Source organism: Gopherus flavomarginatus, chromosome 10 (assembly GCF_025201925.1).
Source record: "Gopherus flavomarginatus isolate rGopFla2 chromosome 10, rGopFla2.mat.asm, whole genome shotgun sequence".
Lineage (NCBI taxonomy): Eukaryota > Metazoa > Chordata > Testudines > Testudinidae > Gopherus > Gopherus flavomarginatus.
This window is the reverse complement of record NC_066626.1, coordinates 16,828,887-17,282,478: the sequence shown is the minus strand read 5'-3', so window position 1 is coordinate 17,282,478 and position 453,592 is coordinate 16,828,887. Positions and strand designations below refer to the sequence as shown.

Below are 453,592 nucleotides of genomic sequence, written 5' to 3'. Positions count from 1 at the left end.
CAAACCAGTGCCACTAGGAGCTAGCCAAGCTGTGATGAACTCCATTTCTGACTCTCCCTACCTATTCCTCCTTTTTGTCTCCCCCCAGGTCCAGGCTTCTGAGTCCCTCAAAAGAGGCCACCCTTCTTCTGGTTACCTGACTGACACCTTGTTCTTCTGCTCAGTTCCCGAGTCCTACCCTACTGGGGTTTCCTGCTGTTCATTGCTCAGTCACTGGGATGTCTTTGTCATTCTGAACCCTCTGTTGGATTGAGATAGTTCTTTAATGAACTTGTTAATTCCTTACAGACAGACAGACACACACCCCTCCTGCACTGTTCCAAGAACAACATTAATCCTTTTGCACCTATATGGCAGCAATGCAATGTACAGAGGAAAACTGAGGCATGACTAGGATTCATAAAAATATATTTTTAAAAACTCCTTCTTGGTCACAGATCAACTGGGCTCCTTGGTAAGGTGAGCGAATGCAAGGACTACACCAGGCTTAAATCTCATCAAAACTATTGGCAATCTCTGACACCTAGGGGGCAGGGCACCTTATGTAGGTCATAGAGCATAAGCTACTTGTATTGTTTATCACAAGCCTGAACTTATCATGATCCTGCGGGTAGCTTGTGGCCTCTTTTCTTGGTGTACCCTTCCTGGGAGTTGTGAGCTCTAGGCTTCTCTGAAAATCAGGCCATTTTTATTTCAGTCCCCCAGCTTTGAGAACTGTAGTCTATATTACCTTGCACTTCTAGAGCACCTTTCAACTGTAGGCTTTGAATCTCTTTATATATTTAGCCTCCCAAATGCTCTATGAAGTAGCAGATATGGATAGGCTTGGCCAAAGGAAAGTTTTTACAAAACTAGTGCCATTACAATGAAGGAGGCAGGGTGCCTCGTTAGCCGCTGCAGCAGAGCCAGCAAAAAGACACTGCACGGAAATATTGCAGAACACACATCATTTCATGACAGCATCCCATGCAGCTGTAGAACCCAGCATCTCTTACAGTAAGTAGGAATCTTTCCTGAGGCCTCTCAGCACATCAGAAAATAAAAACCTACGGACAACAGAGGTAGTTTGGATTTCAAGAATCTGACCCCCTTGTACAAGTTGGAGTATGGAAACTCTCATAGCAAACAGGGCTGCTACTAGTTTCTCTGCCCCCATCTTGCCTGAGTCCCTAGAGAGTACTTGATCCATGACTCAGAGACTATCTTCTTCTGAGGGGAATCTACCATCCTCATTAAAATATGGACTAGCCTTACCAAAAGTAAAGAAAAAATCATTCTTTGCTGGAGTCCTTGCAAGCAGCCGCCCACTGTAATCTTCCTCCCCCAAGCAAACTAAACTTAGAAGCTCCCAGAACACTCTTTAGCAGCCAGTCTCCTGGCTCCCTCTGTTAGAAAAGGGTTGTGGCATGGTGCATGACACCCTCCTGTCCAAAGACAAGGGCATAAAGTCATATACATCCTGCTGGATGTCTGGCATTTGGTATTGTTGGTCACCAAATTTCTGCAGTCCTATCTCCAAGAAAATGCATGAATGAATGGTTTGGGTCCAAACCACGATACGTTACAGGCAACTATTCTCCACCTTCGATGTCCTTGCCTGCAAAGTCCCACAAGGCTAAATCTTCTCCTTTACCACATTCAGCATATACATAGAACAAGTGTGTCAGTTAGTGAGGCAGAACAGGCTGAAGTGCCAGCGTTACACAGCTGGCACACACATGTATATCTCCTTCATATCAAGTACAAATAGCAACCATATTTCCCACCCTGCCAGGAATGGTGGGGCTCAGGCTTCAGCCCTGGGGTGGTGGGTAGCAGACTTAAGCCATGCAGCAGCAGGCTCCATCCCCTAGCTGTCATGTTTTGGCCTGCGGCCCAAAGCTCACCACCCCATCCAGGCCTCGGCTGCCTCTCCTGCCCCTTCCCCAACACCAGCCCCTGCTGTTTCCCTACCCATGTCCCCATCCAACACTTAATTTGTCCGCTGGCTTGCCAGAGCCAAGTCAGGCTGTTGTGAAAAGTGATGTTTGTGAATATCACTTTTCACTTCTATTATTTTTTAAAAACTGTACCTAAATAAATTACAATGATTTGGACATGGGGATAGGCATATTTCAGTTAATTGAGTATTTTAGAAAAAACTGTCAGACCCGCCGCCAGCAGGAGCTGGTGGCCGCAATCAGAGACCACCAAAAAACTTCTTGTGAGACCCTCCGCCTTAAAGCACCATCATAAGGGAACAGGTAAGTGACTCATTCCCTCCTCCTCCTGCCCTACAAACAACCAAGGGCCTATAGAACAAGGCTCGCCCTTTTTCAGGCCCTGCTGCACCACAAACTTGAGCCCCCACCCGTCTGTTCTTGCCACCGACGGATGTCCCGCAGGGTGAGGACCCCTCTCCGGCACCTTTTTTGGCAGTTACCCAGCGGGCGCCTCGGAGGGGGCTGCACAGGGTTATTCCTCGCAGGGGCAGAGACCTGCAGGGATGGGGGCGGAGCGGGACGCTCTTTGGGAGAGACTGGACGGGACGCCTCAGCCGCGCTCCCGCCCTGGGCGGGCTGGGGACGGTTGCACCCGCCACAGGTGGTGCTTAGCCCAGCCGCGGGTGAGGGCCCGGGGGCGGCTGGCGGCAGCAGCCCTGGCGCTGTAGGCGAGCGCTGCCTTCCCTGGGGCCCCGCTGGGTGGGTGGCGCCCGGCTCCCCGCCGCGGGCTGGCGCTGGGCGCTGTCCGCCGAGGGAGGTGCTGAAGGCCGGGAGGAGGCGGACACCGTCGCTCGCTCCCGCCCCCGCGTCCCTGCCTGCTGCAGCCATCTTGCGCGGCGGGGGAAGCGGGGCGGCCGCCGCGGGGGCCGCGGGCTGGCGCGGGCCGGGCCGCCGCCGCTGCCATGGTGAAGAGGAAAAGCTCCCAGGGCCCGGAGCAGGAAGGCGGCCGCGGCGTCCCTCTGGCCATCCAGACCTTCCTGTGGCGGCAAACCAGGTGCGAGCGGGGCTGGGGCTGCGGGGGGTCCCCGGCGCGGCCCCCCGTCCAGCTTGGCAGGCAGGCCTCGGGGGGCCCCTCAGCGCTGCTCCCGCCGGCAGGGCTGGTCCTGCCTGGCGCTCTGCCCAAGTCGGAGCGCCCCTAGTCGCACGGGCTCCCCGGTCAGCGCGGGGCTGCAGGGGTCTGCTGGAGGAGTGGGATGCTGGATGAATACTGGGGGGGGGGGAAATGTAGGCGAATAGTATTTTTACACCCTCCGCCCCACCAAACAAACAAACAAACAAAACCAAAAAACCTCTGGTTGTCAACCTGTTAGTGCGATGTTTGTTTTTGTAGGGTCTCTAGTGTGTGTGTGTGTGTGTGTGTGTGTGTGTGTGTGTGTGTGTGTGTGTGTTGTTTAGCCCAGTGGTAGACTGCTAAGGCAAGCTTCCAGCTGAGGCCTGAGTTTGAGCAAATACTGTAGGATGAGGGTCCTAAATGGCCTCATCAACATCAAGGTCAGAAGGGACCATCATGATCATCTAATCTGACCTCCTGCACGGCCACAACCTCACCCACCCACTCCTGTAACAGACCTATAACCTCTGGCTGAGTTACTGAAGTCCTCATGTCTAACTACTTGTTGTGGGGTGGGTGGGTTTTCTGGTTAAAGCTTGTGAGGAAATAGAAGCCCCTAAGCAATTCAAATAGTTGTGTATTAGAGGAAAAGAATCATTAACACAATCTATTAGCAAACCACAGCTATTCAACTCATAATGTCTGTAATACTTAATATATTCTTACTCTCCTAAATACTTTGATAAACGGTAAATGTGACTACTAAAAAATACATCATTTGGATGAGTTAAAATGGCTGAATTCTTTTTACCTTTAAGGGAAGAAAATCATATTTTAAAAATGTCTTGCTTTCATATTGGTATTTGCATGGTATTTGTGAAAACCTTCTGTTTATGGAAAAGGTAATAACATTCTGTACAGTGCTTTCAACAGGTATCTGAGTTTCTCATGGCTTCGTTACTGTTTGTTACATGGGCTTATCTAGCCACTTAAGTAACATTGTTACACTGACAAAATAATTTAATTAAAATGACTCAATAAAAACATGCTTAATATGCATACCTATAACTACTGTTATGAAAACTAACTCTCTTGTTTTTGTTGTTTGTTGGATTTTTAGTGCATTTTTGAGGCCCAAACTTGGAAAACAGTATGAAGCTTCCTGCGTGGTATGTGGCTTTTTTTTCCTTAAACTCATCGTAGTTTACTGGTTTTATGCAGCATTGGCTAAATATGGAAACTTGATAAAAGCTTGAACTCAAAGGCCAAATAATCTCTGGTGTAAATCCACCTACATCAGTTGTTACCCCAGAGGTGGAAAACTGTTCCAAATACCTATGCAAAAAAAGTCAAACCAGACATGTAGCCCAAAATGCAATTAAAAGCATATCAGCTGAGAAATCTGTCATGTTCAAAGATCATTGTAAAGATCATTAGGCAGACAGCTTCAGTGAATTATCCACTGGAAACCCCATCTCTTTCTGCAAAGGATCATGCAAATTTAGAGCTTACTAGTGTGCAGAAGAAGGCTAGTGTCATATTCTCTGTAAACGTACACTTTTAAACTGCACATGCTAAATTTCATTTTCTATCATGCTGCCAAACTGTGTACTGTTTTAACTGGATCTGCCTTTTTCTGTGGTCCTCCATACATTTTGATAAATGAAACAATTCTGCTGACATTGACAAATATGGTCCATTTACTGTTACCTTCTTCCTCCAAATCAACAGGCTACATAACATGATCCTCCTCTAGTGCCCCCTGCCTTTTTTCACATCAGTCTGAGGAACATCAGCACCCTCTAACTCTGAGGGTATGTCTACACTGCAATTAAAAACCCGCAGCTGGCCTATGTCAGCTGGCTAAAGCTCAGACTAAAGGGCTGTCTATCTGCAATGTAGACATTTGGGCTTGGGCTAGAGCCCAGGCTCTAGGACCTTGCAAGGTGGGAGGGTCCCAGAACTTGGGCTGAAGTCTGAGCCTGAATTTCTACACCACAGTTAAACAGCCCCTTATCCTGAGCCCATGTCAGCTGCAGTCTAATTGCTGTGTAGACATACCCTTGATTTGTAAACAGGAAACTTAAGTTTTTCCCAAAACAACCTCTGAACAAACTCACCAAAGCTTTCTCTGCTATTGAATATAATGAAGACTGAGCACTAAATAATACTTTAAGCTTTTATGCTACCTTCCTGCTTGAGAGTGTGGTTTTTTGTTTTTAAATGTCACAATACTTTTCTGTAGAACTATAATCCTTTTTTGAGGTGGTGGAGATGGTGGTGGTGGAATGGAAGCGTGGAGAGTGGAGTGTCTTGTCTGTGGTCCCTTACCTTAGTAAATCAGTAGCAGAGGTAAAGTAGAATGCAGATCTCCTGATCTCTAATCCTGTACTTCAAACCACTAGGCCATGCTCCATCTCCACAGCATTAAACAGAGGTAGTTGTTTGTTTTTTTTTAAGTACTCCCAAGTACCAGGAACCTCACATCTTGTGGAATAGCATGAACATGCTGCTGAAGATGAGTATGAAATCACAACATTCTTGCATGTGATTTGAGTAGGGGGCTGTAAACAGTGTTTTAAGCACCTGAGAAGCACAGTTAGATGAGATAGGGTATCTCAGGCTAGTGTAAATGGGGCAAATACAGCATTATATGTGAGCAGGCTGTAAGCAGAGGGCATAAGGCCCTAAAGAGATGTCATGCTAAAAACCAGTCTTAAGCAAAACACATTTTGTACTCAGTGCCTCTTTGGATGGGGTGAAGGAGGGGCTTCAGGGACCTGAGCAGGGTGGATTGATTTAAATCACCAATTTTAATCTCTGTTTACATCAGCAAGCAGGAAATCTTGATTTATTTTTTAATCAATTTCAATCGTGTCTCTGTATTTGTAGTTTCTTAGTTCTCTTCCCAAAGAAAGGCTAATTCTCACTGGCTGATCAACATTTTAATGGTGATTGGCAACTAAATATAGTCTTTTTGCTGACCAGGAGAACACTCTATTGATATACATTTGTTTAAGCAATTATATAGCTTAATTTACATTTAGTTTTGCATTTAAAACTAACAGTTTCTGATAACTACTTCCTTGTTTAATTAAACAGTTTAGTATCGGTAGTTAGTTCAATTCATTATGTTCTTCAGGATTTTAGAACTAGCAGATATCCTCTCACATATAGTTTTTAGTGATAGATTGGAAGAGGGACACCAAACGTTGCAGCTTGTTCAATTTGATTCTTTAACTTTTGAGGGAAGTAGTCATTCCAATGAACTAGCTGAATAAACTGACATAAAGAAAATGTTCTCTCTGAAATTGCAGAAGAGGCTACTGCTGTCGAAAGCTAGTTCAGCACTTCACCAGACTCTGGTTCCAGGTGCCTAGCCAATGACCTCCAGCTGTTCAGTGGCTTGGCTTTCTTGAAAACTTGGCTACAAACATGTACCATTAATTTTTGTTTGTATTTATCTTAAATGACTTTAGAATATAATAAATCAGGCCTCATCAAAGATCGTCAGTTTCAAATGTAATTAGGTTTATTTTTTAAATAAACAAACCTGTTTAACAAATGTTTCTTTCAGTCCACACTGCCCCTGAGGTCCTGGCTCAGCTACTCCTACCCCTTGTTACTGGTGGCAGCTGAGTCTCTTCCTCCAGAAGGGTGCTGGGGACTTCCTAAAGAACCCTTCCATTGGAGGACCCCTGGACACTTGGTAATCCAGAGAGGTAGGATTGCTGGGGGTCACATGCCCCCAAAGTCCTGGCTGTGCAGTGGTTGAGGTTGGGGCTTAGCCAGCACTATGCCTGCTTGTGCTATTGGCAGCAGGTAATTATTATCTCTCTTTCACTCAGACATGAAAGATCATGTGACTTGAGTAATGTTATACAGGAAGCCTGTGGCAAAGCCAGTCCCAAAAGCACCTGTATCATCCCATCTGGTATTGTAGCCCTGTGATTAGCCTTGCTCTGACAGAATGTGTGTAAACTTCAGGTGTAAGGAGCTAGCTGGTCCCTATAAGAAAGTGCCTAAGGAGATGCAAAATACTGCGGAGGAAAATAACCACCAGACCAGAAGGTCACTAGGGAACAGGGTGAAGATAGAACAGTGATGGTATGAACAAACTCAGAACAGGTTGTTGGCACATAATAGATGGCCTCAAAAGGAAAGTCATAATGTAAGTGACCGTGAGGGAGCAGAGCATTCACCAGGAACAGACTCAACATTGCCTACAATTCTGCAGTCGCTATAATCAGTTCATAATATAAGCTTTCAATACAGTTTTCCAGATTGCCAACTCTGCGAATGTTCCTTTCCTTTCTGTAATTCAGGTAACAGTGAAGCCCTTAAAATGTGTCAGTCTGCTGAGAATAGTTGGTCAGGCTACCTTTTGAAATTTCTTACTAAGGCAAAGTTACAATAAAATATTCACATACTACATCATACATCAGTTTTATAACTTTTTCTGGATCTGGTTAATATTCAAAGAACCTGACTGCAGAATCTGACAGGTGAGCCACCCTCCTGTGTGTTTATTGAAAAGGGTGATAACATTTCTAAATACCTGTCTTCTTGTTGGCACTTCTCTTGTGTACATAATTGGTATGAAAACTTTTCTATTACAAAGATAGTCCATATCTTAATACATCACAGTTCCATAGGAGGAAGAGTTACATTTTTCCAGTAATATAAAATACAATGTTGAGCTACTAACAATAAAGAAGAAATTAATTGGTTCTGTTTAATATGTAGATCCTCTCCTGGAGCATTAAGGAAGTCAAGGGGGCTCTAGGATACTGGCATTTTGTCATAAAATGAATCTCTTTAATAACTTCTTCCCCAGACCATCTAATTCCTGGACTTAACCTCCATGTGTGCAAGTATGTACTATTTTCCTTGCAGTGCCTCCAACTGAGCAACTCCCTGGTAGCAAAAATGTGCCAGATCTTAACTAGACTCAAATGCTATCTATACAGCAATTTATAAATATTTCCTTTATGAGCTACACATATTGAAGATGTATATCCTGTTTCCCATATAGAGACCCACTCCTCTATATCAGGTTTTTTTTTCCAATTCCCTGTCTCATCTTTTCATCTAGGTCGTCTTTTTATCAACATCTTTTTCAGTCAAAATTGATATGTATCTTAAAAATCAAACCTTTTTTTTTAGCTTGCTCCTGGTTGATTGAACTCCTTTAATGAGGTTAAATGTCTAGAGAGAGCTGCCTTGTATCCAGATTTCACAATAAAATGTTTGCCTTGTTAAACACAAGATCTTTATATAATTTTAGTATGTCATTATTACATATCTTTTGGTATGATTTCAAATCAGGATCCAGGAACAACTGTTTGATTGGAGCAACCTTGGCTTTTACCCACAACTAGTAGCTTTGATATTTTCTAGAGATAAATTCCTGTTTATTAATGAAAGTAGCTAAGAGAAAGGGCCTCTCTGACAGCAGTTTTTTAGAAAAATAGTGCAAAGCTGCTGAGGTGGTCTGAATGAATGGGTTATTTTTTTTCTATATTTAATAACCTGGATTTCTTTTTAGCCCAGCAATTAGTATGAATATTTGGGCTCCAATCTTGATTGAGTTTTACCTAGTGTGTGTATGGTCAGTTAACCTAATTAATTACATTTTAATTGTGATGGATTATAATAATAATAAGGCAAATTAGGGAAAGTTAGTCTACCCCACCTTCGAATGTTCGAACACACCCTTTCTCTTTTTATGGTTTTATCATGAATTTTAATAATGCATCCTGCTATATTTTTAATGTCTTATCAGGGATGTGCTGAAACAAAAGTAGTATTTTTGGAAGGACATTCATCTTCACTGAGGCTACCCTACCTAGCCAAAAAACTTCATATTTGTTCCATTCCTTCAAATCTTTTATTATTTTATTCCACATTGGAAGGTAATTTACCTTAAAAAGATTTTCTCCACAGTAATTATTCCTAAATATTGTAAAGACTTCTTTATCCATTTAAATTGATGCAGCTGACAGTTTGATTTGGCCCTTTCTAGAATATTAATTTCTAAAATTTCAGATTTATAGTGGTTTATTTTGAAGCCTGCTACATGCCCAAATTCCAAAGTCAATTATTTTATAATTTTTAACAAGGCTTCTGGATCGTGCAAATGTAATGAGACATTGTCAGCATCCAAAGCTAGTTTGTGTTCTAATCCAGAAAGCATTTTGATGCCCTTTATCAAAGGGCTGTTTCTCACATTTATTGCAAATGGCTCCAGAAGGAATATATAGGGCTTATATACACTTTTTAAACTGATTTCCAAAACCAAACCTTATCAAAATATGTCTAAAGTAGTCCCACTACTGCTGGTCAAAGAATTTCTCAGCATCTAATGAAAGCAGCACACAGGAAATTAATATTTTTAGATCAAATTTGGAGTACTTCTGATACCAGATAGATGTCTGTTGTCCAACAATCCAGATCGGTGTGGGTGAACACATTTGAGCCAGGCGACACTCAATCTGTTTGCTAGCAGCTTAGCATAAATTTTAGCATCTACATTAATTAAAGAAACTTGTCTGTATGAAGTATCAGAAGAGTAGCCTTGTTAGTCTGGATCTGTAAAAAGCAACAATGAGTCCTGTGGCATCTTAAAGACTAACAGATGTATTGGAGCATGAGCTTTCATGCGTGAATACACACTTGGTCAGACACATGTAATGGAAATTTCCAGAGGATAGATTTCCATTCCATACGGCTAAATTCAATGTGTTGCATGATGTCAAGTATCAGAGGGGTAATTGTGTTAGTCTGGATCTATTAGTCTTTAAGGTGCCATATATTCCTAAAAAAAAGCGATCTTTTTACAAAAAAAAATAAAATCTTGTTTTTGATTGGGAGCCTATATATTGGCTGTGTGAGAAGTCTACCTTTCAAAGAGCCATTATTTAAAATCTGCCCTCTGTATCTGTGAGTTGTGCTGAAATAAAAAAAGGGAAGTGTTTACCAAACAGTATTGTCAACATTCTTCTATTAGTTTGACCTGAGGAGACAAATGGTAGCTGTGTCCAAGAAGTATTCAAGTATTTATCATTTTTTCTTCAGGTGTGTGTTTCCTGTAAATTGATTATACTTGGAAAATCCTTTTTCAGTGAGCAGAATACCCTTTTACTTTTTGTGGCATTGTTCATCCCTTTCGCATTAACAGTTATAACACTAATAAATTCACCCATCAGCACCAACTCTGCTGTTGCTCAGTATAGCAGTGAGACTCGCCAGCCAAGTGCCAGGTCTCCATTACATTTATATCTCTTCTTTAAATATGACATTTTAAAGTTCTCCTCATGCATAATAATTTTAAAACTCCAACATACATTGCTTTTTTGTTTATTTCTCTCCTTTTTTAACACCAATATTGGTGTACCCTGATCCTGAGGCTGATTTACCATAATTTGTTTGAATTCTGAGCCCTAAAACTCTGTTGTTATATTTTTTTCTACTAAAACATATAACAATATTTAACTTGTTTATATTCTCTTGTTCCCTTTTTCTCTCTCATCTCCCTCCCTATGTATTTTCCACTGTTGCCTGGTCTTCTCTAGTTGTGAGAGCCCAGGCTACCCTTACTTTCTCTGTCGGTGTGTAAATTCCCTGCAACATGGAACTATTTTTATATATTCTTAAGAACCAAGTCTTATCTTATCAAACATCTTTATAACGTTGGGCACTATGAGATTATTATACCATCTTTGACTTAACTTATTCTGACATTTTCCGCCATAGATGACCCTTCTCCAATTAATATACAGTTTGGGATGTTTGTGATAACTCAAGTCAAACTTACCTCATTAGGGGAGATCTGCATTAATAACTTAGTTTATAATGTGATTTATATTACCTTTAATGTTATACACATTAAGTGTACTGTATCCACATAGAGTAAACTATCCAAGGTGCTATATACCCCAGCTACCATTTAACTATATCCCTTTGTCATTATAACCACATGGATACAATATCCATTATTTATTACACTCACTTAGCCTATGTACTAATCCTGTTCTTATCTAACTGCTTCCATAGTTGGTTTGGTGGAGGGGGAGATTTTGTTTTTGGGGGAAGGAGGGATGGACAGATCTTTGTCGTGAAGGATTTCTTTCCTTTCCTACACACCTAGATCTTCTGGTCTTTCCTCCTGGCTTGATGCGCCTCTTTCAAGATGGCCATTGCCACCACACTCCCCCTTTGGTTTGTCCTTTCCAGAATCGCCACTGCCACATTTCCTCCCCCAGCCACAATAGTTCAACTTTATTTTTATTTTATCTCATTGCACTCACTAACTCCTTACAGCAGGGGTGGCCAACCTGTGATGCCGGAGCTGCATGTGGCTCTTCATAGGTTAATATGCGGCTCCTTGCATAGGCACTGACTCCAGGGCTGGAGCTATAGATGCCAACTTTCCAGTGTGACAGGGAGTGCACAGTTCTCAACCTCCTGCTCTGCCCCAGGCTCTGCCCCCACTCCATCCCTTCCCCCGAGCCTGCCATGCCTTCGCTCTTCCCCCCCTCCCCACTAGAGCCTCCTGTGCACTGCGTAACAGCTGATCATGGTGAGTAGGAGGCATGGGGAGGGAGCGGGAGGCACTGATTGCTGGGGCTGCCGGTGGGCAGGAGGCACTGCAGGTTGAAGTGGGGGGAGCTGCTGATATATTAGTGTGGCTCTTTGGCAATGTACCTTGGTAAATTCTGGCTCCTTCTGAGGCTCAAGTTGGTGGCCCCTGCCTTACAGGAGAAGGAGGTTCCAGTTCAACATCTTTGAGCTTTCCAAGTCAATTTTAATATGTTCTTTCAAGCTGATGGCACTGGATTCTGTGGCTGGATTTCCTTCCTCCCGAGGCAGCTCTCTGTTACGGGCATCTGCCAGCTCTCTTTAGCCTTCCCCCCTTCCCCTTCTCCACCCCCCAAATCTGGCTCCATGGTTGGCTATTCATTTTTAGGGCACAAATCTGTGGATTCAGGTTGGCCTGGTTCTTTTTATCTTCTTATATTGCTTTAATTTATTCCCTGTATTGATGAGATCTGGATTAGGTCACCACTATGTTTGCTAGCTTAGCCATGCCTCTGTCAGGCTGGCATTTTGGTTTTTTTAGCCTAATACAGCCAAACCCTTTGATTTCAGCTACATTTATAGCTCCCCAGGATCCCTCTTCTATTTTACACATTTCAGCACTGTTCTCCTGCCAAGGGTATATGTAGTTTCTAGTGAATGGAGGGTAAAAAGTGGGCTGTTCATCTTGATTTTGCATCATTTTCAGGCAAGAATAAAGTAAATGGAGTCACTGCACACCTGCGTTGCTGCAGCTGAGAGCAGAGTCTGACCCCAGAGCGCCATATCTTGCACTTAGTGTGCAGGGAAAACATCAGCTGAACTTGCAGGGAGCTGTGCTTGCATAAATAAGGTAGGGCAAGGCCATGAGGAAGTTGAGGGAAGGATCCAAATTTTGCTGTCACTTGTGCTAGTGTAAGCCAGAGCGGGGACTGACACTGTAACCATAAGGCCTGGTTCTCCTAATCAGTAATCATTAGCTTGCTCTAAAGTTTGCTTAACGGGCCATTGGAGAATCCCTCATACACAAATGAATCATCTGGCAAACCTACATTAGCATCATGGCTCATTGGCCATCTCCCTTCAACCCAATGGCATAAGTCCTCTTAGCTCAATTTATTCCTAGCCGTTGCAAAAGCCCCTGCAACCTGTGGGCAGCTGGCGTAGGTTAGAGCAGTCTGAAAGAGTCTCCAATCTGACAACCTTCCCAGACCCAGATGCCCTAAAGATTGGAGGAACGTGAAAGTGGTTTAAAGCCACCTTTGCACACTCCTGAATTGTACTGAGTGCTCAGAATCTGGGCTGTGTTTTTTTGAAAGAAGCTGTTCTGTAGCCTCTAGGACCCTATGCCCTTGGGATCTTTTGAAGATGAGGACAGGAACTTGAATTGGATCCAGTGCTGGATGAGAAGCCAGTATATTATGCAGAGCAACAGAATAGCCCCACATCTGCCTCCCACGCACATAGACATCAGCATAGAATTGCTGCTTTGTGATTTTTTTTTCTCCCTTCCCTTATAAATTTGATATACTCTGGCAATTTACGCAAGAAGGTGGGCCTCTGTTATTTTGTTCCTTTGTTAGGATGATCCATTAACAAATCAAATTTAATGTTAAATAATGGTAGATAAATGCCTTGTTTATTCTAGATTGTGCACAGAAAGGTGTATGTATGAGCAGTCCCTTTCATACTTCTGTGTGGGACAAATTGTATTGGCCTTACTCGCAGTTAGCAGTCTCTTATTTCTTAAATAGGCCCACTAATGTGAATGGAGTTAGTGGCTGAGTTAGTTACTACTCACTCTGAATGAGGGAAGCAGAATCTAGTCTGTTATGTGTAGCTGCTGTTCTGTTGCCTGAATGAAGTCTCTGCGAAGAGAACAGTCACGTTGACAGATAACGGGGTTTGACAAATGGTGATTAAAATCCTATCTTCCTATTCTGCACCATATCCATTACAACCACTTTTTCTAGATGGAAAAACATAGTGTTGCCTCTTCTGGCCCAAGCAGTTAGCTAATATTCAGGTGCCTGATGGACTGTTTACATTAGAAGGTGAGATAAATTATATGAGTCAGATATATCTTTGATGCAAGTCCTGTTTCCCTGAATACAATAGGAATGAATAACAGGAAGCAATTTTCTTGTTCAGGAATCCAAGCCTGCCTCTACTCAGTTCTGTGCCCAAAAGATGCTTTCTCTTTTGGCTACCTCTCAGCATCATGCTACCAGTGCCATCTTATTCCATAAAGGAGCTTCATTGCTTCTCAGTTTAGCCAGAATGAGGGGCAGCTAGCACTCCATCAGCATCAGTGAGATTTTTGACTGCCCTTAGATCAGATATGCTTGCTGACAGCTATAAACATCCTTTAGCATAACAGTACATTTCTTGCCAACGTTTGACTATTATTTCTAGCACCTGATTCATTATCGTCATATTAAGTCCTGCATATCCACCAGTATGTCTGTCCATGAGCTGACTCTGTATAATAGTCTCACCGTCCATTTTCACTGCCCTGAACTCTGCCTATAGTCAGCACTGTTAGGATGTTTCTGTCTTATAGAACAAACATATGCAAAGACTACTTTCCTGCCCTGGGTGTATGTAAAGGAATATTACACAGCCTGTTTTACAGGTCTGGTTGGTACTGCACACTTTGAATGGTGGCTGAGTTTTGATGCCAGATTTCAAGTCACATTTCTTTTGCTTTACTCCTTTGTGATTAAGCTTATTCCTGATAAATATAGCTTTTTTACCAAGAAGGGATTTTTGTGCCTCTTGCTGAGGGATGAATTTTATGACTCTGGTGTGATGGCATTTGAAGCATCCTTTAGGTCATGTACATTCACTGTTACTTATCTCTATGAGCATGGTAAAATTGGCTAAACAACTTGTGAATGAGTGGATTGCCAGAAGGCTACGTTGGTTTGTGGCAAGGGCCTGTGAAATCACTAATACAGTCCTTGACTACAGTAACTTCAGAGGAACATAATTGCTTCAGTGACCATATAAGGAGGTCTTTGGCAATATGTGAAAGAATGGACTGTAGAAATAGCTTGACTGTCTAATAATAAGCTTCCATAAGGGTTTTTTCCCTCTCTATAAACAGATGTGCTGGCCCCCAAATCTTATGCTACTTGAGGCAACCATAATCAACACAGTCAAGCCAACAACCCCAACTGTTTGCAAAAATACTACATAATGTCCTGACAAAGGATTTTACACACTGATTAACTTTTGTGACAGGGTGTGAAAATATTTCCTAAGGCGTATGTGCTTTTAGCAGGCTGCTCTTTATGCTACATAAAACCTTCAAAGAGAGTGTCAAATCCTGCTCTCAATCACACTGGTGTAAATCTGGAGCAGCCCCGTTGACTTCAACAGAATTACTACAGATTTACACCAGCATAACTGTATGCCAGGTTTCGCCCAGAGTACTTATGTTTATATGGCGTTTGATACTCATTTCTTTAATTCTTTTGACTAAGGAAAGTGTATTAAATGAACCATGCTATTTCTGAATTCTTCTGAGTTCTGTCTCCTGATTAACTGTCCATCTAGTGAGCTTTGGCAATAGTCTTTCTTTTTCAGGAAAATATTTTAAGGAATAATTTTACTGAAAGGAACTGTAAGTTATATTTTGTGAAAAATAATATGTGACAGCAGGAGCTTTAGAAGAGAATACACAGTCTTGCAAAGCGTGTGCTAAGATAATATCTTTTCTCCTTTTTTTGCTTAGTCTTTTGAACGAGTTTTAGTAGAGAACAAGCTGCATGGTCTTTCTCCAGCCCTCTCTGAAGCCATCCAGAGCATTTCTCGTTGGGAATTGGTTCAAGCTGCCCTACCACATGTACTCCATTGCACAGCGACTTTGCTTTCTAACCGAAACAAGCTAGGTTGGTACTTGCATTAGTTTGCTTTTTACTGTTACCTAGTCTTCCATTAAAATATCATGACGTTTTGCTCAACATGACATACACCATACTCTCCGAAAGCCCAGGCTCCAGCCTGAGCCCAAACGTCTACACTGCAATTTTATCGCCCTGCAGCCTGAGCCCAGTGAGCCTCAGTCAGCTGACACGGGCCAGCCATGGGTGTTATATTGTAGTGTAGACATACCCATTTTCTCCAAGGTATAGGACCAAGTCCTGCAAATCCATGTTCACAGAGCAGTCCTTACTCAAGCAAATAGTTTCCATTTAAGTCTGTGGGCCTACTAGTGTTAGTAAGGATTATTCACATACATAAACTTAGCAAGATAGGTTCCCTTATTCCTCCTGTTTATTGTATTTCAACCTCAAAAATATGATGGGAACCCAATCCTTGATGGCTTTATTCTTGTGGATAGAATTCTCTCACGTGATTAGTCACATTAATTATAATAGCATTGCTCCTGTATGTAAGGGTTTGTGTAATCTTGCTCTTGGTTACTATGCAGGCAGATGTAGTAATAAGACTATGCTATATGTAAAATTCAGCAGCTAAAATAATGCAAAGAATTATCAACCTCTTGCAAAAAAAACCCCAACCCTGTAGAACTGGATATTAGATTGTATTGAGGTAGATGCAAAAAGAAATTAAAATAAATATTTTCTCCAATTTGGAGTTGTGCCATAAAAGCTTGATATAACACCAAAGCTTTCTCTGTTTTTAAAGGAAATTTTAACACTAGATCAAAATTGGGGGTGGGGAACCCAAGCAGAAGACTAGCGCTACAAAAATATATTCCTCATAAAATATTAGCTCATTTTTTTTTCTACCTTTTCTTTGTCACTGAAGAGATTTGTATTTTCTATAAACACTTACCCAAATAAAACTGCATGAGTCCCCCTCTGTTTCATGCTGCAGTTAAATCTTGGTCCCACAGTTTGGTGATGTCACAGATACATCGTTCTGACTTCACAGCTGGATAATGAAAAGTGAGAAGAAAGGTCATACATGATGAAATCCTTCTTTAAGCATGAAAGGATCAAATCTGTCCTAGGATTGTAGGGTGTCATCTGAACAAATGAGAGACTTCTTGGAAATTGTTGTCAAGAGGGAGTCACAATCTTGAGAGTTAAATTAGTTCAATACAGTTTTCCAAGAGGAACTGGAATGGATTTCAGTGGTAGCCTTGCTACCTAACTGTAATAAGCTTCTTCAAGGGATATTTATTTTCTGCAAGACATATGCCATAGTAGTCAGATTTTGAAGGCACTGAAAGTGATGTCATTTGTTGTTGTCGTTGCTGTCGTCATCATCATGGCCAATCTCAAAAAGATGTGGCCTCTTTGCAGATCAGGCTTCGCTCAGGTTGATTTTGGCTGGGTCCTTAGGGTGGTCTGGTTGGATATTCAGTTTATGTCTGAAAGTTCTGTATTTCACATGTAAGTAATTGTTGGCCTTGGTCCAATCCCGAATGGGTAAGTAGCCACATTACAAAATCTGCCACCGCAACTGACACTAATTAGTTCACAGATTAACAGTCTTAACTAAAAAAAAACCAACCAATGAATTCATGAGCATAGGACCTGATCCAAAGCCCACTATCATCAATAACAGTCTTTCCACTGATGTCAGTCGGCTTTGCACTATGCTCCCCAAGATCAAACTACTTTCTCATCTGGCCTGGTTCCTCCAGAGCTGAAACATACTGGTGGGGATGGGTAGCAGAGCACAGTCTAGGAAAGCTTGCAGTACTGCAGCTTGGGGATCCATAGAAGTGTTTCAAGATCCAGGGCTGTCAAGTTAGCACCTTTTATGAGTACTTGTATTTTCAGACATGCGGACACACGCTGAGTGGCACTTCAGGGAGCTGGCAAGGGGATTGTGCAGGGGAATGTAACATTCTGAATCAAGTGATTTTAACCAAGACATACTAGGAACAACTAGATACTTTTAATTGCAGGGGTGAGTTTTTCAAAGCTACATAGAGAATTTGGGTGCCCAATTCCCTATGCACCTTTGAAAATCTCTGCTGTACTGATCCTGTGTGAACAGAGACACCCATTATGCTGAATTTTTCCTTTCAGGACATCAGGACAAGCTTGGAGTAGCAGAGACTAAGCTTCTACACACCCTCCATTGGATGCTATTGGAGGCTCCTCAAGATTGCAGCAATGACCGGTTTGGAGGAGAGAGAGGCTCCAGCTGGGGAGGGAGCAGTAGCGCCTTTATTCATCAGGTTGAAAACCAGGGATCTCCAGGACACCCTCGGCGTGGCAGCACTAATGAAGAGGAAGAGAATAACCGAAGGAAGTTCTTTCAGAATTCCATGGCAACAGTGGAGCTCTTTGTGTTCCTGTTTGCTCCTCTGGTCCACAGGATTAAAGTAAGTGGAAGAACAGTCAGGAGTGGTAATGTAGTGATGCCACTGTGAGCAGACTGCAATTCTGCCGTGGTTGCAAATAGTCATAATAGTGACTAATTTAATTTATCACGCAGTGCAGAATAAAGGCCCAGCCCTGTTGCCCTTACACAGGAGGGCAGTACCTTGGACATAATAGAATTATAGAACTGTAGGGCTGAAATGGACCTCGAGAGGTCATCTAGTCCAACTCGCTGCGCTGAGACGGGAACAAGTAAACCTAGACTGTTCCTGACAGGGGTTTATCTAGGCTGTGTTTGTTCTTAAAAGCCTCCAATGATTGGGATTCCACAACCTTTGATGGAAGCCTGTTTCAGTGCTTTATAGTTAGAAAGTTTTCCTAATATCTAACCTGAATCTCCCTTGCTTCCGATTAAGCCGATTTCTTCTTGGCCTACTGTCAGTAGGCATGGAGAACAATTGATTACCACCCTCTTTGTAACAGCCCTTAACACATTTAAAGATGGTTATCGGGTTCTCCTTCAGTCTTCTTTTCTCAAGACTAAACATGCACAGTTTTTTTAACCTTTCTTCATAGTCAAGTTTTCTAATATTTTTATCATTTTTGTTGCTTTCTGCTGGACTGCCTCTTCTTCATCCACATCTTTTTAAAATTGTAGTGCCCAAGCTGGGCACAGTATTCCCATTGAGTCCTCATTAGTGCCAAGTAGAGAGGGACAGTTACCTCCCAGCTCTTGCAGAGGACACTCCTGTTAATACACCTCAGAATATTAGTCTTTTTCACAATTGCATCACGTTGTTGATTATGCATTTGTGATCCTCTGTAACCCCCAGATCATTTTCAGCAATACTACTACCTAGCCAGTTAGTCCTCATTTTGCATTTATGTATTTGATTTTTTCCTTCCTGTATGTAGTACTTTGCATTTGTCTTTATTGAATTGCATCTTGTTGATTTCAAATTCTCCAATTTGTCAAAGGCATTTTGTATTCTAATCCTGTCCTCCAAAGCGTTTACAACCCTTTCCAGATTGGTGTTATCTACAAATTTTATGACCATACTCGCCACTTCATTAACCAAGTCATTATTGGAAATTTTGAATAGTACTGGATCCAGGACAGACCTCTGCAGGATCCCACTAGAATCATCACCCCAGATTGACAGTGAACTGTTGATTACTACTATTCGAGTACAGTGTTTCAACCAGTTGTGCACCCATCTTTTACTAAAACTATAGTATTTGGAATTACTTTTGATACTTTTACTCTAAAGATATGAGTAAGGGTTGTAGCACTGGGCAGACACTAAGACAAGAATATCCAAAGTGAAGCACCTGCATCTATATTTAGCACCTACATAAGTGGCCTGATTATCAGAGGTGTTGCGTATCTGCAGCTCTCATTGAAATCAGTGAGTCCTGAGGACATGAGTCCCTCACTGGTTCAGAGCTGGAGCAAGGATTGTGGAATTTAGCTCAGTCTGGTTGACTCTCATTCATGGTTAAGAAGTGCCTTTCTGTCTGCTCAGTAATTCCAGAAGCAGGGTTGTCACTGATTTGTTATTGTTATTACTAATAGCTTTGATACTAATTAATTAATAGGATCTGTGATAGTTTTAGTGGCACGCGCAAATTAAGGACTTCTTTGTTCTGATGCTAGAAGTAAGCTGCAGGCTTCTTGTCAGCTGAAGTCTTTCTCTTTATTTTATGATGTATAAGCCAGCTTTGCAGAACTATGTAATCACGAGTTATCTCACTGCACATTGTGATTTCTGCCACTTGTCCTTAGCTTCACTGGAGGTCTACCTTTCCACCTTAATGTTTTAAGGCTAGCCTTTTAAGTGAAATTGGCTTTTCTCAATCAGTCATTCCTAGAAAGTAAGTTATTAGAAAATGGCTATGTTTAACCATATAGCTGCTAAATAAAGCTCACCACCCATTTCTCATCCCCTACTTGAATCTGAACTCTCTCAGCACATGTTGTAACTAATTATCCTGACCCTAAAGTGCCTGCACAGAGGAGTAAGATTTGGCCAGCCCTCTGGCATGGCCTTTCTGAATTTTGACTCAGGTGTTGTGAAGATGTGTGCCTGGTACTCACCACTCCCTTACCAAGCAGGTGGGGAGTGGATGGAGCATCAGCTACTTATGAACACATGCATGCACCAGTCAGCAGAACTGAGCCAGCACCTGAGTCTAAAGTTACTGATACCTGGTAAAGGAGTGGCACAAATTTCTTCTGGCTGCTAATCTTTGAGTCCCAGTTTTTCCCAAAGCTCTTCCAGGGCTGATACAGCGACATTTCACCTCTGTCTCAGAGTGAACTGCAAAGACAAAATGTAATCCCAATACAACATCATTAACTTTGTGTTCATAATTATATAACTACAATGTAGTGGGACCAGTGCAGCACCAAAAACTTAACAGAGCACAGGGAAAAGCAATGTCTTGCTTATGCTTATTTCTACAACACCTTACAGCGTTGCTGGGTGCTCTGTCATACAAATACAAAAGGCATGATAGCTGCCCCCAAAGAGGTCACAAACTCATTTTAGATGTGATGGGAGGGAATAACAAAAAGTAGGGAAGGGAAAAGGTGAGGAAGGACAATATTTCCAGCAGTCAAATCATGGGGCCACTTAGTTTATGTACATGCATGCTTGGGCCCTGGTCCTGCAAAGATTTACCTGCATGTGTAACTTTACTCATGTTGATAGTTCCATTGACATCAATAGGGCTATTCATATGAGTAAAATTACACACATGCATAAATCTTTGCAGCATAACGATTTTGGTGTTTAAATTAAAAATGAATAGTAGTAATAGGACTATTATATGTTGGCACATGTATAATTTGTAAAAATGTTCATATTTCCTAAATAAATATTTTTATAATTATTATTATTTTGAACTCATTTTGTGCAGGCATGTGTTGTAGGAAAAGGGAGCCTAAAGGAAAGATTTACATACTAAATGATCTAAAGCAATAAGCAGAATTATGAGTACAAAGGATTTTGCTGCAATGGTGCATAGGTTTTTCAGTAGTAGCAGAGATCCTGGAAAAACAGGTTTTGATCAGTGTAACTATGGTTTGCGCACAAAGGCCCTTTACTTAGCTTTGTACTGAGAATTCCATGTTGCTTTATTACTTGGGTAGGTATTGACCTTTTGACTTATTTCACAGAAGCAGCATGTGATCATTGTTGTTGCTTTCAAGGTCCATGTTGCAGTAGAAGGGACAGTCAGCACACACTGAAAACGATGCTCTTCTGTGTCAGCCTGACTAATCCATGTATGGTATGATGATCCCATTGTGTCTTTCTAGGAGTCTGACCTGACTTTTCGGCTGGCTAGTGGCCTTGTTATTTGGCAGCCCATGTGGGAGCACAGGCAGCCTGAGGTTTCTGCTTTCACCGCTCTGGTAAAGCCAATCAGGAACATTATTACAGGTGCGTGACTTTGCTGTGTAGTCACAGATGTTAAGCATCGGAAAGTCTCTTCTTTGCGGTACGGTTATCTGAGCCCCATTAGCCATGTGTGCAGGATCTGTGTATAGTCCTGTGTTTTTGTTTTTATTTTTGTGCCTTACCAAAATAAACCCCTCTTCATGGCCAAGTCTACGTGCAGAAATGGCACCGATTTTAACTAAATTTAACCTGTTTAGTTAAACTGGTACAACTGCTGAATGTAGAGAAACCCTCAGTACAATTCCCATTAAAACTAATGAGCCAAAATCATCCTGACATAATAAGATGAGTCTCCCATTAACCTCAATGGGAGCTGCACCATTTACACCAGGATCAAAATCAATTCAATCAGATTCATTGCTATGGTTACCCAATTTTTAATCTCTCTACTCTTAGTCCTGGTCTACCCATACAAGTTGCACCAGTTTAACTAAAGGCGCAATTTTAATCCATCTTGATTAAATCAATGCAGCTTTGTGTGTGGACACTCTTACATTGGTTTAAATTTGTTTTATATACATTTAACCTGCATTTGTTTAACTAAATCAGTTTAACATCACATCTTTATTTAAACTGGTACAATTTCTGTGTGTAGACAAGCCTTTGGAAGTAAATGTGTATGATAGAAGTGCCAAACCTGTATTGATACTACTTCTCATGTACTGCTATGTATCTACTGTAATGCCAGCTGACTTAATCTCAGATGCCTAATCATACAGGCTTCCTATATATGAGAGAAAAAGAAAAAAAGTCTCATATTAGATCCTAAACTGGTGTAAATTGTATTTCTGTTTACTTTAGCGGAGCTACACCAGCTGAGGAATTGAACCATACATTTTAAATTGCCCTTAGATTAAAATAAATCCTTTAATATTTCCTGTAGAATTTATCTCTGTGGAATATGCTAAAATTACAGGAATAATTTGAACCCTTGGACAATATTTTAAGACTCTTTCCCTCAATGCCATCAATATTTGCATACATTTAGAAGGAAGCTAGATCATTTCCTGTCAATTTCACACGTCTATTTCCACGTACACATTTCTAAGAAGAAGTAGAGACAGTGTTTGGCAACAGCTTGATGCTGATGAGGAAAATACAGAGGCTAGCAGCCACATACTATTGGTAGCAAAGGGATAGTCAGTGATACAGATGCTCTTCCTAACCCAAATCCTGATTTTGTAGTATTATAATAACACGGGATTATTTCAAAAGGCCTGGCCAAGATGACGACGTAGGATCTTGATCGGATCTTGCATGCTTCAGTGCAGTTGCTCCTTATTTACATCTGCCTAAATAAGATACAAATCAGCTCCTTATGGTTCCCCAAGTCCTTGTATGTCTTATGAGCCCAGATCCTCAGAAGTACATAAGCTCGTAACTCCAACTGATTTCAGGGTATATGTAGGGTATATGCAGGTATTGAAATAAATTGAAGTTAAGAGCCTAAATACCTTATAAGATCTGGGCCTTTGTCCTCACTTATATCCTGTTAAGTTTTTTTTCATCCTGGAGGTGCAACACAAACTCTCAGCTCAGTATCTTCCTCAAAGGGTCTGATCCAAAGTCCACTGAGATCAATGAGAGTCTGTTTCCACTGATTTCAGGGTATATGTAGGGTATATGCAGGTATTGAAATAAATTGAAGTTAAGAGCCTAAATACCTTATAAGATCTGGGCCTTTGTCCTCACTTATATCCTGTTAAGTTTTTTTTCATCCTGGAGGTGCAACACAAAATCTCAGCTCAGTATCTTCCTCAAAGGGTCTGATCCAAAGTCCACTGAGATCAATGAGAGTCTGTTTCCACTGATTTCAGTGGGCTTTGGTTCAGGCCCTAACATGACTTCAGTGGTTAATTCTGACATATAAAATGTTACATTTTGAAAACATTCCCTATGGAGTTGAGCAAACGCTGGATTTCTTTTTTTTAATCCCATGGAAAATTGCAACTTGTTGACAGTTGTTTTCATCCTGAATTGGGATGAACAGTAAAAATACTGAAATTTTTCATGAAGTCAAAAATTCTAATTTGGAAATGTCAAAACATTTCATATTGAGTCAGTCTGACATTAAGTTGTATCTGCCATGGTTCCTCATGGGAGCGGTAGTTAAGAGGCTTCATGCCCCCATTCTTATCTATGGGCTGCACTTCCTGGCACGACTGCCTCTCTCAAGATACAACATAAACTCTCATGCATCATGTGGCTCCATCAGAGAGGAGACCGAAGTGCATCCTGGTAGTAGTAGTCTGGCCAACGAGCCCAACCCAGGAGAGTACCTGAACTACACTGCCCTTGAGTCACTGTGGCACACTAGACAGATGCAATTTAATGTCAAACTATCTTGGAGTGATATGTTTCAGTTCAGCTCCACAAACCAAAATTATTTTGCAAGAGACAGCAGTTCCCCCAGGAGATTTTGATTGTGTGGTAACTGCGCTTCCTGTGCCACGCCTCCCCCCCCCCCAAAAAAAAACAGAAAATTGCCAACTAGCTATAATTTCCAGCAGGTGTAGCTAACGTCTAGTAATGTTACAGTGAGGGGGATGCCATTTTTTATAATAAAACAAATTTAAGCTATTTGCTATTAATACAACATGAGCATTACATTTTTAAAATTTCTCTCTTTATTTTTATCCCAGCCAAGAGAAGTTCTCCTACTAGCAATCAGAGCCTGGCTTGTGAATCCCGTAATCTGGACACTGGACACACAGAGGTGGGCCTGTGGCTAGACAAGCAAGAGTGGGGAGGTGTGGGGAGATTTTTTTTTTTTAAATCGATGGGGTGGAGAAGGAGTCTTTTGAAAGGAATTTTGGAATGACAGTTGCAATTACTATGCAGGTCTCCAAAGCCTCTTAATGCTTTTATTGAATTGTGTGTTTTATAATTGGTTTTATCATTTCCAAGGCCTACCCCCTGCAAAGAACTAGCTTGGGGCCCAGGGCAAAGGACAATATAAAGCTTACAGAACCTATATATAAGGAGAAAACAAGCCATCATCAATATTGTAAAGACACAAGGCAGAGCTAAGAAGAGAGGGCCAGTGTCCTCCATTTTCATTTAAATAAACGCACCTTTTTGGATGATTTGGAGCCATCAAGGTGTGCACTATCCAGCCTAAATTACTGCATGTTCAAATTGCTGTTATCCTCTGCCCTCTCTTCCCCCATATTATTAATATTATTAATAATAATTAACAACAACATATCATCACTTGTGATATGTTATCTTGCATTAGGCCCTTGAAAGCAACAAATAACTTTCCATTGAAGTAAATGGAACTCCATGCAGGTTTAAGGGTCTGCCCAGGTGGAATAGTTTATAGGACTGGGGCCTTAGCTTGTACACTGTCTGGAATGAAAACCATGTGTTTTCACAGTGTCTAGGACATTGGAGCCCCAATCCTAATTGAGTCCCCTCAATGCTATCTTAGTATAAATAATACTATTATATAAGTACTGATCATAGTAAGAATGCTAATGTGGAAGATCCAAATCCTTTTTTAAACTTATTTCTCTATACTGAAAATATCCTAAGGGACTTCAGGTGGTGTGTGAAACAACCCAGCCAGATGCTGTGCCTCCCAGGGCCACTGTTTCAGGCTGTCATCGGGGAAACTCCTTTGATGGAAGTGTGTCATCCCAAACATCCCAAGACAGAGGACCTCCGCTTTCCAGGTACAGAAGCCTGTGGAAAGCTATGTTGGTATAACTTCCTGGGGAATGTGTGTTACAGGTCCCCTCTGCCCAATCCCCAAAGGATGTAAGTCTTACAGTCCCAACTAAAGAGCCTTGTCTCTTCAGCTCAAACTCTAACAGCTCATGCTTTTTGCTCCAGAAGTCCTCCGTTCAGTTGCCGTTGTGTCATCTGAGATGGTGTTTGTCACCCTGACTTTATTCCATCTAATTTACAGGACTGCCCAGCTGGCCTGTTAGGATAGCAACTATAGAGCAATGGGGACAGAGCAGAGGACAAGACCCTTTTGTATGATGGAGTTTAATGATTTAAAAAAAAAACACAAATCTTTAGGTTCATTGCTCCTTGGTTGGGCACGTCCTCTGGGGCTTGATTTGTCTTGGCTGCCCTTTGGGCAATTCTCTTTCCCTGTGTGGCAGAGTATTTCTGTACCTCTTCTCTCTTTTAGTGCTGCTTGGCCACTACCTCTATTTCCCCTTCTTCACATACAGCTGTTCAGTTCACTTACTGCAGGCTGGCTGGCAGGGAGGCAAAAGAACAATTACTCAAATCTCTTCTCAGCCAGCCTTGAAGGGCTTAGGCAAAGATTTTAAAATGCAGGAGCTAGATTTAACCTCCTTAATTTGTATCTGGGGGAGACAAAGGTACAGCCAGATTTTCAGAAGGGCTGAGCACACATCAGCTCCCATTAGGGTTTGTGAATACTCAGCACTTTTGAAAATCTGACTATATTTTTCTTAGGCTCCTATTTTTAAAAATGTTGGCCCTCATGTTCAGTTGCACTGGAAAATTTCAAACAAAAGCACTCGTTTCAGAATTTGCTTCACTACTGTAACGTTTTATCTCTGTTCCAAAATTTCTCTGATTCCAAAAACAACTACCAACTATTTTCTCAAAATACGTGTTATTGATATATTTTGTCACCTGCTTCAATGGGTAAAAACATTCTTTATGAACCGGATCTAGTTGGGAGTCTTTCTGTTAACATCAGTGGGTTTTGTGTCAGGTCCTGTATAAATTCTGGGGTTTTATTTCATTGTATTAATGTTACCTGGGAAAACTAAGTCACCTGTTACTTCGGAGTATTGTCATACTAATGTAAACTGTTCCTCGTGTACGCCATTGTTCAGTGTGCATATATGCACCCATAAAAAGTAAGGGAGCAGGCAACCTTTTAGAAGACTGAATCAGGTGATCAGTTCATCCAGCTCAGTCTGGTGGTTGCTGTGGAGATGAAGCTTTCGACAGGCTTTGTAGAGAGCGTCACTAATGTCTCCTCATTTGAAGAACTCATTGATCAATTAAAACTGAACAGGGAGTTTTGGTTGCCAAGCAACAGACAATTCAGAAACAAATGTTATTTACTCCTGTTATCAACAGCCACAGTATTCCTTTGTCCTTGGGTCCATGACTGGACAAAATATGCCACCCACTTACCCTGCAATTACTGTATCAGTCAAGAAGTACCTGATTAAATGGCCACAGGGTTTAATTCAAAGCAAAGGAAACGATTTTAAATTCTGTTTTCTTGGTAACTCATTCAGCAAGCCTCAGTCCTGGATAAATATCCCCGCTCCATTCAGTGAAGTTCTTCATTTCAGTGGAACTGTTGCAGTAGTAAAACCCCAGCCATTTATCTCTGCCTTGGAAATAGACTTTGCTAGCAGGGCTTGAATGGTAAATATTTCGGAAGAACAAACCTTCTTTTGGGCTAGATTGTGAACTGGAGTTCATGCTCATATAAGGGAATATGAGAGAATATAGATCCCCCTTACATTCCAGTAGGGGCTCCCCAGACCTGGGGTCTGATTGCGGAGGAATAAGCAGAGAAAGATGCATAACCTTATTGCTTTCTACAAGGGGGTGGATATAGGCAGAGTCCTGGCTTAATCCTTTGTGCTTGCTGGTCAGTGCAGTTGAGCTGGTCTGTGAGATATTGGCAGGCAGATTTTATTTTTCTTTGGGATAATTCTTTTTCTGGCATGCTGCTGGAGTGGTGCAGCAACCCTTTGGCCAGGCTGTCCTTCTGATCCAGTCTTGGTCCTTTTGTTTTCTCCGCATACGCATTTCACTCCTTTCTCTCTTTGTAATCTTTGGAGAAGGATATATGATGGGAGCCCTGATGCCAGCCTGTGGGAAAAGTGTTTTTAAATTATCATGGTTTTCTTTTTGTTCTTTTATTTAAGGTCTTTTTAAAATCACCCCACATTTTATCTTGACTACAGCATTAGTGGAAACATTTTAACTGTAGACTGAATATAGCAATATATGCCAATACTTAAGGTCTAGTTTTCAAAAGTCAGTGCCTTTAAAAAAGGCCTAGAGGAAGTCTATGGTGTCCTCCATTGACAGAGGCTGGCAGCAAACCATCTCTTGCAGATTTGCTTGGACATTTTGAGTTCTGAATGAACACATTTCTCTGAGATGAATCCTTCCCAGCCACCCCATCTGTAAATGTGTCCCAGAAAGAAACTGCCAACCTACCCTGATTGCAGGTGGCGTCAGCATTGCAAACCTTTTGCCCAACCCTACTTAACTAGGTATCCAAAAACCTGCATTTGAATGCTCAAATTGGCTTATATTATTTTTATTATTATTTGTATTATGATAGAGCCTTGGCACCCCAGTCATGGACTAGGACCCTGTTGTGCTAGGTGCTGTACAAACAGAACAAAAAGACACTGCCTGTCCCAAACAGCTTACAATCTAAGGGCTTGTCTACATGAATATTTAGTTTGCAGCAAGGTTGGCTTTGAATCTATCCTGCACTAGCCTGCCACAGACAGACCATCTCTGTGGATCCTGCTGATGCACATTAACAGTTCTAGTCCTGGACTAGATCAAAGTGCATTAACAAACTGTTAATACGCATCAGCAGAGCCTTCATGGGCAGCTAGTCTGCAGCAGGCTAGTGTGGGATAGAGTCACACCCCATCTTGCAGTGAACTAACTGTTAATTTAGACAAACTCTGCTATAAGACAAGAGACAACAGATGGATACAGACAGACTGCATAGGGAGTACAAGGAAACAATGAGACAATATTGGTCAGCCTGATAGGCTGACCAACACACCAGCAACACACCAGCAACCTAACTCTGTCACGTGTCTTATATCCAATTAGGCTGTAATCCAGCAAAGCACTGAAGTGTGTATGTAACTTTAAGCACTAGCACAGTCCCACTGAAGTCAGTGGATTGTGGCTGCTCAATATTAGGCTAGGTGTTGAGAAGATAGCAACAATATAATTTAATACTTTCTGATGGTTTTACTGAAAAAAGAACCTTGCATGTGTGTGAGTGAGAATTCATGGATAACAGCAACTTGGTGGAAGAACCAGGGCTTGTCCTTTGAGACTCAATAGTTCATTCTTTTCTCTCTGTCCAGTACATTCAAGTCTGGAAACAAAAATACCAGGGAGGTTTCACACTAAAAACTATATCAAAAGAACCTTCAGGAAGTGACACCACCAAAAGCAGCCAGGAAACTTATAGGGGAAGGTGAAATACTATATTTTCTAGTACCCAGGGGCAAAAAGAAAGGTCATCTTATATAGCAGTAGCACTTACTCACATGGGAGCCACCAGATCCATTTCAATTAGTTTAAGTGATTATTTTACTGGGTATCCCCAGCATGGTGCCATTTCTTTTAGTAACACCTGACTGTGTAACCTGCTCCTTCACATTTTACATGTCCTCCCACTAGAGCCTGACCAGCAGGGGTTTGAGTCTGTTACTGATTCCTGCTCGAGGATTTAGTCATTGATCACAAGTGGTAGAGACCTGTGATTTTAGGCCCTGATTTAGGAACGAATCTCTATTCAAGAAGACATCTAAGCACATGCTTAACTAAACATGTGCTTGAGTTTCACTGGGGACTTAAAGTTAAGCACATGCTTAAGTGCTTTCTTGAGCAAGGATGCTTTCCTGAACCAGTGCTTTATCCCTGGATTCAAACCTCTCTGTCAGCCCAAACAGAATCAGTTACTTAAGCATCCTGGTAGCTGGAGAGTAGCTTTGAGTTCTGAAGATGTGAGGAGAGTGGAAGAGGCCTTAAGACTCTGTCTTTAATGAGCTGGTGGATTTGAAGCCTGTCAGTTGTTGTTAGTGCAATTGAGTCTCTGTGGAGAGTGACAACTTCTGTCTCTTTCTCAGTCTATAACCATTTCTTAGTGGCCATTAATGGAGCATCATTAGTGTTGGTCTCTGGGGTGACTTCTGTTCACCAAACTAGAGGGTAGCACAGCAATAGTTTCCGTCTACAAGAGGAAGACTAATTAAGTGGTGCCCTAGAGTGGATGATGAAAAAGCAAACATCCAGGTTAGGTCTACGCAGCAATAAAAGAGCCACAGCTGGCGTGGGTCAGCTGACTCAGTCTTGCAGGGCTTGGGCTGTGGGACTATAAAATTCAACTGAAGTGTTGACATTTGGGCTTGGGCTGGAGCCTGGGCCCTGTAACCTGGCAAGTGGGGGATGCTCCAGCCTGAGCCTGAACATCTGCCCTGCAATTTTTAGTCCTGTGAGCCCAAGTCAGCTGACCTGGGCTCTGAGACTCTGTTCCATGGGCTTTTTATTGCAGCATAGACCTGCCATAAGTGTCTTTCTGGAAGGAACCTTTAGGCAGAGCTCTGCACCTCCAGGGGAAGTATTAGCCCTAGCTGATTTCTAATGCTTCTCCTTTTATTATTTGGAACAGGGTATCATTGGTGATCCCACCTTGCCAAAAGTCTCGCTATGCCACCTATTTTGATGTGGCAGTACTGCGCTGCCTGCTGCAGGCACACTGGTCTGAGGAGGGTACACAGTGGTCTCTGATGTATTATCTACAAAGACTGAGACATATGCTGGAGGAGAAGCCAGAGAAACCACCTGAGCCGGAGACCATGCACCTGCCCAGGCCCCGCAGCAGTTCCATGATAGCAGCAGCACCCTCTCTGGTGAACACCCACAAAACTCAGGTAAGAGACCATCATTTAAAAGTAAGCTTGGTAACTCTTTACAGTCATGGCAGGATTAGTAGTGATTCAGCACTTTTGATTTTAATTATGTCATGAACTGTGGGGAAGTCACTTGTAACATCGGAAATGTCCATATGTGGATTGCATAGACAGTCTTATTGCACTGGAATTCAGCATTCAGGCCTGATTTAACTATCTACCATACAAATCCAGACTAACACGGCTACCCCTCTGATACTATATACCATATTGTTATCCCAAGAGAAACCAAAAGAATACATATCACAGTCTCAGTACAAACAAAAAACAAGACTCAAGACACAAGACCACCTTCTTTAAAACATTGCAGCAAACAGCACACAGTGCAGTTGGAGCACAGCAACGTACAGACTTTTCAGAGTGTCCATCAAACATCATAATAGATTGGGACCTGTTACTGTTTCTGTGGTTTCATATTTACACTGCCCCCCTTGCAGCTGCTTAAAATAACCACTTGCTGTTGTGCTTGTAATTTTCCGAATACTAGTGCAATAATAAAGTTGTTGTTCAAAGGTTCTCAGCACAGCAGCAGTGTGGATGGATGTGTTATTTGATAGACATCACACTGAAGGTCTGGAATCAGTATTTCTGTACGTAACGGGAGATCCCCTGGCAATGTAGCAAGATCCGCCTCTCCCAGCTTCACATTCTCAGGTCCTACCTGGTTTATAAGTACTTTTTCTCCTTCAGGAGAGCCCTTTACTCTGTTGTTCTTTATTACCATCTTTGTTAAATCCATATGGTTATTCACAGTTAAATGTAAATGTATTTTGCTTTGCTGATTGGTTGTTTTTTGGGGGTGGGAGTATGTTGGAGGGAGTGTCTTTTGGTCATTGATGTGAGGGTTCCATCCAGAACAGCAGTTTTTTTTCAAGATTAGACTAGATTGCTAAAGGGGACTTTTTCTCATCAGAGTTTCATACATTTTGTCATGCTACATGGAATCGGAGTCCCTCTTAAAATGAAAGTGTTTAATAAACAAAGCAGCTACAACTTCCACACAGCTGAAGTTTCAGCTTTGTCTCCCTTATTCACCAGGGACCACGCCCTATCTGGAGCTCTATACAGCAGTGGTTTTCAACCTTTTTTTCATTTGTGGACCCCTAAAACATTTCAAATGGAGGTGCAGACCCTTTGGAAATCTTAGACATAGTCTGCGGACCCCCAGGGTCTGCGGACTGGAGGTTGAAAACCACTACTATACAGCACATAGCGACATCTAGTGGCTGATTAATATTCCCCAAGTAAACATATTATGCATGAGTATGTTAGTAATTGAGGCAGTAGTGATGGGTTTAGGCTTTTGAAGCACAGAGATGGAAGAAGTTATGTTCTTCTCTGTTTTTCTGCCTACTTGACATTTCTTTCTCTCTCAGGAAGAGTCTGTGGGCTAAGAAATCATTAACTAGTGAGTGAGTCATGGTGCTAAGCTGAAAAAGCAGGCCAGCAGTATATTTCTTACGTTTATAGCGGGAGCCCTATCAAGTTACATTCTTCCTCTGCTTTTACTTAACTCAAGTTATTCTTTTCCAATAGAAGATCAGGATTTCAGAATAAAGTGTTGGGCATCCATGCTCGACAGTGCAAATTCACAATGTCTCCCCTAAATTGGTTCTGAGTTCATGGCCTCTCATTAGGGCTTCTTGCTGCAATATAGGGGAGACCCACACTTTTAAAGTGAGAGCACTGGGTTTTATGGTACGTTGGTCTTCTTCTCTATCATCTGGCCCTTTTGTTATCATTAACTGATGTTAGACATGGCAAAAGAAAGAACTGCACAGAAATCAGCTCAGGAACAGGCAAGTAAGTAGGTTTAGTGATGAAGTGCAGATTGTATAGAAAAGATGTGGATTTGCCATGTAACCTCTTCCACCTTCCTAAGTCTTAACATATCTGTCACACAGACCATTTGCGTGTGAAATACTATTTAAAATATAATTCTGGTGCATATCACAGCAAACTAGTTCTGATCAAATGGTTATGTTGTTGTTTATCTAGAGAGAGAATCTCAGTTCAGACTTTAGCGAACTGAAGGATATATTTAATATTCCATGTAGCAAGCAGTGAATGACATACCCTGTTCCCTGTTGCAAAGCAGAATGCCAAATGAATGAAGGCGTATGAATAAAACAAATACCTTCTCCCTGCTCTAGTAGGTGGTGTAATCAACATGTATTTCAATGTAAGGAAAAATCTGCAGTGCACCTGTATGCAGTGAATCTAGCATAGGGATGGAATTAGGAAATGAAAACCTTGAGGGCTTTCAAAATTGTACAGCTTTGCAATAACGCTACAGAAGCTACGAGCAAAAACTTAAACCTAAAAACAGCAAAACTGCAATGACCAGATGTAATGGTAATTTAAACCCAAGAGTTTCAAGTGTAATACTCAGAAGCTGATAGAAATACTAATGAATTGGTAGCTAAACTACCTGGCCGATGCAGGGCAATAGGAGAAAAGATATATAGGAAGAGCCTCTAAACAATTTTATGGGTTTTCTTATTAGCCACATCTTGATCGAATGATCTGCTATGATGGTAACCACATTTTTAACTAGTCTTCAGCCAGAACATTAAACTAATTTCTTAAAATAGGCCATATCCCATACTATATAGTAAAGCTGACTGTGTAACTCAATTCACATAGAGTGGTTTGTTTGAATAGGTGATTGTGAGCTCTTCAGCGCAGCGCCCATGACTGTGTATTTTTACAGTGCCTAGCACAGTAGGGACCTGATTTTTGATGGGTCCTTTTTGCTACCGCAATACAAATAATACAGTGATTTCATCACTAACGCACAGTGATGATAACCCTGAGTTAAATTTGTGTAGTGCCTTCCATCCACAAGGTTCCCTAAGCACTTTGTAATTCAAGAGCCTGATCCTGGGAACTGCTGATTGCCCTGAGCTGCTACTGATGTTAATAGGAGTTGAGTGCCCAGCACCAGAACCAAGCCCTGATTACCTTTTTATTGGATCTGTCATGTGCCACTTGTAGTCTGCAGTCAATTTTGCAGATGGTTTTAAGAGCTCATGCAAAACTCCATGTGTCCAATTTGGCCAAATGTCAGTAGTACTCTCTCCCTGAAAAAGAGCTCTCTCCTTAGGCGACTCCCTCGAACCTGCATTAACACATGAGCTCTACAGAGCAAGGCTTTGGAGCTGTGCTCCGGCTCCGCTCCAGCTCCAGGCAAAAACTTGCAGCTCCACTGCTCCGGAACTGCTCCGTGCTCCAGCTCCAGGCTCCGCTGCAAAGTCCTGCTACAAAGTGCTCTGGTTTTTATCACATGGGGGTGTGGGGAGTGAGTTACTCAGTGGAAGGCTGGCAAGTGAGAATGCCCTACTGTGGGCATAAAACTGTAGGGGTTACAGGGATCTTTAAAGCTGGAAAACAATATGAAGAGAAAAGGATCTCAAGGGCCCAGTCCTGCAAACACTTAAACACACGCGTGACTCTACTAATGTGAGTAGTTCCACTGACTTCAGTGGGATCAATCACATGAGTAAAGTTACACACATGCTTATGTGTGTGTAGGACTGGGCCTAAAGTAGCCAGGACCTGAACCTGTTCCTGTATAGAAATCACTTCATCCCTGACTGAAGTGCAGCCACCTCTGGAGTGACCAGCAGGATTTCTTTTAACATCATACAGCAGCATTACACACTCGTTCTGGTGGGGGAATGAAAAGAGTAGCCTCTCCAGTGGAAACAATAGGGTGATATGTAGGCAGGCAGAATGGAATTACCCGCATGGGCTTTGATTATGTCACAGGAGCTAACAGCCCTGCTCCTGTGACAAGTGCAAAACAATCTTTATTGACCTCAAGTGGACAGGACCAGGCTTTATGTTTCCCTTGAAGGATGCCACCTCCTGCACCTCCTTCTTTACCATCATATAGCTAAAGCAGCTCAGGCTCAAGGGAGGAACCTGCTGAGTTTCCAGTCCACCAAGGGGTTTGGATACCTAGAGATAAGTGGATGCCTAGGATGTTTTGAGGCCTGAGGCTTTTAAAAAAATAAAGGGGGTAGCAGTAAGTAAAGATACACAAGTAAAGATATCCCAGAGCACCATTGCTGGAAATTAAGGATGCTCATGGCAAACATCAGCTTTGTTTTTTATTCATTTAAATAAGCCTGAGCCTACAAAAAACATTTAATAAAATGATAAAAATGTATATATTCGTACAAACCAAGTAATTCTTAACGTTATTTAGAAGGAGAGGATGGTGACAATGCTGCTCATCACAATCCACATGCTAACTTGGAAACATTAATGCAGTGATTCTCAAACTTTTGTACTGGTGACTCCTTTCACATAGAAAGCTTCTGAGTGCGACCCCCTCTTATAAATTAAAAACACTTTTTTATATATTTGACACCATTATAAATGTTAGATGCAAAGCGGGGTTTGGGGTAGAGGCCCATATAATAACCCCCCATATAATAAACTTATGACCCGCTGAAAGTGTCCTATCCCCCAGTTTGAGAACCCTTGCATTAATGTATTTTGGATGTTATTGGTATATTTCATGAAATTAACACTCGCTTCTTATACAGCGTTTTTTAGTCATAGATTTCAAAGCACTTTATAAGAGAAGATAATTATAATTATCCACAGCTGTATACTGGTGAAACAACCAGCCCAAGCTCATACACTATGCTAGTGTCCTAGCTAGGAGTAGACTGCATGTCTCCTGACTCCCAGTCCAGTGCACTGCTTCCTGCCATTGATGTTTTCTGTGGTGGCAAAATGTTTTCATTTTAAATGATAAACTATTTGAACTAATAATCCATCTCTGAATGTCTAAATATATTTAACCCTAAAATGTGAGAGTGGAGTTTTGTCTGATGGAATTAAGGGTATGGCTACACTTACATTTGTGCAGTGCTGGGAGTTACAGCTGTGTTCGTACAGCTGTGTAGGGCCAGCGCTGCAGTGTGGCCACACTGACAGCTACCAGCGCTGCAGTGTGGCCACATTTGCAGTATTTGCAGCCCTGTTGGGAGTGGTGCATTGTGGGCAGCTATCCCACAGAGCACCTCCTCCCATTTTGACGCTGTGGGTTGTGGGAAGGGGACGGAAGGGTGCGGGTTTTTCCGCTTCCTGTTCCAACACCCTGTGGTGCTTTGCTACACATTCCAAGCAGTTTGGCGTCATTGTGAGTCTGCAGAGCGAATTCTGTTACAAATGGAGCCCGAGCTGCTGAGGACCTTGCTGCTGATGAATGTTGCCAGCACATCACGTTTGGCAGTGGAGCTATTCCTTCAGCTCCAAAGTGACAGTGAGGAGTCAGATGATGATATTGATTCGCCTGACGCGCAAGACACTAAATTGCTTGTGGCAGTAACGGACGTGCTCAGCACCGTGGAACGCCGCCTTTGGGCTCGGGAAACGAGCACTGAGTGGTGGGATCACATCGTCCTGCAAGCCTGGGATGACGAGAAGTGGCTGCAGAACTTTCGGATGAGAAAAGCCACTTTCATGGGACTGTGTGCTGAGCTCGCCCCTACCCTGCGGCGAAGGGACACGAGATTGAGAGCTGCCCTGCCAGTGGAGAAGCGGGTGGCTATTGCAATCTGGAAGCTGGCAACTCCAGACAGCTACCGATCGGTGGCGAACAAGTTTGGAGTGGGAAAGTCGACCGTTGGAATAGTGTTGATGCAAGTTTGCACGGCCATTAATCGCACCCTGCTAAGAAGAACCATGACTCTGGGGAACGTGCAGGACATTGTGGATGGCTTTGCACAAATGGGTTTCCCTAACTGTGGAGGGGCAATAGATGGGACGCATATTCCTATTCTGGCACCACCCCACCTGGCATCCGAGTACATTAATCGCAAGGAGTATTTCTCTGTGGTTCTCCAAGCGCTTGTGGATCACCGTGGGCGTTTCACTGACATTTACTCAGGATGGCCTGGAAAGGTGCATGATGCACGCATCTTTCGGAACAGTGCCCTGTTCAGGAAGCTGCTGGCCGGGACTTTTTTCCCAGACCGCAAGATCACAGTAGGGGACGTTGAAATGCCCATTGTGATTCTTGGAGACCCCACTTACCCCTTAATGCCATGGCTTATGAAACCGTATACAGGGAAACTTGACAGGAGCAAGGACCGGTTCAACTACAGGCTGAGCCAGTGCAGAATGACTGTGGAGTGAGCTTTTGGCCGTTTAAAGGGTCGCTGGAGGTGTCTCTATGGGAAGCTAGATATGGGGGAAAGCAGCATCTCCACTGTTATATCCGCGTGCTGTACCCTCCATAATATTTGTGAAGGGAAGGGTGAAACATTCAGTGAGGAATGAACCTCCGAGGTTCGACGCCTAGAGGCTGAATTTGCACAGCCAGAGAGCAGGGCTACTAGAGAGGCCCAGCAAAGGGCTTCAAGGATTAGGGATGCCTTAAGGGAGCAATTTGAGGCTGAAAACCAACAGTAATGTTTGGTGCCTTTGCTGTGCCCGTTTTTCCCTTGGGGTACTGTATTTCTCACTTTCTGCAATAAGAAAAAATGTTTTAAAAGCCAAGAAATCATTTATTCAAAATACAGTACATAAAAGGGCAGGGGGGTAGGGTGGTGGACTGTACATTCAGAGGTTTGAATATGTCCTGCTTGGATTGCTGTTCAATGCCTGCTGCACTTCAGGATTAATATGCTGCATTGTGATGGGGGTTGAGTGCATAGGGTAAGGGTTGTAGTTCTCAGGGCTGGTAGGTGAACGTACAGGTGTTGGGGGCAGCTGGTGGTGGTAAGAACCAGGCTGCTGGAGAAAGGTGTTTTGTGCAAACACTGGGGAACAAGGGAGAGAGCTTTGGGAGGGTTGGGGGTTACCACGGTACTGATCTGCCTGCATGGCTACGAGAGACTGCATACAGTCCGTTTGGTGAGCCAAGAGGTTTATCAGCTGCTTTGTGCTTTTCTTGGTAGCCAATTCCTTTCTCCTGCTTCGTGTTTGCCTCCACTCATGCATTTTCTCTCTCCAGTCCGGCAGCCTCTTACTGTCTCTGGTGTACTGATTCATAACTGCTTTGATCAAATCTTCTTTTGATTTTCTAGGATTTTTCCTCAAGTTCTGTAGTCTTCGCGCAGGCGGTGATAGGGCTGGAGTATTCAAGGACACTTAAAGTAACAGAAATAGAAACATTTAATACAGAGGCTATATTGTTTATTATCACAGTGAAGGAGTTTGTAGACTATTTGTAGCATCATTTACACATACCAAACATAGCACAGAGAGGCCACGGCAGCAAAGGCATGGCGAGCAATGGGGTGAGTGTTTCTGCCGTGACTTCACCTGGGAAGGGGAACTGCCTGAGGGCTCACTGGGGTTTCTGTGCATTGGGGAAAGCAGAGAGCAGCTACTTGGGGACCTGCACTGAACACCACCCCCCCAATTGCCACAGCAGTTACTCTTCTGGGAAGGGGAACTGCCTGAGGGCTCACTGGGGTTTCTGTGCATTGGGGAAAGCAGAGAGCAGCTACTTGGGGACCTGCACTGAACACTATCCCTGCATTTTCAACAGGATTTTCTACTGCCAGATATATCACTGCTGCGTGTTACCTGGGAAGAGAGGGAGGGTCTTCTACAGCAATGTGGATTCCGCCCTGGTCCCTATGCAGCTTGCCTGTGTGCAGCATGGTCCCCCCACCCCTTGCGGCACAGTGGCGCTGACGAGTTAGCCTGACTGGGACAAGGACTACAGTGGCTCTCCCTATAAACTTGCGCAAGCACATTGCCCACGCTCTGGCTGCAACTTTTGAAGAGATTGCCGAGGCTGATTACAGAGATGTGATAGACCAAATCAATGGGCTATTCCACATTTAGGCATGCATGCAGGCAGTCATAACCCCCACCCTCCTCTCCCAAAACATTTCCATCCTAAAAATAAAATCTGCTTACCGGGAACACGCTCCTCTGCTGCTTCTTCACCAACAAGTTCCAGCTGCTGCGACTGGCTAGCCTCCTCCTGGCTTGAGAAGAGCTCCTGGCTGCATGCCTCCTGGGACTCCGGGGTGTCTCCCTCCACCCCAGTAGCCTCACTCTCGGCTTCCTCTACACCCTCCCCCACTTCTCCCTGCTCTGAACTCTCCATCGTGCTCCTCGGATTGGCAGTGGGGTCACACCCAAGTATGGCATCCAGCTCCTTGTAAAAACGGCAGGTCATGGGGGCAGCTCCTGAGCAGCGGTTTCCCTCACGGGCTTTGCAATAGGCTCTGCACAGCTCCTTTACTTTTACCCTGCACTGCAACGCGTCCCGTTCATGGCCCCTTAGCAGCAAAGACTTTGATATCTGCCCATAGGTATCATAATTTCTATGGCTGGAGCGCAGCTGTGATTGCACAGCTTCCTCACCCCAAACACTGATGAGGTCCTGCAGCTCGGAAGTGTTCCATGCTGGGGCTCGTTTGGGGCGTGGAGGCATGGTCACTGATTGATTGATTGCACTCCACACCTGGCTGAGCAAACAGGAAGGGGATTTTTAAAATTGCCGGGGCATTTAAAGGGCGAGTCACCTGAGCCCAGGGCAGTGGAGTGTGAAACGATGAGCAGAGTGGCTGAAAAGGTATGCTGAGATACCTCCTAATACCCTGGAGGCCAATAAAAGCGCTTTTGGTGTCCACACTTGATGATCAGCACTGCATCACTAGTGCTGGAATCGCTACACCCCAGGCAGACCAAGTGTACAGCCAGCGCTGCAACTAGGGAGTTGCAGCGCTGGCCGTGCTTTGCAAGTGTGGACACAGAGTGAGTTGCAGCGCTGTAACCCCATCACCAGCGCTGCAACTCTCCAGTATAGCCATGCCCTATGATTCTTCTCCTTTGGAGCTGTCCTTGGATGGGACTGAAATAGATGATTTAGTTCAGGGGTGGCCAACCTGTGGCTCTGGAGCCACATGCGGCTCTTCAGAAGTTAATATACGGCTCCTTGTATAGGCACCAACTCCAGGGCTGGAGCTACATGTGCCAACTTTCCAATGTGCTGGAGGGTGCTCACTGCTCAACCCCTGGCTCTGCCATAGATCCTGCTCCCACTCTACCCCTTCCCGCCCCCTCCCCTGAGCCTACCATGCCCTCACTCCTCCCCCTGTCCCCCAGAGCCTCCTGCATGCCACACAACAGCTGATTGGGAGGTGTGGGGAGGGAGGGGAAGGCGCTGATTGGCAGAGCTGCCGGTGGGTGGGAGGCGCTGGGAGTGGGGGGGAAGCTGATGGGGGAGCTGCTGATGTATTACTGTGGCTCTTTGGCAATTAACATTGGTAAATTCTGGCTCCTTCCAGGGGCGGCTCCAGGCACCAGCACGCCAAGCACGTGCTTGGGGCAGCAAGCCACGAGGGGCACTCTGCTGGTCGCCGCGAGGGTGGCAGGAAGGCTGCCTTTGGCGGCTTGCCTGCTGAGGGTCCACTGGTCCTGCACAGGACCCTCCGCAGGCAAGCTGCGGAAGGCAGTCTGCCTGCCGTGCTTGGGGCTGCAAAATGCCTAGAGCTGCCCCTGGCTCCTTCTCAGGCTCAGGTTGCCACCCCTGATTTAGTTGCTTACTTGCTATTTCTATTTGTGCATGTTTTTCTTCTTTTGGGGAGTGAAGGATCTCACAATGAAGTGCAATGAGGAGGAAAAATCACTAAGCACTGAGGCCTTTGCTAAGGTGTCACTCACCAACCTGCGCAGGCTAGCCGTGCCAGATCTCTCCACAGACCTGGGAATGAACATTTTTAAGAAGGTGAGTAGCACAGTAATGTGTTTTTGCTTTACCTACAATCCAATGCCAAAACGCATACCATATATACAACTGTTAAAAGCTTACACTGAGTCTATATTTAGGTTGAACCTGAGGCGCACGTTTGTTTTTTTTCTGATAGACATGTTATGTATCCATGTATAGTAGATACATGTATGTATTAATATTTACTCTATGGGCCCCGTGCTGTAATCTGTACTCAAATCAAGCATTATTGAAATCAATGGGAGTTTTCCCTAAGTGGTGGTAGTTTGCAACCAGATCCTCAAATTACATTAATCAGAGGAGCTCCATCCGTTTCAATAGATCTGTGCTGGATCTGAGTCTAAATCTGTAAAGCACTCTCCCAGGAAGGCCCTTACCATGGTGTTGAAGGTTATACAAACAAATTAAGATTCATAATATAAAAAATTAAACAGATTAATCAAACAAGGGGATCCAGTGGAAAAAAAAAAAAGGGAGAGAAATGGGAAAAGAAAAAGAAAAAAAAAGGTCCAACAACAGTAATAATGAAATCTTTGACATTATAAAACTGGAGAGATGGGTTGAGACAGATGTCAAGGGAAATAAGTCACCACTGTAGCATTTCCCATAGCAAAATGTGGTTGCCCTCCCACAGGGCCGGCTCTAGCTTTTTTGCTGCCCCAAGCAAAAAAAAAAAAAAAAAAAAAAAAGGCGGCTAGACTGCCGCGCCCGAACTGCTGAAGCAGGAAAAAAACAAACAAAAAAACCGATTGGACTGCCGCCGCCCGAACTGCCAAAGCAGGAAAGAAAAAGCCACCTGGATGCTGCCATCCCTTAGCATGTGCCGGTCCTGCCCTCCCAACATGTGGTGCACTGGTGCGGTCTTAAATGTGGGTGGTGCTGAAGTGTAGATACCTATCATGAACAAAGGGCTAGAGTGGGGGAATGTAGAATTGGGCTCTGCATGCTTGTCCTTCATCTGTTTGTGTCCTTCCCCTCTAACTGTAGCGAAATCCCTGTAGCCTCTGCCTGGCTCTAACCCTCCTCCTGTTCTTTCTGCAGTTTAAGAGTCGCAAAGAGGATCGAGAGCGTGAGCGCAAGGGTTCTATTCCTTTCCACCACACTGGAAAAAAACGGCAGCGAAGGATGGGGGTGCCCTTTCTGCTCCATGAGGATCATTTGGATGTGTCACCCACTCGCAGCACATTCTCCTTTGGCAGCTTTTCTGGAATTGGAGAGGACCGGCGCAGCATTGAGAGAGGAGGATGGCAAACTGCCATACTAGGTGACTGATGGGAAAGGATTAATATTGCAACTCTGTATTCTGATCAATTGTTCTGCTCCAAAATGTTCCAAGAATAGCAGAGTGGAAATGGAGGCTTTTTATTATCACTCTGGCACTGGAAAACAGCCCTTCCTCTTGATGGCTGTTATATCCTTTGCCCTGATGTGTAGATTGCCACACCTGTTGTAGAAATGGCGTAGTCTTTCTGCTAGCTTCTAAGGTGAATCTCATTGTTGTACTGACTACTGATCTTGCATGACTATGTTTAGACCAGTTTGTTTCTAATAATTAAATAGGACTTGGGCAAAACATATTTCCAGTCAGTCCCAGGAGACTGACCCTCTCCTTTCCCACCTTACTCCTGGCATTAGTGAGAGTTTTGCTTGATGTACACTCAGGCTATGTCTACGCTATGGACCTTACAGCTTCACAGCTGTACCACCACAGGAGAGAGCTTTCCCATCATCAGCATAATTAAACCACCCCCAATGAGCGGCACTAGCTTTGTCAGCAGGAGAGCGTCTCCTGTTGACATAGCGCTGTCCACACCAGTACTTTTGTCAGGGAAACTTGTGTCGATCGGGGGCTGCGGGGAGGCAGGGTTCACATCCTTGACCGATTAAAGTGCGAGAGTAGACAAAGCCTAAATAAGGATTTTCCACTTTGACTCAAGTGAGATCTGGACTTCTGCTAATCTCAATGATCCCCATTCCCACACCTCAACTTCTAACCCTCACACGTTCCTTATACTTGCAAACTAAATTTCTATTTTGTGTGTTCATCGTAGGGAAGTTCACCAGACGTGGGAGCTCTGACACCGCTACGGAGCTGGAGAGCCTGAGTGCTAGACATTCTCATTCTCATCACACCCTGGTCACTGACTTGCCTGACCATTCAAACAGCCACGCAGAGAATACAGTCAAAGAAGGTATGTCAAATATAGCGATGAGCAAATACCGCATTGGAGTGTGAACGTCAGGAGGCTGAGATAGTTTTATTTTTTAAATTTATTAATATCTGATTAATCCCCTCTTTCCCTTTCTGCTTTTTCTGTATATCTCATTGTTTCTTCTTTTTGTCCTATTTAGGATTATTATTATAATCTCTTACAAAGGACATGCCTCCACTTCTAGGGTGGGACACAGCACCTTTTTAACAATGTACAGGAACACTGCACAGAAGTTTAGGGCAGGAAATCAATCTTACTAACTCTTGTGGTTTCATTGTGTGTCTTGCAATATTTGGTGGCTTTCTGAAAGACCCAGCTGCTGGAATCAAAAGATTGCATGAAAATCTCAGCTTTTACCTTATTTTTAAAAAGTTCATTTCTAACCCACCTGATTTCAGGGAAAGGCTTGAAAAGAATGAAGCAAGTGAAACTCTAAAGGCCCAAGAAATAGAAGGCAAGGAAAAAGAATGCAGAATTTGGCTTAAAAATCATGAAAGTTTTTTAACAATAATCTCATGATTGTTTTTGGACTTGACTGATGATTTTTGAGCACTTGGGGTTGGCAGTTCTGGAAAGTTGATAAAAGGGCTGTATCCATTTAAAATGGCAAAAGCCATAAAGATAGGAAGATTGTAATTGCTCCTATCAGCATATGGCCACCCCATCAGAGCTAAGACCCCCTACTCTTACAATAACAGAACTAGCTACCAATAGAACAAGAGCATTTCCTTATAGCAGGGCTGCTAAAATTATACAAGGCACCTCAGTCTTAACAGGCTGGCACTCTTACTAATGAGAAGCTTTCCTGCCTTAGGGTGGGGAGGACAGGAATCAAATATAGACAGCTGCTGCCTCCCTTTTAGCTAGATGCAGAAAACATTTAAGCCTTCCATCGGTCATTGGTACAGTAGAACCCCAGAGTTATGAACTGGCCAGTCACCCAAACACCTAATTTAGAACTGGAAATATGCAATCGGGCAGCAGCAGAGACAAAAACAAAAAAAGTAAATACAGTACAGTACTGTGTTAAATGTCAACAACTAAAAAAAATAAAGGGAGAGCAGTATTTTCTTCTGCATAGTAAAGTTTCAAAGCTGTATTAAGTCAATGTTCAGTTGTAAACCTTTGAAAGAACAACCATACTGTTTTGTTCTGAGTTATGAACAACCTCCATTCCTGAGGTGTGTTTAACCCTGAGGTTCTGCTGTACTCAGATGGCCCCCATCACTGCAGTATCTGAGAACCTCTCCATTTTTATCCACAGAACACCTCTGTGAGGCAGAAAGTGCTGTTATCTTTATTGATGGAGACTTGAGCAAAGAGAGGCTATGTGACTTGTCCAAGGTCACACAGGAAGTCAGTAGCAGCACTGAAAAATGAATCCAGGTTGCCCAAATTCTAGGCTAATGCCCTAACCACTGGATCATCCTTCCTCTTCCATTGGCATTTGAACATCTTCTTCCTATAAAACGTAAAATATAAAATCCATTAATCCTGGAAAGGAAAGGGGCTCTGTTCCCATACAGATAATTAACTCAGTGGCAATCCACTGTCACTAATATTGGTGGTGCATTGTCCACCTCTGCGTAGAAATTTGTCCAGTTACTGAAGCTCTGTGTTTTATTTGTTCTGACTTGACTAGATAATATTTTTATTTTGGTGCAGCCACAGTCCAAGGTACTAGTGAGCTTTGAAGATTTTTAGCAAGGAGAGAAACAGAGCTAACCAAAAAGTTTCAAATTTGAAATTGCAGTGCAATTTTTCATTCAAAATTTTGATGTACAAAAGAAAAAAAGAGGAGGATATAGTTTTTGTGAAAATGTCCTCCAAATGTTGACCCACTCTTCACCCAGCCCTGCACTAAAAGCATGTTTTAAAGGAATAAAGGGAAACAATGCAGCTTTTAGCCATAGAACTGAGTGCTTGAGTCATTCTGCTCCAGACAGGGCTCAGGGAGGGTTTGCAACACAACACTTCTCACTAGATAACGTCCTGACCACTGCTGCAACGTGGGATTCCGGACATAGCCCCAAGGGAAGAACCTGAGTAGCGAAAAGCAGCTGTGTGCCTTCAGTCTAAGTGCCTGATATAATTTCTGCCACTGCTTCCACCTGTTTTGCCCACAGTCATCACTTCTCTGGGTCGCCCTGCAGCCAGTCTCATTCAGATGCTGAATACATTGCTCAGCTGGGTTCATAAAGATGGAGGTGTAGAGTAGGTTGTCACCAACATCCTGAAGGCACCATATGCTGAGCCTCCTAATGGCTTGATATGCCACTGAACCGGAGGGGGCCCTGCAGTACCCACTAAGCTTCTGGGGTAGACCCAATGCAGATCTCAGACTCAATGGAATTCTTTTCTTCGTTTAGTTCATATGAGCCCCCAGATTCCAACTGGAGGCCTGGCACAAAATGGTTTGGTATTAGTTTTAAACATGGCAGGCTAGCTAGTAGCTTGGAGCCACAGCCCTTCTTGGGGAGCGGATTGAAGTGCCTCCAGGATCAGGCTGGGAGCACAGCTGCTGCTGCACCCTTTGGAAAGATGAAGTATGCAGTTATTGGATCCAGCTCTGCTGGCTACTGCGGGGGTGGGTTGAGAGGGCAGAGCCTCGCTCCCCCTGTCTCCTTTGAGAGGCTCTTATGCTTCTTAGTGCTTGTGGTGTTGCGCCTGCCTGCTGCTCCCTGCACAGAAGCACCGTCTTTTACCTTACACTCCCATGCTGAATAGGGCCCTATCTATCGATGAATGAGCTACCAGGCCACACAGCTAGTAGAGGAAGATGTATTTGGGTGGCGTGAAGTGAGCATTTGGGATTCATTCTCCGAAGTCACTCTCTGAACAATTCTGAATAGCCTCAGAAAGGCTGGATTTGTGTCGGTTCAAATCCAGTGTAGGCATGTCTCCCTCATCTCTGGTGCTTACACATCTCAGTCAAAGCTCTCCTCTCCAGGCTGCTCTGCAGATTCCTCATGTCTGAGCTGCATGCATTCTGGGAGCGTTTTGCCATGCACTAGGTCAGCTCCGTATCTGAATGGCTTACTGAAAGCTGGAGAGCTGTGATGCTCACATTTCTAATTGATCCCTAAGATACTTATATGCTGACATATTTAGAAATAAAAAAACAAATTGCACTATTGCCTGTGGCCAGGAGCGGCGCCAGGGTTTCTGACTCCCTAGGCGAACGGCCATTTCGCCGCCCCCCGCGGGTTTGGTGGACCTACCGCAGTCATGCCAGCGGATGGTCCGCTGCTCCAAAGGCTCCGGTGGACCTGCCGCAGGCATGACTGCGGTAGGTCCAACGGAGCCTTTAGACCAGCGCACCGTCCGCCAAAATGTCTGCGGCAGCTCGACTGGAGCATTTCCAGCAGCGGACTGTCCGCCGGCATGACTGCGGTAGGTCCACCGGACCCGTGTGCCGCCCCCCCGGCAAAATAGTGCCCCCCAAAAATTCTGGCGCCCTAGGCCATTGCCTAGGTCGCCTAAATGGTAGCACCGGCCCTGCCTGTGGCACTAATTACAGTAATCAGCAAGCCTGAATGGGTAATTTTGTCACTAAAATGGAAAAGCCAAGATACTTGTTTTCTGTCTTACAGTGCGATCCCAGATTTCTACCATCACTGTGGCCACCTTCAACACCACACTGGCCTCATTCAACGTGGGCTACGCGGACTTCTTCAGTGAGCACATGCGGAAGCTGTGCAACCAGGTGCCCATTCCAGAGATGCCCCATGAGCCGCTGGCCTGCGCCAATCTCCCACGGAGTTTGACTGACTCCTGCATCAATTACAGCTGCCTGGAGGACACGGATCACATTGATGGCACCAACAACTTCGTCCACAAGAACGGCATGCTGGATCTTTCGGTAATTGGCAAAGGAACAAGAAAAGCCTCAGCCGTCTTCTGTCAATGCGGCTGTGCCATTGAGCTAACCTGAGGTTTTTTTTCCATAATCTCTTTATATACTTATCCATTCCAGCACTGCAGAAAGGTCTTTCAAGACCAGTAGGGTACATTTGAAAAATACTCAAGGGTGTAGTCTTTCAGGTAATGCAACTTCTATTCTTCTTAACGAGAGTAATACATGTGCACCAAGGGAGAATACACCCATAAAGTTCTGACTGAAAACTAGGAAAGCAAAAAAATTATAACAGAATGTTTCCTTCTCTTTCTTCTCATTTATGATCCTTCCTCTGGCATGCTAAAAGGCTTGTCAATTGTTCGGAAGCAGAGAATTCCTCAAGTAACCATCTCTCCTCTCACTGCATCTGCCTTACAGATCCTTGCAGTTGGTTCTAATGAAAAGAGAGATCATTTCAGTGTACTTGCTGAAATGAATCCTTCACATTTAGCAGGATTTAGTAAGAATTAAAATTAACAGAAGTAGTCAAGCACATAGGCATCTGCCTTGCAGATCCTAACATACTCAGTGATACAAACACATAGTAAGAGATGTTCCCTGTCAGTTGGGAGGGAAAGTGACTTGCCCATGTTTACACAGTAAGTCAGTGGCAGAACAGGATTAGAACCCAAGTCTCCTGACCTGCATTCCTGTGCCCTACCCAGTAGACCATGAGTCATTTCCTAGTGCTAACACAGAGGTTTCTGACATTGGACCAGCAAATAAGATCTTCATGAGGGACATAGACTCCCTTGAAGGGAGAGAAATTCATCCATGTCAAAATTTCAGTAAAGCCCACCACCATCCTGGCTCTGGCAGATCATTACCTTCTTCTTCTGTAGAATGAGTTAGTGAATCCAAACTCTCACATTATCCAAGGGAGAAGAAGATATTCAAAATCAAACCCTTGCATTTAAAATATTCACTGTTTCTTGGAATGTTGTCCTCCTTTGGCCTCTGTGACTGACCTCTCCTGGTTTTCATTCCCTCCTCTCTAATTGCTCCTTCAGCATGTCCTTAGGACGATCCTCCTCATCCTCCCCACCAGCTTTCTGGGGAGGTTCCACAGGGCTCTGTCCTGGGTCCCCTTCTCTTCTACCTCCATATCTTGCCTCTGGGCAATCTCATTTGCAAACACAAATTCAACTGCCTTCTCTATGCTAATGACTGACAGATCTACCTTTCCACTCCAGACCTCCTCTCCTTCTGCCCAAACTAAAATTTCAGCCTGTCTCACAGATGTGGCCTTGTGGATGTCTAGGCATTAGCTCAAGCTCAACATGGCTAAAACTGAGCTTTTAATCTTTCCACCCCCACAAGAACTTCCCCCTCTGCCTTCTCAACCACTGTGAACAACCCCAACATCCTGCCTGTTGCTCATGCCCATAACCTGGGTGTCATCTTTGACTCATATCTCTCTGAGGGTCTTCACATCCAGGCATAGCTAAACCTTGTGAATTCTTTCTGAATGACATCTCTGTGATATAGCCTTCACTTTCCATCACACAGCTGAAATTCTTGTCCAGGCTGTCAGAGTCTGGCATCTCAGTGACTGCAATGTCCATCTCTCAGCCCTTGGTAAATGCAATCTTGCCCTGCTCATATCCATTCAGAATCCTTCTGCAAATATTGTTTTCCAAGCCCATTGCTTTAACCGTGTCTCCCCTCTCTTTGCATCCCTCCACTGGCTCCTCCTCCTCTATCACATTGAACATAAAGCTGCTTGTCTTCAATTTCAAGGCCCTTCATAGCCTATTCGTACCCTCTCTATCCTTTCTCATTCACCATCGAGGTGTTTGTTGACTTCAGCCTCCAGTTGGCCTGTAACACCATCCTCCATCAACCACTTGTTAAATTCCTGCTTTTTCCCATGCTGCCTATTACATTTGGGAGGAACTCTTCATAAACACCCGCAAAACAAATGCATTATCCTCCTTCAAAACTCCCTTTTGCTGGGATGCCTACCAAAAACTTGATGACGGTTAGGCCGTTGGTGTGCTGAAACCACTGCCTACCATATGACCAATATTGTCTCATTGTTTCCTTGTGCTCCCCAATTGTGTGTCAGTATCAACCTCTTGTCTCTTGACTTACATTTAGATTGTAAGCTGTCCATGACTAAGGCTCCTATGCGCCATGGTAATACAAATATGAAATGATGATAATACAGAAAACAAGTCTGACCAAAACACGTTGTTTCCTCTTTCTCTAGGTGGTTCTGAAGGCTGTTTACTTGGTCCTGAACCATGACATCAGCTCCCGGATCTGTGATGTCGCGTTGAACATCGTCGAGTGCCTGCTGCAGCTTGGCGTGGTGCCGTGCGTGGAGAAAGTCAGAAGGAAGAGCGAGAACAAGGAAAATGAATCAGCAGAAAAGAGACCGAGTGAGGGATCCTTCCAGCTCAAGGGGGCTGCTTCGGGCGGCCCAGCCTGTGGATTCGGGGCCCCCCCAGTCAGTGGAACTGGAGATGGGGGAGGCGAAGAAGGTGGAGGGGGAGGAAGTGGTGGAGGAGGAGGTGGCGGAGCTGATGGAGGTGGCGGAGGAGGAGGTGGAGGACCTTATGAAAAGAATGATAAAAATCAAGAAAAGGTATGTTTGGGTACCATGTAATATAGAGAACACATGCATGTGACATTAGTTATGTCAAGTGTGTGTGTGTGTGTGTGTGTGTGTGTGTGTGTGTGTGTGTGTGTATTTGTATGTATATGTGGGTGAGTAATTATCATTTCTTTTTTCCTCTCTGTTTTTGGGAAACTGCTAGGTTTTCTTTTCTTTAAGCACCACTCAGACATATTCATTTGTGTCACTGTAGTACCCACTTCAAACCCAGTGCATGCATCACCATGGAGAATTCAGCGCCCTTTGCTGTGCCTACTCAAGCAAAGCAACTCTGCTAAGCAGCCCTAATTGGCCTAGCGTGGCTGCATTTTTGATATAAAACAAGTATTCCTGATGCCCTGAATAGGTGCTATTTTACATACTGCACAACTGCTGTTTTAAAACAGGAAAAATTATTGCTGATTTTTTCTACTTTTTATTATTTATTTTATGGTAGCACATAGATGCTCCCACATTTGAGGCACTGTGCAAACAAATATCAAGAGATGGACAGTACCCTAAGGAGACTACAATCTAATGAGACAAGACAGAGTCATACAGCAGATCCATGGCAGAGCTAGGAATAGAACCCAGATCTCATGACTCTACATCCCAGGCCTTATCCACTAGATGACAACACAGACTTCATTTTGTTACTTGACTTGATGCAAAGGGTTCTGATCCCTGAGTTCCTTAGGACTTGGTCCTGCCCCACTTACTCATGTCGGTAGTCCTTTATGAGTGGTCCCATGGATTTCAATGGGACTACTTTCAGTAAAGTAGTACTCACTGATCCCTGAGTTCCTTAGGACTTGGTCCTGCCCCACTTACTCATGTCGGTAGTCCTTTATGAGTGGTCCCATGGATTTCAATGGGACTACTTTCAGTAAAGTAGTACTCACTGATCCCTGAGTTCCTTAGGACTTGGTCCTGCCCCACTTACTCATGTCGGTAGTCCTTTATGAGTGGTCCCATGGATTTCAATGGGACTACTTTCAGTAAAGTAGTACTCACTATCAGTCCAGGTAGCACAATCTGACCCTTGCTGCCTGGCAGATAGCTGAATACTAGGAGTACCTGAATTGACATCAGTGCTCATTGTAGTCAGAATTGCACTTGATAACAAGTTTTTGAAGGATTAGGCCCTGAGCTAGAATAGATAAGTCAGTAGGATTTTCAAGAGTTACTTAGCTCTTCAGACTAATATTGGACTGTTTGCAAGCAAGAATGTGCAGCAGTATGTTATGAGCAAATGTTAAAGGTATGCCAGTTACCTGACCTCAGTGTCACGTGGTGTCGTTTCCCCTCTGTGGCTCTTAGGATGAAAGCATTCCAATAAGCACCCACAGGCTGGCACTGACGATGCTGATCAAAATAGTGAAATCCCTGGGCTGTGCTTATGGCTGCGGAGAAGGACACCGAGGGCTCTCTGGAGATCGTCTGAGACACCAGGTATTCCAGGAGAATGTAAGAGAACTAAAGCAGATTCCAGTTCTCCCCAGCCCCTTCTTTCTGAAATGAGTCTGCTGATGTTGAGAAGCCCCCACTCTCCCCCTCCACACAGCTTCCTTTATATTCGTCATTAAATGCTGGCCCCCGTCTCAGCTGCACCTACTGAGCGCTGCAGCTGAACCAAAGGGAGACAGTGGCCGCTTAAGCCACCTTTATCCCTTTTAAATTCCTGGCCCTGCTAGGGGCGTGTCTCGGGCCCAACAAGACAGTTTAGAGCAGCCCCAGAGGCTTCTCTGCCATGCATACTTTACTAGCAAGAGTCACTTTTGTACACTGGTGCAGCATAGCTACACTGAGGAGGTTCACAGTGGTGACTATATCAGTTTGGTCCCATGGATACAAAAATCCATAAGTGTAGACAAGCCCTGCGTTACCTTCTGGTGGCCTTGAATGTCTGCTTATGGGCTGCTCCAGCAAACCTGAATAGCCAGGGTGCACTGTGCTCCAAGCATGCTCCCATGCTGCAGTCTGTGCAGGAGGGCAGCAAAAGACCCCCCTTCTCTATCGTGAGGTAGTTTTACCTAGTTTTCTGGCCCTTTGTTACCATGCAAGCAGCATAAAGAGCCCAGAATTGCTCAGTTACTGCTGTAATTGCATCCCAGAGAATTAAAACCCAGGTACAGGGGGTTTCAATGGGAACACAGGGCCCAGTGTCCTGCCAAACAGGTGCATTTTAAAGGCCCAGTCTCACAAACACTTTTTACTGGCCATCATGCATGCTACAATGAGCATTCCCATTGGCTTCGTTAGCAAGTGTAGACTGTGCCTGCGAAAATGGAGGTGGATGTGGGATTGAGACCTGGCTAAAAATAACGCCTAGAGTGGTGGATTTTATATGATCACCCTCTTCCCCCCTTACTGTCTCAGTTAGTTAAAAAATTGACAGTAGGCATGCATGCAGCATGTTGTATTTTGATACTGAGCCTTGAATTCAAAGCATTTAGCTGTAGATCCTGAACCTCAGAGTGATATGAGCTCAAGGCTAGAGCTGAGCGAATAATTGATTTTTTGGATTGGTGGCCAAACCGAAAAATGTGAAAAAAAGATCTGTTTGTTTCAAACCAAAATTGATTTTTTTTTTCTTGCCAAAATGAAAAGCTGAAAATTTTTATTTGGGTTGAATGAAACATTTCAAATATCAAATCAAAATGACATTTTCAAAATTGTTTCAACATTTCCAAAATAATTTTGTCAGCTGAAACAGTTTGCCAAATTCGTGAATAGTTTTAGAACCTCCCAAAATGCATTTTCCAGTAAATTTTATATTTGCTGCAAAAAATAAAAATAAAAAAATAAAAAAATTGCGCAGCTCTAGTCAAGATCAGGATCAGTTAAACTTCTCAAAGTGTTTGATTACACTGCTCTACAGCCAGAATGCTTCTGAAATAAATGTAGTCCAACTTTACTAATTCTGGGTCACTGAGAACGAAAATGATGCTTAAAATTGTTGATTGGCTCTAGTTTTCAAGATATGCTATTGGGTCAGTATATACGACCCTTGACTTGGGAATGGCGGAGAATAAGTGAGTTATAAAGGGAATGGATCTCAATTTAAACCAGAAATGACTAAAATACATCTTTGACTGGATCTATGAATAAATCTATGACTGGGTTTGGACAGTACTTGCTTTTTAGGCAAAACAATGAATGATGCAATCTGAAGCTGGTATTGCATCATACATGATATGAATTGCTTCATGTTATTCCTAGAAGTCATGGATGATGCAATCATAACGTAGCTTACATCACTCTGCTGAACAAATTGCCCTATATCACCTCTAGAAATCATACAGTGTCGTGCTCACTTATTTGTCAGTGTTTGATTTTGCAAAGGGACGCATTTCTGTTTAGCCAAAGTGAGCAGAGATGCCTCGTACTTGTGTGAACAGTGCAGGTAACTTCTGCTATGTTTGTGGTGAAGTGACTTTTGCATCACAAAAGCGCAGTATAACCACTGTGGTTAAGAAAGCCTATCACCTTTCTTTTGGCTGCAAAATTGGAGATCAGGACATGTGGGTCCCACACATATGCTGCAACACTTGTGCAACAAATCTTCGCCAGTGATTGAACAGGAAAAGAAAATCTATGCCTTTTGCAGTGCCAATGATTTGGAGAGAGCCAACAGATCATACCAGCAGTTGTTACCTCTGCATAGTGCCTCCAGTTGGGAAAGGTGTGTCAAAGAAGAAAAAGTGGACTGTGCATTATCCAAACATTCCATCAGCTATACGCCCAGTACCCCACGGAGAAGGACTGCCGGTTCCTGATGCACCAGAATCATTCTCACTTGAGTCAGACGAGGAAGAGGAAGAGGATGAAACTTCTGGTCCTGAACCATCAATGTCACAGGACCCACATTTTCTCCCATCCTCCTCCTCTGAACCACACCTCATAACACAGGGTGAACTGAATGACCTTGTCAGGGATTTGGAACTACCCAAGAGTAAGGCAGAGCTGTTGGGCTCCAGACTACAGCAGTGGAATCTCCTGGCAGGCTATCAGGGCAAATGGAGCCCGTCAGTGCTTGCAGACTATTGCTGGACAGTGACAAGAGATGCTCCATTTAATGAATACAAGAGACAAGCCAAGAAGCGCCGAGTAGACATTGAATAGGACTATTCTATGTGGACATTGAATAGGACTAAACTATGTGGATAATAGTTTTTTGCCTTTTGTTTCATAATAAATTTTATTTATATAACCCTTTTGCTGATTTTTAAAGTGTTACATAAACAGGACAGAAATATTATCATGTAAAGCAACCATAAACACATGAAAAGACCTAGGTTTACAATTTATGATTAAAACTCTACTATCTACGCAATATACATAGACATAAAATGTAAAAACTTAAATATCTTAGAAACAGTAGCCAATCAGTTGTTTTAATTGTCATATTTGAACTCAGCACATCAAAATACATAATAAATATCACATTTTATCTCTGAAGCAGACGACTTCTCAAAAATTGTAGACCAGTGTTACATTATAAAATGCAGATGTGTTTCTTTTTCCTTCAGTTTACTTTGCAGATTGTTTGCATGCTTTTGGTTCTGATGAATGTTTCCTTGCCGTTTACTAAGCATTTTTACCAGTTCTGAGAGACTGATCCACACTGTAAAACTCAAGAATAAGGGTTAGAACTTTAAAAGATAGGACTCCTGAAGGTACTGGTTGCTGATTCTTATCCTGGCTTTTGTCAGCGTGTTGGATGAGACCTTCCTATCTAAGTACCTGTCTGACCTCATCACCATAGAAGCTGTGCACTTCATAGTCCTCGCAACTCCCATGAGGCAGGGAAGTATTGCCCCTATTTAACAAACACGCAAAGACTAAGGTCCAGATTTGTAAAGGTATTTAGGCATTGCTGCGCTCAGGGTTGCAACGCTTAAGTCTCCTTTTCAAAAGCGATTTAGGCACTTAAGAACCTAAATCCCTTTGGAAAATAAGCTTTAGTCTCCTAAATAAGTTAAGCATTGCAACACTGAGCAAAGCAATGCCTAAAGACATTTTAAAAATTGAGGCCTACCTGATGCCCAGTTTTACATGGGAAGTCTGTGGCTGAGCCAGGGATGGAACACGGAGCACCTAAGTAGCAGGTCATGAGTTTAAAATTCTCCTTTGCATTCCCCTGATTCCAAAGCTGCTCTGTGCAGGCTGCTGTCACTGCTCTGGTTTGGGCACTTAAAAATTTGTTTTAATTTATGCTGGGCTGTAATGGCCACAAGAAGCCGAAGACACAAGTGAGGATTGATGTGGCATAGGCAGGGGTGGCTCAATGTTTTTTGCCACCGCAAGCATGGCAGTCAGGTGGCCTTTGGCGGCATTTCTGCAGGTGATCTGCTGGTCTGAAGGTGATCTGCCAAAGCTGCGAGACCGGCAGACCTCCCACAGGCATGCCGCCGAAGTCTGCCTGACTGCCGCCCTCGCGGCAACCGGCACATCGCCGCCCCAGGCAAGGTTGGCTCTAGCTTTTTTGCCGCCCCAAGCTTGGCAGTCAGGCAGCCTTTGGAAGCTTGCCTGCGAGAGGTCCCCGGTCCCGTGGATTCGGCAGTGCGCCTGCGGGAGATCTGCCGGTCCTGCAGCTTCAGTGTACCCACTGCCGAATTGCTGCCGAATCCACAGGACCGGGGACTTCCTGCAGGCAAGTCGCCGAAGGCTGCCTGACTGCCGCCCTCACAGGGACCGGCAGTGCCCCTCGCAGCTTGCTGCCCCAGGCACATGCTTGGAGCGCTGGTGCCTGGAGCCGCCACTGGCCCCAGGCACACCTTTGCTGCGCTGGTGCCTGGAGCTGCCCCTGGGCATAGGGACATCTTAGCAGTGCTTCCTTGTCCAAACTATACTAGCAGCAGGAACGAGGAGTTATGTCAGAGTCCCTAAAACAGATCTGCACTGCTTTGCAGTAGTGTGATCCTCAGATTGGCTTCTACAGCTTTAAATTCAGATTATGCTGACAGTGCAATGCAAAGCAGCTGCACCACATTAAAGGATCCAGCTGTTTTCCTGGAGATAAAAATTATAATTAATTTTGTTTTAAACTGAAAGCACAAAATAGTCATCAGGCAATTCCAAATGTCTGTGTGCTGAGGGTTTTTTTTTTTTCTTCCCCTTTTTAAATCCTAATTTCACCAGTTCTCCTGTTTCACTGTAATTTGCACCACCCTTTTCCTGTCTATATAAACATCCAGAGTCAGGGATGTGAAACTAAGAAAAAAGTAGAAAATAATTTATTTTCATATAGTGCCTTTCTGCACAAGCTTCCTCAAAATCCTTTCTAAAGCAGTGAGGAAGATACTAGTCATGACTGTGTAGACAAACATAACATCCATGATGCAGTCAGCAATACTTCACAGTATACTCTAGAGCATTAGAGGCCTGATCTAAAGACTATTAACGTTAATGGGAGCCTTTCCCTTGGGCTGATCAGTTTGTTTCAGGGGGAATTGGATCAGGCCTTAGGGCTGTCAAACTCACTCTTTGGAGAGGGCCAAATTCTGTTTGCCATTATGGTACCAGAGAGACAGGACTACGATGCTAGTGTCATGTGCAGCCATCACTGGGTGGCAGAGAACCCAGTGATGGTAACGGGAGGTTTGCACAAAGAGCAAGGGTCCAGAATGGCCTGGTATGTAACAACCAAGTTATTACTTAGTAAAATTACCATTAAGTTTTGCATCGTTTAGGCCCTGATCCAGCAAAACGCTTAGGAACATGCTTGAATTTAAGCATGTGAAGAGTCCCGTTAGCCTCAGTGGGACATGCTTAATGTTAAGCGTGTGCCTAAGTGCCTTGCTGATCTGGGGTCTTTATGGAAAGAGATTTGTAGTGCATTTTGGGGATGACTGCTATTTCCGCTGTTTGTTTATTTGGCCAGGCTATTTTGAATGCACCACTGTGGTAACTGCATGCACAATTGTGCATCTAAGTTATTAGAAAATCACAGTATTACCATTGGGCTTCAGAACCAACACCACCCTGTGAGGAAACAGACAATTCACCCATCTCTTGGAGCTGATACTTCAGGCTTTTTAATACCTCACTGCATTGGGTCACACCTAAATAGTTAACTTTGCAATAAAGAGTCAACACTGAATTATTTTTGTAAATAAAAGTTTGCATTTGCACCATCTGAATTGGTTACTGGAGTCAGATAAATACATGAACAGGGTTGGATCTGGGCTATAGGTTCAAAATCTGACATCCCTACACCACAGTCTGTTTTATCAACGTTTATACTGTAAGTGTTGGCCGAGGTAATTGGGCTCCTACTCATTTCACCAGCAGTGAAATTTTAACTTCCATTTGGAGGACTGCAAGAGGAGGGCAGAAGTGACCTTGATTTAACATCTTCTCCAAAAGATAATGTGGTGTAATGGCTCCTATTACTGAATTGCATGATTGGCATTAGCTGAGAGCCCATATCTTGTTATGGTATTTGAACGTTTTGATTAGTAGGTGAGATTACTTATAACAGCGCAGCACTGGTGAAACAAGAGCAGAAATGCACCGAAGGACCCAACAACTGTCACCAAAATTCAAGCAGATACTTCTCATTTTTGTAATATCTTCACAGGCTCAGAATTGCCTTACAAAGCTGTACAAGCTGGATAAAATGCAGTTCCGGCAGACCATGAGGGACTATGTGAACAGGGATTCCCTCAATAATGTTGTGGATTTCCTTCACGCTTTGCTAGGATTCTGCATGGAGCCAGTCACTGACAGTAAGTACAGCTGGCATCACAACCCCAGTCATATTTTCATCGATGACACTACCATAGGGGATGCTGGCTGCCATTTTCAAAAAGTCGTAGTGAATTTCTAAAGGCAAAATGTAGCCCTGTAAATTCTTTTATTTCCAGTACAATTGGAATTAGAGAAGCATATGTGCTCTCTCTTTTAATGCATCCTACCTGTTTGTTTATGGCTTCATGAAAGAAAATTTTCTCTCAGCTATGCCTCAGGCATGAGGCTTTCTGTTTAATAACATGAACAAATGCCAGCTGGAGTGGACTGTGCATTCTATGTTTATTCTGAATGGAGATATAATTGAGCATTAAATCTCTCTGCAGAGCCTAAGGTGAGGCAGCAAATAGCTAAACAGATCATGTAAACAAGTATAGGAGCATTCAGATTTATGTGCATACAGCATAAGTCCATTTTTTTTAAGTTAGGCAAACAGTTCTATGTACTATTATGATGATGGTACGTGTACATTGGTCACTGCATGCATAAGTAGCTAATTGTGGGCATTTGGAATATAGGAATTGCCATGTCAAAACACACAAGTAGTTTATCTCTTTGTCTATGATTCCAGTCACTTCAGAGAAAGGTGCAAGAAACACCATAGTGGGCAACTGTGAAATAACCAGCCCACAGAGCAAGTTTACTCTTAACACCCATCAGATACACATTGGCTTATCCCTTCAAGGGATAGGCCCTCTCTTGTGAATGTTGTTGCCCTGTCTAAAGAACTGTGGATGTTTTCGTTATCTATATAAATGTTTAATCTGTTGTTTGAATTATTCTGAGATCTTGGCCTCCATTGTACCTTGTGAGAGCAGTTTCATTGGTTAAAAAGAATTTCCTTTCATCAGTTTTAAATTGCTTTTCAATTTAGTTGAATGACCCCTTGTTCTTTGTTATCTGAGTGGGGAGACAGGGATGCCTGAATTGCCTTTCCTGTTCCATTTGTTATTTTGTATGCCCCTGTTTTAGGGAGAGGATAAACAGTTTTGATCATTTCAATCTCTCTTCAAATGGCAGATTTTTCTATCCCTCTTCTTATTTGTGCCACTTATATCTGCTGTGTTGTTTATGAGGTAGGGTCACAAAAATTGAACATATGATTTTGGGTGATTTATGTCTTTTAATACATTTAAAAAGTAATTATGTATTTAATCTGTAATTTGTTAACACATCTCAGCCGAGCTGTGTGGTTTATTGTGCTTGCATTTTGCAGACAAGGCTGGATTTGGAAATAACTTCACCACAGTGGACAACAAGTCTACAGCGCAAAGTGTGGAAGGTATTATTGTCGGCGCCATGTTCAAGTCACTGATCACTCGCTGCGCTTCCACCACGCATGAACTGCATAGCCCTGAAAACCTGGTGAGGATTTAGGTGCAGGTTTTACGAGTTGAATTTCCTCTCCCTCATAAAGCAGCTGGGCTTGAAAATCAGGGCTCGATTCAATGAGACTTTATTGGCATAGCTAGCTAGACAAGTTTAAGAAAAAGACTTACTCTTCAGGTGTTCGTCAGGGGCAAATCTGACCCAGCCAGCGTAGAGTCATACACTGTGTTTGGTCTTTGACTCCCTGTGTTTTCAAATGGGGACTCCATTTGTGTAATTGTGAATTTGATTAATGGAAAGACTAGTAGCACTAAACTGGAGCTAGGAATAATGGGCTAGATCCCCACCTGGGGTAAAGCAGAGTAGTTCCATTGCCTTCAGTGGAGATATGCCGGTTTACATGAGCTGGATGTGACCCCGTTCTGGTAGGTGCTGTGCAAGCTTCCTGAGTACAGTCCTACTAAGGTAACTCAAGCCTAATCTGCAGTACCTCTGTATTTCTCTCTTGGAACTCTCTTAGCAAAGGCTGCCAATCGTACTGAACTAATGTTTAGCTTTGGGAAGAGGGCAGACATCTTCTAGGGGCTCAATTAGGATCAACGGCTATACTTTTTGCTTGAGAAGATGTATGCCTTTCCAGAGGTGAAGAGGTAGGTAGTTGAGATCCCAATTCAGAAAGGTACATAAGCACATGCCTAACTTCAAACATGTGAGTAGACTGCATAGTGCCCACTACACACTCTGTAAAGATGGTGGGCTGATGTGACAAGGCTACGTCTGGGATTTTCCTATTATGGGACGACTTGCATACGTAAAGATGGGTATGTGCGTCAGTATCTTGTGGAATCAGGACCTCAGTCAGAGCACCAGCTAGTCTGTCAATTAATCTGGTGTTTGTAGAGTACTGGCCATAGTTCCACAGCTGGGATTTTCAGAATAGACTGAGGGCTCTCAAGAAAGCTCCTGAAACAGATGTTGGGTCCTTTGGAAGGTTCTCTCCCTCAGAACTAGGGCTGCCCTTTCCATACCAACTCCTCCCAGGGGCTACAGTTATGCACGCAAATGTACTGAAATAAAAAACAAAATCTAATTGTGGGAGTTAGACTGGTGAATGTATGAGTCATTCCTCTCCATTGTCATGGTGTAATCCATTCAAATAATTAAGAAAAAATCTGAGATGCTGCATTTTTTCAATAGGATTTTTCATGCCTTTTAAGATTATGGGTTAGATGAATGGGTAAAAAAGGCTTCAAATCATCTTCACAGCTCCCAGATCCTCTGATCCAGAAGCCCTGGCATAATTTAAAACAGCCTTTGTCCAGTACAGTATATGCATCGATGTGAGGGTCAGCTGCAAACTTGCCTTAGTTAAATTATTTCTTCACAGCCCCCTGCTCCACCTTTAATAATGATGTTAATTTAAAAACTAGTCATATGCACCATCAAGCAGATCAGTAACTCATAGATTACATTATCAAAAGAGTTTGCCACAGATGGTTACAGAGTCTCTTAGCTGGCTCCTGGATTGACTTTCCTTTTACAAAGAGAAACATTTGACCTTAATGAGAAAACATAAACCTGTAAGTAAAGAGCTGCTCAGACAACAGCTGGCACAATTATTGAGGTATGCAGTTCTTTGTGATCTAGTGCATCACCCTGGCTGTGTACAAAAGGAATATATCTTTCCCTCCCTGCTTGTATGCAAACTGAGTAACACAGCTCTCTCTCTCCTTTGTTATTCAGGGATTGTACTGTGACATCCGGCAATTGGTCCAATTTATCAAGGAGGCTCATGGGAATGTTTTTAGAAGGGTGGCACTGAGCGCCCTTTTGGACAGTGCTGAAAAGTTAATCCCAGGGAAGAAAACAGATGAAACAACCGAGCAGGATCTGAAGCCCCTGGGGAGCAAAAAGTTTGTGTCTGGGAGAGATTTGTGTCTGAATGATTTATATACTGTTGTATAATTTATTATGCTGAACACTGTAGTAAGAGGGCCTGAAACATAGGGCCTTGTATCAGAGGCCTGGTATGAGGCCTGAGGCCTGGGTTAAAGTAATGGTCAGAACTTTGCTTTATATTACCAAGTTAAGTTGTGAGCAAGAGGCAGGCCCTGCTCACAGAATTTGGCAAGCATAGTGTTGATATTGTAAAAACACACATTCCTAAGAGGTGCTGGGCAAAAAACACTCACGCAAGCACATTCCAGAAGGGAGGTACCAGAACATCCTGATAAACAAATTCCCCAAAGATAACAGGAACATGTTGACCCATTTTAAGGATTAGGTCAGGATGATAGCATGATGAATCGAGATGTTTTGATGGAACCTACAAGGCCAGTATGTCAGAGGGTGGCACCCTGGTAAGTCAAGAGTGATACGTAACTTGTGTTTTGGTGTATAAAGATGTATCTCAGAGGCAATATCTTTGTCTGGCCTAGGGGATAGTGGAAAGTCTCAACACTAACTGAGACGGTCCATTGTCACGAGCATACAAATGTTAGTGTATCTGTAACCATTGAGCCGGGGCATTAGCACCATGCTTTGTTGGCAATAAACCTGACCAAGTGCCTTTGCACCTTAATGAATTTTGTGGTCAGTGGGCGGTTTGCTCGAGTTCTACTGTGCCAGCTGTCTGCTCAGAGCTGGGACAGCACACATGGAGAACACACGCACGCAGCAAACATTTGACGACAAACACAGATGTAGGAAAGTACAAGGGGTTGTTTGTTTTCATCTTGTTAGCACATGTCCGCTCCTGATGTATAGGACTTGAGTGTGGCAGTGACAGAAGCCACACTTAAATTTTAATAAAGTGAGGCAGCTATGGAAGTAGCCATGAAAAAGGTGGATCAGAAATAACTGGAACAAAGGAAATAAAATAGCAAAGCAGCGGAAATTCAGGGGGAAGGAAGAGTAGAGAAACAGGAGAAAGAAAGAGGAGGGATGGAGGTTAAGTGTGAAGGGATAATTGGAACCCCTACCCCCAACATCATGTGGACATGGCTTAGTATTAGCATCAGTACCTTGAGGTGCTGAGAGCTATTGGTCTGAATGCCTATACTCAGGTGTGGGGAGCATGATACTAAAGAAACCTAGGTTGCTTTATTAATTTAATTTGCTGTCTTGGGATGTGTTGCATTTAAGTGTGAGACAAAAGAATAAGTATGGATCAAAAATGGAGCTTCAAACGGAACTAAATGAATTAGTCTCATGTAAACTGGCAGCATCAGATTTGTTGCATGATTTTCTTGGCCTCAGAGACACGCAGACGACACTGGCCAAGATTGCCAAAAGTATGTGGTCAATACTTTCTGATAATCTGCCTTCTTTAAGGCACCTCAGATTGAGCACCCACAAAATGAGGCTCCCAACATTGCTAGCAGCTTTTGAAAATGTTGGCTAGAGCCCTGTGTGTGATTAGCATAGAGCCCTGCAGCGGAACTGGAATCCCGCAGGTTCTGCTGAACCCACTGCCATAACAGCAGGAGTGGGGGTTTTTAAAAAGTCCTGTGCAAGTCTCTCTAATCTTGGCCTTAGTTCCCCATCCCAATACATTTTTGATGACGATATGTGCATAGGCAGGCCAGTTGCTGTAATGGGGGCACACATTTAAATTTGTTTTTCAGAAGTGCTGGATTCAGTGATCAGGGAACAATGCTGATTATATGAGAAGCAAGATATGCCATCTGTTAACTTTATTTGACTGTCTGTATTGTCTGCATAGATCCGAGGTGGGAAGTGTTGTTATTGATAAAGGCCAGGCATCATCTGCCCCTGATGAATGTCGTAGTTACATCTCCAGCCGTCCTCAGCAGACCCCAGAGCAGTAAGTAAATATTTAGTAGTTTGAATGTGTTGTACCAGAGAATTCCCCACTGTGGTAGTAGCAATTAGCTGTTCGTTTAGGGTTCTTCTCTGCCGGCAATACAAGAAATGTACTGAGCATTTGTTTAGCTGCTGCTGAACTTACAGGTTATGTCCAACAAATGCCCACCTTCTGTACCACCAAAAGAATAACAGGGCATAAACTTGATTTCAGAGGAAGATAAATTAAAGCTGGCACCACAGTCCATCACAGAATGGGGCAGCACAAAATGAAATTGCAACAAAATTTGCCAATGCATTTTTAACAATGACAGAGCAATAAATAGAACATTTTATTCTCATCATCAGAGCAATTCCCTGTTCGTGCGTCCATGCTCCAAACATGAGGCCAGGTAGCTCTCAACATTCTACGCTGTTGCTCCCACAGGAAATGTGAAAACTACACTGGTGGGCTAACTACATGCCCCTTAATTCATCCAGTGGTTGGTTCATTTCTCACCCACGGGACCCTGGGGTTGTTGCACTTGCCTTATGAGCAGAGCTGCACCTCCAGCTTTCTGATTATTATTTTTGTATTTGTATTGGGACAATGCCTAGAGGCCCCAGTTCTAGACTGGGGACCCATTGTGTTAGGTGCTGTATGCATACAGAATGGAAAGATGATCTCTTCCCAAGGAACTTACAGACTAAAAATAAGTAACAATTCTCAAAAAACCCCTCCAGCTTTAGCATCTTCCTCTGCTTTGTTTTTCCCTTTTTTGAGTCAGACTGATTTTTTTCTTTTGTCCCCCTAAATGAACTGAATATTCATAGAAATGGAGGGCTGGAAGGGACATATAGTACATCCCCTTGCCAAGTAACCTAGGCCATCCCTGACAGGTGTTTGTCTAACTTGTTCTTAAAAACCTCCAGTGACAGGCATGCCACAATCTCGCTTGGAAGGCTGTGTCACTACTTAGCTATCCTTACAATTAGAAAGTTTTTCCTTGTATTTAACCTAAATCTCCCTTGCTACAGATCTTCTCTAACCTTAAATGGACATAGAGATGAATTGATCACAGTTCTCTTTATAACAGCCTTAACATAGTCAAAGACTGTTATTAATTCTGTAATTAAATTAAATTTAGTTATTTACTGCTGCCTCTTGCATTATCTGTCATATTTTTCCAGTTTTCTTTTTTTGGTGGAAACTTCCTTGGCTCTTTTAGTCATCAGTAGTGAAGATGGGTGTCTTTAGAGAAGACAGCAGTAGTTCCCTGTATCTGTTCTTCTTTGAAGACCTAACAGATCTTCTGATCTCAGTGGAAGCTGTTCATATCCTGTGGTGGGACAGTAGGCCCCAGCTCGGGTATTTCTCTCTCTCTCTCAATCTTTCCTCCTCATCCTGATCTACTTGAATCTGCAGAAAATAATCTCTTTTGCCATGGAAATAATTGTATAATCGCAAATGCAACATTATGACTTCATTGCAAGATCAAGTGGGAGAAGATGGATTGTGAAGGAGCCCAGCCCTGACTTAAGGGGAAATAACATTTTCTAATTAGCAAACATGGTCAGAGTAGTTAAGCAAAGCAAATGAATGGTGAATTGATTTATATTTTGGTCTGATATATTTGGAGGTTTTGCCCAATCCAAAGATCTGTATATGGTAAGCAAAATCAGGTCTCTTGAAAATCTCACGTTGATAGACCAGTGTCCCAACTGATTAAATCTTTCTTCAGTTCTTGTTTTGCTCTTTACTCTTAGAAACCTGTAATACAAGACTAATATGTGGCTCAGAGAGGGTTTTCTTTAGGCATTGCTTTCCCATTCATGGTTAAATCATCATGTCCTAGGAGAGTGGTAACCCACGTCTTTGAATGATGTGCCAGTAATGAAATAAAGCCTGTTTCTAACATTCAAAATAGTGGATTGGGAAAGGTTAAAGACTGTGGGCCAAGAGACACCACAGATGGTGCAAGGCGGTGCAAATGACGTTGCCTTGCACCGGGATGCAATGCTGTACTCTGGGGGTGGATTTACCCCAGGGTTTATGTCAGGTGCAGCGTAGCTTTAGTCCATAGAAGCTGTGCCAGTAGATGCAGTGAATCAACTTACCCTGATAAACTTAGCCACATCCTTTCCCAGGCTAACACTGCCCAGTTTTTGGTACATTCTGGGCTCAAATGGGTCTTCCTACAGATGGGTTTTTTTGTCATTTTATGCCACGGCAGCTTTCTCACTGCTGAACATTCCACTCTGAGGGTCCCGGTGGCCTGGTTTATGCTGGTGGGCAAGAACAAAAGGAGATAACTCTCCTACATCCATAAGGTCTTTAATATCATTGATATAAGTACAGCTAGAATATAGGATTCAGCAATAGATGAGTCCTTCAGTACTGTAAGCGGAGGTGGGTTAAGAGCAGTATACTGAATCTAGATTTTGGAACAAGGATTATGCCTTGGGCCCATTTCTAAACACTCACTGAATTTCTGACTTGATCAGAGGTGCACAAGGAAGCTTCTGTATATTTTGTGCAATAGATTTGCAACTTTGGTTGTATGTGTGGAGGTCATTATTTCAATATTACTCATGCTCTCAGACAATGGAAAGATACCTGCAGCTATACAGAAGGTCACCCTTAGAAACATTTCAGTTGCCTTAAGGCTTGCCTACACAGAGACGTCCAGGAAAATTAATCCGAATTAACTAAAAGTGAATTTGAAGTGGATTGCATTAAATCCCTGTGTGGATGCTGCTGTTCAGAATTAAAATTACTTTCATTTGATTTAGCTAAATTCACTTTGGCAGTGATGCGGATTAACTTTCCTGGAAGTTCCAGTTTAGACAAGCCTTTTAGAAAGCTGTATAATTTTTCTTCAATATTTGCAGTATTCCCTATATCAAGTGTAGGGAAGTGTAGGGAATACTGCAAATGAGGGCACAATCTAGTTATTTTAAGTCAAAAATAGACAGTGTTTAAGGATGATTATTATATGTGTGCTGCTCTGTTAAATGTTCCAGGGTCATCCTTTAGTCCAGAAGTTACTCATACTTTCTGTAGCAGAAGAAGATTTGTTGAGATAAAGGCTAAACCCTAAACTTATGAAAAAGAGGTTGGCTTTGAAATCTGAATGTTGTAGTTAGCTCTTTTGCTCAGCCTTTTTATGTCTTTCAAATCTGTATCTCTTCAAGTGGAGATAGATTTTCCCTTTAAAATCCAGAATATGGAAAAGAGGAAAGTCCAGAAAGGCTTGTTTTATGCTGAACTGAATATGAAACTTCCTGAAACTTTCCTCTGATGATGCGATTGTAAAGAGAACAGAAAATTTGAATCTCCTGAGAAAAATTAGAATTAGCCATTCTGCTCACAGTCTTGCCGCAGAACTTTGAGGTCTCAGGTATGCAGCAGAATATGGTGTCGCTATTCTAAAAGATCACTAAGAATTGTGATTTCATATAGCTACACACAGAATTGAAATGATTCTTTTGATATACAAACACTTTGTAAAGGACACAGCCTTGAAAAGCATTGGTCCGGTACATTAGTGGTCACTTTGACCAGATAGAGGATGATTCTTTAGCACAGCGGTTCTCAGACTTTAGCAACCCAAAGACCCCATTATGATTTAAAATTTTACGCTGACCCCCAGCTCAGCCCCAGACCCTGCGCCTACTCCATCCCTTCCCTCAAGGCCCCGCCCCCACTCTACCCCTGCCCCTCCTCTTCCCCACCTCTTTCCGTCCCTCCCCTGAGAGCACCCCATCCCCGCTCATCCCCCTCCTTCCCAGTGCCTCCTGCATGCTGCTGAACAGCTGTTCCCCGGCATGCCGGAGGCACTGGGAGGGAGGGAGGGGAGTTGATCAGCGGGGCCAGTGGCCCTGGGCATGACTCGCGGACTCCCTGGAGTACCAGATCCACAGACCCTAGTATGAGAAACGCTGCTTTAGCATAATGACAGAAAAACAGAATGACTTTTTAGACTGTAAACTCTCCAGGGTAACATTTGTCTTCATTGTGCAATATTGAGAACGCTGTCTAGCTTAACAAATTACATCAAGAAGAATAAGTTTACATTCTTAGAGTAACATATGCCAAGGAACAAAGAGAGGTTAGAAGAGGGGAAACTTGTTCGAATGTACTTAGCAGCATACAAACCACAGTGAGATATTATTAACCCTGTGTTGTGTTCTCTCGCAGCGATGAGCAAATGCAAGGGGCGGTTCTGGGACGCAAAGACTTCTGGCGAAAGATGTTCAAGTCGCAGAGTGCAGCAAGTGATACCAGCAGCCAGTCAGAGCAGGACACATCAGAGTGCACCACTGCTCACTCTGGAACGACCACTGATAGGCGCTCTCGCTCCCGCTCCCGACGGATCTCGCTCCGAAAGAAACTCAAACTCCCCATAGGTAAATGTATGTCCCTTTATATTATATATACGTACTGCATGTGCAGATAGAATAGATCTGTTCTGTGCATGTGTTGGATACTGTATAGCAAAGACACGTAGTGTCTGAGTGCCTTACAATCTTTAATATATTTATTCTCACAATACCCCTTGTGAGGTAGGGAAGTGCTATTTTCTCCATTTTACAGATGGGGAAGTGAGACAGAGAGAGAGACTAAGTGATTTGCCCAAGTTCACACAGAAAGTCTATTGCAGAGGAGGGACTTTAACCTGGGGTTCCCAAGTCCTAGACTGAAGCCCTCATCATTGGACCATCCTTCCTTTCTCTCTGAGAAGCTTTCCAAGCAGACTTCAATAAGAAAGGAAGAATAACTATTATTTATCCTTTCTCACCGACCCATGTTGATTTTCAACTTTTACAATCCTAAAACTCAGCCTCACATGTTATTAATTCATCTATGATCTTTGATGCATGTAGCATGAACACGCCTCATCCTTCACCCTTTTCTCATGTCATGGTATGACTGTTTCAGTGCTATAGAGAAATATGCCTGTATTGCTGATGTATTCAGCTTGGAGCAATTGCAGAATTGTCCTGACTGGCTTTATCTGCATCAGGGAACTGGCTGAAACGCTCTTCCCTCTCTGGGCTGGCCGATGGGGTGGAAGACCTTCTGGATATCAGCTCTGTAGACCGTCTGTCTTTCATCAGGCAAAGTTCCAAGGTAAATGTGTCATTTCAGCTTAGTAGGAAGGATAAAGGAATAGGGTCTGGCTACTTCATAGATCACTTCTAGCTCCCAGAGAAAATACTATGATCAGCAAGGATATTGCAGCTTATGGGACCCAGGGACAAAACCCTCAGGAGCTGGGGATTTCGGTAGAGTGCCCACAGTGGTACAACTCCTCACCTGCAAAGGCTAGGAGGAGTCTGTCTTTCCGTATTGGGGAGCATATACTTCCCAGCATCCAGCATAACACCTTGACTGGAGGAGGTCTGCAGGAAGGTGCGGATGGGGAGTGGGGGAAAGAGAAATCCTTCCTCTTGCCCATGAAATTGTAGCACAGCTGCTCCTTGGAAGCTGTTCCAGGCAAAAGTCAGGAGTAGTCTCTTTGGTCCTAGCATTCCCCCGCTCCAGCCCTCACAGAAGTGAAAGGCCAGAGAGTCCATTCAGTGGTGGGTCTGTTACCCACGCTTCTCCCTGCCCTGCATGCTTTCATGCAAAGAGATCCAGTGGAACTGCACTTGCACACCCCTGTGCAGACCTCTCAAATCCTGCTACTCCCCAAAGTCCAGCATAACCACACCATGAGGGAGGCAGCAGGATTTGTCCCTTGAGCATAGTGTAAGACAGGTCCTCCCTCAAGGAAAGAGGTTGAAAATGGCAGGTGACTTTTTCCCTTCCCTTGAGAGGAGGGAGGAGCAGAGTGGAGATGGTCCATAAATGGACAGAAATGATTCTCCTTCTGTATTTTTCTGAGCAGCACCCAGTGCTGTAGTATGGGACACACTAGAAATACACTGGAGAAGAGCTTTGGAAGCAGTCAGTCTTTGGAAAGATTAGGGAACAGCTGAAAGACACAGTTTTGTGAGGATGCATGTGATTTGAGAGGCTGAGAGGTAAACAATGAGTGATGAGGCAGTGATGAGGTAATACAATAAGGATGACAGCAAAATGATGTTATCATAGCAGTGAGGGGAGGGGATGTGCGTCTAAGCAATAGAACAGAAAAGAAGAGTGTAATAACTGGTTTCTAGCAGCATCTCAAGACTTCCTTCTGGGGAAGTGAAGAAAATGGGTTTAAATATGCTCCATGTTTCATTCTTGTTATACGCTGTCTACAGATTTGTCATTGTGCTGCCTTTGGTCCTCCATATGAATAGTGTCACAGGAATGAAGTGTCAGTGTAATTAACATTTAATTTCTCCTGCTCATTCTTTTCACTCAGGGAGTTATCTGGGTCCTCTGAATATACTTAATGTACTTTACTAGCTGATCATGCTGCTTTTCCCTTACTTCTATCTGTATGAATCCCTGTGAAAGAAGGGGAATGGCTACCTTGCCAAATTACAGAATACTTAATATCCTCTCCTGGTGCATATGGACACAGTTCCTGTTCTGTTGCTATAGTAAGGTACCACACTACTGCCTGTTCTTAGGTGCTGCATTGCTGTGGCAAAGTTGGTAGAGAAATCATAACACATCAGAACATGAGTCTTGTCTCCTCATTTGTTCAGGTCAAATTCACTAGTGCTGTGAAGCTGTCCGAAGGTGGACCAGGAGGTGGCCTGGAGAATGGGCGAGATGAAGAGGAGAATTTCTTCAAGCGTCTTGGTAAATGGCGCATCTGCCGAAGATACCCACCCAAGCTTCATCACACAGAAGAAAAAGATGGTTAGAAATCAGGGTTTTCTTTTTCTTTCTTTCTTTCTTTTATCCGTTCCCCACTCCATACTTTCTCCATGGTTTTTGTATCCATTCTCTTCTTCTCCAACTTTTCATTCTTTTTAACCATTTTCTTTCTCTTCCTTCTTTCTTTCATTTTGATTTAAAAAAAAAACCTCTAGCAAATGTGGAAATAAAAAAAACAACCAAATTTGTCGAAATAAATTAAGCTAATGTAACATTTGGACTTTCAAAAACAACATCAAATTAAATCAAATCCGCACACTTGAAAAATTTATATTTACTTCAAAACAATGATTCAGTCTAAAAGATGCTCCATCAGTTATTTTTCCAATTAGTGACCATATGACAGTTTTTTAGAAAAATTCAGCACCGATGAAATGGAAAACCCTGTACAAACCTTGTTTTAATTATCTCTTTTCTTCTGTGTTTGCATGTCTAATGTCTGCATACCATTTGTTAAAGAGAAGCTGTCCTTTTTCTCAACAAAAGACATAATTATAATAATATTTGATTGTAATGCCATATTTTTAAAAGCAGTGATGTTTGTTTGAAAAGTGCCTTTATTAAGAGGATATTATATTTTCAAGTATCATACAGCCATCCAGACTCAGCTCAGAAACCTGATACTTGTTACCAAGGAGACACTGGATCTTGACATTCTATTATTTTTGTTTTAAAAAAACACGTAGTTTTATCCTGTCCCCCCATTGTTTCTGCTATTTTTATAGTATATTACATTCCCTGACATTACATTTTACATGATCTGACATTACACCATGGCTGTATATGCTCATTTTGCCATCATATGACACATGCTTGCACAGGAATCACATGGTCGGGGACAGCAATAGCAGCCAAGTATTAGTGTGCTTCCCAATGTTAGCTTCATACAGAAAGTGATAAGGCCCGATTTTAGATCTCACTAACACAACTGAAGTGTCCCTGATTTACAGGGAGCTACCATGCTCCTAATTTATACTAGTGTAAATAAGATCAGAATCAGGCCCATAGTCTTGTCATCAAAGATGTCACACTTGATATGAATAATATCTATGCATCTCCACTGAAAAGATAAGTCGTTAAGAAAGTATCGATGTTCAAACAGGCCACATTCTAAGGATGATCAGCCATGGGCCAGAACTTCAGCTGATGTAAACTGATGTAGCTCCCTTGAACTGGCATTCCCCTAGCTAAAGATTCAGATCATGTGAGGGCACAGTTCCCAGTTACACCAATGGGTGTCACACAACCAGCAGAAGAGGTGTAAATAGCCTGTTTTTACATACATTTCAAAATGTGGGCTGTCAGTGGTAGAGTGGAGTCCCTTTTGATCAACTGTTTCTAGTACATGTTGACTGATTTCTCATACAGCATGACTTTTATCAACATACCACATGCCTCAGTATTGTCGTGGCTTTTCTTTTCAGAACTGATAGATGCACCCTCATATGAGTTATCAGATCATAATCCTGTGTGCCATGTTCTTATGTATTATGGGGGTGTATAAATGGGGTTGTTTTTGTAGTGCATGTGCAGTTGCATTAACTGGGTATATATACACTCTAGGCCAGACAAAGGCCCCTGATGCAGCTGCCCTGCCCAGTTCTCCAGTACACAAAGGCTTCAGTGCCAGCCCAATTTGTAACCTCAGCATTGCACCCTCATGGGAAATACTCTGGCATGCTCAGGCTGGTGTGGTGGCTTCTCTGTCACCCTCACCTTGGCCCCCAGGGCTGGGGGCATGACCAAAGAAAAGAGCCTGGATGAAGAGCTGCTTCATTCAGCTCATCTCTGGCTGCCATGATGACACAACATGGAGCAGCCCTGAGACGACACTGAATTGTACTTTGGGACTGACCAGGGCCGGTGCAAGGATATTTTGCGCCCTAGGCGAAAATTCCATCTTGCACCCCCCTCCAAATGCCAGCTCAGAGGGGCTGGGCTCAGAGCTGGCCATCAGGGCTGTTGGGGGGATGGGGTCAGGGGGTTTCCAGCTCAGAGGGACTGGGCTCGGAGCTGGGGGTCAGGGCTGTGGGGGGGATGAGGTCGAGGGGGTTTCCAGCTCAGAAGGACTAGGCTCGGAGCTGGGGGTCAGGGCTGTGGGGGGGATGGGGACAGGGGGGTGCCTGGGGGCACTGGGGCAGCTCAGCTCTGCAGGCTGCTGTTCTCTCCAGCTGTCCAGGCACAAGGGGAGCAGGAGCAGGGACCAGCTAAGGACCAAGGGGGCAGGAGCACAGGCACCTGAGGCTGACCCATGGGGAGGCACTTGCTTACCTTGCCCAATGCATGAGCGCTAGGGTCCTCTTTCTTCCTCCGCTCCACCAGACCACTGCTGAGGCTTTTTTCTTCTCCGTGCCCCTCGCTGGGGCTGACGTGGAGGCTGAGCCAGGAGGCAGCCGCGGCTTTCCTCCAGAAGAGAAGCCTTGGTGTTGCGCCCCTGTCGCAGGGCCCCTGCCACGTGCCCTAAGCAGAGCTGCGCAGCTCTGCTCAGCCGCCGGCGCCTCTGCCGGGCAACGAGAAAAATTGCATAGGCTGGAGCCCCTGCTCTGGGAGGGAGAGGGATTCTGAGCCTCTGCTTGCAGCTCAGGGATTCCCCTGGGTCAGCGCAGCCACCGTCAGCTCAAACCTCTGTGCTGCCGCGGCAGCGCACTGACCCCAAGGGTGCCCTGGGCTGCTGGGCTGCCGCAGTGGCTCCCTGACCCCGGGGGCGCCCTGGGCTGCCGGGCTGCCGTGCCGTCGCCCTGACCCGGGGGGCGCCCTGGGCAGCCGGGCTGCCACCCTGACCCTGGGGGCGCCCTGGGCTGCAGCGGCTGCGTCTTGACCCCGGGGGTGCTCTGGGCTGCCGCGCGGCGGCGCACTGATCCCGGGGGCGCCCTGGGCTGCCACAGCGGCGCGCTGATCCCGGGGGTGCCCTGGGCTGCCGCGGCTGCGTCCTGACCCCGGGGGGCGCCCTGGGCTGTCGCGGCTGCGTCCTGACCCCCGGGGGGTGCCTTGGGCTGCCACGGCTGCATCCTGACCCCGGGGGCGCCCCGGGCTGCCGCGGCTGCGTCCTGACCTGGGGGGCGCCCCGGGCTGCCGGGCTGCCACCCTGACCCCGGGGGCACCCCTGGCTGCCGCGGCTGCGTCCTGACCTGGGGGGCGCCCCGGGCTGCCGCGGCGGCGCACTGATCCCGGGGGCGTCCCGGGCTGCTGCGGCGGCGCGCTGATCTCGGGGGCGCCTTGGGCTGCCGCGGCTGCGTCCTGACCCCGGGAGGCGCCCTGGGCTGCCGGGCTGCCACTCTGACCCCGGGGGGCGCCCTGGGCTGCCGCGGCTGCGTCCTGACCCCCGGGGGGCGCCCTGGGCTGCCGCGGCTGCATCCTGACCCCGGGGGCGCCCCGGGCTGCCGCGGGTGCGTCCTGACCCGGGGGGCGCCCCAGGCTGCCGGGCTGCCACCCTGACCCCGGGAGCGCCCCGGGCTGCCGCGGGTGCGTCCTGACCCGGGGGGCGCCCCGGGCTGCCGGGCTGCCACCCTGACCCCGGGGGCACCCCTGGCTGCCGCGGCTGCGTCCTGACCTGGGGGGCGCCCCGGGCTGCCGCGGCGGCGCACTGATCCCGGGGGCGTCCCGGGCTGCTGCGGCGGCGCGCTGATCTCGGGGGCGCCTTGGGCTGCCGCGGCTGCGTCCTGACCCCGGGAGGCGCCCTGGGCTGCCGGGCTGCGTCCTGACCCCCGGGGGGCGCCCTGGGCTGCCGCGGCTGCGTCCTGACCCCCGGGGGGCGCCCTGGGCTGCCGCGGCTGCATCCTGACCCCGGGGGCGCCCCGGGCTGCCGCGGGTGCGTCCTGACCCGGGGGGCGCCCCGGGCTGCCGGGCTGCCACCCTGACCCCGGGGGCACCCCGGGCTGCCGCGGCGGCGCACTGATCCCGGGGGCGTCCCGGGCTGCCGCAGCGGTGCACTGATCCCGGGGGCGCCTTGGGCTGCTGCGGTGGAGCGCTGATCCCGGGGGTGCCCTGGGCTGCCAGGCTGCAGCGGCTGCGCGCTGGGCCCGGGGGCGCCCTGGGCTGCCCGCTGCAGGCAGTCAGACTGCCTCTCCAGCAGCAGCGGCTGCAACCATTTAAAAAATTTTTTGAGGGCGCTGCTTTTTGGCGCCCTCAAATCTTGGCGCCCTAGGCAACCGCCTAGTTCGCCTAAATGGTTGCACCGGCCCTGGGACTGACCCAGCACCCACAGCCCTAGGATTGGGAGGGGGCATGTAAAGGTGGTTCACAGCTGTCTTTGTACCCACTTAATCACAAACTGCACTGTCACTAAAAAAGTCGTCCCTATAGAATCTGGCCCGAAGAGCCTCAGGACCAGTCCTTTGCCCAAAGCTCAGATGCAGCTGTACCCATCTGCAAAATAACATACCACCCATCGCTTACATTTCACTAGCATATTTTTGTCTTGTTTGCTTTTATCTATACTTGCAGCTTTTCAACACCTACCTCTTCCCAGCTATTAACCTCAGATAGGCTTGTCTGAGCAAAATCTGGCCAAAAAATTTCCAGGAAGAGGCTAAGCCAGCATGATGTTCTCCACATTTATCATAAAATGCAAAGAACTTTTCTTTATTCTCAGCTTGGAGTGACAGCCAGAGAGCTCCCGTGTTACTCTTTCGTGCTATTAATTTGATACTGCAAAGTAAGGGCATAAAGCTAGGAGCTAGAGGTATGAATGCAATTAACTATTCAACATCTAATGCTTCTCACAAATGTCCAGACTGGAATTCTAAGCCTGATCTTGCACTTCCAAAATTCCCATTGAATTTAAGTCTCCAACATTTCATGCACACAATGTTAAGTATGGATGCAAGTCAGAATAAACAAACTCTATTTTTATGTTACGTTATATAATAGTGTATGCTACGTGTAACATATCTTATGCATTTGTTCTGCTAGGATATCACACTGGTTATTACCTATGTGAACTTTGAACTATCTAAAGTATTTCAGCACTTTGTGATTAATATGTTATGTTATGTAACTACTTTTATTTTGAAAAATCAGGACATCTATTTCACCTGCCCAAGAGCAAAGTATGTTCATATTTATTTGTCTGTATGTAAGTGGAGTTAAGTGGGCCATGCCTGGCTTTTAAACACGTCTACATTAGAAATGCATAATAACTGAAAGGGCATGAGAGTTAAGAAAAGGTCCTTTATGAAAAAAAACCAAACAGGTAAATCAACCAGTGATGTTCGTGAGTGTAGTTCATCACCTGTGAGTTTCTGAAAATCAAGGGAGCTTAAATACTTTTTTTAAAATCTCTTGAAAGGTAAATTGTGAAAGTCAAGGGAGCATGTAATCATATCAGAAAGAAATTTTTATACACGAGATGTAGCTTAGCAAAATGTTGTGTGTGTGTGTGTAAATATATATATAATTTGTACATATATGTGTGTGTGTTATATAAAATTACCCCCGTCTTGCAAGTTACTGTGCATGGGCAGACCTACTGCAACCATATGCAATACCTTACAGCATCAAGGCCTTTGTGAGTGTATATAATATGCGTGTAGACCCATATATAATAATACTGTATAGTGCACACATGACATAGTATATTTTGTGCTTCAGATGTCAATTTCTGAATTCATGATTTCATTTGAACATGAGGTTGAATTATCATGACATTTATCAGGTCTGAGTTAATCATATTCTATGCAAGGCCTTTTGGGGCATGAGTGTTAATAAACATCAAAAAAGTAATAGAAAGATCAAAATATATACAGGGATGAAAACTTTCCTTTGCATTCATAATTTCCATTGAGATCAATAGAAGTTATATTTTTAAGAGGGGAGAACAAAAGGCCTGTTAGACTGGATAGATGCTATTAAATCATGAAGAACCTGATGGCTGGGTGAATCTGGGACCGTGTTTTTGGTCAATGTTGCTGTCCTCTCTCCTTTTCAGCATTCTTGATGCTGTGCTGTGACATCATTCTGCTCACGCTTTCTCCATGTAGTGCCTCTTTCTGTCTTTGTTTTAAAAATATGATAACTGAGTAAAACCAGGACAGAAAAACAAACACGCATTACAGTGAACAGAAACAAAAAATCTATTAAACCGGGAGTCATTCTGTCAAGTTGTTTACAAGCTGTTGCTTTCTTCATCATTTGTCATCTAGGTCATTGGGAGTTCTATGTATTTCAAATACATGTATGCATTATACAGTTCATCATTTATTTAAAAGGGCTTTTACCTATTATCAGAATACAGCTAAACAGGCAAGCAGCAATTCAAGAAGGTTGTTAATAAATTGGAGAGAGCTCAGAGAAGAGCCATGAGAATGATTAAAGGATTAGAAAACTTGCGTTGTGATGACAGATTCAAGGAGCTCTATCTATTTAGTTTAACAAAGAGAAGGTTAAGGGGTGACTTGATTACAGTCTATAAGTACCTGCATGAGGAACAAATATTTAATAATGGATTCTTCAGTCTAACAGAGAAAGTATAACATGATCCAATGACTGGAAGTTGAAGCTAAACAAATTCAGACTGGAAATAAGATGTAAATTTTTAATGGTGAGAGTAATTAACTATTGAAACAACTTATCAAGTGTTGTGGTAGGTTCTCCATCACTGATGGTTTTTAAAATTAAGATTGGATGTTTTTCTAAAATGTGCTCTAGGAATTATTTTGGGGAAGTTCTATGGCCTGTGTCACATTAGATGATCACAGTGGTCCATTCTAGCCTTAGAGTCTGTGAATATCTTTCATTCAATGCAAAGTTTACAATATTCTTCAATTTATAAAACATAGAACAACAACAAAAAAAATGTGCATAGCACCTACCAGGCCTGCACAGAGAAGAGATCTTGCGTACATCCAGCAAATGGGAATGAAAAATATAGAACTCCCTAAATAGATGAAGCTCTCTCATTAGGATAGGCAATGATTTCCATTAACTGAGCCAGATCCTCAGCTAGTGTAAATCAAAGTAACTCCATTGAAGCCAACGGAGAAAAGCCCATTTACAACACCTGCCCCATTGGCTATTGCTATCTTGTCCTCCATTGATAGTGGAGAGGAACCAGTTTCTGGATTATTAACAACAAGTACTGGTCATGCTCTCATTTAAGTGAATGATAAAATTCCCGTTCACTTCAGTGGGAGAGGATCCAGCCCCAGAACAGTATGTTACATGATCAGGAATATATGAAGAACCAAAAACAGAACCGTGGCTCGTGCCTCCCTCCTTTTCTTTCTCTTTTTTTCCTTCCTATGATATATCAGAATGCAGCCCATAGTTAAGACTGCAGGCCCAAAAGTCAAGGACGGGATCCTCACCACACCCTGGCCCCTTTATGCCAGAAGGACATAAAGAAGGACCCTCAAAGCCCTGTTTGTGTCGGGTGGGGAGGGGGATTTCTCCTTGTGCTGGCCATGAGCTAGTCATAAGGTTGTCTCTCCAGGACCTCCTCACAAACCTCAGAAAAGGGGCAGGGCTGGGGATGGAAGGCACAAGACAGGGACGGGACCACAATATGCAGAACATTGTAGATTCCGTTCATCATTGCCACCCATACAGAAAAGCAGGGTGGACACAACAATTGAGACAGGACCCCAGAGGTATCTAAATTATGCTGGTGACTGTGGCCTAGCCCCAAAGTAGGACGGCACAGATGTGGCTTAAAGCATCCTTGGCTGTGCCCTCCACCAGGGCAGTGAGTTTCTGTGCTGTGCATCTTATAGGTGCAGCACAGATTCTGACACCGAGAGATTGGTTAGACATGTTTAAGGGAAAACAGTATTTGTCTATAGCTGGGGTGACCAGATGTCCTTTTTTAAAGGGACAGTCGTATTTTTTTGGCGCTTTTTCTTATATAGGTGCCTATTACCCTCCACCATCTGTCCCGTTTTTTCACAGTTGCTATCTGGTCATCCTATTTATAGTCCAAACAAGATATTGTGACAAAGTGGCCATTAATTGTATCAGGTGAAATATACCAGGTAGTTAGGAAACAAAGGCACCGGAAGAAAAGGCAGTAATGTCTATTCAGCTAACACAAGTGTCCTTGTTCCTTTTTTCATTTGGACTAAATCTGTCCTGGGATAGAAATGTTTTGCTTTTGGGCACTACGTAGCTTAGCTGGATATAGGACAGCCATGTACTTTCATTCTTACAAGAAGATTTTTTAAAACTTAATTCATCATTGTTTGCATGATTAGGATTAATAGTTTGGAAAAGATTTTCCATCTATCTGTTCTGGGGTTGTCATTTTACTATGTAAGTGCTTCCCAGGTAAATCTTCATGTTAAGGTCCCTTAGTGGACTTGGAGTTTTCTGCTTTTGTCCTCTCCCTAGGTAAAGAAAGTCCTTCAAAAGTGGTGCCCTGTCTTTGTCTGTTACATCCATGTTAGAAACAACTAGAGTCCCTAGCCCAAAGTTCTTAGTTGCTCTATTATTGAGCATTCTGTAAGATTCCTCAATGATGAGAGGTTCTTCCTTATGACCGTAAACCAAGGAAGTTGGGATAGTTTTTGTGGGCAAAGCAGGAAAGCCCATGATCTGGAGATTCTTGACTTTGTCTTGATTCTGCATTTGCTTCTGCAGAGGGAGGTGGAGCGTTTATACTTTTGATTGTGATGAATGATAATCATCTTAGACTTGAAACTACTTTTCAGATCCATCCTCTGAGTCCTGTCTGGTCCTCCATCAGCTCTAGTGAGGTACTCAGGTTTTCTAGCTTTGTTTCCTTAGAGGTGATAGAAGTGTTCATATCATTTATTATGTAGATATTCTGTCAAAGCTTTCAGAAGAGCTTTCCTTTGAGAAGGCAAAAATGGCAGCTGAGCCATGTGCAATGTTGAGGTCATGTGGGTGAAGAAATCCAATTGATCTCCCTTGTTTTTGCCTTTGGGAGGGTGTCCAGCTGAAACAAAAGCTCTTGGATACTCCCCAGTTGTGCTTTAGTTAGAATATTTTTAGTTTCATTGTGTTTTCCCAACTAATTAATATTTATTTCATGTACCTTCCACAAGCCACACCAACTCTGTCACTTGTTAGGCTTTGCCTACCTACTTACCTTCCTCAGGGGAACCTTGGTTCCAGTCTGCATTGTGGGACTAGTTGACCTGTCCCATACAAGTAACATGTTATTGTGTTCAAAGGAGGCTTTATGGCAGGCCTGCACAACCGCATGCGGCCCACAGAGGCTCACTGTGCAGCCTGCGGCTGGATTCAAAAGGCTCTGAGCTGCCCACAGCGGCGGGGAGCTCAGAGCTCTTTAAATCTCAGCCGCGGCCGGGATTCAAAAGGCTCTGGGCTGCCCGCAGCGGTGGGGAGCCCAGAGCCATTTAAATCTCAGCCGCAGCCGGGATTCATAGGGCTCTGGGCTGCCCGCAGCGGCTGGGAGCCCAAAGCCCTTTAAATCTCAGCCACGGCCGGGATTCAAAAGGCTCTGAGCTGCCCGCAGCGGCGGGGAGCCCAGAGCCATTTAAATCTCAGACGTGGCTGGGATTCATAGGGCTCTAGGCTGCCCGCAGCGGCGGGGAGCCCAGAACCCTTTAAATCTCAACCGCGGCCAGGATTCAAAAGGCTCTGTGCTTCCGGCAGCGGTGGGCAGCCCAGAGCCCTTTAAATCTCAACCGCGGCCAGGGTTCAAAAGGCTCTGAGCTGCCCGCAACGGTGGGCAGCCTAGAGCCCTTTAAATCTCAGCTGCGGCCAGGATTCAAAAGGCTCTGAGCTGCCTGCAGCCACGGGGAGTCCAGAGCCCTTTAAATCCCAGCCGTGGCCACGATTCAAAAGGTTCTGAGCTGCAGGCAGCCGCGAGCTCAGAGCTCTTTAAATCTCAGCCGGGATTCAAAGGGCTCTGGGCTGCCCGCTGCCGCAGAGAGCCCAGAACCCTTTTAAATCTCAGCTGCCAGGGCTGGCTTTAGGCCAATTCAACCAATTCCCCTGAATCAGCCCGCCCCTAAGAGGGCCACATGCCCAAGCCCCAGTACGGTGTACTGGCAAAAACCAGTGCGCTGTAGTGGGGTGGCCCAGCTTCCCCAGGGGGCGATTTAAAAGGCCTGTGGCACTGGGAAAGGAGGGTTTGTTTCTGCAGGGCTGGACGGTGCTGGGGCGGAGTGTTTCCGCTGGGCCAGGGGGCGGGGCGTTTCCGCGGGGCCGGCCCTCAGCTGTTTTCTTTGGAGTAATATGGCCCTCGCCGCTTTACAAGTTGTGCAGACCTGCTTTATGGGCTTCATTTTCAAAAGTGGCTAGTCATTCTGGGTGCCTCCATTTTTAGGTGCACTGCATATCAGACATCTTAAAGGATTTATAGAAGGTGAGTGCTGAGCACTTTCTGAAAATCAGGCCTTGACAAAAGGTGTCCCAAGGTGCGCTCCCCAAAATAACTAGTCACTTCTGAAGATTTAAGCATACATAAATAACAGCTGATCCTGGACTTGCTCTTTTGGAAGAATTATTACTCGTGTGTCCTGCTCAAAATATAATATATCATTTGTTAAATTAATAGATAAGGATAAATGTGTATTCTTTCTTAGGGAAGATGATAAGCTAAGATAGAGACCGATAAATGAAAATAATCTAAATAGACTGACCAGACAGTGCAGAGAGGGAGAGAGCCTAAGAGCCCAAACAGGCAGGAGACTTGATACTGTATTTACGTATTTGAAAAACAGCCATGGACCAACCATATTCTGATCTAATTTACACTGGATTAAATCTAGAGCACCTCTATCCAAGTCCAGGGAACCACTTTGGGCTTACATCAGCATAGCCATGTTCAGAATCAGGCTCACAGTTTTCAGTCACTTGTTGCCATGGAAATTGTCACAAATCTGCTCAGATCATGTATCAAGTTGAGGGAAGGGTACTGGGTCAGGATCATGCACACCAGGATTCCTGTACAACTCATTTTTTTTATTTGTGAGGTATTGTGTCCCCCTTCTCTTTCCTGCTTCTCATCTCCCGCCCCCCACTCTGGACCCCCTTTGTATTCTCTCCCTTCTCAGGTTGCCACAGTTTTGATGATCACTTGACCTCCAACCAGGAAGGTGGGAAATCCAAGAATGTAGTGAACCTGGGAGCAATCAGACAAGGCATGAAACGCTTTCAGTTTCTCTTAAACTGCTGTGAGCCAGGCACTATCCCCGATGCCTCCATCCTGGCAGCTGCCCTCGATCTTGTAAGTCATTGCGCAAGCATTCATTAACATAGTTCTTACCTGCTGAGCACAATGTACATAATGTATTGAGATGCTGCTGTCATTAGTTAATATTTATAAAGCACTTTGAATAGGTAAAGCAGTATATAAATATGAAGTGTTTTTAATATTAGCTGAAGTTTTAATGTGTGTGACTATGTAAATATGCACAGAAAATGGGTCTCCATTATTATACCAATCCTCTTAATAAGATTATTGCCAACATGAAGTTTTTATATTCATGCTGCAAATTGCACGAACAGCCAGAAGCTGTCCCTTTGCAAACTGCTTATAACAATACCAAGATACACGATATAGAGTAAAGGGTGGGTAACTGCCAGAGCTGGGGCTGTAATTCCACTGAGAGTTTCTGGTGGTCTCATAAGTAAAGTGAGGCATGGCTGTTAGTCATCAGAGACACTCAGTGGAAAAAACTTCAAGGCTCAACACTTGGCTGTTTTTAATGTATATACTAATAACTCAGGGGTCCAAGTCCCAGACAATCCAAGTCCACTGTTTCATCCTTGCTCCTGCTTGTACTGTCAGCTCCTCAACTCCCCCCCTCTGTTGCTGTCCTTGTCCCCTTTCTTCCCTTTGTGCTGCTCTCTCTTTTCCCACCCCAGTCTCTGAGGACATATTCAGCTGCTGACTTCCCACACCCTTCTTTTCTCTGGGACTGTTGCTGGATCTGTGTTCATTTGCAGCCTTCACACCTTCCTCTTGGCTACTTTCCAGATTTAGATCATTAGGATTGGAAGGGACCTAAAGAGATCATCTAGTCCAACCCACTGCTCAAAGCAGGACCAATCCCCAAATGGCCCCTTCAAGGATTGAACTCACAACCCTATATTTAGCAGACCAATGCTCAAGCCACTGAGCTATTCCTCCTCCAAAATCTGAAGTAGGGAGCAAAACCCATTGCCTTCTCTGAGGCTTGAACTCAAGCCCTTCAAATTATGAGACTGACACGCTGCCAACTGCGCTAAGAAGTGGCTGGTCTACCCAGGCTAGCTTTCTGTCCCGGCAGTGTTGGTTGGTTAAATCTCATAATTCATGGGTTGAATATCACACCAGTGAATCACAACACACTTTTTTTTTACATAGGTTGTATTGTTTTTAACACTGTAAACCACAGTCTACCACCCGCTATGCTGCAGGTTCAAATCCAATCTAGACCAGTATTGGCCAAAAGTTGCTGTTGCCATCTGATGGCTGTTCAGTTTTCTACCTGCAGTTAGAGAGGTGGGTCTCTGTCCATTTCCCAGTGGACAGGTGTGTGCTTCACTAAAATCCACCATCCTGGCTGGCACTAATTGGCACCTGGGCTGGCTGAAGTGCTAGCAGAGATGGGGAATGCTGAATCATCCAGGAGGTTGAACTACCTTTTTGCCCTCAGTCATGGGGTCCATGCCAGTCAGGGTTGAGGCAGGCTTGCAGGGCTGGATGGAAGGCACTCACTCCAAGTGCCTGTGCTATAGCAAGAGGACTTCTTTCTCCAAGACTGTCAAGCTTCTACCCATCACAAGCACTAGATTAACAAACACAAAATGTAAAAAAAACCCTTTCACTGCAGCCCCATAGATGCTGCACTGTGTCTCGTTAATCTGTATGGCATGTACTGTAACAAATTATACTGCCTCCAGGAGCTTTGGAAGAGAGAAACATGCAATGTGGCATCAATCTGGCAAGTGACAATGTCCTTCCTTATTCTTAAACCACAGGACCACTCTCTGCATTCTCACTTATTAAGATAAGTGCAAATGTACCAACAGTACAGGACAATGATGTGTTTATACTATGTATGACTTGGGGAATGCTAGGAGCTGGCTTGCCAAGCTGAGTTTTACTCTCATTCCTTTCCCATTAGATGGGTAGAAGCCTTTGGTTCGAGTATGGAATGGGGTTGCCTGACGAGAAAGAATGATATAAGAATATCCTGATAAATTCTCTGTGCTGGAAACTTAACTCAGTTGCAGTGCTTGTAAATCCAGAGTGTAACTGAGATTACAATGTTAAAAATAGTATTGATTTTGCTGTAATCTCCACAAAAGGGTATGCTGGATTTAGTATATTTTGTATTGCGTAATCACATACTATTTTTTCCACGAAAGCCCTGCCTCATTCATTGCCCAGGATGGACCTACTCTGAGGATGAATCAGATTTGTGTAGTAAAGGAGACTGTTGCTATAGGTCCCCTGCTGGATTTGTTGCAGAAGTTGGCAGGTGTCTAGTGAATGAGGCAGGGGATTGCAGGAAGCAAAAGGTTGGTCTTGTGAGTAAGACAATTGAATGTCACACAGGAGAATTGTATCAGAAGGGTAGCCATGTTAGTCTGGCTCTGTAAAAGCAGCAAAGAGTCCTGTGGCACCTTATACACTAACAGACACAGTAGAATTGGATTTTATCCCTGTCTCAGCCACAAAGTTCCTATGTGATGCTGGGCAAGTCACTTAAACTTTTCACACGTGGTCACTAGTTATCTGTTCCCCATTTTCTAGGTGCCTAACTTGAGACCCTGGATCCTGATTAACAGAAGTGCTGAGCCCTCACTGCTGCGACTGAAGCCAGTGAGAGCTCTTTTTTGCACATATAAAGTGTTATATAATACTAAATGATCTGGAGAATCAGGCCCTGGGTGTCTCAAATTGGGCACCCAAAATTTTTGAATACTTTTGACCTTAATCTCTTTATGCTTCAGACCCCCATCAGTAAAATGAGGGATCATACCATCCCTTCACTTCACAAGGGTGATGTGAAGATAAATTAATTTATGTCTGTGAAGGATTCAGTTAGTGTAGCAATAAGCACTACAGAAAAGCCCATGAGGAAATTAATTGTGTTTTCTGAGCAGGGTTTGAATAGAGTTCAATAAATAAGGCCTTGGAGCCATGCACTGAACAATGAGAAAGAAAAAATTGAATAGCTTCTCATTAAGTGCACTGAATGAGGCAGGGGGCCTGTGGAAAAAATGCTATGTGATCATATAATTACAGACTGTATCAGAATGCATGTGCACACAGGGGCTGAATTAAGGTTGCATAAGCAACCTTAATTCTGGCATTTTCTAACTTTTGAATGCTTGACTTTGCAACCTTAATAATGTTCTTTTTGCATAGTTTGTGTGTGTGTAATACATATGTAGAAAGAGACATTCAGCAGCTGCTAAGCAACTACAACTCTCACTGATTTAAGCAGAAACTCAGCAACTCACAGGATTTGTTCAGTCATTTCAAATGAAAAGAAAACAGACAAACACTTGGAATGAAAACTGTTTTTCAGCAAATTTAATCTCTCAGAAATAAGACAGTACAATACAGTTTTTCAATCTAGGTTTTGAGTATTTGATTGGAGCATAGAACTTTTGTTATTTCTCCTTCTGTGTTGGACATCTGGAAAAGGTCTGAGGACTGGTTTTAAAAATGAAGATATTAAGCTGTAGTTCACAAGCCTAGAAAGATCAAATTTCCTGGTCATAAGGACTGGCAGTGAAGGAAATCTGAGGAAAAGGTAGCTCTGAATAATTTCCAGTGCTGCACTTAGTTTAGCAGCCACTGATCCTCTTGTTTGAGAAGCTACATTGCACCTAAGATCCTGATAGCACTACTCCTTCTCTCTGGTTTTGAGAAGGAGAACATTGAGCGAAGGGAGGAGGAAATCAATCAAAGAGTTTTATGTGAGGTTTCTGGTGCCCAGTGGGGCACTGAAGGGTTGGAAGCCCTTGAGCTGATGGCCAAAAGTAAAGTACCCCCTAAACTGATCAAAGAGCTCTATTAAAGGGTTCCAATGTGAGTCAACAGATTGTTCATGACAGAGTGTGTCTGCAGGAAGGTGGGAGGGATATCAGAACTAAAAGTGATGGGAATCCTTAGCTATTACTGAGAACTGTGTATGGCTATGAAGTCATTATTATTACAAGAACGTTGAACTAATAAGGGAATTTCAGTGAATTAGCTCTTTCAGTGTCTTACTAGCTAGCTGAGAGTCTGGAAACAGGAGGCAGAGGAGAAAAAATATTAAAGCTTCCTGAGGTATTTTCTTTTCTTTGTTTTCTAGACATTCCTGTTGTGTCTGTCTTTTCTGTAGTCTCAAAGAGGATGGCTACTTTTGGCACAGAGCACAGAATTATATTTATGATCTGGTCACTGAGCTTGAAGTCCTTGTAATCCAACAGATGGAAGCCAGATATGCACAGTATGCGCTGGGATGAGTAACTTGCCCCATTTTGGGGAAGTTGGGGCAGGAATCTAGTGCTGCAGAAAGAAAATTCACAACACATGTCAAAATCAATATTGTTTTCACTTCACCCTCTTTTATTTTCCCTTCAGATTTATATTTGCCCTAGCTTTTTCTTAGGACACTAGCAATGGCAGTCAGTCAGTCCTGAGTTATTGCATTGGGCTCTCTCCACTAACATTTTGGCAGTTCGTTTCTGATCTGTGTAGCCTGCCATAAGCAGATGATTATCTTTTGGGAAGCTGTAGGCATGAGCTGTGTCCAGTTTGACTCAAATATGTCACCAAAACCAAGATTTCTAAATTGTTTAATCTGCAAGAATGGAGTAATCCTTACTGTATTCCATTTGCTTTGTATCAATTCTACAGAGTCAGTGACATGTTTTAACTTTAAGATGTCATATTCACTGTGCATTTGAAAAGCTATCAGTATGTTATTTTACTGTATTGACCACAGGCAAATGACAATATTATGAAAAAATGCTTTCAACTTCTTTAAAGCAAAGAAAAACACAGTTTAATACAAAGTGTATTTTTAAAACAATGTTTCCAAGCTTTTCAAACATTTGTGTGATTTAGATTTGATGCAAATTAAAGGCTCCTTATTTTAAATGATTTCCCCTAGCCATGTTGCTATGACAACTGTTAAAAATTAGAGGCAATCGGCTCCAATTTCAGTCTAGTTCAACCTTCATCAGCATGTTTTTCATGCAGACTTTCACAAGTAATTCCATTCTTAAAGTGATCAAAGGATCTTTGATTAGCACAGATAGTTTAGACATATTTGCCACTGCAACTTAGAGAAAGTAGAGCAGTGGAACAAAAGCCAGAGGTATTAAAAGGTAGTGATTTATTATATACATTGCACCACAGGGCTGCCTTGAAAACTAGAAGCTACTTAGTAACATATTATCCAAGAAGTGACATCCATCCCGGGTTCGGTTTACCAAGTGTTTAATGAGAATTAATAATTGGTTACAGGTCATTTTACCCTTTTGTCTCCAGCTGAAATTCAGTCTGGGTTGATAGTAAATTAAATCTGTTACCTCCTGAAGATAAGTTCAAGGTCTAAGTGGAATGGGTTTGATATGCCACTCTGGTTTCTTGTGGATACATTCCCATATCAGAGGACTAGGATCAAAGGTGTGTTGTTAGAATATTTTAGCCAGCGCATTCTAATGAGTATGTTTAAAAAGTCTAGTGTAGAGGGGGGCCACTGTCTTTAACATGCTAAATTGATTGAGTTAAGGCCTAGGGGCACAATACTCTTTACCATGACCTGCTTAGTGCATGTTAAAGTCAATACTGCTTTGTCCACAATGGACTTCTAGAAAGTATTAATCAGCATGTATTAGCTTAATATGTTCTAATACCATATTTTTATCCTAGTCGAGGCCAGCCCTGACTGATGCAAATGGCAATACTTGACACCAAGTACTGACAGAAAGCCCAAGTGCTTAAAGGCAGAGAAACTGATTTAACCATTTATTCCTGGAGCAATTGCTCCCAATTCAGGGTTCCATGCCCAGTGATGAGTTGGAATGCATACATTTGCTCAGCTGCCACCCACAATGTACTTGCCTTATGGCTAGAGAGAGACGAGCTGTCAGTCTGACATCTTTCACAAGCAACTAACAGTTTATTTTAAAAATAGCTATTTTTTTTCTCAGAAGAGAGAATAGGGGAATAGGGAATAAATTCATTTGAACTGCCGTGGTGAGGAAAGGGGTGGCCACAAGAAAGTTACCGTCAGTAGGTAATATTAGTCTTACAAAATTGCTTGACAATTGAAGGAGACAAGAGTGGAATTGGAGACTCTCTGGTCACAAACCTCTACAGGATCAGCTTAACACCGGCAGTAGCATGATATTATCTCATTTTGATTCCATCTTAAGCCACCTGTTCATCCAGATCAGCCTTGCATTTTATAGCATGTGTTGAACAGACTTCTGAGGAGTACCTATGGGAATCTGTAAAATATGAATTAAGAAAAATGTGTGTTCTTATTCAGGTTGATTTATACAGTACAAAAAAGGAGTTATGGGAATTCTAATGTAAAAAGGTGGAGATTTTACTTTGATGACTTGTAAACAAAATTCCATAGGAAGTGGCAATGCTGCTTGGGATTTTGCTGCCGTGTTGAGTTTTGACGGTAACCATGGTAACTTGTGGTTCTTTTCAGCTACGCATCGCCTGCCCGATTCATTTCTCTCCATTTGTGATGTGTTTCTCTGTGATGTGAATCCATCCCTGTCCATTCTGTCACATCTTCATCTTTCTTTTGCTGCTGCTTCCGATTGCTCTGGGCTCCAGGTAAGCTATCGCAGGGAGTCTGTGCAGTGCCACATTTAGCAGGGTTGTTCTCTCTGTGAGTGACCCACTTCATGTTTTAAATTTGGAACATCTGAGCAGGACTCTGCAAAACAAGGGGCTCAATCCCCAGGCCTTACTTGGGAGGGAAATCCTTCCCCAAACATGCATGGCCACTGAGACTGTTTGCATGAGTAAGGATTTCACAAGTGAAGAAGGGTTTGCTGAATTAGGCCCAAGAGATCCCTGTCACTTGGGTGTTTGTGATTATCAGAAAGTTACTGTCTTTGAGAGCAGTGACCACAGAGCACTATCCAGTAAATCAGTTTAAGAGCTTTATTGTGCCTACTATGCAGAACCCTACTAGTAGGGGGTGCAGAGCCACACAGGACTGGGAGGAGCTCCCCGGGTATGCGGGCAGCTCATCTGTCCATCCATGGTTCTTTTGTGAACCCCATCACTGCCGTATCTGAGCACCTCACAACCTTTAATTAATTTATTCTTGCACCACTCCTGTGAGGAGAGGAAGTGTTATTATCCTCATGTTACTGATATTCTCTGTGTCCCTCAGTTCTGCAAATTATTTGCCCAAGGTCACACAGGAAGTCTCTGGTAGAGCAGGGAGTTGAACCCAGGATCCCTAGTTCCAGCACTTCAGCTACTGGACCATTCTTCGTCTTTCATCCCTTGTTATTCCCGCACCCACCGTCTTTAATTGCCTCAGTCTCATTTTCCCTTGAAAGACCTAGGCCAGATCTACACTACAGAGCTATGTCAGTATAACAGCATCGCTCAGGGGTGTGAAAAATCCATACCCCTGAGCAACATTGTTATACCAACCTAACCCCCATGAAGACAGCACTATGTAGATGGGAGAGCTTTTGCCTTCGACATAGCTACTGCCTCTCAGGGAGGTGGATTAACTATGCCAACAGGAGAAGCTCTCCCATGGGCATAGGGGCATCTTCATTAAGGTGCTACAGCAGCACAGCTGCACCTCCATAGCGCTGTATGTGAAAACAAGCCCCTAGATAATAAAAGATTAATTCTCTGCTTGGGACCATCATTTTGATTCATTTCCTTGTACCCTAGTGGATATATAAACCTAGGTGAAACACCATAATTGCAGCGCCATGTACCTGAGAACTACATCATGGGTGCAATCTTCCTGGTGCTGATAAGTCTGCAGACAAAGTTAATGTTACGCCCTTTTGGGATACGTTGATCCTCACCTACTCCTTGTTCCATGTATCTTGGATACATACCTAGGACACCATAATGCATGCTGGGTGTCCTAGGCAGCTAACAGTCCGTACAAGACTTGGATATAATCCCACCCCTTTGGTGTCACTGAATCCCTGACTTTCAGCTGCTAACCCAAATAGTCATGCATCATTTCAGAACCTTTAACATGATGCATATTCCCATTATTTCACAGGAATCCTAACAGATAAATATTTTCTGCCCTCATTTGAGTTAAAATGAAAGGCAAACTACAACAGAATGTCACACTAAGAGGCATTTACCCCTCTCTCTCCCCGAAATGTTTCTCTTCTTTAATCTAGCCAGAAGATGTCTCTTTTTTGTCTTTTTGCCAGTCTTCCAAGAGGTCCCACATTTTTCAATTTTATTCATAACCTTTTGTGACTGTAATTGAATCAATGATGTATGGTTCTTTAGATGCAGATCTTCACCTGCTTAAGGATCTCTTAAGTGCTGTTGTCTTAATACCTAAATACATTTTACACACGCATTTGTGCACCATGAAACCAATATATTATGGATACAGACAGAATTATCATCTCAACTCTTTAACCATCACCTATTCACTAGCGCCTACTAATGAGCTGTGGACATTTAAAAAGATGTGGAGCGTTTGCTAAATTGTTTTTTGCCTGTACAAATTGCAGGAAATAGCGGGGTGGGAAAATAAAGTAAAAGTGAGAAAAACAATTTTATTTTATTATTTGCAGTGTTGTTGAAGCGGTGTGAATCCCAGGATATTAGAGAGACAAGATGAGTGAAGTAATATCTTTTATTGGATCAACTTCTGTTGGTGAAAGAGGCAAGCTTTCAAGCTACACAAAGCTCTTCTTCAGGTCTGGGAAAGGTACTCAGAGGGTACGTCTTCGCTACCGGCCATATCGGCGGGTAGCAATCGATTTCTCAGGGATCGATATATCGTGTCTCATCTAGACGTGATATATCGATCCCCGAACGCGCTCCTGTCGACTCCAGAACTCCACCAACGTGAACAGCGGTAGTGGAGTCGACAGGAGGAGCCGTGGACGTCGATCCTGTGCCGTGAGGATGGTAGGTAACTCGATCTAAGATACTTCGACTTCAGCTACGCTATTCATGTAGCTGAAGTTGCGTATCTTAGATCGATCCCCTCCCCTAGTGTAGACCAGCCCAGAGTCTCCCAGCTAAATACAAGGTGGAACAGATTGTTTAGCATAAGTAGTTAGCATGTATTCTAAGGGACCATTCAAGGGGAAGTGGCCCATTAACATTCCTGTAGTCCTTGGGTAAAAGTGGGGGGTTAGTGGGTTTCAGATTGTTGTAATAAGCCATAAATTCAGTGTCTTTATTAACACTGTGATTTCAGTATCTAGAAAAGTTGTGAATTTAGGCTCCCAGCCTCATCTCTTGAAGATGTTGTGCAGGTTGCCTTTGAGGATGATTACTGAGAGGTCAGAGTAATCATTCTCACACTGGAACCCATCCATATATGGTATCATTAAACAATTACAATCATACTCTATAGGGACCACATCCTGAAATAAATCTTTCCCAAACCCCTTCTTCTGGCCTTCAAACAACCTCCCAGTCTCGCCATGCTCCTCATCAGAAGCAAGCTCCCCATAGACCAGGACACTCCAACTTAAAATGGTACCAGACCCTCCCAGAACATCAAATGCAAAATCTGCAGACATATCTCCACTGTTGCAATGACCAATACTCCTCCCCCACAACATACCTTTCAAGATCCCTTGGTCCTTCACATGCCTATCGCAAAATGTGGTGTGCTTCAGCCAGTGCACTAAATGCCACGCTAACAGCTACGTGAGTTAAACCAGATAATCACTATTCTCTTGAATGAACTCTCTCAGAAAAATAATAAAAGACAAAAACACCTTATCGCCCATGTGTGAACACTTCACAAAACGAGCACTCCATATCTGACCTCTCAGTCTTCGCCCTCAAAGGAAACCTGCACAATACCTTCAAAAGATGAGTCTGGGAGCTTGAATTCATAACTTTGATAGACTCTAAAATTCATGGTCATAATAAAGACACTGGATTTGTCACATATTACAACAACTTGTAACCCACTAACCCCTCCCCCTTTTTTGGCCTATGACTCTAGGGATGTTAATGGGCCACTTCACCTTAAATATTCTGTTCCACCTTATATTTAGCTGTGGCACTATGAGTGCTTTTCCCAGGCCTGAAGAAAAGCTCTGTTTAGCATGAAAACTTGTCTCTTTCACTAACAGAAGCTGGTCCAATAAAAGATATTACTTCACCCACCTTGTCTCTCTATCCCAAGCGGTAAGAACATTATTTATTTTGACAGTGATGTAAACTGGGTGGGGAAGGAGACTTCTAATTTCAAAGTTACAAATTACAGTTTGTTTTTAAACGCTTTGGCTAGAATTTTCAGAAGCCCCAAACTGGTCTAACTCTCTAACCAATCATAAAAGTCCCATTGAATCTAATGGGAGAAGAGTTAGGCCAATGCTGAGTGCTTTTGAAATCCTACCTCTTAAATATGCACACAGAAAAAAAGAAGGATTAATTGTTAAACAAAAAACAGACAGGCAGTGTAAAAAAATCACTTAGTAATGCCCAATCTTGCCAGGAGTCCTATCTGTTTTGAGGCCACCTTGTGTAATTTATTCACAATTCACTGGAAATTTTTGGTGTTTGGTTGTTCACCTTATTTGTACTGTTTACACTTCAATATGTTATTCACTTTCTATACTAATATTTAGAACTAAGCATAAAGCAAGCCCAAAAATAGGGGGCTGGGATAGCTCAGTGGTTTGAGCATTGGCCTGTTAAACCCAGGGTTGTGAGTTCAATCCTTGAGGGGGTCACTTAGGGATCTGGGGCAAAAAAAAGTACTTCATCCTGCTGGTGAAGGTAGGGAGCTGGACTCAATGACCTTTTAAGGTCCCTTCCAGTTCTAGGAGATAGGTATATCTCTAATTATTATATTAAATTGGGAAAATACATAAAATAACACTGAAAAGACTGTGTTATTGCCAAATAAACCCTCAACATATTCATGAGGGAAAGCACAGTGTTGCTTAAAATGGGGCACTTTAAATCAAATTCAGCTAAAATAGATATTTCTCCCTGTTATGAAAAACAAATTTTCAGTATGTTGGGACACATATGAACAAATTTTGCTTGAAAAAATTAAAGCAAAATTTTTCAAACTTGGATACCTAATGTTAGGGCTTCAGGTCAAATTCTCTGCTGGTATTAATTGGCATAGCTCTGCTGAAGTCAGTGGAGTTACACCGATTTATACCAGCAGAGAATTTGGTCCATCGATGTCTAATTGCTGTCAGCACAGATTGTGCTGGCCACCATTTCAGCAAGCCTCCATGAAAGCATCCACACCCATGTCACCTAGGTGGAACAAATGACGGTGCATGCAAGTGCTGGCATCTATGTGCCCAAACTGGCATTTTTGTCTGCAGTATTTTCAGGCAAGCTGATGAAAGCAGGTTGAAAATTTGGCTCACTACTATGGGGAAAGTTTCAGCTGGAATCAGTTTTATTTTTTGGTCAAGAAGACACTATATGCCTGCCTTGATTTGCATACTTATGTGTATATTTGTCTATATTGTCACATTATTTGCAAAAACCCATAAAATTGTTTCAAAAGAAGTGATTAGTGAACAGGAGGAAGTGAGCAGAAAATGAAAGTAGGTTATATTATATCTGTGTGCACACAAGTGAGAATTGATGTATTTACTTATATTACTGTTATTCTCTCCCTTCTAGCCAACCCAAAACATCTTAAGCATTTATATTGGTGTGTTGTAGATGTAGGGGCCAGACATGCCATTCACATCTGGATCTGAACTTTCCCAAGATTCAGGAGTGTTCAAATCTAGGAGTTTGATTCAGGCACATCCCTATTTATTTCACACTCTTAGCCAGCCCATCTTGTCTGTCTCCATTATGAGTGAGGTATACCACCAGTTACAGAAAACAGGGATGTCATTAAAGATGATTCAAAGGCAATAAACACCCGTTATTGTAACCACATTAATACCAGTGTGGATCTTTGCCTTCCTCTAGTGGCTGAACCAGGTATAGAAATTGATATCTAGTCTTGTACCCTAAGTAATAGATGCAGAGGTCATGAGTTTCATACTAGCAGAGAACCTGTCTAAAGGATCATCACACTAACTATGATCCTCCAGAGATAGCTGCTTTCCATTTGTAAACCAGTCCAGATAATGCCAGCTCTTAAGTTAGATTGGTTGGTTCATAGTTTTTAATGTAATTTTGCAAACATTTCAGGAAGCTCCCGTAGTGGCGAGAGCAGCCCTGTTTCTCGAATGTGCTCGCTTCGTTCACCGCTGCAATCGCGGCAACTGGCCAGAGTGGATGAAGGGGCACCATGTGAACATCACTAAGAAAGGCCTATCCCGTGGACGTTCTCCGATAGTGGGGAACAAACGGAACCAGAAGTTGCAATGGAGTGCAGCCAAACTCTTCTACCAGTGGGGAGATGTAAGTTTTCACCTTTTTTTTCCTTTAAGCTAAAATAATCAAATGGCAATCAAATCAAATGGAGTACAGGGTGCAAATATAATGTCCTTCCTCCTAGCATCCATTTTAGACACGTAGGTCCAGATCCTCAGCAGGTGTAAATCAACCTGGTTCCATAGATGCTATGCCGGGATATACCGGCTGAGTGTCTGGCCCTTATTGGAAGCTGCATCATGCAGCTGTTAGTTGGAAATGCAGGGGAAAACTCATTTTTACTCTTCTCATTTGTTGCACTGCAGAGGTTCCAGCATTTTGAAACCTGCGTGTATGGCTTTAAGTGAGTTGTGTTACCTTCCTGTTTTAATAAATGCAAAGATACAGTATAATGTGTATCAAGCCAAACAAAAAATAAATACATAAATTGGAGTTTGTAAATAAAAAATAAATACATAAATTGGAGTTTGTAAATAAAATGTTCCCCAGCCTAGGGTCTTTATGTGAGCCTCTCCACATGAACAGCCAAACAGATCCATAGTCCCCTAGGTTAATTTAGATACTGTTCAGGGGCATCTGCTTCAAAAATCGTTAAAAACAAATCAAAGGCTTAAAAAAATACAGGCCCTTGATGTAATTGCTCTGCGCCTTCCAGGAGAGATCATCAGTACAGCCTTGCTCCCTCTATGTCTAATCTACCCTATTTGTGGAAAGGACGGGGATTATATATTCCTTTTATTTCCCATCATGCCTTATTCCAGGAGAGGACTGTGTCCATGGCTGCCTTGGTGGACTGCATCTCCCGGCTTGCTCTTTTCTCCAGATTCTGAGGGGGAGGTTAAAAACCAGGAGCTAGTTTGATCCCTCCCTATTGAGCCAGGGTCAGAAGCAATATGAATTTCAAACTGTTTACTCCCCACAGTCAGGGAATCTGCTGTCCACAGGATTTGTTAAAAGCTATGCTGGAATGAAATATTGCATGGTCCAGGATGGTTCCCCTCCCAAACCTCAAAAGGCCTGTGCATACTGTCGCAGAGATTTGGTACTTGCATTTTTTTTCCCTAGGCATTTTCATCCATCTCAAGGTGGACTTTTCTGGTTTCACAGTGACAGACTGAAGGGAGCCTCCAAATCTGTGACTCTGGAGAACTAGATTCCAAAGACCCAGTGTACATGATGTGAGAGCAACATTTCATGCCAAGGGAAATAGTTGGTGCTATTGCCAATGAGCAGACACTGAAAACAAATAATTCATTAACTCAATACAAAGGCCCTTCAGCATTTTGAGATGCTGGGCTTTCTCCTGCCCCAAGGTAACCAGGAAGAGGCCATGAAATTCTGATGGCTCTAGCTTCCATTGGCCCTTGCTGCATCCCTGCTGATTTAGCAGATAAGTAAATACACAGGATTTGCATCTGTGTCAATACTTTTATTTAAGCAAGTAGTTGTGTGGGTCAGGACAAGCTATCCTGCTGAAGAAAGGTAGAAAAACCTGCAGCAACAAAAATCAATGGCACTCTGCAAGAGAGAGTTCAGGGAGAACACCCTTCAACTCAAACTGGAGACATTTCAGGGTTACTCCTCCATCCCCCTTCTCCCAACTCGGGCTCACTCACAAAGGAGAGCTGTGAAATACTGAGGAAGGAGAGGCCTGTGATTTACCCCCTTTCTTGAAAGCTAGGAGATGTCTGTAGTGCCTCCTTTCTCTTCACCCTGTAATATTAATAACAGATATGGGTTACAGTCACCAAAAGTGAAACCTCCCCCATGTCCCCAGTGGTATGGGTGATGTCCGTGAAGGGCATGGTGTATAAAGGCAGCAATTACTCTCGAGAGCAGCTTTCCAATGGTAAAAGGCTGTGGTTCTCATTAGCCTTCAGCCATTCTGTCGTCACTCCAGGTTATAAGGACACTGTCAATGTTAGGGGCTTGGGGATTTTTATAGCTTTCAGTTTATTATTTGTTAGCTTCTGTTTTATTTCTAATTCCTTTTTGGAGGCTTTTACATAAAATGTCTTTCCCTGCAGCAAATATTTTTTTTATCTTATGGGTTTCAAATACAGCAGGAGCCAACATAGCTCTCTTGTGTTTACCTCTCCCAGCACCGTACAACATGTTTGTGGAAATGTGCTCAGCTCTTGGAATGGAATTTTTGAGCTAATTGCTTAACAGCAGTCATGCAGAGGGAGCACATTCTTCTTCTTCTTCTTAATAATAATTATTATTATTTGCACCTCTCCCTCTGTTTTTTACTTTATTTTAAAGTAGGGGAAAATTCAGAGCCAACTCTTGACAGTGCAACATTTTCCCCATATTTAACACCTATCTGCTGCTTTTGAAAGGTGCCATGTTGACATGCGTCCCTGGAGACTTAAGTCTTCTGTTTATCTACAGAGCCGGGGCAGCATAGTCAGCACCTCACTTTGACCTAGGACCTTTTTCTGGGGGATGGCTGAGGAGAACACAACCCATTTCAGGAGAAGGCTCCAAAGGCAGCTTTTGTGCTGTCTCAATCCTGAGCTAACTGTATGCAAGTCTGGTCCTCTGGTGTAACCTGTGGCAGCAGCTTAGAAGCTGTTTTAAATTATTCTGGCTACTAATGGCCTCAAGAGGCCACTCCGCAAGCTGGGGGTTGCCTAGGTATAAGGAAGCTCAGGTCACATCCCTTCACCTGACCATCCCAACTAGGGCACATAAGAGCCACTACATCCAGCTCTGTGCCACCAGAGGTGCAACGCTGGCTCAAGAGCCAGTTAGCAGTGGGACATGATGCTTCTGTACCACAAGGGAGATTCTGGGCCAAAGTCAATAAGATTGAGAGGGCAGGTCACTCTCCAAGCCCATTTAGTCTGTGGTCTCTTCCTTCAGACCGCCAGCAAGGTTGCTTAGTTGTGCTAATTGTGGGGATGGTTTTTCTGGGAGGTTCACTTGAGCACTGAGAGTCATTCAGATATTGCGGTGGGGGATGCCATTGTAAAACCCTGGTTAGGTAAAGAATTATTCTCAGGCCACTAGACCTAACCTACCAAATAGCCGTCCCATAATAATGACTTTAAGTCTCCACTGACCTGGGCAAGATTCAGAATGCCACTAAAAGTGATGAGCCCATTACTGATCCCCCTGAATTTCCTAATCCAATCACACCAGTGACATTGTCTCTTTAAAAGACAGACTTTTCAGTCTGTTCTGGTCAGTCTAGTATCTCATTGCCTGTGGCTTCTTTTGTTAAGCTGCCTTCTTCTACTTGGAAATATATTGCTCCATCCATTGTGAGGGGTTGGATCACAGAAAATCCTCTGGGAGCTGCCACCTGATGTGCTAAGACTACTTCTGCCCCTGCTTTCCCTGCCAGCTCAGGACTCCAGCACCCTGTCTTGCTGAGCCAGACACTCCCGTCTGCTCCAACAAAGATCAAGGCTCTGAATTACTTGCCCCAAAAGCTGCAGGTTAACCTGAAAGCAGCTAACAGAACTGTGCTTATCTTTAACACTCAGATGCCCAACTCCCAATGGGGTCTAAACCTAAATAAATCCGTTTTACTCTGTATAAAGCTTATACAGGGTAAACTCATAAATTGTTCACCCTCTATAACACTGATAGACAGATATGCACAGTTGTTTGCTCCCCCAGGTATTAACACATACTCTGAGTTAATAAGTAAAAAGTGATTTTATTAAATACAGAAAGTAGGATTTAAGTGGTTCCAAGTAGTAACAGACAGAACAAAGTAAGTCACCAAGCAAAATAAAATAAAATGAACAAATCTATGTCTAATGAAACTAGACACAGATAATCTCACCCTCAGAGATGCTTCAGTAAGTTTTTTCCTCAGACTGGACACCTTCCAGGCGTAGGCACAATCCTTTCCCCTGGTACAGCTCTTGGTCCAGCTCAGGTGGTAGCTAGGGGATTCTTCTTGATGGCTCCTCTCTCCTCTTTGTTCTTTTCCACTCCTTTATATATCTTTTGCATAAGGCAGGAATCCTTTGTCCCTCTCTGGGTTCCCACCCCCTCCTTCTCAATGGAAAGACACCAGGTTAAAGATGGATTCCAGTTCAGGTGACATGATCACATGTCACCGCAAGACTTCATTGCCCGCTTGCCAGCACACGCATATACAGGAAGACTTACAGGTAAAACACACCCATCTGCAGACAATTGTCCTGGTTAATGGGAGTCATCAAGATTCCAAATCACCATTAATGGCCCACGCTTTGCATAATTACAGTAGGCCCTCAGAGTTATATTTCATATTTCTAGTTTCAGATACAAGAGCAGTACATTTATACAAATAGGATGATCACACCCAGTAGATTATAAACTTTGTAATGATACCTTGCAAGAGACCTTTTGCATGAAGCATATTCCAATTACATTATATTCACTCATTAGCATATTTTTATAAAACCATATAGACGGCAACACCACCATTATCTAAGCTAGCCCAGGATAACTCCAGCAATCAGTTCCTATTAGGAATTCAGTACAAATTAGCATTATTAGTTAGGTTGCTGTGTAATTATAGCTGATTGTTATATCATCAGTCAGGGTAGACAGCAGAGCAGTAGTAATGAGTTGTAAATCTTTGAAAACCAAGCAAGACAATTCTTCCTTAAATAACTGAAGTGAGGAGAGAGAAAATGATATGAAGGATTGAGAGTTTACTCAGCAATGTGTAACCTCACAGATAACTGAGATTGACAACCATCCAGATCAGTTTGCAAACCACACAGTCGAATTCTCCTATCCCATAACAGAGTGTATCATCTCCATTTAACAGCAACTGCTTCGTAGCAATGGGAATGAGCCTTAATCATACCTATTTGTGACTGCTTTTCTTTCTCTGCTTCACTTCAGTTTAGGCAGATAAATTATATGCTGCTGGTGTGTCAATTCTGAGATTCAAAGGATCAGAAAATTGGCTTTAGTCTGTCTCTCAGGAACTCCCTCTAAATCCAGGAGGGCCTCAGTGCCAAATTGTTATTAAAACAAAGAAATTACTCCCATTTGCTATCTTACAAAATGATGCTATAGCAAGGTAAAATGTTCTGTGTGATTTTCCATGTTCTCTTAGATTACCCTGCTTACATACAGCATCACTTTGGAAAAAAACCTTGGGAGTTCTGAAATGGTCTTAATGTTAAGCATTCTGCTTGCTAATGGACTCAGCTGTGGCATTGCCTCAGAATCTCCACTACCGTAACATTTGGTAATGAGGCCGTTAGACCGGTTTTGTTTGTTTGACTGGAGAAATTTTTTTTTTCTGGTTTATTTTTTTTCCTTCAATGGGAAGTGCTCTCTCCTAGCTGCTTAAATGCCCCCCTCGCTATCTGAGCACCTCACAATCTGTAATGTATTTATCCTCACAACAGCCTGTGAAGTAGGGCAGTGCTGTTATCCCCATTTTATAGATAGGAACTGAGACATAGAAAGGTTAAGGGCCAAATTTTTAAAGGTAATAAGATGCCAAACTCCCATTGAAATCCATGGGAGTTAGCTGCCTAAATATCTTTCAGAATCTGGACCTAAGTGATTTGCCCAAGGTCACCCAGGAGCAGAAAATTCAGCCCCAGTCTCCTAAATTCCAGGGTATCCTAACCACCAGACCATCCTTCTTCAGCAGAAGGATGGCACATGTCAGTGCATAATTTTGATGAAAAAAGAGGCAGGGGAAGGAGGAGAGGTGGGAAGAGGCCGGGCCGGGGGAAGGAGTGGAGTGAGGCCGGAGCCTGGAGCAGGGTCGGGGGTTGAGCACCCGCCAGCAGTTTGAAAAGTTAGTGCCTGTGGTTTCAACCAAATATAAAACCCTTTTTCCAAAATTTGATAAAGTTTCAAAATTTTGATCAAAAATGGAAGAAAATATTTGCAATTTGTTCGGTGGTGATTCCATCCCTCCCTCCCAACCCCACAGTTTTCTCAATTGCTCTAGTGATTTTTAAAAAATGCTAAAATGTTTTGTTTTTAACATGAAATTTCCAGCTGCCTCAGAATGGGCAAGATCCAAGTGAATCCCCTCCGGTCCTCATTCCCTTGTGCTTTCTTTTCCTTCCTTCTTGCTGGCAGGCAATTGGCATCCGACTCAACGAGCTGTGCCACAGTGAAAGTGAAAGTCCGGCCAACCTGCTGGGCCTCATTTATGATGAGGAGGCCAAGCGGAGACTGAGAAAGGAGGATGAGGAGGAAGACTTTTTAGATGACAGTAAGGAGACTCCCTTTACTACAAGAACCCCCGCTTGTAAGAACCTCTGCTTTAGGAGCACTTAATTTTTCTTCTCTTTCATATTCCTGCCACCCAACTGTATTCCCCACCAATTCCCTTCCCCTTCTTTCTGTGCCTGATGTAAAATATACCATATGAGCAGGACCGGCGCTAGGGGTTTAAGCGCCCTAGGCGGACGGCGATTTCTCCGCCCCGCACACTGTTCCTGCGGCTCCACTGGAGCTGCCGCAGTGGTGCCTGCGGAGGGTCCGGTGCTCCGTGGCTCCGGTGGAGCTGCCACAGTCGTGCCTGCGGGAGGTCCACCGGTGCCGCGCGAGCAGCCCACCGTCCGCAGGCACGACTGCGGCAGCTCCACCGGAGCCACCTGCCACCCCGTCTGGCAAAACGGCGCCCACCATTTATTCTGGTGCCCTAGGCGATTGCCTAGGCTGCCTAAATGGTAGCGCCGGCCCTGCATATGAGTAGGAGCAATAAGAGACAATGAAAAGAATAGCATCTAAAACAGAGGCAAGTGAGTTGCAATTACTGTAGATTGTGATTATAAATAAATCTGATCAATCTTTCATATCTAGGGTCAAGTGCTTGTACACCATTCTGACTCCCCTTCTTCAAAGACATCCTTGCCAAAAACAACAAACCACATTTTTTGCAAAATCAGCTACATCTGAATGTTCTTAATATTGACGGACCAGATCTACAGATGATGTAATTTGGCATAGCTGTACCAAATACTTGGGATTTAAGTAGTTTAATTTCCATGTATTGATTCTAACACAAAAATGTAGTGAGGCGGTACAGAAAGTATCATTAAAAAACATACAATGTACTGAATCGCTGAAATAAACACATTTTAAGGACATTGACACATTCTGAAATCGTGACATGATCTGTAATCAGAATAAATAAAATCACATCACATACAGACATAGGCTACAGGTGAAGATAGCAATGAACATTATATCCTCTCCAAACACCATTTGTATATGTGTGCTCTGTAATGTACTGGCTTGCATGTATGTGTACTACTGTTTTTCCACTGAATGTAATATATTGATGCTGTTTATGTATCTATTGGCTTCCTTTTTGTGGTTAAGGAGCTGCTTTTTTCACTGCATAACAGCCATTCTGCTAGAGGCAATGGAATTGTACTCGTGTAAATCACTGAGAGAGCGGAGAATCAGGCCCTAAGTATCTGAATTTCCTTCCCAGCGCTTTGCAATATGCCATTTGCTCCTGAGTGGCCATGGGTGGCTGTACTGGGCCAAATTCTGCCTTATGCTGGTACACATGACGGGGTGGAATGCACAAGGGATGGAGCCTTCCCCTACATACCTTGAATGGCCCATGAGCCTAAGCGGAACTGCAGTCCCTGTATTTGAGAGAGCCTGGACTGTTCCATTCCTACTCCACCAGGGGTGCCAGGTACTCCAAAAGGACAGGTGGGTAGGAGGCAGGGCCACTGTATCGGTTAGGTCGATGGGGGAAGCTGGCAGACAGCACCTCATGAAAGAGTGTAGAAGCAGGAGTGCTCCCTCTACATGCTAGGGAGTTCAGAATGCCACTCAGCCTCCGCACTATGGCTTAGTCTGCACTGGGTCTTCTGCTGGCATAACTATGACGGCCAGCAGTGTGAAAACAAATCACACCCTTTAGCCGAATGTCAGCCAAACCCCCAATGCAGAAGCAACTATGCTGACAGAAAAGTGCTTCTGTCCACTTAGCTAATGTCATTTGGGGCAGAGGCAGTTATGTTGGCAAAACTCCTTCTGTTGGCTTACATTGCGTCCCCACTAGGAGGCTTTGCTGGCATAGCTCTGCCAGCCAAGGCTCTGCAGTGTAAACAAGTCCTAGGACAGAGTACCTCCTAGAGCTTCCCCTGAGAACCTATGCGTGCTCCAGTGTATCTGCCTGTTCAGATCATTTTAATTCCTGTGAACTCCCATCACTCGTGCCAGGTGAAATAAACGAGGCGCCTGCAAGCGAGGCAAATGTAATCAGGCCTCGTCTCCATTCCTGAAACATTCCCTTGTTTGTTCAGTTTCTGTATGTTTCTTTGTGCAACACAACAGGATCAGATGTGAGAAAAAACAGTGGGAACATATTTTATCTCCAAAAGACATTTGGATGGTTCATTAAGTGACAAGCCCAAAACATTCCAAAAAAATCAGCATCATTAGTAGTTTCAAGAGACCCCAAAACAACTACCAGCTTTTTTCCTTCTATATATTAGCCCAAAAAATTCTTTGCAAATTGGTCAAGGCCACAAGAACACTTCATTGTCTTCAAGGTTTGGATGGGTGTTGGACCAGTTAATATCATGAACATAGATTTTGAAGCTGAGCATATAGACTCCATTTCAGCAAAGCCACTAACACATGTGCTTAACTTTAAGCATGTGAGTAGTCCCATTTCTGTAAAGTCAAGCGTGCCTGTAAATACTTTGCTTTGCTGAATCCCTCTTTAATGGAAATTTGTACCTTACTAATTACACTTGATGGTGCAATAACTGCATGATTTTGCGCCATCTCTAAATGACATTTGTATTCATTATGTAGAACAAAGTTGCAGGGCTGCTGCCTTATTTAGGCTTCTGGACAGTTATGAACAGTAGGCACAGTACTTGTTTGTTGACTGTTCACAGTTATGTGCATGGTTTTTAAAAAGAACAAGCGTGACAATGATGCTACCCTTTCCCAAGATTATTGCCATGATAATCTCACTTAAGATGGCTGCTGATTTGTTATTGGTTTGATTTCATCTTCATTGAGGACACAAGCTTAGCTACAATTGCAGTCTATTTGGCTGAATGCAAAGGTGTAAAGGGCATGAGAGTATCTGTTTCTAAATCTGTGTTATGCTAATATATAGTATTGTATGTAGAGTTTATATTTTGAGACCACTTTGAGTTTGCAGATGTTTTGATAACAACATACCACACAGTATATGGGATTTGTGCTGACAGATAGATACGTGCATGGATCTGTCCTTTTAATATTAGAAAAGTAATGTAGGAGTCTAGAATTTAATCATAACATTTTTCATATGCACCTTGCATTGTGCACTATGTGTGTCCGTCAATTCTTGGTTCCAAATTTTGTATCGTGTTTTCTCTTACCAAGCAAATTTCATTTCCCAGGCACTGTGAACCCTACCAAATGTTGTTGCCCTTTTGCTCTGAAGATGGCAGCATGCCAACTTCTCTTGGAGATCACCACCTTCCTTCGAGAGACCTTTCCCTACATGCCCAGGCCTCGTACTGAGCCTCTCGTGGTAAGTGAGCCATAGGAATTAGAGATGAAGAAGTTCCCATGAGGTTATTTTCGTAATACACCTGATGAAAAAGATAGATTGGTGGCAGGGATTTAATTGCGCTGAAGTTTCCACAGAAGGCTGAACGGTTAAGACACACCGTTCCTATTAATGTTAATGAGAGTCACAGGGCAGGTCCACACTACAGCAGGGATCGATGCTCTGAGATCAATGCACTGGCAGTCGATTTAGCAGATCTAGTAAAGACCTGCCAAATCAACTGCAGATCACTCTCCAGTCGATCCCTGTACTATATCCGACGAGAAGAGTAAGGTAAGTCGACGGGAGATTTTCTCCTGTAGACCCCCTGGTAACTCGACCTAAGGTACATCAACTCCAGCTATGTTATTCACGTAGCTGGAGTTGCATAGCGTAGGTCAACTTACCGCAGTAGTGTAGACATAGCCTTTGACGCGAATCTCAGTACATCACTAATGACAGTTTACCTAACAGGCCTATGTGATGTGGCATGACGGCCGTGAGAGTTTGAAGTTGATTGCTAAAATCTTTTACAGACTTCCAGTGGAGTGAATCAGACAAAAGGAAGAAATCAACATGGCTCTTTGTTGACATTTTCACTATGTAATAAATGGCAGTGTTACAAAACTGTGTTACAAAACCACAGGGTCTTAGAGGTGGAAATGCATCTTACTAAAACAGATATGTTGAAAGTAAGAACATCCTGGGTAATTAGGATCTGTAGGGATCTGTGTCTTTGAGCCAGACAAAATGCTGCCGATTAATAATTTTTCAAACTGCTGTGGGAGAAGAAGAGGAGGACTTGATTTATAGTGTGAAACTGGAAGAAAACTTAGTCTCACTGTATAAGCGTCTATCAGAAATAATATTAGCCTGATTTTTTGAATCTTATACAAGTACCGAACAATTATGGTCCCATAACACTCAAGTAAGCGGTGTATTATGTTTTGAGTTAGAAATGGGTTAATGGGGGTTTCTTTGCACAAAGAAAACTTTCTGGCTTGCTTGTACTTTTAAAGAGAATTGAGTGTATGAAGATTTGGTTTCTTTTTGTTGTTGTTGCTGATAAAGCTAAGTTGCTAGCAGAGCATTTTTTTGCAGACATAAACCTGGATAAGAGCCAGAGTTAAGTCTGCAGTGAAAACGTACCCTAAATGAGTGGTTGATTCTAAGATGTCTTAAGCATTTGTAGATTCCACGCATGTCAGCAGGGCCTTGTCTAGACTAGAGAACTAAACCTGAACCGATAATGGTGAGCCAGTTTACCCACAAACAGTTCACTCCATCCAGACTAGTCGGGCTGAATTGCATTAAGTCTTGCCTTGTGTCCAAAATCATTTCAGTTGCAATGTGATCCGAATGCCTCTATCACAGTTCCATCTACCAGAAGCAGTATGTTGTGGATGTTTTCATAAAGCCAGGGGTACACTGGGGGCGGGGCGGGGGCAGTGAAAGATGAATTGAACCCTTTCAGCTAGTCTGCATCCACATTTGTTCAGATTAAACCAGTTAAACTGGGATTTTCAGCGCTGCCTAATGGAGTTGAGGTGCCCAATTCCCAGTGAACCAAGATGCCCAACTCCCCAGATGCTCCTTTGAAAATTCAGCCTTAAACTGATTGTTAAGCAAGTGAAAAAGTCATTGTTCTTATCACTTATTATATCATCAGTTGGACCATTCAGGAGGTTTTCTGAGGGACTGCAAAGTGTTCTACAAGCGTTCTAAGGGCTGTATTTGGTCTAATTTCTCTCATGCAAGGCAATTACACATCTTCAGCACCACTAAGTCTGTAATGTTTCTGCTCTTTTGTATGTTTTTGTGTGTGTTTTTGTGTTGGGAAAATTCACTTATTTCAAAGTAGCATTTAATGTAACAGAACTTCACACATCCCTGTTAACTCCTAGTAACTTCAGTTGGAGTTACAGCTGAGCACCTGTGGGCAAAATCTCCTGAATGTTAGATAAGACACTTATATTTCCTCATGATTAACTTTTTGGATTGTTTTAAGACAGTTTACTACAGGCTTAGTCTATAGGCAGACCATGTGCCAAATCCGGACCACTAGATGCTTTTGAACAGACCCAAAAATCTTTTTATTTCCTTATTATCATTATTGTTATTGGTTTTGTATTATTTTTTCTGGAGTCTGGACCTTGACTATACTTTGGCCAAGAAATTTGGACCTTGACAAAAAATAATTGATTACTCCCTGTTTACTATAACACCTCTTCCCCTGTTTAGCCTGACAAGTAGCTCTGCCATTTTACATTTCTATACCCTAGTGGTTTTCACGCTAAACAGTCTCCAAGGTATCAGTGTCGCCAAGTGGATGTTGTGAATAAAATTATAAACTAGTGGGGCTTTTTAACTGCACTCACTGTATGTGCTTCTCACCAGCCATTTTGAAAACAGAATCCTATGTGTTTAACCAGCCTTTTTTACAGTCTCTGCTAAGGGAAATGAATGTGTATATCTGAATCGTGCTATAATTGTAATGTTGCCCCTTTGGATTGAATGGTTAGTCAGTGTTCGGAGCATTGCAGGGTTGTTTCTGCCAGGAAGAGAAATGGATGATCCGAGTCGGGTGCTGTCCTGTTTGTTTACTAAGAAAGAACACACAGTCCTGTTTTCTTGAAAGCAGCAGAAACAAACAGCAGGCAGTTTCCTTGCTCACTATTTACAAGTTTGCCTCTCTAGTCAGTTCTGTGCCCAAGGAGCTCTGTCTCTGTACTCTCTTTGAGGGCCATGCTCGCAACTGCTTCTCTTGCTGTCTGCTGGTGTTTTATTTGTTTTTCTGCCTCTGGCGCTTGCATGTGCACATACACATGCACACAAGCTGCAACCAATCCCCTAATCTACCTGTGTTTGCCACCAGTCCCAGGAAAATCCCCCAGACCACACTGTTCATGCAGCCTATCCTCCAACTATCAGTACGTAAAGGGGCATTATATTGCTCTATCGATTTAGCCTGAAAGAAGGGTGATTAGCATACCCATTGTCTTTAATCAGATCTGTGATCATCTGTAGATCAGAGGCCCAGTTGATGGCAGCTATTAATACCTTCCAGCAGAACAATATCCCCTTGCATTAAGCATGCAGGAGTTGAGATCCAAATTCAATTGCGATTTGAAAATGAGTCAGTGTAGGTTAGCTATGAAGGGATTAGGTTAACTGGGAATTTAGTTCCAGATGATAGAAGTAGGATTTCCATTTGAGGGCAGTTCTTGCTATAATGATGATCTTTTGTTGCTGAAGAGAAGTATAAGAGCTCACGCTATTCACATGTTTCTATGGTCCACCTGGTGCTACAGGACCTGGAGAGCTGCAGGTTGCGTCTGGACCCTGAGCTGGACAGGCACAGGTATGAGAGGAAGATCAGCTTTGCTGGGATTCTGGATGAAAATGAAGATTCAAAAGACTCCCTGCACAGCAGCAGCCACACGCTCAAATCTGACACTGGCTGCGAAGAGAAGAAAGGTTTGTCAGCAGAGTGACGCTTTCATGTTCTCAGGGCTTGTTATGTGATGCTGTATTTTATGTCTCTCCATTTCCATAGACTGTGTTAAAAAGCAGGAAGCCATAGAGCCACATGGCTTGAATAATTTTTGAGCTGCAACGTTGCATATGTTATGTGTGGAAAACAAACATTTTTAAGTCATCAGGATAACGATATTAGCAGAACCAAACAAGTGTTCTAAAAAGCAAATGGTGTAAATTCAGAAATATCTTTTGGTGCACTCCTCAGTTAGAAGTATCAGTATTTGAATTGATTTTTGTATTTTCTGATACCGTTCTTCAATGTGGGATAAAAAACACACATGGGCCGAAAGATTGGACCCTTCTTTGAAAATCCCCACGTGTTCAGAGGTCGTGGCATTTAACAGAATGAGTGGTTTAACCCCTGACCTCTTTTGGTTCTTTACTACCACTTGAAAAACACCTACCTATGTGGCTCTTGATGGCTAGCAGGTTAATATTACCAGCGTATTACGTACTGTACAAGCAAAGCTCAAGCTCACTGTGTTTGCTCAGGGCAGCAGAACGTTTTCCATTTTAAAACCATCTCATGCAAAATCCCCATACTATATGATGGTACAAGTGTTGCAATACAATATGCAGTCAGTAGTTACTTGACATTTGCTATTAGAGACTGAAAGTTCTGGACAGTTACCTGTAAATGACAGTCCAGTTTGTGTGTTTTAGAACATTTAGAACAAACTGTTTAAAATCTCTTTCATAACGGATATGTAAAGACATAAACATTCTGTAACAATGTTTTTTTTAAATGGATGGGATTTATGGTTTGTGATCTTGTGAAGAATTATACTTGTGTGCTAAACAATGCAAACCATCCAATGGTTGTAGCTTGCCTTTGAAGTCAACCATGAGATTTCCCTTGATTATGAAGGGCTTTGGGTCAGGCTCGCATTGCATTCATGCTCATGGTTGAGCTGTGATTGCATTCACAAGTAGATACATTCATACATGAAACATTTCCAAGAATCATGTGTAAAACTGCCTCCAAAAACACATGGAATGGGAGAGCTCCTGATAGTGAAGGCAGCTTCCCATCAAGCTGCAAAGAGTCATCTTGAAGAATTCTCACATAACCCACTTCCTTTTCTTCTTGACTATTGTTAGCAGCCACAGAATGCACAAATCTCCAGAATTTCACATTGCCAAATAAAGCAGGATGAGAAGTCTCTTATGAATTAGGTGGCTACAACTTTAAATTTTAAAAAAGGCTTCACTAGCAACTGCCTGCAACCACCTTGTGCTGTGATGCCATCAGATCTTATGAGGAAAGCAAGGTTGGGCTGGCAAAGTACATGAACAGGAGGCCTCCTCAAAACATTAGGTGCTGCAAGAAATGGTGGTGGTGATAACATGGAAATTAGGTTTGCCCCTGCCTGGTTACTGTGCAGCACACTTTTGGATACAATGTAAAATCTTTTTTTTCCCCTCAAGAATAGTTCCAACTCATTCTGCTTAACTAAATTCTCCCTGCAGTTTCAGTAAAGCATGGAGGCCTTCTTCACTTCTTGCCCTAAGGTTTGGTGTAGTATTGCTGTGCATGTTTTACAAAGCTGCTACATTGCACCCAGAGGCAGCTGCATTTCAGTGGTGGGAAAAGTGATCCCTATATAGAGGCTGTGTTTCCATTTATACATTAGCAAAATGCTTTGCAATATTTTGTTCTGAATAGGCTAAACAAATACAAGATATTTTTTTTAAGTGTTCTTTGCTCTGACTACAGCCTAGTCTACTGGGAATTTACCTCGGCTAAAACTTAGCAGATGCAAAGGCATCTTTCTGAATCTATAATTGTCTGGCTGAAAATTGTTGTTGTCTGACTGTAACTAAATTTTTCTCACTGCAGTGACAAAAGGACAGGCCTCTCTTTACCCCAATCTCTTTGACCAGTACTAATCCGTTTATTTCCTTTCATCTCCTCTTGAGTGGTAATTACTTTGCTTGATGGTCAACAGCAGGTTTGTCTTAACAGCTATGCAAAAACTACAATTTTACTGTGTCTAACCTCCTACAGGTAGGTCCAAAGCATAGATATACTAATTTAGATTAACAAGTAGCCCCCAGAAAGTTTTAGGTACTCATTGTATGCTAAGAAGTTTCTACAGACTTTATGAAATGTGGCTAGGTGTGCCAAAACAGCTGTGCGTTTCAGTGCAGTCTAGCCAGCTGTGCTGAGGTTGAACAGAATCTAGCCAGCTGTGAGTTAAGTTTCAGTTCAGATACTGGGACGGAGATTCTCAAATCACTCAACAGTGATCTGTCCAGCTGACTAATGAGCAGCGCTGATTAGCTCCAAAAAGGAGACCCATCCAGTCCTTTTCCATCAATAGGATGTTAGCCACCAAAATGGGTTTGTGGGTGAGGGTAGGAGGATATAAAGCTGGGAAAATAAGAGGGATTTTCAAGGCTCAGAAGACTGATTTTTCAAGTCCAAATATAATTACGTTTATATATTTTTCTTACCTATTTTATACCAAAAGGTGTACACCAGTCCAGTCTCTACAGTGCACCAAAAGGTGATGTTGTATGTTCTTCTCTGAATAGATCAACAGTTTAATGACTGAGTGTTGCAACATTTGGACTCATGTGCTGCCATTGTTTTGCCTTTGAAATCAGAGGAGAATAAAATGCAAATGATCGGTGCTTTGAACGTTGAACCATTTCATGTTTGTGCTCATCAGAAACACAAAGTGTCAATAGATGTATTTTTAGTGCCTGAAAGCTGCTGCTTTGTCTGAAGGAGAGGAACTACAAGCTGTTTTTTCCTTAAAGCATTCTAATGGTGAAGAGAATCATGCAAAGAGAGGGATTTATGCAAATATAACTTCAAAGAAGTAACACGTACTATACTACTAATCTGGCAAATCAGGCTAGCTATCTGCAGTCATAAAGGCTGTGTGAATGAACTAGGTGATCCTGCTACAGAGGCAGATTTGGGTTTGCAGACCTTGAGTCAGCAGGAGGATAGGTTTGTCAGAGAAGCTATGTCTGCACTTGGCATTCAATCACTGGTGGACAGCAGCTGTGGTATGTGCACCAGTGCAAATTCCAGTGGTGAGCAAAGAAAGCCACAGTTGGCACCAGTTGAGTCTACTCGAATTTCAAGCAGGAATTAACTCTATCAGTGCCAGTTGTGGTGTTCCTTGTCTTTGCTTGGAGTTTCTACCAGTGCAGTTTACCCATTTGCTGGACATCAGTGGTCAAAGCAGAGTTAATCCCAAATATAAACAAGCCCAGATCTGATGTAATATGTCTCCAGGAAAGAAGATTCTGAGCACATTTCTGTAAAGCATCCCATACTAAGTGATTGATAGAGCTGCATTGGTGCTGGCTTTGGAGGGAGCCTCTTGCCCATCTTCCTTGACAGAAATAAAGGTGCTGCAGTATAGGCTGACAATAAGGAGTCGGGGGAGAAGGGTGGGCTAGGATTTTTTTTAAATGGAGGAAAATTAAGGGGAAAAAAGTCCTCTTTTATTCTTTTAATACAGTTCCCAGCAGGAAGATCAGGATAGGAGGCTCCCGCTTGCTCCAGATTAAAGGAACCCGCAGTTTCCGGGTGAAGAAGGGGGGTTCCCTGTCCAGCATTCGCCGGGCCGGCAGCCTAAAGAGCACCAAGTTATCACGGCAGGACTCAGAGTCTGAGAATGAGGAGCTGCAGCTGTCCCACAGCAGGGACACTGTCACTGACATAGGTAACATAGATGAGATGGGCTAAAAAGGGAGCGGGGCTGCTTGGCAGCATCCAGATTCTGAAATGATTAAAGCAGGTCCAGAATAATAAATAAATATAAAGATTCACTAGGGTAGGAGAAATCTCCATCTCTCTGAGTTAAGCAGCTGTCTTTTCCTCTTCATGGATTGCATAAGCTAACACCCAGAAGGCCAGAGTTCAAAACTTGCCACAGGTGCACACTGGAATATAAATTCTATTCCACACGAAGGTGGTCAATTTAAATATCAGTGTTAGCGTATGAACCCTTAAAATACTGGCATTTACCAGACTTCCAGCCAAATTCATGCTGTGCTTAGGAGGAGGTACACACACAAAAATCATATGATATAGATATATGACATTTACAAATCATATATATTATATATATGCCATTATATGTAATATATATATAAAATATCATTGTTATATATGATATTTTGTTTTCCATGATAGTAGATATTGTATATGTATACATGCACAGTTTGTATTGTATGATATTATATGTGAGTACATTTTATAGTCTATATTATATCATATAATATTCCAGACATATATGTCATTTGAGAATGTAATAGATATCTATTCATATATGTAGAATGTAAAATTATTTTATATATAATGGCCTTGGTCTTCAAAAAATTAGTCCTTATACATTTATTTGATGGAAACAAAATGGACTCCACATCACAAGAAATCCCCATCGCAATTGGCACAAAGTGGTAGGGACATCAGCAAAGGTGTCAAGGATTGGATAAAGACTGGGGCTGAACTAATCTCCCAACCTCAGAGGCCCTTCTGACCCTGTCTGCTTTCCCCACGTTGTACCTCTCTTTTGGATAAATATGAGAGCTAGTTCCTAATCTGGATACCTTTGCAAATTATAAATTCACTTGAAAAAGAAGACAGGACTAACCTGAGTTAAGCCAGAGCTACCCCTTAATGATATTTATGGTAAAAGTTTCCAAAAGCAACTTCTGTTCTAAAACGAGGGCACTATGGAAGACCCCTAAGCAATGAGTGGCTGCCAGAAACACTGGGATCAGTTCAGTGACGAGTCAGAGTTCTCTCCCTTGCCTTAGTTCTCTAGAGTGTGGATTATTTTCCCCTTTCATCCCCATTTATATTAGTGTCTTCTCCTGGGCACATAACCGTAACATTGCCTGGTGGTGGCAACAGCAGCAGGCTGATTCCACTTCAGGTTGGATTTTTGTTGATGGTTTTAACCACAGAGCCCAGTCAATGCAGATCATTGAACCAACAATTTGCAGCATCTTCAACAAATGCAAGGAATTTGTTTCTATTGTTTTTGCTCCCTCCCCTCTCCTCTAAAAGGGAACAATGCTCACCACGGACTAGTTGGCAAATTAACAGTAACTGTGAATGGTGCTTGTAATTGCCAGTCCAGCTGATGGCAAGGGGGAGGAGGGTTCCAAAGGCACTCTATGTGATACAGCAAGTTCTGTATACTGTGATTGGTCTTGGTAGGGTGACCAGACAGTAAATGTGAAAAATCGGGATGGGGGTGGGGGGTAATAGGAGCCTATATAAGAAAAAGACCCAAAAATTGGGACTGTCCCTATAAAATTGGGACATCTGGTCACCCTATTCTCAGCAAGGCTGGTCTGGCTTACAAGCACTTCCCCTAGCTTTTAAACACATGGGTAGCAGTAAAAAACACCACATTTTAGGGTATTTTTCTTTTGAAGAAGGGAGCCCTTGGAGTGCAAGTGAGCCCAGCATTGAGCCTGAAGTGCTGAGTAACACAGGCACGGAGGAGAATTACCATCGGAACATGTCCTGGCTTCATGTAAGTACTGATCCCTCGTGATCCTGTCAGACCTAGCACTTTCAGTTTTGAAAATGAATGGTTATGGTACACTAGTGGTAAACTGTTCATGATTCATGCTTAGTTAGCATAGCATTAGGGCTTTAAAGTGTCTGTAGGCTGCAGCTGTTAGAGTGACTCCTCCCCATCTGTAAAATGGAGATAATACTTCTTTTCTCCCACCATTTGTCTGTCTCCTTTATTTAGATGATAAGCTTTTTGGCCTGGGATCACCCCTTGATATGTGTGTTAACAGCACTTAACACAAAGGAGCTGCAATCTCAGTTGAGCCCTATCTCTCTACTTCAAGAGTTCCCAATCTGGGTACCTTTGCAAATTGTAAATTCACTTAAAAGAAAGACAGGATTCACCTGAGTTGTATAGCCCCCATGGCCGTAGCAGCTGAGCTTCTCACCATCTTCAATGCATTTATCCTCACAATAGAACCATGCTATTATCCCCATGTTGCAGGTATGGAGCTGAGACTCGGACAGACCCAAGTGACTTGCTCAAAATCTCTCAGGAAATTGAACCCAGGCATCCCCAGTTCTAGGCTGGTACCCTAACTACTAGTCAACCCTTGCTACCAGGCACTGCTATAGTACCAGTTATGATCACACCCACCTTAGAAGGGTCAGCACATTTGTTTGACTCCTAATATTATGAGACACTAGAAGGTACAGTCATTGGTGGACGACTTGATCATGTGCATCTGGCCAGCAAGGAGTAGAGGGCAGTAGCACATTTTCCCATTATGGGAGGATAGACACACTCATCAATGTAGGGTATAGATTGGAAGGAGCTAAGAATATTTCTGTGACTGCCTGTCTGGTATTTAGTATACATAGATGAAAGCCTGGAGAATTTTAAGGAGCATGTACTGCAATTAATTTCACGCAATGATCAACTTCTCTAGTAAGCAGGAGATATTGTTGCTCTATGGAATAAAACCAAGGTAAAAAAAAAACAGACTATCTGAGTAAATCTGCTTTATTTAACAATCATTAACAAATTTTTCAAAGGGAACATCAGGTTCAAGCCCTTTTCTGTACACGACCACCTTGGTATTCATTTCGCCCTAGAACTCGTGTAAGGTCAAATTCTGGTATTCTTACTGCCACAACTGGTGGAGTAAGTTACTGCTCAACACGAATAAGGGAACAGACTTTGACCCGCAGCAAGCAATGAGCTTCTGATCTCACTCCAGTTTTATACTAGTGTAAATATACTGACTTTAATGGGGTTGCTCCTTATTGACATCAACATAAGTGAGGTAAAAAGCTGAAAAGCAAACTAGAATATATATCATTTAAAAACCCATGATTTTTGAGTCCATCTCACAATTTCTGGGGGCCTGAATGTTTGGGGTTGGCAGCTGGGTCTGTCTTATTTTGGGCAGGGGTTTGTTAATGCACAGCACCTCCTCTCCAGCAGGCAAATGTGTGGGGGTTGGGGGTCCCTTTGCCTCCCCCCTCCATTGGCTTTGGGTATTTCACTGCTAAGTACTTGGGATAAAGAAGAGTTTCAATAGTGCCTGTCTTGACCCACAGCGCAGGATCTGAAGGTGCCCTCCAGTGCCCATGTGCTGCAGGAGCTGCTCCCACCCTTCAGAGGCAGCAGCTGCAGGGAGCCCCTAGGAGGTTCCATTTCAGATGACATCTCAGATGTCAACCTAGGGAGCTGGGTTTATCCCTATTTTGGGAATAGGGGATGCCCTAATGTTCCCCTCCCTGAAAGGAACCGACTCAAAACTGTGGTGGGGCTGCCGGTGTTTAATGATGGTCAAATATTTGACAGTTTCTAACTCTGACCTTCCCCTTTTATTTCACCAGTGTCAGTGACAAAACAGTCTTGACATGAAATGAGGGGAACGCTGGTTGTCTTGGGCATTCTCTCACCGCCAAACTAGCACTCCTCTTCTTTGAGTAACTCACCCCTCCCCTCTTTGGGTTCCAGGTCATGATCCTGCTGTGCAACCAGCAGAGTTTCATATGTACCCACATTGATTACTGCCACCCGCACTGCTACCTCCACCACAGCCGCTCGTGTGCTCGCCTGGTCCGAGCCATCAAACTGCTGTACGGTGACACCGTGGACTCACTCCGAGAAAACAATGTGCTGAACAATGTGGCAAGAGGCAAAAAGCAGAAGGAGGTGAGAAGGCCAGTAAATACTGTCCAAACTATAGCGCCAGTTCAGCAGGGTACCTAAGCTTGTGACAAATTTTAAACCGTTGATCATCTCATTGGCTTCAATTGAACTACTTTTGTGCTTAAACTGTGGCACATGCTGCAGTACATGGGTCATTCAGGGCCCATAACTGGCTGATATTTATATATTCCTGAGCTGAAACAGACAGGATGCCGATTTTTCTGAATACATGTAATATGGGAGTCTTGTATGAGTCATTCAAATATTCAAGTAGTAATAATATCCCCTTAATTGGTAGCAGAAGTATTTGTGTCCTTGACACTGTTAAATTCACTTCATAATCTCATCAGGGTCAAGATTTCAGCACCCCTGTGTGTGGAAATTTTTGCTCTGCAAGTTCATAACATTTCCCTATCACAGAATAGGTGATTAGTTGCCTGTCCACTTGGAGCAATGGATATATTGGTACGGAACAAAGCGGAGAGGAAACAAATTAAAGAATGCAGAAACTCTACTCTTCAGAACACTAAACTGTGTTCATATGTTTACATCACCTGACGCAAACTGCAATGCTGCAGTTAAGTGCCAAGGAAAAGAAGCAATCTCTAGAATTGTCACCTCTGCCAGCTGAATCGCCTGAGACGAGCACCTGGCAGAGTAAAGGAGCATTAGCTAAAGAGCTTATTCTGCCCTCCTGGGTGTTATTTCAGTTCAAACACTGAATTTCAGTGCAAAATGGTAAGATATACGATTTCATAGCCCATGCCTTAAGAGTAAAGGCTATCAAACAATAGGGATAAAGAAATGGTCACTGGGCAATAAGGCATCTGTGCTTACGCACACAGAGATGGGGATCTTTACATAGGAAAAAAAGTAATGCCATTTATTTCTATATAATCCATTTCTTTTTATGTGTTAGCTCAGTGGTTCTCAGTCTTTTTCATACTATGACCACTCTGGCAACTCCCCATCATCTAGCCAGGATCTAGCTGAAACTACACTCTCATTTAGCAATAAGAGAAGCTCAGGATGGTTGCAATGCTTGACACTTGTTTGCAACCTCCTTGGGGGTCACAACCCCCCAGGTTGAGAACCTCTGTGTTAGTTGATAGGTTACCACCATTAGAAGGAAAGTCTAAAGCCACACAATATGCTGGAGAAACTCTGGTGCTCTGGATATTGAACATGAATCATGGCTGGCAACAGTAGGTTTGCTGGTAAATCCCGTTTCTCGTCACTGAGCTACATGATAATCAGCTTGGTTTGACTTTCAGGCAGTCTTAAATTCGTGTCCAGGTACCTATTGCTTACATTTCCCTGAGAGGAATAGAACAGTTGATGGATTGGTGCAGTGGTTGCAAACTCCTTGGCTAGGAGGTTTTAGACTGGAATTTGTGGACTCTTGATTTTTAACCTTCTTAAAACACTTGTGTTCTAAAATGCACACCTTGTAACCTTTTGATTAGAGTATTCTGGGGCATTTTCAGGGAACACATTCAAATTTTTGACTTGACTTATTGGCTATTGCCTTGTTCTTGTTAAGGAAATTAACATTAAAAATAGATTTTTTTACAAAACCCTTTAGAATTAGGGTACTTATGCCATCTCGCTGGCTGCTGAGCACTGCCAGAACAAAAGGACTTATATGGACTGCTTCAGAACCATGGCTTCAGAATCCACCTGAATTAGATTCCCTGGCTTTACAAACTAGGTGTCTCAGAGATTGACAGATAACTGAACTCCATTTCTTTTTCAGTGCTCGGACAAATCATGCCTGAGAACTCCATCTCTGAAGAAGAGAGTAATGGATATCAACTTGGAAGGAAAGAAGGACTCTGGAATGTTGAAGTACATCAGACAACAGGTACTGGCTATATCACCTACCACAGTGACATGCTGATAAGAGTAGGTTCTGCTTTGCCCTTTAGGAGGGTTTGCAGGGAGAGGAGAAGGAATTGTGGAACCTTGAGCCTGTGCACAGAGTGGGAAGAATTGGAGTGCGTGACTGCTCCTGAATAATACCCATGGAAGTAAATGGCATCCCCACAATGGGTAGTATGTGCCAAAGAGTGAGCTGGAGCAGCAATTAAAAGAACCCCACGCAAAGTTTTCATTAAATACATGCAAATTCTAATCCCATTAACAAACTGAAGGAACAGTGGAAAAGGAAAGGAAGTTAGAGTCGGTGCCTTTAAACAGGGCCAAATTAGCTCAAGAGCTTTAGGGGCTGTAGCCCAGGGCCCTGGCGCAGCAGGGCTCAGGCAGGCTGCCTGCATTCCATGGCCCCACGTTGCTCCCGGAAGTGGCCAGCTGCTGGCAGGTCTCTGTGGCTCATGGCGGGACGGGGGAGGTGGCTCTGCACGCTGCCCCGCCCCCAGCACCGTCCCTGCAGCTCCCATGGGCTGGGGACCGGCCTTTGGGGGCTGCAGGGGCACCACTTGCGGGTACAGGCAGTGTACAGAGACATGCTGTCCACCTTCCCCGAGGGGCTCGCAGAAAAGTGCCAGCAGCCAACTGCACTGCCGGCCAGGAGCCACCTGTGGTAAGTGCCTCCACCTCGAACCCCCTCCTGCACCCCAATCCTCTGCCCCAGGTCAAAATCCCTTCCTGCACCAAACTCCCTCCCAGATCCCTCACCCTCTCCTGCACCCCAACACTCTGCCCCAGCCTGGAGCCCCCTCCTGGACCCAAACTCCCTCCCAGAAAGAAACTAATATTACAGGTGTTCTAAGGTAAGAAGTAGGCTCTTTTGAATTAACTTAACTATGTTTAGGGTGACCAGATGGCCTGATTTTATAGGGACAGTCCTGATTTTTGGGTCTTTTTCTTATATAGAATCCTATTACCCTCAACCCCTGTCCTGATTTTTCACACTTGCTATCTGGTCACCTTAACTATATTCTACATGTTTTAAGACTGAAATGTAACCACAGAAGGGCTTTATGTTAATTAAAAGGCAAGTTTAGTATAGCGTTAATAGCTTCGATGCCATAATTGTGAGAATTTTGTTTTAAATTAGGAAAAAGACATATACAGGGGCCCTAGGCCTAAAGGGAGTTAATCCGTCCCTGCCTTTAAGTGTCTGGGTATTTTAACACCTCACATAGTAGCAGTAAAAAAAAGCAAGTGTTTAGATACCAGCTGTGAATTTGCTGCAGTAGCAGTATGTGAAAACTCGTGTGAATATTTATAGCAGCATGTGTGCTGCCATCTTGAAAAAGCTTTGCTTTCCCTTCTAGTTTATCAAAGTTTCAGTCACTGAGTCAGGGAGGAGCAGCAATGGCACAGGGCTTAGGGAACCAGTTGCATACCACAATTAACAAACAACAAATAGTCAAGATGAATAGGTAGCAAGCAGCATGTAGGCTGAAATATGCTCACATATGAGTATGATATGTTCATATCAGGTTAATTTAATTAGCTAAAAGCAGAGACTGTGGATAATTCATGATCAGATAAAAGGGTAAAATCATTTGCTAACAATAGTTTACTCAACTCTGCTATGAAATACACTTTCATTTTCTGTAGGTAATGAGCCTGTCCCCAGCGCCTTTGTCACTGTTAATCAAGGCAGCTCCTATCCTCACAGAGGAGATGTATGGGGACATTCAGCCTGCAGCATGGGAGCTGCTGCTCAGCGTGGATGAGCACATGGCTGGAGCAGCAGGTAAGAGAACCTGAATCAGAGAGTGGTATCGTTGCACTGCTGGCCATTCATAGCAGATGTTGGGGCCTTGCAGGTCAGCTTCCTGTTGGAGAAGGAATCAGTGACCCTGCATCTGGGTGTGTTTTTAGAGCAACTTGATTATTTTACACCATACACACCAGTCACAAACAGCAGGCAGGCAATCTCCTCTTTTGGGCATCCCAGATGAGACGCCAATGCCTGATTAGAAAGAAAGGGCTCTGCTTCACGAATTGACTCTAGTTAGAGATATTAAAGGAGAGAGCACACTCTCCTGCTGTGTGCCATAACCCTTCCCCCAAAAAGAAACTGCATCACAAAACTTAACAACAATACATTGTTTCTTCAATACCTCCAGGGCTTCTGGGGCGAACCACCTCCAGACAGCCAGCCACACTTTCAAGACTGATATCTGTGGAAATTAATGCTGTTGGCATTGATATTTGCTTGTGGGTAAACAGGTTTCTAATTTTCTGTTTTCTTACCCAGCAGCTCCAACAGCAAAACATGAACTTTTGCATTCAGCTCTGTTCCCCTCAGATCTCTGTGATGGGCGCCTTTGTGAGAGAGGAAGCCACTTAAGATCAAACTTATCATACCTCCAACAAATGTTGGCCCATTTAATTTTAATGCCTCTAGTTTGCAGAGGCCTCCATTCTCTCTTGTCTTATATTTAGTTGGTAAGCTCTTTGGGACAAGGGCCACCTTTTGTCCTATGCGTTTGTACAGCACCTAGCTCCTGGTCTGTAACTGGTGCTCCAGGGCATGACTGCAATGCAAATGATGATATACATTTTATAACATTTGAAAAATCATGTTTAGAATACACCAGAATTACTTCTGGCTTAATGGCTGCAATGTAATTAAGGACAAAGGGCCCAACCTTGCACTGGGATCCGCTAACATGGACCCGTGTGGGTCCTCATGTGATCACTTAGACACATAAAGTAAGGTACCCAACTCCTTCTAATTTCTGTTCTCATATGCCCAGGAGGTTGACTGTAGGGGTTAATTTAGACACTGTAATTTAAAAATTATTGGCATTTTAGTACAGCGTTATAACTGCATTGTTACAGGACTAAAGGAAAGAAAACACTAACAACTATTTCTTAATTAATGCTTGTATTGTTTGTGCAAAATCCACTTTCTTTCAGATCAATAGTGCTTTAGGGCTTGTGTGCTGAGCTCTTCTGTGAGATGCTCAGCACCCTTCACTCCCCCTAACTTCACTTGGAGGGGAGGGTGCTCAGCACCTCACAGAATTGCTCAACACCTTGCAGGACTAAGATCTAAATCTCACTGTAAAACCTTTATTTAATCCAAAATGTAATGCAATTCCATTGTAAATATTTGGATTCTGAATCTGCCTGTTCTTTTGGGGAGTTATGAAGTATTCGTTCATAGATTTTTTTATCTTATTTTCTGTCTTTGAGCATGGGATAATTTATCAGATAAAAAAAATAATCTTTTTCAATGCACTGTGATGTTCCCAACAATTTAGTCACTGTCTGTCTACAATTGGAATATCCCTCTATGCAGATGTATACAGTAGTATAATAAGATTCTGGACTGGAAGTCAGAAAACCTGGTTTCTTTTCCCTGCATTGCCACTGATTTGGCTCTGTGAACTTCAGAAAGTCACTAAAACATTGTGCCTCAGTTTCCCCCTCCGTGCTTTGTAAACAGCTTTGAGTTGGAGAGTCTGTAAAAGTGCTGCTGCTTCTTATTGATTATTATTGATGAATGAAGCCTGGACTTACTTTTTATTTTAAACTAATCATTACTGAGATTTTCATGAGAACAAAAGCATTCTCTTTTTTTAAAAAAAACAGCTTTACTAAAATCTTTTTATGAGCAGTTGTGGTGGCTGTGAGAGGTGGAGTGACACTGATTCCATTTCATGAAGCAAAGCACTTTTTGCTGGTGCCAGTATATTGCTGATCTCATTTTCTGTGGAGTGCTTTTTTTCAGTTTTTTTTTATGTGACTGAAATTTTATCTACAAAACAAATACTCTGCAAAAACTCAGCTGATCAAATGTTCACTCCCTGCAGCTGCCATGTTCCTGCTGTGTGCTGTGAAAGTGCCCGAGGCTGTTTCTGATATGCTGATGTCCGAATTTCATCATCCTGAGACAGTGCAAAGACTGAACGCTGTTCTCAAGTTCCATACCCTCTGGAGATTTCGGTATCAAGTGTGGCCTCGGATGGAGGAGGGCGCTCAGCAGATCTTTAAGGTAGATGAGGAGAACAAACATAGTGTTGTCTTTTGCGGGTTTGGCTTATAGAACAGATGTATTGTGACATGATGACAAGGAATTGGCTTTAAGTCATTTCAGGAGAGGAAAAAAATAATTCTGTATGCGAGGTTTGTAGGATGCAGAACTGTATAAAAAAGAAACAGTCCCACAGAATTCTGGATGTAGATTAGAGAAAAATACTTAGTAGGAAAGAAACATATTGCCATAGACCAGGGGTTGGCAGCCTTTCAGAAGTAGTGTGCCGAGTCTTCATTTATTCACTCTAATTTAAGGTTTCGCGTGCCAGTAATACATGTTAACTTTTTTAGAACGTCTCATTCTATAACTCTATAGTATATAACTAAACGATTGTTGTATGTAAAGTAAATACGGTTTTTAAAATGTTTAAGAAGTTTTATTAAAAATTAAATTAAAATGCAGATTCCGCGGACTGGTGGCCAGAACCGGGGCAGTGTGAGTGCCACTGAAAATCAGCTAACGTGCTGCCTTTGGCACATGTGCCATAGGTTGCCTACTGCTGCCATAGACAATTGGCACCGTATAGTAAGATGGAGTTCTGCGAGGGGGAAATGAATGGAACTAATTAGTATCTCTGACTTTTCCACCAATATTAAATTAGAAGATGATACAACATTTCAATAGTTATTAACAGGACTATCTTGTGCCCGTTATAACTAAATGCATTGAGCTAAATATATAGGACCTAATTTGCCCATTACTTGAGTTGGGTACTTCTCGACCTAAGCAAGGATGGCAGAATCCATTCTGGCAATATTAATCATGGTTTTCTTTGATTAATGGGACTGGCCAGTTGAGTTGTTTGCTCACTTTTAACCTTTTATAAAGATTCTATACATCCCAGAAGATCATACATTGTTCTCCTAACCACTTTAATTTTTAATTATATAATGGACGTATCTGGGAAATGGGCTACTTCACTGCAGATTGATATACCAGATACCTGGTGTCTAGCTTAAAGGAACAGATGTTCTTCTTTGAGTGCTTGCTCATGTTGATTCCGTTCTAGGTGTGTGAGTGCACCCACGTGCACAGTCGTTGGAGATTTTTGCCTTAGCGGTATCCATCAGTTTGGCTGTAGCGACTCCATGAGTGCCGTGCTCATGCGTTGGTATACCAGGCGCTGCCGACTCTACACCCTCTCAGTTCCTTCTTACTACCTATGATGATTGGTCAGAGCGCCTCATCTTGCACTGCAAGAGCGTTAGCGGTTCTTCACAGCCCATTGTCTGCCTTCTTCATGTATAGTTTGTAGGTACTTAGTTAGCCATTAAGTGAAGTGTTAGGTTAGTCTGGTAGTTAGAGTCCCGGCTGGGACTTTGTCCTGAAGCGGGGCACGCCTCTTTCCCCAGGCTTTTAGCCATGCTCATCCTGCAGCAGGCCGATGCCGATTAGTGATCCCCCACGCCAGCTGTTTGAACTGCATAGGGAGGAAGGACAAGTGCAGAATCTGTAAGAACTTTTACCCTAGAACCCAGAAGGAGCGAGATATCAGCTTGAGGGCCCTCCTCAGGGAGGTGCACTTCATCCTGCCTTGAGTCCTCCCGCTCGGACCCCACTCCAAGCACCTTGGCATCGGTGAGAAGTGTGCTGCTGGCACTTGGCTCTGCCTGGCACTGTTCTCCGTCACCAGTGCCTAAGAAGCAGCAAAAGAAGAGCCCCCTGACACCAGAAGGGAAAGGGGCCTTGGTCCAAGGACCTATTTCACGCCATGTGCCCGCCCTGGGGCTTCATGGGGGGTACCACTGAGGTCAGACCTCCTAGCCCAGCCAGGGATCCACCTCAGCAGGGGAATCCGGCTTCTTCTTGAGCCCTCGTTGCCTGAAGCAGCCCTGGCAGCTAAAGAACAAGCTGGCCGACTGGCACCACAGACACCGTGCCAGGCACCAGACTTGACTAAGGGCTCAACACCTAAGGACAAGCCAATCATGGGACCGCCCCATAGGGCAGTGGAGCACCCTCGGTCCCCAGACTGCAGGCGTAGATCCCCAGCACTGCATGGCCTAGGACCCTAGCACTGCATCCCCGGTCTCCAGTCAGAAGACCCAGGTCCCCAAAGAGACATGGGACACCGGAGTTGAGACACCGGTTCCCGTACCATCAAAGATTGCCACAGTGCAGGTCACCCTCGCCCAGATGATCTCCCAGATGTCAGTGCCCACGGGGGCGGAATCGCTCCCTGTTGCAACACCGGTCTACATTCCCCTAGTACTGCTCATTGAGCAGGCACTGATCCTCACCTGCCTGTATTATGTCCCTGCAAAAGGGTTTGAATATCTGAATACACATCCTTCAGCGGTGTCACTGGTCGTGTCTGCTGTTAATGAAAGGGACAGGCAGGGCCAAGTCAGTGGCATGCTGAAAAACAAAGATGCCAAGAGACTGGACTTATTTGGCAGAAAGATTTATTCGATGGTAAGCCAGCAATTTCGGGTGTCTAAACACCAGGTTCTGTTAGGTAGGTACAATTTTAACCTGTGAGACTCCCTTAACCAATTCAAGGAGGCCCTTCTGCAGCGCCTGGTATACCAACACATGAGTGTGGCGCTCAAGGGGGTGCCACAGCCGACCCTATGGATACCCACTTAGGCAAAAATCTCCGACGACTGTGCTTGTGGGCACGCACACACCTAGAATGGAATCGACATGAGCAACACATCTCAAAGAACAAGTTACGACAAGGTAGGTAACCATTTTTTCTTCAAGTGCTTGCTCATGTCATTTCTATTCTAGGTGACTCACGAACAGAATCCTCCGAGGTGGACTCAGAGTTGCCCCTATAGCAGCTTTTTCTCTTGAAAACCACTGTAAGGGTTCATATATTGACCCTTTGGTATACCAGAGATATTTGTTATGTGGACTTTGAGGAGTAAAAGTGATTAATTTGGAAGATTTTATATAATTAGAGATATACCTATCTCCTAGAACTGAAAGGGACCTTGAAAGGTCATCAAGTCCAGCCCCCTGTCTTCACTAGCAGGACCAAGTACTGATTTTGCCCCAGATCCCTAAGTGGCCCCCTCAAGGAGTGAGCTCACAACCCTGGGTTTAGCAGGCCAATGCTCAAACCACTGAGCTATCCCTCCTCCTTCACATATCTGTTTCTCACTGTGGTTGAAGGGACTTCCCTTTTATCTTTTGAGAAGTTATTGTAATTGGTGATGTAACAAGAGCACAGATGTGTGAAAGAAAGGCCAGCTGTAAAAAGTGGTCCCATAGTATGGATGGTTGGCGTCATGTTATGCAAAAGAATCCATATTCTGTAATTCTGTGGGATTACAGTTCCTGGTTCCTTGTTTTTAGTTTGGGATTCTGTTTTTATAATGGACAGTGCAAAATGCTTTATTCTTTTTTAAAAATATTATTGATACTGAGCACAGTTCCCCTTCCTTCTGTCCCAGGTTGCAGAAAGAGGCTGGAATCCCAAGGGAAGCAATCAATCAGGATTTAAATCCACCACCTAAAATTTTCTTTCTCTCTACCTGATTTTCTCTCCTTATGTTTTCTTTCAGATTCCTCCTCCAAGTATAAACTTCACTCTGCCCTCTCCAGTACTGGGAATGCCCTCTGTGCCAATGTTTGACCCCCCGTGGGTTCCACAGTGCAGTGGGAGCGTGCAGGACCCAATTAATGAGGACCAGTCTGTAAGTTAAAGAGCTCCCTAGAGGGGATATTGTTATTACTTAGTGACAAATTATATCCCGGTGTTGTGGGTGGGGGTGGAGGGAGGGAGTTAAAGAAGACCAAGTAGTCTAAACTCTGAATTTCCTTACTTGTGTCAGTTTACAAGAGATTTTTGAGTACATTGTCAGTATAGTGCCTAGGCACCACATATACAATGTTAATATTTTTCCTATTTTTCAGCAAGAGACTTAAGACAAGAAATCCAACCAAGAGCTTCCTTGTGAATCTCTATTCAGTTAACACTTATTTGTTGTGGATGTGTATGTGTATAGATAGATGGAAGGATTTGATCTTTCGTGGTTAAATGTTAGAGGTGGCTCATAAAAGTGGCCTAAAACACATGCTGCATGAAAACCAAACCAATTGCTTCAAGTTGGTTTATTTCTTCTTGCTTTTCTGGCAGAAGTCATTTTCAGCCCGGGCAGTGTCACGTTCCCATCAGCGAGCAGAGCACATCCTGAAGAACCTGCAGCAGGAGGAAGAAAAGAAGCGCCTAGGCCGGGAAGCCAGTCTTATCACAGCCATTCCCATCACCCAGGAGGCCTGCTATGAGCCCACCTGCACCCCAAACTCAGAGCAAGAAGAGGAAGGTGCGCTCCAGAGCCATGAACTGCTTGCCGGGGACTAATAAGCACATGCCTCCAGCATGGAACAGATCTTAGGGATGCAGTGAGGATGGAAATTGATCATTACTGATAGGGAAGACTCCACTTTAACATCCTCATTATTTTGGATCATTCAAAGGAACTGGTTTTTAATCACTTTAAGAACGTAACAGCACCATACAGGTATAAGGCATCCATATCAAAAAATAAAAGATTCAAAATGAATGAAAAAAGGTGTAGCCAATAATTAGTGTAATAAGGGCCCAAACCTGTGAAATGTTGAGTGCTGCCCACAAGAAACTGGATGTCCTCAGCTCCCACTGACCAATGGGAGTTGAGGACTCTCTGTACCTCACAGGAAGCACTTAGCACCTTGCCCAATCAGATCCTTAGAATATGAGAATAAAGGAAACTGAAAACTTAGCCTTTGGGTTGAGGATTTTCATTGGATTAAGGTAATGCAATAGAGAGAATTAGTTAAATGTCCTCTTTTTGCACATTGGAGCTGCACAGATATGCTGATGTGTCCTGAGCTGTGTATGCGGTGGAAAATCTGCAAACAGAGTAGTGGCATTGCACGTTCACCCAGACAGTATCTAGAGGAAGGACAACAAATTATCTAGCAATGTGGTTTGTTAGGATGTAGAATAATCGTCTAATAGAAGCTGTGGAGCTGCATCACTTGAGTCAACTGAAACTTGACTCAGCAAAGCACCAGGTAATGTATGTTAAGGAACAGGCCTGCTCTAGCTGCCAGGGGATGGACGAAATAACCTGGATCATCTTTTTAGTTTCTAAATTGTGCATTTCACAAGAAGCCTGACTTTTTTCTTTCTCTTCCAATCTGGCAGCATGATGCTTCTCTCTGGGAAGTGCCTTGAATTGTGTCAGTCAAATTTATAAACCAAAATTCACATCTCCTGTTTTCTTTGTCAGTAGAAGAAGTCACCAACTTGGCATCCCGCCGCCTCTCTGTGAGTCCCTCCTGCACCTCCAGTACTTCTCACAGGAACTATTCCTTCCGTCGCGGCTCTGTCTGGTCAGTGCGTTCAGCCGTCAGTGCAGAAGGTGGGTGTCGACTTTGCATTTGTTTTTAATTCTCCTTACAGTGTATATATTCATTCTGTTGACTCACAGGTCTCATGTCTTCCTTGGTCTTAACCAAAGCTACACCTGCCTTTTGTCAGGCCTGCTTGAAAGCTCAGGAAGTTCTGAACTAGTCAGCCCCATTCATTGTGGTGCTGCTGTTCATTCCCATGTAGCTTCTCTTCAGTTCCGGTGTTTCATTGTGAGTTACCACGGAGTTGTGTCATGTGAAGCACGCCGGGTGGAGAACTGTAATTGAAAGGGATTTTACCAACAGCACATTGGCTAACGCATGCCTTTTACTCCTCTCTGCTCTAGATGAGGAGCACACTACGGAGCACACTCCAAATCATCATGTGCCACAGCCCCCGCAGGCAGTGTTCCCAGCATGCATCTGTGCAGCTGTGCTCCCCATTGTTCACTTGATGGAAGATGGAGAAGTCCGAGAGGATGGAGTAGCAGGTGCTGACCTAGATTAAACATTCATGGACTCTTACTCAGAGGTTACAAAAATCTCTAGCAGTTTGAACAATGGCTCAGATTAGTAAGAGCAGGTAGGCTGGTAGCATCAGAATCCAGTTATTAGTGGTGCCCAGACTTTTTAAAAAGCTAGGATATTGCTCATGAAAAAAACACGTTAGAAGAACCGTTTTAAGGTTGCAAAGTCAAGCCCTCAGAATTTAGGAAATACCAGAATCAGGGTTGTCTGTGCAACCTTACTGTGATTCTCTTATGTGAATGCATTATGATACAGTCTGTAATTACCTGAGCACATCCTATATTTTCCACAGGACCTCTGCCTCATTCAGTGCACAGAATGGATGCTGCACACTTAATGAGCAGCTATTCAGTATTTTATTTTATCTTTATTGTTCAGTGTGTGGGCCCAGGCCTTATTTACTGCACACTATTCAACCATGCTCTGAAGACAGAATTGTTAATTTCCTCATGGGCTTTTCTGTGGCGCTCATCACTACAGTATGTGTGCTTGACAAACATTACTGAATTTATCTTCGCGTCTCAATCCCCCATACCCATCTACAACTCCTTGTTCCAGGTCCAGTCTCACCTCCACACTTGCCTCCTTAGCTCACATATAGACAGAATCCCAGTCCCCTAACCCTCCCTGGCTCCTCCCTTTAGTCCCCCACCCCACCTGGCTCCTCACCCCCGTGCACTTGAATCAGGCTACTTCCTCCTTTTCCTTCTCATTGCCTGGGTGCTTGCAGGAGGATCATTGAGAGCATGCAGTTCCCCTGTTCTCAGTTCCAGTGCCCAGTGCCACACTAGCCCCTGGCTGCCAAGAGGAGCAATTACAGGGAAAGTCCTGCTCAGCCCCTGCAGCCCTGGGATGGAGCATGCTATATGCAGACAAAACCTTTGGAAAATCTAGCTGCTAAACTCTTTTTGCGTCTACTGAGCTTGTGCAAACTGAGCTTTTCAGAGGCTCATAATTTGGCCAAATCTGAAAAAAAAATTATGAGGATGGCAGAAGACACATTTCTGGCACCAGAGTGAGGCACCTGCCAAATTTTAAGTCCCTGCTCTAAAGCGTGGACGTGTCAGAGCTTCTCAGTGGGACAGTTCATTCTCAAAAGTGACAATCATTTTTGCTTAAGTGTACCAAAAATATTCAGCCTGAGGCTGACACCCAGCATGGAAAATGTCAACCCAAACAGTTAAAGTTTGGCAAAGTTGTGAACTGAAAAGAGGATCTTACAATGGGAAGTGTCGGGCACTTTAACTATAGGCATCACTAGCTGTGTTGTCTCTAATTCTACCTATAAATAGTGTATGAAGAGTTTTTAAATGATTAGACCTTATAATCATGTTACAGACATGAATAGCGTGTGTCATCGATGGTTATAAGCACGTCTGTAGAAATTTTTATAAACTGCTATTGTCAGGCTCTGGGTTCTGGATGATCAGGTCTGGTGGTTGAAGTAGTGGTCGAGAAGAGATACCAAGGGTCAAAGCTGGCCACAGAGTCAGGACTGGGCTGAGAGGAGCACTTAAACCAGCATCTGGGGACGGGCCGTGGGTCAGAACCAAGGTCTGAGTCCGTAAACAAGCCAAATCAGGATTGCAGTCGGAGTCTGGAAGTAGGCCAAAGGTTGAAGCTGCGTTGAAGTTAGTCCAAGGTTCTGGTGGTCAGGAGGCAGATGGACCAAGGTTTGGGCAAGGCTGGGGCAGGGACAGAATAACGTACAGACAAGGCTGAAGCCGGCTGGAACAAGGTTTGGGCAAAGCTGGGGCAGGGCCAGAATAACGTACAGACGAGGCTGAAGCCGGCTGGAACAAGGTTTGGGCAAGGCTGGGGCAGGGACAGAATAACGTACAGACAAGGCTGAAGCCGGCTGGAACAAGGTTTGGGCAAGGCTGGGGCAGGGACAGAATAACGTACAGACAAGGCTGAAGCCGGCTGGAACAAGGTTTGGGCAAGGCTGGGGCAGGGACAGAATAACGTACAGACAAGGCTGAAGCCGGCTGGAACAAGGTTTGGGCAAGGCTGGGGCAGAGACAGGGACAGGATCAAGGCAGGCTGGAAGTCTAGGGACTCTGTAACACTGTGAGGCAGCAGGAGAGTTCCTAGTCGAGTGGTGCTATTGCACAGACTGACTTGTTGATCTGCCAGTGAGGGTGAAATACTTGTACATGGGGGTCATTGACCCAGGCCCTGCCCAGGGATAGGCTGCTGCAGCATGCCTGAGGGGTGAGTCAGTGCAGGCTTTGCTGGAGGCATGATTCATTGTAGCTGAGTGAGCAGCCCTGGTTCAGCTGTGCTACTAATGGAAATTTGCAGATGAATAATCATTTATGCTAAAATTGGTGACATTTGAGGGATTTAGTAACCCTTTCACAAACACACGTCTGTCCAAATACTAGCCACAAGTAATACGATTTAGTGAATAACAAAAATTCACAAAAATATTTGCAGTTTTTAATTAACTGACTATGTGTAATCATGCATCTGAGTTTCACTTTTGCAGATGCACATGGTTCTCTGGTTAGCTGGTAGACTTCAAACTTTTTAATATAAATATACCCCTTTAAGACTTCTCCTGAAGATGAGGTTCTCACTGGTTCTTTTTCTTCCTCCTGTACAGTGAGTGCTGTGGCCCAGCAGGTCTTATGGAACTGTTTGATTGAAGATCCCTCTACAGTTCTTCGGCATTTCCTGGAGAAACTCACAATAAGCAATCGACAGGTAGGTTCTCCTTTTCCCAATATAGACGTTAAAGGAGAGCTTAGCCATCACTTAATGCACGAAAATACGGGAGCAAGTAAAATCACTTAAAGGGTAAACAATCTTTACTATAAGGTGGCTTAGAATACTGACAACCAGATCCTCGGCTGGTGTAGATCAGTGTAGGCCCTATCAATTCAATAGGGCTATGCTGATTTACACCACCTGAGTATCTGTCCCTGATTGTCCAAGGCCCTGTTCTGACTCTGTTTTGGTCTCTTAGTCATGAATCCTACTGAGCTAAGCATCCTCAGCTTGTGCAAATGAACCTGGCTTCCTTGGAGCCATTCTGTTTAACCCTCCCTGAAGTACAGGCCTGACATTCAGCACCCTTTTTGCAGTGCTGTAGCTATGTGGGTCCCAGGATTTTAAAGAGGCACAGTCATACCTTTTATTGAACCAGCTTCTGTTGGTGAGACAAACTTTCAAGCTTACACAGAGCTCTTCTTCAGGTCTGGGAACTGTACTAATCGGAGTGTCACAGCTAAACACAAGGTGGAACAGATCATTTAACATAAGTAGTTAGTACATATCATCGTAGTCCTTTTCTGTGCTATGTCTGGTTTAGATTGTAAACTCTATGGGGCAGGGATCTGTTGCTTTTGTTGATATGAAGAGCACCGTGCACCCCTGTAGCACTATATAAATAATAATGTGGACAACACCGTGCACACTAGTGACGCCATATAAATAAGAACATAAGAACGTCCATATGGGGTCTGACCAATGGTCCATCTAGCCCAGTAGCCTCTCTTCCAACAGTGGTTGTGCTAGGTGCTTCAGAAGGAATGAACAGAACAAGGAAATGTATCAAGTGATCCATCCCCTATCGTCCAATCCCAGCATCTGGCAGTCAGAAGTTTGGGAACACCCATAACATATGGGGTTGCATTCCTGATCATCTTGGCTAATAGCCATTGATGGACCTATCTTCCATGAACTTATCTCATTCTTTTCTAACCCAGTTATACTTTGTCCTTCACAACCTCCCATGGCAACGAGTTCCACAGCTTGATTGTGCATTATGTGAAGAAGTACTTCCTTATATTTGTTTTACACCTGCTGCCTATTAATTTCATTGAGTGACCCTTGGTTCTTGTGTTATGTCAAGGGTACATAAGACTTCCATGTTCACTTTCTCTATACCATTCAAGTTTTTATAGAGCTCTTATCATATCCCCCTTCGTCATCTCTTTTCTAAACAGAACAGAGGCTCCCCATATGAAAGCTGTTCCATGCCCCTAAACATTTTTATTGCCCTTCTCTGTATTTTTGCCAATTCTAATGTCTCTTTTTTGTGGGATGGGGTGATGAGAACTGCACACAGTATTCAAGGTGTGGGGGTATCATGGATTTATATGGTGGCATTATGATATTTTTTTGTCTCATTATCTATCCCTTTCCTAACGGTTCCTAACGTTCTGTTAGCTTTTTGGACAGCTGCTGCACCCTGAGCAGATATCGTCAGAGAACTAATAATGATAGTAATGATGATATCACTGTAGATAGTGATATCACCATCCTTATCACCTGACCATCACATGTATATCAAAGTTGACTGCTCGCACTTGCTGCATTAATGAGACAGTAAATAAAAAGAAAACAGGGAGAAAAGCTAGTCAAGTCCTTTTTGCCTCTGTTTTAATGACTGTGCACAGAGGCCTAGCCACCTTTACAGCTTCTCACTTAGGCTAGAGGGGAGTCCTGGAAGTTTCCTTTGAATTCAGCATCCAAACTTGAAAGAATAGCTCTTTCCCCTACAGCCCGGATTACCAGTAGAAAGTTGGAATCTGCTGTGTGGCCACCAATGGCTGTTGAAAGGTGAATTCTAGGTGAGGGGCGGGAGAACCTTTAAAAATACAGGTGATGTCTACACTGCAGTCGGAGGTGCAACTGCAGCATATGTAGACATACCCGAGCCAGCTCTGATCTAGCTAGCTCAGATAACAGTAACAGTGAAGCTGCAGCAAAACGGGCGACAGCACAGGCTAGCCACTTGAGTATATACCCAGGGTCCCAGGCAGGCTTGTACATCCTTTGCTGCTACCCGTCCTGCTGTGGCTTCACTGCTGTTGTTACCTGAGTTAGTTAGATTGTGACTGCGCATGCTGCATTGACACTTGGGATTGCAGTTTAGACATGCCTAAAGAGAGAGACTATTTAATAATTAAACTCTCCAAAACAGAAGAGATAAGGGACCAGATTTTCAGCTGGTGTAAATCAGCCAGTGAATCAACTATGCCAATTCACACCCGCTGAGAATTGAGCCCAGGCTTTCACAACATGTACCCCTCTGTTCTCAGTTTTCCTTCTTCTCCAAAGTATTTTATGTAGGAATTGCTGTGGAACCTTTTCAGTCTCTTCTGATCTCTCACACCTTTAAAATACAGAAGTGTCTCCAATAAAATTAATGGAGCTGCCTAAACTAGAGTAAAGCTGGTATAAGTGAGGTTAGAATCAGTCCCATAACTTTAAAAAGCTTTTATGAAACATAACATTTTAAAATTAAGGAATATTATAGCTTATTGCACTAATGAATTGTAAAATTAGCAAGTTAAACAATGTAAAATCATAAAGGGACAAAGAGAGGAAAGAAATAGTTAAGTCTAAAGAGCTCGATTTTCTGGCCCAGTCTGCTGTCTTTGCGCCACGTAAGCATCACAAAGAGACCGTCTGTAACTTCTCTGGCACCTCTGCCAGGTGTAGAGCTGGCATGGCCTGTCCCTATGCCTAGCCAACAGCCCTGGCACAGGGACTATGCTGGAGTTAGAGAGAAGAGAAAAGAAGTGCCCAGACTGTGATGTGCTCTGTCAATCCTCAACTGGTGGATGATCCCTATGCCAGCCTACACATGTTACAGCGGCCCAAAGGAGAAAACAACAGAGAATCTTGCCCAAAATGGGGACTGTAACCAAGCAGTGACAACGATCACAGTAAAGTGAATTAATTTTTATATACTCTCTCCAATACTGTCCTAGTAGCACTTTTTCATTGTAAATAAGAACTTGAATTGCTGCAGGGAAGGTGTAGTGACAGGATTGGGAGGCTGCCAGAGCAAATGCCCATGGTGATATCTCTAGGTAAGAAAGTGATCCACAACATGAAACGGTGATAGCCACTGACCTGGAGAATACATTCACTGTGGCCTTGGACTTGCACTTAGAATTCTAAGTCCTCTCCTAAGCATATGGTTCCATTTCATGCAGCGAGAGAGAGATTGAGAATGAGAACGAGAAAGGAAGGAAGGAAACTGTAGGCCATTTTGTGATGGAAATTAAAAACTCTTGCTTTTCTTCCAGGATGAGTTGATGTACATGCTGAGAAAGCTCCTACTGAACATCGGAGACTTCCCTGCCCAGACGTCTCACATCCTGTTTAACTACTTGGTGAGTAGCTCCCAGTACCAGCCTACAGCCCATAAACCTAACCTTTGATTGCCCATTTCCTAAAGCACATATATTACAATCTAGGAGGAGAGAGTGCCCTGTAGTTTTGTCCACACAGTTTATGCACATCAAACCTTCAACTGTCAATGTAGATCACCTGGCTCAGACAGGCTTCCATTCGCCCCTCCCCACATTTATTAAAGAGTGAAATAAACTGTTATCCTGTCATCCCAAACCCACAGCTGTGCACAACCCTTTTGTTGAGCAATCATTAGAGTTCTGCTGGGGGAGACCATGCAACGTGTGTACCCCCTAAGCTGCGCTCTAGGAGAGTCTGTGTGAGGGATCGCAGGCCTGTTCCTGCCCTCCTTATCCCAGATCCTCCTCCACTCCCAATTCCTGCTTTCCTGATTTGGTCCAGTTCCCTGCTCCTCCACCCTGCCCCTGACTGTGACTTTGGCTTTGCTTGACTCCTGATTCTGTCTCCAGCTCCAGTTTCTGTCTCCTGACTCCAACCACTAGGCACGACTGCCCATGCCCTGGTCCTCATACACTGCTGCACAGATCCTCCCTTTCCTCCACTCTATAGAGATAGGGTATAAAGGACCATGGTGGCTTCTTCTCTACCCACCTGTCTGCCCAGTGCCCATCCCAGCTATTACGGCTGTTCTGGATCAGCCCCTCAGCACACAGCAGTGGCATCCCAAACTCACCCAGAACAGAAGGAGGTAAAAAGTTGACATTGGGCATAGTCAGACAAAGTGACATGAACTTTCAGGTATTAGATTTGACAGGTTGAGTCTTCTCCCAACGACGAGTAACGCTACAGGAACCATCTTTTTGTTCTGTGTCTGTATAGTGCCTCGCACAGCGGGGTCCTGGTCCATTACTGGAGCTCCTATGTGTTTGACAGTACAAACAATAAATGTTCATCACAAATTCCTCTGTCTGACGTAGTTGACTTGGGTTGATCACAGACTAACTGCTCCTCGGAATAATGGAGGACTGTATTAATGATAACTCTGGGACATGGAGTTGGCTGAAGCAGAACTAATGCCAGTAAAACAATGTGATGTGTATACAAAAGCAGCTTGAGTGCCACTCTTTTGTTTGTGCCTTGCAGGTGGGATTGATTATGTACTTTGTGCGTACTCCATGTGAATGGGGCATGGATGCCATTTCAGCTACACTGACCTTCCTGTGGGAAGTGGTGGGTTACGTAGAGGGCCTTTTCTTCAAGGATCTCAAACAGACTATGAAAAAGGAGCAGTGTGAAGTAAAACTGCTGGTGACTGCCTCAATGCCAGGTAGGAACATGTACAATCTTTAAGACCTACCTGGGTTCCTTTACCTATCTTCTATATTTGCTATTTTGCTTACTGCTTCTACGCCCCTGAAATATAGAATTACTGGTTTGAAATCCATTGGAAGAAGGTCAGTGGAAGCTCCCTCTTAATATCATCAGATATTTTTAAGCCAGTCCTCCTTGAATTTGGGCTATGTAAAATAATTCTTGAACAGTTCATAGCCCCTTCAGAACTCTGCAGGCAAATAAACAAAAAGTGACATCAGAACAGTCTGTTCAGCGTGGAGCCATGTGCCAATCAGTCCCTGAAGGACTGCCAAGTCTGATCATTTGAAGAGTCTGCTACTCAGGGATAGGTCAACTTGAAACCCTCCAGTGTAAATCATGGCAATGCCTGGAGTTAATAACCAAGAGTGTACAGTGGTAACCCTACATCTTCATGAGCCAGACAAGAGATTGCTCTGTGAAAAACGGAGTTGTCATTTTATATGTATTTCTTCTTAAGCGTAGCTGTTACAGTTAAAACCAGTTGTAACTCCCTAGAAAATATAAGGTCTCATTAAATGAGAGTATAAGTATTGCATAATGGATTCCAAATACCTAGAACTTTTGTGTTGACTCCTCACAAGACAAATTTCACCCATTGGCCTTACTCTGTGAATAGTCCCATTGAAATAGCATATGAATTATGTGAGAAAGGAGGAGAGAGAGAATGACAGCTCTTCTTTACTATAGGCACAAAGACCCTGGTAGTGCATGGACAGAACGAGTGTGACATCCCAACCCAGTTACCAGTGCATGAGGACACACAATTTGAAGCTCTTCTGAAGGTGGGAATAGGTTTTTGGTAGAGCTGTTTATTGATACATTTAGCTGCCTGTGCTGGCCACATCTAAGTTTTAGAAATACAGTCTTTCAAACATCCTGATTTCAGCATGGTGGAGGAATGCTGCTCTGATATCCACTTCCATCTCAAGATGGGTGACCACTACTATATAAACCAGGGAGTGAACTGATGTCTAATGTGGGGTACTCAGGAGTTCCCATTGCCAGCCAATGCCCCACAAGTGTAACTCTGGGGACAACAGACTGCTGCAGATCAGATACAATTTCCTAAATAAATTAGTTAACAATTCACTGACATACTCATCCGTTCATTTTGTTCTGGTGTTTGACCAGCTCTATTACCTACCTAAGAAATGAACCAAACAGCTGTTCCTACTAAGAACTCTTTGGTAGCCCAGGTAGTCCTGATTCCACCACATGATAACCAGCAGATTTGTTTTTGCCTCAGTGGCAAAATCAGCATTTCAAAGAAGAAAGAGGATGATCCAGTGGTTCAGGTGCTAGCCTTGGGACTTGGCAGATAGGGTTCAGTTCCTTGCTTTGCTAAAGATTTCAAATATGATCTTGGGCAAGTCACTTAGGCCAGTGGTTCTCAACCAGGGGTAGACATACCCTGGGGGGTATGCAGAGGTTTTCTAGGTGGTACGTCAACTCATCTAGTTATTTGCCTCGTTTTACAACAGGCTACATAAAAAGCACTAGCCAAATCAGTGTGAAGTAAAATTTCATAGGGACAGTGACTTGTTTATACTGTTCTGTACACTGAAATGTAAGTCCAGTATTTATATTCCAATTGATTTATTTTATAATTATATGGTAAAAATGAGGAAGTAAGCAGTTTTTCAGTGATAGCGTGCTGTGACGCTTTTGTATTTGTATGTCTGATTTTGTCAGCAAGTAGTTTTTAAGTGTGGTGAAACTTGGGGTATGCAAGACAAATCGGACTCCTGAAAAGGGTACAGTAGTCTGGAAAGGTTGAGAGCCACTGACTCAGGCTATGTCTACACTTACAAGCTTACAGCGCACAGCTGTACCAATACAGCTGTGCTGCTGTAAGATTGGTCGTGTAGCTGTGTTGAGTGCTTATGTTGGCAATACTTATATCACTATGGGGAGGGGGGAGTTTTTCACCCCCCGAACGACAAAAGTTTTGCCGACATAAGTGCTAGTGCAGGTATAGCTTGAGGCTATGTCTACACTTGCTGCGATGTGTAGAGTACAGGGACTAGTACTATACATGTAGCTGCGTACTGCAATGAAAGGCAAGCTGCATCTGCACGTCATTGTGGTTTGCAGCTACACGCTGTAGAGAGAGGCTCCAGCAGTGGGGAAAGGCAGCTTTGCCTTTCCCTGCTGTCAGAGCCTTTCATAGACTTTAAGGACAAAAGGGACCATCGTGATCATTTAGGGCTTGTCTACATCAGAAAGTTGCAGCGCTGGTGAGGGAGTTACAGCGCTGCAACTTAGGAGGTGTACACATCTGCAGGGCACCACCAGCGCTGCAACTCCCTGTTTGCAGCGCTGGCCGTACTCCCGTTTTGTCTCGGGTGTAGAGGATCCAGCGCTGGTGATCCAGCGCTGGTAATCAAATATAGACACTTACCAGCGCTTTTCTTGACCTCCGTGGAATAAGCAGGTATCCCAGCATACCTGAGGAAGCCTCTGGTAATCAAGCTGGTCTCCTTCCCCGGTTTGCTCTCGCGTTCCCCGAACCTCCCTTGAAGCCGCCCAACAGCGCTGCAGTGTGGCCACATCTAACACCACTTGCAGCGCTGGTTGCTGTAAGTGTGGCCACTCTGCAGCGCTGGCCCTATACAGCTGTACTAATACAGCTGTAACAACCAGCGCTGCAAAATTTTAGATGTAGACATGGCCTTAGTCTGCTCGCCTGCACTTTGCAGGCCACAGAACCTCGCCCACCCACTCCTACAATAGGTCCCTAACTTCTGGCTGAGTGACTGAAGTCCTCAAATCATGATTTAAAGATTTGCATTTTACAAAGAATCCGCTATTTACTCTAGTTCATACCAGTAAGCGACTCATGCCCCAGGCTGAAGAGGAAGGCAAAAAAAACCCAGGGTCTCTGCCAATCTGACCTGGGGCAAAATTCCCTCCCAACCCCAAATATGGCGATCAGTTAGATCTTGAGCATGTGGGGGAGACCCACCAGCCAGACATCTGGGGAAGAATTCTCTGTAGTAACCCAGATTTTCCCTGCAGCCAGGGCCGTCCTTAGGATTTATGGTGCCCTAGGCGGAATTATTAAATTGGTGCCCCATATCCTGTCTTGCTCTTAGCATCACAAACATAAGCTTACGCTATTGGAAAACTTGCCACATGTATGTTATTAAAACCAGTTTAACTTAATGAAGCACACTGTAATGCTGATGGACTAGCACTAAAGAAGCAGCACTATAGAAAAAATTTTGATTTGACAGAATGATGCAAATAATATAATTTTTTAAATTTGTCAACATTTTATTGGAAATTTCTATGAAGAGGTATTGAAACAAGGATTTGTTTTTAATTAAAAGCAATCTTTCTGGCTTTTTTGTCTGCAAAAATCAGTAAGAATGTCATTGTATGACAAAGACAAAGTGATGTCTGGTTTGATTGCAAGAATAGCAAGACCAGTCAAGTGTTCCTGACTCCATGTAGAGCGAAGATAGTTTTTAATGAGCTTTAGTTTTGAGAAACTCCGTTCTCTTGATGCTACTGTTACAGGAATTGTCAGTGGAATATGAGTGGCAATGTACACTTTAGGATATATGTCAACAAGTTTGCTGGTATGAATAAACTGTACAATGTCCATTATTGATTTTGCATGTGGCAACATTGAGGACAGTACTCAATTCTTCATACAGTTTAAGTCCATTTAAATCAAAAAGATCGCCGTGCTTCAGGAGGATCTCTAGGTCAGGGGTCCCCAACGTGGTGCCCGCAGGTGCCATGGCACCCGCAGGGGCCTCTCAGTGCACCTGTGTACTGGCCAGCGAACAAGCATCTGCCAAAATGCCACTGGAATTCGGTGGCATTTCGGCGGCAACGCCTCTGGATGACGCCGCTTGCCGCCGATAAGCAGCGTCATCCAGAGGCATCACCGCTGAAATGCCGCTGAATTTCGGCGGCATTTCGGCGGATGCTCATCCACTGCCATGGTCCTTCATCTGGTGACAGCCAGATGAAAAAGGTTGGGGACCACTGCTCTAGGTTCTTGCACTTTGTCATTAGTTGCTCTTGTTTTCCTATTTCATTGAATTTAGTCCTGCTCAGCCCACCTACCAGCTGAGTGAATGGAACTCCAGGCTGACAGTGGGTTGAGTGGCTCATCCAGGGTATCAGCCTGCTGCCAGCCTGGGGTTCCTTGGGGGTCCCCAAGCCAGCAGTGGGTGCTGAGTGGGGCCGGTGGCCAGGACCCTGGGTGGCAATAGGTCAGCAACCGGAACCCCAGAGCAGTGGCAGGCTGAGCCGCTCAGCCCACCGCTGCATGCCATCAAAAATCAGCTCGCGTGCCACCTTTGGCACGTGTTCCGTAGGTTGCCGACCCCTGCTCTGTACACTAGTAAGGAGATGAGCATATTACAGTTGTTGGAGGGCTCTATTTAGCAGTAACAGGGCTCTAGGAAAGTCAGTCAACATTTTTTGTTTCTGTGATGAAAACTGGCCCACTCCCTTCCCCATACCAAACTTGTCACAAATAATTGTCAACAACTTATTTTTCTGTTTTTGGCTAAGAGATTGATTTTTTTTTAATATTGAAATTGAATTCAGGATTGTTAGTAAGCATTTTTGGCGAACAGATTTGTTAAATGACAATCTAAATGGTAACACAGCACTGCTTTCATGCTTGGCTAACCCCCCAGCCTGCTGGTCCAACAGCTGCAGTAGAGGAGGAGATAGGTGGAAAACTGCAGGACCCTAAAATCCACCTCTTGGGGTGCAGAGTGGCAACAGCAGCAGCAAACCCTCAGGTCCAATCACACACCAATGGGCACCACCGCCAGCCCAACAGACCCTGGTGAAGTTAGCACAGCATCTGATCTCAGGGACGGGGCACCCATCTAGTCACAGCAGCTCATCCTGCCCTGTGCAGCTCCCCCCGGATGAGATGGATCGCTGCCAGCCTGGGGGAGAGACGCGCTCCCCAGCTAGAGTGACCAGATCCAGATGTCCTGATTTTATAGGGACAGTCCTGATATTTGGGGCTTTGTCTTATATAGGTACCAATTACCCCCACCTAGGGTGACCAGACAGCAAATGTGAAAAATCAGGACGGAGGTGGGGGGGAATAGGAGCCTATATAAGAAAAAGACCCACAAATCGGGACTGCCCCTATAAAATCAGGACATCTGGTCACCCTGTAGGTGAGTTCCTTCCCCCACCTGTTCCCAGAGACCCCAACAGCCAATCCCCTCCCTCAGACTGTGCTGCATTCATCTCTCTCTAGGACCCAGCAGCCCTGCTCTTACATGCTCCACTACTTCCCATCTGTCCGGGCTCCCAGCAGAGCGGTGCCCCCAGACCTAGTGGTGCCCTCGGCGGCTGCCTGTTCTGCCTATGGCTAAGGACGGCCCTGCCTGCAGCAGCGAACTACACTGCTGAAAATAGCGATGTAGACGTGGGAGGCATTGCTTGGGTGTGTGGGGCACTGGGGGGGTCAGGCGTGTCGAGCACTCTGCTCTGCCCACCTAAGCAGTGCCTCACCATCTATGCAGCTATTTGTATCCATGCTAGGTAGTCGTGAAGTGTCTGTTGTCTACACGCTGCCATAAGTGTAGATATAACCTTTGTGTCTCTCTGCCTTAGTTCCACGTTTTGTAACACAGCACTTCCTTACCTCGTAGGGGTGTTGTGAGGGTAAATACATAAGTCTGTGAGATATTCAGGTCTTGTAGTAATGGAGGCAATGATACCCATATGATGATGTAGCTATAGAGTCAGAACAGGTCTGGAGGCAGAAATAATTGTTCTGTGGATAAATGCAGGTAACATCAGACTATCAATCCAGCAGATTTTAGGAACACTGAAATATGTGTGTGTAGATATAGATACATAAGTTTTAAACAAAGAAAGAAAAGTGTTAAATGCAAGAACAATGTGCCAACATCAGCAAGGCATTTAGGAATGGTCCCTGTATAACTGGTTATAAAACTCTTTGTCTCTGTACAACCTACTTCATGAATAACAAGCTGGTTTTTGTTTCTTCCCCCTTAGGAGTGCTTGGAGTTTTTTAACATACCTGAAACCCAGTCTGCTCATTATTTTTTAATGGATAAACGATGGAACCTTATTCATTACAACAAGGTGAGACAAAGGCCTGGTCCAGCTGATTTTATTCTTTCTTCATCCCTTCCTGAATATTGGGAGAGGCCAGAATATAACTAGAGGGCCATATGTAGCCAGAATTCTATCATCATTGATACAGAGCTGTGGCCTGTGGAAATTACGGGTTTTAGTGTCCCTGGAGAGAGATTGAAGTGACCCATGCCCTGTTATCCAGTCCCAGCTTCTGGCTACAGTTACAGCTGTATTTTTTAAAAAAACTTGATTTGTTATTCTCTTCCATTGCAGACCTACGTCCGGGATATTTATCCTTTCCGGAGGTCAGTGTCTCCACAGCTCAATCTGGTACACATGCATCCAGAAAAGGGTCAGGAACTCATTCAGAAACAGGTATCTCACCACCACCACGGCATCTCCATTGTCCTTTCAAAGGGCTCCCCTCATGCTGTGAGGGGCACACTTTTCCAAAAGAGCAGCTTATGGCATGAATGCCTCCTGGGCATCATTTCACTAGGCATGCTGCGTATTTAGAGAAAATCAAGGCACTGAAGAAGGCAGTGTAAAATCCCTCCAACTGGATCCTTTTAGCTGTATTGTTCTGCAAATGTTCTCATATGTGTGGCTGGGTAACTCCACATACTTCAGCTTCAAAGGCAGGGATATCCACATTACTTCTTTCCAAGCACCAGCCCCCGGCCCTTTGGGAGCCTGCTCGATGACTTTCCCCCACAAGTCTGCCTGTCTCTGCAATAAATGCTACCACTTCTGGTTTCTTCTCCCTCATGGGAGCGTCTCCTCTGCCCCTTCCTTGCTCCGCTTCTCAGATATTCCTTCTTGGGACAGGAATCTCTGCTCCCCATCACCTGCGGCACACCTGTAGCAATTGGCATTGATTGCCTTGCCTTACAATATCCCATCTGCTCCATTAGCTCTCACCACAGCCTCCAGAGGCTCTCCCATTCGGTCTTGATCCCACGTACTGGGCCAGTGACCATCCCATCATGTACCATTGGAAGTATCAGTTCCAGGAAGAATCAGGTATCATCACCTAGCCCCGAGAGGAAAGGTGAAGGCTCTGTCACTGGGCCCACCTGCCCCACCTACTAGAGTGGCCTCCAATCCATCCTCAGAGTCCCTGCTCTTCTGATAAGCCAGGATGTCTCAGTAGCACTTGGGGAGAGTTACCCCAGGGCACTTGCCTTCCACTCTTTCCACTTTGTCTTTGCACTTAGGTGGCGAGATTGATCTTTAAATGTGCCACACTCTTTAAAAACCCCTTCTGATTGGAGCTATGCTGCTGTGTGCGTGTCTCTCTCTCTCTCTTTGCTAGGTGTTCACCCGCAAGCTGGAAGAGGTAGGACGGGTGCTGTTCCTCATATCACTGACCCAGAAAATCCCTGTGGCCCACAAACAATCCCATGTGTCTATGCTCCAAGAGGACCTTCTCCGCCTGCCTTCCTTCCCTCGGAGTGCCATTGATGCTGAATTCTCCCTCTTCAGTGATCCTCAAGGTACTGGGAAAGTACTTGGCAAAGATTTCACTGGCTCCATTTGCATATTGAACTTGGCACCAGCAACTTCATTCAGGCAATCTTATTACTTTGAACAGCATAGTGGTTTATCTCATCTCAAATTAAAATACCCTGCCCAGGAATATGATGTCCAGATGTTAGTACATAAATGTGACTGCAGTAAAGGTGCTGCAGTATAAAACTTTTCGTTTATTATGAGCCCGCAAGAAAGGCTTCTTTCCATTGACTTCAGTGGGCTTTGGATTAGTGCCTCAGTTACAGGCACTCTATACACTCTGATTACTGACAATCACTGCTAAGGCACCTGCAGCTGTGCTCACAAACTTTGTATGGAGTGTGCAAGCTCTGCATCTGCGCATGCAACATTGCACTTGGAAATTAGGTAACTGCATATCCACAGGGGAATTTATGTGTGTAGTTACACAACTTGCATGTGCAAATGTGGGGTCTCCAGCCATGATGGGCACAGGTGCAAAATTTTGCAAGAGGAATTTAGGAACTGCCCCCTTTTAGAGGTTAATCCTATTAATCAAGTAAGTTTTCTAATCAAACTCTGGGGTGGATTAGACAGTCCCCTGCCCTGGAGGGCCTTTTTCACTGTGGGGTAAGCATTGGCAGGTCATGCAACTGGATGTCTGCTGACACTGGAGGCATTCAGTTTCAAAAGCAGCGTTGTAATTGCACATCAGCATCCAGCTGTGTGTTTCCTTCTGGGATAACCCAAAGGGTAAAAAATTGTATTGATCCACAAAGTCAACAAGCTGCCAGTGGTATATGCAAGATTTGGTCTGCTTTAACTTAAAAGACAATGAAAAATGGAATGAATTTTAAACGTATAGAATAAAGATTAATAAAGCCCTGTGATAATTCATCACATTCCTCCAGTGCCCCTTTTATACTTCTCTTTTCTGTTGCTTAAACGCGATTGGCCAAAATCTGTTGTCATCAGTGAAGTTGCACCACCGATTAATTTGGTTCAATCTTCCTTTAAAAAGCACCTGTAGCCAAAATGGTGATGAGTTTTGCTGGAGGAAACCTCTAAGCCCTGTAAGCTCAGCAGATCCCTTCCATTGGTCTTTGGGAATGTTACCCAGCTGGAAATGCCTTGCTGGGCTAAGGCGGTTAATTAGCTTCGATGCTGCCTGCATTGTTCTTGCAGCTGGGAAGGAACTCTTTGGCCTTGATACCCTTCAGAAAAGCCTGTGGATTAAGCTCCTGGAGGAGATGTTCCTGGGCATGCCCAGTGAATTTCCCTGGGGGGATGAGATCATGCTGTTCCTAAATGTCTTCAATGGAGCCCTGATCCTGCACCCAGAGGACAGCGCCTTGCTGAGGCAGTACGCTGCCACTGTCATCAACACTGCTGTGCACTTCAACCATCTCTTCTCTCTCAGTGGGTACCAGTGGATCCTCCCCACCATGCTGCAGGTGAGTGTCTTCCTCCCACTGGTTAACACCAAAGACTAAAGAGCTGCTGTCAGTCATCATACCTAGCAAATCAGCGAGCGACACAAGCATTCTGGTAAAGCAACAATAATAAAGGCACTGAGTACTCAGTTCTTTCCATTGTTAAGAGTGCTTTACCAGCGGTACGTACCTCAGTGTACTGCTGTGAGATAGGTAATTAGCATCTCCCATTTTACAGGTTGGGAGACAAAGGTGGAAGGTTAAGGGCTTTTTGCCCAGGGTCAGTCACAGAATAAGTTTCACCATTTGTATTGGGGATCTGCCCACACCATGCAAGGTGCTGTCTAAGCACACAGGAAAACACAGTCCCTGCCCCAGAGGGCTTACAATCTAAGACCTTGATGTCACTAACTGTGAATCTACAGTGCACTTGCATGTCACACACTAACTGGCTGTGTGGACCCCACCAACCTGTTAGCCACCCAAACAACCTCCTCTAGGCTATGCTAGCCCTTAATTTGCCTTGCAGGTTAACAAGAGGTGAACCCCAGTCCCAGATCCCCTTTGAAGTCTTCCCTCATAGTGTTCAGCCCCTTACCACTGAGCACTCACAGTAATACCAGGAATGCAATGTACACACCAGCCTGAATAATCAATTCTTTGTACAATATGACAGCGCTGAGATATACCTACAGTGAAAACAATAATCAAAGATCAAGGTTTAAGAGAGAGTGAATAAGGATAATGGAAACAGAAGGGTTACATGTAATTTTTGTTCTATAATATTATTTTTAAACTTAATTTAGCAGTCTAACCTTCTGTCTCAATATGTTTCTCTCACCCCTTTTTGCAGCATTTCAACCAAGCCTGGTTGAGATCCCATTTCCATGAATATAAATACTTTGTACATTTACTTCCTCAGGGGCAGGACAAAGGGACGTCTTTTTGTCTTCCACAAAAAGTTCATTTTCTGCCCCCAGAGTCTGAGCTCATTTCCTTGGTGTGCAGCTCAGCTACTTTGCCTGCACTCCCTGCCCAAGGCTACCCATTGGACCTCTGTGGCATAGAAAGTCTTATGTGGGCTGTCTGTAATGGGGTGAAATCCACCCCAAATGCAGGAATTTAGTGGGGTTTGTTGCCGGAGTACAGCAAAAGCAATATCAGCAGCTGTTTTTCAAGGTAACTCATTATATCAGTAGGGAAATAGAGCAGGGAGGCAACTTAGTTATATTGTTTACAAAGCTCAGAGAAATTAACGATTGCTGAATCCCACATCTAATCAAACACCTGCAGGGCAGGATTCTGGGGGCCAGTTATGTAGGAAATGTGGAAACACTGTTTTCAAGGCCCACAATACCTTGCAGAATTTGCTGTTTTGCTGTTTTAATTGGATTGTCACTTCTGTACGCTTCCTCTCCTCTTTCCCCCCAGGTGTATGCAGACTATGAAAGCAACCCACAGTTACGCCAAGCGATTGAGTTTGCCTGCCGCCAGTTCTACATTCTGCATCGCAAGCCCTTTGTTCTGCAACTGTTTGCCAGCGTGGCTCCTCTGCTTGAGTTCCCTGTGAGTAGAACCTGATCCTTCGATTCACACTGGGGAGCATGGATATGCAGACAGGCTTCCACACTGGAGAAAGCAAGGGGAAAGCAGCTGGAACAAAGGAGGAGCTGCATGCTTGGAATTCTCATGGAAATCAAGAGCAATGTACTTGTTACACTAATCCCTTTAGGATCTATTAACTGTTAACCAAAGGGAGGGCTACTCAGGGAGAACAGGGGCTTATAAAACCAGCTTCTCAGTGACCAGAGGAGCTAGCAAACAGGAGTTTAGTGAGAGAATGTGAAATCCAGACATACCTAACATACTCTAAATTTATGCCAATAAACACCTGCCCTCCTAATGAAAAAAACCCCTCCAAAACAAAACAGAAAAAGCTACAGGCATTAAAACAAGGCATGCACAAGCCCAGAAGTAGAGTGGGGGCTATCCAGTTCATGTCACTGAATGCAACATTTAGGATTACTTGACGTATGTGCACATTTGGTGCAAAGAGCTCATGGCCCTCAGAGACCGAGTACTGCTCTGGAGACCAGAGTGGCTGAACTGCAGGAGCTAAGGGAGACAGAGAGGTACATAGATGAGACTTTCCAGCACACAGTAGAACGATCTTACCCCCAGTCTGACAAACTCTGTGCTACTGAGGAGGATGGAAGTCTCAGGGAAGGAAAACATCCAACTGGAGCAGAGGAAAATGATCCCATAGTTGGAACCCTCCTTCCAGATGATGTCATGGTGTCCTCTTGCACTGAGGATACCTTTGAGGGAGAGAACCCCAGTCACTAGGAAGAGACACGTAATAGTAATGGAGGATTCAATCATTAGAAATATATATAGTTGGGTTTGCAATGCCTGGGAGAACTGCATAGTGAATTAACTGCAGGGAAAGGTAGGAGAGAAGTTCTGGAAGCCAAATTTAGGCGGCTACGTAAGAGATTAAAGTCCAGAACCTCCATGATAGCATTCTCTGAAGAGCTTCCACTTCCATACACAGGGTCAGTTAGTCAGGCAGAACTCCAGGGCCTCAATGTATGGATGAGAGGATGGTGCAGGCAGGAAAGCTTTTGGTTTATTAGGAACTGAGGAACCTTTTGGGAAAGGAGGAGCCTATACAAGAAAGATGGGCTCCACCTAAACCAAAAGAGAACCAGACTGCTGGCATGTAAAATTAGAAGGGCATAGAGGAGTTTTTAAACTAAGGGCTGGGGGAAAGCTAACAAGTGTGGAGGAACACATGGTTTGTTCAGAGATATCCCATAGGGAAGGCTTTGTTAGCAGGGATTCTCTGTATCGGGGTAGGCAACCTATGGTACGCATGCCAAAGGTGGCATGCGAGCTGATTTTCAGTGGCACTCACTGCCCGGGTCCTGGCCACCAGTCCAGGGGGCTCTGCGTTTTAATTTAATTTTAAATGAAGCTTCTTAAACATGTTAAAACCCTTATTTACTTTACATACAATAATAGTTTAGTTCTATATTATAAACTTATAGAAAGAGACCTTCTAAAAACATTAAAATGTATTACTGGCACGCGAAACCTTAAATTAGAGTGAATAAATGAAGACTCAGCACACCACTTCTGAAAGATTGCTGACCCCTGCTCTATATCCTAGTAAAGAGGAGAGGATAGATGTTGATAAAGCCCAGATAGGAACTGAAGAGAAACAGTGAAATGAAAGAGTCCCATTCAATTACATCACTTGAAGGCAGACAACTAAAAAGTAACACATTTTAAAAGTGCTTGTGTATAAATGCTAGAAGTCTAAATACTAAGATGAATGAACTTGAGTGCCCGGTATTAACTGAGGATAATGATATAACAGGCATCACAGAAACTTTGTGGAATAATGACAATCAATGGGACACTGTAACACTAGGGTATAAAATTTATAGGAATGACAAAATAGGTCATGCTGTTGTAGGGATGGCACTATATGTGATAGGAAGCATAGAGTCAAATATAGTCAAAATCTTAAATGAATCAAATTGTACCATAGAATCTCTGTGGATAGAAATTCCATGCTAGAATAAGGGTATAGCAGTAGGAATATACTACCACCTCTTGACCAGGATGGTGATGGTGATGGTGAAATGCTTAGGGAGACTGGAGAGGCTGGCATTGGCCACTGTCAGAAGACAGGATACTGGGCTAGATGGATCATTGGTCTGACAAGTATGGCCGTTCTTATGTAGTTATTATAATAAATTATCCTGCTCCCCTTATTCTGCCCCACCAACAGTTTTGTTCATTGGCTAGGTGCATTATTTTTTATTTCACCTTCTGAAGCATCTGACCTTGGGCATTGCTGACAGCAGGGCCAATGATCTGATCCAGTATGGTAAATTCAGTCATATTTTATATTAAATTCCTAGTTTAAATGGTTTATGTAGTGTTAATAAATGATTAATAGCTGTAGTGAGCATGGTACAGACATGATATATGGTTATAAGCAACCTATTCACCAGTTGGACTCTAGCAATTGATTAACCATTGATTAACCTTTTATAAGCTATTTATAAATAGAACCTTAATATAAAGTGTGACCATCAGTTCTATAATCTTATGTTGAAAAAGAAACAATAAGCTTAAATTACAACAAGGGAGATTTAGGTTAGACATTATGAAAAACTTCCTAACTGTAAGGGCAGTTAAGTACTAGAACAAGTCACCTATGGCGGTTGTGGAATCTCTGTCATTGGAGGTTTTTTAATAACAGGTTTGAAAAACACCTGTCAGAGATGGTCTAGATAATACTTAGTCCTGCCTCAGTGTATGGGAGTGGACTAGATAACTTATCAAGGTTCCTTCCAATCCTATGGTTCTATAATTGATTGTGAGTATAAAGGCCCCGAGGAAGTTAGAGACCTTGATTATCTGTGATGCAGCACCATTACTTCAGAGAACAGCACTTGAATGAACCCTTTGGAAGTAAACCTATACAATTTCCAGACCATGTCATTGCTCTGGCCTTTCTTTGCAGAGTCAAACAGCACACATATTGTTTTATATGATTACACTCTTGAACTGAACTTGTAAACTCTATGAACTCGTGATTAAAACTGAACTGTTTCTATCTGCAAATGAAGACACGTGGGATGCAAATAAAATAATAAAAAAATCAATAATAAATGGGTGTCATTTAAACAGGATGCTACAAACAATGGACCCAGCAAAGGAGTGTCAGCTCAGTGCCTGTTTGACCTGCTGCAGTCTCTAGAGGGAGATACACCTGACATTTTGGACATCCTAGAGCTGGTGAAAGCAGAAAAGCCTCTCAAATCATTAGGTAATAGCAAATCTTCCTTTTGTTATCCCCTGTATTCAAGAGACATGATTATTTATTTAGTATCTAATATGTTGACCCAGTAACATTTGCTTTAGGCTTTTTTAAAAGCAGCAAAGAATCCTGTGGCACCTTATAGACTAAGAGACGTTTTGGAGCATGAGCTTTCGTGGGTGATTCATCCAACGAAGTGGGTATTCACCCACGAAAGCTCATGCTCCAATACGTCTGTTAGTCTATAAGGTGCCACAGGATTCTTTGCTGCTTTTGCAGATCCAGACTAACACGGCTACCCCTCTGATATTTAGGCTTTTTGTTTTTGAGTGCAGCAGTACCAGCTTCTTACATTTTACCCAGCTGTGAGGGTTAGGTTTGTCCCAATCGTCCATTAGGTATTTCCATAAAGGGTTATTTATTTAATTGAAAAACATTTTCTGTTGTGCTGAGAAAGCAAGTTTGAGACCAGCCACTGGCATTTTGAATTTTTTTAATGGGGAGTAAAGAACAAAGATCCCAAACAGGCTGCATCATGCAGACAAAATCAATGCAGTTACTCTGCCCCATGCTGGCAAGAAACAAAGGCATCAGATCCCCAGGATGGACTATGACAGGCAAGTGATGGACACCAATCAGCGGTTATCTGGTGTTCAGCTCTGGGGTTTTGGTTCTGGCCCATCTCTAAAGACAATACTTGGGGCTATTCAGAAACATGAAGGATCCTCCCTTCCTACAGCAGTAGAAGCAATGGGATGCTACATTTAGCAATTCAGCTGCTTTGCTGTTTGTGGGGAAATAATGTTTGCTGCTACTGTATGGACCTTTCAGCTGTTTCCAGGTCGTTAGATTCACCTTATACACAAGCTGTTCATTACTGGTATCCCAGTAATGTAGGGTTCAAGGAACCACGAAGCCCTCTCGGATTTACAGGAAAGGTTGGTTATGTTCTGGGATTTTGCAGTATTGTACAGCAGTACCACTAATTATCATATGAAATAATTAAGGGGTGTTGATATTGTCTTGCTTTTTCAGGAGCAAATTGCACAATACAGCATCTCTCAACTTGTTAAGTTTTAAACCAGAAAAGCTCTTTAATTCTCCTTGGCTGGATTTTGGCACCTTGTTCCCTTAGGAACCTTTGAAAATCAGATTTATTGTTTAAAGTGAGAATATAAGGCAAAAAATTGAAACTTAGTTGCCCAATTCAGACACCTCTGACCAGATTTTCAGTTGCTCAACACTCACAATTGGAATTTGATTTTTCAAAAGAGCTGAGAAACCTAAATGAGTGGTCAGATTTTCAGAAGGGGGCATTGTGTGCTGAACTTGTTTGAAAATCTGCCCATAAGTGTCATAAAGGGAGCCCCAGGGTACTTGAGCACTTGTGAAAATCTGGCCTTCAAATAGGTGCCTTCATGAAAGTTGAATTCTTGAAAATGCTGACCCATAAGGCCCAAATATTCAATAGTGACCAGTAATTTTGGTTGCCTCTATTTTTGGGTGTCCAGCTTGGGACATTCTAAGATAATTTCAGAAAGTGCTGAGCATCCACATTCTGAAAATCTGGACTCTTTGCAGTCCCGAGTTGGGAACCTAAAAATTGAGGCACTGAATGATAACATTTTCAAAAGCACCTAAGTCCCATTTTCAAAAGTGACCTGAACTCTTAGGAGTCTAAGTCATTGGCTTTCAATGAGATTCAGGCTCCTAAGTGCTTGAGTCACTTTTGAAAATGTAACTTAAATGCTTTTGAAAAGAATTATCTAAAATTGCTAGCTGCTTTTGAAAATGTTGGCCACAAATCCATATGTAGGCACCTAAATAAAAGTGACCTGATTTTCAGGGGGTGAAACAGGTCCCACGCAGTCAGTGTCACATTTGATGTAAGTTTTTAGTAAAATAGCAGTTAGCTGAAAAACAAAACGTGTCATTAAAACCTTTATTGTCATGGTGCAATTCAGAGTATGTTGATAGTGGGTGAAATTCAACATAGGACCTAAGTGGTGTGTAGGCCTTATGCTCGCCCTTTGAGTGAATTCTACCTGCCTCCATTTCCATTTATACAATTTTCTTAAGTACTTCCTATGTTATTCTCATCCCCTCAGATTTCTGCTATGGGAATGAGGATCTGACCTTTTCTATCAGTGAAGCCATCAAGCTGTGTGTAACTGTGGTGGCATATGCTCCTGAATCATTTAGAAGGTAACATCTCTTTGATTTCTGTCTTAGTTCATTCATGCTTGGAAAGGGAAAAGAATAGCTTGGTGCGTGAGGAATAAAACACAGTTCAGTAGAAGTGGGGAAGGTAAAGATTATGCAAGAGGATTCCAAGCATGGCTGTTTTGGGGCTTTTAGAAGGTGTTGTCTATTCACAATCTTCTTCCACTTTAAAAAAAAATACAGTTGACGTTAGAATGGTGAAAGGTGCTGTATTTGTAATGTTCTCTAGTGAAAAGTTTTAGAATTTAAATAAAATTAAATTGCACAGCTCTGGCAATTATCCAGATTAAAACTGACTGTTCAACCATTATAACCCTATTCTTGCAAGAAAGCTTTAATAAATACAAGCAGGCAAGACCTTGTTTTCCTATCTCATTTGAAAGAAACTACCTCCAGCAGCAAGCACTGTCCCTCCCCTAACACCTTGCTGGGGCCCTGGTACAGAAATGATTTGGGAGTGGGAGTCAGGAGACCTGGGTTGTCCCTGACTGCCACAGACTGGATGTGTGACCTTGGGCAGGTCACCTAGCCCTTCTGTGCCTCCCTTTACCATCAGTAACATAGGCATGATGATAGGAAACTCAGCTGTGTTCAGTCATTCTGTGCGCCTGGAACACACCCAAGCCCTCGAGCATCTACTGCTCTCAAACCACTTTCATTGGTTAAAGAGGGCATCTGTATGGGAAAGATGCTTTGTGGTTAGGGTCCTGGATGTCTGTTTTGGGATTGTAAATCATAGAGACCCCGATGACTTCTCAATCCATAGGCGCCTTTCGTAGAGCACAGCTCCCAAGCTGCCAACAGCCATATGACTAGAGCCCCAGGCAGCGTGATGGACAGAGCAGCACTAGAAAGGCAGTCACTCTAACCATCTGTCTATAGTCATGGGAAAATTGGGGACCACTGCCTGGTTTAGGATCTCTGTGGTCATGGAGCACATGGAGGGGGAACATGAGGGAAGGAGCAGAGAGCCAGAGAAAAGAGGCAGACAAACACAGAGGGGAGGAGAATTGTGGAACCAGAGGTAGGCAGGTATGGAGGGGAACCTGAGAGAAAAGGAATCTTTGGGAGGGAAAATGAATGTGTTGGAATGAGAGAATGCATATGAACCTGATATGCAAATTAGGGCATTACGCAATTGCATGGCATCTCTGGACCTATATTTGAACAGATATAACTCAACCACCTTTGTAGGTGACTATGAGATCCTCAGACTAAAGGCGCTGTCTTGATACAAAGTAATTGTATTATATTCATTTCCTGCACCACCTGGATTTCCTTCAGCAGGGTCTCCCATTCGAGTACCTCTCAGGCCCAACCCTGTTTAGCTGGTGAGATATCATGAAATCACAGCCTGAGGTGAGATCCAGTGGCCCTTGGGTTGCCTTTGGACTCTCAAACCTCTGCCTGAAGTGAATTTCACTCTGCAGCACACTCCTCTCTAGCTAGGTTGTGTGGTTTCTGTTGTCCCAGCCTCCAGATGCTGATGGTCCTGGAAGCCCTGGTTCCCTGTTACCTGCAGAAACTGAAGAGGCAGACCTCACAAGTGGAGACGGTGCCAGCTGCTCGTGAGGAGATTGCTGCTACTGCTGCTCTTGCCACTTCCCTGCAGGCCCTCTTGTATAGTGTGGAAGTTCTCACCAGGTAACTCCCGTGGCAGTCAGACTAAAGACTGTACTTTGTAACTCGCTGGATAACATGAGTCCAGGGAGCTATGTACGGTGAAGCTGTGATGCATACATAGCATGCTAGTGTATAATGACCATGCTCACCCATGGTAAAATTAGCACTGTGTTTTACCAGGTCATGGCTGAAGAGGCATTCTGGTTCTGAGAGATTGTCTCCAATATGCTATTGATTTTTTTCTGTACAGGCCCATGACTGCCCCTCAAATGAGCAGGTGTGACCAAGGCCATAAAGGAGCCACAACAGCCAACCATACCATGTCAGCTGGGGTGAATACTAGGTAATTCCATTGGTTTTCTTTTCAATCCATTGCTCCCACTAGCCTCTGTTGGAGTTTTGAAGTGCAGAGTCCGTCCTGTGTTCTGGGGACAGTTCTGAAGGCACTATGTGTGGGAGAGAGCAATCAGTGACTAAAGGTAACAAGGCCTGAAGAGAAAACAAAACCTCAGAATGAACCACAAAGTAAGCAACACCGCAATGCTGGATTCTCAGGAGAATGGGATACCAAACAGGGAGATGCTTATTCTAGATTCATTCTCCTTTGTTCCCCTTAGCCTGACCAGAGATTTTATTAACCAGATTAAAAATGTCCCTTTTTTTGCTTCCGTCTGAGTCCAGTGCCAAACTGACAGTTGGACAGCTCCCATTTCAATAACAGCCACAAATGTGTGCATTCCTTCCTGCCTCATTACTACAAACAGTGTCACCGCATGGTAGAGCTCAGTACTGCATTCCCATTTGAAATGAATGGGGATTTGCCTTTTCACTAGTTTGCTTACTGCTTTTCCTTTATGATCATCTTCTTGCAGTTGTCTTTATCTGGTTCCCTTTGCCACTAGGCAGAGACAGCAAGGGAGAGAGTGGCACAGAATGCAGGAGAGAGCAGATATTGATGTTATTTTTTCTCTACTTTTGTTTGAAAACAACAGGAAGGAAATAAGGAAAGGAAAGTCTGAAGGGTTGTTTAACTAAAACCTAGTGGAGGTATCGCCAGAAATCCATTACACTGCTCTATCACTTGTGGCAAGGCAGTTCACATTAGGTGGCTGTGAACACAAAACCTCCAGATATTACATTGTACAGAAGATGCCAGTAGGAAGCACAAAAGCATGTTACAGATAATTGGATTTTATGAATCTGTGTGGAGTGTGGGGCTGTCTAACATAGGCAGTGCTGCCCTTTGTTGGATAGGTTACATGTTTCTGTGATCAGATTCTATGTTGTCATGTTGCTAGCCTACAAAGAGGTTACAAGTCCGGGTATTACCAACAGCTAAGGAAAATGCTCCTTTAGTGCAAACTGTAGAAGCCAGTATTTTTGTAGCAAAAGGTTCTGTTCTGAATTCTATTTCCCTTGTGGTATCTGTGTGGTTTAGATGGCAAATGTTGTGTTTGTATGTACTGTATGTGCAATGGATGATCCAGACTAGCCCCATGGACTGCATATAAATAAAGAGAACCATTTTCTGAAGACCATCTAGATAGGTCCCTATCTCTTCTCCCCACATTGAACTAGCTAGTCTACAACCAATTCTCCACGCTACTCCACCATACCTCAGTGTGACAACATGCATATGTTTAGGGCACAAATCTATTCCAGTCACTGAAATCAATGCATTAATTTGTGGGATTGGGGCACCCATCCACTGATTGCAGTCTGAAAGTAGGATACATAGGTAGTAAAAATCTTAGCCAGTGCTCATTTTATTGGTCTACAAAAATTGGACTACAATTGTAGTAAAACTGTGTCCTGATTGGTTGTTAAATTTCCCATCTAGAGACTCTGATATTGTGTGGTTGGAAAATCTTCTGGGCTCAAATCTCCAGACTTTTCTGATAGAGAATTTTCCGTATTCTAAAAGCAATTCAAAATATTTTTTTCTAAAGCTCCATGTTTCAAATTTGTTTTCTCTGTGGTGTTCTCCTCATAACAGAAACTCAGTAGTGACAGCAGGAGTCTAGTGATACAAGACTTGATCACTGCTCCAGCTTCCAAGCTATTCTTCCTGGGAGTCAAAAGCAAAAAAAAAAAACCCTGGGAGTCAAAAGCAAAAAAAAAAAAACCCAACTCACATTTGAAAGTTTCTCCATTAGTTCAGATCTGTTCTCATAAAATAAAATGTTCAGAGGTAGACAAATATGGGAAATATGATAATGCCATTATATAGAACAAGGATATGCCTCACCTGGAATACGGTTTGTAGTTCTGGTCACCATATGTCAAAAGGCTATGACAGAACCAGAGGGGGTCAGAGGCAGGCAATGAGAATGATTAGGGGGATAGAACAGCCCTCGTATGAAGATAGATTGAAAAGATTGGGATAATTTACCCTCCAAAGGAGATGAAGAAGAGGGTTTAAACCAATCTCTAATTATTATGGGTTAAGATGAGATTTTTATGGGGAGCAACCTAGCTCTCATCTGCATACAGTGGGGTTTCTTGCACCTTCCTCTGAAGTATCTGATACTGGACACTGTGACTGAGACAGAGGATCTGAACCAATATGGCAATTTTGATGTTCCTGAATTCCTATTTGGAACCACAGTGTCTGTATTTTCAATTTCCCAGGTACCCGGATCAAGGAGCCAAACTGCACTTTATCAGGTACAGTAAGACCTACACCCCCTTTCCCTGGCATCTTGTGATGAACTCCTCCGAGATGGATTCCTAGTTCATCGGGTTCCACTTGTAGTAATTGAGACAAGGGATGCTGTTTCAGAGGAAACCAGCAAAAGGTATTTCATTTAAACAAAGCTAATTCTCAGGAGGGTCCTGGAGGTAACAAACACTCTCTGTCTCTCCCCCTCTCTCTCTCTCTCCTTCCTACAAATGCCAGCTGCTTTGTCTTCCTTTTCCATCGCAGGGGAAGTGGCTTTTGCAGAGCAGTGATTACCTACCGAAGTACAGCCCTACCTGTTATGGAGGAGGGGTTCATTACAATCTCCTCATTTATCAAGCTGTTTGTCACCTTCCAGCTATATATCAGACACCCTCACTTTTTTTAATCCCCAGGGAAAATCTTCACTTGCTGGAGGAAGGCCAGGGTCTCCCCCGGGAGGAGCTGGACGAGCGAATTGCTAGGGAGGAGTTCAGGAGGCCCAGGGAATCCCTACTGAATATCTGCACTGAATTTTATAAGCACTGTGGTCCTAGGCTGAAGATATTGCAGAACCTGGCTGGAGAGCCCAGGGTGACTTCCCTGGAGCTGCTGGACGTTAAGTCTCACATGAGGTACTCCACTCGCTGTACAAATCTATGTGTGCTTGTCTGTATAACAGTGAAGAAATGCACGCTCTGTATACAGGATGCTGTATTCAATTCCAGGGGCAAGTCTGACATCACTCAGCCTTGGGAACCGGCTGTTTCAGTAGGCTTCCAATCAGGATATCTGTCAACTTGCTTCAGTTCCACGAAAAGGGAGATGAAACATGAGGAGGAGGGGATGGGGAAAGAACGCAAGTTTTAGTATCCTAAGGAGTGGAAAGTGTGTGCTAGAGTTATGAATGCAGAGGGAGGAGCATTCTGAACCCAGACATATGGGGAGGTGGGCTCATCTCAGGGATTTGCCATTTTCATTCCCTGACTCTAATTTTGCATAAAACCAAAAGTAACCACTTTTGTTTTGTTCTAAGAAGGCCAATCTCCTTCCTTGTTTAACAATTACTCTTGTCACGCTGGCAGAGTCTTGCAGAAACTGTATTTGGCATTCACTAGATTGTGTCTGATTCCCTTTGCATTTCCTGGAGATTTCATACACTCACAACCAGTGGCAACAATTCACACTATCAAGTATTTTGCTGAAGTTGGCAGCTGTCCCGAGAGTCACTAAAACATGCATGTGCTGGCTTGATCATTATTTTTCCACATGGGTGGGGCATGTATAATATTAGATATAAAAACAAAAAATAATCTGCAGGTGAAATGACATCCTATTGGGTATTGTTGGTTCTACCTGTGCTGCAGGTGTGTTCTGATGGCATAAGTGTTTTCTGAGTGATCCCTGGTAATAAAATATCATATTGCCTCTATATAAATCCATGCTGCACCCACATCTTGAATACTGCATGCAGATCTGGTTGCCCCATCTCAAAAAAAGATATATTTGAATTGGAAAAGGTTCAGGAAAGGGCAACAAAAATGATTAAGGGTATGGAACGGCTGCCATATGAGGAGAGATTAATAAGACTGGGACTTTTCAGCTTGGAAAAGTGATGACTAAGGGGGATATGATCGAGGTCTATAAAATCATAACTGGTGTGGAGAAAGTAAATAAGGAAGTGTTACTTACTACTTCTCATAACACAAGAACTAAGGGTCATGAAATTAATAAGCAGCAGGTTTAAAACAAACAAAAGGAAGTATTTTTTCACACAACACACAGTCAACCTGTGGAACTCCTTGCCAGAGGATATTGTGAAGACCAGTCTATAACAGAGTTCAAAAAGAACTAGATAAGTTCATGGAGGATAAGTCCATCAATTGCTATTAGCCAGGATGGGCAGGGATGGTGTCCCTAGCCTATGTTTGCCAGAAGCTGGGAACAGGCGACAGGATGGATCACTTGATGATTACCTGTTTGGTTCATTCCGTCTGGGGCACCTGGCATTGGCTGCTATCAGAAGACAAGATACTGGGCTAGATGTACCTTTGGTCTGACCCAGTGTGGTCGTTCTTGTGTTCTTATGTAATTGTGTGTACTGTATCCTGTTATACAATGAAAACCAGGACTAATATGGGGCAGTTTTAATGTAGCTCTCACTATAACTTGTGGGTATATGAATACTTTCAGAGGATATCATTGGAAGCTTCAGGATTGTTCCTTGAACTAAAGGTAACTAAACACTGATAGTATCAGAGGGGTAGCCATGTTAGTCAGGCTCTGTAAAAGCAGCAAAGAGTCCTGTGGCACCTTATAGACTAACAGATGTATTGGAGCATGAGCTTTCATGGGTGAATACCCACTTTGTCGGAAACACTGATAGGCCAGATTCACTGGGAAGGAGCAAAGATGGTTTTAAATCAATCTTCTGCTCCCCCATTCCTGAGGCTGCCTTGATCTCCAAAGTAAAGTAGAGCATCCCTCGGACAGCTCTGAGTTATATCAGACTGCCCACAGCCCCAAAGGGGCATTCTGGCGGCCAGTTATATCCAGGCCCCAATCAGATACCCTTTCACCCTTACGCTGGAGGCTGGGGTATAGGGGATGGTGTAGACCCACCAGGCCAGCCCTGTACCACCCAGAAATTCCCCTTACACAAAGGGAATCCTCAGAAGGCTGATCTGTGGTTTTTATGGATGATTTGCACCACTGGAGAAATTCAAAGGAGCTGAAGTGGGGTGCAGAACCTCGCCCAAAGAATTTGTCGGACAGCTTCTTTCTAGGTAGAGGTCTTTGGATGAAAATCAGCTCCACAGGAAATGTATTTTTGTGTAATATTAATTTAGATTTTGTTTAGCAAATTCCTGCAATTTCACCTCCATTTTTCATGTATGGTCCAGACAGAATGCCTTTTTACGTACAGTAAAGAGAGTCGTATTTAGTGGTTAGTGGTTAACTCTTCAACACAGGACTTCCTTCTTATAGCAGCTGTATGAAATTCTTGTGTGGTGCATGGCCGGAACATAAACTGATTTAAATACAGGTGGACATGTGTGGTCTGGCAGTGTGTGGATCACTGTAATATATTTTCCTCTGGAAAGTAAGTGCTAGAGAATGTCAAAAATAGGAAGGAATAATTATTTGTACTGCCTCATTTTGTTGCAGTACAAATCCTCCAAATATTTCTTATTGAATTCAGTGAGCCTCAGGAATGTACATCCAATGCAAGGATTTAGCTCATAGCATAACATTAAGTGAGGGGTGTGGATCTTCCATATTATATTGAGATCCTTGTTTTGTCATTGCACAGAATATAAGGGGGTCTCAATTTGCACAGACTGGAACTATTTTCTGTTTTATATTAATATGGAAACTTTATTTTCATAGGTTTGTATGTGTTGGAGTCACTGAACTAAGCCTGTCTATGTATCGTTCATCAGATGACTTCATAGTGTCATCAGTGAATTTTGTTGAAAGATTATAATGAATCAGGAAGTAGGGAAGTAGGTGGTAAAGCTGCTTATGGACATTTCTGACTGTTTTCCAAGGCGTAAATCCTTAAGAGATGAGAAGTTGTCATAATGGAGCTGAGGGTCTGAATCACTGAAGTCACACTGTAAGTTAGCTATGAATACTGTGACTCCTCTACTGCTCCAGAAAATTGCTGGTTCAGTTTCAGTGCTAGAAATGACAGACTTGCTAAGATTGAAACAAATCCTTGGGGATTTGGAGGGAGGAATAGCTCAGTGGTTTGAGCATTGGCCTGCTAAACCCAGGGTTGTGAGTTTAATTCTTGAGGGGGCCATTTGGGGAACTGGGGCAAAAAATCTGTCTAGGGATTAGTCCTGCTTTGAGCAGGGGGTTGGACTAGATGACCTCCTGAGGTCCCTTCCAACCCTAATATTCTATTTAAATATGGTCTCATCCATAGTTAGCATGAAATCAAATGGTGAGTCATCTTTTTCTCCAAAGAATTTATAGTGGAAATTTTAAGGGTTCCCCTTTGAGAGCTGTGAGGGCCCCAGGAGCTTTAGGAAGGCCATCCTTAGGATTTATGGTGCCCTAGGCGGGATTATTAAACTGGTGCCCCATGCCTGTCTTGCTCTTAGCAACACAGACATAAGCTTACACTATTGGAAAACTTGCCACATGCATGTTATTAAAACCAGTTTAACTTAATGAAGCACACTGTAATGCTGATTGGACTAGCACTGAAGAAGTAGCACTATAGAAAAAATTCTGATTTGACAGAATGATGCAAATAATATAATTTTTTAAATTTGTCAACATTTTATTGGAAATTTATATGAAGAGATTGAAACAAGGATTTGTTTTTAATTAAAAGCAATCTTTCTGGCTTTTTGGCCTGCAAAATCAGTAATAATGTCATTGATGTCTGGTTTGATTGCAAGAATAGCAAGAATATCAAGTGTTCCTGACTCCTTGTAGAGCAGAGAGAGTTTTTAATGAGTTTTAGTTTTGAGAAACTCCGTTCTCCTGATGCTACTGTTACAGGAATTGTCAGTGGAATACGAGTGGCAATGTACACATTAGGATATATGTCAACAAGTTTGCTGGTATGAGTAAAGTGTACAATGTCCATCATCGATTTTGTATGTGGCAACACTGATGACAGTGTACTCAATTCTTCATACAGTTCAAGTCCATTTAAATCAAAACGATCGTTGTGCTTCAGGAGGCTCTCTAGGTCGCGGTCCCCAATGTGGTGCCTGTGGGTGTCATGACGCCCACAGGGGCCTCTCAGTGCACCTGCTTACTGGCCGGTGGACGAGCATCTGCCGAAATGCCACCGAAATTCGGCGGCATTTCGGCAGCGACGACTCAGTGATGACACCACTTGCCGCTGATAAGCAGTGTCATTCAGAGGCATCGCCACTGAAATGCCACCAAATATCAGCGGTGTTTCAGCGGATGCTCGTCCACTGCCACGGTCCTTCGTCTGGCGCCTGCCAGATGAAAAACGTTGGGGACCACTGCTCTAGGTTCTTGCACTCTGTCATTAGTTGCTCTTGTTTTCCTATTTCGTTGAATTTAGTCCTGCTCAGCCCACCTACCAGCTGAGTGAATGGAACCTTAGGCCGACAGCGGGTTGAGTGTCTCAGCCGGAGTCTCAGCCGCCAGCTTGCTCAGACCGCTGCCAGCCTGGGGTTCCTTGGGGGTCCCCAGGCGAGCAGCGGGTGCTGAGTGGGGCCAGCGGCCAGGATCCTGGGTGGCAATGGGGCAGCAGCCGGAACCCCAGAGCAGCGGTGGGCTGAGCGGCTCAGCCCGCCGCTGCATGCCATCAAAAATCAGCTCGCGTGCTACCTTTGGCACATGTGCCTACCTTTGCCGATCCCTGCTGTATACACTAGTAAGGAGATGAGCATATTACAGTTGTTTAAGGGCTCTATTTAGCAGGGCTATAGGAAAGTCAGTCAACATTTTTTGTTTCTCTGATGAAAACTGGCCTACTCCCTTCCCCATACCAAACTTGTCACATTTGTCAACAACTTAATTTTCTGTTTTTGGCTAAGATATTGATTTTTAAAAAAATATATTAAAATTGATTTCAGGATTGTTAGAAAGCATTTTTGGTGAACAAATTTGTTAAATGACAATCTAAATGGTAACACAGCACTGCTTTCATGCTTGGCTCACCCCCCAGCCTGCTGGTCCAACAGCTGCAGTAGAGAAGAAGATAGGTGGAAAACTGCAGGACCCCAAAATCCACCTCTTGGGGTGCAGAGTGACAACAGCAGCAGCAAACCCTCAGGTCCGATCACACGCCAATGGGCACCACCACCAGCCCAACAGACCATGATGAAGTTAGCACAGCATCTGATCTCAGGGATGGAGCACCCGTGGAGCCACAGCAGCTCATCCTGCCCTGTGCAGCTCCCCCCAGATGAGATGGATTGCTGCCAGCCCGGGGGAGAGACGTGCTCCCCAGCTAGGGTGACCAGATCCAGATGTCCTGATTTTATAGGGCCAGTCTCGATATTTGGGGCTTTGTCTTCTATAGGTACCAATTACCCCCACCTAGGGTGACCAGACAGCAAATGTGAAAAATCAGGACGGGGGCGGGTGGGGGGGAATAGGAGCCTATATAAGAAAAAGGCCCAAAAATCAGGACTGTCCCTATAAAATCAGGACATCTGGTCACCCTATGGGTGAGTTCCTTCCCCCACCCCTTGCCAGAGACCCCAACAGCCAATCCCCTCCCTCAGACTGTGCTGCATTTGGTTCTCTCTAGGACCCAGCAGCCCTGCTCTTACATGCTCCACTGCTTCCCATCTTTCCGGGCTCCCAGCAGAGCGGTGCCCCCAGACCTAGTGGTGCCCCAGGTGGCTGCCAGTTGTGTCTATGGCTAAGGACGGAAGGGATGGGAAAATCCAGTCTCAGATTCAAAGAACAAATCACAGCTACAAAGAGTTTTTTTAAAACTATCTTGTACGCTATAGACTGTCTTTGGAATTTAAAGCTGTCAGATAAAATTGATCATAGTCACATATAACAAGATACAGTAGGTGACTATTTTGCCTAAGCAACTTGCATTAAAATCAGATCTAAGCTTAGGGTGTCTAAACAGCAAAGGGAATGTGTCTGGATTTTTTTCAGGTGCCATTGTTGAATCCAAAGTAAGAAACTCAGCCACAAAAGCTGATAATCATTAGGATTCTCTTTGTGGATCTAAACTCCTGATCACCTTTGCCAAAACAATATATTACTGGGGGAAAAAAAAGATTTTTGTTAATGTGCAGGTAAAAGAAGATCATGTGGCTTTTTCAAATCCCTATTACCACATTGTTAATAATATTATAAATGACCATAAAATAATCCCAACCTATACAGAAAATATATAGAATAGTGCTGACCTGTTTATCTGTTACCATAAGTTAAATTTGTTCAGGAATGACAGTGCTTCCTAAAGGTGGATCTCACAGAGTTAAGGAGCTGTGCAGCACTACATATCAACAAGATTTCAAACAGTGTATTCCCTGCACTATCTGGGTTATGGCTTCCTGCTAGGAGCTGTATCTCTGCTTTAGTATCCTTCAGTGATTGCATACCACATTAATTTCAGCCTGAGACAGAGCTGGAAAAGCACCCAAAGCCTCAGGATATAATTTCTTCCTCCTCAAACAATATTTTGTGCATGTTTTATGGCTGTTTTTTCTTCAGACTTTTTCCTAAGTCTTTCCTCCATCTTTCCCTTGGTGGCCTGCTGAGTGGAGCTAAGAGGAAATACTCTTCCAATACACAGTACTGGTCCCCAAGACCCACCTTTCCAAGGCTGTTGCTAGAGCTAGATGTGCAGTTTTCAACAGAACAGCTTTCTTTTGGACAATTTAGTTTTATCAAAATTGAAACATTTTGTGGTAATGTGTCAATTTCAGCACATCAAAAAAAATTACAGCAAGTCTTCAAGTATGTTTAACTGCTTTTCATATTCCAAGCGTGAGGTGAATGCTGCCATGGGTGCCGATGGGGGATGCTATAAAGCCCATAAGCATTGCTATCTGGGAGAGTCAGAAAGAGCCAAAAAAGTAATAAATGAAGCTAGTGGGAGAAGCAAAATGAAACATGCTGGGAGAAATAATCCTAAACAACGCAGATTACATGGATCTGTGAACCACATTATTTTTTAAAGTTAAGTGCATCTAAATTGCACAAAAATACACCCAGTCATCCCCCTATATTGATCTGGTAACCTTACAAAAAGACAAACCCCTCCAGCTTCACTGACACATTACAGGTGATTGTAGCATGCTAGCAGAGACCCTTCACTAGGATTGCCCATATTATGTATTATCATCAACTGAACACAGATACTATGATACCACTGTTTTAATAACATGAGCTAGCCTTTCTTTATGTTCCTTTTGGTGCAATTTACCAATCCACTAGTCACATAAACATACACATGATGATGTATTCCTCATATACCATACAAGAACATGCATAAATATTGGTTCCTTCTTAAGGGGCCAGGAATGTGTGATCATTTGATCTAAGAGTTTAAACTGCAGTGCTCTTACCTCGAATATCCTTCTGTTAAAAGAGATTGGTGATACCTCCACCAGGCAGTTGGCATGGCTCAGTGTGGAGAAGCTCACGTGCAGAGTATCAGATTTCCCTCTTAACAAGCCATAATTTTAGGTTGGCAGAAATTGCACATTCCCTTCTGAAGCTGGCACCTTATGACACCCAGACGATGGAAAGCCGTGGGCTCCGGCGCTACATCATGGAGATGCTGCCCATCACCGACTGGACAGCCGAGGCCGTGAGACCTGCCCTTATCCTCATCTTAAAGCGATTGGATCGTATGTTCAATAAAATTCACAAGATGCCTACTTTGAGGTGAGCAGGTGTAACGGAAACCTTTGGGTCCGTTTCGGATGTTGCAAGCCTTGAAGTAAGGGTATGTCATTTTATTGACAGTGTCATGCTGCACTGACTTTTACAGCAAAACAAAACAAAGACGCATTTCTCCTGTTGGTGTATATGTATGTCGCCATTTTTCTTGGTGCCGGCTTCCGGGCAGCAATAGAGGAAATGTGTATTTTACTGAGGGTGACCATAAGAAATCATGGAAATCTAACACTTTCCCTCTCTCCCAAAATAAGGCTTCAGGCTGTAAAGATTCTTATTATTTCTCTGTCTTTTATGTTTGCTGTTTTAAAAGACAAAAAGTTAAATTATGGGAAGAGTATTTTTAAAGTCTGTGATTACTGTATCCTGTAAGGCTCTGTACAAATGATAAAAATAGGCTGGGACTGTAGTACCATTCAAATGCATCTGGCAATAGAAGACATGAGTGTAGCAATCTCATCTAGCCGGTGAATGGTGAAAGCAGCATCACAACAAGCAACGTGGGAGGCTCCAGGGAATGATAATTGAACATGGGGCCTTTCGACCTCACTGATGTGACTCCAGTCCAGGTTAGTAGCATAAAAATCCCCAGCTGATTGCCTTTTGGTGGCCTGCGTCAAAGGAGTTGGTGGTCTCGGTCCGGTCCCTTCTGAACAAATGCCCACATTGCAAAAACCACCATGACTGTTTCCTTGAATTGATAACCTTGTTAGTAATGTTAGCTGAGAGGCCAAGGATGGAAGGTATGGAGACTGAACTACTCTCTCTTAAATACCATCGATCTCACCACAGAACATCTGAAATTCTGATCATGAGGGGTGCCGTAGGCACCAAGCGAGATAGGGAGATATGATCTTTCTCCCTGCCCCTTTTCTCCTGCCTTCCTACTGCATTCCCCTTCATTAAAAGAAAAAAACTTCCCCTTGTAGGGAGTTGGGGCCCACTTTTAATGCCATCTTATCTTGCCAGTGCTGTTTTTTGCTATTATCTTGCTGTCTTTTCTACCATCCCTTCTTCATCTTGGGTCCAAAAAAGCAGCCCAGAGTTTTTAAAACAAATTCCCCAAAGCCCCCCTCTCTTTGTAACCTGAACAGCTGGAATCCCTGTCATAGCTTCCCAGTAACTCCACCTGCACCTCCAGAAAGCCACCTGACTAGAATCACTCCTTCTGAAAGGCACGGGCACAGGAGGATCTGCTGGGTCACTCACCTTCCTTCTACCAGCTGACCCAAATGCACCAACCAGCTCTCACATAGTTTGGCCAATAAACTTATTAAATGGTGAGCGGGGCTGCAAGCACTGGTCCAGCTCAGTGCTGCTGCTTAAAGAAGCAGGCCATTTGACCTACTGGAACTCACTGGACCCATCTGTAGGTTTTGAACAGCTTCCTATAGATGTCCAGCTCAAAAATGGGAGTCTGATCTGGATGGTATAAGTGTCGGAGCATAGGTTTGCTATTTGTGGGCCTTTCTGCTTGGAGAAATCCTGACGGGTTGACCTACATGTGCCCAGATACCTATCTGTGCTACAGTATCTAGCTCACATACTCCATAGCTGGTACTCCCTGAGCACGGGAGCCTCTTAAGGAGTCTACCATGGAATTTGACTGGAAATTTGATACAGTACCACATCCTCTAGTAATGCAGTATCTGCCTCATCCTTGCCCCCAGCATCCAGATTACCCACCGTGCAGCACAGATTTGGGAGGTGTACTCCCATCCAAAGAGACAGCCCCTGAGGATCGGGGTCCTGGGAAGCACATTGATGCTGCCTGTGTTGTAACTGGTAAAAGAGATCTTCTGTCTCCAGGGCTCTCAATCTGGCTCCTTTTACAGACTCTAATATCACTATAAAGGAAAAAGCGATCATTAGGGGGTGTAGTTAGGGCAAGTTATTGGTTCTAGGAGGCAGTAACCTGTCTGTCCTGCTGTGGGGGAAATGCAGAAGGTGAAGTCTGTAGTGCTGCATCTGTCTGTGCCCTGGGCTCAGACGAAGTGGGAGTCCCCACAATGTAGCAGACTAGGCTGTGCGATAGTGGGGGAGGAGATATTGCTAAGTGCTGGAGTTTGTTACACTCAAGGTTTTGTGGTGAAGTCTACATTAAATCAACAGGGATTTCACAAGCCTGAGTGGAATGACTATGTCCGTCACTAGGACTGCCTCAGCCATGGCAGCACTGCTTTCCTAAATGTAAAACAAGCAGTGGTCATCAGACAAGTTCATCTGAGCTGGCTGTCTCGTGGATGTCCCAGTTTGCACCTGCAGGCTCGCTTGCAAAGGGGACAAGTTAGGGATTGAATCCCAATCCATTCATCCTCTCTCTCTGTTTTTGTTGTGACGGTTTTTGTGTCACTAATCCAGTGGGGCAGGAATGCTTCTTCTACCTTCCCAGTCTCATCTCTAACTCCCAATGTGTTCTGTGCTCTCTGAGCAATGTGGGTAAAACTCTTACCCCTGGAATGCACCTTGTTGCCATCATGGATGTCATTGCTGTCTTAAACGTTCCTTGTTGGAGTCACCATGTATCAGTCACCATGTTTCGGAGTGTCTGGTGGGGGAGCCAACCAGCTAACGGCACCTACTGTTGTATTCCAGGCGACAGGTTGAGTGGGAGCCTGCCAGCAATTTGATTGAAGGGGTTTGTTTGACACTTCAGAGGCAACCAATCATATCCTTCCTGCCTCACCTTAGGTCACTGATCAATGTCTGTGTCAATCTGGTGAGTAGCCAAGTGGCAATATTATAAACCTTTGCTAAGCTTCATTCCGCTGTTGACTTTTCTGGACTGAAGGTTAAAGTTGATCCCTTTTCCTGTCACCTATTCACCTGTGCAAGCAGACTTCCCAGGTGATGCTAGAGATAGTGAGGTGCATTTTTAAAGTGGTGCCTGGGAAGATACAGGGATCAATCCCCAGGGTCAAGTGATTTATTTGTGTTACTTCCCACGCACCACTTTAAAAATCCACCTCTGCATGTTGCGCTGAGAGTTGAGGGCTGCAAGTTGGAGAGTGGGGTGGTGGAGACTGCACACACCTGGTAGCAATGGGAGGGTGGGGCTAGGGCAGTTTCAGTTTATAACTGGGAAGGAAACTTTTCACTGCTCTGTAAAAGGGCATTGAGTGGCTAGTTAGAGAGTTACGTGAGTGGATTCACTCTGCCATTTGTAATGTCCCTGGTTTGATTTAGTACAGGCTTTTGTCGTACAATGTTCAGTTCTCATCCTTAATCAATACACAATAATGTTGGTGTGTTTTATACTTGAGCACAGACAACTCTTGTGGTTTTCGTGACTAGAAAGATGGTATGCACAGAACTCTTGGAGCCTGTCTGACCATTTGATAGTGATAAGCAATAATTACATGATTAGATCATGATACCTAAGAAGTATCAAGTCAATGGAGCTATGACCGTTTATGCCAGTGGGGGATATTGGAGGAAATGGATGTGGTAGCACTTTTAGTTTCATTTGGGTTAAAAATATTTGACTTTGAGTTCTAGAATGAAAATGTGTGGCCTTTTTTTTTTTTCCTTTTTGATTCTTTGGAAAAACTGATGAACTCGATGATTGTGCCGAAGAGCTTAAAAACAAAATAAAAACACATTTCTAACTTGGCCATGTTAGCATTCATCCTCAGCTTTATCTTCATTCAGGATCCACACAGTGTTTACATACAATGCAAGGGGGAGGTGGGTGTGTGATGGGGAGCCCCAATAATGGCCGGAGTTCTAGTGGCTCCTTTGTTGTTGTGGCAGCCATGTCTGCTCAGTGGCTATTTGGAGACCTTTTGCCTGGGGCCAGCTTTGAAAATTTTAACCTTTACACTACTCAGTGTTGCACCAATAGCAGCAAACAGCCCTCCACCCCCTCCCAAAAATAGTATCCAGGAACATGGGGAAATCTTTAAATGAAAAGAATAGGGGGGGGTTCATCTCTGAATTTCAGCCTAAATTTGTCATTTGGATTCAGAGGTTAGTTCAGTTAATTTTACAGAACAGAGTCCCCAATAATACATTGTGTTTATGGAGAGTCTGAACATTGTACAAAACTTGGCCTAGATCTGGCAAATACTGGATCAGCCTCAGGACATTATTCTTCCAAGAGATCAGCAAGGGAAGGAAAAGGATTACAAGTTAATTGCAAACTTCCTGCTTGTATTACATTTTTCCATGGAATACAGTAGCTACATGGCATACCCTCCAACTCTACCTATTCTACCAGTCCAGTGCTGGTTACTCAGGGCTGGTACTGGGTACATTCATGAAATGTACCAGTTCCCCTCTGCACTCTGTCCGCCCCCTCTGGCTTCCCCTGTAGAGGTTCCCTATCCTCTCCACCCTTTCCCTGCTAGAACCATCCCTTCTCCTTTGTGGCCCCAGCTGCTGTGAGGCATTCGGGGTCACTCCTGCTCTCCGAGCACTCCAGCCTCGCACCGTCTGAAGTGTACCTGTTTCTCTTTCACAAATGTTGGAGGGTATGGCATGGGTGGAATTGCAGTACTCAGTGCTGGTGATGTGCTCTGTTTGTATTGCAGGTGATGGGAGTAGTAGGACCTTCCAGTGTTGCTGATGGATTACCCCTTCTTCATCTCAGCCCTTATCTCTCACCACCTCTGCCCTTCAGCACAGCTGTTGTCCGGCTTGTAGCATTGCAGATACAGGTGTGCCTGCCCTGCCTGGTATCAGGCCCATTTAGCTTATGGTTGAGACACCAACTCATAGGTGCTCTTTTTCTGCAACAGCTGGGCAAAAACTGTGGAACAAAATGTCAGCTCTCCCCTGTAGGTCAAGGTTTAGAGCACCAGAACGGAGTTCAGGTCTTAATAAGCAGCCAGATCCTCAACTGGTGTCAACTGGCGTAACACCACTGATGTCAGTAGAGCTATGCTGAATTACACCAGCTGAGAATCAAGCTCTGTACTTTATGATTCCTCTCAGGATCTAGGAACCAGGCAGAAAGTCTTCTATTACCTTTTGTGAAAAATCCTATCCTAGGTCACCCCCACGCAGCCCCACCAAACTTAATGGGGCATCATTTGTGTACTAAGAGTGGGATTTGGGCCCCACGAGCCAGTACCAAACTGGCGCTGTTTGTGCAAACAATACATAGAAGAGAAAAAAGTCCAAATGCACACTGATGGTTGGCTTTTAAACTGCTTATCAAATATCATCCTTAATTGTCCAGAATAGTGAACACACGGTGATCTCGTTGGGAGGAATTTCATCAGTATATTCCTTTTTTCAGATCAGTGCCATTTGTTTACCATTTTGGACACGAATAGGTTTTTAAAATACATTTGCAGGCAGCTATTCCATGTGCACTTGGACTCTGTCTGCTTCCATATGTGTTATACCTCTGTGTTGGCATGGAAACAAAGGGACTAGAGAGCTACACAGGGACAGAATGAAGGTGCATGTTTCCTGACCTTAATCTGTATTTCAGCCAGTCAGAAGGTACAGTGACCTCATTCAGGACTATTTTGCCCGTGGACTAGTGCACCTGCGGAACAGGCATTTCTGTTTATAATTAACCAATGAGTGGCATGTCCATCATCCAGTTGAGAGCTTGGACAGGTTTTTCAGAGTATGGGGAGCATTATGGGAAAGAGGGGTATAGAGCCCAGGCATCAAAGCACAACACAGTCCCATTTACAGTGGAACTGGAGATGGTATCCATAAGGTGAACATTGTCACGGATCGGTGCAGAGACATTGCAGGCTTCTTCCCGGGCTGGCTGATTGGTTTTTAAAAATTTAAGAGCCACTCGTACCTTCTCTCACATCTTTACTCCTGTTTAGAACCTAACTCCAAATTAATCTTTTTTTTAATCATTCTGGGATCTTTGCATATGTGGTTTTTTTCCCCCCCATTTTCATGTTTTTCCTGGGTTTCAGAAGGGATCAAAACTAGAAATGCCATAATACCACCAGTATTTCCAGCAGGATCTGAAGTGGAAGTCCTGGAAATCCACAAGAAAAACCTCTTCTCCTGGGATTTCCACCCCAGTTTTGCAGACTCAGGCGGTTGTGAGGTTCAGTTTCAATTCACACTTAAGTATCTAAAAGTTTGGATGCTCTATCCAAGCTTTGAACCTTCAGAGGTTCACCCAAATTAGTTTCTTCTACCACCACTAAACTTCTTCTGCCTTGGACAGGAACCTGTTCAGGCTGAGGGGTCCTTTCATTCAGACTCGAATAACTGTCAAGATCCAAGTGTGGGTTGTACTTGTTTTCAGGAAGGAAGGCCACCACAACATCAAGGTTTTATGGGTCAGTGAAGCAAAGTGAAGAGGCTGGGAAGTGAGGGTGGATCCTGGAATAACCTCCACATTCAGCAAATGGGGAGATGCTGTTTTTGTCATTGGTATAACTCCCTCTGCTCTTTTTTTTCCAGGTAATTTGGGCTGGATTCTGATCTCATTTGTACCACTGTCAATTTGGAATAACAACAAATGGACTCCGAATATATTGGTCTGGATTTGTAATGGTGTACTTGAGATCAGAATGCCCTTTATCACTTGATTATGTTAAAAACAGGTGACATTTAGATGCTCTACTCCTATTCAGGCCTCCTCAGAGCTTGTAATTTTATCAGTCCATCACCTGTGTTGTGCTGTGTAAACAAAGCCTATGGGAATCATCATTCTCCACAGTGGTTTATACTTCCAATCTTCTGATGAAATCATTTAATCCTTTCTTATTATTACTGCGCAGGCTTTGAAAGAAGATTTTCCCTTAAGCCATGTGATCTCCCCATTCACCAATCAGGAGAGAAGAGAAGGAATGCTTTTAAACCTACTGATTCCATTTGTGCTCACAGTAGGATCTGGAAGCAAAGGTCTGATGATTATTTAACAAAAAGAGTTCCCCTCTCCCAGACAACAAATATTTGCCTTTCCTAGTGTTGTTGCTGCTTATTTGGTTTCCTCTCAGTGTTGGTAGAGCTCATTGGGGTGATGGAAATGATTTACAATGGGTGCTGTTGTTTCTCCTTTTTGTTTCAGCTGTGTCACAGATCAGTGGTTCTCAAACTCACTCTAACAGATGTGCCCCCCTTGTGAAATCAGAACAGTGACAGAGTTCTGAACAAGACAAAATTCACCATAGTATAAGATACAGAACTACGGGGGCAGGAATTTGCCACTGTTGGTTGCTGTTCACCCAGTTCCTTGCCAGTTGTCTGGTTCAAATCATGCTCTCACTCTGTCTTCTTCTGTAGATTTCAGTCACTTTTAAGTGCCTACTTCAAATGCAGGCATGAAAGCAAAGAGTGAGGGGAAGAGAAGAGGCTGAGTCATTATGCTTATAGGGTTTGGTGATGCCAGACAAGCGTGCGTTTTGGGGATAGAATAACTTTGCCTTTGCTCACAGGAGGAGAAGCAACATAACAAGGTTGGGGATGGGCTTAGTTTGAGGGATGTTCTGTTTACATCACAGCTGGGAACTGAAAATGAGGCAGAGAGTTTTGCAAGGCTTTGAGAGGACATGGCCTCATCTGTTTTCTTTCTTTCTCATGCCTGCCACCCCTTTTGATGGATCTCAGACAGTCCCTGGCTGGAGCAGCCTGAAGTCCTTTTGCTGCTCCAGACTGTTATTAACATCCTTCTGCCACCTCGGATCATCAGCACTTCCCGCAGCAAGAACTTCATGATGGAGAGCTCCCCTGCGCACTGCTCCACCCCAGGGGATGCTGGGAAGGACCTGCGCAGGGAAGGGCTCGCAGAGTCCACCAGCCAAGCGGCTTACTTGGGTGAGTGAGAGCTTCACCTCACCCATCAAGAGAGAAAAATAAAAGGGAGCATTTAGGAAACCCCTGGGAAGGCAGAGAAAATCCTCACAGTCACAAGCTGACTGGAAGTTATTGTTAGACAGCTTATTCCTTCACTCTCACCCTTCCCTGGTCCTTCTCGCATGAACAGAGAGCAACAATACCCGAAGGCCGAAGGTGCAAACAATTCGATGTTTATTGAGGTGAACTTCCAGCAAGCTTAAATTCAAGTTCCTTTTCCTTATTTTCGAATCCCAACTTACTTCCTGTTTGCCCCTAATTTATATAGTAATATTTTCAGCTATACCTTAACCAATCATTCTACTAAAATTTACCTAACCAATCCTAACGTATTGTAACATGATTAGCTAACCAATTATATCCCACCACCTTAATTAGTTTACACCTAGCAAAATTAATTATACAGGAGACAGAAACAATCACAGAACCAGACAGACACCATACAAATAAACATACAGAACAATACAGAAGTGAGGATTTCACAACTATATCTATACAGACATAAGGGTTCTCCAGCTGTGTCTATTGGTAAGTGAGTTCTTACCAAACAGAAAACTGTCAAACTAAATTTCTAGGCTCTTCCCTTTCTCTGGAGGTGATGGATCGAATCATTTTCCTAACAGCCCCAGATTGCCTTATTTCAATGTGACTAGTTTGGAATGTGAGGACTTGACCATACATTTCCCAGTTTATGGCTGCTAAAGAACCAGGCTTCAGACTGTCACAATAAGAGAAGGCCACTACACAGACCGTGATTTTTTATTCTTTCTTTTATACCTCTATAACTAGCTAAGTGATAAGAATACACCTACATTCTTAAAGTATAGGCCTTTGCAGACAGGCCTGAATATCTATATTCTAACACTCCACCTCCTTTTTTTTTTTTTTTTTTTTTTTTTTGGGATCCTCCTGCCCAGGTATCCCTGGAAAAGCACAGGATATATGGCAACACATTTCCTGATAGGGCCAGGCATCAAGGTGGAAGGTGTCGATAGTTCATTTGTCCCACTGCCCCTTGTGTAGTACAGTGTCCTGCACCTTCTCTCGTACGGGCATACTACACCTATTCCAATTAGTGTTCCACACTTCCCATTAGAGTGGGCCCAAGAAGGTTGGGTCCGGGTTGTCTAGTGCACTGAGGGGGAGGGCTTACTACATTACGTATAGGTTATCATTAGTAGCTGTTCACTAGGGGGTTGTGCCCCCCTTAATTGTTTCCATATACAACGTAGCACAAATACCATTAACAATACACCAGCTGCTATAATAATCTACAACAACACTGAGAGTTCTGACTACTGCAGTATGGTCCAACATCCTGGCCACCACCACAAACACTGCTTCTCCTCCTTTGATAGGGTTAAAATTTTGTCAGCACCATCCTGTAGTGTGTATTGTAAGTGTGTCCAACTGTTGGCGCTTGCAGCAAGTTGCTTTTGTAATCTTTGTGTACTTTTGTCCACATTGTGTGTCCATTGAATATCCACAGTGAAATTTGGTATTGTCCAAACCAGTTCAACTACTTGGTACAGCATGGGGTAATAGGTGCTGGTTTGATTGTTTACAACAGTTATGTCCACTGATCCATTGGTGCACCATAGTCCAGGTGGCAGTGTATAGAAGTTCATAATTTGGTCATATACTGGAAGGATTTTGCCTCCTAGTGTTATAGTGCAGGATTGCATACATTCCCAACAAAATACACCATATCCCATATACATTACCCCTAAATACCCCCCTTTGCAATAGGCCGTAGATCCTGCTCCTCCATAGTCATAGGAGAGGGGCACATCCATATTCCTCCTCTGGATATACAACTGCTTAATGTGATGACAGTCCAGTTTACCCCATTCCACACCCCTCCCCACCTATTTCGTAATGGCTCCCAATGTGCTCCCCCTTCACTAGTTACTCCCATAGGGTTCAAGGGGACCACCTTATTTGCATTTCCTTCCCATGGTATCATAGTAACAATTACACAAGAACTCTTCCCACAGGTGGGGGATTTTATTTTCCAGGTAGATGGGTATATTTTTGCAATTGTGGATAAATATGGGCTAGCCTCACGATTCAATACTAAAGGTCACTGTTCCGACCAAGCATCTCTCATAATATCCATTAACATTATCAGCTCAACATTTTGAATACCCACACATGCTTCTCCCCATGTTAATCTTCTGAAGCCATCCCCAACCCATGTCACCAGGTCCCCTGCCCAATGAGTTAACTGCAAGTTTACCTCTACTGCTGTCCTCCATCCTGTGGCAACTGCCGATAGTTGCTGTGCCATTAATTCATTAATTTGTTGTTGAAATTTTACATTTTCTCTTACTAATTGTTTGGTTACCCACTTGTCCCGCAGATTCCATGTACCCAGCATAGTGTTCCCCACTGCCCACAGTCCCCTTTTCCGACGACGATTCCAGGTGTGTCCCCTCACCCACCAATTAAATTGTTATTTTAACCCTTTTATGTACATACTACAGTTAGGATGTATTTGGTCCACCCACCATTCCTTGGGGTGTACCACCCATGTAATAGAGTGAAAGGACACATTAAAAAGTGCTTGTTGCACCTGCTCCCACAATGGCTCCCATACATTTGCTCTTCGGGGAACATTTTTGGCTCCAGGCTGTAGCCACTTTAAATTTGGATTCTTCCAACTTGGCATCCATATCACCTGTAGAGTTACATTCTGTAAAACGGTTAACTCATCATACACCCAGAGTCCCAAAGGAGATTTTACGCCCAATGTAATATGTACATGACAATCACATCTTCCGGGATTATCTTCCATGGAAGTACCATTGTGATTACATATGGTAACATCACACCCTAAATGTGGGGCCCTATTTTCCCCAGAGGGGTCACTTGCTCCAGGAGATGAGAGGGTTATATTCTTTGGACCCTCTGTAACAAACCACATAGTTGCGTAACTGTGTTTCCCACTATCATTGATCATGGCAGCACCCAGGGAGTACCGTGCAATATTTCCTGATAAATTTGATATTCTCCACTGGGTTGGGATTCCCCCATCTAATCCATAAACCATGTACCGACACTGCCAAATTCCTGTTGGAGTATTAGTGACACATCTTTCTATGGGGAGATTCTCATAGTCTTCTTTAGCTTTATTACCACAGGTTGCATGTGTAACTGTCCATGTGTTTCCTCATTTTGACACTTCACATCGCGGGATCTGAATAGAATTTGTAAATGTAACAATTGTGGTTAGCACTAGTAATTGTTCCATCCAGGACCAGGGAATTTTCATCCTTTTTGAATTAACCTGTAACACACACACAAAACTTAAACGTCTCCTTTTCCAATCTCCTGTTTATACCTTTTTATTTGCGTGCAGTGAACCCACTCCCATCCTCCATTCTCTGTACCCAAGAATAGCAGACTGGGCCCTAGTTGGTCAAGGACAAGATAGGGGTCCTTCCATTTAGGAGCTGGGAATGGATGTTGTTGACCTGGAATTTTGTACATCACAAGGTCTCCCACCATGGGTAAATTACGCTCCCCGGGCAGGTCATACCATGCTTACTGCTCCTTGCTCGTCTCGGCAGGCCACTGCCTGCTGTACCTGTTTTACGAGGTCGATTAGAGTTAAAATCCATTCTTGTGTTAAGCTGTGTGTAGTGACTTCCCCAGGTACTGGAGTAAGTAGATTTTTCCACCTTTCCATGGGCCTTCCCATGAGAGCCTCGTATGGAGAAAATCCTGTGCCCTTTGATTCTCGGGCCCTTATTCTCATTAAGACAAAGGGCAATAACTGTGACCAGTTTTTTCCTCCCATTCCCACTCCCTTTCTTAGCTCACTTTTAATGGTGCGATTCATGTGTTCCACTTGCCCCGCAGCCTGTGGGTGATAAGCAATATGGAACAATTGTGTGATTCTAGTGAGGGCTGAGAGCTCCCCTAACAAATCTGACCGAAAAGCAGCTCCTTGGTCTGAGTCAATCACCTTTGGGACCCCCCAGTGAGTGAATACCTCATTTACCAGTATTGCAGCAGTTACCTGGGCAGTTTGATTCTTTGTGGGGAGAGCTTCCATCTACCTGCTGAAAGCATCCACTGCCACCAACATAAACTGGTTTTTCCTGTGATTTGGTGGTAGGGGTCCTGTGTAATCAATTTGTATCCTTGTCTCATTAATTCTTCCCTTAGCACCTTCTGAGGTGGGTTGTGCCTGGCACAATCCAAACAATGTTACAGATGTGATTTTAAATCAGCTGCCATTCCTGGCCACCAGCACAACCTTTTTAAAGTTCCCAGTGCCTCCTCAAACCCAGGGTGTCCCCCTGCCAAGCTTCCATGCACCCAGCTTAAGAAAGCCGTCTGGCTTCCCTGGGGGCACAGCATTACTGGTCCCTCAGCTGTTAAGACACACCAAATCCCTTCCATTAGTTCCACCTTTGGCATATGTCTGTCCCCAAGTTTTATGATGCCAACCAGTTCTGGGTCAGATTCTTGCAACTCACGAATTCGCCCTCCCCGATCTGTATCCACCTCACTTCTTGTTATCACTGCTACAGGCACACTCTCTTCTGGCTCCCAGGGCCATGGGGTTGTCTCTGTTGCAGCCCGCTTGGCCTCTGCATCAGCCAGATTATTCCCTTTGCTTAGGGGTCCTGTTTTCTTGTGTGCCTTTACCTTCACCACATTGATCCGTGTAAAACGGTGACTGAGCTCCTCCACTCGCTTCCACCAGTTAGCATGCTTGATTGTGGAGCCATCTGTTGCCCTGAAATGATTATCTGCCCACCATCTCAGCCTTAATGTGGCCCCATGAAATACATAATCTACCACCACTCAACATTCTGGCTCAAATTTGGGATCCACTTCATTTAAAGCTGTTAGCAAGGCTGCCAGTTCTGCCTCCTGAGCTGACCTTGCTTCCAGTGAGAAACCAATGGTGCTGACTGTCTCATTTCCTCTGATTCCCACAACAGCTAAACCTGCAGTTTTCTGTCCCCCTGGATACCTACAACTTCCATTTAAACCATACCAGTGTCCCCTCCTTTACCTGATTGGGGTTAGCTGCCTGAAACACCTGGTGTTGGGTTTTACCTGGGCTGGCTTCACATTGGTGGGGGGTGCCAGCCAGATGGAATCCGGCTATGCAGACTATGGGTTCCTTTAACACTTCTGCTTTAATGTTTTCTGCCCTTAGAGCCAGCCACCATCTGGCAATCCGCTGCCCACTCACTTGTCCCTGTAAGATAGTGTGTGTGTTTAACAGCCGCAGGGGGTCATGATAAGATCGGACTATTAGTTTCTGCATCCCTGTGAGGTATTTGAATTTCCCTACCCCCCAGTAGGTGCACAACAGCGCCTTTTCACACCATCCGCACTTCAGTTCCACAGCACTCAAAAGTTGAGAGGCAAAGGCCACAGGTCGGTCCTTTGCTCCATACTCCTGTGTTAATGCACAACCAATGGTATTGTCAGATACCAAAGGGTACAAATAAAAGAGTTTCTTCCCATCTGGGGAGGCCAGCACTGGAGCTCTAGCCAGGTTTTCCTTTAGTACTCTCAGTGCCTCAGTACACTCTTCTGATAATTCCCAAGTTGAGGCTTGGGTTAGGTCAAATAGAGGCTGGGCTATTTCAGCATAATTGGCCACAAAATCCCTGCAAAATCCAGTTAGACCCAGAAAACTTTGCAAGCTTTTAACATCCGTAGGCAGTGGTAGGGACTGGATCAGTTGCACCCGTCCCTTATCGATTTCCCTTCCCATTTGGGACACTTCCACTCCTAAGTAGGTCACTCTTGTCTGTCCAATCTGAGCCTTTTTCCCATTGACCTTTAACTCTGCTCTTGCCAAAGCTTGCAGGACCTGCTCGGTTAGTTCCCTGTCTTCCTCCTCTGCCTTTGACATTAGCAACAGGTTGTCTACATATTGTATGCACCTTGCTGAATCGACCCCCTCCAGAACCTGTCTCATGTATCTGTGAAAAATTGCAGGGGAGTCCCGATATCCCTGGGGTAGGACTGTCCAGCAGAATTGTCTGCCCTCCCATGTGAATGCAGTTTTATACTGACACGAGGTAGCTAGTGGCAGAGACCAAAACCCATTTTCTATGTCCAACACAGTGAACATTCGGAATTGGGGTCCAATGTGGGCTAGCATTTCAGGGTACACTGCCACTACTGAGGCTGGTGAATTGGCCAGAGCATTAAGTGCCCTGTAATCCACAGTGAGGCGCCAGGTTCCGTTTGGCTTTCTCACTGGCCACACAGCAGCATTACAAGGGGATGCAACTGCTCTGATCAGTCCCCTCTGTTCCAGTTCCCCAATAGTTGCCCCCACCTCTGGCAGTGCCTCCCGAGGAATGGGATATTGTTTCGGTGGGGGAGGATCCCCTCCCTCTAGCAGTACCTCCATACTGCCCCTACCACAATCCAGGTTATCAGTGGCCCACACAGGGATGTGTTCCCACCCAGCCGGGGGTGGTGGGAGGGCATGTGCTGCTTTAATTGTCATAGTGGCTATCCCCATAGGAATGGTATAGCCCTGACCATCCTGCGTCTGCCCCAGTAAACACACCCAATTGGCTAAGTCCAGTACAAGTCCCAGCTTGTGTAAATCTCCTGCCCCCAACAGATTTAGCACATCATTACAACCCCATATAATCTCCCCTTCCCCCCAGACTCCTTTGATCTGTCCCTGCCTCAGGGTTAACTGTGTCTCCCCTCCTGTTGCCCCTACAATTGTCACAGTTCCTTCTGAGGGCCTCCCCTGCCCCCATGTGGTTAAGCTGATGGCTGCTCCAGTGTCTATCAAAAAATCCCTCATGGGACTCCCTTTGATCGCCCCCTGGAGCGTGGGGCGAACAGATGCATCCTGTCCTAAACTGAGAACATGGACAGGATGCCTCCCAGGGCACCCCTAAATCCCAGCACCCACCTCTGTCCTGCCCACTGGTTTACAGGGAGGGCAGGGGTCGTGGCACAGAAGACATTCCTGTCTCCAAGCAAAATTGTTTGTCTGGCATTTCAGGCAGTCCCAGTCCCCTGGCCTCCGGGGCCACATTCCACCTGATCTGGTAAGATCCTGGGTAGTCAGTCTAACCTGCAGTCTCTGGTCTGTTGCTCTATAGCTGCCCACTAGTCCCTAACTACCCCCTCAAAGCCACCACCTCGCCCTCTACCTCCTCCCCTCCGGGCTGACCCACTCCTTTCCACCATGTACTGATCCCCTTCAGTAATAACATGGACTGGCTCTCCCCACAATGCATCTGCCTCCACACATTTGCCTGTTCCAGAAACTGGGGTAGCTGATTGGGAGCAAGTTCAGGATGCTGCAACCTTAAATGTCCCATGAACTGAGGATCACTCAGCTCCAACTATTTTTCCAGCAATTCCACACCCCTATCATGCTCCACACCCCCACCAGGCCCTGGTGCCCCTGTCTGGGGTATTACCCATGGACCACCTAGGGGATCCACCCAGCACCGTGCCCATGCCTGTATGCCATTAAGTGCATCTCACCCTCTTTCCCCAGGGATTCGCTTCATCTTATTCATCCCCGCAGTACAAGAGTACACCCCAAACAACTGTTTTGCTACATGTCCAGGGATTAGAAATGGGTGTGCCACTCCTGTTACATCAATTCTTAAGGTGCCCATCCCAAAAGACTAAGCCATATGATCACCTGGTCCTCACGAGTTAGACCCTCCCTGCCCACCTCCACTAGCCACAGCACAAACTGATCCCAATCCTCCCAGGGTACCTTTCCAAAACGGCCCAGTACTGCCTCCCGGTCCTTCAGGGACAAAGGGCAGATTTCTGCCTGTTCTAGTACTTGTGGGGCATGATCCCCCCACCCTGCACTGAGGCCACTATTCCTGCCTCCTGTAGTTCCTCCCGGGTAGCCTCTCTCGCAGGGGCTGTAACAGTGGATCGCCAGCTTACAACATCCACTGGCAGTGGTGGGTACAGTGTTTTTTCAGGATAGGGTGGTTGAGGTGTCTCCTTCAGCTCCATTAGTGGGGCGGATGGTCTGGGGTCCCCAAGTCCATTGCCCCCATGTTTACATTGATACAATTCCTCCTCTAAGTCTCCTACTCTCCCCAGCAGTTCATCCCTCTCTCTCCGGATTGCCTCACAAGACTCCTCTGTCCATGCAGCGTCCCGTGCCTTCAAATCTGCCACCTCTACTGCTAACACAGATTTTTCTGTTAAAAATCTGCTGCTGATCTACAATCCCCACCAAATCCTTAATGTGTTGGAGGAGATCGACTTCCCTTTTTACCCAGTATGCCATCCCAGCACACAAACCTTGTAATATCATTCCCTTTTTCCTACATTCCTTTCCCTTGGGGTCTCCCAAAGCCTCCCCCATCTCCTTCTCAATCTCACCCCAGGTGGATCCCTGCACCTGGTATGGGCCCTGATTCTTCCTTATCCATTTGTTCAAAAAATCCATTACCCCAGCTTGCCAGAACCCGCAACTACCATCACAAGAGTTCGCCATACCCCCTCCAAGCAGCTGCACGGACTGTTGGGGAGGGGGACTTACAGGCACCACTCACCTATCCGATGCGATGTATCCAAGTCACGACACCAAGATGTTAGAGAGCTCATTCCTTCACTCTCACCCTTCACTGGTCCTTCTCACATGAACAGAGAGCAACAATACCCGAAGGCCGAAGGTGCAAACAATTCGATGTTTATTGGGGTGAACTTCCAGCAAGCTTAAATTCAAGTTCCTCTTCCTTATTTTCGAATCCCAACTTACTTCCTGTTTGCCCCTAATGTATATAGTAATATTTTCAGCTATACCTTAACCAATCATTCTACTGAAATTTACCTAACCAATCCTAACATATTGTAACATGATTAGCTAACCAATTATATCCCACCACCTTAATTAGTTTACACCTAGCAAAATTAATTATACAGCAGACAGAAACAATCACAGAACCAGACAGAGACCATGCAAATAAACATACAGAACAATACAGAAGTGAGGATTTTACAACTACCTCTATACAGACATAAGGGTTCTCCAGCTGTGTCTATTGGTAAGTGAGTTCTTACCAGACAGAAAACTATCAAACTAAATTTCTAGGCTCTTCCCTTTCTCTGGAGGTGATGGATCAAATCACCTTCCTAACAGCCCCAGATTGCCTTATTTCAATGTGACTAGTTTGGAATGTGAGGACGTGACCATACATTTCCCAGTTTATGGCTGCTAAAGAACCAGGCCTCAGACTGTCACAGTAAGAGAAGGCCACTACACAGACAGTGATTTTTTATTCTTTCTTTTATACCTCTATAACTAGCTAAGTGATAAGAATGCACCTAAATTCTTAAAGTATAGGCCTTTGCAGACAGGCCTGAATATCTATATCCTAACAGTTATGTCTGCCCTGCTGCCAGAAGGTGTCATTTCCAGCTGGAGTTGACACACCCACCACAAAAACAGAAGTGTAGCCATGGCACTGCATGCAGCAGGAGGGGCAGCAATCCCGTCCAAGACCCAAGATCCTTACTTGGTGCCGCTGGCCTGTCCCATGCTTGGGCCACTGCAGTTGTGCGATATCTTTAGTGTGTTATGGCTCCTCACGCTGGAAATTATACCCCCGGCTGCAGTGAAGGCATATCCTGAGCTACTTACAGCTGCTTTAGCCACAGCCATGAGCGCTGAGTGGTGCACATGCTGCACCGAGCCAGGAATAGCTCTGGCAGGCATGGTCTTAGCGATACTTCACTGAGAGATCTGCTCCTGCTCAGTTTGCTCTTGGGAGGGATAATTGGCTGCCGACCTATGCTAGCACTCACACACTGGTCAGCTACTCTGGGCAAACTTGCAGGGAGAGGGGGAGTCAAATCTGCACCCACTTCCCAAACCGTCTTTTACTGGGGAAGGAGCAAGGAGACAAACAGCCCTGCTTATTCTCCTGTGCCTGGGCCCAAGGTCTGTGTATCCTAAGTGGAGAGTAAGGGCCGTTCTTTGTGCCCCACTTGGGGATATACCACCTATGTACAATCAAGCCTTTAATAAGCAGCCTCTTTCCAGCCTACACCTTGTTCATTCGTAAATTACCTTTTCAATGGGTTTAGCTAATGAATTCTGATACTTGGCTTCTTGGATCCAAAATAACCTTTGGTGTATGGCTCTTGCCACTGCAGTAGTGCAAGGCCTCTCTTCGTAGCCTCATTAACGACCTCCCAACAGCAGTTACATGGCCATTCCCTCTATGGGGTTGCACAGCCTAGATTTCTCTCCATTGTCCTTGATCACAGAATGGAACCCATCCCCACACTGGACTGGTTTGGAAAGAAGTAAATCCCCAGGAAAGGGAAATAATTCTTTAGTGCGGTCCCGGAACTTTGGACTGGGTGGTATCTCACGGAGAAATTAAAGGAACATAGCTGTACAGAAGGAAAATCTTCCAGTAACTTGCTGGCAGAGCTGGGAACAGAACTTGTGCTTCCTGCTGCCAGGTCCTGTGCTCTCACTCCAAGACTGCCCTACACCCCAGCAGGAGTTGGCAGCTGATGGTAAAGAAACTGGCTTAGAAGTGTGTGCACTGCACTGCTCACTGCAAATACTCCAGCTGTTAATGGCTCTGGCTGTGCAGTGCTCTACATGTGCTGGCGTTTGTTCCCCTGCAGCCCTGAAGGTGATCCTCGTGTGCTTTGAGCGCCAACTTGGCAGCCAGTGGTACTGGCTGAGCCTGCAAGTCAAAGAGATGGCCCTGCGCAAGGTGGGAGGGCTAGCGCTCTGGGACTTCCTGGATTTTATTGTTCGCACCCGGATCCCTATCTTTGTGCTTCTTCGGCCCTTCATTCAGTGCAAGGTAACACTGGCTTTCTCCCTAGTGTCAGCTGCTTCATTAGTTACTATTTTTAGGCAAGACACCCCACACTGCCTTGCAAGGAGAATGTGACATGGGCTTTGAGGGCAGCCGCATTCTTGGGGAGAAGAGTATTTTTGCATAGGAAATGACCCCTGACTCCTATGCTTTGTCTCGGAAGGATGGCTGGAGGCATTTCCGAGATCTTGGTTCGCTAGTAGACCTGTGTATGGACCCTCTTGCAGCTAAGGAGCATCCATCATGGTGAATTTTTAGGGGCAACTCAAAGAGTAAGTTATAATGATGGGAATTCTAATGCAGTGGATCCACAATGCCACACTGGTGCAGAATGAGACTCATCACCATCTCCTGAAATTCTCTTGGAACTTGGATAGTTAATGATGATGATGATGTTGATGTAATAATGGATATTAGAGTAGATATTATCCATCAGCTCAACCTCCACCATCCGGCTGGGTGATGGCTCTCTCAGGCAGACATTTGAGACAGTAAAGGAAGCCTCCAGCATTCCACAAGTCAGGAGGATTTCTCATGGGCCAGCATTCAAGGTGCTAACAGGGGAATCCTTACACATTGGGCAGGCATTTTACCTTGCATTGCCAGGGTCTTATCCCACAAGGCACTGAGCATCCCCTGACTTCAAAGGTAATTGCAGGAGCTTGGTCAACTCGTGGGATCAGAGCCTTAGAAAGGAGGTCACAAGTGGCCACTATTGAGGTGACTTTATATAAATTTGCTCAGCTTTGGGGCTAATGATTGTATTAATTTCAGATTAGTGGTTGCAGGTGTGTATGGAAAAATCTAAATGCTAGTCCCCCATAAACCCTGGCTTGCCAAATAATATGGTGAACCCTGGGATTGGTAGAGAGATCTCATAAACCAGCTATCCCCTCATGAATTAATCTTGCATGAGGGATCTTCTGCCATCAACTCAAAGGCCTGTCTATTTCCTGGATGGCCCAGTGGCAGAATGAGAAACATTTTAAAAGTGTTCAGGGGGACAGGCCAGAAGCCGTACACTTGCCCCACTCTTTCCCCTGGTTCTTAGCAGTAACTGTCAAGGGCCGTGGTGGGCACACACTGGAGATGGAAGGAGTGAGCTGCCATTCCCAGATACCCTGGTTAGTTCTCTGCCCCAACCAATGAGAGTACGTCTTCACTGCAGAGTTAGCCTGGATGATCAGCACCTGATTTAGCCTAGCCCGGGTGTAAGTAGCCAAGCTGCATGGCACCACCCACATTACTGTGTGGTCACTCGTGCTGCACTCACCCTGGTGTGTTGCTGGGATTTCTGTGGGACAGCCCATGGTTCTTTGTGCTGCAATGATTCTCTCCCAGTGGATTGTGGGAGAACTTGTCTGTTTGTTTTGGCACATGATGGAGAAATTATGGGAAGGTGCTGGATGACTATTGGTACTCAAGTGGGTTAGCCTGCATACTCACTGCAAAAAGTGGGTGGGTTACCCACCTGCAAGAAAGCAGAACCAGGGTTTAACATTATAGCCCAGGATGGGCCAGTTAACCTGGGTTGAAAGCACCAACCTCAGGTCAAAGGTTTTTGTGTGTGGATGGGAGCTGGGTTAGGAGCAACGCCCAAATAAGAGCCCAGACTAACTCTGCAACGAACACAAGCCCTGAGAAACCAGGCCATTAGGGGGTTGTGTGGATCTGATGAACAGGATCCGGGATGGGTAGCATGATGTATCAAGAGAAGATTTTTTTAAACAGCGTTGTTGGTTGGGTCGGGGGGAGACCCTTGAACTGACTTTATCTGATGGGAAGCACCTTCCCACTTTGTATTGGCTTTGAGCCATAAGCCAACACAGCGCTTGATAATGGACAGGCAGTTGGTGTGCCCAGGCTGCTACTACTTACACTGACGTGTAGCTGGAGTCCCCATCATTGGAAGCCTTTAAAAATGAGTTGGACAAACACCTGTCAGGGTTGGTCTACTTGGTCCTGCCACAGCTCAGGAGTCTTGACTCGATGACCTCTCGAGGTCCCTTCCAGCCCCACCTTTCTATGATTGTAAGCTCTTTGGGGCAGGGACTGTCTCTTATTGTGTGTAAATGTATTGCTTAGCACAAGGAAGCCCTGATAGACTGCTAGTATATTAATAGCAACAGTGACTGGTTTCAATGTACATTGAGTCAGATATGCATATTCCAAAAAGCGGAGAGAGAATCTGCATGTTTGGTTGTGTTTTCATATGCAACTACAAAGCTCACCCCGAGCTAGATAACATCCCTCTGCTTGTTGCCTCAGCCTGTAGGTGTACAAGCAGCCAGGGGACTGTGATGCCAGGGCACTCACGAGCTAGTTGGAAAGGGACAGAATGTTGTTTCTCAGTGATACTGGAGTGGTCTTGTGCTAACAGGGGTTGTTATGCCTCTCTGTCAGCTGCTGGCCCAACCCGCAGAGAATCATGAGGAGATGACTGCCCGACAACATATCGCTGACCAGCTAGAGAGGCGCTTCATACCACGCCCTCTGTGCAAGAGCTCCCTCATCACAGAATTCAACAGCGAGCTCAAGATCCTGAAGGAGGCAGTGCACAGTGGGTCAGGTAAGGCTGTCCTGGGAGGAGGAGGATGCTCACATGCAGAGGAGAGAGGATTTCTTACCCCTTTGTGTGGATACATATGGCAAGAAACAATAATTTTGCGCATAGTATAGCCCTGTGTGTGAAACTTGATTTAATATATGGAAGCTTAAATGCATAAAAATATGCAGTTCTTCCTTCTACAACAAATACATGGAATTTTCAAAATGCACGTCATGAAACTGTTGTGACAGCTTCATCCTTTCTGCGGGGGTGCACTGGGGTACACAGCACACCAACAGTGGCAGGTGCTTTACACATGGTAATTTTTTTTTAAGTGAATTTTTTGCTTGCAAAAGGTGCTGGCCTGGCAGCCCTGGAAACTGAAGCCCCTTCTTTATGAAAAGACGAGGTACATCATACAGAGCTCCCCCGCACTGCCTCGTTAATGTGCCACAACACACTGAGGGCAACAGGGTTGGTATTCATGCCCTGTCAATCACTGCCCTGTCAGCTGAGACAGACAACAAAAGTGCAAATTACTACCCCTTGTAATGGCAGCCTTGTTACATTCACCTCTCCAGTAACTAAACTAAGAACACCATCTCACGTCTCATATGCCTTCACACAGCCGTCCGTCCGATGGTAACCTCTTTCAGTCACAGCAGACCAAAGTGCACTCTAACCAAGGCTGTAGAGGTGAAACTAGTTTTTTAACTCTAGATAGTCTCAGCTCCCCTCTTTCAGGATTAGCTACTTGTTTATCAGCAGCAGATATTTCTTTTCTTTTCTTTTCTTCCCTGTGAAAGGACAGCTGAGCATTTTTTGGCCCAAATCTATGCCCTTGTAATCAACAGTAAAACTCCTGACCGTTCATAAGGTGGCCACTTCTGCAAACTTTCTCCTTTGCTGTGTACATTTGCTGCCACTAGAGAGCAGTCATTACTTCCAGATTGTGGAAACTTTATATCGAGTACTTTGTTCTTAGAAAGTAGCTCCACTTGTTTTGCCCCATAATAATGTGCCTTGCTTGCTAAACCTTGCAGAGGGGCAGTGAATATGGCAGTATGGCTCACGGGGAAAATCGGAGGACATAAGAAATCCTTGCAGTGACAAAAGTTTCTTACAGGCTAGCTGAGCTAGTGCAGTTGTATTGATCTGGTGTCAAGCAGAAGCAGTGGTAGAGTTCTCTTTCACAGCTGCTGCAGAAGGCCATTCGGCCCTCTGACTTTCCCACTTCTCTTGCCTTTCCCATAAACCCAGGCTGAGGAAGATGCCCTCGCCCTACTGGGAACAATATTTCTTTCAGCATCGGAACTGACTTGGCTTTGTTTTTCCCACTCTGTGCAGCCTACCAAGGGAAGACCTCCATCAGCACCGTGGGCACTTCCACCTCTGCTTACCGCCTCAGCCTCGCTACCATGTCCCGCTCCAACACAGGCACCGGCACCGTCTGGGAGCAGGACAGCGAGCCTTCCCATCAGGCTTCGCAGGACACTCTGAGCCGCACGGATGAGGAGGATGAAGAAAGTATGTGGCTGCCGGGGCAGGATCAGAGTACAGTAGCAGCCCCTTGTTGCCTAGACCCAGCTCTGCTGTACAGGCAGAAGGGGGTGTTGTTTTGAGCAGTAGAATGATCAGGGACTCTTTACTGGATGAGTCCTTAATGCTACAAGCCCTTGCTCTGTGTACGGCTGGGAGGAAAAGACTGTTGCTCTCCAGCACACGTGAGAACAGAGGGTACATGTGGGCACACGGTTCAGCGTTAGGGGTGGTCGCCATACTGTGCAGTTTTTAATGTCAAGTCCTCACATGCCTCTTTCCATACTCTTGAGCACAGGGCTGAGGAACGGTAGGGTGCAGGTGTAGACCATAAGTAAAGCAGAAGAGACACGGGCAGTCCTCACAATGCTGATAAGGCATTTAGCTAAACGGTCCCCTCTTTGGCCTTAATCCTGCTATTAGGCAGGAGCAATTTGGTGGCTATGTAGCAAGCATCGCATTGCAGCAGTATCAGCTTGCTATGCACTTCCTGCTCACCTCTGAACCACAGGCTCCTACGTGTACCTGTACCTGCACTAGGTATGCTCAAGCCACGGCTAGTGTCTGTGCTGATTGGGATGTCTGACCTACTCAAGCATTTGTGAGTATTTTGTAATACATTAGCTGATCAACAGAGGACATCAAGCCTTAAGACTTCTGTCAGCCAATATTCCACTCCTTTATGCCCAGTGATAAGGGCAGAAAAGGTTCTGAGTTGTATGAAACATCCTGGTGTCTCTTTGCAGAAACGGTTTAGTATTTTATGGCTTGTGTGGATTTGCACAGTCCGAATTTCACTTTGAGTTTGAAGGGAAGCTCATTGAAACCACTGAGTTTGCCTGAATTAAGTTTTGATATCAGAAACTTCCAAGTTTTGCCTGGTTTCTTTCAAAACCATCAGCCAGGAGCCCCTCTCATCTCTATCCAGGAGGCTTGGGCTTCCCACTCCTGTAGCTTTTATTGTCTTCTGGTGGTACAGAGGTTGTCCTAATGGCTTGAAACCCTTGCCACTCACTTTTGGTGCTTGGGGACAACTGCCTATTCCCAGAAAATGTCAGACATGAGAGAGGCAATGGCCCTAGAAGATGAAAAAGTGCATGGGCTTGTCATGTGGAGAAGGTGTCCCTAACAGAGTGCTCCTCCTGAAACTTGATGCATATGGATTTATTACAAAACATTGCACAGCTTGTGTCCTGGTTTCTACACACTGTAGTTGGTGACTGATATCTTCTGGTGACAGTCTTGGATTCATTACAAGTGACTGCAAGCTGTGAGGAGTAGACATCTTCCTGTTTGCCTAGCCCAGTAAAGATTCTAGAGCCAGCACTGTTCCACCCTAGTCTGATTTAAAGCTGGCTGACATGCCAAAAGAAGCATGAGAGAGCCACCAAAATAACCCAAAGAAATTAACCTAAATTCTCCAGGGAAAATTAATTCTAAAAGAGAAGATATTAAGGCAGTTTAGTTAATGGCATGTCGGAGGAACAACATGCAGCATGAACCTTTCCATAAGCAGTATTTAAACTACTTGTTGGGTTGAAAATACTAGCAGGTCATAAATGATCATTTGATTAAAAGAATCCTCCAATGTTATAGGAAAGTTATTGTATTTGTGTTACAAATCCACATTTTTATCAAATGCGGCAGCATTGGTATCGCATTCAAATTCACATAATGAAATGCAGCAAAACTTCCACATCTTGGTGTTCATAAGAAGAAATTAAAACTCAAACAGCTTTCAGGTTCTCTTGGGATGTAAGTGAAAATATAGGTAGTACTGGGTTTATTTTTGAATGATACATGTCCTCTTTAAATGCAACTACAATATAAATATGCAATCTTTTTTTCCTAGAAACAGGAATTTATCAGAATATATTCACCGACAGATTATCCCAACATATCAAAATTAGAGCTAGTTAAAAAAGGGAGGATAGAAATATTACATGAAAATTTCTCCAGTTTCTATTTTGAAATGTAAAAAAAAAATTAAATACAGAAAAATTTCAATGAATTTGTCCTCTGTTTTCAGACTAGGTATAGACTTGGTCAGGTTTTTTTAATTTCAAAATTTTGTTGAAAATTTCAACCAGCTCTAATCAAAATCAAGCATATGTGACAGACTTATTTTGCGTAAGTTCACCTATATTTTTATGAATATAAGATCAGCATTTTGAGAAAATACTGCATTTTGCAAGTTAGACACTGTTGAGTCTGTACATCTCTTCCTCTTTCCTTTCATCTTGTAATAAGGTTGATTTTTCTGGATCTTGAAATGTATTAATTTTTTTATGAGCAAAATGTCCCATTATAGTTTTCATTCTCAAGAGGCATCATATTTTGTTGGACAACTTAAAAATAATAATTGTACTGTAGTAGCACCTAAACGCCCTGAACTCATTGTCCAAAACAATGTACAAATATATAACAGAGAGAGGGTCTCTTCTCCAAAGGGCCTGCAGTCTAAAGCCCTGAACTTGCAAACATTTATGCACATGTTTTACTTTACTATGGCTACGTGTGGTAGAAAAGTTAAGCAGATGCACACATTTGCAGTGTTGGACCTGAGTGAATTAGAGAGTTCTGCGTGCACTAGGCATGAATATGGGACGGGATCTGGAATTACGTGGAAAGTTTTAAATGTGTCATTGGGGTTTTGGATGAATTTTTTTCTTTTTTGGTCTCTTTCCTATGTCCTTTCTAGATGACTCAGTGAGCATGCCCAGTGTGGTAAGTGAACAGGAAGCCTACCTTATGGGTGCCATTGGGAGGCGGCGGTTCTCCAGCCATATCTCCAGCATGTCTGCACCTCAGGCTGAGGTGGGCATGTTACCCAGCCAAAGGTAACAACATGTGCTTTTCACCTTTCCCACTCTGTTCTCCAGAGCAGACATTCCAAAGGTATAGTGTGTGTAACTCAGACACAGTCGCAGGGTGAGGGTGGTAAATTCAGCACCCGAGTACTAAAAGGCTAATCCTCCACCTGCAGTGCTTGCTCATTTGAGTAGTCCCATTGATGTCAGTGCAAGTACTTGCCACAGGTTAGAACACAACAATTCTTCAATACAATGTGTAAGGCATAACTTCCATGAGAGCCACATTTCATTGTTAGAAAAGTTCCCGTCAGAAACTGACAGCATCTTTATTGTTTCTCTGCTAATGCCATGCCTGTTGATGTGGATTTCAAAGATAGAGGCATGATTTCAGGGTGCAGAGTACACTTAGAGGTTTCATTCTGAGCCAGAGTCCTGCATACAGCACTTAAAATGACTAGGGAGAAATCCCAGCGTGCGGGGAAAGTTGCCTCAGTACAATCGCAACCCCCAAGTCAGAACAAAAATTAGTTTTCCTCTGGACATTAGTTAATGGCAGAAAGAGAAGTGGGATTATTCTAAATCAGAAACTTCTCTGTCTGCTAGAGCTAATCTTGGATGCCTCTTTTTAGAGTGAGAGAGAAAGAGAGAGAGGATTTGGCTTTGTACATTGCACTCATTAGTCAGGTGCGTGACATAGAAGCCAATGAACAAGAGATTTTTCCAATTAAATTGTTATTTTTCAGTAAACAATGTTTATTTCTTATTTATATGTCATATAGATTTGCAAAGAGCTCTGATAAAGGGTCAATATATAGATTCATTTATGTCATTTTTTATAATCTTGAAAATGTGAAATCTGCATTATCTTATGACTGGCCATTGTCCCTTTGCTCAGCCTTGTTTGTAATTCAGTTAGAAATCCCTCAGTGTATGGGGCATGTAACAGTTAAAAGGAACAGCTATAGTATATACTGGCAATGATAGGGGAGGTAATTGCTGAACTAGAAGCCACTCCAATTGTATCCCAGAGTTGCATAAAAGGTACTTGGGAGGACATCTTTAAATTCATTTCATTCCATTTTCTTAATGTCTTTACAATAAGTATATTTTACTGTAATTTTTTTCCTGTGGGCTGTGGTGCTCTTTAATTAGTGATGCTGAGAACAATAATGAAGTTTAATTGCAATATAGATTTGGACTCTTAGCCTTTTTAAGCATGAAATCTACTGTGTAGGGTAGATACTTCATTGGCCCAGCAAGCATAATCCTTGTTCTCAACCGCATACCCATTTTCGTCATGGATGAGCAATGGTATCTGGGATTTTTTGAGTGTATTACACATGTAAACTAATAAATGAACTAATAAATGTATAGTAATATTATTGCTTTCCTGCTGGTAATCCACCAGACTTCTTTCTATCTTTCATATTTCACATATAAGGGAACAGAATGGAATACTGCTAGTTGTTCCTGCTTGATGGGGGAAGTAGGCAGCAGCTGAGGGGGTGTGATTGGGTACAGATTTGCCAGTATACATTCCAGCTGTTTACTTACAGTTTCATTGCAATGCAAGATCATGCTTTCCAGCAGTTTGGCCTTTTAATGGCATCAGAACTAGAATGTTGTTCTACAGCTCATGTTAAGTGGATTAGCCAAAATAAGTGAACTGATGGGGTGGTGGTAGGGGGAAGATCTTAAATGAAACTGAAAGTAAATAGATTACAATAAAAGGAAATACAGGCAGCAAAATGGTTTGAAAACTTTCTAACCCCATCCTCCCCACCCCTTATTTGCATTAGAATCACACCTCAGTGAGGTTCTTAGCTCATGCAATGTATTGTATAGATTTGGAGGTCTCCATGTATCATAGCCTCCATTTGTAAATTGCTCCTTTTATCCAGAATTTGATTGATCAGATGTTCCTCTTTCAATGCTTTGAGTCATATGTTCTGATGAGCCAGTGCAAGACCAAATGATTTTACCGTCCGCCTTTTCCTTTCTTATTCCGTTGATATTTTTTTCTTGAAAACAGAGACAATTGCATGCTTTTTGCATTTTCTTTCCCTAAATGCTTCATCTCCCTGCCCCTCCTGCAGTGAACCTAATGTCCTCGATGACTCCCAGGGCCTGGCCGCTGAGGGCAGCCTCTCTAGGTACAGTGTCAACACTACCTGTCTGTCAGTGTCTGTGCTGGGAAATAATCAGTTCCCTATATCCTCTGTCTCTCTTCCTCACCCTTTGTTTCTCTTTCCATGTCTGTCTCTTGTTGTTCATCGATACTCAGGCCTGCAAGTCAAAGGTGTAGTAACCCGACTTCAGTTTTCAGCGTTGATTGCCAACAGTTTTTAATTCCTAACAACTGAGGGAATTAAAAAAAGAAAAATCTTGCCAAGAAAAAATATTTATCTGCCTGTTGTGGATTTTTCCATTGCTAGCTATTGCTCTGAAGAGCTAAGAAAGAAGCGTTATTATCATCATCGCATTAAATGTAACCTTTTATGAGCCCCAGTGAGGATCTCACAATATCACCATCAAGAAACACTTTAATCATTATTATTTTCTTTAGTATTCATTAATAATACAGATCCTGATAAGCTGTGTTAAATACAGGTTCCTCTGAGTGCCTTTATGGGAATCCCCACTTATTACAAAGTGGTAGCATTCTACAAACACTAGCCTTACAGCTTTCAGGCAAATACTATTCATCCTTATTTAAAATTGCCCTGACAGCCTGACAGTCCAAGCTTTGCAACTAGTGTTTCTTGTGAACAGGAGAGCTTAACAAATAGTGTTATTACTCTGCCTTTAATATACGTTGGTTGTAAGATTTTTAAAAGGAGGACTGCACCTTTAACAGTCAGCTCAGCCATGTTAATCATTCTTCCTGGTGTACTAATACCTCTCAACTGATCCTCATGAGGTGGGAAAGCTCTCACTCATCACAAACTCCTTATTTCATTCTGGGAGAGCATTCCCACATTCTGGGAGAATACAGGCTGCTCCCTTAAGTATACCACATCTCTCTCTGTTGTTTTATCACTCTTGCTTAAAGATGAGGATGTGTTTAGAGGTATTCTTGTGAGTTAATTTTGTTTTATTTGAGATTTCTCCAGTTTTATTTTAATATTGAAAAATGGGAAATGAAGTCTGTTGTTGGATGTGTCATTTAGATCAACCCCATGATTCATGGTGTCACTTGTGTTTGTGTGCCCTGCCTTGATCAGTCTCTGATTGGTGGTAATGTGGAAGGTGTTGTAAAGAAAAGACATTGTCCTTTGGCCGTGGCAGGGATGTTACTGTATAGCAAAATGTATTATTCTGTGCAAAAAAGATCATGAAGAACCCAGTCTTCTTGAGAGGCAACTGAGCAATAGTTCAGAAGCCTAGAAAAAAAACAAACAAAAATTTCTCTGTAGAGGAAGTTAAATGCATTCATTTTATTAGTGTGAAAACCTGATTACCTTTGGCAGATGACCTGCAGATTGAGTCACATCCTAATGTTGGTTGTGAAATGTCTTGACTCTGATAAATGGGGGTCAGACTACACAGCAACTCTTGGTGACAAGTCCAGGAGTTTTATGACAGCTGAGCCAGCTGACAAGATCAATGTCAAAATAATTCATATTGATCTCTGAAGTCTAAACATATGCACAGTGAGTTCCGTTAGCTACTAGTGCCTCAACCTTTGCCCAGAACAGGACTTTGTATCTCCTGTACGGCGCTGTGTTACAGAGTTTCTGTAAAGGAGAAGATCAGTTGGCATGTTTGGTGAGGTAGATTTCTACAGCGAGACTATTTCTGATTGGGGTTTCTTATTTTTGGAAGACACAGTCATAGACTTCTTTGTTTTAAAAAAGTGACACTTTTATTCCGCAGAACCGTAAAAAAGACTCAAGATAATTAACCTGATCTCTGTGAAAAGGCTACAATTATAGTTCTGTATAAGATGAAAAAGAGCAACATTTTAGCTGTATTGTGTGTTCTTAAATGTGCAAATTGCATTCCTTCTGTAAAGGAGAGAAGCAATAGAACAGAGAGATAGTATAGCAGCTTACTGAGATCATTGTTGTAGCAGAGAATAAATACATTCTTCAATTCAGGAACACTAGTTTAAATAAAACAGGCCAAGATTTTTCTTTAGCTATCTCTGATCTTCACTAGAGCACAGGCATAAAAACTGCTTAGGGTAGCTTACTGAATTCAGAAGCTGATATTTAGTCACAATTGATGGAGTGAAACAAACAAAGAATAGAACACTATGGAAACCAGGAATTTCAAATAAATGAAAAGAACAATAATAAAGACAACAATAAAGTCTTTTTTCTTTTGTGCTTGTACCAGTTAGTTACATAGGTAACATTCAGGTTCCCGAGATATACAGAAAGGGTGGGGAGGGAATTTTATTTAGCATCATGATTTGTTGCAGTTATAACTTGAAAAAAGATGGGAAGATTTTCCCAAAGCACAAGGGAAAAGAGAATGAGAACTTCCTATAATTGAAAGCTGATCCACAAAAAAATTCCATTTCAACATTTCTAATTATGCTTGTTTTAAATTAATCATGATCCGTAAGGAAAAGTAGAGCAAATAATATCAACAGGGCAAGCGTGGAGGAAATTTGACAATCTGTTGAAATCCCAGGCCTGGTGTCTTGAGAAGTTCAGCAGGTGCATTCTACCTGGATGTTATCTGAAGGCCTGGCAGCCACTAAAGTCCATTTAGTACAGTTTAACAACTATTTGCTTGCTTTTTCTGGTTTTTGTTCTCCCTCCCCCCTCACTTTTATTTGTTGCATTATTTCTTGTTATTCATTAAAATAACTTATCATAAATGCCAGCCTGGCAATGCTTACTCCAGTACGTCCTGTGTGGTATGAAATTTTACACTGGCCTGACATTTGTTGTATGGTTGGCAATCATTTTTCATTAACAGCTTGTTTGTTTGTCTGTCTCTGTGCTAACCATGTAACATGATTATGGGGACATGGCCCCTTGTCATAGGTATCCAGTAGGTGACAGAGGAGCACTCTTGATGGACAGGCAAGTTTACAAGTGTGTTCTGCTCCAGCAGATCAGGTTTATGTGCTCCAACAAAAATCCTCTAGTAGATGCCAGGTTCACAGGAGAAGTAGAATAAACTATGTCATGTGAAAATGGCATTGGATTTGATTCAAAGCAGTTCAGTAGCATCTCCACAAACTGACCTCCCAAGTATAATGATTGCTCCAAACCAAGAACAAAATAACAGTGCACACTTGGTCCTGTTTACTAGACAATCAGAGGCAGAAAAGAAGGGGAGGGTACTTCCAGAGTCAACAGACCCTTTGGAACTAATTTTCACTGAAACCAGGTTGTTGTTGCTATTCTGGAGAAGGAAAAAACAACCATAATGGAATCATAACTATTTCAGGAAATTCAGTCACTCATCTTACACTTACACTCTTTCTCTCTCTCTCTCAAAATGTGGGGTGAATCTGAGTATATAGGACAGTAAAAAGGATGGGGCAGGGCCCTGTGCAGGTTTTTCTGCCAAATTCCACTGTTCACACTCCCCCATCTTTTACCTCCAATCTGCTGTTCACTAAACTCATTTCATATCTGATGTAAGTGAGGTTTAAACCCAGGCCAACAGAGAGGAAAAGCAACTGAATCCAACCTTTCTGTCACTCATCTCTTTGTTTGTCTTTAATGCACAGATTAGTCCATGGAAATCATTTTTTCCTCATGTCTAACATACATGCAGTATGGTAACATCACACTCACAAGTATAATGAATTATGTTTACCTAATAAGTGTTTTAAAGTGTTTTCTTTATGTTTGCTTTTTGACATGCTTGTTCCATTGCTGTAATAGATTAATTACATTGAACATAATTTTAGTCATTCTGACAGAGGTCGGTCTCCCCACTCATAGAACTAAACATCATCATCTTTCCTCAGAAATTATAACAACAATCTTACCATAACTCAATGATATTTAGCCACTGAGTTGAACAGAAACTTTTTATTGCACCATTTTAAATATATATTCTGAAACAAATTGAGGTTCAGTATTCTATTTAAAGAAAGTATTTACATGTTAATATCTATCTCTGCATCTCTAAATATTTCCCAAGTACCGAAGTAATTCTAGAAACAGAAAATTAACAGAATGTGTACATATAATGTCATGCTGTCTGGATTTCTTATGTGAGGAAAAATGTAAATTCAGCCTGTTTGCCTTGATACCCTTGAGGATGTATCACTTTTGGAGTCTACTGCAGTCTAAGCAGTTGTATGTGCTGTAGGGCCATTGTCTGGGTCAAGAATGTAATGCTGACAGCTAGAAGTAGCTTGTGGGATCATGCAGTTCATAGGGGCACAGTCTCCTCTTGACATTTAGAATGTTTAATTGTAAATGAGATTGCACTGTGATGAGTATTTGCTCTAGGGGATGGTGATCTCTTTTGAAAGGGTTGTTCAAGAGAGAAAGGACCCAAATATACATTATTTTCTGGTGTTGAGCTAAACCAGTCTCCTGGCCATGCTGTTGTAATAAACCCACAGAAGTATTAGCTTTGTCTTTTTCTCCTCCAGTCCTGGTAAAGCTCTGTGTCAAATCACACCTCCCTAGAGGCTCTGACCTCTTTCCAAGAAAGATCCAAGAAAGGCTCAGAAAACTGAGAAGAAAGAGAATGTTCTTTTTCTTAGATTAAGACATGCCAATGCCAGAACGTACTGCACTACTGAATATTTAGCAGTGCATACTAAATAATCTTAGAAGCTGCTTAATTGGGATGCATGCCTTAATGGTTCGGATTTGTCCCAAGTAGGCAGCTGTCCCTTTGGAAAGAAGTTCATCTGAGTGTTACTTACCATGGCAACCATACCTGTCTCAGATGCAGCTCACTCAATTAAAACATTTGTGATCATTGCCTGCTAATAAGTAACCCAACTTGTGCTTGAGCTGGGAGGAATAATACAGTATTGTGAAAGGGACTGAGGGGAAGAACAATCTGCTACATATATCAGGTTAACAGAGGAATTAGTTGAACAGTAACATAGACTACTTTACAGCATTTAGCAGTTTCTTTTATTGTTACAGTGCCTTTACTTTTAACTTTTAGTTATTCAGATTTCATTGACAACCTATTAAGTCCTAAAAGAATACTATAGATTTGTTTTCATATTTAATTGCATTTATTTTGCTCATTAGCCACAAAGAGACTTGAGGCTGCAAACATGCCAAATGCACCCTGTTTGCATAAGTCATGCACCCTTTATGTGAGTGGAAGCTTTGTCAGTTGTGTTCCTTTTTCATTTTTGTTTATTTAAATGACATTGAAACCAAAAGACAAAACTGAGGTGAGGCTTTGGAATCCAATTGGGAGAAATAAGCCTGTGTAATTACCCTCCCCAAAAAACAAACGGAGATAATAAAATGGCGATCTTGCCTTTTGTCTGTGGAGGCCAGTGTGACAAAGGACGCAGAGAGGTGGGTATTGCAGAATGGGATGCATCAATCAATGACTGAAAACTGAAACTCTCAGTTTTTACAGCTCTGTGCTACCTGTGCGTGGCCTAATTCTGAATGCCATGATTCCTACTCTCATTCCCTTCCCAAACCGTGGAAGCTGCAACCCAACAGATCCTTTCCCCCATCCTTCAAAGATGATGCTTCTGTCTTTGAAGTGACTGTGCCATTAGTGTTTTTTAGTCATGATTGCCAGGGATTATTCTAATCAGCCACTGTACTTCTATGGTTGTGCTAATAGTGTCAACACTTAACAGGGTAGCGAGTGTGCAGAGTGAACCTGGACAACAGAATCTTCTTCTTCAGCAACCATTAGGAAGGAAGAGAGGCCTCCGGCAGGTAAGATCACAGGAAGAAGTGAACATGACAGTTTCAATTTGTTGCAGTCCATTTACTGCTGAGATCTTCTATCTTCTGTTCCCCTTGCCCAGAATGTATTACAGCATCACAATCCTCTGAATTAGCAGGAAGTGCTTGGGCAAGCTGAACCATTCAGGTCTGCCAAACCACCAAGCCAGAAGTTATGCTTCATTTCAAATCCCCAAATCCTTTCCTGAATAGCTATATTATTTGAGCAAAGGTCACTGCATTAAAATTGAATTGGTATCAAATGCATTATTTCATCACCTGCTTTTATACTACACCGATGTCTAAATTAAAGATGCCAAAAAGAAAAATTGGTGGCTATACATAGAATGGCATAAATGATATGACTTAGTCACATAAAGGTGAATGTTTCAGTTGTACACTGGTGTCTCCTTGGTCTAACTTTACTCTGCTTTGTGTGCCTTAGCTGCGAAGACCTCTTCTCTCACGTCAGAAGACCCAAACTGAACCTCGTAGCTGTCACGGGGCTCGACTTTCAACTACTCGTCGAAGTATACAGCCAAAAACAAAACCAAGTGGTGAGGCAACTTCTGCTTTTCCACAGCTAGCATCTAATATTTTAAAGTACGAGCTACTACGTTTTGTTTTTCCTTCTAAGACAGGTTACTGTGTGAAGTGTACATAGGTATGCTTTCTGTAGACTGTTCTCAAGAGAAGTTCTGGGTAGTTTGGGGGGATTGGTAATGGGATGCATAGCCTTTTATCAGTTCATGTCTAGCCCCGGTAGGTAGCAATTGGCAATTATCAGCCAGTTGCTTTTCAGTAGTCCATGTGATGTGAATTTTAGTTGTTTCAGTCTAATTTCTGGAGGAGAGACACCACTTCAGAAAAAAATACTTTCACAAAATTGGCAGTTTCTCCAAAGGCCCACATCTGAATGGACACAGACATTGAATTATCTTCCCACCCACAGAAAGAGGATTAAAGAGTCAGGTGTCTTCCACTGAGAATGCCCTGTCAACAGCACTGAGATGTGCAACTCTAGAGATTGCTAGTGAGAATGCCTCTGCCAACATCTGGTGTCCTAGCAGAACACAGAAAGAGAAAGTTTCTCCAATAGTGAGGACCGAAACTATACACGGCTTTAAAGACTGAATGTAGAAGCAAATAGGGGAACCAATTCAGTCTTTGGCATACTGGTGCTATGTTCTTTTTGTGCCTAACATTGCTAATTAGGGCATACAGTTGTTGAATTCTGCACTTCCTGAAGCATCCACGTGGTTTTCAAGGGAAGCCTGTGTGGAGCACGTTGGTTACTGATCTAGCAGGCAGCACTTTTCCTTGAGTTAGTGAAGGAGGATGGTCCTAAGAGGAGCAGTGCTGCAGGAGATGTGCTACAAGCTAAATCTTTGGCCGTAATTAAAAACAAGAGCAAGGATATTAACTTTAATGGATACATTTCAGTGTAGGTAACTATATTTTGCCTGCTCTTTACTCCCGCTTGGTGGCTGCCTAGATAAGGCTCAGAAATAGGAGTCAAAAGCCCTGGATTATGTTCTCAGGTCTAGTACAGACTTCCTATCCAGCCTTTGGCAAGTCACTTAACCATTTGTGCCACAGTTTCCTCATCTAAATGAGGATAATAATAGCTAACTCACATGGCAGTTATGAATATATGTAAATCACTTTGGGCTGAAAGACACCATATAAACATAAAAGCATTTGTTATATTCTGATATTTTTTTCTAAATTGGAGTAATTTTGTATTTATCTTTCCCCACGTTCTGGTGCTGCAGTGGATCAAAAGCGATCAGTGACTTTCACGGAAACTCAGCCAGAGGCAACAACATCTTTAGCAACAGATGCCACACCGGTCCCAGCCCAGCAACCTAGCTGCAGCAGGAGCAGCCCTGCAGAAGTCAGCAAGCCGGAAGATGTGACTAAACCAGTGCTGACCTCCTCACCTGCCACTGTTGTCGCTGATCTCCATAGCCAAACCACCAGCCAGGTAACCCATCTGACAAGTCAGAAAGTAGGTTAGCTGCTCCAATCTCTAGTGGGTACATGCATATGCAGTGCCTCTCTACTTAGTGATTTAAGCTGCTGAAAAAATAGTGAAAATGGCTAACAATCTCACTTGTGGCTGTAAAACGAAGTGGTTGGTGTGTGAAGACTGCAGAGTCTGTTTTCTTTACAGTGAGGTGGCTGCCCATGCCACTTCTTGTTTAAATTGCTAGCTTCCAGATTTTTGTGTTGATTCTCTTTCCTTCCACTTCTGTTAGCACTTCACTACTGCATGTCCTTAGCTTGACTGATCCTGTATCTTCCTCCTCCAGTCTGTATAGATCTTTTCTTTCAAATCTTTCTACATCAGTGAAAATTTTAATTCAGCTCTCTTCTCTATTACTTTGGTTTCTGAGGAATGATCTGTGGTGGGGGTTGGCGTAGGGTAGACTGATGCATCAGTATGGAAGGATTCCTACCAAAAACACATGGCTGCAGTAGCAAAGGTACCAGACTTTTGAGTATGTCAACACTGTAATCAGGGTGTGTGATTGCAGCATGTGTAGACGTATCTGAGTTAATGTTAATCTAGCTAGCATGAGTGCCAGTAGCACTGGAGTCATGGCACATGGGCTTCAGCACAGACTAGCCACCTAAGTAAGTACCCAGGGTCCAGGACAGAGTTGTACAGTGCAGGCTGAGACTCATGCCACTACACTTTCACTGCTATTGGTACTCACACTAGCTAGAGTAAATCATATATCTAATTGCAGTAGGGTACCTTTAGAAAGAAGCTCTTTGTTGTGCACTGACTGCTGGAAAAAGTAGGTGTTAAACCCAGAATTTGGAGCCAGCCCAATGAGACACAGGTCTCTTTTCTGATGTCTTTTTACTGGTTCACCAGTGGGACACATCCTTGGCTATGAGCAGAAGAGACAGAAAAATCCATTTTGGAAAAGTTATGAAAAGAATTTCAAATTGCAGTGTCCTTTTAAGCAATGTTATCTTTGTAGTTTCTACTACAAATTCACCAGCCAGAAAAAAAATTAACTGTTTTTGCATAAAATTGTAGGGTTTTGTACCCTTTTAAACATTTCAAATAAACCAAGGGGCAGTTATGGTTTAGCCTTTATTAGTTAACAGATCTGAATATATTTTGCACACGTTGGTTTTTATTCTCCCCCCTACCCCCTTCTCTTCCCATGAGTTGGAGCCTGACCGCAACCTCTCCTTGATTTCAGAGTGAGGTGCTTCCCACTGAGAAGGAAAAAGAAACAGAGGAGGATTTGGAGCCTCGGCCAGCACAAGCACATAGTACCCCACCCACACAGCTCTCTGATACGGAGGACTTTGCAGGCCTTGAGACAACCAGCTTACTGCAACATGGAGACACTGTCCTTCACATCAGCGAGGACAATGGGATGGAGAATCCCCTCCTTACCAGCCACTTCAGCTTCACACATGTTGAGCTTGGTGAGACTGATGTTGACTTAGATGAGTCCCATGTTTAAATGTCAGGGAACTGCATTAGCATTCCCTAATGCTAATGGAGAGAGAATGTAGAGTCTTGGTAGAGAAACTGTATCTTCTCTATAGAGTTTCTTGATAACTACTGATGAACTAATCAGAAAGAGCACTTTATAGCCAGCAAGGGAAGATATCTAACAACCTATTTGCTATAGATTGGCAAATATGTTTTAGAAAACAAGCTAAGCCTTTTTGGCAAATCTAATTTGGTTCAGGGCAGACTGCAAAGACAAGAAGAGAATTCTAAAAAATTCTGCAGCTACATATCTGTTTTCCAAAATCTTGATCTGCCAGGAATCTACCGCTGTCTGTAGCTGCTCCAGTAAAATGCATTAGTTTAACATAGTAGACTGAAAAAACCCAACCTTTTTGAGGTTAGCCACTTTAACACTGCTCCCCCCGAAAGTTTATTTTTGTAATTTCAGAAGGGTTATGTAGTATCTGAATCCAAGACTCGCATGACTGAATATTAACAGTCAAAATGCTGACAATGAATATCGAACTAAAGATTGTTTTAAATAAACAGGCCTGTGATTGTGTTTTCTAATCCTCATAGCAATGGCACATACCATTGAATGATTAGAAAGATTTTTTTGGCACTGCAGACTTTAGCAGTGTTTACTTTTGTTTGCTGGTTTCATTGCACTCTGTAAGATAGTACCCTAGTGCTAGAAAAATAGTCACTCTGTGTAAAACTGAATACACTACATACTACAGAAAAGAATGCACATGCTGTGCTCAAGGGGAGTGGTCTGTAGATGACATAAATGGTACTATCTGTCCTGCTTAAATATATTAAGCAATTTATGTAAAAAACACAGCTAGAATGTGTGGACTTTCTAGTACAGGGCAACAACTTAATTGATGCAAATATCTACTCTGTATGCACTTGGAAATGTATATTTTAAGTAACGTATATAATCCATATTTTCACATTCCTGTAAACTAGGAATGGAAACTGCAGAGAATAGACCTGATGAAAGAATATATTTTCTGCACACTGAGATTGTATTTAAAAAGGCACCATTCTATGTGGGTATATGAATATGCACTAGTTATGACTCTGCATGTGTAGATATAAATGCATAATATTTATATGTATATCATGTCCCCTTTGGGAACTGACTGAAGTCATGGGTGAGTTATGTTCTGTGCTTCAGGATCATGGGATTAAACTGAAACAGGACTTGAGTCATTGACGTATGGGAAAGCTGCAGAATAGCTGTGAGGCATACTGTGAAGTTGCAAGCAACGTCCATATTTACGTGTGTTTGTATGTTCACATAAGACATTTTCAACTAACCTTGGTAGAATGAGATATTAGACCTTATAATTGTGGCATTATTTTGCATAGAAAAGTTATTTTTGATCACTTTTAAAGCTTTCTAAAATGTATTAGTTACGATATTTTTGACCTTTCAATTTGGACTCATGGTATTAAGACAACATGACTGTAAAGTTAAAATGATATGACCAAAAACAAAACAAAACCCACACCAAGCAACAACACCCAAGACCACCACTATATTTTTTTAAATAACGATTTTTTTCTAAAATCATTTTTTCTGTAAAACACTGGCATACACAGCCTATATGCTGGTCTGGTGCAGTATTACAAGTTTTATTGGCATTAATTTAGGATCAACTCCAGTACTGACTGGTGGCTTCAGTAATTTCAACCAATCAAACCTTTATACCTCACCATCATGTATCCTCTGCATATACATATGAGTCAATAGGAGCCTTGTGTGTGTACATCAGAGTACAGAAATGGGTCTTATATATTATTCGCGCTCTCTCTCTCTCTCACACACATACACATACACACACACACGTAAAACGGACACCTTAGCAACAACAAAATGTATTCTTTTCTCAAGCTTGTCTATTTAGGCCCCAGTCCAGAGGTGCTGAGCACTCTCTACTACTGTTGCCTTCATTGAGAGTTAAAGGCACTTTGCACCTCATAGCAAGCGCTAGTCACCTTGCAAGATTAAGCCCTTGCTGTACAGTGGGCAATCTTAAAGTGGTTTGTGGTCAAAAAAGTGTCTATGTTAAAATGGCACCTTGCTCAGCACAGATCATGGGTATTCTGAATGATAGCTGCTTATATCACTGACTTAAATATATCTGACTACTACTTACGTCTCTCAGCACTACAGACCCTGCACTGGATTCTTTCCTAGTGTTGGCATCATCAAAAGAATTAATTACATCCTGCATGTGGAATTGCTATTATTAACGATGACTCACAAATCAGAAAGAACACCGCTTCGCTTTCAGACCCCAGTCTGGGTTAACTGGCAGTTGGAGGGGGAAATATTTTACTCATAAACGAAGTAAATTTGATATAGAAATGACTGAGAGGAAATTAACATGAAACCCCATGTTGAATTTTGTAGTCACTTTTTCACTAATAATATACTTTAAAAGGAAGCATTTACATTAATGTGAGAGAGATGCCTTCCATATTCTAATTTAATTATAGAAAAATAACTGTGATTTACTACAATAAATTCAATATTTGTGATAAATGTTTCCATGAAGGTTGCCCACTGTTACAAGCTGAATCCATCTTAGGAAGCCATAGCAAGGACTAAAAATGCCTCTTTTTGAAATCCACCCTCCAACCAAACAAGTGCAGTGTATAAATGAAGATTATATTATTCAGGTGGCCCAGGAAAGGGCTATAATTTCATTAGGTAGTTATTAAGACAGGCTGATCAGTCTGTATACTTATAAATTTTACTTTCATATTGGTTGCACTTAATATTGTACTACTAAGGTGCATAAACATGTAATTTAGCAGAGTTTGTGCATTTTTCCAGTATCTCTATAAAGTGACTGGTATATTTCTGCTGTGAAGGAAAATTATGCTGCTTAATTAGTGTTAGAGGCCTTAAGTGCATGTCAAACGTCTGGCCCTTACAAATGTCTGTCAGTGTTTGGTTCTGTTGTGTTGCCTCAAAGTTTTAAACCAATTTGCAGTTGTCAAAAGGATTAAAGATAGAAAAGTCTGTTCACACTGATCATGTTCAACAAATAGTAATTAAAAGACAAGGCTCTGTTTAATCCTATTGTACAACATTAGACAAGTCTCCCTTTTTAAAAAGCACTATATCCTGCTATATGAGATTACTTTGCTCTGTTGCCAACAAAGTTTGTTATAATTTAATATGTTTATCTGTCATCTTTTAATATGTGCCTCGCTAGAACTTGCCATACATCCCTCCAGCCCCGCCTTTTAGAAAGGGGGGATCATTGTACTGAGAACTTCTGGTGTGATCCACTTGTTGTGTTCATTTGTGTCCTCTTAATATGACCTTAACTGTGCTGAATGTCTAGGTGTATTTATATGTACATGTATGTGCATAAGAATGTCACAGGATGTATTTGAAATAATACTATTGCCTAGATTTTTGAAGGAAAGATAATTGTATTCCAGAAGGAAAACATGATGTAGGTTTGAAACTGATCTTATCAATTTGTTTGGAAGTTCAAAAAACATCAAAACTAGAAACTCTTGTTGAGTTGAAACCCTAAAACCAAGTATAGGTTTATAAATGGTGTAGTTCCCTCCCAATCTCCAAATAAGGGCATTCTCTTTGAAATTTGAACAAATCTTAAGCTTTAACAAAAAGTGTTTTTTGACTTCCCATTACCAAAGAAATGTTTAGAGGGAAAGAAACAAAATATCAGAGAAGAAACCGATTACAATAGACCAACCTTCACAACCAAGTGGATATGTGATTTAAAATATTATCTCAGGGCAGTTAAGTAGGATATTACTTCTCATTTGCATTTTCTATTGTATTGGGAAGTAGTTAAGTCTTGCACTGAAGGGAAGGCAATCTTGCTGTGCCAAACAGAGAATAGAGTTTATTTGAAGCAAGTGAGATTTGAGGGCTTAAGGCAAATTCCTTACAGAGAACTGGATAAAAACATGTCAAGTTATATAATTTCCCCACATTACAACTGTAATTCATTTTCAGAATCAATGCAACTGGAGAACAAAAATTCCCATTAGTAAAAATGAAAGCCCTTTAAAAATAATTCGAAGGATTACAGACCGAAAATCTTATAGATCTAAAATGAGAAAACCATCTACTGTACTTCCCAAAAGTACCTAATAGCGAAGTCTGTGATGTATACCAAGTGACCAAAGACCAGGGATAAAATACAAATAATAGAAATGTCTGAATTATGTTTATGAAAGAGATTATAAGAGTTTAATGTTTGAATATGCACAAATAATAAAATATATCACAAATATTTAATGTGGTATGAGATTTTTGTTAGGCCTTACCATGGCTGCTACTTCCAGAGAGGGCCTCCATCTTTCCAAACTTTGTCTTTGCTGGAGCTGACATTCTCTAATAAGACTTTTCTTACTGCGATTCCCTCCAAATGCCCCACAGCTAACAACCAATGTGGTGTATTTGCCACGTTTGGAGTCCTGGCCATCATTTATTGCACTCATATTACGCTTCTGAATGGGTTACTTTGGAAATCAAGCTAATACTCCCCCTTTCTTTTATTTTCCCTAAACATTTGACTGTCTCTTCCTAAGCTGATGATAACCCATCATTCAGGTAGGTATATACCTCTGCTTTGGCCTACATGAGACACAAAGCTGGGTGAAAGCAGCTGGCTCGGCACGGTGCGCCAGAACTCAGGGAAGAGTGAGTTTAGCTGATGACAGTATCGCTGGAACTTGGGGACTCCCGCTGGCTGCGTTATGCCATGGAAGCCGCTACCTGACTTCCCCCCGGGCAGCAGCCCTGGGCAGGCGAGCTGCAGGTGTGAACCTGACGAAGAGGACCAGCAGCAGGGCCACGCTGGGTCACACCAAGGGTCCCGCCAGCAGCCGGAGCCCTGCAGAGGGAGTGACCAGCAGGGCAGCCAGGCTCAGGGACACTAGCCAGGGCCAGCTGTGTGCCCGGCGCTGCGGGAGGGGCTCGCCTCTCCCCCTCCCGCCCATCATGGTCTTTGCACCGCCCCTCAGGGGGCGGGTCTCCACTGCTACCCCGCTCCCTGGCGCCGGGAGGGACGCCAACGGCTGATGTAGCGCGCCTGCGCCAGCCTTTCTCCAGGCCCCGTGTTGCATTATGGGGCGAGTAGTCCCTGCCATTCCGCAAGCCGCGGCAGAACTACACCTCCCAGGATCCCCGGGGAGGGGGTTGTGGCGTCCCTCAGTCTGTCGCGCCAGCGCCTCGCTCAGAGCCCGGTGGCGGGGCGGCCATGGCGTCAGGGTGCCGGATCGGCCCGTCCATCCTCAACAGCGACCTGGCGGCGCTGGGCGCCGAGTGCGGCCGCATGCTGGACTCCGGGGCGGACTACCTGCACCTGGACGTGATGGACGGGTAACGGCCGCGGCGCGGCGCGCGCTTCCGCCTCGAGCCCGAGCCCCGCCCCCCCGGTGCCCGGCCCGGGGCGGCTGCAGCCCGGGCGCTGCTCTGCGCGCGTGGCGGGCTCGCTGCTGAGGGGAGGCTCCGGGGGGCGTTTGCCGCGCGCCCTTGGGGGGGGGGGGTGGCTCAGCGCCTCGCTGGGGCCGGGGCCGGCGGCGGCGCTGCTCCCAGGCAGCCTTCGCAGGGCCTCGCTGAGGGCGTGGCCGTGGCCGGTGAAGTGCAGCCCTGCCCGGGCAGCGCCCTGCGCACCCACAGTGGGAAACCCGCGGCTGGGCGATTGCTGTGGAGACATTTGGGCTCCGGCCGTAGAGCCCTGGGAGGGCGCGAGGGTCTCAGAGCTGCGGCCTGAACCCCGAAGTCTGCATCGCAATTGAACAGCCCTTTAGCCCGAGTCAGCTGCCACGCGCCCGCGGCGGGCGCCTGAGTGCGGTGTGGACACCCCCGCGTGAGGGCTCGGGCTGCCTGGAACCAGTGGCAGGAGCCTGTCAGATCAGCTGTGGTGAGGGCGCGTCCTTCCCTAATGGTTAGCGAACAGGAAGCGTGAGCTTTCCATAGACATGTGGGCTGGAGGGACCTCAGGAAGTGTCAGGGCCAGCCCCTTGCTGAGGCAGCGCCAGCAAACTTAGACCATCCCTGACAGGTCTTTAGCGAACCTGGTCTTAAAAATTCCCAGTGTTGGGGGTCCCACGACCTCCCTTGGAAGCCTAGTCCAGGGTTTAGGTACCTTACAAAGGTTTTCCTAATACCAATCTAAATCCCTCTTATTGCAGATTAACTACTTGTACTACAGCAGTGAAGGACACTTCATCACTGTCCTTTTTAAAACAGCTCTTATCATAAAAACGGCCACATACTGGGTCAGACCAAAGGCCAGTATCCTGTCTTCCAATAGTGGCTAATATCAGGTGCCGCAGAAGGATTGAACACACCAGGTCTTCATCAAGTGATTCATCCCATCGCCCGTTCCCAGCAAATAGAGGTTAGGGACACCATCCTGACTAATAGCTAGTGATGGACCTGTCCTCCATGAATTTATCTAGCTGGTTTTTTGAACCCTGTTATAGAGTGGCCTTCACAACATCCTTTGACAAAGAGTTCCACAGGTTGACTGTGCGTTGTGTGAAGAAATACTTCCTTTTTTTTTGTTTTAAACCTGCTGCCTATTAATTTCATTTGGTGACCCCTAGTTCTTGTGTTATGAGGAGTAAATAACACTTCCTTATTTACTTTCTCCACACTAGTCATGATTTTATAGACCTCTGTTATATCCCCCGTTATATCGTCTCTTTTCCAAGCTGAAAAGTCCCAATCTTATTAATTTCTCCTCATACACCAGCAATTCCATACCCCTAATAATTTTTTTGTTGCCCTTTTCTAAACCTTTTCCAATTCCAATATATCTTTTTTGAGATGGGGCGACCACATCTGCACACACTATTCAAGATGTGGGCGTACCATGGATTTATATAGAGGCAATATGATATTTTCTGCCTTATCTATCCATTTCCTAATGAGTCCCAATATTCTGTTTGCTTTTTGACTGCCACGGCACATTGAGTGGATGTTTTCAGAGAAGTATCGACAATGACTGCGAGATCTCATTCTTGGGTGGTAACAGCTAATTTAGACCCCATCATTTTATATGTATAGTTGGGATTATATTTTCCAATGTGAATTACTTTGCATTTCATCTGCCATTGTCACCCGGTTTTGTGAGGTCCCATTCTAACTCTTCACAGTCTACTTTGGACTTAACTATCTTGAGTAGTTTTGTATCATCTGCAAATTTTGACTATTTTTTCCAGATCATTTATAAATATGTTAAATAGTACTGGTCCTAGTACAGACTGTGGAATATCATTATTTCTCTCATTCTGAAAACTGACCATTTATTTCTACCCTTTGTTTCCTATCTTTTAACCAGTTACCAGTCCATAAGATGACCTTTCCTCTTATCCCATGACATCTTACTTTGCTTAAGAGCCTTTGGTGAGGGACCTTGTGAAAGGCTTTCTGAAAATTTATGTACACTATATTCCCCTTGTCCATATGCTTGTTGATCCCTTCAAAGACTTCTAGTAGATTGATGAGGCATGATTTCCCTTTACAAAACCCCTGTTGACTCTTCCCCAACAAATCATGTTAATCCGTGTGTTTGATAAGTCTGTTCTTTACTATAATTTCAACCAGTTTGCCTGGTACTGAAATCAGGCTTACCAGCCTGTAATTGCTAGGATCCTCTTTAAAACCCTTGTTAAAAATTGGTGGCAGATTAGCTATCCTCCAGTCATTTGATGCAGAAGCTGATTTAAATGATAGGTTATATACCACAGTTAGTAGTTCTGCAATTTCACATTTTACTTCCTTCAGAACTCTTGGGTGAATACCATCTGGTCCTGGTGACTTATTACTATTTATCAATTTGTTCCCAAACCTCCTCCAATGACACCTCAGTCTTTAACAGTTCCTCAGATTTGTCGCCTAAAAAGAATGGCTCAGGTTTGGGAATCTCCCTCACATCCTCAGCCGTGAAGACGGATGCCAACAATGTGTTTCATTTCTCTGCAATGGCTTTATCATCCTGGAGGGCTCCTTAGAATCGCAATCATCCCAGAGACCTACTAGTTGTTTAGCAGACTCCCTGCTTCTGATTCACTTAACATTCTTTTTGCTATTACTTTTTGACACTTTGGCTAGCTGTAGTTCAAATTCTTTTTTGGCCTTCCTAATTACATTTTTATACTTCATTTGCCAGAGTTTATTACTCCTTTCTGTTTTCCTCACTAGGATGCCTTTTTGCTTCTCACTGCTTCTTTTACTTTGATGTTTAGCCATGGTGGCACTTTTTTGATCCTCTTAAATATAAATCCCAAATTTAAAAACATAAGTTGAGCCTCTTATGGAAACTTTTTAAAGGCCGCATGAAGCTTGCGGGGATTTCACTTTTGGCACTGTACCTTTTAATTTAACTAACTTCCTCATTTTTGTGTAGTCCCACTTTCTTAAATTAAGCGCTACTGTAGTGTTTTTCCTACCGCAGGGATGTTCAATTTAATTATATTGTGGTCACTATTACCAAGTGATTCAGCTATATTTGAAGAGTATTATCAAATCCCCTCCCTTCCCTCCAACACAGACACACTTTTCTTTTCTCAAGAACAAGCATGCCCAGTTTTTCAACCTTTCATCATAGATCAGGATTTCTAAACCTTGTATCTTGTTTGTCGCTTTCCTCTGGACTCTGTCCATTTTGTCCACATCTTTCCTAAAGTATGGTGCCCAGACTGGACAAGAACTTCAACTGAGGCCTCACTTATGCCAAGTAGAGCAGGACAGTTACCTCCCACCCCTTACATATGACACTCCTGTCAATACACCCCTGAAAGATACTGGCCTTTTTTTGCAAGTGCATCATATTATTGACATATTCAATTTGTGATCCACTATAACCCCCAGATCCTTTTCAGCAGTGCTATGATCTAGCCAGTTATTCCTGTTGTGTAGCTGTGCATTTGATTTTTCCTTCCTAAGTGTATTACTTTGCATTTGCCTTTCTTGAATTTCATATTGTTGATTTCAGATCAATTCTCTAATTTGTCAAGCTTGGTTTGAAATCTAATCCTGTCCTCCAAGATGCTAGCACCCCTCCCCTCTTTTTGTCATCTGCATATTTTCCACTCCATTATCCAAGTTATCCAAAATATTAAATAGTACCGGACCCATGGCTGATGTGTGAACCCCACTAGATTGACAGCAAACCATTGGTAACTACTCTTTGAGTATGGTCTTTCAATCAGATAGATAATAGTTTTATCCAGATTGTATTTCCCTAATTGGATTATGAGAATGTCATATGGAATTGTGTCAAAAGACTTACTAAAATCAAGACACATCGTGTCTTGCGTCCCCTCTATCTACTAAGCTAGTAACCCTGTCAAAGAAGGAAATTAAGTTGCTTTGGCATGATTTGTTCTGGACAAGTCTATGCTAGCTAGTGCTTATAACCCTATTATTAGAGCCCTACCAAATTCACAGTCCGTTTTGGTACATTTCAGTAACAGGATTTTTAAAATGTGAAATTTCAGTTTCAGATATTTAAATCTGAAATTTCATGGTGTTGTAATGCGGGTGAGGGGGTCCTGACCCAAAAGGGAGTTGGGGGGGTTCCAAGGTTTTGTATGGGGGGTTGCAACATTGACACCCTTATTTCTGCGCTGCTGATGGTGATGGCGCTGCCTTCAGAGCTCCCTGCAGCTGGGAGAGGTTAATTGTATTAACGACACTGCTTCTTGAACATAGTCTATAAAGATCTGTTTTTATATTTCCTATAAATGTAGGTCAATATAAAATTCCTTACTTTAGTCACCATACAGTAAAACAATATCAAGCCTAATAAAGTGTTTTTTTCTAATTGGTAGGCACTTTGTTCCGAACATCACATTTGGACACCCTGTAGTAGAGAGCCTTCGAAAGCAGCTGGGTCAGGATCCTTTCTTTGGTAAGGACTTCATTTTTCCAAATTCTTGAGTATGTGTTGTTATAATGACAGAAGAAACCACAAAACATTGTGGGTTTGAATCCTCACCTGTGGCCTGTAAGCTCAGGCCACAACTCAATGTGGTAACCTCAAAACTGTTTTGCTGCTCCCTAAAACCAGTCCCAGGATTGTGTTGTCTTAGTTTAGAATAGCCTTACCCGGGGGCTATGATGGTGGTAGGAATCATTGGAAGTTGGTTACAACACATCCCCGTACATGTGCGGAAAGTCAAGGAGGGCTGGTGTAGAGCCAGCTATGTCAGATGAGGATTTTCCCAGGTTTACAACCTCTTTCTAGAACTTGAGTAGCACAAAGGAGCCATGTCCTGGGCCTCAAGTTTGGGGATTACAAAATATTTATAGCCAAGCAAAACGCTGTAAAAATACGGTTTCCTTTTTAGCTAAACTAAGTCAGAGGGAGGGGAGAATGTATTATGTAAGCTACAGCTTATTTGCTTTTTAGTACTTTAAAGAAACACACTCCCATGTCACTATAATGTAATCAATGTCCTATTAAGCTTGAGTAGTAATTACTAAACATATCCAATACTACCAATGTTGAGCATAGATTTATTGTCTGAATTTGTTTTGTAAAAATAAATAAGCACTCATTTGAACAGCTTGTGCTGTTGCTACTCTTTTTGAGCTCTGAGTGCATGCTTTGAGTGTGCATCTTCTGTAATGATTAAAGCAGCTGATACGGCATATGAATTACAGATAGTCCACATATTGGTATATTTTGGTGAATGATGCATGCCCAATGTATCTTGCTTACTCATGCTTCTGCTCTTCCTGATTCCTTTCAGATATGCACATGATGGTTGCCAAGCCGGAGCAGTGGGTGAAACCAATGGCTGTAGCAGGTGCAAACCAGTACACTTTTCACCTAGAGGCTACAGACAATCCAGGGGCACTGATTAAAGACATTCGGGAAAATGGGATGAAGGTGAGGAGCTGGTGTGGCAAGAGTATGTGCTGCATTGCAGTAGCTGCCTCCCTCTGGCATTGAAAGATCTGGGCAATAATGTTCTTGAGGACTAATGAAATGAAAGCAATTTATATCTGAACAGAAGTCCTGGAGACAAAGTGGAATCTTGCTTTAATGCAGTGGTCCCCAAAGTGTGAGGTGCACAGACAGAGGGCCACCCAGCTCTGCTCCAGGCCAAGCCCTAGCTTCCACTCCTGCTCCCAGCTGCAGCTCCGTCTCCTGGGGGCCATGGACTGGTTACATTATGGGTGGTGGACCATTGCTTTAATGCAATCAATACGTTTTTGCCTTTATTTGGAATATTATGTAGGCTCAATTCTGTTCACAATATTTAACCGGTAATTTTTTTAAGCTTGCAGTAGCCAGTATCAGAGTAATGCTAACACAGGTGCAAGGCCTCCTTTGTCCTACAGATGCATTTTCATTTATCTTTCCCTCCTTCCGCAGGTTGGCTTGGCCATCAAACCTGGAACTGTAGTTGAATATTTAGCACCATGGGCCAATCAGATAGACATGGCTTTGGTGATGACAGTAGAACCTGGATTTGGAGGGCAGAAGTTCATGGAAAACATGATGCCAAAGGTAGATACTGATTGTGTTTTATTAAATGGAACTAGTCTGTTTCTACTCCCTATGCCTTGACAACTGGGAAGGGAGATGACATTAACAAAAAATCCTTAATCATTTAAATGTTAGAAATTATATAGACCTGGGGAGTATCTGTGTAAAATCAAGTGCTTAACTTTTGTGGGTTTTTTTGTATGGGTGCTTTAGATTCAGTGGCTGAGGACACAATTTCCTTCCTTGGATATTGAAGTAGATGGTGGTGTGGGGCCAGACACCATCCATAAATGTGCAGAGGTAAGCTTTAAGAACTGAACAGCACAGACTCGTCTCCTTTAGAGACAGTCATTCTGTGCATGAAATTGTAATCGCCCTGCTGGGTCTTTCATTTTGGCCATTTGCTTTGTTTTAGAATTATAAAGGGACGGCAGGAGATCATCTAGTCCAACCTCCAATTAAATCATCCAACAGATTTTGCCCTATATCCCCTTCAAGGATTGAGCTCACAACCCTGGGTTTAGCAGGCTACTGCTCAAACTACTGAGCTATCCCTTCCTTGATAGGCTACTATACCATGACCTAACCTACAGCACTTGGTTTGTCACCCTCTGCTCAGGATAGAACCAGAACTAACCTAGGCTGCAGGAAAGCTGTTTGGGGAAATAACACCCTTTTCTCGCTAGAGTAATTTTTTTGAAGTCTGATGAAGTCCATGCATGTTCCAAGTGGACAGTAGTTACCTACCTTTTCTAATACAAAATTTTCACTAGTTAGAGTGTATGGGGATTATATGGTGGTAGTCCATATTACACAGCTGGCTGGTTAACCTTCTTCCAGGCAGGAGCAAACATGATTGTGTCTGGCAGTGCTATTATGAAAAGTGAAGATCCTAGATCTGTCATCAACCTCCTGAGGAATGTGTGTTCAGAAGCTGCTCAGAAACGTTCCCTGGACCGATGAGAGCGTCTACTCATTCCAAGGCAGCTTGGGTGTGAACGGGTTCTATTCCAGTATGGAAACATTGCTGCTGAACCAGGTCTGCAGCACTGAAGAATTGCTCCTTCACTGCAAGCAGCGGTTTTGCCAGGGCTGGAAATACAATCAGCCAGTGCTATCCCTTAAATTGACTTATTTTATAGCAGATAACAGGTATTGGATGGAAACAAAATTGTGAGTTTTTGCTTGAAAGGTGTGGAAGACTAAGAGTCTGCTCTGTGCATTCCTACAAAACTGTTTCAATGTTTGAAATAAAACACTGGTGATAAGTCATCTTACAACTAGCAAAACTCATCTGTTAGCTGTTTATGTGCACTCCAGGATGAACCAGTCTTCCCCAAGAAAGAGCATCTTTCCAGAAATAAGTTCATTAACTTAGACAGGTATGTACACCCCAATAAAGTTATGGAACAATATTTCAGTCTCACAGCGGGAAATAAAAAGTTTGAAAAATTAAGTCTCTTGGCCTAGTTTTCACAGGCGGTATCCTTATGACTAGCTAGTGAAAACTTTCCAAGATAAATGATCTGAAGGTACAGTTATTAGATTAGACATTGATTCCTGAAGTTTTTACAACAAACTTCATTGTAGAAGAGTGGATTTTGTCACCAGCAGTGAATAATAACTTGCCTGCTATTGTGGGTTAACAAAATTTTAATTATTGCACAGTGAGCAGCAGGGTATTGTCTCTCATTTATACAAAAACACATGGGGATCCTAAGCCAGGTCTTTTGCATTCTAGTTATTCAGATGACTAATCATGGATTGCCTGAAGGATACTACATTTACCTATGTCTGGAAGACCAAGCAGCTACTTCAGCTGTTGCCTGTGTATAAAATGTAATAACCAGCATCCTTGACTTACAGAAGGGCCAGTAGAGAGGAAGTAGGATAATTTAGATGCACAGGGTGAATCTGCTTCAGCTGTTCAGTTTCTAAGCAACGATAGTCGAGAGAGGTAGGACGGGTTCAAGAATTTCTCTAGCTAGTCTCTCTGAAAAACCATGTTGGAGATGTATGTACAAAAAAGCCAAAGCCCCCCTTTGGTGCTGCATAAAGAAAGTTATTAGAGGGAACATTTTTGCACACTCCTTCCCAGTACCCCAATTCAAATGAGATACTACAGGTGTGGGGGCAGCTTGTGTAAACATAGCCACTCTAGCTCCCTCAGTAAAAGCAGATGTGAGGATGCCACAAAAGTACCCAGGGGCTCAGACAGGCTTGTGAAGCCAGGGCCAAGGCATCCTCAATGCTGTTAGTAAGCCAGCTAGAGTTTAAACGGAACCAAGTCAGGGATAACTGTCAGTATTGGATCATTGGTGAACAGCAAGTTTGAGCAACTTTTCCAAATACAGTATAACTAGCTGCCATCACACAGTACCCCCAAAACTATCAGAGAGAATGTTTAACTGCAGGCAGTCCCGTGTTGTCATTTAACACCCTTTCAGTTAAAAAAATACTGTGCTCTGTCCCAAGGAGAAATTGAATCCCTTGTCAGGTCCTAGATTAGAGCAGTTTGGGGTCCACACCGTTTTTTGTCAACAGGCTTGAGCAGGTGTAAACTGCCAGTCTAGGGCTGCACTTCAGGGGGGAAAACATACATGCAGGAAAACTACCTCACCTCCCCAGCAAAGTGGCTGGCTAATTGTTCCTACTGTAGCACCCCCCTTTGTAAGTGTGGCCTCTTATTACAGGTAAGGTTAAGGGAAAGGCTATTAGTCACCATGGAGATTGTAATTAAGCATATGCTGAAGTAGTATTCTTCTGTTACACCTTAAAAATTGCTCATTTGCTCACTATTAGCAAACAAATAAAAAGACAATTTTCTGTCCCAGCATGCCTTCCTGCTCTTAAAAATAAGTGATGTATATATGCTTATGCACAGAAAACAGCAGCTACACCTCATCCATGAAAGTACATATTGAACATGGAAACACTCAGTTTGATCAGGCATCCAAATGGAAAAAGTATTTCCACATTAAAACTAACCACACAGGATCTACATCACTCAGTCATGGGTCAATGAATAGAGAAGTTTGACTCAAACTTTCATGCCTAAATCAGATGTCCAGACACTCTGCCCATCAGTCTCGTACCATTCAACCTGCCAGACCCCCAGTGAGGAACATAATTAGTTGTACTTTTCTATAACGTGTGTCTTGTGATTCTTTAAGTGGATGAATTCATGATGTAAATACATTTTCAACAGTAAGTGCAGGGATATCACTGGGACTAAAACGAAAGCCAGTTGAGAATTATTTGTCTCAAAACAGGCAAAGTTCCAATGGAGAGCCAACAAAGCCATCTAGACTGTAGTGCATTACTGGAGGTCGAAGAGGTAACTGATATTCTGTAACAAGGGAAGGGGCCAGGGTGCCCACTATCATCATTGGAGGAAAATATATATGACTCCAGATGTCCAATTCAATCCTTATTTGGATGTGGGGTCCTCCAAAGGACAGTTCTGTAAGCAGGCTAGCATGCACCCAAATAGGGTGAGAAACTATACTGAAAATATGCTCTGCTCACCACATCTGAGGACTTTCTGCCCTTCCCATGCTTTGATGAACGTCGTGGATCTGAAGGAGGATGTGAAACCTCTTGCAACAGGGCCAGGGAAGGAGATATGGAGACCTGAAAAAATGCCTTTGATCCAAAATGGTAAAGCACAAATATACTAAAACAAGTCACAGGTCCAACAGTGCCTGACTGCATAATGCTCAGTACTTTACGGCTGCTGCACAGGGAGATGGGAGGGGAGGAATGACCTGTTTTAGCTTTATGTAACAGCTAAAAGACAAAAAGTTGAGGAAATTTTTGAACATTTAAGGGAGGTATGAGGGGGAAAAAAAACTTGAGTAGGGGGCTTCATGGCTTTTTATAAACTCAACCCTGGGGCTGAGTGTATAAGCAGTTCTCAGTATGCTCTGACCTAGACAGCCAATGGTTTCAGAATTCATGTGCCACAATACACAAACTATAGGTGAGGGAAAGGAAGGAAATTGATGGAGGCCATTTCCATGAGAGAGAATTATTATCCCCGTAAGTTTTAATGATTAAGAATTGAAGACAGCATAACAGATCCGTACAGCAGATTTGAACAAAGAGGGTGGGGATGGGGCTTGAGCAGGTGCTAGACAGATTGAGTGCAATTTCTTACTGTCACAGACTTCCTGTGTGGCGTTGGGCAAGTCACTTAGTGGGGGATTATGACCCCCATTTTACAAAGAGACAAACTGTTTGGGGCATGGCCTGTCTCTTCCAATGTTTGTGCAGACCCTAGCATAATAGAGCCTCGATCTCAGCTGGAGCTTCTAGGGGCTACTGTAATACAAGTAAATAGTAGCATCCCTAGCCCCAAGAGTTTCCAGAGAGAGAGATGACACCAGGGAGCAGGGAGGTTTATACAAATAAGATGAGTTTGCTGGAGAGCTTGGAAAGTAGTAGAGGGAGATTGGAAGGAGAGGTTATGTGGTGTGTAGGTGGGGGATTGTGGGGGAGAGGACAGCCATTCCAGGCACTTGGGGCACTGGGAGAAAGCACACAGGTAATTATGGGAGGACATACAGGGACTGGAAGGATTACAGAGTGCAGGGCTGGTATGGGGGAGCGGTAAGTAAAGAGAAACAATAAACTATCTTCTATTCTTGCCTTATATCTGGAGTTCAATGGATGGAAGCGGTCTCAGAATCTGCCACCAGGCAAATTATTTTGCTGTCCCAAATCTGTTTTTTTATCAGATGAAATGTGGACTATAAGAGCAAAGTTTCTGATGGGAAAAAATGCCTTAAATATTTGCATAGAGAGAAAATAGAAAAGTAAAGTAAAGTTCTCCATTTTGCATCCAGTTTTTCAGTCTCTTTCTTGCCCATCTCATCTTTGCCAGGCTGGTTTCATTACATTCTTGGAAGGTTTAGGGTAGGGCAGAGGTCATCTCAATAGGGACAAAGAGGTTGTGTGCAATCTTCATTTGTATCGGCCATGTAACTGGCAAGATTAACAAATAACATTTTTAGAAGAGGACGTTAATACTGCTCGCTCAATAAAGGAAATTGCCAGGAACTACTCAGGGGCAATGCAAAGATTTCCCCATCCTACGTGATAGCATTTGTCATTACTGATTTTACAGCGCATCCAGATCCTCTGAAAAGCAATGCAGCGAGCTGCCTGACAATCCACCAAGCTAGCCCAGTTTGGTTAGTAGTCCTACTCTAAAGTTTACTTCATTTTTAAAATATTATGTTAACAGAGAACTCTCTCTTTCCTTCAGGATCCTGGATGATTCAGACTTCATTACTAAGTCAGTGTTCCTCACCTGTAGTTCTCCTGAGTCCTGCATGCAGGGAGTTCATGTGACTGATGCCCAGATCCCAGGATTGCGCCTCACACTGCCAAATAGATCAGACAAGAACAGGAGGCACTGAACAATCTATATAGTTGTATGATGGGAGCTATGAGGATCTGAGCTGCTCCGATCTTCACTTTGAAGGAGCAGGGGAACGGAGAAGAAAAGAGCCTCACTCCACACTGCTCTCCAGCTCACATTCCCAGCAGCATCCAGAAGACGAGGGAGAGAGAAATGAGAAATACCCCATTCCACTCAGAAACTAGGAAGAAGGGATAATAGAGGGGGAAGCAACAGTCTCACAGCCAGTTACTTATCCAGTGCGTCATCATCATGTATTAATGCAACATTAACAAATGCAACAGCAAGGCTTTGTACCATTACTACTTTGTGGCTCCCACAAAGCCATTAAAAGACCATGCAGGTCTTCAGCTCTTAAAGGTACATACCACTAATTTGATGTTACAGACCTGTGAAAGGAATTTAAGTACTTCTATTGCTAATCAAATCCAGACTATACACATTGTATGGAAATAACTTTTAATTTAAAAAAACTTGCATTGAAGATTATTGTATCAGACAGAGGCAAAATTTGAGTTTAATTTGCTGGACAAATCAGTGTTAAAAAAAAGATTTAAAATAAATCAGAATGTGCAATAAACTACAACGTAGCATAGGTAGTAGTGTTGAAACTTGACTGAACTTTTTTCTGAGGTCCAGCGTATATTTCCAGTCAGTCAATCTGACAGGAAAAAAATTAAGTTTGACACTACAAACGGGTCATCTGTCAGTACTGGATATTACAAGCTGAGGAAAAATGTTGTACAAGAACAGAGACTCCTATATAGATGCCTTCAACTGTTGTACACAGAAAAACTTCCTGCTGACAGTGGTTTAAACATATGTTCTACTGGTGTCGAATTATTGTTCTGCTACAAGAGTACTGCTAGATCATCAATTCTTGTATGCGTCATCTTCTGTTAGCATCACTTGAGGATGCAGACAAATTCTAAATACTGTAATTCAGAATGTATGAGTTTAAACAATTTGCCTTTATTTTCTTAGAGTATAATGGCTGGGAATTTAAAAGTTAATCTGTATTTAGAAACATTATGAAAGGTTTTTTAAAGCCCTTCTGATGTCCTTATTAACAATGTTTTCCCTTCTGGTTAGTCACTCTGCTTTTGCATACTTGGCAGAACCTTGCAAGGTATCACTTAGAAATCGTAACTACACTTGGTAAGATATTACAGCACACAGTTCTAAGCAGCATTAGCTACTGCAGGTCTAGGAGTCAGGTCTCCAAATATCTGATGATCCAAAATGAAATTCAGAGCTGCATCTTCATTTAATTCAATCTTCATTTCCTCACCACTCCTAGGCTTCTCTGCTCCTCATGTGACTGAAATAGAAAACTGTCTATCTTTCGTATAGTAGAGAAATCAACTATGGAAATAAATATAGTGGTATATTTGTGTGTTAGCGTTTGAGGATTTCTGCATGAAACTAACAATAGAGTTGAATGACTGACTCATTTTAAGCCAAATATAAGGCTTCTGAAAGAGTCATTTAAAAACTACTAGTACTTAAATATTCAAGGGATTTCAGACAAGGCAGGTATTTGCCACATGCTCATGCCACCAAAGGAAACCATTTGAAATTACCCCCTTCTCCTCACTGTCTTTTCAAGTAGTTTTTCTGTGTTTTGAAGTTGTTTGTTTAAAGGAGTAAAGTGTGTTCTGCTGTCCCAGAATCCATCAGAACCATAAACACATTTGAAAGAAAAAAAGGAAGACTATTAAAGAACGTGGCAATATGACAACAGAAAGCAGTAAACTGTGCCAGCTATTTAGGTGTGCCCACTTTCAACACGGAATACTAGACTTCCAGCTTGAAATAATTTGTTTCTCTTGTGGTTCTGGACGAAGAAAGTGTTGCATTTGGGATTTTATCCTGCCTGTTACAAAGCAAGAAAGAAAATATATTATATTCTGCTAATGTACAATATTTGAATTGTGCTGTTATTTCTTGTGTGAACAACAGAGATTTTACCTTATACTTTTCTCCATCTTAATCGGCTTTCTTAATGAACCACATTATTCCCTGTCACCTGTGTTTTCTTGTGCTGCAGAGTCCCAGGAAAACACTTTTGCAGTCTTCTAGCTCTTCTGTGGATTGTTTTCTTGGTGGATGGCCATTGTTTGGCAAAGTGATGGGAGTACATGAAGTGCAGAGGGAGTCACTGTGGAAAGCTGCACTTGAACTTTCAGTCTGATTTGTTATTTGGTCTTGGCACTGTAAGGTTTCTATGTCTTCATCCTTTAACGGAAAAACCCGAAGTTCCCACAGCTCAGACTGAAAGGAGTCAAAGAGGGGAGGGGAGGAAAGAGAGGTCCTGCTTAGCTATGTGGAGAATGATTCTGTTATCAAGTAACAAATGAGTCTTGTTCTTTACAGTGCTTGCAAGGTTCTTCAGCTATAGGGAAGAATACCATTCTGCTGGGTACCAGTTTTCAATGTAGCTTGGCTTAATACAACACAACTTCATTTTGTATAGGATCTTTTAAATAAGTTATATCCCAACATTGTTTCCAAGGTTAAACAATGCAGTTACAATGTAGGGGGCAAGGGATGTAAAAAGGAATCCTCTATTTTCTACTGTTAAGAACATCTATTACCATCACAATCAGTACTATTTGGAACACATGTTGGCATCCTCTGAAAAAAGCTACAGAATGTATTAATAGCCTGCTACTCTCTCATCTCTGAGGCTGAGACATTTTGACCCAGTAGTGAAAGTTTTGCCTGTGCTGTCCCTATTCTGTTGACAAATAGAGGACTTCATTGGAAGTGATCTCAATCTGGTAATTTGCAGAAGCTCTAAATGCAATCCAAAAATTAGAGATGAGAGCACTTACATTTGCAATTTTAGAGCCTGATCCAAGACCCACTGAAGTCAGGGAAACTTTGGGCACTGGATCAGACCCTTACTTACTAAAAAACATCATACCTTTGCTTCTTGGTTTTCCTTTGAAGACTGTGGGACCCTTAAACATACAGAACTGTGGATTTCTGAAGTAAGATCAGAAGCAGCTTCAGCAACACAACGCAGTGAGGCACATGAGTTACGATGGTTTTCTTTCAGTACTGGATCTTGTCCCTGCTGTCCTTCAGCATTTTTGCTATAAGATCTAGTACAAGACAAAATTAAAAAATAAGCTTTTGTTTAATAACTCCTGTCAAGTGACTGGAAACAATTCAGATTTTTTTTCAAAAGAGGAAAAAAGGCACTACTCTAAGTTTTTAATAATGGCTTCTTATTTATATGCTTAGTAGTAAAGAAAACCTGAAAACTGAACTCTAAAGCAAAGCTGACCTTGGTATAAAATATTTAGACTTTTTTTTGAAAGTACAAACTTAACAGAATCCATTACTTGAAGTGGGTCTCTGAATGCAATTACTTTCTCTTAGATCCAGAGAAGTGACACCTTATTCTTTCATGTAAATCAGAGATTACTGAGTGAGAAGTGACACCCTATTCATTTGACTAAGGCAATAATTACTGAGCACGGCAGCGAACAGCAGAAGTGGGATGGGTTCAGAAAATGTTAAGATTTTATTCACCAAAACCCCATAACCTAGATTTTCTTTAAATTCCTAAGATTTAAAGCTATATAGTTTTCCTTTCAGAACAATACATTAAATATGCATGATACCATACTGGTAAACTATTTGATGGAGAATACCCTCATTTTCAAAGATGCTTCGCTCTATTGATAGGATTTCTAAAAGTTGCTGTGCTACCAACAGAAAATCCCAACGATTCTGTAAAAGTCCTCCATTTATGACAATACACCTGCCTGCTATTTCTCCTGGGCCATCGGCTCTGTTCCCACAACGACCACCTTGCTTTCTCTCTCTCTTCATATTTTGCATGACGTGAAGAAAAAAGTTCATCTGATAGATCTTCGATCTGTAATTATAAATGAGAGATGGCTGCTGCCATGATTACAAGCATCACTAAAGATGAAAAGAATGGTTTTATATAGAGTCGTGTGGGGAGTCTGTGTCACATGCACAACAAAAAGTATCGAATGTGCACTGGAGGGTACAAAGGTATAGTAAACTGTATGTGTTCATGTTAAACTACGACAGAAAAGTACGGCTATATGATGCAACAACTTTTTAGCCTGCTAATTTACATGTTTGGAAGGGGGGATCTCAAGTTGATGTAAGAATTATTTTCACCCCATGGAAATAATCAAGGACTACACTAGATTGAAAAGTAAGAGGAAGGTTACTTACTTGTAAGTCAAACAAACAGGAGATGTACTACATTTGTGGATGCACACTTCTGTCTCTTCCAGGGCAGGACACAGAAGTAAACTATAGCACTTAAGTGCAACTACATTTTCCTTCAGAGATGTAAACTGTCAGATTCTTTTGCATTTTGGTTCTAAAGTAGCAAAGCGAATCAAGTTTTAAGAGTTAAGCACGTAGATCCTCAGGTAATAGTATCCTTAAAAAAAGTACCCGGGCTATTTTATGAAGTTAACTGTTGAGCATTAACCATGACCCCAAGAATTCTACTCAAGGTTATAAAAAGCCGGTGTCTCCAGCTGGCCTGAGTTCCTCTCTACTTCAGCATCCAAGACTCAACAGAAGTCTGGGGATGAGGTGCAATGTGTAGATATGCAGAGGCAATACATTTGGAAAATTCTAGTTACTAATAAGCAAGTTCCATTCTTCAAAAATTGCTTCCGCAGAGAACAATGAACAGCAGCAGTGTTCAGGAGAAGGGCTTGGAAGTGCCTAGCTGAAAAAAGACTGAGAAAACAGCGTTTCATCCTTCAGTCGGGCTTCTCATTTGAAAGAACAGTGCTGGATAAGCTGAACTTTGTGCAGCAGACTTAAAAATCTGTTAGGGAGACATGGCAAAGGGGAGAGGGAAAGGCACACAGAGCACTACCAAAAGAACCCTTAATTCTCTCAGCACTGGAACTCCAGCTTACTCATAGCCTTGTAAGTTTAGCCTATCCTATGTATCCAATTTAAACAGTCTCTGAACAGACTGCCTTGGATGTCTTACCAAATATGAGCCGCTGAGATGATTTCCTAGAAGGCTTGGATCTATCCAAATTTTAAAGTCTGACCTAAGCAGTCATACTATGAAGCTTTTAGAGGAGTGGAGCAAAAAGTTGAGGTGAAGATACAACACAACATTGTCTTTATGAAATAGTTTAAATGGAGGATGGGCCATAGGGGCTTAGATTTTGCTCAGACCGATGGTTACCATATATGCAACCAGAAAAACGATGTTTAGAACAGACTAAAATTGCTTGAAGAGGAAGTCAAATATAGGGCCGCCCAGAGGATTCAGGGGGCCTGGGGCAAAGCAACTTTGGAGGCTCCTTCCATAAAAAAGAGTTGCAATACTATAGAATACTATGTTCTCGTGGGGGCCCCTGTGGGGCCCAGGCCTGAGGCAAATTGCCCCACTTGCCTCCCCCTGCTCTGGGTGGCCCTGGTCCAATATATCTTGGCAAGTTCCAGAAGCCCAGCCCAGAGGGTTATAAAGGAATGCAACAACTCTAAGCTAATGTTTCACAGAAGGGTGCATGGAAAGAAAAAAAAAATACTCATGCTGCAGGAGTGGGAAGCAGCAATGTGCTTTGAGCATGGAGTAATGTAAGTATGACCTCATTAAGAATAAAAAACATTCTAAAATGAAAGGCCCCAGGGGAAAGGTGAAATGCCACATTCCTACTAGAAACCCAGCAGATAATAGTCACCATTTCAACACAAAAGATTTCTTAGTGAATGATTTGCAGAACTCCAGTAAGACGCTTAGATCCAAGCTCATGAGAATTTTGGTTGCTCAGTTAAGCACAAGACCCAGGCTGCTAAGTGAAGCCCTCTAGATCCAGACACCAGATCTGCCCTGCACTTTGAGACAGTCTGACTCTTACTTCTTCCACAGAACATTGAAAATTGAGGTTGCTGCTCAGTCACAGCTGAGAAGAACAAAGATATGCACACAAAGGAGCTGTGTTTTGCCCTCCTCAAGACACCCAAGGACGAGTTCTCCACAGGCCCACTCTCTGGCATAGAGTTCAGAACAGGTTCAGGACTGCTGTAATGTACTCTTGTTGCCAATGGCCCAAAAATTCACTTGAGCACCTCGGGATGGTCAGAGCAGAAGGGTGCTATGGCCACACCTTGTTTTTAAACAACAATGGATGTAACATTAATGACACTGTTCATTTTGCTTGTTAATTCAATACAATATTCCATTTTGTAAGTGTGCCTGAAGGTGCTGCAGAACCTTCAGTCAGATGCCACGGAACTGAGGTTGTGTCGACACTAGCACTTTTGTCGGTAAAACGTTTGTCAGTCGAGTATGAAAAAAAAACCTCCCTGCCTGACAAATTTCACTGACAAGCCAGTGTGAACAGCATTCTGTTGGCAGGAGACACTCGTTAGGGGTGGTTTAATTATGCTGGCGGGAGAACTCTTCCCTGCCGGCATAGAGCGGGTACCCGGGAGACCTTACAGCAGTGTAGCTTTAGCAGGACAGCTGTGCCGCTGTAAGGTGTGTAGTGTAGACAAAGCCCGAGGGAACTAACCACAGATTTTAGGTTAAGTTTTGCCAAAGAGCACATTGGACCATGGTAATACCCTACAACAGACAGCACACAGCCATGTAGTTTCTGCTGCAACAGTGTTAGATACATGATTTTACAAAATGGATGAGGGACTTTGTAACTGTTAGATGTGAACACAAACTATTGCAGCTGCATTATTCTGTGATAAGTCTATCTGAACATAGCACTCCACAGCTTCACTGTGTGCTGCTGCTGGGGACCGAAAACCTGATCCGAAGTCCACAGACTTCAGTGGAAAGACTCCCATTAGCTTTATTGGGCATTGGGTCAGGCCCTAATGCACATGCTTGCAAAGCTGGCTGATAAGTGGATATGGAAAGTCTGGCATGCCAAGCGCACCACTCTCAGCTCTCTGACATTGATGTGGAGAGCGAGCTTGGCCTGAGACCAAAGGCCTTGAGTTCTAGGGTCTCCCGGATGTGCTCCCCAGCCCAGTGCTGATGCGTCCGTCATTAGGGAGAGAGACAGCTGAGGGCTGGAGAAGGGAATCCCTGCACATACGACCTGTGGGTTGAGCCACCGCAGGAAGAAGTCAAGAACTTGGCGAGGCAGGGTTACAACCTTGTCCAAATTGTCCCAGGCTGGCTGATACCCTGATGCTAGCCACGACTGAAAATGCCGAAGTCCAAGCGCACCACATAGGTACAGGCTGCCATGTGTCCTAGAGGTTTCAGGCAATTCCTTGCTGTGCTAGTGGGGAACTGCTTGAGACCTCGAATGATATTGCCAGAGGCCTGGAACCTCACTTCCGAGTGGTAGGCCCTGGCCTGGGTCGAGTCCAGCACTGTCCCTGTAAATTCTATCCACTAAACTGGAGACAACGTTGATTTCCACTGGTTCAAAAGAAGGCCCAGGTTATCGAATGTCACCCTTATGAAGTCAACCTGTGCTTCCACTTGAGCTCTGGAGCGGCCCCCGATGAGTCAGTCGTTGAGGCACAGGAACACCTGTACCTGCCGTCTGCGCAGGAACATGGCCACGACTGCCATGCCCTTGGTGAACGTGCGAGGTGCCGTTGAACAGAGAACTTTGAACTGATATTGATTGTTGTTCACCACAAACCTGAGGTATTTTTTGTGGTGTGGAATTATTGCTATGTGAAAAGTGTGCATCCAAGTCAAGGGCAGCATACCAGTCTCCTGGATCCAATGAAGGGATGATGAAGGCCCAAAAAACCCATGCAGAACTTGAGCTTCTTCACGAACTTGTTGAGTTCTTGCAGGTCTAGGATGGGCCTGAGCCTGCCTTTGGCTTTCGGTATTAGGAAATAGTGGGAATAGGAAACCCTTGCCCTTCTGCTCCTAAGGAACCTCTTCCACTGCCCCTAGCGAAAGGAATGAATGCATCTCCAGTATAAGGAGTTGCCCATGAGAGGGGTACCTGAAGAGGGATAGAAGGGCAGGAGGGCACAGAATTGGATGGAGTATCCCCTCTCTACCGTACAGTGCACCCAGCAGTCCCAAGTGATACGGGATCATGCACGGTAGAAAGGAGATAGTCGGGACGAAAAGGTAAGGTGGAGTAGATCCAGTTCTTGTTCTGGTGTGCCATTCTCGACCGCACCTTCAAAAGGCCGGTTTGGAACTGGGAGGTGGCTTGGATTGGCCAGAGCTCTGGCCTGAAGACAGGTGTAGCCTCTTCCTACTGCTCCAATTCCTCCTTCAGGAACTGTGCTGTTGGTTCTGTTGTTGGTAGAACCGCAGAGGAGGTTGTGGGATCATGGAGGCCCGCCCATTTGAGGGTGGCTCTTGAATCTTTTAGGCTATGAAGCCTTTTATCTGTCTTTTTGGAAAACAAGAGTCACACCCTCAAAGAGGAGATCCCGAATGGTCCGCTGGACCTTGTATGGCAGATCTGAAACTTGCAGCCAAGAGCCCCTTCTCATGGCCACCCCTGTAGCCATCACCCTGGAGGCTGCATCAGCTCTGTCATGCGCCACCTGAAAAGAAGCTCAGGAGATGAGCTTGCCCTCCTTGACCAAGGCCAAGAACTTGGCATGGGAGTCTTGCGGCCGCAGCTCTGCAAATTTTGCCATTGCTTCACGTGTATTATAGCAGTACCTGCTAACAATGGCCTGCTGGTTTGAAATGCGGAGCTGCAACCCGCCCATAGACTATACCTTTCTACCGAAAAAGTCTACTCTTTTCGCCTCCTTGTTCTTAGAGGAGGGTCCCTGGTAACCTTACTGCTCGGTGGCTGCAAGTATAGATGCTCACAACCCTTAAATGGCACAAAGTAACATCTTAGTTGTGGGGGGGCCAACAAGGCTGGGGTCTGCCAAAGTTTTGGCTGTTGCAGATATAATTTTGATAAGAGGTAGGGCAATGAGTGTGGGTCGGGAGAGCACAAGGATGTGCACTATGAGATCCGTGTCCTCAATTACCTGCTCCACCTGAATGCCGCAGCAACTGCTGCAACACCCTGTTGTCCTCCAGAGCTGAAGCTATAGCGGTGCCAACCAGTGCCTCATCTGGTGAGGAGGAAGCCTTCATAAAGGGTGGCCGTTCCTTCCCCTTGGTGCCCAAGGGGCCCCAGGATACCTGGGGTTCCTAGGCTGGAGCCGACCCAGATGGTGTTGTGTCCTGAGGTGCTGAGACAGAGGACACCCATGCCGGGGCTGCACTGCAGGTGTTGCTGCCGATGGTGCTGGCGCTGGTGCCGCTGCCACCGCTGACCGTGTCGATGTACTCGGTGCACTGTACACTGGTACCTCTATAGCTGGCTGCCATGCCTGGGAAATTGCAGGTCCCTGAGGGGCGGGAGGTTGGAACAAAAGTAGCTGAGGCTACAGATGATGCTGCTGAGCGTCACCATTGGCTCTGTCCCTGGCTCTGATGGAAGGGCCACTCCTCCAAGTTCTGCCATTGCGGAGGCCACGGTGCCAGGTGAGTCCATCTCTCCTGCCTTGACCTGGACCTCCTGCTCCTACTTGTGTTGGAGCGATAGGAGTTGGTCTCCGACTCCGAGGTCTCCGAAAAGGAAGACCACAGAGGAGTCGCACTGCATGGCACTGAGCGTCAGGAGCTAGGGGATCGACTGGGCTCTCATTCCCGAATGACTGGTATCAGAGCATTTTGGAGAAGGCAAGCGCCGGGACAGCATAGCCGGTTTCACTCTTAACTGTACTGCATGGCAGACTGGTGCTGTCAACGCTGGCAATGAGTCCCTCCCTAGAGGTGAGAACAGCACCATGAGGTGCAACAAGTCCTGATTTGCATTAAACGCCTCCAGGGTTGATGGGAGCTGCAGCTGCTGACTCCTGAGGTCTGGCGAGCGGGGTAGGGCTGGACTCAACCGCCCTTCCAGGGCAGGAGTCAACACGGCCCTCATCAGCGATGTGGAGCTATAGCCCAACTGGGGTCTCTCAGTCACTGGCTTCTTAGATTTGGCCAGGGGAGAATGATCCCTCTCTGGCTTCCTTTTCTTCTGAGGCACCAGCAATTGAGACTGATGCCTACCTGCCCAATGGACACGGGAGGAGTCATGCCGGTGCAGAGAATCTCAGGAAGAGTCATTTTTTGGCACCGGTTCCCTGGATGATGGTGCCAGAGCACTCTGCACTGAGAAGGTGGTGCTGGGCGCAGGGTCCCCAGGTCTGAATAGGGGCAAAGAGCTGCCTCCACGAGCAGAACTTTGAAAGAGAGGGTACAGCAAAACTCATGGCAAATTCTGCCACAGTCCTTTTGGTGATCCTCACCTAGGCACCCTAAACATGCAGCATGTGCTTAGCGCAGACCTCACACTTTTTGAACCCCGGGGACTGCAGCATACCATGGCTCTGGGTATTGGAAGTGTGGGGGGGGGGAACACCCCCAACAGATTAACTATAACATATACCACTAACTATAGATAACAGGTAACACAGAGATAGGTGCTTGCTAAAGCAGGGGCTATGGGCATTCCAGCCACCATCACTGGTGGTAAGAAGGAACTGAGGGGGTGGTGGGTGGCAGGGCTCTATATTGAGCGCCATGAAGGTGCGACTCCAGGGTGCACCCAGGCTGACCTGATGGATGCTGCTATGGAAAAAAAAACTTCTGGCTGCCGTGCGCATGCACACATCCTAATTGGAACGGACAGGAACAAGCGCTTGAAAAACCCAATTCCCCCTCGGCACCCCCCTATACAAGTAAAATGAATAGGTATGTCCACCATTAAGGATGTCTAATGATTGGTCTGAGGAAAAAGTTTTAACTAAACCTAGGTTTGGATCCTTCCACAGCATCTGGTCAAGCTTCCACTCTGCTTAACCAGATGCCATGTGAGAATATGAATGAAAAGAACTTCCTGAGAAACTTTAAAAAGAATCTTCCAACCTTAAAAAGTTGTTTATGAACTCATCCCCACCACACTGATAACATATTAAAGCATGTGTCTCTACGGAAACAAACAACAATTACTAAATAAACTGCTAGTATTGATTACAAATATGTTTGGCTACAGCCTTCAACTTAGACAACATTAATTTCAAAACCCCACATTAAGGAAACAAGCAAGAAGTGCTCCTTTGGAGAACAGCCAAGTAAGGGTACCTAAACAGCTTAATACCCTTGTAGGAAAGGTCTGTGATGTACTCAATGCAATCTTCTAAATCTATGAGTCTGTCAAAGGCAGCATTAAACAGGAAGAAGGCAGCCTAGGTAGAATCTGTAAGAAAACTAAGAATCTCACCAGATAAGAGGTGGCATCTACCTTGGGAAGAAGAAATCTTTTATCCTTTGTGACCTGGAGTGTTTTCTGGAGCCAGGAGATCATTTGTTTACCTGATCCCACTCCTCAGAATAACAACCTCTAGGATTGCTGCATGGCAACATATTACTTCTTCAGTGTCAAGGGGAGAGAGAACTTTTTTGAAAAGTTTACTCCTTGGCTAGTTTATTGGAGCACTAACCCCCACGCAGAAAGGCCTCTCAGAGTAAGGGGCTCTAGGAAGGATATTGTCATCCGGGAGGGCAGCAATATCTTTGTTTGGGATCAAGGTCTGGATGCTGGTCTTGGAACTGCTGTGTTTACTGTTAGTCCAAGTAGGGGTCAGGCAAGTGGAACAGGTCAGCGATAAGAGAGAGAAATCAGATACCTCTAAAGATTTTGGGAAGGTAGCAAAAATGGCAGGTTTCTTACTAGGCAGTTGACCCAGGTCAGGGGAAACAGTAACAGAAACATGGGGAGGAGGAGGAACCACAGACTGGAGAATGGATCTGGTCTGTTCACACCGGATCTGGGAAATGCCCTGCATGCCTTCTCGAAGGACAGAAAGCTCCCCAGAGCAATAAGCCCAGGGGGATGCCATGAAAAAGGCTGGCTGACCCATGCTCCTGAAAGAACAATAGCAGCGGGTGGTGAAGAAATTGTTCATGGTTTGCCGAGGAGAGTGCTGCAGGCTGCACTGCTTCAGACAGGAAGTTGGAAGGAGAAGTGGATCCCTCCCACCAATGGAAAAGCAAACTACAAGGCGAGGAGTAGAAGAACAGAGATGGGGCTGAAAAAAACCTAGTGGCCCCCACAAAAAAAAAAAGACAAAAATATCTGCTAAGCTGCTACAAGCCCAAGGAGTTGGCTTTCTGGTGCTGCTTGTAGACAATGCAGAGGAAGAGGGGCTGCTAGCAAACCTGGAGATCTCCCTGATTACCCACTCCCTGAAGAGGGTTTCCCACTGCATCTCCAGTGTCCCAGTCCTCAGACAGAGAATGGCAGTGACTGGGGAAGAAGTTTGGTAGAAGGGGCTTGCTGCTGAATCACTAGCTGGTCCCCAGGGTGCTAGAGCCTTGCCTAAAAAGGTGCAGGTTCTGAGATAGAGAGTTGAGGCAACTAAGGTTTTCTGTGTGTTCTTTCATAACCTATTCTTCTTCTTTTCCTTTTAATCTTAAGGCTAAAAGGAAAAGAAAAAAGAAAGAATCAGGGTGCAAGAAGCTAGAGGCCCATGCTTCCTGCTTCTAGGATGTGGGCAGGCTGCTGCTTATATACTAGCACTGACTCCCAATTCTTTCATCTCCTTGCTTCCTAATGGCGATTCATCTTGCCATCGCCCATTAGTGCTGCCACTAAGGGTTCGTCTATACTACCTGCTGGATCAGCGGGTAGTGTTCGATGTATCAGGGATCAATTTATCGTGTCTCGTCTGGATGCGATAAATCAATCCACTAATCGACGCCCATACTCCACCTCGGCAGGAGGAGTAAGTGGAGTCGACAGGAGAGCCATGGCAGTTGACTTGCTGCCATGAGGACGGCCAGGTAAGTCAAACTAAAATACTTCGACTTCAGCTACGCAAATAGGGTAGTGCAGCTACGCATATGTTAGTTCAAACCGCCCCGCTAGTGTAGCCCCGGCCTAAGAGGTTAGTAGGATGGGAGAAGAGACATCTGACAAAATAAGTATATAAAACACACGTGTTCACACAATGTTTTTACATTCATAGTTAGTACAATCATCTTATTTTTTACAACTTCAAACTTACCAGGGGTTTTCATGAAACCAGTGACTACCGAAAACATACATTGATAAACCATGTATTAAACTCTTGGTTTCATTAAAATGTAGCTTACCTCCTCTTCTTCTACAGGAGATCGCCCCAGAGGATGAAGTTCAACAACCCTCCAGCTACAAATCAGAGAAGGGTAGTTAATACAGGATTAGCCAAATTGAATGTTTTATCACTTCAGCAGTGGAATGAGATTATCCTGTTCTCATTAAATAGCACAAAGCTGCAGTATTTACGCTGCAATTTTTGTAGGGAATGTCAATATTTAAGTAAAATGATTTGAATTTAAATACAAATCATGAAAACGTGTCTCCTAACATTAGGTTCTAGAAAATCTCTCTTTTAAAAAAATACAGAATCTGAGCTCAACGCTGTCCTGTTAATATTATTTTAAGCCTTTAAATAAAGCCAGCCAAAACCTGAAACACGAGTCAGAGATTTGCAGATAAAAGAACTAGGCTTTGCTAGTTTAAACTAAATAATGAGTAAGTAATTTAACAAAAACTTGTTTAAGCTGTTCCAAGAATCAAAAGGATCTGTGTTTTCTAAACAAGTTTAGAGAACCAGATATCAGAAATAATGGGGTTATCCTACATGAAAAAGTAAAATTCAATTAATAAAATCAGAATTTAAAAAAAATATGTACAGGTATGTGTTTTTCTGTGCATGTGTCATAAACAGATAAGTAAAAGTTAATAGAACAGAAGTACTTCATATCTCTTTTGCCTGTAAAGGGTTAACAAAATCAGTGAGCCTGGCTGTCACCTGACCAGAGGACCAATCAGGGGACAGGATACTTTCAAAGCTTGAGGGAGGAAAGTTTTGTGTGTGCTGTTAGTTTTTGGTTGTTGTTCACTCTGGGGTCTCAGAGGGACCAGACGTGCAACCAGGTTTCTCTCCAATCTCTCCGATACAGGCTCTTAATAGCTCAGAATAGTGAGTACTAAGTAGATAAAGCGAGTTAGGCTTATGTTTGTTTTCTTTATTTGCAAATGTGTATTTTGCTGGAAGGAGTTCAAATTTATATTTTGCTAAAAGTATTTTAATTTGTACTTGTATACTTAGGCTGGGAGGGTATTCCCAGTGTCTATAACTGAAAGACCCTGTAACATATTCCATCTTAAATTTACAAAGATAATTTTTACTGTTTTTGTGTCTTTAATTAAAAGCTTCTCTTGTTTAAGAACCTGATTGGTTTTTTTTATTCTGGTGTGAGACCCCAGGGGACGGGGTCTGGATTCACCAGGGAATTGGTGGGGAGAAAGGAGGGAAGGGGGAGAGAAAGGTTAATTTCTCTCTGTGTTAGGATTACTTTCTCTCTCAGGGAGAGAGAAGGAAGGGGGAAGGTGAATTTTCCTCTGTTTTTAGATTCAAGGAGTTTGAATCACAGTGATCTTCCAGGGTAACCCAGGGAGGGGAAGCCTGGAAGAGGCAACGGTGAGGGAAAGAGTTTACTTTCCTTGTGTTAAGATCCACAGGGTCTGGGTCTTGGGGGCCCCCAGGCAAGGTTTTGGGGGGACCAGAGTGTACCAGGCACTGGAATTCCTGGTTGGTGGCAGCGCTACAAGTACTAAGCTGGTAATTGAGCTTAGAGGAACTCATGCTGGTGTCCCATCTTTTGGACGCTAAGGTTCAGAGTGGGGAATTATACCATGATAGCATTTTATTGGGAGGTTGCTTTTTGTGGCTGAACTAAAACAAAAAAAGAAAGAAGAATCTCCAACTAACTACTTGAGAGAGAGCGAGAGAGAGAATCTTCTTAAAACACACATTTGTCTCTGCAATAAGTACTAAAATTAAGATGAGAGAAAAACATTCCTCTTTATTTTTAGTCTGCTTACTCTGTGCATCAGACATCATTCTTTGTGCAGTGTGACCATTTCCCCTGGATTGTCAGTCAATCTTCCCCATTGCTGGGGGGTCTTTCATGCAACAGGTGGGAAAAGGTGGAACGTTTATGAAAACAGAAAAAAATATCAGTGGGATGCAAAGAGGGGGAAATGAGCATACCTTGGAGTAAGGATTTCTTTGTATTGCAGCTTCTCCAATTTAGAGGGAGCAACCAGTGACATAGGAATAACAATGTTGTCTATATCATAGGAGCTCTCACTTCTCAGTCTCCGTCTAGAGTTATGCTGTATAACAATTAATAATACAGAAGAGTCATTAGCTTTATGATAATAGCTGCATGTTAACTACAAGACAATAGAACTAATTTTTTTTGTACATTTAACAGATAGACCAACGCAGAGTGACTTTTTAGAATGACGTTTTCAAAAGTACTCAGCTTTGGACTAACTGTATTTCCATTGACTTCAATGGAAGTTTTAACACTGATTTCACAATTACAGTTAATGCCCAGCACCACTGTTGACAATTTCACTCTTAATAGCTATATTCTTCATAATGTTCAGGCTACACTGAAGGCATTCTAGAACAAATCTACTAACCCATAACCTGACCACTACACAGATGTTCTTGTACTTGATAAAAATAAGAATTCCGAAAGGTCAGAGCCTAAATGCAGTATATGAAATGAATGTATCAATGCAGAGCAATCTAGATGGCAAATATTCATCTGGAAATCTGCAGAAATCCCTTTGAAGGGATAAGAGGATGCTGAACTTCTCAGAATTTTCCTCTTTGGGGCAATCCAACCTATTCTCTCAAGTGTGTAGACTGACTTTTCGAGATTACAGTAGGTGGTTTAGGTTTAAAACATGATTCAATTTAAATTATTGAACTTTCTGTTTTCAGCTGAAAAAGTCTGTTTCAGAATAAATCACTTTCATTCAGTCTGGTAAAGGAAAGAAGTTCCCACTACATGCAGATGTGTAAAAGACTCAGTCAAGGAAAGAAATTCAGTAGAATTTGCATTACCCAAACTGTGTAGGGAACATCACTTAGGTTTCGATTATCAGGTACAGTATTTGTAAACTGCAAGTCTTCATATTTCTGTCCTACAGAATTCCAAAGTTCCAAAGCGTTGAAACCTGAAGACGTCCAGGGTGAAATTCTGTCACTCTAATAAATGGGAAGTTTGGCATTGATTTCAGTGAGCCCCGGATATCACCACCACTTTACCAGAGGCTTTGCTAGTAATTCAGTAAATAGGAGTTTGAGATAGTCACGGTTTGGTAAATCAAGATGCAACAGGATAAAGTACCACAACTGTACTGTGTAGCTCCATCAGGAGGCAGCATTATAAAAGCCTCCAGTCACAGTTTCGGGTGGGGGGACTTAAATCATAAGTCATTTCATTAGTTTTAAATGCAGTGTTTTTTAAAAAGTTCTCACTGATAAACTAATTCATGGTTTATGAAATTCGTGTCTTTGAGAATGCATTTCTGGGTTTTAGAACATTCCCTTCCCAATACAGACTAGTAATCTCACTCTCACTAGGCATGTGTTAAACTGCATAAAGCAAAGTACAGTGTGAAAGGCTCTTATTTTTTAATTTACTAATTTTTGCAACTCTCTGATGATGTTTTGCTTAATCCATCAATATATTCATTTTTCGTTTACCTGTGATGATGTGTTTTGGGTAGATCTAGACATCAGATTGACATGGGTCACGGCAGTAAAATCGTTTTGGGATTCCGGTCCTGCATGTTGAAAGGAAAAAGCTTCAACCCTACTGTTACTTTCTCCTGCCACAAAAAGATTTTGGGGAAAAAAATGGAATATTTTTAATATAATAGACTAAAAAAAAATTCTCCATGTAGTAGCAAATGAGGCCTTTTCTGAAAGCCCACAGCTGAACATCTGAGATTTCATGAACACCTAACAACCAGCTGTAAAAATAATCACTTACACAGCTCTATCCATCACAAATTCACCTTCATCACTATTGTCCCAAAAAAACAGTCTCTCTAGTTCAAGGGAGTAATTCCCTCTTGGAAGCAGCCTCATCATTCTTGGACATCACCTGAATAGAGAGAGTAGCCTTCCCTGACTGGGTTATATATCACATAGCCATTAGAGCCTCCAATCAGCTTTTTTCTGACTGATGGGTACGTGGAATTGGCAGCAAAGATGACAATGGCAAAGTCAGTTTTCTCACCTGCAAGTTTGATTTCCCCTAAGGTAGATTCAATGTCCTAGACAAATAATAATCTATGGGTATTTTTTATTCAATCCCAGTGAATATAGCCCCTGCTGCAATTTTGTCTGGACTCTAAAAGCAAACCACCATTGTTCCCAATTCTCTCTCCTCCCGACGTGAAGGACGAAAAGAAAATCCCATACTAAACTAAAAATATTTAGAATACTAACTAAAGATAAAGAGGGTCTGTCGAAAGCAGTGGATCCAGTGCAGGAGAAAGAGGTAACAGACTCTAGATAAAGCATCGTAATGCACAGTGTGGGCCAAGCATATGAACTCTCATCTCTTAAGCAACTCTGCAACTCCCTGGCACAGAGTATTTTACTTTTGGCCTTGCTCACCAGGCTGCTGACCTTCCTCATGGATAATTTCTCCTAGACAGAGCCCAAATTAGGAATACATATATAGCACTAATGAGCTAGAGCTTCTGCTACTATGTACAAATGTATTGCATAGCAGCATGCTGGCACCAGGAAATTGCAATCCTGATGATATATATTTTTTTTAAAACAAAAATCTCAATGAAATTGTCAGAACCCCAGAGAATTTACTCTCTAAAAGGTTTATATTGTCAAGCTGTACCCTTAAGTGCTATTACTACAATCAAAGGAATTGCCATGTTCATAATTAGGTGCGAGTAGTTCAAATTGTTGTTTTCAGAGAGCATTACAATGCCCTGGTCTACACTGAGGCCTTGGCTACACTCACACTTTACAGCGCTGCAACTGGGGTGTGAAAAAACACCCCCCTGAGAGCTGCAAGATACAGCGCTGTAAAGCGTCAGTGTAATCAGGGCAGCAGCGCTGGGAGCGCGGCTCCCAGCGCTGCACGCTACACCCATAAGGGATGTGGTTTACATGCAGCGCTGGGAGAGCTCTCTCCCAGCGCTGCCACTCTGACTACACTCACACTTCAAAGCGCTGCCGGGGCAGCGCTTTGAAATTCCAAATGTAGCCATACCCCCAGTCTCACAGTCATGTTGCTCAGCCACCTACCCTTCTTGGGTCCTTCTGAAGTTCGTCATTCTTTCTAGTCTCGACTACTCAAAACAATTTGGTGTCATCCGCAAATGTTGCCATTTCATTGCTCCTCCATATTAATGGATATATTATACTATACCGGTCTTAGCTTTGAACCCTGAGTCCTCCATTATTACTATTCTTCCACGTTGAAAATTTTATTTCTGTCTCTAATCCAAATTATACTCCTTAACTGCTTTTCCTATTACCCCGTGACTTAGCTTCCTTAAGTTACGTTTGTGAATGTTTTTCTCAAATTGCAAATACATTATATCCACCTATTCTCCTTTTTCCACTCTGCAGTTGAATTTTAAGAGATTGGCGAGACACTATTTCCTTTACAGAGGCGGTGCTGGATCCCTATATGGTCATATTCACCTAAGTGCTTTATAGAATTCTATCTTTAACTGCTGTTTCAATTCATTTACTCAGTGTAGTCTACCTATCATGATCACCACTAGCATCTTTTTAAAAACACCGGTTACCCATCATCCTTATTCAGAATCTTGTCCACAATTCTTACATTTAACAGTTTGAAACGAAGCCAGAATCAGGAACCACAGCATACAATAAATGAAACCTAGCTTACTGAGTTCAGAAATAGTCAGTGTTTGGTCGATGTATGGTTTACAAATGTATCCATAGTCTGTTTCATGGGGAATCATTTACAAAAAAAAAATAATAATAATAAAAACCAACTACCTAGAATTACACAAATGCAACTGTATGGTTACGCAATTTCCTTAAGGAGTATTCTAACAATAAAAAACAGAAGCATGTCTAGTTTTGTAATCACACTAAGTAGAATTGGGGTGAGAAGTGTCGGGGGTATGGAAGAAATAAAAACCAGCAGAAAATGGCATGCCTTAAATGGTAAGCATTTATTATAGTGCATTATGAGCCTATTTCTCACATCCTTGTAAAATACAATTGCATAAAGGTATCCATTCATTTATTTCAGGAAACAGTTTAGAATGATGTGTGGGGCCCAGTGATAAAAGGGTATTTTCAGAAAGGGCAGTCGTTTATATACTCTTATTTTTCCCTTACCTATCGCTGTCTCACTTAGGTGCCTTTTCTTTCTTCCCTCTGACAAGTGTTCAGATGCTCCTGATGCTGCCTGAGGTTTGGCATTAAGTAAATAGCCACTGCTCCATTGTTTGAGAGAAGCACTATGTTGATTATATTCTGCAACAGAATAAGCATTTGCAAAGTTTCAGATTCATTTTCATTAGATGCAACTTACAGCCAAGCTCACTTTACAAACAATAATGAAAGAGCTACAGGTACTTATAATCAGAAACATACAAGGTAAATAGTGTAACAATCTCTGATCTGTGTAGACACAAAAAATCGAAACCATGGGGGCCAAATTCACCTCTCAGTTATACTGATGCAATCATACTGACCAACTGATTTATCCTAGTGTAACAGAGGAGCATCTGGCTCTTTGTGTCTTTTTTGCTCATAACAGTACTACAGCAAGCATTTCAGCAAGCATTCACTCATATTTCTAAAAGGACAATTTGTATGTCAACAGTTAGAGCTGTAAGAGTAGCTTTAATACCAAGCACAGGGCAAAAAGCAGTTAAGGTGGAAGAGGCACAATGTATGGTACGGTGGAGATACGGGATATGATGTAAGGCAGATTTCCTGCAGAATGCAATACTTGACTATCCCACAGAACTCATGTAAAACCACCTTATTATAGTTGCTGCCGCTACCTTTTTATGCCATACATATATCACTTTATTAAGCTTTTCTATATACACAGTCACTTTTCCTTTATCTCGACAAAGTCTAACCAACACCTAATAAATTCTAGGCAGCTGACCAGCTGATTAACCAAAGAAATTATTTACATAGTAAGAGACGGAAAAATCTATAGCTTTAAGTAACAGACAAACTCACTTGAAATAATTAGTCATGTCCCGATTCAACAAGATACTTAAAAGGGTCAATGGGACTGTTTAAGTACTTTACTGTACTAACGCCTTCATTTTTAACTCTTCCGGCACACTGACATCTGCAGGTAGTGCGAGGATTCTGGGGATGGCCCTTACCCCTTATTTTTGTTCTGCTACAATTGTATCAGGTTAGAAGCTGAAATAGTTAAAGCAATACTCAGTGCGCACACAGCTATACTTGTATGAAGGTGCTTATATCAGTATAACTTATTCCTGAATGGGAGTAAGCTAATAAGAATATGCTATAACTCTGTACCACCTTCATACTGGTAAAAGGCATCAGTGTTAGGGAACTGTACTACTTTGCTCAGTTTCTGAACCAATATAGCAGTACAAAAACAGTGTTTAAATAAGCCCTCAGTGACCATTTGGAGGGGTTTGTTATCAAGTTACTGAGCTCATTCTGACGGCAGCAGCTCCTCTTAATGAGAGCAATCAGCAACAGGACTATAGGTTATTTCTAAGTCGTCTCTACGTAATTTGCTTAGCAAGGACTTAGTGATAGATGAGTCAACAGCATACTGGTGTGAAACACCTTTTGGCACTGGTTGGTTTTATATTCTCACAAATACAATATACTGGATGGAAACGTAAGGGCCTGGTGGCATTACAGCGTTAGCCACTTTCCTACCTCCACCTGAATACTGGGTGGAACATTTTAATCTCTTGAGTAGCCCCCTCAATAATTCTTGGGAACTAGTGCAGAAGGCCAAAGAAAAGGAGAACCAGGTGTGTTTATGCAGGTCCAATGGTGCTCACACCCAACCATCAGGAGGAACTACACCAGTTATTCCAGCTCATAATTAGAAACAACAAGAAGGGAGAACTGTTCAGCAGCCTGAAACCCTATACAAGTTGCAGGATAGAAGATTTTACCTCTCCATTCCCTTCACACTTCACCCACACAAACCCAGCTATTTGGAATCTATGTGAGTGGGATGAGTTTCTCCCTCGATTCCTTATTAACTGCCTCCTCCTAACTTCCGTGCCTGTTATTCTCCCCAATAACTAGTCTAGTGATCTGTTCAGATTGCAAGCTGTGTTGTGCACGCTAGCCATGTAGCGAGTAAAAGCATGATCCCTGCCCATCTAAAAACACTAACCCATATTTAAGACAGCATCCAGTAATACAAAAAGAAATTGTTGAGAAACTAGCATTAAAGTATTTTGCATCACATACCATTGGATGGAGATATTTTAAACTCTACCCCTAGTGCTGAGGTGTCAACAGGATCTCCTTTGATCTTGTCCTCCTTCAACAATGTTTCAAAATATATATGAAGAGGGATATCTATAAAACAAAAGGAAGAGATATATACATCTGAGATACTCAGCCAGCTATGGACCCAAGAGTTCTACACTGGTATTACATTTCTGAAAAATCTATTTGTACAGTCTGTGTTATATTCTGTACGAACAGCATTGCGGCCTCAAGTCCACTAGCTCACAAAGAGTGATGGTGGGGCAGCCCTGAGACAACTAACTGGCTGCATGTGCTGGACAGTGTCTTCAGATAGCGAAACTGGAGAGGGGCCAGGGGGATGTATTTTAAAAAGGACAAAACTGAAGCTCGACTATGAGCAGCAGCAAGACGCACATTTTTGGAGAACAGAACTATTAGCTCTCTGGCACACCCTGTCATGAATGTGGGAGATGACTGGCTGGACGGCGGCAGAGGAGAGACTCAGAAAGTAAGAAGCGAAAGATGCAGACATGGACTCTGATGTGAAGTTATTCCTGACAATCTCATCTCTGTCCACACAGAACATGTCTTTCTTGACAAAAAAGTGTGTGTTTGTTTTTAACAGCAGGATAACTAACATGCATTAGCTATGCCCCTGTGAAATCCTAGTGGAAACGAGGCACCTGTAATTTTTACTGTGCGGTAGAAAAGTGACGTCAACACTATGCCCCTTGCTGTGTGGCTGACCTCACCTAGCTACCCTGCAGTAAAAATTACAGGTGCTTGGTCTGCATTAGAATTTTACAGAGGCATGGCTAAAGCACATCGATTATCCCACTGTAAAAAAAAAAAAAAAAAAAAAAAAAAAATCCAGAAAAGAACCCACGCCACCTGATTTTAGCAGTGAAGACAAAGCCATAAAGAAACAAGCCAGAAGGTGAGGGGATTGTAGGCTAACATGACCCAACGCCCTGACAGCTTGTTCAGTCTTGAAAGTTATGTCAGATTAAGTTAGGGTGTGAACTTAAAAAACAATTGCTATTCCTGAATAACTCCCTGGATAGGTACTCTTATTCCAGAGTAAGAGTGTCCACACAAGAAGTTATTTGGGAATAGTTATTCCAGAAGATCTCCACTGCTGCTCAAAAAATCAGTGCTGTGGAGAGCACATGTTGCACTTTTATTTTGTGATCTGCAAAAGCCTCAATCTAGCCATCCGGGTAGAATTATTTGGTATTTTTGAAAACTTATTGCTGAATGCTCTGCGGTAATTTCAAGGTAGGTGCCCTATTTCTGTCTCCAACAAAGGCAACAGGGAACTCTAACTTGCTTCCTGGGGGAGACTTAGTCTGCAAAAATATTTCAAGTGCTTAGGAATTTAGCCCTTGTAAAAAGGCAGAAGGACTTACAAAGATGTCTCTGTTTGAAAAGCCCTTCAGGAAACAAATTTACAAGAAGGGAGCAAAGAGAGGAATGAAGACTTCTCATGCTTGGAAGAAAAGAAGGTAAAGAGTCAAGGGAGGGAAGTTTGACAGCTGGGAAATTAAGAAGAAAAATGAGACTAATTTAAAGGCCCAAAGGGTGGACAATAATTTTCCAACATTTACATACCATCTTAATCTCATGTGTCTTGGAGATCTGCAAATACAAAAATCTTTCTACAAGCAATTTTTGCTAACCAAAAAGAACAGCTTATTTCAGTAACTGGTACTGATCTAAGTAAGTTTTTTGTCACAGGATTAATTGGCACCTGCAAAAGATTTTTTTTTAAATTGGGCCTGTACATTTTCTGAATCTTTATGAAGTATAAAAATGCCAGAAAGGTTTGTTTTTTACCTTAGAAATATACCTGATTTTTTTTGTATCTTAGAAATATTATGACTATCTTTTCTGCTTGCATTTTTTTTGTTGGGGGGGGCATGAGGGGAGATAAGTTGAGAGGATCACCTGGATGTCTCAGACTGTGAATATGTACTCCCACACCATACCTGAAAGGATAAGGATATCTGCCCCAGTTTATTCACAGGCTCTGGGCACAATCAGCACATACCACATTCAGATTCTCCTTCAAGATTTGTTCCATGCAAGTCTGAAACTGCCAGTTGTCTAGTACCAATATACATGGATGTCTGTATGTCTAAGGTATCTTGCAGCCACTGTCAAATACTTGGCAAATATACATGTTGCTGTAAATATGCTGGAGGGCAAGACTCCATACTACTAATGACCGTTACCTATCCAAAAGCAAATATATTTTGGTAAGCCAGTCCAACTGCATTATCTTATTTGGTTGCCTACAAAATGGGAAAAAATGACAATCACCAACTTCTCCTTGTCTTCTGTTCTGTTAAACAACTTGGTTAATGGCTCCCATTCTTAAGAAGGAGCCACCTCTGTTCTGAGCAGTGTCTTATGAGAGAGATCTCTGAAAAGGGATACATAAAAGGACTTGGGAGGTAACACAGATGAGAATTAGGCCACATAGCCGAACTGTATAATCTCAAGCATGCAGTGCTCCATTGTATTTCCACTATATACTGCTAGGACATAAATCAAATGGTTCCCACAAGAAGGAGGGACAGGAAAGTAGACAAAATAAGCTCCTGGCAATACTTCAAATGTGAGGCCTGCCAGATACAGAGGGTGTACAGACAGCAGATACTGTAGCGTAGCCTCTGTTTAAGTGCTTTTCTTTATTCTGTCTCATGACTGATGAGGCTGAAATTTCTGGGAAAGAGAGCAGTAAGTCCCCAGAAGAAAGGTGTTGTCTTTGGTATCAGAATGAGTACAATGCAACATCCCTCTTTGTTCAGGCTGAGTAAGCCCCAGTGACCTTGTAGTAATCAAATGTCCTTCATTTTCTCTATTTTTATGCTGAACAGATCATCATATTTAAAAAGGGAAGCTTTTCAGTTTGAGACAAATGTTCCTTAGGGAGCTGGTCTATCATTAGAAGCATCCACTCTAGAGGTCAGGAGTACAGGAAGGGCCAGAGAGACTTTCAGAACCAAACACCAACAGAACTAAGACTTCCTAACACATTCCCCATGGCCATGATGGTGTCTTCTCATTTTTAATTGAGTTGTGCAGAGTCCTCAAAAATATAAGATTCCTCAGCATTTTAATTTAATTCAATCTTATTCTTAAAATGGAAGAGAATGAGCCTAATTCTGGACTGAGGGCTCAGGGACAGACCCAAGGAGCTCCCAGCCTCATGCTCAAGCTTCTGTGCTTGGGGAGCCCTCAGCACCAATGGAGTTTCTGCACTGTCCAGTTTCAGTCTAAAAGCAGTTTTCCTTTCAGCTGAAGAAGTCTCCAGGCCAAATTAAAGCAGGGGGTATATAAATCCATCTCCAGGAACATGAAGGGGGAAGTGCACACTCAAAGACCCACAGATAGATTGGGTGTAACCAGAGTTAAATCAGCCGTGACACTTGTAGTGCTAAGTCGGGGTCAAACACCTTTTTCTGCCCAACACTGCAGAAAGGCCAATAAAACATTCATTTTAAAGAAAGTCTCTGAACTCCTAGAAACATTAAAAAAATTAAAAACTTAACTACAGAACCACCAGGAAAAAAAAAAAAAAAAACAACACTTGGGAAAAAAGCAAAACAAGTTAAGCTTTTTGGGCATGGAATGAAAGGCCTGTGACCAAAGCTAGCCATGTAAACAAAAGGAAATGAGATGGCTGGGACTGCATGGCCCTTTTTACAGCCTCAGCCCCAAACATTCACTGCCAAGACAAGGTGCTTGTGGTTTCAATAGGCTTTGTTTTCTTGAAGGGTCATGGATTTCTTTGGTGCCACAATGCATATTCTTCATATGGAAATATACAGAGGCAATTTCTGAACTAATAAAAAGTTTCTAACAGCAACATTACCTTGGCCACAATGCAGATATAGTATTTTTAATTTCTATTCTCCTGGTTTAAGTGTTAAACATATATTTTAATGAGCAATACAATTGAGTTAGGGTCCCTGTCAGAGCACACCAGTTTTGAATTTCCTGATTTTTTCACCACCAACTTAAAATGTTGAATTTACAATATTAGTATTTCATACATTTATCTTAAAGGGACACCACCACCTGAAACATACTCAATTAAAAACAACAGAAGTTAGTTTTAAGCTCTACACATGTCCAAGATCCCCCAATGAGGTTTTTTTTTTTTTTTTTTTTTTTTTTGCTTTTACAGTCAAGTCTGTCTTACATTTTTAAAAAGAAACACATCTCAACCAACAAGGTGAACTGGCCAGCTGTGCAAGAGAAACAAACACTAAATGCTATCAAGTGTACAAAATAAATGAACTAAAAAAAGGAAAAATATTTTCCCTCTAGTGTTTTTCAGTTGTAGTTATCGTAATTGCTACATGCATCTATAGTAGATGCAATATTTTAGAGAGCAGGATGAAAATTTTACGTTGACCATGTCCCTTTAAATCAGGGGTTCTCAAACTGGGGGGTTAATTTATAGAGGGAGGGGTCACACTCAGAGGCTTGCTATTTGAAAGGGGTCACCAGTACAAAAGTTTGTGAACCACCGATTTAAATTATACAGAGGGCATTTGTCAGAGCACCTTTTGGCAAGTAATAAGCAAGTGAGAAGTATTTCTTTTAAGAGGTTTGTTCATAGCCAAAGCTTTAAACGTTTATAAAAACTAAGTCAGACCATAAATTTTAGGATTTTTATAATACAACTGGCTATTCTGTTGGGAATATGGAATTGGATGTCTTACCTGAAGGGAATGATAACACAGGATGAAGACAGGAATCCACCTCTGGTATATGTTGTTGTACTATTCTGGATGATGTAGCATGCTCAGAACTGCTCCAAATGGAGGCTGGAGCCATGCAAGGCATCTGTGTATTATATGGAAACGAGGCATCTCTAGATAGCAAAGCCTGCAAGGATATTCACAGAAACGTCATCTGAAATTTTCATTTTCCTTTTATTCACTTTCTAAAACTGGGCCAAAGAGATAGATATTGTAATGAGAGTAACGACTCAATGCTATGTAAATCAGAAGTGCTCTCACACAAACTTCGATTAGCATAGAAGTGATTTTGGACTATGTATAGCATATCTGAATGAAAAATTAATTTGCTTCATTTGGAGCTAGTAAAGAACAGAGTAGCAGCATTTTATTTCCAAAGTAGTTTCCAAATCAGAAGGTAATTGTTCCCAACCAATACGAAAAATTTGGTACTCCCTATGAACAAGAAACAAAAAAGCCAGAGTTCCAGTTAATTTTCTAGTCAGGGACAACAAACGTGATCGGTACATACAAAGAAAATATTTTTGCCATTATAATATCAAACTAAACATCTTTTACTCAGCTTAAACAACCTGAATGTCTTGGTACCTGTACATCTCCATACATTATTGAACTCTTACACAGAAACCCAATTATACATAAAGTTAACAACATTGAAAACTGACTTGAACATGCCATACATTTACATAAAGTCTCACAGAGGAAAGCAAAGTCTTTGCCGCATAGAAACTACAATCTAAGACAGACAGCACGAACAAAAAGCACCCCAACACAATACATGGGAATAATTCAGGAAAGAGATGCAGTGGGGAGTAATGAGGACAATGTAGAAAGAATTTCTGGGAGGAGTGATCTGAAATAAGCTGTGAGGGAGCGGAGGTTTTGACAAACAAAAAGATAACTTATCCAAGTGTAGAGAACTGGATGATCGATGGTGAAAAACTATGTGCTGAAAGCAGGAAGAAATGAGAGCAAAAAGGGGTAAAATTATACTGAGCTTTGAAAGATGAAGGATGAAGATCTTGAATCTGATAGGATGTCTCACAGGCTAACACTCTGAAGGACTGGGAGCAGTGGCAGAGGAAGACAACTTAACTACAAGAGATGTCAAGGCTTCATAAAAACATTTCATGTAAAAACAGGACTGTTCATGTCATTTTCAGCATTAACAGATACTAAAGCTGACGTTTCTGTCTTCCTCCTCACTAGCTGAAAGCTTTCACACACACACTCCATTTTCAAGTTGTCCAAAATGGCTCTTAGCAATTTTAACATTCCAGACAATAAAGTCTGTCCTTCAGTAGGACCTTGCGTGAGAGGGAAGGGAGGGAAACAGGGACCTCATGGACACTTTACAGCCTCCTGCAACAGCAGCTTATTTAAATAGGACTATTTCCCTTCTCCTGCATTATAACTTCACCTTAATAATCAATAGCAGTTATGGGCATATATGAATTCTTTGTTTTCTTAACAAGTATCTTCGTGATGTGAAGGACAAATAAATAGCCTGATTTGGTTGACACAGATGTCAGATAACCAAATGAACAAAAAGGATACATTTGTAATTTTAACTTCTTTCTTCCTAGAGTCAGAAAGTAGCACTCCCTGTAAAAACTCCGCTTCCTGCCTTATGAGATGTTCCAACATGCGTTCTGCTGACTACATCAACATTCTCATTCATCAGTGGTGGAGCACTAATTCTATCTATGGCCTAAAATAAATCCATTCCCTTCGCCCCCACCTCTAACAATGGTTCTTATAAGTGACTCCAATATTCTTATTTAAGGAGTAAAATAAAACTTTTGGAGACCACTCAGTATTAAATAAAAATGTTTTTCCTTTTCCCTCCCTAAACAGATTCCCTACTCCAGTATTGATCATAGGGACTTCTACACTAATCATGTGCATGCCACGGTTTTAAAGCAGAGGGGGATCTCCTGATTGCTTGGGATTACATTTTGCAGGTTTGTTCAAAGGAGGCCACTGCAATATTTTTCCTAGTAAAATAGAATTAATTATTATAGCCAGGATCCTCCAATCACGTGCATCCATGTTCAACTTTAAACTTGAGCAGTCCCATTGAAGTCAGTGGGTCTATTCATATGTTCAAAATTAAGCATGCATATTAAGTGTTGGCAGGATTGGGGTCTTTGTTTGGATATTCCACAAATCTTACTAAGGGTGGTCCTTGAAGAAAGAAAAAGAACAAAACCCAAACAACAACAAAAGTTTAACACATTTCTGAACACCATAAACAAACTTGAATGGCTCACAGGAAGCCACTCTGACTCAGATTTTTAAAACAAAAAGAAGTGACCTGCTCTATACTTACAGCTTATACCAGCACAGCTATATCAGTCTGGGTGTGAAAAAAAACACACCTCCTAGTGACATAGCCATGTTGACAAAGCCCCCAGTGTAGAGGCAGCTGTGCTGATAGAAAAGTGCTTCTGTAGGCATAGCTAATGTCATTTGGGGAGGTAGTATTTCCACACTGGCAGAAAAACTCCCAATGAAGTATGTTACCTCTACTCTAGAGGGCTATGCCGACATAGCTATGCTAACATAGCCTCTCTAGCATAGTTATAAGTCTGTATTTCCTTTAGAGGCTAGTACCTTTCTAAAGAGTCAACACAATGTCTTGGATATGTATTTTTCAAACTGCCTTATCAGCCTATTTACTTGAGAAACCTAAAGGACTCCAAGGAGAAATAAATCAAATCTTTCTGGTAAAGTACAAACCTTTCACTTGAAATCTATTTTTCTTTAACCATTAATCACGGGGCTGAAACAAACCCCAGAAAATACACAGGTAAGGCTGACATCTTTAAAATCGAGAGTTTCAGTCTTGACTTTGAATATCCGGCTTTTAAATCAATTTGTTCCCCAACATTATTTAGGACATATTGTGAAGTTGGTTAAGTTTGCTTTTTCACCTGCTTTGCAGTACATTACAGTGTAGTCAGAAATATTCATCAAATTCTAAATCTAGTTAAAAACAGTAATTAAATTTACAAGCAGTGGCTAAACGATTTTTATGGTTTTGCTCATGTTCTCTGCAATAAGTCAACTAAAGAGACTCTATTCCCAAATTAGTGTTCAGATCATTCAATATAATGGTACACAAACAAAGACATTAAAAAAAAACCCCACAACCCTATATTAGCCAATTTGTAATTCAAGAGAAAATAATGATTAACACATGCAAAAGAAGAAAACTGTTAGGAAAAGATATTTTATTTTCAACCTCCTAAGAAGGTTACTACAAACAATGAAGAGCTGAGAAGAATTTGACCTTGCACTGTTAGGAATGTCTGTTATTACAGCTGGTTGAAAAATTTCTGACAGAACAGTTTTCTGTTGGGAAAGGCTGATTTAACTAAAACCAAAATGCATTGCAGCAACTTATTGATTCTGTTGAAATTTTTGATGAGAAATTACCTAAGTTGTTTGTTTCAAACTTTCAATACAGTTAAAATGCTTTAATGATAAGGTTGAAAAAAAGCACTTCAACACTATCAAAATGAAACTTTTGGATAATGTTTCAATATTTCTGAAATAACTTTGGGGGGAATTTTCATTCAATGGGAAATTTTGACTTTTCCGTTGCAATACAGGACAAAAGGAAATTACAAAAAGAAGTCTGAATTTCCCACACAATAAAAATTCTGAGTATTGACCAGTTCTATCCATTATCCCCACTGAATACAGCGCGCCAACAATTAAGTGGTTCATAAAAGCTTGAGACATTCTCTATACAGAATTTAAACAGCCTTAGCAGAGAGATATCTACGGCAATCTTTTATAAAGAAAACATCAGTGGAAACTCAATTCCGTTATCAGCTTCTCCCCCAAAGAGCTTGCATTCTCTAAAATTATTCCAGCCTGCCCTTTTTTTCCCCCCTTGAAAGTGCCTATAAATTCTGAGGTATAATGTCATTCATAGTATAAATTTAATAACAGGAGTACATGATTGTGTTAATTATAAGGAGATGCAGTGTATTTAGAAAGAACAGACATTTTTTCTGTTCTTCGGAGTCTATGAAAACTAAAGATGATGCTTATGGAATGACAATGAAAAGTATCAGAAGTTTATTTTGTTATTTTAAACTACAAGGGGAAAATACACCCAACGGAAAAGCTTATTCTCTAATTACCACCCAGGAATTCTAATCTACTCATCCAGCAATTTATCTTCAGCACTGTTTGACTTTGCTGCAGAAGAAATCAGAAAGGGCAAGCAGAAACTATTCCCAAATTCAAAACACATCCTGATCCAAAAAGATTATTTGTAGCTTGTTAGTGTGATAAACTGATGATGAATCATTCAGCGATTACTGCCTTTGTTCTGGGAAGATTATTAACTGAACACTGTTGCTTGAATGCCAGTTATATCAAGAAAGGGAAGAAAGCTTATTACAAGGAAGAGTGACATAAATTTAGTGCACAATCTTTTGCATTTCAAGTTTTTAATTCTGAAGTGAATATTAATCAGAATCAGTGTATGAAACAAAAACAAAAAAAATTGAAGAGTGAAATGTGTTGACTCTTGTACGTTTCCGAGCAATCCTTGGAAGTGAGCCTAAATGTAATAAAATAGCATTGAGCTCTGTGGTTACAACCAATTGGCCAAAATTCAGCTCTCAGTTACACCAATGTAAATCTGGAGTAAATCCAATGAGTCAATAGAGTTACCTCAAATAAACTCCATACACTAGATAGCAGGTCTGCTTGAGATTATGCCTGTGAGGAGCCTGGACACAGCTGAAAAGAAAACGCTTCCTCATAAATGCACTCCGAAATGAAAATCTAGTTGAAAATCTGAAAAAAGAGGATGCCTACTCACTCCAGATATCCAGATTAAAGCCTATACTTAAGCAATCAGCAACCAGATAGAATTCTGATATGGAATTGACAAATTATCCTGTTGTGAAGTTGTCACATTTCAAAATGGGATGCTAGCAGCCCCAATTCAGCACCAAACAAATTGCAAATTGTTTTTCTTTTTTGTCAGGAGTGATTTATGCATTCATATGGGCAGAGTTTAAGTGGACTTTTTGGTGAATTATCACTGATTTGGTCATTATACAGTTTTGCTTTAATAATAGAGCCTAGTGTCACAATCAGATCATTTGTCTGTCTGTTGGCCTCTCCTCCAAGCGGAGTTCCTCTTTATTTCATGAATGACAGAAGTTCACATAGGATAAATACACAAGCTTTTCATTTTGTATGAGGTATTGAATGTTTAATCTAACAAACTAAACTCACTGCTGTTTCTAAACTGTAAGTATTCTGATTTTATGCTTTGAGCAGGGGGTTGGACTAGATGATCTCCTGAGGTCCCTTCTCACCCTAATGATCTATGAATCTAAGTCAACTCTAGCTCTCTATGCACTACATGTATGCACTACATGTATGGTGACACATTTGTCAACTGAAGACCTAAAACATTTTACCTCCAGCTATTACAAAAGACGACTCTGGGGAAAACCAGTGTAACTGGCCAGGCATGGAGAAAGTGTTTGGAATACTCCTTTATATGAATATTAGCTCAGTGCTTGCCATGTATGCATACCACTATCTATACAACATGTTAGAATGCCATTAATATACCCAGAGACAATAATATACACTACATTATTAGTTACAAATAAAATCTGGAGTGGATTTTCCTGTGTTGTCCTACAATGTCAAATCCATAGAGCCTTCTTATAACATTGCCTGCAAGACTATGTATACTCAGGCTACTAACTGAGGAGTTTTATCAAACACCCAACTGGAGTAATTTTCAATATCTTTCTTCTGCGCCTCACTGGAAGACCACACAAAATCATGTAGCTAGTTCTTTTACAGTAAAGATATTAATAATTAAAAACAATTCTCAATCTCTGAATAGCACTGAAATGTACGGACCCATAAACTCTATTTTAGACAGATTGTAAATGCTGGAAACAGAGGTCTTCTGTTTATTCACATCATAGGCAGACTCCAGCCAATGGCAGAGCAAGCTGTCCTAAAAGAGTGAGAGGGAATTAGTCTGTCTATGGCCTCTTTACTGAGACTACCAACAAGGATACCAACTGGAATGGTGGGTTTTGGGATACAGACAAGTTTGACAAGGACCTGGACTGAGGCTATCAACTTATTTCACAAAACATCTATCAGATGATAGTTACTTACACTTATAAACCAACCTGTCCAAATTCAAATTTCTGGTCTATAGGTCATAAAAGGTTCTATAACTGTTACCATTTTCGTGGGCCATCTATTCCCTCACAGATACAACCTCAGCCAAATAATAATACACTGACAGTTAGAGAGACTGTCCTACTGTTGAATGGGACTTGTGCGTTTTGCCTGAAACACTGACGTTTTGTTTTTAATTAAAAAAACAAACCAGTTGAAAATGGAAGTTTTGTGCTTCATCATTGATCAGTTAAATAAGACAAAGGAAAAACTTTTGTAATTGTGCTGACACGTTTTGAAAAAATTCTATCAGGTAGAAATTAAAGGAGAGAATTTTTGGTCAAGAAAATATTGGAAGGAAATAGCACAATAAATTCTTTGCTGCAGGAATCTGAAAAGGACCATGCCAGATCCTTATTGCTGAGAAATCTTTCCTGGATTGACTGGCTGGCCAACATAGCTATGTCCACAAAAGTTTGCTTTAGATGGATTTACTACTATCCGGAAAAATCACATAGTGTTCCAACGCTAACGCTATTTTCCCATTAGATAACACATAAACCCACTGGGGCTACAGGATTATAGATTTCTTCTTTCTGAATAGGATTTTTATTGTTAAAACTAATGACTTGTTTTTTTTGTTCCAAACTTTGTCAGCTACTACTTGTATTTTCAGAATGGTGATCGTATTCTCCAGGGAATATACTGCTCCCCAGCAGACTAATCAAGAAGAAAGATTTTACATTTCTACAAAAGTGCTAAGCACTTTTGTAGAAATAGAATTGATCCTCCATTTCAGTGGTTCTCAAATGTGGGTTGGGACCCCAAAGTGGATCGCAGCCCCATTTTAATGTGGTTGCCAGGGCTGGCATTAAACTTGCTGGGGCCCAGGGCCAAAGCCCAAGCCCCACTGCCCTGGGGCTGAAGCTGAAGCTTGAGCTCCACCGCCCAGGGCCGAAGCCCAAGCCCAAGCCCTGTTGTCATGGGCGACACGGCTCAGGTTACAGGCCCCCTGCCTGGGGCTGAAGCCCTTGAGCTTCGGCTCCCCCCCAGCCCGGGGCAGTGGGGCTGAGGCTTTGGCCCCCACATCCGGGGAGAAGAGGCTCAGGCTTCGGTCCCCACTCCTGCGGTCATACAGTAATTTTTGTTGTCAGAAGGGGGTTGCAGTCCAATGAAGTTTGAGAACCCCTGATCTACTTGAAACAAGTCTGCAGGAGAGTTGGCAACACAACAGCATTCCTTATATTCACAGCCTTTCATAGACTGGCTGTGCCAAGAAGCTATACACAGACAACTGGTGCAGTCAACATCTGGGGATACCAGGGCAAAAGATCAACAGAATACTTTCAGTGCAATTAAAGGAGGAAAATTACTTAATTATATGGAAGACAGCTCTGGAAGAACGTCAGACTGTTTTACTGCCCTAAAGAAAGATTACTTTTAAACATGTATAGGCTGAATAAACTAATGAGAGAAAGCAGGTAATTGCAATAAATGATTCACAAACAAATCTACAGGAGTATCTTGTACCGCATGTAAGTGAGTGGCAATATGGCTAATATGGTACAGATTTTCCTGGAAGAGATTCAAATACAGTCTTCAAAACACCTTACAAATATTTACATATAATTTCTCTCTCTCTTTTCCCCTTCTTCACCTACTCCCTTCAAGCAAAATGGGGTGGAACCCTCAAGATGCATGCATTAGCCTAAATAACTGTATATTCATACTGCATTAACTCTTGCCTTCCTCCCAACCCCTCCCTGCATTGCTGTCAATTCCTGTTTTTGTCTGAATTTTGACAGAAAGCTCTCCATGTATTATAATAATTAATAACAACAATTTGCATTACAGTAGTGCAACCACCACCAGCTAGGATCAGGGAGTATTATAAAACTCTCTGCCCTAAAAAGCTTAAAACCTAAATTAAAACCAGAGCAGATGTCCAATCTTTACTTGTTTAAGATGGTAGCGTGTGTATGTCACTTAAAAATAACAAGTACTGTAATAACCATACTGCCAACCCTAAGCTTTCAAAAACCAGGAGCTGAGACCCAGAAAATCTTGAGATATTTAAAAAAATAAAATAAAATTTGAATTCTTTTTTGTTTGCCGTCTGTTTTCTGAGACTTTAGGATACATACTCACTTCATGCTTTTGGATTCTTTTTCCGGCAACCATGAGATCTGGAAACTTTTTAAAAAATTAAATCTGGGATTCTTATGTAATCACTTGACTCCAGCTGTTGGGGCTTTAGACACAGCATATCACAAGATACAAATGGCAGGAGTTGACAACACTGCTATGATGTAATTTTTACTCCACATGCCTATACCCACTGTGGGAGAAAAATATTCATACTCTTACTGACATCTAAAGGTAACTCACCTTTAGTACATTATTTGTAATTCTGACTCAGTCCAGACAACCAAATTTGTCAAGTTTAACCAGTAGATGGAGGCACAACATAGAGAAATTTAAAAACAAGGAGAAATTAGTACTTCTCACCCTTACAATGAAAAGCCAAGCATGGTTTCAAAGGGAAAGAACCTAGTAGGGAATATCCACTGCTGTTTACCTTGCGCAGTGATTAATAACAGTGTAAAGGGAGTGTGAAGTAGTTATAAAACACCACCAATTCAGATGTAAATAACCAAACAAGATGCAAAACACCAGATAAGAAGAAAAGCTCTGTGTAAGCTCGAAAGCTTCTCTCTCTCACCAGCAGAAGCTGGTCCAATAAAAGATATTACCTCACCCACCCTGTGTCTCTAATTAGGCGCACAGACATTTAACAGTGTGGAGAGATTAAACATAAAAACCCAAAAAACAAGAATTGTGGGTTTACCTGGGATGTTATGTGAAAAGCTACCAACATGAAATATCAAGGCAAGAACAATTACGTTTCCACATCACTATTAGTCACATACACTACAGCAGACAGCAAAGATAAAATTCTAAGAAAAACACTAGAACATATATCAGTCAAAACCAGTAACAAAATGGCAACAAGGGGAGCAACTGAAAATGCTACTAGAAGAATGAAAACATTTTATTATTTGGCCAAATTGAGACTAGAATTTAAAAGCTTGCGCTTTTTTGCCCACGAAGTAAACACTCCTTTGGAGAAGTTTAGTTGTGTTACGTTGCAGTCCTCTCAACTCATTGCTTTGAGGAACTTTTAAGTACGGGAACTGCATGTTATCACAATCATGAAGTAGGGTCAGACCACAAGAAACCACTACTGGATGGCTTAAAACAAGATGCAAGAACAAGTGGGTGACATAAGCAGCAGGAGAGGAAGGAGAACGATGGTTATAGTGACAAGATCCTATGGCTGAATGGGTTAGCTAGTGCACAATTTGATATCAATGTAGTTTAAATTTATGTGTTTTGTTTAATTAAAATTTCTACCTCTGCCAAGTTTAAAAAAAAATAAAAACAAAAAAAAAAAATCAAGCCTCTTCTCATAGTTTCCAGGGGTTATTTTTAATTCTGCTTTTGCATATAATTGGAAACATATTTACATTTAAACCTTTTCCTATTACCAGATTGGCTTTTTAAATTATATTTATTATTTTAAAAACTTAAAATACCAAACAATACAAACAGCTCCCTAGCTGAAACCTCTCTCTTGTGCACTCGATACAATTCCATAATTCCATTCACCTCATAATTGTTAAACATTTTTGTAGCTCTCAACACCACTGTGGGCAAAGTAAGTTATCATCACCATTCAGTGGATGTAGAAACGTAGAATCATAGAACTGGAAGGGACCTCGAGAGGTTATCTAGTCCAGTCCCCTGCACTCAAGGCAGAACTAAGTATTATCTAGACCATCCCTGACAGGTGTTTGTCCAACCCACTCTTAAAAATCCCCAATTGAGATTCCACAACCTCCCAAGGCAATTTATTCCAGTGCTTAACCACTCTGACAGATAGGAAGCTTTTCCTAATGTCCAACCTAAACCGTCCTTGCTGCAATTCAAGCCCATTGCTTCTTGTCCTATCCTCAGAAGTTAAGAACAACAATTTTTCCTCCCTCCTCCTTGTAACGACCTTTTATGTACTTGAAAACTGTTTTATATATAAATACACACACATACATACACAGTTTACAACTTGCCAATTTTGTCAAAGCAAACGGGGAGCAAAGTCACAGTTAGAATTCAGGCGCTCTCCAGCTTCCAGACTAACAAACCAAACAGCAGAATCTCAGAGTTACAAACACCTCGGGAATAGAGGTGGTTCATAACTCTGAACAAAACATTATCATTGTCCTTTTAAAAGTTTACATCTGAACACTGACGTAATACAACTTTGAAACTTTAGTATGCAGGAAAAAAATGCTGTTTTAGCCAACTTAATTTAAATGAAACAAGCACAGAAACAGTTTGCTTACCCTTGTCAATTTTTTTAAAAAAAACTTTCCTCTTTTTTTCTTAGTTTACATTTAACAAAGTACTATACTATACAGGGTTGTTCGTTTGTTTGTTTTGTGTGTTTTTTTTTGTTTCTGTTCCTGCGCTGCCTGATTGTGTACTTCCAGTTCCAAATGAGGTGTCTGGTTGACCGGTCAGTTCATAACTCTGAGGTTCTACTGTACTTCCTGTGCCTCTGATGTACTAAAACATACTAGCCTGGATCCTACAGTTCAATAATTATTCAAAAATCATCTTGATGAACTGCACAAATGCATTACAATCATAGCTTTTATTCTGAAAGATGGTTTGTTAAAAGTGGCTTACGTACTGACTCTTGAGATCAAGAAATGGCCTAATTTTCTAATACTGTAAGGTCATTTGAACAATAAAATAAAAATAGAATGAATACTCTTCCAGAAACAAACCCTATCTTGCTTCAGTGTCTAACAGATGCTCAAAAAACTGTTATTTGTTCAGGTTTGGAATCAGAGAAGAGTGTTCAAGAGAGTTCCTTTAGGAATTAAGAGAAAAACGTATTGCAGAGAAGAAAGACCATTCTTCTCACCTACAGGTCAGTAGTGGTACTCAGTCATGCTGAACAGGCAAAGCCTGGTCCCAAAGGATGAACAGGCTTCTGAGGATATTAGTAGTCAGCAAATGGTTATAATAGAGCCAGATGATATATTCGTTATCCCTTCTCCCCCAACCTCCAATAGCCTCACCTACCTGTTATGCATCATCTTTCAAATTGTACAGATTTTTGTGGCAGGGACTGTCATTTACTATGGCCTGGTCTACACCACGCGTTTAAACCGAATTTAGCAGCGTTAAACCGATTTAACCCTGCACCCGTCCACACGAGGCACTTTATATCGATATAAAGGGCTCTTTAAATCGGTTTCTGTACTCCTCCCCGACGAGAGGAGTAGCGCTGAAATCAATATTGCCATGTCAGATTAGGGTTGGAGTGGCTGAAAATCAACGGTATTGGCCTCCAGGCGGTATCCCACAGTGCACCATTGTGACCGCTCTGGAAAGAGATCTGAACTCGTCTGCACTGGCCAGGTAGACAGGAAAAGCCCCGTGAACTTTTGAATTTCATTTCCTGTTTGGCCAGCGTGGAGCTCTGATCAGCACGGGTGGCGATGCAGTCCCAAATCCAAAAAGAGCTCCAGCATGGACTGTACAGGAGATACCGGATCTGATCGCTGTATGGGGAGACAAATCTGTTCTATCAGAGCTCTGTTACAGAAGACGAAATGCCAAAGCATTTGAAAAAAATCTCCAGGATACGATAGACAGAGGCCACAGCAGGGACTCAGCACAGTGCTGCGTGACAAGCGTAACGGAAAGCCAAAGAATCAAATGGACGCTCATGGAGGGAGGGAGGGGATACTGAGGACTCCAGCTATCCCACAGTCCCCGCAGTCTCAGAAAAGTATTTGCATTCTTGGCTGAGCTCCCAATGCCTGAAGGGTCAAAAACATTTTCCCGAGTGTTTCAGGGTATATGTCATCAATTTACACTCTTCTCCCCCACCCCCCGAAAGAAAAGGGAAAAAAATGTTTCTCACCTTTATTCAATGTCACTGTATGTCTACTGCATGCTGCTGGTAGACGGGGTGCTGCACACCAGCATCCCCTTCCCGGTGGATAGCAGTCATATTGTACCGTCTGCCATCGTCATCATCAGCCCATAAATGCTCCTGGCTGGCCTCAGTGAGGTCGGCCAGGGGTGCCTGGGTAAAAATGGGAATGACTCCGGGTCATTCCCGGCAGATGGTACAGAACGGCTGGTAACCATCCTCATCATAGCAACTGGAGGCTGAGCACCATCAGCCCCCCCTTTCATTTCTAAAGAAAAGATTCTGTACTGCCTGGACTATCATAGCAGCTAGAGGCTTCCTCCTCCTCATTTTATCTCACTAAAAAGTCAGTTTCTTATTCCTGCATTCTTTATTACTTCATCACACAAATGGGAGGACACTGCCACAGTAGCCCAGGAGGGTTGGGGGAGGAGGGAAGCAACGGGTGGGGTTGTTGCAGGGGTACCCCCTAGAATGGCATGCAGCTCATCATTTCTGCGGGATCTCTGGGGCTCTGACCCGAAGCGGCTGTGCTCTCTGGTTCTCTAGTATACTTGCCCCATATTCTAGGCAGGACTGACTCTATTTTTAGACAAAAAACATAAAGAAGGCAATGACCCAGGGTGTCATTCCCATTTTTGTCCATGCGCCTCGGCCGACCTCAGCGAGGCCAGTCAGGAGCACCCATGATAGCAGCAGATGGTACAGAACAACTGGTAACTGTCATCTCATTGCCAATTTACAATGGCATGGCAGACGGTGCAACAGGGATGGTAACCGTCTCTGCTACCTTGCAAAGAAAATGAATGCTGCTGTGTAGCACTGCAGTACCGCCTCTGTCAGCAGCATCCAGTACACATACGGTGACAGTGACAAAAGGCTACACGGGCTCTATGGTTGCCATGCTATGGTGTCTGCCAGGGCAATCCAGGGAAAAAGGGCATGAAATGATTGTCAGCCCTTGCTTTCACGGAGGGAGGATTGTCTGACGACATTTACCCAGAATCACCCGGGACACTGTTTTTGCATTGAGATCTCAACCCAGAATTCCAATGGGCAGGGGAGACTGCGGGAACTATGGGATAGCTACCCACAGTGCAACGCTCCGGAAATTGATGCTAGCCTCGGTACATGGACGCACACCGCCGAATTAATGTGCTTAGTGTGGCCGAGTGCACTCTACTTTATACAATCTGTTTTACAAAACCGGTTTATGTAAAATCGGAATAATCCCGTAGTGTAGACATACCCTATGTTTGCATAGTACCTACCTAGCACAAAGGGACCCTACCAAGCTGTGTCATTTATAGTGCTACCACAATATAAATGTTAAACAACAAATGATAACAGAGCCAAGCAGAGGAGGCGTATACAAAAGGAGCTATTTTCTGCAAAAACAAAATTGGCAAAACAGAAGCCAGTGTAGAGACACTGAGTTAGAATAAGCCCAAAGAGATTCTGGGATACAAGAATCTGAGAACGATGAGTATTCTATAGCTCTGTAAATCTACAGTGCACGACACACATAAGCCTTCTCCCAAAGGCCTTACAATCCAACTGACAAATGGGACAAGAGATCAGGAATAAGATGGCATGAACTTTAGTAATGCAGAGATTAACTAAAAATAGCTCCCCAAAAGACCTGGAGGGAAGTGAAGGGCAAGAGGCAGCATTTGACAAAAGGGAAACAAAGCTATTCCAAGCATATGAAGAGATGAAGGGGTGCATAAAAGGGGTGCAATATGAAGGGATGCATAAAATTGTCTATGACCACAAAATAAAGCAACCCAGTTCAAACTATTATACCAGAGTTACTCGATCCCCTCAGTTTAGGAAGTCAGATATAATGGATGCTATTAAGCAGCAATCCTGATATTAACAACTTTGCTTCACAGCAACTTTTTGCTAGGAACCAATCCTGTCCCATTGACTTTAATGTTAATTGGATTCGGCTACTGACAAAAGACATTTTGGAAGATAGGCCCCAGCCACAAGCAGGTTTGCAGAGCTGCAGCCCTGAAGGAAGCACTGCCTGCCTTGGCTGCAGCCCCGCAAACCTGCCTGCAGCCAGTGCTCAGCATATCCCAGTGCTTCCTTCTATCTACCACCCTGCAAACCTGCACGTGGCCTGGGACCTGCTGCCCACACAGCTGGGTGTGGCACCCACATCCTCGCTCAACAGGGGAGCTTCTGCCCAAGTCCCAGTGCTCGGGTCTGGAAGATGAGGTTGGAAGGGGAGGCTACGGGCAGAGCAGCAACAAGGAGGGGGCTGCAGCCTGGATGCTGGGGGCTTCCCATGAAGAGCGAGGTACTGTGGGCTCACAGAGCTGCACAATGCTTCTCCCTACGTGCTTCAGGATACGCCCTGCCCTGACACCAGGGACCTGGGTTTGGTGCATCCCAGCATTTCCTTCCCTACTGTGGCCCCATGGGAAGGTTTACACTGAGATGTGCCAAGCACCAATCGCAGTGCTTTCTTCCCTGGCTCCAGCCCCACAAATATGCCTTTTGCTTATTGGCAGCTCTCAGATAATAGTAACTTTTTTGCTGGGAACCAAGAGGTTGCTAACAAGTGGAATCTACTGTAATTAGTCATCTAAAAAGACAATCTCAAGTCTAGCTAGAAGGATACTTCAGACAATGTAGTTACCTTTAAATTGTCTCAGTCAAACTACTCCACTGCATTACCTCATCCACCACCATTCTGGGGCAATGGCATCCTGGAGAAGTTATTAAAATTAGCCAGTAAAAAACTGGAAGGGGAAAATGGGAGAAAAAGCTTTTTTACTTCTCAGGAGGAAGACAGGCCAGTGGTTAGGGTGCTATCTTGGGATCCAGATTCAGTTCCCTGCACCTTCACAGACTTTTGTGATCTCTGGCAAATCACTTAATCTCTCTGTACCTCAGTCCCCCATCTGTAAAATGAGAGAGCTAGTACTTCCCTACTTCACAGGCATGTTGTCAGGCTGAATACATTAAAGATTGTGAGGTGCTCAGATACTATGTTAACAGAGGCCATATAAGTACCCAAAATAAAGAGGATATGGTCATTTCTTGCTAGAGAGACCAGTATTATATTATTAAGTTGAAATAAGTATCCAGCATGAAACTTCATATATCCCTTTAAGGTGAAATCTATCTTTCTCTGTCCGAGATCAAGCAAATTTGCTGAGCTATCTATTGACAAACTGATAGTTGCATTCTCTGACAAAATAACTGTCAATATCAAGGGCCAGTGCCCATTTTGCAGCCCATCCTTAGAAATTCTGCCTAATCTAACAATCAGCCTGAACTGATACTCTGTTCTTCTATTTCACGCTGAACAATCTCATCAATGGCCAGCTAAGCAACTATGACGAAGAGAAAGTGACAGAAAGGCTGCTAGGCCACAGAAAGAATAAGATTCCTTGAAGGAAGTGATACACTGATGACAGCTCTTAATTCAAGAACTTGATATCTATTTAATGTAGGTTGTCAGAACATGTTTAAAATGCCCAGTCTGATTTTGTCACTTACTTCCTTCACAAGATTTCTTTCCCCTCCTTTCCAATAGAGGCATTATGTGCCTAGCATTTTCTTTCTCCCTCCTTAATTTTTAACATTTTAAATAAATTTGACATTTGTAAAAGGCCCTAGATTGACAGCACAGGAGCACTACATCTTTTTTTCTCCACAACTGTCATAGCACACTAAGCTCCTTCAATTTGCCTCCATGCTAAGTTAGAGAGAACTGCTCCAGATGCAAAAGTTCAGCACAGTCTTCTGGGCACATGTAATCCTTGGTTCCTCTACTAAGATTTCCAGTTAGTGCAATAGTGATAATGACATCTGTCCCCGGGGACCTGGATCCTATCGCTGTATCCTATCATCAACTCCTTGGGCTACCCAGACGCTAGGTACCTCCTTTGCACAACACTAAGAGAACACTATCCAAGCAAAAGATTCAGAAATGAACAAATCATTTTTCCGTCTATAAAAGCCCACTGCTAAAATTTAAAATTAATCTAAAAACTGAACTTTGAAAAGGTGACTAGGAACTGAATCCAGAGATGCAGAAATGGCCAGATTCTGGCTCACGTTAAGGTTCCTTTGGGCTGCAGAAGTGACATAAAGGAACCTTAAAGCCATCCTAAAATGAGTACATAAGGATTCCTAAGAGGTGTAAAGCCTGCACAGCCTGCTCTTGGCCCCTCCTTATATATGTATAGGTAGATATAGGTGGTTTCTTGCATAGGGGGTGGGTGGATGCCAAAGCACACTGCATTCCATAAATCCTCACCAGCATAATGGTTCCTAGGGAGCCATTACAATCAGGTGCAATCTACAGTAGTCAATCTGGGCTTATCCAGACTAAGATTTAAAGTGTTAGGTAATGTGCTTGTCATAAACAGATAAGGAAGAGTTAATAGAACAGAAGTACTTCATATATCTTTTGCCTGTAAAGGGTTAACAAGATCAGTGAGCATGACTGTCACCTGACCAGAGGACCAATCAGGGGACAGGATACTTTCAAATCTTGAGGGAGGGAAGTTTGTGTGTGTGCTGTTAGAATTTGGTTGTTGTTCACTCTGGATTCTCAGAGGGACTGGATGTGCAACCATGTTTCTCTCCAATCTCTCTGATACAGGCTCTTATAAGATCAGAATAGTCAGTACTAGATAGATACGGTGAGCTAAGCTTATGTTTGTTTTCTTTATTTGCAAATGTGTATTTGGCTGGGAGGAGTTCAAATGTGTATTTTGCTGCAAGGATTTTAATTTGTATTTGAATACTTAGGCTGGGAGGGTATTCCTAGTGTCTATAGCTGAAAGACCCTGTAACATATTCCATTTTAAATTTACAAAGATAATTTTTACTGTTTTTTCTTTCTTTAATTAAAAGTTTATTGTTTAAGAACCTGATTGTTCTTTTATTCTGGTGTGAGACCCCAGGGGACAGGGTCTGGATCCACCAGGGAATTGGTGGGGAGAAAGGAGGGAAGAGGGAGAGAGAGGCTAATTTCTCTCTGTGTTAGGATTACTGTCTCTCTCTCAGGGAGAATCTGGGAGGGGAAGATTCAAGGAGTTTGAATCACAGTGATCTTCCACGGTAACCCAGGGAGGGGAAGCCTGGGAGAGGCAACGGTGAGGGAAAGGGTTTACTTTCCTTGTGTTAAGATCCAGAGGGTCTGGGTCTTGGGGGTCCCCGGGCAAGTTTTTGGGGGGACCAGAGTACCAGGCACTGGAATTCCTAGTTGGTGGCAGCGCTACAGGTTCTAAGCTGGTAACTGAGCTTAGAGGAATTCATGCTGGTACCCCATCTTTTGGATGCTAAGGTTCAGATTGGGGAATTATACCGTGACAGCGCTAAATAACATATTTGAAAAATCCCAGTAGACAAGTGTCAAGGTATTATTCCCACTTTGAACTTTAGTGTCCAAAAAGTGGGGACCTGCATGTACCCTTCTAAGCTTAATTCCTATCTTAAATCTGATAACGCTGCCACCAACCAAAAATATAGTGTTTTGGTACACTTTCTGTCCCCCAAAAGTCTTCCCTGGGGAACCCAAGACTCAAATCCCTTGGGTCTTAAAACAGAGAGAAATAAACCATTCCCCCTCCTTTCCCCCTCCCAGACTTTCCCTGAGAGATACACTGATCCAAACTCCTTGGATCCTAAAACAGAGAGGAATTAACCTTTTTCCCCCTTTTCTCCCTCCCCCCCCAACACTCCCTGGTGAGTTCAGACCCAATCCCCTTCAGTTGTACAAAGGAAAAAAATCAATCAGGTTCTTAAAAAGAAAGCTTTTAATTAAAGGAAGAAAAAGTAAAAAACTCTCTCTGTAAAACCAAGATGAAAAATGTTTACAGGGTCTTCAGCTTATCTAGACTAGAGGGAATCCCTCGCCCCCTAGCCTAAGATACAAGTACAGCAAACAGAGGAAAAATATCCTTCCAGCAAAATACACATTTGCAAATAAAGAAAACAAACATGAAGACTAATCCGCCTTCTATCTAGTACTTACTATTTGGAACATGATAGACTGTTTCAAAAAGATTGGAGAAACCTGGTTGCATGTCTGGCCCCTCTTAACTCCAAGAGAGAACAAAGAACAACCCAAAAAGCACAAACAAAGACTTCGTTCCACCAAGATTTGAAAGTATCTTGTTCCCCGATTGGTCCTTTGGTTAGGTGTCAGCCAGGTTCACTGAGTTTGTTAACCCTTTACAGGTAAAAGAGACATTAACCCTTAACTATCTGTTTATGACAACAAGGCATACTGCCTTTAACACATAATGAACCGGCTGAGTTAAAGCCAAGCAAGGGTGGCAGGGATGGGGGTGGCAGAGGGTCTTTTTTAACTCAACTGTCTTAGCATGTAGCACCTGTTGAAGTCTACGCTAGATCTCTAGAAGATGGTGGCTAACTACTAACACCACACCTTTCAATCCTAGTTTGACAGACTAACATGCAACCAGGACCATCTTCATCCCCAGCCAGTCCCACAATCCAAGAAAGAGAAAAAGTGAGGTAGAGTCACAGCTGTCTTCCACCCCCTAGTGGCCCCATGCTCTGGTCCTGCACAGCTGAAACGTTAGTTCACTACTTCTCTGTTCACACTCACCTACTTGCATTACTGTTTTCTATGGGCTTTTCCCCTCTTTGGTCAGAACTGTAGTGACTTTGGGCCACATTTTCAAAGGTATTTAGGTACCTAAAGGTAAATCCCACTAGGCACCTATCTTGGGATCATTAGGCTTAAACTCTAGATCAGAGTTCGGCAACCTTTCAGAAGTAGTGTGCCGAGTCTTCACTTATTCACTCCAATTTAAGGTTTTGCATGCCAGTAATACATTTTAACCTTTTAAGAAGGTTTCTGTTTAGAAGTCTAATATATAACTAAGCTATTCTTTTATGTAAAGTAAATAAGGTTTCAAAATGTTAAGAAGTTTCATTTAAAATTAAATTAAAATGCAGAGTCCCTCAAACCGGTGGCCAGGACCCGGGCAGTGTGAGTGCCACTGAAAATCAGCTCGCGTGCCATAGGTTGCCTACCGCTGCTCTAGATATATGCAGAGGAAGGTCATTTGGTTTCATGGAGGATTTTGATATTTCAAAATTTAGTTTTGTTCCTATTTGGAAAAGTCCTCAGATCCCTGACTTCACGACAGTCCACCTGATTGACTGCGCCAGAGCTGCAGATCCTGGGAGTCCCAGCTGAGCGAGGAGCCTTGGGATGCTGGCTCCCAAGCTCAAATCAATCAGGTTCTGAAGGGGAGACAGGAGCCTGGAAGCAGTTCTGCAGCAGCCCACCAGGCAAGCTGCAGAGAAGCTGGGAACCCGGAAACCCTTCTCAATGGCAGCATGCCAGCTGAACCACAGAGAAGCTGAGAGGCATGGAAGCTTACGAGCTAGAGATCCCAGAGGTTCTAGACTCTTAGTTCCAAGCGATCCTCCAGGCGGGCTGCCAAACTGCAGGAAGTCTGGAAAATCAGGCTGCAAAAAAGCTGAATGAGCAAGCTGGTAGGAAACCAGAAAGGTTTCTGAAAGAAACCTGCCTACTTTCCATCTGGGACTTTTGTTAAAATCAAGCCACCTCCGCGAAACATTTTGATATGAATCAGCATTCCCCTATGGAAAAATATTCTGTCAGAGATTCTCTCACCAGTTCTACTAAATACCTTTAGTATTTACAGCCAAGCTATATGATACAATCGCATTTGCTCCAACCCCTCAGACAGAGACAAACACTTACAAGATTTCTATCAAGCGTTCTTACAACTACAAAATCCACTTGCTGACAGAGCCAGAAGAGTACCCAGAAGTCACCTATTACAGGATAGGCCCAACAAAGAAAGAAAGAGAACGCCACTAGCCGTCATCTTCAGCCCCCAACTAAAACCTCTCAAGCGCATCATCAAGGATCTACAACCTATCCTGAAAGATGATCCATCACTCTCACAGATCTTGGGAGGCAGGCCAGTCCTTGCTTACAGACAGCTCCACAGCCTGAAGCAAATACTCACCAGTAACCACAGACCACACAACAAAAACACTAACCCAGGAACCTATCCTTGCAACAAAGCCCGTTGCCAACTCTGTCCACATATCTATTCAGGGGACACCATCATAGGACCTAATTACATCAGCCACACTATCAGAGGCTTGTTCACCTGCACATCTACCAACGTGATATATGCCACCAAGTGTCAGCAATGTCCCTCTGCCATGTACATTGGCCAAACCGGACAGTCTCTACATAAAAGAATAAATGGACACAAATCAGACGTCAAGAATTATAACATTCAAAAACCAGTCGGAGAACACTTCAATCTCCCTGGTCACTCGATTACAGACCTAAAAGTTGCAATATTACAACAATAGAATTTCAAAAACAGACTCCAACAAGAGACTGCTGAATTGGAATTAAATTTGCAAAATGGACACCATTAAATTAGGCTTGAATAAAGAGTGGGATTGGATGGGTCATTACACAAAGTAAAACTATTTCCCCCCCTACCATTCCTCACAACTTCTTGTCAACTGCTGCAAATGGACCATTTTGATTACCATTACAAAAAGTTTTTTTTCTTTCCTGCTGGTAATAGCTCACCTTAACTGATCACTCTTGTTACAGTGTGTATGGTAGCATCCATTGTTTCATGTTCTCTGTGTGTATATATCTTCCTACTGTATTTTTCACTGCATGCATCCGATGAAGTGGGCTGTAGCCCATGAAAGCTTATGCTCAAATAAATGTGTTAGTCTCTAAGGAGCCACAAGTACTCCTGTTCTTTTTGTGGATACAGACTAACATGGCTGCTACTCTGAAACTAAATACCTTTGTAAATCTGGCCCTTTTTGCTGCAGAGTGGTGGAGATCTTTTTCTTAATCTAAGGAGAATATACTGTATAATAAACTTGAAATCTTGCTTCTTATTGGCAATGGCTTAACCACACTATCTGTGAATATCTGATCATATTCAGATTCAAAAAGTCTTGCTTCTCTATTCATATGGCAAAATCCTGGCTCGCCGATATTAAATAAAGGGAACTTTGACATTAACTTCAATGAGGTCAAGATTTTACCCAGAGCATTTATAATACTTTCCCCTAAGGGGCTGAGAGTACTGCTGTTATAACTTTCACATATCCATTGTATTTCCTGTTTTCAGAGGCTCTCATAAAATTTGATTTGTGGGATTAAAGATGACATGCTACTGGAAGCAATTAAAAATTAAAACAAATTTCAAGTTAGTATAACCATGTGTACACTCAAAAAACTAGTGGGAGAGAAAAATTGTACCTTCCAAAATCCTAGTTCACTAATGCCCTTCTCGCCTATAATGCCAATCCAACTTTAGAATGGAAACGCTAACAGGCTGTGTTATTGTGGTGCAAAAGCACCACTACAATACAGTTTCTAAAAGGCACAGAAAGGTCGTGCAAAGCATCAAAATCCCTTGGGATTAATGCTGCTTTAATAACAACCTTACAACTAATTTGGAAAACAGCAGGTAAATCGGTCCTTTAGAAGCAAGTGGCAAACTCATTCAGTATTCATAACATTTGGAATCTCGGTGTATTCCTGGATAATGGAAATGGCTACAAACAGCATGTGTCTTACACAAGTAGCAGTCTAAAATAGATTTTTCCACATTAAGTATTTCATTCAATTCAGTTTCTTTGTAATGGACAAAATCTTACTTTAGAACAGACAGTTTTAAGGCACTACTAATGCTATGAAGAAGCGAGCAGAGCTGGTTGGGAATGGCAAAAACGGAAACAAGATTAAGATATAGCAGTTTAATTTCCCACACAATAATGCACTACCAGCTGTGTAAACTTTCTTTAGTTAAACCAATGCTCTAAAAGCAAACAGCTAGCAGATTTATGTTGTAGCTTGTTTCCTCAGCAGTAAAGTCTCTTTAAAAAAAATCATTAAATCACCCCACCCTCGACTGTAAAATGAATTTAAGGGTAACTGTAAAACAAATGCATGAATTTGATAAAGCAGGATTCTGAGCAATTTTTAAATTTGACTCCTTAACTGTGAACTCCTGCTGACACAGCTAAACTCCTGTTACATGTACTACATGCTGTCTGAATGTACTGAATAATCAAAACAGCAGCATGTAATATACCGTTATAGCAGACTGACACATACAGACACTGCCAGCTGGAATCTTTGCTTTTGTCTTCTAAAGGAGAGGAGACAGCTCTACCTGTTGATTCCAATAACATGTGCTGTTCATTCTGTATAGTTTCCTCTTCTGGAAACTCTGAAGTGGCCTTGTTCGGGCAGATGTGCTCATGATAGTTACAGATGGAGATCTCAGCCTTGTCCTGTCTTTTCTTCTTTTTTTGATGTGTTGATGATCAAGCAACTGGCTACTAGAAGGGGACATTTCCTCTCTGTTGTCTGAAGCTCTGAAATGCCATGAAAACACTGAAATCAGTCAAAAAGGTCAAGAATGCTCAGTATATAAAGACAACCTCTCACAGCTAGTAGATTTACATACTCAAGAGTATTAGCTCCATAATTCTAGAGGCACCCACAATTTACACATACAGAATGGGAAGAGAGTGTCTAGGAAGGAGTATGGCAGAAAGAGATCTAGGAGTCATAGTGGGCCACAAGCTAAATATGAGTCAACAGTGTGATACTGTTGCAAAAAAAGCAAACGTGATTCTGGGATGCGTTAACAGGTGTGTTGTAAACAAGACACGAGAAGTCATTCTTCCGCTCTACTCTGTGCTGGTTAGGCCTCAACTGGAGTATTGTGTCCAGTTCTGGGCACCGCATTTCAAGAAAGATGTGGAGAAATTGGAGAGGGTCCAGAGAAGAGCAACAAGAATGATTAAAGGTCTTGAGAACATGACTTACGAAGGAAGGCTGAAAGAATTGGGATTATTTAGTTTGGAAAAGAGAAGACAGAGGGGACATGATAGCAGTTTTCAGGTATCTAAAAGGGTGTCATCAGGAGGAGGGAGAAAACTTGTTCACTTTAGCCTCTAATGATAGAACAAGAGGCAATGGGCTTAAACTGCAGCAAGGGAGATTTAGGCTGGATATTAGGAAAAAGTTCCTAACTGTCAGGGTGGTTGAACACTGGAATAAATTGCCTAGGGAGGTTGTGGAATCTCCATCTCTGGAGATATTTAAGAGTAGGTTAGATAAATGTCTATCAGGGATGCTCTAGACGGTATTTGGTCCTGCCATGAGGGCAGGGGACTGGACTCGATGACCTCTCGAGGTCCCTTCCAGTCCTAGAGTCTATGAAACACACTATTTCAAGAAATCACAACTGGTGGCATAAGAAGTTTGTCATTGGTTTATTAATATTATGAATTCCTTTTGTGACACTATAAATAATTCTGTTTTTATTTTGTTCACATTTTCTTTTCTATTCCCAGACAAAACCTATGCTAAAACTGAGTTAAGGTTGAGACTACATAAAGTTCCTGGAATTATAATACTTGCTTTTAGAGTAACTATACCAACTCAGTTATGCATTTTGCCCTTAAAGCTAAGAACTCTATACCTCCATTCATGACATTTCCCTATTTATCCATGTTCCATTGAAGTAAATGGAATTACACTGGCATAAAGTAACGGAAGGACCAGGCCTATTATCTTGTCTCAATGTAGCATGGCTACTTAAATTAATTTAAATTATTTGGCGAATGTAACTAAATAGAAAAAAAAATACTATAAACCAAGGTTCATTCAGATATCAGCCTAGTGTGACACATTTGTATCAAAATTATAAACTCTATTTTGTATTGTGTGTTCAACACATGTCTAATCTTGCCTCAGACAAGCCCAAGGAATTGCATTCTACACAGCAGCCCTGCCCAGGAAAGGTATTTGACATCTTACTGAAGGACTATGCTGAGAAGCTATCAGCAATCTGGAGCCACTGGATTTGATTGTGTCTCAACTGCTGCCTCCCACCCTCAAATGAATAATGTTTTTTCTACATACTGGCATGAGCATGACTAGGGTAGGGAAGCTGCAGTTTTCCAGTAGAACCAGGGGTTCTCAGACTTCACTGCACTGCAACCCCCCTTCTGACAATGAAAATTACTACATGACCCAGGAGGGGGAACCGAAGTCTCAGCCCTGCCGCTCCAGGTGAGGGGGGCCAAACCTGAGTCCCGTCACCCAGGGCTGAAGCCTTTGGGCTTTGGCTTCAGCCCCAGGCAGTGGGGCTTGGGCTTTGGCCCTGTGACCTAGCAAGTCTAACGCCACCCCTGGTGACCCCACTAAAACAGGGTCACGACCAATTTTGGGGTCCCAACCCAGAGTTTGAGAACTGCTGTAGTAGAGCACATGGTAAGGAGACAGAAATGCTATTCTATTCTGAGGAGCATTTATAGGAGAGAGAGAGACAAACACACACAGACAGAGAATAAGTGGGACTCCACCCAGTCTGAACACAGAGAAACCCTGGACTCCCAAGTCCCTGAGGAGGCCAGATCAGACCAGGATAAGGTGCGCATTGCCAGGCTTTTTGTTGTTTTCAAAGATCTGTTACTTAAGAGCTTTGAATAATAGTCACTCTGGATAAGAAATTCCACTGCTAAACCTATACTCCTTGCTTTGTTACCAGGTACTGCCTCGGTTAAAATAGAAGCCCAGAGAGCCCTCAGCCTAGGAGCAGCATGTGTAAGTAGGAGGCTCTGAAGCACTGGTTTCAGGGGCTGGGGTAGCTGGACTGCAGAGTCCCATCCCCCAAGGAAAGGCCCAGGCACAAGATCTAAGTCTGGGAATGTGCCTCACAGACTGAGAGAGCTAGAAAGCGTTATTAGACTCTGCCCAGAACCAAATGGTTTTGAAGCACACGGGACCCAACACTTAAGTCCCCTCACAACAGAATAGCGTCAATTCAGAGAGGTACTGGGCCAGGTTGTAACACCTAACCTCTATCACATGTGGATTTCTCCAAGTGTAAACATCTCGCTAAACTTGAATCACATGCACGCTGCTTATAAACCAACACTCATTAGCATGCAGTATTTTAAAAAGGAACAAAAACGATACAGTGAGAAAGTAATAAAAAGCCAAAAATAGTACAAGCACCCATATACGATAGTGGATATGACTGAAAGCAGCTAAATTTGTGTTACTAAATTAGAGCTGGTTTGCCTCATCAGACCAATTTCAAATGCAGTATAAGAATCCCAAATACCCTCCACTTGGGTGTGAATGAATCAATAAGAGTGCATTTAACTTTTATAGCATCTTGCTTTATTTTGTTGCTGTAGCAACATCTGCCTGCAAAGTTAAAAGCTCACTACAAAAAGTATTCAAGTGCATGTTATTTTTACAACATCAAAGGCCACAAACAACAAAACACTGAATTGCCTGAGAAATGTCAGTAGATGAGATATTCACCCCCTGATTTCAAAATAGGTAATCTGTCTGCACCAACTCCTGTTATATTTTATCATCTTGTTTGATAAAATCCACAAATCACAGATTGCTTATACAACTGTTAAGTGATAACAGGCAATAAAACAACAGAAATGAGCTCATTACAACATCAGCAATCAATCTTTTCTGACAACTAGTTCTAAGCTGCAAAACGGGGCCCTACAAAATAGGACTGTCTGCCTACAAGACATTTCATTTTATATCTGTAAAATGATTGCAATATAAAAATGTATACTATATTACACATACATGACTTGGTATGGTATGAAGAGTATTTTTTGGCATGAGTCACAATGACCACTTTACTCAGTGATTAAGTCAATGAGTTAAGCAGACAATACCAAGTGCTAATAAAATCTTTATACCATCCAACACTATCATGTATTCTGTACACCCTGTGCCACATATTAACAAAAAATTATAAAGTTATTTTAAACATTGATTTCTCTTTTTTTAAAATGACTGTTTCCTCCATCTGCAGTCACATTATTTTCACAAGCCCAACACACAAACTTGTGAAGACGAGCACTTCTTTTAAAGCCTATACAAATTTATTTAAAATAGTTTTTCTACACATAAAAAAAGTCACTACTTTATACAGTCTGATCTCTCGTGACATGAAAAAAAGACGTTTACTCACCTTTGTAACTGTTGTTCTTCGAGATGTGTTGCTCATATCCATTCCAGTTAGGTGTGCACGCGCCGCGTGCATGTTCGTCGGAAGATTTTTACCCTAGCAACACTCGGTGGGTCGGCTGGACGCCCCCTGGAGACCCAGCCACCCTTCAGTGCCTTCTTGCCGGCTACTCCGACAGAGGGGAAGGAGGGTGGGTTTGGAATGGATATGAGCAACAGATCTTGAAGAACAGTTACAAAGGTGAGTAACCGTCTTTTCTTCTTCGAGTGCTTGCTCATATCCATTCCAGTTAGGTGATTCCCAAGCCTTATGTAGGCGGTGGGGTGGAGTGAAATGTGGCAGAATGTAAACTGCTGAGCCAGAGGCTGCAGCATCTCTTGAGTGCTGAACCAGAGCATAATGCTAAGCAATAGTATGGACCGAGGACCATGGAGCTGCGCGACAGATCTCGTGGGTAGGTACACGAGCCAGCAAGGCGGTAGATGAAGCCTGAGCCCTGATAGAATGCATGGTGATATGGCTTGGGGAAATGTGAGCCAAATAACAACAAGTGCGGGTGCACGTCATCACCCAAGATGAGATCCTCTGAGAGGAAACAGGTAGGCCTTTCCTTCGGTCTGCTACTGCGACCGAGAGTTGGGGTGTTTTACGAAATGGTTTTATCCGCTCAATATAAATGCGAGCGCTCTACAGACGTCCAGGGAGTGCAACTGTTGCCCCCATTGCGTTGAATGCGGTTAACGTGAAAGGCCAAAACCACCTTAGGGAGAAAAGCCGGGTGTGGTCGTAACTGCACCTTGTCTTTGTGAACATAGTGTACGACGGAACCACCGTAAGAGCCCTGAGCTCGAAGACTCATCTGGCCGATGTAATCGCTACGAGGAAAGCTGTCTTACAAGACAGGTATAGCAGCGAGCAGGTCGCTAATGGCTCGAATGGGGGAGATATAAGTCTGGTTAAAACCAGGTTGAGGTCCCAGTTGGGGCTGGGCAGCGTACTTGAGGATGTAAGCGCTCCAAGCCCTTGAGGAGCCTCGAAACCATAGAGTGTGAGAACATGGAACGACCACCTTAGCCTGGGTGGAGGTAGAGATGGCTGCCAAGTGTACCCTCAGCGATGACACCACTAGGCCCTGCTGTTGTAGGCCAGAGGGCAGTCCAAAATAGAGGGGATGGAGACCTCAGTAGGAATAAGATCAAGTGTTTCGCACCTGTAGGAGAAACGCTACCACTCAGCCAGGTACGTTGACCAGGTGGAAGGCTTCCTGTTACCCCGGTTTAGTCACGCAGCAGCCACACCGTGAGGTGAAGAGACTGCAGGTCTGGGTGACGAAGCCTGCTGTGGTCCTGAGTTATGAGGTCTGGGTGGAGTGGCAGGGTATATGGGTTGGCTATTGACAGGTCGAGCAATGTGGTGTATCAGTGCTGCCTGGACCATGCTGGAGTGATCATGATGATGCGTGCCCTGCCCCTGCAAAGTTTGAGCAGGACCCAATGAGCCAGGGTGAACGGTGGGAAGGCATAAAGGAGTTGGCCCTTCCACGACATGAGGAAAGCGTCCGAGATCGATCCCGGGGAGAGACCTTGGAAGGAGCAGAACCTCGGACATTTCCTGTTCTCGCGGTAAGCGAACAGGTCTATGTGGGGAAAAATCCCCACTTCTGGCAACAGAATGCATCACATCGGGGCAGAGCGACCATTCGTGAGACAGGAAAGACCTGCTTAGTCGAAGCGTCAAGGCGTTCCGAACACCTGGGAGAAAGGACGCTGCCAGATCTATTGAGTGGGCTATGCAAAAGTCCCAGAGATGGATGGCCTCATGACAAAAGGAGGAGGACCATGTCCCTCCCTGCTTGTTTATGTAGCACATGGCCGTTGTGTTGGCTGTAAACACTGAGACACCACGGCCTCACAGCTGCTGCTGGAACCCCTGGCACGCCAGGCGGACTGCTCTCATTTTTGGACATTGATGTGGAACGCCAGCTCCTGAGAAGACCAAAGGCCTTAAGCTCGAAGGTGACCGAGGTGAGCACCCCAACCCAGAGATGACGCATCCGTCGTCAGGGACAGTGAGGGCTGGGGCGGATGGAACGGTATCCCTGCCCACACCAGGGAGGGAGTTAGCCACCATTCTAGGGAGCCTAGGGTGCTCGAGGGAATGGTGACTATCGTGACCATTGGGTCCCTGTCCGGGCGGTAAACCGATTTCAGCCAAACTTGGAGAGGACAGAGGCAGAGCTTGGCGTGTTTGGTTACAAACTTGCAGGCAGCCATGGGACCCAGGAGACCGAGACAAGCGCGAGCCGAGGTCGTTGGGAAAGTCTGCAGACCTCGGATGATTGTTGCCATCGCCTGAAACCGTGGCGAAGCAGGCTCCGGCTAGGTCGGAGTCCAGGATAGCTCCTAGGAAGTCTACCCTCTGCGTGGGAACCAGAGTGGATGTTTCTATAGTGATCATCAGGCCTAGACGTGTGAATAGGTCCTTGACGATGCCCACATGCTGAGTGACTTGTGTCTCGGAGTCTCCTCGGATAAGCCAATCGTCCAGATATGGAAAACGCATATCCGACGTCGGCAGAGGTGGGTGGCGACTACGACCATACACTTGGTTAATACCCGTAGGGCTGTAGAAAGGCCAAAATAGCAAGACCGTAAACTGGAAGTACTGACGGTTGGCTTGAAGCGGAGGTATCTCCTGTGTGGAGGGAAGATGGCAATGTGAAAGTACACGTCCTTCATATCGAGAGCAGCATACCAGTCTCCAGGATCCAAGGATGGGATAATGGTTCCCAGGGATAGCATGTGGAACTTCAACCTTATCATAAACTGGTTGAGTCCTTGCAGGTCTAGGATAGGTCTGAGACCTCCGTACGAGTTGGGGATTAGGGAATAATGGGAGTAAAACCCCTTGCCCCTTTCGTCCATCGGCATCTGCACCTCTTGTAAGAGGAATTGCTCTTGAGAGGGGTCCCTGAAGAGGAAGAGGGCTGGAACAAATTGAAGGTGGTACCCATACTCCACCATGTGTAGGAGCCAGCGATCTGAAGTTAACTGGGACCACGCCAAGAGGAAGTAGGAGTGGGATCCCGCCTGTAACTGGTACGCCGCTCTCGGGCGCACCTTCGCAAGTTCGTCTTTGGTCCCGGTGGTGATTGCGAGGGACCTCGATCTTGGCCCTGTAGGGGTCCTTACGGTCGTCTGCGACCACTTCGGCCGTGGCTAGGCACAGAGTACGGTGGTGTGGCTGGGGACGGAAAGGCCTGCATTAGGTAGTCAGCGTATGCACGCTGAGATAGCGCATTAGGACCCTGTTGTAATTCAGGCTTTGCAGCCTGGGGTTGTCTTCGCTGCGAAGAGGCCTTTACCATCAAATGGTAAGTCGTGAATGGTATACTGCCGCTCCAGCCGGAGGTTTGAAACCTGAAGCCATGAGATGCTCCTCATGGTAACACCCGATGTCAGAGCCCTGGCTGCTGAGTCTGTTGCATCCAACGAGGCCTGGAAGGGAGCTCTGGCCACTTTTTTTCCTTCCTCCAAGAGGGCAGTGAACTCTTGGCGGGAGTCTTGAGGGAGAAGCTCCATAAACTTATCCAATGTCACCCAGGTGTTATAATGATATGGGCTAAGAAAGGCTTGTTGATTTGCCACGCAGAGCTATAAGGCTCCTGCAGAGTACACTTTGCGGCTGAGTAGGGTCATTTGCCTAGCCTCCTTCGATTTCGGGGCTGGCGCCTGCTGGCCATGCCATTCCCTTTCCTTAACAGACTGAACGACTAGTGAGCAGGGAGGAGGACAGACATATAAGTAGCCGTACCCCCCATAGAGTATCGGCATTCGCCTGGATGGTCCGAATAAACAGGTAGGGCCCCTCTAGTGGGGCAACTGCCGATAGAATGTCCACTAACGGGTCCCCTACCTCTAGGAACTCCTCCACTTGGAGGTCCATATAGAGTGCTACTCTCCTTGGAGGTCCTGATGGGCTCTCAGGTTGTTGGTGGGCACATCAGAATCGCAGTCCTGAGCATAAGAGCTGTCCACGTGGGATGACACTGATGCGTGTCCAGATGGCCATGGAGGTGCTGAAAAATCGTGGTCAGAGTCTCTGACTCTACCGGACCTTGCCCAACTCGGCACCGGGGACCGGTACCGGGAGGCGTACCGGTACCTGGAACAAGATCTGGACCTGCAACCAGAGTGGTGCCGGGAGGTCGACCGAGATCTCGAGGCTCGATGTCAGGAGCGGCTATGGGAGTCACGGTGCCTGTAGCGGTGCCGGGAGCTGGAACGGTGCCGAGAGTAGCAGGTCAGCGAATGGGACACCAACCGGTGCGGCGAGTGCGACCGGTACCGAGGAGGAGAATAGCATCGGGACTGCAAGGGGCGTAGGAAGCGGGAGTGCCGACGGGTCCTGGAGTGTCTGCGGGACCGTGATCATGAACGGTGCCGCTCTGCTGTGCCGACAGAGGATGGTCGTATCAAGGGAGGCTTGCCAAGAGACTGTATTACCCGCACCGGCAGTGCCTGGGGTTCAGGCAGCATCTACTCTGTCATGGCAAAGAGATCCCTCGCCACTGGGAATGTCTCCGGCGTGGAGGGAACAGTAAGCTCAACCACAGCGTGTACCGGGGAGCTGTCAGGCACTGGGTTCGACGGCCCTTGCGGAACCGGGATTGACGGTGCCGACGTCATCGGTGCCTCAGCAGGTGTCGGTGCCAGGCGATCCAACTTGGACGAGCTCTCTGGCTGCGGTACAGTTGGCACGGAAGCAGCAGGAGCAGGGAGCTCAACCACGGCGCATGCTGGGGAGCTGTCAGGAAGATTCGTGGGCTTTCTCGACTTCGGAGAGAGGGAGCGATGCTGAGTTGACTTCGGTGCCGGCGACGGTTGGTGCCGAGAGGCCTTGGCAGTGCAGGTGGGGTCCGGTGCCGGGGAGGCACTTCTGTCCATCGATTGACCAGCACTTGGTGCCGAAGGTGGAGGGGTAAGTGAAAGTCCCGCTCCATTTTGTTCTCGGCTTAAAAGCCTTGCAAATGGGGCACTTAGCTGTGAAGTGCGATTCCCCAAGGCACTTCAAACAGGAGTCGTGCGGATCTCCTGTCGGCATCGGCTTGTGGCAGGCCGAGAACGGTTTAAAACCCTGTGAACCGGGCATGGGCTCCGGCACCGGGTGCGGGGAAGGGGCTACTCCCCGAACCCCGCTATTACTAAACTAGAAGTGGAGGTCAGCTAAGCCACGCTCCACTGTTCCAACGACCGACGTGGGCGGTAAGAAGGAACTGAAGGGTGGTTGGGTCGGCAGGGGTATATATCTGGCGTCATAATGGCGCCACTCCAGGGGGCACCCAGCCGACCCACCGACTGTTGTTAGGGTAAAAATCTTCCGACGAACGTGCACGCAGCGCATGCACACCTAACTGGCATGGATATGAGCAAGCACTCGAAGAAGAACGTCCAGTTTCCTGGACAGAGGTGGCTGCCTTCTGGGATTCTGCTTATCTCCTGTAGCCCATATCTCTACCTCCTAGACTATTATATCCCCTACTACATCTGTCCCATGTTCACTTCCATACCTCACCAACCCTTGAATTCTCCTTGCCCTGTGGACTCTTGCTCCTTCTCCATGTTCGTGATCACAAGCTCTTCTCTTCCATTCCTCCCCTTAATGTCTCCTCTTGATGTTCCCTGACTCCCATTCCCCATGCCATTTTAAAAGAGTGACATTTTCTAACACTGATAATTATCAGAGTTTAAAGGTTGAGCCGTATAGGAGTGTATATGGACAGACAAGCTGGGTATCAATGGGAGGAGCTACAGAGTCATACTACACAGCTGGGGAGCTGGGATGGGTGGCAGAGGCCCATGGTACTGAGCCTCCCTGCTAAGCCTGGTTGTTTGGTCCCAGAGCCTAAAGCAGCAGCCTCGTTCTGTGGACTCCTTCCCATTTGTCCAAGTCCCAAACTCCACTCCACAGTGAAGGTCTTACACATTGAACTTTATTTTTAACAGTTTCTTTTCTCTCTTTTATTGTTATTAATAGTATCATTAATAAAAACAGAACTAATTGTGGAAATGAGTAAGCAGTAGGAGGAGAGGTCCAAGAAACAGGGAAGATGGGCTGGGACTTGGGAAGTGGGCAGCACAGTCAATGACTCAGTAAGAAGCCCTGCTGCCAAACCCAGCTCCCAAGTCCTCGCAAATTCTGCCTCCCTAATCCCAGCCGCCGCTGCTGCCTCTGGTCCTGGGCTTCGGCCATATGGTGGCAGGTTCCATCTCCTGGCCATGAGGGTTTGGGATCTGGGTTTCGGCGCCAGCCCCAGACTAACCACCACCACTCCGCATCGCTCCTGACCGCCGCTGCCTCCTCCAGCCCTGGACCTTGGCCATGCAGCAGCAGGCTCCATCCCCCAGCGGCGGGCTTGAGCCCTGGCCCCAGCCCCCAGTTGCACAGCAGGGGACTCTGGTCCCAGGCTTACACCCCATTCCCCCCCCACAATCCCCCAGCCCCTCATCCCTTTCCCCCATTGCCTCTGCTGCCTCCTACCCACCTCCCCATCCAGGGCCTAATTCGTCCCCAGCTTTGCCCAGCTGAGTAAGTCCGCTGTGAAAAAATGATATTAAACATACAAATATCACTTTTCAGAGCAGCAGACTTACTAGCTAGCACATCTTAAAAAACAAAACAAAAAAAACCAACTGGATGTTAATTTGAAGGGTTGCACTGCATAGTTCTGATTGATTGTCGTTACACTCACTTGAATATTAGCAATTTTACCAGGTGTCCTGTATTCAGCACAGGGAAATATAGTCACTCTAAATAAAGAACAGAGACAACTGTACATTATGTTTACTGAGTCTTCAAAAAATCTCTATAAACAAATTAAAACGATTTGGACATGTCTACAGCAATATTTCTTTTTTTTTCCTCTAAAGTTAATTAAATATTTTAGGAAAAATTGTCAGAGCAGCCACCAAAATATTTGTTGTGAGAACCCACCTCCCCATATCCACTGAAGTAACACCTGTGGCTATGCTTTCTCACAAATTCTTGGTACAAGAAAGTAAAGGTCTCAGCACCAGTAGCACTGTTCGGGGCTCCAATATACAGTCTGGTTTCCCTGACAAAGTCGCCCAGATGGACTCCCCAACCCAGGTTTGAGGCATCCATTCCCATATATGGAAATTCAGATGGCTGTCAAAATGAGACGCTACAAGAGGATATTGGAAGTTAACCACCACCAGATGTGGAATTCTTGAATTTGCTGTGGCACTTTCAGCAGTGCTAGTAGATTGCCTTTTCCTGTTCTGAAACTGATGCTTAGCCAGGACTGCAGAGCCCACATTCTCAGTAAGAGAAACAGACTCACGTATGTGCAGGAGGCCATAAGCCCAGAAGACTCAAAAGGTTATTTTCATGCCTTTTTTGAAGCTATGTATTTTTGAATGTCTCTCTCCTGGTAAGAAAGCAGCCAACATGCTAAAGTTGACAGCTGCTCCTACGAAAGTTAGTCTCTGTCTTAGTGAAGGAAAAGTTCTGTGCAAAATGAATTGGAAATTCTCCCAACAAGGAGAAGCGATTCTTGAGTTAGTCCTAAATGGACTACAGGATCTGGTCCAAGAGGTTAATACAGCTGAACTGCTCAACTGTAGCGACCATAACGTAATTAAATTTAACATCCTCAGGAGACTGCAGGAGAGTGTGTGTGTATATTTTAATATTATTTTATATATATATTACACACACACACACAAAACAAACCCCTAGGACGGCCAAACAAAAGCCACCATGGCTAAACAGAGCATTTAACTTCAAAAAGGGGAACTACAAAAAAAAAAATCAGGAGGCTAGTTAAACTGAAATTAAAAGGAACAATCACAAGCCTGAAATGCCTGCAAACTGCAAACTAAAAGAGAGTGAGTGAGTGAGTGTAAACAAATCCCTAGAGGACCAAACAAATGCCACCATGGCTAAACAGAGTTTAACTATTTTTTTTTTAAGAGACAAAAAGGTATCTTTTTAAAATTGAAAGTCAAATCCTACTTAGAAAAATAGAAAAGTGCATAAATTCTGGGAAGTCAAGTATAAATGTATAAAAAGGCCAAACAAGAATTAGAAGAGCAGCTAGCAAAAGACAAAAAAAAATTAAAAGAGCAAACACAAACGTAAGATCAGAAGCAGGAAGAATGCCAAACAATCCATGCAGCCACTGGATGGTCAAGGTGCTAAAGGAGCATTCAGGGAAGCAAAGGCCACTGTGGAGGAACTAAATGAATTCTTGTGCATTGGTCTTCACTGCAGAGGATTGAGGGAGATTCCCACACCGGAGCCATTTTTTTTAGATGACAAATACAGAGAACTGTCCCAGATTCAGGTGTAGATAGAGAAGGTTTTGGAATTAAATTTAGCAGTAGTAAGTCACCAGGAACAGATGGTATTCACCCAAAAGTTCTGAAGGAACTCAAATATGAAATGATTAGAACTGGTATGTACCTATCACTTAAATCAGCTGCTGTACCAGACAAACAACAGATGCCTAATGTGACACCAATTTTTAAAGAAGGCTCCAGAGGTGATCCTGGCAATTACTTCAGTGCCATTATGATTCCTTAAGGGGATCGACAAACATGTGGATAAGGGTGCTCCAGTACATATACTGTATGTGGACTTTCAAAAAGTCTTTGACAAGGTCCCTCACTATAGGCTCTTAAGCAAAGTAAGGAGTCATGGGATAAGAGGGAAGGTCCTCTCATGGATCAGTAACTGGTTAAAAAGAGAGGAAACAAAACAGTAGGAATAAATGCTCAGTTTTCACAATGGAGAGAGTTAAATAGCCGGGTCCCCCAAGAATCTGTATTGGGGCCAATGCTGTTCAGCATATTTAATAAATAATCTGGAAAAAGGGGAAAAAAACATTGTGGTGGCAAAGTTTGCCGACGATACAAAATTACTCAAGATAGTTAAGTCCAAAGCAGACTGCTACGAGTTACAAGGGATCTCACAGAACTGACTAGGCAACAAAATGGCAGATGAAATTCAATGTTAATAAGTGTAAAGTAATGCATGTTGGAAAACATAATCTCAACTATACATACAAAACAAAGGAGTCTATATTAGCTATTCTTCTTTTAGTGATGGTCCCTATATGTGTTCCAATCATGGGTGCGCATTTGCGCCATGCTCTGGAAGATTTCTGCAGCAGTGTCCATTGACCTGTATGTGTGTAGTACGTCACCTCGTGCTCCAGGCAAGGTTATATGAGAACGTGCAGGGTTGCGGCCCTTTGGTTCCCTCTTACCACTGCATTGTTAGAGTCAGAGTCCTTGTTCCTCTGTGCTCATAGTTTGTCTACAAGAGTGTTCTCATCCGTTCCTGCACAGTTCATTATTTCTCTTTGTTTTTCTTGTATAGTTAGTTATTAGCGTTAGTGTAGTTAGTTCCCCATCGGCCCACTTGGGGCCCACCCCAACTTCATTGGGAGACTATGCCCTTTGTTTCGGGGTTAAAAACAATGCTTTGTGGCATTGCTCGTACTACCACTCAAGAAAGAGATCTCAGCGTCACTATGGATAGCAGATGAAAACATCTGCTCAATTTGTAGCAGCAGCCAAAAAAACCTATGCCAGGCACCATTAGGAAAGGGATAGATAATAAGACAACAATATCATAATGCCACTAGATAAACCCACTGTACGCCAACACCTTGAATACTGTGTGCAGTTCTGGTCACCTCATCTTGAAAAAGAATTAGAAAAAATACAGAGAAGGGCAACATAAATGATTAGGGATATAGAACAGCTTCCATATGAAGAGAGATTAAAAAAGACTAGGACTATTCAGCTTGGAAAAGAGATGACTGAGGGGAGATATGACCGAGGTCCATAAAATCATGAATTGTGTGAAGAAAGTGTTACTTACCCTTTCGTATAACATAAGAACCAGGGGTCACCCAATGAAATTAACAGGCAGCAGGTTTAAAACAAAACATAAAGGAAGTACTACTTCCCACAACACAAAGTCAACCTGTGGAACTCATTGCCAGGGGACGCTGTGAAGGCCAAAAGTATAACTGGGTTAAAAAAAGAATTAGATAAAGTTAATAGAGAATAGCCAAGATGGTCAGGGATGCAACCCCATGCTCTGGGTGTCCTAAGTCTCTATTCCGTTCAATCCCTCTGAAGTATCTGGCATTGACTACTGTCAGAAAACAGGATATTGGGCTAGGACCACCATTGGTCTGATCCAGTATTGCTATTCTTATGTTTTTAGGAAGAAACTCACTGAGGAGACTGGGCCTTGACAAACAAGAGATTTGTGGTTACCTGTATCGCTAGGCATCTTAGATGGGCCACGATCACCATGAGGCATTTGATGAAGACTTGAGGACCACACTGAAGCACAAGGATTGTGTGTCTACCCAGAATCCAAGGTATTTCCTACGTTTAGCCCTGACAGAACATATTTCTGTCAAGAGTTTAGAATCAATCTTGACAATTTATAGAAGGAGTAACAGCGGTCAGCTTAACCATACAAAACCTGAATTTCCACATGATTTTGATCTGAGCTCTCCATTATAATAAAAAGTTTGAGGACTCACTCAGTTTAATTTGAGATTAGAAAATAATGAGAGTGAAAACTCTCTGGAGTCATCAATCAAAGGGAAGAAGCCTTGGAGAAATGACTAAATGAAGAATCCGTTTGCACTGGACAACTGCCCAGATCCATGTTGTCATTTCTTAAGGGTGGAAGAGAGAAAGATTGAGGAGGGTCTGTTTGCAGATAAAAGGTCATCTGACTTCTTCCTATGCTTCAGATCTGATGAAGGATCAGATCATGGTGTCTGTTCTTTAGATTTTTCCTCCCCCTCAGGCTCTGAAGGCATTTGGTGTGCTGGTCCATCTAGACCAGGGATCAGCAACCTTTCAGAAGTAGTGTGCCGAGTCTTCATTTACTCACTCTAATGTAAGGTTTCACATGCTGGTAATACATGTTAATGTTTTTAGAAGGTCTCTTTCTCTAAGTCTATAATATATAACTAAACAATTGTTGTATGTAAAGTAAATAAAGTTTTTAAAATGTTTAGGAAGCTTCATTTAAAATTAAACTAAAATGCAAAGCTCCCTGGACTGGTGGCCAGGACCCGGGCAGTGTGAGTGCCACTGAAAATCAGCTCGCGTGCCACCTTTGGCACACGTGCCATAGGTTGCCTACCCCTGGTCTAGACATTTTCTCATGATGCACACCATCTGCCTCAAAATATTGTAGGACACCACAAAACAAGAAGTAATAGAATGGACAATGACTACTCTAGAACAGGAAATGGATGATATCCAGATGAGAACCGCACATTACACGGACAAACACCAATCTGGAACTGTGCAATGACTGACACAGACCTAGCTGTCTTAAGCCAAGCACCAACCTACTAATCAATTTTAAATGTTGTTTAACTATAACCTATCAAATAAATAGAAGCATTTAGAAAAATGGGTTGTCTGTAGTGCAGTCAGGATGAATAACCATGCAGAGACTCCAGTGCTAACTGCCAGAAAAAAGAATTGAGAGCAGTTGGAGACTAGATCCTTTATATACCTTTTCCCAGTTTGGATCCATGGAGGGGTGCATGCCACATGTGCAAACCCAACTGTCATTGTTTGCTAGACAAAAAGGAGTTAAGATGCATGCTCCCAACAGTGGGGATCTGTCAAGAGTGTGTGCGCTCAGTCCTCACAACTTCATTTACAGGAGGAGGTTACAATGAATTTCTCTTTGTTTACTCTTTCCACCTGCTGGCAAAAGGATATGTCGTCGGGAGCTGCATTAAGCAAAGCTGGAATACACCAAAAACAAGGCTCATTCTCATGCAAGGTTTTCCTCAGCAAGGTTACCTCTTTAATGTTAATGAGCTGGGTACAACTCACAGGGCAAATCTTACCCTCTCTTCAGACACAGATAGCTTTGTTCATAGTTAAACAGTAAGGTTTTGTTCTAATGGGAAGGAAGGATACAGGGAAGCTATATAGAGGGTTTGCAACCACCACCATTCTGCAAATGCTGCCTATGTACCATAATGGGGAGAATGGAGGGAGAATGGGGCCACTGAATCAAAACGTTAGAGGAGCGATCCTTCCAGCCCAGGTAGACAGACTTGAGATCCAGCCTGGACCACAATGGTCACACTACTAGAGTGAGTCTGTCTACCTGGGCTGGGCAGCTCGCTCCCAGCTGCAATGTAGACACACCCTAGGTGGACCTACCAACCAAACCCTCCTGCAGTCAAGGGAGCTCACAGGGGTTACCACTCTGTGCACTGGCGAAAGCCTTGATTCAAGGCAGAACATTTTGCCCCCAGTGAATTAAAAGTCAATCTGACCAACATAAGTGGCTTGGGTAGGAGACAGGAATTCAGAAGCTCCAATGTTTGCTTTTTAATGTGTTCAATTTAGTTTGTATGGACTGCTTTATACTAGCAGTATTTCACTGCTTTGCAGCTCTCTTATTCCACCCTTTTCCTCTGACAAGTAGTAAATGCTTCTCCAGAACACAATGCCTGCCTCCATGCCCCACGGATGATAGCTATTACACACAGTTGGAAGGCGGTGAAAAAAGGACTCACTGTTTTGAAAAATATCTCAAATCTTCTGTGTCAGTGATTCATTTATTTAGATTGATAAAACAAGAGACACTTGTCTGAACACTCTATGTGCCTCCGACAAATACAAGAAAAACCAACCCCTTAACACAGATCTACTAAAAATCAGACAGCACAAATAAACCAAATTCCCTCTTCTGCTATGTATCACTTTCCACAATATTTCCTGTTTCCACTTTCTATTTCAAACCTCAGTTAAACATGTTGAAAGTTTCTTACATTACTTGCAAACCATCAAAAACCTAGAAACCCTATAGCAAGTACACAACAGTGCCCCCCTGCCCCAAATTTACATCTTTTAGGCTAAGACATGACAGCAAGACTATACTAAAAGAGTAGCGTACAGCAGAAGGCAAGGAATTTCTCCTCCCCCCCACAAGTATAGTTTAAAATTGGACACATCTCATTCTAAAAAGATAGTTCCAAAAATATTTCTATAAATAAATTTGGTTAAACAAATCAAAGATAACTTCTGAAATCACAATATTATGGTTAAGGCACAGGATAAGGAGTCCGGAAACCTCTTTTGCTCCAAACTTTGCCATAAACACCCCCTGTGACTTTAGGGGAGTCACAAGGGGCCTGATTCTCCACAGATGGCAAGTATTCTCTTCTCCCACTGATCTCAACAGCAGCTGTGGGTATTCAGCAGCTCAGCAAAAGCAGACTACTAATCTTTCAAGCTCACACAACCTCTGTGCTTACATTTTTTGCAAAATAAAGATGGTACTTACCTCAATTTTGTTCTGAAGCTAATGTTTATTAGTATAGTATTTTAGATGCAACTTGTAAGATCTTGCATCTTGAAAGATGCAACTTGTAAACAAGTGCAAAATGACATCATTGACCAACGTTTTTCTGCTATTCATTTTACAAAGTAATATGCTATAATCATGCAGGAAAGTAAATCAATCACTGAATGTTTGCAATATACGATTATGATACCTTAATGTTTTTTTCTTATTAAAGAAGTGTTTTCATTGTTAAAAAAAGAAAGTCATCACATAAAACAGGACTATTCCAGACAACATACTCCAAAGTCTAATCAATTACCGTATATACTCGTTTATTAGCCCATTTGTTTATAAGCTGACCCCCCAAGATGGATAAGTAATAATAGCAAAAATCATATGACCCTTTCATAAGCCGACCATATATTTCAGGGGTTGGAAAACTTTGACTCCCAGCCTGTTAGGGTAAGCCATTGGTGGGTCGGGACATTTTGTTTACTTAGAGCATCTGCAGGCATGATGCCCCTCAGCTCACTGTGGCTGGAAATGGCAAACCGCGGCCAAACATCCCTCGGCCCAGGCCGCTTCCCACCACCCCTATTGGCCTGAAGCCGTGAACTGTGCCCCATGGGAGCTGCAATTGGCCAAACCTGCAGACGCGGCAGGTAAACAAGCCAGCCCGGCTCACCAGGGTGCTTACCCTGGCAAGCCATGTTCTAAAGGTTACCGATCCCTGCCATAGAGTTTAAAATATAAGCCAACCCCTGCTCTTTGATGCGTCACTTTTTTACCAAAAAATATTTGGCTTATGAGAGTATATACGGGACATCACTGTCATCAGAAGAATTCATTCTGGCACAATAAATACAAATTTTAAGTTTGCAATGATGAATGATCTTACCTACTGCGTTTTTTTTACCCCACTTCACAGCTGTGTTTGTCATACGAAGATTTCACATGTGTGTAATAGCTTGTGGAATTTATGGCAACCTCAGGAACAAAACTGATAAAATATTTTAAATGTCAAATGCAAAGCTGCTACCTTTAATTAAGTTTAGAAGCAAACTTTCTCTTTTTCATATTACTGTAAAATTACTAGTTTCAACTGACTTAACATTACAAAAAAAACCTGCTGAGGTTACAGTACTAGCCTGTCCTCAAGAAACGAAAATTACACCACACTGTCACCTACCTGAGAGATATGCCATTGATCAGTTGTTTCTGCTTACAGGACTTGGAAGAGAGAGGAGAGGATGTGGGGGATAGATTGAGTGGAGCAATCAGATTATTGATGATTTCACTCAGCTGAGCACTCTGAAAAACACAGTAGCCGAACTTTTCATTCACACCAAGCATCAATCTAAAATGTGTCCCCGCACCCCCATTTAGTATTCTTGATCTAGTTTTCTCCATGACGAACAAGTAAACACAAGATCTCTGTACATATCAAAAAAGCTACATTTGTTACTTCACAAGTCCTATTTTGAACTTTAAAAAACAATACATTATGTTTGTTAGACTCTTGTTGAACCACTGCCAAGGACAGAGTTTAGATATTTTTATAGCAATTTATTTAAGAAAAAAAACCCTTGAACATGAACTTTTAAGTAACTCGCAGAACACATTTTAACTTACATAATGATAATTATGATTAATAATGGCAGAAGAAACTTTGCAGCTGATGGTACCAGGGCTATGAAGCTGTGCTCCGGCTCTGCTCCAGCTCCAGGCAAAAACCTGCAGCTCCAGAGCTGCTCCACGCTTCAGCTCCGGGCTCCACTCCAAAGCCCTGGATGATACAGTTGCAGTTCATGACTTTTGAACTGGGCTTCAAGATTGACTGAAGAGAACAAAAAACTGGCTACCTACTTTTTATTGTATGTTCTGTTGGTTGATAAAACAAAATTGTTTGGTCATTTAAAGAATCCTCTTAGTTGCTTACTTTGGTTGAAACGAAGTAGAATAGTGATCAGTTTAGGTACAGTCAGAGCTAATGGAAACAAAAGGATGCTAGAACGGATATAAATCCATACCTTTATTCTTACTTAACAGCACGTTCAAAACTACACTGCAACACCCCATATAAAAAATCTTGACTTCAGGATTTGTGTGACACATAGATGCAGTTAATTCTTTAAGATTAAGAATTCCTTCTTCTTGTAAAGTGATGAATTGTGGACAGAGTCCAGATAACATTTCACAATGTTTTTGTGTTTTAAATGTCAAACCTTAATAGTTACTCTGACTTTAAATTTAGCCTGCAGGGGAGAGCAGGGAGGGAGGCTCACCCACAGCCTCAGGGGAGCAGGCGGGAGGTGCGGGCAGCAGGAGCACTGCAAACACAGGAAGAAGAACTCAGGAGGAGCACCAGGCGGCCGCACAGCTGGCCAGAGAAGTGTCACTTTAAAGAGGAAACTGCCACTTCTCTCTGGCTGTGCGGCTGTCCCTGCTCCTCCTGAGTCCTCTGCCCATGTTCACAGGGCCACATTCTGAAAGGGGCTGGGTGGAGGGGGTTGGAGAGGGGGTGGGGTCCCAGTGGGGTGGTTAGGGGCAGGGAGTCCCTGGAGGGGGCAGTCAAGGGACAGGGGAGGTTGGATAGGGTGCAGGATCCCAGGAGGCAGATGGGGGAGGTCACAGAAGGGGGCGGTTGGATAGTGGGTGAGAGTCCCAGGGGGCCTGTCGGGGGTGGGGATGTGGATAGGGGTCAGGGGGGCAGTAAGGAAACTGGGAGCAGGATGGTTGGATGGGGTTGAGGGGGAAGGGCGGTTAGGGAACAAGGAATTTGTGTATGGGGGGGTTGGATGGGTTGGGAGTTCTGAGGGGGGCAGTCAGGAGGCAGGAAGTGAAAGGGGGTGGATAGGGGGCAGGGGCAGGCTGTATGGGGAGGCACAGCCTTCTCTACCCGGTCCTCAACACCATTTTGCAACCCCAATGTGGCCCTCGGGCCAAAAAGTTTGCCCACCCCTGACCTACAGCATCTTTATTGTTGGTGATATGTGAAAGAAAAAAACCCCCACAAGCTTGTCTCCGGATGTAAGTTGATTTACAGGGCTGGCAGTTAGATAAACTCTCTTTTTATTTATAATGTGAGCAAATCTAACACGGAATTTGCAAGTCAATAAATAAGGAAGACCATAATTTCAGTCATTTTTCAGATGACAGCACACTTTTAAAGCTGTCTTTTGGCACCTCAAAAAACCTCAAGTGTTACTTTAACTTTAATTGCTTTAAAGGTGTTTTGCAAAGAACTGCATGTTGAATGCTCCAAGTAAGCAGGTTAAGAAGGTACATTCTAAAAAATACCCTCCACTTTACTTTGTGTTTTATTGTTTCCTCTTTCACAGTAAAACATCTTTCAGAGGAAACATTTTAAAAATAGGAAAATGTTATCATAAAGTAACAAACACTTGGCAGGGGCAGTATGGAGCAGATGTAGTACCTGAAACTATGTTTAAGCTGACTTTTAAAAAGTTTACTAGATTTCCCAGTGATGTATCTAAATGTATGATCAATCTTATATTTTCTTTGTTTGATATAATAAAAAGGCAAGTTTTACTCCACATTATCCTAACAAGTTTCCTATAGTTGGTTCACCAACATGTTCCCCTTATATCTTTATCTTTAATTGCATACTTTGTAGGGAAAGAAAAACCTTCTAGCGTCTACAGCATATTTCCTAGAATCCAACTTGGAAATTAATATTTGGGACACTATGCATCAAAATTGTGTTCTCAGCAATGCCTATGCCACAGAAGTTAGTGGGGTTACAGAGATGTAACTTTTCACAGAATTGGCTCTTAGGGAGAGAAGGTGAACAAAGGTGTTTTTATTTTTAAAATATAACATACTTTCACAGAAAAGTTGCACTCACTTACAGGACTACAATTTTGTGAAATGAGAAAACAGTAGCAAAAATGCACTAAACTAAATTGTTAAGGACAAGAAGATATATGGGAAACTGTTAGAGCTGTTTATTTCTCTGAAGCAAGAGATGGCCACTTTGATTAAATCAAAACAGAATTATAGACATTTTAGTAATGAAAAGTTAATTCGTAAACCTAGTGAACAATTTATTTATTTAAGATCTTAAATTCATCAGCAACCACTGTTAGGAATGTGAAATATCTTTACGGTTCTGTGAATAAATACTGTGTAGCTTGCCCTAATTCTGTAATAGGTCACTTGGCTCCATTTGACAACTCAGTTCTTATTTTACTTTACCTGTTTTTCTATGTTTCGTAGAAGTAAAGTAGGGCTGCTTGGTGACATTTCAAAATCGTGTTCCGGCAAAAAATCCTGTCTCTCAAAGGTAGCTTGAGAATTCCCTGTGGTGTTTAATAAAGCTTCTGGGTTTGTCAATTGTGTTTGCTTCTTCAAAACGTCTTTGGGAAGTGGGAATTCTTCTAAGATCACCATCCCCTAGACAACAGCAATTGAAAACAGTTGGTGGACAACAAATTAACCATCCTAAATCATTTTCAAGTGGCAGTCAACCTGGAACATACCTCTTAAGCCCACAGCAACTCTTTGGAACAGTTTTGAGTATGCCCAGTACACACAATATGTAAATAATACTTAATGCATTTAAGCGATAGTAAAGCTGTAACATTCATTTCTTTCCTTAGCAGCACTAAACCTACAAAGTGTCATAGGACTGTTTCAGAGCCTGTGCCAAAATTCAAATTAGAAATCCATACTTGATTATATCAAGTATGTGATCCTTTGCCTGATGTTTTACGATGATTTCCTCTTTGTAGAAAAAAGAATCCAGCCTTTGATTTCCAAGTTAGTTAACATCTTTACAGCTCAGAGCTTTATTCTGAAAGTCCTTAAAATGTTCCCTCCCTCCCATCCCCGCCACTGCTGCCACCCACGCAAAATGTCAAGGTTTCTCTCCCTAATTCATCAAAGCATGAAACACCACAAACAGCCTTTCATCATAATTCAAGATAAAATTGTTTTTTTGGAGTTATGTATTTTCTTGGTTTCGTATTTATGGAGGCAACAACCCTATGTAAAGTATTTTCCTATGAATCCCATTGTTCTTCAAGGCCATCTGCAGGAATAAGATATCAGCCTCAATGTATTTTTGCAGTATCTCATCTGGAGTATAAATAGTTTAAAAAGATAAATATCGCCTTTCATAGTAATGAACACCAGATGTTTTAAAAAAAAATACACTTTACTTTGTTCTCTACAAGAAATATTACAAAAATAAAGTGTCAAAAGCATTCAAATCAGTTTCCTAACATAAGAAACTGCAAAGTCAGAAACACTATAGCACACAGTAAAATAAAACAAAAACCAAAACAGAGCTTTGAGACAACCAAACCTATTTCCTCAACTGGTCATGCTAAACTGCCATTTGCCTGAACTTACGTGCTTTTTCTCCATTTAGCAAAGTGTACAGAAACTTGGAATTTGGTGGCACTAGCTGGGAGCGTAAATCTGGTACTTAGAGTTATCCAAATATAAATCAGAGCTACTATTCAGTGATGAAAGAATGGGATCTTCCCACTTCATCTTCTCTTGTTTTGGTTTCTAAGCAGTGCACTCACTTAAAAGTTATGGAGGAAGGAGGAATGGTATGGTGTGGAACTCAATCAAGAAGCTTCTATAACTTCTAATACTCAATAGGAATATGGTCTCTGCCTTTGCTGAAACTCCTGTGATGCTTCCATGTTTGTGATTCCTCAGTGGCAACTAGCCCTGGAATCTAGAATATGGATTATTTTTTAGATGGAAAACTGGGAGGGACATAAGCAACATGGAGATGCCCTTGTCTTCTTGAATCTCTCCATTGTTCAAACTAAACAGCAAGTTGTGCACCCAAGAGCAAAGTAAAAAACTGAAGAACTGCTGCAGTGAACCTAGGTGTGGTAATTATATGAAGATATATCTCATAGAACTGGAAGGGACCTTGAAGGTCACCGAGTCCAGTCCCCTGCCGTCACAGCAGGACCAAGTACTGTCCCTGACAGATTTTTGCCCCAGATCCCTAAATGGCCCCCTCAAGGACTGAACTCACAACCCTGGCAGGCCAATGCTCAAACCACTGAGCTATACCTCACCCCATGACCTACATGTCCACTCAATGGAAATGTTTTCAGACATACAGGCCCTCCATCAAGCTGGCTCTCATTTCTCTGTGCTAATTATCAGGAGATGGTCCAGGTGTGACTAACACTTATCCCAAACATAAGTGTACTTGACCATTATCATATGACAATTTGAGGTCCATACAGTCAGAGCAGCTGAAAACTAGGCCTTGTGACCAGGGAAATCCAGTTTCTTCTAATCCTTCTCTTAGGTCAAAAGGAAGGATCTGCCAGCCTTGAATCTCTCTAATGCAAGCTGACAGTCAGAGACCTTGGTTCGGGGTAGATGAAAAAGAAAATTCAAATCCTCTTCATTGTATTTTGTAAGGTAATCATGTCTCTTTGCCATTCACATCAACAAAAGACTTTTAGAACAAGAGAAAAATACGTAGTTCGAGCCTACTTTGATATTTGCTATGGCAATCTTCCCTTGATTTTCTAGTATGTAGCTTATTTATTACTTGTTTTATGTGGTATTCAAAAAGGCACAAAGCATGATTCAGTTGTAGTAGATACTCTACAAACAAAAAGGAAGACACACAGTCCCTGCCCTGAAGAATTTACAATCTAAACACGACATTCAAAAAGAGTAGAAGAAAGGGAAAGAACACATAAGCCACATGATGCAGGCAAAAGTCCACTTTTTAAAAATTGTTTTTCATTGAAGTTTTTTTAAATTAGTATATTGCACAACTGGAGGCGGGAAGGGGAAAGAAGAAAGGAAAGGAGTTAACAGGAACAAGAGACTAAAAAAGGAAGAGAAAAAAGAGACATTAACGGGGGAGGGTTAGGAGAAACAAGGAAAGGGGAAGAGGAATAGAGAGAAGGCGGGAGGGTAAGGAGAGGAGGCTGGCCTGTAGTCAGGGGGACCATAAGCAGAAATGGCTGGAAAATGGAAGTGAGAGAGTTGCCACAGAAAAATACAATAAAAAGGAAAAAAAAAAATTTTTGTTGGTCAAAAAAAAAAAAAAAAAAAGCCAACCCCAAAACCAAAAAACCAAGAACGTGAAAACCAAAGCATTTAGTTTTTGGCAACAGAGCAGTTTTTGGTTTTCCACTGATGTTTTCTGGGTGACTGTTTTCCAATGAGAAGAGTCTCTCGGCTCCCTAGAGCCGTGCTCTTCCTCCTCTGAATGCTTATGGGTAGGGAAGAGGGTTTGCTCTCGCCTGGTACCCCTGGATGCCAACAAAGTGGGATCTTCCCCATACCCACTCTAGTTTAGTGTTCAAACTAGGATGTTTCACCTACCCAAAACACTGTAAACTCACATTTGTTTCATATTTTAAAAATCCCAAATCTTAAAATTTAGAATTAAAAATTCAGCATTAGAATTTGTGCGCTAAGTGTACTACCTGTCAGCCAGGAGACTGAAAAGAAAGAGTTTGTCAATCAGCTTTCAAGCCTTTTCATAGCTACTGCCTTGGCACAATATTCAAACTATACAAATCAAATCCCAAATTATTTAAAAAATCTGAACAGGATAAACAATCTAAATGGAAAAGCAAACAGATATCGACATTCACTAAGTGATTCAAAGCCAAAGACTGAAAAACAATGTTGATAAAGGGATGAAAAACTGCAAAAGTATGTGATTAAAAATATAGAGCCAAGTCATCTCCTCCACTTGCAGAAGCAGAGAGACATTCCAATCTGAGGAGACCAACCCAGATGTGAGGGAGGAAGTATCACTTCTGCAACATTATCCTCTCAGAAAGGATGGGGATGGGACACATGGCACCATACCTCCTACCACTAAGGAAACACATAACTAAGAATACTGGTTCTTAGTCACTGCCACATTGCATATTTCTGTCCAACTCCCACAGTCAGTCATACTGACAGGTGTGGAGTGTGAAGGAGTGCAGAGACAGAGGACATTCATATAGGCACTACATGGATTTCAAGAGTTCCATGGGTGGACCTCCTTGAGAGTTCCACAGAGGGAGAGAGGCAAGGCAAGCCCTAGAAACCATTTCTACCATCACCACTACAACAGGAACAATTAGTGAGCAGGAACTTGCAGAGTTTTTGGCTTCCTATGCAGGGAATGAGTTGGCTGGCCTACAGAACTGAAGTGCTAAGAATAGTGTGATTTAGCATAACATTCCTAAAATATTATCAGAGTTTAGCAATCTTGACTTCCTTACTTTTTATTTTAAACCTGTGCAAACAAAACAGTTGATATCATGCTGTAATTTTAATTATAATTAGCATTTGACATATTCAAAGCACTGTACTGTACAAACTAACTTATTAGTCCTCAAAATATTTTTATATAGTAGGCACAAAAAATTATTGTTTCTTTTTTATGGATAGGGAAACTAAAGTCACTTTGCTAAAGCCACAGTGGATCAGTGACAGAGCAGAGATTGGAACTCAGGAGTCCTGACTCCCAACCCTGTGCTCATGCCCTCTAGATCACCATACTACTTGTTTCTGACATCCTCTCATTAACCTTTGTAATTCTTCGCTTGGATACCAGAATTGTTAAAAAAAAGAAAAAGAAAGATTACTGGAGACACTGTCCACGGATTATTTGAAGAGCCCACTCATGAGCACAGAGACAATACCTTGGTGGCACGTATCTGCCTGTGAAGATCAGTTAATTGTTGGATTTTATATTCTAGCTCCGAAATCTGGGCTTGAAGCCATGTCCAACGGCAGCCAACTTTAGCTCGGTCTACAAGCCACTTCCATTCAGAACTACAGTTGCTGTGAAGAAGATGAAATACTGGTTAGTCCAAGAATATAGACAAGCACATTTTAACAAATGCACTTTCAGCTGCTGCAAGCATCTCACTTGCCTTCAGAGGACATCTAATTAGGTTAACGCAATACAACATCAACATCTCATTTCCTTAATTAAGAACTGGTACAAGTTTCTTGCAACCAATGTTATATTCATCATGCAATAGATATTGCAACTTTCCTATAAAAAGCTGTTTTTCTCATATATTCCAAAGCCAAAAGCAAGAGTATCTATTAAACTAGATCAGTTAAAGATTTTAAAAGAATTCCAATACATCTACTAGCAAAACCCAAAAGACTTCTATTTCTATCAAGTCATACTGATGACTTCCACAAGCCTCCATGGATGTCATCTCACTGACAATTCTATTCTAATAAGGCACGACTCAACAGTTAGAAATTATATATGTCATGCTACTCAAAGCTGTAACTGTACAGTAGGTTAGGTTTATTTTATTTTTTTAACCAATTTTATGAGCACAATTACAGATTTGTGAGATTCAAGTGTTAGATTTTAAAAAAATTCCTCTCCAGGACTGTTAAATTACCTACTTGTACAATGTGATATGAATCTGTTTATTTTATGTAATGACTACTAGAGTTCTAAATAGACCTCTTGATATTATTAAGCCAAGTTCATCCCTGGTGTCAATGAATTTTTGTCAATGTGCCTATTAAGTAAATAGATCACATATGGTACTTCACCCCTCAAAGAGTTATTTTAACATTCAAATATATTTGAATCACAGGGTCACAAAAAACAGTATTTCAACACGTAATTTCTGTGGCACTCTGTGCCTCAAAGCAACACCCTGGAATCCCCATATGCATCACTGTCATATAATTATATGTTTTGTACAAAGTATGCCTTGTGATGTATCATTTTACATCTGCTGAACATTAATATCCTATTGGATTGTATGTGCTATGCTATCATTGTATGTGAAGTTATGACGTGTGTGTGTGTGTAAATATGTTGGAAGGTTGTGAACACCCAAAACCAGCCTTTTAGGTATAACAATGGAGGAGCAAGATATCCTGATAGTCCACTAAAGAGAATCCACACTCCCCAGGACTATCCCAGGAACTATATATGGAGACTTCTCAGTGATAGCACATAGACAATGGAGGCTGCTTGACCCAGCAAAGATTCTTTCCAGGAACCTGGAAGAAACTATAAAAGATAGGAAGAAACATCACCACTTGGCCTCACTCCCCCCAAAACTCAAACCTGGAAACATGTTTCGAGGACAAAGACTTTGAACTGGGGAGGTGATCTGGGCTGGAGGAGAATTCCAGCCTGTGTACTGAAGATCTGTAACCTGTTTGTACTGTCAAGGTGAGACACTGTCTGATTCAAATCCTGTTTAGGTTACAGAACTTGGAAAAACCCTCTTTACCAAGATCAACAACACTAAACACAAAAGAGAAAGTGCCTACATAGCTGAAAAGAGGAAGAATAAGCCAGAGTTAGTCTTATGTCACTTATATGGTATGAAGTCAGCGTGCCAGTAAAGATATCCATGCTCAGATACCAAACCACAATGAATAAAGAAAGAGCTTGTTAAACTATGAAATACATTATTTGATAGAAACAGGTTATCATCAGTATTGGAGTATTTGTGCCCTTATCTTTCACATGCAAGAAAAAAAAAGCATGTTATTGTTATTATTTGCAGTATCAGATCTTGGACTAACTGTATTCGCAGCCACTTCTGCTATCAAGTATATATTTATCATTCCCTCTAAAGTCAATGTGAGGTGCATGCATACATCTGAGAGCAGACTTTGGCCTTAGAATAGTTTAACTGTGAGCATACACTGTATTCATTTAAAATTTTCATAACACTTTTAAATTAGACTATAATATATATGCCCTTAGGTCACCCTGTAAGGAAGCGTTTCCAGTGGTTAGAATAGGCCACTGGGGGTATGTCTACACAACGGGATTATTCCTATTTTACATAAACCAGTTTTGTAAAACAGATTGTATAAAGTCGAGTGCACGCAGCCACACTAAGCACATAAATTCGGCGGTGCGTGTCCATGTACCGAGGCTAGCATCGATTTCCGGAGCGTTGCACTGTGATTAGCTATCCTTTAGATTTCCCATAGTTCCTGCAGTCTCCCCCGCCCATTGGAATTCTGGGTTGAGATCCCAAGGCAAAAACAGTGTCGCGGGTGATTCCGGATAAACGTTGTCACTCAATCCTGTCTACCGTTGCTTTCACGGAGGAGATCATTTCGCGCCCTTTTTCCCTGGATTGCCCTGGCAGATGCCATAGCATGGCAACCATGGAGCCCATTTTGCCTTTTATCACTGTCACCGTATGTGTACTGGATGTTGCTGACAGAGACAGTACTGCAGTGCTACACAGCAGCATTCACTTGCCTTTGCAAGGTAGCAGACGGTTACCATCCCTATTGCACCGTCTGCCATGCCATTGTAAATTGGCGATGAGATGACGGTTATCAGTCGTTCTGTACCGTCTGCTGCTGTCCTGGGTCCTCCTGGCTGGCCTCGCTGAGGTTGGCCAGGGGCACATGGACAAAAAAGAGAATGACTCCCCTGGTCATTCCCTTCTATATGTTTTGTCTAAAAATATAGAGTCAGTCCTGTCTAGAATATGGGGCAAGTGTACTAGAGAACCAGAGAGCACAGTCGCTCCGTTTCAGAGCCCCAGAGATCCCACAGAAATGATGAGTTCCATGCCATTCTAGGGGGTGTCCCTGCAACAAACCCACTCGTTGCTTCCCTCCTCCCCAAACCCTCCTGGGCTACTGTGGCAGCGTCCCCCAATTTGTGTGATGAAGTAATAAAGAATGCAGGAATAAGAAACACTGAGTTTTTGGTGAGATAAAATGAGGGGGAGGAAGCCTCCAGCTGCTATGATAGTCCAGGCAGTACCGAATCTTTTCTTTAGATGTGAAAGGGGGGGGACTGATAGAGCTCAGACTCCAGATGCTATGATGAAGACGGTTACCAGCCGTTCTGTACCATCTGCTGGGGATGACTGGGAGTCATTCCCATTTTTACCCAGGAACCCACAGCAGACCTCACCGAGGCCAGCCAGGAGCACTCACGGGCCGATGATGAAGACGGATATCAGTCATATTGTACGTCTGCCATTGGGAAGGGGATGCTGATGTTCAGCACTGCAGCACCCTGTCTACCAGCAGCATGCAGTAGACACAGGGTGACATTGAAAAAGGCGAGAAACTTTTTTTTACCCTTTTCTTTCGGGGACGGGGGGAGGTGTAAATTGACGACATATACCCTGAAACACCTGGGAAAATGTTTTTGACCCTTCATGCATTGGGAGCTCAGCCAAGAATGCAAATGCTTTTCTGAGACTGCGGCGACTGTGGGATAGCTGGAGTCCTCGGTACCCCCTCCCTCCCTCCATGAGCGTCCATTTGATTCTTTGGCTTTCCGTTACGCTTGTCACACAGCACTGTGCTGTGGACTCTATCATAGCCTGGAGATTTTTTCAAATGCTTTGTCATTTTGTCTTCTGTAACGGAGCTCTGATAGAACAGATTTGTCTCCCCATACAGCGATCAGATCCAGTATCTCCCGTACGGTCCATGATGGAGCTCTTTTTGGATTTAGGACTGCACCACCACCCATGCTGATCAGAGCTCCACGCTGGGCAAACAGGAAATGATATTCAAAAGTTCACGGGGCTTTTCCTGTCTACCTGGCCAGTGCAGACGAATTCAGATTGCTTTCCAGAGCGGTCACAATGGTGCACTGTGGGATACCGCCCGGAGGCCAATACCGTCGATTTGCGGCCACACTAATCCTAATCCGACATGGCAATACCGATTTCAGCGCTACTCCTCTCATCGGGGAGGAGTATAGAAACCAGTTTAAAGAGCCCTTTATATCGATATAAAGGGCCTCGTAGTATGGATGGGTGCAGGGTTAAATCGGTTTACCGTTGCTAAATTCGGTTTAAACGCGTAGTGTAGATCAGGCCTGGGTATCAGGATTGCCACAACGATGAAAATTTAAGAGCGGAAAAAAAAAGCTTAAGAGACATAATTTTGCCCAACTGTGAAAACTGAAATTGATAAAAATAGAAACAATGCTTAAAAATAAACACTGATATCCACTGAAATGATAAAAAAACATACATTGAATTCTGTGAAGCCTACTTATGATGGATACAAGTAGAACACACACAATTTATCCAGGTATTCCTTTTGTGTAAAGGGGAATGGGATAAAATAATAGTGAGGACAGAGTACTAGATCATTCTGTATAGGATACAGCTAATAAATTAAGTCATCCCAATAAAAGGGCAACTAGAGGATCATACTTACAGTGAAACTACAGGGAAGGGAGGCTGTAATAAGACCATGCAGAGGGACTCTGCACTCCTATGCCTACCTCCGAACTCTGCCCTGTGACTGTACATGTGCATGAGCAGGGAGAAGCTCTCTCAAGGTAGGGCCAGTGGGATCAATAACTATACAGATCCACAGAACAAAGCTCTATGAAGGGGTATGAACCTGCTGCTATAAACCAGTAGATCATAGTAGATGTTACAGAGTGGAAGCCCCACACTCTAGCTCTACACTGGGAAAGGGACAAGAAAGGACATGGATGCTTTCTATATATGTCCTCACTACAAAGTGTGTTTACTCAGTTTCTGGGCTGGCAATGAGAATTTGGCCCTATACTCACATACTAATACCAAGTGTGTTTTCCTCTGTACAACCCCAGACCATTAGCAATGCTACATTTTCAGGATTCACCACTTGTCAGTGTGCTACAAAGGTGAAACATTACTGTTGCCAAGACTGAAACACAGAGTAAATTATATTTTTAAAATGTGTTAAAATGATTAAGCCAACATAAGAACAGCCATACTAGCTCAGAGCAAAGGTCCATCTAGCCCATCAACCTGTCTTCCAACAGCAGCCAATGCCAGGTGCCCCAGAAGGAATTAACAGAACAGGTAATCATCAAGTGATCCATCCCAGCTTCTGGCAAACAGAGGCTAGGGACATCATCACTGCCCATCCTGGTTAATAGCCTCCATGAATATATCTAATTCTTTTTTGAACCCTCTTATAGTCTTGGCCTTCACAACATCCTCTGGCAAGGCGTTCAACAGGTTTACTTGCATTGTGTGAAAAAATATTTCCTGTTTGTTTGTTTTAAACCTGCTGCCTATTAATTTCATTTGGTGGCGCCTAGTTCTTGTGTTATGAGAAGGAGTAATAAGACTTCTTGATTTACTTTCTCCACACCAGTCATGATTTTATAGATCTCTGTCATATCCCCTCTTAGTCATCTCTTTTCCAAGTTGAAAAGTCCCAGTCTTATTAATCTCTCCTCATATGGCAACCGTTCCATACCCCTAATAATTTTAGTTGCCCTTTTCTGAACCTTTCCCACTTCCAATATATCTTTTTTGAGATGGGGCAACCACATCTGCACACAGTATTCAAGATGTGGGCATACCATGGATTTATGTAGAGGCAACATGATATTTTCTGTCTTCTCATCTATCCCAACGCACCACTTAGGGCAGAATCGCTGCTTTTACCCTAGAGTATGAGAACTGTAACTTAAGGTACGTCTACACTACGGGATTATTCCAATTTTACATAAACCGGTTTTATAAAACAGATTGTATAAAGTCGAGTGCACGCGGCCACACTAAGCACATTAATTCGGCGGGGTGCGCCCATGGTCCGAGGCTAGCGTCTATTTCTGGAGCGTTCCACTGTGGGTAGCTATTCCATGCTTATCCCACAGTTCCTGCAGTCTCCCCCACCCCTTAGAATTCTGGGTTGAGACCCCAGTGGCTGATGGGGCAAAAATCATTGTCGCAGGTGGTTCTGGGTAAATGTTGTCAGTCATTCCTTCCTCCGGGAAAACAATGGCAGACAATCATTTCGTGCACTTTTTCCCTGGATTGCCCTGGCAGACACCATAGCACGGCAACCATGGAGACCGTTCAGCCTTTTTTTTTTTTCCCCCCAGTCACCGTATGTGTACTGGATGCCACTGACAGAGGCGATACTCCAGTGCTACACAGCAGCATTCATTTGCTTTTGCATGATAGCAGAGACGGTTACCAGTTGTTCTGTACCGTCTGCTGCCAGTGTAAATTGGCAATGAGATGACGGTTATCTGTCCTTCTGTACTGTCTGCTGCTATCATGGGTGCCCCTGGCTGAGATCGGCCGGGGGCGCAAAGGCAAAACTGGGACTGACTCCCCGAGTCAATCCCTCCTTTATGGTTTTTAAAAATAGAGTCAGTCCTGCCTAGAATATGGGGCAAGTGTACTAGAGAACCAGTGTATCAGAGAGCAGAGCTGCTTCGTGTCAGCTCCCGCAGAAATGATGAGCTACATGCCATTCACGGGGGGTGCCTTTGCAACAACCCCACCCGTTGTTTCCCTCCTCCCCCAACCTTCCGGGGCTACCGTGGCAGTGTGCCCCCCCTTTGTGTCATGAAGTTATAAAGAATGCAGGAATAAGAAACAATGACTTGTTAGTGAGATAAAACGAGGGGGAGGCAGCCTCCCGGTGCTATGACAGTCCAGGCAGGACATTAAGCGGTGCGGGAAGAGAGGAGCCCAGCATGCTGCTGCTATGATAGTCCAAGCAGGACAGTATCTTTTCTTTACACAGGAAAGGGAGGGGGCTGATGGAGCTCAGCCCCCAGTTGCTATGATGAAGACAATTACCAGCCATTCTGTACCATCTACTGGGAATGACAGAGAATCATTCCTATTTTCACCCAGGCACCCCCGGCCAGCCTCACCTGAAGCCAGCCAGGAGCATTCACGGGTTGATAACAAGGACGGTTACCAGTCCTACTGCACCATCTGCCACCGGGGAGGGGAGAGGAGCAGATACTGCTCGTCACTGCTGCAGCATCACGTCTAACAGCAGCATTCAGTAGACACAGAGTGACATTGAAAGAAGTCAAGAAACAATTTCTTTCCTTTTTCTTTCACATGGGGTGGGGGGGGGAGTAAATTGACAAGCTATTCCCTGAACCACGCCAGACAATGTGTTTGAACCTACACGCACTGGGAGCTCAGCCAAGAATGCAAATACTTTTTGGAGACTGCTGGGGACTGTGGGATAGCTGGAGTCCTCAGTACCCCCTCCCTCCCTCCATGAGCGTCCGTTTCAGTCTCTGGCTTCCCGTTACGCTTGTCACGCAGCACTGTGTAGCCTGGAGATATTTTTTTCCAAACGCTTTGGCATTTCGTCTTCTGTAATGGAGCTTTGATAGAACAGATTTGTTTCCCCTTACAGCGATCAGATTCAGTATCTCCCGTACGGGTCCATGCTGTAGCTCTTTTTGGATTTGGGACTGCATTGCCATCTGTGCTGATCAGAGCTCCACGCTGGGCAAACAGGAAATGAAAATCAAAATTTCGCGGGGCTTTTCCTGTTTACCTGGCCAGTGTATCCGAGTTGAGATTGCAGTCCAGAGCAGTCACAGTGGTGCACTGTGGGATACCACCCGAAGGCCAATACCGTCGATTTGCGGCCACACTAATCCTAATCTGATATGGTAATACCGATTTTAGCAGTACTCCTCTCGTCAGGGAGGAGTACAGAAACCAATTTAAAGAGCCCTTTATATCGATATAAAGGGCCTCGTAGTGTGGACGGGTACAGCGTTAAATTGGTTTAACGCTGCTAAAATAGGTTTAAACGCATAGTGTAGACCAAGCCTTAGAGTAACACTGTCATGGTATAATTCCCCACTCTTAGCGTCCAAAAGATGGGGTACCAGCACGAATTCCTCTAAGCTCAATTACCAGCTTAGTACTTGTAGCGCTGCCACCAACCAGGAATTCCAGTGCCTGGTACACTCTGGTCCCCCCAACACCTTGCCCGGGGACCCCCAAGACCCAGACCCTCTGGATCTTAACACATGGAAAGTAAACCCTTTCCCCCCCCCATTGCCTCTCCCAGGTTTCCCCTCCCTGGGTTACCCTGGAAGATTACTGTGATTCAAACTCCTTGAATCTTAAACAGAGAGGAAAATTCACCTTCCCCCCTGCTTCTCAATCCCCCTCCCAGACTCTCCCTGGGAGAGAAAGTAATCCTAATACAGAGAGAAATTAACCTCTCTCTCCCTCTTCCCTCCTTTCTCCCTACCAATTCGCTGGTGAATCCAGACCCCATCCCCTGGGGTCTCACACCAGGAAAAAAAAAAAAATCAGGTTCTTAAACAAGAAAAGCTTCTAATTAAAGAAAGAAAAAACAGTAAAAATTATCTTTGTAAATTTAAATGGAATAGGTACAGGGTCTTTTCAGCTATAGACACTGGGAATCCCCTCCCAGCCTAAGTATACAAGTACAAATTAAAACCCTTCCAGCAAAATACACATTTGCAAATAAAGAAAACAAACATAAGCGTAACTCGCCTTATCACCTAGTACTTACTATTTTGAATCGATAAGAACCTGTATCAGGGAAATTGGAGAGAAACCTGGTTGCACGTCTGGTCACTCTCAGAACCCAGAGAGAACAACCATCAAATTCTAACAGCACACACAAAAACTTCCCTCCCTCAAGATTTGAAAGTATCCTGTCCCCTGATTGGTCCTCTGGTCAGGTGACAGCCAGGCTCACTGATCTTGTTAACCCTTTACAGGCAAAAGAGATATGAAGTACTTCTGTTCTATTAACTCTTAACTATCTGTTTATGACAAACACTGATTTTGTTTAAGGGCTTCATTTTATTTAAATCATTTAAATAAATAAATTTAATTTTTTCCCACATGACATGATGATACTATTTCAAAGAAGTTGTTTTTCATGTGAAATACTGGTTTGAATTCCTACTGTGCTGGTTAAATTGCAGCAGGTCAATCCTAGGTGACTTGCATGGAAGAAAACAACAAATAAATACAGAAGAAAAACCAAACTACAAAAAAGCTCAGACATATGCAAATAAGTCAGAGTATAATCAAATCTATAATTAGAAGGAACTCGAGGCTGGGGGTGTAGGGGCAGTGCATTACAAGTCCAAGATGAAATTCATTCCTGAGGACAGTGGAGGCAGCCTGAGCCTAGACTGGCACTAAATTAAACCAAAATAAAATTTATTACTACTACTACAACAAGTCACACCCAGCCTTCCTTGACTGGAAGGACAGACCTTAGTCCAAAAGCTGCTGATAGGACAAAATGTATGAACAGTAAGGCTATCCTTCCTCTTCCTCCCCATCCCCAAACCCTCTGCATCCCAGCCACCATAAAGGGAAACAAAGAAAACAAAAAACTGAATGAGAGTGTGGAAAGTATTTGCAATTATATTTTAAACTATTGAGTTGAAGTCAGCAAGAATCTTTAAAAAAAATTCTTTTACAAATACTACCATTCATCAGTCAGCTGGGAATTATGTTTCAGCATTATCTATAATTCAGCAGTGCCAAGAAACCAAATAGGTAACTAAACTGTATGGAGATGGGAACAGCTAACTGAAGTATAAAGCAGCCTCATGCTATGCACATATATTTTATTGTGAGAGGTTTCCTGCTTCTGCAAATATAGTTTGAAAAACAGGTCTTAAGTAGGAAAGTAATAGTAATGGACAAGCAAATCAAGGAGAACTTAGGATACAGAAGAAACACAGGACCAGGTTTTTCAGGGCTGGTCCAAACTTGGAGACAGCTGAGCAGTCATTAGACTGGGCCATGCATCTTCAAGGGGCAGCATGTGATGATCTACATCCACCTGCCCCAAACACCTATGCCCTGAAAACTGTGGAGAACAGAGCCTCATCAGGGATGAAGGTACTGGTGAGGATAATAAACAGCGTGCCCAGACCGGTACATGAATTTGTGGGGAGAGAGTTCATGGAAAATGAATGGAAGTTTCCTATAAAACAGAAGGAGGCACAAGCTTTAATGTGCCCACACCAGTGTTACAAGAAAGCAGTAAGAGCAACCTCAACTGTACAAAATCATAGATCAGACTTCAAAAATCATAAAATTGGCTTAAATATCACAAATTTTTTGCCTGCATAATTTTTTCACCTTTAGGGTAGTATCATCCACTTCTAGTTTGTATGAGATCACCTCAGATTCAAAAATTAAACCTTAAATATATATACAAAAATGTAGCCTACTTGTTCAGTACGCAGAGGTGACTCAGCTTACCCTCTCCTCCACTCTACGATGTGGGTAGCTTCCATTCTGTCCTGTGCTATCCTCACTCTTCCTCTCCTTTAATTAGAGAGGTGGATCGAGAGGGACAGATGGCAACTTCCTCAAGCATCCCTCCATGGTCCCCTACCACATCTCTATGTGCACTTGACTCTTATTTCTTCCTTTTCTTTCAGTCTCCTACTCCTCATACTTTTTCTCTTTCTGCCATTTCACATACCCTTGCACCCTGCTTCAGTCTGCCCCCCTGCTCCTCACATTCCTTTAAAACAGCACCCTCTGGTACTTCAGTTTCATAATGTTTGCCCTACTGCAGGGGTCTCAAACATGCAGCCCATGGGGCTCTTGCATGTGGCCCGACAAGCTCCCCGCACCCCCCCCGCCCCTCTACCTACCCACAGGATTGCCCCCTGTGGCGCTGCAAGCCCCACACCACTGTCTGAAGCAGCTGGCAGCATGCCCCTTTGCGCTGGGGGGGGAAGGGGAAGGAGGCAGAGGGCTCCTGCATTGCCTCCTTCCAGGCACCGCTCCCTACAGCTCCCATTGGCTGGGAACAGGGAACTGCAGCCAATGGGAGCTTCGTGGGAGGTACCTAGAGGAGCGGCAAGAGCAGCGCATGCACAGAACCCTGAGCCCCTCCCCCTCGGGCCTGAGGGACATGGTTCCAGCTGCTTCCTGGAATGGAGCAGTGCAGGGCCGGGGACCAAGGCAGGCAGGCAGCCTGCCCTTGCCCCGGTGCACGCCGCTGCCACCTCGGAGCTGCTCTAGGTAAGCGGCCCCGGACTGGAACTCGCACCCTGAACCCCTCCTGCACCCCAACTCCCTGCCCTGAGCCCCCTGCCCCATGCCGCTCCCCTCCTGCACTCCCTGCCCTGAGCCACCTGCTGCACCCCTCACCCTCTTGCACCCCACCCACCAATGCCCTGTCCTGAGCCCCCTGCCACATCCTGCACACCCCCGGGGGGCAGTGTTGGGGTGGGGACTTCAGGGAAGGGGTTACATTGAGGCAGGGAAGGGGTGGAAAGAGGTGGGGCAGGGGCATGGTCTAATGGAAGGAGTGGAGTGGGGGCTTGGCGAGAGGCAGCGAGGGGGGGTGTCCGTGATGCGGCCCTCAGTTCAATGCACTAGTCCTCATGGTCATTTGAGTTTGAGACCCCTGCACTACTGCCTCCATACTCTCATTTCTGGCAACTCAATGGTTCTCCTATCCCCCATTTGGTCCTCACATACTGACCACAGGGTCATCATCTTTCCTGGCAACAGCTAGGCTTCAGACTCAGTGAAAATAAAGGAACATGGCCATTTTGGATGAGAGCACATCTTTGCAAATTTGAAGATGTTAAAAAAAACAAAAAAAAAACAAAAAAAAACCACACAACTGAAATTCTTGAGAACCCTTAAAAATAAGTCAAATATCACAAGTACTGATAAAAATCATGAGAGAGACAGCAACTCTGGAAAGTGACAAGCATCCTGATTCCCCAGGGGCCTTGACTAATTAGCTACACAGATTACAGCAGCTCATACCACCTAGCACTGCAGCACAAAGAGTAAACACCGAACTAGCACTGGCAGGCCCCCATGACTGAAACGGCATGTTTGACAGAACTGTCTGAACTGGCCCCAACGTCCCTTGCAGCATTTTACACCAGCTTTACAGCCAGCTTCATTATGGCCCCAACACACAGTTAAGCTCAAAAAATTATCAGCTTGAATATAAGCATTGCATTGCAGGTCATTATGTTGTAAAAGCAGGGTTCCTGCTATATTTCAACAGTACCTCAGTGAAATCTCATTTCCCTCCAAAAATTGATATTTAATAAATCAGACATTACTTATGAAGATAACTGAAGACAGCATAAATTAAAGTGTACACTAAAGCATAGTTATGTTGCATAATGAATGTATTTTAAATGAAATTAGCAGCTAGTTTTTTGTATGAAATAAAAATGCTCACTGCTAACAAAAACTAACACATGCCACAGCTGAACAAACGTCCAATTTATGAAATGACCTGTAAATGCTTTCTCAAGGACTATGTCTTCTAGCACGCCTACCTAATGTTTGTTTTCAAAATGAACTTCCATTGGTCACTGCTGAAGCATTAATTCCCCTGGGCCAGTTAACTGTTAAATCTATAACTGCATAATTGGGGAAAAAAAGGAAAAAAAAGAGTGCTGTTTTATGTGCCCTCAATGTATTGCATACATTCCAAGCAGTCAAAATTTGTTTAAAAATGTGAAAATGAACTGTAACAAATAGCACTCTCTGATATCATATGCAATCCCCACCACATAACAAAACACTGTTTACTTTGACAGCTCAATATAGGTCTTTGCCCAGATCATCACAGAAGAATGACTACAGAGAAAACAGGATAACATGCTGTTGCTTTATGATTACTACTACCAAACAAAGCGATGCATTACATATCAATTCAATCAAACCTCAATGGAACTCAGAAATACACTGTTATTTCTACAAAAATCTGTAATCACTTAATTCTTCTGGTGCCTCCAACAATATTATCTTTTCTGGAATTTAATAGATTTCTTTTTTAACCTGATGATTTTTCTGCATAATGGTACATTGCTTCAGAACAGATGAGTTACCATTCTCCATATTGTCTGCAGACATCAGTAACTGCTTATCACAACAATTTCTGGCACCTATTCTTGATTCCTCCATCCCAGATGTATTGTTACTAGTTAGTACTTTCAGAACTGCATCCATCCAATAATGCGTTCAAACATACATACACACACACACACACACACACACACACACACACACACACACACACACACACACACACACACACCACAACTTCTTTTCCAACTTGAATAACTTCAACCAACTGAAAGTTTAAATTTAGCCACAAGTTCTAAGGAGGGTAAATGCCAACTGATATACAAATTCCTTTTCAGGGAACTGATGGCATATTGATATACAGAGGGAAAAAGAACAATCAAGTATGATTTCTATTTCTGTACCTTCACATATCAGTTCAGAAGTTACAGGAGTACACTGCAATCCCCCAAATAAAGCAAACTAAGCTACAGATGAGATCTGAGAGTGAAAACCGAAGAAAAATAGAAGATCTCTAGATAGGCATGACTGCCCTGAGAACCTGGCAACCAAAAGTTTTATTCACCTACAGAAGTAGGAGAATGGCACAGCAGCTTCACATGACTCCTCATCTGAGGTGTTGCATGTTCCAACCTAACAAACTGCAACAGCAAATACTATCTACAGTATGGGATAAGACAGTATTTGCATCTATGGAATTCCTGAATGCACATAATCACCTGGCTAGAGATGTCTTGAATGCTTGATAATCTGAATTAGAGCTCAATACAAAAAATGCCAGTTGGGCAGAAATCTACAGTCTAGATCACTCCAGAACTGTTAGGGTAATTGGTTAGGTGACCCAATACATCCTTTCCATCTCTAACCCAGGAATCTGTTTAGACTGTTCTGATAACATTAGAGCACTGAATGGTAAAAGGTCAATTCATGGGGTCAGACTGAACATTAATTCCTCTGTAATTAACAACCCGTGGAAATATAATTAAGCATTAACCGTCACTTTTAGAAAGAAATGCAAAATGAATCTCTCTCTCTCTAGATCTTTAGCACCAAAAGTTCAATATTGGGCATCATATGGCCTTTTATAGCTTCAACCACCCAGTGCCTTCCACTAAACCTTAGAATCTTTCAGACTAGAACTACAAGGAAGAGGGGAAGGTGAGCAGGTAGTGAGAATATGCAGAGGCAACACCCTCAGAGAACCATATTTACTGGCAACATCTCTGTCTGCTTTTGAAATGCCCTCTTCATATGCCTATAGTCTAACTAGACTACAACACCCAGGAATGTTGGTTGAGAAGTTCCAATTACACAAATATTGCAGAACTGCCCCTGAAAAATAAGCATGAGGTCTAGATGCAAAGTCAAGACATATGTGACAGAACAGAACTCAAGATGGCAGCCCTACAGATATCTACAACAGAAAACATTACAGAGGAAGGCTGCATTAGCCCTACTAAAGTAAACCCTAAGACCATCAGATACCGACTAGGGTGACCAGACGTCCCGATAAAATTGGGTGGCTGTCCCACAATTTGTCCCGATATTTTGCTCCGCTGGCAGCACTGTTTTTTGCTGTATTTTTTTTCTGCTCCGCCAGCAGCGCTCAGCCTCCGCTGGTGGACACCCCGCACCCCAATGTGTCCCGATATTTTCTTCGTCTCATCTGGTCACCCTAGATACCTACAGACTAGCTAAAGCATAACGTTACATAATCTAATACATTTTAAAATAGGCACTAAGTGAAAACAGCATTACCGTTACCCTTATCTCCAAATGTTTTAGAAACTTTTGCTGGCTTCCTAAATACCTTTATTCTGTCCAAATAAAAACTTAAAAGCCTTAATAAATACCTATAGTATAAAGCACACTTACTTCCTTGGAAGAATGAGGTTCCAGAAGACAACTTGGAGACTGATGGGCTGGTTTAAAAGGAATTCAGACACTAGGTAAAGCATTTAGATGAAGTAAAATCTGTGTCTTTATGGAATGCATGAAGGGAGAATTAGCCACAAAACCCTGCAAACTCATTCACTTTTCTCATAGATGTAGTTGCTTTTATTATTTATAACAACACTTCCCTTACCTAAATAACACCTTTAAATTGTTTAAACTGAAATAATTTTAAATATCAAGACCAAGGTATTTAAATGTGGGTGTCTAAAGTTAGACTCCTAAATCCATATTTAGTTGCCTAAATAAGGCCCTGTTTCATGAAGGGAGTAACACATTTTTAATTTTAGCATATGACTTAAGTTAAGCACATGCTTAATTGCTTTCCTGAAAAAGGGCCTGGACTGTCCTGAGCATGTGCAGCTTCCATTGAAACCAACAACATCTATAAAATCAAGACAATTCTCTCCTACCTCACAGGAATGTTTCAGAGATAAATTAATTACTGTTTGTGAAGTGCTCAATTACTAGGATGAGCACCATACAAAAAGCCTACAATTAAAAAAGCTAATTTACAAAACTTTGTATTTTACTAAGCCAATGATAAACCTGCAATTTACTTCAGGAATAAAACTGTTTTCAATGTTCCATTTAATTAGGTTTGTGAGGTTATCATGTATGAACACATGTGCAATTATTAAATTTTCTGTTCTGCCACACTATGTTAACTGATTAATTTATCATTTTCATAACAATAATGCCAAGTTTTTATTTATTGTGCATTCAAAAAATATCTAACAGGTTTTGACATTCTTGGTTTGAGATCCTCACATGCCACAACATGTCAAACCTTCTCCCTTATATTAAAATCTTTCAGTCTGCTTCCAGCAGCTGTGAAAATATTAGTATAATTATAGGTTAGGAATCAGTATCTTTACTTGCAAGTACCCTGCTTTCATATGATAAGACATTAATCTTGCTCAAAGCACAAGTTATTATTGGAATAGGTCAATTGCAAAGAAGTAAAAATGAACATGTGTAAAACCTTAAAGAGTTTTTATGCTTGTCTTACAGAAAACAAACCAAACCAATTAAAGTTGACTATATTCTAGAACAGGCGTAGGCAACCTATGGCACAGGTGCCAAAGGCGGCACACGAACTGATTTTCAGTGGCACTCACACTGCCTGGGTCCTGGCAACCAGTCCAGGGGGCTCTGCATTTTAATTTAAATTTTAAATGAAGCTTCTTAAACATTTTAAAAGCCTTATTTACTTTACATAAACAATAGTTTAGTTATATACTATAGACTTTTAGAAAGAGACCTTCTAAAACCGTTAAAATGTATTACTGGCACGCAAAACCTTAGAATTAGATTGAATAAATGAAGACTCAGCACACCACTTCTGAAAGGTTGCCGACCTCTGTTCTAGAATACTACATTCTACCTTACTATTTGGAATACAAGCATATAGAAGTCTGGCTTTTCTCTTCCTCTGTGCTAATGATAGTTCTTCTCCTATACCTCAGGGAGGGGGAGCCAGTAAGAGAGAGAGAATGGACTTTATAAACATTTTAAAAATCAACGTGTTAGCAGTTATGAATTTATATTGATTTGAGTACTCAAGAAATATGTTTTTTTATGCAAAGGTGAAATTTCCTGGACTTGTATAGTAAAGATGAATTAAATGCTGAACACTGAAAACCACAGTTGATTTTTGCCTTTAAGTAAAAGAAAAATTGCCAACAAATAAGAGCAGCATTCAGTCCTAGCAGACTTTCTGCAGTAAAGCCCAATTCTCATCACAGATGTGTGGTATATTACTGCATTTTGCAAAAATTAGGCCTTGATCCTGTTAAACTGCAAAAATTGACTTTCTACCTTTTCCAAGGCAAAGATGTACCCATCATCCCAGACCCTAAAGCAGTGTGCCTACTGAACTCAATTGATGTTAAAGCAGCAAAGAATCCTGTGGCACCTTATAGACTAACAGATGTTTTGAAGCATGAGCTTTCGTGGGTGAATACCAACTTCATCAGTTGCATGTAGTGGAAATTTCCAGGGCCCTGGAAGGCCTCATCCTCCCTCGTTATCTCTAGCCTGCTTCTTGCTTGCATATATACACCTGCCCCTGGAAATTTCCACCACATGCATCTGACGAAGTGGGCATTCATCCATGAAAGCTCATGCTCCAATACGTCTGTTAGTCTATAAGGTGCCACAGGACTCTGCTGCTTTTACAGATCCAGACTAACATGCCTACCCCTCTGATACATGAATTGAGCTATTACCCCAACCTGACTCCCATCACACAAAGATCTCTAGCTCAAATTAAATTTTGGTTTAAACTAGGTTCAATTACTCCTGGGGAAATTCTGTGCCACTGTGCATGTGCACATTTCATGTGCTGCGCATATTTTTAATTTTTGTTGTTGTTGCAGAAAATAGCTTCTGCTGAAAAGTTGCTACAATTCTGCCTTTTGCCCACCAGAGGTCACTGTGGTGCTAGAACATAGCAGCCACTCCTAGCCAACCCCAACTGTGATAGGGAATAGAAAGAACATGCCTTCTTCACCGCAACTGTCGGGCCAGGTCAGGAGATACGGAGAGTCAGACAGTATGGGGCTGCTGGGACAGGGGAGGTCAGACAGGGACTTATAAGGGCAGGTGGGGGAGGACAGACTGGGGCAGAGACGCATGGAGATGAGGGAAGGGGGCTGGCTGAGGGGGTGCAAGGCCACATGGGGACAGAGGGGAGTGAGTGTCTGATTAGGGTGGAGGGACACATGTCGACAAGGGGTGCACGAACACATGAGATGCAGGGATAGGAGTAGATGTGCCTGACTGAATGGGAGAGGCTAGGGGTAGCCAACAGCCTTTCAAGTTCATAGCCACGTTCCCTCCCAGCAATTACTTCCCTCTCCCTGATCTCCTCCATTACCCCTGACTCCTCCAAGCTTTTGCACAACTTCTGAGGAGTGTGGGAAATACCATTCTATACTACAGTTGAAATGAATAATTACTCAGAGTTCTGGATTAATATGTCTAAGAAGGAATCTAACTGTCAAAAACATTTCCTGAATCTTTTTTATTATCCATATTGTTACAGACATACTTGCTGACAGGTATTTTGAAATAAATTACCAAAATAATTGAAACTGTGTGATTACATTGTGTTATTTTGACAAATAAAATATGCTGAAATTTTAAAGTATGTGAATAATTTTTGATTTTTTGGCACAGAATGCCCCCAGGAATATTCAATTCCTTGCTCTGCCATGGACTTCCTGTGTGACCCAGTGCAAACGACTTAGCCTCCCTGCCCCTCAGTTCCCCCACCTATAAAATGTGGATTATAGCACTCGCCTACTTCACTGGGAAGTTGTGAGGATAAATATATTAGAGATTGTGAAATGTTTTGAGAGCTACTGAGGAAATGCGCTACATAAAAGAGAGAAACATCATTATTATTAAACTCTACCTGGCTCATCAGAGTGTGGGTTGGAGCTTGAGTGCTGCTGATGCTGGAGCTAATAATGAAGTGGGGCTAAGCTATTTTGTGCTGCTAATATCATTCTGTGCTGCTTCAGTGTTATTTTGCTGTGAGTGCTGCTCTCACTGGAGCTAAGCTAACTCAAGAGGAGTTAATCGAGTGACAACGAGCCCAACAGATAGCTGTGAATGCAGAACAAACTGAAGACAGAAAAGAGGAAATAAGAAAGATGAAGGACTGTCAGGATTAGGAACTGGCCCATTCTTTTCAAGAAAAAAACAAAACAAAAGAAGCAGAATCTCACTCCAAGTCTTAGATTATTCCCTTCCCTTTGAAAATCAGAGTGTAAATTTGTCATCAGTTTTCCCTATTCAATTCACGTAATCATGAAATAAGAATCTCAAAGCATCATCATTATCCAAAAGTTCAAAAAAATCAGCTAAGAACACGTATGTTGATTCTTCTCCACTGGGAGGAGTTGATGTTGTTTTTCCATTTAAAAAACATTTCAAAGGGAGCATAAAATGTCATCATCTTAAAGATTAGAGTGTGCAAACAGAAAAGTTAGTTGGCAATCCATTACATTTGGTTTGGTATTTAATACAGCACATACCATTTTCAAAACAGACAGAAACAAATTCAAATACACTTTGTATATTTTTCTCTCTCATCACCTTTCCAGACTCAAACAGTTTCATAGAAGGCAACAGTAACATGATATACATATTAAACACTATTCTGTAACTACTGTACTATTTTAATGCTTTTATAACTGGAGCTAAGAAATGTATAATAAAGGACAAAGTCCTTTTCAACAGGTGCTGAGATCCTGTCCAATTTCAGATTAAACTTTCCTTGTTTTTACTGAATATTGTGGTTTTCAAAAGTCAGAACAGGGGACAAATATTTTAATATATGTTAACTTTAGGACTTAGAAAAAGAGTTATCAGACATTTACTAATCAGTAAACATTTCCTAATCAGAGACCATTACAAAGGACTGGAGACCCCACCAGCACATCCTATGAAAAGCCCAGTCCAAATCTCAGATGCTGGAAATGGGGAGGGTGATGGGATTCCTACCAAGTTGCTATTCCGAGACCATGCTAGCGCCTACAAATAGCAGTGTGGTTGTGGCGGCACTGAGAGCAACACAGATATTTTTAGGTGCTAGTTGGAGCAGAACTAATGCATTTATGTCTACCTATGCTGGGAATCACACTTCCAGCTGCTGTGTAGACATAACCCTGGATGCTGCAAGGTGGCAAAATGTCTATGCTATCTTAAACCCAGCCCCCATTTTTCCACCTCTCCTCCCGAGAATAGTTTTAAGAAACAGAAGCAGGTATTCACAGATTTCCAAAGGCAAGGCAGCATGAAATTGACATGATTCTTGTCAAATCATTAACTAACTGTAGTGAAAGTTATCAGTGTTATTAAGAATAGAATTAAATAGCTAGATTTTACAAAACATATGCCAACATTTGCTCTCATTTACAGCACTGAATTCATTAAAGTTACTCTGGTGCAGTGCTTAATTACCACTTGTCAATGCTGTGCCTATCATATAAATAGATATCACAGCAATGCAAAGTGTTGCCCTCTGCATGATACAACCTAATAAAATAATTGTTCCCTTAATATTCAATTTATAGAACAGCAAACTGAGGGCTGGATCCTGCCAAGCCTTGCTTGCATGAACAGTCGAATTAACTTCAGTAAGACTAATTGCTAAGTAAGGCTACTCCTTGCCTGAGGAGGTTGTGAAGGCTAGGACTATAACAGGGTTTAAAAGAGAACTAGATAAATTCATGGAGGTTAAGTCCATTAATGGCTATTAGCCAGGATGGGTAAGGAATGGTGTCTCTAGCCTCTGTTTGTCAGAGGGTGGAGATGGATGGCAGGAGAGAGATCACTTGATCATTACCTGTTAGTTTCACTCCCTCTGGGGCACCTGGTATTGGCCTCTGTCAGTAGATAGGCTACTGGGCTGGATGGACCTTTGGTCTGACCCAATATGGCCATTCTTATGTTCTTACATGTGAAAGAGCTTGTAGGTCCAGGCCCTTCAATTTCTGGGTTTGTAACAGCTGTTAAATAAATACATAAAAAGTCTAGCAATAGTTTAACACTTACGCTTCCACAGTTTTTCTGACAGTCTGTTCATCACAATCTTCATCTGAGCTACTGCAAGTGGCATCAGAGTCCAGATCTTTCTCCACATGAGACAGCAGCCTTGTAGCAGAGTGTGCAAAACCCCAGATTTCACCAGGTTCAATGCCGAATCCATTCTGTGTTTCTTTATTTGAATTATTTTCCAAGTTAGTTATACTGTTTTCTGCCCTAATTTCAGTGCATCCAAGGGAGCTACTGTCCAAAAATCTGGTTGGATCATGAAAAACTTTCATTCTTTGGAGCTGATGTTTCACAAAGCATTTCAGTTGGTGATCACAGTGTTTGACAACATGCTTTGCCAGGAGTATCTGTAAACGTTTCTGAGCTCTTTTGGCTCGACTAAGCACAACTTGTTGCTTACTGACACAATGAAGTAAGTGAGCATCCAACTCCTCTTCTTTACTACTGGGGGTGCAGCTCACAATTGCTTTCAAAGGCTCATGCACAACTTGATGCAATAAATCCCTTTTTTGTGTCTCAGCGTGTACTAGTAGACCTTTATCCAAAAAGCCATTCTTCCGATACCATTTACAGTTTGTAAACTGCATTTCTTCCACATTACTGGATTCAGTTACATTTGAATCCAACAGTCTCTGCATTTCTGCCAAACTCTGTGTCATGGTCTCCGATAAAGTTTCCCCTCTGATCTGCTCTTCAGGTTCTGAATTATTAATCTGACTGACCTGTGTGGTGGCACCATTATGTAGTTGATTTCTCATCTGGGAGCACTTGCGCTCTTCTGAATTCCTTTGCTCTTCTGAATTCCTTTGCTTACTGTTTTTGTTTTTTATGTTTAATGGAGAGTTTGTGCTCATTAATAAGACAGATTGATAATGCCTGGAAGACTGTGGAGAACCAAAGTGTTTTACACTGAAGATATCATTACTGAGGTTGGGCTCTGTAGTGGGAAACCCCAAGACTGAGCAAGTAATCCGTGTGATGGAATCTTCCTTTATTGTCTCTTCAACTGCTCTGGAATTTTCCATGCAAAAAGTTGTATCAGACTCCATAGCTCTAGAGGACAAAGGTGACAAGTGGATACCATGACCTTTTGTTGCTGCCTCTCTGAGGGCTGGTGTCATTATAGCTATTGTAGGTAGTTTACAGCGAACCTGAAAATAACAGGGGATATATAAATTGTCTAATTTTTAATTACAATATACAAATAAAAGACCATTCCATATACTTTTTTTTATTATTCTTTTAAAATCACTTCAAATCTACCCAACTAATGCAAATGCATCTGACTGACAGGGCCTGACTAGATTCCCTCAAGAGCCAAACAAGATCAGTTTTTCAGTATCAGGCAGGGCTTGTTTCTAATGTAATAAAAGGCTTCCCCTTCCAGCAGAAGTTCTTCACTGCAGGCACCTTCCCAGGTGGCCAGCTCCTTAGGTTCACAGGAGCAGGACTTCTTTGTTGTGCAGATTAGGACGAGTCAGTCTATAGTCAGCTTGAGGTCTTGGGCAAGCTGAGACAAGACAGTGGCAGGGAGGTTTAAAAAACCATGGGAAACAATAGGGTTGTTGATGAGGTGACTGTAAGGCAGTGCTCCTAGTTTATTCCCTTCTTTTAGGAGTTCCATTGGATGGATGCCTTCTCCACTAGCCTCCCTCTACTGTCTTCAGTTTCATTGGCCTTCACAGCCATTGCCTAGCTCACTTCTCCTCAAGTCTTGGGTCTTGTCACATAATTTAAGGCTGAAGGGCCACATAATCATCTCACCGTTCCTTTGTGCTCCCTCCCATCTATTTGTTGTCTCCACCTGTTGTCTTTCTTCTTATATGGTGTTGTACACTGCCTCGCATATTGAGACCCTGTTCAGGGGGCCCTTGGTGCTACCACGATAGGAATAAATAAATATTAAAATACAAGCTTTAGCTTTGGAGAATGAGATATTCTGTTGTCTACAGCTACTGTTAGTCCACTATAACCAGTGCCCTCCCCTGAGGAGGGTGCCTATAAATCCTGGCTGGGACACAACAGAATGCCTGTTACAAGGGGCTGCCTGGGAGATGCACTGAATCAGAATCCAGGCTGTGATTTGGGCCCTGAATCTCCAGACTTGTCAACATTTTTAACGAAGGGCTGAGATGTGATTTCTCTACATTCTTCTTTTAGAACTACAACATTAAAATGTTTAAAAGTAATTAGTCTTTACACCATTAAGTCTATCATAACAAAGCTTTTGTCAGACATAGCCTTTAATTTGAGGGCTTGGAAGATTAGTTTTTTTTCCTCCTTTTCCCTGACAGGCATGTGAAATAACTGTGACAAGTGGAAAAGATGTAGATGGAGGTGCTAAAAGTTAAAGAAGGGGCAGAAGTCAGGATTCCTACAGGGTTTACAAGCCCCAAAGGGAGTCCCCACATTAGACCTTCTTTCAGCTCTGAGCAGAAGATTTCTTAGAAGGACATGGTCAACTTGAAATCTAGTCTATTTTATACAGCAAGTTTAAAGCAGTTTCAGCAACTATACCTTCCCCTGAATCCAGAACCTGCCGATTTGTGCAGTTCTATAATTACATCTTCCTTTTCTAAATAAAATATCCTTCTCCACCGTTATGAAATACCCATATAAAACAGAAGGGAAATGGACTACACATAAAAAGCAAACACACACCCAAAGTAAACAAACTGAAAAAAACAAACAAATTTCATATATACCTATATACTCTAAGGTACTATTTGGAACAATATAGTACAAAATTTTCCACACAGGAATGTGATGTTTGAAACTGATCATGTCCCTTTAAACAACACATCCTTCCAGATGAGCTGCAAACTCCCTAAATTCCAACAAATACAATTCAAAATTTTTCATAGGTTTGGGAAAAAACACTGAAAACTCAAACTAATCCATCAAGGGTAACCAAAGTAGAGGAAGGCAATACTCCTGATGGAGAACAAAAAACAAAAACAAAAAAACCCACATAGATTTGGAGTTCCTGAAGCAAGCTGCTTGAGTTACAATGTGGTTAAAAATAGTAGAAAATCTTTTTCAAAGGAGAAAACACCTGATTTTTCAAACTGTCAAAGCTGATTGACACCAATAACCCTTCCACATGTTACAAAACATATAATATGATAGTCTGCCACAGCAGAAAATATTCAGGTTATTTGTTTTGTTTTTGTGCAGTCAGAATTATAAACCAGTATACTTCCAACCTTAACTATGGAGAGTTTAGTATCTCTCCATAACATGCACTGAAAACAAAGACAGCCTTGTCAGTGATATAGGACTGAAACAAAGCATCATCCACAAGACTAAACATTCTTCATTAAAACTGTCCTGAGCTCCACAAAAACTGCCCATTTTTCCTTTTGACAAGTCTGGGGTATTTTGTTGCATTCTGGCATCAAGTAGTAAAAATAATTTCACTCCACCCTCATTGGAAGCAAACTGCTATGGCCAAGCCCTTTGCTTCTGACAAAGAAGCAAGGACTGTAATATTATGTTTATGAAAAGGCTGAAATCTTACACTGGAAAGAGCTTTCTTGTCAAAGGCAATACTTTGTGAAGATATTTTTCCATTGTCTAATACTTTAGGTTTCCAAACTAGAGCAATAAAAATTTTACTAGACTAGCAAATAAGGTACTTTTAATTATTTGAAGTTCAACTTTCATTTAACTGTTGGTTTTTGACATTGAGAATCTGATATAATAAATGTGAAAAGAAAGGAGTGGGAGAAAATTTTTGTTTAAAGAAACACAAAGTACCGTATATGCACAGTAGCGCAACTAGTGTTTAAAGTGACTCTATGTTTATCCTCACTAGAGCCTTAATTACACAGTAAGATGTAGCCAGGAATTTCAGTTTTGTACTCAGCGTAAGTGCTCCATTTGAGCCACACCCTTGCACCTACTAAACACACACAAAATAATCTTTTAAAAAACTAATTACATGATCACTAATATTCTCCAATCCCCCTAAAAGTTACTGTTCAATTCCTCCACACCCCACCAAATCCTACTTATTTTCAACTCCTCTCTCACTTATGTCTTATTTTCTCATTTTCTTTCCCCATCTTTTCCTTATTCCTTTACTTTTCTAATACATTCCTGACCTCTCTCTTTGAGATTCCCTAGGCGTTCTATTTTCAAATGTGTTTAAAGGGATGCATTCAAAAGGTAAGTAAAACGTCGTTTTGTTTACTAACATCATCTTGGATTATTAAAAATAAAGAACTTTTAAAATCTATTTACTTTTACATGTGGAAGATACTAGTTTATTTTGGGTATTTTTCTCAGAAGCAGCAATATAAGCAGACTGGTCTGTTTCACTTTTGTTTATAGCTACTTTCACTTTCTGATTCTCATGAACTTGCATAGTTCCACATGAGACTTTTGTTCCACATTTCAGGAAAACCTTCAAATAGAAATGTTTTACTGACTTTTTTTTAAATAAAAGCAATTTTCTATTCACAATGGAGTCCTGTAAACCCCATCTGTGCACTCCTACCCTTCCTCCCACATTTTGAAATCAAATTCTAAATTTTTAGACTCAAACTAGCCTGCTTAAAGGGACACTATCAACTTGACAACTTCTTTTCTCTCCTTTGTACCTATCTTATTTACCAGTAACAGTTCATTATAACAAAGATTAAAGAAAAAATATTTTCAATTTACTTTTTGAATTGGCACTATTTAATGTATAGAAACTTACACTGTTTCTTCTACATGAGTTTGCATTTTAAAAAAATCAGAAGGCATTTAAAAAAATAGGAAAATGAGATTGTAAAAACAAAAATGTGCAGGGTAGGGCCTGGTGTAATATCAAAACCTATATTTAATACAATGTGGGAAATTAATAGAATTCAAGTTGATAGTGTCCCTAAGACTTGTTCCCGAAAATCATAATTCAAGCACTAGCTGCTTAATCACTGGGACTCCTTGCAGGAGTAGGGGTTTGCAGAAACCATGACTGAAGAGATGCTGGCCCCAACAGGATGTCCTGATTAAAGTTAGGCCATGGCTACACTCACACTTTACAGCGCTGCAACTTTCGCGCTCAGGGGTGTGAAAAAACACCCCCCTGAGCACTGCAAGATACAGCGCTGTAAAGCGTCAGTGTAATCAGGGCAGCGCTGCACACTACACCCATAAGGGATGTGGTTTACATGCAGCGCTGGGAGAGCTCTCTCCCAGCGCTGCTGCTCCGACTACACTCACACTTCAAAGTGCTGCCGCGGCAGCGCTTTGAAATTCCAAATGTAGCTATACTCTTACAAAGGGCAAAGAGAAGTCCACACTTAAACCACTTGGGACTCTACACTGACCTAAAAGAAAAGGTATAATCCTGGCCAGCAGCTTTTGTTTTTTGTTCAGAAGCAGCACAATTAATTATATGAATATGTAAACATTTTACTATTTTGTTTTATTAGTAACTCTGAAAAACAGGGCAAAGTGGGGAGTCTCTGTGTTTCAACAGCTCTCATTGTGGTCAGTACTATATAGGGGAGCTGCGAACTCAAGCATTAAGTTCTCTCCAGCAGTTCTAAATCAAAAAATTACTCATCTTTGAAAAACATACACCTACAGTGGTCTCTCTGTGAACACAAAGGGAACTCAATTTACAACAGACCACCCACACTGTTTTAATTACACAAAACATCAAAAAGGACATACTTCAACTGGACCTCATTACTATTCATTTATGATAAATCCATAACTCATTAAAAGCCCCGAATGGAGAAGATTTTTCTTCTTGTTCCTCAATGAAACTGAATCCAGGAGCACGTGTTATTCCAATATTTCAACATGTATCACCCCTCTATCAGTTAGTTCAGATGTTCTAATATTTAATATCCTACTATTTAATCATTTATTTGTAACAGAACATTTAATATAATTGATTTTTTTAATCTATCATGCTAAAATTAGGGGCTGTTTTTGTATTAAATGGATCACTCAAGGCTCGGCATGTTGTACATATGTCTCTAATGTAAATATTTTATTTACTTCTAAGTACATTACAAGCTCCATAAAGAAACTGTATGTGATTATTTCAATTATCCCTTTGAATCAGTCAGCCTCTGAAGAGGTTCCATAAAATGTTTTTTAAACAAGACCAACTTAGTGCTTATTCTCTTCTTAACATGTGGAGACTTTATACTTGCAATTCTATTAACATCTATAGGAGTTCCCAATGCGGACCAATGGGATGAATAAGCCTTTAGGATGAACAGATCAGTCTTCTCTGTTTATGAGCTTGCTCTCTCAGTGACATACATTTTCCAGTTTTATTGTTCAAGACGTTTCATGGTCAATATTTGGTCCTTTTAATAGGAGGCAGAATCTAATTAGACCAGGGGACTATTTCTGACTCCCCATATGACCCCAGACAAGTTACGTACCTACATAGGTAACTGTATGTTCCTCACTGTAGTAACTAAGTGCTTTACACTCACTAATGGATTTTACCCTTAAAACACCCCTGTGAGATTGGGAAGCATCATTCCTGTTTTACAGAGGAAGAACTGAGCCACAGGGTAGATTAAATGACTTGGCTCAAGGTCACACAAGACATCTGCAAGGACTCTTGAGTCAGACTCCACTGCCCTATCCACTGTTTTAGATTAGCCCACTCTCCCGCAAAAATGATCTGTGATTCTAGGTACATAACTTGTGATAACCTGGGCCTGATTTTGAGATGTGCTGAGTACCCTAACCTCCAGATCAAGGCAATGGAATCAGATAATTAGGCTCAAAAGGGCCATAAAAAAAAACAAAAAACAAAGGCTACTTTTGAAAATGTGGACCCAAACTTTGTGTTTCATTTTCTCAACCGGAAAACTAAAGCACTGCAACAATGTCTAACTTCTTCATTGTACTGTTGGGAGACTTGAAGTATCATGCACATCTAGTATGCTATGTAGTAATTAATACCTGGAGACCACTTTGAGTTCCTTGACTGGAAAGACCTCTACAAGGACAATGTATTAATACCTCATCCAAGGCCTTGACAGAAACTGCAGTAAAAAACAGTCAAGCAAAGAATAATATTCATGGCAGGAGGGGACAAATCACAGAGGAAAGCAGAATTGCACAAAGACCCCACTGGAAACTACAAGGTGCACCTTCTTCTAAGATCCACACAAACTAAAAGCAAAAAACTGGCTCTGTATGTATGCAGATTCAATATTTTTCTTGTATAATCAAAGTAATAAGAAATGCACAAAGCAAACAGACTAAAAAGAGAAAAAAAATCTACTTTATTTCAGTTACTTAGGTATTATCTGTAACTATACTAGATACGATTTTTCAGACAGAAGTGTGATTTTTCAGTATAGTATCTATCCCTTTAAGGAAGGAATACATCATCCTTCTCTATATTTTCCTAAACTGTGTTATTTTTAATTTACACTCTCCAACCTAGTCTAAAATAAATTCTCTTTTATCTGATTGTATCCAACTCTAGCCCATATCTGAAAGAGTTCATGTTTTAACTAGCATTTTCCTAATGGAAAAACTGGAATTTTGTAATGTTAAACAGTTTTATTTTTATCTCATCTGTAAATTCCAGCATTTAGGAACATAGGGAAAGAGCAAATTTAGCCCCCTCTTCAAAAACACTTTTCTCGGTAAAGTATCCCGCAAAGAAGTGACTCTTTTTCCACTCTCTATGAATTACTCCACATTCGACTCCAAAACATATTTTGAGTTTTACAGACCAAATGGGGATACCACTGTTTTCAAGAAGCTACATTTAAACACATTCCGTAATTGAATCAATCTGCATGTGTTTGTTTGCTTTGCCTAAGAAAAGCCAGCCACCAGCCAACGTGAGAGGCAGGTTTTTCATTTCCTCCGCGGCGCGGGGCCTGTATTCCTCCACAGGGGCTCTGGCGGCAGCCTGCAATAGGTTTCCCATGGGGATAAATTGGCAAACAGTAGAGAGTGTTCAGCGGCGACGGACAGGGCAGAGAACCAGACCCCCCTCCCCGGCTCCCAGCATTCAATCACGCCCCGACCTCCCCAGCGCATTTCCCCCACCGCTAGGTACTGGGGTTTCCTCCGCGTTTGCTACGTGCATTGCAACGCAGCAGCTACAAGCCTCTCGTGGCTTCCCCCACCCAGAGGAACCCCACTGCGCCCCTGCCTCCCCGCCCCCATCGCTCCCTTCAGGACGTGTGGAAGGAGGCGGCAACCCCTGCGGGCGCGGAGCCCGGCCAGACACCGCGGCTGCGGAAGCCAACCCCTCCCCCACCGCATCGCCGGCTGTTTGACGCCCCTCCCGGGAGAGGCCACGACTCCCAGCTGGGGAAAAGGGAGGGCAGCCAGGCTCGGACTGTCTGTGCCCACCCGCCTGGAGCCGCCCCCTTGGCGCAGCACTGGCCCCGCCCACCAGCGCGTACAGGCTCTTCTCATTGGCCCCGCGCAGGCACAGCCCCCACCCAGGCAAGCCCTTGGACCCGCCCTGCCCGGCACTGAGCGAGAAAGGGGCGTGGCCTAGGCCGGGAGGGCGGGCGCGGCCCAGAGACAGCTCGAATACGCTCCACATTCCAGCTCCCTCGCTGCCCAGGCCCCGCCACCTCCCCTCAGCGCCAAAGCCCCGCCCTCGCCACTAGGCTCCGCCCACAACCCGCCTCTGCCTGCCTTCGCCCGCCCGCTGTGGCCCCGCCCCCTCGCCGTTTAACACTGAGCCTGGCCCTGGGGCGCGCGAGGGTGGCTCGGCCGCGGGAACCAACCGCCTCTCGGAGCAGCTGCCAAGAGGCCGGCTGGGGATCCGCCCCCGCGGCCATGCCCGCCTCAGCTCCCCGCGCCTGCCCCGGAGCCACACGCACACTTGCCTGCTCGGTGGCTCCCCGTTTCGACTTCTCCACGGCGGCGGCAGCCCCCGCCTCCACCCGGGCTGCACTCTCCTCACTCTGAGCCGCTGTTTAACAGTCAGCTCCCAACTAAAGGCGGCGGGCGGAGGCGGGGCCTCGGCGGGGCCTAGAACCGGCCAATCCGCAGCGCGGTGGGTGGGGTTATGCAAAATTGGGGAGGGGGCGTGCCCTGCAGGAGGCGTGTGGAACGTCTGGGGGAGAGGGGCTCCAGGATTCCGTGCCTAGCTGTGCCCCTGAGCTCCCCCAGCCGCTGCGAAGGGATAACCCCAGCATGTGCACCCACGGGGAGGGAGCCCACTTAGCAGCGCCTGGACCTAGCCTTACATGCCACCCCTCCGCGCCCCCAGTAGTTGCAAGTTCCCTTGGAATCTCTCCTCACTTCATTCCTCCTACCACCCTCCAACACCTGCAAGAATCTTCCCTCTGTGTTTCTCCATTCCTGGAATAATAAAACGAGGGGGAGACAAGAGCAGAGCAATAAACTTGCACCCCAGCATCTCTCTAGGAAAACTAGATTGTAGAGTGTGTGCAAATGCAACTGCTAAGGTCACCAAGTTCACTTAAGTATGCATTGATACAGCCCTATCAACTTCCAGTAGATCTGCATTGCAAGGACATACACACTGTGACCAAGATGGAAATAATAAGGTACATGTTCATCCATTTGGTCAAGTTTTTGGTCCATCACCTTTATTTCTAGAATTTAATTAATGTAATGGCTGTGACTGACAGCCCTAGAAACAGAAATCTGTTAATCCAAACACTAATTTTAGCACAAACAGAAGCAGCCATAAGCTTTTCTTACTGCCCCAATGTTTTTTAATTCTAATATGACAAGTTCACCTCTAAAGGTATAACAAGTGGGGTTCCGCAGGGGTCTGTTTTGGGACCGGTTCTGTTCAATATCTTCATCAACGATTTAGATGTTGGCATAGAAAGTACGCTTATTAAGTTTGCGGACGATACCAAACTGGGAGGGATTGCAACTGCTTTGGAGGACAGGGTCAAAATTCAAAATGATCTGGACAAGTTGGAGAAATGGTCTGAGGTAAACAGGATGAAGTTCAATAAAGATAAATGCAAAGTGCTCCACTTAGGAAGGAACAATCAGTTTCACACATATAGAATGGGAGGAGACTGTCTAGGAAGGAGTATGGCAGAAAGAGATCTAGGGGTCATAGTGGACCACAAGCTTAATATGAGTCAACAGTGTGATACTGTTGCAAAAAAAGCAAACGTGATTCTGGGATGCATTAACAGGTGTGTTGTAAACAAGACACGAGAAGTCATTCTTCCGCTTTACTCTGCGCTGGTTAGGCCTCAACTGGAGTATTGTGTCCAGTTCTGGGCACCGCATTTCAAGAAAGATGTAGAGAAATTGGAGAGGGTCCAGAGAAGAGCAACAAGAATGATTAAAGGTCTTGAGAACATGACCTATGAAGGAAGGCTGAAAGAATTGGGTTTGTTTAGTTTGGAAAAGAGAAGACTGAGAGGAGACATGATAGCAGTTTTCAGGTATCTAAAAGGGTGTCATCAGGAGGAGGGAGAAAACTTGTTCACCTTAGCCTCCAATGATAGAACAAGAAACAATGGGCTTAAACTGCAGCAAGGGAGATTTAGGTTGGACATTAGGAAAAAGTTCCTAACTGTCAGGGTGGTTGAACACTGGAATAGATTGCCTAGGGAAGTTGTGGAATCTCCATCTCTGGAGATATTTAAGAGTAGGTTAGATAAATGTCTATTAGGGATGGTCTAGACAGTATTTGGTCCTGCCATGAGGGCAGGGGACTGGACTCGATGACCTCTCGAGGTCCCTTCCAGTCCTAGAGTCTATGAGTCTATAAAGTAAATGGGGTGATCAGTTTCCATTAAGTTCCTGGCTTCTCTTGCTGAAAATGCCAGTAAGCTTACCATTTATGGCAATGTCCCTTTAAACCATATTACAGAAACCATAATGCTACCACAGCTTATTTCTAAAAGATAACAGATCTGTAAAGTGCACAGTAGTCAAATCACTAATTACACATTTGGCTTAGCAAAAACCACAATTCTACAGTTGTGTAATTAGGCTAATTCAAAGCAAATATTTAAAAGCTATAAAGGCCTGTATTAGCAGCACACTCTACTCAGATACTAAACCTCCAACTGATGACTGCAGACTTACTGAGAATTGGCCAATAGGCCTTTTACAGAGGTATTCACATAGATTAACAACTATCAGATGAAGTGCCACACTGAACTAAAGGGTGCCCTTTCTGACCAACCATATCAAAATGGCACTAGGGCACTTCCATAGTTATTTTATAGTATTTGACTTTGATTTTTCAAGTAATGCAGAAAATTGATATTTTGCATTTTAAATTTTTATTAAGCTTATTTATACAAAATAAATACCTATTGAAATAAGGCACACTGAGTTTCATTGTAAAGCTTATTACATTTTTGTAATTCATTACAAAGCTCAAAAATGTAAGTCACTCACTCATTTGTTCTCATCATCATAGATGAATGCAATACGAAAAGCCAGATGATTACAGGAGGAAAATCTATTACATTCCCAAACAGATATATTATTAAATAGGGGTGGCAGTGAGTCAGTGATAGGTCCAAGTTCTACAGTTACATTTAACAATGTAGTTCCAAAGTTGTGGTTTTGGTGTTTTGTTTTTTTCAACACCCCAGCTGTTGTTTATTTTCTAGGAAGAAAGTGGTTTCTTTGACAATCTGATTGTGTTTAATTCTGAACAGTTAAGACTGGATTTAATATAATGACATTATGTTTCAAAGATTTCAAGTTAATTGTAACATTCCAAAGTGACCATACTTTTCACTACCAATACATTTGATCTTCTTGCCTCAGATTTTTTTTTTACTCAGTCAGAGAATTAGTCCTAGTGTTTTCCACCAGGAAAGAAACTGTTACAAGTTAATATTAATTAAATATTAGAGACCACAGATAAACTACAGTAACAAAATGTGATGTTTGTAACTACAATAGTTTTTTTAACAATGGTTCCTTTTCCTCAACACAACACAGTACTACTACTTGCATTCTGGTCCCTGATTTAATACTGTATTAATTGTGATAGGATTCAGGAAGCAGTCTCCAGCGTAGACATGTGCCTACTTGTCAATCACAATGTCTCTAGCAATGAGCTCTTTCATAATTTCATTGGTTCCACCATAGATTGGCTGGACACGAGAATCCACAAAAGCTCTGAAAAAGTGAGAAGCAGTGACAAAGTGAGTGGTTAGAAAAAGAGAGACTTCTTGAAAATAACCATATGAAATAATCTCTTAGTAAATGGGAAAATCTCTTTTTAAAGATCCGGCATATTTCAAGTGTGATATGTCTGCAGTGAAAACTCAGATCCCTCTTCCAAGATATTTTATTAACGAAAAAACAAAAAGCATAATACAATCATCATCCTGGGTTGCTCAGGTTGTGATCACTTGATTCATCAAATTCCAAATAAAAACTTGTGCTTTAATTCTCATGTTGCAGTTTGTCAGTATTATTCTGCTAGACAAGGGAAAAACGTGAAGTGACTATAATCTAAGTTTAAGTGAAGAAAAAACACTTGACCCAGAAGCACATATGAGTTTGGCAGAGTTTCTTAAATTGAAATAGGGAAATTAGAATTTTACTCAATAGAAGTGTTCAAAATCCAACAAGTCAAACTCTAGAAACTTTCACTAATAAATAAAAAAATATAATTGAATAAACTTGCTGATACCCTATATGTAGGCCCCTACCAAATTCACAGTCCATTTTGATCAATGTCATGGTCGTAGGATTTTAAAAATCGTAAATTGCATGATTTCAGCTATTTAAATCTGAAATTTCACAGTGTTGTAATTGTAGGGATCTTGACCCAAAAAGGAGTTGTGTGGGGGTCACAAGGTTATTGGGGGGGGGGCTGTGGTACTGCTACCCTTACTTCTGTTCTGCTGCTGGCGACAGTGCTGCCTTCAGAGCTAAGCAGCTGGGGAGCAGTGGCTGCTGACCGGGAACGCTGCTGCCTTCAGAGATGGGCCCTCAGTAAGCAGCTGCCATTCTACGCTGGCATCTCTGAACTCAGCGCAGAAGAAAGGATAGCAATACCATGACTCCCCTAAAATAATCTTGTGACCCCCCCCGCAACTCCCTTTTGGGTCAGGACCCCCAATTTGAGAAACTCTGGTCTCCCCTATGAAATCTGTATAGTATAGGGTAAAAGCACACAAAAGAACAGATTTCACCCTCCGGGATGCTTTTTTCATGGCTGTGAATTTGGTAGCGCCCTACCTATATGCCTTGATAACATGGCAGTTAAAATGAGCCCATCTTTATGTTGGGAAAAGATTACAAGTGACTTCAATACAAATTGCTCTTTTAAAAATGGCCTATCATTCCTTTTTATAGTGGTAAATGATTTCACAGAAAAAAATATCCTCTGAGGGAGTTAAGTTTGTATATATCTAGACATTACTTAAGGGGTAAGACAAACTGAATATTGCAGTTGTCTTTAAAATGTTCATTCTTGGTACAAACAGATATTAGAAATCCTGGAAATTAAAAAGTATGGAAATCTATAAATAAAATAAATCAAACCACTGTCCTATCCTCTGCCAACCTTCCATTTTGCATGCAAGATGGACGCAATATGATTAAAGACTTTTCATGAAGTTGGTCTTAATAAAGACTAATTTACAATTTGAGGCTGGACATCTTAAATCCACTGTACTTGCAGTTAGTTTATGGGGCAGAGAAACTCCAGAGAAAACAACATTAATTCTAGAAATATGTCTGACACAAATGTTATCACCTGCTACCCTGCAATCCCCTGCTGTGTAACACGCCTTATTCTGATTCATAAGAACCATGTATGGTTGCTGCTTGCCTATCCCAAGTCTCTGAGAGTAAGAGCATGCTTACATTTGAAACCTTGTACATCTCTGGGGAAGTGTCCCAAACTTGTCACTTGTGGTTAAATATTTTTTCCCACTATTTGCTATGTTTCTTTTCCATACGCTGCCTTGCAAAGTTCTATTTTATTATTTTCTATGCCCCCCATTCTTTTTTAATTCAAAATAATCTCTTTTATAGTCTAGGAGCAATACCTGCTGGTGTTTGCTCACCCTTTCCCAATTCTTTTATCATTTCCTCCCTTCTCCATTTTCAGTTAATTTAGTGCTCGATTAACAGCGCTGAGACTAAAACCCTTCATTTATACACAGCACATGTACAACATACAAATTGTAAGCTCGCCCACACTTACTAGTGTGCCTCTGTGCCCTGAGAAAGAGACCATCTCTAGGTCCAAGGTAGTAATTTAGGTTCCATACTCATTGAATCCATTCCCTGCTGACAGGGCTTCTAATTGTGCGGTGGGTTCTTTCTGAGAGGTGAACATTTGCCCACTAGGAAATGAACTGAAATTATCAATTCATTTCACACAGGCCACTGAACAGGTATCTGATGACTATAGCTTTGAATCACTACTAACTTCAACTTCATTTGAACTGGTGACTGAATCAACAATGAAAGGCTCTTGATCCCCAAGCCATCCAGTTCCCTTTTCCGTACCCTCCCAGTGGGTTGGGGACTGAGCTGTGCTCCTGAGCATACTATAGTCTGGGTAGCAGCATAGGGAAATGGATAAGAATCCTTGCTAATTTCATCCTGTGAAGCACTAAACACAGCATCTCAACCACAACTCCCCACAAAGTAATTTTAAAATTCAGTATCCAGGAAAATGTAAGACTCCTACAGCCCAGCAACATTTAAAAATCCACACTAAGGGTATGTCTACACTACGGGATTATTCCAATTTTACATAAACCGGTTTTGTAAAACAGATTGTATAAAGTCAAGTGCACGCGGCCACACTAAGCACATTAATTCGGCGGTGTGCGTCCATGTACCGAGGCTAGCGTCGATTTCTGGAGCGTTGCACTGTGGGTAGCTATCCCATAGTTCCCGCAGTCTCCCCTGCCCATTGGAATTCTGGGTTGAGATCCCAATGCATGATGGGGCAAAAACAGTGTCACAGGTGATTCCGGGTAAATGTCGTCACTCAATCCTTCCTCCGTGAAAGCAACGGCAGACAATCATTTCATGCCCTTTTTCCCTGGATTTCCCTGGCAGACGCCATAGCATGGCAACCATGGAGCCTGTTTTTCCTTGTCACTGTCACCGTATGTGTACTGGATGTCGCTGACAGAGGTGGTACTGCAGTGCTACACAGTAGCATTCATTTGCCTTTGCAAGGTAGCAGAGATGGTTACCATCCCTGTTGAACCGTCTGCCATTGTAAATTGGCGATGAGATGACGGTTATCAATCATTTTGTACCGTCTGCTGCTGTCATAGGTTCTCCTTGCTGGCCTCGCTGAGGTCGGCCAGGGGCGCATGGACAAAAATGGGTCTGCCTCCCCGGGTCATTCCCTTCTTTATGTTTTGTCTAAAAATAGAGTCAGTCCTGCCTAGAATATGGGGCAAGTCTACTAGAAAGCCAGACAGCACAACCGCTCTGGGTCAGAGCCCCAGAGATCCCGCAGAAATGATGAGCTGCATGCCATTCTAGGGGGTGCCCCTGCAACAAACTCACCCGTTGCTTCCCTCATCCCACAACCCTCCTGGGCTACCATGGCAGCGTCCCCCCATTTGTGTGATGAAGTAATAAAGAATGCAGGAATAACAAACATTGACTTTTTAGCGAGATAAAATGAGGGGGAGTCAGCCTCTAGCTGCTATGATAGTTCAGGCAGGACATTAAAGGGTCGGGGGGAGAGGATCACAGCCACCTGCTGCTATGATAGTCCAGGGAGTACAGAATCTTTTCTTTAGACACGAAAGGGGGGGGGGGAGGCTGATGGAGCTCAGGCTCCAGCTGCTATGATGAGGACGGTTACCCAGCATTTTGTACTGTCTGCCAGGAAGGACAGGGAGTCATTCCCATTTTTACACAGGCGCCCCCAGCCGATCTCACCAAGGCCAGCCAGGAGCACTCACGGGCTGATGACGGTTTTCCACCATTTTATCCCGTCTGCCATCAGGAAAGGAAGGGGAGAGGATGCTGCTGTTCATCGCCGCAGCACCGCGTCTACCAGCAGCATGCAGTGGACATACGGTGACATTGAAAAATGGCAAGAAATGATCTTTTCCCCTTTCCTTTACCCGGGGGGGGGGGGGAGGTGGGAGAGGGGAGAGTAAATTGACGAGATATACCCTGAACCACCCCGGACAATGTTTTTGACCCTTCAGCCATTGAGAGCTCAGCCAAGAATGCAAATGCTTTTCGGAGACTGCGGGATAGCTGGAGTCCTCAGTATCCCCTCCATGAGTGTCCATTTGATTCTTTGGCTTTCCGTTACGCTTGTCACACAGCACTGTGCTGAGTCCCTGCTGTGGCCTCTGTCTATCATAGCCTGGAGATTTTTTCAAATGCTTTGTCATTTCATCTTCTGTAACAGAGCTCTAACAGAACAGATTTGTCTCCTCATACAGCGATCAGATCCAGTATCTCCCATGCGGTCCATGCTGGAGCTCTTTTTGGATTTGGGACTGCATCGCTACCTGCGCTGATCAGAGCTCCACTCTGTCCAAACAGGATATGAAATTCAAAAGTTTGCGGGGCTTTTCCTGTCTACCTAGCCAGTGCATCCGAGTTCAGATTGCTTTCCAGAGCGGTCACAATGGTGCACTGTGGGATACCTCCCGGAGGCCAATACCGTCGATTTGCAGCCACAATCCGACATGGCAATACCAATTTCAGCGCTACTCTTCTCGTCAGGGAAGAGTACAGAAACCGGTTTAAAGAGCCCTTTATATCGATATAAAGGGCCTCGTTGTGTGGACGGGTGCAGGGTTAAATAGGTTTAACGCTGCTAAATTCGGTTTAAACGCGTAGTGTAGACCAGGCCTTAGATAGTTACTACCAGTACATTAACAACAGGGGCCCTACAAACCTGCATAGGGGTTGCTAGATATGCCGATATTATAATGGAGCTCAGTGTACTTTAGAGTTGCTATTTACTCACAAAGGATGGAACAATCATTTCAAAATGTGAACAGGCTACTATGCACAATAATAAAAAGTATCAGGGGGTAGCCATGTTAATCTGTATCCAAAAAAAGAGAACAAGGAGACCCGTGGCGCCTTAAAGACTAACAGATTTATTTGGGCATAAGCTTTCGTGGGTAAAAAACTTCATTTCTTCATATGCCACCGGTCTCCTTGTTGTCTTTTTTTTAAAGAGAAAAAAGTTACCTTAAAGCAGCATTAACAGGGTAAAATGTTATTAAAGGGACAACAACTTGAAATCAGGTCAGTTTAATAAAACAGAAGTAATTTCTGACAATTTATCTGCCCTAAAGTCCTGCCACTTTTGAGGGGTTTGCTATGAGCCTTTTTAATTACTCTCTCCACTTTTTGCTGTGGAAAGATACAAACAGGAAAAGCTGCCTAACTGATTGTATAGGGAAAATAGTAAAACCAACTACACAAAGGCATTTCCTTTACATGTATTGCTAAACTGCTTTGTATTATTAGCGATTGGTTTCTCCCAGTTTACAAATACATATGAAGAAAATGCTGCATTTTACTTTGCTGTATGTCTTTCATAATTCAGCACTGAAATATTATACCTACTTTGCAATCGGATACTCCCACATGTACCCCCATCCTCCATGGAGTTGTACACACTGAGTAGCCACGCTGTTTTGGAGATCAGAAGCCCTAAAATGGCAAACAGAAGTTTGGTTTTGAAGCATTATGCTACTAAATCTATAAAGTAAAACAAACATTTAACTATCAAATTTTCTTACACATAATAACCATATCCAGAATGTTAGGAATTACCATGATGAACTGTGATGAAGTTTGGTCTTTTTATAAAGAGGACCAGAAAGAAGCAGTAATTGGCAAATGTTTTAACTTTGGCTTTTCGTATAGAACTTTCACAAAGGAGGGCTTTCAAATACAGAAAAGTTTGTTTACCTTTCGCTTATTCATGTTGTATATGCCAATCAAAGAGATTTATTTTTTAAAACAGTGGGTGTTCTTCCCCTGTTGAATCCTTCATAATGTTTCTTGTTCACAGCCTTTTTCCTTTGGCAACATACTAGGATACTCTCTGTACACCAATAATACCTGGTGATGCCTTTTTTTAAAATGCTAAGAATCTCTATATTGCATTTTTTAATATAAATGCTGACTAATAAATGCTCCAAGTATTTCCCCCCCTACCCTACATTTAGCTGTCTCTATAATGTTAATTTTTGTGGACTTTCCTAACAGAATTTGATACACTTTTTTTATCCTAGACAGCATGGGCTTTATATAACTTGTTTCCTGCATTTTCTCTTTTAAAAGACTGCATGCTTGCAGTTATATCAAAAACTCAAACATAAATTTTATAAAACCGCTCAGGATTTTGACTGCACTTTGGGATTAAGCTAAAGGTAATAGCTAGGTCATCGAAGAGAATACTGTTCAAACAAGTAACTTCAACAATAGCAAAAAATATGAAAAATGATTAGTCAAGTTAATTTCCTTTTCATAAGAGTACATAAAAGTTCTCTCTTCTCAAGCATGCTCCACTGCCAAGCTCTCTCTTGAATTATATTACACCACATTTAACCTTAAAATGATGTCTTGATGAAACTAGCCAGTCTAAATAGATTTTCAGATTAATTCAAATACTGTAACTGTATCATCACAATAAAATCAATGTCTTTCAACAGAAATCAGCAGCAAAGATGTATAATGCTTTCCAAAAATTTACCTCATTTAACCAAGCATCTACCTCAAAAATAGTAAATTTCAGTTGAAAGAAAGAAAGAATATATTACCGTATAGTCAAATGAAGTGCAGTAGACTGGTACTAGAGAAAGAAGCAGTTTCTCTGTTCAAGCAATTTTTAAACCCATTCAAGCTCTGTGGAAAAGTTACAGAAATTCCACTACCTATATGGACAAGGACACTAAATATTATAGGCATAGGAATTTTGGTGATTTTGCAAGTTTCTTGCTTTGGAAAAATCAATTGATGAAAGTATTTACGCTGGCATTAGTTACATCCTCCTCCACAAAGCTGAATGCCTGTGCTTCTGTACCAGGTATTTCAATGTAATCCTTGCCAAGAAACACTCAATCAAAATCTTTCCTTTTAATGTAAATGTTCTATCTGGATTCCCGTGGAATTTTATGTACTTAAACTTGTACATTTTCTGCAAATGTTCTGTCACTTTCTAGTCTTCATTTTTTCCCCAATTTTGCAGTTAACTTAATCTGGCACCAGGACAAATGTATTACCTTAGATGTTTCTACTTGTCTAACTATGTCTGGTTAAATGCAAGTTAATAAATAACTGCAAAAAAAGTTCCTGGGGCTTTTTCTGTCCAATTAAAAAATGGAACTATGAAAGGAAGAATAGCTCAATCTCAGCAACAGCAATAAAGAGCTAGCTAATTATTTCTTCCTGAAATCAGATAGTTCTCAGAAAATGGCTAGCTTAAATACCTAGCTCTTATGTCAGGATTTATCAAATAATATATCCAAAACTTATTTCATACGTTATAAATATTATATAAGAGAATCCTAGTAAGATCAACCTTTGGTTTTTAAAGTTTTTCAGCTGTATAATTAAATGTTTTTCAAAAACTCAATAAAATAATTCTCAAGTGAAACTATTTAAGTTGAATTTGGAACACATTGCTCAAGAGACCTTTCTCCTAAAAGCCAACACTAAGTAACTAATTTTGAAATTATTTGATCAACCAATACCAATATTCAGTGTAAGTCTCTATGTATACTACATGCATCACTGTAGTTTGGGCTAATAAATTCTGATGTTAGATGCAGACAAATGTTTAATCATAAATGATGTTACCTTTTGGGCTAAATATTTGGGTTGGTTACTTCAATGTTCTAACGTCAGAGTCCAGAAAAGTTCATACAAGTAACATTTTCAAATTGTTTTAACATGCATACCAGTATTTTGCCATGGAAGCTGTGGAGGAGTCCAGACGTTTCTCCTCATGCAGCTGGAGACAGCTGTCCACAAATGTCCGTCCCACACAAATCTGAGTTTTCAGTTCCGCTAACTTGTGCTGCACAGTCTGATTTTTGTTGGGAGGGGAAAATTTTTGTATTTAAAAATCAGGAAATATTTTAGAACAAACCAGCAAAAGGAATATATGCCAATAAGGTCTTTGCAAGGAAATGCTTTTTTTTTGGGGGGGGGGGAGAGGGGAGGGTACAACTAATGTTGTGCATGGAGGAAACACCACCACAGTAAAGACCACAAACAATACAGGAGCTAGAGTTCTATAAAACAAAAAGCAGTTTCCTTTCCATTTTTTTTAACTTTTCACATTTCTGCCAGTCTAATCAAATAGGATTTGCTCAGAGTCAAGGCACCTGTGAATCAAAGAAAAGCTGTAAATTCTGGTCTTTAACTCAAAGTCATGTGTTTTTCTTATTTAAAAATAAATTAGATAACAGAAGTCTTGAGTTCATAAATTCCTAGATAGTACAACCTACTGGCCCTTTACTGAATGTTTTAGCAACTTGAGCTCCCCCTTCTGGTAAAAATGTGTTTCTATTCTTAACAGCTAGTAATTTCTCTAGAGACAAGATGAGTGAGGGTAATATCTTCTACTGGACCAACTTCCTCACCCACCTTGTCTCTCTAATATCCTGGGATTGACAAGTATAACTATACTGGACACAGTAATTTCCCCAGTTTATTAGAAGTTCCATAAAGTACTAACTCTATTTTCTTAAATGCAAAATTTATTTTAAAAGTATAATGTCACAATCCAAAAAACTTTTATTTATCAAATATCTTTTATTAAAGAATAATTAAAATTCAAGACCACAGAGGGAGAAGAGAGGTTCAAAGAGATATGAATAGGAATAATTGGATTCAAATGAACAAAGGAAAGTTTAGATTGGCTGTCAGGGAAAGTTTCCTAACATTGAGATCTGTTACATTGTGGAAAAAGAAGAAGCCCACTTAAAGCATTACGTAAAGCTAGACTGGGCAAGAACTCAGCTATGTGGTAGTAGTCCTTACACTGGCCAGGGGAATGAAAAAGACAAAGTCAACGAGTCTTTTCTCAAGTTCTCAAACTCCTGTATCAGTGGGCTTCATCATTTCCTTTATCCAAGCTACAGAAATAAATAAAAGACTGATTTCAAATCCTGTAATAAATGAATTAGGGAAGACATCAGGCGAATTAGAAAGCAGTCAGCTTTTGATTCCACACACATTTTAGCAATCAGCCATGAAAGAAAACACAGAAAAGTACAGAGTGCATAATGTTTTGATAAAAATACTTTATTTTAAAAAGTTTATTGGAGAGTGGTTGTCTTGTCTTAAAGCTAACTCTGCACTAAAACTATAGTTTTTTAAAAGAGTTATTTCCATAGTGCTAAGTATAGAAATTAAATCACACCTGGAAATTTTATGAATTGATACTTAAAGACGTTTTACTTCTAAGGGCCTAATCCTGCTCCTGCTGAAATCAATGGTAGATCTGCCTTTGACATAACAGGAAAAGGATCATGACTCAAAACTGGGAATCTTGATGTTTTTACTTAGATCTCAAGGGCACATGTCAATTAACAAAAAAGCTACCAGTCTCCAACCTGTATAATTCATTCAGTTTCTATGCATCACAAACACTGGAACCTGACCAATGTTCTCATTAAAATGTTTAACATATTTAAAATGTTTAACATTGTTTTCAGACTAACCCCCTACCTAGGGTTTTACACTGAAACTCTTAAGATCACTCCTGTATTAAGAAACAAATAAGCAGTACCTTCTGAAAATTGCTACATTAGCATGTAGAATCCCAGAGTCCATATTTACTAGAATATGGTTAACAAAAGTTACCCTGATTAACTAGCGATAGTCTCAGAACTCACACCTAACTCTCATTAATGGCAGCAAGAATAATATGCACTGTGGACCATGTATAACTTCTTATGTGGAGTCACTTGTGCATTTAGTTGCCTCACAGCTGAGGAATCATTTACAATATCCATAAAACTGAAGACTATACAAAATAATTCTTTGCTTAACACTTCACAGGCATTAAGACAACAAATTCTCTACTGTGAAAAACTTGCATAGTATCAATCTCAGGTAGGCCCTGATCCTGCAATGCATTGTGCACAGGTGAACTCCCATGCCTGGAAGTCCACCAAAGTCAATAGGACTCAGCTCACATGCAGAGGCCCATTCATGACAATATGCTGTAGGATCAGAGCCTTAGACAGAAAAATGCAATTTTATAAACAAAACTATTTTCACTATATATTCATAAACCAGGTCGGCAATGCACTGTTGACTTCAAATCTGAAAGCAGCAGCAGCAATGTTATTTCAAGAGCACTTAGTCATGTTTAATTTAAAACTGAACATGAGAGAGAAAGCAGAGTCATTCCAGGTACTTGCTCCTAATCCAACTTTAGAACCTTTGAAAACAGTCCAGTGGTTTTGCTTGCCTAACACCTCCAGTGAAATGAAAATTACATATATTACATGAATCTATACTGAGAAACACACAGACAAAAATAATGATTTCTGTCTCTTTTTCTTGGTTTAAGCTCACCTGTAAATGTGCAATTGTTTTCCCAAAAGCTTTTCTTTGTTTAACATAGTTCCTTGTTTCTTCGAACATGAATTCACAGCTGGCAAGTGCCATATCAGCAATCAACAGTCTTTCCTTGGAGAAAGAAGTGAAAGAATCTGAGAGTTCTTATCCAATGCAGCTAATCTCAAATTTCTCTACAAACATAGGCTGGGAAACAAAAGTTTAGTCATGTCTGTTAGTGTTAGTTTTGTTCTGTTCCATTAAATTTTTAACTAGATATATTGTATAATTGAAAATATTGTGACTCTAATTAACACAATTGTCTTGGTGGGACCCAATTTTAAAAGTTCTTAGTGACGTTCCAAAGTTGCATAAACAGGACTACAGAAAAAAAAAAATCTAAAGTGAAATGTAATACACTCCTATTGACTTAATGGGAACAATTTGGCTCAGATTTTTCAGTAATTTGGTTTTAACCTTTCAGTTCAAATAAAACAGTAATGTAAACAAGTTTTCGAAGGACATTGTCTATATCAGAGGTTCTTAAACTGTGGTGCGTGGACCACCAGTGGTCCGCGAGCTCCATTCAGGTGGTCCGCGGATAGTTCTCTCTAAGATGCGCGCCTAGGGAGCTGCAAACAAGAGAATGAAGGACCACCCGCCTAATTAGTGGAGCCAAAATTAGGTGCCTTGATCTGGAGAAGATGCACATGTAAGGTTAGGTGGTGACCCTGGGGGGGGAATATGGGGTAGGTGTGCGGGGGCAGTGGGGTGAGAAGAGCGGGTGGGGGAATTTGGAATGTGCAGGGCTAGGGCAACTAGAGAAAAAGAGGTGACTTTCCCCAGCTCCAGGGCTGCGGCTGCTGAGGAGAGAGCACCCTCCTTCTCCCACGTTCAGCTCTGTGGTGGAGAGACCCATCTCCTTCCCAGCCCCAGCCTGAGGGCTGCCGCGGCAGGGGCGAGAGGGCACATCCATTGCATTTGAAAGGTAAGACCACTGATATTAAAATACGAGTTGTGTGCTTTTATTTGTAGAACTAAAAATGTTAATTAAGGTTTTTTCATATACTTTGGATAAAAGTGCTTTACAATAGTTAGCTAATGGTACAAAAAACATATGGAAATATCATTACGTGATCCACTAAGATCCTCATCAATTTTCAAGTGGTTCGCAAAAAAAAAAAGTTTGAGAACCACTGGTCTAAATACATTTAAAAGTTTAAAATTTTCTCCCCATTCTCAAAAACTATGAAAAGATTTAAACTAAGATCCATTTCCTGCAGAATTGTTTTTTGCTTAACCATGTAAATAATCTGGTTCATTATTGTATGGGTGCTCATGAGCACTGCTGCTGTGTGTTTTTTCAAACCACTAAAATATTTTCTTTGAAAGAACTAAATGTATGGAATTTGCACAGTGAAACAGTAGGTCTCATATTTAACATATAGTGTAAAATCAAGTAAACATGATTTTTATTAGATGATGCAACTACAGAGTCATATTTTATGCTTTATGACAAAACAGAGTCATGGTTTTGGCATCTGAGTTTTCCCTCTGCTCTTCCAAACCTGCATTAACTGGTCAACTATGTTCAGTTCTACTAATAAGACAAGCCACTTTAGGCTCTACACAATGCTTCCACCTTTCAGTTTTTTATTAAATAGATTCAGAAAGTGGTTTATCTATAACAGTAGTTCTCAAACTTTTGTACTAATGACCCCTTTCACATAGCAAGCCTCTGAGTACGAGCCCCCTTATAAATTAAAAACACTTTTTAATATATTTAACACCATTATAAAAGTTGGAGGCAAAGCGGGGTTTCGAGTAGAGGCTGACAGCTCGAGACCCGCCATGTAATAACTTCACGACCCCCTGAGGGGTCCTGACCCTAGTTTGAGAACCCCTGATCTAGAATGTATTGCCACTGGTAGAAGAATTGCAGGTGTGCATTTTGCATTAGCCTTTAGCACAAAGAAAAGTCAACTCTGCACAAAGAGACTTATTGAGGGCAAAAAGAGCATATTTAAAACTACTGAGCTGAGTGTACAAGTGTTAAGATAATACCAGAGTTGTCTGTAGCATTCGATTTTTAAATTCTGTTCTAATCTTGTGTTCTTCACACCAGTGCTACTGACTGAGAGATCTGGTCTTGAAATCGGATATGAAATCTTGATACACAAAATATCCTTCCACTAGCAATCATTATACCGTCCCTTACTAAAGCAGTACCCTAACATGGTATCATAATAAAATTATTTGAATAGAAACTATTAGATTGCAAGCTATTTCACTGATATTCCAAGATGCTTCACTTTGATTTGCAGTGCAGAATTCCTATCACTTAAAAACAAAAATATCAGTACACTGTGGTTGTAGGCATCCTATCTCTGAAACTGAGGTGTCTCACCATAATCCATAAACTGCAGGTGGCGGTTCCAAGCAAAGACCAAAATAAAGTCTTTGTACTTTTGCTGCACATGGTGTGGGTTTGTGTCAGTCTTACCTGAGGGAGCTCTGCCATCAAATAGTAGAACCCTTTGTTCTCTTGTCCAAGCAAGGCACTGGCTGGCAAACGTACATCTTCAAAAAACAGCTCTGCTGTGTCCTAAAAATGGTTTTAAATAAAATATCTAATGTCAAACTCTCTCTTCCAAAGATTTTCCTCTTATCCAGTTCCTAACCTCTATAGCCCAAATTACATATATTCACTGGAGGCGGTTTGCTTTCAATATAAATTTCACTCAACTGCAACCCACCCTTGCAATCTGATTTAGAATATCCTGCTCTTGCAGTTAAAACTGTGAACTGACGTATCACAATAGCTACATTTAATCTTTACTTAAAGTACCCCAGGGAATAACAAGTCCTTTTACACTGCCTCAAAGTCCATCACATGGTAAGGCTTGTATGACTTACCTGTGCTTTCAGGCCTATTTTTTCCAGCTTGCGTCCTTTGATGAATCCTTTCATTCCATTCTCCACCAGAAAAAGGCTGATCCCATGAGCAGGGGAGCGGGCCTCACGGTTTGTAACGGCAACCACGATCACTAAATCACTCATCCAGCCATTAGTGATGAATACCTGCAAGAAAACCAAGATGGAATAATACTGCCTGTTAGCTGGCACATAGCTAGGAAGATTATAAAGTAGTAGTGCACGAACTTTCACACACTTCTACAAGTAAACAGTATATAAAAGATGAAAGCTGTAAGTAAGTGTCCAAAAGGTTTAAAAAGTCCAGATGCATAAAAAACCAAAGTGCTCCAGAACACTCTATAAAGGAGAGATGAGTTCAAGTGGCATAATTTGGATCTGGATTGCAAACTAACACCCGAAGTCTGGTTGACTCTAACCCATTATAAAGACAGGGGACAGATTAAAACAAAAGGAACCAAATTTGTATTTGTTTATTTTGAATATTCCTAAAGTTTAAATTCATATTTTTATTCAGTCTCATCTCTATTATGAAGATTCCTTTTACGAACAAGAATGTCAACTAACATGCAGATGACCTCTTCCAAAAGTTAAAATGGCAAGGTATAAAATGGAAAATCATTGGGAGGTTCTCCATTACTATAGCAAATCTCTATAATTCTGTACAATATGCTGTCTACTCATATTTAATATTGTATGAAACACTGATGCATGCTACAGTGGATGGAAACTTACAGTTACCTTCACTGTATCATATGTTTTAAGTCAAATTCTGATATCACACAACAGGTAGAATATAGACACAGCCATGCCAAGTATAAAAATTAGATTCAGATTCCTAACCATGCCAACCAAAAAAAAAAAAAAACTGAACTGCCTTGTCCTACCTAGGTTCAGGCATGCAATTATCTATCTAAACAGTATCTTTTACATTCTTATGGACAAATACAAACAAACACTTACGGTTTTATTATTTTATTATTGCAGTGACCAAAAGCCACAATCTGGACAAGGCCCCACTGTGCTAGGCTCTGCAAACACATATAGATTTAGCCCATAAATATGCCTAAAAGTAATAGGTAATTCACAGAAGGAAGAATCTTTGAAATATATTGAAATCAAAAAACCATTACTACTTTGTGTTTTCATCCAAAGATTTCAAAGCATTTTTACCCAGATAGGCAGGAAGCATCACCATCACTTTACAAATAGGGAAACTGAGGTCCAAAGTGGTATAGAAATTTTCTCAAACTATAGAAGAGAGTTAGTGAAAGAGGTAGGAATAGAAGTGAAGTCTCTTGGTCTCTCTTTTTAAGCACTAGACCACGTGGTCACCTATGATTCGTCATTTTAAAAACAACGCTTTACTAAACCAGGGGTCGGCAACCTTTCAGAAGTGGTGTGCTGAGTCTTCATTTATTCACTCTAGTTTAAGGTTTCATGTGCCAGTAATAAATGTTAACGTTTTTAGAAGGTTTCTTTCTATAAGCCATATAAATAATGTATGTAAAGTAAATAAGGTTTTTAAAGTGTTTAAGAAGCTTCATTTAAAATTAAAATAAAATGCAGAGCTCCCCAGATTGGTGGCCAGGACCCAGGCAGTGCAAGCGCCACTGAAAATCAGCTTGCGTGCTGCCTTTGGCACGCATGCCATAGGTTGCCTACTGCTGATCTAAATGGATAGTCCTTATAGATTTCACCCTTTCTGGCTCCCATCTCTCCCTGCAATACTGATCCACACAAACACCTCAGATACTTTTCAAGTTCAGAAGACAGCAGCATGTGCATTTAAGAGGAAAAGCAGTGATTGTACCAGCAATGGGGGGTGAGGGGGAGGGGAAGGAAGACAGAACACTGCTACCACATAAAGGAGCATTAGGAGGTTCTTTCAAATGAACCTGTGCACCGAATACTCTTATTGACACAGTGCCCAGGGGAGTTTCAGCTTCTCCCTTTCAGTGATGCCAATAGCTCAGAGAGGCAGCTCAGCTGCAACTCCTGACATGAAACTGACACAGCAAGGACTGGAGCTCTCAGAAGCGGCCCTTAAGACCCAGGTCCCTGCTGCCCAAAAAACTCATATGGCTGCTTCTAGGGACCACTGCACTCCCCACTGCCTTCCCCTCTGAGATGCAGATCCCCTGCGATGCAAGACCTACTCAGATCACTGTACAGTTTGCGCATTTTAAACCTGAGCTCTCCTGGGGGCTGAAAGCTGCCCAGACAGGGGACCACTCTCGCCCGAGCTGAAGTGCCACTGTTAGGAAGTGTTAGGATGCACAGACACAGCAAGAGCCTCCGGCTCCATCTGCTCTTTCCAGAGGCTGCAAAACCCCTCCAACCCTACTGCTGTCCGGCTGGCTCAGGGGTGCTGGGGGCACAGTCCCCTCCTGGGCTGATGCAGTGCCAGAGAAGGGGAAAGAGGAGAGTGGAAGCATGAGGCGGAAGCGGGGCCATGCAAAGAGGGGGGCCAGTTGCAACTCGCAGTGCCTTGCACCAGTCCAGGCTCCCCCTTTAAAGTCCAGGGGCCAGGAGAGAGTTGCACAAGCCGCTCATGCAGCATCTGGGAGCCCTAACACAGCTGCTTCCCAGAGTCCAGTCCCCCCAGTGCTCCCCGAGCCCTGTGGGCAGGGGCTTTGTAACTCACATCCAAGATCACCAAGGTGCCTTTCCACTGCCCTGTGAGGGAAAAACCCTGGCCAGCAGCTTCCCAGAGGAACTCCCTGTTGGAGAGCAGCAGGTTGAGTGAGGCCAGCAGCCGGGACTCCAGACCAACAGTGGGCTGAGCCGCTCAGCCCGCTGCCGGCCTGGGGTCCCGGCCACTGGCCCTGCTCAGCCCACTGCCGGCCTGGGGTTTCTTTCACAGAGGCTGGCAGCAGGCTGAGCAGGGCCGGCAGCCAGGACCTCGGCTGGCAGCAGCGTGCCATTAAAAATTGGCTCGTGTGCCACCTTTGGCACACATGCCATAGGTTACCGACCTGTACTATTAATTATTTAATAATTGGAGATAAACCAATCTCCTAGAACTGGAAGGGACCTTGAAAGGTCATCGAGTCCAGCCCCCTGCCTTCACTAGCAGGACCAAGTACTGATTTCTGCCCCAGATCCCTAAGTGGCCCCCTCAAGGATTGAACTCACAACCCTAGGTTTAGCAGGCCAATGCTCAAACCACTGACCTATTCCTCCCCACTAAACCAACCATCCCAATACTCAAAAAAATCAAGTAACAGGACAGAGCTGTAACTCTAAGAGGTTTTCAGTTTCAAAAGTTTTCAACTAACAGCAGTGTCATTTAACATTTTTTAGAATGACAATCCCCTACTTCAATCCTCTTATTATGGGTTAAATGAGATGGGTAACCTTATAGCAGCTCAATATGTGGTTGGCACCTAATACGGAATTTACCCCATACACCGAACAATACAGACACTGGATAAAGATTCCATTTTTGTGTTGAAGTAGTAAAGGAGTAAAGATTTTAGTTTGTTTCCCTCGACTGACAGGGGAACGCATAGCAAGGTGGCTATTCTGCTACCAACTCCACTGAACTGTGAAACAGTCTGGCCTTTGGCTATACTGTGCAGGCTGACTATACCAGTCAAGGAAAAGAGCAAAATCTTATGATCGGGCTGCTTTTTTGTTCTCCAGTAAAAGCTGCAAAGAAAAGAGTCTGCTCTGCTGATTGACCCATAAATTGTCAGCATCATAAGCTGGATGGCTGGGTAACATGAATTCTTCTATAAGATGTAACTCATAGAAAAGGAAAAACAAAAGTGGAGAGACACTAAGAGCTGGGAAAGCAGCTGTAGAATGAAGTAAATTCTCTCACTAACTGGATGAATTCAGTACCCAAGCACCATAAGTCAGAGCACATCCGTTCACATACCTTACTTCCATTGAGAATCCAATCACTTCCATCCTTTTTGGCATATGTTCGTACACCCTGCAAATCACTAAAATTGATTGGCAAGAAAAGAAAGTTATTTAAGAGAACAATCCAACAGTGGCATGAAGTTCACATTTAAAAAATAATCCTAGTATAAAATAATGAAGAGCGTAGAGCCCACAACTCCTTGTGGATAGCGTTATGTACAACAGTAGTCAAAAGCTAAAATAGGATTCAGAGATGTATTAAAAAGGAGCTAGAGAATATTATGGAAACCACAAGTGCGTTATGTATATGAATGATCCGCATCTTCAGTACAGCATATGGTTCTACTTCACTTTCAAAGTGACATACCTGCTCACACCCGAAGTATCATGTGCACAAATAATATCTATTAGCTCAGAAGCATCTTATGTCGACATGGTCCATCAATTTAGGTCTGCCCCAGAAGGCAGATATCAGCCACTCAGCTTGGCACTCTCCACATATAGTTAGCTTAGGGTTCTCAAGCAGAGAGGCTTTATCTTTTTCTAGGACCAGTGGGGACACAGCATAGAAGGTGCAGCTCCCTACTGTGCTCCCTTCTGCTTAGCAGATTGAAGAGAATGATTCTGAATCAGTAATCTACCCAATAATCCTATTGTCTCTGCCCTTATGCTATATGAATGAGCGTACAGGAAAGAGAACTCTAGTCTATACAGGATTCAGGGACAAGGAAATAGGCCCTCTTGCCAAATTCAGACAGCATTATATGGACTAAGTCAAGCCTCCTTTACTGAGTTATTACATTTCACATTAAAGAATGTCCATGCAACAAGTAGGCTAGTGGCTGTTTATGCAGAATCTAAAACAAATACAAAACCCTATTTGTCCTAGGGCTAATGGCAAGATCATGGGTTTGGAACAGGCATCCGGGAATGACAAAGTTGTAAAACAGCAATCTATAATTACAGGTTATTTTGCAGTTCTACCTATTCCAGGCTACTGCCTAATCAGTAAGATGGCCATGTAACGATGAAACTCGGAATTTTTACACAGTGAGATTAGGTAAGCACCATGTATGCAAAGCCCATCCGTTATCCTTTCCGGCTCACCTGCCAGCCCCAGGTTCTGTCATGGCTATAGCACCAATACATTTGCCTGCAGACATTTCAGGGATAAACCGTTCAATCTGATCTTTTGAGCCATAGTTTGCGATGTAGGGCATGACAATATCTGAATGAAGGCTGAATCCTGGGCCAGAACAATTAACGTACATCCTTGAAGAGAAAAGAGTAAAAGTAAACTTTAGAAGCAAGTGTGACAGTGATTGATCTGTTGAATTTTACACTGTTAAAACCAGAGAACCAAAACAAAGAAATGTACACTAAAAGCTGCCAAAATGACACATAATTTTAACTTGTGACATCCATTCTCTTATTTATTTATAGAATGTACTTTCACTGCCAGACTATTGGATCACCCACCAGTCTAAAGAGAACACTTCCGCTCCGTCCTAAAAATATAATACTATTAAATTTATTATTTTTTAAAAAATCATCTTAAATATCTAAAGCAGGGGGTACTTATGCATGTCCAAATTATCACTTCTGTGAAAGGAAAAAAGACTATTACCGTCTGTGAACACACTCTCCTTACAATAGGAATCAGGAAATCAGATGAACAAATACAATCTTTTAATGGTACCAACTTGATTCTTGCTGCAGTGTCTTGTACTTACTGCTCCTCCCAGACCACTGCTGAAGAGAGCAGATCCCCTCCAATGCCACCATGTTTTTCCGATATATTGACACCGAGCAATCCCTGTTGTCCAGCTTTTTCCCAGAGCTCCCTGCTCACCTGGCCAGCCTTCTCCCATCTGCAAATGACACAGGAACGAGAAGTTAGTGGAATTCCTCTACTACTATTTGTGATTTGCCACAGCTGCTGCTTTACACCATAAAATCTGCTACCAAGTTTCAGTGCTTAAGAATAAGACTTTCAATCTCAGAAACCAATCAGAACACATGAGGTAACATAAAACAGGCATGTGTATTTTGCCAGCTGGGGAGAGCTAGGCTTCTTGAACTCATGCAATGTACTCAGGATCTGTAATCACCAAGTCTATGCATTCATGATTAAGTTGCCACCACAGAATTACATGCAGTATGGTAGATGGTAAAAAGCTAACTTCTGCTTCCAATGTATAACCTGCAATTTCCTTAACCTTTATACCTGATAAATTTGTGAACACTACCAAAGATGAGCTGGTTTTTGTGATACTTTGGTTAATTGACAGCAGAGGAGCTTCTGGTGATAGTCCTTAGATTTTAACTCGGAAGGAGAATTAGAGACTCATAGCAGAAGTTCCCTATCTGTGGAACTTTCTCCCTCAGGATGTCTGCTAGAGCCACAGTTGGATGGCCTTCAGAATGCAGTGCAAGGCTCATCTTTTCAGTCACACAGACTACTTTGGAGGCCTTTTATCAGCTGCAACTGAAATGGATGTAAAAAGTGTAAGCAACAGACACTTCACTGAGCAAGCAATTTAAGAAAGTACTAGAAGAAATATCAAAGAAACAGTTTTGCAATAGCAAGATAAATTTCACTATAAAACACTGCATGTGCTAGAAAACTTAATGAGATCCACACCTTCCTACTTCTTTGGAAGATACTTTTCCTTGGATTATTAGTTTATATGAGAAGGATGAACCCATCTTCAATGAGAGCGCATACATGAGTCCTTAGAGCAGAGATTTCTAAACCGCGAGGAACGGAGGAACATTCGGGATGTGTGGCAGGATAGGGCCAGGCCCCACGGGGGGGGGGGGGGGGGAGAACGCCACTCAGCCCCATTCTGCCCCAGCCCCACTCCTGGTCCTGACCCCTAGCTACCAGATGCAGCTATGGCTCCCGGCCATGGCCCCCAACTGCGACTCCACTCCAGACCCCAGCCTCAGTCCCCAGCCCTGACTCCAGCCCCAGGCACTGGCCCCCCCAGCCTGGCTGTGGCCCCACACCAAGCTGCGGCTCGCAACCACGGCTCTATGAGAAGAGACAGATCACATTGGGGGTGGGGGGCATGCAAAGTAAAAAGTTTGGGGATCACTGCCTTAGACATGCACGGGTGAGGTGTCCCAGTGGCTCTTTATCCAGGCAGTTAAAACTTCTCCTCAATCCCACTCCCACCTCAGAGAGCCCATGTAAATGTCTCTGCCAAACACTCCCTGTGTTTTTCCATTCACTCCAAACTCCATTCCTTCCAAGCAACATTTGTGATGAGCTCTCATACCTCCCAATCAGCCCTAAAAAAATCATGTCTTCCACAAAGCCTGTGTTTGCTAACATATACACTCGTCCCCCCATGTCTGCTCAGCCACTCACTATGTGTTACCATTAAACCCATTTGTTCCTTTACAATCGGATTTTTCAAGAGCGTCTAAATGCTGCAGGAGCACAAGTCCAACTGGCCTTATATTCTAGGGGGGGTGGGGGGGAGGAGAGGATGTTACTAACCTGAGGTAAAATCCTAGGAAAGACAAGGCAGTAGATAAATTTTACACAAGCTAAAGACTTGTCTTCCCTAGGATTTTACCATGCATTAGCTAGCCTGAATTAAGAATGCACTTTTTCCCCAGTGAAGACACAGCCTTTGAAAACCAGTAGTCCTAAGTCACTTAGTGTGATTAGATGTTCGGCTGCATGTGTGTTTTCTTTGTGTGCTGCACCAGCCCTGCGCAGACAGCTGGCACAGCAGACCTCAAGCAAACCTCCCAACGAGCACAAGATCCGTTAAGGGACAAAGGCACCCAGCCAGGCTTATTGTCAACGAAGTCCGGTATGAGTATCCTGCAGACTCCACCAGACCACTAATACACGTATGCCCGTAATAACAGACCAGCTCAGTGAATGGCGGGACTTTCCATTCCTCCCTAGGCCAGACAGAGATACTCCCTTTGAGATACATCTTTATACCCCAATACAAACAAGTTAGTACTGCTCCTCTGACATAGTTAGTTACCTCCTTGTGACATGGCTAGCTATTACCCATTACCTTGTACATGTTGGTTCGATCAAAATAGTTTTATTTTGTACTGTTATCCTGACCTTATCTCTTAGGAAGGGTCAGTGTGTTCCTGTTAACCTTGGGGAATGTTTTTGTACCATGCTTGATATCGGGATGTTCCGGTACCACTTGATATCAGGATGCGTTTGCGTGAGTGCTCTGTGACTAGCACTTCTTAGGAATGTGTATTTCTGCAGTATCAGCCCTGTTGCTAAATTCTGTGAGCGAGTCCTGCCTCATACCAGGCCTCTGATACAAGGGCTTATGTCTCCGGCTCTCTTCCTACTACAAGATGCTTTTGAAAATCTGACACCAAGCTCTTCAGGGCAGAGACTTTGTGTATTAAGAACATAAAAGCCACCATACTGGGTCAGACCATGGTCCATCTCACCCAGTATCCAGTCTCCGACAGAACCCTGTACCAGAGCTTCAACGGGAATGTACTGAACAGGGCAATTATGGAGTGATCCACACCTGATTTCCACTCGTGGCTTCTGACAGTGAGAGGTTCAGGGTTGCCCCTAGCATTGGGCTGCATCCCTACCCATCTTGGCTAGTGGCCATTGATGGATCTATCCTCCAGGAACTTCTTTCTGAACCATGTTACACTTCTGCCCATCACAACAGCCCACGTCAGTAAGTTCCACAGGTTAGTTGTGCCTTGTGTAAAAAAGTACTTTCTTGTTTGCACTAAATCAGCTGTCTATTAATTTAATCAGGTGATGACTGGTTTTTGTATTGTATGAAAGGGTAAATAAAACTGCTTTATACACTTTTTCCACATTCTTCATGATTTTATAGACCTCTATCATACTCCACCCTCCGTCGTCCCTCTTCTAAGCTGACTAGTCCTTATCTTTATAGTCTGTCCTCATATGGAAGCCATTCCATACCCTTGATCATCTTTGTTGCCCTTCTCTGAACCTTTTCCAGTTCCACTATATCTTTTTTTGAGATGGGGTGACCAGAACTGGATACAGTACTCAAAGTGGGGGTAACACCATGGATTTACATAGTGGTATTATATTTTGTCTTATTTTCTATCCGTTTCCTAATAGTTACTAACATACTGTTAGCCTTTTTGACCACTGCTGCGCATTGACTGGAAGTTTAGAGAGAACTATCCAAGGTGACGCCAAGATCTTTTTCTGGGGTGGCAACATCTAATTTAGAATCCATTAATATCCATATTTGGGATTATTTTTTCCCCAGTGTGCATTACTTTTCAGTTAACTTTGAATTTCATATGCCATTTTGTTGTCCAGCCACCCAGTTTTGTGAGATCCCTCTAACTCCTCACAGTTTGCTTTGGACTTGAATATTTTTTGTATTGTCTGCAAACTTTGCCACTAACTGTTCACCCCATTTTTCAGATCACTAATTAATTATTACACTACTGGAAAGTGCCACGTGCATCTATAGTTTTACATAAGCAATGAATAATAGCTGAAGGTTACAGGGATTGGCATTTAAGTTTTAAAGGGACATTGTCACCTTGAAATCTAGTTAGCTGCAAAAAATAATTAAAGTAGTGTCAGGTTCTACACCTGCTATAATTCCAGGGCTATTTTTTTTTCCTGTTTTGTTCGGCTTTACAGACATTTTCCTATTTTATAAGTGTTTCTCTTTCCCCTGTTACTGCGTGAAAAGACCCATGCTCACAACAGAAGGAAACTGACTGACTTTACAGAGAAGAGGAACGTGACTACCCATAAAGCACTCTCAAACGTACAAAGTAAATTTAAAAAAAAAAAAAATCTTTCTTCTAATCTCTTTCAGTTATAGTAGCAATAAGTCTTACTTTAACAGTAAGAAGTGAAAATTATTTCAGACACGAGAATGATTTTAAGTTGAAGGTGTTTTATAGTCTCTATTCGGTTTGGTTGAATGGAATTGCCCAGTAACTATAAATGGAAGAAGAGAACTAACTATATTAAGCCTCAAAGGAAGGGATCATCTTTTTGTTTGCTTGTGTTTGTACAGGGCTTATCTCAGTGGGATCCTGGTCTATGAGTAAGGCCCCTTGGTGCTATGATAATACAAATAAATAATAATTGGTTATGAAAGTTTGTAGCATCCTCTCTCATGTTTATCTTCTGGAGATTGTAGAGAAACAGAATAATTACTACAAACATAAGAGAAGTTCCAGGTGGAGGAGTTGAAGAGAGAAGAGGGAAGGGATGGAATAAATGTGAAAAGGGGAAATATATTAAATTCATCTTTTTATTGTTTGTTTTCCCAGTCCAGAATTAATACAGTTGTTTAAATCTTTAGTTGGAAGATGGTCCTTATTGGAGAATGGCACAATATATGGTTTTGTAGACATGCACTGTAGCCCTAGAAAGAAGGATCACCATATCTGAAGTACAGCTACCCTTCTGGGCTAACTGGCTAAATTTAAGTGGAAGAACACCATACAATATTTCATCCCATTACCCTCACTACCAGAATTTAAAACAATTGTTTGATATTAACATGCTGAGTCTCGATTATCTTGAAATTAATTCTGAAATGAAGCTGCTCTCCTAGATGTAGAATGACAACCATAACTTCGCCAAAAAAATGGATTTCAAAACCAGAATTTGTACTAGGAGATTACAGAACAAAAATATGCTAAGGATTGTGCCTGCAACAAGCTAGCTACACCAAATATAGCAATGGAACTGTCGGGGATGAACAGATCAGGGGACTGGTAACTGAAATCTTTCACTTCTAGACTGCTTTTCCAGCCCTGGCTGAGAGCAATGCAAAATCATTACCATCTGGTGTCTCAGTTGTGACCTCTAGAAGAGCTAATTTTAGGACTAGTCTACACACAAAATTGCACTAAAATAACTAAATCTCTTTTAATACACATATTCTGTTATAATGTGCATGTGTAGACACTTATTGCAACTAAAAGTGTCCTATTTTTACTGAGCTAAAACAGGGTTGTTGTTTTAACCAACTTGATCCTATTTTAATTTAGCTATTAAAACACCACCTCCACAAACACCACTTTAAGTTGGTCAGAATAGAACACTTTTACTCTGAAGTAAGAGTGCCCACACACAGACTTGCACAGAAATAAAAGATGTGAATTAAAACAGAGTTAGCTGTTTTGGGGCAAGTCTGTGTATACACCAACCGTTAAGTCCACTTTTCAAGGGACAGAGATCCACAACATAAAAACCAACACAACTAACATCTTTAGACTGTAAACTCTTTGGAGCAAGAGCTGTCTTGTTCTGGGTCTGTACAGAGCCTCGGATCCTGGTCCATGACTGGGACTCCTAAGCACTAGTACAATGCAAATAATAAACAGTGATAATACTGAGAGCCTTAGCAAAGATAACAAACAGATTAAACTACCTTTTCATCCCTAGAGGCAAGGCAAATTTCTACAGAAGTTTGCGTTTTACTGTTTGTGCTGCATTTGCTCCTGTAAATAATGAGCTCCTAGCTAATCAACCTGGCACCTTTTCATGAGAAATACAGAAAGTGCTTTTTTTGGTTTGCTTTACAAATATAACCATGTACTTTTTTCTTCCTTCAAACATGTGATGTAGGAGTTATGCAAATCAAGATATATATTATGTACAAGCCTTAATACAATTTTTTAAAAAGTAAAATAAACTCTACAGTTTGCTTGTTATACTCAGAACATCATTCCCAGAGAGTTCTGTGAAACAGTCTCGAATTAGTAGGTGACATAAAATATCCAAGCCATATCTTACTCTGCATGATAAGGAAGCACTGCTTCCTGGAAGAATTTCCTCACACTTTCCCTGAAGATATCATGATCCGAAGAGAAGATCCTTCGAGTTCCAATATCCATTAACGTTTTAGCAGAAGATGTTTCTTGACGTACCAACTCATGATTTTCAGTCTGCAGATACCTAAAAAGAGACAGCCAAAGCATTTGTAAAGAATGCTACCTAACATGTTTTTAAACAGTGAATGCCTATCTTGGTCAAATACTTGTGGGCACAATAAATGGCACTGGCCTTCCAAAGGAACGTAGGAGCAGAATGGAACTCCTGGGTCATTGAGTCCAGTCTCCTGGTATTGCAGGCAAAACAGCATATAATTCTGTTCATAAATTTTCAGCGCGGAAGCATAAGAAACATGGATATTTGTCCATTATGCTACTTGACATGATTGACAACCAGAAAAAAAAAAAAAAAGATTGGTACAGCAAGAGGTGTTTCAGGTCAACTTTGACATGCATTCGGCACAGATGCACAGACAGGCTTGAACGAACCATTCCAAAAAACACACTGACACAGGGCTAAGGTCCAGCAGCAGTAGTCCCTCACTTTCAAATTCAATCAATACCATCATCCTTCAAAAAAAAAAAATACAAATAAAACTAAACAGTGAAACTGCTGTTTCTTTTGCCATCCATGCTCAGGGTCTAACTGTTCATCCTATCTGGGGTTGGGAGGAATTTTTCTTGGGGACAGATTGGCAGAGACGGTGGGGCTTGGGGTTGTTGTTTTTTTGGCCTTCCTCTGCAGCATGGGGCACAGGTCACTTGCAGGTTTAAACTAGTGTAAATGGTGGATTCTCTGTAACTTGAAGCCTTTAAACCATGATTTGAACACTTCAGTAACTCAGCCAGAGATTAGGGGTCTATTACAGGAGCAGGAGAGGTTGTGACCTGCAATTTGCAGGAAGTCTGACTAGATGATCATGATGGTCCCTTCTGACCTTAAAGTCTATGAGTCTAGTTGGGTTCTGCAGCAGGAGCCATCCCCTCCTCCCTCTCTAATAAACAGAGCTCTAAAAATAAGACATCTTTTTAAAAAGATAAAAATGAAACAGCTCTATACCTCAGCAGATAAACCCACAACCACAAATACATTTTAAAAAATAGACACATGGTGGGTGAGGAAAGATCTTTTATTGGACCAACTTCTGCTGGAAAGAGAAACACATTTTTGAACAACACAGAGCTCTTCTTCCGGTCTGGGAAAGGTACTCAGAGCTAAATACAAGGTGTTTTTGTCTCTTACTCTCTTTTGTGAGCTCATTTAAGAGCATAGTGATTCTCTGGTTTCACCCACATAGTTGTTATGAGGTGTTATTAGAGAGGGAACAATCCCCCTGCCCAATCTCCCCAAGCGCTCATTATCAGAAGCAAGCTCCCCGCAGACCGGGACCCACCAACTCAAAGTGGCACCAAACCCTGGCAGAACAAGAGATGCAAAACCTGCAGACATATTTCCACCAGTACAATGATCAACACCCGCCCCCAACACGCCTTTCAAGATCCATGGATCCTACACATGCCTATCACAACACATGGTATACCTCATCCATCGCAGTAAATGTTCCAACAACAACTAGGTGGATGAATCAGATAATTGCTAAGTTCTCAAATGAACTCAAATAGGAAAATTATAAAAGAAAACACACCCTATCACCTGTTGGTTAACACTTTTCACAAAGTGATCACTCTATATCTGATCTGCCAGTCCCTGTCTCAAAGAAAACCTGCACAACACTTTCAAAAGATGAGCTTGAGGGCTTAAATTCATAACTCTGCTAGATACTAAAATTTCGTGGACTGAACACACACACTGGATTTATGGCTTATTACAACAGTCTGTAACCCACTACCCTGACCCCCTTTTGTCCTATGACTGCAGAGGTGTTAATGGGGCAGTCCACCTTGAATGGTCCCTTAGACCAGTGGTTCTCAACCAGGACCCCCTGCGGGGGCAGTGAGCAGATTTCAGGGGTCCGCCAAACAGGGCCAACCTTAGACTCACTGGGGCCCAGGTCAGAAAGCTGAAGTCCCACGAGTCTGAAGCCAGAGGTCTTGAGCCTCACCAGTTTAGCTTCACAGGGATCCCCAAGCAATTGCCCTGCTTCCTACCCAATAACACAGGCCCTGGCTTTTATATGCAGAAAACCAGCTGTTGTGCTACAGGTGGGCTGTGAAGCTTTTACAGCATGTGTGGGGGGAGAGAGGACTCAGAAAGAAAAAGGTTGAGAACCCCTGCCTTGTGCTAACTACCTATGCTAAACAATCTGTTTATACGTTGTATTTAGCTGTGACATTCTGAGTACCACTCCCAGACCCGAAGAAGAGCTCCCTGTAGCTCGAAAGCTTGTCTCTGTCACCAACAGAAGTAGGTCCAATAAAAGATATTACCTCACCCACCTTGTCTCTCAAATATTCTGGGACCAACACTCTAGAACAACACTGCATATTTAAAAAAACAGTCAAGGAGAGGCTAACAGCAGTATCTGGGGGTTAAATGACCAAAATCATAAAGGTATCTCCAAAGATTACGGATAAGATTTTTATCTTCAAGACATCACTTTATAGTAGTTATCCCATGAATCAGTCTCTCTTTTGAGTTTTTCCTTTTTGGTCAGTATCTTGTTTTACAGTACAGTCTTGTTAACTTACAACGTTTTAAAAAAGAAATCTTGCTGCTTTCACAGCAAAGGTTTATTTGTCAAATGGCTGAAGTGAAGTTCTATATTTTAATGCTGTGATTCTTTTTAAGTACAAATGCCACAGTATACTAGGAACTGAGTAAATAAAAGCAAGCTACAATTAGCAGAATGGACTCTCCGATGCAGACTAGTTTGTTCACCTTGGGCTCAACCCTCCAAACATTTATTACCACACATGGTGCTCAAGACTGTGCAGTCGCACACCTCTCAAGCACGACATTCAGTGGTGTTTGTAGGATCATGCCCTTATTGGCCAACCTGTAATGCAGTGATTAATCTTGACACTGGTTTCAAGCCTTACACAGGATTTGGAATGCAGGAGGCAGTATACACATTATTGTAATGAGATTTGTATGTATGATGTTACAAAATATAGAATAAATGATTGCAGTATTTTCCCCCCCTCAAACACAAAATAAATACACCTCAACCCTATACACACACATACATACCTTAACCAAGAAACCCACATTAAAACTATAGGGTAACATTTTTTAAACTAACCCCTCCAGGGAGTCATACTAGGGGACAGAGGCTGTATTCTGCAAGGTCATGGGATGGTCTCAAAGATCTAACACAATCGTCCCCAACGCAGCATTTACGTGTGCCTGCCTAGTGCCTGCATAGTGCCCAGCAGGGGAGAAAATCCGCTTCTCCGGGGCTGCAAGCTCTGGGCGCTGGTGTTCTTGGTCCCCGGCAGGCACAGGGCCGTGACTTCTCTCCAGCTTCAAAGCCGGAGAGAAGCCGTGGCCCCGACCCTGACGGGGACAAAGAACTCTGGGGCTGCAGGCTGTGGGCGCTGGTGATCTTGGTCCCCAGCAGGCGCGGGGCCACAGCTTACGCCGGAGAGAAACCACAGCCCCGCGCCTGCCGGGGACAGAGAACTCCAGGGCTGCAGACTTCATTCTATGTTAAAGTAAAAATAATAAATATATTTGGACCAGCAGTTCAACAATGTTTAACTTTTTAAAAATAAATAAAGATGAAAACTGTTTATGATATTTATTTTGTAAAAACTCCTTAATTTTTCTTACAGGTAGATAAAAAAAGAGCAAATTCACATGGTAAGGTGAAAGAGTAATTGCCGAATAATTTAATTAATACCTTTTACATATAAAATTACCATTTTTATCTTATGGATTCATATATTATGTATATTAAATATGATGTTTTTCATACTATTTAATGTACAAATACAAAATAAGCCTTGAAAAATTGTTGGCGCCCGCCACACTCTTCTGAAAACATGAACGTGCTACGGGCCACAAAAAGGTTGGAGACCACTGATCTAACAGGTCTTTTCCTCTCTTCTATAAGCCTAAATCACAAAACTTTAAAATAAAAGGAGATGGTGTGTTACTCACAATTACATTTTCAACTTTAAAGATACACAATGTATTTTTTTTTAATTCTTTGCTTTTAGACATGTGTAGTGTGTACAGAGTTCAAGGTGGACACACTCAAGAATTTAATGATAGAAATAATAATCTCATCAAATAACTTGGGGACATGAGCTTCTTGCAAGATCTTTGGATGAGACCTCATGATCTGATTCTGACTATGAAAAAACAAAGTTTGCTTGGGTGTAGCTTTGTCATTATCTGAAATTGCCATGCTGGCAATATCTGGACTAAAGGTCACAGCTACTTTCCTTCTAAAGAACTGCCTTCACAAGGGAGTTATTCCAGAGAGCCTGTTAAAACTCATACCTCTACCTTAATCCAAATTAACCTTCAAGAGTAGACAAGCCCTAAGAGATGGGGTGTGACAGAGAATGGGAGAGAGAGGCACAAAACAAGCAGGCACCATTAGGAGGAGAGCTGAGACCTGAGCACTCCCAAACTTAGGGCAAGTTTGGATCTGGATGGGGACTTCACAGCTGGGCCACAGCCAAAGCCAAAACCTGATCAAAGCCCATCCAAAACCAGGGGGAGCCCAGACCACCCCAATACAAACCTTGATCCAAACCTGTCCAAAGTCTGGGGGAGCCTAGATCCCTGGCATTATTATGTCCATTAATATACCATTATTTATGGTATTGATCACAGACCCCAGTATGGGCCTTGTTGCACTGAGACTATACACGCTACACACACACACACACACACACACACTGTACACACACACAGAGAAATAGTGCACACACACTGTGTACAGTACACTATAAGCACAAATAGCACAGACACTACACACAGAGCATACTGTACAGACAGTACACATTACACACAAATAGCATGCACACTGTACACAGAGCACACTGTATACACTACACACACAGTACAGACAGTACACACAGAACACTGTACTGTGTGTATGCACAGAGTATACACAGAGCACACTGAACACACTACACACACCAATAGCGCGCGCGCACACACAATAGATACGCGTACACACACACACAGCCCAGAGTGGCCAGCACCCTCCATTTATTTGCTGCCGGAGCCCCCCAGCCGCTCTCCCGCCCAGCCGGGGCTCGGGGTTTCCCCACACCGGGGCCCCGGCAGCGCTCACCTGGCGGGCTGCCGGGCCCCCGGAGCGCAGAGCGGCAGCACAACTCGACTCAGCAACCGCCCCGCCGCCATCTCGCCGGCCCTGGGTGACTGACTGGGCCCGCCGGCGGGCGAAGCGGGAGGCGGCGCAGCTGCTGCGGCGCCATCTAGTGGCCAGCGCGGACAGCGCCCGGCAGCGTGTTAAGCCCAGCCACGCACACCGCCACCGCCGCCCAGCTGGTGTGTGACACGCCCAGCGACACCGCCGGCTGGTGTGTGACACGCCCAGCCACGCACACCGCCACCGCCGCCCGGCTGGTGTGCAACACGCCCAGCGACACCGCCGGCTGGTGTGTGACACGCCCAGCCACGCACACCGCCGCCCAACTGGTGTGCAACACGCCCAGCGACACCGTCGGCTGGTGTGTAACACACCCAGCCATGCACACCGCCATCGCTGTCCAGCTGGTGCGTAACACGCCCAGCGACACCGCCGCCCAGCTGGTGTGTGACAAACACCAGCATATGCACACTGCCGCCCAGCTGGTGTGCAACACGCCCAGCCACGCACATCGCCACCATCGCCGGCTGGTGTGTGACACGCCCAGCCACGCACACTACCACCAGGACTGGCGCTGGCGGTTTTAGCGCCCTAGGTGCACGGCAATTTTGCCGCCCTGCGCACTGCTCCCGCTGCTCCGGTGGAGCTGCCGGAGTGGTGCCTGCAGGAGGTCCACTGGAGCCGCGCGAGCAGCCGACCGTCCGCAGCCACGACTGCGGCAGCTCCACTGGAGCCGCCTGCTGCCCCCTCTGGCAAAACGCCGCCCACCAGTAATCCTGGCAGCCTAGGCGATTGTCAAGGCCGCCTAAATGGAAGTGCCGGCCCTGACCGCCACCACCGCCGGCTGGTGTGTGACACGCCCAGCCATGCACACCGCCACCGCCGCCCAGCTAGTGTGCAACACGCCCAGCCACGCACAGCGACACCACCAGCTGGTGTGGGACACGCCCAGCCAAGCACACCGCCACCGCCGCCCAGCTAGTGTGCGACACACCCAGCCACACACACCACCACCTAGCTGGTGTGCAACACGCCCAGCCACGCACACCGCCACCACCGCCCAGCTGGTGTGCAACACGCCCAGCCACACTGCTGGCTGGTGTGTGACACACCCAGCCACGCACACCGCCACGGCCAGCTGGTGTGTGACACGCCCAGCCACGCACACTGCCGCCCAGCTGGTGTGTGACACACCCAGCCACGCACACCGACACCACTGCCCGGCTGGTGTGCAACAAGCCTAGCCATACACACCTGCTCAGTCTGCCAATGTATAATACACACCACCACACAATACCTCCCTGCCAGTGTGGTGACGCCTACACCTCCTGTCATTGTGCAACACACATACCCTGTCAGTTGTCTGTTACAGCTATCCCCCTATTCCATTTTGTTTCTTACAGCTGTCCCCATACTCCATTTTGTTTTTGTTCTCCTCCTGTGGCCGACCTTCCCTGGCTGTTAAGTTGTTTAACAAGAGCTATTGCCCTTCTCAAAGGGATGGCCACTTGTGCTGCGTGCTAAATGGGACCACTGCCCTTTTCAAAGGGTTAGTCCTGTTATCACCTCGTTGAACCTGGGCTCGGTGTAGGGCAGGCAATGTCTAGAGCTGCAAGACCTATTGTGTTTTTAAGATCCTGGGCATGAGTCATAGGCCTCATGTGCTTTTGAGTCACCTATTGCACAGGACTCTGCCCAGACATGTTTCTGTGCTTAACCTGCAGTTTTTCCTTGTGCCTCCTCCCCTGTGACAGAGGGAGCCTATCAGGATTACTGGCGGGAAACTGCCTGAGTTTGCCTTTAAAAACAGACATTTATGAAACAAACATCAGAAAGGTTCCTGCATTGCTGCCTGGTCTGATCAGCCAGGGATTTTAGGGGGTACTTTCTCCGCTCTCATTTTATTTTTGAGCGTACCCCCGGTTTTTTACCCCCCCCCACGAAGAACGAATTGCTACCTGAGAGATCTCCTGATTATTGAGACTGTACCGAGCCCTCCTTGCTTCTTCTGATGTTGCTGCTGCTTCTGCCTTTGCTGCTGCCTTGGGGACTGGTAAGAATCCCTCTGTGAAACTTTCCCTACTTTTATTTTATTATTTTAGCTGCTGGCTCTGTTTCCCCAGCACACAGACTCAGGCTAAACCTTGGTCTGTGTCTTAAAAACTCTCTTAAACTCCGCAGCACTTTGCTGCTAAAAATAAGCTTGTGCTGCTGCTAAGCTCTGCTCCCTGCTTGGGGGCTGCCTTGGGAGCTGTATCCTGGGCACATACCACTCTGCCCTCTGTGACTTCCCCATAGCATAAGGTGCACCATAGGGTTTGTTTTTTTAGTTTAATAAGTCATAGTTTGTTAAGATTGTAGAGCTTGTAAGTTCACCTGCCTTGTTATAGTTTACTGTTTTGTTGCTCCGTATAGTTGCTTGTTATAGTTTTGCTTAGAATTGTGATATTTGTTGTTTTGCCTAGTCGTTGGTTAAGATAGATAAGGTTTTTGTTGCTTAAGTTCGCCTTCCCGCTGTCCCGATCTCTCCCTGAACTTTCCCGTGTCTGTTTTTCCCCCGCTCCAATCTCCCCCTCTGTGTGCTTCTCCATGTCTCCCTGTTATAACCCTTTGCTGCTTTTTCCCCCGCATCTGCACTCTCTCCGAACTTCCCAACTCCTCGCTGCTTCCCCCCCCCCGCATCTGCATCACTCTCCGAACTTCCCAAACCCCTTGCTGCTTCTCCCCCTGTGAAACTTCCCAAACCCTTTGCTGCTTTTTTTCCCCTTTGTTTTTGGTGTCCGCTTGTTGCTTAAACCTCTCTCTCTAGCCCTTCTTTACACTTCTCCGCTGCCCCTCCTGTACCGAAGATCACCATCACACTGCTCCATTGTCCTTACCCTGCAGGGCTTCAGACTCTCTCGCTGCTTCCAGCCGCACTCTCCTCTCATCAGTTGCCACTAATCATTCACTCCCCTCCCCCCTCCTGTTCCTTGACCCAGCCTTTAGGTACACTCTTGCAGACTATCTGCTATCCTAGCCTCACAAATTAAGTCATTACTTTTCTTTTATACCGTTACATTGCATAATTTCACTTATCACCCATATTGTATTATTGCACTGTGATTCACATTTTACTTGTAATTATAACACCCCATTGGTTGCTTCCACTTTTCTGATATACTTTGTATTTGCATTGATACCATTGTGTTACATTGTGTATATGGCCACTAACCACTTAATACATTCTATCTAAGGTTGTTGATCATTTTATATAGAAGCTACCATTTTATTTTGCATTTCTTTTTGATACGCTTATTGACTGTACTGTATCCCATTGTGCTGAACCCCACTTACTGTACCCCACTGTTAGAACTCCCTACACTGTTCAATAAGTACCCCCCCATCATTGCCTATTGTAAACACCCTATACACCCCATCCCATCATATTTCATTGTTAAATTCCTACCAATTCCTTTTTCCTTTAATAAAGAAATTAATTGGCACCTCACCTGTGTGGTAATTGCTCCCCAAGATCCCATATACCTGCAGGAAGGGACATCAGTGTGTAACACACACCCCTAGTGGGGATGGAGGTGTGTATTTCTGCTTCTGCTACCAGTGTGAAACATGGACATACATACATACCCTCACACTGAGCCAAAACACACAATTTATCCCGAGAGAGTGTGCAGCACTGTCAAGGTTCCTTCCCCACCCTGAACTTTAGGGTACAGATGTGGGGACCTGCATGGACATGTCTAAGTTTAATTACTAAGTTAGATCAGGTATCACTGCCACCATCCAGAATTTTCAGTGTCTGGATCACTCCCCTTCCCCTCAAAACCTTCTCCTCCCTGGGTAGCCTTGAGAGACTCCTTCACCAATTCCCTGGTGAGTCCAGATCCAATCCCTTGGATCTTAAAACAAGGAAAAATCAATCAGGTATTAAGAAAAAGGCTTTTAATTAAAGAAAAGAAAAGTAAAAGAAAACCCTCTGGGAGAGATTAGCATTCCAGCTACTCTCACAGACAACAGATTCAAAACACAGAGGATGTTCCCCTGGGCACAAATTTAGTTACACAAAAAAATACCCAATTTGATTCTACCTCTAATTGCATAAGACAAGTTACAAAGAAATAAACATAAACCTATTTATTCCTTTCTAAAACTTACTACTCTGATAAGAGGCTGGTTCCTTGATCTTTTTCACTCCGGCTGAAACTGAAACTCTAAAACAAAGGAAAAACTTCCCTCCTTCCTTTTGAAACATCTTGTTCCCCATTGGTTCCTCTGGTCAGGTGTTAGCTAGGCTAGGTGAACTTCTTAACCCTTTTCAGGTAAAAGAGGCATTAACCCTTAACAATCTGTTTATGACAAGCACACACAGCCATATATCTCACTACCTGAGTTGGAAGCAGACACAGTGAGCAACAATATACACTACGCACACCTTGTCAGAGTATGCAGCACACACAGCCACGCACATCTCCTTGCCAGTGTGTCATACAAACATAAATACATCCCTACACTGTGCCATGATGCCTCCTTGCCAGAATGGGCAGCAGGCACACAGAGAGCCACAATACACACAGAAAGAATACAGTCCAACACACAGCACTTCCCTGCCAGAGTGTGCAGTATGCAAACACAGATGCATCTCATTTCCTTCCCCATTCTTTGTACTAATTGGGAATTATTCCATTTTGTCTGTTGAAAGGTTTGCCAAGAGCGCTTGGATTTGCCTTACTGCCTGACCCTTTAGCTCTGGTTGGTGATCTCTTGGGGCTTGTTATTTCTGATGTTTGAGCTGAGCATTTTTGGAAATCTGGCCACTTCATTTAAGTGCCTAAATGGGAGCTATTAAGTGCTGAGCTCTGTTGAAAACCAGGCCCCATGTGCATTGTACTTATTTTATTGTGTGCACATAGAGATGCTCCTTGACAGGTGGTTTATAAATGTATTTAATTATAATGTCTCCTTGGACCACATTAAAATTCCAGAAATGGAGCTGGAACGTATGTTAATTCACTCACTAAAAGCTTCTCTGTTAAATAAGCTTGTGCCTCTTTCCTGCTTATGTCTCTCCAAATCTGTTGCAATATAAAAAAAACAAAATATTTAGAGGTATTCCTTCTAACAATTACTCCTGCAGAAAAAAAGATTTCTACTTACAAAGCCTCTGGCACAATAGGGATCCATGTAATGAAGTGCACTGCAGGCTTTTGTAACTACAAATCCTTTCTAGTACATCTAAGCCTATAATAGGCTTATAATGAAACATCTGTATATTTTTGTAATGTAAATATTTTTAAACTTTACATTGTGAAACTGAGAAGGAATGACAAAAAGAGGAGAGACACAGAAGGCAAGACACACAAAGGTGAGAAGAAAAGCGAGGACAAGATTCAGATGTGAGGGTTTTTTATTTTAAGTTAACCTGAAGTATATTATTTCAGGCAATTAGAGTACAAAAGTTCTGTAACCCTGCGGAGCCATAACTTTACATTTATTCTTTAGATAAAGAATACCTACCGGACTCTGCTCTTGGGGCCCTGTTTTGAGGAATTTAAAAATGTAAAGAAGAATCGCATCTTTCAATTAAAAAAAATAAGCATCTGGAAGCAGGGCCGGCGCTTCCGTTTAGGTGGCCTAGGCAATCGCCTAGGGCGCCAGGATTATTGGGGGGCGGCATTTTGCCAGAGGTGGCAGCAGGCGGCTCCGGTGGAGGTGCCGCAGTTGTGCCTGCGAACAGTCGGCTGCTCCCATGGCTCCGGTGGACCTCCCGCAGGCACCACTGCAGCAGCTCCACCGGAGCCACAGACTTGCGGACCCTCCGCAGGCACGACTGTGGCAGCTCCACTGGAGCCGCGGGACCAGGGCGCGGGGCGGCAAAATTGCCGTGCGCCTAGGGTGCTAAAACCCCTAGCGCCAGTCCTGTCTGGAAGGGACCTTGAAATGTCAAAAAGCCCCCTGTGCTAAGGCAGGGCAGGGCCAAATAAACCTCAACCATCCTTGACAGGTGTTTTTCTAACATGTTTTTAAAAGCTTCCAGTGATGGAGATTCCACAACCTCCCTTGGAAGCCTGTTCCAGAACTTAACTAACCTTATAGTTAGAAAAATTTTTTTCTAATATCTAACTTAAATCTCCATTGCTTCAGATTAATCCCATTCCTTCTTGTCCTATCTTTAGTGGTCATGGAGAGCAATTGATCACTGTCCTCTCTATAACAGCCCTTAACATATTTTTAGACTGTTACCAGGTGCACCCCCTTAGTCTTCTTTTCTCAAGACTAAAGAAGCCCAGTTTTTTAACCTTTCCTCATAGGTCAGGATTTCTAATTTTTTATCATTTCTGTTGCTCTTCACTGGACTATCTCCAATTTGTCCACGTCTGTCCTGAAATGCAGCACCCAGAACTGGACACAGTACTCCAGCTGAGGTCTCATCCATGCTGATGAGAGTAGCACAATTACTTCCTATGTTTTACATATAACACTCCTGTTAATACACTCAAGAATAACATTAGCCTTTTTCGTAGCTGCATCACATCGTTGACTCATATTCAATTTGTGACCCAGAATAACCCCCCACATCCTGTTTAGCAATACTACCACCTAGTCAATTATTCCTCTTTTTGTAGTTGTTCAGTTGATTTTTCCTTCCTTCCTTCCTTGCACTTGTCTTTATTGAATTTCATGTTGCTGAATTCAGACAAATTCTCTTATTTGTCAAGGACATTTTGAATTCTAATCCTGTCCTTCAAGGTGCTTGCAACCCTTCCCAGCTTGGTGTTATCTGCAAATTTTATACATATACTCTTCACTCCATTATCAAGTCATTTATGAAAATCCTGAATAGTATACTAGACCCAGAACAGACCCCTGTGGGACTCCACTGTACATGCCCTCCAAGTTTGGCAGTGAACCATTGACAACTATTCTTTGAGTATGGTCTTTCAACAAGTTGTGCACCCACCTTGTAATAATTGCATCTAGATCACACTTCCCTAGTTTGCTTATGAGAATATCCCGTGGGACTGTGCCAAAAGCCTTACTAAAATCAAGATAGATCATATCTACTGCTTCTTCTTATCCACTAGGCCAGTAACCCTGTCAAAGAAAAGAAATTAGGTTAGTGTGTCATGATTTGTTCTTGACAAATCCATGCTGGCTATTCCTTATAATGCTATTATCCTCCATGTGATTACAATATGTGATTATTTAATAATTTGTTTTGATATTTTTCCAGGTATCAAAGTCAGGCTGACTGGTCTATGATTCCCCCAATCCTCTTTGTTCCCCTTTTTAAAGACAATTACGTTTGCCCTTCTGCAGTCTTCACTCATCCTCCAGGAGTTTTCAAAGATAATTGCTAATGGTTCCGAGATTGCTTCAGCTAGTTCCTTAAGTACCCTTGGATGAATTTCATCAGGCACTGCCAACTTGAATACATCTAACTTATCTAAATATTCTCTAATCTGTTATTTCCCTGGTTTTGTGTGCATTCCTTCCCCCTTGTTTTTAATTGTTCCAATATAAACTGATATGCATCAATCACTAGAGCTGAAAGTTTTCCAATTAATCTTAATGAAGATTATTATTATTAATTAATTTGCAGAGTTGCCATTTCTCACAATTAAATCACAAGCTTGTGATATTTGGAGATTTTCCCAAAGCCTCAGTTCCTGGTATTATGAGATTACACGCCACAGTCAAGTCATCTCTTGATCCTTCTTTTTTTTTTTTTGGATAAATTAAACAGATTGAGCTCTTTAAGTCTCACACTAAGGCATTTTCTGCCGCACATGAATCAGTGTTATGATAAATAGCTTCCTAGTGAGGATGTTACACAATTGTGTAAAGCAGGGGTTTCAAACTCAATTTACTTCAGGGCCAGTGCCAGTCCTCAAATCCTCCCAGCGGGCCAATAATGTCACTGAAGATGGTGTTCAGAAAATAAAAAGTTTATATTGTATTCTTTATTTTGAATTTCTTAGAAATTTCATCGCCTGCCAGAGAGTTTAGTGTTTGCCAGACGCCTGGCAATGCTTCAGTTCTGTTAGTTTGTTGATATTTGGCCTCAGTGACTGAGCAGTTGAAACCTTCAGGACTGCAGCAAAGTGTGCATCAGATAGTTCTGTTCAGTCCACCTTCCCATGCTCTGCTGACATCAGGACCTTGCTGGGCTGGGCCTCCTTGGGCACAAGAGGGGCTGAAGAGGAGGCACAGTCATGGTCTTCCCACTGGTCTGATGCAGGGGTTGAGGAGCATGGCTACTACCCTAAAGAGATGGGGCAATATGTCATTCTAACGCTCCCTGTGTGTCTGGGATTATGCTCCCATCAGGTTCAGTGCCTCCCGGTGCTCCTGCTGAGATAGCCTCTCCTACACAGCCTACCAATACTACATGGGACAGTAGGTAAAAAAGTAAATAAAGGGCCCCATTTCCTTACACAGACCTACAATGCCAAGAGCTAGAAAGAACCTCTTTCCTTTCTTCTTCTCTTCACCTTATCTCATCTGCAGGAACCAGGCACATTGCCTCTGTGCAGGCACCATCCCCCAGAGCTCCCATTGACCCAGAGGGGGAACAGAGGCAGCGTGCCCCCTCGCACTGTCATTGGAGCCTCGCAAGTCACGCCACTTCCCAGCCCATTTTCTACCCTTTTCTCTCACTCCCTTGGCTTCATGCGACCCCTCGCCACCAGGGCCGGATGAAAGAACTTTTTAAAAAGTTTCCGTGGGCCGCAATGGGGAGGTTCTCGGGCAGCAGATGGCCGATGGGCCAGGACTTTGAGACCCCTGGTGTAAAGGCTAATGTCTAGGAACTGAGAGAATGATACTTTCAGGAAGTGATGAGAGAAGACAGAATAAGTACAGTAATTCCTCACTTACTGTTGTAGTTACGTTCCTGAAAAATGCAACTTTAAGTGAAACAACGTAAAACGAATCCAATTGTCCCATAAGATTTCATGTAAATGCGGGGGGGGGGGGTAGGTTCCAAGGAAATTTCGGGGGGGGCAGACAAAAGGCCCCTGGCTAACTCCTTTGCCGCAACAGCTTCCCAGGAGAACAGGCTCAGATTTTGCAGGGAATGCTCCAGGCCCACCTCTTCTTGTCCCCGCTCCACTCGAGGCCCACCTCTTCCCCGCCCCCACTCCACTTCCTCTCTGGAGCATGCCACATCCCTCCCCCTCAAAGTCCTAAGCACTGCCAGACAGCTGTTTGATGGTATTTAGGACTTTCTGGGAGGGCGGGGGAGAAGCGAAGACGCAGCGCTTCCCTGCTCCTGCCCCTCCCTCCCAGAAAGTCCTCAGCGCGAAGTGCTGGGAGGGAGAGGAGCAGGGAAGCCCTGCGTCTCCACTCCTCCCCCTCCCAGAAAATCCTAAGCGCCACCAAACAGCTGTTTAGCAGTGGTTAGGATTTTCGGGGGGGGGGGGCAGAGACATAGCGCTTCCCTGATCCTGCCCCTCCCTCCCTGAAAGTCCTAAGCGTTGCCAAACAGCTGTTCCCTGGGGAAGCACTGGGAGGGAGGGGGAGGAGGCGGAGAAGCGGAACTTGTGCAATGCTCCCTTGTAAAGTTGCTGCTCTTCCACAGAATCTTACAAGCAGGCAGGCAGACGTTATAGGGCAGCATTGCACAACTTTAAACAAGCATGTTCCCTAATTGAGCAGGGACGTAACATTGAAACAATGTTAAGTGGGACAAGGGTTAAATGAGGAGTTACTGTAGAAGACGGCATAAGGGCTGAATGTTGCACTGTCTTGGTTATCTTTGCCTGTGCTTGCATAGTGAACGCAGAATACAAGGGTGCTGATTAGCTGCTGATCTGTAATTGTATGTTTAATCCTACCAGAGGCAACCACTGGGATCCTGTTTTGGGGAATTTTGAAATACACCTTTCATTAAAAAGAGTTAGCTTCTAGCCCTTAGAAACGTAAACTGATATACATCAATCACCAGAGCTGAATGTTTGCCAATAAATTTTCATAAAGACAGTGAGGATAAATATTAATAATAATAATTTGTAGTGATGCCAACTTTCATGATTTTATCACAGGTCTCATGATATTTGGTGATTTTCTCCAGGCCCCAGCTCCTGGTATCATTAGATTACATTAGAATCTGAGCTTTCATTTGAAAAGAAATAAAATATGTAAAACATGATCAAAAAGGCTCAAAAACAAGAAGTTGAAGAAAAGTGGTTTTTTCCCCCCCAGGATTGCATGATTTTCAATCAAGTGTCATATCTGACTCACGATTTTTTGAACGCTTGGGGTTGGCAGTTCTGAATTTTTATTGCAAGTCTAGAGGCCCCAGCCAAGATCAGGGCCTAGTTGTGTTAGGCTGTGTACATACACATGGTAAGAGTCACTTCTGTCTTGAAGAGCTTACACTGTAAATACATGACATTGACAAAGGAAGTATCTTTGTCCCTGTAAGGGTCCGGTGCTGGCGCTCGTCCCTCTCAGGCACAGCGGAGAGCCAGGGTGCCTCCCTACAGGCAGCAGTCCGTGTAGGCCAAACCCCTCAGCAGGGGCTGAGGGAATAGAGGGTCTGTAAACAAGGCAGAATCCCAGCCCTTCAGCAGGGTCGGGTACACACAAAGTTTATAAGCCTGGCCCTGGGGCAGGGCGGGGCAGTAAGCAGTTCAAGCTCAGGCCTGTCAGACTTGAAATTAGACGAAGGTTTCTAACCATTAGAGGAGTGAAGTTCTGGAACAGCCTTCCAAGGGGAGTAGTGGGGGCAAAAGACATATCTGGCTTTAAGACTAAGCTTGATAAGTTTATGGAAGGGATGGTATGATGGGAGAGCCTAATTTTGGCAATTGATCTTTGATCATCAGCAAATAAGTATGCCTAGTGGTCAGTGATGGGATGTTGGCTGGGATGGGATCTGAGTTACTGCAGAGAATTCTTTTCTGAGTGCTGGCTGGTGAGTCTTGCCCACATGCTCAAGGTTTAGCTGATCGCCATATTTGGGGTCGGGAAGGAATTTTCCTCCGGGGCAGATTGACAGAGGCCCTGGAGGTTTTTCGCCTTCCTCTGCAGCGTGGGGCATGGGTCACTTGCTGGTGGATTCTCTGCAGCTTGAGGTCTTCAAACCACAATTTGAAGACTTCAATAACTCGGACATAGGTTAGGGGTTTGTTATAGAAGTGGATGGGTAGGGTTCTGTGGCCTGCTTTGTGCAGGGGGTCAGACTAGATGATCACATTGGTCCCTTCTGACCCTAGAATCTATGAGTCCAAGCTCAGGCCTGTCAGCAGGCTGAGCAAACACAAAGTCTATAAGCCCGGCCCTGGGGCAGGGCGGGGCAGTAAGCAGTTCAGCTCAGACTCTCAGGCAGAGGCTGCGCAGTGGGTTAAGCTGTAAGTCTATATAGAAGGCCTCCTCAGGCCAGGGAGAGGGGGAAGTCTGCCACCCTTGGAAGGGTGGCAGGGTGGACGCAGGCCCTCCCACTCCACTGCATCCCAGCCCGGGGCCCTAGCAGCGGCAAGGGTTCGCTGCAGTCAGTGGGGAATCCTGGCCGCAACACACTGACATTGGTTCAGGGTCCCCTGGAGCCAGACTGGGGTCGGCTACCCCCGGGCCACTTCCAGTCTCCCCCTCTCTAGGTACCTGTCCTCCGCTGGCATTGTCCGGCAGGTCCCAGACCATGGGTTCTTCTGGATACTGGGCAGCGGGAAGCTCCAGCAGCTCCTCTGGATACTGGGCCCGAGGCAGGTCAGGCCAGCGCTCCTCTGGGTAGTGAGCGCGGGGCAGGTCAGGCCAGCGCTCCTCCGGATACCGGGCACGAGGCACATCAGGCCAGCGCTCCTCTGGATACCGGGCCCGAGGCAGGTCAGGCCAGCGCTCCTTCAGGTAGTGAGCACAGGGCAGGCCGGGGCCAGCAGGAGCTCAGGCACCAGTATCTGTCCTCTCCGACAGCCTGTAGCCAACTGAGCGCTGAGGCCGGGCTTTTATACTTCCTGTCCCGCCCCTTGACTTCCAGGGGGCGGGGACAGGCGGCGGTGACTCCGCCCACTGAGGCACCTACTCTGGCTCGTCCCTCTCAGGCGCGGCGGGGAGCCAGGGCACCTCCCTACAGTCCCCAATTAACAAATAGGGGAACTGACAGTGGTGGCACCTGCAGCAAGAAGGCTCCCTGAAGCCAGATCCGGCCTGCAAGGCCTTCTGTTTGGCCCACCAGGTGTGAGCTGCTTTGTACTGCTCCCTTCTGGGGGCTCTGCTGTTAGACCAGCCCTCCTACCTGGCTCCAACTCCACTCTTGGCTCCCCTCACTACGGCACCCATGCTTTCTGATGCCTATTCCTGTCCGCAGTGTCCCCATGCTGACCTGCCTCTGAGCGCCCTCCCCACCTGCCAGCTCAGAGGATGCTCTGCAGCTGGGAGGGAAAGGGCCATAGGACCTAGGGATGCTTAGAGCCTGGGGCCAGCCAGAGCCAGGTAGCTAAGCTGCCTTTACAACAGAGCCCTCAGTGGGGAGCAAGAAGTAACAGGTGATGCTCAGCAGTCCAAATGGAAGGCCCTCACCGGCAGATATGGGCCTTGTGTTTCCTTTGCCCACACAGCATCCCCCAAGCCAGTAGGTGCCAGTGGTGGGCCCAGGTAGGGAGGTGAGGGGGTGTGCACAAGTGGATCAATGCAGGGACACTGCAGACTGAGACTGGACAGGGGAGCACAGGGGCCAGAGCTGCGGGGAGCAGTCAGGGGTGGATCTTGGGGCAAAGCCAGAGCTGAGTAGCCAGGCTGCCCAGACAGTGGAGCTCCCAGCTGGGAGCAGGAATCAGGCACAGGCAGGGGAAGCCAGGGATGGGACAGGCTCTGGGACAGTCACCACCTACTTCCTTGGGCCTCTCCCTGCTCCTCTACTGTCCCCATCTTCCTCCCAGTCCTCTGGGGGCCCTGGAATTGAGCTTTGCAGGGAGCCCCAGCACTGGGAAATGAGGTACAGAGAGATTAAGTAACTTGCCAAAGGTCACACTGGACACTTGTGTGAAGTGAACCCAAATCTCCAACATCTCCTTAACTCAAAGACCATCCTTCCTACCACTCCTTTTCCCTGTGTAGTTTTTAAGGCAACTTGAATTTAGGCCTCTTATGCTTTTGTGGCTAGTGATCATTATCTTTAAGGCATGATTTTCAGAAGTGCCGAGCAGCCACAGCTCCTTTTGATGTCAGTGGAAGTTATACGTGCTCAGCACTCTTGATGAGCTGACTCTTAGTTTCATCTAGTCCAGGGGTTCTCAAGCTGGGGGTCAGGACCCCTCAGGGGGTTGTGAGGTTATTACATGGCGGGTCGCGAGCTGTCAGCCTCCACCCCAAACCCCGCTTTGCCTCCAGCATTTATAATGGTGTTAAATATATTAAAAAGTGTTTTTCATTTATAAGGGGGGAGGGATCGCACTCAGCGGCTTGCTATGTGAAAGGGGTCACAAAAGTACAAAAGTTAGAGAGTCTAGTAGGCTAGTGGCAGCCAGTGCAGGGAGCAGAGAATTACCTTTAAACATGAATGTATCTGTAGGACAAAGACATTGCTACACTGAGATATTCAGTGATAGGGTGAAAGATTTTTCATAGCTGAACTTTTTGTGTAGTCTGCCATATGCTAAAGCTAAGTGTAATATTTTTTTAACACAAGCAGTGTCAAACTTCTCATCAGTTGCTTCTTTAATAAGCTGCTTCTTACACACTTAACCACAAGATGGCAGCATAGGAATATGCATCTATATTACACCTAACACAAATCTTGCATCTCCCGCAATGTATCTTTTTTCCCTTTCTATCAATAGGGCATGTTGATGGTTAAGAAATATACTTTCTAAGGTGCAATCAGAAGCACCCTTACTAGAACACCACTTGCAATATGAAAATGGATACTGTCTCTTTAAGATGAGAGTGATCCTATGTGGTATCCTACAAGATTGAAGGGGAAGCATAAAGGACAGGGACCTGTGTAAGCGGATCTCCGTGCCTATCAAGGGGCAGCAGATATAATAGACTTCTCTGAGAAGTACTTAGCACAGATGGACAAGGGTCCGCTATGGGGGAAAAGCAATGCTAGTCTCCTAAACCTGGCTCCTATCAGCCAAACTCTGGGCACTGACAACACCAAAAAGAGACATGAGCAAAGCTGGTTGAAATTTTTCATCTGTAAAAGTTCTTTGACTTTGGCAACAGTTTTAGTTTCTCATGAAAACTTTTGTGACATCGCTGCATTATTTACCCTCATTTGACAGCCTGTGGCAGGATAGTCTGTTCCCTGAAGGGCAATGGGGTCTAGGGGCCAGCCCACCCTGCCCCATGGTGTGGCCCTTTAAGATTTTGGAAGATATTATGAATGCAAGATCCTAGGAAATAAAAGATATTAGTAGAGAGGAAATGGTCCCAGGAATAAGTAATATATTTTGGGGAGGAAACATTACTGTTTCTTTAAGGGATCAGAACTAAGAGCCTTGCCAGGTTGATGGGGCAGCCTCTCCCCTCTCTCTCAGCCAATTGGGATGAGTTCTGGAAAAGGGTTGAGCATATATGCTGCCTCGTCCGCATATCACAGCAAGGGAGATACCGGCAGGGGGTGGGTCTACTGGCTAAGGGCTTGGCTACACTGGAGAGTTGCAGTGCTGGTGGTGGGTTTACAGTGCTGCAACTTAGTAACTGTCCACACCTGCAAGGCACATCCAGCGCTGCAACTCCCTGGCTGCAGTGCTGGCCGTACACCTGGTCTGCTTGGGGTGTAATGATTGCAGCGCTGTTCATCAAGTGTGGCCACCAAAAACGCTGTTATTGGCCTCCAGGGTATTAGGAGGTATCCCAGAATGCCTGCTCACAACAAACCGGAAGAGTGGCTGAACTCCGAGCTCCCCCGAGCTGCTTATCTAAAAAACAAACACAGCTGCTGTTTGCTCAAGCGAGCGAGCGGAGGCAGGCAGGGGAATTGCTTTGGAAGGTTCACAGCTGTTTGCTTGAAGACAGAAGTCACATGGCAGAGGGGGAGGAGGAAGTCCGTGTTGAGCAGGTGTTTATGTGGTCTGAAGGCTATTTAGGAGTGCATAATTTGCATTTAGTGAATAAGAGAGGGGTGGGGGAAGGGCTCGAAACTTTTAAATTGATTGCAGGTTGGTGATGTGCATGTTCCAGTCCTTAGAACTTGCAGCAGGGAGCTGACAGATCCAAAAATCCACTCTCTCTCTCTCTCTCTCTCTCCCTCCCCCACGTTCCCCCTCACCTCCCTCTTTTGAAAAGCACGTTTCAGCCACTCGAATGCTGGGATAGCTGCCCACAATGCACCACTCCCAACAGCATTGCAAATGTGGCCACACTGCATCGCTGGTAGCTGTTAGTGTGGCCACACTGCAGCGCTTTCCCTACACAGCTGTACGAAGACAGCTGTAACTCCCAGCGCTGTACAACTGTAAGTGTAGCCGTACCCTAAGCCTTCTGAACCAAAAGGTAAAGACCTGGATTATAGAAAGAGCCTAGCTGGAGGAAAAGTTGGCAGAGGCTTTCCAGCTAGCCTGAAGTACCACCCAGCTTCTGGGGCATACCAGGGTTCTTATATGGACCTGGAGTAAATGTGAGATACTGAAAGAAGTGCTTTGCATGTTGTGTTTCAAAACAAACAAACAAACAAAAACCTTAATAAATCAAACCCTACAAAAGGAATATTTTGTTTGAAATAAACTGAGCTGGGTAGTTGGAAGAACCTGTGCAGATGCTGAGGGCAGTGCACTGGCAAGACCATGAGGAACAATGAGGTTTACTTGAGAGTGGTGCCTGCTCACACAGCCATAAGGGTGGGTTCTCCCCCCCAATCATTAAAATTAGAATTTGGCAAATAATTCTGGGTTTTGTTGTTGTCTTTTTGCCCAGCAACCTGAAAAATCAGGGAAGTATTTGTCTCAGTTCTGGAGACGTTTGGAATTTGTCAGCAAAACTGAAAAAGGTCCATTTTGGGCCAGTAAACTACATGTGTGTGTGGAGGCATAACCTTTAGCCCAGTGGTTAGGGTACTTGCCTCAGATTGGGAGGTTGGAATCCCTACTCTGAAGTAGAGACTTGGACTTGGATTGTTTTCCTTCCTGGGTGAGTGCTTTAACCACCAGGCTATTGGCTATTCTAGGAAAGAAGGGTTTCTCAATCTCTCTTGTTGAAGTTATTTTACTTTGTACAAATATTTAAATATTCATTGGGCCAAAAGGGAAGCGAGTGACTGTATAGCCTGTGATTAAGGCATTCACCTGGAAGGTACGTTTCTGAATCAGGCAGAGAGAGGGAGGCTTCCAACTTGCATGAGAATACTCCAGTTAATCACTAGCTGACTATACACTCTGACTTTTGTGGATATTGCCATTTGGCATCACTCTGAGCCAGAAGAGGATTTATACTTGCGCCAGGACAGGCATGGAAGCCAGACAGTTTGCCTTTCCTCTCTTCAGAGTTAGTCAAGGACTGCAGATATGGGCTCCCCTGCAGTTTAGGGTAGCCCTGAGGGTGCTCTAAATTGTGACCCTGCTGCTGTGGCCATATGGGGCTTTGCTGAGACACAATAGCCAAGGTGTTACTCCAAATCTGCCACACCCCTTGCCAGTTCAGAGCAGTTCCCTCTGTCACCTTTGGCCCATCTTCACCCTGTCCACTTTCAGGAATGCCCCCAGAGGCTAGAGCTCCTAGGAAGTCTGTGCATTCACTGCATGTGCAAGTCTATGACCTGGTCGACACTACAAAGTTCCGCTGATATAGCTATGGCAGCTAGGGATGTGAAAAAATCACATGCCCTAGCTGGCACAGCTGTGCAGGTAAAACCCCCAGTGTAGACACAACTGTGACAGATATTGCAACTGCATGCAATATCCATGGGGACCATTTTATGTTAAATGTAGGAATAGATTATCTATATTATCTATCTATAGTATGAATAACTGCAAGGGTGGAGGGTTGCCACAGCTCTACCAGGAACTAAAACCAGTAAAGTGATTAAGGGAAATCATTATAAACACTGTCAGAGAGGTATCACCTCCTGTGGGCTTGCATATACTGGTTCAAACTGTCTTTTCCAGAAAACAACAGACAAAGAAAGGGCGTTTGATATAAAAATTTGGGTTTAAACTGGCTCAGGGCCTTCTTTCTGACCCAGCAAATGGACAGGATCTTCTGTCTAAGAGCTCCAAACCCTGTAGGAAGTTTAGAAAGACTTTGGCCTATTCAGGCCCCCTAAGACTGAGGGATGATCTGTGCTAAGCTTTTAGCATGTGCATAGGAACTTTTGTTTTTGTACATGTTTTCTCTGTAACGCTTTTATCTTGAGAATCAAGGTGCTTGCTTAGAAAGAACTGTGTGGTAACTTTTAACGGCTGACCATACATTGTTCATTGCCCTCAGAGAAGGAAGCAAAGCACAGACACTGGCCTTTTAGGCAGGCTGGCTTGCTGGGAATATTTCCATGTAAGGCAGGGTGATTTGCAGCCTTAAAATCCTAGTCAGGATAGCAAGGGATGCAGGTAACCTTAACAGGGCGCTGGAAACCTTAACTGGCTGCCCTCGAGAGATTCCGGAGGGTGCAGTTACTCTGAAACTGCAACAGCAACGTTGCATAGGTTACTATGCCAGCAGAACTCCTTCAGTTGGCTTAGGCTGCATCTCCACTAGGAAGCTCTGCCAACAAAAGCTTTTGAAGTGTAGACATGGCCCTTGAGCCTGATTTCTCTCCTCTCTGCCATCCCCTCTTCTCTGAGTCACTCTCTCCTTCACACATTTTGTTTCCACTCCAATGGAGACACACTGGCCCATCCATTCCTCCCCTCAAAAAAACTTGGGGTTCAGCATAGGGCTAGTCCTTTCAGTATAGTATACTAAGTTACATCATTCTTCTTGCTTTATTTGGTTAGCTTCAGACTTTTTCTTTTGAAACCTCTAGATAGCTAGGGCTTTATTTAAGGTGTTATGTTTGTAAACACCAGACCCCCACATGTCAAACTCAACAAAACATCACTTCTCTCATATTAGGAGTGTTACCAGTATGATATAAGAGGCTAATCCACCTGTCCTTGTTGCTGCCCTGATGTGAAGACATTGTCTGGGGGGATTTGGGTTTTGGTTTGGATTTGTTTGGCTGCAAGTTTGTTTTTAGTTTGTTCACCTGTTTGTATTCTTTTTATAACTTCCAATTGCTTCCGGGGTGACTGCTCTAGTTGAAAATGATCCATGTTCATTTTGGTGCCTGCTCTCTGAGAATGATATTTCATATGAATTTGATTTAAAACACCATGTCTTGCAAGATGCAAAGCTAAAACATAAAGAGGTTCTGTGCTATCTGACAAAGGAGTGTTCAAGTGAGAACCTGTTTGCAAGAGAAGCTGACATAATATTCACTTTCTCTTTAGCTGAACACCATAATACTGTTGCTGCCGCAGATAATTTGGGTTGTCTCCTAAGAGATGAGCTTCTACAGCCTTCAAGTCTAGAAACCAATGTGTGTGCTCAAACCAAAGCATCCTCTACATCAGAGGTGGGCAAACTATGGCCCATGGGCTACATCTGGCCTGTGGGACTGTCCTGCCCGAGGCTAGCCCCCAGCCCCTCCCCTGCTGTCCCCCTTCCCCTGCAGCCTCATTTCACTCACTCCGCCGCCGGCGCAATGCTCTGGGCAGTGGGGCTGTGAGTTCCTGGGGCAGCGCAGCTGCAAGCTCCATCTACTTTCTGTATCCAAATTAAGAAATGTGATGTGGAGGAGACGCTCATAGATGTATTCTTCTGGTGTGATTACTCCAAAGGAGGATTTCTATGCTGAATTCTGTAAGTAGATTCTGTGCACCAACCCATGCTGAAGTAATCAGTCCTATCAGATGGCTTGAGCTGGCAACATATTTGACTTGACTCATTCTTTACACTGATGTACTGCATTCCTGTATTTTATCAACATTTGATGGTGATAGAGCCAACAAAGTCAGACTGCAAAGATTTATGTGAGGCTTTGAGAACATGATGACTAGGCTATGTTGCACTTTTTTTTATGCATCTTTCCTTGCTTTAAAAAAAAAAAAGGTTCCATCTCTTGCTGCAAAGGGAAGTTCCAGTTATTCGTCTCTGATGATATGATGGACCTAGTGGCTTTGCTTCTCAGTAGATTGCCTAAAGCTCATGTGTTTCCTTCTTTCAAGAAAAACCCAGATGCTAACTTGCTAGAGCTGGCATCAAAATGATAGAGACAGGCGATCTCTTTCTCTCCGGGAGATGAGAGGGATATTTTCCTGATCAGTTTGCTGGAGTATGGTATTGTAAAGGTGCTGCCAGTCCAGGATGCAGTTCAGAAGCATGCAAAGGTGTTCAGTATCTTAGAAAAGCAGAGATATATGTACCACACGAAGCTGTAGAACCTTTCGACCAACAAAAGCAACAGATATTTTGACATATGGTATTACTGGTTTGGAGCAGGAATTTGTGAGTTATAAAGTAAATGATATCAAAGACACTTCTGCCAAAGCTCAAGATGAGGCAGCCTTAGGCCTGGTCTACACTACGCGTTAAAACCAATTTTAGCAGCGTTAAACCGATTTAACGCTGTACCCGTCCACACTACGATGCCCTTTATATCGATATAAAGGGCTCTTTATATCGGTTTCTGTACTCCTCCCCAACGAGAGGAGTAACGCTAAAATCAATATTACCATATCGGATTAGGGTTAGTGTGGCCGCAAATCGACGGTATTGGCCTCCGGGCGGTATCCCACAGTGCACCACTGTGACCGCTCTGGACAGCAATCTCAGCTCGGATGCAGTGGCCAGGTAAACAGGAAAAGCCCCGCGAAATTTTGATTTTCATTTCCTGTTTGCCCAGTGTGGAGCTCTGATCAACACAGGTGGCAATGCAGTCCCAAATCCAAAAAGAGCTCCAGCATGGACCGTACGGGAGATACTGAATCTGATCGCTGTATGGGGGAGACAAATCTGTTCTTTCAGAGCTCCATTACAGAAGACGAAATGCCAAAGCATTTGAAAAAAAAATCTACAGGCTACACAGTGCTGCGTGACAAGCGTAACGGGAAGCCAGAGACTGAAATGGACGCTCATGGAGGGAGAGAGGGGGTACTGAGGACTCCAGCTATCCCACAGTCCACAGCAGTCTCTGAAAAGTATTTGCATTCTTTGCTGAGCTCCCAGTGCCTGTAGGGTCAAACACATTGTCCGGAGTGGTTCAGGGTATAGCTCGTCAATTTACTCCCCCCCACACGTGAAAGAAAAGGGAAAGAAATCGTTTCTTGACTTCTTTCAATGTCACCCTATGTCTACTGAATGCTGCTGGTAGACGCGATGCTGCAGCAGCGACGAGCAGTATCCGCTCCTTTCCCCTCCCTGGTGGCAGACGGTACGTGCTTGATTGCTGAATACCCCTGGCTGGCCTCAGGGGCGCCTGGGTAAAAATAGGAATGATTCCTGGTCATTCCCAGTAGATGGTACAGAATGGCTGGTAACCGTCTTCATCATAGCCACTGGGGGCTGAGCTCCATCAGCCCCCTCCCTTTCCTGTGTAAAGAAAAGTTTCTGTACTGCCTGGACTATCATAGCGGCGGGATGCTAGGCTCCTCTCCCCCGCACCGCTTAATGTCCTGCCTGGACTGTCATAGCACCGGGAGGCTGCCTCCCCCTCATTTTATCTCACTAACAAGTCACTGTTTCTTATTCCTGCATTCTTTATAACGTCATGAAACAAATGGAGGGGACACTGCCACGGTAGCCCAGGAAGGTTGGGGGAGGAAGGAAGCAATGGGTAGGGTTGTTGCAGGGGCACCCCCCGTGAATGGCATGTAGCTCATCATTTCTGTGGGATCTGACATGGAGCAGCTGTACTCTCTGATACACTGGTTCTCTAGTACACTTGCCCCATATTCTAGGCAGGACTGACTCTATTTTTAGAAACCATAAAGAAGGGATTGACTCGGGGAGTCATTCCCAGTTTTGCTTTTGCGCCCCCGGCCGACCTCAGCCAGGGGCACCCATGATAGCAGCAGACAGCACAGAAGGACAGATAACCATCATCTCATTGCCAAATTACCCTGGCAGCAGACGGTACGGAACAACTGGTAACTATCTCTGCTATCATGCAAAAGCAAATGAATGCTGCTGTGTAGCGCTGGAGTATCGCCTCTGTCCATGGCATCCAGTACACATATGGTGACTGTAAAAAAAAAAAGCTGAACTGGCTCCATGGTTGCCATGCTATGGCATCTGCCAGGACAATCCAGGGAAAAAGGGCGCAAAATGATTGTCTGCCGTTGCTTTCCCGGAGGAAGGAATGACTGACGACATTTACCCAGAACCACCCACGACAATGATTTTTGCCCCATCAGCCACTGGGCTCTCAACCCAGAATTCTAAGGGGCGGGGGAGACTGTGGGAACTATGGGATAGCTACAGAATAGCTACCCACAGTGCAACGCTCCGGAAATCAACACTAGCCTCGGACCATGGACGCACACCGCCGAATTAACGTGCTTAGTGTGGCCGCGTGCACTTGACTTTATACAATCTGTTTTATAAAACCGGTTTATGTAAAATCAGAATTATTCCGTAGTGTAGATGTACCCTTAGAGTAAAGATTGCCAGTGGAGATGTTATCACATACAGACTAAATGTATTGTGTTTTCATCTTGAGAAAGAATTTGTTATACATAGTACTCAGAGAAGCAAGTTTAATCTATGTCTGAACTTTGCCAGGCTTGTGTTCACTTTCCCATACAATAATGCAGAAGAAGAATGGGTGTTTCCCAAGCACAGCTAAGAAGAAATCAGAGTTTTAATGAAGTGTCTCTTGATCAGACATTTTCACCAATTCTAACATTCTAGATCAGGGATGGGCAAACTTTTTGGCCTGAGTGCCACAGCTAGGAATAGAAATTGTATGGCCGGCCATGAGTGCTCACAAAATTGGGGTTGGGGTGCAGCAAGGGGTGAGGGCTCTGGGGTGGGGTTGGGGATGAGTAGATTGGGGTGTAGGAGGGTGCTCTGAGCTGGGACCAAAGGGTTTGAAGGATGGGAGGGAGATTAGGGCTGGGGCAGGTGGTTGGGGTGCAGACTCTGGGGTTTGGCTGGGGATGAGAGGCTTGGAATGCAGGAGGATGCTCGGGGCTGGGATCGAGAGTTTTAGAGGGCAGGAGGGGGATCAGGGCTCAGGCAAGGGGTTCTGGTACAGGGGGATGCTCAAGGGTGCAGGCTCCAGGCAGTGCTTACCTCAAGTGGCTCCTGAAAGCAGTGGCATGACTCTTCTCCGGCTCTTACATGGAGGCACAGCCAGGCGGCTTTGCGTGCTGCCCCGCCTGCAGGCACCCACCCCTGAGCTCCCACTGGGTGTGGTTCCCGGCCAATGGGAGCTGCTGGGGCGGCGCTTGGGGCACGGTGCAGAGCAGAGCCCCCTGGCTGCCCCATGCACAGGAGCCAGAGGGGGGCCATGCTGCTGCTTCCGCTCCCCAGCAGGAGTTTGAGGGCTGGGTTAAAATGGCTGGCAGGACGAATCCAGCCTGGGGGCCGTAGTTTGCCCACCCCTGTTCTAGATGAATCAGCCACACATTGAACCCTATTTATAGGTATGCTTCATTGGAGAATGACAAGTAACAAGCTACAAAAGTGTTTTCGGAATACAGCAAGACACATAACTAAAACAATGCAGCCGTTAATATCTGAGCTTTATATTTCAGAACATTTAAAATATGGTTGTGCTTTGAAAATGAACACTATAAATATGGCACCTTCTTACTCAACAAATCTGCGCCATGTGTGTATTCAACCTTGTATCTGCTTACTTTGAGAATAAAGTAAGCTTTCGTTCCTGTTAGTACTGCAGAGCCAAGACAGCTCTGGGAGAGTGAGTGACTGAGACCCTGGGACCTCTTTCTGCTAGTGTTACAGAGATTCCCTGGGTCTGAGATCAACATACTATTTTGCCAAAGAGTGTCATGTAAGGTCTCTAATGCAAGCCTGTGTCACTCTGGTTCCCATAATCATGGAGAGATGTATGTATGGAAAATATGTGAAGAGTTATATGTATACACTAAAAATGATATTCTGTAGGTCTGTAAATCAGACAGGTTACCAAAAGGTGGTCCATATACTGCTGTCAGGCAGAGGGGAAGAGACACTTATCTCTCTCTGACTGGTCATTTGCAAACTAAGGACTGTGTGGTTCATAATGGACACCATTTACTGTCTGAGCAAAATGCTAATCAATTAAAAAAAACAACCCATCAGAGGCTATCCTGTTTGGGAGAATGACAGTGAATTTCTAGAGCTTGAACTCTGGATTCTTCCGCCCCCCAGATAATATTCATCGGAGGAGGCAGGCTGCTGGCAAACTTGGCCTGATGAGAGAAGGGTCTCAGATATCCTGGATGGAAAAATATTGTAAGAAGAACTTTGAGGAAAGCAGTATCTTACTACACAAGAGAGCATGTTAGTGGAGTTTAGGCTCTAGAATGCATATTATGACTTTACTTTATATGTACCCATTGTTTCCAGTATTTCTTCTTGCTATTCTGTGAATCTCTGTTCTTTGTTAAATAAACTTAGATTTATTTATAGAGAAAACAAATAAGTGCGGTGTGTTAAGTGGAGCTGGGTTCTGAGTGAAGTACTAAGCTCTGGTGTATTCTTTCCTTTAAAAACAGCAGGCCTGCTAATTCTATAAAGCGTTCAGTAGATAAGGATCTGGATGCCACCTGGAGGATTTGGGGTTGGGGCAAGTGTGCCTACTGCTAACCTGAAAAGAGAGCAAGGCCTGGAGGGGAATGCTTGGGTTGCCAGTAGATGGTGTCAGGGAGCTGATCCCAAGCAGGCATGGACACAGCTCACTCACACTAAGGGTAAGTAGTAGCCAGGTACCCCACAACCCTGGGTGTCCTGGGAAGCATCACAGTGACGTTTTGCATTTAGATTAATAAACAAATCTGTTGATGATGCACGGACTTCTGACTGCCCAATCTTTATTGTATCAGCAACACAAGAGTGGAAAGAACACAGGTGCTGATGTTCATATCTAAGCTTGATTTTTGCAGGGGTAGGAGTTAGAAAAAACACTGTTTTGTTTTGAAACTAGGCAGAATTGATCTGGAAATGCCAGAGAAACGTGGGAACTCACACTGGTGTTTTGAAGAATCACTAGTCAAACAATTTTGACACTGGCATTTCATGCTTAGTAGGTTCATTTTCTGTTTAGTTTTTTTGAGGGAAAGCTGTATCACTTGTCTGGTTCACTTCCAAATTATAAATTATCATTAAAATGATTATTCACACTCTTTTCCTTCTGCATGTGTTACGAGCCTAATTCTGGCATCTCCTAAGTGAATTCTTGATTTTTTTTTGTAACCTACTTTTCTTTTAACAAAGGCATTTTTGTATGTGGAATATATCTATTCAACACCGTTCCCCCTCTTAAATAAGCATTTACTAGAGGATTAAATTCCTCAGGGTCTTTCTAATGAGCTTCACAGGCTTTCATCTGTAGATCACCAGTTTAAATCCAGCCCCATTTAGTTGGGAATAAAAAATGTACCTGCTGAATGGATATTTGGTGTCTCCTACGAAATGAGTTTAATGGGTCTCAATTCCAGCTCTCATGTCACAAACTCACCATCATGCTTTGCACTGATTGGCAGATTCACCAGTGAACCCAATGGCTACACTGGCCGTGGAGGTTGAACTACCCCTGTTAGTCCTGAGGTAGAATCCCTGCCCCCGAGATCATGGCGAAGGCAGGCTGGCAAGGTGATGTGTGTAGAAAATTTGCTCTGCTGCTGCCCTGTAGATAAACAGGACTTGATTCATCAGAGCTATCAAGCTGCCTTTTGTCAGCACTAAATTCACCATACAAAGAGGAAGATCATATTCTTACAGTAAGAATACCTAGCTGTGATATAGCCATTTTCATGTGCAGATCACAAAGTACTGTACAAAGGAGGCCAGTGTCATCATCCCCACTTTACAGATCAGGAAACTGAGGCACAGAAAGGTGAAGTGTCTTCACCCAGCAGGCTAGTAGCAGATCCAAGAATAAAACACAGGTCTTCTGAATTCCAGTGTAGTGATCTCTTCGCTAGGCCACAGTCATTCTTTTGGAGAGGATGTCGCACATGGAACTGTATAAAACTTTGTAGAAGTGGAGCAGTAGAATCTATCATTGATTTGGACAAATGAATGTGGTGAATGTGTATTGAGGATGCAGGAGTCCTTAACTGGGCTTTTTCTTGCTTTTAGGAGTTTGAATTGGTTGGATCTTCTTGTGTTTACAGGTGTTTGGCTGAAGAGGTTAAAATGTGTTAGAACCCTTGTTTTACTGTTCATAGAAAATCATAGAATATCAGGGTTGGAAGGGACCTCAGAAGGTCATTTCATCCACACCGCTGCTCAAAGCAGGACCAATGCCCAGGCAGATTTTTGCCCCAGATCCCTAAATGGCCCCCTCAAGGATTGAACTCACAACCCTGGGTTTAGCAGGCCAATGATCAAACCACTCCCCCCTGTTATAGTGTTAAACTATCAACTGCGATTGGGGTTTGCATAAGGAGTTTGCTGTGCCATAGACCCTGCTTTCCATGCACACTTGAACTCAAGATCCAGGCAGGTCACCCAGGCTAGTGAAAGAGAGGTCTCTTTCCTTCTTTGTGTGGCTGCATTCTGGCCTCACATGATCTGGCCCAAAAGAATTAAAGTTTTTTTAAATCTCATCTAGGAAATACAAGAGAGATACTATTACCAAATCAATCCCCAACACAAAAGATGGCATATGAACTTGAAGAAACTATGGAGCAGAAAAAACTCTCATCAAAGTAAGTAAAAGATATTCAGGTTTTCTTTTCTAAAACAAATATTAGCTGTCTATATATTTATATGTATTACACCTTGGAAATTTTAGTATGAGACCATTGCTTATTAAATAACTCACTAGTTTTTAAAAAAATCTCATTTGTAGGGTGGAGAACATTTTTGAGACATCTTTGACTATCAGCCCATGCTATACCAAATAACCCCAAACAGCTCCATTTGTTTTTTTGGTTCCACAAAGAGCCAAACACTGATTGTTTGATCAGGAAGGAATTTTTTTTTTTCAATCTGGAGGGTCAATGTTTGGAAAGATGGAAAAGGTCAATGAGTTATTCAAGGAAACCTCTTTGTTTCTTTGATTTGATAGAGCTATGCAGTGTAATAATTCAGAGGAGCCAGGGGAATGTGCCCAGACTTGATCTCCTCACACCTGGTCCCTGAAAGTGATATATTAATATACTGCACAGAGTGTATATATTGTCCCTTGACATTCAGAAGTCAGTCTGTGTGAATGGAATCTACTTTGGGGCATGTGACAGGATGAAGAAACCCTCCCTAGGCTGGCAGAAGACAGTTAATCCCTTTTAACCTGAAAAGAGACCCAACTGTCTGTCCTTTGTGCAGACACACTCAGAAGGCAGTAGAGAGAGTACCTGCCCTATAAGAGTGCAGTTGGTGGGGGAGAAGAGATTGAGAAGATGGGAGTTAACTAGCTGAGAGAAGGCAGATCTCCTGTGAACTCCTGAGTGTTGAGACGGGGACAGAGCCCAGTACTGAAACTTTTTTGGAACCAGTTCCCAAATAAAAGAAATAAGCTAGTCTTTATTTTAATTATAGGTTGGGTGGAGCTTTCTTGTTCAGTTTGCACTTGAAAGGGTCCTGTTTTGTTGCAGTTCTTCAGTGATGCTCTAAAACCAACCCTCCCAGCCAACGCTGTGTGTCCTCTCCCTGTGTTGTGGTAGGTGTATCTGCTGTCCCCAGATGGGCTCACTGCAGGGTGAATGAGAGCTAAATTATCATTAGATTTAGTGGAAAGCTAAACACTGCCATGCTAAAATCTGGAGTGAGCTTAACCCTTTACTTTTACATGTCTTTAAAACACACAATGCAGTGGATTCAAAGTTGCATGATTTTATGTGAATGAAATATGCATTTTCACGACACTTAAAGAGGGTGATTTGCCTTGTGTTAACGGAACCATACAGTGCTTCGTGCAAGTGGCTGCTATGTTAAATGTGGATTTTTTCCTGTGTTTTGTTTTTAATAGGCTCAGTTCTGTACAGATGAAAAAGCTACATATATGGCAACATACTCTGAACAAGAAACTCATAAAAGTTTGCCAGTTCCAAAAGGATTCAAAACAAAACAAAATAATAAAAAGCAGACTATGCAGCTAGTAAACAGTTATTCTGCCAATAGTTGTTTATGAAGTTTTGATTTCATTCTAGTAATGAATCCAGTTTAAAACAGCAACATTATCAACCCAAAATATTCAAAAATCACAAGTTTTTGATGGGCTCTCTGTCCTCCAGTTTCTGAACATTGAGGGTGCACTCGCTTTACATTTTTAAGATTTTTTTTTCTCTCCATCCATGTCAGCTAGAAATGTACTTTTTTTAAAAAAAAGAAAGATGAGATTCTCGTGCAATCTCTTGAGTCCAGCAGCTTAGGCTTTTAGAAAAACATCAATATTGCAAGAGTTGGCAACCTATTCATTTCTCGTAAGGAGCCCTATTGAAAGACTGCAAATTGCATATGAGCTGCACAAAGAGATCTACTCCACTGCATTGGGGCATAAAGAAAGAGCTTGAGCGCTTGAGCATAAGGACTGCATGCGGGAGTGCCTGCTGCTGTAAAGGGGCTGGAGGGAAAAGTAGGGAGCAGGGCGGTGGAGTGTTCTCTCTAAACATTTTCATTTGCAATAAGCATCGCAGCAGACAGGTAGAACTATAGGAAACATAAACATGCTGAGCGGCCTGTGTTAAACACTCTGAATTAATTGTTTGCCTAGTAGCCACTTGGCCTCAATTTGCCTTCCTGAGTTGCTGTTCCCTGCCCAGTCTAGGTCACTCCTCAAACATGACCTCTTTCTTCTGTTTCACTCATCATAGTGCAAGCAGAGCTGGTCCAATTCAGAAAAGCTCTGCTCCTCAGGAGCCATTCTGCCTGCCAGTGGAATGCTGCTTAGTGAATTTCATGCCTAAGGGCATGTCTGCACTATGGGATTATTCCGATTTTACAGAAACCGGTTTTGTAAAACAAATTGTATAAAGTCGAATGCACGTGGCCACACTAAGCATATTAATTCGGTGGTGTGCGTCCATGTACCAAGGCTAGCGTTGATTTCCGGAGCGTTGCACTGTGGGTAGCTATCCCGTAGCTATCCCATAGTTCCCGCAGTCTCCCCTGACCATTGGAATTCTGGGTTGAGATCCCAATGCAAAAACAGTGTTGCGGGTGATTCTGCGTAAATGTCGTCACTCAGTCCTTCCTCTGTGAAAGCAACAGCAGACAATCATTTCGTGCCCTTTCTCCCTGGATTGCCCTGGCAGACGCCATAGCATGGCAACCATTGAGCCCGTTTTGCCTTTCGTCACTGTCACCGTATGTGTACTGGATGCTGCTGACAGATGCGGTACTGCAGTGCTACACAGCAACATTCATTTGCCTTTGCAAGTTAGCAGAGATGGTTGCCATCCCTATTGCACTGTCTGCCATGCCATTGTAAATTGACGATGAGATGATGGTTATCAGTCGTTCTGTACCATCTGGTGCTGTCATGGGTGCTCCTGGCTGGCCTCGCTGAGGTCGGCCGGGGGCACATGGACAAAAATGGGAATGACTCCCTGGGTCATTCCCTTCTTTATGTTTTGTCTAAAAATAGAGTCAGTCCTGCCTAGAATATGGGGCAAGTCTACTAGAGAACCAGAGAGCATAGCCGCTCCATGTCAGAGCCCCAGAGAGCCTGCAGAAATGATGAGCTGCATGCCATTCTAGGGGGTGCCCCTGCAACAACCCCACCCATTGCTTTCCTCCTCCTCTAACCCTCCTGGGCTACCGTGGCAGTGTCCCCGCATTTGTGTGATGAAGTAATAAAGAATTCATGAATAAGAAACACCAACTTTTTAGTGAGATAAAATGAGGGGAGGAAGCCTCCAGCTGCTATGATAGTCCAGGCAGGACATTAAAGGATGGCGAGGGAGAGGAGCCCAGCCTCCCGGTGCTCTGATAGTCCAGGCAGTACAGAATCTTTTCTTTAGACATGAAAGGGGGGGCTGATAGAGCTCAGCCTCCAGTTGCTATGATGAAGACAGTTACCAGCCGTTCTGTACAATCTGCCGGGAATCATTCCCATTTTTACCCAGGTGCCCCCGGCCAACCTCACCGAGGCCAGCCAGGAGCATTCATGGGCTGATGATGACAATAGATAGCAGTCATATTGTACCATCTGCCACCGGGAAGGAGATGCTGGTGTTCAGCGCTGCAGCACCCCGTCTACTAGCAGCATGCAGTAGACATAGGGTGACATTGAAAAAAGGTCAGAAACTTTTTTTTCCCTTTTCTTTCGGGGGGGGGGGAGGAAGGGTGTAAATTGATGACATATACCCTGAAACATGCGGGAAAATGTTTTTGACCCTTCATGCATTGGGAGCTCCGCCAAGAATGCAAATACTTTTCTGAGACTGCGGGGACTGTGGGATAGCTGGAGTCCTCAGTACCCCCTCCCTCCCTCCATGAGCGTCCATTTGATTCTTTGGCTTTCCATTATGTTTGTCACACAGCACTGTGCTGTGGCCTCTGTTTATCATAGCCTGGAGATTTTTTCAAATTCTTTGTAATTTCGTCTTCTGTAACGGAGCTCTGATAGAACAGATTTGTCTCCCCGTACAGCAATTAGATCCAGTATCTCCCGTACGGTCCATGCTGGAGCTCTTTTTGGATTTGAGACTGCATCGCCACCTGGGCTGATCAGAGCTCCACACTGGGCAAACAGGAAATGAAATTCAAAAGTTCGCGGGGGTTTTCCTGTCTACCTGGCCAGTGCATCCGAGTTCAGATTGCTTTCCAGAGCGGTCACAATGGTGCACTGTGGGATACCGCCCAGAGACCAATACTGTTGATTTGAGGCCATACTAACCCTAATCCGACATGGCAATACCAATTTCAGCGCTACACCTCTCGTCGGGGAGGAGTACAGAAATTGGTTTAAAGAGCCCTTTATATTGATATATTGGGCCTCGTGTGGACGGGTGCAGGGTTAAATCGGTTTAACGCTGCTAAATTCGGTTTAAATGCGTAGTGTAGACCAGGCCTAAATGTTCCTCCTCTAGGGAGGAATATACCCCTTAAAACAAACTGCTTGCAAATAATATACATCAGCTCAAAGACCCAATAAAAATGTATTCCTTTGTTTTAAAAATAATTAGAATGATTAAATATTATGCTTTTTTTTTTAACCAAAGTGAACAACCTTTGTAGTACTCCACATTGCTACTAAGGCAATATCATTGTGCATTTTTATGGCTTTTATTAATCTTTCATTCATTGCTTAGTGCATATTCCTTTTACAGGATCAGCAATAGCATATCCTTACAACAAGCAGTCTGATTTAGGACTACAGTTGCCTATCATTGCTACATTAGGTAGAGCAATGAAATGTTTATTAACTAATCTATACTGTCCTCCTGAACCATAGATTTTTGGTAATAGAAAGTTCAGTTTAATGCTCTAATAAAGTACAATCTGATATACACTGTGCTAATTAATTTAGAAGGTTAATGTGGGAGTAGGATCTTACATTTTCAGCAACATTTCAGACTTCATTCTGGAGAAAGGAAAAAAATTGTATTTTACAATGTAAGATAAATTAGAAATAGTGGCAATATCTTTTCTTCTTTATACATTTAAAGACTTGCTTATATTTCTATATGTCAGTTTTCATGACGAGAGAAGGATGCAGATTTAAAGCTAGAACAGAATGCACTTAAAATCAGCTGCCTGGAAGAGGGTAGTTTGAACTGGTCATTTTAAAATGTAGGTCTGTTGCAAGAGAAGCTAAACTGGTAAAGTTGTTCTTGTAATGCCAATATAAGCAACATAGGGTTGCCAACTTTCTAATCACACAAAACAGAATGCCCCTGCCCTGAGGTCCCGCCTCCATCTTGTCCTCCTTTCCCCCTTCCCACCATCACTCGCTCTTCCCCCACCCTCCCTTACTTGCTCATTTTCATCTGGCTGGGGCAGGAGGTTGGGGTGCAGGAAGGGGGTGAGGGCACGAGTTGGGAGGGGTGGGATCTGGGGTGGGACCAGGGATGAGGGGTTTGGGATGCAGGAGTGAGCTCCGGGCTAGGGACTGGCGCTGAGGGGGTAGGAGTGCGGGCTGGAGGTGTGGGTTCTGGAGTGGGGCCAGAAATGAGGGAGAAGGATCTAGGCTGTGGCCAAGGGGTTCAAAGTGTGAGAGGGGGCTCCGGGCTGGGCAGGGGGTTGGGATGCAGAATGGGGTACGGGCTCTGGGCTGGGAATGCGGATTGCAGGGTAGGGCCAGAAATGAGGCATTCAGGGTATGGGAGAGGGTTCCAGGCTAAGGGTTGGGGTGCGGAAGGGGCTGTGGGCTGATGGCCCTTTAACACCTGGCTGGGAGTTGGTCTGTTCTTTGTTCCCAAGAAACTGGTTTGGGCCTGCTTCTCTTAAACTTGGAGCATGTTCCAGCAGTGTGATACAGTAGAATCCTATACCTTTACATAGAATGATGATACACATAGTTAGCAGGACAATAATGTTCAGCAGACTATGCATTTTCAAGTGATACATCATGAGGCATACTTTGTACAAAATTTATTCTAGTCTTGTAAAAGTGGTGTAGACTGTCACAATGGGATCTGTACATCCTGTGTCAAGTGATACTTATTTCATCTACTCTCTAGAAGTCTTTTATAGCCCTCACTGTCTGTCTAGGTTTTCATACTGTACCCATTGCTGTGGTGTCTGAATGCCTGATTACATTTAGCTCTGCACACCGGTAATCATCATTTTGCAGCTGAAGTATCACAGGACATTTGTTTCTGGTACTCAGAAGTTAAATGGTCAATGATGTTGAATAATGGAAAGCAATTTCATTAACAACATTATGTTTAAAACATACAGTGAATTTAATGGTTGCGAGAGGTGTCAGACTACCAGGATAAGTAGCTTCGTGCTCTGCTCACAACATGAGCAAACCCAGGACAAACTTTTCCATCCTGTGTTCCAGCCACGTGCCTCTATCTTGATCTGCAGAGACCGTGGTGGGCGTGAGAAGGTAATTCAGTCTCTGTGGCTGTTCAGTCATTGGCCTCTGTCCTGACAATGTCAATTGCAAGTGGTGGTTTTTATGTTGTCCACAGGGTGCAGGAATAAGAATGGGAGGCTTGAGTTGGATAATCCATGTCCGCAAGAATTCAGAGTCCTTGATGGTGGGCGAGGGCTAGCATAGAGGGATTACAAATGTATTTAAATAAGTAGTCCAAGCTTTAAATCATTTCAATGGCAAGGAAAAATTTTTCCCCTTCTCCAACATATAAAGTACAAGGGCTGGTTGGTGATTTTTTGACAACACGATTTTCACTGAAAAGTATTAAATAGCAAAAACTTAAACTGTTTGTGGTCTGTTTTGATGAATCTCTCAATTTGAAAACATGTAAAAACATGAAGTTTTAATAATGCAATTAAGTTTCATTTGAAATTTTTTGTTTTTACAATTTAGTTAACTTTTGCTAAAAGAGGTTTTTAAAAAGGTCAGTCTAAACAAAGCGTTTTGATTGACTCAATCAAAAAAAACTTTTTTTGTTTGCCTCGTCGGTTTGTGAAAATTTTCAAAATTTTGACTTTCCCGAAGTCCAAAAGTCTAACACATTTTCTAAATCCAGACTCCAAAACGTTTTCCAACCCAACTCTATAAAAAAACCTCAAGACTTGATCTGATTTACACAAATTGAATGTTATCTATGTCAATCTTTTCTGTTTGGTAAAATTCTTTCTGCCCATCTCCGTGTGGAACAGGAGCAGTAATGGCATTGCTTTCTTGCCTACAACTCATGTTTAAAGAGAGATTGCCAAGTTGATTAGACCTCAAAATCTAGGTTTTTGTTTTAAACAGACTTTTTTTTTAATGCACAAAATCAAAGTATGGGTAAAACTCATACACCCTTGTTCATAGGTGCTGCAACTGGGGGTTCTGCTGCACCCCATGGGTTGCAGTAGTTTTCATTATATACAGGGTTTACAGTTAGGTTCAAGAATTTTCAGCACCTCCACAATAAAAATTGTTCCGGCATCCCTGCATGTGCTTAACTTTATGTGCACCTCAGTAACACTACTTGCATGTGTTTCTATCTACAGGATAAGGCCCAAAGTAATTCAAAAAATAAAATCACAATGATAATTCTCCAAAAAAGAGAGGAAAAAATTAGATATTTCCCTGGAGTTAGAAACCCAAACACATAAGCATTTAGCTACTATGTGGAAAAAAGAGTGAAATACTTGTTTCCACTTCTCTTTTATGTTATTTTAAGCCAACAGCATACGTGGTGAAAATTAGTTAGATTTTAAGATTTCTTTGAGTTTAATTAAGTTTAGGGGGCTTATTAGGAAAGGAATTGTGTTTAAATGTCTGGGCTTTATTTTTTTTTGAAGCCCTTAGTGCTAGCAGTTCTCTGGAATGACAGGCCCCCAGCCCTGTAGTTATAAATAACTTGCCAGAATTTGTCTAATTCTTCTCCCCCACCCCTTACCTTTTTTAGGGCAAAGTTAAATAAAGAAACTTGGTCTTTTCACTCATCAGATGTGCACAAGTGAGCTGGGCGGCTTCTTCTCTGGTGCATGCAGGAAGCCCAGTAAATTACCTGCTGACTGAAGTCTCCATGCAAAAATAATTCAGGGATGAATTTGTCCATGTTGGTCTGCATGTTAATGGTTTAAATAGAAGTTCTTTCTGAAGACTTAGCAACCAGGCATCTGTCATTTCCCCAGCTGGTTGGTGTGTTAAGGATTATTGTCACTCCCACTCCCCCCTCCTCCCTGTTGCACCTGCTATCACTTGAATTATGGGCATTTCATACATAGTAACTTAATAAGGTTAAGTCAGACTGTAATAGAACAAGCTGACACTCCAATCGGGGATTAAAGCAGCTTAATGAGTGCCCAAGGAAAAGGAGCTACATTTAAGGGAGAGGCATGCGAATAGCGAAGCAGCTTTCGGATTGAATTACTTTAATTGTCAGTGCAGAGTGTGTAGCCATATACTATAAATGATATGAAGTTAATCTGACTGATACATGACCATTAACAATCCTTGATATGTTTTTGATTGCTTGTTCTGTTCACCTATTGATCTCTGATCGGAGGACCACTTCCCTTCCTCTCTAAATGGTATTTCTGGGCCTGCTTGTTGACCTCTCCTCTGTTTGTGAAATGACTGTTCCATTATCCTCCTGTCTCTTCTTGGGTCTTGTTGGACATGTCTAGGAGTGAGACTTGGGTGTATGGGCAGGAGATGGATGATGGAAAGGCTGGCACAACAGCCAGCACCTGTCTATTGTAGACTGGTGAACTGCTCAAAGATTCACCACTCAAGGCATTCTGACAATAACCATGACTCCTCTTCTCCAGAGAGTGACTTGGTGCTAATACAGGGGAGTGTCTCTCCAATTGCTCCGTCTTCCAGCCCCAAGAGAAAACCACTTTGATCCAGATGAAGCAAACCAACCCCCAAAGAGAACTAGTTTTTCATAACACTTTATTTTATGAAATACAATATACAGAGTAAATAAATTAAGACTTGAGTAGTGTTGTGAATGGGATTTGAACAGCTTGGTAGAAAGGAAAGACTTTATAGCCACAGACTGACCAGAGGGATTTATTGTCACATTTTTCAAGGGGATACATTGCTTCATGGCAAACAAGGAAAGAGAAATAATCGGACTTGATACCTGTGCAATTTATTCCATCCAGCTTACCTCAAATGTTCAATTTGTAAAGCGTGAGTATGATTGAGAGGGAGACACCTACCGATTAAAAAAAGAATTGGTGCGGTAGGAGGCATATAGTACAGTTCTGTGTGGTTTCCATATTGATGGTGCTGGATGGAAGAAGAATTTGACTGAGCCAAATCTCAAGTGCATTCTTGTCTTCAGAGTCTAGAAATTTTCTGGTAGGGAGAGAAGGAAGAGTTAGATTCCATGACATCCCTTCTCTTCTAGAAGCAAGACTTACAAACTGACATGCCATGCATTTTATTTCTTAGTTTTGGATCTCAGCGTGTCTTGTTATTTGTGGTAATGCTGAAGAATCATGTACACCTGGAAATGTTTCTCTCCCATGATGATATAACCATTGGAAAAGTTGTTTTAAAATAACCATTTCATTTAGTTTCAGGAGCTATTATCTGTAATTCATAAGGGTATTTAAAGTTCACTGCCCTCCCTTCCATGTTAATCTACAAGTTGGTTGAAAGAAGAGGTAGGATACAGTAAGCCTCAAGTAGCTGTTTTTATATGTTAAGCTCTTGTATGTCACAGTGAAGATACAGGTCACTACTTAAGCCTCAGCAGTTTCATGTTAAGTGATAAGTTTGATATTTAATCATTTCACAGATTGGGAAACTGAGGCTGAGGTTAGGGGACTTGCCCATGGTCATACTTCAAGTCAGTTGTAGAGCTGAGACTGGAACCAGAGAATTCTCACTCCCAGTCCATTTCTCCTGCCACTGGACAACACTCCCTCCCCTTATTTATATAGCAGGAGACTGGTAGTTATCATCACTTGGGAACCACTACCCATTACCGCTGGCTGCATGCAGATGGAAAGCCACTAAACAAAGCGCCTAAGGGAAAGAAGGTAAAACATGCAAATCAGAGGGACATACCGTATTATATTTTGTGAAATCCAATTTAAAGAGACATGATGTGTTTTACAAATGCTGTGGAATAATGCAGATTTGATAGAGAGTCAGTGGGGTGAGGGAGTGTTATTTTAAAGGTATCACAGATTAAACAGTTTTGAGGAGCGCAAGGTACTAATGCTCTCCTTCTTTTAAGATAGAATGTAGTACTAACCAGATTGAGCTGCTGATAGATTGTAATAAAATTATCTTAGTCTTCAATGCTGTGCAAGTCAAACTCTCCTCCCACTACACCGTGACACAGCTGAATAAGTGCCAAATCAAGAGTTGCCTCAAAGCCGTGGCTTTGGTTAACTGTACTTGCAGTCAGAACTCCTCCAACATAAGTAAGAGACTCTGGGCCAAGTTTAGTCTTGGCCAAAACAGAAGCAATTTATGTTGTTGTTGAATTTTAACCCTTTATTTTCATATCCTGATTTCTGGCTGAGCATGTTGAATGCAACTGCTTAGCAATCACTGCTAACAAGCTGTCTTTTGGAATAACCTTTTTCATTGTACCTTGTCTAACTGATGTATCTAGAAGGCTCATTGACTCATTCACTGATTATTGGCATAAAGGACTTCACCATTAAAAACAATCTGTTATGAAACTTTCTGAAAGAAGTACCAAATGTATAGCAGAAGAGAGTGCTGAGGTTATTGACTATTAAGACCTACCCTCATAGTTGATGCAGCCATTAGAGTCTTCCTGTCCTTTTAGCAGTTCTTCTACTTCTTCCTCCGTCATCTTCTCCCCTGAAGCACAGACAGAATTGGGTTTGCTTCCAGATTCCATAGACTCTCAGAAATCATGTTAAACTTGCCTCCATGCATCCTCTTTGCTCTCTTGCTCAGTTATCATGAGTTCCTTCTAGCCTCAAAAATGTTTGTTTTTCAATTGTGGGTCACCTTTCCTTGTAAGGTCTCCATCCACATGCTCCAAAAGATTGTACTCACTATTCAATAAGACGTGGAAGCCTCTGCCATTGGTCAAATAACTTTGTCCCTGAAATCTACAGCATTGTCTCATGTCTTTTTTTCTTTTTTTAATCTATTAGACTGAGCCTAGAAATAGTAAAAATATTTTTGCCTTAGACTCTAGGCTGGGTTGTTAGTCCATTTACTGTAGAATACTCGCTAGTCTAACTTTGTAGTCCTATGCCGGTCTCAGCACTGATTGTAACACCCCTTCCCTCTCTGTCTTGTGCCCTGCAAACAACGCTCGCTTTTCTTCGTCCCTCACAGAAATGGAAATCTCTTACCCAGAGTAGCCAGTACATGACGGAGTTCAGCACCCATGACTGTGCCATTGCCCTCCTTGTCAAAGACACGCAGACCTTCAACAAAGTCTTCAAAGGTACCCTGTTCCTTGTTGTTGGCAGCTGCCTGCATCATGGGCAGGAATTCTTCAAATGTAATTTTCTTGGCATTCATCTCTGGAAAGAAAGTGTTCGTTATAACACTACTGGAGACAGAGCCGGTCTATAGAATTCTCCTGAATACCCATGCTGGAATAAGAAAGGCCATCCCATCTCAAGCATCCCTTCTTTCTGCATTCCCTCTGTTGGCTTTAATCCTGTTTCTTTCCCCATGCCTTTAACAATCCCACTGCCATATGGATTCAGTTGTTACTATCATGGAAGTTCCAGTTAAGGTTACAGTCTGGTGTTTGTTAAGACCACTGTTCCATCCTTCTTTTCACTTTTTTAAAGGTGATATTCTTTTGGAATGGAAGGTTTCCAGCCAGGGGTGGGTTTTGGCGTGGGCAGGAAGAGTGTTCTGGGAGCAGGGCTGCAGGACACAGTACTGTGAAGATTCAGGGCAGCGCTGCAATTGATACCCCAGCCCTGCCTTGGCCTGTGAGTTTTACGGTGCCCTTCTTAGGGGCACAGCACAGAATCACCTCCTCTGTGCTTAAGTTTCTCAATATGCACAAGGGGAGAAAACACCACTCACTTTTGCACAATGTTTACATATTAAGTATAATTGAAAGAACCGATTGGTGCTTTTGGTTGATAATTTTTTATATTTGGAGCCCAAGATCCAGTGTCCTTGGAGTGCGGTTACATAGTCAAGGGCCAAATGGAATTAAAAATAGAGCGCAAAGCAGTAACTGTAACAATTTCCAAATGGTGAGGCGCTGAGCATTTAGACCCCAATCTTGCAAACTGCTCTGCTTCGGCATATCCCCTTGGCCTACCGCGGGGCTTGAGACAGAGTTGTCAGCCCAGAGCTCATTGTGAGATTACGGGCTCAATCAGGAAATTCCACAAGGAAAGGATGTTTCAGTGACATTAGTTTCCCCTCTTCTTCACCTTGAAAATCCTGTGTGTATTGTGATGTAAAATGAAAGCTGACATGTAATAAGAGAACAGATTCCATGTATTCCGTGTGCAATGAGTCCAAATTAGTGTAGCTGGAGTAAGCTAATCTTATTATAACATTAATGCTAGTCAGTTTGCATTTAATGTCAAAGGCCCCAATTCTGCAAAGATACAAGCATCAGGGCCGGATTAACTTTTTGTGAGCCCAGCACCAAACATATTTGTGGGCCCCCCTGGGGAATGATTGTAAAAGGGGCCAGGGGTAAAAGCAGAGTGGGGCAGGAGCTAGGGTTGGTCTCTGGAGCAAGGGAGGGGTCAGGGGTAAACTGCAAGCGCAGCAGGGCTGTGGAGGTGGGGTGAACAGGATCCCCCTGCCCACATAGAGCGGGTACCTACCTGGTTCTAGCCCATTCTCTTCGTCTCTCTCTGCACTGAGCTGCCCCTCCTCCCACAGCAGTAGGACAGGTTCTCTTCCAGCCCTCAGGGGCGGGGGCAAGTGGTGGGTGGGCTAGAGAGTGGAGAGGAGCTAGTGGGCAGGGCCATGTCTGCTGTACTGCCCAGGTAGGTTGGAGACTGTGGGGATCAGTTGACACAGTACCCAGGGCAGGTGCAAGGATATTTTGCACCCTAGGCGAAACTTCTACCTTGCCTCCTGCCTCCCGGAGCATCGCTTATTATAAATTTTCAAAAATGAATACAGTGGAGTCACATCTTGCACGGGGGTTAGGAAATTGTGGGTAAGAGGAAAATCGCATATAGTGAAAATTACCATAAACTACAGTATACACTAGAGCAGGGGTCCTCAACCTACGGCACGTGTACCAAAGATGGCATGCGAGCTGATTTTTTTTTTTTAATGGCGTGCTGCAGGTCCCAGCCACCGCTGAACTGCTGCCGACCTGGAGTTCCGTTTACTCAGCTGCCAGCTGGGGGCCCAGCTGGCGACTCCGCTCAGTCTCCTGCCGTTCTCCCAGGCCAGCAGGAGGCTGAGCGGGGCCAGTGGCCGAGACCCCGGCTGGCAAGGGGCCGGCAGCCAGAACCCCAGATCGTCAGCGGGCTGAGCAGGGCCAGCGGCCAGGACCCCAGCTGACAGGAGCCGGCCCACTGCTAGCCCTGCTCAGCCCGCTGCCGGCTGAGTGAACAGAACCCCAGGTCGGCAGCAGGCTCAGTGGCAACCAGGACCCGCAGTCTGCCATTAAAAAAATATCAGCTTGCGTGTTGAGGATCCCTGTTCTAGTGTAAATGAAAATAAAGTGAGGTACCTTTATTGTTTTTGTAGTCTAACTTATTTTTCCACAGACCACTTGAAAATCATGGAGGGTCTCGACAGACCACTTAATGATCATTCCAAATATTGTAAAAAAATGTTTGGAGGCAGGGTCTGGCCAGGAGCTAGGGCAAGGGAGGGGGCTCAGGCTTGGGGCAGGAGATTGGGGTGTGGAGCGCTTATGTGGGGCAGCTCCTGTTTGGTTCTCAGGATGGAAGTAGGGATGTGGGGGTGGGAGTGCAGGTTTCAGGGCAGGGGCTGGGTATGTGTGAGGGGGGATGCAGGAGTGGGGGCTGGGGAGGTGTAGAGGTTCAGGGGTCAGGACAGGGGGCTAGATGTGTGTGAGGGGGTGCAGGGGGCTGTGTGGGGGGTGCAGGAGTCAGGGCAGGGGTCTCGGGGTATGTGAGGGGGTGCAGTGGTCATGGTGGGCAGGGGGCTGGGGGCGTGGGCTGGGGTTGCAGGGGTGCTCATGCAGGGGGCTGGAGGGAGTATGCCCCAATTCCAGCCCCTTCCCCAAGGCCTCACCCCCACCTCCTCCTCCTCCTCCTCCCCACTCCCGCCAGCAAGCAGCTGATTGGCGGCGGTGGGGGGTGGGAGGGAACATAGCACACTGGAAAAGAGGTGGGGGAGGAGCCAGGCTGCTGCTGGCAGAGGCTGCCGCGGAGCCCCAGCAGCGGGCAGCATCAAGCTTCTCTGACCCCACAGGAGAGAGCAGGGGCCAGAGAAGAGTAGGCCAGGGCCCCTTTCAACCATGGGCGTGGCACCATTGTAAATCAGGTATTGACAAGCATGAGTCTAACATTAAGGAGTAGTCCTGTTAATTTCATGTTACTCACATACTTAAGTCTCTTTGGGATCAGAGCTAAGATTTGTTTTCCTTTTGTCAATCTGGAAGAGTTCAGTTTGCCTATATTACAGACTGCTGGCTTTGCTACCAGAGCTTGTTAATTTAAAAGTCTCATGAACACGTACCCCCAGCCACTGTGACCAGGGCCATTTCCTCATTAGGCGCCTACAGACTGTAGGATAGTTACCTTCCTTGCTGGGGTTGCCCAGGATCTTCTTGATCTCACTATTTGTAGGGTTCTGTCCCAGAGCACGGATGATGTCACCAACCTGGTTTAAGACAATCTTGCCTTCACCTGTCCTGTCAAAGAGGAGGAAGGCATCCTTGTAGTCTGAAAGGAGAAGATGAGAGGGTGAGATGAGATGGGTAGCTCAGTGTTAACTAGCCAGTATTGACCAAGACACGGGGCCAGATTCTCTGCTAGTGTAACACCATTGAAGTTAATGGAGTTAGACTGCAGAGACTTTGGCTCATGGTCTTAAGCAAAACTTTACATCCTATGACATTTTAGTATCACTATTTTTAATCTTCTGTCCACCCTTCATCTCTTTCCTGGTTCTAATAGCCAACAGTAGTTTTGTAATTGCCCCATGTGTTTACCTTAAGTGCTGCCAAAGAAGACTGGCTATGTTAAGAAACTTGTCCATGAATGAAGACACTTATAGCCAGCCTATCATTGGAAAGTAAAAAGTTCTTGAATAATCTGTTTGATTTTATTTCACCAAGGGGATGAAAACTTTTTGCAAAAGCTCCTTGCAGTACAAGAGCTCTGTCTGCTTTGAAGAACACAGGCTGTGCTTCAGCAGTGTGGCTGTTAACATGAAATCGGACGCATCTGAAATTTACCCCTTGCCTTCTCTCACAATGTTGTATTGCTATGAAATGTCTCTCCACATCTGTCATTTCATATTCTATCACACCCATCCTGGGTGGGTCATTCCCATATGACAGATACCCAAGGAGTCTGTCTTTCTTTCTTTGGCAGCCCTTGTATAGTTTTTTATGCCAGTACATTCTAACTGAATAAAATCTGTCCCGAGATGACAGATGTCCATTTATTTTCCAATTGCCAGTTGAGACCTTGGCACACCAACACTTTTTCCATTAAAAATTAATGTGAAAAATCCTGTTCACAGCATTCTCAGTCTTCATCTTCAGCTGCTATGCTCTGCTTTAATAGCATTGTGATAAAGAACTTAGCTAAAGATCCATCACAGTTGACTGTTTTGTCAGGGTCTATGCTAAAGATCTACTATAATTTAACAGCCAAAAGTTTGACCATCCTGTGTGTTAAGTGCAATGTGGACTAATTATGTATTTCACTACAGCAGCTTATTCATTTTGAAAACGCATTTTGGAGGAAGGCTTTGATTGTACTGTATATAGGTGGCTGTTCTTTCTGCCTTGGGACAGACTTGGGTCCATAAGCCAAGTGCCAAATTATGTCTTCATTCATCTTTCTTGGGGGCACGTGAAACTGATGTATTTTGGTGCTAGCTCCATATACAGTCTACCTGGAGGAGTCTTGTCACCCAGTAAAACTGCTGATGCAGTATGTGGTTCTGTTAGACTGTAATATAACACGTCTGGAATTAATCCCCTTACTGTCTGACGCGTTGAGACCTACAACACATTGCTGCTAGCCCTCTCCCCTTACTCTCCTTTTACAGCAGGCTATACAATTTGGACCTTTTAGATTTGTACAAAGCAGCATCTTGCAATCTACAGACTTTGTATTGGCTGTTTCCGAGAGGTGGAAGTCAATGGAACTTGACCGATTTATGCCAGCTGATCTGGCCCTTCATCTTGTGTTTTAAAGATATTTATCCAGACCTAAGTTTAAAAGGTGACACTTTTTTTTTCCTTTAGCAAGAACACACAGAGTGTTCCAAGACCAAATTTTTTCCTCTCTTGATTTTTTTAAATCTAAAAAGGATTTAATATTCATTGACGCAGCTTCCCAGTTCAGTGAAAAGGGCCCAATTCAAAGCTCTCACTGACACTTCTTTCTCCCCATTGTTCCTCCACTGAATTCTATGGAGCCTGTCCTGATTTATACTGGTGTAAGCAAGTCCAAAATCTGGCCCTGAATAGTGTTATGCTCAGCTGTGATTCTGTAGCAGGCCTGAATAGTTGTAATGGGTAGGGTTAATGTATTCCAAATGAGTTCTTCTGTTTCCCAAGTGGCCTTTAATTGCTCCATTACTTGGATCAGTCATCACAACTTTGCAACAGCTGGCTACTTTGAAATAGCAGGATGGAGGCTGGAAAAGCTGCTGCTTTGTTATATACATGCATTCTAGTTGATACAATTTTTCCATAACCATTCCCAATCCCTTTGTGAAAGTTCCCCAGTTATAATTAGAGACGAGTCCAAATCAACCCACTTAATGATCAGGAGTGTTTGGAACCAGGGGGCCTAGTTCTGACCTCACGCTGGTGTAACTCAGTTGACTTTAATGGTAAAACCAGAGTTAAATGAGAGTAACTGAGAGCGGAATCAGACCTTGGAAGTTCAGATTGAGACTTCATGATTTAGGTCAGTCTCTTTAGCTGAAAGCTCTGTTGAATTTTCCCTTTCTGTGACTTGATTTCTAGTTGGTCCTTTGTCCCTTTCCTCAAAACAGAAGCTAGTCACAGCAGGGATCAAATTCATTTCATACTGGGTTTTTGCTGCTGTTAGCCTACATTATATTATGTAACATAACCAAAATGTATCCATTAGGATATTTAAAAAACACCCCTGGAGCAGATTTTAGGCTCTTCACAGGGGAATTTCTAAAACATCAGGATTTGAGCCAGACTGCTTTAGGAAGACTACAGGTTTAACTGAATAATCCCGTACCTTGCTAGCTATTGATATAGAAGCAGGAAATACAGCAGCAAGCAAAGGATAGCAATACATACAGATTATTATACGCACCAGTATACATGGATAATTTGCTAACTATTTCCATGCTTCATAAGTGTATTTACTTATGAAATGTATGTACAATATAGCTGTCTTTTTTTCCCCCATATCATCTCCCAGCCAAGAGTGACAAGCAGGTTTTTCATAGAGCTTTTTAATCTTCCATTAATGTAAATAACAATCCAGTGTAACTGCAGCTAAATTAATTTTGCAGCTTCGCTTTCCCCCTCTCCTGGTGTCAGCCTAGTTCCTTATGGTTAAAAACTGCTTCTCCCATCCATTTGACACATCAATGGCATGCTTTGAAGAAGATGTACCAGGTACAGCTGGCAATATCAGAGGTCCTCTTGGGTCTGCGTACCTGGCAGATTAGGCAGAATGTAAGCATTCAGATAAGTGACCTGGAAATCTAGGGTCAGATCCTTAGCTGGTAGAAGTCAGCATGACTCCCATGTCATCAGCGGTGCTACTGATTTATATCAGCTGAAGATCTGGCCTCCTATCTTTCTTAAGGTTAAACTTTATTAGAATGCATGTGCAGATATATTATTGGCTGTCTTGTAACTTACCATCCTGCTGCTCCTTGGAGAACTCGATCTGTTGGAAAGAAATCAATCACAAAAATAGCTTTTAAAAAAAGGAGGCGGGGGACCTGTTGGATTTTAAAGCATCCAACTACCTCCATGAATCATCTTTCAAAGGGGCAAAAAAATTAGCTTGTTTGTCCAATTCTCAGGAGTAGCTCGAATACCAACAGGGCTAGCAGTGGAGAAAGTTCTTGTTAGACTAGGGTACATCTAGTATTTGGTAGTGTGTTACCTCAGTACTACGGCAGTTAAATTCCTGTTCCACTTACCAGCAACCTGGTCGGCACTGAAGGACTGCAGTTGGGAGGGAAAAGAGAGAAGAAAAAGAGAACTAGTACTGTTGAAAATGCATTGACAGAAGAAAGAAAATAACACAAGGTATCTGAGAGTTCTACCATCCCTGTCCTGCCGAATGTAACTGGGCCATGGCAAGTCATATTAGCAAGTGTCTGCTTGGGTTTTTTTGTTTGTTTTTTGTTTTGTTTTTTTAAAGCATCATAAGACTATTTAAAGATTCTGTTGAAATGTATGTCTAGGGCAAAACCAGGACTGCAGCTTAAGCAATGAATCAAGCGTCTCTTAATAAACAGAGAAGTTGTTAATGTACTTCCAGGCCATTTATTATTTTACTACCGACATACAGCATTAAGATCATTTGATGTATCATTGCTTAACCAGCAGCTCAACATTAGGATTACAAATAAACCTATACATTAAAGCCTCTTTGTTTTTAAATTAGTTGTTTATCAGCACTTTGTTCCTAAGGTGGTAATTTATTATACGGTTGCTTTGCAACCACATCAGAGTGCATCATACACAAAAAAAAAAAAAATTAGCATATAATACTGCCATAGTATCTATTCAGTGTAAAGTTATAGGAACTACCCTGCTACCGCTAACCAGTGTAAGAGACCAGACCAACTGGACAGCCTAGAGAATCCATTAAGCTTCATTTTTCCCCCAAGGCCAAAATAAAACTTTAAAGATTCCTGCTTGCTTGGCTTCCTCCCTCAAACTAATCACTTTTTCTGGCCTTCTTTCCTCCTACCACTAAACCAAACGAAGCTAGATACACGCATTAAAATGATTGGCTCACTGTTAAGAATTATATTTCCTGTGGACCCACCATGATTGAGATGGTTGGAAAAGAAGAAGAGCAGATAGGCTGGAAGAATTGGCCGAGGGCTTCTTGAATCCCTGAAAGAGTGGTCCTTCCCCCCTCCCTTTTCTTCTTCTTATATATGTGAAGGGTGTGACATCACAACCAGCTCAAGTGTCAGAATGAAGTGGCCACTCCCCCTGTAGAGTTCTTTAGCTTTCTTAGGGCAAAGGGATAGATCCATTTCTTGACAGACGTTTTACTGGGGTTATTTTTAGGTGGCCAGAAAGGGGCAGGGAGTGACAAGATTCAGTGAGGTTTGACTCTTGTCAGCACTTTCTAGAGCTGTAACGTAAGGAAGGAATATTCCTTCTCAACCTACTTCGGGCTCCTCTTTCTGAGGAGCTCCTATTTGTTCCACAGGCTATAAAGTCAGCCACAGAGAGGGAGGAGCTCTGTGTTTGTCCATCTGGCTGGTTTAACATTTTCACATACAGATCCTTGACCCCCTAGGAAGCTGTGGGTACTTGAACTGGCTGAGGTTTTCCAGCCAGCAGACTTGGTGCCTGTCCCGAAGCCCATTGAAATCAGTGGAAAGACTCCTATTGACTTGAGCTGGCTTTGGATCAGGCCTTTCTTATGCCAGTGTGGTGCTGCAGCTGGCCATTATGATGTGAAAAGAGGACTGGTCTGTAGAACTATTATTGGTTTAGTTCTGACTTTAACAATGTAAACGTTGATTCTGAATGGCTAGCTGATCCACCTTGTCTTCCCTTTAAAGGCTGACTTGACCTACTGAGCCCAGCATCTCGATAAACATTTTTAATGGAAAAACTATCAGAATGTTTGGACTCCTCCTATTTCTGAGGCTGTAATTGAAGTTAATAGTTTGCATACCAATGGGTAATTCATTTTTAAGGAACTACAGATTTCCCAGTCTCTGCTTCTATTCCCTGTTCTACAAGACTCCTTTATGCACAGCAGAGTGAAGCCAGGTTGGGGCTTGCATGGCTGTACTAACCCCTTCCTAATGACATTACGGGATGTGATGGACATATGTAGTATGTTGTCTGACCCACTAATGTGGAGGGAATGGGCAGACTAGATGGTTCATTTTTCTCTGACTCGTTGGTATCTGTAGGGCATAAAGAAAACATTAAGGGGCTATGTGACCCTAAACCCCTAAAATTATATTTCCTGACTGATAGTTTTATTTCAGAGCTGGAGAAAGGTGACATCAGGCCAAAGGTTCCCCCAGTGCCTTCGACTGTGTGGAAAATGATGTTTGAGAGTGTGAGGAAAGAAAAGACAAGGGGGGAGAAATCAACCTGATGAGATTCCACCCACCCACAGGAGCAATGATGGGTTGGAGCCTCCACCACTGAGTGGGGAAGGGATCCCTCTATCTATCCAGGAGGAAAACAGAAAGCAAATTGTATAGTTCCTTTGTGGGGAGAGGGTCTGCTGCTGATGGGAGTGCGGGAAGCTCGGGAAGGTTTTGTTGTATTGCAGGGGGAATTAATACACTTTCCCCAGTGATGGGGATGAGGGTCTGAGTAAGATGTATGGAGAGATCAAAGGAACTGAACTGTGGTCACTTTACTCAACAATATTAATAAGTGAATAGATAACTGTCTAGATATAGATGAAGGATTTTAACACCAAAAAAGGGAAGGACACTGGTTAGGTCAGGGGTTCTCAACCTGAGGTTTGTGATCATCCACTCCAATGTGGGAGATCCCGACTAAGTCCCAAATTGAGAGAGTGGGAGTGCAAAAGGGGATGCAGCGTAGAAAAGGTCAAGAACTACTGGTGCAGTGTTACAAAGAGGAGGTGGGGGTAGGGGTTTTAGAGTGCATGAAAAAGAGCAAAGGAAAGTCCTAACACTGGGGTCTGTTTGATTGGGAAATACCCTCCTCAAGGCACAAGGGGAGCCCAGCCACTTAATTAATTTTAAATCCAGATTGGACAAAGTGCTATCAGAACAAACCTGAACTGGCCAATGGGGGGTGGACAGATGAACTACACCAATGCAATAGGCCATTTTCATTCCTAATGCCTGAGATATTCTCTACAGGCACAATGGCTGCTAAGTAGCATATTTGCAGGGTTTGCTTTTTTCTGAGTTCCTAGGAATAAAAAATGACTATTGCTATGAAAGCAGGGAACCCAATGCCCTGTGGCCTACTACTGTGCAAAGCCATTTACACTAGTGCAAAATGAGGGAGAAACACTACCATTGTTTATCTGGTCGCACTTGCTTTACATTCACTTTGCACAGGGATAAATGCCTGCACAAGATGAAAAGCCCTAGAGGATGAGGCTATGTGGAGAGTCTGTGGAGAGTTCATCTACTCCTCCTGTGTCCCCCCCACTTTTGGGGGCAGGATCCATCCCTTTGTTATATTGATGTACAGTGCCTAGCAAAAAGGAGCCCTGATTGCGGCCACTAGAAATTAAGGGCTGGTCTACAATGGAGACACTGCAGTTGCACTGCTGTCGCGCTTTAGTGTAGACGCTATCTGCCCTGACAAGAGGGGTTTTCTCAATGGCATAGGTAATCCCTCTCCTTAAGAGACAGTACCTAGGTCAATGGAAGAATTCTTCTGTCAATTTAGCACTGTCTACATGGGGACTTTGGTCAGCTTAACTATGCTGCTCAAGCGTGTGGATTTCACACCTCTGAAATCTAATTTTCTAGTATAGACCAGGCCTAATACAAGACAAATAACAATGAAGTCCAATGGCCACGAGTGACACTGGTTTTCCACCAGCATGATTTCATTGATTCCAGAAGTGTTAAGGTGTGGAGACACCAACTCATAAAACTCCGAGACATTGAAATGGCTAGAAGAGGATTTGATAGGCAGTCCATCATTGTAGTTCAAAATGCCATGTGTCTGGCAATTGCCTACCATATGCTGAATGTCTCAGAGGAAGTTCTTAAGCCCTCAGAATATATTAATTGTTCAACATCATATATGGGGTGTGGGGATTTCACTGGACATCAGCTGGCAATCTGCTAATGCCCTGTAGCATGATAACCGATCACCAATAAAGTTTGACACTAACTGGTGTATCTGCAAATACTATCCTCTCGACTGCACTTAATTGTCAGATACACAGAAAAGATTACATGCCTGACTGAAGCCACAGTAGCCTCACTAAAGAGCAGGGATCTGATTCTCCTTGCAGTTACACTGGTATCAAACTGGCATAACTCTGTTAACTTCAGTGGAGTTACTTCTCATTTACTTCTCATCACCAGTTCAAGGGAGAGGAGAATTAGGCCCAATGGATTTAGCTCTCTCTGTCTTTTATTTGGGGAATAAACATCAGGAGCAGATTAATGCCCAAGAAACAAAGGTTCTGGTTTTATAACAAGTCCCTGGTAATACAATAAAAGAAGGAAATAAAAATGAATGCATCCGATTATGGCCTTTATAAATATAAAAGGTCACATATATCCTTAAATCTAAATGGACTTAAGTACAGGTGAATTTATTTTTTAAAGTCTTTGCATGCAAAGTCAGAAATACATTACAATACTGACACGGCTACAACACTGCACATTATAATTCTTGGCAGTTATGGAGCAACTTTTGGATGAAGCTAACTAATTAATTCATTTGCAGTCCTAAAATGCCTGCAAGCGAAATGTGGTACAGCTGCAGTGTTGATGGTATCATTCTGAATAGATTCCATTAGCTTTCCAGAGGGAAGAAGAATTCATTTGGGCTAATTTGTAAAAGTGTCCCTTTTCTAATTGCATTTGGCACTCCATGAAAATCTAGTGGATGTGAGTAGGAAATTCAATGCTGTTGACATCTAGTGATAGTCTCAAATAGATTAGTTGTTTTAATATGCCTCCCAGTGGTCATGTTAGTATATTAACGTTACTTGAGCTATTGCTGCTTGACATTAAAGTACTGTGTAATAGAGCTGGTCGGGAATTTGTTGACAAAAAAAAATTGTGTCAGAAAATGCTGATTTGTTGAAACCAAAACTTATCATGGGGAAGGTTCACATTTGATATATTTCTTGACATGTAAAAATTTTGAAAAAATAGCTGAAATGTTTTGTTTTGACATTTTCAAAATGAAAAATTCCAACTTTCCCATTCAAAATGGCTTTGTAATTCAAAATGTAAGCTAATGCTAATATAATTTTTTTAAAGTTAAATTTGAAACAAAACTCTTTTTTAATTTTTTTTCACGAATTTTCACTTTGTGAAAACTTTTGAGATTTTTGTGTTTTGTCCCCGTTTAGGATGTGAAAATTTTTAAAATCTTCACTTCCCCCAGCAGCTGTCCTGTATAACAAGCCAGACAGTTGAAAGTTGCTATTTGGTGACTAGTGTAAGATCCAAATATAACATCAGGGAAGTTGAGGGAGAATTTGTAGCTGTGGCTATTTCAGATCTCCTTACAGATTACTTGTTTCTTTACTACTCATTGGCTAAATAAGTAACGTTCCTTCAGCTAGCTGATGTGAGCTCAGCTCATTCTTTTAGCTTCTCTCCCAAAGGGTGTTACAATAATATTCCAGTGAGTGGAGCTGTTTCAAACTACTGATTTGCTTTAATTGCTCTTATCAGCAAAACAGGCAATTTTGAATTTTGGACAATTTAGCCCATTGTGTAATTTGCCTTAATTTCCATTATTCTTGGCAAAAAAAAGTGATAAATGTCTTCAGAAGTTCACAGTTGGCACTGGTCTCTTGTTTTAAACACCACTGAAGTATGCAATTTGTGCGTCATGGCACAAACTATTTTTCAGGTTAGCAAACATGGGAATGAGAGATTTGCTACAAGTAAAGCCAGGTTTCACCTACAAGAGGCTCCTTGCACAGGTGAAATTATGAAAAATCTGAGTTGAACTCATCCCCCCCACCACCCCTCCAAATAGTATTGTCAGATAAACTTTTGTTTTGGCAAAAGTAGGTAATCCGACACGTCACCAGTAGTGAACTTTGTTTTTCACATGACGGGATTTCAGAATTTGATTCTGATGTCCAGGTTATCCTCTGCATTAAAGCCGCTTTGTGCAGTGCTACTAGACTTACAGCTGGCATAGAGAATCCTCTGTGGGTATAAAGCAGTTATAACCTGATGTGTGGGTGTGGGAAAGGGCTTGGCTGAGTCTTCCCTGCCCCACAGTGGTCCCTATATGCTGCAGCATCCCCATGGTCAGATTTATGTCAGGGGACTGGCTTGATGTGGAGCCAGCATAGGATTGGGGAGTTCAAAAGTAGCTTAGTCACCTTTGAACATCCCCTCCCCTCATCCCAGCAAGTAGCACTAGGCACTAGTGGCCTGATCCGATATACAACTGAGTCAGTAGCAGTTTTTTTCATAGACTTCAGTGGGCATTGGATCAGGTCTTTCCTGACGACCTGGACAAAGAGTGCAGAATCTACTAGTTGCAAAGGAAATCCTGAGCTGCTATTAACATTCCAGTTCCTTAATCTGCAGCACCAAAGGCAGTGAGTCTGCACTGTAGACTCTCTCACTCAACTAGCATTTGCAATCACATTAACCACGTAGTGGTTGGTGTACTGAAGTTCTCCACCCTAGATGCTTTCTGTCAATGCATTTAGCAGTTACCTCTCTTGTTATACCCCTGGCAATGTCCATTCAGAGACGACCTGCTTGAGTAGTAAATGCAACAAGAGATAAAGAAAATTTGAAAAGCAGTTTATACCATCTTATGAGTCATCTGTAAAAATAAATTCACAGTTCACATCCATGCGACAGGTTTTCTCATGCGTCATGCAGTAACCAGTTCCCTAGGATGACTTTTTTTTTTTTTTTAATTTGAAGATGTGTAGTATAATAATGCTTACCAGGCTGGGGTTTCAGACCTGATAATGTCATGTTTGGGAAGCCATGTTTCCAAAACAGATGTCATTTATAATGCTATAGCAGCAGAGAGCCTGATTTTCCATTCAGAGATTGGAGATCCTGGGACTGGTTCTCCGTTGCCTTGAACCTTATGTAGGGAGTGCTTGTATAGTACTACCAGAGAATGGTAGCATTTTACACTCACATTGCACAAATGTAAATGATGACATAGGGTGCAAGAAAATGGAGACTCAAGCCCAGAGTCTCCAGCACCTGGATACAAAAACATTGAAGTTGGGAGCTATGCTGGTTTGCACCAGCTCAGCATCTGGCTCACTGATTGCTGACACACTCTTGGAGGGGCATTTACAATTATAATGAAGTCAGAACACTAAGGCAGGTGAAGATGAAGCTGCACAAATAGAACTCCCCCTACCGGCCAAAAGGGCCAAAATCTGTCCTCGGTAGGAGAGGGTTGCCGAGTTGGGCACAGTGGGTATATCAAACAGCATGTTGGCAGTTCTGCACTTTCCTGAGGACTAGGTACAATATGTACAGTTTTTCCATTTTTTTTGCAGTGTAATAATATACAAGACAATAATTTGATTTTATCCAGCACCTGTTATACTTTAGATAGCTCAAAATGCCTTTCAAGTAACTTAAGTACCACTACTGCAAAGACTGTAATACCATGCCAGTGAGTGTACATGAGCAAAGCATAATGTTATGCTGCACATCTTAAACCACGATTCAAGCCTTGTTTTCATTGGAATGGCTAGGACAGAAAATATTTGATGTAGCAGAAGCCTACTCTTTGTATTTAAGCAGTCTGGTTGGTTATGTTTGTTTTACGGCATATATTCTCCTTTTGAGAGAGAGAGCATGAATCAGCTAAAATACCTCTACTCACCCAGGCCCAGATCCACAAAAGTATTTAAGCTCCTACTTCCACTGCAGTAACTGAATATTGAATATCTGTCCTCACATCCATGACTGCAAGGTTGCTGATATTCTTATGGAATTGACAAAACGTGACATTCTTTTCCTTAATCACTACTGGTTCCTTTTGTGCACACTCTTGTAATTCTCATACGCATGCATCATCACTGAGTATCTCTGCCTTAGCGTATACATTCATATTATGTTTGCGATATCAACCTGTACACCTGAAAATAAAATCATAAGTGCGGTAGTGATAAAAACTATAATAAAACTCCATCATTGAAAGGTTTTGGGAAACGGGGCTACTGAATATTTGTTGCTCTCTGCATGGAGACAACTAGAACTTCCATCATCTGAGCTGGAACAAAGTATATCCTCATCTTCCTAACCCTACTTCCTCCATTTTTTCCCAACCTTTCTCCCCTCGGTCATCATATGCTAACCTGCTGTCAGTCAAGAATGGGGCAGAGCTTAAGGAATATTCCCATTTTAGACCAACATCAGTGCTAATCAATTCTGTAGTCGATAGGTGGTGCTACAAAGCAGTAAATTTGGCACCAGCCCCAGACAGCTCAAATGAGCTGCTACATATTTGCCTTTAACTGAGTTAATGCAAGATGAAAGGACTGCTGAGGTTAAGGAATGGGGCGAAATGTGTGCCAAGGTTTTCAAAAGGGATTTTTGGGTGCTTTAATTTTCAGGTGTCCAGTTTAGAACATCTTAAAGGGGGCTGGTTTTTAGAGGGTGGGTGCTCAGCACTTTCTGAAAGCCAAGCCACTTTGAGGTCTCAGATAAGGTGCCCCAAAGTCACTAGTCATTTTAAAATAATACTTACTGTATCTGATGCATTTTTAAAGCAATAAACATCTGTCAGCTTCTGCTTCTTGGCTGTATCTGCTATTTGGGGCTTAGTTTTGCAATAAAGTAGGACGCTCAGGTTTTTCATAAGTTCTTGTTAAGAGTCTATGTGGCAGGGATGGCTCCAGGCCCCAGCATGCCAAGCACGTGCTTGGGGTGGCATGCCGCGGGGGGCGCTCTGCTGGTCGCCGGGAGGGCGGCAGGCAGGCCGCCTTCGGCAGCGTGCCTGCGGAGGGTCCGCTGGTCCCGCAGCTTCGGTGGAGCTGCAGGACCAGCAAATCCTCCACAGGTACGCTTGCAGGAGGTCCACCGGAACCGCGGGACCGGCGACCGGCAGAGCGCTCCCTGCGGCATGCTTCCGTGCTTGGGGCGGCAAAATGTCTAGAGCCACCCCTGCTAGGTGGGAATTCTTAATGATAGAAGTATTCTTTTAGCTGAGCAGCTTGAAGGACAAGGGTGCCATGCTCTTCCTGACATCTACCCTGTTGAACTAGAAGGAGACAATATGTTCTTGTGATTAAGGCACTAGACCAGGGGTCAGCAGCCTTTCAGAAGTGGTGTGCCAAGTCTTCATTTATTCACTCTAATTTAAGGTTTCGCGTGCCTGTAATACATTTAAACGTTTTTAGAAGGTCTCTTTCTATAAGTCTATAATACATAACTAAACTATTGTTGTATGTAATGTAAATAAGGTTTTTAAAATGTTGAAGAAGCTTCATTTAAAACTAAATTAAAATGCAGAGCCCTCGGACCGGTGGCCAGGACCTGGGCAGTGTGAGTGCCGCTGAAAATCAGCTCACATGCTGCCTTCGGCACCCATGCCATAGGTTGCCTACCCCTGCGCTAGACTGACTCAAAGGACCTGTTTTTAATTCCTGTCTCTGCTACAAACTCCTTGTCACCCTGGGCAAGTCAAGCTTTCTATGCCTCAGTTAGAGGGAAATATTTCCCTGCCTCTGTGAGGTTGTTGAGAAGTTAAATACACTAATGACTGAGAAATACTTTGGTGGTAGGAGTCATAAGTATTTAGCAAGAGGGGAAGACAAAGAGGGAGACACTTGTAGGAGTGGAGTCTGTTGGTCAGAGCACAGAACTGGGGCATAGAAATGCATTAGATCCATTCCTATTTCTGTCACATATTCATTCTGTGGCTTTATGAAAGTCACCTAACATCTTTGACTCAGTTTTCACATTTCTAAAATGGGCACAATAATAATACATACATACCTCATACATGCTGCCTTATTAACATTTTTTATTTTAAAAAGGAGGAGAGCCTTTTTATAAGCAGTCAGGATTTTTTTTATTAAGGAGGAAAGATAGAATTCTTTTATTCTAAAACATAACAAGGCCGAGTATGAATGAGCCATACTATGTTACCAATAGCAATCAGACAAAATACAGAGCCGTTACTTTGTTACCAGTAACTATTTATCTCCAGTTAATACAGAGCTGTATGAGCAAAGAACGGGATTATGCTGAACTGCTGTGGTGCCTGAGAGTGCAACTTCCATTTTTTATATGGCAATACACTATTGTCTATTTATGCAAAGATAGTTTAGCTAAGATCACTGGGGTTGAAAATTCTATTTTCTCCTAATGAACTGGACACATGCAGCCATCAAAACAACTTAAATAATTTAGTAGAAAATCCATCCCAAATTTCTCCTAATAACTGGATGTTTGTAAAGTGAAAGGTTTAATCTAGTTTTAGAAAATATTACCAAAGATGGTGACCCTGTATTCTCATCCTCTATTATGACCATTCTGGGTATTTTAAAATGGCTTTCAATTTTTGTTTCATTGATCAGCTCAGACTCAATATTTGGAGGAATGTAGTAGGTGTGTATTATTGTATCCCATATGGAACTTTTTATTACTTAATATTGACTTAACATTTAAGGTCAGGCTGTGAAAATTAAAACTTAAAAGATTTCAATAAACAAATAGATCATCACATTGAAAGTGTCTGAATAGTCAAGTGTCAGGGAAATACCAAGCTGTATGTGTTGAGTTAACCTAAACAGAATTAATTATGGGGTTTTGCGGCTAAAATGAGAAGGGTTCTCAGAATTGTTTCTGTATCTTCTACACTTCTGTTCTCCATATTAGGCAGGATTTCTTATGTAGAGCTTCCCAAATTGGTAATCTGACAAGAAGCTTCCCAGGTAGGTGGGGAATGACTATTTATAATGTTGCTCAGAGATACAGGTTGATCTATCTCCTTCCTTTTCTCCATCTCCTCGTTCCCAAATACAGAATTCCTCCTTGCAGACAGTTCTCTTCAGAGTGTCACGTAAAAAATCAACAACATTCAATGTATCTTAATATTAGCATGCAAAAGCCAAAGAAAATATGAATTCAGATTAAACTGCAATCTAAGAAAAAGTTCTGGAAGGCTTTTCCTGTTTGTTAGCTTCACTTTGCAGCAACTAGCAAATTCTGAACAAAAACATGTAGATGAGAAATACAGTCACTGAAACATTTCCCTTAAAGGTTTTCTACCTCATGATCTCATTTACTATAGTATCAATGTTTGTAGTAGCAAAGCTAAAAGGAAATTGATAGAATTGCCAAAGTTGTCTTTTATGGAGGATAAGCAAAGCAGCTGTCAAATAAATGCACCCAGGACTAAAGAGACAACAGCTGCTTCCAAAAATTTGGAAAGGAGTTCAGAATGAAAGTTGCAAAGTAATGAATCACTTTGAAACGGCAGGAATGAAGGAGTGGAGTTTCTAGTCTTACTAATTCAGTTTTCTTGCATTTAATTGTGTGTGTCTCTCTTTTTCCATTAAAAATTCCTTACATGCAGCTCCACTGAATAGACAATGACTCAGGGCCAGGCTGATGTTGATAAGATAAAAGCTATACTGGCCACTAGGTTAATTTTTTTTTTTGAGCTTGCCAGGCTTTGCTTTTGCATTAAAATGTGTGCGATGCCTTCGATAGCTCCAGCAATGTAAATAACTAAAAAGCTCAGATAAATCAGAAAATCCCTTCAGGTTACTCATTCGTTTCACTGCTGTCTCACACCCACAAACAAATGCAAGTGTTTATTGCAGGGATCTGCTAAATTTTCCAGCTTGTGTTCTGGGAGCTCTTTCAGTGACCACACAAATTCAACCATTTACCTTGATACTCTTCAGATCAATTACTGGTTCTTTGGGCTTAGCTGGTTCTGGGGCAGGCGCTGGGGCAGGAGCTGGTGCTGGTGCTGGTGCTGATGCTGGTGCAGCTTTCTTAACTTCCTTCTTTGGTGCCATTTTGTTTGTTTAAAAAGTAAAGGACCCCAAAAAACCCTTCAAAGTGATTCCTGGATAAGGAGCAGTGGTCAAAATGATCTACAGCCCAGAGCCTTAGAGGAGGACCCAATGTGTAAAACACTAAAAGGTCATATATATATTTCACTTAGTGCCTAATACAATCTTGACACATGCAGCTGGATTGGACAGTTTGCTAGTAAGGGGGATGTCATTCTCACTCAGACTATAAATGGAATATAAAGGGTCAGGGCTACGTCAGATCACAGGACTTCAGTGGCCTTTTTTTTAAAGCCTCCCCTGCATTTTTTTTTAAATACATGAAAAGGAGAGAGAAATATGACAAAGATAGTTCCAGATCTCTTGTTGACATTCAAATACAGATTGACTTGTACTCTTTCTTGGTAGAATTTCAGTTCTGCTGAAGTAATAAATACCCCCCCCCCACACCCATGCCTATGTGTCATTATGAGAGGATTGTGTTTCAAGCTGGAATTTTTAATTTAAGGGTTGGGAAGATCACCAATTTCCATCCTCCTTGACCTCATTCCTGCAGTCCCCTTTACTCCTCCTCCGCTTCCTCCTTCTGCCAGAAAGTGCTGATCAAGGAAAGACTTGGCAGGTGTTTAAAAATAAAGCAGACGTATATGGAAACCCCTCAAGCTTTCAGCCACAGTCTCTCCCCAGAGAGAACAGCCCCTAAGAGCTCTCCTGCGGCTCTGCTTCTTCCTCCTTATCCTAAAAAACTATGATAAAGTTGTGTCTAAAATTCAAAATCGCTTCCTTTAATCCAATGTCATGTTTTAGCTGATGGACTGAGCCTCAGATAAAATGAAGATTCTCTGCATGATATGTTTTCCCATGCTGGTGCTTTCCCCCCTATTTATAATCACAAACTATTAATCAAAGGAAGCATTTATATTTTCTCTTCTAATTTAACTGCCCATCTTAAGTCTCTTATTTATCTTTCCGCACTTCAGTCTCCATAGAGACCTTTCCTCTTCCCATGCTCTCGGTTTCTTTCACTGTGGAGAAGATAACTGAGTTTTTGTTGGATTCCATTTATGCTTAATTCAATTACTTCACCTCCAAGTCCATAGAATTTAGAATTCCTGCAGCCACCTCAAGGGTAGAATATTTTTCTCCTTGTCTAGAAAAGTCCTGCTGATATAGGCTTCAGACTCCTGCAGTTTTATACTAATAAGTGCAAGGCTATTAAAAGAGCCATTATTTATGTCCTTGAGGATTCCAGGTTGGAGAGTGTTATAATTAGAAATCATCCAAGGCTCTTACAGAACCCTCCCAGCTCCTTGTCTCATCTTGTCAGCCATGCAAGCACTTACATTATTTAAAAATTAGACTTTCAGATAGATAAACGTACAGACGCACCAATAAGAAAACCAACAAAGAGCTGGCGGAGGTTGGCATTAGACCAGGACTTAGGAAATCTGGGGACAGTTCCTGGTGCTGCCATAGACCTCTGGTGTGATCGAGAGCAAGCGACTTTTTTGGATCAGTTCCTTTTAGTCAATAGAACTAGGCTGATGTACACTAGTTCAGGATGTGACCCTTAATCTTTGTGCGTCAGGCCCCCGTCTGTAAAACGGAGATCAAACGTCCTGTCTTCCGTCTTTATCATTTTAGTCTGTAAACTCTTAGGAGCAGAACATGTTGTATTTAGATGAAATATATGTGCCAGAGGTGTTAACATAACCCAGTCACCACAGCAAACACACCTTTAAACAACGTTTTATTAAAAATATGGAAAAGAAGGAAACTTAGTTAAAGCCTTTGAAATGTAAATGGTTAAATAAGGCTTTCATTGTATCAGCATTGCTTGTTGCCTTTCCCTTTAGCTGTAGAGTTTTAGAAGGAACCCCCGCCCCCATACCTCCCCGTTTGACAGTCTCTTAGATGGTACCAGAGATGGTGGTATCTGTCCTTTTCGGGGAAAAGAGAAGTTAGTTGAGATGGGCTGGAGCCGCTGCTGTTGTTGGTCTGATCCCATTTCCTCCCCTGCAGTGGTTGGGATCCAGCTAGAGCCAGTAGAGGTGGTGATGATATCTGGATCCCTCTCTGTGGCCTGGTCAAATCAGGACATTTCTCAGCATCAGATGATGAAGGCCTGGGGTCCCAGGAAACAGTGGAGGTGGCAGACAACAATGGGCCTTACTCCAGTAGCCTCTGTCTGTTCTCCTGTATTTCCCTCTGCTCTCCCCTCTGAAGTCTTTCTCTAAGGACCCAAAGGGAGTGACGGATGCAATAGCCCATCTCCTCATTGTTTTGTCCACCAATTAGGTCTAATATCCAACACAGAAAATTTGGTTCTGCTGTTTTTGTTCTTTTTTTTTTTCAGACCAAGTGTGATTTCAGCATAGTTCTTGAATCATCTCAACAAGGCATTTTTTGTTTTGTTTTGTTTGTTTGTTTGGGCTAATTTAGTGTGTCTCTCTGATTCTGTTGCACCTGTTTATAGCATTCGTTGTTGAAAGCAACTTGAGTATTTCCCATCAGCATTTGTTGTTATAGGTTATTGTGTTATCTTGTAAACCTTTTACATGCTTTTTACAACTGTGCTCACAATTTGGGTACATTTTTTGGCCCAGTTATCACAACAGAATAGGGGATGAAGCACTCAATGATTGCTTGGTCTGTTCATTCCATCTGAAGCTCCTGGCTTTGGTCACTGCCCGAAGACAGGATACTGGGCTGGATGGACCATTAGTCTGACCTAGTGTGGCCGTTCCTATGTTCTCTCTCACTATATGTAAATGCAACTGCTGGCACAGTGGAGCCCTGGTCTTGGTTTAAACTGATAGCCACTGCTGTAATACTTCTGTTATAATTACTAACAGCCAAGCCAGATTAACTTTTTGTGGGCCTGGTGCCAAACATATTTGTGGGCCCCCTTGGAGAATGAAGGGCCCCAGAGCAAGAGCACAGAGGGCAGGGTCAATTTGTTTTTAATCATAATTTAAATCACTAGTCAGGAAGACTCGATTTAATCATGGTTTTCTACATAAAAGTCCATTCTTGTTGGTTGTTATAACCTTAATGCATATTCTTTTAGTGGCAGCTGTCGCTCCTAGACAGTGTTCGGTTCCCGTCCTGCTTGCTGCAAGCCACTTTAGGTGAGTCTGGAGGGGAATTTTACCCCAGGTTCTGAATATTTACTCAAATTCATCCACCTGAGGTTTAGTTTGCCCTCTTAGAGGACTGTTTTCATCACACATTAAGACTTGCAGGATATTAATCTACAGCCTCCTAATTGAAAGTTGCCTTTCTCAGCTCTCTGATGTGCTTCCTTCCCCTCCCAGAGGATGCATCCTCTTTTTCCGCAGCTGAGCTCCGAAGAGTCTAATATTTTCTTCCATTAGCCTCACCCTCACTCCTACTCCAAAACTTGATCCATCCAGCTAGCAAGGACTAGCTAGGACTCCTTTCAGAGCCCAGCTCCAGCCAGAGGGGGCACCGTAGAACAATACAAGACACTCTTTATCCCTGAACAACTGACCATCTGAGGAAGAGAGACCAGGAACCTACCTAGCTCCCACTGTAATTAATGGGGAATTTGCAATTGACATCAGGGTGAGCAGGCTCGGGTGCCAGGATTTACAATCAGGGCTCCTTGAAAGTGTAGAGCATAGACATTAGGCCTATAAGGCTGGGTGTGTGTATAATACAATAATATTATTCTCCTTCTCAGTTAAAAAGAATCAAATGGCTGCAATGTATTTGCTAGATCTTCATGCCTTCCCCTCTTTCTGTGGCCTTTTATCAAGCACTTTTCACCCTGATATCCAAGTGCCCAAATGGACTAAAAGCACACCCAGAGTTGCCCAAGTTGGTGGGTGGAAAATGGGTCTCTGTCCTATTCTGGATGCAGTCCTGTAATTTGACCATGATGTCCATTCTGGTGTCATTTTGAATGTTCATTGAGACCATGATCCGCCTGGCTCTAGGTGTGGTTGCTGTTGAGTGAGCCAATCCAATTTTCTTTGTCTCTGGTGCTTTGGGGAATGCTGTGACAAAGAGGTCTGTCTGAGAGTGCCATCTCAAGGCTTGAGATTGAGGGAAGAACTCTTCCTGATCTCTTTGGAAGGATGTTCTAAAGCCTTGAGCTCCAACTTCCTTGAGTCTATATCTCTAGCTCTTTTGATAAGCAGTTCTCTGCATTTGCATGGGTTGGCATTGCTTAATTGAAGTGACTTTGACCTTCCTTTAAAACATATGCATTTGTTTAATCCAAAGTGCTTCCCCAGCAGAGTGGGAAGAAATGAGTGGGTGTATTTAGAACTGGAACTGAGCCAAACCTTTTGCTTTCATCTCTTGAACTGGGATTTGAAAAACTTTGTGAGTCTTTTTTGTTAATGTCCCATCTTTGTAGCTTGAGTCAGTCTCTAGAAGACAGATCAGAACTTAAATGCTGGATCCCAAACCCCTCAAAGGCTGGTGATGTTCATATAGTTATAGGAGTTTGAAGGATTTAGATGTTTGATGTTACAGAAGACTTTGACTTTGACTGCTGAAAGCCCAGATTGCACGCATCCCTATTGAGCCTCCTGGCCTGCAAACAGGAGGAGGAAACACCCTTACTCATTAGCATGATAGCTTGCAATTTTAACACGGTTTTCAATACACCACACTGAGCATAACCCACGTGCTATGGCAACTCTGCCATCTGAGTTCCTATGACATGCCATCTCCCAGTCTACAAGGTAGGGTGTGTGACTGGGAGAAAGGGGCCATAAATGGGGAGTCCCTATGCCCTTGCAATCCCTGGCTGACCAGAACAGCCTCTTAGGGCTGTGAGCAGCTGGGCCCCTGTGTCAATATTAGGCCTGCAGCCCACTACCTCAAGCTGCAGTCTTGTCAGCTGTCAGAAGCTTTTGTGAACTGGACCAGGCTGGCACTTAGCTGTGAGACCTCAGAGAAGTATGGCTCAGGTACTGCAGGAAGTGATGCTGGTAATTCAGAAGGAACCGTTTGCCTCTACTGAACTAGTTCACCAGTAGTACTGCTAGAAATCATACTCAGCATTAGACTTTCAGATGAGATTGTATAATGCTGAGATCCTGAATCTATGAGGCTATTAAAATCTCCATGGTACTTTTTTACAAGGGAAAGAATAGTTTCCCTGGTCAAAATCTAACTTGAATAATTATATTTTCCTCTTGTCACTTCAAGTGGATAGCATATTCTTCATTCCCTCTCCTAAACTGTTACTCAGAGTGGTATGCTGTTAAACACTTGCTGTGTTCCACTCCAGAGGGTTGGGTGGTTTGTATTTCAACAACAAAAAACATTCTATCTAAACCTATAATATCTGTGAAGCTAATACAGCTTTAAAGAGCATTAGGATCCATTTGCAACTGTACACATGCAAAACCATCAACTTTATTATTAATCTATTTAATGAATACATAGGGATATGATAAAGGTTTATAAAATAACAGACTGTATAGAGGAGGTAGGTCAGGAGCTTCTGTTCTCTGTCTCTTAACACTGGAACATGTTGGGGGGTGTCAATGACATTAAAAGGTGCAAAATTCAAAAATGATGAAAGTAGATGCTTTCTCACACAACATGTAATTAAACTGTGGAACTCATTGCCACAGGAAGTTGTTGAGGCCAAGAACTTAACAAGACTCAAAAAGGGATTGGATAATTATATGGATATCAAGTATGTGCTGCATTATCATGATTAATTATTTATAAACCAGATTTTTATAAGGCTCATAGCTTGACTATGAGAAAGATTTCCCCATAATACTTTGGGAGTCATGCTGAGAAAAACAGCTTGCTATGAATTATCAATAAAAGATTTGACAGCTTTTATAATAGTGGTTAGGTAAGGGATATAATTTTTAGAGAGGTCCTAACAAATAAATAGCAGACCCTTAAGCAAGCAAAAAATCTGATGTACCCGACAGATAAACAAATGTTCAAATATATTGAGAATTTATGGATACAAATAAGAGTTCTGTCTGTGAAAGAGAGGAAATGGGTGAAGGTGAAACTGTTTGCAGACGTATAATTGTACCAAACTGTAAACTAACCTTAGAATCAAATGAGACAACAGTGCAAAGAGGGCACTCCAGAAAAATCATATGTATATACTTTTCTGTTATGCATCCAATAACAATATTGTAAATGAAATTGATGGAGCGGGCTGATTTCAGGTCTCTTTAATTATTAAATAAAACCCTTGTTCGTTACTGTAATAACCTTAGTCCCAGATTTGGACCTTAGCGTCCAAGATATGGGGGTTAGCATGAAAACCTCCAAGCTTAGTTACCAGCTTGGACCTGGTACTTGCTGCCACCACCCAAAAAATTAGAGTGTTTTGGGGCACTCTGGTCCCCCTGAAAAACCTTCCCTGGGGACCCCAAGACCCAAATCCCTTGAGTCTCACAACAAAGGGAAATAATCCTTTTTCCCTTCCCCCCTCCAGGTGCTCCTGGAGAGATACACAGACACAAGCTCTGTGAACCCAAACAGAGTGAATCTCCCTCTCTGTTCCCAATCCTGGAAACAAAAAGTACTTTCCTATTCCCCCCAGAGGGAATGCAAAAATCAGGCTAGCAATCCAACACACAGATCTCCCCGATGCCTTCCTCCCACCAATTCCCTGGTGAGTACAGACTCAATTTCCCTGAAGTAAAGAAAAACTCCAACAGGTCTTAAAAGAAAGCTTTATATAAAAAGAAAGAAAAATAAGTACAAATGTTCTCTCTGTATTAAGATGATACAACACAGGGTCAATTGCTTAAAAGAATATTGAATAAACAGCCTTATTCCAAAAGAATACAAATCAAAGCACTCCAGCACTTATATTCATGCAAATACCAAAGAAAAGAAACCATATAACTTACTATCTGATCTCTTTGTCCTTACACTTAGAAACAGAAGACTAGAAAGTAGAACTACTTCTCCAAAGCTCAGAGAAAGCAGGCAGCCAGAAAAACAAAGACTCAGAGACTCAATTCCCTCCACCCAAAGTTGAAAAAATCCGGTTTCCTGATTGGTCCTCTGGTCAGGTGCTTCAGGTGAAAGAGACATTAACCCTTAGCTATCTGTTTATGACACGCCCCCCAAATTGCAGACAGTGGGGAAGCTCACTGGCGGCGATTTCCTTCTAGAACTTGAAAATAAACAGATTAATACAACACATACACCTTTACATATACTCCTAAGTATATAACTAACAGACTTCTACATTTTAAGAACACTTTTTAACTACTGAATTCTGGGAAACTCTCACGGGAGAGTGCATCAGCTACTTTGTTAGAAGCTCCTGTGATGTGCTGAATTTCAAAATCAAAATCTTGGAGAGCTAAACTCCAACGAAGAAGTTTCTTGTTGTTCCCCTTGGCAGTATGAAGCCACTTTAGTGCAGCATGGTCAGTTTGTAGTTGGAACCGCCGTCCCCAAACATATGGGCGTAGCTTTTCCAGGGCGTACACAATGGCATAGCATTCCTTTTCACTGACTGACCAGTGACTTTCCCTCTCAGACAGTTTCTTGCTGAGAAACACGACAGGGTGGAAGTTGTGATCTGTTGCTTCCTGCATGAGCACTGCTCCTATACCACGCTCAGATGCATCCGTGGTTACTAGGAATGGCTTGTCAAAGTCCGGGGCCCTGAGCACAGGGTCAGACATGAGCGTTGCCTTAAGTTGGGTAAAGGCCTTTTGACACTCATCAGTCCACTTAACTGCATTTGGCTGGGTTTTTTTGGTCAGGTCGGTCAGTGGGGCAGCGATTTGGCTGTAGTGTGGTACAAATCGCCTGTAGTATCCGGCCAAGCCTAAGAAGGATTGGACCTGCTTCTTGGACCGTGGGACAGGCCACTTTTGGATAGCATCCACCTTGGCCTGTAGGGGGTTTATGGTTCCTCGACCCACCTGGTGCCCCAGGTAAGTCACTCTGTTTTGGCCTGACACTTTTTGGCCTTAACAGTTAGTCCTGCCTGCCTGATGCGCTCAAAGACCTTTTCCAGGTGTAGTAGGTGTTCGGGCCAGGAGTCTGAAAAAATGGCCACATCATCGAGGTAGGCAACTGCAAATTCTCCCAGTCCAGCTAGTAGACCATCTACCAGCCTCTGGAAGGTGGCGGGTGCATTTCGAAGGCCGAAAGGAAGGACATTGAATTCATACACCCCCGCATGGGTGACGAATGCTGACCTCTCCTTGGCAGGTTCATCTAGCGGTACTTGCCAGTACCCCTTGGTTAAGTCTATTGTAGAGATGAACTGGGCACGTCCCAACTTTTCCAATAGCTCATCGGTACGTGGCATTGGATAGTTGTCCGGACGAGTTACAGCATTTAGCTTACGGTAGTCCACGCAAAAGCGTATTTCCCCATCTGGTTTGGGTACCAGAACCACTGGAGATGCCCATGCACTGGTAGATGAGCGGATTATACCCATCTGTAGCATGTTCTGGATCTCCCGTTCTATAGCAGCTTGGGCATGAGGAGACACTCGGTAGGGTGGGGTTCTGATTGGGTGAGCATTACCTGTATCAATGGAGTGGTATGCCCGTTCAGTCCGTCCTGGGGTGGCTGAGAACAATGGGGCGAAGCTAGTGCACAGCTCCTTGATTTGCTGCCGCTGCAGACGTTCCAGAGTGGTTGAGAGGTTCACCTCTTCCACGCCACCGTCTTTTTTCCCGTCGTAGTAGACACCGTCAGGCCACTCAGCATCCTCTCCCTGGACTGTAAACTGACAAACCTGTAAGTCTCTGGAATAGAAAGGCTTGAGAGAATTAACATGGTACACTTTAGGCTTTAGTGAGGAATTGGGAAATGCTATGAGGTAGTTTACAGCTCCCAGGCGCTCTTGGACCGTGAATGGCCCTTCCCATGATGCTTCCATCTTATGGGCCTGTTGCGCCTTCAAGACCATAACCTGGTCTCCTACCTTGAAGGAACGTTCTCTGGCATGTCTGTCATACCAGGCCTTTTGCTCTTCTTGAGCATCCTTTAGGTTCTCTCTAGCAAGGGCTAAAGAGTGTCGGAGGGTGCTTTGTAGGTTGCTTACAAAGTCCAGAATGTTAGTTCCTGGAGAAGGCGTAAACCCCTCCCATTGCTGTTTCACCAACTGTAATGGCCCCTTAACCTCGTGACCATACACAAGTTCAAATGGTGAAAACCCTAAACTGGGATGTGGTACAGCCCTGTAGGCAAACAGCAACTGCTGCAACACTAGGTCCCAATTATTGGAGAATTCGTTGATGAATTTTCGTATCATGGCCCCCAAAGTTCCATTGAACCTTTCCACCAGGCCATTGGTTTGATGGTGGTATGGGGTGGCAACCAAGTGATTCACCCCATGAGTTTCCCACAGTTTTTCCATGGTCCCTGCCAGGAAATTAGACCCTGAATCTGTAAGGATGTCGCAGGGCCAACCTACCCTGGCAAAGATGTCTGTTAGGGCCAGGCACACAGTGTTAGCCCTGGTGTTGCCTAGAGCGACTGCTTCTGGCCATCGGGTAGCAAAGTCCACTAAAGTCAGTACGTACTGCTTTCCTCTGGGCGTCTTTTTTGGGAAAGGGCCCAGAATATCCACAGCTACTCGCTGAAATGGGACCTCAATTATGGGGAGTGGCTGGAGAGGGGCCTTGACCTGGTCTTGAGGCTTTCCCACTCTTTGGCATACCTCACAAGACCGGACATACTTGGCAACGTCCTTGCCCATCCCCTCCCAGTGGAAGGACTTCCCCAACCGGTCCTTGGTTCGGTTCACCCCAGCATGGCCACTGGGATGATCATGGGCTAAGCTTAAGAGCTTCCCCCGGTACTTAGTTGGAACCACCAACTGTTTTTGCGGCTGCCATTCTTCCCGGTGTCCACCAGAAAGAATTTCCTTGTATAAAAGTCCTTGGTCTATAACAAACCGGGATCGATTAGAAGAGCTGAGAGGCGGTGGGGTGCTCCGTGCCGCCGCCCAAGCTTTCTGAAGGCTGTCATCCGCTTCCTGCTCAGTCTGGAACTGTTCCCTTGAGGCTGGGGTCACCAGTTCTTCCTCAGACTGTGGACTTGGGCTTGGTCCCTCTGGAAGCGATGTAGGTGATGGGGTTGTTTCCGTTGCTGGTGAACCGCTCTCCGCTGGTGCACCTGAGGGTATTTCAGGCTCTGGCTGAGCCTTTTGGGTATGGCTGTCTGTTGCTTCTGCCAGTTTTGGCTCGCTGGCGCCCTCTGGCGTTGAGTTTGAAGATGTAGTTGCACTTGCTGGTGCTGGTTGCTGTTCCAGTTCCGGGCCTGGGACTGGAGGTGTTGTGGCTGTTTCAGTGGTTGGCATGGAATCCGGGTCCTCTACCTCTGTCTGGGTCTCTGGTAACACAGACGGGGCCTCTGTGGACGGTTCAGGAACAGGAATGGGTCTGGAAGCTTGCCTGGTTTGGCTACGTGTAACCATTCCCACTCTCTTGGCCCGCCTCACCTGGTTGGCCAAGTCTTCCCCCAGTAGCATGGGGATAGGATAATTGTCATAGACTGCAAAAGTCCACATTCCTGACCAGCCTTTGTACTGGACAGGCAGTTGAGCTGTAGGCAAGTCTAAAGCTTGTGACATGAAGGGGTAAATTGTAACTTTGGCCTTTGGGTTGATGAATTTGGGGTCAACGAAGGATTGGTGGATAGCTGACACTTGTGCCCCCGTGTCTCTCCACGCAGTAACCTTCTTTCCGCCCACTCTCAAATTTTCCCTTCGCTCCAAGGGTATTTGAGAGGCATCCGGGCCTGGGGATCTTTGGTGTGATGGTGGTGTAATGAATTGCACTCGCATGGTGTTCTTGGGACACTTGGCCTTGATATGTCCCAGTTCATTACACTTAAAGCATCTTCCATCTGATGGGTCACTGGGCCGAGGTGAGTTACTGGAGACTGGTGAGGTTGAAGGGTAGGGTATCTGTGGCTTTACTTGGGTGGTATGTGGGGTCTTTGGCTGTCCTCGGTTGTAGGGTTTATGGTCTGTGTGCCCCCTGGGGTAATCGTTCCCCTTGACAGTAGCTTTCTTGCTTTCTGCCAGTTCCATCCATTTGGCTCCAATCTCCCCCGCCTCAGCGATATTCTTGGGGTTTCCATCTTGTATGTACCGTGTGATGTCTTCAGGAACACCATCCAAGAACTGCTCCATTTGTATGAGGAGGTTCAGTTCTTCCAAGGTTTGAATGTTGTTTCCTGTTAGCCAGGCCTCATAGTTTTTTGCAATGTAGTAGGCGTGTTTGGGAAATGACACCTCTGGTTTCCACTTTTGGGTTCTGAAGCGCCGACGGGCATGATCTGGGGTTATCCCCATCCTGTATCTGGCCTTGGTTTGAAAAAGTTTATAGTCATTCATTTGCTGCTTAGGCATTTCAGCTGCCACCTCTGCTAAAGGTCCACTGAGGTGTGGCCTTAATTCTACCATGTACTGGTCTTCGGGGATGCTGTACCCAAGACAGGCTCTTTCAAAGTTTTCCAAGAAGGCCTCGGTGTCATCACCTGCCTTGTAGGTGGGAAATTTCCTGTGCTGTGGAGCAATATTTGGCGCCGGGTTGTTAGGGTTGGCTGGCACAGGCAGCCCAGCTTTTGCCATCTCCAGTTCATGTTTTCTCTGTTTTTCCTTCTCTTCATTCTCTTTTTGTTGTTTTCCCATTTCTTTTTGTTGTTTTTCCATTTCTTTTTGGTGTTTTTCCATGTCTCGGCGGTGGGCCGCCTCCTCTTCTTCTTGCTTCCTTCTGTGGGCCAACTCATCTTCTGCTTGTTTCCTTCGGTAGGCCATCTCTTCTTCTTCTAGTTTTCTTTTGTGTGCTGCCTCTTTGGCTGCCTCTTTGGCTGCCTGTTCTCTTTGGTAGGCTGCCTCTTTGGCTGCCTGTTCTCTTTGGTAGGCTGCCTCTTTGATCTGTTCTTCTCTTTCTTTCATCTCCATCTCTTTTTGTTTTATTTCCAGTTGTCGCCTGTGTTCAGCTTCTTTGATTTGTTCTTCGGCGCCAATTTTTGCCTTAGAAGTCATGGTTCCTGTTTTCTTGTGTTGGGGTGCCCTCCGGTGTTTATCTTCTGAACTGCAGGTTCTCTGTTGCCTCCTGAAGTCTGCCTAGCAACAGTGCCTTTAGCTAATTTTCCTTTTCTCTCTCTAGCTAATGTTCAATGAAGGGAAACCAGAAAAACCACTTTATTTGCATGCCTATAAGTGCTGGTACTTGCCTCCTAATGGGAGGGCTATTGCATGACAAAAGACCCTTAACATGCAAGCCACAAACTGCGAGAGAGAGCAGAAAAAAAAAATTCTCTCTGGTTCCCTTTTAAAACCAACTGCTTCTCTCTGCTAAAAAGCCCTTAGCAGAGAAAAGAAAAATATAATATTTCTACTGGCTTCTGGATTCTGTCTATCTCCCACCAGCTGCCACTCATGTAATAACCTTAGTCCCAGATTTGGACCTTAGCGTCCAAGATATGGGGGTTAGCATGAAAACCTCCAAGCTTAGTTACCAGCTTGGACCTGGTACTTGCTGCCACCACCCAAAAAATTAGAGTGTTTTGGGGCACTCTGGTCCCCCTGAAAAACCTTCCCTGGGGACCCCAAGACCCAAATCCCTTGAGTCTCACAACAAAGGGAAATAATCCTTTTTCCCTTCCCCCCTCCAGGTGCTCCTGGAGAGATACACAGACACAAGCTCTGTGAACCCAAACAGAGTGAATCTCCCTCTCTGTTCCCAATCCTGGAAACAAAAAGTACTTTCCTATTCCCCCCAGAGGGAATGCAAAAATCAGGCTAGCAATCCAACACACAGATCTCCCCGATTCCTTCCTCCCACCAATTCCCTGGTGAGTACAGACTCAATTTCCCTGAAGTAAAGAAAAACTCCAACAGGTCTTAAAAGAAAGCTTTATATAAAAAGAAAGAAAAATAAGTACAAATGTTCTCTCTGTATTAAGATGATACAACACAGGGTCAATTGCTTAAAAGAATATTGAATAAACAGCCTTATTCCAAAAGAATACAAATCAAAGCACTCCAGCACTTATATTCATGCAAATACCAAAGAAAAGAAACCATATAACTTACTATCTGATCTCTTTGTCCTTACACTTAGAAACAGAAGACTAGAAAGTAGAACTACTTCTCCAAAGCTCAGAGAAAGCAGGCAGCCAGAAAAACAAAGACTCAGAGACTCAATTCCCTCCACCCAAAGTTGAAAAAATCTGGTTTCCTGATTGGTCCTCTGGTCAGGTGCTTCAGGTGAAAGAGACATTAACCCTTAGCTATCTGTTTATGACAGTTACAATCCAAATGTCGTGCAATGAAGACAACATTATCAGGAACATTTTGGATACACTGAAAGGGGCAATGTGTATGTGTTCTTCAGGGAATATTTGCCCAATAGCTCTATCCACTCTTATATGTTCCCTGCCAGCTGGTATCTAGCCATGGCAGTAAAGTAGCAATGGCTACACCCAAGGGTTGAAGGTAGGTGCCAGAAAGAGAAGGGGAAGAGGAATTATTCTTTAAACAAGGGAAGAGAAATAAAATCAACCTTGAGAGTTTATGAAAAGCAAAAGTGAGAGAGGACTGGCCTTACTTCCAAACGAGAGATTTAAGGAGTGTTAGGAAAAGTGCATATGGTGTGTCCATCAGTGGGGAGAAGGGCACCAACTGTCACACCACATATAGCCTACGGCTGACTTTGCACTTGTGGCTTATTGCCCTCCTGCTTAAGGCTTTCTAATTCTGTCGCAGAGCGATATCAGTGTCTCCAGGCAACCGCTACTGAGGCATGCGAGACATTCCTCTGAGACCTCTCTTGCACCTTAGCTTCTCTCTGTTTGTGGGAGGCACCCGCCAGGGGAAAAAAATAGTCTCCTAAAGTTGCATTTGCCTCTTGACACTCACAGAACAATCAAGAGGCCACTTCCCCTGATCTTCAGGCCTCTCTGAAAAAGAAATCCAATTGCTCACATGCTTTTCAGTTCCTTTCCCATCCTCGTATGCACCTTTTGATATCCCTCTGATGGAGATTGAGAGAAGATCTTTTATGCTCATGCAAAATTGAGCTTATAGGAAACAACTCCACCAAGAGTACAAAATGCAGGTGGCTGGTAAAATATGGCTAAAAAATTAGTGACAGCAACTTCCCCCAGCACCTGTTCATAGTTCCTTTGGCGAGCTCTGTAGTTAAGGCAAGACACGTATCGATTCTCATCAGGCAGGATTCTTTACAGAGGAAAATGTGAGCTGACCGGGCCGGTGGGGATAGTTCTCACTACGTGGTGTTAAATATAAAGATTAAGCACCGCACAAGATGCTATTCCCAGTCACTCGTAGTGTACATATTAAAATCCCCTTGGTGCTACTTTGAGCAATTAGAATTCTTGTAGCGTCAGTGCCCCACAACCTATGCACCAGCTGTAGAGATTCACTGCCTCTCCTTTCTTGTCTCATTGCTGGAATGGGTAATGAAAGAATGATATTACTGTTGATTTCAATGAGCGGTGTCTTTCTTGAGTCCCATTTCAATAATCTGCTAGAAAACAGAATGACTTCAGAATTGGAAAGGGCATTAAAGGATGGCTAAGTAAATAGCACTGAGTCCCCAAATACCTGAATAGTCCAGTTTCAATGTGACTTATGGCACAGCAACCTTTTCTGGACAAACACAATCCTAAAAGGTTTTGAACCAATTCAAAATGTATGGGCCAGACCCTCAGCTGGCATAAATCAACAGTCATATGAAGCCAGTGGAGCTCTGCTAATTTACAGCAGCTGAGGATCTGGCCCGAAGACTCTAAAAATTCAGGAAATGTGTCCTTTTTGACTGTGAGGTAGTCTATGGAGCTTTGGGGAAATCTAGGATCATTACCATCTAAATCTGTTTCCTCTCCAGCACTTCACAAGCCTTCTTTCCAGGGGCTTGTGGCACCCACAACATTTTGAACCCAAAGCTAAGAGATACATATCTCAGACTTTGCCAATGTACTTTCCCCCCTCTTTTCCAATGAAAAATCCTAGTTCTGCCAAATGTAGGACGTACATTGCTTAAGTATAGCGGCACATATGGGACTCTCAAAATATATTGGAATAACCAAGTACAACATGGTGAGTTATGGCCTGACCCCCATATTTTCCAGCAGTATGCCTGATTCTGGTATTACATTAGATCATTTATTTAAGTATGCCTATAGCTATAGTGCTTTGCATAAATTAGAATCTGCTTGCAGGAACAAGGTGATGGAGATTGGCATTCTTCAGCTGTTTCTGTGCATTGCAATATGCGTATTGACATTCTGGTTAGAAAACATCTGCTTGTAAGGCTTCAATTGACTTCACTGTATTTTGGAGAAGGTCCATAGGGAAGATATTCTAAAAATGCCTACATGAGGCTCCTTTGTAACACCTTGCTATTCAGAATTCTCTACCCTTGTAAATTATCTATTGTGTTTTGCACGGCTCAGAAGCTCCCTCTAATAGCCTAGGTACCGTACACAGTGTTTGAAATTAGCATTCCCCAACAAAAACGGATAAAGGTCTATTTGGGTATTTTGAACACATCCACTATCATGGCATCTGAGTGCACACAGATGTATGTAAAGCACAGATTTGGTCTGTTAACCTTATTGTCCACCTCTTCCTCGTGTAACATGGTGACAGCATTCTTGAGAACATTTTTTGCATCTTCTGAATTTATGACAGGTTTCAGAGTAGCAGCTGTGTTAGTCTGTATCTGCAAAAAGAACAGGAGCACTTGTGGTACCTTAGAGACTAACAAATTTATTTGAGCATGAAGCATAAAGCTCATGCTCAATTTATTTGACCACGAAAGCTTATGCTCAAATAAATTTGTTAGTCTCTAAGGTGCCACAAGTACTCCTGTTCTTTTTTCTGAATTTATGTACTTGGTACCTGTAGACAAGGTATTTATTGGAGCGTAAATGGAAGAGGTGAGTCTGAGTGGCTTTTGCAAGTTGCACCATGTGAAGCTTCTTCATGGAATGTGCTTTCAGCCCCAGGTACACTCTCCTGAAGGGGCAGTGCTTGGTTGTCCACTTCCAACAGGAAGCTTCCTGGTTAAAGGCATTTCTGGCTACTGATACCACTTGGGCATTCACGAACAATGATGATTTTGTAAAGGCCTTGAGACTACCTAGGTTGGCATGGAGAATCCTGGTCCCTGAGATCTACATTCATGTTCACTGTGTTGATCAAGCCACTGGGTCTGAGCTGCTCTGCCAGCTTGGCTGTGCGCCTGGCCTGCCCCCTGGACCAATCTCCTGGTCTTTGGTTCAGGCTGTGCTCCCGCTAACAGCAGCAGTGCGATCTCACTGACCAGCCCACCTGGTCTTCTTCCAGCATGGTCCCTATGCTAGCTGACTGGCCCAGAGCCAACCAGATGGCCTGCAACCAATCACCTGTTCCCGCATGAGCAGAACTGGGCGACCCCTCTGGAGCATCATTCCTCTTCTCCAATGAGAGGTGGGCTGGCAGCAAGAAGTCAAGGGTGGGATTTCCCCCCAGTCCTCTAGCCAACCAGGTCTCTGGTGGCAGAAGGGCCTGCCCCTAATCAATGAGGTCTCAGGGAAAAAGAACTGTCTCTTTCACACTACTGACATAGGGAGTGAAGGCTCTGCTGCCTTGATCAAGACTGGGGTCCCATTGTTCTGGGGGACTAAAGGTTCCAGCCCTAAGAGTGTTACCTGGCGCTTAGGGCAGGAAACGGGAAGGAAGAACTACTGGGTTCAGGTCCCAGCTGTGCCATTGACTGTGCCAATTTGTTGTGACATTGTTTAGCCATTTGTAAATGTTTTTAGCAACACTCGTGCTTCACATGTACATTAGGAGAATTAATATTGTCAAGCACTTCGAAATCCTCAGATGGAAGGCTTTATGCAAGTGCAAAGTTCTGCTATTGGAGGAGTTTCAATACATTATATTTTAATATTTTTCCTCCTCCCTCTCTTTTAACTTCCTCCCATCTCCTTCAAGAAGACCTGTTAACGTTCTTTAAATGGCCAGAAGTCCCCGAGGCCCTTATTTAGAATTAGGGAGTCAAGTGACATGATGTAGCTTAAGAATGTCATTCTGCGTCTCATATGACCTATGAGATCAGAGGTTGTTATAGAGACATATAACTGTTCTGATGGAAAGTTTTATTGAAGCAGATATCCATAAATCTTGGTGAACCGGGCAGTATTTAAAAACATAGGTGGGGAGAGACTCCAGAGTCAGGGATCATATGAAGTGTTTCATATATTTCTCCACTATAGAAATAACTTGTACCCTTTGCACAGTAGGGGTAATTTCAAGCTGCAGCTTGTGTCATGTGGAACATTTTTAATAATTAAAATGAAAGTTACTATTTCCCACACTATATCCAGGATTAGGGGCGTTGGGGGGATGCCGAAGGAAGTGACATAGGCCAAGCCAATTACACAATCAGAGAACTTCATTTTGTGCTTAAATATTCAATACTGAAATTTTTCTTCTGCTTGTCAAACCAAAGTACAAAATGCTTTTCAATGTCTTATGGCTCCAAAGTTGCCAATTTCAGAGGTTGGTGAAGATGGCTACCAGCAAAGGGGAGCTCAGAAGTGTCTATTTATATAATTATTAATCATTAAATACTTTGGGCCAAATTCATCCTGGGGACAACTCCACTGAAGTCAACAGAGCTACAACAGGGGGGAATTTTGCCCTCTATTTTTTAATTGTATTTCAGTTATTTGTGCCAAGTGCTTTCTACCTGGCCAAGTTTTAAACTATTGAACTGGGTAAAACGAATTCAGTTGCCTTGCCTGTGTGGGGAGATAATTTGGGTGAATGTATATGGAAAGGGGAGTTTGAGATCACAGTGGTGTTTTCCATCACTAGTATCATTATAAAAGGGTTACAGGAGAGTACACAACAGATCTGCATTTCTTCCAAGTCAACACCAACATGAACCCCAAATTCCTAACCCTCAGTTATAGAACTGGGTGAATAATTAATTCAGAAGTAATAACTTATTTAATGAAGTGTGCCTCTTTTTCTATTTAAGAATTATCCTAGTCAAAGTTTATTTGTCCAGTAATGATTTTTAGCCTGTAGATATGTCATGAATGGTTCATTGTGATTATTCAGTATGTGCAACGCAGGCTGTTTTGATTAGACACATGAGCTATTGCAGTCATTGCCCAGAGAAAAGTCTTGTGATTACAAATTCATAATTTGCTTTCAGCAAATATTCTGCAATATTCACTAAAAGCGAGCTCTTTTGGGAAACATACCTGCCAATAAATTCATTTGCTCTCCTGTTCATAAACAGCAAAGAAGGGATTTCAACAACGTTGAAATGAACTTGTTTAAAAATTTATATGAATATTTGGAGTAATATTTGCATTATTCACTTAGCTCTGTTACCCAAAGGGAGGGACTCCAGCACTATTTGCATAGTTTTGAATTATTTTTACTTGTTACTGTTATTCACCTGCTGTTTAAGCTTTCAGCAGTGATTCCTCTATCAGCCCAAGGTATCAGAATTAGGCTAACATTTTCCAAGTAACCATGCAATAAGATCAAATGAAGGTCATCCTTCTGCAAGGGAAACATACTAGAGAAGCTTACTCTGTCTGCATAATCTCCATGGTATTATCTTAGTTTATAGTATCATATCAGCTACATGGGAGGGGAGGAAGATATGGTAGTTCCTCTGCATATATCAAGAATATCAAAGCTGAAATCAATAGTCCTACTTAGTGCTCATGATTTATCATAGAATCATAGAAATTTAGGACTGGAAGAAATCTTGAAGTCATCAAGTCTAGCCACCTGTGTTGAGGCAGGACCAAGTAATCCTACACCATCCCTGACAGGTGTTTGTCCAACCTGTTCTTAAAAACCTCCAATGATGGGGATTTCACTATTTCCCACAGAAGCCTATTCCAGAATTTAACTACCCTTATAATTAGAAAGCTTTTCCTAATACCTGACCTAAATCTCCCTTGCTGCAGATTAAGCCCATTAGTTCATCTGCTACCTTCAGTGGACACAGAGAATAATTGATACTCATCCTCTTTATAACAACTCTTCACATATTTGAAGTCTTGTTATCAGGTTCCCCGTCAGTCTACTTTTCTCAAGACTAAACAAGCCCATTTTTTAAAACCTTTCCTTAATAGTCAGGATTTCTAAACCTTTTATCACTTCTGTTGCTGTCCTCTGGATGCTCTCCAGTTTGTGCACATCTTTCCTAAAATGTGGTGTCCCAAATAGGACACATTACTGCAGCTGAGGCCTCACCAGTGCTGAATAGAGCAGGACAATTATCTCCCATGTCTTACATCTGACACTCCTGTTTATACACCCTAAGATGGTATTAGCCGTTTTTTTTTTTTTGGCAATTGTGATCCACTATATTCCCCCGGATGGTTTTCAGCAGTGCTACCACCTACCCAGCTATTTCCCATTTTGTTGTTGTGTACTTGAGTTTTCCTTCCTAAGTGAAGTACTTTGAACTTGTCTTTACTGAATTTCATCTTGTTGATTTCAGACCAATTCTTCAATCTGTCAGGTCATTTTGAATTCTAATCCTGTCCTCCAAAGTGCTTGCAACCCCCCTCAATTTGGTGTAATCTGTAAATGTTATACACATACTATCTACTCCATTATCTGAGTCATTCATGAAAATATTGACTAGTATTGAATGCAGGACTGACATCTGTGGGATCTCACTAGATATGTCCTCCTAATTTGACAGTGAACCATTGATAATTATTCTTTGATTAAGATCTTTTAACTGGTTGTGCATCCACCTTAGAGGAATTTCATCTAGACCACATTTCTCTAGTTTGCTTATGAGCTATCATGTGGGAATGTGTCAAAACCCTTACTAGAATCAAAATATATCACGTCTACTGCTCCTGCACCCATACACATGATGAATTTGTTGTTCGTGAAAATTTGCTAAATAGTTTGGATAAATAATTTTTAGCTTACGGGTTATTGAACAGAGCATTTTGGCTATTCATTTTTCATGGTGTATTGTTGATCACTTGTGTCACATGGTATTGTTTCAGATTCCTCATTGGACAACTTTCAGAATTGGCAAACAATTTCACAAACATTCATCAGTTGCTTGAATACCTGTAAATAATGACTAACAGGAAACCTCATGTAACATAGTGAACCCAACTGAGAGTTTTTCTTTATGAAAATACAGTAGAACCTCAGAGTTATGAACACGAGTTAAAAAGTGACTGGTCAGCTGCACATGTCATTTGGAACCAGAAGTATGCAGTCAGGCGGCAACAGAGAGAGAGAGAGAGAGAGAGAGAAAAAAAAAGCAAATACAGAACAGTACTGTGTTTAAACATAAACTACTAAAAAAGTAGAGAAAGTTTAAAAAAAAGTTTTGACAGTGTAATCGTTTCTGTGTTTGTTTCATTTAAATGAAGATGGTTAAAAGCAGCATTTTTCATCTGCATAGCAAAGTTTCAAAGCTGTATTAAGTCAATGTTCAATTGTAAGCTTTTGAAAGAACAACCATAATTTTTTTTCAGAGTTACGGACAACCTCCATTCCCGAGGTGTTTGTAACTCTGAGGTTCTGCTGTATTTTCCAATCATATTTTGTTTTGTGTTTTCTTTGATTCACTCTCTTGAAGATTATAGATGACGCTGTGTAAAGCAGGTGAAAACTAGTCATGACAGTCTGCTAATTTACCCCACAATACGTCTAACCCAAGAGGCAGGAAAGAAAAATATTACTTAGAATTACTTACATAGTAAGCTGTTTGATGAAGGGACCATCTTTTTTCTCTATATTTGTACACCACCTAGCACAATTGGGTTCTCATCCATGACTGAGGCTCCTAGGTGGTACCATATTATAATTAATAATAATATATAGGAAACAAATTTTATGTAACTGATATAATGCTCTAAGGTGCTAACAATAAAATCCCAGTGTGACGGGGTGTGCTCCCCACACTGGCCCTGAGAGAGTTGAATTAGGCCAGGTGAGGCCAATTATGCTACAAATGTGGGAGATTTAGGCTGTGGAAAGAGCACTAATTAGAAGGAACCCATCTGTGAGGGAGCAGGCAGGGCTTCTATAAAGCCAGGAGGTTGACAATAGGTGGGAGGAGGCCGGGCTGCCCAGAGGATTCAGGGGGCGTGGGGCAAAGCGGGGCAGTTGCAGCGCTTGTACTCACCCAGCGGTGGTCCAGGTCTTTGGCAGCATTTCAGTGGCGGGGGGCCCTTCAGTCACTCTGTGTCTTTGGCAGCACTGAAGGGCCCCCCTGCTGCTGAAATGCTGCCAAAGACCCGGACCGCCACCAGGCCAGGGCTCGCAGGGCCCCTGCAGAGTCCGGGACCTGCGGCAAATTGCCCCACTTCCCTCCCCACCCCGGGTGGCCGTGGGAGGAGGAGAGGCAGGCTGCAGCGAAATAATCTGAAGTTACTCCCAGGGGAAAGGGAGGTGGGTTTGGGCCTATGGGGTTTTAACCTGTAGTTACTCCCTGGGGGGGGGGGAGAGAAAGGTGGAGGGCCTTCAGTGAGTAGCAGAAGGGGGCATAGGACCCAGAAAGAGGTGATCCCCAGAGCAGCCAGGAGGAGGCACCCCTGGTGGTGAGTGGACCCTGTGATACCCAGTAAAAGAATTTACAGTTTTGGGGTCCAGTCCAACTCCCAGTGAATCCAATGGAGAGTCTTTCTACTGACTTTGATAAGAAAGAGAGGGGCCTTAATACTGTGGGATGCATTTCACGAGGGATGGGAAATGACCCAACTGAAACAACTTCATACTGATGCATCTCTTCGCCTCCCCACCAAATATCATAGTATTGCCTCATAGCAGTGCTATATTTTAACAGCCTCACAAATACAGCTCCTAGAGGGTGTTACTTCTGCAAGTGACAGTTCAGTGCAAACCAGTCGGTGTGGTCTGAGCCTGTGATCTCATCTCTCTAACCACGGCTTTCAATGGTAATTGCTTTCAGGAACACTGACAGAGTCCAAGATGGTGGAGTTACTGTCCCACTGGCACAGAGGTGGATTGAGAGAGTAAAACCTCTGACTTGACTGGAACCCTCCATACTCTGGGTTGGAAAGAGGTGCATAATGTTTGCCTGAATGGCTGTGCCTAGGGAATTACTCAACAGAAATAGAGTTCTTAATTCTATCTGGAAATTGTTTTATTTTGGCCTAGAATGTTCCCTTGCCTGTTGAAGGAGGTAAGGGATAAGAATGGCCATACTAGGTCAGACCAATTGTCCATCTGCCTTCTGACAGTGGCCAGTGCAAGGTGCTGCAGAGGGAATGAACAGACCAGGGCATTTATCGAGTGATCATCCCCTGTCATCCAGGCCCAGCTTCTTCTATTTACAGGGATGCTCAGAGCATGGGGTTGCATCCCTGACCATCTTTTCTAGTAGCCATTGATGGACCTATTCTCCATTAACTTACCTAATTCTTTTTTCAACCCAGTTATACTTTCAGCCTTCACGACATTCCATGGCAATGAATTCCACAGGTTGACTGTGCATTGGGTGAAGAAGTACGTCCTTCTGTATGTTTTAAGCCTGCTGCCTATTCATTTCATTGATTGTTCTCTGGTTCTTGTGTTATGTGACGAGGTAAATAACTCTACCCTGATTCACTTTCTCCTCACCATTCATGATTTTATAGACCTTAGTCATATGCCCACTTATTTGTCCCTCTTTTCTAAGCTGAACAGTCCCAGTGTTTTTACTGTCCTCATATGGAAGTTTTCTTTGTTCCCTTCGCTATACTCTCCATTTCTCATATATATATTTTTTTGAGATGGGGCAACTGGAACAGCATGCACTATTCAAGTTTAATATAATGACATTATGATATTTTCTGTCTTCTTATCTATCCCTTTCCCAGTTGTTCCTAACATTCTATTAGCTTCTTTAACTGCTACAGCACATCGAGCAGATGTTTTCAGAGAACTATTCACAATGACTCCAAGATATATTTCTTGAGTGGTAACAGATAATATAGATCCCATCATTCTGTCTATATACTTGAGATTATGTTTTCCAATGTACATGACTTTGGAATTATGAACACTGAATCTCATCTTCCATTTTCTTGCCCATTCACCCAGTTTTAGTGATATTCCTTTTTAACTCTTGGCAGTCACCTTTGGTCTTAACTATTTTGCGTAATTTTGTATTGTCTGCAGACTTTGCCACTTCACTGTTTACCCCTTTTTCCAAATGATTTATTCATGGGCAGTGGGTGAATGTGCTGTTGGGGGAGGCTAGTCCCCCCCGACTCCCCCTCTGCCTGAGGCCACATCCCTTTCCTTCTGCCCCTCCTTGCCTGCCAGAGCCCAGAGTGCAACCTCCTCCCTCCCTGTGCCATGTGCTTCCAGTGCCGGGCAAGCAGCACGGTCGGAGCATTCCTGGCCCCAGTGCACTGGGCGGGCAGCACAGCCAGAGTGCCCCAGCCCCAGTGCTGGGTAGGTGGGCAGAGCAGCTGCAGCAACCACAATTCTGGAGCGCCCCAAGCCCCGGAGCGCTGGGTGGGCAGTGCGGTTCCAGAGCCCCCAACACTGGGCAGATGAATGGCAGTGCGGCCCCAGCGGCCCCAGCCCTGGACCTTGTGTGCACCAGCCCCAGCCTCTTGGCCACAGAAGAGCGGGAAGGGAACTGGAAGCAGGCAGAAGGGAGCTTCGGTACGGAGCATGGGCAGGGTCATGCAAGGCTTTTTGGGGAGGCTTTTTGGGCAGCCTTCCTCTGCTTATGCTACCCGTCGCCCATGCATTCATGAATATGTTCAACAGCACAGATGCCAGTACAGATCCTTGGGGGACACTAGTATTTACCACTCTCCATTCTGAAAACTGACCATTATTGTTGCTCTTTGTTTCCTATCTTTTAACCACTCACTGATGCATGAGAGGACCTTCCCTCTTATCCCATAACTCTTTTCTTCACTTAAGATCCTTTTTCAAAGTCTTTCTGAAAGCCAGGTAGCACTATATCCACTGGATCACCCTTGTCCATGCGTTCATTGACTCCCTCAAAGAATTCTAATAGATTGGTGAGGCATGATTTCCGTTACAAAAGCTATGTTGTCTCATTTCTAACATACTGTGTTCACCTATGTGTCGAATAATTCTGTTCTTTACTATAGTTTCAACCATTTTGCCTGGTACTGAAGTTAGGGTTACTGGCCTGTAATTGCCATGATCGTCTTTTACATAGAGTGCCACTCCTGCACCAGTGTGACCTACGCTGTCATTCCTATATATTTTATACTCTGGTGTTACGATATCCCATTAATTGTCATCATTCCACCAAGTTTATGGGATGCCGGGTATATCGTTAGCCTCATTTAATACCAGGCACTCATGTTCACCTATCTTAGTATTTAGACTTCTAGCCCAGTAGAGAATTGGCCACTATTTTAGAAAGAGGGTGTCATAAACGGATAGATAAGAGTTAATGGAACAGAAGTACTTCATATCTCTTTTGCCTGTAAAGGGTTAACAAGATCAGTGAGCCAGGCTATCACCTGACCAGAGGACCAATCAGGGGACAGGATACTTTCAAATCTTGAGGGAGGGAAGTTTTTGTGTGTGCTATTAGTTTTTGGTTGTTGTTCTCTCTGGGTTCTGAGAGTGACCAGATGTGCAACCAGGTTTCTCTCCAATCTCTCTGATACAGGTTCTTCTAGATTCAAAATAGTAAGTACTAGGTAGATAAGGCGAGTTAGGCTTATGTTTGTTTTCTTTATTTGCGAATTTGTATTTGGCGGAAAGGAGTTCAAATTTGTATTTTGCTAAAAGGATTTTAATTTGTGCTTGTATACTTAGGCTGGGAGGGTATTCCCAGTGTCTATAGCTGAAAGACACTGTAACATATTCCATCTTAAATTTACAAAGATAATTTTTACTGTTTTTGTTTTCTTTAATTAAAAGCTTTTCTTGTTTAAGAACCTGATTGTTTTTTTTTTATTCTGGTGAGACCCCAGGGGACTGGGTCTGGATCCACCAGGGAATTGGTGGGGAGAAAGGAAGGAAGGGGGAGAGAGAGGTTAATTTCTCTCTGTGTTAGGATTACTTTCTCTCTCAGGGAGAGTCTGGGAGGGGGAGAGAGAAGGAGGAGGGAAGGTGAATTTTCCTCTCTGTTTTGAGATTCAAGGAGTTTGAATCACAGTGATCTTCCAGGGTAATCCAGGGAGGGGAAGCCTGGGAGAGGCAACGGTGAGGGAAAGGGTTTACTTTCCTTGTGTTAAGATCCAGAGGGTCTGGGTCTTGGGGGGTCCCCGGGCAAGGTTTTGGGGGGATCAGAGTGTACCAGGCACTGGAATTCCTGGTTGGTGGCAGCGCTACAAGTACTAAGCTGGTAATTGAGCTTAGAGGAATTCATGCTGGTACCCCATCTTTTGGATGCTAAGGTTCAGAGTGGGGGTTTATACCATGACAGAGGGCAAAGGGAACATAATGGGAACTAAAAAGAAGATGTAGTGAAAAGGGTGATGTTTGCTCAGGCCCCAATTCATCAAAGCACTTAGGCAAGAGAGTTTAAATCCCATAGAAGTCAATGGGCCTTAAGCACATGGCTAAAGCTGAGCTTTTGAAAGCTTCGTAAGGGACTTGGAAGCCGAATTCCCATCTAAATGAATATACTGCCTTGAAAATCTCAGCGAAAGGGTAAAATTTTCAGAAACACCTCAGTGACTTGGGGTAGATTTTCAGAGGCACAAAGGGAGATTAGGTGCCCCACGCCTAAAAAAGTCAGTGGGAGTTAAGCTTCAAAGATTGTCAAAGACACAAACAGGAATTGGGTAGCTAAGGTCCCATTTTTCATGTGCTTAAGTCACTTGAGAGTTTTTGGGTATGGCTACACTGGAGCTGGATGTGTCATTTCTGGCCAGAGAAGTACCCGTGCTAACTCTGATTGAGCTAGAATGCTAAAAAAAGAAGCCGTGGTGGTGTGAGTGATGGGAGGGGCTAGCCCAATACCACTGCTCACTCCCAGCAGCTACACTGCTATTTTCAGCGCACCAGCTCGACCAGAGCTAGCACAGGGTAAATTGCACCTGGCAGGTGGAGCTTAAATTCCTAAGTCACTTTTTAAAAGGGTGTTTTGTTGAATCAGGATCTTATTTGATAACAAATAAAGTAATGTCTCACTGCTACATATTTTTCCAGGTTAAAAAACCCCAACTTTTATTTACTCCTAAAAATCTGTCTGGTTTTGTCAATTATTTTTGAGACAGAATTTGCATCTCCACTTTCTGAAAGGTTTTAAACAAAATTTTCCCAAAATCTTTTTTATATTATTTTTATTATTTTATTTTAATGATATTTAACAGATGAAATGTGAAGTCTGACAGCCCTGCTGTGGGTATTGAGATTAAATACACAGTGTGAAGCTTATCCTGTCATGTGCATTCTCTCCTCTACTTGAAGGCGATGAATGCTGAAGAGTACCTTTAAAAAAACCAGCAACAGCAATTTCACAGAGGATTTGTTTTATTTCACAAGCGTTTAAAAGTGACATTTCTGTAATTAACTGTAAAAGTGTCCTACTGTACGGTGTCTTCAAAGGAAAGGACAAAAGCTGCTTGTCTGGGTATTAAAGCATAAAACAGCAGAATAGTTCTGAACCACTGTTTTCTCAATCTGTTTGTTCTCTGTGCTCTGGGATCAGATGAGCTGTGCTCTTTCTGCAGCAGCAACTTCGAGTTAGACAGATGAAGGGCACAGTCAAACATAACAGTGGTGAGAGCTCTCAGGATAAGAAGACATCTGTCAGGAGGAACATGTCGCTGGAACATGTGTTGGTTTAGGATTGCTTTTCCCCTTTGTACAATTCAGCTTGGAGTATAGCAACTGCCTGGGTTCTCTGTCCTCCTTCGCATCAGTAATGAAGATGGTAATTCTTATTTATTGGCTGAGGATTTCACCAATGATTTTGGGCACCCAACATGAGCCCACTTGTCAGAAAGTGTCCAATACTCATGCACTGAAAATCAGGCCTCTTTAATGTATGTGGATCTGAACACCAAAAAGTAAAGGGGACACAAATTATGTCACTTTTGAAAATCTCTGCTCTTATGGATGGGATTTCAAAAGCAGCCATTGTTGAACCGACTTTGGTCGCATTTGAAGTCCATGGAACTGCTTACCTGTGTGAAGTTACTTGTGCGTGTGATGTGGTTGTATGATAAGGGCTTAAGACAAGAAGCAATGGAAGGCAAGAATGTGGAGATGATAGAGGCAAAGACAAGGGGGCAGGCATGGCAAGACAGGACAAGGGAGGGCGTTCAAGATGAAAGGATAATATGAAAAAACATGCAGAGGCAGTTGTGGTATTTAGCACTTAGGAGTGTCATCACTGTCCGTGATCAGACACTGAACTAACATGAACTAGTTAATGAGACCTCACAGATGCTAATCCCTGAGGGGCAGGGATTGTCTGTATTTTACCTCTGTTCAGCACCCAGCGCAATGGGGCCCTGATCCCAATTTGGGACTTTGAATGCTCCCATAAATATTTGTTGTTGCTAATAGCCCTGCGAGAGAGTTGAGGAAATATTGCAATTCCCACATTAACAGATAGGGAGACTTGCTCAAGACCACATAGGGAGTCAGTGGCAGATCCAGGGTTACAATTTAGGAGGTTCACATTCATTCCGTTACACAATTCAGAGTGTACTGCTAACTCTCTGTTTCAGGATCTGAGGGGATTGCAGGCACGTGGCTTATTTCTCACTTTTCACATTCTGTTTCCTGTAGCTTTTTGCCTAGCTAGAGGCCCTGCAGCTACCAATCTGATTTTCCTATCTCATGCCTGGGATGCTTGAGGACCCACATGCATTGGGCACCCAGCTTTGTATTCATACTTAACGGTTACTGCCTTCTGAAGAAAGTGTGCACATCTCCTGGGGCATCTAGCCCGGGGTTGGGTTGGATGGCCAACAAGATCCTGCTGCTTTTAATACCCCCACTGCAGTCTGGCCAGTAAACAGAATGTATTTCCATGCAGGCAAATGACCTTTTCACTGTGTACTTGCTGCAGAGTTTGAGTCATTTCTCCTTTTAAAAGGCTGACTGCCCACCCCAGATTAGTAGATTGTAGGCTCTTCATGGCACCGGCTGTGTTTGGGAAGCACTTAACACAAGATGGGCATTGTTACCATCTAAATAATAGCTCATCATACTTAGCACATGTGTGGTTTTCTGGGGTTCACCTGGTTTACCTTAGCATGCTGCGAAGTGGCTTTTACTGCTCTCTCACAACTAGGAGAGAATTCAGACATAGGGGCTGTGCAAATTAAAGGCTCATTTGTGAGCCCTGCGACACAGAGCTCTTTTACTTCCCTCTATGGGCTACTTGGATCGCCAGAGCTTGCACGAGAGAGCGAGAGCAAGCATTGCCAGGTTGTTACTTCCCCTCCTGTGCAAGGGGCAGTGAGTGGATGGGAAGGGATGGCTAGAGGGAGGAGCATTGGATCTACTCCAACTCTACACCAATCCACCCGCTAGCGCACCAAAGATGATGTAGAGGGTGATCTGCAGGAGCAAAAAGGACAGAACAGATTACTTCCCCGCTGAAGCAGAGAAGAAGCAGATTGCTGTTCTTGGAGTTTGCAAATATTCAGTTCTTGGCTGGCTGGGCAGATTAGCAGTGAGCTAAAGTTGACCTATTCATAGCAGTGGGCCTATCTTTTTAACGTTTTATAGAGCCGGGAGAACTGAGTGGATAGCTGGCCACATTTCCCTCTTATCATTAGGAATTCCCTTTGTTCCCAAACTGATGTCTCGTGGTGCAACTCAAGGATACTGCAAGTAAGGCTAATACTATTGCCCCTCTGTTTTACAAGGAAATAGCTTGAGTGCATAGGTATGGCAGTGGAAGGCTAAGTAATTTATCAGAATGAATGAATCAGTTAATTGCTGGTGAAAGCCAAGGGAAGATGATATTATTGCTGTTGTAATACAAGCTAGAAATTGAATGCCTTGTTTTTAAACAGGGCCCAGACCCAAATTCTCTGATCCATTCACCTTGGAAATTTGGGTGTGTTTGTCTCCAGATCTGTACCTGGCCTTTATGGCTGGCTTCTTGTAAAAGGCTGAGCCAAACCCACTGGAATAAGACATTTCCAAACTTTCCTGATTGCTTAATAACTTAGATTGGTTAATAATTAAATCACTCAGTGGTTTGAACATGTGCTGACTCTTCTTTCACTTGAGCTGCTTTTACCCAGCTGTAATGCGACTGACTTCAGGAGAGTTACTCCTGTTTCCCATTGAAGTAACTGGGATCAGAATCAGGTGTTTAGCTTTTAATTCCTAATAGGACACTTGGGGACACTTGTTATTGCAGAAATTAATTTTTGTTGTGATCTTATCACAGAATTTAGGCTCAGATCCTCAAAGGTATTTAGGTGCCTAACTCTCATTGATTTCAACAGAGATTAGGTGCCTAAATACCTTTGAGCAGTGATGCTCAGACCTCAGTGGTTCAGGAGCCAAATTAGCAATCAACGTTACCCAAAAGAGAGACAGTAGTGTGAATTCATTGCTTCATTTACTATTTTATATATAATATATTAATCTCACAGCAAAAAGACTTACCAAGTATAATTATTTTATCAACTACGTTTGGTTAATAATACAGTAAAAGCCTCCTGATTGGTTAGTAACTTAGACTGGTTTTAATATGTGCTACAAAGAGTGGCAGGAGACACATTAAAGAGCCGTTTATGGCTTGTGAGCCTCAGTCTGAGTATCACTGCCTTTGAGGATCTGGGCCCAAACGACTATTCTTTGATTTAAGGCTTCAATCTCTCATTTTGTATAAGAGTCTTATTTTTGTGTCACCCATAACAGCTGACAAACCGCCACCACGTTTTTCTTCCGAGTACCACTAATCTCAGGGAGCCGGAAAACATATCATCTGTGCGATTATAGCAGATTGTTGTAAAACTTCACTGCTAGGTTACTGTAAATGGTGAATCAATCCATCACAACTGAACCTTCCTCACCAGTGGAAAAGGTTGCTTTATGAAAAGGGGCTATAATACAACTAAGCCAAATGCTGGAAACATGATCAACTCCTCAATTAATCTGATTTGATCAATAGCCGCTGTGTGGAACATTTGTTCCTGTTCTGCATGCTGTTGCATACTGCAGTGGAACTATTTATGGGCCCGGCTCCAACTGGATTGATGGACGATTATGAACCAACGGTGGATTCAATTACAGTCTGAGATCACTGCAAAAACTGCGGCAAATTGCAATCACTGCTAAACACCCTTAGCACGAGAGCCATGCAGTCTGAATTCACCCCAGCAGCCGGAAATTCTTGAGCCATGAGGAAACATACTGCAGGGGTTAAAGGCATCCTTACCCAGATTCTTATTTTTCCCTCTTAAGACTTTCATCGTTGCTTTTGATCTATAGTACCAGGGCTCCTGCACCATCGCAGGCTCCTTCTCTATCACTTCATTAGCTTCAATGCAATAAGAGAAGCAAAATCACACCATTGCCACCCACAAGCTGCACTGATGGCTCATTTATATCAGGATCCAGTTCACATTTGCCCTCCTCTGGCCAGATTGCCCCCTCCCATAAAAAAAAAATCCATTGGGCAAATTGTCTTGAGGTTCATCTTGCAGGGCATACGTGGATTCCAAATTCAGAAGGGACCGCAGTGATCACCTAGCTTAACCTCCTATATAACCCAGACCATTCAAACAGTAAGGGTTTTCTGAGGGGCATTCCTTCTAGTGAATCGAGTGCCAGTGGACTTGACAAAGGGGGAATAACTTCTGACCCTGTGGAGCCAGGAGATATATAGAGAAAGGGCCTTCTTCCTCCAGCTCTGATTGGAAACTTGCTTTATAGCTAAAGGATTGTGATTGGGTGAAGGGTTTGTTCCAGGCTGTGTGCATAACTGTATTTTTTTTAAATGTGCCACAGATGGGTGCTTCTGTATATGGAATGTGCACAGAAACTCACTCTGGGGGAACGTTAGCAGGAGCAAAGAGGTGCTTGCACCAGTGTTTGTGAATGAGAAGGGCTGTGAATGAGGTCAGTGCAAGCTCTATTTTGAGCTGGAAGGAATGTTGGCAGAGTGTTGGTCCTGTCTTTTCCCCAGGTGTATCTGGGACACAGAGCTGTGTTTTTGTTTTGTCTTTTACCCATGAAGGAAGCTGTTGAAAGTGAAGCTGTATTATAATGCAGTGATGCTCTTTGACCACAGGAGTGGCGGTGTTTGCCACAGACCTGAGCTATATTACCACAGTGGAAGGGAAAGACAGTCCTGGACTTGCATGCCCAGACTCAAGGGCCCACGATGCTAATTAACTGAGCCATACTGGAGAGGGCTCATCCTTGATGCAGTTTCCCTGCCCCTCCTTTACCCCTGACAACCATCAACACATGCTCTGTGTTCGTGACACGGCCACACTCTGTTCCTCAGTTAGTTGGAGAGGATGCTGTATGCAAACACATTCCTTGCCCCACCAAAACGGTCACACAGGTTTCCTACCACTCTCTCAGCCAATCTGCCTTTGCTATGCCAGTGAAAGTAATCCAGATTTCCTACCTGGACTTGCACAGCATCAGCCCAGGCTGACTGAAATGATGCAATTTCTACGGTAATATATTTCCCCTTTTTAGTGGAAGGCAGTGCTGTGTTGTGGGCTAGCACCCCCTAGGCAATTAAACTAGCTACTGTAGGATCTTGCATAAAATCGCTTGTTTTAAATCAGTTCTAAAGTCAGACCATGGCCAGGCCTGAATTCCCTTATCTTGGTAGCTTGAGAAGGAAAAGGAGCCTCAAACTAATTATAAATCCATATATTTGAGAAGGATGCACTTCTACCAACCTTCCAAATTGTTAGAGAACACAGATGTGGTCCTCTGAGAGGAGGTGCTAAATGGGGATATGTCTTATCAGTGGTAAAAAATGTGCCCATTCTTTCCAAAGAAACATACTGTCATATCCTAGTTAGTGGAAGCCTTTAATTAATATATCAAGACACTTGTTAAGGTCAAACACAACCAGATTTAATAGATAGTGTGGGACTTTGATCATCCACTCAGAGTTAATTAAACTCCCACTGACTCCTACTTTCAGCTGTTGCAAAGGGTGCAACACTGCTGTAAATCGGCATAATCCATTGATTTTACGCCAACTGAGAATCTGGGCTCTGTAAGTGATCTTTCTAGAACATCTCCCCTTCAAAAACAGCTAATGCAAGGTACTGGCTAGATTCAGAAACAAGGGGGGAAAAACAAACAAACAATTTCTGTTTAAGAGGTTTAAATGAGAAACTTTTGGGATTAGCTGATAAAGTCAACCCCCAGATTTGTTTTCACTTTCTAAAATTTAAATGAGCTGCTCTTGGAGATCTAAATAGACATCATCATAAACCAGCAACACTAAACACAACTACCATTCGCTTCAGTGATGAATATAACCCTACCAAATTCACAGGCATAAAGAATGCGTCACAGACTGTGAAATCTGGTCTACCCCCATGAAATCTGGTCTTTTGTGTGCTTTTACCCTATATGATACAGATTTCACGGGGATGACCAGGGTTTCTCAAATTGAGGGTCCTGACCCAAAAGGGAGTTGCAGGGGGGTCACAAGATTATTTTATGGGGGTTACAGTATTGCCACCCTTACTTCTGCGCTGCCTTCAGAGCTGGGCAGACGGAGAGGGTGGCTGTTGCCCAGGTACCCAGCTCTGAAGGCAGTGCCCCACCAGCAGCAGCACAGAAGTAAGGGTGGCAATACCATACCATGTCATCCTTACTTCTGTGCTGCTGCCTGCAGAGCTGGGCAGATGGAGAGTGGCGGCTGCTGACTGGGAACTGAGCTCTGCAGGCAGCAGTGCAGAACCATATCATAGAATCATAGAATATCAGGGTTGGATGGGACCTCAGGAGGTATCTAGTCCAACCCCCTGCTCAAAGCAGGACCAATTCCCAACTAAATCATCCCAGCCTGACCTTTGTCAAGCCTGACCTTCCTCCTCTGAGGAAGGAGATTCCATCACCTCCCTAGGTAACCCATTCCAGTGCTTCACTACCGTCCTAGTGAAAAAGTTTTTCCTAATATCCAACCTAGACCTCCCCCACTGCAACTTGGGCCCGTTACTATTATCTGCTACTGTTATCCGCCATCACTGAGGACAGTCTAGATTCATCCTTTTTTAAACCCCCTTTCAGGTAGTTGAAAGCAGCTATCAAATACCCCCTCATTCTTCTCTTCTGCAGACTAAACAATCCCAGTTCCCTCAGCCTCTCCTCATAAGTTGTGCTCCAGGCCCCTAATCATTTTTGTTGCCCTCCGCTGGACTCTTTCCAATTTTCCCACATCCTTCTTGTAGTGTGGGGCCCAAAACTGGACACAGTACTCCAGATGAGACCTCACCAATATTGAACAGAGGGAAATGATCACATCCCTCTATCTGCTGGCAATGACCCTACTTATACAGTCCCAGATGTCGTTAGCCTTCTTGGCAACAAGGGCACACTGTTGACTCATATCCAGCTTCTCGTCCACTGTAACCCCTAGGTCCTTTTCTGCAGAACTGCTGCCTAGCCATTCAGTTCCTAATCTGTAGCAGTACATGGCATTCTTCCGTCCTAAGTGCAGGACTCCTGGCCAGCAGCTGCCGTTCTCCAGCTGCCCAGCTCTGAAGGCAGCACCATCGACAACAGCAGTGCAGAAGTAAGGGTAGCAGTACCACAGTCCCCCCTACAATAACCTTGCGACCCCCCCGCCCAAACTCCTTTTGGGTCAGGACCCCTACAGTTACAACATCGTGATAGTTCAGATTTAAATAGTTAAAATCATGAAACTTACGATTTTTAAAAATCCTATGGCTGTGAAATTGACCAAAATGGACTGTGAATTTGGTTGGGCCTTAGTGATGGAGCTCAACTATAATAGTTTATTGTCCTGAACCTACACTGCCTTCTGCAGTTATTTGCCCCAGAGCAAAGTGAGTCAGAATTTTGCACAGGTATAGATGATTGCACAAGGCGCAATGGAGAAACAGGCCTTACGATTCCCCTCTATTCTGGGGTCTAGGATGCTCTTTGACACCATGTCAGGTAACATTTAAAAACCTTTCTATAGACAGAGTAGGTTGTATTTTAATACATGTTAATTGGTCAGGGCAGACCCTAGGCTCCTGTAAGCAATTACCTCAGACAGCCAGCACAGGTTAAGTACAACATGCCCTATTCACACAAGGGCTTTAAAACATTAGCAATAAATAAATAAATAAATAAAATACCCCAACACCTTTTATTCTAGTTTAGGTATAATGTATTGCTAGGAGATCTTCCACTATCCCTTTCTGTCAGCTCTGGTGCACTGGGCTTTTAATTAGATACACATTGGTGTTAATTGGCAGGCCAGATTCCCCTCTGCCTTATGCAGTCCTTCACACCTGTGTCCAGTGGGTGTCAAGTGCTCCCAGAATGATCTCACAAGGGGCAGCGGACTGGAGAATCAGCTTCTGATGTCACTCAGCCTTCAGGCTTTGTCCTGTCCCTCTAGGGGCTGCTGGGCTCTTCCAAAGGCAGCTGCAGCCCTGGATTGTGCCTTTGTCTTATTCTTAATTATAAACCTAATTAGGGAGACTCTTTGCCACCCTCCCACATGGGTTTATGTGGGTCTTCTAGAAGCTCTTGCTCTTTGCAGCCCAAGCCTTTGGCTCCAGGGACATCCGGGGCTTTCTTCTTTTTGAGTGGAGTCTGCTCGGCAATGAAATTCCTTACAAACAACTGGTCAGCCTGCAGTTTCTCTAGTAGCTGCTGCCTGGGAAGGGAGAGTGGCTTGCAAATATGTTTGCTTTTTTGTTTAAACCATCTCAGTTATTTTTGCTAGAGAAAACAGTTACATTTTATGCTCGGCAGAATATGGAGAATTTTCTTGAAAATCTGTTTTCATGCATGCATGTAACTGTGAATATTCTGCCATTTTTGTAGGCTTTCTCAGCATTAAGGGGTGCAGATTGGCGTTGGTGGACTATGGCAGAACTGAATAGACTGGGAAAGATGGTCTAAGCCTCCCCCAAGCTGAGGCTTCCAGATCTTGTGATTGCACTCCCATTGATATACATGAGTAATTTCAGAGGTCATGCACTTCTAAAGGACCCCATATTTTCACAACTCCAACCTCCCAGGAAATATACAAGCAAGACTCAGTCCCTGATTTAATCTGGGCCATGGCTGATGTTAACCCATCCCTGAAAATTAGGGCTGGGTTTTTCTACTGACCTGACTATGTGTAGTCATGTACTCTGATGCAAAGAGAGTGCAGAACAGCACCGGGGTAACCTGGCAGCCTATGGCACCTGCTGCACGGTAGTGTAAATTGCTACACAAACTTCAGGGCCATGGAGAATCAGGCTCTTGGAGTTCATATTGAGAAAATACGAAGGTTTAGAGTTTTATGTGGGGGAAGGCAGCTCATCTTTTTGCTACAACTCTTCTCTCCTAATCATATAGATAAGTAGAGAGATTATATGTGGGACTGTAAAGGCTGGAGAAGGTTTCACACTGGAACTTCTAAAACTAAGGACTCTAGCAAAATAGATGGTGTCTAATACCAGTTAACTTCCTAAAGTGAGACTCCTCCTTTCCCTAGGAATGGTCCCCTGTCACCATAAAGTGGGCTCCAGGCAGGATTCTATTTGTGGTCTTCACAGCTTCTGCACCTTTCAGAATGCTCCTAACTCTGAATAACGGACATTGGCCATCAGCTTTAAAGCAATTCTATTTCTTTCTGCTCTGCTTCTGCCTGCTTGTCCAGTAAAATCTCACTACTAGGGTCAGAGAGCAGCAGTCTCGCAACCTTCCTTCCAACGAGCCCCAGTTATTGCTATAATCTCGTTCATTTGGAACCCGAACCCAGTCCATGTAAGAGAGGTCATGTGGCCATTCTCCAGGCTGCGATGAAGAAGGGCGATGGTGGAGACACTGACTATCTGATAAAATGGTATTGCGTATCTGGAACATTATTATTTGGAGGCTTTGCAGAATTCAATTTTATTTTTAAATAATTTCAAGATGCCTCAATTTTTGTTTTTAAGCATTTGCTTTATTTTTATTAATTTTAAATGTTCAGAGTTGTGGGGTATCATGGGGGTCAGACGGGGTGCTGGTTGGACAATAACTATTAAATGACAGTAGATGTCGAGATTCAAAACGTTGAAGCTTTACAACCATTAAAACACAAATTGTCAACATCTTATGTCAAAATGTACAAAGTAAATAGCCTTAAATCAAACTCTAATAAGTTCTCAAGCCCAATTTTCCTTCGCCTCTGTGTAAATTTTGCTTATTTTAGTTAGCTTGTGTCTGTACAGTGAAATCAGCATTTATTAATATTTGCCATTAAAAATCTAATCCTTCCAAGCCTAATTATTTGTAATACAGCCAGACCTAGGGACTCTAACTGAGATCAGAGTCACTATGCTAGGAGCAGTACAAACACGTACTATGAGGCAGTCCCTGCCCCGAAGAGCGAACAGTTTTTACAAAGAGAGGAGTAACGCACATGGAGATGAAGTGGCTTGCTCAAAGTCACTCAGGAAGCCTGTAGCAGAGCAGGGTATTATAGCACCCAGATTGCCCGATGCTCATTCTAGTGCTGAAACCACAAGATCATCCTTTCTCAGTTTCTGGAAATGCTGCTGTTATCTAGGCAACACACTGAATCAGCTTGTGCCACCCGGTTAATTTATCTGAGGTTTCTCTTGTACCAAAGGAGTATGTTGTATCTACCAACTAATTGCTAGACACCAGCTGTGTTTGGTGGTTACATAGAGCTGTATGACCATGCTGGGTGTATGCATCTGACTCATTGTCTGTATAAGACATTTGCCTTAGCCAAGGCTCTGGTGGGGACCCTATGTGTTTTAAAGGCACAAGCCCCCTCACCTAACCCAAAAGGGCACCTCCCTTTAGCTAAGGTAGCTGTAGCAGGGCTGAGCTTGTCTCAACTGGAAATGGCTTTCAGCATAGCTCACGTTTGCCTCCCCTTTGGCAGTAGCAAGTGGAAGCTAATCCCGTCCTCGCTAGCTATGGTGCCTGTCACCTCATGGTCAGACACTTTAGCAGATTTAGCCAATTAGTGGAGGCGCCTGTCTGGTGATGGGACGTGGTCCATGTGTGTTCTGTGTATTACTGCAGCTAAGACTCAAAGACGGACTGCGGTGTGCCGTAGGCAATAGCTAGCAGGTAAGCCGAGCCAAGCTTCCCCACAGTCAGGCCAGTAGAAACAGTGAGAAGCTCATCTCAGCTGGAAGTGGCTCTCTGCCTATTTTAGAGACCACTGCCTTGTGAGACACGGGAACATTGTTTAGTGAATCTTACCATCAACATGGGCAGCGGGATTGCAAAGAGTTCCCAGGTCCCTTTTCAGAGTTCTCAGGCTGTTTGTAACTCCTGCAATGCTTGCTGCACTTACAGAGCGCACAGCCAGTCGCTCAGCAGTTTTCGCATGTGAATGGCACACTTATGAAAGGCATTGGCTTAACAGACTGAATCTCTGCTTATTGATCAGCAGCAGCACAGGGAATAGCAGTTCAAGCTTCCCTCAGATCATCCCACTCAGTGGGCCTGTATCTCCTCTGCAGAGACAACTCCTAGCCCAAAGAAGCCATTCAGGCTCTATTTCCTTGTTTGAATCTTTGGCCTCTTTGCTGAGGTTACTAACGTGGATGCTAATTGTGATAGTAGTTTCTGTGATGTCCATTAGGAAGTGGACTAAGCCCTGCAACTCCTTGAACCTGGGCTACTCCACAGCCATTGGATAATATACCTATTTTTCCTGGCTGTTCTAGGAACATCAACCTGCTCAGAGCCAATGGCAGGGCTAGACTTGGGTCCATTTGGGGTGACTGATTAACTCAATCCCTTTACCCATAATAATCTAATGCAGGAAAATCATGTCACAGACCCATTTGAAACCATTAATAACTATTATATCAATGCCTACTGGGGGCCCTGCTCATGAATTCCTTGAAGTGAATTCTCCTGTCTTGTTATTTCTGAAAGTATAGGAGAGTATAATAACCAGGCAAAGTGGAGGCAACAACACTACCATTCTGTTTTACACCCACTTTCAGTGCTGCTCACTCTCCTGGCTTTATTGTGCGTCTTGTGATAGTTGGGATTTTTCTCAAAGCCCCAGCTCCTGGAGTCATGTGATTTTGCAAGAATCTCAGCTTTCTTTCCTTGTAGTTAAAAAAAAAATGTTTCCACTCCTATTCGTTGAGGAGAAAATCTTGAAAACATGAACCTGTGAGTCCCAGAAACTAGAAGTCAGATAAAAAAGAACCCCCAAAAGCATTTATTTTTAAGAACTCATGATTTTTAAGCCATTCCCATGATAGCCGAACTCTTGGGGTTGGCAATACTGAACTTTGCACTCATTGGGCCAAATCCTCAGCCTGTGTAAATCAGAGTAGCTCTAGTAACTTTGCATCTGCTGATGAGCTGGCTCAGCCTAAGTAGAGGTGCAAATAATTACACCAGGTTCCAGGCAATGGAGAATCAGGCCGCTTGTGCACTCCAGTTGTCCACTGACGTTTTTTGGAGTTCTGCATGAGCTCGGCTTGCAGATGTCACTATAGATCGACCAGGCTCACTCATCCAGGGTTAAATGTGTCGATTGATTCGACAGAAAATAATGGTGTCTGAAATCAGGACGAATTAAAGTGAAGGTATATAGGCATGTGCATAGGGCCCTGACTCTGGGAGTCCCATGATGAGAATAGAATATCTTGTGTGTGTGTGACAGCGATTTTGATGAAAGCTAAGTACTCTGGTGAATCAGAACCTAAATCAGGATTAACTCCATTGAACTCAAAGGATTTACACTGGCGTAAATGAGAGTGGAGTCAGGCCTAGTTAGTGCTGCTCCTCCAATTCTTGTGTTCCCTGGGAACATGTTTCTTTTCACTAATAATGCCAGTCATCATTGTACTTCTCAACTCTCCTGTACTCCCAGAGATAAGTGTGATGACGAAGACGCTAGTTCTCCATTGGGATCTAGTGGTGCTGCTGCCTGCTTCAGAGCCTCAATTAAGTGAATGCAACTGCATGAAGCGGGGGTCTGTACCAGTGGATCCTGAAGCAGAATTGGGGTCTCACTTAGGCCTGGTCTACACTACGAGTTTATATCAAATTTAGCAGCATTAAATCGCATTAACCCTGCACCCGTCCACACAACGAAGCCCTTTATATCGATATAAAGGGCTCTTAATCCTGGTATCTGTACTCCTCCCCGACGAGAGGAGTAGCGCTGAAATCAGTATTGCCATTTCGGATTAGGGTTAGTGTGGCCGCAATTTGACGGTATTGGCCTCCGGGCGCCATCCCACAGTGCACCATTGTGACCGCTCTGGACAGCAATCTGAATTCGGATACACTGGCTTGGTAGACAGGAAAAGCCTTGCAAACTTTTGAATTTCTTTTCCTGTTTGCCCAGCATGGAGCGCCGATCAGCACGGGTGACCATGCAGTCCCAGAATCAAAGAAGAGCTCCAGCATGAACTGTATAGGAGATACCGAAGCTGATCTCTGTATGGGGAGATGAATATGTTCTATCAGAACTCCGTTCCAAAAGATGAAATGCCAAAGCATTTGAAAAAATCTCCACGGCTATGATAGGCAGAGGCCACAATAGTGACACAGCACAGTGCTGCATGAAACTTAAGGAGCTGAGACAAGTGTAATGGAAAGCCAAAGAATAAAATGAATGCTCATGGAGGGAGACTGAGGACTCTAGCTATCCCACAGTTCCCACACTCTCCGAAAACCATTTGCATTCTTGGCTGAGCTCCCAATGCCTGAAGGGTCAAAAACATTGTCGCGGGTGGTTCAGGGTATATGTTGTCAGCCCCCACCCCGTGAAAGAAAAGGGGAAAAAATTGTTTCTCGACTTTTTCCAATGTCACCATATGTCTACTGGATGCTGCTGGCAGACACGGTGCTGCTGCGCTACACAGTGGCATCCCCTTCCCTTCCTGATGGCAAGCGGTGCAATATGACTTATATCCATCATCATCATCATCTCATGAGTGCTCCTGGCTGGCCTCGGTGAGGTCGGCTGGGGGTGCCTGGGCAAAAATGAGAGTGACTCCCAGTTATTCCCTACTTTAAGCTTTGTCTAACGGAGATTCAGTCCTGCCCGGAATATCATAGCAGCTGGAGGCTGCCTTCCCCCCCTGTCTTTTATCTCTGCTTGCAGAGTCAATAATGTCAGTGTTGTTTCTTATTCATGCATTCTTTATTACTTGATCACACAAATAGGGGGATAACTGCCATGGTAGCCCAGGAGGGGTGGGGGAGGAGGGAAGCAACGGGTGGGATTGTTGCAGGGGCACCCCTAGAATGGAATGCAGCTCATCATTTCTGTGGGATGTCTGGGGTTCTGACCCGGAGTGGCTGTTTGTCTCTCTGGTTCTTTAGTAGGCTTGCCTGATATTCTAGGCAGGACTGACTCTCTATTAGACAAAACTTAAAGAAGAGAATGACCTGGGGAGTCATTCCTATTTTTGTCCATGCACCCCCGGCCAACCTCACCGAGGCCAGTCAGGAGCACCCATGAAAGCAGCAGATGGTACAATATGACTGGTAATTGTCTCTGCTAACTTGCAAAGGTAAGGGAATGCTGCTGTGTAGTACTGCAGTACCGCTTCTGTCAGCAGCATCCAGTAGACATACAGTGACAGTGAAAAAAGGCTACACGGGCTCCATGGTTGCCGTGCTATGGTGTCTGCCAGGGCAATCCAGGGAAAAAGGGCGCGAAATGATTGTCAGCCCTTGCTTTCAAGGAGGGAGGATTGTCTGACGACATTTACCCAGAATCACCCGCGACACTGTTTTTGCCCCATCATGCATTGGGATCTCAACCCAGAATTCCAATGGGCGGGGGAGACTGCGGGAACTATGGGATAGCTACGGGATAGCTACCCACAGTGCAACGCTCCGGAAATCGATGCTAGCCTCGGTACATGGACGCACACCGCTGAATTAATGTGCTTAGTGTGGCCGCATGCACTCGACTTTATACAATCTGTTTCCAAAAACCGGTTTATGTAAAATTGGAATAATCCTGTAGTGCAGACATACCCTTATATAACATCAGTGGGAAAACAACAGTAGACTTCAATAACATCCAATTAGTAACACAGGAAAGAAGATTTACTCTAATCATCTAGGCCCTTTCAACTAGACTCCTACCTATTTCTTCAGTTAGTGCTATTGGTTTTAGGTCTCTGCCCTTAATGTTTTGAGGGTTATAATCATTTTCAAGAAATCAGGACTCAGAGTTTCTGAAATCAGTGTTGAAGGAGCAGAAGAAGGAATTTTAAAAAATAAAGTATGGTAACCAGAGGCTAAACTGTGCCATCAGAATTCCTTATTAAATGTAGCAATTGGCATATTATGGTCCCAGGATAACCAAGTAATTACATTCTTCACTATTCCCCCGCTTAGGGGTATGTTTTCCCAACAGAAATCCCATTCCCATCATGTGTGTGCAAAGGCAGGGAAGGAGAAAGAGTGAGATTAAGATGGGAACAGTCTTTCTCTAGGAAGTAAAGACATTTTCAAAGGAGTATTGTCAAGGTTGCCTGTTGTCATCCTTTGTTAGAACAATCAGAAGAATTCAGGGATTTGGGATGGAGGATGTTCATGGCAGCACAGGAAAAATCTTGCATGCATGTAGCAATTATTCTTGCCAGTTTAAGACAGCAGGCACTAATCCTGTTTCAAGATTTAAAGAGAACCGAACTCTTCTTATTTTTGCACAATTCAGTATTGGGTCATAGCCTGGCCTTTGCCTTTGTATATCTAATCTGTTAAGTTTCTTTTAATTTTCTTTTCAACGTGATAGCTGCTAGGGGGCAGATTTAGAGCAAATTTGATTAGTGTTATCAAATTGAAGAGAGTGGTATACAGTGGTTAAAAGAAACTAGGATTTAAAACTCATAGGTTATATTGCTAGCTCTATCATGCCATCTATCCCTTGGCAAACCATGGTTTGATGCTTAATTAAATATTTGTAAATGGTTTGGACATTCCTGGATGGAACAGACTAGAGAGATGAAAATTCTAAGCCATGTAATAGACATTCTTTCCCCCCAGCAAAATTTTTATTTCCATGTGTCACCAGGCTGTGTTGGCATATTTCCTGCTTAGAACTGACCCAAACAATGTATAAATTGGTTTGTGGTGATCCATTGTTTCAGTTAGTGGGATAAATTCAACCTCACTGGAGGGAGGTAAAACTCCCATTGAAGTCAATGGCTTTGGACCTGCTTATACCACAGCTGATTTTCCCCGGTGGTTATTAGTGATAGCAGAATTCACAAATGCATAAACATTATTTCCAGTGCCACGGGGTATTTTTTGAAGCAAAAAGCCAAATGAACTTGGCAAGTTTTAATTGTGAAATTTGCAAACCAGAATAGCAAACATTGTCTTTGTGCTCAGTCATAGCACTAAAACAATTGAACTCTATTGCCATCTACTGGAGGGAAAATTTCCCTCTTCTATAATCACCCCTGCCAATATTTTAACATGCCTTCCATGAAGATATGCCTTTTTGCCTGTGATATACCCCCACGTACCGGGATGTACACGTTTGCAGAGCAAAACAAACAGTTCTCCATACTCTTCTGCATTTTAGGAACAATATACAGGCTTGAGGCCTTAGCATCCATACTGTGTAGAAAGCCTCATAATTGCATGCCCGCTGTGTGTCGACTTAAATAAAATAAAGGTTAAAATGTCTTTCGAAGTTTGGCTCTTTAGCAGAATATTGACGTGCATCAATTTCCAGTCTCACCTTATATGCTAAGACTGTGGTAAGAGAGAGCTTCTATCTTTTTAAAAATAACACTTCTAGATTTTTAAGCTACTGCTGTAGGCAAATATACCGCACAATAGAAATATGAAAACACACACACACGAAAAGCAAATGATATACATACCATTATTTTTAATAAGGTTCTCCAAGAGGGTAAGCTGCACAATTCTAGCACCTCAACAGGGTGCTTTCAATACTGGGGATGAAATCATGATTCCCCTGAAGTCAATGACAAAACTCTCATTGACTTCTATTCAGGCTTTAACCCCTCATATATATTATGGCCAGAGCTGGTATCATTGTCTAGTTTTAAGATTTTGTGGCATTCCCAGTATAAGATCTTGTTTTCAGTTGCCTTTGTCAAACTTTAACTATTTGGGCTGATATTTTCCATGCCGGGTGACTGCCTCAGGTTTACCTTTGTTTGGAAAGCTTCAGCTAAAATAGTTCAGTCACATCAGAGAATTAATGGGGGGAGGGGGTGAGAGGAGGATGTTGCTTTGTTCATGCTAAAAACAAACCTCTTGCAACCTTTCCTTGTGAAGATCTAGCACCCCATGTTTTGGAGTAGGATTTCATTTGGCAGGGTAGTTGCTGTGGTGTCAGGGATATTCCATTCGTTGTTCCTGTGAAAAACCACTCACATTTGACCAAGCTATACCAGGACTTACCCTGTAATTGAGACTCTGGGGTGTGGCACTGGGCAAAGAACTGAATTCAGGGAGTCTCTCCTGGCCTCTCAGGGCTTCCCTGGCTGGGAGGAGAACTTTGAGTAATTCATTTAAGCTACAATACAGAAATGTATTTCCTGTGCCCCTCAGAAGCAGTGCAAAGGCTTGGAGGAGTTAGGAGTAATGGAGGAGCTAAGGGAGAGGACGGAGCCTGGGCGTGAACCTGGAGGGTTGTTGGATGTGGGTGGGAGAAGTAAGGAACAGGTTTTTTTTGCAGGGGAGGGATTGTTAGGTGGCTGGAGAGTCTCCCCTATGCAGACCCTGGCTGACCTCGGTCTGTCCCTTTGTCAGGCACATCTGATCCTATCCCCGTGTGTCCCTGCACCCCCACTCCCCATTCAGCCAGGCATATCTGTACATGTCCCTGGGTGGTCCTGCACCCTCACTCCCCATTCAGCCAGGCATATCTGTACATGTCCCTGGGTGGTCCTGCACCCTCACTCCCCATTCAGCCAGGCATATCTGTACATGTCCCTGGGCAGTCCTGCACCCCCACTCCCCATTCAGCCAGGCATAGCTGTCCCTGTCCCCATGTGGCCCTGCAACCCCATTCAGCCACCTCCTATCCCCATATGGCCCTGCACCCCTGCTCCTATCCAGTCCCTGGCTCATTATTGTCACCCTACTAGCTCCTGTGCCTCTGCCACAGTATGTCCTCCCCATTAGCCCTTCTGGACCCCAGTCTGTGTAACTCCCCCCAGCAGCCCCATGTTCCACTCCCTGTGTGCCCCCCCCCATCCCGTGCCTCCTCACCTGACCCCATGAGCAGGGAGCTATGAGGAAGGCAGCTTCTGCTCCCTACCTCTCTGCAGCTGGCTGCTCTGGCCAGTCAGCCAGCTGCCCTCTCTTCTGGCACCACATCTGCCCCTGGTGGGTGAAAGGTGTAATTGGAGCTTTCCTTCACCTCCCCATCAGAATCAATTATTGTGCCGGGGATGTTAATTCTGTGCTTGCACAGTGGCACAGAATTCCCCCAGGAATAGAACATATGAAGTGCTAAATAACACTCAGTGTTCTGAGAAATCAGGGCTTGAGCATCTCAGCGAGGCACCCAAAATTAATGGACACTTTTGAATGCTTTGAGTCTCTGTCTCAGTTACCCATCTGTGCAACAGGGATAATACCACTCACTCATCTCATGGGGGTGTTCTGAAGTTAAATATATTAATGTTTGTGAAGCTCTAAGATACTGTAGTGATTGTGCACCAGAGAAATCCCATCAGGAAATTAATAATTCTGTCTTCAGAGCCAGGGTTTGAATAGTGAGCAGTAAATAAGACCCGAAGTCATACATTGAACAATGAGAAAACAAAAAATCAAATTGCTGCTTATTCCATCCTGTGCACTGATTGAGGCAGGGGTCCTATGGAAAACTAGTATGTGACCATGTAATTGAGACTGTGTCATAATGCATACACAAAGGGGGCTGAATTAAGGGTGCACAGGCATTTCCTAACTTCTGAGTGTTTGACTCTGTAACCTTTATGTCCTTTAAACAAAGCTTTGTGTGTGTAATATGTAATTCATATTGGTAAATATATCAGTATGACTGTACAAAATTTAAGGCACAAAGTTGCTGTGGACCATATTAGTCTTAAGTGTTTTCAAAGAGAGTCAAGCTCCATCACCTAAAATATATTACATGATTGTGGTGCTGGTTTATAAATTAGTTTATCAAAGGAGCTATACCTTTGCTCGCATAATGGTATGATGCCTCACAAACGTTTCTCTAACCCTTATTCATGTGGTGCTAGAACATTGACCGCTGACTTATTGTCAGTATAGATTGCAATTTATGTGCCTATGAAAAGTTAAATGAAGCAAAGAATCCTGTGGCACCTTATAGACTAACAGACGTTTTGGAGCATTAGTCTATAAGGTGCCACAGGATTCTTTGCTGCTTTTACAGATCCAGACTAACACGGCTACCCCTCTGATACTTGAAAAGTTAACATAATGCTGAAATGGGAAATTAAACTAGATGGCCATGAGCAGCAATCGGAGGTCTGTCCCTCCCCAAGACGCTCCCTCTATCTTGATTTCACCTCTTTCATAATTGTGCTTGCTGCTTTCTAACAGCAGTGATAGTCTAAGATAGTCTAAGTCTAGTGATGGTTGCCTCTTGATGGGGGATTGGACAACCAAGGATGGTTCGTGGCTAACAATACTACATGCATTTTTCATGTTGAGAGTCCTGGTCATACATATAAGCTGAACACAAGTTAAGTTAGGATGGAGGCCAAGTGAAAACCAGTTGTGTTTTCTGAATGGGACATTCCACTTGATTTGTTGGTAAACTAACTTGTTGAAGTTTGTGTATCTGACCAGCACGCTCCTCAAGTAGCTTGTAGAGAAAACAGAAAAATATATTTTAAACAGCCTCCATTGCCCAGAGCGTGTACGTGTACGTGCACGCACACGCGCGCGCACACACACACACACACACACACACACACACACACACACACAGAGTTTTGGATTCTTATTGAGTAGAACCCATCATCAGCATGGACGCATGTCCCCTGGAATGGTGGTTGAAGCATGAAGGGACATATGAATCTGGCATGTAAATATCTTGTGATGCCGGCTACCACAGTGCCATGAGAACACCTGTTCTTACTGTCAGATGACATTGTAAACAAGAAACAGGCAGAATTATCTCCTGCAAATGTAAACAAACTTGTTTATCTGAGTGAGTGGCTTAACAAGAATTAGGACTGAGTGGACTTGCAGGCTCTAAAATTTGATATCGAATGCAGTTTTTTTGTACATAATTCTACATTTGTAAGTTCAATTTTCACGATAAAGAGATTGCACTACAGTACTTGTATTAGGTGAATTAAAATACTATTTCTGTTTTTTTATGGTGCAAATACTTGTAATCAAAAATAAATATAAAGTGAGCACTGTA

At 43.3% G+C, this 453,592-nt stretch overlaps 6 protein-coding genes, 2 long non-coding RNA genes and 1 other non-coding gene across 21 annotated transcripts; 3 read left to right on the top strand and 6 right to left on the bottom strand.

Annotated features, from left to right (window-relative positions):
• The first annotated feature begins 2,843 nt into the window (after positions 1 to 2,843).
• Positions 2,844 to 200,424, top strand: UNC80 (unc-80 homolog, NALCN channel complex subunit). 7 transcript variants are annotated; one of them, XM_050916063.1, is made up of 65 exons: positions 2,856 to 2,976; positions 4,154 to 4,202; positions 15,350 to 15,506; positions 17,625 to 17,923; positions 21,244 to 21,367; positions 24,028 to 24,101; positions 24,923 to 25,062; positions 29,778 to 30,039; positions 39,656 to 39,790; positions 40,835 to 41,057; positions 41,845 to 41,985; positions 45,600 to 45,868; positions 48,117 to 48,494; positions 49,824 to 49,970; positions 56,089 to 56,236; positions 57,475 to 57,623; positions 59,331 to 59,500; positions 61,312 to 61,413; positions 65,593 to 65,801; positions 66,419 to 66,525; positions 68,040 to 68,136; positions 79,194 to 79,366; positions 91,475 to 91,687; positions 97,724 to 97,859; positions 101,017 to 101,150; positions 104,480 to 104,645; positions 108,191 to 108,394; positions 110,121 to 110,221; positions 112,196 to 112,393; positions 114,147 to 114,254; positions 115,919 to 116,057; positions 118,129 to 118,310; positions 121,865 to 121,996; positions 122,440 to 122,626; positions 123,581 to 123,709; positions 124,046 to 124,189; positions 126,835 to 126,935; positions 130,274 to 130,360; positions 131,484 to 131,667; positions 132,402 to 132,496; positions 137,727 to 137,816; positions 138,084 to 138,185; positions 139,126 to 139,306; positions 140,487 to 140,755; positions 142,166 to 142,300; positions 145,442 to 145,580; positions 147,680 to 147,776; positions 149,268 to 149,438; positions 149,668 to 149,760; positions 152,049 to 152,084; positions 152,493 to 152,711; positions 160,240 to 160,440; positions 163,048 to 163,171; positions 164,985 to 165,110; positions 167,163 to 167,286; positions 167,992 to 168,198; positions 178,870 to 179,054; positions 181,473 to 181,638; positions 182,965 to 183,144; positions 185,858 to 185,996; positions 188,066 to 188,122; positions 193,738 to 193,819; positions 194,274 to 194,385; positions 195,604 to 195,815; positions 197,053 to 200,424. In XM_050916063.1, the coding sequence occupies exons 1-65, from the start codon at positions 2,885 to 2,887 to the stop codon at positions 197,320 to 197,322; spliced, it is 10,002 nt and encodes a 3,333-aa protein (XP_050772020.1). In that variant the 5' UTR covers positions 2,856 to 2,884; the 3' UTR covers positions 197,323 to 200,424. The 7 variants fall into 7 exon arrangements, with proteins under 7 accessions (XP_050772023.1, XP_050772020.1, XP_050772019.1 ...); XM_050916062.1 differs by having other exon boundaries at positions 123,578 to 123,709; XM_050916066.1 differs by lacking the exon at positions 188,066 to 188,122 and having other exon boundaries at positions 2,844 to 2,976; positions 65,593 to 65,807; positions 68,040 to 68,196; positions 97,724 to 97,895; positions 123,578 to 123,709.
• On the bottom strand, positions 36,585 to 38,871 carry LOC127030150 (zinc finger and SCAN domain-containing protein 20-like). Its single transcript, XM_050916197.1, has 2 exons — positions 37,972 to 38,871; positions 36,585 to 37,190 (listed from the first exon to the last, which is right to left on the bottom strand). The coding sequence occupies exons 1-2, from the start codon at positions 38,492 to 38,494 to the stop codon at positions 36,661 to 36,663; spliced, it is 1,053 nt and encodes a 350-aa protein (XP_050772154.1). The 5' UTR covers positions 38,495 to 38,871; the 3' UTR covers positions 36,585 to 36,660.
• Positions 80,304 to 80,378, bottom strand: TRNAM-CAU (transfer RNA methionine (anticodon CAU)). The gene has a single exon. It is a non-coding gene; the product is annotated as a tRNA-Met (tRNA).
• A 91-nt stretch (positions 200,425 to 200,515) lies between the features above and the next one.
• On the bottom strand, positions 200,516 to 202,094 carry LOC127030184 (uncharacterized). The gene is made up of 2 exons (XR_007768328.1): positions 201,943 to 202,094; positions 200,516 to 201,194 (listed from the first exon to the last, which is right to left on the bottom strand). It is a non-coding gene; the product is annotated as an uncharacterized LOC127030184 (long non-coding RNA).
• A 401-nt stretch (positions 202,095 to 202,495) lies between these two features.
• Positions 202,496 to 210,103, top strand: RPE (ribulose-5-phosphate-3-epimerase). Of its 3 annotated transcripts, none has more exons than XM_050916213.1 (6): positions 202,499 to 202,701; positions 207,165 to 207,244; positions 208,089 to 208,228; positions 208,718 to 208,852; positions 209,045 to 209,131; positions 209,672 to 210,103. In XM_050916213.1, the coding sequence occupies exons 1-6, from the start codon at positions 202,580 to 202,582 to the stop codon at positions 209,792 to 209,794; spliced, it is 687 nt and encodes a 228-aa protein (XP_050772170.1). In that variant the 5' UTR covers positions 202,499 to 202,579; the 3' UTR covers positions 209,795 to 210,103. The 3 variants fall into 3 exon arrangements, with proteins under 3 accessions (XP_050772171.1, XP_050772170.1, XP_050772172.1); XM_050916215.1 differs by lacking the exon at positions 202,499 to 202,701 and adding an exon at positions 206,327 to 206,510; XM_050916214.1 differs by lacking the exon at positions 209,045 to 209,131 and having other exon boundaries at positions 202,496 to 202,701.
• A 2,042-nt stretch (positions 210,104 to 212,145) lies between these two features.
• On the top strand, positions 212,146 to 215,646 carry LOC127030187 (uncharacterized). The gene is made up of 2 exons (XR_007768330.1): positions 212,146 to 212,491; positions 214,101 to 215,646. It is a non-coding gene; the product is annotated as an uncharacterized LOC127030187 (long non-coding RNA).
• KANSL1L (KAT8 regulatory NSL complex subunit 1 like) lies at positions 214,699 to 318,015 on the bottom strand. 4 transcript variants are annotated; one of them, XR_007768289.1, is made up of 16 exons: positions 317,949 to 318,015; positions 309,118 to 310,268; positions 288,670 to 288,811; positions 284,222 to 284,419; positions 281,193 to 281,314; positions 262,772 to 262,976; positions 240,332 to 240,497; positions 235,593 to 235,703; positions 233,496 to 233,633; positions 230,847 to 230,971; positions 229,332 to 229,456; positions 227,386 to 227,440; positions 218,036 to 218,148; positions 217,186 to 217,366; positions 216,228 to 216,530; positions 214,699 to 216,132 (listed from the first exon to the last, which is right to left on the bottom strand). XR_007768289.1 is itself a non-coding variant. In XM_050916120.1 (15 exons), the coding sequence occupies exons 2-15, from the start codon at positions 310,236 to 310,238 to the stop codon at positions 216,282 to 216,284; spliced, it is 3,051 nt and encodes a 1,016-aa protein (XP_050772077.1). In that variant the 5' UTR covers positions 310,239 to 310,268; positions 317,949 to 318,015; the 3' UTR covers positions 214,699 to 216,281. The 4 variants fall into 4 exon arrangements, 1 of the variants encoding a protein (XP_050772077.1); XR_007768291.1 differs by having other exon boundaries at positions 230,847 to 230,926; XR_007768290.1 differs by lacking the exon at positions 317,949 to 318,015 and adding an exon at positions 310,882 to 310,990.
• A 2,319-nt stretch (positions 318,016 to 320,334) lies between these two features.
• On the bottom strand, positions 320,335 to 351,490 carry ACADL (acyl-CoA dehydrogenase long chain). Its single transcript, XM_050916181.1, has 11 exons — positions 351,411 to 351,490; positions 346,160 to 346,321; positions 340,119 to 340,256; positions 339,493 to 339,657; positions 338,399 to 338,465; positions 334,495 to 334,659; positions 334,082 to 334,183; positions 331,597 to 331,710; positions 328,965 to 329,092; positions 326,623 to 326,709; positions 320,335 to 321,204 (listed from the first exon to the last, which is right to left on the bottom strand). Exons 1-11 carry the CDS (start codon positions 351,479 to 351,481, stop codon positions 321,111 to 321,113), a joined length of 1,293 nt encoding a protein of 430 aa, XP_050772138.1. The 5' UTR covers positions 351,482 to 351,490; the 3' UTR covers positions 320,335 to 321,110.
• Positions 351,491 to 387,144: 35,654 nt separating this feature from the next.
• Positions 387,145 to 407,205, bottom strand: MYL1 (myosin light chain 1). 2 transcript variants are annotated; one of them, XM_050916219.1, is made up of 6 exons: positions 406,968 to 407,205; positions 395,078 to 395,105; positions 391,785 to 391,928; positions 388,422 to 388,595; positions 387,838 to 387,915; positions 387,145 to 387,198 (listed from the first exon to the last, which is right to left on the bottom strand). In XM_050916219.1, exons 1-6 carry the CDS (start codon positions 407,097 to 407,099, stop codon positions 387,170 to 387,172), a joined length of 585 nt encoding a protein of 194 aa, XP_050772176.1. In that variant the 5' UTR covers positions 407,100 to 407,205; the 3' UTR covers positions 387,145 to 387,169. The 2 variants fall into 2 exon arrangements, with proteins under 2 accessions (XP_050772176.1, XP_050772177.1); XM_050916220.1 differs by lacking the exons at positions 395,078 to 395,105; positions 406,968 to 407,205 and adding exons at positions 395,365 to 395,389; positions 396,222 to 396,308.
• Positions 407,206 to 453,592: the final 46,387 nt, after the last annotated feature.

Excerpts from the sequence above, each read along its gene's own strand:
- KANSL1L (XM_050916120.1), bottom strand. The coding sequence starts at position 310,238 with ATGACACCAGCCCTCAGAGAGGCAGCAACAAAAGGTCATGGTATCCAC. Across the intron at positions 227,441-229,331 it reads AAAGAAATCCTTACTCCAAG|CTGGAGGGTTGTTGAACTTC; the intron begins GTATGCTCATTT and ends TCTGATTTGTAG. Across the intron at positions 217,367-218,035 it reads TGGCCCAGGAGAAATAGCAG|ATCTTATAGCAAAAATGCTG; the intron begins GCAGGTGTATTG and ends GTCTTGTACTAG.
- ACADL (XM_050916181.1), bottom strand. The coding sequence starts at position 351,481 with ATGGCGGCGGGGCGGTTGCTGAGTCGAGTTGTGCTGCCGCTCTGCGCT. Across the intron at positions 346,322-351,410 it reads GGGGCCCGGCAGCCCGCCAG|GTATCTGCAGACTGAAAATC; the intron begins GTGAGCGCTGCC and ends GTCTCTTTTTAG. Across the intron at positions 338,466-339,492 it reads ACAGAACCTGGGGCTGGCAG|TGATTTGCAGGGTGTACGAA; the intron begins GTGAGCCGGAAA and ends AATCAATTTTAG.
- MYL1 (XM_050916219.1), bottom strand. The coding sequence starts at position 407,099 with ATGGCACCAAAGAAGGAAGTTAAGAAAGCTGCACCAGCATCAGCACCA. Across the intron at positions 391,929-395,077 it reads CTCCAAGGAGCAGCAGGATG|ACTACAAGGATGCCTTCCTC; the intron begins GTAAGTTACAAG and ends TTCTCCTTTCAG. Across the intron at positions 387,199-387,837 it reads TGGCTGCATCAACTATGAGG|CATTTGTAAAACACATCATG; the intron begins GTAGGTCTTAAT and ends ATTATTCCACAG.
- UNC80 (XM_050916066.1), top strand. The coding sequence starts at position 2,885 with ATGGTGAAGAGGAAAAGCTCCCAGGGCCCGGAGCAGGAAGGCGGCCGC. Across the intron at positions 112,394-114,146 it reads GAGGCAAAAAGCAGAAGGAG|TGCTCGGACAAATCATGCCT; the intron begins GTGAGAAGGCCA and ends TTTCTTTTTCAG. Across the intron at positions 121,997-122,439 it reads CAATTAATGAGGACCAGTCT|AAGTCATTTTCAGCCCGGGC; the intron begins GTAAGTTAAAGA and ends CTTTTCTGGCAG.
- LOC127030150 (XM_050916197.1), bottom strand. The coding sequence starts at position 38,494 with ATGCCTCCACGCCCCAAACGAGCCCCAGCATGGAACACTTCCGAGCTG. Across the intron at positions 37,191-37,971 it reads AGCAGAGGAGCGTGTTCCCG|TGTCCTTGAATACTCCAGCC; the intron begins GTAAGCAGATTT and ends TGTTACTTTAAG.
- RPE (XM_050916213.1), top strand. The coding sequence starts at position 202,580 with ATGGCGTCAGGGTGCCGGATCGGCCCGTCCATCCTCAACAGCGACCTG. Across the intron at positions 202,702-207,164 it reads CACCTGGACGTGATGGACGG|GCACTTTGTTCCGAACATCA; the intron begins GTAACGGCCGCG and ends TCTAATTGGTAG. Across the intron at positions 208,853-209,044 it reads TGGAAAACATGATGCCAAAG|ATTCAGTGGCTGAGGACACA; the intron begins GTAGATACTGAT and ends TGGGTGCTTTAG.